The sequence below is a fragment of the Typopeltis vanoorti genome, chromosome 12, assembly GCF_054136105.1.
Source record: "Typopeltis vanoorti isolate ZY-2024b chromosome 12, IOZ_Tvanoo_1.0, whole genome shotgun sequence".
Classification (NCBI taxonomy): Eukaryota; Metazoa; Arthropoda; class Arachnida; order Uropygi; family Thelyphonidae; genus Typopeltis; species Typopeltis vanoorti.
The window spans coordinates 117,893,319-118,470,034 of record NC_143560.1 but is presented as its reverse complement, the minus strand read 5'-3'; the positions used below and the strand labels follow the sequence as shown (position 1 = coordinate 118,470,034).

Here is a 576,716-nt window from a genome sequence, read left to right as displayed (position 1 = left end):
AATGAGGAGTTGGGTGGTAAGGAAATAGATGCTGCTTGTGAACTGACAAAGAAATACATAACAGCATCAATGTATGAATGTATTCTGAAAGTCGAAAGACTGAATAAGGTAGATGTAAGATGGATGAATGAGAGGATTAAACATGAAATCTGAAAGAAGAAGGCACTGTGGAAGCAGCACAAGATGAATAATGGGAATAATTAATTGCATGAAGAGTATAAAAAGCAGGCCAGGAGAGAAAGACTCAATAAGGACAACAAAAGTATAGTACAAGCAGAAATGAGCAAATCAGGCTAAGAAAAATCCTCGTGAGTTTTTCGATATGTGGCAAGTAGAAGGAAGAATGACTATGGTAAGATGCTGTTAACAGATGAAGGTAGAAGATTGGTGACTGCTGCAGAGGACATAGTTGAGATGTTCAATGAGCACTTCATCAGGTGTTTCATCCTCAGTGTGAATCAGAAGTGCATGTGTAGAGAATAAATGAGAGAAGACTTAATGGTGAGCAAACAAGAGGTATATAAGGAGTTAAATAAGCTAGATGTCAATAAGGCAGTAGGACTTGATGACATATCACCACATGTCACCAGACATCAACAGAAGTTGACATCTGCATTGGCCTACCTATTTTACACGAGTCTTGCAACAGCACAAGGAGTGGTGGAAGTAAGGCAAAATTGTTCCACTTCACAAAGTGGTGATAAAGCAGCAAATTATAAGTCAATCTGTATAGCTGGAGTTGTAGTTAAGGTATTGGTTGTAGTTAAGGTTAGTGAGAGAGAGAGAGAAGCTACAAAAATGGGTTGATAACAGTGATATTCTTTGTTCTTATCAGCATGGATTTACTAAAGGTAGGTTGTGTTTTACAAACTTGCTTATGTACTATAACAAGGCGATGAATGTATTGGATAAGGGAGATGCATATCTAGTGGTATACTTAGATTTTGCACAAAATGCTTTTGATAGATTTCTGCACCACAAGTTGGTCACTAGACTGAAGTAGATGGAATTGGATGATAGACTAGTGAGTTGGATAGATGAATGGCTATCTAATAGGTATTAGCAAGTTGTCTATGGGGGACACTATCTTGAAAGAGGATGGTCACTAGTGGTGTGCCACAGGGGACAGTTTTGAGACTATTGTTATTTAATTTGTATATTAGTGATATTGGGATAGGTTTAACTGGTGATACACAACTTTTTGCAGATGATTCAAAACTGGGGAGAGTGATGAGGAATCAAGTAGATGTTGTGGCCTTCCAGGAGGATTTGAATAAATTGTAAGAGTGGGCAACAGTATGGAACTGTTAATTTAATGTTGCCAAGTGTAAGGTTCTGAAATTTGGTAGGCAACTATGGGATGCAAAGTATAGGCTTGGTGGGGAAATTTTGGAGGAAGTTGAGAAGATAAGAGACCTTGGAGTGGTGGTGGTGGTGGACAAGGATCTGAAGTTCAGAGGTCACATTTCCCAAGTGGCAAAGATATCACATCAGATTATGACAATGATGCAGAGGACCTTAACATGTAGAAATAAAGAGATTCTGGTTCCCTTGTATAAGACCTTGATCAAGTCTCATATAGATTATTGTGCACAGGTTTGGTCCCCTGGTGATGAGGATATGTTGGAAAGGATCCAGAGAAGAATGACTAAGGTCGTAACTGGTCTTTGGGATATGAGGACAGATTGAAGGAATGAAATTTGCAAAGCCTTGTGAATAGTAGGGAGAGAGGAGATATAATTGAGACATTTAAGTTGGTAAAGGGTTGTTATCGCATTAATGTGGAAGAAATTTTTGTAGAATGGGAGAAGTAGGTAGAACAAGGAGACATGCCTGGAAGTTGTATAAGGAGGGTGTGAGCAAGGGTAGGTTCTTTGTATGGAGAGTGGTGTCACTGGAATGCATTGCCTGACCTGACATTGGGGTGAATGCAGAGGTGAATGCAGATACATTGAATGAGTTTAAAGCACAGTTTATGGGCTTTGTGTGTAGCAGTGTTTGCCTCTCATGAGGAGTCTTTTGCCTCCATGGGGGGGGGGGGTGTCTGGTGTAATGATAATAAATATTAAAAAGTGTTGTCTGAAAACAACCTAAGCAAACATTTTTTCATTTATTTTTATTTCATTATCTTTGTATATATCCAATATTGCATGTAGTAAAATATTAGGTATATTTATTCTTTTTACTATATCAAACAGTATGTCTTTTTACATTATCAAATGCTTTTTCATAATTTTAAACAAAAGGTGAATCTCTACATTAAATTCTCTTCTTTACTCTATAAGTATTTTTAAACAAAAAGCTGCATCCATTGTAGAGCACCCTTTTCAAAATCTAAAGTACATGTAAAAATTTTATAAAATAAAAACAAATTCAAACTAGGAAAAGGATTTATGCATGGTTTCCCACTCTCACAAAATTTATTTATTATGTACCTCGAAGAAGTACCAAAACTATAGTCGAAGAACCAGGTCTATAGATAAGTGGCATGGATATCAATCGTATTAAATATGAAGATGATATTATTCTTGCAAAAATCTAGAGTACAATTGGAAAAGACAATAACAATTTTTTAAATGAAGAATGCAAAACCTTAGGAATGAAAATCAGTTTAAGCAAAACTAAAACAATGAAAATAGGAAGAGACGAGGAAAAATTTTCAATAAACTTAGAAAATCATATACTTGAACTAGTAAAGCAATTTACATTTTACATATCTTGTAAATTGCTTTAAAGTCTCATTGCTCACAACCTTGACAATACAGAAACAGTAAAATACAGACTTAACAAAGAATGGTCTAATATAAATAAATTAAACAAAATATAGAAAATAATAGCATTTCAAAAAGCCTCAGATTAAAACTCTATAAAAACCATTATTATACCTACAGCAATATATGGAGCTGAGACATGGAGACTCAGCCAGAAAGAAATACAGAAAATCAGAGCATTTGAAATGAAATGCTTAAGAGAAATAAGACTCACTAGTTAGAAAATAAAATATTTAAGCAAGTCAAACATGAATTAAACTATTATATGAAACTATATATGAAAAAGTTTCACCATTACTTACTACTGATCAACAATTTTCCCCCAAATTAATCTTATTTATCAAGATTCCAATATTATCAGATCTTATATTTCTATCTTTTAAGCTGTTTTTTTATTCTATCAATCCATCTAAATCTTGGTCTTCCTCTGGGTCTTTTTCCTGCCAACCTGGCAAAGAACACTTGTTTTGCTAATCTTTCCTCTCCCACTCTGTTTAAGTGACCATACCACCTGAGATTAGTTCTACTAACACATTCCTGAATGCTAACAATGGCAAACCACAATGTAATATGATGGTACAGATAATACTAAAAAAAAATTACACTAAAAACTTGCAAAATGCTTTAAATGATATAACAATGAAGGAATTAAAGGACAACCTACATAAAATTTAAAAAAAAAAAAAAAAAAAAGGTAATCAGCAGAACTATGTTTTTGTCCACTAAAAATGAATTAAGGTATATTTTGTGATTTCCACAAATGTTTGGAAAATTTTGAGGAGTTTAAGGTGCATACTAATGTTTTCACCTTAATATGTAGCAGAATAACATTTTTGTTATTACTAGCAATAAAAATGAAGGGCATGCACATGTTGCCTCCTTAAAAAAGATTCCAAAAATGAATTGAACATAGGAAATGCACTGGCTTTCAATAATATAAATAACTTGCATTTAACAATATCTGTGCTGTTAAGAATGCATATATGATTTAAAAAAAAAAAACTGTTCATTTGAAAATGGATTATTTCTTTAAATTAGATTAATTGATTAGAGTTTGTTGATTTTTGTGTATCCTTTAATACTTGATTATGCTCTTACTATAGTAGCTTATACAGTATTATAGAAATTATATATTTTCATTACAGTTGTTTCTTTTCACATGGATTTCTCTTATAAATGAAAGAAAATTTAAATAAAATATTATTGTTAGATGTCTTAAGTTAAAACAAGTATCAAAGAAAATGGTCTTTGGCAGACCTTGTTATTACAAAACCTAAAATGGTATGTTCTTTGAACTTTGTATTAACGAGATTCTGCTATATATATATATATATATATATATATATATATATATATATATATATAATAAGATATATTAGTTTACTGTATATAATAAAATCTCATTATTTAAGGTGTAAGTCAGCAATTAAATTGAAGGATATGCTGTAAGATGTTCTCTGGGAAATCATAAGTTTGATTGTATACTATTTCCACTGTTATTTATGCTATGTAGAAATGAGTATTGTGGAATCCTTCTACCTTTATATCTCCAAAGTTGATTTCACTATTCAAAATATAAAGATGCACAATCTCATCTGTATGTTGTGAATAGTGTGTGGAGAAAGATTTTGAAAGAAGTGTTATCATTGAATGTCATATCAGTGGCTTATGTGTTGATGACATTGATATAAAAATAAAACCTGTGACCTAAAAATCTACTGTTCACTTGTTATCTATAAACGTGAAAATTATTCATGGTTTGAGGAGATGTTGAGTTGTCCCTTTCCTAGCTCAATATCTCATGTCTTTTACTATACATTTCACAAATTTGACTATTATTCATGATTATTTGATATGTACAAAAGTGCATGTTAACAGTATCACCTGTAATAGAATCAAGGTTTCAACTCTATCCATTGATGTTGATTCTGCTGATCTCGATGATGACTAATTCATTGCACACCCAATGAAATGGGATAGATCAGAAATCATATAGCTGTAATGAGCTTGAAAGGAAAATTTTGGAATCAACAGAAATTGTTTTTAATCCTCTCTGCCATTGTGAATCTCAGTACAATCTTTCTGATTGTTACTCCTCTGCTATTTCAAGTATGGTGTACATGTGACCATATATAATCTAATCCATTCTTGTGTCCTCTTTTGAGAGGGTTACAGCTGATGAACAGTCTTCTTCCATTCCTCTCTGTCTCCTGCTTCTGTAAGACTTGTGTTCTTCCAGTCTTTGATGTTGCATTTCCATTGCAGTCGTGGTCTTCCTTTCCTTCCCTCCACCAATCCCTGCAATACTATTCTGGGGAGCTCTCCAGAAGAACCCTCATTAAATGTCCTGCAAACAATATTTTTCTTCTTTGAATATATATTTTGGATATCTTTGAATACTTCGAATATAATCTCTTTTCACCTTGAATCTTTTAAGAACCTCTTCATTGCTCACTCTTTCAGTCCAACTGATATGATCCATTTTTCTCAAACACCACATTTCAAATGCATTCAGTCGGTTAATCATCTCCTTATTGATTGTCCAGGAGTCGCATCCATATGTCCCCATGCTCCAGATCATTGTTTTCAGGATTCTTACTTTTAGCTTTTTGTTTTCAGATTTCTGTTTCCTTGTATATGGTATATTTGGAAAAATGCTGCTTTTGCTTTTTTAATTCCATTTTAATTCTGTGTACACACACACACACACAATATGTATTAGAAATATTTAATATTAATGAAATATTAAAAAATTGAAACAAAACATTATGCAATTGCCAACTGGATACTAAATTGTTAAAATATTACTCCATAATGAACATGTCAACCCTACAGTTTGTTGGTCCATTGCTTGGACAGTTCTTTTTCTGTTGCTTCATTGTCTTTGATGCCTTTATACTCACATTGTATAATATGCATAATGCTTAGTTTGTATTATGGATATTTCTGAAGGTATATAACATATCTGCAAAAATGCTCTTGTTAAAAGTAATTTTAACAGAACTGTAATTTAATAGTAGAATTTCATATGGTATTTTTCAAAAAAGTAACATCATGGTTTACAGATGTTCGTTAGTTTGTAAATTTCTCATTTCCATTTTTTTTTTTTTTTTAAATAGATTGCAAACACTATTAGATATAAATAGGCTGAATCATCTGATAGATCCTGAAATAATCAGTGGTAAAATTATTATGCATAATATGAAAAGAATTAGCAAAAATGGAGTTGTCATACTAGCAGATAAAACAGGTAATAATGTAGATAACATTATTTTTGTTGTTTTACTTTAATTTGCACACAGTTTGATTTGAATTTATGTAACATATACATACCCTTTTTATTGTCTGTGTGAAATATGATTAATGTAATACAAATCCACGTGTACAAAATAGAAATTTAAAAACAAAACAAAACATTGAACTCGATTTTTTTTTATCATCATCAAATTTCTTATAAGTACCCTCACTAGCATGCCATGATAATATTACATGATTAAGTTTGCATTATTGCTAGCTACCTACAACAGTTTTCTTCCAAATTAATCAGTTATGCCCAGGTCTTCAGTATGATTATAAACATTTCATTTCTATTTTGATGTGGAGAAAACTGACGTATAGAAATAAGAACGTTTTGATTCCATTATACAAGACTCTGATCAGGTTGTTCATGGATTACTATGCACAGATTTGGTTGCCAGGCTTTCAAAAGGATGATGAGATGTAGGAGAAGATCCAGAGATGATTGACTAAGTTGGTTTCTGGTCTCTGGAATGTGGAATATGAGGACAGATTGAGATAATGCAAATTAAAGAACATAGTGAATAGAAGGAAGAGAAGCCATAATCAAGATGTATAAGTTGGTAAGGAGTAATTACCAGATTAACGTGGCTAAGATTTTTCATCAAAATCTGGAGATGGGAGAGAACAAGAGACCATCCCTGGAAACTGTATAAGGTAGATGTGAACAAGGTGGTGAGGAATAGATTTTTTTCATGGAGAAAGATGGGTGATTGGAATGCATTGCCTGAGTGTGGCGAGTGCAGGGACAGTGAATGCATTTAAGTCGAGGTATGATGAGCTGTGTTTGTGAGAGTGGGACCTCTCACGATGAGTCTCTTGATTCCATGGAGGTCTGTTGATGATAATAATAATCTTCTGTGGCATAACTGTATCAATCCACCTAGATATGGTTGTTTTTGTCCAGTGGTTTTAGAAAGTTTCTCCACAAACATGAATTAACTTCACAACTGGTTTTCTAGTCTACAGGGACTTTGGTAAAGGTCAAAACTGGTCTGGGTAGTGACCTGTTCCATAACATTTTTGCATTATAAGATATTAAGTCAACAGCCTCTATATAAGTTGACTAGTCATGAAGTTATTTCACACTGATGCTTACGCTTGGGTATAGGATTAAAACAAATATAATTTTTGTCATGTTGTACCATCATTTTTTATTTTGGTTTAACCAATAAGAATACAATTTGGTCGGCTAAATCCCAAATTGCCAGCCCATCCTCGTTCGTTCAGTATCAAAGTAGATACCCAACAGGGTGCACCACGAGAAGGTGAGGATTGGACATTAGGTCAGAAGCCCTGGTCGGTTCTCCGCATTCCTTTAAAGGCTATGTGGAGGTCTCTTCTCAGTTATACAGCTTTGACCCTTAAGCACCCCAGTTAGTAATGATGTAATTTTTTCATGTAGTACTGTCATATCCTGTACACCCCTTGAGGGTACATGGCAGGAATTTGATGATGATGATGATAATTTTTGTCAAGTATAATATACATTTGTCCAGTTGTTCTTTTCTCTCAGTGGGTCTTAACCTTTTTAGTAATCGGCACCCCCTTGAATCTAAAAATAAGTTCTCACACCCCTTTGAAAAATGTGTTTCTATTTCTTTATTTAGGAAATTACATCTATTGCAAGATAATTTATTTATTGAAAAATAAACACATACATTTACATATACATACAAAACAACATAGCCATTAAAAATTGAGATACTTTTTATATTTTTAATAATACTTTTGAAGCGAGGCTCCTTTTTTGAAAGAGCCATGCGCAAGTCATCATTTGCATTTAAGAATTTCTGGCTTTTGTTTTTATGTGCAAAAGTGATGAAAATCCCATTTCACACAGGTATTGGCAGATGGTGGTGGTGGCAAATGGTAAAAGTATCTGCAAGGCTGCTTTTGCCAGCTGTGGATTAAGTTTTGTGTACACCAGAATTGTTCTAAGTCCAGTTTTTCAAATTCCATTTGAATACATGCATTGGCTTATATTTCAATAAGATCATCTTTTATTAAATAGCTGCCGTCCATCGAATCTGCGTCAAAATTTAGAAACTTCTCTCACACCCATGGAAATGCTTTCTTGCAACCCCAGGTTAAGAACCACTGTTTTTTCTCCTATCCTTACATCAAACACCTGTTTTGCTAGCCTTTCCATTCTGTTTAAGTGACTATACCACCTTAGATTAGCTTAGCTCACATGTTCTTGAATGCTGATAATGTTAGGTTCTTTCTTAATGTTTTCATTTTTAACATGATTCTGTGACTGATGTCATCTGTTTACTCACCTATTTTTTTTGGAATTTTCATTACAGTGGTCTCCAAATTTTGATCAGCTATTTTTTTTCTAACACAACTTGGATCCATACATTTAAATTGGTTTAAACAGTTTTCTTGTACACGGCTAGTTCAGTGTTTTGACCAGTTTCTCTTATTTCATAATTTTTTGAAGAAAAAATGAAAGAGTTTGAAAACAGGAACCAAACCTTGGAGATTCAGTGGCAAGCCTTGAAGAAAACCCTGATTGATTCAGCCAGAGAGGCATGTGGTGAGGTTGTCTGCAAGGATAGAAAAATCAGAACTCCATGGTGGACACAGGAAGTTAAAGAGGTGGTGAAGGAAAAGAAGAAAGCATATCAATAGTTCCTGTCAAATAAATCAGCTTGTGCTCTTAGAAAATACAGAGGCAAATGTAAGAAAGCTAAACACTGCATAAAACTAGCTAAACAAAACTCATGGCAAGACTTTGGCAAGAACATAGAAAATAAATATCAAGAAGGTGGCAAAATATTCTGGAGTTTGTTGAAAAAGCTTAGAAATGGAGGAAAGAGGAGTAAAAGGAGTTAGAGACGATAAAGGTGATATGAAAACTGGAGAAAAATATATCCTTGACGTATGGAGTAATTACTTTCTCTGCCAGGATGGCAGGAAAACGACCCAGGGGAAGACCAAGATATAGGTGGATTGATACGGTACAAAGTGCCTTAGACCAGTGGTTTCCGAAGTGTGGTGCGTGTACCCCAGGGGGTACGCGAGTCGATACATGGGGGTATGTCAAAAAAAGTTTTATATTGATAGGAAAAAAATTAAGTGATTAATTAAAGATAAAAAATATTACTTTCTTTCATCATTTAAACATATATCTAATATAGACAAAGACATTATAAATATCCTGTAAACTTAAATTTGCGAGTAGCGCACATTGGAGCTTTGCACACATAATCATCCGTGGCAAAGCTGTCATGTTTTTTAAAACTAGGGAGTAAATCTCTTACTTCTTATCATTGCCATTGTTTGTAGAGCATCCTAGTGTTGATAAGCCCAACTAGAGAAGGAAAATTGCTTAGTTATCCTGCTATCTACAGATGACACCACAGTTGTATTAATTACTTGACTATTAGTAGTAGTAAGTGTAACGATTTTTTAGTATATATTGTTTCTGTGCAATTCCAACGCCTTTTTTTGCTTACTTTTACGTTTATACTAGAAATAGTGAATTAATATTATAAAAATTGCTTACATTTTTTAAAAGTGTTTGATATTATCAATAGTAAATTAAGTATATTTAAATTTTACAAATTAACCCTCACAAAATGGATAAATGGTTAAAAAAAATTTCCTCCAAAGAAACCGTGAATTGAAGATAATTATGATAGTACTTCTACATCAGACGAACAACAAGGAAAAGATAGGATTGATTCTTCTATAAGTGATAAAAACATTAATCTGAAACTTAACAAAGCCTTGCCCAAGAAAGTTCAAAATTATCAAGAAGACTACTTGAAATGGGGATTTACATCGACAATAGTCAACAATGAACCTCATCCTACATGTGCATTGTGTCATGAGACACTATGTAATGGAAGTATGAAACCATCATATTAGTAAGACACTTAAAAACTAAACATCCTGAACATGAACACAAATCTTTACAATTCTTTGAACGATGTTTGAAGACATGTAATTCTCAATCCAACAACTTAAAAAAAAAATTCACTAAAATTAACAATAAATATTTGGAGGCATATCTTGAGGTTGCATTCTTAATTGCAAAAGACCAAAAGCCACACACACCATTGGGGAAACACTTGTACTCCCAATCGCCATAAAAATGGTAGAAATGATCCATGGAAAAGAATATGCAGATAAACCAAAATGTATTCTCTTATCAGCAAATACTATTGGTAGACATATAGAAATCATTGCAGATAATTTAAAGAAGTAACGTATCGCAGTATCAGAAGCTATCAAACCAGAATTTCAAGAAATTATGAAAGAAATGCAAGGCCATTGTTCACATTAAATATTGTAATAAATATGTTTGTAAGCTGTTAATAATAAAAATAATGTATAAAAATATCTAGCGTTTTTAATTATTATGATGATACAAGGCATATTTTCTCTTTATAATACTTATTACAATAGATTTTTGCTCAATCAATTGGGGGTATGTGCTATTTATTTTTTCTGTCTTGGGGGTACGCGATCAAAAAAGTTTGGAGACCACTGCCTTAGACTGTAGAAATATAAGATCTGATAATGTTGGAGTTTAGACAAGTAACAGACTGATTTGGAGGAAAATTGTAGATAGGAAGTTAGTAATGATGTAAATTTTTCATGTAGTACTATCATATCCTAAACACCCTTTAAGGTACATGTCAGGAATTTGATGATGATGATGATAGAGAAACTACAAGAGTTTCATGCCAAATATAGAAGCTATAAAAGTTTCGGAGGATCCAAGCATAAGCAAACTTTTCATGACAGGAGCTCGTAATAAAGGTGGAGTAAGCTCTAATCATTATCCTTAGTATTTCCCATAATGTAAAACACATCTCCTAGCGGGCATGTATGATGTTATACATTATGAGGGGGTCACTATCCAGACCGGTTTCAACCTTTGTTGAGGTCTTGTCAGTGGGAGCCAGACCCAGATGTAAATACTCAGGTTGAAGTGATGCAGAACTTGTACTTTACCATACAAGTTGCCAAAAAAGATATCACATCACCAAAGGCACCAAAGTATTACTGAAAAAGATAGCTAAAAGGCTTCACTTTGGCTATGCAAAATTATTCAAATTAAGTGGATATTGAATCCAACATTATTTTATAGCTGACTAGAGGAACTACAAGAGTTTCATCCCGAATATTGAAGCTATAAAAGTTTCAGCAGATCCAAGCATAAGCAAACCTTTCGTGAGGGCAACTCGTAGTAATGGTGGAGTAAGCTCTGATCACTATCCTTAGTATTTCCCATAATGAAAACACATCTCCTAGCAGACATGTATGAGGGAGGTCACTACTCAGACTGGTTTTGACCTAATAATTGTCAAATTATTAGGTCCAAACAATGGGAGCCAGACCCAGATGTAAATACTCAAAAAAAAAAAAAAAAAAAAAAAAAAAAAAAAAAAAAAAAAAAACATTCAGCATATAATGTCTGTTTCTTCTCCCTTCTTTCTAATTATCATCTCATTATAAGCAACTGAAATATTCATCTGAAATTCTAATGTTATACATGTATTCTTCCTTATCTCTTGAATTGAAAAAAAAATTAGGTCTAATATCTAATAAACTTTAGGCCTAATATCTGATCCTAACCTTGTGGTGCCCTATTAGGATCTGCCTGGATGCTCAGTGAATTAGGGCTAACAATTTGTGATTTAGCTGACAAAATTGTATTCCATATTGGTTTAAACCAAAACAAATGATGGGATATAATATAATGAAATAACATGCTGGCAGTGCCCAGTTTAAAAAAAAAAAAATCATTGCTTTTGTCAAAGAACCAGGATGAACAGTGAAAAGTCAGTTAGAACAAACTTGTACTCCAACTTATCATCAGCAGAAATCAAGACAGAAAACAAATCAATATCAGAAAAGAAGTGGAACTAGCAGAAGATTTAGGGGTGTGCCACATTAACATAAGTGGTGTAAACAGAGAAGACAAAAACAGGTAAGATACTTCTAGATAACAAATGCAAGATATTCAGACACTAATGATCAAGGAAAGGAAGTGACTGTAGCACTCAACACTAAATATGAGAATGATCTTTAGTAGCAAGCAGCATAAAAGAAAGAGTAGATAAACATGAAAATTGGGAACTAACAGTGTCTTCTATGTTATCCTAAAAGCTTCTGTTAAGGAAGAAGTGGAGGAATTTTTCAAATCATTATAAAAAAACAGCAGATGTGAAGAGAATGGAAAAATTGGTCCTTGTTGAAAATCTAAACAGAAGATTATGAAATGAATACCAATAACAGAAAATGTATTGAGAAGATTTAGAAAAATCAGCATAGCTAATAATAATGATTTGTACTTGGATTTCTGCTCAGGACGTGCACTAGTCATTCTTAACACTATGTTCTAGCCATCAACACGTCCACCATTTCACATGGAAAGAACAACAAGAAATAGGAAAAGTCTTATTAACTATGTTATTGTTGATAGCAATATCTTTGCCTTTTCAGAATATAAGATTATACAGGAAATTTGAAAAAGAAATTGTCACCAATTAATTTTTATCATCATCATCATCAAATTCCTGATATATACCCTCAAGGAGTGTACAGAATATGATGGTACTACATGAAAAATTTACATCATTACCAACTTCCTATTTACAATTTTCCTCCAAATCAATGTGTTAAATGTCAAGACTCCAATATTATTAGGTCTTATATTTCTGTCTTCTAAAGGCACTTTTTACTGTATCAATCCACCTATATCTTGGTCTTCCTCTAGGTCTTTTTCCTGCCAACCTGGCAGAGAACACTTGTTTTGCTAATCTTTCCTCTCCCATTCTGCTTAAGTGACCATACTACTTTTGATTAGCTCTGCTATTGCATTCCTGGATGCTGACAATATCAGGTTCTTTCCTAATATCCTCATTTTTAATATGATATTGTCATTGATACCATCTGTTCATGCCCCTAATCTTTCTCTGAATTCTCATATCTGCAGTCTTTGGTCAAGTATTTTACTTCTAACAAAGCTCTCAGATCCATAAGTTAAAATTGGTTTAAGCACTGTCTTGTATACAGCTAATTTAGTGTTTTGACTAATTTCTCTCTTATTCCATATAAATATATTCAGTTTATTTCCTACTATACCAACTTTGTTGATTCAGTTGTCTATTTCAATATTTAACTTACCATCTACACTAAAAATCGTGCCTAAGTAGCTGAAATATTTTACTTGTTCTACAAGTTCTCCATTCACAATGCAGTTGATATTTTCAATGGTTCTGCCTATTTTCATTGTCTCTGTCTTGTTATTGCTGACCTTTATACCATATCTATTACAACAGTAATAGATACGGCTTCTGTGGTTGAATCAGTGTTTTTTTCAGGGCTTGCCACTGAATCTCCAAGGTTTGGTTCCTGTTCTCAAACTCTTTCATTTTTTCTTCAATAATCTTTGTGTATTTTAGTCTACAGTTCATATCTGAGAGCTGATGAACTTTTATTCACTTTAAATCTTTCTTATATATATTCTTCTTTTCGATATGAAATTCAATTTTATTCTGCTCAAAACTAAATACTGATCACTTCCAATTTCAAATCCTCTACACTCTAGTGTCCTGCACCAGGGAGAAAACATCGCTATCAACAATCACATAGTATTATCTGTCATACCTCTCCTTGAATGCATTAACATACATAGTGCTCATAACTGACTCTGCATTCCATTCATTCACCACTTTCCATGTGAAAAATCTAGTTCACACATCCTTACTAACTACATTCTTACTTCACTTCCATGAATACTCTCTTGTTCTGTCCCCATCAAGCCAAATGCTATGGGAGCATTCCAATGATCACTCATCATCTTGGTCATTTGCTTCTGGATTCTGTCCACTACTTCACATCATCCCCCCCAAGAAACCCAGATGACCAGACCTGAGCACAGTAATCCAGATGTGGGCATATCAAGGTCTTATAAAGAGGAATAAAAACTTCTACTTGTTAGTGTGTTCATTTGCCATGTAATCCTATGAGCTACCCTTAGCAACTTTAACAATATGCCCTGTAAACTTTAATTCTCTATCTGCTACCACCCCTAAATCCCTAGCTTCACCTGTTTTCTGGAGTATAATTCCATCAATGTGGTACATAGCTTGTAATCTGTTTATCCCAAAATGCATACCTTTTACATTTCTCCAAATTAAACTAACATCCATTATCTTTTTGCCCATACTGTGACAGCTTATTTAAAAATCATCCTGCATGCTCTCTTCATTGTTTTCACTAAGTAGTAGTCTACCTTACTCAATTCTTTATCATCAGCAATCAACTGAATATTTCCCTTCAGATAATTTCCTGTATCATTTATGTGCAAAATAAACAGTAGTGGTCCTAGCACAGAATCTTGCAACACACCATTAGTCACCAGCTTTCTCCTGGATTCTGCTCTTCCATATATCTTCTTTTAGTATTAGCCACTCTCATATTCATATAACCAGTGTCATATCCATACCCATTTGTTCAGATTTGCTTAACACAGTTCCATGTGGTATTCTGTCAAATGGCTTTGCAAAATCATCATTATAGCCATTTCCTTTATCCAACTCAGCTGTTTCTCTATTATAAAAATTTTGTAAATTACTAAGGCATGACTGACCTTCACAAAGACATGTTGTCCCCTTATAGAGTGTCATATTCTTTTAATTCTCTTTTTTGATCAACTTTTTTTTCCAGTAGTTTTACCCTGCCTCAGATATACTAATTGGTCTATAATTTGCTATTGCAATCTTAGAACCTCCCTTATGCAAAGGAATTATTTTTTGTCCTTTTCCCACTCCCTTGGAACTTTGTCAGAGCTGACTTAAATTAAAGAACCTAATCAAATGGACTCTCAGTTCCCTTTCACATTCTCAAAAAATGTGAGCTGATATCCCATCTCATCCTATGGCCATATTGACAATGAAATTCTACAATATCATATGAGCCTCTAATTCATCTACTTCTGTTCCCACACCAGTCTCTGTCATATATGTTACAGCAGTAACCTAACTGAATGATATACTCTTACAAAGTGGGTACTGAGTAATTCACCTTGCCACTCCCAGCACTCATTAAGGTTAATCTTCCATAGTCATTCTTCCTCTTACTTGTGACAATGAAATAACTCTTTGGGATTTCCTTTGGCCTTGTCTAGATTCTTGATTTTCTGATTAAATCTGATAGACAATCTGATTTTGTCTTCCTTGCCATGCTGGTCACCTTTCTTGCCTGTGCCTTGTGCTATTCACGAGTTTGCTGGTCACCTCTTTATATACTCTCCACAGCATTTTCTTCTACTGCAGCTTGTGCTTAATGATATTACTCATCCATCTAACTCCTATCTGGTTATGGATATGGTAACATGGTATCCTATTTCATACCATGGTAACGTCGTTATGGATAAGTCTTCTGATCCAGTGACCAGATCCAATACTTTCATACCCAGAATCCTCGTCATCATATGTTGCCTCAAGTAATTATCTTTCAGTTGGTGTATAAATTCCATTTCCTTCCTGCCATGTGATCTTTCCAATCTATATCTCCATAGTTAAAGTCCCCCCACATAATAATTACTCGACCCTCACTCATTGTAGTAATTTGCTCATGCATGTCTTCCAAATCATACTTGGAACCCCCCTGACTTATAGCAGTAGCCAACCATATATTTTGTCTTATTGGCCTCAGTCTCATACCAGGCTGCTTCAAAAGAACCACCCTCCCACCTGTCTCCTATTCTTTTTGGTTGCAATTAATCTGCTATGACCAGTAGTATTCCCATGCTATCTTCTCTATCCTCCCTGAAACACTAAACAATTCACATTCTCTCCCTGTAATTACATCATCTGTGCTGTTAGCCAAGTCTCACTAACTTTTGGTGAGATTGCACTAACCAATGCCAAAACTCCTTCCTCTTGTTTAATACAACTGGCATTAGTTTATAGAAACTGTAGCATCCTTTTAGGTCCCAATCCACTTTTACTTCCTGAATTGACTATCCTATTTAATATTATTGCTTGCGAGACTAAATTCTGCATTTTTTGGTCATTGTCACACTCACTCGCCTCATGGGAGCCCACCCACACACACACACACACACACACCTGCATCCATCTCAATTGCTTGTTTTTTTCTGACTTTGTGTTTCAGCACTTGCGGTGACCAAAGCTCTCTAGACACCTAACACCAAAACCATTTAAGTACAAGCCATCAACATTATACAAATCCTTCTTTCACTCAAACTGAGACCATAGGTTCACAAACCCTACATTATTCCTTCTACACAACCTGCATATTGATTTGTTTGCCATGAACACCTTGTTTATGTTTGCCTCTATCATAGAGTGACAGGATACTTCAATCTTCACCTTCTTGTTTACTTTTCTGCATCCAAATAGTATCCCTAATATTATTAATTTTTGTGCCAGGGAAAGAAGATTCTGTTACACTTGCATTAGGTACGCCTTTGATCATAGAATCTCAGTACAAAATTTTATCACTTGGTTTCTATCTTTTATTCACATGATCTTGATTCTTACCTCAGACCTGCTTTTTTCTCTTCTCAGCCCTGCATTCTCTTCTAACAGGCAGTTTAGTGATCAATATCTACTCGGTTCAACTGTAGAATTATCATATGAACATTTATCTCCATTAGCAACTTATTTCTTTGGATCAGCCTTCCACAAGAACTGAAACCTCAGCAGTTCAAGAAACACAGCAACAGGTTTCTTCTTTCTCTCGCTTCCCCCTTCCTTCCACCTTATCTACTTGCTCATGTATGACACTTTTATGTGTAGAGTTTTAAAAAAAATTAAAAATTAAAAAATTAAAAAAAAAATTCATGTTAATGCAACAGGTTCATTATCACTGTTTCTTATATCAGTGAGCTGGTCAAGCTGATCCAGTTTACATTTAGGTAAAAAGCTCATTTTAGTACGCTTGTATATTTTATAAAATAAACCTCAAGTATTTCATAGTTGTACAGAATAAAATGAGGAAAAAAAAAGCCGATTACAATTATCTGTTATAATGCAAATTGATTATAGTTAATTCATACTACAGCAAATGCTGTTATAACACAGTAGGTCTGGCATGATTTCTACGACTGTGACTAATCTATTTCACGATTATCAACATTTGCAGGTAAAGATAGAACACGTCTTTTTGTGGCTAGACGTGTTCTACCTTTACCTGCAAATGTTGATAATCGTGAATTAGATTAGTCAGTCATAGAAATCATGCCAAACCTACTGTGTTATAATAGCATTTGCTGTAGTATGAATTAACTGTAATCAATTTGCATTGTAACAGATAATTGTAATATGCTTTTTTTTCCTCATTTTATTCTGTACAACTATGAAATACTTGATGTTTGTTTTATGATATATACAAACTTACTAAAATGAGCATTTTACCTAAAATACATATATGTATTTATTTATTAGATGATCTTCCACATTGGGTTGTTTCAGCAATGAGATGTCTTACTGACTGTAAGTATTTGTATGTATTACATTGTTTTATATGTATTTCTGAATTAATTAATAATAATTGTGGAAATTATTTCATCATTACAATAACTGAACCTAGAACATATTAGAAATTGTTAATTCTTGACCACAAAGATTAATGAAAATTAACTATCATTTAGATATTGGTCAAGTGTGGGTGAATAACTAATTTAATTACCAACTAGTTTCGCCGGCTTGTGCTTTCGGCTTCATCAGGGTACAATCAGGAAAGCAAAGAAACAAAAATTACAAGCTAAATATTAACTGACAATTCTATTTCAATAACAAAATAGTAGTGCATGTGAAACAATATGCGTGTCGTGGATACATGATTTACTTGTTGAGATGCATTTTGTACTTTGCACTGAAGTTCATTTCTTGTGTGCTTATTGATCTAATTAAAGTCTTCCATATATCTGGTAGGATTAAACCTTGGTTCCTATTGAGTTATTTGTGGAATGGGCGACTGTAGCAGCTTCTTTGAAGATGCTGGAATGGTAGTTTTCTTCTATATATGGCATAAGACTTTTATTCCATTCAATAATGTGGTTGGTTGTAGAGAAGTGGAAAAAAAGGCCAGAAATATCTTGTCTGTTGTTTCTAACATAGCTGACGTTCCTTTTGTCTCACTTCGAAGCTTCTACACATCTGAGCAATGTAACTTAGACCAGAGGAACAAGGGATGTTATAAACTCCTGTATGTTTGTAGAAAGGATTGAAATTTTTTGGTGGTCTTAGAAATTTCTGGATAGTTTCAACTGGCTTGAAGGTCACTCTAATAATGTGTGGTTTTAGGATGCGAGCTAGTTTTTTAGAGATGGTACCAATGTATGGAATAGTTATAGTAGTTATATATTGGATGTCATCAAGTTGTCTTTGTGGTATATCAGAGAAGACGAGTCCTCTAGGGTAGCCATTTAGGAGTAGATCGTTTGATATTTTATTTAATTCTTCTTGTAAATCATTATGGTCTGTGGTGAATTGTATAGCTCTTTTCTTTTGCATATGAATGCTGAGTTTTTGGGAGATGTGGTGTGATGAGCTAAAGTTTAGATAATGTCCAGTATATGTTGGTTTTCTATAAACTGATAAGTTGACACTGTTATTTTCTTTTTTCTTTATTATGATGTCTAGGAATGATAGTTGTTTGTCCTTTTCAAGATCAAGTGTGAATTTGATAGTATGGGAACATATTGATTTTGTTTAGCTAATCTAATAGCTCTTCCTTTTGGTGGTTCCAAATGATAAAGATGTCATCAACAAATCTGAATCATTTTCCTGAATCAAATCTGAACCTTAGTTTTTGGATTAATTTGAGATAAGATTTTACTTTCAAGATCTTCCATAAATAAGTCAGCACACGAGGGTGAGAGGGGGCTGCCCATGGCCAATCCGGTTAATTGTTTGTAAATTGTTTTCTTCCATATGAAATAGTTAGAAGATAGACAGTGGCTAAACAACGAAGAGACGTCTTGTGGTAATAAATTGTCTAAGATGTTGATAACTTCAACCACTGGAATGTTGGTAAACAGGGAAGTGACATCAAGGCTGGCAAGTATATCATTTTCAGAGATAGAGATGTTTTTTAATTTTTCTATAAAATGTTCAGAGTTTTTCATATAAGTATCTGAATTTTGGATGTGTTGTTGTAGAATTTTAGCTAGATATTTTGACAGTAAATACGTTGGAGTGTTGATTCCATCCACTATTGGGTGTAATGGGTAGTCATCCTTATGTACTTTTGGAACGCCGTATAGTCTAGGAGTTAGAGGATGTATAGATTTTAACTTTTTAATTAGATCTGTAGGCCAGTTTGTCATCTGACGTAATAATTCATGGTATCGTTATAGTTTTTTTATCATAGGATCTGTATTAAGTACATTATAGACAGATGTATCTGTCTATAATAAGGAATGGAAAATCGGTGGGGCCCCAACAGAATTCCAGTGGAGGCATGGAAGGCACTAGGGGAAGAGGGAATTGACCTGCTGTGGTACCTGTTCATGAAAGTTTGCCAACAGGAAAATATACCTGAGGAATTGAGGGAGAGTACTCTTGTTCCCATCTACAAGGGTAAAGGGGATGCACAAGACTGTAAAAACAGAGTAATAAAGTTGATCTCCCACACAATGAAAATCCTAGAAAGAGTTCTTGATGGTAGATCGAGGAAGGAGGTGGAATTGCAAAGGAACAATTTGGCTTCATGTCTGGTAGATCAACAACAGATGCTATCTTTTGGTTATGGCAGATGATGGAAAAGTATCGAGAGAAACAAAGGGAGCTACATCTGGCATTTATTAATCTGGAGAAAGCATACAATAGAGTACCAAGGCAAAAAGTCTGGAGGTGTCTGAGGGAGAAGAAGGTTCCAGAGAAATATGTCGGGCTGGTGCGGGAAATGTACAGAAATGTGAAGACAAGTGTTCGGACCTTTCTGGGACAGACAGAAAGTTTTCAAGTAACAGTTGGCTTGCATCAAGGGTCAGTATTAAGTCCGTTTCTGTTTAATATTGTGATGGAGGTGGTAACAGAGGAGGTGAGAGAAGATGCGCCTTGGACAATGTTGTATGCAGATGACATCTTGCTGTGTGCAGATTCAGGAGAGGAAGCGGGAACTAAACTGGAAAGATAGAGAAAAGTACTGGAAGAGAGAGGTATGAGACTGAGCAGAAGTAAGACAGAGTATATGTGTTGCACAGTGGGCGGCAGACAGGAGACAGATCTGGAGCTGGAAGGAAATGTCATCAGGAAGATGAGAGACTTTAGATACTTAGGTTCAACAGTGGAAGAAGTTGGAGGAGCTGAGAAGGAAGTGGGATGCAGGATACAAGCGGGTTGGAGGAACTGGAGGGAGGTGGCTGGAGTGTTATGCGATAAGAGGGTGCCGATCAATCTGAAAGACGAAATCTATAGGACAGTAGTGAGGCCAGCTATGACATATGCTATAGAAATTGTGGTCCTGAGGAAAAATAACATCAGCAGGATGGAAGTAGCAGAGATGAGAAAGCTTAGGTGGATGTGCAGTGTAACCAGAAAGGATCATCTGAGAAATGACTATGTCAGGGGAACAGTGAAAGTTACAAACTTAGGAGCAAAAATACAGGAGGCATTGTTGAGATGATTTGGTTATGTGATGAGGAGGGAGGACGAATATGTGGGAGGAAGGGTCATGCAGATGGATGTGCAAGGAAGGCGGAAGCATGGGTGGCCAAAGAAGAGATGGAGGGAGCTGGTAGAAGAGAACTTGAGGATGAAGAACTTGGATGTGGTGACAGCCCAAGACAGGAAGGTGTGGAGGAGACTCATTATCAACAGTGACCCCACTTAAGTGGGAGAAGCTGCAGAAGAAGAAGAAGATAGACAGATGTATCCGATAAAAGATTGTTGTTTGTCTTCATAATCTTTTGTGTTTAAGATGACAGTTTGTCGTCATTTAAGATGCTATGAGTTCTTCATAGACATCTCTAATAGCATGGATGAAGATATTTGGCAAGTTCTAGATAATATGATTTACACAAGTTAAGAAAAAACCTTCAGAAATAGCAAATGAACACAAATCGAGAAATTCAATCATTTGTATAATAATCTTATTGAGTCAAAACCTTCTATACCGGACAACAAAGTAATCATTAACCAATCTAAGCACATACTAACCTAAACCCGCTATTCTCAAAAAAGACTTCAATTTTGCCTTAATACAGATATTACCCACTGTAATATGTAAAGTGGATTTCATCTGCAATTTAGAGAAGGCAATATCACTACTACCACAACTTACAGCTAATGACCATAGATTGCAAAGCAGCATAATCCTCTCGTCTCCTTCAAGATCTCCTCACACCAATGTCACCCCCTATGGAAAAAAAGATCACTACTCAACTTAAAGAACAACAAAAACATAATCATACTTAAGGCAGACAAAGGGAACAGCACTGTCATCTTAAACACAAAAGATACATCGGATACATCTGTCTATAATGTACTTAATACAGATCCTATGTTAAAAAAACCATAACAATACCGATGAATTATTACATCAGATGACAAACTGGCCTACAGATCTAATTAAAATGTTAAAATCTATGCATCCTCCAACTCCAAGACTATACGGCATTCCAAAAGCATAAGGATGGCTCCCCATTACACCCAATAGTGGATGGAATCAACTCTCCAACATATTTACTGTCAAAATATCTAGCTAAAATTCTACAACAACACATCCATAATTCAGATACTTATATGAAAAACTCTGAACATTTTATAGAAAAATTAAAAAACATCTCTATCTCTGAAAATTATATACTTGCCAGCCTTGATGTCACTTCCCTGTTTACCAACATTCCAGTGGTTGAAGTTATCAACATCTTAGACAATTTATTCCCACAAGACGTCTCTTCATTGTTTAGCCACTGTCTATCTTCTAACTATTTCGTATGGAAGAAAACAATTTACAAACAATTAACCGGATTGGCCATGGGCAGCCCCCTCTCACCCTCGTGTGCTGACTTATTTATGGAAGATCTTGAAAGTAAAATCTTATCTCAAATTAATCCAAAACCTAAGGCATGGTTCAGATTTGTTGATGACATCTTTATTATTTGGAACCACAAAAAGGAGGAGCTATTAGATTACCTAAACAAAATCAACATGTTTCACCATACTATCAAATTCCCACTTGATCTTGAAAAGGACAAACAACTACCATTCCTAGATATCATAATAAAGAAAACAGAAAATAACAGTGTCAACTTATCAGTTTATAGAAAACCAACAAATACTGGACATTATCTAAACTTTAGCTCATCCCACCACATCTCCCAAAAACTCAGCATTATTCATATGCTAAAGAAAAGAGCTATACAATTCACCACAGACCATAACGATTTACAAGAAGAATTAAATAAAATATCAAACGATCTACTCCTAAATGGCTACCCTAGAGGACTTGTTAACAAGATTCTCTTCTCTGATATACCACAAAGACAACTTGATGACATCCAATATATAACTACTATAACTATTCCATACGTTGGTACCATCTCTAAAAAAAACTAGCTCACATCCTAAAACCACACATTATTAGAGTGACCTTCAAGCCAGTTGAAACTATCCAGAAATTTCTAAGACCACCAAAAAATTTCAATCCTTTCTACAAACATACAGGAGTTTATAACATCCCTTGTTCCTCTGGTCTAAGTTACATTGCTCAGATGTGTAGAAGCTTCGAAGTGAGACAAAAGGAACGTCAGCTATGTTAGAAACAACAGACAAGATATTTCTGGCCTTTCTTTCCACTTCTCTACAACCAACCACATTATTGAATGGAATAAGTCTTATGCCATATATAGAAGAAAACTACCATTCCAGCATCTTCAAAGAAGCTGCTACAGTCGCCCATTCCACAAATAACTCAATAGGAACCAAGGTTTAATCCTACCAGATATATGGAAGACTTTAATTAGATCAATAAGCACACAAGAAATGAACTTCAGTGCAAAGTACAAAATGCATCTCAACAAGTAAATCATGTATCCACGGCACGCGTATTGTTTCACGCGCACTACTATTTTGTTATTGAAATAGAATTGTCAGTTAACGTTTAGCTTGTAATTTTTGTTTCTTTGCTTTCCTGATTGTACCCTGATGACAGGTGATGACAGCACAAGCCGGCAAAACTAGTTGGTAATTAAATTGTTATTCATCCATACTTGACCAATATCTAAATAATAGTTAATTTTCATGAACCTAGAACTGTTTTTGCCATGAATGTACTACAGGCATGCTTTTATTTTGCTTAATTTTGCATTGAAACAACCATGTTAAACAACATTTTAATAACGTGTACTAAAGTAAATACCAAATTTCATCAAGCCTTGAAGGAATTATTATTTTAACTTGTTTTGCAAATGAAAATGGTTCACCTATACATTGGGATAGTACTTTCTTTATTTGAGTAATAACAGTAATGTGGCATTTGTAATTCTTCTGCTGGCTACAACTGTTTCACATTGATGTTTCATGTGCCAACGTTGCCTATCATCAGTTCCATTAAGTTTGAGGTTGTATGCTGTAGCTGACTTTTCATCTTCACTTTGTTTTCCTTTAAAAAAAAAAAAAAAAAAAGTATTGTGTGGGGATGAGGGGTCTTGTTTGAATGGTAATGCTGTCGCTTGTGCAACATTGATTATGTTGCACCATGATAATTAGCTGTGGTTTTACCTGATACTGAATTACACTTTTTCTTTTCATTTTCTCTTTTTTAATTAAGTCTCAAATTACTAGTCTGCATTCATTTGTTCACTATCCCGTTAATACTTAATTATAGATACATTATGAAAAGGTGAGGATTTGGACACTGGATTGCAATCACTAGTCAGTTATCTGCATTCATTACAGGCTATATGAAGGCTTTTCCAGTTATCTACGACTTGACTCTAAGCAACGCTTACTGTCAAAATACTCTAAAACTGTTGATCATTTCATTTCATCGTTGCTTGTAGAAATATGTACAGTTTGTTCTGATACATTTCATATATTGTGAGCATATTGCTGTTGACAATCTATAAAATAACTCAAAAAAAATTCGCCCTCTTGAATTTTTTAACTTCCTCCACTATCTTATAGTGGAAGAAGTAACAAAATTTCATACTTCTTGGAAGGAATATTGTTCTTTGAAGATCTTAAAAGGCTCTGAAGTTTTTGAATGGATTTATAAACCACTCTGATGTTAACTTCTTGTAATACAGAAGCAATGCAGTCCATACTTATGGTGCTGGTCTGCATTGCTTCTGTATTATTCCAAGATATATTCCATGTATCTTGGTCTTCTGATAGCAAGCGCTGTGGTTTTTCTGTGTATAATAATTCAAAAAGCTGTTTTTGAATAACAATTATTAGTGAATTGGTTATCAAAAAGATTGACTTCATTTTTCTTTTTATCTTTCTCTTTTAAAATAATGCAGAAAATTTTGTTAATGTTCGTGAAAAGAGCTCTGGTTTGTTAATTGAATTGACATAAAAAATAAAGAAAATGTATAACCACTATTCCTTTCAGTGAACCTAGGTATTTTTCCTGAGAATGTCAATAAGAAATAAGGTAGTGGTGTGTGAGTAGGTATTTGTCCAAATAAACATTTACTTGAAATAACAGTGGTCTGGATCTTCATAATATGTTATTTTCTTTGTAAAAAATATTCTCCTACTAATTATCACTTATATATAACCATGCATCAAAAATAAATACTTAGATCAGTGTTCAAAAGCAGTTGATGACAGAGGATCACATACACAATCGTGTATTCGCAAATAATAATAGAAGAAATCACAAAAATGAATCAAACTATATCTATCTATCTATATATATATATATATATGCATTCTTTATCGATAATACCACCAAAAACGTAAATACATTTTTCAAATACATTTGAATAAAGTTTCTACAATTTTTGTAAATATATTAAATGCCAATGGCATTTAATGTAGAATGTTGAAATACAGAGAGAAATGGAAAGAACATCTATTTATGATGGAAGATATCAGCTACCAAAAGAGGTGAATATAGACCAAAGGTAAGGAAAGAGAGAGGAAGACCAGTGAAGCTAGAAACAGGCAGATGCCTAATCCTTAAAGAGAAGAAGGGAAAAAAATTAAGGTATAGCAGTAACAATATTGTGATTTTGAAGCATTCATTTTTATTTGCTGTGAACAAGTTTATTGCGAGTCTTGTATAGCTTAGTATACATCTAACATGTAGCTCAACTCTTTATAAATCATCAGTATTTCCAGAGTCACTGTAGTGCATTATATCAAATTGTGCTTTTTAACATTTGTAATGAAGTCAGTTTTGATGTACTTTTTTCTCTACTCTATGCAAAAAAAAAAAAAAAAAAAAAAAAGTGTGTGTGTAGGGGAGGTACTACAGGGTGTTCGGGATAAATTTGACATATTTATAATTAATTATATTTTTCCGTAAGTTACATGTATTAACACACACTTCTCTTCATTTAAAAGTTTGGACCCTTCTTCATTCATATACAAGATGTCAGAAAGGATGGATAGCTGGAACCCACCTGAATCATGGAAGAGAATAACTTTTATCATGATGATTCGTGCCCGCCATCAAAATAAGGATATTACGACTGCTGCCCAATGCTCCCTGAATACAGTAAAAACAATCAGGCATGAACTAGAGACTTGCAATGGTGACTACGAGGATGTAGCAAGAAGAAAGATCCCTAGCAGACGATCTGATTGCGTTCGTACAGCAGAATTCCTCGCAAATCTGCAGGAACAGGTGTTGAAGAACCCTGGCATTGGAATTCGGGCTTTGTTCGTGGAGTTGCTAACTGTAGTCAAGCCCTGGATAACAAGGGTAGCCAATGGTAGGCCGTATGTATGGCAGCAGGATTCGGCCCCTTGCCACACCTCTGGGAAAAGTCAAAAATGGTTGTCTGAAAATTTCTACGACTTCACCAGTCCAAATGTTTGGCCTCCAAACTCCCCAGACCTTAACCCCATGGATTATTTTGTATGGGGCGCAGTTGAAAAAGACACCAATCGCACTTCCAGTAATACAAAAGCCCAGTTAATGGATAAAATTAAAACAGTTTTTGCGGCCCTTCCCAGGGAGACTGTAGCATCAGCTTGTTCGAGGTTCCGAAGCAGAATTGAAGCTGTGATCGATGCTAATGGTGGTTATTTTGAGTAAATCTTGTTGATAGTATTGTAATTAACTCTGCCTGTAATGTGTTTTTGTCAATTCATTAAATTTAATAGATACAAAGAAGATTTTCTTTTTCCTTACGAAACTGTCAAATTTATCCCGAACACCCTGTATATGTTAACCAGAAAATGTCCTTTTCTACTCAATTACCTATTAATTAAATGGACATTACAAAGTTGGTCAAAAATCATTATCAGATTCATGATTGTTTACCTTCAAAGGATACACAAGGATGCTTTGATGTACTGCATTGAGTTTATATTATAACTTCCTATTGGCACTTTTCCTTCAAATTAGTCTGTCACTAATGCTGTATTTTAAAATCTTATATTTTGGACATCTTGGTCACTTTTAACTATCAATCACCTAGATCTTCCTCAGAATTTTTTTCTTGCCATCTTTGCATCACATCTGTTTTATAATGACCATACCACTTGAGATTAACTCTAACAATACTAACAATGTCAATTTCCTTCCTGATATCTTCATTTTTAATAGGATTCTGTCATTAATGCCATCTTTTCACTCCCCCAAAACACTTATATCTGTGGTCACTTGTCTTTAATCAACTGCTTTATTTCTAACTCCAATCTGAAATTCTTAATTAAAACTAATTTAAACATTATCTTATGTAGTGCAAGTTTAGTATTTTGGTAATTTTTAATGACTTCAATTAGTGTTCAGTGAACAATTAATCAGTTGATTCAACTGACTCCCTGCAATACTAGTGTTGTGTATTCTTTTGTCTATTTTCACATTTAATTTCTATCTTCACTAAAAATAGTATCTAAATAGCTGAAATATTTTATTGTTCTATAGGTTCCTTAGATTTTTGTCTTTTTATTGCTAACGTTCATACCAAATCTGCTATAGCTATTATTCAGTTTACATAAAGAATCTTGGAGAATTGCACTACATTTATTTAGGAGTACATCATCTGCATAAAGCAGAGAGCTAAATATTATATCTCCGATGCTGACATCAGTTTAATACAATTTTCTTTCATACTGCAATTCATAAAGATGAAGAATAATGCAGTTAGTTGCACCTAATATACATCAAACTACATGCCTTTATTTCTTCCAATTCTAACTTCCAAAATGGTTTAAATATTGGATATTGAATGGATTTAAATAGCGGGTATCTGAGGAAAGCAATATCAGATTGTGTCCCTATGGTCAGGAGGTCAAACAAGGCAGGCAATGGATGGATGAGCAGTGGTATCAAGCTTGAGCTGCAGGGAAGGAAAGTGTTGTGGAGAATTTACAAGGAGAAGGGTGATCAGGACACCCATGAGCAGTACAAGGCTCAAGCTGGGAAGGTTGCCAGCATGGTAAGAAAAGCTAAATCGGATTGTGAGAAGACCTTAGCCAAAGAGATCAAGGGTAATCCCAAAGAGTTCTTCCGCTATGTGGCAAGTGGGAGGAAGAATGACTTCGGAAGGATAACCTTAGTGGGTGCTGATGGTATTGAGGTGACAAAATCAGATGTAATAGTCGAGTTACTGAGTGATCACTTCTCAAAAGTCTATCACCCAAGTGAGGATATCTCTATACCTATAGCAATACCTAATGTGAGAATTGAAGCTAAAGAATCAGAGGTATTAAATATATTGCAAAACTTAAATGCAAACACTGCAGTAGGCTTAGATGGAATATCAGCTCGGGTGTTGCGTGAATGTGCAAATGAATTGTCAACCCCTCTTACCTGGATATTTAATTTAAGTTTGAACTCTGGTATGGTCCCTAGGGAGTGGAAGTTAGGCAAAGTGGTTCCTTTGCATAAGGGTGGCTCTAAAACTGCGGTATTGAATTACAGACCAATCACCATCTCAGGAGTAGTGGTAAAAGTATTGGAAAAGTTGGTTAAAGACAAAATTCAAGAATGGGTGGATCAGGATATGATACTCTATAGAGGCCAACATGGTTTTGTTAAAGGTAGATCCTGCCTTAGCAATCTATTAACTATTCATAATAGAATAACATCCGAGTTGGACAAAGGAACTGGCTACACAGTGGTACTTCTGGATTTTGCTAAGGCTTTTGACAGGATACCCCATAGAACACTGTTACTCAAATTGGAGCAGATGGGAATGGATATTAAATTGGTGATATGGATAGGAGAATGGCTCAGGGAGAGATACCATAAGGTGGTGTATGGAGGAGCCGAGTCCAGAATGAGGCAGGTGACCAGTGGTGTACCTCAGGGCTCTGTGCTTGGGCCAATGTTGTTTAATTTGTATATAAATGATATAGGAAACGGCTTAAAGGGAGATATTCAGTTGTTTGCTGATGATGCAAAGTTGTGTAGTGCAATAAAAAATCAAGCTGATGTTGAAAGTTTGCAGGAGGATTTAAATAAGCTGGTAAAATGGGCAAAAGAAAATGGATGTCAGTTCAATGTGGAAAAGTGTAAAGTCATGCATTTTGGGATTAAAAGATTACCAGCTGTGTACTACATCGATGGAAAGGTACTCCAAGAGATTGATGAGGCTAGGGACTTAGGGGTATTGGTAGATAGGGAGATGAAGTTCAGAGGACACATTGCTAAGGTGTCCAAGATTGCACATAGGATTACTTGGTTGTTGAGGAACACACTGACATCCAGAGATAAAGAGGTTATTATTCCCCTTTATAAAGCATTGATACTTCCACATTTGGATTACTGTGCTCAGGTCTGGTCACCTGGATTCCTTGGAGATGAGGAGGCTGTGGAGAGGGTTCAGAGAAGAGTGACCAAGTTGGTGAGTGATATAAAAAATGCTCCCTACATTGATAGATTGAGAGCTTGTGGATTGCAGAGATTGGTTGATAGGCGAAGAAGAGGGGATATGATAGAAACATTCAAATTACTAAAAGGTTTTTATAGGATTGATGCAGGGGAAATGTTTCAGCTGTGTGATAGTGATGGAAGAACAAGAGGTCATCTCTGGAAATTAAAGAAGAGTGTGGTTAACAAAGGTGTCAGAACAAGGTTTTTTGCCTGGAGGGTGGTGAATGAGTGGAATTCATTGCCTGACTTAGTTGTGAGCTCTTCGTCTGTAAATGAATTCAAGAAGAGATATGACAGATATTGTTTTGCTAGTTTGGGTCTCCCGCGATGAGTCTACTGACTCCATGGAGATACCCGTAATAATAATAATAATAATAATATAGACTATGTATTGCTCTGTATAACATTCCATTTACCCCCTTATAATAACTGTTACCCTTATTTCTGAATAGCTTTTCTCTTGGAACATTGTATGCTCTTTTTCCAGATATGCAAAACAGGAAAAACTTTTTTCCAGTTTTGGATATCTGGAAATTTGACTTTTTTTGACTTTATGACTTTTTCTACCTCAGGTATTGAAATTTACTCCTGATGGCATTCCTCTTGAATGCTTTCTACCAATATTCTGTCATTTCTTGTCATTGTCTCACCTAAGTATCATAGGCATCATCAATACTAGATTGCAGAATGCAATTAAACAATAACATACAATTCTAAAAAGCACCACCTGTATGATAACTAAATAAGGTCAATAATATCCTAACTTATATACATTCATAAACAAAATAAAGTTAGTACTTTTTAAATTTGCTGATCTTTCTTATCTCCCATAAAGGGGATAGACATAATACCATCATATGTATTTAAGTTAGTGAAGTCAAGTTTCACTCTCTTCTTTATAACGAGATTCTGTGAGGGAACTTTTATGAAGGTCTTGTTTCAATAAACTCCCTGTTTAGTGTTGATAAGTCTAGGCTGTTCAGGCCCATGGTATTTAATATAAGCTTTGTGTTCTTCTAGAAAATAAAAGCAGATCTTCAGATTTGTCCAAAATGAGAGAACTCACAAGAGGTGGAAGCTTGTCTTAAGGAGGAGCAAGAAAGGTGATTTTTTTTTTTTGATGAGGTGTAAGACACCAAAAATATTCAGTGGTTTTAAAACTTTTGCTATGTGTTCAATAATATCATGCACATAAGGGATAGGAATGCAAGCTATTTCTTCTGTACTGGAAGAGAAGAGGTAGAAATACCATAACTGTTTAAAAGCTTTTTTGATGAAAGAATCCTTAAAACAGTTAGATAAAAAGGTGGAATCGTCATTATCAATTTCCTGATATGTATCCCCCAAAAGGGCTTTCAGGTTAATATGACAGCACTATGTAATTAAGTTTAAGTGAAATTGAAGAATGAGTCTTCTTCTGAAAAACTGAAAAATATAGGCTACCTACCACTGGTTGACAAAGAATTAGAAGGTCTAAAAAGTCTAATTGGTTATTTACTTCTTCTTCTAAGTTGAATTGGATTATGAGATAAAGTGCATTTAATTTGGAAAGAAACTGCTGTAACTTAGAGGAAAAGCATTCAAAATTGCAAAAATATCATCCACAAATCTGTATCAATGTGTAGATTTAGGTGAAATGTTATCAAAAATACATTGGTCAGAGTGTTCCTTGAAGAAGTTAGCAATAGTAGGAGAAATAGGATTGCCCATGGCTGTTCCTTCAATTTATTGATATAATTTGTTTTTAAAGGAGAAATAACCAGAAAGTATTACAAAATCAAATAATTTAACAATATCTGAAGGAAATTGTTATCGAATATTTTTATGGTGTGAAATAAACGAATATTAGTAAACAAGGATACAACGTCTAAGCAATTTAAATAATCAACATCTGAATAATATCGGAAGCATCCAGATGAAGATCAGACATTTTATTTTTAAAATCCAAAGTGTTTTTTTTTAATATAAGTAGCGGTTCTAGTTGAAGTAGAAAGTAAATTGGATAAAAATTTAGAAATGTTATAAGTGAGGCATCCTATACAGTCTGTGACTGGTCTTTATGGAGTACCTGGTTTATGAACTTTTAGAAGACCTCACAATCTAGATGAGTGACCAAAAAAGGTTTTAAGCTTTTTCTCTTTGATCTTCATCCCAATTAAAAACATTTTGAATAAGAAATTTGTCTGTTTTAGCTGACTACAGGTATGATCAGGTGTAAGGGCCCATAAGTTGAATAGTCTTGAAGTAATAGGCACTTTTTTCTCTCGTACTCTTTTCTATCTTGAATAACAAGATAGAAATCAATGTGTTTGGTTCTGCTCAAGTTCTGTGTCAATCAATGCATCAATGTCTTTGGTTCTGTTCAAGTGCTGTGAATCCATTCTTTAGTGTGTGTCGTAATTTTGATAAATTTACTCTCTAATTCAAAGTTTTTTTTTTTTTTTCAGTTGTGTTGTGGTGTTTATTAAATAATTAGTTAATATGTTTCCTAAAAAGTGCAATGATGAAAATAAACAGAAAAAGAGAGCACCCAGACCAACTATTAGACTCAAGCAAGAACTTATAGTTAAATGGGAAAATGGAAATTCATATTTCTGAACTTTCTAAAGATTACAACATTGCAAAATCGACAATCTGTACTATTATCTTGCAAACATTACATCTTGCAAAAGGAATGAAAACTTTGTATCTAAACGATATCAGGCTGTGGAGGAAATGGAGAAACTTTTGTTAATGTGTTTTGTTAATTAACGATAAACAAATGGCGGGTGACAGTATTTTGGAGGAAATAATTTGCCAAAAAGCTAAGCAACTATATAGTCACCTTAAGTGTTAATCCCCTGGACCTAGTGCCAACAGCAATGATTTTAAAGCGAGTAGGGGATGGTTTGAGCATTTTAAAAAGAAAACTTGGATATCCATAGTGTAGTAAGGCATGGAGAGGCTACTAATCAATTTGTGGATGAATTTAAAACTTATGTAGGGACGAAGAGATTTATTCCTCAGAAAGTATTTAATTGTGACGAGACAGGACTTTTCTGGAAAAAGATGCCTAAACGAACTTATATCACATAGGAAGAGAAAGTACTCTGCCAGGACACAAACAGATAAAGGAATGGTTAACTCTCTTGTTGTGTGGTAATGCTGGTGTGATTATAAAATTAAACCTTTGGTAGTGTTTTACTTAGAAAATCCCAGAGTATTTAAATCAAATAGTGTAATAAAAAGCGAACCAGATGTGATGTGGAGATCTAACAGTAAATCTTGGGTAACAAGGCAGTTTTTTTATAGAGTGGATCAATGAAGTGTTCCCCCCCCCCCCCCCCCCCAGTGTAAAAAAAAACTACTTGAAAAGAACCATCTACCTTTAAAAGTACTTCTTGTGCTGGACATTGCTCCTGTTCACCCCCCCCCCCCCAGGGTTGGAGGATGATTGGGTGAGCACAACTTTATAAAAGTCAAATTTCTACCTCCTAATACCATTTCTCTTATCCAACCCATGGATCAGCAGGTCATTTCCAATTTCAAAAAACTTTATACAAAGGCTTTGTTTCCAAGGTGCTTCAAAGTGATATCTGACACACAACTGACCCTCAGGGACTTTTGGAAAAAGCACTTAATATATTGCATTGTTTGAGGCTTATAAAGCACGGAGGGAAGTTTCTTTGAAAACTATAAACTCAGCCTGGAAAAGATTGTGTCCTAAGTGTGTGACAGGCATAGATTTTGAAGGTTTTCCTGTAGAACTAGCAGAATCTGTGGTTGATGAAATTGTGTGTCTGGGCAGATCCATGGGATTAGAAGTGGACAATGCTGATGTGGAGGAGTTGGTGGAAAATCATCAAATAGAGCTTACCACTGAGGAGCTGAAAGAACTGCAAAAGGAGCAGCATTAGGAAATTGTTAAGGAACTTTTTTTTCAGAGGAGGAGGAGGGAGACCAAGTAAGGGAACTACTTCCACTGCTGAAATTAAAGAACTGTGCTTCTATTGGTAAAAAATCCAAACCAAACCACTGTAGAAAAGCGAAAAGTGGCACCCTGATTATCTATTTTTAATAACAGTGTTAACATGTTTAATGATAATATCATTGCACATTTTAGAAATATTTTAAGAACAAGACAAACCCAGACAACTCCAGATAAGTTTAATCAATGCTAAAGAATCACCATCTAGTCCACCCATAAAAAGACTAGAAAGAGCAGTGACACCTGACATTTTATGGTGGGTGACTCACCTTCAAAACCATCATTTCCTTCCTCCTTTTCCCCATATATCTTCAGTAAAGGTAATTCATATATTCTTATTTTTATTTTATTTTAATTATGATAATAGGTGAAAATTTTTCATGTTGAATGGATAATTTATTTTACATTAATTACTGTAAAAATAGTTTTGCATTACGAACTTTTCATTATATGAACAGCCTTCTGGAATGAATTAAGTTCATCAAATGAGGTTTTACTGTATTTATATATATATTTTTTTAATAAGAAAATTATTGACCTTATTTAGTTATCTTACATTAGCTACTCAAGTGGTGCTTTTTAGAATTGTCTGTTATTGTTTATTTTGTTTATTTTTTATTCTGTGATCCAGTACTAATTATGCCTAATTTACTTTAGTGAAAATTCTATAGTATTAAATTTTTACATGAGTTTTCCTCTGTTTTTAGAATTATTTTCATGTATTCTATGCCTGGTATTTCCTACTCTGCTATTTAGCTCTGCAACAAGGACCATCTTTTCTTTGTGAGCATAAAGGTGCTTTCTCTAATGACAAAAATTCCCCCTTTTCTTCCTTAGTAGGCCCTTCTGTTATACCATAATCACAAATAAGTCATTGTCTAATTTCCTGTTTTGATGTCTGTTCACATCAGTCTACTTGAAATTGCTTGTTTCAAGAAATTATCTTTGAATTTAGTACTGAATACTGTAGTAGCTTCTTTCTTTTCCTGATCATTGTTTCCTGAATATAACATCTTGTACAGTATGGTGCAAAAAAATAAAAAAAGCACATGTAAAGACTATACACCATTACATTTAACTGTAGCAATGGTGTTTACATTAGAAGAAAAGACGTTTATTGTTGAACATTATTTTCATTTATACAGAGTCAGTAGAGCAAATGATCCAAGCCTACAACATGTTTGTGAGCAGTTTGTTCATCAAATCCGTAAGCATGCCCCAAACAATAGTGTCATCGTTGCTTTAATCGAGAAGTCCGACATACCGGGAGTGTTCTGGCGCAATGCAAAGGGCGCTTGAGGAGACCACGAACTGTTAATGAGAACAAATAAGAATCACAGGCATGTGCTGGAATAATTATTAGTCTCTAAAACTCAGTCAATGCCGAACAGTGGTAAAACTTGGGATACTGAGGCAGTCCCTACAGAGAATCCTTAAGGAACTGGGTGCCTTTTTGTATGTCATTCAGGTGGGTTAGTGTTTAAGAACAATGGATTATGAGGGTTGTTTGAAAAGTATGGTAAAAAAATAAGTTAAACACATTTTTTTTTGAAAAAAATCACCTTTATTTCTCAACATAATCTCTATTAAGGTCTACACATTTGGTCAAGCGTGTTTCCAATTTTTTCCTCCCATCTAAAAAGTAGGATTTGTCAAATTGTGCAAAATAGTAATTGACAGTCTTGATGATATCCTCGTTCGAAGAAAATTTTTTCCCACCGAGCCAAACTTTTAAGTTTGGGAACAAGAAGAAGTTACACAGGGCCAACTCCACAGAATACGGCAGATGTGGAACCAATTCTAACCTCAGTTTGTGCATTTTTGCCATTGTGATTGCCGATGTGTGGGATGTGCATTGTCTTGATGAAAGAGCACTTTTTTTTTTGTGTGCCAATCTTGGCTGCTTTTCTTCAATTCTTTTAAACAGTCCAACAATGATGCATAATATACTTTTGTTATCGTCTTACCCTTTTCCAAATAGTCTATCATGATAATTTCTTGGGAATCCCAAAAAACAATAGCCATCACCTTCCCAGCTGACAAAACGGTCTTCACTTTTTTCGGTGCTCTTTCAACCAGGCATTGTCCGCTGTTTTTGACTGCTGCTTTGACTCAGGTGTGTAGTGGTGGTGGATCCAAGTTTCGTCTATAGTGATGAATCAATGCAAAAAATCTTGGGAAATGTGATTAAACATCGCCAAACACTGCATCGAAATGCCATTTCGCATGCATTTTTGATCGACAGTCAACAATCGTGCGCCCATCGTGCACACAGCTTTTTCACGTGCAATTTTTCGTGCAGGAGATTATTCATCCATTCAGTTTAGATGCCGACAATCTCAGCAATCTCACACACTTTCACTCAGTGGTCTTCCATAATGATACCATGGATTTTGTCAATAATTTCCTTCATAGTGACTTCAGTCGGGCGTCCAGAGCGTGCTTCATCTTCAATGGACTTATGACCACGTTTAAACTCATTTATTCAAAAATAGTCTTTAATGCTGGTGCAGAGTCCTCTTGAACTGCATCTAACTCGGCTTTTATCTGTGAGGCCATCCACTTCTTCAAATAAAAGTGTTTTATCATTGCACTAAACTCGTTTTTCTCCATTTTTATGAAAAATGCAAACATGGTCATTTTAAATGTTTGCTAAATGAGAACTACATGTCGCACATGGCTAAAATCTTGCCAGTGGTCATGAAAAAGATGACATGCCAACACTGGTATGAATGAACAAATTGTGTCGCCGTCTATTGGAAATATACCAAACTTTTCAAACAACCCTCATATGCAGGAATACTGTGCATGCTTGATGGCCAATGTATGTAGAGATCGGTCCGTCCTTCATAATGTCTTGTTCTCAGACAAAGCTCATTTTCATCTAAGTGGCATGTAAACAGACGAACCTGCAGATTTCTTGGTTTCTCAAGACCTGAATTTGTCCAAGAAGAAATCTCTTCACAGCGAGCACAGTGTGCTTTTTTTCGGCCATGAGAATGTGTTGGTTCCATTTGCCCAGGATTTGTATAGAATGTGTCATGCAAAAAAACATTCCATTTCGTGCACGACGTAAATTCCAACAGGATAAAGCAATCTGTCACACGTGATTTTATAGCCTATTTATCTGAACACTTCCCTGAGAGGCTCATTTCGAGGTTCACAGAAATCCCATACCCTTCAAGTTCTCCTGATCTCGCATCACTTGATGCCTTTGTTTGGGATATGTTGAAGGAATGAGTATTCCACCATGACCTGCCTTCAAACCTTGATTAACTAAGGGATAAAATTATACGATATGCCCAGCAGATGTCCATTTATTCTCCAAGATGACAGAGAACTTTGCATGTGCTATGAAACTTGTCTTGAAAGATAAGGTATCCATTTCAGGCATGTAATCTACAATCATTAATGCTTTATTTGACCAAGATTCCACTGATAGTTGTAGATGTACGTGTCATCATGTGTTCAAAGGCTGTTCAAAATGTTACAATTATGCAGTTTAAATAGGACATTATATGAAGCAATAATTGGTCTCTGTTTAAGTTGTAAGTCAGCAGTTAGAATTGAAGGAAATATAGGAATATGGTTTCATGTAAACTCAGGTGTAAGCAAGAGTGCACTCTATCTCCACTCTTATTCATCATTTATCTGAATCGCATTTTGAAGGAAAGTGACATTAAACTTTATATTAGAATTGGAAATATCAAACTTAGCTCTCTGCTGTATATAGACAGTAGTGTATTTCTAAACACATCCAATGCAAAAGTTTCCAGGATTCTCTAACTAAACTGAATAACAGCTGAAACATGTGATGTGAATATCAGCAATAAAAAGACTAAAACTATGAAAATAGACAGGAACATAAAATACTTCAACTGCTTTCTCAGTGGAGAACCTATAGAACAAGTAAAATATTTCAGATATTTAGGCATAGTTTTTAATGATGATGACAAATTAATGGAAGCAAACAACAGAATAAGCAAAGCTGGTATGGTTGGAAGTCAGTTGAATAAATTTATATGGAATAAGAGAAAATTTAGCCAAAACACTAAACTAGCAGTATATAAGACAATGTTCAAACCAGTATTTAGTTATGAATCTGAGAGTTGTGTTAGAAATAAAGCACTTGATCAAAGATTAGACCAGAGATATAAGAGTTATGATAAAAATTAGTGAAATGAATAAATAGCATCAATGGTTGTATGATTTTAAAAATAAAGATATTAGGGAGGAACTTGACAATGTTAGCATTCAAGAATGTGTGAGGGGCCAGCCCAAGGTGGTAATGGACACTTTAAATGAATGGAAGAGGAAAAAGTTAGCGAAACAGGTATTTGATGCCTAGGTGACAGGAAAAAAGATCCAGAGGAGGACCGAGGTCTAGGTGGATTGATTCACTCTGAATTAGTCCACCTAGGCATATCACATAGCGATCAGGGAAAGAAAGGAGTATCTGTAGCATTTCATCACTAACACAAAGATATTCATAAGTTGGCATAATTGTAAAAAAATAAAATAATAATAATAATAAATTGAGACAGTAAAAAAACTTACACAAAAGCTATTTTTATGATGTAAAATTTTTGCCATGGTATCAAATTCATCTTCAGTACACTGTGGGTAATTAAACACAATTAAAACAGAAGCATTTTAAAAAGCACGACTGAAGCATAAGTAAGATGATCAATAAAATTTCTAATTAATTTATTTATTTAAAAAGTGTCATGCACTTTTTTTTTCCCTCCCAATAGTAACCCTACCAGGAGGTAATTTATTCCTACATGCTCCATTGCATACAATGCATATATTACATGTAGCTTCCAAGTACTGATTAATATTTACATTTCTAATTTTGTATCAATATTCATATTTACATTTCCAATTTTGTATTAATATTCATGTTTACATCTATATGTACATATTTTGACTTTTGCATCCATATTTATATTTACATATATTTACACTATATAATTCATACAATATCAGTAATTTATGTTACTTTACAACGACTGGTAGTTAATCTTATTGGCAAATTTAATTAGTTCTGAGTAATACTTTTCGATTAGTTTCTGTTTTGACACTGGCCACTTGTCTCCAGAAGTAATGATGTGTTGCATTAGGGGCATCCATATGGAGTCCAGTAGCTGGCAGTCATAAAGTATGTGGTCAACAGTCTGTTGGAGTTGTGAACTATAAATACATGATGGTGATTCCACGATATGGAATCTGTGGAAGTAGTGTCTTAGTTTTCCATGTCCCGTTAGTAGTGTGGTTAAACCTGAAGAAATGCCGTGTTTTTTTCAGCCGGAGTCTGCTTCTGATGCTAGGAAAGAATTCTTTTGTTGATGATCTGTTTTTTTTTGATGTTTTCCATTCTTCTTCTCACAAGTCTAGGCTTCTTTCTTCTGCAAGTGTTTTTATAGCAGATTTAGAGTACTTTTGGTAGCTTGTTTCTAGCTGCTTCTTTAGCCAACTGATCCACTCTCTTGTTTCCTACAACCCAGTATGTGCATTCACCCAGCAGAATTTGATTTCCCATCCCGATAGAGTGCGATTCCAAACCAGCTTTCTTGTCTGTTCTATTAACGCTATATGGTTGTTCTGGTTTTTTCTGCCGTCTATAGTGCTTCTACTGTCACTGTAAATTGTTGCTATCTTTTGATGAGAAGTGTTGACTTCTAATTCCTGGAGATATATAAGTGAATGAACTATAGCAAGTTGTTCTGCTTGGTTGTTGGAACAGAGAGGATGCAGTCTAGAGCAGCATTCTTGTATAATGAATTGCCTGTTATATTTAACGAAAGAACAGCGACATTCCATCGGTATATATATATGGAATTTATCACTTTCAGAGCTTTCCTTCTCCTTAATAATTGTTTTCATTTGTGGGTGATTGAAACAATACAGATTGTGTGTGTTTAATGATAATAAGAAAATAATAAATTTGGAATTAATAGATAATTGATACAATAATATTTCCCATATTATTGTATCAAGTTGTAGTAGTAACCAATGGCAGTTCAAATTCAGACAGTGTTTATAGCTCTTCAATTTTGGATGATGTAAAAAAGGTCTTGAAACTCTCTTTATTATTAATGTTCTATGAGAAATCTAACATGTAAGAGCTTGTTTTTTTTTTTCTCCCAGAGGACTCTGTATTTAGTAGAGATGGAATGTTTAGCTGAGTCAGATTGCACCGTTCATGGTACTGTATATAATATTTCTTCTTCACAGAAGAAGCAGCTGATTTACCCAATTTTAGACAAGCCATATGAACAAGGGATCTAGTAGATACACAGTAAGTCAAGCAGAGGAAGCTTGTCTTATGGTGGAGAGGAAGGTGGAAAGGAAACCACAATGTTGAGAGGCCTCAGAACTTTAGCAATACATTCAGATATTCCTTTAACATAAGGAAGAAAGATATTCCTGAAACAGACTGAAAACCTAAATAACTTTTAAATGGACATTAAAGGACTCATTGAAATTTTTTAGAAAGGTTGATTCTTTGTAATTCAATTCTTGGAGTAATAAGTTCTTTGTAGAACATAAAATATGAGCATGGTGCAAGGAAGTTCAAATTTTTTACTCAAAAAATGGTTTCAACAAGTCCTTTACAACTAAAATTGTTAAAAGCATTTAACAGTTTTAGACTGCCAATCTCTGTATCATGAAAAAAATTTGATTCTCCTCCCTTATGTTAAGGAATATCTGAATATATTGCTTAAAGTTCTGAGGCCTCTCATGATCGTGGTTTCCTTTTGTCCTGTCAGGAAAATTTCAATTCTGAAGAAAAGTTTCCTCCAGATATCTACCAATCCCTAGCTTGTGTGGCTTGTCTTCCTTCAGATGATCAGGTAAATCTTCTGCTGTGTGCTATGAAGAACATAAATCTTAAATAAAGTTGATTAAAAAGCTAGTAATTATGTAATCTTGACATGTACTGTTTGCATTTTGTGCATCCCTGGAGGGTACATATAATAAATTTAATGATAATACTGGCATTCTTTTGTAATGTCTGTATGTCACTTTAATATGTTAAATATTTGTTTATATATATTTGACTGGAATTTATGGAATTTATTCAGAAGTAAAATAGATAGAAACCTAAAGAAAAGACTAATAAAAATGTTATGTGTGGAGTGTTGCCCTCTATGCAGCTGAAACTTGGATATTGAAGAAAGAAGAAATTAAGATTTTGGAAAGCTTTGAGATGTGGATTTGGAGAAGGATGGAAAAAATCAAATGGACAGATAAAATAACTAATGAAGAGGTCTTAAAAAAAGAGTAAAAGAAGTCTGTTAAGGAGGATAAAAAGAAGCAAGGGAAACTGGATCGGACATATTCTGAGAGGGAATGGAATCATCAGAGATGCCATCGAAGGAAAAATAGACAGAAAAAGACCCAGAGGAAGAGTAAGGAAAACAATGCTAGATGGCATGCTCCATGGAGACAGGTACACAACCTTGAAGAAGGCTCAGAACAGAAGAGAGTGGAAGGAAAGTTTCTGCTACTAAAAGAAGAACTGCTCGATTGCGGAATACTCAAGAAGAAGATATATTCGACATGTGAATTGATATATGTTAAATATATCAAACTAATCCAAGTTATGTCAAAAGTCAAGTAGCTGTTTGCACAAAAAAAAAGGAGATTACTCCCCTTCCAAATCAACAGTGTTAATCGCACTAACCTAATAACCTCTAGACTTTTTAACAGATATACTTGAACATATGACCAACAAGAATGTTGTTATCATAGGAAAGAGACTAAGAAGTCTTCAGTTTGCTGATGATATTGTCATCTTCTCAGAAGATTCCATACAAATTGATGGTGATGAACTGAATAACACAAGCAGACTGGTAAGACCTGAAATTAATTTTACAAAAACGAAAATTAGCCTTGCTAATAATAGATAAGACCCAGAAATACAGTCCAGAATAATGAAAGCATAAAATACTTACCGGAGATCAAACAAGTGAATGATGATGATGATTTGTCCTTTTCTCTTAAAAGAAAGTTGATGGATTCTATTATATTGTCCACATTGGTTTATACAATGCCTAAACTTTGTCCTACACACACCAAAAACTTAAGATTATGCCAAACAAAATAAGTATTTTGGAAAAGTGTGCAGGAAATAAATGTGGATGTCAGACAGATCACAAAAATTATGATGTCATTTATGAAGGCAAATAATTAAAGTGGAACTGGGCTAGCCAGTGTAGCTAAGATGAAAGATAACAGGTGGAGAATCCTTGGTACAGTTTGGGTTCTCAGAGAGAGATTCAGTGAGGTGGAAAGATGACATCATAGGAGGTATAGTTGGAACCAGTTGGATAAGGATTGCCTGTGAGAGTGAAGAGTGGAGAACATTGAGCGAGGCCTTTGTCGAGCAGTGGGATGCAACAAACTGATAAAAACAGCAACACCATTCATTTGTGAAATCACTGGATATTAAAAAAAAATTGAAAGTGACCCAAAAGATTTAAAAAGAATTAACTCATTGGAATCAAGAAAAAATGTAGCATTGTGCTGATTAAAGATAGATTAAATTGCTTAAAGGAAACAAAAAAAAGAGTAAAGTAGAATTTATTATTATTATTACGTCACAACTCCAAGGAGTTCAAGGACTCATTGCAGGAGGGCACTCCACTCCACTACACACACATCTAATCGTCTCCCCTACTACCTAATTCTCCTACTACACACAACTACCATGAATGCCATCTACTACCCATCACCAACAGTATTTTTTGTCTGTAAATTGTGTGTATTCTGAAGGCCAATTTACTTATATGTGGGATGAAAAACCTGAGTTTCTGGGAGGAAAAAACCTTTCTACCTCTGTATGAGATTGGCTAACTCACCTTCAAATGAAAAAGCCCATATAAAAATTCCTCTTGTAACAACAAGACTCAAACTTGGGTCTTTTCCAGTTGAAGGGTGCAATATATTGTCATTCTTCCAATTGTGCTTCGGAGGCAGCACTATTGGAATGCATTGCCTGAGAGCATGGTGTCTGCAGAGAATTTGAATGTGTTTAAGGTGCAGTGTATTCAGCTGTGTGTATCACAAAAGGGACCTCCTAGATGAGAATAGGAGGTCCCTTTTGTCATACAACCAAAGGAAATAAGAGTGAAAATAAACATCTATTAACATTTACTATGCAGATGATACTGTTCGTATCAGTATCTGTTTCTTTCTTTTAAGGTTACATGGTGGTCAGCATTCATTGTGAAGAATTTATAGAGACAAAAATGCATGTGCTGGCGTAATTACTTTACTTTTAATTATAAAAATAACACTTGTGTTTCAACCTCTATCGAGGTCATCATCAGGAAAACATACATATGCACAGGACACAAGCTGCATGATACTACACAAAAGTAAGATAAATCTAAATGCTTTGTTAATCATTTACCCTAGCCTGACCTTTGATTAAGTAAATAAATAAAATAATAAATAAAACTATACACATCTATAATTAATAAAATAAAATATTTTTAGGATATAAATATAATAATATACAGATGATAAAATTCTATATAGGTTGCAAATAGGTCCATCATGGAATTACTAATCCATCATTCTTATTTAGATTCGGATAATGTTTCAGCATCTCACGAGCTTCCTTGAACTTTCTTTCAAACCAGGTTTTGGTGCTGAGTATGGACTCTTAGTGCCTTTCCAGTTGATTCTGATATGTTTGTAGTGCATGGTCTGACAGGCCTGTTTTACCATAGTGGAGGAATTTAGTATGATGTTTGTTTGCCTTTTTGTATTGGGATGGTGCACCTTGTTTCCCTAAGTAGGGCAATTTGCAGGTGCACTAAATTTTGTAAACCTCTGGGTGGACAACATAGGGAAAGGGAATCTTTGAATGAGTTAAGTATACTTTTTAATTTTGCAGGAGGTTTGACAGTTGCCTTAATGTTGTATTTATGTATTTTTTCTGACATTCTCCTAATGTATGGTTTTGCATTCTGTAATTTTTTTTTGCTTTTATCAGTATTATTGTGGAGGGTCTTGTGAACTGTTTTGTTGTACCCATTTTTTTATAAATGTTGTAAATATATAATTTTATATATTTATAACATTAATATATAAAATATATATTAATATATTATTTAAAGTATAAATATTAATTAATTTATTTGTGTATAATTTTTATTTATTTTTGTTTCATCAGAATGTCAGACTAGAGTAAACGATTAATAAAGCATTTAGATTTATCTTACTTTTGTGTAGTGTTATGTAGCTTGTGTCCTGTGCATATGTATGCTTTCTTGTTAATGACCTCTGTACAGAGGTTGAAACATCAAGGGTTATTTTCATAATTAAAAGTAAAGTAATTACTCTAACATGCATATTTTTGTCTCTATAAATTCTTCACAATGAGAACTATCTGTTTCTGGTTTAAGAATCTTCAACGCACTAACTCCAGTCATAAACAACAATAGCAAAGGCTTTAAACTAAAACTAAATATAAGAAAAAAAATTTAATTTATTGGAATGTATAACAACAACAAAAGAAAAGGAGAGAAAACATAGATAAAGAACAGACTAGACTTTTTCATGTAACTAGCTAGAGAGTATAGTACTGTAACTTCAATTTCCTGATATGTACCCTCAAGGAGTACAAATCAGGAAATTGAACCTTCTGGATGCTATGACAGCGCTACATGATTAAATTTACATTATTATTAATCTCCTATCCACAGTTTTCCTCCTAATTAGTCTATTACATGTCACCACTCCAATATTGTCATATCTACCATTTTCATAGTTTTTAAGTCTTGATGAAATCTTTCGCCTTGTTCGTCACTTACAGCACCTAAATTCTCGGGAAATCTATCAAGATGACTGTATAGGAAATGAAGCTTTATGCTCATGTTGCAACCTAGGCACTGGAAATTTTCAAGCATTGTTTCCACTAGATCTTTGTAATTGCACGCTTTTTTGTTTCCAAGAAAATTATTCGCAACCATCGTAAATGAAGTCCAGGCCTCTTTCTCAATTTCGTTCATAGAGTTGATGAAATTTGGGTCTCTCATTAAAGTTCTAATTGCAGTCCATCAAATACACCGGCTTTAATTTTTTCATAACTAAATCGTGGAAATTTTTCACATATGTATTTGAAACAGTCACCTTGTAAATCTTTAACATACTGCTTCATAAGACCTAGTTTGATGTGTAGAGGTGGAAAAATGATTTTTTCTCTGTTGATTAAAGGTTGATTTATAACAGTCTCTTCTCCAACATTTAAGGATATTCTAAGAGGCCAATGTTTCTGACTCCAGTGTTGGTTTCTAGCTCGACTATCCCAGAAGCATAGAAAACACAGACACTTTGTATATCCTCTTTGAAAGCCAAGTAAAAAGTTCACCATTTTAAGATCCACACAGATGATCCAGTTATGGTCTGTATATTTTAATAACTTCAGAACCTTTTTAATGTCCTCATATGTTTCCTTTAAGTGTACTGAATAGCCAATAGGAATTGAGCCATATACATTCCCATTGTGTAGTAAGACACACTTGAGACTTCTGCTTGAACTGTCGATAAATAAACACCACTAATTTGGATGATATTGTACAACACTCATTTCAGTTAGTAAACCTGACACATTGTTACAGTAAACAAACCCACACTCATGTTTAAAATATTGTACAAGATTTCTTTCCCTGAGAAAAATGGGTTTGATATTTGAAATCAGCACACCCAAATTAGTAAAAAACAAGTGTCAGATCATAATCAGCAGAAAAATTTTTTTTTTTGTTGGCCAGTGTAATTAATATGAGAATTAGATAAAGGGATAGCCACGACTGTATATAAGAGTAAGGAATGATATCTACCAAAAGTAGTAATATTTAATGCCATAAAAGGATTTCCTGAGGCACAGTCACTAATTCAAATAAATATCTAGAGATCCTTGGTATAATAAAAATAGGAATACTGGAGGTAAAAATAAGGAATAGGAGGATATAAGTTTAAAGTTAATAGAGTTGTATAAGGGAAAGAGACAAGTTAAAGATTTGGGAATTGACGATAAGATATATAATATAGAAGAGAGATATAAAGAAATAAGATAAAGTAAAATATAGAAAAAACCCTAAGATATTACAATGGTGCAGTAACAACAGGATATTAAAAAAATAAAGGATATCAAAATAGATTAAAAACACCTCACATTTACAATGGTGCAGTCGACAGGATATTAAAGAAATAAGGATAATATAGATTAAAAAAAACACACTCAAATTTACATAGATTAAAAACACCTCACATTTACAATGGCGCAGCGTCGACAGGATAAAATCCACTACAGTAATTAAATTAGATACAAGTGGATTGGAACAGTTTCAAAAATTAAAATAAGGCAATTGAACATGAAAGTGTATAATTATAATTATAGAGAGTATTTACAAAGTGTAAAGAAAAAAATTTTTAACTATGAATGTGAATAACACTGATTCAGGAGTTACTAGTACTGAAAGAATGGGGGGTAGAGAATTCTTCAGAACGGTGAATCCTCACCTTTTAATCCCTCAATTCTCTGGTGAAGACAACGACAATGTCTTATCTTTCTTTAGGTTTGTAGAAGAACTAAGGAACGTTGGAAGCTGGTCAGATTTTCAACTTCTAGTCATATTAAGAAACAAACTGTGATTGGCAAGGCAAAGAACTTTTTGTACTCCTCTCTCATACTGAGAGACACTTTTGAGTACAGTCAGTTCAAAAATACCTTGATATCTCAGTTTTCTAAGACTAGAAGCGTGGGTCCGAACCTGTGGAGGCTGCAAAAGTGCAAGCAGGAAAATAAAGAGACTATCACAGACTATTACAATAGGCTGCTCACCTTAGCAAATAGCTTGAGTGTGCCAGATGAGGAAAAGAGCCATTTAGATTGGGCAGTTTTTAACCAGTTCAGAAACAGCATATAAGAGGAAGATAAGTAATTTAGAAGACTGCTATCAGGCATTAAAGGAAAGGGAAGAAAGATTAGGTGATCTACATTCAGCATCTAGAGCCGGTCAAATATGCAACATTACAGAGGTGTCTGAACGCAAGAATACGACTAAAAAAGAGAAGAATGATAATCATAAAGAAAAGGGAATGAATAAACAGAAGGTAGAAAGAGGGGGAGATAGGATCGAAGAAATAAACAGTATAAACTACAGCAGACTGACAGCCTCTGATCCTGTTAACAGGGAAGAGCTACAAGCTTTCATTAAAAATGAGGTAGAAAAGCTACAGCAACCCTTGATGGAGAAGCTTAATTCAATTCTCAATCAATTAGGGGAGCTCAAGACAAAACCCTCATTGGGAAATTTAGGCTCTGAGCAAACATGCAATGAAAAAGAAATTAGGAGAGAACCACTCCAGTGCTACAGGTGCAACAAATTTGGGCACATTGCCAGAAACTGTTTTTATAACAGAGGGAACTATGATAGAAATAGAAGATTTGAGGCCAATATGGTAATGACTCGCCATCACGGGGATGTGATGACGAGTAATGACGAGCAATATGGTAATGACTCCTACACAGGGGACTAAGAGATGGCCAAGAAAAACTAATAGTCAGCAGAAAAATTCCATGATGGTAGTAAGGGAGAAAATAAGAGGGGTAAAATGGAGAGTTTTGCTGGACACTGGTTCACAAGTTTCAGTGATGACCGGATCTCTATTCAGGGAGTTGCAATCCCGAGTATCCAAAGGCATCACTAAACTTAAACCACCTGTCATGTTAAAAGGAATAACAGACCCCACTGTCTATGCATCAAAGACACCAAAAGTAAACATGTGGATGCTAGACTTTAAAATGAATGTTTCTCCAGAGTTATTGATTCTCCTGGAATCCTCTTATACCACTGCAAAGGTAGTACTTGGGATTGATTTCCTAGAGAAACACAAGTTCACATGCGATTTCTCAAAAGGGGAAATCTCTATATCGGGATCCAATCAGGGTACCCGGATGAGGGGTAGTCAAAGGCTTTGCACTAGTAAAATTAATGATGAGGTCAACACAGAAAACGACCATTCCCAGCAAGAAAAGGGGGGAACTGAAAAAATTAAAATTTGTCAAATAGATAATGTGAATGATTTGTCTGAAACCCCAGCTATGAGAGATACCGAACAAGTCAAGGGGGGTGAGATATTACATGTTTCGAGTATCAAGGTGGTGGCAGATAAAAAGGAAGATACAAAGGCCACAGTGAAAAATATAAGAGGTGTAACAGAAATAAACATTATCGAGATATGCAAAAGCCGAAGCCACTGCCCTGACAATAGCAGATCTGGAAGAAGAAGAACAAGGTATCAGAAAAGAACAAGATATTTGAAAGAAAACAGTAAGTCACAGTATCAGTCGTGAAAAGAGGAGCCCACAAGACAGTATGATAGCGTTCCCTGCTGTAAGATAAATGACAAATCTGAGTGTGGTCCGATCCAGAGAATTTATGACTCGCGACACAGAAACACAGTATTAAAAAATTTTCATGGTTCAAAATTTTTTCATGAAGGAGTGGGCTTTTGTAAAAATATTTATGTAGCTATAAGAAGTCTAAATATTTTTACATAAAATTTACCAAGGTCAAGCCCAGTAAGAATTGTGACTTGTAAATAGATGTATGTTATATGTAAATAATCCCAATGGGAATATGTATATTGCTCTATGCCAAATAAGGGAATATTCTAGAAGGTGTAGTATTAAGGCAATACCTTGCCATTAGTAAACAGTATAATTTTAGAGCTTTGTAAAGACGTCAAACTTTTTGCATGTTCTACATGGGAAGCTCAAGGTCAGTGCTAGGTGGACCGACAAAAGCTTCAAATAAATGTCCGCTGCCAGAACGAATAGGATTTAGGGAGTGTAGGAGAAAAACAAAGGAAGGGTCAGTCAAAGAAAGGGATCAAGGGATTTCGCCGAAATGTTCGGGGTTCACATATCTCCGCACAAGGATTCGGAAGTGACCAAATAAAAGGCGTGGGCGAAAAGATCGCATCATCGGTTCGAGAAATTTTCGTCAGTGATCCAGAGGTCATGATCGAGAAGTCGCCAATGGTTGTCCGGCAGATGTAGGCCATCGAGTACGTGACTTCAGGAGAAATCATGCCCGTGATCTAAAAGACAAGGAGCCGATCTGCCAGGCAAAGCTGATAGTTGACGACGAATTGACGAGTCTTCACCGGGAGCTGTTGTCAGAGGGAAGAAATTGCTCCGTTAATCCAACGTGCATGCAAGCATTCCACAAGCCGATAATCTTTGCCCAAAGTGCAGCAGGACAGAGTATCCTAGAAACATCAGTAGACCTATTGCCGGCGTAAAGAGGGATTGAAAAACCTGACACAGAACGGAAGTCCAGTTCGAAGCCAAGTACACAGAGGGTAGCAGCTATAAACTGAGTTGACCCGTTTGTTAAATTTCCTTGAGCTTTTAAGAGAACACTTATTAATGGACTGTAAGTAGAGGCTGATCTAAATAGGCATATCTAACAGTTAAAGATTATAAAGTAATTAAGTGTCAGGAATTTGTAGTTTGAATTAAGTCATAGTATAACTGTTTGCTGAATTGGTGAAATTTGCCTATAGAATATTCCCAGCATAGAAAGGAAAGAGCAATTGTGTGTAAAAGATATTGTTTATGTGTTCGATGAGTAAGAGTTAACAATTAAGTAATAAGTACCATTGCTCAGTATAAACGATTTATGTGATATTAAGAAAATTAGTTAAATATGCGATATGATTTGTGTGAGAAAATGCAGGAACTTAATTAGTCTATTTATGCAGATTTGAATTGTGATGTTTCTTTTTATTATTGAAAATGCAGTGTAAAATTTGTCTTATGTGAATTAAAATTTTGTTGTTTAAATATTAATAGAGTGTTGCCTAATATTTTAGTTCTTTGATGCACTGTTTTAAAAAAACAACCGAGCTTGTGAGCGGGGAAGATAGATAATTAATACGAGAAAAACCCTAAGATATTACAATGGCGCAGTAACGACAGGATATTAAAGAAATAAGGATAATATAGATAAAAAAAACACACTCAAATTTACATAGATTAAAAACACCTCACATTTACAAAACACCTGTTTTGTTTTGCGCATTCTATTAAGTGTCCAATACCACCTTAAGTTAACTCTGCTGACACATTCTTAAATGTTAATAATCTCAAGTTCCTTTCTAATATCTTCATTTTTAATATGATTATACCATTGATGCCATCAGTTCATTCCCTTAATTTTTCTCAGAACCCTCATAACTGTGATCTCTAGTCTTTGATCAAGTGCTTTATTTCTAACCTAACTCTCTCAGATCCATAAAAAAACTGGTTTGAACACTTCATGTATACTGCTAGTTTAGTGTTTTGGCTAATTTCTCTCTTATTCCATATAAATTTATTCAGCTGGCTATCCACCATATCAGCTTTGCTTATTCTGTTGTTTATTTCCAGATTTAACTTGCCATCTTCTCTAAAAACTGGGCCTAAATATTTGAAATATTTTACTTGTTCTATAGGCTCTCCATTCAGGATGCAGTTTATGTGTTCATAGTTTTGGCCTTTTTCTTGCCGATTTTCATGTCAAATTTGTTATTCAATTTGTTAGAGTATACTGGAGACTTGTACTAGATGTGTTTAGGAGTTCAACATCATCTGCATAAAGCAAAGAGCTAAGTTTGATATCTCCAATTTTAATACCAGGCCTAATTCCACTTGCTTTAATAATATGATCTATATAGATCATGAATAAGAATGGAGATAATGTGCATCCTTGTTTTACTCCTGCTTTTATCTCAAACTATTTTCCTGTATTTCATTCTATTCTAACTGTTGACTTACAACTTAAATATTGACAACTTGTATAATCTTCTATTTACCCATATAATTGTAGTGTTTTGAAAAGCTTTTCTCTGGGCACCTTGTCATATGCCTTTTCCAGATATATATACGGAACTTAGTGCAAATCCTTGTTTCAGCTGTTTGTGGTAAAGTTAAAATTTGATCGTGACAACCTGTATTTGGTCTGAACGCAGCTTTTTCTTTTCCAAATATTGTAACATTTGATGTGAAAAACAGCATAAAGTTTAGGACAGTACTATTGGAGATAATTAAAGCATGCATAGTCATTTCTAAGCAATGAGTGTGAAATTTGGACCAGAATTTGTTGTTGACCTCTCTTTACCAATGAGGTAATCAACACTGTCAAAAAGGACACAGAAGATTTCATGAACTGAAAAAATAACATGATGTTTTGAGAAGAACAAAGAGAAATAGGGAATTTTGTTGGAAGTTTATTTTGCACTTGGTTAGACTATAATAAATTTAGTTTAATCCTTTATCCAAGTGTAAGCAAACAAAGTTTGTACCTGAAAATATCTTCAGGACTGAGGTAAGGTGGTGCAACACCAGGCAACTCTGAGCAAAGGTGGACCAAGCTCTCATCACTCCTTTTCTCAGTATCTCCCATAATGCAAAGCACATCTCCTTGCAGACACGTATACTGCTATGCATTAAGGGAAGGGCCATCACCCAGACCGGTTTTTCGACCTTTATTGAGGTCTCGTCAGTGGGAGGCAGACCCAAACATGGGGATACTAAGGTCTAAATCTGAATCCAGAGTAATTCAATAATAAGGTGATACACCTGTTGGCAACTTGTATAGGTAAATATGACCTCTCCTATTGCTTCTGCCTTAGTATCTCCACATTTGGGTCTGCCTCCCACTGACGAGACCTCAATAAAGGTCGAAACCGGTTTGGGTGGTGGCCCTTCCCGTAATGCAGATCAGTATACATGTCTGCAAGGAGATGTGCTTTGCATTATGGGAGATACTGACACGAGTAATGAGAGCTTGGTTCACCTTTGCTCAGAGTTGCCTGGTGTTGCACCACCTTACCTCAGTCCTGAAGATATTTTCAGGTGCAAACTTTGTTTGCTTACACTTGGATAAAGGATTAAACTAAATTTATTATAGAAATAGGGAATCGATAAACATCTTAATGAAGATGAAGATAGTAGGTCACATTTTAAAGGGATCTGCTGAAAAGAACAGATGAGATGGTATCCAGTATTCAAGAGGGAATAATTATGAAAAACTAAAACACTGGCAGATGCAACAAAGAATTTTTATGAAAAAATACTTTTTTTTAACAGAAATGTTTAGGGAACTGGTAGTAACTTTCATATTAAAAAATTAAACCAGTACATACATTCAAATATTGAGTTTTTTTTTTTTTAAATGTATTATTGAGTTTTTTAAAAAAGTATTATTTAAATTAATTTATTTATTTAGGGCCTTTTGCAAATGGTGGTAGCAGCTGCCTTCCTAATTATCCTGGATTTGAGCTTGATGTTTTCAATGTGATAAAGGAGTATTTCACCAATATAGGCATACCTTTGATACCATTTGAATTATATAATCTTTTTGTGTATAGTTTTCGTAAGTAACTTTTCTGAAAATGACATCTGATTAAAGTTAAACTAGATTATTGCTTAATATAATTGTAACTTGGAAGATGTGTTATGAATAATTTGGCCTACATTCAAAAGTCATCCAAAGGCTTTTTCGTTATTCTCATAATTTTCTGATAGATATCCTCAACACAGGGAATGCCATCTTCCATTTAATCTTCTTTATTTCAAAACGCTGCAGTAGTATGGTGGTGTCAGTGGGGGGGGGGCATTATATCAAGCAATACTTAGTATTTATTTGAATTTGATGGTGATGATAATGACTTACAACTGAAGTAAAGACTATGTATTGCTTGATATAATGATCCACTGACACCATACAACTGTAGCGTTTTGAATAGCCTCTCTCTTTGCACCTTGTCCTATGGTTTTTCCAGATCTACAAAACTTAAATACAGATCTTTGTTATATTCCCATGATTTCTCAGTTTGTCCTAAAGTAAAAATCTGATCCTGACAGCCTCTATTTGGTCTGAATCTAGCTTGTTCTTCACCAAGCTTCCCTTCCACAATTCTTCTCAACCATTTCTGAAGTATACTTGCATAAATCTTATCAGGAACACTTAGAAGAGAAATACCTCTGTAATTCTCACATTCAGTTTTATTTCCCTTTTTATATATGGGTACTATGAGAGCTCTACTCCAATCATCTGAAATTGGTCCCTCTGACCAGGCCTTCTGAACTATGCTGTGCAGCCACTATAAGATTTATACGAGGGTGGTCTGAAAAGTTCTCGGCCTTGACCATAGATTGCAACACTATTGACAAGATTTTTTTTTTCTAAGTTGGTACATCTGTCATAAGCATCCATGTGAAATTGCAAGTCATTCTATCAAGTAGTATGTTTTATACAGTTGTCTGAAGCAAAAGTTTTGTCTGTATCCCTTGACTTGGATAAAATTGAGAATTGTGTTGTTATAAAATTCTTTGTAAAAGAAGGTTTAACAGCAAAAGAAATTCATTCAAAGTTAATAAACGTTTATGGGCACTCTTCTCCTTCATTTTCGAAAATTAAGAAATGGGCTGCCGAGTATAAACGTGGCAATACCAGTCTTGAAGATGATCGACGTGTAGGACATCCAAAAAGTGTAACAGCACCAGAAATGGTTAAGTTCATGATATGGTATTGGATGACCAGTGAGTCAAAGTGTGTGAAATGCTGAGACTATAGGCATTTCAAAAGAATGTGTAGGATATATTTTGCATGAAGAATTGCAAATGAAAAAGCTTTGCACAAGATGGGTGCTGCACTTGCTCACAGCAGATCAAAAACACTCGCATGAAAATCTCTGAACAGTGCTTGGAGTGTTTTAACAAGAATAAAACTGATTTTATGGGTCGATTTATTACTATGGATGAGACTTGGATTCACCATTACACACCAGAATTCCAGTCAAAACAGTGGACAGAAGCCAGTTGTTCAGCACCAAACAAAATAAGTCTATTCCTTCAGCAGGAAAAGTCGTGGCATCGATGTTTTAGGATGCTAAAGGCATTTTGTTTATTAATTATCTTAAAGGGTAAAACAATAACCGGGGAATATTACTCCGATCTTTTAACCAGACTAGACAAAAAAATTTGTGAGAAAAGACCGGGTTTGCATTTGCAGAAGAAAAAAAATCATGTTTAATCAGGACACTGCACCTGCCCACAAAGGTGTTTTGGCAATGGGAAAATTAAGGGATCTGCACTATGAATTGTTGGAATACCCACCCTATTCTCCATATTTGGCTTCCTCTGACTTCTATCTCTTCCTGAAACTAAAACTCTTCCTCGCTGGTCAACGTTTTTCTTTGAATCAAGAGGTGATTGCAGCTGTAGAGGGGTATTTTGCAGATCTTACTGAGAACCACCACAGGGATGGGATAATGGCATTGGAGCATCACTGGAATAAATGTATTAGTCATGGGAGATTATACTGAAAAATAAAAATAAATTTGAAATTATAAATTCGTTTTTTTATTGTTAGGCTGAGAACTTTTCAGACCACCCTCATAATATCCTACACCCCTGAGAAACTTGTCAGTAATCTGATTATGCAAATTTTTCTTTCCATGGAATTTGTATCCCCATTTCTCAAAGCAACATTCAATTACATTAAAAAAAATTAAAAACATCTGCCATTGCATAAAATTTAAGTGGTCACAGCAGTTCATAAAACAAGAATAAGCAGTGCTTTTTCAATATTACTGGAGTAGATAGAGGGAAGTTACCAATTGGTATGATTGAGTTTGTTTTGATGCTTTTGTAAAGCAGCTAATTTATATAACACATAATATTTTTGGAATGCTTAAGGGTCAGAGCTATATAACTGAGAAGAGACCTCCACATAGCCTTTAAAGGAATGCAGAGAACTGACCAGGGCTTCTGACTTAATGTCCATTCCTCACCTTCTTGTGGTGCACCGTTTTTACTGTTTTGACTGCTGTTTGGATTCTGGTTTGTAATGGTGAATCCAAGTCTCATTCATAGTAATAAATCAACGCACAAAATCAGTTTTATTCTTGTTAAAACACTCCAAGCACTGTTCAGAGATTTTCATGCGAGTATGTTTTTGATCTGCTGTGATCAAGTGCAGCACCCATCTTGCGCAAAGCTTTTTCATATGCAATTCTTCATGCAAAATATATTCTATACATTCTTTTGAAATGCCTATAGTCTCAACAGTTTCAGGCAGTTTGACTCACCGGTCATCCAGTGATGACCGGTGAGTCAAATCATATCGTGCACTAGATTAATGATTTCTGGTGGTGTTACACTTTTTTAATGTCCTTCACTTGGATCATCTTCAAGGCTGGTATGGTCATGTTTAAACTCAGCAGCCCAAAGGCCAAGAACACCTAATATAGCCTGCCAGGGGGCACCATCAGGATTTTAGGAAAACGGTAGCTTCCTCGCTTCATTTCTCATTTGCTGTTATGTAGTACTTGTGTGCACGTGTCTTTATCTTAAGTTCCCATTAAGATGGCAACGTGACATTGCCGAAATATCGGAAAGTGTATATTAAAGTCGATTTAATTTATATTTCTAGTGTACGCTGTTGCGACGTTTCTTATTAATATTTATCTCTCTACTTATTTGTTATAATACATTTGTACTTTAATCGTTTAGATTAACTTCTATTGTTTTATATCTTTCCTTTATCCTACCAGCTACACCATTTATGTTGAGACTTTTTCTTATCTTGTTTGCCTTTTCTTTACTTAATTAGCTATTTATCCTTTATCTACCCTTTCTTAACCAATCCAACACCCTATCTGTCTTAAATTCAAAACTCGTCTAACACTGTACCTTACTTATACACATTTATCCCTTATAATTTAAACTCTACAATCAAATATTCTCACCTTCAGTGCTTTGCAGTCCTATTGGCCTCTCTATATCCTAAACAAACAATCTGAAGAAGTTCACCCTATAAGTATTAACACATTTATATTTATGCTGTGCCAGCTAATACCTAGGTAGAAAGGATTCGTGTTCAGGGTGACTCCTTTAGAGAGTTAATGATTATTTGATCAAGCATAAATTTATCTCCCCCTTGCTTATCCTTTTCTTTCTTACAGTCGCGGCTTACTGATTGCATTAGTATTCATGGGTTTATCCCGCTTGGTTCGTTGTTATTTTTATGAGCGGTAGTTTTGAATTCATATAATATAGGCAGATCAGGCAAGTACATGAAAGAAACAATTTAATTAGCTTTAAGGTGATACACTCTAATACATTTCAAAACAAGATAATATGGTTGCACTCAACTCAGATCAAAAGCTCTAATTAACTTGTACTTATCACACATACTAGATCTTAATAACCTTAAATACAATCATAAAATACAATTCATAGATTATCATTAAGCCATTCGGATACACGTGTCTATCAGTGAACACATCAGCACAATTACACTTTTAGTTTAACATGATCTTGTATCTATTCTGCCTCTTGGGCAAACAATTCTTAACACTGTCTCGGACACGTATCTAGTTGTAGGCTACCCTTACAGTTCTTTAAGTTCAGTCCAATTTAAACGTTCACACAGGAAATTCACTCTCTTCTTACAACTGGAATTAGTATTTCAAAAATCTACATTACCATTTCTGTCCTTGAACTCTTAAAACTTGTTCCCGCCTTGTCTAATCATCAAGGCCTTCAAATGTAATCGCTTTGGAGGATATCTTCCATAGATCTGTGTGAGTAGAATCTCCAAGGGAAACATGGGAGGTGGCATGGTAACGTCGCCTTGAATGGACGGCCTCACTTTTGTCCCTCCGTCGTACGACAGCATCACAGCTATCCTAGAACACGGACATAGCTTGGCCCAATACGACGGAGGAACTAAGTGCCTTCCGCGACTGGCCAGGGACTTCCCTCCTACGACGAGCAGGACCACTCCGAGAGATCAGGAAATCCAGGAAAAAAAAGATAAGAGCTTCGAATCCTCATGCAAGGCCTTTTTTTTTTTCATTTTCTCCTCTCGTTAAATCTCGATATTTGCGACGCGTGAACTCGGTCACGTGTGTCCACGTCAATCTCATTAGCTCCCTCTATTAATTTTTTGCACGTGTGTCTGCCTCCTATTCCTGGAAGACGCTTAGGTTTCCCTTTCCAATACTTTCATAATGCAGGACGGTAAAAGTGAACTTTGAACCCTGACTCACAGGCTTTACTATTTCAGTGCAAGAGGCTGGTTTTCCAAACAGATTTTGCCAGCTTACATGGATTTCTATTATCAGGCCCACACTTAATACAGATTATATTTAAACACTTTATACAGTTTTACACAATTCCTTAAACTTTATTTTGACTTGTGTTCACAAACAATTTATTTTTTCTATTGCCAACGTTCCATGTTCTCTGCCTGAGTAGAATTAATGTTGTGACCTGAATATTTTAATATAAACCTTTTTAATGCTTATTCAGGACACAACAACGCTGTCAATTCCTTAAGTGTTAATTATCATGTCTCAATTTTAGTTCGAGTCCTATTATACTGTAGCAAAAATAATATAAAAACAAGTTACATATAGCTACCTACCAGCATGACCACAATATTTTTTCTTGCTTTAGTAGACTAAGAACTTCCCAAGTTAATTGTAAATGGAAAAGGAATCAGAATCCAGTGTTAAGATGCCATTAAGAACAGCATCATAATACTGGATTCTGATTTCTTTTTTTTTGATTTAAAAATAAAAGTTTTCATTTCTTTTTATATTTTCATATATCAAAGATATTTTTAATTAAGAACAATATCCCATCGTTCTGTTAGAGAATTTTGTATTATTTTAGATTAGATTATTATCTATTAGGTTTTTCATTAATTGCTATAATGTTTGTGCAATGTGAATTAAAAATTTCTTAAGTGAAGTGTAATTAAGACTTAATTTTTAAAGTTTATAGGTTTTAAGAAGTAGGTTGACAGTAAAAGTTTTGCAGACCAGTAAAAAAAAAAATTGCTGCAAACATTTGGTTAGGAAACACTAGAGTACATAGATAATCCAGAGACAGCTAGTTTGTTTGCTCCTGATAATGAATGGTCAGTATTCGAGAATGCTACTGCAAAATACACTTTTGAGTGCTATAATCATTTATACAGCCTATGTAGCTCAGTGGATGTGGTGTTTGCATACCACGGCGCTTAACTGCACGAAGGAAGACTTCTTGGTTTCGAATCTAGTCAGCGACTAGAAGAAATTTTTCTAAGCCTTTTTTTGACCGGTTCCCGAGTTAGTCAATCTCTGGCATGGGCAAGCGGGTTTTTTTTTCCTCCCGTAAACTCAAGAAAATCGACCGTAGAACCCACATTATTTCAGACATTAAATGTTAGTGATCACGAGATGGCGGCACTTGTTGAGCCGTCTCTCTTCACTGCGTGCCGCTTAATTAGTGATAGCCTTCGTCCAGCTGTCTCTGATTGGGTACCAGTGGAGATTGAACTGCCCACTCAGTCTCTAAAAGTTAGATAGGGCTAAACGGCGTTGCCTACTCCCTATATACGGGAATAAAAAGGCATGAGCTGATAATCATTTATACTTGTTTTCTATAGGACTGTAGATGATGTCTATTTACACTATGTTTTTTTTATTTTTATTTTGATCATTTACATAACATCATTATGAGTATAGATGATTTTTTTCTGGTTGTACTTTTTCTCTGTTGTGTCACTAATCCTTCCATGTAGTTCCTTTTTAGATAAGTTTCACACAGATATGTAAGAAACTGTTAGATTCATTTTGTATATCATATCTTTCCATGTTTACATAACAGTTTTTGTCAGAACACATTTTATTTTGAATTTTTTACCATAATTTGTCTTTCTCAGTTTTGGTTTAAGTCGACTCTTTTTTTTTTTTTTTTTGGACAAACTAGGCAAAATTATTTGAAATAAAATACAAAATACCAACTTTGCTCTGGCTGGCTGGAATTTAATTAAATTTGGTATATAAAATCACTCCTAAAATTGGTTTGGAACTTAATTTTGATATCATATTGACCATACAAAATCAAATTTTTGGTAGAAAAATTAGGTTAAAAAAATTATAATAATTCAGTGATGAATCTGCTTTATCGAGATGTAAATGGATATTTAAGCCCTCAGGCATGTCTCTTTATCTTTGTTCTGGTTTCAGCTCAGTCATTTTGAGTGGTGAAATGAGGCAAAAGCAATTTAAAGTACAATGAAAAAAAAAATTATTATTATTATTACCCCAAGACCTCATGGAGTCAAAGACTAATCTGGGAGGTCCTTTTATCACATACACAGCTCATCATACCATGCCTTAACACATTCAAACTCCTTGCAGACACCACACTCTCAGACAAGGCATTCCAATCATTTACAACTCTGCACCAAAAAAACCTTCCCCTCACTCCCCTACTCACACCCTCTTTATACAGTTTCCAGGGATGACCTCTGGTTCTCCCCAATCTCCCACTATTTTCTGTAGAACTTCTCCAGCATTGATCCTATAACAACCCCTTACCAACTTGTAGGTCTCTATCATATCTCCCTTCTTCCTCCTGTCCACCAGACTCTGCAAATTACATCTTCTCAATCTTTCCTCATACTCGACATTCCAGAGGTCAGAAGCTACCTTAGTCAATCGCCTTTGGATCCTTTCCAACATCTCTTCATCCTTCTGAAAACCAGGTGACCAAATCTGGGCACAATAGTCCATGTGTGGCCTAATCAAAGCTTTACACAACAGAATAAGAATCTCCCTACTTCTACACGTCAATGTCAGTGCATCATTCCCAGAAGCCTTTGTGTTGTCTTCACAATTTTGGCTATGTGTCCCCTAAATTCCAGATCCTTATCCACTATCATCCCCAGATCTCTTATTTCTTCCACCTCCAACAATATATCCTCACCAAGCATAAATTCTGCATCCCATCTTTGTTTTCCAAATTTTAAAACCTTACATTTTGCAACATTGAACTCACATTTCCGTGCCCAATCACTCAATTTATTCAAGTCTTCTTGTAAGGCCACAACATCTTCACTACTGTTCATGGTTCGTCCCAACTTTGCATCATCTGCAAACAACTGAATATCTCCATCCAAATCTTCACCTATATCGTTAATATACAAGTTAAACAGTAATGACCCCAAAACAGACCCCTGAGGCACTCCACTAGCGACGTTCCTTTTCCTGGATATCGCTCCCTCATACACAACTTGTTGATACCTATCAGATAGCCAGTCTCCATATTGCAAATAATAATAAATCAAGCTCACAGTTCATTAGTACAACTTATATGTTCTTAATTAAAATAATAATCATACTCACTTAAATGTCTGCAGTCATATAACTACTCCTGCCACTGTAATGGGGCTGTCTAGTGCTTGGGTAGACCATCGCATTCTCAAGAGGTTCAGAAATTCTCTGCTGGGTGCTTCCTACCCCCCCGAGCATTTGTGAAATTTGCTGATTGAGCCTATTTGAAGATTAGTAAAATGAACAAAAGCATATAATCTTTTTTGTTGTAAATTAACCTCTTTTTTTATTTTAATAAAATAATATTTAATTATTTTATTAAAATAAAATAATTAAATATTATTTTATATATATCACACTATTAAGACAAAAAAAAAAGATATATTAGCATGCAAAATACACATGAAATATATTGAATATAAATAAATAAATATGTGATCCTCTTAATTCTGAGTTCTCCTATTATATTCTTATCGAATATAATTGTTTTTCTCAAGGCATAATGTCTAATGAATCACAAGAACAGATTTCTGAGATCCTTCAGTTATGTTTATTACTTTTACCACCTGCTAACAGAAAACATTTGCATCTTTTATTGAGAATGATGTCACAGATTATCAAGAATAAGGAATTAAAATTAAGTGTGGATAAACACATTGCCAATTTTGTAAGTATTAATTTCAGGTGTACTTTATAGTATATACTTCGTATGAAGAGCTCTGAGAAAATTTATTGTATTGATTATAAATTTAAATCCTTAATGTTTGCATTTTTTAAAATTTTTTGTAAGAACTTAACTCTCATTATAGCAAACTATTGAAAAAAGATCAAACCAACACAAGTGCAATGTATGCTTAAGAAATTTACAACAGCAAGATATATAACAAGCCATTCTTGTGGTCTCTGTATATGATAAATAATGGTTGGTGTGGATACTTAAATGCTGATTCTCATTCATACTGCTGCATGAAAACATAACACCACCTGCACAAGGTACAGAACTGATCTTAATTTCTCTGATTCTGATGTCAGTTTAATCTTTTATTTATAATGTGATCAACATGCACTCAGTTCTCATGAACGAATTCACGTGATGTAGCAGACAGTGGAGAAGTCCTGACCGAGTGCTTCTGAAGAAAATTCACTGTAGTAAAAAGTCCACTAACAAACTGTTCATGTAGTCTCCATGAGTTGAGTGTAGATTACAAATGCCATAGAGATAACATACAAGCTTACTTGGAGTCTAATTTAACATACTAAATTTGCAGTAGTAACTGCTAATTGGTGACATATTCTGTGAGCAGTGTATAGCCACAGTAAAATATTAACTTACACCAACTAGTGTGGTAGACCCTGTGGTTTGCTTCTTCAAGATTAGAATTACAAAACATACACTGAAAGGTGTTCAATTTACAGAGTGTTAAGGACATCATTAAAAAGAAAATAAATACATGATACCTTCCAGTAAAATACAACAGAACCAAATATCCAATGTATTCTATTGCATATACCTAGCTTATCATACTTCACAACAATTAGATTTCATATATATAATGGCAGACATCATTGTTGATCTGTCTGGTTGTTGCCTTTCATGTCTGTTAAGTTAAACTGTTTTATAAGAGACATCACATGTGATCCACAAAGTGTAATATGACCATATTGGTTCTCAATACATTCTCTGGACATATCAGTTCCAAAGCTTCCTGAACTCAGAGATGTAAACTGTTGTATGAGATGCAGGTCATTTTATTGTACCACTGCCCAATAAAATAAAATTGTTATTTGATGGTAAAAGTTATATTTCTTTCTGGTTTTGTGGAAGGCTAAACCCAAATAATATGCTCGATCTTCTGTGTGGATTTCTCCAGAGCAGCTCATGTATCCTACATAACACATTCTGTAAGCCTACATTTTAAACTCCTGACTTCTTTAATGGTAGATGAGGTGGCTTTGATGATCTTAGAATAGTGGATATGTTGTTTGGAAGGGTAAAGGCAACTTTTATGTTCTGCCATTTAAAGATGTACTGTCAGTCATTATGTAAAAAAAAAATGTGACATTTGGTAGTCACATTTTTTTACATAAGAGAGTGACAGCATTTTTATAGTTCTAATTTACCTTGACCACTGGATGCCTATTTGTGTGCTTGTTGTAAGATGATGTTGGTAACTGTTTTCTTATTATAACCATTTTTTAATTAACCCTTAGTTTTTCAGGCTGTTAGCTTTTCTTCTCTTTGTTGCTTGATGTGGCATATGCTGTGTCTCATTTCTCTGCAAGGTAGCAGGACCAGTTTTTAATGCAGTCATGTATCATTGTTCATTTTCTTGCTGTATACTGCACATGTGTGTTCTGGTTGCAAATGGATATTAATACATTTAAAAAAAAAGTAGGGTCCTTTTTATCTTTGATTTCAAGTGTAAAACATATTTTAGCATGTAATCTTTTTATGTAGAAGGTAAATCTCAAACATATCTGATCTATATTAGATATATATAGAGAGAGAACAGGAGAGCACATAAATCAGGCTTCTATACATGATATTCTCTACAACCAAAAAGAAACATAATGTTATTTGGCAGCAAACAAAAATGCCATTTATCTTTTGTAATAGTTACATTTGTTAGTTCAAGAAAGTTTTGGAATTTTCACTACAGTGCTGTTACACTGTGTAGATGAGGGAACTATTAAACCTTAGTTTCTTATTAGATATATTAAACCTTAGTTCCATAGAGCCTTGAAAGTAGCTGGTGTAAGTAAACTCCCATTCTCCATTTTCCCTTGCATGTTACGCTCAACAACCTGTCACAGCCAAGTAACTTGACTGCTTTGAAACCTGATTAATGAGTTTATGGGGGTTAATCCTATCTGCAAGTTTATTATGACTCAATTTTTTTTATATTATTCCCACCCACAAAAGTTTATTTGCAAATCTATAGTATATTTGGTACCACAGGTGGGCTAAGAATTTTTTTTCTTTTTTTTTGTCAATTTTATATTGTTTTTGTCTTTTTTCACAAGAGTTTTTTTTTTTTTTCACTAGTTTATTTTTTTTACATGGTTGGAAACACTGGTTTAGATATTAGACATTGAACTATTTCAACCCTTCAATAAGGAAGGCACTGGAGAAGAAAAGAGCAAAGCTAATACCTGTTGGATTTCTGCTCAGGACATGGACTAGTTATTACTAACACTATGTTCCAACATAAAAATGTGCACAAATTTACATGGAGAGAAGAAGCAAGGAATAAGAAAAGTCTCATTAACTATGTTATTGTTGATAGTGATGTTTTCTCCCTGGTGCAGGACAGCAGAGTGTACAGAGGATTTAAAATTGGAAGTGATCACCATTTAGTCTTGAACAGGATAAAATTTAATTTCATATTGAAAAGAACAACATCTAAGAAAGTTTTAAAACAAATAAAAGTTTAGCAGCTCTCAGATGTGAACTGTAGATTAAAATAAACAAACATTATTCAAGAAAAAATGAAAGAGTTTCAGAACAGGAACCAAACTTTGAACATTCAGTGGCAAGCCCTGAAGAAAACACTGATTAGTTCAGCCAGAGAGGCATGTGGTGAGGATGTCTGTAAGGAGAGAAAAATCAGAACTCCATGGTGGATGCAAGAAGTTAAAGAGGCAGTGAAGGGAAAGAAGAAAGCATATCAAAAGTTCCTGTCAAATAAGTCAGCTTGTGCTCTTAGAGAATACAGAGACAAATATAAGAAAGCTAAATACTGTGTAAAACTAGCTAAACAAAAATCATGGGAGGACTTTGGCAACAACATAGAAAATAAATATCAAGAAGGTGGCAAGATATTTTGGAGGTTGTTGAAGAAGCTCAGAAATGGAGGAAAGAGTGCTGTAAAAGGAATTAGAGATGATAAAGTTGACATGAAAAGAGGGGAAAAAGATATCCTTGAAGTATGGAGTAATTACTTCAAAAAATTGTTAAATGAAACAAGCAGTGATGACAGCACAATGGCAAAAAACACTGACCAGACATGCTGTCAGGAATACATATCCATACTTGAAGTAGAAAAAGCCATCAAAAGCCTGAAATGTGGAATGTAGCAGGAGTAGATGATATTCGACCAGAAATGCTCAAGTATGGAGGTATAAAAGTCTTGAAGTTCAAAAGGTCTGGACAGAAGGATAAATTCCAGATGATTGGAGTAGAGCTCTTATAGCACCCATATATAAAAAGGAAAATAAAACTGAATGCGAGAATTACAGAGGTATTTCATTATTGAGTGTTCCTGGGAAGATATACGTATATAATAAGTATACTTGAGAAATGGCTCAGAATTTCTCAAGTATTTCATACTTGAGAAATATTTCAGGTATTTGAGAAATTTCAAATATTTCTCAAATACTTGAGAAAGAGAAGCTTGGTGAAGAACAAGCTGGATTCAAGCCAAATAGAGGCTGTCAGGATCAGATTTTCACTTTATGACAGATAGTTGAGAAATCATGGGAATATAACAAAGATCTGTATTTAAGTTTTGTAGATCTGGAAAAGGCATATGACAAGGTGCCAATTGAGACGCTATTCGAAACGCTACAGTTATATGGCATCAATGGGACATTATATCAAGCAATACTTGGTCTTTATTTGAGTTGTAAGTCAGCAGTTAGAATTGAAGGAAGTACAGGAAGATGGTTTAATGTTAAATCTGGTGTGAGACAAGGATGTACATTATTCCCTCTGTTATTCATTATCTATGTGGATCACATTATGAAGGAAAGTGGTATTAAACCTGATATCAAAATTGGAGATGTTAATGTCAGCTCTTTGCTTTATGCGGATGATGTTATACTTCTAAATAAATCCGCTACAATTCTGCAAGATTCTCTGACTAAATTGAATAACTGTTTTAATATATATGGTATGAAGGTCAGCAATAAAAAGACAAAGACAATGAAAATAGGAAAAATCATTGAAAATGTCAACTGTGTTGTGAATGGAGAACCTGTGGAACAAGTAAAACATTTCAGCTGTTATGCACTGTGTGGAATTTACCAGAAACTTGCCTTTGACATGGACCACAGAAAAATATATCTATGCACTAGATTTATACATACTATTTCACAATGCACAAATTACCCTTGGTTGTAATTATTGATGCCACTCTACTAAAACAGACACTAGGTACAGCATGTTATTCCACCATGACAGTCTGTTCTGTAGTGTTAGTGTCTCTTCCCTTTCTGAAGTTCGAGCTTTTCCTACAGACATTGCCATTAACTTTGTTTTTAAGGGAATAGTAACTTAATGCAGAACTAAGAGCACCTAAAGTTATGATCCCGAAGAAACTGCCAAATAGATGAATAAAAATACAGTAGTCTCTACTTTCACTAAAAGCTGTATATAGATCATATCACCAGAAATTTGTTACTGACATCGAAACATGTACTAGTAGGTTGCAAAAATTATACAGACACATGAATGTTTCACACCTACAATATCCAGAGAGTGATATCAGCAATTACAGATGTTCATATCTGAATAGTCTGTGCCAAATGTTAATAAACAGACCATTCCTCCATCAAAATGGCAGTCAGTCCCTGTATTGAAATCGAATATATTGATCTCTGTTTCAGTTGATATCACTTTCCAAGGTACAGATCAGCACTCTGTACTGGTAAGTTTAACTTTCCTTCAAACCACGTCATCACAGTCCTTCAATACTTAGTACCTTATGTTGATAGTGAGCAAAATCATTTCCACAGAACCACCACAGTATAAGTAATGCAGAATTGCCCATGTTGTTGTTAAAATAGTCGGTGTGTATTTGCCGAACAACAAGGGCATCCTGGTGGAAACTAGGAGAAACATTCCCATATCATAAATACCACTGATATTACTTAAAAGAAACAATACACTAGAGTAAATAATTCTCCTTGCAACTACTATACTCAGACACATCCATCTAAGTTTTAAAAGAGGTATACTGTGAGTAGACATATCGATACAAAATTAATAATGGAAAAAACTCGCGTACATCCATCTAATTTGAATACGGACACAATTTGCCACTTTTACAATCAATTGTTCAGTCACTGTGAGTAATGTACTATGCAAATTGAAACCAAACATTGTTTGAAATTATTTATAGCTTGTAAAGAGCAGCTCCCTTATCATAAGAAAGACTGTGGAATTTAGCAATTCTGAAGCCTGTTATGATGCTGCCCATTTTCAGCATTTTTATCGCTCACCATCAGTTTATGTAATAATATTTCTTCTGACTATTTCTTCCGTTTACTTTTGTTAACACAATTTCATCTTTAAATAATATCAGATATTCTAAATTACACTACATGGCATGAAGGGATTGATGACTAATATGATAATCCAAGAAAAATGTTAATCCAATAATCCAAAATAAAAAAATGATGGTACACCATGACAAAATTTCATGCCGGCTGGGGCGTCGCCCGGTTAAACAAGGCCGCCGTTGTTTTCACCAGGGAACCAGGGTGAACAGCGAAAAGTCAGCTACTAGAACAAATCTGAAAACAAACCCCAACTCAACATCACCAGAGTTAAAGATCGGTACTATCAACATAAGAAGCCTGAATGGCAAAGAAATGGAGCTAGCTGAGGAATTAGATAAGTACCAGATCGACATAATAGGGGTGACTGAAACAAAAAAGACCAAAAATGGTGAGATCTTTCTGAGCAATAAATACAAAATGTTATATTCAGGCAATGACAATCAAGGAAAAGAAGGAGTAGCCATAGTATTCAACACAAAATACGAGGCTAATCTTCTTGAATGGCAGTCAGTCTCAAGTAGAGTAATGTGGACAAATATGAGAATGGGGAACTGGACAATGAGATTTAGTTGTGCCTATGGTCCCACAGAAGGTTCTACTAAGGTAGAAGTGGAGGAATTTTTTGATGCTATAGAAAAAGCAACTGACACAATGAAAAATGAAAAGTTGGTCCTTGTTGGGAATCTAAATAGCAGAGTAGGAAATGATTGTGAGACATACAAAAATATTTTGGGAAAATTTGGAGAAAAGAGCAAAGCTAATAATAATGGCAAATATCTGTTGGATTTCTGCTCAGGACATGGACTGTTTATTACTAACACCATGTTCCAACATAAGAATGTGCACAAATTCACATGGAGAGAAGAGGCTAGGAATAAGAAAAGTCTCATTGACTATGTTATTGTTGATAGTGATGTTTTCTCCCTGGTGCAGGACACCAGAGTGTACAGAGGATTTGAAATTGGAAGTGATAATTATTTAGTCTTGAGCAGGATAAAATTGAATTTCATATTGAAAAGAATAACATGTAAGAAAGTTTTAAAGCGAATAAAAGTTGAGCAGCTCTCAGATGTGAACTGTAGACTAAAATACAAAAAGATTATTGAAAAGAAAATGAAAGAGTTTGAAAACAGGAATCAAACCTTGGAGATTCAGTGGCAAACTCTGAAGAAAACATTGATCGATTCTACCAGAGAGGCATGTGGTGAGGTTGTGTGCAAGGATAAAAAAAATCAGAACTCCCTGGTGGACACAGGAAGTTAAAGAGGCAGTGAAGGAAAAGAAGAAAGCATATCAAAAGTTCCTGGCAAATAAGTCAGCTTTTACTTTTACAGAATACAGAGACAAATGTAAGAAAGCTAAACAGTGTGTAAAACTAGCTAAACAAAAGTCATGGGAGGACTTTGGCAAGAATATAGAAAATAAATATCAAGAAGGTGGCAAAATATTCTGGAAGTTGTTGAAGAAGCTTAGGAATGGAGGAAAGAGTGCTGTAAAAAGAGTTAGAGATTATAAAGGTGACATGAAAACGGTAGAAAAAGATATCCTTGAAGTATGGAGTAATTACTTTGAAAAACTGCTAAATGAAACAAGCAGTGATGACAGCACAGTGATTAAAAAACACTGACCAGGCATGCAGTCAGGAATACATATCCATACTTGAAGTAGAAAAAGCCATCAAAGGCTTGAAATGTGGAAAGGCAGCAGGAGTAGATGATATTCGGCCAGAAATGCTGAAGTATGGTGGCATAAAAGTCTTACAGTGGCTGCACTGCATAGTTCAGAAAGCCTGGACAGAGGGATGAATTCCCGATGATTGGAGTAGAGCTGTCATAATACCCATATATAAAAAGGGAAATAAAACTGAATGTGAGAATTACAGAGGTATTTCCCTACTGAGTGTTCCTGGCAAGATCTATGCAAGTATACTTGAGAAATGGTTGAGAAGAATTGTGGAAGAAAAGCTTGGTGAAGAACAAGCTGGATTCAGGCCAAATAGAGGCTGTCAGGATCAGATCTTCACTTTACGACAAATAGTCGAGAAAGCATGGGAATATAATAAAGATCTCTATTTAAGTTTTGTCGATTTGGAAAAGGCATATGACAAGGTGCCAAGAGAGAAACTATTCAATACGCTGCAGTTATATGGTGTCAATGGGGCATTATATCAAGCAATACTCAGTCTTTATTTGAGTTGTAAGTCAGCAGTTAGAATTGAAGGAAGTATAGGAAGATAGTTTAATGTTAAATCTGGTGTGAGACAAGGATGTACATTACACACTCTGTTATTCATTATCTATATGGATCACATTATGAAGGAAAGTGGTATTAAACTTGATATCAAAATTGGAGATGCTAATGTCAGCTCTTTGCTTTATGCGGATGATGTTATACTTCTAAATAAATCCGCTACAAGTCTGCAAGATTCTCTGACTAAATTCAATTGCTGTTGTAATAGATATGGTATGAAGGTCAGCAATAAAAAGACAAAGACAATGAAAATAGGCAGAATCATTGAAAATGTCAACTGTGTTGTGAATGGAGAACTTGTGGAACAAGTAAAACATTTCAGCTACTTAGGCACGATTTTTACTGAAGATGGTAAATTAAATATAGAAATAGACAACAGAATCAGCAAAGCTGGTATGGTGGGAAGTCAATTGAATAAATTCATATGGAATAAGAGAGAAATTAGTCGGAACACTTAATTAGCTGTATACAAGACAGTGTTCAAACCAGTTTTAACTTATGGATCTGAGAGCTGGGTCAGAAGTAAAACACTGGACCAAAGACTAGAGACCGCAGATATGAGAGTCCTGAGAAAGATTAGAGGCATGAACAGATGGCATCAATGGCAATATCATATTAAAAATGAGGATATTAGGAAAGAACTTGACATTGTCAGCATCCAGGAATGCGTTAGCAGAGCTAATCTCAGGTGGTATGGTCACTTAAATAGAATGGGAGAGGAAAGATTAGCAAAACAAGTGTTCTCTGCCAGGTTGGCAGGAAAACGACCAACAGGAAGACCAAGATATAGGTGGATTGATACGGTACAAAGTGCCTTAGACGATAGAAATATAAGATCTGATAATGTTGGAGTCTTGACAAGTAACAGACTGATTTGGAGGAAAATTGTAGATAGACAGTTAGTAATGATGTAATTTTTTCATGTAGTACTGTCATATCCTGTACACCCCTTGAGGGTACATGGCAGGAATTTGATGATGATGATGAAGAAACATGTTGTGGTGCTTAAGGGTCAAAGCTGTATAACTGAGAGGAGACCTCCACATAGCCTTTAAAAGAATGCGGAGAACCGACCAGGGCTTCTGACCTAATGTCCAATCATCACCTTCTCGTGGTGCACCCTGTTGGGTACCGACTTGTATACTGAACGAACGAGGATGGGCTGGCAATTTGGGATTTAGCTGACCAAATTGTATTCTTATTGATTAAACCAAAATAAAAAATGATGGCACAACATGACAAAATTTCATGCCGGCTGGGGTGTCGCCCGGTTAAACAAGGTCCCCATTGTTTTCGCCAGGGAACCAGGGCGAACAGCAAAAAGTGAGCTACTGGAACAAATCTGAAAACAAACCCCAACTCAACATCACCAGAGTTAAAGATCAGTACTATCAACGTAAGAAGCCTGAATGGCAAAGAAATGGAGCTAGCTGAGGAATTAGATAAGTACCAGATCGACATAATAGGGGTGACTGAAACAAAAAAGACCAAAAATGGTGAGATCTTTCTGAGCAATAAGTACAAAATGTTATATTCAGGCAATGACAATCAAGGAAAAGAAGGAGTAGCCATAGTATTCAACACAAAATACGAGGCTAATCTTCTTGAATGGCAGTCAGTCTCAAGTAGAGTAATGTGGGCAAATATGAGAATGGGGAACTGGACAATGAGACTTATTTGTGCCTATGGTCCCACAGAAGGTTTTATTAAGGTAGAAGTGGAGGAATTTTTTGAGGCTTTAGAAAAAGCAACTGACACAATGAAAAATGAAAAGTTGGTCTTTGTTGGGGATCAAAATAGCAGAGTAGTAAATGATTGTGAGACATACAAAATATTTTGGGAAAATTTGGAGAAAAGAGCAAAGCTAATAATAATGGCAAATATCTGTTGGATTTCTGCTCAGGACATGGACTGGTTATTACTAACACCATGTTCCAACATAAAAATGTGCACAAATTCACATGGAGAGAAGAGGCTAGGAATAAGAAAAGTCTCATTGACTATGTTATTGTTGATAGTGATGTTTTCTCCCTGGTGCAGGACACCAGAGTGTACAGAGGATTTGAAATTGGAAGTGATCGCTATTTAGTCATGAGCAGGATAAAATTGAATTTCATATTGAAAAGAATAACATGTAAGAAAGTTTTAAAGCGAATAAAAGTTGAGCAGCTCTCGGATGTGAACTGTAGACTAAAATACACAAAGATTATTGAAGAAAAAATGAAAGATTTTGAGAACAGGAACCAAACCTTGGAGATTCAGTGGCAAGCCTTCAAGAAAACACTGATTGATTCAGCCAGAGAGGCATGTGGTGAGGTTGTCTGCAAGGATAGAAAAATCAGAACTCCCTGGTGGACACAGGAAGTTAAAGTTATCTATATGGATCACATTATGAAGGAAAGTGGTATTAAACAGGATATCAAAATTGGAGATGTTAATGTCAGCTCTTTGCTTTATGTGGATGATATTATTCTTCTAAATAAATCTGCTACAAGTCTGCAAGGTTCTCGGACTAAATTGAATAGCTGTTGTAATAGATATGGTATGAAGGTCAGCAATAAAAAGACAAAGACAATGAAAATAGGCAGAATCATCGAAAATGTCAATTGTGTTGTGAATGGAGAACCTGTGGTACAAGTAAAACATTTCAACTACTTAGGCACGATTTTTACTGAAGAAGATAAATTAAATATAGAAATAGACAACAGAATCAGCAAAGCTGGTATGGTGGGAAGTCAAATTAATAAATTCTTATGGAATAAGAGAGAAATTAGTCGGAACACTAAATTTGCTGTATACAAGACAGTGTTCAAACCTGTTTTAACTTATGGATCTGAGAGCTGGGTCAGAAGTAAAACACTTGACCAAAGTCTAGAGACCGCAGATATGAGAGTCCTGAGAACGATTATAGGTGTGAACAGATGGCATCAATGGTAATATCATATTAAAAACGAGGATATTAGGAAAGAACTTGACATTGTCTGCATCCAGGAATGCGTTAGCAAAGCTAGACTCAGGTGGTATGGTCACCTAAACAAAATGGGTGAGGAAAGATTAGCAAAACAAGTGTTCTCTGCCAGGTTGGCAGCAAAACGACCCAGAGGAAGACCAAGATATAGGTGGATTGATACGGTACAAAGTGCCTTAGACCATAGAAATATAAGATCTGATAATGTTGGAGTCTTGATAAGTAACAGACTGATTTGGAGGAAAATTGTAGATAGGAAGTTAGTAATGATATAATTTTTTCATGTAGTACTATCATATCCTGTACACCCCTTGTGGGTACATGGCGGAAATTTGATGATGATGATGAGAAAAATGTTGCTCTCAGCATATCTGTAATATGTTCTTAATAACATGCTAGAAAAGTTACATTGGACTTTTTTACAGTGAATGAATTTACTGAGTTTACTTTGGAGAATTGGAGTGGAAGGGGTGGTGAAGTGCAATACATAGCCTCTCCCACTCAAATGTCAACCTCACCTTCCCATGGTCCATCCTGTTCTAAAAGTACAAGTGAGGCACTGGCGACCGAGTATGGGTGGTATAACCTTAACACCCTAACAGAGTAAATGCTGTTAGATCTGCCTGTCCAGAGGCGTTAGGTAGCAGCCCTACCACTGGACTTACCCAGCGACAGGTTAGTAACCTGCCCTGTGGAAATTCAAAATACTTTCAAGTTTCATGCAAAGAAAAGTCAGACGGACTGTCAGGGAAAAGACCACAACCCATGAAACGGTAAAAGAAATTGGAAAAAGGAACGCATAATGAAGATTGCAACATGGAATGTGAGAAGCATTACACACAAAGAAGAAGAACTTGATAAACAACTAAACCAAGCTAACTTAAAGATATGTTTAGTAACAGAAACAAAGAAAAAACAAAAAGGTACAAAAGAAACAAACAACTATATACAAATCTACAGTGGGGTAAAAAAAGAAGAAAGAGCAAAAGCAGGTATAATGATTATGGTACATAAATCCCTAAAGAACAATATTGTATATTACAACTATTTGAATGAAAGACTAATAGAAATTAGACTCAAGCCATTAAGAGGTCACATAACAATAATTGGTGCATATGCACCAGAAGAGGGAAAAGAAGAAGACAATAATATATTTTATAAAGAATTGCAGAATGCCATAGATAAAACAAACAAAACTGACTATTTACTCCTAGCAGGAGATTTAAATGCCAGAGTAGGAAACAAAAAATACAAAACAAACATAGGTAAATTTGGCAAAGATACATGTAATCAAAATGGTTGCAGATTGCGCAAATTTGTCATTTATAATAATATGAGAATAATAAATTCAATGTTTAAACACAAGGAAATACATAAATATACTTGGTCAGCCAGAGGATACAAATCAGTAATCGACTATGTTATCACAAATTTTAAATTAGCGGAGTTAATTTTAGACGTAAGAGCATATTGAGGCTTTGAATTAAACTCTGATCATTATATGGTATCAGCAAAAATTCGTTTTAAACCAAAGTGGCTAAAAACACATAGAATTGAAAATTCTTACCAGCCAAGCTACAAAATTTCTTCATTACAGGATCCCCGAGTTAGACTTCAATATCAAAATTGCACAAACTTAAAAACAGAAACCACACATGAATCAAGTGACATAGAAGATGAATGGGAAAATTTGAAACAAATTCTCACAAAAGCAGCAACAGAAACCTTAGGAATAAAGCACAAATGGATTAGAAAAAGAGGACTACGAGACTGGAACAAAGAAATAGAAAATATAATAAAAACCAAAAACGGACAGTTACCAGAAATGGCTAAATTCCAAAACAATAGAAGCAGAAATAGAGTATAAAAGAAATAGTGCAATTGCAAAACGAGAAGTAAGGAAAAAACATAGAGAAAGATGGAACAATTTCGTAACAGAACTAGAAAAGGATTTATTTAAGCCACAACCCAAAACCTATAAAGTAATAAAATACATGAATAAAGAAATAAAAAAAAAGATAAAAATACAAACAATAGATTTAGAAAAATGGGTGACCTATTTCCAGAATCTCTGGACAGATGAGAACAATGAATTAAAATTTTATAATACAAAGAATGACCTAATAGACCTTAGGTTCTACTAAGGTAGAAGTGGAGGAATTTTTTGAGGCTTTAGAAAAAGCAACTGACACAATGAAAAAGGAAAAGTTGGTCCTTGTTGGGGATCTAAATAGTAGAGTAGGAAATGATTGTGAGACATACAAAAATATTTTGGAAAAATTTGGAGAAAAGAGCAAAGCTAATAATAATGGCAAATATCTGTTGGATTTCTGCTCAGGACATGGACTGGTTATTACTAACACCATGTTCCAACATAAAAATGTGCACAAATTCACATGGAGAGAAGAGGCTAGGAATAAGAAAAGTCTCATTGACTATGTTATTGTTGATAGTGATGTTTTCTCCCTGGTGCAGGACACCAGAGTGTACAGAGGATTTGAAATTGGAAGTGATCACTATTTAGTCTTGAGCAGGATAAAATTGAATTTCATATTGAAAAGAATAACATGTAAGAAAGTTTTAAAGCGAATAAAAGTTGAGCAGCTCTCAGATGTAAACTGTAGACTAAAATACAGAAATATTATTGAAAAGAAAATGAAAGAGTTTGAGAACAGGAATCAAACCTTGGAGATTCAGTGGCAAACTCTGAAGGAAACATTGATTGATTCAGCCAGAGAGGCATGTGGTGAGGTTGTGTGCAAAGATAAAAAAATCAGAACTCCATGGTGGACACAGGAAGTTAAAGAGGCAGTGAAGGAAAAGAAGAAAGCATATCAAAAGTTCCTGGCAAATAAGTCAGCTTTTACTCTTACAGAATACAGAGACAAATGTAAGAAAGCTAAACAGTGTGTAAAACTAGCTAAACAAAAGTCATGGGAGGACTTTGCCAAGAATATAGAAAATAAATATCAAGAAGGTGGCAAAATATTCTGGAGGTTGTTGAAGAAGCTTAGGAATGGAGGAAAGAGTGCTGTAAAAGGAATTAGAGATGATAAAGGTGAAATGAAAACAGGAGAAAAAGATATCCTTGAAGTATGGAGTAATTACTTTGAAAAACTGCTAAATGAAACAAGCAGTGATGACAGCACAGTGATAAAAAACACTGACCAGGCAGGCAGTCAGGAATATATATCCATACTTGAAGTAGAAAAAGCCATCAAAGGCTTGAAATGTGGAAAGGCAGCAGGAGTAGATGATATTCGACCAGAAATGCTGAAGTATGGTGGTATAAGAGTCTTACAGTGGGTGCACTGCATAGTTCAGAAAGCCTGGACAGAGGGACGAATTCCCGATGATTGGAGTAGAGCTCTCATAGTACCCATATATAAAAAGGGAAATAAAACTGAATGTGAGAATTACAGAGGTATTTCCCTACTGAGTGTTCCTGGCAAGATCTATGCAAGTATACTTGAGAAACGGTTGAGAAGAATTGTGGAAGAAAAGCTTGGTGAAGAACAAGCTGGATTCAGGCCAAATAGAGGCTGTCAGGATCAGATCTTCACTTTACGACAAATAGTCGAGAAAGCATGGGAATATAACAAAGATTTGTATTTAAGTTTTGTCGATTTGGAAAAGTCATATGACAAGGTGCCAAAAGAGAAGCTATTCAATACGCTGCAGTTATATGGTGTCAATGGCGCATTATATCAAGCAATACTTAGTCTTTATTTGAGTTGTGAGTCAGCAGTTAGAATTGAAGGAAGTACAGGAAGATGGTTTAATGTTAAATCTGGTGTGAGACAAGGATGTATATTATCCCCTCTGTTATTCATTATCTATATGGATCACATTATGAAGGAATGTGGTATTAAACCTGATATCAAAATTGGAGATGTTAATGTCAGCTCTTTGCTTTATGCGGATGATGTTATACTTCTTAATAAATCCGCTACAAGTCTGCAAGATTCTCTGACTAAATTGAATAGCTGTTGTAATAGATATGGTATGAAGGTCAGCAATAAAAAGACAAAGACAATGAAAATAGGCAGAATCATTGAAAATGTCAACTGTGTTGTGAATGGAGAACCTGTGGAACAAGTAAAACATTTCAGCTACTTAGGCACAATTTTTACTGAAGATGGTAAACTAAATATAGAAATAGAAAACAGAATCAGCAAAGCTGGTATCGTGGGAAGTCAATTGAATAAATTCATATGGAATAAGAAAGAAATTAGTCGGAACACTAAATTAGCTGTATACAAGACTGTGTTCAAACCAATTTTAACTTATGGATCTGAGAGCTGGGTCAGAAGTAAAACACTTGACCAAAGACTAGAGACCGCAGATATGAGAGTCCTGAGAAAGATTAGAGGCGTGAACAGATGGCATCAATGGCAATATCATATTAAAAATGAGGATATTAGGAAAGAACTTGACATTATCAGCCTCCAGGAATGCGTTAGCAGAGCTAATCTCAGATGGTATGGTCACTTAAATAGAATGGGAGAGGAAAGATTAGCAAAACAAGTGTTCTCTGCCAGGTTAGCAGGAAAACGACCCAGAGGAAGACCAAGATATAGGTGGATTGATACGGTACAAAGTGCCTTAGACGATAGAAATATAAGATCTGATAATGTTGGAGTCTTGACAAGTAACAGACTGAGCTGGAGGAAAATTGTAGATAGGAAGTTAGTAATGATGTAATTTTTTCATGTAGTACTGTCATATCCTGTACACCCCTTGAGGGTACATGGCAGGAATTTGATGATGATGATGATGATGACCTAATAGAAAATATCACAATGTTAGAACTGAAAAATATAATAAAGAAGATGAAAAATAGGAAAACGCCAGGAGAAGACAATATAAATATAGAACTATACAAAAATGCAGGTGTAAAATTTAATGAAAGACGTATGAAATTTTTTAATATGGTTTGGATGTCCAGAAAAACCCCTAACTCTTGGAAAAAAGCTTATCCCAATCTATAAAAAAGGAAATAAAGACAATTGCAATAATTATAGGGGCATTAGCCTGCTGAATACAGGATATAAAATATATGCAAGAATATTAAAAGAGAACCTAAGCGGCATTGTAGAAAACAAATTACTAGAAGAACAAATTGGTTTCCGAAAAGGCTGATCCTGCATAGATCCAATTTTTACTTTAAAATTATTAATAGAAAAGAGAAGAGAATTTCAAAAAGAAACACATGTGGCCTTTATTGATTATGAAAAAGCCTTTGACAAAATTAGTAGACAAAAATTGTTTAAAATATTAACCGATTTAAACATACCAAACCAACTTTTACAATCTATTCAAGAAATATATACAGGAAATAAAATAGGAGTTAAATTAAAACACACCTCAGAATGGAAAGATATATCAAGAAGAGTACGACAAGGATGTACCCTCTCACCTCTGCTTTTCAATATATATATAAATGAAATATTAACAATCTGGAAACAGCATAACCCATTTGGTATACAAATGACCCTGCAAATGAAGATAGATAAACTACTATTTGCAGATGATCAAATAGTATTAGCTACATCAGAAGATGACTTACAAAGATCATTAAAATAATTAAATGATATCTCAAAGCAATATAATATGACAATATCCAAAGAAAAAACAAAAATAATGGCATTCAAAGGAGAAAACCCAATAAGAAGTAAAATAGTGATAGATAATAAAATACTAGAACAAGTAAACATTTTCAGATACTTGGGATGTGATCTATCATACGAAGAAGAAAAAGACATAGACACTAAAATATCAAACTTTGTCAAAGTAAATGGCAAAATAAATAATATATTTAAGCCATCCTTGGTACAAAAACACACTAGAATCAGACTATATAATGTCTTGTCAAAGCCAACTCTACTATACGGAAACGAAACATGGACCATGAAAAGGAAAGATGAAAAATGAATTCAAATAGCAGAAATGAAGTTCCTCAGAAAAACAGCTGGATATACCAAGTGGGACCACAAAACAAATGAAGAAATCTTACAATCCCTGAAAATAAAACCAATTAATTACTACATAAGACAGTATAAACAAAAATGGCTAGAACATTTAAATTGAATGGACAACAGCAGACTACCAAAAATATTATACAGATACAAAATAAGTGGAAAAAGAAGAATCGGAAGACCAAGAAAGAGATTGCATGAGACCGGAACAGGCCACATGGCCTAAATTCCATGTTAGGAAGAAGAAGACGTTGGAGAATTAAATTACAGACACATGATAATTGTGCTTATGGTCAGAATGACCTCCCCTGATAACTTTGGACTCCATTGAATTTTAGTGTTGATGCCAAATGACACTATAAAATCAAAATAAGTTAAGTTTTGAAATAAATACTTAGTTCGAGATCATGTAGCAATGAATTTTTTAAATAGAAAGTAAGAAAACAAAATTAATGAAAGATGAAAAATTCAGATCTTTTAAAATTACTGATTAATTTTCCATTTTCTTATTCGTAAGCTTTTAGAAACATTTCTCCATTCCATTGTACATGCTCCCGATGAATCTTGTGATGATCATATTTCGTATTGCATGGCAAGTTACTTGCTTGAGGATTGTGAATTATTGTTTTCTTCCCATGAAGGATTAGCAACAGAAGTGGAAACAAGGCTAACTGATATTCCAAAAATCACAGTAAGAACTTTTTTTTTTTTGTAATTGCATGCAATTATAAGTGAAATAACTCCAAAATATTTGTAATATTGACTGTCATTCATGCCGCTTATATATAAACTGCTGAAAAAAAGTATTGGGACAACAATATTCAGAGATATCTAAATCCACAACACACCTCAATAGTGTGTTGTGGATTTAGATATCACCCTAATTATACTTTCCATTCTTCAAGGCAAATCCTCCACCAATTTGGGCTGAATCATGTATTTTACCTTTTTTTTTTTTTTTTAAACATGACAGTTATGTAGCTCATATACTATTGTTAGATGCACTGGTCTGGCCTACATTCCATTTCATTCTACAGTTCAGATCAGGACTTTCAATCTAATGCAGGCCTTTCAGGGTTGCTAGATAATTTTCCTCATATTTTTGCAGTAGGTACCTACAGGGCCCAGAAAGCATTGCATTACCAGAAGTGTGCAATACCCATCAGTGGTCATTCCAGAACTTCATCTATGAAGTTCTGGGAATGATCACACAGTTCGAGTTATGCCTTTGCTATCAAATATCATAATTCATGCTGCATTTGGGCATAAAGATATTTTTCGAGCATCCTCTGCTTTCCCACACTATCAATCCATTTTGAAAAAAAGTGCAGTATTGGTCTGTGGTTTATTAACTTAACTTTTTTTACTGAGTGTTTAACTTTCTTCTTCTCAGTTAATAACACAGATCTGGATCTGGGATATTATTATTATAATTAACATAAGAATTGAAGAGATCGAGTGAGAAACAAACTAAATTCAAAATTAATATCTTTATTTAAACAGATATCAGTGCAAAGTATAATATTGCATGGGTGAGTGTAATGTTTTGCTTTGCAAGCACTATATACAAATCTACATTATAACAAACTAAAAACATATTCTAAAGAGTAAAGGGCCTACAAATTTTAAATCAAACATAAAAGACATCACACAGCATTTCTTCTCTTCAAGGTTACAAGATTGGATGAGAACACACAACAATGATTTTGAACTATGGTTTTTTTTTTTTTTTTTTGTAATAAGCTCATTGTTATACTTATGATTTAAACTAACCTTACCACCCTTTTTACGTTTTTTAAATGGATTAAATTTGTTGCTAGCAAAGGAAATAGTGATAATATGCACATTAAGACTGGCCACATTCTCAGAGTTCTTAATTAGGATTTCCACAGCTTGAGACAAATATGCATAAGAAATCTTTAGATTAAATTCTTGAACTTCTAGTGCCAGTCTCATAATCCTTTGATTCTTATTTTTAAAGTTAGAAAAGATATGGACTTATGGTCCAATTTCACTTGAATATCTTGACCATACAATAAATATTTCAACTTTCTTAAGGAATAAATTATGGCTAAGGCTTCCTTTTCTATCATAGAATAATTCTTTTCTGAAGCACTGCAGTTTCTACTAAGATAAGCCACTGGCCATAAATGTTGTCCATCCATCTGCTCTATAATAGTTGATACAGTCCTGTGATACATCTGAAGAGATGTGAAAGGTTTTTCCTAACTTAGGATGCATCAGTACAGGAGGTTTAATCAGTTCCTTTGAGAGCATCAAATGCTCTCTGTTCCAATTTAACTTAGTCCCTTTCTTTGTAAGGTCATGAGAATGTTCATATATTATTATTATCATCATCTGAGACCTCCAGGGAGTCAAGGACTCATCAAGGAAAGCTATAAATCATCCGTTCTCTTAAATGCATTCACACTATATGCACTCACTACCCCTTAAGGCAAACTGTTCCACTCACTCACTACTCTGGGAGAGAAAAACCTAGCTCTTACCCCTTTCTTAACTGTGAACAAACTTAACTTCCATGGATGTCCCTGTGTTCTATCCCCACCTTCCATATAACAAAATATTTTATTAGATGATATCCTATAACATCCATTCAAAAGTTTATATACTTCTATTATATCACCTCTCTTTCTCCTGTTAACCAGAGTCTGTAATACACATACTCGCAATCTGTCCTCATAATCTAAATTCCATAATCCAGATATAATCTTTGTAATGCTTCTTTGCACCCTTTCCACAGCTTCTTTATCCTGTTGGAACCCAGGAGAACAAATCTCTGCACAGTAATCCAGTGTGGTCGTATCAAAGGCTTATAAAGAGGCAAAATGACTTCCTTATCGTTATGTGTCAAGGTTTGCCATAATTATCCTCTGAGTTGTATTTGAAAATTTTACTATGTGACCTTTGAACTTCAAATTCTTATCCACCATTACACCAAGATCCCTAGCCTTATCAGTTTTTTGTAGCATAACCCCACTAATATATTATGCTGCTGGAAATCTCATCCCGATAATGTGCATAACTTTACGCTTGCTAACATTAAACTGATAGCCATTTTTTTTGCCTAAATTTTCATTCAAATAATTTTCTAAGTGCTGGATATTAGTAGTATCCCTGATTGCCCTGCCTATCTTTGCATCATCAGCAAACAATTGCACATTTGATGTTAGATCCTGCCTGATGTCATTAATGTATAGATTCAACAATAATGGCCCAAGGACTGAACCCTGAGGTCCACCACTGGTCACCTTAAATCTGGCAGATTCACACTCACCATATATACTGCTTTTTTGATATCTGTCTGTCACCCATCCACTGATCCAAGGCAAGAGTTTATATTCCAATCCCATATTCTCCAGTGTATGCAACAGCCTTTTGTTTGGTATCTTATCAAGCCTTGGCATAATCCAACATTATCATAGTGTAATTATTCCCTTTATCCAACTTTGCTGTAACATTTTTATAAAATATGAGCAAATTGCTAAAACATGACCTTCCTTTAGTAAATCCATGCTGCTCCTTGCAGAGTGTAGCTTGTTCGTCTGCCCATTTCTGTATGTGAGTTCTTACCAAATTTTCTAAAATCTGCACTACCACACCAGAGATACTAATAGATTGGTAGTTAGATACATCAGGTTTTGCACAACCCTTGTACAGTGAAACTATCATACATTCCTGTGATATTATTCCTGAGCTGAGACTAGAGTTATACAAACATGTTAAAGGCCTTGCCAATTTGGCTGATCATTCCTTTAGCAAACGTGCTGATATTCCATCTGTCCCTCTTGACAAATTCTTATCCTGGTTATGCAACAGCTCTTCAACATCATTTTCATGCACCTCTAACTCTTCATCTAATGTAGCAGTGTCACCATCTACATATACCATCTACATTCAATAAAATTGTTCTTCCACATTGATTCTTTCTTTTGCTTGCAGCATAACAATAAAATTATTTTGGATTGCCTTTAGCTTGCATAGCCAATTTCTTTTCATGCTATGATTTAGCTTTCCATACAATAGTTGTTACTTTTCTAGCCTTAGCTTTATATGTTTCATAATGCCTCTCACTGTTATTCTCACGATATTTTTTCCACATCGTCTTCTTCTTGTGGATCTTTTGTTTAATAAGGTTGCATCCATTTCACCCTCAACCTATTTATTCTTCAAACACTAGGGGTACATTCAGATACCACCTCATTTAAGCACTTTTTTTCAGAATTTCCCATACATTGCCAACATTTTTCCCATTCAGTAACTGATACCATGGGACCAAAGAATAAATAAGAAGTAAATAAAATTTATGTTGATAAATTATATAATATAAAAATATAAATGTTTAAAAGTTTGACATTCCTACAAAGCACCTGACTTGCTTAACAGTCTTGGAAACAATGAAAGAAAGGAGAGTTTTTAGATTATCTGATCAGGTGCCATAATTAAGCAATACTTTTAAAAAAATAATAAAAAATTAAAAAAAAAAAAGGAAAAGCATCTTAAATTTTCCAACTCAGTATCCTATGCAAAGTTAAAATTTAAATTATAATGAGTCTTATGATTGTGCCATTTATTTGTTTGTAGCATATGAGAGTGGTTTATTAATTTTTTTTTTTCCTTTTCAGTTAATAACACAGATTCAGATCTGGGATATTATTATAAAAATAAGTTAACTTAAGAATTAAAGATTGAGTGAGAGTCAAAGTGAATTCAGAATTAATATCTTTATTTACAAACAAATAATATTGGTGTAAATTTTGGCATTGGGTGGGTGGATATGTGTGTTTGATCAGCAGCCATTTTCTGTCCACTGCTGGACAAAAGCATCCTGAAGCCCTTTATTCAGTTCCGTCTTGAGCATTTCTATGCAACTGAGTTCCAGCCATCTATTTAATCTTAACACCCCCCCCCCACACACACAAACATCTCTTTGGTCTAACTGTAGTAGCTTGCTTTCGATCTTTGGAATACTATTCTGATATCAGCTTTGTCCATTTTTGGACAAAGTAATTTGACCTGCCAATTGCCATTTGGATCTTTTAAATGCTGTCAGAATGTTTCTTACTCTGGTCTGAGCTTTTACTCAAGTATTGCACTTTCAATCTAGAATGGTAATACTGAGTAAATGATCTTTCCATTTTCCTCTGGGTATCCTCAACTTGTTGGTGTATTTCTTAGTGAAAGTCTACATTTCACTTCCTTATGTCATGATCAGAAGTATTCAACTGCCGAATATTTTTGTTTTAAGGCATGGGATGTTTTCCTTTGAGGGCTTCAGTGTTTTCCAAAGGCTATCTAACCAAGCTGTATTCTACATATAATTTTTCTTCATATCCTTCCTCTACTGTGATCTACTGTCCTAAGTAAACATAGGAGTTTACTGTATCAATTTCCTGGTGTTCCATTTCTACTGGGTTTTTGGTGATGTATTTATTGTACATTATTTTTGTTTTGTCTTTGTGTATATTTAATCCTTTCTTTTTATTTATGCATTCAAATCATAGATTATTTGTTGAAGTTCTTCTGCAGAGTTTCCTAAAAGAACAATATCATCAGCAAATCATAAATGATTTAGTTTTTTGCCATTTACCATAATTCCTCTGTTTTTCCAATCAAGGTTTCTAAAAATTTCTTCTAGGGCTGCTATGAATAATTTAGGTGAAATTGCTAAAGTACTAAATTAAATGGCTTAATTTCCTTTTTTATTGGAAATTTCATATTTGTTCCTGATTTTATAGCATGTACTTAATGTTTTGCAAGTCCCATAATATACAAATCTGCATTGTAACTAAAATGTATATTGCAAAGAGAAAAGGGCCCACAAAGAACGCAAAATCACACAAGATTTCTTATTTCTCAAGTAAAATAGTATTTCTTCTTTAACATATCAGTTCCTTTTTCTACTTTGCAACATAAAGATAATTTTAAAGTTCCTTTTTTTTTCTTCTAGAAACTTCTTCCTTATCGTTCACTATTTCCTTCAGGGATCAACTATGTTAAAGCTGTCTTCATATATCTCCATTCTCATTCTCCACACATGACCAGTCTACTATCATGTCTTTTTTTTTTCCCCAATCTGGTGATTGTCTTTTCTAGATAACTGGTAGACCACCACATCCTGTATGGAATGTGAGGAACTGACCAGGGTTTCAAACCCATTGTGCAATGTACACCTTCTTGAGAAATGTTTTATCAGGTTATAGTTGGCCATAACCTTAGTCAGCAATAAATCCCAAACGACAACCCATTATTAGTTATCCATGATACTGAATGAACAAACGAGGATGGGCTAAATTTTTTTGACCTTTGGCTAAATTAAACCCAATTGGAAATGATGGTACAACATGAAATATCATGTTATATGGTCATTTCATGTACTATTATTATTATTGGAGAAAAACAAGTCCTCTGCTGTTTTTGTCAAGGAAGCATGGTGAAAATCCGCTACTGGAATAGACTCAACCTCAGTAGAAATGAAGGCAGGCACCAAAAGTATCAACAGAAATGGAACAGAAGTAGTGTCAAAAAAAGTGCCAAGACAAAGAAAGCTAAAAATAGGTGAGATATACATAATGAAATGTTCTGTTAGGGCAACAGTGATCAGCAAAAGGTAAAAACAACTATAGCATTCAGTACCCATACAAAAAAATAAAATAAAATCACAGTTCACACAGCTTTGAAATGTGTGAACACATTTCAAAGCAAGGAATTGGACATTGAAACTGTTTCGTGCCTGTGGTTGGAAACAGTAGAGGAATTCTTCAAGTCATTTGAGAAAACATCTGACATAAAGGAAAAAGGAAAAGCTTGATCTTGTTGGAGAACTAACATTAGAGTAGGAAATGAATATCAGACATATAGAAATGTTTTGGGAAAGTTGGAGAAAAGAGCAAAGCTAATGATGGTAAGTAGCTACTGGATTTTTTATATTCAGGATATATGCTACTCATTACTAACACTGTCTTCCAACATCAAGATGTGTATAACATATGAAGAGAACACTTAAGAAATAGTCAGCTCCACTGTCAGCCACAGCCCCATAGATATAACGGTATGCTAAAAGAAATTCACTGTTGCAAACTAGTCCCTATAAGAAACTGTTCCTATGGTCTCTGCAAGTTTGTTATAAGAAAAGTCGGCAGTAATTCATATCAGCTACGTTGTTGTTGATAGGGATATCTGCAAACTGGTCAGGAGAGAAAAATTTACAGGCAATTTGAATTAAGATGTGATCACTATTCAGGTTAAACAGGATAAAAATGAATATGTTTGAAAATAAGAACCATGCTACCACGTAAGTGGCAAAATCTGGAGGAAATGCTGATTGATTGATTGACCAGGAAGACGGACTATAAAGTTGTTCGCAAGGATAGAAAAATCCAAACTTCCTGGACTTGAAACTTAAAGAGGCATGTTTGGAAAAGAAGAAACTATCAAAAGTCTCTGCAAGTAAGACAGCAGCTGCTCTGAGAGAATATGGAAAAAAAGTTAAAGTGTAAAAGTATTGTAGCTGAACAACAGTAATGAGAAGAAATTAGTAAGAATATAGAAGATAGATAAAATAGAAGTGGTGCAATTTTTGGAGACTATTTAAAAAACAACCTTGGAAATGAAGGAGAGAATGCTGTAAAAGGAATGAGAGATAAGTGACCAAAAAAAAACTGGAGATAAGCATATCTTGTATGTTTGAAGTGATTAATTTGAAAGATTGTTAAATAAGATAATCAGTGACAGAACGGTGATAGCAAATATTCAAGAATGCATTCAGCAATAATACATATCAGTACTTAAGGAATAAAAAAAAACATTATAAAGTAATGCAGAAAGGCAGCTGGGGTTGGTTGATGATAAAGAGAATTATCAAGCAGCATCATATTTTTGTAAAAAGAGAAATAAAACTTATTGTAAGAATTGCAGAGAAATTTCGCTGTTGAATGTTCCTGGTTTGATTTATGCAAGTATACTTGAGAAAAAGTTAAGAGAAATTATGGGAGGGAAGCTTGAAGAAGAACAAATTGGGTTTTGGCCAGATTAGGAGATTTTCACTTTAAAACAAATAGTTGAGCAATCATGGGAGTATAACAAGATTTTGTAGATCTAGAAAACACATATGAAAAGGTTCTTCTAAGAGAAAAGTTGTTCAAAATGCTACAGTTATATGGTGTAAATGGGATATTATATCAAGCTCTACTTGGCCTATATTTCAGTTGTAAGTAGTTAGTATTAAAGGAGGTACAGGAAGGTGATTTGATGTTAAATAGGTGTGAGTTCAAAGATGTACCTAATCTCCACTGTTATTCATCATCTATATGGATCATATTATGAAGGAAAATGGTATAAACCTAATATCAAAATTGGAGATAGTAATCCATACTCTTTACTTTTATGCAGTTGATGTTATGCTTTTAAATGAATCCAGTACAAGTCTGCTGTATTCCCTGACTAAATTGAATAACTGTTATAATAAATTTCATACAAAAATCAATAAAAAGACAAAGAAAATAAAAATAGGCAGAAACATTGAAAATATCAGCTGCATCCTAAATGGAGATCCTATAGAACAAGTAAAACATTTCAACTATTTAGGCACAATTTTTAATGAAGATGGCAAATATATTGAAAAAAACAACAGAATTGGCAAAGATGGTATGGTAGGAAGTCAACTGAATAAATGCATATGGAATAAGAAAGAAATTAGTACATTAAACTAGCTGTATACAAGACAGTGCTCAAGCCAATTTTAACCTATGGATCGTAGAGCAAGGTTAGAAATAAAGCACTTGATCAGAGACTGGAAACCACAGATATGAGAGTTCTAAGAAAGATCTGAGGAGTGAACAGCCAGTCTTGGGCGAGGAATACTGGGTTTTTCTCCCCAGTTTATATGGGATTTTTCCTCCTGCAAGCAGGCAAACCAGCATTGAGAACATAATGCTTGTAGAGACATAGGATACACTGGGAGGCATAGGCCAACCACCTTATCATCATATAATGGTTATAAGGAATAGAAACCCTCGACACCGTAAAGGTAAAAGAGGGATAGATCTAGGTATTATTTATTTAGATTTTCATAATATTTTTTATTCTTATACAGTGAAAGTAATATTTTATTGATTGGCGAGTGTCCTAATTTCTATTTCGTCTTAAATGGTATAAATATTCTTTCTAACTTTGATACTACAGATTCTGTTGATGGAATATTAATATTTACAAAATTATAACCGCAACTGTTATACGTGGATAAGGTGCTTGGCCCTATGCCTCCCCGTGTATCCTATGTCTCCAGAAGCATTATCTTCTCGGGTCCGGTTTGCTTGCTTGCTTGCAGGAGGAAACACCTCACATAAACTGGGTAGAAAAACCCTGCAGTCCTCACCCAAGACCGGCTAACTTGGCTATGTCTGAGAAAGATCCTATACTCCTCATGTCTGCGACAGTAATCGAACCCAGGACACTCCTTTCCCAGGCATATAGTTGTGAAGCAACCAGCCACTCGGCTAACCACGTGCACTAATACATAGATACATAATAAAATTATATTTTGTGAAATTTATCTTGCACTGCATTTACTTTTTATATACCGGTATCAATGCAATTCATTTCAGTTTTCTAGCGAATTTTTTCAGCAGTCAATAGTTTGCGCGATGAATTGTCCGTGAACCAGTTTCTTGTACTATCATTGTTGGTTATTTGGTAAAGTGTTTAGATATGGATAAGTAATAGAATAATGAAAGAAAGCATGAATAATAATAGAAAATTTAAAATATGTGAGCAGAATTTTAAATTGTACATGACAAATCAAAGCACCTCCACAGTGGTGTGTAAAGAGCAAGTGAGGAGCTTGAAAATATACTGACAACATGGATGCAAGACAATACCATAAATAATGGAGTAACACTTTGCCATTCTTCCAGTTTATGAAAAATAGGGTTGTTTATTTCAGTATTATCTAAAAATGTTTTGTGAAGTATAAAAGAAAGAAAGTTTCAAATTGCTTAATCTTATAAGTCCTTTTAACACAGTTTTGGAAAGCATTCAAAAAATAGCTACACCATAGCTACAATTGTGAAGAAAGCAGATTTTTATAAGGAACTGGTTGTGGTCAAAGGAGTATCTATCGTCATCTCGAAGAAATTATGGAAGAAATGGAAAATTTACTGCTTGTGTGGATTAATGACATGCAACTGAAAGGAGATGGTGTAATCTCTAAACATGATCTGTTTACAAGCTCAAACTATTTACAAAAATCTTTCACAGAACTTGCCATCCACTAGCAGTAGCAAAGACATCGGCAGAGAGTTTAAAGCTAGCAAAGGATTGTTTGAGAAATTCAAGAATAGAACTGATATCCATAGAGAAGGTGCTAGTGCTGACAAAGAAGCCACTGAAAGGTTCGTGGAGGAATTTCAGAAAGTGATGGAATCAGAAGGTTACAGACCAGAACAAGTTTTCAGCTGCGATGAAACTGGGCTTTTCTGGAAGAAAATGCCCAATGCCATTTCCTCCATCACTAAGGAGGAAATGGCATTGCCAAGACACAAGCCAATGAAGGACAGACTAACTTTGCTTTTTGGTGCCAATGCCAGTGGTGACTTGAAGATAAAACCTCTGTTGGTTTACCACTCTGAAAATTCTAGAGTCTTTAAAAAGCAGAAAGTTAACAGGCACAAACTCAGCGTTATGTGAAGAGGTAACAGCAGAGCCTGGGTAACCAGGCAATTCTTCTGTGAGTGGATGACCGAGGTCTTTGCTCCCACAGTGAAATGGTATCTACAAGAAAAGGGTCTGCCTGAGAAAATTCTTCTTATAATGGACAATGTGCTCAAGCACATCCACCACTTGGAAGAAGATTTGGACGAAGAGTTTAATTTCATCAAAATTAAGTTCTTGCCTCCTAATACCACACCACTCCTATAACTAATAGATCGATATGTTATTTCCAACTTCAAAAAGCTTTATACCAACGCTCTTTTCCAAAGATGTTTCGAAGTTATCACCGACATGGAATTAACCCTCAGGGAATTCTGGAAGAATCACTTCAATATTCTTTATTGTTTGCGTCTTATTAGTCAGGCATGGGAAGATGTTTCTGTGAGAACTCTAAAATCAGCCTGGAAAACGTTCTGGCCCAACTGTGTCCGAGGAACTGCATTGGAAGGACCTGAAAGTGAAATTGACGTTGTAGATACAGTTGTCTCCCTGGGCAAGACCATGCATTTGGAAGTTGGTGAAGCAGATGTAGAGGAGCATAACGTTGAACTGACCACTGAAGAGCTACAGGAGTTAAAAAAAGATAGCAGGAAAGAGAAAGGGATGAGGAGGAAAAGCAAATGTCTTCAGAGGATGAAGAAGAAGCAACAAAAAGGGAGCAATTCCAACAAGTGACTTAAAAAAAATCTTGCAGCACTGAGGCGAATTGCAAGAATTAGTTAACAAGTGGCATCCAAATCAAAGTGGTGTTTCTAGAGCCACCAATATCTTCAATGACAATGTCATTAATCGCTTTAGAAGGGTGTTAAGGAAACGACAGATTCATTCAACGTTCAGCAGGTTTTTTAAACCTCCCTCACCTAAGAGACAAAAAGAAGCAACTGATGACAACAAATTAAACTCCGGAACCACAAATCCAGCCACAAAAAAAATTGATTTTTTTTTTTACAATTTAATGGAAGATGATTTTATACCAATCATGTAAAACCAAAGATTTCATAAATAAAAATTAATATGTAATTATATACAAAATGCATATTTATAGTGTAATAATGCTCCTTCTCACTCCTCCACTTCTTTGCATTTTCTTCATTTAGTTGAGAATAGTTTCTTTATATTTTGAATTTTTTTTTTAATTTTTGAATCTGGGAATGGAATAATTGATTTCCCATAAGATATAATGGAAAATTGGGTTTCGAGGTACATACTTTTCGAGATACGAACCGCTGTCAGGAACGAATTAAGTTCATAAGTTGAGGTACCAATGTATATTGATCTGGTACTTATCCAATTCTTCAGCTAGCTCCATTTCTTTGCCATTCAATCTTCTTATGTTGATAGTACCGATCTTGAACTATGGTAATATTGAGTTGGGGTGGGTTTTAGGATTTGTTCCAGTAGCTGACTTTTTGCTGTTTGCCCTGGTTCCCTGGCGAAAACAACTGCGGCCTTGTTTAACCAGGCAACACCCAGCTGGCATGAAATTCTGTCATGTTGTAGCATTATTTTTTATTTTGGTTTAAGCCAATAAGAATACAATTTAGTCGACTAAATCCCAAATTGCCAACCCATCCTCGTTTGTTCAGTATCCATGTAAATACCTGGGTGCACCACAAGAAGGTGAGGATTGGACATTAGGTCAGAAGCCCTGATCGGTTCTCCGCATTCCTTTAAAGGCTATGTGGAGGTCTCCTCTCAGTTATATAGTTTTGACCCTTAAGCACCCCCCCTTCCCCAATAAAATGGAAAATAGTTTTTCCAATAAAGAAAACCACCATGAAGAAAATTTTAAAAGTTCTACAGTAGACATAAATGAAAATGTAGAATTGGAGATAGATGAAATGCCTAACAAAACAAAATGTGTAACGTTTTAAAGAATGCTTACAGTATACATTTGCGTTGCATGCAAAATCGCAGAGTTTGTAATTATTGTAATTATATGTAGATGATGAGCCTGATGATTTTGGCTCAAACAGACATCCCAGAGCCATCATTGGCTCTGTTGTGCCTGAAGTAAACTGCTGGAGAGTTAATGTGCATTCTACAGAGTCCATCAAAAAATATATACACACTTTATCAAAAGAAAAACCTGTATAAAAATTGTAATATTAAATTTATACAGACATAAAGTGATGAATACAAGTGACCTTTGACTTCTACAATTACATGAGATGCTCAAAGTGGTTATCATTACGGTGAACTACTGCTTAAGCAACATTGGCCTAAGTATCCAGTGGGATTGCTGCGCTTGCCATTTCAATTTCTTTTCGAAGGGTCACCAGTGCATTTCCTATGATACACTGCATCCTTTAGAGTTCCCATTGGTAGAGGTCCAAGGGTGTTAAATCAGGAGAACGGGGGTTGGGGGGAACTCGGAACTCAACTGCACCTCTTCGTCCTTGCCATTGTCCCTGCAAACTCTCATTGAGGTAAGCTCTCATGTCTCAGTGGTAGTGTGGTGGTGTGCCATCTTGTTGGAAGAGAAATTGATCATTTCCATAAAGTGCATGAATGGCAGGAAAAATGGATGTGCTTAGCGCTTAGCATGTCTAGGTACACTTGACCAGTAAGTACCTTCAAAGAAGAATGGTCCTATTAGACTCCTAGATGACAATTCACACCAGACATTGAGCCCTGGTAAATTGACTGCCTTGTCCACATGAACGCTCAGATTTTCTAGAGCCCAGTAAACACAATTATACCAATTCACTGTTCCATTAAGCTTAAATCGTGCTTCATCAGACCAAACCATCTTCCTCGCAAACTCCTCATCTACCATATGTTGAAACCACTCACAATACTGCATTCTTTGATCAGGATCATCTTCATTCATTGCATGTAATAATCTTGGGATGTAAACTTTCCATTTAGCTGCTTTAAGAATGCACTGTATGCTTGCACTGCTAATTCCCGTCTCATGTGCACATTGTGTGATAGACTTCTGTGGCAAGCGTGTAAACTGTTCCAAAACCATAGCTGAGGAAGCAGGACTTGTTGCTTTGTGAGGCCTCACGAATCATCCCTTGTGCACATCACACACGGTACCATGGGTTTCAAACTTATCACAAATACATGCAATTGTAAGGCGTGTTGGAGGTTGTGTGACAAACTCATGCCTCCATTGCAGTTGAACTTCAAGAACATTCTTAAATTTCAAATATCACTTTAAAATGGTCTTGCATTCCTCGAATAACAATCATGCCTCGGCCATTTTGTTTGATTGTCCTACCAGTCACGTGTTGATGCTAGTATTCATGCGAGTAATGACATCTTTTGAGAGAACATCATACTACACATTGCTACTGTAATTCGATACAACTTCTAAAAAGTCCATAGATGACATCTGTTAAAGTATGTATCGGTTCACAATAAATAACGGAAAAAACTCACGTAGAAAGATTATTTATTAGTATAATTTTCGCCTGTGTGTCACAGGCATCTTCAGTACATTAAGCTCAAAATTAAACACTAACTGACAATTCCAAAAAGCACCACCTAAGTAGCTGGTGTAAGATAACTAAAAAAGGTCAATAACTTTCCTTAATAATAATAATAATTAATACAATAAAAAGTTAGGAAAGATTAGCTGATTTGTAAAGTACTATCTCCCATAAAGGGGATAGACGTAAGCCGTTGGATCTGTTTAAGTTAGAAGAATGAAGTAGAGTTTCACATGTTTCTTTATAAAGGCGTTCCATGAGAAACTGACTTTTGTGAAGAACTCTTGTCTTTCTCCAATGAACTCTGTGTCTAGTAAAGATGGCATGTTCAGAAAGTCCAGACTTTTCAGGTTTAAAGTATTCAATATAAGATTGGTGTTCTTCTAGCCGAATAGAGGCAGATCTTCCTGTTTGTCCGAAATAAGATAATCCACAAGAGCACAGAATCTGGTAGACACCTGGTTGATTAAGATGTGGAAGCTTGTCCTTAGGAGAAGTGAGAAAGGTGGAGATTTTTCTAAACGGTCGAAAGGCAACAAAAATATTCAGTGATTTTAAAACTTTTGCTATACGTTCACTGATGCCTTGTACATAAGGGATAGTAATGCGCGTTATTTCCTCTGTGTTTGAAGAGGAAGACATATTAAAACTACTCAAAGTTCTTTTAATGAAGCAATTCTTATAACCATTAGATAGAAAGGAAGAAGTTATGTATTGTAGTTCTTTCTGTAAAAGATCATCTGTAGAACAAAAGGAGTGGGCCTGATGAACCAGTGTTTTAATAGTTCCTGCCTTTTGACTGGGATGGTGATGAGATTCCGCATGGATATAATGGCCTGTATGAGTCTTCTTTCTATAAACTGAGAAATGTAGGTTACCATCTGGTTGGCGAAGAATTAGAAGATCTAAAAAGGCTAACTGCTTATTTGATTCTACTTCTAGGGTAAACTTGATCCTAGGATGAAATGTGTTTAACTTAGTGAGAAATTGTTGAAGTTCATCAGAAGAGCCATTTCATACAGCAAAAATGTCATCGACATATCTGAACCAACGCGTAGGTCTGGGAGAAATATTGTCAAAGATACGTTGTTCAAAATGTTCCATAAAGAAACTGGAGATAGCAGGAGAAAGAGGATTACCCATTGCTGTTCCTTCAATTTGTTGATACAACTTATTTTTAAATGAAAAATAACCAGAATTATCTACATGGAATGAAGATCAAAAGAAAAAACTTAAAACCTTCTTCGGTCGTCCACCTAGATTGTATGGTCTTCCGAAAGTTCATAAACCAGGCATTCCGTTGAGACCAGTCGTAGATTATATAGGTTACCCCACTTACAAAATCTCAAAATTTTTATCTAATTTACTCTCCTCTTCAACTAGAAGAACTGATACTTATATAAAAAATACTTTGGATTTCAACAATAAAATTTCAGATCTTCATTTGGACGTTTCTGATATCATGATCAGTTTAGATGTTGTTTCTTTATTTACAAATATGTCTCTTTCGGAATGTATTGAATTACTACAACAGGAATTTCCTTCGGACATTGTAAACGTATTTGATTTTGTAATAAATTCCGGTTATTTTTCCTTTAAAAATAAGTTGTATCAACAAATTGAAGGAACAGCAATGGGTAATCCTCTTTCTCCTGCTATCTCCAGTTTCTTTATGGAACATTTTGAACAACGTATCTTTGACAATATTTCTCCCAGACCTACTCATTGGTTCAGATATGTCGATGACATTTTTGCTGTATGGAATGGCTCTTCTGATGAACTTCAACAATTTCTCACTAAGTTAAACGCATTTCATCCTAGGATCAAGTTTACCCTAGAAGTAGAATCAAATAAGCAGTTAGCCTTTTTAGATCTTCTAATTCTTCGCCAACCAGATGGTAACCTACATTTCTCAGTTTATAGAAAGAAGACTCATACAGGCCATTATATCCATGCGGAATCTCGTCACCATCCTCTGGGATGGTAATGAGATTTCCACACACAGAGGAAATAACGCGCATTACTATCTCTTATGTACAAGGCATCAGTGAACGTATAGCAAAAGTTTTAAAACCACTGAATATTTTTGTTGCCTTTCGACCATTAAGAAAAATCTCCACCTTTCTCACTTCTCCTAAGGACAAGCTTCCACATCTTAATCATCCAGGTGTCTACCAGATTCCGTGCTCTTGTGGATTATCTTATTTCGGACAAGCGGGAAGATCTGCCTCTATTCGGCTAGAAGAACACCAATCTTATATTGAATACTTTAAACCTGAAAAGTCTGGACTTTCTGAAAATGCCATCTTCACTAGACACAGAGTTCATTGGAGAAAGACAAGAGTTCTTCACAAAAGTCAGTTTCTCATGGAACGCCTTTATAAAGAAACATGTGAAACTCTACTTCATTCTCCTAACTTAAACAGATCCAACGGCTTACGTCTATCCCCTTTATGGGAGATAGTACTTTACAAATCAGCTAATCTTTCCTAACTTTTTTTGTTAAAGGAAAGTTATTGACCTTTTTAGTTATCTCACACCAGCTACTTAGGTGGCGCTTTTTGGAATTGTCAGTTAGTGTTTAATTTTGAGCTTAATATACTGAAGATGCCTGTGACACACAGGCGAAAATTATACTAATAAATAATCTTTCTACGTGAGTTTATTTCCGTTATTTATTGTGTACCGATATGTCTACTCACGGTTTACCTCTTAAAACTTAAAGTATGTATACATTTTTTTGACAGACTCTGTAAATTAACTATTATACTTAAATTAACTATTATACTTAAAAAAAAATGAGCATGGTGTTTATAAATTGGGCACTATATACTGGTATAATAAAGCAAAGCAGTTATACCCAAGGCCCACAGTTTGGTGTTTGGGAAGAAAACTTTCCTGCTGAAGACGTACTGCCAGAAAAAGCATAAAAAATGAAATATTTTGCAATGTGTATAAGCAAAGATATCAGACTATAAAATGTTTGTGTGCAGAAAGAAATGCCATTATAGCTTATGTGCAAATAAATAAATGCCTTTTGTTGTACTATTTACATTATTGTATTATTTTTATTGGTATGTTTTTCATTTCTATTTATCAGACTTAAAAATAAATTTATGGCAGTGAAAATCATGTTCTTTATTTTAAAAATATAACAGATTATTGCAATATTTTTCCAGCCAGTAATTTACTTTTTTATATACTTTAACTAAAACTACCTAGTTATTCTAGAAGAAGACTTGGGTATTCATAAATTAGCTAAATTACGAAATGAAATTCTCATTTCATACTTGTATTCCATTTATTCTTATTTCAAAAAGACCTGTTCTATAGAATAACTGAAGTATATGCTTTAATAGTGGACAACTATTAAAGTATACACTTAAGTTAGATTTTGAAAATAATCCAGAAATAAAAGTCATATTTCCATATACAAGTAGCCAAAAGGTTTCACACCTTATTACTAAAATACTCTGGATAAGAGATGTTGAAAGTTTCCACTTGGTTATAATATAAATTAAAGATGACAAGAAATTATATTCTTGGTTTAATTCTTTATTCACGTGTAAGCAAACAAAGTTTGCATGTGAAGTAACTTCATGACTGGACAACTCATATATAGAGACCAGTGACTTCACATCATTTTTCTTAACAAACCACATATAATGCAAAGCACATATCCTAATGGATATGTATAATACTATGCATTATAGGAAGGGTCACTATTCAGACCAGTTCCAGCCTTTATTAGAATCTTATCAGTTGGGAGCCAGGCCCAGAAGTGATACCAAGGTTGAAGTAAGGCATATGTACTTTGTATTATGGGATACTAAGGCAAGTGATGTGAAGTCATTGGCTTCTATATACGAGCTGCCCAGTTGTGAAGTTACTTCACATGCAAACTTTGTTTGCATACACTTGGATAAAGGATTAAACCAAGAATATAATTTCTTGGCATCTTTAATTTATATAACCAAGTGGAAAAACCTTCCACATTATCTCTTATCCAGAGTATTTTAGTAATGAGGTGTGAAACCTTTTAGCTACTTGTATATGGAAATATGACTTCTGTATTGCTTCAACTTTCGTATCAGGGGGATTGGAGGTAGTCACGGATCAATTGATTGACGTTTTGGAATTGTGGTGCATTTATTACACTATGTGTCTTGATGATCATGCAATTTTTGAATCAGTGCTCTTACCAAATCAATTCAGAGTCCTGCAGCAGCGCTGGTAAGACTACAACTGTACGGTAAGCGTGCTTTTTTTTTTTTTTATATCAACTGTAGATACTGCACATTCATACTCATGGGAAAAACAGCTAAATGAATCAGTATTTGAGGAGGTGTACAGAGAATTTATAAAACTAGGGGAACTACTTAACAACAATTGGCCGGGAAAAGTGAAACTTTATGACACGTTTCCTCCGGAAAGTGTCACAGACATTGTCGCGCAGAAGATCAGTCAGAATCGGTGCCTTCTACTCCCTCAGACTTTGTAGAAGTGTGTGCACGCAAAAAGCGAAGAACAACAGAAGAACCGCACAATGATAATAATGAAATGGAACAGGATTCTCAGGGTTCGGACGGCGCTATTTCTCCCAAAGAAAAGGTGCCTCCAATCATCCTTAGAGAAAAGCAGAAATGGGCAGCTTTAAGATCCAATGTCCAATCTGCACATTGGCTTCATTAAGGCCAAAAACATGGATGAAGGCATAAAGATCCAGTCAGCAACAGTGACAGACTATAGAAGGTTGACCAAAGAACTGGACGACAGAGGCATCCAGTATCATACCTTTGTGCTCAGGTCTGAAAAAAACTTAAAAGTGGTCCTTCATGGTGTCTGTGAAGACATTGACACAGCAGAAATAGCTGCTGACCTGAATTCTCAGGACCTGCCTCCAGTCAAAGTCAGCAGAATGTACAAAGCAGACAAGACTCCCATGCCATTAGTCCTAGTTGATATTCATAAAATGTACAAGGATATCTACAACTTAAAAACAGTCTGTAGTCTCATCGTCACACCAGAACCACTCCGGAAAAGATCATCTTCTGGGCAGTGCAACAGGTGCCAGAAGTTTGGCCATGCCTAGAATCTATGTAGAGCTGAATATAGATGTTTGAAATGTGGGGACAGCCACCCAACCAATACCTGCACAAAGCCGAAGGACCACCTCGGCCAAATGTGCCAACTGCGGTGGCTCTCATCCTGCGAACTACAAAGGATGTACTCAGCACCCAAAGAACAGATGGATGGATGCAGTCAATCAGCCCTCCTCCTACAGTATAAGAACACCAGAGGCCCAGGCATCAAAAACCGGAGACTCAGCGGCCACAGTCAGAGACCTCCAAAAATAGAGACACCCAAAAGCAAACAAGAAGTTATGCCGATGTGACCCATACAAATAGACCAATACCAGAACAAAATCAACCAACAGCACCTAAAAATCTAACAGCTGTTATTATGACCTCACTAGCAAACATGCTACAAAATTTCGGCCTATCAAACCTTACTGAAACCTCCACTAAAAGATTTCTTTGTTAAATGCAGGTTATCCTCACAGCTCTCATAAATGAATAGTAACAAACTCATGCCAGCATCTCTTCAGATAGTTGCTTGGAATGCAAATGGCCTCAAAAACAAAATTCTGGAACTCCGAGATTTCACATATAGGTATCAACCAGATGTTATATTAATCAGTGAAACTCATTTAAGACCCTCTGACAATCCTAAAATAAGGGGTTATCGCCTATACAGAAATGACAGATTACTCTACAGAGGCGGTGACACTGCCATCTTCATTAAAAACTACATTAAGCACCACTCTGTGAGCAACCCTTCAACCTTGAGATCACTGGCATGGAAGTAGTCACCAGCTCCACTGGCAAACCGAAAATCTACTGAGCTTACAACCCTCCCCAAAAATCTCTACTTCACTCTGACCTAAATGCCCTCTTATGGGTCAGAGAACCCACTATTATAACCGGGGATCTGAATTCGAAGCGCCCTGCATGGAATTGCACTACCACCAACAAGAATGGTTGCATCCTTTCTAATTACTTAGGATCTAGCAACGCTGTTGTGGCAGGCCCCACCGAACCAACTCATCTCAGTAGGTTTTGCACTGCTGACATCCTGGATATAGCTATCCTGCAGGATATCAAACTCCAATACAGCATCATATCTATGGATGAACTATCATCCAATCACAACCCAGTTCTACTGCATCTGGGAAAACAAGAATACCTGTGTCCTCCTTCTCACTCCTACATAGCATGGGAAAAACTGTCAACAGCACTCAAAGTTTATATTGGACCTGTTCCTCACATATGCACAAAAGAAGAAGTAGAAACTGCAGTTACAAATCTCACACAACAAATTAATTCTGCTATAACAGTAGCTACCTCCTACAAATCTGCCCGCAAGCCAGATCGTTTACCTGAAGACATCATGAACTTGATCAGAGACAAAAAAAACTCATGGAAATCAAGTCTGGGATAAAAAGTTATCCTCTATCTCACCTACTGATCACTCTATCTGGGGGTTACTGAGAAACATCAGAAATAAAAACAGTCCCCTCCCATAATCTCAAACCAGGGCAGAAGTCGTAGTAAAGAATCTAGAGGAGCAGTGCAAACCTTCTTATTTATAACAACTTAAGATTTCAATCACCTGTACAAAATCCACAGACAGGTCAGACACGCATTAAATCTCCCAGATACCAGCGCTGACCATATTGCACCCACATCACCTGTTGAATTATATGATATTATTAAAAAACTTAAGAACTATAAAGCTCCTGGACCAGACGGCATCTCAAACAGGGTGATCAAGCTGCTGCCTCGAAAAGCTGTTGTGCACCTGACCAGTATAATAAATGCAATTTTAAGATTTCACTATCTTCCTTCCACCTGGAAACTGGCTGATGTAATTCCTATACATAAGCCAGGCAAAGACCCACACCTACCGCAAAATTATCATCCGATCTGGATAAGGTTGCGGAGAAGGTCATCCTCTCACGATTCCAATCCTCAGTAAATGACCTAAACATCCTCCCTAAAGAACAGTTTGGTTTCCGGCAACACCATAGTACTACCCAGCAAATCCACAGAATTGTCAAATACAGCACCACCACCAGCTACAACTAGTGCCAGTGCACAGGAGCTGTTTTCCTAGACCTATCCAAAGCATTTGACAAAATCTGGCATTTTGGACTCCTTCACAAACTTATCTCAGCTGGTACCTCACTAAAAATGGTTCACCTAATCCATTCATATCTTCAGAATAGATCATTGCAAGTCAAAATCAACGGTTCTACATCGTCTCAGCGCCTTATCTTTGCTGGAGTGCCGCAGGGATCTCTACTGGCTCCATTGCTGTTTTCTGTATACATGTCGGACATCTCGCACAATCCGATGTCTTCCATTTTGACCTGTATGCAGACAATACAGCAATACTAACCAGATCTCTCCGACCCCATTTCATTACCAGAAAGCTTCAAGAAAACCTTCTAAAGCTGGAGGGTTGGTTCTCCAAATGGAGATTGGAAGTCAATCCCATGAAAAGCTCAGCTGTTCTTTTCTCGAAAAGGCCAATGTCTCCTGCAGGAGATGTGTTTCTATTCAATACTAAAATTCCCTGGCAGACAGAAATAAAATACCTGGGTGTAATTCTCGACAAAAAGCTATCTTTCAACCAACACATCAAGTCTACATGCGCAAAGGCATCTAAAGCTTTGCTCAGATCTATCCGCTAATTAATAGAAATAGCAAACTCAGCAACAGAATCAAATTGCAGCTATACCAGATGCCGATTCGTCCCATAATCACCTATGCCTCTCCAGCCTGGAGCCACACCTCTAATACTAACATTATCAAGATACAATGAGTGCAAAACAAGTGCTTGAAAATGATTCTGAATGCCCCGTGGTATGTTAGAAACAATCAACTTCATAGAGATACTAATATTCCCTATATTTTCTCTTTTCTACAATCCTTAGCATCCAAGTTTTTCCTAAAGACGTCCACACACCCAAACGATTTGGTTCAGCAAGCTGTAACATACGAGGCAATGGACATATTCAAATATAGAAGACCAAAAGCTATATTAGCTTCTTATAGCGATGCATAATCTCCATGCCCATTCAGGGCGAGCAAATTGCTCATAAATTTTACCCTCACTGTACCACAACAGATAGTGGGGAATATGAAAAGCACCTTGCTTCACCCCTAAAGACATAAATGTCAATGGGCCTTCGTATCACTTCTAGGTAGTGACCCTTCCATCTCCAAAGCATTATACTTGTCCATTAGGATATGTGCTTTGCATTATGAAATACTAAGGCAAGTGATATGAAGTCATTGGTCTCTATATACGAGTTGCCCTGTCGTGAAGTTACTTCACATGCAAACTTGGTTTGCTTACTCTTGGATAAAGGATTAAACCAAGAATATAATTTCTTGCCATCTTTAATTTATCGAAAAATAAATAAACAAAACTAACAAATATTGGATTGTTAGTTTTATTTTATTTTGTGGTATGATTTCTCTCTTAGTAATGTAATCAATTATAGATTTTTGCAGTTTGCTGCATTATCCCATATTCTTTATATTGTATTTTATGATCAAAGAATGTATTATTTATTCTTAATTTGTACAAAATTTTAGCTGATTTACCCCATTTTCCTTTATTATTTCTTCATTAAAGCTTTGGTATTTATCTGGATCAGCCATGCTGCCAATTCTTGCATTCAAATCTCCAATGATTATTACATGTTTTCTATCTTAAGTTATGATGCTAATTGCATTTTGTAGATCTTCATAAAATTCTTCTATTTCTAGTTTTGGTTTCATTTAGACTATGTATAGACACTAAATAATAATATTTTTTCCCCTTTCCTTAGTTTTAAATGTATTCTGTTTCATACATAATTACATTCTTGTACTTGTTTTCTCTTATCTTTATATATTATTATTATTTCAATCCTTTAGTTGCTCTTTCACACTCTTCTCTGCTGTACATTAATGTGTAATTGCCAGTTTTTTTATTCCTTTACATTTTTTCTTTGCCTCTGATACTGCACAAATTCTCATGTTATGATTTTCTAATTTTTCAATTAATTCTTCACCTTTTCCTGTTGGCGATCTTGCATTCAATTACCAATTCTTAGTATTTCTTCTTTAAGTTTTGCTTTCCTTATTCTATTCTTGGAAAATTCTGATGTAGCCCTCCAGGCTTTTAAATTTTGTTTTCTTGGAGCAGTTGGGTTTATTGTTTGCTGGTGAGCTGCTAACCCAACCAGAAAAAGTCTCCTTTGATGACTAGGTATATTGAAATATACCTGGAAATATAAACTTTTAACATGCTTTGCTACAATCACCCATCCACCTCCACATGATGAGATACGGTAAAATTAGTGAGGGAATAAAGTTGTTGTTGTTGTTATGTGCCATCCAGTTGTTTTAGACTCCTTGGTGATCTTGTGAACAAAGACTGTCCATCCCACTTGGCCTCTTGTCTTTTCTTTTAGCAGATTCAATTTCAAGTTGGTATGTTCCTCTCCTTCTCATGCCTTCAATCTTCCCCAAATGACTGCATTTTTCAGTGATTCATCTGCTTATATAATATAAGACCTTCCTCTTTATAAGGCCTTGATATGCCCACATCTAGATTACTGTGCTCAAGTCTGATCCCCTGGGTTTCTTGGGGATGAGAAAGCAGTGGAGAGGATTCAGAGGTGAGTGACAAAGATGGTGAGTGGCCTGTGGAATGTTCCTTATGAGGATAGATACAGAAGGTGTGTAGATTGCAGAAGTTGATTGACAGGAGAAAAGAGGGGATATGATATAAACATTTAAGTTGCTTAAAGAGTTTTATAGGATTGATGCAGGAGAAATGTAGAGGGACCAGAACAAGAGATCATCCCTGGAAGTTAAATAAAGGTGTGGTTAGTAGGTGGGGGTGAGGAATAAATTTTTTGCTTGTGTGAATGAGTGGAATGGGTTGCCAGAATCAGCTGTGAGTGCTTCGTCTGTTAATGGGTTCAAGGAGAGGTATGATAGATTGCATGGATAGATGAGATCTCCTGTGATGAGTCTTTGGACTCCATGGAGGTGCCTATGTAGTAGTAATAATAATAATATGTACAAAATACATTAACTTCTTTTTTGCAATCTTTGCCTCCAAGGAGTATTCTGTCTTTATACTCTCTAAAACTTTCTTATTCTTATATATCCCATGGACTGCAAGAATGACTTGCAGTCCATGGGATTCTTAATGATCTCCTCCATACCCATAATTCAAATGAATCAATTCACTTTCTGTCTTTCTTCTTAAGAATCCAGCTTTCACATCCATACGTTACTACTGGAAATACCAGTGCTTTGACAATTCTAGCTTCCATGGCCTCACTCACACCTGTCTTTCATAATTTTTGTCAGTTTAGAATAGCTTTTTTTTCCCTATGACTATCCTTCTTTTAATTTCATCTTTACATATACCATTATTTCTGATTCTAAGCCCCAGTAAATCACAGCATTCAACAATCTCTATTTTATCTCCCTCTATCAAAAATTCATCTAAATTGCCAGAAGCCATCACTTTTGTTTTGCTGCTGTTTAAATTAAGCCCAGCTTTGTGAAATATTATTGTTTCATTATTCACGAAACAGTGATACTTTGTCATTGTAATCCTCACTAAGCATTCACAACATATCAACCAAATTAATTTTTTAAATAAATGAGATGAATTGAAAGAAAGATGCAATGAAAGGAATTCAGATGCTTTGTAAATTTATTTAGTTCTCTAAGTAAATTTTATTTAACTTGTGATTAATATATGTATTAAATTATTTTTATTAATTAATATTTGTGCATGCAAACATATACTGTATATGATGCATTATGTATTTCTTTGCTGAACCTATTATCTATATATTTATTTATTTTATAGTTCAAGAAAAGTGATCCACGTTCTACATCATCATTTTCTGAAAACCATGAAAAAGATCTCGAGAAGCAGCCAAAAGAAATCTTTTATAAGAAATTCCTTAGTATTAGAATGTAAATTTCCTAAATATTTTTATTGAATATGTTTTACATAAAATGTTTTTATGTGAAGAAGCAGACATTATCAGTCTGATGTGTCTCATTGCTGGACAAAGGTCTCTCAACTTTCTTTCATGGAATGTCCTCATCCAGTTGTTTCCTGTGATCTCATCTGTCCTCATCATCCTCTGTTTTTCTCTGGATCTTTTGCTCTCTCTGGGAATCCATATTGCAGTAAAGTTATTCATCTTGGAAGATGAGATGGTCATGACTAGTTCACTTCCACTTGAATGAAACAGTTCATTGTTTGATTTTTTTAAATAATATCAACAATTTTTGTGATTTCTTTCTCTCTCTCTCTCTCTCTCTCTCTCTGAATTTTTTTACCTTTTGTGTTTTTTAATTAAAAAAGTACTCTAATTTTTCACTGTCATTCTTTAATGTTGTTTTTTTTTCAAGTACCAAGTTTGGACACTATATCAATGTGAGCAATTTATGGTCAGTCCTCGACAAAACAGCAATAAAACATAAGGTTTTATTGCTGCTTTCAAGGCATTTGATTAAGAAATACTTTTGCTCAGGCTATTGCTGCTACTGAAACTGAAACAAACCTTCAGCTACATTGTGGAAGGAATGTAATATCTGCATTGTACAAAGAATGTAGATGTGGTATGGAGTGAGGTGACAGAAAAGTGTATGAATGGTGTTTGGAAGAAGCTGCTGAAAAATATGTGGTCATACATTCACAAGATTCGACAAAGATGAGCCTTACAAGATGCTCTTCTTCATTATCAAAAATATATGACAATGAAGAAGTAAAATAATTAGTGGGAGTTGTGGAAGAAGAGCTCTCAAACAAAAGCCTTACAGTTAGAAGCAAAGAAAATTGCAGAAGAAGAAGAGAGGAGAAAAACTAAAGAACAAGAAGCAGAGCCCACAAAAAATTTATGGAAAAGTTACTCTGTTAATGAGGCAATTCAGTTGTTTGAGGTAATGGATCATAACATGGAGAGATTTATCAAAGTAGACAGAATGGTGCAAGTTGCAATTGTTTCCTACACAGACACTTAAACAGAAAATAAAAGGTAAACTGTGCAGACAACATTGGATGTAATGCACATGTTTTTGAAGAAGCCCCCACTCTTGCTGTCATCTCACTCCTAAAGATAAGCCAAAACCTTTCACAAGCTGCATATGGCAAATCATCATCAGATGCTTTGTTGCAATTGCTGATCATACTGAAACTGAAAAAAATTTCAAATAATTTGTTGTTGATGACCTAGCCTCCCCCATGCCATCTGAGATATTGTCCAATTAATAAAGCAGCAGACGACTTATTCTTGCTCAAAGACTTATTCTTGCTCTATGTTTGCATCTCATGTTTCTTTATTATAGTACAGTATACAGAAATTCCATGTTATAATTTGTACACTGTAGTTTTTACTATAAACAAAGAGTAAAATTAATCAAAAATATAACAAAACAGATCTACACATTTTAGCATTTAAGCGTGTTAATTGTTAAAATTTCTTTATAATTCATATAGTGATTTCCGACTTGCAACAGAATCATTAGAACCAAACCTGCAGCTCACTGTAATGGAATCTATCAGTGCTTCCTTTTAAGAGAGAGAGAGAGAGAGAGGGGTGGAGATGAGCAAATCACCCTTCATCTACTGGTCTAATTTCCAGTACTTATTTCATGGCTTGGTGGCTCTGGGCTGTATTTCTAGATCTCATGTATAATTGAAGAAAAATATTTGCTCTAGATAGATATACTGTAGCATGTACTCTGTTTTTGATACTATTTAGCAAGATAGGAATTTTTATAACTTATCCTACTTGGCTGTGCAGTTTGAAATAATGAGTGCTGGGTTCTATCTGAAAGAGCAATATTTGTGCTATATAAGATTATTATTATTATTTTTGCTTTCCTTGGTTTTCATTTTTATTAAACTAGAGAGTAGAGATCAGTAGATATTCACCAGCAGACAAGTTAAATGGCTGTTCTAGTAATGTACAAAATCATTATTGTCCTCTTGCTGGTTAAGTTGCTGGTTTTTAAATGATGCTAGAGCTGTACTGCAAGAGATCTACAGCTAAGACCACATGTAGGCAGCTATTGCACCATATTTGGTTTCTCTCTCAGATCTCATGTCTGAGGACTCGTGACTTTCCTGATGATGCTTCGCCATTTCTTTCTCTCCTGTGCCTCTCTTATTGCTTGTTCTAGTTTAAGTTCAGTGATTCTTGATATTTGGTCAATCCATCTGTTGGGGGGTTTTCCTCTTTTTCTTTTCCCAAGCGGTTTACCTTGGATGATTACTTTTTCTAGGCAATTGCCTTCCCTTCTACATATGTGTCCAAAATTTTGCAGTATTCTCTTTTCGATTATGTTTATTAGTCTTGTGTGGATATTCAGTTCTTCTAGAATACTTTTGTTTGCTCTCTTTTCTTTCCAAGACACTCTTAACAATCTTCTCCAGCACCAGAGCTCGAACGCCTCAATTCTTCTATCATTTTTTGTCATAGTCCAAGACTCAGAAGCATAGAGAAAGATTGAAAAAAACTAAGGTTTCTACAAGCTTAATTTTTATCTTTTTGGAGATGTGCCTATCTTTCCAGATCTTGGTTAAAACAGTTATTGCTTTTTTTTTAGTTAGTGCTATTCTTCTTATCTCTTTTTTACATCCATCTTTTTTTGTTATCATCACTCCAAGGTAGTTGAAATGGTCGACAATTTCATTTCCTTCTACATCTATCTCTTCTGCATTGTTTATTTTCATTTTATCCTGATTTATTCTTAAACCGTGGCTTAGGCTTTCCCATTCTAATTGATTCAGGATGGATTTTAATTCCTGTTCACTTGTTGCTATTATCACTGTGTCATCTGCATATCATAGGTTAGTGATTGTTCGGCCTCCAAATTTAATGCCTCCATTCCACTTTTCTACAGATCTTTTCATTATAGTTTCGCTGTAAAGGTTGAATAGTAATGGTGAGAGTATGCATCCTTGTCTTGATCCTTTTTCAAATTGGAATGCAGGGGACAGTGAGTTTTCAATTCTTACTGTTGTTTGATTTCCTTGATATAAATTCTTTATGAGGGTTATTAGATGGTTTGGTATTCCTGATTCTCGCATGATATCCCATAAGATATCCCACCTTATGCAGTTAAAGGCCTTGGAGTAATCTATAAAGGCTTAAGTTGAATTCCCTTGCTTTTTCAATTATTTGTCTGATGTTAGATATATGATCTCTGGTCCCTCGACCTTTTCTGAATCCTGCTTATTCTTCTGAGATCTGATGGTCTATAAAACTTTGTAATCTCTCCTTAATAATGTGTAGTAAAATCTTGCTGGTATGTGAGATAAGGGCAATGGCGCGGTAGTTTTCATAGTTGTTGTGATTGCCTATTTTGTAGATTAGGATAATGGTGGAATTGGTCCAGTCATTTGGCCATCTTCCAGATTTTATTGCATAAATTGTGTATCCAGTTGACTGCATTCTCTCCAAGGTTTTTCAACATTTCAGCTGGTATTGAATTAGGACCTGGGGCTTTGTTTTTCCTCTGATTTTTTGATTGCTTGTTCTACTTCACTTATGAGGATCTCCGGTTCTGTTTCCATGTTTTCCATAGCTCCTTCGTCTTCTTGTTGAATAGCTGGATCCTTGTAAAGTTCGGCGCAATACTCTTTCCATCTTTTTTGCTATGTCATTAGTGTCATTTAAGATCTTGCCATTTTCCTCTGCATTTATATTAAGTTTTGGTTTGAATTTTTTGGTTATATCCTTAACCTTCTTGAATAAATCTGCTGTTTCTTTAGAGTTGGAATGTCTTTCTATTTCTTTACAGATGTTTTGGATATAGCTATTTTTATCATTTTGACAAGATTTCTTAATAGCTTTATTCAGGTTCAGGTAATTTGGGTTTTGCCAATTTGTTATTTTAATTCGTTTCCTTTTTTTCAATTAGTTCTAGGGTTTCTTTTGTAATCCATGGACTACCGTTTTTCTTTTTTATTGGGATGTGTTTGGCTGCAGACTTTGCAATGGTTTGTTTTAGGTGTGTCCAATATGATTCACTGTCCATTGTAAATTTGTTGTCTATTTGTGAAAAGTCATATCTTTTGTTGCTGTTATTCTTATTTGCTTTCAGATGGATCTTTAAATTAGAGATTAATAATTGATGGTCTGATCCACAATCTGCTCCTGGCAATGTTTTGGTGTTATTGATTAATGTCCTCCATCTTCTCTCAATTAAAATGTAGTCAGTTTGATTCTTACATAGATTCCCAGGTGCTACCCATGTGTATGGTCTCCTCTTGTGCTGTTTGTACATTGTGTTAGTGATTGCTAATTCCCTTTCAATGCAGAACTCCAATAGTTTTTCTCCTAGCTCGTTTCTAATTCCCAGTCCGTATTTTCCAATGATTCCATATAAGTGATCATCGTGTGCATTGAATCCCACCTTAGCATTGAAGTCTCCTAGAACTATCCGAATGTCCTTTCTTGGTATTGTATCCATAGTGTCATTTAGGTCTTTGTAGAATTCCTCACTTCATCTTCTGCATTCGATGTGGGTGCATAAACTTGTATCAGCGTTGTTGGAATTGGGATGGTGTTTAATCTTACTGTTATGATTCTGTCACTGACTGGGTTGTATCCTTTTACTGCTTTACTAATGTTTTTATTAACAATCATGGCAACTCCCTTTTCACTGTTATGGTATGGACCAGAGAAAAACACCTTGTTTCCCTTATGTGTTGTAAAATGACTACGTTCTTTCTGGTGAGTTTGTTTGCAGGAGTTCCCTGATGTTCCACGTTCCTATCGTGAAAGTCTTTCTGAGAGTTATTTTATGATGATCTGATTGATGATTTTGTGGGCTAGGATTGTCATCAGTCTTGTTGACATCATAGTTCCTCAGCCTAGTCAAATTTGGTCTTTGTTGCACATTCCAAGGTACCAAGGTGGTACCTTTCCCCAAGGTACCACCTTGGTGTGCCAGGCTGGTGGCTGCCCCTCTGTTATAAGTCTGCATCATATATTTGGGTTTATTTTTTGCATAATTTGGTCATCTAGTTTTAAGGGCTGTTGAAATTCTGAAAGAAATCAGGAATCAAATAACCAGTTTAATTTCACATTTCTGGAATTAGTGTAATAATATGAGGATAGATTGAGGGCCTGTAATTTGTGGAGTCTGGAATATAGGAGGGGGGGGGGGCTATGATAGGAATGTCTAAGTTAATGAAGGAATTTTTATCAGATTAATGCAGAAATTATTCATGTTGGAGGCTGAATGGAGTAAAAATGGTGAATGAGAGATAATGAACAAACATAATGTGACACAAAGCTGATTTATAATGAGCTCTCTATAGTGTTCAGTAACTCCATACAGGTCTGATCCATCCATAAGTTCATTGGACATTATAAGATGCCATATGTATTGTCACTCTGCTCCTTTGTGATCTGCCACACCAGTTTTCCCCAGTTGGTCTTGTTGTTTACTTTTCTGGAGGCTTCCACTTTCTGAAGACCAGACATACCATCCATTTATCTCATTGAGGGTCTACCTCTTTCTCTTTTTCCAGGACTTTACCTTCTGTTACTTTTTAGGAACTGCTCCTTCCATTCTTTCAATGTACCCAAAGTATTTCAGCTTTCTTCTGTCAATACCTGTATGGAGTTTTAAAGTTCTCCTGATCTATTCTACCACCATTCATTTGTCTCCCTTTCAGTATATGTCAGACTTCTTTATGTTCTAAGTTTCACATCCATAAGTTGCTATTGAAGGCCTGTATAGCTCAGTAGAAGTGGCACTTGTATCCTCTGTGCTAGGACAATCTGAAGCTAGACTTAAGTTAAAGTCTAGTCGCCGACTGGAGCAACTTTTTCTAAGCCTTTCTTTGATTAGTTCCTAGTTAGTCGATCTCTGTCATGGATAAGCAGGTATTTTCTCCCAGAAACTCTGGTTTTTCATCCTGTAAACTCAAGAAAATCGACCATAGAACCCACATTATTTCAGACAGTAACATATCTTGTTAGGGTTAGGTACCAAGAGATAGCAGCACTTGTTTTTCTGTCTCTTCATTGGTCGGTGCTTATAATTAATGTTAGTCATGGGCCAGCTATCTCTGGCTACAGATGGAGACTGAACTGCCCACTTAGTCTCCAAAAGCTAGATAGGGTTAAAAAGGCCTTGCCTACTCCCTATAAGGGAATAAAAGGTGTTTGCTGATTATTATTTTATAAGTTGCTATCAAAAAAATGCTGCATCCAGAATCCTCAGCTTTGTTCCTGTGGAGATAGAGCCATCCTTCCATATTTTAGACAAGTCTGTGACTGTTGTTTTAGCCATTCCTAATCTTCTTCTTATGTCTTCTGAATAGCAATTCTTCACATTAATGACAGATCCCAAGTGCTGACTTCCTCAAGGTCTGATGTAATATAAAATTTTCAAGTATACATATAGTTCTTATATATAGTAATACCCTGCCTTATGATGCATTGCTTTACGATGATCAACTCATACAATGCTTCCAATTATGACTAATGGGCAGTTATACAATGCTGCATTCATTCATATGACACTTATGATTATGACGAATGCCCATTTACACAACCATTTGCTCATATGATGGTTTAGCAACATGCTGCTGCTGCTGTAAATCAACCGATATACAGTATTAGTGTACTCAGCTTATGCAAGACATCATTGCTCACTACATCTCTGTGTTTTGATGTTTTACTGTGAATTATAAACCATTTATAACTTACTTTATTTCATTGTTAATAATGGAGGATAAAATTCAAAGTAAGTGTGCATTGCTCCAGTAAAAATAAGAGATCTCTTACATTATATGCTAAGATAAAAATTATTATTAGTGACAATAGCATATTGAACACCAAGAAAGGCTGCAGGCTAAACTGTTCTTGCACTACTTTGTTATACTTGTTGAAAACAAAGATAAAGTTCTAAGTGAAGTGAAAAGTGATATGCTAGTTAATATTACAGTTATCTGTAAACTTGACAATCTTATTACCAAAATAGAAAAACTTTTAATATTGTAGATTGATGATTAACTGGATGGTGTGTTCCATTAAGCCAAGCTATTCAGAATAACATTTTCATTGGTGAAATTAATTTTTATTTTTTTTTGGTTGCATATCTAACATAAATAAATGCTTTATTCATGTCATTTACACACACATATGACTGCTTGAGTACATTATTAAACCAATGGATGCAACTGGAGAGAAAATGGGGGGGGGGGGGGCAGTGATTCACTATATAACACTGGTCTGGAACTTAATGTGTCATATCACCAGAGTACGCCTGTACCACTTAAACATTAAAAGTGAAATTCACATGTCATAATGTCAGTACTACCATCTACTGAAATGAGTTTGAGATGTTCATTTCATATGTCTGATCAAGACAACATCAGCATTTAAAGAAAAAGTTGTAGAACTTGACAAAGCTTGGACAAAATGAATTTCATGTTAGTAGAAAAATAGTGAATTGCTTAAATTATTAACTTTATTGGTAGAAATGTTTATTGTGAGAATACTGCTGCTGCAATTTTTTTTAAAGTCATTGTTTCATTGTAAAATTAATAATATAAAATTAGCTATTGTGGATTATATACTTATGGTGTGTGGAAATTGGACTTTTTATTATTATGCCATTCCATGAATTCTCTCAAAGTGACATTTTTAATACAGTTGTTAAATGTATATTCCTCTATTGTGGTAACATTAATAATAATAAAGTGTGGTGACTGGAAATTTTTATGCATTGGTTAATAAAATTGCACAAACAGTTTGTTATAAAAAAAAAAACTTAAAATTTTAATGATTACAGTAATTGTACAGAAAACTTTCTAATGTAGAATATTTTCTGATCGGTGATGCAACATCAGTATCAGTGAACCAGAGGTTCATACACTACGCAGTTTAAAAATGTTGATGTTGAAAAAAAAATTAAAATTTTAATGATTACAGTAATTGTACAGAAAGCTTTCTAATGTAGAATATTTTCTGATCAGTGATGCAACGTCTGTATCAGTGAATCAGGAGTTCATACACTACACAGTTTAAAAATGTTGATGTTTATGTACAAATTCTGAATACCAATGAGATGCATTTTTGTATGGATATCAGTCAGTGTTGTTACATTTAGAAACCCTTCGAACAGCGAAATGGAAACAAACTCAGGGGTTCAATTTTGCATGGACACTATTGTTGCTAATAATATATTTGATGATTCTAGATAGATGATGATAAAGTGGAACAACTGGATGACAGATAAATCCTAGAATACATTTCAAATACATCTTCCAGTGTTTCATCGTAAACTGGAAATGTAAGAATAAGCTGGTAGCAAGATACTTACTCCTGTGCTTGTTCATTGAATCACCTTAACTGCCAGCAGTATGTCATATAAACATAGTACTAAATTTCTGGTTCTTGCAAAAGAAAAGCAGCCAGAATTGGAAACATAGTTTAACAGGCTATTATTTTTTTTATTCTCATATTGTCCAGCATGCTGTCAGATTTTCATATTTGTATTCAGGCTAGAGACGGGGAAAATTTCAGTGTATTCCTCAGTTTCTATATTATTGTACATTTGAATAAAAATTAAATTAATTGAATAATAAATAATGTACTTTTCCTCTATGCTACAAATTTATATTGTATAAAATAATAGTAGCGTAATGCATAAATTATTAATATATGCTCCTCCAGGAAGTTAAGGACTCGTTAAGTGTGGACCATTCCAGATCACACAATGCTCCAACTTAAACATGCCTCTACATTTTTCACTTTCATTCTTTTAATGTTGAGCCATACACATGAGGTTAGTTAATCAACCTGTGGTACATGTACAAATATTGGGTTGGAAAAGGAGAAACGTTTTACATTTCATTTAAAAGCCTATATATTGTATTCTTTGGGAAACACATGAGGGGGAAACTGTTCTAATAATAAAACAATCTATTTTGAGGGTAATTTTACTTAATGTTAAATTAAATGTTAGTCATTGTGAACTTGCACTTGATAATGTCCTGTCAGAAAAAAAAATTATAAATCAAAACAAACATCACTCTGATGGCTAAATTGATTTTTTTTTTTTTTTTTTTTTTTTTTTTTTTTTTTTTTTTTTATATCATGTGCTGCAAGAAGTCAGCAGTGAAACAAATGTCCCTCCACCTATTTGGCATGTTAGCAAATGTAAACATTTTAATCATTATGCTTTCAGTTTGTTTTATAGTTACATTTAATATACAGAATGTATATTATATGTACAGAATGAACTTTTCTATTTCATTTAAAAAAATACTAATTAGGATCAGTAAACTGATTGCACAACCCATTAATGGGTCATTCTGTGCAGTTTGAAAAATACTACTATACTATAGAGAATCAATGTACTATATTCCCATTTCTGAATGCAGATACTAATTGGCCTCTTCATTGCCTTGGGCTACTAAAGGTCTGTTGTGCAATAAGCACCCTCTGTCCAAAAAGAACTTTTCAAAAATAGAAGAAACTGCTGGCGCCACCAGTTGTATCTTTTTGTTGTCAAAAGCGGCAACACAACTTAGTGTTGTGTCAACTCTTTGACATTTGTTTCATTAGAAGCCGAGTTATAGTGCCAAGAGTGACAGTGTGTTCCGAGGAACGGTCTGTCGTTACTATATTCATGCAGTGCGTGATGAATTCTCGCTATCAATTGCTTCAAAACTTCAAGATTAAACTGAACATTGACCGTTTGGCTGGGCAGAACGAATTCTTTGTGGATAATTCCCTTGGAATCGTAGAAACAAATCAGCATTGTCTTTACTTCTGACTTCTCCAAGCGACTTTTTCGGATGTGTTGGTCAACTTGTGGGGAACAAATCGTGAATGCAATTTACGAAGGCCCAAACTCTAAGTCAAAATGTTGTGCACAGTTGATTTTGGTGCCCCCAATTCATCTTCAATGTCACGGACGATTTCGGGTTTTCTTTGGTGAAATCGCGCACTATTTGGATGTTAACTTCGCTCAGTCCAATTTTTAGATAGCTCTGCTTTTCGTGGTCCTCAAGCATCTCACGACCACTCTGAAATCACTTAAACCATTCGTAAACTTCAGTACGGGATAAGCATTCATCACCGTATGCTTTTTGATGCGTTTCGCTAAAACTTTTACCAACTTTAACACAAAAGTCAATCGCAGCTCTGTTTGAAATTCATTTTCCGACCGTTGGTCAAAACATACTGTCACTCATTTTTGCACTATAACTCTGCTTCTAATGAAACACATGTCATAAACAGTTGATACAACACTAATGAAAGTTGGTGCTTTCGACGACAAAAAGATACAACAGGTGGCAGCACTAGTTCTATTTTCGAAAAGTTCAGTTTCTTTTTGGACAGGGTGTATAGCTTCTCGCAGTCAAGTCATCTCATCTTCCAGCAGTATAGCTTGTTTCTACAAATGGGATTCTGATGAGCATTGTCGCCACAAAAGTATTCCTTCCCTAGTTGGAGGAAATGCCAACTAAACCCCTAGGTTGTAGATGTCTTTCATTGCCCAATGAATACCACCACCTTGCTTATTATAGACCTGAAGATGCTGTGGCCATGTTTTGGTCACTAAAGGTTCTGGTTTCCTTTTCCCCCACTCTTTCCACATGCAGTGAGAGTGATACCCTCAGTGAAATACCAATCTCACTATGGGGCTTGAACCCTTTCCCTATTTGAGGTATAGCATTAAAACGGTTCTGCAGGATAGTACACAGGACCAAATCAGTTAGCAATGAATCTGCAGGCTTTCTGATCAGCCAGTGTCAAATCCCGCAGTCACATTTTGCCAGTCTGTGACTGGAGTAAGACTAGATATTGACTGCAAGGGGAACTGTCAAGGCCACATCCGGACAGGAGACTGGGTGGTATGTTTGCAAGTCTGTCACCTCTCACTGCATACCCCACTTTCTCTGTATCTCTTCCTCATCAAATACAACCCAAAGAAATGTGATTTAACTGGGGGATCACAAAAATTCTCCCACAAAAAAAAAAAAATCCAAACAATAGAATCTTTAAAAAAAAAACAGCAGAAATCCAACAACCTACCAACATTAATTCTCACAAAAAAGTTTTCACATCCACTGCACTAACATCTGTAACCTAAACAGCAATATAAATTATGTGCACTACCACCACCTATAGTTATGTAAACCAGAAATACTGTTTCTATCAGAACTAGCAACAGCCACTGTCCACCTCAACTGTTCAAATTGCACATTATATAGCTCTTTTTGCTACAAGGGCAACACGTTTGCATAATCAGAACTGACATACCATGCCAGAGACTGCAAACCCTTGAATCCACACTGTTTGATCTACTTTGGCTCAAAATTTCTCTGCCAAATCAACCTGTCCTTTTCATATACTCTATTACTCTCCAGATTCCATCAACTATCTATCTCTTTCTAAAGCTCTACTTTCTGCAGTCGAAATACCCCAGTGGTAAGGGCATCTCTCCCTTCCCTTCTCCAGTTTCACCAATCAAGCAGGAAGTAATGCAGAGGCATTTGCCATCAGCAATGACCTATCTCAGATCATCAATCTTCTGACCAGACTTGACAATTCCCTTCAATTTGCCAACACACTTGAGCTATTCCTAACAAGCTCCCTTCCAGGTATATCGTGGTTATGTCTCCTCTTTGTAACTCAGACTACAGCCTCATACAAGTCTCTTTTGCCAGAGAACTACCTTCACTCACCAGTTCACAGTCTCATGTCCCTTGGCACTACAAGGGTGCCAACTGGGAGGACTTCCATAATTTCTATTCCTCCTACCCATGGTCCAAATACCTGCTCAGAGTGAATAAGAGAAATCATCCTCAGAGGAACGAAGGCTTTCATCTCTTATTCCACTCTGAACTCTCAACCACCATTCAAGCCTTTTCTCTTTGGCAAATTTCTCTGCCAAACCAACCTGTCCTTTTCATATACTCTATTACTCTCCAGATTCCATCAACTATCTATCTCTTTCTAAAGCTCTACTTTCTGCAGTCGAAATACCCCAGTAGTAAGGGCATCTCTCCCTTCCCTTCTCCAGTTTCACCAATCAAGCAGGAAGTAATGCAGAGGCGTTTGCCATCAGCAATGACCTATCTCAGATCATCAATCTTCTGACCAGACTTGACAATCCCCTTCAATTTGCCAACACACTTGAGCTATTCCTAACAAGCTCCCTTCCAGGTATATCGTGGTTGTTATGTTTCCTCTTTGTAACTCAGACTACAGCCTCATACAAGTCTCTTTTGCCAGAGAACTACCTTCACTCACCAGTTCACAGTCTCATGTCCCTTGGCACTACAAGCGTGCCAACTGGGAGAACTTCCATAATTTCTATTCCTCCTACCCATGGTCCAAATACCTGCTCAGAGTGAATAAGAGAAATCATCCTCAGAGGAACGAAGGCTTTCATCTCTTATTCCACTCTGAACTCTCAACCACCATTCAAGCCTTGGTTCTCAGAAAAGTGTGCCAAAACTGTAAAAGGAAAAAACGTCTACTTACTGTGAATTGGTCAAGACCAATACTCTAGCTGCCTACACTCATAACACTTGTAAAAGAATCATCACCAAGTCAAACTTTGAAAGGGCCAAATGCTGCAAACTCACCTCCTGCCCATTGGAGACTTCAATGTCCATAACTCACATTGGTTCCCCTCCCCTTCTCCAGTTTCACCAATCTATCAGATAGGATTGCCATGGTGTTTGCCATCAACAATGACCTATCTCAGATCATCAATCTTCTAACCAGAATACTTGGCAGTCACTCCTTCTGGTCCCTAGCCAAGGCCATTGGGCACAGCTGCCCACCTAGGTTTGCACCACTCTCATCTGGTTGGTACTGTAGTTACTTCTCAAAAAGAACAAAGAAAACTTATTGGCATCCCTTTTCTCTTACAATTACTGCATTGATGATGATGACAAAGTTCACTCCACTCTACCAAGAACGGCTTCCTTCATGTCTCCCATAGTCTTCCAACAAAATGAAATCCAAAGAATCCTTAATAACCTGAACACAAGCCATCTGGTCCTGATGGAATTCCACCTATTATGTTAAAAATTGTGCTCCAGAACTAACACCTATCATGTATTGCCTCTTCAGTCTATCCAACTGGTATCAATCGTACACATAGAAACAGGTCCACATCCAACTCATTCCAAAGAAAGGTGATATATAACTCAACCATTGAATTACCATCCAATTGCTCTCACTTCTGTTCTTTCCGAAGCTATGGAAAATGTCATCAACAACCAATTCTCGAAATAGTCACGCCAACTAATCAGTGACCAGCAGTACCGATTCCGCTACTTGTAATCTACAGCTGATCTTGCTTTCACCACTCATCTCCGGACTCGAGCCATGGAGAAATTCACGTGTTTGTCCTCCACATTTCAAAGGCATTCGATTGGGTTTCGCTCAGGGCCCTACTCACGAAGCTGCCACCTATGGTCTGCTTTCCTCACTCTACAACTGAATAGCCAACTTTCTCACCGATCGCTCACTACATGTCATGGTGGACGGTTTACTCTCCTCAGATTTCCCCATCAATGCAGGAGTACCCCAGGGGTCTGTTCTTTCACCAACTCTCTTCCTCTTGTATATAAATAACCAGTTCTCTCAGCCTTCCACTCCTATCCATAGCTTTGCTAATGACAGTACACTCCATTCCTCATTTTCTTCGACAAACATTGTAGTGCTCAAGTAATAAAATCCACAAGATCTACCATGACCAGCGACCTGAACTAAGATCTCCTAGCTATATCTCAGTGCAGCAAGGAGAACCTTGTAAACTTCAATTCCACCAAAACTCAGTCCTGTCTAAATGAAGAAAGAGCTTGCATCCTTACCCTCAGTAATACTGAGATATCCAAGCACGATCAGATTTCTCTTCTTGAACTGACCTGCACCTCTGATATTTCCTTGCACAATCACATTTCAACAGTATCTTCTGCAGGTGCCAAAAAATCTTGGTGTACTTTTTACACAAGATACTACTTCACACCTTCACAGCTGGTAACTCTATTCAGAACCTAAATCTGCCTATCCATGGAATATTGTTCTCGTGTTTTGGGTGGTGCACCAAAATCCTCTTCAAGATTGCTTGTCTCTTAATTATCCTTCTTTCCCAGACGTTCAGTTTCTGCCTTGTGCCTCTTCCTAAGATACTTTCTCTCTCTCTCTCTCTCTCTCTCATGGACAGTGCTATGCTAATTGCTACTGTTATTCCTCCACTCTCCTCCAAAACCATTAAAGAGCCTTTGCCAACCAACTCCTTTTTACAGTCTATCTTGAAACTCACTGAACCAACTTCACTGCTCCTCTTTCATTCTATCTACTTCTGTACTTTGGAACAGTCTCCCCCCATTGTGCCTTCCCCAAATATTACAACCTTCAGTTCAGGTAAAATGTGAGCAGATTTCTCCTTTCTTCTATTCTTGTTGCCCACACACACATGGCAATAATCTGCTGTAGGTCATGTGGCCTTTCATGTGTGGATCCGATATATATTAAAAAAAAAATTTAATGAGCACTCAAGAAAGAGTGTAATTGGTTGCTATTTTCCTGGCACCTCTTCTCCTATAGAATTGTTCTGGTTTCTTTCCACCTGTTAGCATCAGTCACAGGCACTGCTAATTCTCTTACGCACTCCAGCAGCCTTGTGGATATCCCATTTATTCTGTCCATGTTTGAATCCAGCTTATAATAGCTTAATATCTCTAACTTTCCATTTCCTCGACATTCTGACAGCTAGTGGACCTTCCCGGGATTTATATCGTAGTAAAGTAATTGCTCACTTAACAACTTGACTATTTCAACCTTCTGCATTTATTAAGGTTATTTTGCTTTGGTCGTCTTTCATTTTACTAGCCACATAATGAAAAAAAAAAAATCCTCAAATTTCCTTATGCCTAAATCTAATTTCGTTTCATAGTTGGATTTCTCCTTTCTCACCATGGCTATCAATCTCCTAGCTTGATTTTTATGCTACTGCCGCTGCTGAGACCTAGCCATCACCTTTCTTCTGATATTGAGTTCACAATTTTTTCTTTTTATACAGATCTTGCCTCAAAGCCTTATTTATTTATTTAACTCTCATGTGATTTAGATTCTTTGAGATATCCTTTGACTTCAAGCACTGCTGCTTCCTCTTCTTTATATTATTTTTCATAAAACACTACTTCAAGCTGCATTCTTATTCTCTCATAATCACTCTGTATAGTCCCATATATATATATATATCTATCCCTTTTATTCATAACTCATGTGATTGAACATATCTCAAGTTAAAACTGCATGATTTCTCTTTCTCCCCTTCCGCCATCCCTTGGACGCAAAATATCTCCACTTATCTACACGTTCTCAGATGTTGTTATTGAATCCATATTTTTACGCCATAAGCTCATCACAGGCTACTTAAAGTAGTCATTCCCTCAATAACTGTCTATATTTCTTTCTCTTAATTGGCACATCCTCTCTTTTCTGTGCTTCCATGACTGATATCATCCCTAATGCTAGTTTTGTTTGTATCCATAAGTTTGTGTCTGTGCACTTCAGTCATTTTTCAGATTTTGACCCTAACTTGTAGCAGCAGAGAACTATGTATTTTGTCCTGCAAACCTCCGCTCCACACTAAACAGGGTCACGCCTGATGCCTACATTACTTATAATACCATCATATCAAGATATCTAGCTTGTTGGTTTTAATTCCTCTGCAGTCATTAACTATACCCCATGTTTTCTATCATGTAATTCCTCCCGGAATATGCAGTATCATTATATTACACTCCTGTAAGGATATCGTCTTCAGGTAACCAGGTCAAACAAATGCGAGTATATATAAAATTTGATTTGGTAAAATTTAAATTTTATTTTTAAAATTATATATTAAAAAAAATCAGCTAACGCCGTTTTATTCCTGTATATACGGGAGTAGGCGAGACCATTTAGCCCTATCTAACTTTTGGAGACTGAGTGGGCAGTTCCATCTCCACTGGTACCCAATCAGAGATCGATGGCCCAAGGCTATCACTAATTAAGCGGTGCGCAGTGAAGAGAGACGGCTCAAATGTGCCGCCATCCCGTGGTCCCTAACCCTAACACAATATATTTAATGTCTGAAATAATGTGGGTTCTACGGTCGATTTTCTTGTGTTTACAGGACGAAAAACCCGAGTTTTCGGGAGGAAAAACCCGCTTGCTCGTTCCAGAGATCGACTAACTCGGGAACCGGTCGAAAAAAGGCTTAGAAAAATTTCCTCTAGTCGCCCACTAGACTCGAAACCAATTCTTCCTTCGTGCGGCCAAGCGCCGTGGTATAGAAACGCCATATCCACGCCTAGCCAAGGTTTATATACAGTAATGCCATACTGTTTAGGGATGGGATGACTGTTAGTGAATGTGTTTATGTTTGTGTGCTTTCTGTAGACAGAGAAAACAAAGGATTCATCTGATTACCATATAGTCAGGGTGGCTAGGAAGGACACTGTTATTGCTTTCTCTTTCTAAAGTGAATTGATTCCTTGGATGTTAGTCATTCAGTGGGAAAGAAAGGTGTTTAGCATCCAAGCTGTGTGACCAAATGGCTGATACATCATCTACATAGCTTAAACAGGTACAGTTTGTCTTGTCAAACAAAATAGCGTGAATTAAGACAGAGCTGAGATATATATTAGGAAGAAATTCAGCTTTGATTATGTCAAAGGTCTAAGTGGAAATGAGGTCTTTTATAATTGACTTAGTGGTCAGAGTTCTTTATTCAGACATTCTGAAAAATATTATCTCCTGGCAGTTGAAAGCCACAAAAAAAAATATTATTCCAAATGATAACTAGATTCTTCATTGATGTATGGACTGTCAAACATTTCTAAAGAAAATGTGCCATTATGCCCAATTACCAGAAGCATAAATCCATCCACCTAAATAAGTAGCCAAGCACTTAGCTGAAATGCTCTCGCATGTTACTGGCATCATCCTTTCACACAAAGGACTCAAAAGAAACATAGACCCCTTAAGTAGTACATTGTTTTGTTTTGTTTTTATTTATTTAGTAACAGATTTCTCCACTGGGTTCAATGGTATATAACTGCCGAAAGAATTTGCATGCTTGCTTTTATCCAACAAGCAAACAAAAATTTGTTCATGAAGGTACTGTGATGATTAGCTGCTTGTTTAATCCTTTAACCAAGTGTAAAGCAACAACCTATGTGCATGAAGTTTCTTCACAAACGAAGCTCCTTGGATATAGAGGCTAATGACTTCACAATAATTGCTTTAGTATTCCATAATGCCAAGCACACATCCTTTCAGGTGTGTATAATGCCATGCATTATGGGAAGGACCACAACCTAGAGAGGTTTTGACCTTTATTGAGGTCTCATCAGTGGGAGCCAGACCCAGAAGAGATATCAAGGTTAAAATAATGCAGAAGTCTTTTATATCCCAGTTGGGGTAGTGGCCCTTCCCATAATCATAGCTTTCTGCACACCCAAAAGGATGAGTGCTTTGCATTATGGGATACTGAGGTAATTAATGTGAAGTCATTAGTCTGTATACAAGTCGCCCAGTGGTGAAGAAACTTCATGTATAATTCTTTGTTTATATTTAGATAAAAGAATTAAACAAGAAAATTAATTTTTTGGTATTATTAATTGATTGCCAAGCGAAAATTATTATTAATATTATTCAGGCCTCCATTCAGTCAAGACTCATCGTGGGACATCCTTCCTAGGAAACAAAGTTTCTCATACCATTCCTTGAACTCATTGACCGTTCTTGCTCTCATCGCTCTATCAGGCAATGCATTCAATGGTTCTGCCACCCTCCACGCAAAGAAACCACTCCTCACGCTCTTGCTCAGAGCTTACTTTCGTAACTTCCAGGGATGGCCCTTGTCATCGCTACTTCCTGCTGCTCCACCAAGTGAAAGAACTCCCCAGTATCCACTCTGTAACTGCCTCTCAACAGTTTAAAAGTCTTGATCATATCACCTCTCCATCTATCTACCAAACTCTGCAGTTCCACATTCCTTCATCTGATCTTCATAACTGACATTGTACAGTTATAAAGAAATTATCTTTGTTATCTGTCTCTGCACCCTTTTCGCAGTTAATTTATATCCTTCAAATCCTGGGGAATAATAGTCTAAGTGCGCTTAGACTAGTGTTTGAGAATAACAGTCTAAGTGCGATCTGATCAAGGTATTATACAATGGAACGATAACTCTTTTATATCTACAGATCAGAGTTCTTCTCAGTATTGCAGCAATCCTCAGTGTTACCTTCCCCACATTTGAAATAGGCTCCCTGAATTTTAGTTTTCTATCAATAAACATCCCCAGAACTCTTGTCTCCCCTACTTCCTCCAGTACAGCTCTTCCAATCGAGTATGCAGCCTCTCTTCGATGTATCCCAAATTTCAAGACTTTATATTTTTCTGCATTAAATTGACATCCCCATTCATTTGCCTATCTGTCTAGTTTACTCAAATCCTCTTGCAGGGTTCCCTCATCTTCACTATTACTAATAATCCTTCCCAGCTTCACCTCATATGCAAACAACTGAATATCCCCCTGTAATGCATTGACAATGTCAGTGATATAAAGGTTAAACAATACAGGTCCCTGTATTGGGACCCCACTTGTAACCCTCTGCCTCTTTGTTATTTCCCCACCATACACTCTCTCTGATACCTATTAAACAGCCAATCCTGAATCCAGTTGACTAACCCGGCATCTAAACCCAGGTGCTGTAACTTAAATATCAGCTTATCATGTGGCATCCTGTCAAATGCCTTGCAAAATCCAAAAAAAAAAAAAAAAATGGCATTAAGAGGTTCCCAAGACTAACTCGGGAACCTCTGAAAAATGGCTTAGTAAAAGTTCCTCTTGTTGGCAGTTAGATTTCTCTCTCTTAAATATACAACTCAAAAGATAATTGCAATGCTAAAACTTTCAAGAATAGTAAAATAAGAACACTGTGGCCGAAAAGAAAAGAAGCAGTCCTGGAAAAGAAGAAAGCAGTTTAGTTAGAGATCTGATTTTGACAATCTCTATTTGTCCTGAACCCACCTTGTTCTTCTCCAAGTTTCTCTTCCATAATCTTTCTCATATTTGTAGGAACCAAAAGTTCCTATCAAATAAGTCAGCAGATATCCTAAAAGAATACAGAGAGAAATGTTAGAGAGCTAAGATATGGGTAAAAATATCTAAACAAAAGTTGGGAAGACTTTGGTAAGAAAATGGAAAATAAATATCAGGAAGGAGGCAAAATATACTGGAGGCTAGTGAAAGGCATAGAAGTGGAGGAAAGAGTACAGTAAAAGGAATCAAAGATGATAAATGTGAAATAACAAGTGAATATAAGGATCTCCTTATTTTCAAGAAGAATCCAAAGAGGTGCACATATCAATACTTGAGGTAGAAAAAGCTATCAAAAACTTGAAAGGTGATAGGCAGCTGGAGTAGATATTTGTCCAGAAATGCTCAAATATGGAGTGATAAAAGTTTTGCAGTGGCTCACATAATTCAGAAGTTCTCAATAATTGGAGCAAAGCTCTCATAGTAAACAACTATAAAAAAGAAATAAAACTGAATATGAGAATTACCTTACTCTATCAATTAATAGCCCAAATCTATGATAGAGGAGAAATACCAAAGGAGTTTATGAAATCAACCATAATACCAATACCAAAAAAGAATAATGCAAACAAATGCAGTCAATTTAGAACAATAGCTTTAATCCCACATGTTAGCAAAATTCTGCTAAAAATTATTAAAAATAGAATTTATTCAAAAATAGATTGCCTATTGGATGAAGACCAATTTGGATTCAGAAAGAATAATGGAACAAGAGAGGCAATACTCTGTTTAAGAACACTAATAGAGATAAGATTTGACCTTAGTCAAAATACTTACATTTGCTTCCTTGATTTAGAGAAAGCGTTTGATAAAGTAAAACAGCAAATACTCCTAAATTATCTAACTAATATCGGCATAGATTTGAGAGATAGGAAAATAATTTATCAAATTTACAAAAATCAAAATGGACGGATTAAAATCAATGATAAGGAGAAATTAATAAATATAAGGAGTCGAGTAAGACAAGGATATATGCTTTAACCACTTTTATTTAATTTATATATTGAAAAGGCCATTCAGGAAACTAAAGGTAAAATAAATAGAGGCATAAAGATAAATGGTGAGCAAGTCATGTGTATAAGATTTGCTGATGACATAGCCCTTGTAGCAGAAAACAGAAGAACGTTAAAAACGATGCTAGAATTACTAAATAATAACCTTGAAAAATATAAAATGAAAATCAACACAGATAGGACGAAAATAATTGTTACAGGCAAAATCCCTATCAATACAGAGCATATAGACATCAGCGGGGAACAAATAAAACAAGTGAAAAGCTTTAAATATTTAGGTAGCCTAATAACGGAAGATGGCAGAACGAGAGAAGACATAAGATCAAGAATAAACAATGCAAAAGCCCAATTCTCTAAGATGAAAAGCACATTTTAACAGGAAACGTCAACCTACAATTGAAAAAAATATTAGTAAAGACATTGATATGGAGCATTGCACTGCATGGATGTGAAACCTGGATTCTAGTCAGAGAAGATGTAAGAAGATTGGAGGCTTTTGAAATGTGGTGCTGGCGTCGAATGAACAAAATAAAATGGACAGAAAAAAAAAATAAAACCAACAAGTCCTGAGAGAGATAAACGAAACAAGAACTCTAATAAAATCGATCAAAATTAGAAGGGATAGGTGGTTTGGACATATACTTCGACATGATGGACTTATGAAAAGAATAACTGAAGTCAAAATAGAGGGGGAAAGAAGAAGAGTCAGACCAAGGAAAACTTTCTTGACGAAGTCACAGACAGCATGGGTTTGAAGAGTTACCAGGAGGTTAAGAAGAAAGCCAATGACAGAGCGGAATGGAGGAAATTGCTGCTGAGCTATCAGTCCCAAGACTGATGCAAATGATGATGATGATGATGAGAAATACAGATAAATTTCTCTACTAAGTGTTCCAGAAAAGATTTATGCAAGGATACTTGAAAAGAGGTTGAGAAAGATTGTGTCAGAGAAACTTGGAGAGGAACCACCTGGGTTCAGGCAAAAGAGAAGTATATCAGATTTTCACTTTAACATAAATAGTTGAGAAATCATAGAATTAAGATACAAATCTGCACTCAAGTTTTGTAGATCTGGAAAAGTTACGTGATAAGGTACCCAGAGTAAAGCTTTTCAAAACACTACAACTATTTAGGATAAATGCAACTTTATGCACAATACATTGCCTATATTTAATTTGTCATTGAGCAGTTGGAAATTATGTAAAATCAGTTCTAACTGTTAAAATATTACATAAATTAGAAATTGGTGTAAAATCAGAGGTAAGACAAGGATGCACACTGTCTCCACTCTTCATCATCTATATCGATCACATTATCAAAAAAATGTGACATTGGCATGACATTAGAATTGGAGATGGTCAAACGTAGCTTTATGCTTTATGCAGATGATGATGATGTACTCCTAAAAACAACAGTGCATGTCTCCAAAACTCTATCTAAATTGAGTAACAGCTGTAACAAATATAGCATGAAAATCAGCAATAAAAAGACCAAACTATGAAAATAGGCAGGAGAATAGAAATGTTCATTCCGAATTTTCTTTAGAGGCCACAAGATCTCTAGCATACAGTGTCATTGAGTCCTCCTTCCTTTTATTCCTTTTGTTTCGGCAAAAGGAATAAAAGGAAGGAGGACTCTATTCGTATTTTGCTTGAACAGCTGAAGGTCGTAATCTTTGGTGAAGGCCAGTGAGGGAGACTTCCAAGTAGAGAATAAGATGGAATGAATGAGGAGGCAGTGAAGTTGATTCGATAAGTTTCCAGACGGACTGTAAATGGGGCTGGTGAGCAAAGGCTCTTTAATGATTTTGGAGGAGAGTGGAGTAATAATATTGGTCAATGCAGCAGAGCACTGTCCATTAAAGTATGAAGAGACAAAAGCTGAAAGTGAACATCTATGAGAGAGGTATCATTAATTAGCCAGATTGCCCTCTTCACGCTAAAATTGATCTATCTTATAGTGTGATCTTGGTGCACCACCCCAATTATAGAAACAATATTCTATGCTGGATTCCATGAATAATAATAAGCTAACCCATTTTTTATTCCTTTTATGTGGCGTAGGTGGGATCTTTAAATCCTATCTAGCTTCTGAAGACGGAGTGGGCACTTCATTCTCCACTGGTAGCCAATCACAGATATCTGGCCCATGCCTATCGCTAATTATAGGCGTCCGCCAATGAAGAGACCGACAAACTAGTGCTGCTATCTCTTTCTACCTAACAGCATATCTTACTGTCTAAAATAATATGGGTTCTACAGTCAATTTTCTTGAGTAAACGGGACGAAAAACCAGGACGGGAAAAAAGACCCACATGCCCATGCCAGAGATCAACTAACTCTGGAATCAGTCAAAGAAAGGCTTAGATGAAGTTCCCCCAGTTGGTAACTTGACTTGAACTAAAGATTTAACTAAAGAAAAGTTAAATCTATTTCCAGATTTAATGAGAAAAGTTGGTATGATAACCAGCTGAATAAATAAATATATATGCAATAAGAGAGAAATTAGCCCAAGTACCATAAACAAGACAGTGTTTAAACCAGTTTTACGTTATGGAACGGAGAGTTGGGTTAGAAATAAAGCATTTGATCAAAGAGACTACAGATATAAGGGTTCTGAGAAGAATTCGGAGTGAACTAATGGCATCAATGGCAGCATCGTATTAAAAATGAAGATATTAGAACAAACTTGACATTATTAGCATTGCTATTATTAGAACGTATGGCCAACACTGATGAAAAATCCAACCTAAAGTCAATCACAAACATACATGACCACGATAGAATTCGATCATCTTCGTTGCGAAACGAGTTTTATCCGGACAGGCAACTCACGTACTATAGAGCCAGCTAGCTTGCACGTGTTAAATTTAGAGTTGCTAGTAATACTACATAGTAAATTAATTAAGAAATTGCTGATAATAATACTGCTAACACATGTATGTGGCCACATTTTTTTCATTGTGACCAACACTGTTGACGATAACTGACCAGCAGCATTTTTACATAACTGCCTAGAACACGTGGTGAATCACATGATCAAGTATTTACCATATACGCTGCATGAATGATATTTACTTACATCTGCATAAAGGTTTCTGAATTAGTGGCTGGTAAGTGTATATCTGACCTATCCTGCAAGAAGCCTTTCTGGCTCACTTAACGGATTAACCACTCAAAATATCTCATCTTGTAAATGCTTAACGCGATATTCCTTCATATGGCCAGGAATCAGAAACTCTTTATGAGTTTACATGTTGTTTAATCCATATCGTTTCACATGCCTGGTTGGCCGAGTGGTTAGCTTATCCACTCTCCAGCTAAAATATTGTGGATTTGAATCCCGCCGTGGCATGGATGTTTGCGATGTCTGTGAAAATCCAAGTGCTGGTGGTGGTAGTGGTGGACGGTAAACGGCGTTGTTGTAATTGCGGTTCGTTGTAGTTGGTGTATTGAGTTCTGGAGACAGAGAGTTGTAGAGTAGGGACCCTCCCTCGATGAGTCTTTGGAATCACTGGAGTTGTAACTTAATAATAATCATATTTTTAATTACTTTCCCCTACTGAAAAATATGTGTTTCTATGGTGGGTCAGCCGTACGCTAGCCTAACATCAGCAAGGTCAACGCTAAATGTCAAGTGACGTAGTGTAAAAAATGCTGCCATTGGCTCTGCAAACATCTGGCAGTCCGACGAAAGATCCTTGGCTTGGATAATGCCAATAGAACGCTGATTGCCTTGTTCCAACTGTGAACTTTGGTGGTGGTGAGGCCTAATGATTTGGGGCTGTTTTCCATGGTTTGGATTGGGCTCCCTAGTTTCAATGCTGCTTTTCTTGTATCGACAGGACAATGTCACCTTCAACAAGGTGACATCTGTTTAGGAAGGTCTGATGAAATGGATGTTGATGAACTTGACTGACCTGCACAGAGCCCCTCCTCTCTGCCCCCATCGAACACCTGTGGAATGAATCTGACTGCGAGCTAGACCGAATCGTCTCAAATCAGTGACTAACTCCGTAATCTGGAATCATTGAAAAAATTGTCGCAGTAAAGTGCCAAAATCGTGTGGAAAGCCTTCCCATAAAATTGAATACAGTAACATTAAAGGCTGGGACAGAAGTACATTAACATTAGAACTCTGAGGGACATGTGCTATATCAAGATGAGAAGAAGAAACACCTAAAGCTAGAATAGTTGAAACATATCTGAATGTAAAACATTCCACGAACAATGAAACATCATGTCCACACAACTATTCGACATTCTCACAGTATCTATCATACCTTGCCTTGAACTCCTTCACTGTCATAACACCCACAACAGACTATGGCAGCTTATTCCACTCATTTACCACTCTAAAAGGGGAACAAAGTTGCTTGCGTACATAGTGATCCTAAAGCTATACGTGTCCCATGGGTGGTGCTAATTGAGCAGCCAGTCCACCCTAAGGATCTCCTGGCCAATTTCATGATGTCTACGGATTTTATTTAATATAGTGACTTCCAGAAACCAGAATTTAGAAACATTGGCCCTACACTACATATTTGTCAATTAAATATTGACTCTATAGCAAAGCCAAATGCGATTATTTATCGAAATTATTGTTAACCAACAATCTTGATGTGATTGCTGTCCAGGAAACACGTGCTGCTGACCCTGAACAGCTCCTTAAAAGAAGTCGCATTCCAGGTTACGCTGCTATTGGTGCAACTTATCATGAAGTATATGGAATAGCAACATATGTGCAAAATCGTCTTAAATATGTTTTTCTTCTATCTCAAAATATTGTAGAAAACATACGTACAGTAGTGATAAAAGTTCAAGATATTACAACTACGACTATTTATAAGCCACCTGGATCACCTTGGCTAGAAAAAAAAATTATTCCTATTGCTGAACATCCCGCAATCTAGATTGGGACATTAATAGTCACCATGAACAGTGGAATTATGCTCGAAACAACGAATGTGGCGAAAAAACGTGTTGATTGGATCGAACTAAATAATCTTTACTTAGTCTTTGATGCCAAAGACAAAGGAACTTTTAGATCTGCGCCTGGAAAAGCGACTATAACCCTGATTTATGCCTTGTGAGCAAAAATAATTCAGGTCACCCTATGCAAAATCTGAGAAGGGTCTTAACTATAGACCGGTATTAACTGACATTGGCATTTCCATTCCATTTGTAAGATCAAAGCTAAATTTAGATGCACAGCGGGAAGATCCCAAAGAATAGGAAGAAAATTTAATGACTGATAGTCAGCCAAAAGAGATTTCACAGAAACAATTTGAAAATATTTTTTGTGCAATCGAAGTTTTTAAGCAGCAATGCTTAGAGGCTGACCCTGATGAAGAGAGAAGCAGTAATATTTGCAGAAGATTGGAAGAGGCAATAGGGCCATACCGTCGGTTGTATGAAAAAAAGAAACAAAATGCCCGCCAAACTGCGTTAACTTATTTAAATTAAGGGGATATTAAATCCCACAATGTTTTAAAACCGAATAAGAAACTCAAAGATTGGAATCAGAGAGTTTCATGCCGATATAGAAAACTATAAAGTATCGGCGACACTAGCGTTAGCCAATGCAAGTGACCCTAGTACGTAGTACAATACCGGACACTCGTAGCAAAGGCGGTGAGGTTCTGATCACTATTCTTAGGTATTTTCCATAATGTAAAAACACATTTCCTAGGAAATGTATTCTGTTATTACATTATGGTGGGAGGTCACTACCCAGACCGGTTTCAGCCTTTTTTGAGGCTTCATCAGTGAGTAGCTAGACCAAATTGATACCAAAGTGTATAGCGAAAATAACTTATATACTCTGCTGTACGAGTTTCCAAACAGGTGCAACCATTAAGTTACTTAAATATAAAGAGCTAATAAGCTTCATTTCGGCGATATAAACATTATTTAAATTAAGGAGATATTAAATCCCACAAATATGTGGGATTTAATATCCCCTTAATTTAAATAATGTTTATATCGCCGAAATGAAGCTTATTAGCTCTTTATATTTAAGTACGTTAGCTTAATTCTTTGTTAAGAAGTAGAATAATAAATTTATATTCTGAATATGTTTTATTGTCTTTCAGCTTCATGGTTTTCCTTTAACTAGACCCAGAGACATACCCTAATTCTTTTATAAAAAAAAAAAATTAAGGGTCAAGAAAGATATCTGAGGAACGAATTATACATTTTCCCATAGTTTATTATATTCGATTAGTGCGTTTTCGATTAATGTGCCTGTTTTAAAGAACGCATTGGGCGCACTAATCGAGGGATCGCTGTATACTAAAATATTTCCCATATCAATATATCTCTGACACATCAAGAATTCTATTATCAAAATTTCTTAGAAATGTGATAGTGCGGGGCCCCTCTAAGAGCGGACCTCGGTCTGAAGTCCACTCTAAGAATCCCTGAAGACAGAATGCTGATATATGGGTTTCAAAATGTCCTTGTGTGTACGGGAGGAATTGTCCTTGCAAATTCATATTTTATGAATTAAGAATTTAAGTTCAGCAGTATTTTTAAAATTCTGAACTCTCTTTAAGATTTTTAAATAAATGTAGGTGTTTCTAATTTGAAATATCAAAAAATTCCATGGAATACGCGCTATAGTGTCATCAAATTTTTATAGTTTTATTATTTGTAAATATTAATTTATGATAGATTTTATAATATATTATTTAAGTTTCTTTGCTTGATAATGCGCTAGTGTTTTGATGACGACTGCGTAGCATGTTTCTATTTCTCATAGTGTTTGAAATAACGTGTTGTCATTTTAAACACTAGTTTGCCGGTGAGATCTGTTCTTATGGCCGTAGTTTAAATTAATTCTAGTTTCGGTGATTTTTTTAAATTTATTTATTTACGTTGAACATTAGTTATTTTTTTAAAAAAAATTTAGATATTACCGAAAATGAATATAGTGGAATTTTTTGTTTTTGTATTCTTCCTTACGTCAGAAGTGGCTGTTTACGCTTGGGGTAAGTGAGATGATTACTATTTATGTTTCGTTTATAAGTACACCTACTTAATGTATCAGAAGTTGGGAAAAAGAATTCAGTTGTTTTGATCAGGAAGTTGTTGGCATATAATGTATTTCAGCGAACATAGTATGCTGAAGGTGCAACCTTAGCGTTGAAGAGACATGATGCAATCACCTTTTAGAGGAGTGCTAAAAGTGGATGATACAGTTGAGTGTTGGACCAAAGGCGAAAATTTTAACATCTGCTGAATGATTCATTACGAAAACTATATTATATAAAATAATCAGCACCAATATGTAAATACGTAAAAACTCGGTAGAAGATAACACTAAATAATTATTTTCTTGGACAAAAATGGTAGGTGTCCTGCCGCAATGAGTCTTCGGATTCCTTGGAGATGTCACGAATAATAATAATCTCCATGCAGTGCGACCTGCGCAAAAACCAGTATTCGCTCAGTACATTTAATATCTCTCCTTGGACTCATTCACAGATGAAGCACATACAGCTACCTCTGGTAACCCAAGCGATCCATCTAGTAAAGATTCTACCCCTAAAATCCTCGGTAATCACTCTTACCCAATTTCCTGGGCTAACTCCTTTTTTTTTTTTTCCTTCTTCGCCTTCCTGCCACATATAGAATTAGGAAAAAAAAAAAAAAAGTCTTCAATGTCTTACTATAAAACTCCTTTAATAACTGATGTTTCCATCATGCCTCCCTCTCTACCACCATATCCCCAAGAAATTCAGCTGACCAGATCTGCATGCAGTTAGAAACTACATTATTTATTATCGTTATTTTTTTTTAAACTATTAAATGGTGCTATTGAATTTAAAAATAATTCATTTGTGCTGAATTCTAGCAATCAAGGAAATTATCCTACTACCCAGTTATATATTTATTATTGGCTCTGAAAATAACAGTCAACCCTCCATGAAGAAATCTGAATAAAATATATTGAATTTTCAGTTAAATAATGAAAAGCGATTAATATGATTTTATTAAAATTATAACACAAAAATTTGAAATGTTAGTAGTGAAAAATTATAGCTAATGCTATACAGAAGCTCTGAGAATTTTTTTTTTTTTAATTTAGCAAGGATGAATTATATTCTTCAAATGAACAATGAGAAAACAAGAAATGCTAAATAAATAAATCAGAAAAAATAAGTTTTTCTCAACTGATATTTGTCAGTAACTCCTTCAAAACTGAACGCTGGATCCAGCATTAGTGAAATGTATGGCAGATTTTAATGATTCTTAAAAGCAAGCAATTTGCTTTTAGGAATCATTTCATGCTGATTCCTTAAAAATGAAACAGAAGAATCAGTTCTCTTTTTTAAGTAATTACGCCAATATGTCTAGTATATTTTTGTATATTTTTGATAACACTCAAATTCCCAGACAAGATGAAATTTCTCATCTCGGAATTACCATGACATCATGCCTCTCCTGGCATAAACACATCACAACCATTGCGTCCTCAGCTTCCAAAAACTAGGCTTTCTCTTTTTCCTCAAGACGTTACTTTACTTCAAAACAGCTGTTAACCTTATACAAATCGCAAATCTGCCCAGCTATCGAATACTGTTCTCACATTTGGAGTGGGGCTCCTAAAAGCTCCCCCAAAATGCTTGACTCAATATAGAGTAGAGCAATTAGACTGATAAATGATCCATCTCTTACCAACTCACTCTCCCACTTTTACATAGACGTTTAATCTCTGCAATTTGTATATCCTACAAATATTTTCATGGAAAATGCTCATCTGAAACGGCATCAATAATTTCCCCACTTTGTACTAAACCCATTGGAACACATATAGCTACCTCCCAGCATCCCTTCACGGTACACCTTGAAACCCACAGAACAAGTTTCTTTTCCTCCTCCTCCTTCATCCCTGCTACTGCTGCACTGTGAAAGTCTCCCCCCCCCCCCGATGTATTTCCCAATGAATACGATATACAGGCTTTTAAATCGAATGTCAACAAGTTTCTCCTTTCCCATCCCACTACCGATATACAGTACTAAAGTACTATAGATAGACCAGCCAACCTCTCGTATATGGGTCCAACATTAAAAAAAAAAATTGTTTTATGGACCCCCCCCCCCTTTGGTAATCCTGCTTACAGTTAATATTTTTTAAATGCAAATTTTGCTTCTGATAGGTTCTGAATTTTAGATTTAGTACCATGTATGTGTGAAATTTGGGATATGAAGGTAAATTGAAGGAATGCAATTTGCAAAGCTTTCTGAATAAAATGAGAGGGTATATGATTAAGATGTGTAAGTTGGTGAGAAATAGCAGATTAAAGGGATTTTTCATAGAGTAGAGAGAGTAGGTAGAGCACTAAGCGATCTCTTTTTTTTTAATGATTCCCAGTCATAAAAGGTTACTAGCCTATCATACACATGTATTAGTACCATGGGTAGGATAAGGACTAGGTAATCCAGAAACCTATCTTTCAAGACCAAACATAGAATATCTTCAAGCAGAGCAGTGGTCTAATTCTATGCAATGAAATTCATCTCCTAAAGATATTCACAAAATATCCATGTCCACAGTGGAATTCCAACCTTCAGCCTTTTGGTCGGAGAGTGGATACACTAATCTCTCAATCAAGTAGGCTGGGTGCAGTTGGCTGCAAATCTAATTCACAGTTTTGTCGATTATAGCATACTGCACTCATATTTATTATTATATGGGTATTTCCATGAAGTTTGGATATGGTTTGTTATTTATTATTATATGGGTACCTCTAGTTTGCCACTTCTGTACTCACTAAAGCGAGCTCTTGTGGTGAAAGGAAGCCAGCAGGAGAGAAAATGAGTTTCTGCGTCTTTATTATATGAAGACTGAATGAAAATTTAAAAGAAAAAGTTAGAAATAGAAGACTGAGAGAGGATATCCATGTTATAAAGAGAAAATGAAGGTTTTTGTAGCCATTAATCCATATAGGATTTATTTCAGTTAAGGCTGAAAAGGAACTTTAGGACTTGCATTTTATATAGAAGGCAGAGTTCTGAAATGTTAAAATTGTTGATAAGGTTGTGACTCGCATAGAAAGTTAATTTGTTCTAAAGTGATATGGTTTTTAGGAGTTTCAGTGAGACTTGCTTCTACTTTCATATAGAAAGTGAAGTTACAGAGATGTCTTAATGAAGACAAGATATGTTTTATTCAGTGTTCTCTGATTTTGAGATGCAAGGAGAATTTACTTGTCTTATGTTGCTGCCAAAAAGAGAGCAGTTTTGTGTTGGTCTTAATCCTGTGGGAATTTATAAAGGAAAAGTTTCTGTAAGAACTGAAATTCCAGAAATTATCTCCATATAGGACAATATCTGTTCGTTTATGTGATTGAAAGGAAGTTGTGCACATTTTAAATGTTTTTCTTGTTGTGCACTGAAGAATACACTCATGTTTGCATAGTTAACTAGTTGATTTTATGTTTTTTGTAAATCGAAGATTTTTATTTTGGTTAAGAGTGTTTTGAGGAACTCAATCTCTTTATGGATTAAATAAACTGAAAAAAAAAAGATAATTTAGAAGTTAGGTTATGTATAAGATAGCCTTGGATGCGAACCTGTGTGCAAAGTTAGATTTGGAGTTTAATTTCATTGCTTCTTTTTATTTTGAATTTAAGAGTTTTAACCACTCTGAATATGGAGAAAGTAAAAGAAAAGTAAAAAAATACCCTCCCTTCTCCACACATCACATCATACATATAAGTCCCTCTTGTAAACATCAAGTTTGCTTAATTCATAATCTCCAATTCACCCACCATTAATTCCTCTTCCTTCATTCCCACTGTGCTCTAGCTCTGTACGATGCCACACCTATGAGGACAAAATACCTTTTATGAAGAGCTCATTTAATATCTCAACTATATCTTCCACAGAAGTTGTCATTCTGCCATCTTCACCAGCTGACATGATCCTTCCATAATCATTCTTTCTCCTACAGGTCATGTGACTCTGTAACTTTACTTGGCTTCGTTGGTTAATTGTTGCTCATGTTACACTTTTGCTATCGTCACTTAACCAAGTGGTTACCTTCATGGTCTTCTCTGTGCACTCATGCAACTTCCATAATACCCTCTTCTTTTTCCAAATAGCATACTTATTCATTCTGTCATCCATTTCACACTTATTTGTGAAATGTGAATGGAGTTTCAAGTAATGCTACTGTTATTTATTTATTTAGCATTTTGCTAAGAGGAATACATGCATATGCTACCACACACAAAAAAAGTACATACAAGACAACAAAATCATAAAAGAATATAATAGTGTGAAGTGACACTGTAGTCATATATACATATAAAAATATACAAATAAGCAGAAAATTAAAATTGAATGTCTAAGTTCGACAACCAGTCAATAGCATCAGTGGAAACTGTTATAAAGTTAGATACTGGTCTCGTGAGGGCTCTGTGAGGACAGTCAAGTGTGATGTGTTGTAGAGTTTGGTCTTATTCTCCAAGTAAATAAGGAAGCTCTGCACCTACCATGGTTGGTGCAAACCCTATTTAGGGAGGCCCATATTTTTCGAGGTAGGTCGAACCCTGATGGAGGGCTGTTTGGGTTAAAGACAAACAGCCCTCCATCAGGGTTCGACCTACCTTAAAAAAATGCAACCAGATTACCGAGGCTTTGGCAGTCCATTCCATCTGCCATGTTATTGTTGCATCATAGCTCTCAGTGACAAGTTGTTGTGCCATTATGATAGGCGGGTGTCTTGACTTAAGCCTCTGGGATGTAAAGCTGTCAATATCAGAGTGTATAGAAAGCAGTGGGTTCAGGCAAATTTTGTTATATTCACGTTGTCTTGTCGTCGTAGTTGTGGCAGTTGTATGTGGCTCAGAGCTGGTAGCCAGTATGATGGAGTAGTCTTTATTGTTCCAGAAATGATACACATTTTCTGATTCAACACAATATCAATTAATTTAATGTGTGCACTGTTCAGCCAGACAGCTGAGCAGTATTCAGCAGTTGAGTAGACGAGGCCCAAAGCAGATGTCCTTAATGTGGGAGCACAAGCCCCCCAGTTTGTTCCAGCAAGTTTATGCAGTATTTTATTCCTAGTTCTGAGTTTGGTAGCAATATTGGAGAGATGTCTATTAAAGGAGAGGGTTCTGTCCAGATACTTTGGATTAAAATTGTGCGGTACTATGTTCCCATTTAGTGGCACATCTTAAGATGTCTCATGCCATGCTATTGTTCAAATGGAAACAGCATGTGTCAGTCTTGGTAGTGCTTTGAATAAGATGCCGCATCTCAAAGAAGGTCACTAGTTAGTACATGCTCTATAGTACAGAAGTTCTAGTGTTGGAATGTGATGCATAAATCATCAGCATATGCAAATTTTCTAGATGTTGTCCTTGGAAGGTCAGAAATATACAAATTGAAAAGAAGAGGGCCACAACTGACCCTTGTGGGAATCCATTGTTAAGTGTTCTTGGCTTGCTCGTATCATCATCTAGAACTACCTGTATTGTTCTATTACATAGAATAGTGTTGATCAGATGGGTCATTTTTTTACATTTCTGTATTTTAAGGAGCTTGTAGATCATGCCGTTCCTCCATACGGTATCATATGCAGCCGTCAAGTCTATAAAGACTGCACCAGTTTTAAGGCATTTTTTGAAACCAGATTCTGTATGTATCATTATTGCCAAAACTGGATCTTCGCAGTTGCGCCTGGGCCTGAAACCGGCCTGTTCATGAGGGAGAGTGTCAATAATAATAGTACTAATTCTATTGTAAATAAGTCTTTCTAGTAACTTAAGACAGACACTGAGCAGTGCTATAGGTCTATAGCTTTCAGGTTTATTAGCAGGTTTCAGGATGGCTATTATCTTTGATTTTTTAAATTCTGCTGGTAATTACCACTCTGTAGAATATTAAAAAAAGAATTTTGTCTACCATTCCACTGTATTTGGTCCAGAGGTTTTTTTAAAAACTCAGAGTGTATATTATCAAATCTAGGTGCTTTACCAGTTTTCACTCCCTGGAGTGCAGCTAGAAGTTCTTTGGTGAATGGATTCGATAGATTGGTCGCTTCAGAACAATCTTCTTTAAGTCTTTTTAATTCCTTCCTAATTATTTTAATGTGGGTTTTTTTTCTGATTTAGCTCTGGACAGATTCACTATCCTGTTGGCAATACAGTTGGCACTAACAGCAGCTTTTGCACTGGGGCAATAGGAATTACCACCCAACTTTTTAAGGAGGCGCCATGCCTTCCTGCTTGAATGTTAAAGGTCAGCCTTTCCATGGTGTCAATCCATTTGTTCTTTCTAGCTTCATTTAAGCTGTCAATAAGATCATCTGCAACATCCACGTGTCCACTACTCAGAAAGTCGTTATAAAGTGCTTTGCTGGTTTTGCTCCAGCCAGGTATGTATTCTTTCCTAGCACTTCTAGGGATGTGTTTTTTGGCTATAGAAATTACTATTTTTCACAAATCTTCATTGTTATAAGGTTGTAGTGGAATCCAGTGCACGTTTTTATCTAGATCTGATGAAAAGCTGTTCCAGTTTACCTTGGCAAAATTCCAATGTGGCATTGGTGTAGTTTCAGTAATTGGGATTTGAGGGCCACCTCAATAAAGACAGGGCAGTGTTGACTGTGTGGGAATCTTCCTAAAACACGACAGCTGGTTGGCACTGAGAGGCCCCTTTGATTGGTTGTTACAAAACATAAGTCAGGATTGGTGCAACTATTCCATCTAGCCAAGTTAAAAGTGCAGTTATCCTTGGGATCGAAAATCAGCTGTATGTTGTTTGCCTCTGCCCACTCAGATATCTTGGCACCATTTGCATCAATTTCTCTATAACCCCATTGGGTATGATGACTGTTAAAGTCTCCAGTATAAACAGCAGGATGCATTAAAGCTGGCAAAACTTCATCAGGCCAACTTGTAGATGCTGGCTTGTAGACATTAATTATTTTTAGGTCCTTAATTTCTATAATAGCGGTAGATATGTTTGAAACATCGCTAGCAGAAATGAAACTGTTAAATAGTTTTTCAGCATTGTCCATGCACCACTGATCTTTCCACCCAATTCCTCATTCCATGCTAGCTTCGAACTATCCTCTAACCTTTTCTCATCAAAGTCCTCTTGGTTGGTCACCATCTTAAGTGATCATAAAATGGAAGAAGATTCAATACCTGATACAAGAACATTTTCTGATGAGATGATCAAATCCTACAATTTTGCTTGTATGTTCTGAAAATTGCAGAATTAGCCTATACAGCAATTCCTCGATTAATGCTCCTCTGATTAGTGCATTTTCAATTAGTGCATCACTTTTTTTTCTATACCCAAATTCAGTTAGTGCTCCTATATACATTTTTAAAATAAATGTTACAGATTTTAAAAAAATTTTATGCATACATTTTTATGGCTAACTATTTTAAAAAAATCATTCACCAGGATGAAATAATTTAGTTACCAGTTTAAAATATTTTACAAAGTTATTTTTTAATGGCATACAGTACTACACTATTTCCATGTCCACTATGTTCCAAATTTACCGCCAAAATTTATGTCGTCTGCTAATTATGTAGCATTTTGTTGATCATATCTCATGCTTCCTTTGCAATTGTGTTCCTTACTTTTTTTTATTTTAAAGTATTTTCCCACCTTTCATCATGAGTAAAAGAATTAGTGAGTAAAAAAATGTAAAAATGATTCGAAAAGTAATCTCATTGGAAGAAAACCTTGAAATAATAAAGAAAAACGAACAAGGTGAGTCCAGAGCAAAGACAGGACAAGAACACAAAATGGGTAAATCAATTATAAGAGCAAAGCTGCTGAATACAAAGAGAAAGGTAAGGCTGCTTCGAGTTCATCATGCATGCACTCTAAATCAAAGTATTTATAATGATTAAATTAGAGAGACTTCTTTCTACATGGATCGAAGATTGTAACTGAATGGATCCTCTATAATGTATATAAGAGCACTGACCTTATTTAGTATCTTTGGAACCTTGAAAGAAAGGACTATCAATTCTGGAAAAGAAGAATTCCATGCTAGTGCTGGATGGTTTGAGCGTTTCAAAAAGAGAAATAGCCTACATGATGTTCTAATCACAGGTGAAGCTGCAAGTTCAGATAAGGAGGTGGCCGCAAATTATCCAGAGAAGAAAAGGGGCTGTTGTGATCAACAAATATTTAATGTCAATGAAACCTGCCTTTTTTGGAAGCATGTGCTTTCCAAGACTTTTCTGGCCAAAACAGAGAAATCTCAGCCTGGTTATAAAGTTGCAAAGCCGAATGAAATTACTGCTAGCAATATGCAAGCTGTTTGGAAGCACATTCTTCCACATTGTAAAAATGATTTTAAAGGCTTTTCAAATTAATCTAAGTTAATTAAATCTCATTCTGAGAATTTGAGTGATTCCAATCTGCTAAATTTAGATGCACAGCAGGAAGATCTCGAAGAATATGAAGAAAATTTAATCACTGATAAGCCCAAAGAGATTTCCCAGAAACAAATTGAAAATATTTTTCATGCAACTGAAGTTTTTAAGCAGCAATGCTTAGAGGCTGACCCTGGCAAAGAGAGAAGCAGTAACATTTGCAGGAAACAGAATGCCCACCAAACTACGTTAGTTCAATTATTTGTTAAGAAGTAGAATAATAAATTTATATTCTGAATATGTTTTATTGACTTTCAGCTTCATGATTTTCCTTTAACTAGGCCCTGAGACATACCCTAACTCTTTTATAAAAAAAATTAACTGTCAAAAAAGAAATTTGAGGAACGAATTGTGCGTTTTCAATTAATATGCCTGTTTTAAAGAATGCATTAATCGAGGGATTGCTGTATATTTCTTTCATACCATCCTCCACATTTCCGGTTCTATAGTAACATCCAACTCTATATTTCATGTCAACCTTATATCATCATCATCAAATTCCTGCCATGTACTCTCAAGGGGTGTACAGGATATGATAGTACTACATGAAAAATTCACATCATTACTAACTTCCTATGTACCATTTTCCTCCAAATCAGTCTGTTACTTGTCAAAACTCCAACATTATCAGATCTTATATTTCTATCGTCTAAGGCAGGGATTCTCAACCTATGGTACGTGTACCACTGGTGGTACGTGAGCTACTGCCTTACTGGTACATCTAATATCTTGAATTAAATATAGTGGTACGCCACTGTAAAAGGTTGAGAATCCCTGATCTCAACCTTTTACAGTGTTCTTCCTCTTCAGTGTTCTTGGTCTTCGTCTCGGTCGTTTTCCCGCCAACCTGGCTGAGAACACTTGTTTTGCTAATCTTTCCTTGCTCATTCTGTTTAAGTGGCCATACCACCTGAGATTCATGCCACCTCAAAACCACTGCTACTATTTTCAGTTTTATCTCTACCTTTGCAGACACTTTGCTAGCATTAACAGCACTTCTCCCAACTCCCTTCTTGTCCTTTCTACTCTCATGAAACACAGCAGAACTCATCTGTATATGTCAAGATATCAATCCTCATGCAACATGTCTCATTTTTCACAATAATTTAAAATCAGTGAACTCAATCAGCACAACTGTTTCATCCCCTTTGTTTCTGTTGCCCTTGGCATTAATAAGTATGGTAATTCATTCCTTTTTATAATAACCACTACTATCTATACCACCTACAAGGGAAAGTGCGAGTCACAAAAAAATCCAATTTTTGTGACTCACACTTTCCCTTGGCCATTTCTCTCATCACCACTTATCCTTTTTGTGAGATTCAGATACTCTCCTTGCAGTCAGAGTAATCCCATTCCTTCATTAACCCTTTCATGCATGAATTTTTATATTCATTTATAAAAAATTATAATTGCATGATACACTACCATTTAATCTTACAGTATTACCATGAATTCATTAATTTTGCTAAATTCGTGTCCTGCATATGTTAAAAATTATGTCCTCATCTGAGGACATCATGCACTAACGCCAGCAGACCATAGACATATTTCTGTGGAAATGACTTAGACTAAGGAATTTATTTTCATTGAAAGACATTACAAGTGTGACAAAATAGATTATAAACAATTTATATTTTGCTGAAACACTGCATGAATGATCAAAATTTGGATTACTTAGTACATATGAAAAAGCAGAACAATAGAATTTGCAGTAGAGCTATGTAAATCAAAAACAGTCTTATTCTCTTTGTCTCATTTTGTATGGAAAGACTGAAAACATTCCGAACAGATTGGAACCTCATATCTACCACAGATGTATCTTGTTTTACTCTTGCAGTGTACATCTTTGCAATGATTGGCATTAGCACCTGTTGTCTTCTTTGGGAAGTGTCCACTGCCATCAAAACGTTTCTCATGTGGCACAGAGTGAGTTTTGCATTTCTTTAGTGCTAGTGGTGTCTGACTTGAAGTGTCCTTGTTTCTTTGTGTTCAGCTGAGCTAAACCTTGATTATATCAAAGCAGTTGCCACTCTTGATTTAAATTCCAACAAATCCAGTTTTTCTTTTTCTTCTTATTTTCAACATATGGTAAAAAATTCTCATATACCATCGTTTGTTCCTGGTATCGTTTTGATACAAAACCACAAGAGAGTTCATAAGATCCACTCCACCAATATGTTTGTTATAAACAGCGATGCTGCAAGGTAGTGGAATTTCAACATACTTTTTTCCTTTCTGGCTGAACCGCTGACATACACTGACAGGCTCCTTTCCTAATTAACTAGATACCACATGTACTATTGAGTTATCAACCCATCTAGTGACAGTAATGCCATCAGAGGATGTGGTAACTGACATATTTCCTCGTCCCATCTTCTGCAAATCTTTTCATTGTTCAGTTTCTTGTCAGCACCTTGAAGTCGATTTCTTCTGCATGTACCCACATAATAAATATCATCTTCCTTTAGTTTCTTAATTACGGGATGCTCGTGAAGAAGTTGTTTGCATGTACCTTGAAGTTCTTACCAGCAAGATCATGACAAAGCCTAAGTACTACATTTTCACTTGCACTGAATGAGTCTGAATTTTGTCTTCCAGGGTCTGCACCTATATAAAGATCAAAACAATATACATAGCCTGAAATGCCTGCCCTCACCCACATTTTGAAACCCCATTTTTTTGGTTTCTTAGTTAAGTATTGTTTGAGTTATGAACGTCCCTTGAATGGAGTCATCATCTCATCTACACTCTGAAATTCTTCTGGGTTGACAGCAGCATGGAATGTTTCATGAAACTTTTGCAGCACTGTTCTTATACATATTGCTTTGTCTTTATTGTTGGTAAGTATTGTGTCTGAATCAACAAAATGCAAATATCGCCTTATGTCCTCCCATCTGTTCACTGACATAGCATCAGCTATAACATCCATGCACAGTCCATGTTCAGAAGACCAATACTGCCTTACACGTGGGTATTTTATGTATGTCATGACAAGTACAATTCCAAGGTAAATTTTGAGTTCAGTCACAGTAAGTGCTAAATTATCTTTGCCTTTATGCCATGCATACAGATTAGTTTGTTTCACAATTTCATCCATCAATTCATCTGGAAACAGTTGGGAAAAATAATCTACAGGGCTCTCTCTGTGAATATTTACTTGGTGTTTTTCTCTAAACTGTGGTTCAAGACCAGCAAAGGGATTATCTTTCTCATTAAACCATGCTGATTGTCTCTGCAGTGGTATATGACCAGCAACAGCTGTATTTTGCACACCAGCTGGACTTTGAACGTTGTGAGTCTGACCAACAGGGGAAGGACACTGAACATCACTGTCTTCACTTGAACTGTTCACTCTCTGTAGGATCATCATCAGAATCACTCAGCTCCAAACCATCTTCGGATTCCTCCAACAGTTTTTCATTCTCCTCTTCAGCAAGTCTCTTGTGGTAATAGGCCTTTTTTTATGCCCGATGGACCTGGCTTTTGGTTTTCCATCTGTAAAAGAGACGATAATGCCAATTAACACACTTATTATTCATTTATGTTTGCAAAAATAAAATAAATAAAATTATAAAAATATTGTACAAGAACTTTCTAACCTCAAACTATTTGCTGCATAGATTATATTACAAACATATTGTCCTCATGTAAGGACAGGTTGTTTACAAGTTCGTTTTATGAATATGGTAATAAACATGAATAAATTAAATTCTCATACTTCATCTACAAGGTATAACAATATATAAAACCATACTAACCTTTCTGAAGACTCATAAAATCGCTAAATTCAAATCATCAGAACAGCACCTTTTCACTTCCTCCTTGATACCACCATGCACTGCAGAGAGATTGGAATTCCTGTAACTCTGTTGAAACTCCTGCCATCTGGTGTGGTTTCTAAGAACACTTTGGTCTCCCCAGATGAGGACTACATACATACAGTAGCACTAAATTATGAATGAATAATTATTATGAGGGAAAATATGTGTCCTCATATTGAGACCCTTATGCATGAGAGGGTTAATTACAATTACATATTTATTAATGCTTCTAGTATCCACTCACTTTACACTATCTCTCATTCCCTCATACTATACTATTTCCCTTTCTTTCTTGCATTTCCTTTCATTTCTTGCACTTCATCTGAAAGAATTTTTTTCTCATCTCCAATTCCTGCTCTCTCTTCCAGAGAAGCAATAACCTCTCCACCCACACCAGCCCATTCTAAAGTCTGTCATATGCAGTTCCAACAGCACTGCCATACTCATGTATGTTGCTCACCACCTCAGCTCATTACTGTGATACTCGGGCAACACACTGACTACCTTTTCTGCACCATTGTTATCTTTTGCTGTCCTTAGTAATCTCCTTATATCCATTTTCCTTCTGTCCAACCAAATCATTCTACAACTACTACCAACTCTTATTTGCTAATGCCTTGTATTTAAAGCCTCAATTACCTTGCTTATCCTTTCTGCAAGCCTTTCATTCACTGCATCTCTAATAATGGAATCTCCATACAGTACCACTCATGGATCATTAATTAACTTATTCTCATGATATTTTTTAGATTCTTCTGTGTCCTATTCATATCCAGTCTTTGTTTTATTATAGTTTGTTATTTTATTTTAGTTACTGATCAGGAGTAGAAACACTGATAAATAGTGCTTAAAATCTGATAAGAATTAAGCAGGCAATTCAGATATTGTATTGGCAGAATGAAACAGTTCCATTCAAGTCTGTTTTAATAATTTGTATTACCATACCTTAATTTGATATTTGGTACCTGCTAGTTAATTTCATGTTTTACGGAGAGAGGTGGGGATCTTTGTAAAATAAGTTGAAGGGGAAACTGATCAAGCAAATTGATAGTCAAAATTTTAGCAGTTCATCTTGTTTAGCATGGTTACAAGTTACCAACATGGGTAGCATTCATCCACATGAATGTTTCAGTGAGCAAAGGATGAATGTCTGGTAAAAAGTAGATGATAATGAAAGGCTTAGAAGAATAGCTACTAATGATTTGTAAACGGAAAAGTTGAAGAGAAATAAATCAGTACTGTGTGGATGCTGTTCAAGCAGTTTTGATAGTGGAGATGTAAATTGTGTGCTAAGAGTTAAAAATTTAAGAATAAAATAGATGAATGGGGCAATTAAATAATGATCTGAAGGAGATTAATGAAGATGGCATAAGGTTGTTAAGAAATGTAATGTTATGTTTGCATTGCTATACATGTTAATGAGTACTCTATTTATAAGTTGACTATTCTTTGTTATAATTTTTTAAGCATAACAGAAAATCTTGATTTCTCAACTATTTCTATAACATGAATTTTGTATTGAAAGTTTTTAAGTATCTGGTACTGCAGTTACATGCACATTTGTGAAGCATTCACTTTTACAGTCATCGTTCAGTTGATTCGAATGAAATTGACATTTTCCAATGTAAGATGTCATCCCTTTGCTATCCAGAGTATAGTATTTTGGTTCCATTTAATTAGTATTTGTCTTAGTGATTCAGCTGTTATGACCTCACACATTTAAAATTTCTTTTGAATGCATGCTGTGTCATTATTCCTATTGTTTTAATATTCTCTTAAGCAGTGAATTCTTTATTATAAGCTACTTTAAAACTGAAATAAAAGGATTAAGTTAAAAAAAAAAATTTAGTTTTATCAAGTTGACACATTTAATTATTCAGTTACCTGTTGGTTTTATTTTGAAATTTAAGTACAGTTTTTCCCACTCTGTATCATAAAATTTAGATTAGATTTTAATCTTGATTTTGTTTCCAAAATATTTCCTCTTAGGGCACAGCAAAGTAAAACTAAAAGATATTGAATCCTTGACTTTGTATCATGGCCAGATGACAACTGGTCGGCGAACCAAACCTGTGCCTCAGCTCCAGTGCGTTGGTGGAACAGCTGGATGTTCAGCTTTCATTCCTCAGGTGGTACAGTGTTATAATAGAGGTAGTGATGGTTATGATGTTCAGGTGAGAAAGAGTTTCTTAAAATATGAATTTAGCATGATATAAAAATCTTATTGAAATATCTTCATCAATATCAATCTGCTGATATGTACTCTAAGGGGTGTTCAGGTTACTATAACAGCCTACATGATTAAGTTTACATTATTATTAATCTCTTATCAACAATTTTCCTCCAAATCAGTCTATTACTTGTGAAAACTCCAATATTGTCATATCTAACATTTTGTGCTTCTTAGGCACTTCTAACTAAATCAATCCACTTCCACCTTGCTCTTTCTCTGGGTCTCTTTCCTGCCATCTTGGTATCAAACACCTGTTTTGCTAATCTTTCCTCACTCATTCTATTTAAGTGGCCATTACCACCTTAGAATTGCTCTTCTGACACATTCTTGAATGCTAATAATGTCAAGTTCCTTTCTAATATCCTAGTTTTTAATATGATTCTACCATTGATGCCATCTGTTCACTTTATTAATTCTTCTCAGAATCCTCACATTTGTGTTCTCTAGTCTTTGATCAAGTGCTTTATTTCTAATCCAAGTATCAGATCCATAACTTAATGCTGGTTTGAACACCACCTTGTATACTGCTAGTTTGGTGTTTTTGCTAATTTCTCTTTTATTCCATATAATTGAAATATCTTTGGAACTGGAAATGAAAATTCCAGTTTCATTTCCAGTACAAAACATTTAGAGCAAATAGAAATTGTTTTTACTCTAGTGAAATATTTTAAAGCCTTCCTAGATGAAAGTGGAGCATCATCCAGCTTCAGATCTGTGGTTATAACTGCTAACAGTTTACAAACAATAAACCAGGCAGTAGTTGTGACTTCCCAGGATAGTATATTAAACAAAATATCCTTAGTCTCACATGATGGAGCAGTGTATAAATGGGAAGCAGGAGGGAAAAGTGCACTATTTTTCTACTTTTTATAGTTTAAAATCAGTGTAAATATTAGATGTTATGAATCATCATTTATTATTATTATTATTGCATAGGCACCTCCATGGACTTCAAGGACTCGTTGTGAAGGACCCAAACTATCAACACAACATCTATCATTACCTCTCCTTGAAACCATTAACAGACAAGGCATTCAAAAACTGACTCAGGCAATCCATTCCATTTATTCACCACACTCCAAGCAAAAAATCTAGTCTTCATGCCCTTTCTAATCATTACCCAACTTCTAGGGATGGCCTCTTGTTCTGTCTCCTCTAGCCAAGTGCTGAAACATTTTCCATGTATCAATCTTATAAAAGCTTTTAAGTAACTTAAATATTTCTGTCATATCCACCCCATCAATATCAACTAACTTTTGCAGTCTACAAATCCTTAATCTCTCCTCATAGGGAGCATTCCACAGTCTACTTACTATCTTGGTCACTTGCCTTTGGATCCTCTCCACCACTTCCTCATCCCCAAGAAACCCAGGTGACCATACCTGACCACAGTAATTCAGATGTGGTCATATCAAGGCTTTATAAAGAGAAATGATAACTCCCTTATCTCTGCTTGTTAGTGTGCTCTTCAGTAACTAAGCAAGCTACCCTGTCAGTATGTCCTCTAAACATCAGCTCTCTCTGTGCTACTATCCCCCCGATACAAGCTGAGTGGTACGCTGACCCCCAACTGAGTGGTAAAATGCATAACTTTACACTCTTTTCCACATTAAATTAACATCCATTATTTTTGCTCATACTGTCAGCTTATTTAAATCATCCTGCATGCTCTCAATCACCTTGATTAACTATTACCCTACCCAACTTTCCATCATTAGCAAACAACCGAATTTCTCTCTTCAAATTATTTCCTATATCATTTATGTACGAATTAAACAGCAGTGGTCCAAGCCCAGAACCTTGCAACACACCATTGGTCATCTGCCTTCTCCTGGATTCTGCTCCTCCATGTATTACTTTTTGATATCTGTCCAGCATCCACCCTTTTATACATATCACAAGTTTCATATCCATCCCCAATTTGTTGCAGTTCGAGTAACAGTTTTGTGTAGTATCCTGTCAAACAACTTTGCAAAATCCAACACTGTCATTGTGTAGCAATTCCCTTTATACAACTCAGTTGTCACTCTATTATAAAAAGTTAGTTGATTATTAAGGCATGACTGACCCTTCACAAATCCATGCTGTCTCTCAATAGATTATCATATTCTTATCCATCCAATCCTGAATTCTCTTTCTGAACAAGTTTTCCAGTACTTTTATTACCGCTTCGGAGATACTTATTGGTCTATAATTTACTATCTTTATGACTTAGATCCTCCTTTATGCAAAGGAATTATTTTGCCTCTTTCCACTCTCTTGGAACTTATGTTGGAGGTTTAATGGATTTTTTACAACACTCAAAAAGAATTAAAATAGAATTTAATACTTCCTATATTTCGTCCTAGTCACTAGGACATCTACGGGGATTACAAAGACAATTAATGTAACATGCACACAAAAACTTACAATACTAAGCCCAACCACGTGGGTTACAATAAAGTCCTATCTAAGTGGAGCGCCCTCTAAGGGTAGTAGTAGGTGGCCTGGAATGTAAGGTGGGACCTCTGGTGATGACTGTTTCCCAAATCTTCGGAAGCTTAATGCAACCGTATTTGTTAAGATTTGGTTGGTTTCTGAGAGCTGCTGCTGCTTCTAAGAAAAGTCTCTCTTTCTTGAATTTGTTGTGGTGGAGCATGGTGGTTTTCTTCCATGATACTCTGTGGGTGGTGTCCAAAACATGGTCAGCCAAGCCTGAATGGCCATAGTTGTGTTTAACGATGTACGACTTGTGTTCCTCCAGGTGGATGGATGCTGATCTGCCTGTCTGTCCAAAGTACGCAAGCTTACAGGAACAGGGTACTTTGTAAACTCCAGGCAGAGAGAGAGGAGGGAGCTGATCTTTCGTAGAACGGATAAGGGTAGCCAGTTTGCGGTAGGGCTTATATGCTGTGTGTAGGTTATACTTTTTTAGTATTTTGGCTATTTTTTCCGAAGTGCCACGGATGTAGGGTATGGTGATGGCATTTTTAAATTCTTTTTGACGAGAGGGACGGGGAATTGGGGAGGAATTGATTATTTTTTTGATGCTGTGTTCGCTGTAGCCATTGGAGAGGAAAGTTCTGTGTATGTGGTTAAGCTCAGTAGTGAGGGCGGTTCCACTGGAACAAAGATTGTGGGCTCTCTTGGCAAGGGTTTTAATGATGCCATATTGTTGTGAGGGGTGGTGGTGGTGGTGGGAGAGTTTGTGAATGTATCTGCCTGTGTGTGTGGGTTTTCTGTATACAGTGAAGGCAAGTGTATCATTAGGCAGGTGCGTGACTAAGGTGTTGTATAGTTCTCTATCAACACCTGCAGCTTTGATGTTATATATCTCTTCCATAATTGCTTTTTCTTTTTAATTTCTTCTTTTAGTTCTTCAGTCCACCAAGGTGTTTTATGTTTCTTCTGTTTACACAATTTACACAAGATTTACACAAGAAAAAAAAAAAACACTCTCTTGGAACTTTGCCAAAACTGAGACACGTTTAAACAGTTTAGTCAAAGACATTACCAGATCTCTTGCACATTCTCGTAAAATGCGAGCTGATATCTCAGCCAATCTGACAGCTGTGTTTGCATTCATATTCTGCAGTATATTAAGTACCTCCAATTCTTCAACATCTGTTCTCACTTCAGTCCCCATCACCTCTGTCATAACAGCATCTTCACTTGTATCGTATACCCGTGCAAAATGAACGCTCAGTACCTCGACAATTTTGTTTACCTCCATTATCTCTCTGCCATCTGCACTCATTAAAGTAAGAATAACTTGAATAACCATAGTCATTCCTCCTGCTTGCCACATAATAGAAAAACTCCTGGCCTATAGCAACAACCAGTTTTATATTTTGTCTTATTGGCGTCAATCTCATGTCAGATTTACTCAGAAGTACATAACTTAAGTTTTTAACGGTATTAACAACACGAAACAATTTAATCAAAAGATGTTTTGTTAACTGCTTATATTTCGCTGAACTTCAAATCTGCATCATCAGAGCAAAACATGTGTACACACGACAGTGAGTAAATAAAACAATAAAATTGCAGTGTACAAAAGATCTAAAGTCCTATTTATGGCGCCCTCTAATGTTGAAAAAAAAATCATTACAGCTACATGGGAGTTGCTCTTAGGATGACTTCTTCTTCGTCTATGATCTCTTATGCTTTTAAGCATCGAGATTTTGCCAACGAGATTTCCATGCTGTCCTGTCCAAGGTTTGTTGTTTTGCTTCTCTCCAGTTAATTCCCTTCTTTTTCAATTTTTCTTTAATTTCCTTTTTCCAACCTTTCCTGGGTCTGCCTATGTTTCTTTTTCCTATTTTCTGGCTTTCGTATACAGTTTTTGTTATTCTTCCTTCTTCCATTCGATTAAGATGTCTAAACCATCTCATTTGGGCTTGTGTTATGAATTGATTCAGAGGTGCAACTTGAAGGCTGTCTCTTATGGTTTGATTTCTTATTCGGTATAGTCTTGTTTTTTGTGCCACTTTCCTGAGATATTTCATTTCAATTGTTTGTAGTTTATTTGTGTTTCCTGTTGTTAAGCACCAAGACTCACAACTGTATGTTAATGTTGGTAGAAACACTGAATGGTACACTGCCATTTTGGTATTTTGGGTGACTTCTTTCTTATCTAGGAGTGGGCCTTTCATTGCATAGAATAGCTTTGTTTCCCCTCTTATCCTGTTGTTAATTTCTGTGTCTAGTCTACCATCATCTTGTATATATAATCCCAAGTATTTAAAGGAGTGGACTTGTTCCAGTTGGTGATTCTCTATTTTTATTATGTGTTTTTGTTGGTTTCTAGATATGATCATTGTTTTAGTTTTATTTATATTTATGGTCGTATTCCTTTTCTTTGTTTCTTCATACCAAATGTTGATATTGTACTTCAGATCTTCAGCTGTATTTGCTAGAATCACTACATCATCTGCAAAAGCCATGTGTGAAATCCTGGTTTCTTTCAGTTTCCTGTATCCTAAGTGGAACTTTTTTGTTTGGCATGCCTTTAAAATTTCATCCATTACTACGATGAAGAGAAGAGGACTGAGGATACAGTCTTGCCTCACTCCTATATTTGTTTAAAATTCTTTTGATCTATTATTACAGGTTCTTACATAATTTCTATTACTTTTGTAGAGGCTTTGTATGGCTGCTATTAATTTATCTTGTATCTTGTTTTTCTTTAATGTTTGCCATATTAAGTGTCTGGGAACTCGGTCAAAGGCCTTTTCAAAATCTATAAAACATGAATGTAGTTCTTTTCCATATTCCAATGTTTTCTCTGATATCTGTCTAAGACTGAAGATAAGATCCTGCGTGCTTCTATTTTTTCAAAAGCCATATTGCATTTCATCCAGTGTGTCCTCTATTTGATTCCTAAGCCTCGCTTCTAAAATGCGAAAAGCAAAATTCCTCTATGGTTTTCACATTTGCAGTTGTCTCCTTTCTTAAATATAGGGATTATTATAGCTACTTCCCAGTCTTTGGGAATAATTTTCTTTTTCCATACAACATTGAGTAGGTGTAAAAGAAATTTTCGTTCCTAAATTCTTTACCATTTCTGGTATTATTTGGTTATGGCCTGCTGATTTGCCCAGTTTTATTTTATTTATTGCTGCTAACAGTTCATTTGCATGAATTTTTTCACTCTGATCTTCTATTTTGCTTGTGTGTCTTGCTCTTAGGGTTCTGTTTTTTCCGTGTCCTGCATCATCCAATAATTCTTGAAAGTACTGTTTCCATCTTTCCATGATGTCTTTGGAATTTGTGGGTAACTTTCCATCCTTATTTTTGATAAACTTTATGGGGCATTCTTTCTCTGACCTCATTCTTCTTAAAACATTATAGAAGAGTTTTTGGTTTCCTTTAAAATTTTGTTCTAAAGTATGTCCGAAGTCTTCCCAGCATTTTCTTTTCTCTGCTTTCACTAAGGTTTAAACTTTATTTCTTTGCTTGTTGTATAGTTCTCTATCAACACCTGCAGCTTTGATGTTATATATCTCTTCCATAATTGCTTTTTCGTTTTAATTTCTTCTTTTAGTTCTTCAGTCCACCAAGGTGTTTTATGTTTCTTCTGTTTATTATTTAATGATACACCACAAATTTCTTTGCTTGTTTCTAGAAGAAGTGTTTTGAACCTGTACCATAGGTTTTCTACATCTTGGTCTTCGTTATATCTCTTTTTCTACTTTCATCTTCTCTTCTATTTTACTTTTATACTCAATGGCTGTTTCTTCTTTCTTTAGTTTGTAGTTCTTTATCTTAACATTTATTTCCTTGCTACTTTTTCTACATTTTTCAACTTTTATTTTATGGATTGTTTCCAATACTAATAAGTAGTGGTCACTGCCTATTTCAGGACCTGTGTAGACTCTTGCATTTTTTGTATACTTCCAGTACGATCTGCTTATGATGGCGTAGTCGATTATAGATTTTTCGTTTCTATTGGGCTCTTCCCTGGTAAACTTATGGATTTCTTTATGCTTGAACATAGTATTCGCTATTACTAAATTATTTGTAAGGCAAAGATTTATTATTCTTTCTCCATTATTATTCCGGGTTATTTCTCCTTGTGATCCCAACACTTGTTTCCTTTCTTCATCTACTTGATTCCCTACCTGGCCATTAAGGTCTCCTAGTAGTACGATATGCCCTTGAACTTCTTCAATTGTTTTTTGTAAGAGTTCGAAGAATTCATCTTTAATTTCTTTATTGGCATTATCGTTTGGACCATATGCAACAATTACAGTGAATACTTGGTTGTCTGATTTAAAATCTATAGTGATTGTCAACAACCTTTCGTTTATTAGTTGCCATTTAGTAATATATTCTTTGAGATCTGGTTTAATTATGCAAGCTACCCCTTGTTTTCCCCATTCTCTTGGGTTTACCCCTGAATAGAAAAGTATATACCCATCTTTCATTTTCTGGCAACCTTGACCTTTCTTTTTTGTTTTTGTGACTGCTAGCAAATCCAATCTTGATTTTTTTAAATTCATCTATTAATTCGTTTTCTTTTCCATGTAGACTTTTAACGTTCCATGTTCCGTATCTCATGTACCTTTTTCCTCGCTTTGTCGTTAACCATTTAGGCAATTCGGCTATCTCTTTGTTATTTCTTTTAATGAGTGAAATTTTAAGGTGTACAGGGGATTAGTCTTCAGCACCCGAGTCTGGTGGTGGGGCTGCCACCTTCGAGGCCCCCAGACTAGCCTATGAGGGAAGTGCTATCCTGTTGGTCCGCGGGAGGTATTTTATTTCCCTCCTATCCTTCATAGTAAACTATGACGAGCATTCTCTGATCCGCCACCAGGGGACGCGCCCGATGGGGGTTACAGATGTCCCCACACGGGTCTTAGGATGATAGTCTCCCAAATTTTTGGCAAATTAATGCAACCATACTTGTTCAGGTTAGGAGAAATCTTCAAAGCCATTGCTGACAAAAAATAATCTTTCAGATCTGTAACAACTCCTAAATAGCACATTTGTTTTCTTCCATCTAATCCTGTGTTGAAGGAGCATCCAAAGCGTGGTCTGCCAGTTCTGACTTGCCATAGTAATAGTAGCGAATGTATTCTTCCAGACGGATGTTACAATCACTGAACTTCCTGTTTGTCCATAGTAAGCCAAGTCACAGTTACAGGGAACTTGATACATTCCTAGGTGTGCTAAAGGGTGAAGTTTATCCTTAGGCGAGCGGATCAGAGTTGCTAGTTTTATATGCAGTTTGAAAGTAGTGCGAAGGCCATGTTTCATCGGTACTTTGGCTGTCTTTTCTGATGTACCTCTGACATAGGGAATAGCGATGGTCATGTTGCCTTCCTGTGTATTAGGGAGGGAGGAGTAATGGGGCCTCGTGGACCTGTAATGATTTTTTTTTCAACATTAGAGGGTGCCATAAATAGGACTTTAGATCTTTTGTGCACTGCAATTTTATTGTTTTATGTACTCAATATCGCATGTACACATGTGTTGTGCTCTGATGATGCTGATTTGAAATTCAGTGAAATATAAGCAGTAATTTGTCCTCGCAGTTAGCCGAGTGGCTATGCGCCTTGCAACCATGTGCCTGGGGAAGGAGTGTCCTAGGTTCAATTCTCGTCGTTGACATAAGGAGCTTAAGGATCTTTCTCAGCCATAGCTAAATTAACCGGACTTGGGCGTGGCAGTAGGTTTTTTCCCCAGTTTATCCTGGGGTTTTTCATCCTGCAAAGCAGGCAAACCAGCCTTGAGAACTCAATACTACAGGACATAGGATACACCAGGCATAGGGCTTGACTACCTTATCTTGAGAATGGTCGAGGTCCGATGATCAATAAACCCTCGACACCACAAGGTAAAAGAGGGAAAAAGGAAGATGATGAGATGAGTAATGGGGATGTGTAGCGTTTTATCTGTTTTGTAGGGATTGTAGCCGTTGGCTAAGAACGTATGGCGCAGAAATTTGAGTTCTGTGGTCAGAGCTGTATCGTTAGAACAAATGGCTCTGTGTGCGAGCGTTTTTAAAATGCCATACTGTTGAGCTGGATGATGACGTGATTGTTTATGTAGGTTTCTTCCTGTGTGTGTGTAGGCTTTCTGTAAATGGAAAAAGATAGTGATCCATATGAAAGGCGGGTGACTAATGTGTCAAGAAATGGTAAACAGTTATAAGATTCTTTTTCTACTGTGAAGTGGATTTTGGGGTGTTGACTGTTTAGGTAGGTGATAATTGAATCCAAAGTGTCTTGTCCATGGGGCCAAATGGCAAACACGTCATCTATATAGCATAACCAAACTAGTGGCTTGTAAGTAGTTGTGGTAAGTACTTTGTTTTCAAAGTGTTCCATGTAAAAATTTGCTAAACGGTGGGAGAGGGGGGGGGACCCATAGCAGTACCATTAATCTGTTTGTAGATTTTTCCTGCCCATGTAAAGTAACCCTGCATACATAGTAAATTTGAATAATCCAAAAATATCACGGGGAAATTTATACTTGATCAAACCAGATGTCTATAAGTGGTACATTGGTAAATAAAGAGGTGACATCAAAACTAACCATTATGCCTGAAGTCTTTAGGATACAATTTTAACTAGTGTTTTAAAATGGACTGCATTTTTTACAAAAGTAGAGAAGTTGCCAGTAAGAGGAGCATGTGACTTGGCTAACTGTTGGGCCAGTTTATACATGCGACTCCCAAATTTTTGGCAAATTAATGCAACCATACTTGTTCAAGATTAGGAGAATTCTTCAAAGCCATTGCTGACTCAAAAAATAATCTTTCAGATCTGTAAACAACTCCTAAACAGCACATTTGTTTTCTTCCATCTAATCCTGTGTGAAGGAATATCCAAAGCGTGGTCTGCCAGTCCTGACTTGCCATAGTAATAGTAGCGAATGTATTTTTTATGTTCTTCCAGGTGGATGTTAACTGATCTTCCTGTTTGTCCATAGTAAGCCAAGTCACAGTTACAGGGAATCTATGCTATCAACTATAGGGGCGTAGGGGGTTATTAGGTTTGGATTTTTGGTAATCCATAAATACACGGTGGTTTAACATGAATTGGTTTTATTTTTTTGATGATTTCTTTGGGCCAGGAAATCACTTTTTTTTTGTAATTTTTGGTCTTTTTTTTCTTCGAGACATAGTGGGGTCTCGATCTATAATTTGGTAGGTGGAACCATCACATAGGAGATCTTGCATTTATTTGTTATGATCTTCTTGACCCATGATAACTGTAGCATTTCCTTTATCGGTTTTTGTAATGTTAATATTTTTATTCTTATATAACTTTTTTAAGGCAGTTATTTCATTACGTGGTATATTGCATTTTGGTGGTTTAGCTTTGTTTAGAATATCTGCTATATCTAAGTGCACATTATTGGTCATTGCCAGCGGAACATCTACGATGTTCCGCTGGCAATGACCAATCATCATCCAGTCCAACAGTATGGCATTTTAAAAACACACAGAGCCAGAGCCATTTGTTCTAATGATACAGCTGTGACCACAGAACTCAAATATCTGTGCCATACGTTCTTAGCCAATGGCTACAATCCCTACAAAACAGATAAAACGCTACACAGCCCCATTACTCATCTCATCATCTTCCTTTTTCCCTCTTTTATCTTGTGGTGTCGAGGGTTTATTGATCATTGGACCTTGACCGTTCTCAAGATAAGGTAGTCAGCCCTATGCCTGGTGTATCCTATGTCCTGTAGTATTGAGTTCTCAAGGCTGGTTTACCTGCTTTGCAGGATGAAAAACCCCAGGATAAACTGGGGAAAAAACCTACTGCCACGCCCAAGTCCGGTTAAAATACTATACAGCCCCATTACTCCTCCCTCCCTTAATACACAGGAACAAAACACGACCATCTCTATTCCTTATGTCAGAGGTACATCAGAAAAGATAGCCAAAGTACTGATGAAACATTGCCTTCGCACTACTTTCAAACTGCATATAAAACTAGCAACTCTGATCTGCTCACCTAAAGATAAACTTCACCCTTTGACACACCTAGGAATGTATGAAGTTCCCTGTAACTGTGACTTGGCTTACTATGGACAAACAGGAAGTTCAGTTAACATCCGTCTGGAAGAATACATTCGCTACTATTACTATTGCAAGTCAGGACTGGCAGACCATGCTTTGGATATTCCTTCACACAGAATTAGATGGAAGGAAACAAATGTGCTATTTAGGAGTTGTTACAGATTTGAAAGATTATTTTTTGAGTCAGCAATGGCTTTGAAGAATTCTCCTAAACTTGAACAAGTATGGTTGCATTAATTTGCCAAAAATTTGGGAGACTGTCATCCTAAGAACAACTCCCACATAGCTGTAATGATTTTTTTAAAAACATTAGAGGGTGCCATAAATAGGACTTTAGATCTTTTGTACACTGCATTTTTATTGTTTTACTTACTCACTGTCGTGTGTACAAGTGTGTTGTGCTCTGATGATGCAGATTTGAAATTCAGCGAAATATAAGCAGTTAATAAAACATCTTTTGATTAAATTGTTTGGTGTTGTTAATTCCGTTAAAAACTTAAGTTATAAATAATCATCAGCACCTAAGCGTATCTGTTAGATTGACTCAGAAGTACTCAAAAATAAGCAGACTCAGCCATGCAGTCATACATAAGAATACTACAATTGCTAATTATCAAAATATCATTTAAAGCAGTATTAAAACAATGACTAAGCTGCGATCTCATGATCACATGGTGTATCCAATACACACCACATAGCAATCCCTAACTTATTTATTTTTAGTTATTGTTAATACATTATAAATCACTAAAGCTTTGTGGTTATGTACGGGGAAAGAGGAAATGGATACTGTAAACTCAAATAACACACATAATTTTAGTTTCATTTTGTTCTATTAATTTATATAAGGTGTTTTTGTCTCTTATAAAATCATAGTCAAACTTTGAAGAACATAGTTTGTTGCACAATAGGCTTAAGTTAGACCCCCACAACCACTAGGTGACATTTTTGTGAATGACTTTGTAAGGGAGTGAAAATTGGCAGTAGTCATTAGGTTTTTGAATAAAAAAAAATAGTTATTTGGTTTTTGAAGAAAGCAGTATCAGCCCATATATCCACAGTCCAGATGATAAATCAGATAGGAGTGTTTGATGGATAAATAGCATCATTAAGCAGTCATTTGCAGAAAAAGAAAAAAAGCTCACTGGAAGAAATACAAAGAAAAAAGGTGATCAGCATGACCAGTACAAGGCATGGGCAAGGGATGACCTGTATATTAAGGAAGACCGAAGCTAATTATGAGAGGAAGCTTAAAGATGAGGCCTAAAGAGTTCTTTCACTGTGTGTGGAGTGAAAAGAAGAATGACTATGGAGGATGGCTTAAAGCTGCTGATGGTTGGAAGATAACAGAAGCAAACCAATTACTTGAGTTATTGATTGATCACTTTGCAAGGGTGTGCCATCCAGGTGGTGATATTGTAGTGTCAGATATGACATTGACTGATTTGAAATTAGAGGTAGATGAATTATGGGTGTTTAGGGTGTTGCAGAACTTTAATGCAAACATGGCCATGGAATTGGATGGCATATCAACTCATGTTGAGCCTCTGTAGCTCAGTATGGAAGAAGCCCTTTGGTCGGAAAGACCTGGGTTCGATTCCTGTCAGTGATGTGAGGAACCTTTATTTGGTTTCTTTCAACAAAAGGTGAGTTAGCCAGTCTCATATGGAGATGGGGAGGGGGTAACTTGGGTTTTTCGTCCCTCAGAACAGGCAAACTGGCCCTGTGAACACATGCTTCTACAGACAAAGGACACTTCCAGGAATAAGGAGTAACCAACCTATTCTGTAGAATTTCGGTTCCAAATGCCTACACAGTAATATGTGTAGGTCTATGCGTGAGTGTAAATTAGGATAGGATCAAATCGTGTTACAAGAATGTGTAAGGGATTGGTGCCTCCTTTAACCAAGCTGTTTAAGTCTCAGTTCTGGAAAGGTACCAGTCGAGTGGAAAGAGGGCAAAGTATTCCTTATTCTGTGATGCTGTCTCTTCATTCCAATCAATAGTGCCATAATTGAAATCACCTATAATGATCACTCTTTGCTGGCTCACTAAGCCACGTTGCCTATACATTTCTTTGTCTCCACTTTCTACATTTCCTGGCCTGTAGCAACATCCCACCAAATATATCATTCTGTTAACCTACATTTCACACCAAACTGCTGCAAAACTACTGCCATGTTTTTCTCCTTCTATCTCTACCTTGCACAGACAGTTTCCCTGCTATCATCAGCAGCACTCCCTTCTTGGCTTTCCTATCTTTACAAAAAACATCATACCTCTCCATTTCTATTCTCATCCAGCTATTTTTCACCTATTCCAACTATTTTCAGGCACAAACTTAATCAATGCAACAATTTCATCTCCCTTATTTCTGACACTCCTGCATTGTAAATAAGCATAACAATTCATTTCTTAGTCTATAGCCAGTCCCACTCATGCTGTCTTTTTCTCATCTATGACTTCTCCTCATCCTGTCTGCTCATCTTTTGTCCTACATAGCCTCCCAGACTCAAACCCCCCCCCATGTATTCCTGGCTATTCCATTCCTTCTCTGACCATCCACATATGCACATTCATTACCACTTTCAGAATCCACTCTCCTTACCCTGTGTCCTTTTGGCCCACCCCATTTCTCTGTTCAACTTTCTTTCCTGTTCTCAAATTCTCTTCTCCATTCACAATCATATCAGTCTCACCTAGTCCTCTCCTTTGTTCATTCACATCATCTTTCACTTCCACTGATACCTTATTTGCATCATTCATTATACTTACCTCCAGCAGCAACCTTTCCAAATGACTTCCAAAACCATTCAGATGCAATCCATTGTTCTTATACAGCTCCATTCATGCCTCAAACTCATTTTACATGTTCACAAACTGCACTCGTTTCTCTTCACACATTTTTGCTAACATTCCATTGAAAATATTTGCTCTCTGCCACAAATCATCATTGTCACACCTGGGTAACACAAAACACCTTGCCATACTGTTGCCTTTCACTCTCCTCAATAATCTGCTGATATCCAATCTCACATTCTTCCTATGCCCAATCAAATCATTCACCCTAAGTACAGCCACTAATTCCTCTCACATGATTACATCTCTTATCTAGTACCGCAATCACCCTGTTCACTTTCCCTCCTGGAAAACGTACCTTGTGCACTCTCTCATCCACTACACCTTTTATAATAGAATCTCCGTATAGTGCTTTAGTCATTCGCTACTTCTTTCTCTCCACTGTCTTTCTTTTTATTTGTTTGCACTCTTCTGTTCATATCCACCATACATCTAATTTCATTCTGTACATGGCTCATTTCATTCTTCAACTCTTGCATTCCAGAAATTGCTCCCACTATTGCTTTGTCAGTCCAACTTTCTTCCATCACACCAGTTTATGCTTCTTCAGTCAGGCATGTTTTCATTTCCATACTTATTCCCGGTTTTGCTTTTTTAACTATTTCTATATTCACAATCGTAATCTCCACACTCATATTTGATAAAATATACCAAAAAACACATAAATGCATGCACAAAAAATTTATTCATAAAATACATACGGGAAAAACTATGGAGTATAATGAAAAAACAAAGATATCCACTACATTTAGTAGAAGCTATACAGAGTTTATATAAATATACAAAAAAATGAAGTTAAATTAGGTAATAAATTAACAAACAAGGGATGGAAAATAATCAAGGTGTAAAACAGGGATGTTTTTTTCTCCAACTCTGTTTAATATATCATCATCAAATTCCTGACATATAGTCTCTAGGGGTATACAGGATATAATAGTACTACATGAAAAACTCACATCATTACTAACTTCCTATCTACAATTTTCCTCCAAATCAATCTGTTACTTATCAAAACTGCAACATTATCAGATCTTATATTTCTTTCTTCTAAGGCACTTTTTAATGTATTAATGAACCTGTACCTTGGTCTTCCTATGGGTGTTTTTCCTGCCAACTTGACAGAGAACATTCTTTTGCTAATTTTTCATCTCCCATTGTTTAAGTTCAGGGCTGTCCAAAATGCGGGTTGCATGCAGCCATGGTGCGATTCTGTGCAACCCTCCTCTGGGTTTCAATTTTCATGAGGGAAAAAATAAAATAATACTTTGAATGCAATGTGTATTAGATATTTTAATTCTATCGATAATCTCGAAGTTCGTAATTTTATTTGGTGTTTTTACATCACTATATACCCACCTGTGTAGCTCAGTGGATGTAGCATTTGCACACCATGGCACTTGGCCGCACGAAAGAAGAATTGGTTTCAAGTATAGTCAGGGACTAGAGGAAATTTTTCTAAGCCTTTTTTCGACCGGTTCCCGAGTTAGTCGATCACTGGCACAGGCAAGCAGGTTTTTCCTCCCGTAAACTCGGGTTTTTCGTCCCGTAAACTCAAGAAAATCGACCATAGAACCCACATTATTTCAGACATTAAATATATTGTGTTAGGAGTAGGGACCACGAGATGGCGGCACATTTCAGCCGTCTCTCTTCACTGTGTACCGCTTAATTAGTGATAGCTTTGGGCCATCTATCTCTGATTGGTACCAGTGGAGATTGAACTGCCCACTCAGTCTCCAAAAGTTAGATAGGGCTAAATGGCCTCGCCTACTCCCCGTATACGGGAATAAAAAAAAGCGTTAGCTGTTTTTTTTTTTGTTTTGTTTTGTTTTTATATACCCACCTGTTTTTCAAATATTAGATGTGTCAAAGTAGAGTTTTTACAGTGTTTTGTTCTAATGCGCATGCTCCGGGTGGCACTCACGGGGAACGAGAGCTCGTGATTAGTGCACAATTAGTGTCGTTTGTTTGTTCAGCTATCGAGATTGTGTCGTTGCTGCTCACTAAATTACTAGATACGCATTGGATGCGGCCTTCGAGTTTTTTTTTTTTTTAATGTGGCCCTCAGATTACCTAAGGTTGGATCTGTGCTGGTCCACTTCTACCTTAGTAGAACCTTCTGTGGGACCATAGGCACAAATAAGTCTCATTGTCCAGTTCCCCCATTCTGATATTTGCCCACATCACTCTACTTGAAATTGAGTGATGTGGGAAAATATATGAGGCTAATCCATTCAAATAGATTAGCCTCATATTCAGTGTTGAATACTATAGCTGCTCCTTCTTTTTCTTAATTTCCATTGCCTGAATATAACATTTTGTATTTATTGCTCAGAAAGATATCACCAGTTTTTGTCTCAGTCACCCCTATTATGTCAATCTAGTACTTATCCAATTCCCGAGCTTGCTATATTTCTTTGCCATTCAGGCTTCTTATGTTGATAGTAGCGATCTTGAACTCTGGTGATGTTGAGTTGGGGGTGTGTTTTAGGATTTGTTCCAGTAGCTGACCTTTTATTATTATTATTGTTATTATTATTATTACAGGCAACTCCAAGGAGTCCTTTCCTTTGACTCGTCGAGGGAGGCCCTAAACATCATGTCAAGAACTATTCAGCATTCACACAGTATCTATCATACTTTGCTTTGAACTCATTCACAGTCATGGCATCCACAACAGACTCTGTAAGCTTATTCCACTCATTCACCACTCTCCAAGTAAAAAAACCTAGTTCTAACACTCTAGCTATTTACACTCTTGTTCAATTTCCATGGATGGCCCCTAGTTTTCGCACCACCAGACCTGATCTGAAAAATATCCTCTGAATTAATCATGTAAAAATCCCTCAGTAATTTGAATGTCTCAATCATATCACCCATTTTCCACCTATCAACCAATTTCTGTAACCCATAGATCTTTAACCTGTTCTCATAAGGTTCATTCCACAGTCAGCTGTCATCTTGGTCACTCGCCTCTGGATCCTCTCTACCTCCTCCCCATCAAAAAAAAAACCCTGGCACCTAGATCTGGGCACAGTAATCAAGATGGGGTCTTTAAGGCTCTATTCCTCTTTATAGAATATAAAGTGCAATAACCTGCTTGTCCCTGCTTATCAAAGCATTCTTCAGTAACCAAGTGATCCGATGAGCTGATTTAGCCACTTTTGCTATATGCCAGACCTGCCTATCCACCAATACTCCCAAATTTCTGGATTCGTCAATTTCCTAGAGTACAGTTCCACCAATGTGGTATACTGCTTTTAATCTTTTCACCCCAAAATACATAACCTTACACTTTACTAAATTAAACTGACATCCATTCTCTTTAGCCCATTCTGCCAATCTATCCAAATCATCCTGCAAAATTTTGACATCACGTGTATTCACTAATGCTCTACCCAACTTTGCATCATCAGCAAATAAATGAACAGTTCCTCTCAGATCCTTTCCTATATCATTAATGAACAAATTAAATAGCAGTGGTCCAAGAACAGAACCCTGCAGCACACGACTAGTCACGCGCCTTCTTACTGTCTGATATCTCTCTATCAACCACCCTCCTATCCATCTCACCAACACTATATCCATCCTGAGTTTACATGCTGGTTTACTGATCATAATTCCATGTGGTATCCTGTCAAAAGCCTTAGCAAAGTCCAGCAGTATCACTGTAAACCCATTACTCTTATCCATTTCAGCCATCACTGTATTATAAAATGTGACCAAGTTACTGAGGCATGATCTACCCTTCACAAAACCATGCTGCCCCTCCACATACAGTCTCCCATTTCCATCTATTCATTCCTGTATTTTGCCCTTGACTAATTTCTCCAAAACCTTGACAACGACTCCTGATATGCTGATCAGTCGGCATATCAGGAGCAATGGAACTATTTTCCTCTGTTTCCACCCTCTCGGGACTAACCCAGAGCTGAGACTTAAATTGAACAATATGGTCAAGGGCACTGACGATTCCTTTCCAGCTTCATGTAAGACTCGAGCTGTTATACCATCCAATCCCACAGATGTGTTCACATTAAGGTTCTGTAATATACTATTCACCTCAATTCCCATATAAGCCATTGGTTCCCTCATTCCTGCAATATCACTGCCTGGATGATATACTCTTGTAAAATGTTCGCTTAGTAATTCTACTATTTCAACTGATTCAGTTACCTCCCTACCATCGGCATTCCTTAAAATCATTCTGCTGTATACCTTTTTTTCTTTTACTTGCGGCATATCGAAAGAACTGTTTGGGGTTCTCTTTAGCTTGCTTTGCTAATTTCCTTTCAAAATTTGCTTTTTCTTTTCTTACCACACTAGTTACTATTCGTGTGCCTGCAAGTCACCTTTCTCCTTAAATTCCCTCCACAATTGTTTCTTTTTTGCAGCTCAATCTTAATGGTGTTATTAATCCATTTAACTCCCACTTGATTTACTCTCCGGCCTATAGGTATGTAATCAACCATTACCTCCTCAAATGCTCCTTTACCATTTCCCATACACTATCACCATCCAGCCCTTGCAGTTTTATATTCTATGGCACCGATCCAAGCAATCTCCTCAGCTTGTCATGCTTACCGGCCCAGTAATTCCACATGTACCCTGTCTTGACTGAAAATTCCACACATTTAACCACCTCCCAGGTCAAGACCTTATGATCACTCTCACCAATTGGTGGCAACATGGTCATATTCGTTGTAGTCAAATTCTCAGATGCAATTAGTAGATTGAGCACTCTTGAATCCCTAGTATATTCCATTACATGCTGTCTCAGGTAGTTATCCCTTAGTAACTGCATAAAATCCATTTCCTTTCTCCCATATGTCCTCTCCTCCTTCCAATCAATGTTACCATAGTTGAAATTTCCATAATAATTACCTGTCCGCCACTCATTGAGTATTTGCCTATGCATACTATCTCCACCATTGCCTTGACACTATAGCAGCATCCAACTGTATATTTTGTTCTGCTGGTCTCAATCTCACACAAGATAGTCTCTGATGTGCTATTTTCACTATCCTGCAGTTGAACTTCTATTCTCTTTGGCTGCAGTTCATCAGCTGTCATCAATGACACTCCTCCCCCCATTCTTTTCTCTCTGTCTTTCATGAACACACTATACTGTTCACATTCTATCCCACTAAATATATCATCTTCTGTTAGCCATGTTTCTCTTTTGTTTAACTAATGCCAATAACCTGTGGCCAAGTTATTGGCATTAGTGAAACAAAAGAGAAAGGAAGAGCCAACCAAGGCCAAAAATTTCTCCTTCTTGTTCCTAATATTCCTGTCATAGTGTACATTAAGTGCAAAAGCCTCCTAGTCTCACCCCTATCTTGTCGCCTTATGCTAACTATCCCATTCTGGTTTGTTATCCTTTGTACTAACTCAGGCATATGATATACATTCTTACAATCAACTGCCTCACTGATGTCTGCATATTCACTCAACCCCCCCCCCCCCCCCAATAAAAGCTCTAGTTTCCCTGATTCTGCACATCCACCTTCTTCATTCAGTAACAGTTTTTCCAGTCTTCGAACACCAAATCCATTCAGATACAAACCATCCCTCTTGTATAAGTCCTTTCACCCATCAAACTCACTCCACTCATCCACGAACTCCACACCACTCCTCCTCCTGCATAATTTACTCATAGAGTCATTCACTATTATGGCCCTCCTTCTCAACTCTACTCTGTGATACTGCGGCAACAGACTCACTATCTTATTCACTTTTTGCAAAATTTCATGGGAACATTATTTTCGTGTTTTACACACACACAATCAAACACTATCAATTGAAGCTATATGGCTGTATTTAAGTATATTTTGTTATATGGCACATAATTTAACATATCTTAACTCTCTCACTCTTTTCGTTTGCTACCTCTATTAATTCTTTCAAGTCCTCTCTCATAGCAAATTTTTCACCATTTAAATCATTTGTTCCAGCCACTACAATCATTTCTTTCACCCTGTGCTTCTGTGCTCTAATAGCCTCACTTACATCATTAATTTTTTGAACCCAGAAAGCACGATTTTGTCAAACTCTCACCTATTACACCTTTTACTACTGAATCACACTATAACACTTGCTCCTTAATTTTTCTTTCACTCCTGATCATGTTCTCATTTTTCTTATCATGCACTTGATTCTTTTTATTAGCTGATCCACTCCGTAGATATTTTTGTAATTGCTCCAGCTTCTGCTTTGCCCTATGTATCATACTGTGCAACAAAGCTATCTCCCTCATTGCAGCTAACTCTTCATTTTTCATATCAGTCAAACCATTCTCTCGCTTTGTACTTTTACTCTCACCTTCAACTGTATCACTTTTTAACTCGCTCTCAATGCTATCTGGTGTTACATCACAATTTTCTATCGCATTCTGACTTTCATCCACTACAGCAGTGGGTCTTAACCTTTTTAGTGATCGACACCCCCTTGAATCTAAAAATAAGTTCTCACACCCCCTTGAAAAATGTGTTTCTATTTCTTTATTTAGGAAATTACATCTATTGCAAGATAATTTATTTATTGAAAAATAAACACATACATTTACATATGCATACAAAATAATATCTCAATTTTTAATGGCTATGTTGTTGTTGTTTATTCATAATAATACTTTTGAAGCGAGGCTCCTCTTTTGAAATAGCCACGCGTAAGTCATCACTTGCATTTAAGCGATTTCTGGCTTTTGTTTTTATGTGCAAAAGTGATGAAAATCCCATTTCACACAGGTAGGTGGTGGCAAATGGTAAAAGTGTCTGCAATGCTGCTTTTGCCAGCTGTGGATAAGGTTCTAACTGTGCACACCAGAATTGTTCTAAGTCCAGTTTTTCAAATTCCATTTGAATACGTGCATTGGCTCGTATTTCAATAAGATTGTCTTTTATTAAATAGCTGTCGTCCATCCAATCTGGGTCAAAATTTAGAAACTTCTCTTGCACCCCCAGGGGTGTGCACACTCCAGGTTAAGAATCTCTCCACTATGTCAATCTCGCGACCTGAGACACACTTTAGATCCTTGCTTTCATGACACTTTTGGCACACTTTACCACCATCAATCTCAAACCAAACTCCAGCCACTCTCAGCAAAGCATACATTCTGCAGACCTTACACTGCACGAACTCCCTTTGGTTAAATTCTTTAAATGATGATGGCGATTTGGACGTGTGTTATGCTACGTATCTACTGTATCCTATCAAAATAATAAGTTAACACTATTTAAAACAAACTTTTTAAGCTAAACTAATTAACTCCGCAATATACTCTGATTCTAGCACAATTTTTAAACTAATAACATTATTTTTTTAAAACTAATTAACTTATTTTTTGGAGCTCTTCAAACACAATCCTATCATCAACACGCCAGCTGACAGATTTTAATAATAAATGAATCCTTTCCTTCATGCTTACACGGTGATCAGAATACATCATGCAAATTATGGAAACAATTACTGTGTTAGAGTGAGACTATAGTTTAATATAAACTAAAATAATAAATGAATTTAATAAATTTAATAAATGACTTTATATATATATATATTAAAGTCATATTCTTGGTTTAATCCTTTATCTAATAAGGTGATACATCTTTTCTCTACTTGCATGTGGGAAATATGATTTCTGCATTACTTCACCCTTGCTATCTCTTCTGGGTCTGGCTCCCACTGATGAGATCTCAATAAAAGTCAAAACTGGTCTGGATAGTGGCCCTTCCCATAATCAATAGCATTATACACTTCTTAAGGGAGTGTACTTTGCATTATGGGATACTAAGGCACTTGATGTGAAGGCATTACTCTATATACAAGTAGCCTTGTGAAGATACTTCATGTGCAGACTTTCTTTGCTTACACTTGGATAAAGGATTAAATGAAGAATATAATTTCTTGACATCTTTAATTTATAGTATAACCAAGTGAAAAAACTTTCAACAAGATATATATGTAGGCGAACTGCATATGTTGGGAGGAAAGAGGTCAGCTGAAAGCTTCATGAGGATCATGCAAGAGTGAAAGAAATTTTTTTTTTTCATGAAGAGCAGTGAATGAGTAGAATGTATTATTAGTGGATGATGAGTATATAAATTAATCTCTTAAAAGAAAAGTATCATAGGTACTGTGGTTTGTAGAGAGCTTCTTTTTATTAACAGACCTTCAAGTTAAGAGACTCATCGTAGGAGGTCTCACATGCATAGCTCATCATACCTTGACTTAAATGCACTCACCACGCATTCAGGCAGTGCATTCCAATCACCCATGACTATCTATGCAAAAAATCTACTCCTCACCCCTTTGCTCACACCCACCTTATACAGCTTCCAGGAATGGCCTCTCATTGTCCCCCTGTCTCCAGATATTCTTTGAAAAATCTCATCCACATTAATCTGGTAATTATCCCTTAAGAACTTATGCCTCTATCATGTTTCCCCTCTTTCTTCTATCCACTAGGCTCTGTAATTTGCATTCTCTTAATCTCTCCTCATATTTTACATTCCAGAGACCAGAAATCAACTTAGTCAATCATCTTTGGATCCCCCTCCCCTCTCCAGCATCTCATCATCCTTTTGAAAACCTGGCGACCAAAATTGTGCACAGTGATCCATATGCAGCCTGATCAAAGTCTTGCACAATGGAATCAGAACATCCTTATTTCTACATGTCAGTGCTTTTCACATCATTCCCATAATCTGCTGTGTCATCCTCACCATTTTGGCAAAATGTACACAAAATTTCAAGTCTCTGTTCTCCACAACCCTTAAATCCTTCACTTTTTTCCAAAATATACCCATCAATCTTATGCTGCATCCCATCTTTACTTCCCAAATTTTAAAACCTTACACTTTGTAATATTAAACTGACATTCCCACACACTCGCTCACTCAGACAGTCTATTTAGGTCCTCTTTCAAAGCTACACCTGCTCTACTTCTCATAACTCTTTTCAACTTTGCATCATTTGCAAACAACTGCATATCACCATTTAAGCCCTTTCCAATGTCATTTACATTCAAATTAAACAACAATTGTCCCAAAACTCATGCCAGCTGGGACATTGCCCAGTTAAACAAGGCCCCCATTGTTTATGCCAGGGAACCAGGGTAAACACCGAAAAGTCAGCTACTGGAACAAATCCTGAAATACATCACAACTCAACATCACCAGAGTTCAAGATTGGTATGATCAACATAAGAAGCCTGAATGGCAAAGAAATGGAGCTAGCTTGGGAATTGGATAAGTACCAGATCATAATAGCGGTGACTGAAGCAAAAAAGACAAAAACTGGTGAGATCTTTCTGAGCAATAAATACAAAATGTTATATTCAGGCAATGACAATCAAGGAAAAGAAGGAGAAGCCATAGTATTCAACAAAAATACGAGGCTAATCTTCTTGAATGGCATCCAGTCTCAAGTAGAGTAATGTGGACAAATATGAGAATGGGGAACTGGACAATAAGACTTATTTGTGCCTATGGTCCCTCGGAAGGTTCTACTAAGGTAGAAGTGGAGATATTTTTTGCGGCTTTAGAGAAAGCAACTGACACAATGAAAAATGAAAAGTTGGTCCTTGTTGGGGATCTAAATAGCAGAGTAGAAAATGATTGTCAGACATGCAAAAATATTTTGGGAAAATTTGGAGAAAAGAGCAAAGCTAATAATAGTGGCAAATACCTGTTGGATTTCTGCTCAGGACATGGAATGGTTATCATAAACACAATATTCCAGCATAAAAATGTACACAAATTCACATGTAGAGAAGATGCAAGGAATAAGGAACATCTCATTATTGTAGATAGTGATGTTTTCTCATTGGTGCAGGACGCTAGAGTGTACAGAGGATTTGAAATTGGAAGTGATCACCCATTTAGTCTTGAGCAACATAAAATTGAACTTCATATTGAAACGAAAAACATGTAAGAAAGTTTTAAAGGCATCAGAAGTGGATGTGATATTCAACCAGAAATGCTCAAGTATGGAGGTATAAAAGTCTTACGGTGGCTGCATTGGATAGTTCAGAAGGCCTGAACAGAGGGATGAATTTCAGATGATTGGAATAGAGCTCTCATAGTACCAATATACAAAAAGGAAAATAAAACTGAATATGAGAATTACAGAGATATTTCACTACTCAGTGTTCCTGGTAAGATTTACTCAAGTATACTTGAGAAACGGTTGAGAAGGATTGTGGAAGGGAAACTTGATAAAGAAGCTGGATTCAGACCAAATAGAGGTTGTCAAGATCAGATTTTCACTTTACAACAAATAGTTGAAAACTTAAATACAAAAGCTCTGTATTTAAGTTTTGTAGATCTGGAAAAGGCATATGACAAGGTGGAAAGAGAAAAGCTATTCAAAATGCTACAGTTGTATGATGTTAATGGGATGTTATATCATGCAATATTTAGTATTGATTCGAGTTGTAAATCAGCAGTTAGAATTGAAGGAAGTACAAGAAGATGGTTTAGTGTTAAATCTGGTGTCAGGCGAGGATGTACATTATGCCGTCTGTTATTCATTATTTGTATGGATCACGTTATGAAGGAAAGTTTTATTAAACCTGTTTTATTTATACTTCTAAATAAATCCAGTAGAAGTCTGCAAGATTCCTTGACTAAACTGAATAATTGTTGTAATAAATTTGGTATGAAAATCAGCAATAGCATGACAAAGACAATGAAAATAGGCAGAAGCTCTGAAAATATCAACTGCATTGTGAATGGAGAACCTATAGAACAAGTAAAACATTTCAACTACTTCAGCACAATATTTAGTGAAGATGGTAAATTAAATATGGAAATAAACAGCCGGATCAACAAAGTAGTATATTAGGAAGTCAACTGAATAAATTTAAATGGAATAAGAGAGAAATTAGTCAAAACACTAAATTAGCTGTATACAAGATGGTGTTCAAACCAATTTTTACTTATGGATCTAAGAGCTGGGTCAGAGGTAAAACACTTGACCAAACACTATAGTCCACAGATATGAGCATCCTTAAAAAGATTAGGGGTGTTAACAGATGGCATCAATTGCAATATCATATTAAAAACTAGGAAAGAGCTTAACATTGTTAGTATTCGGGAATGTGTTAGCAGAGCTAATCTCAGGTGGTATGGTCACTTAAACAATGGGGAAAGAAAAATTAGCAAAACAAATGTTCTCTGCTAGGTTGGCAGGAAGAAGACCAAGATACAGGTGGATTGATACATTAAAAAGTGCCTCAGAAATATAAGATCTGATAATGTTGGAGTTTAGATAACAGATTGATTCGGAGGAAAATTGTAGAAAAACTGTTTTGCTTTTTCTGTCTTCACGAAAGACTACATATCTTTCCTATATTCTTGTCAGAATATCATCTTCATTCAACCATGTCTCACTTATACCAACATTTTTGGGCAAATGAACTATCAACTTTACAATATCATTCCCCTTGTTTCGAATACTTCTAGAATATGTAAACATACACACTAGCTTATTTCTTTTTCTATAACACTTCCTACTAATCCAACTTCTCAGACATGACTTTTCTACACTCTCCTCCCTATCCATTTCTGTCTATCATCACTGATACTGCACTCCTCCCCAGATGTAAATATCAGCCCCACATCCTAGACTGTCTTAATCCTTTCTTGTGCACTAGCACATCTACTGAAACCATCATCTACACTTTTTGCACAGTATCTCCCTTTCCACCCTGACCTCATTTACCTGTCCACTCTGTGTTCCTTCTCTCTTATTATCTCCACTCGTGCCACTCACCTCTCCATTCACAAACTTGCCTACCTTACTTTCCTGATCTTCCACTTGCTTCCTCAGGTCTTACATTCACTTCAGTCATTCTCTCTTGCAGCAACATTATCTCTAACTGACTCGCATCAAATCCATTCAAATGTAGCCCATCTGTCTTATACAGCTTTATCATGTCATGTCATATCTCCACATGCCTGAGAACACAGAGATCTGACATACATCAGTTTTCAGGCTGAAGTTAACCCTGCGAGAATGGCCAGTCCTCAGCAGAGTGCCAGTAGCATCGAACAATTGAACCCCATTCAACTACTAACTGCGCTCAGACTTGCTTAACATTTTGCGTGAGCGATTAGTATCAGAGGCTCTACCAATCGACCAACCTTTGCTGGCGATACAGCTCTATCTGCCCCTCAAACTCATCCCACACACATTCACAAGATGAACTCCTTTCTATTTACACAACTCTGCTAGCATTCAAAATCTTCTCTTACCTTCTCGACTCATCATTATCATACCTGGGCAATACATTGGCTATCTTACTTACCACACTGTTATCTCTCACTCTCCTTAACAGTCTCATGACTTTCCTCCTTACATTCTTCTTGTTACCAGTCAAATGATTCATGCCAGCTACCACTACCAACTCTTTTGCTCACATACTCCTCTTATCCAATCCATCAATCACCCTGCTCTTTCTACTGCCTGGAAAACAGACCTTGTACACCTTTTCTTTCACCACACCTCTTATCATCGAATTTCCATACATTGCTACATTCAAATCATTCCATATTTCTTTCAGATCTTTCACCCCATTCTTCCTCGCGTTCCTATGCATATCTGTAATTCTCTTCAGTTCATTCTTCACATACGTTTTAATCTCATTTCATCTTTGCCAACTGTGCTTTCATATCTTGAATTAGGTTTTCGTTGCCATTTATGCTAATTGCATTTTCAGTACTTTGCACATCCACTGTCTTACTGGTCACCACTGCTAACTTGCTGCCAGCTCTCATACAGCTTACCACTGCTTAACAACTACCAACGGTGTTTACCTAACTAAACACCACTTTCACCTGCTGTCTTACCATTACCATTCAAGCTCTCAGCTGTACTCCCCTACTCCAGTAGCTACATCCATGATATTTTGCCTGCTACTGCTTACATTCAATAATATCTCATAATCCATAAATATGCAGCACTTCTTACACAACACACCCAAACTCTCTCATCTCTCTTATTTTTCCTCTCCACATAAATATCTTCAATCTCTTCCCAACCATACATACCACATTCATTTTCAAAAAGTCCATGCCACTTGCATTTGTCTTTCGCACCATCTTATGTTTCTCCGCCATTTCTCTCTCACTTAAAGTTGCACACATGAAATACAAACAATATAATAAATACAGAATTATAACTACACCAAACACCACCTATTGGTCACAGCTATCATACAACAATATTTAAAAAACTAACTATTGTCAATACCACACACAAATTCAGAATTTAAACTTCTCTTTATCCTAGTGGCCAATACCACTAGGTTTGCTGATGAGTTTTGTGATTACATAGAGGGCTGGAAATATTAATGATTGGTTTTATTAGGTTATTTTTATTAAATGCAATGTAATCATTTTAATTCAAGTAAAATAAGTAGACATTGTTAATCATGTATGCTTTACCTTTTAATAAACAATTAATTTATTAGTCTTCAGTAAGAACTGGCTAATATCAATAATTTTTGGAGTTATTAATCTGTTTTTGTTAGCTGTTTTATATGAATAAATTGTGATGCGATGTGCATTTTATGCCATTTTTTAAAAAATATTTTTATGAAATTTATCAGCTATGACAAAGCCAGAAAAAAAATGTTTTAACTATAGCACATTCTTCTATAGAATCCATAAAAATAAAATAAAATGAACCAAATTTTATGCTTTTAATGTGTAGACACCTATAAAAGCACTGTAGAAAACGAAATAAAAGTAGATTTCTATGAAAATGGAACTAATCCATTAAAAAAATCCCACTGAAGGATATAATTGCCTTTTCAATGCAAAAATTGGAAAAGAAGACATCTACAGAATTATTTGGAAGCCTTGCCTTCATGAAGCTAGCATATAAAAATTATGGCCACAGCTAGAAATTTAATCAGCAACGCTATTCTTTATGAAGGAGAATATACATAAACAAACATGAAAATGCCTGATGGATGTATATTTAACCAAATAGACCATGTCATACATAATAATAAAAGACATAGGAATTGCATCTAGAATATTCAGAATTACTGAGAGGCTGAATGTAATAATGATTATTTTCTAATTGGCGCTATTATTAGTAAAAAAAAGTTTTCAGCACATCAGAATCAATTGAGGTATAATATTAACAAACTAGATAAGAGAACAGAGAAGAAATAAGAGATTGAAATAAAACAAAAAATGAGAACATCTGCAATCATATCAAGGATAGTTAGTATAAAGGCAGCAACAGAAAACTCAATTGGAATTCAAATTAAAATACAGCAAAATATGATTTAATGAAGAATGTGAATGCACCAAAGAAAACGAAAAAGGTGGAAGTAGTTGACTTACTAACCCATTTAGATACAATAGCAGCAAGGAAGTAAATAAAATAAGCAGACAACAAAAGAAAATTTTTACAAGAACAGATCCAAGAAATCCAAAAATATGTCACCTGGTAATGTTTAAACCTTCACTATCTGAAGTAGAAAAAAAGTATAAAGCATCTCGGAAACAAAGCATCAGATACTGACGGAATAGTAGCTGAACTCATCAGATATGGTGGTAATGTACCAACTACAGATATATATGCTACTGGCAAAGTATGAAAAGCAGGCATTTTATAGAATGCGTGCCTTTTTTAGGCAAAGTATGAAATGTCTGTTTTATTTTAATATTTTACATACTTTCCTTAGGCATTATATAGAATGACAAATACTATTTTGGCAAAGTAGGAAAAAGGCTTTTATTGAAAAGATGCATGTGAAAATGTAAGAAGTACAAAATGTAAGATACTGGATCCTTTCTTTTAGGCTTGCACGGTGATCCGAATGCATTTTTGGAAATTATGGAGGCAACTACTGTGTTTGAATAAAAACTTTAGTTTACTATTACTAAAATTTTACAATTCGACGTTTCGACCTTTATGTTAAGGTCATCTTCTGGAGCGTACAAATATACACAGGAAACAAGCTATACTACAATACTGGTTCGTTAAAGACACTGACTAACCGCTACCACAATTGTTGGCCTGACCTCTGGTGGAAAAAAAAAAAATTATACATCAACGCTAAAGTCCTATTATTTGTGTTGTCTACTATATACATATATTAACATTATATTAACATCATTCCAGCCAGTTGGAGTTGAATGGTTTCTAATAATAGCAGATTGGCTAGAGTCCTGACTTGTGTTGAATCTTTCAAATTAGGTTGGCTGAATGTGTGCCATCCAGATCCTTGGAATTTTCATACCATCTTTATTGTTGATATTTGGGTGGTTTATCAGGATTTCGCAGGATTCTTTAAATTTTCTTTCGTACCATGTTTTTGTACGGTGTAAGGAGCAGGTGCTTTTCCAGTTGATTTGGTGTAAGGTGTTGAGTGCGTGGTCTGAGAGGCCTGCTTCACCATAATGGTTATATTTAATGTGTCTAATGTGTTCTTTTTTGCGTATAGGGATTGTCCGTCCTGTTTCACCAATGTACGGTAAGTTACAGGTGCAGCGGATGCAATAGACTCCAGGATGTGCTAATGGGAGGAGAGGTCCTTACTTAGAGGAGCTGAATATGGTTTTAAGTTTAGTGGGTGGTTTAAATGTGGCATTAAGGTTATAATGTTGTAGGATTCTGTTGATTTTTTCTGATAACCCTTTAATGTATGGGATGGCTATGGTTTTACTGTAGTCTAGATTCGTTTTTGTTGTGGTTTTATAGAGTATTTTATTGACAGTATTTTTGTTATAGCCATTGTTTATGAATGTGTCACTAATGATTTTTAGTTCTTGTTTCAGGGCCTGCTGGTTAGAGCAAATAGTTGTGGCTCTGTTTTTAAGGGTGTTTATGACTCCATATTTTTGTGCTGGGTGGTGATATGAATTCGCATGTATGTATTGGCCCGTGTGTGTAGGTTTTCGGTAGACCGTGAAGGATAGATTGCCTGAAGGAAGAGGTGTAACTAGTGTGTCTAGGAACGGGAGCGAATTTTGGTTTTCGATTTCGATGGTAAATTGTATGCGTTTGTGTTGTTTGTTTAGGTGGCTGAGGAATGTGTTTAGCGTTTGTTGACCGTGCGGCCAGATCGCGAACACGTCGTCAACGTATCTGAGCCAGATTGTCGGTCGAAGCGTGGCGGAATCAAGAGCCCTTTGCTCAAAGGTTTCCATGTAGAAGTTCGCGATTGGGGGGGGGATAATGGTGAGCCCATGGCCGTACCTTCCTTTTGTAGGTAGAATTTGTTTTGCCACACGAAGTAACCGGACTTTAGTATGTGGGCAAAGAGGGCCGTAAACCTACACACACGGGCCAATACATACATGCGAATTCATATCACCACCCAGCACAAAAATATGGAGTCATAAACACCCTTAAAAACAGAGCCACAACTATTTGCTCTAACCAGCAGGCCCTGAAACAAGAACTAAAAATCATTAGTGACACATTCATAAACAATGGCTATAACAAAAATACTGTCAATAAAATACTCTATAAAACCACAACAAAAACGAATCTAGACTACAGTAAAACCATAGCCATCCCATTAAAGGGTTATCAGAAAAAATCAACAGAATCCTACAACATTATAACCTTAATGCCACATTTAAACCACCCACTAAACTTAAAACCATATTCCGCTCCTCTAAGGACCCTCTCCTCCCATTAGCACATCCTGGAGTCTATTGCATCCGCTGCACCTGTAACTTACCGTACATTGGTGAAACAGGACGGACAATCCCTATACGCAAAAAAGAACACATTAGACACATTAAATATAACCATTATGGTGAAGCAGGCCTCTCAGACCACGCACTCAACACCTTACACCAAATCAACTGGAAAAGCACCTGCTCCTTACACTGTACAAAAACATGGTACGAAAGAAAATTTAAAGAATCCTGCGAAATCCTGATAAACCACCCAAATATTAACAATAAAGATGGTATGAAAATTCCAAGGATCTGGATGGCACACATTCAGCCAACCTAATTTGAAAGATTCAACACAAGTCAGGACTCTAGCCAATCTGCTATTATTAGAAACCATTCCACTCCAACTGGCTGGAATGATGTTAATATAATGTTAATATATGTATATAGTAGACAACACAAATAATAGGACTTTAGCGTTGATGTATAATTTTTTTTTTTTTTTTTTTTCCACCAGAGGTCAGGCCAACAATTGTGGTAGTGGTTAGTCAGTGTCTTTAACGAACCAGTATGATTGTAGTATAGCTTGTTTCCTGTGTATATTTGTACGCTCCAGAAGATGACCTTAACATAAAGGTCGAAACGTCGAATTGTAAAATTTTAGTAATAGTAAACTAAAGTTTTTATTCAAACACGGTAGTTGTCTCCATAATTTCCAAAAATGCATAAGATACTGGATTTTTCTATAGAAAAAGAAAAAGACCAGTGCTAAACTACTTGTTGCTACAAGGTAGACTGGAATGACATTTTGAATTGCACTTAACTGCCTTTTTCATACAAAAGCACTTCAAATCGGCACTTGGTCTTGCAAGTACACCTCACGAATCCCTGGCCGCTACCCGTCGACAGAGCGGAAGCTGCTGACCGGAGAGCTATTTCATGGTCAGGAATGTCTCCAACTCTCAGTAGGTCCTTGGGATATAAAGTGAATTTTGATCTGGCATAGAGTTGGTTAAACCTGAAGGAACTACCAAAACAGAATATAAACATCAAAGGACATTGGTGCAAATTAAAGGAAATAGTATTAAATTCGGCAGAAAAGACAATAGGTTACACAGAAAGAGAAAGTAAAAAGGATTAGATCTCGAAAGAAGTAAAAAGGTTAAGCGATCAAAGGAAAAGCATGAAACTAAAACATAATTATAACAGAAATGAATATAATAGATTAACCAGAGAAATTAGAGAACTAGTTAAAAGAGACAAGAATAACTGGTTAGAAGAAAAATGCAAAATGGCAGAAAAGCTATCAAAAGAAAATAACCTTCATGGATTATATAAACAAATAGACCAAATTAGTAAGACACGGACAACAAAAATTATAATGATAAAAAACAAAGAGGGACAACTAATTGAAAGTAAAACAAAAAGAATGGCCAGATGGGAAGAATAATTCAAAGATTTATATAATAAAAACAGCTCCCAGGATATTACGATTCCAGCTACTGAAATGGAAGAGGAAACAAATATCTTTACCAAAGAAATAATAGCACACAGCATAGAAAAACTCAAAACTAGGAAAGCACCTGGCATTGATCAAATACATGAAGAATTCTTAAAAGCAGGAAAGAAACAACTTTTGGAACCATTAAAAACATTATTTGAAAGGATCTACAAAAAACAAAGCATTGCCTACTGATTGGACCAAATCAGTCATAACTCCTATATACAAAAAAGGAGATAAAACAGAATGCAATAATTACAGAGGCATTAGCCTCCTCAGTATTCCAAGTAAGGATTTTACGAAAGTACTTCAAAAACAAATTAAGCCATATATAGAACTGGCACATATAGAACAAGCCGGTTTCAGACCAGGGCGAAGCACAATTGATCAACTATTCACCTTAAGACACTAGAGTACAATCAAAGTTGCTGCATAAATTTCATAGACTTTCGTCAGGCATTTGGTTCAATCCGTAGAAAAGAACTATAAAGAATCTGTATGAGAAATCTGAAAGTGCAGTACGAATGGAGGACATCTTAACCAACTAGTTCCACACAGAGAGCGGAGTAAGACAAGGATGCAATCTACCACCTGACCTGTTCAATCTTACACTGGAAGAAGCAACCAATAAGGCCTTAAACAATGAAGACTCCGGAATCAAAATATATGGGAAAAATTTGACAAATTTAAAATTTGCAGACGACATTGCATTACTTGCAAGCACAGAAGAAAATCTACAGCGAATTTCTGATAAAATAAAGGAGTGTATAAAATCTGGATTAAATATAAATATAGACAAAACAAAAATTATGCAAACAGGAAAAAGAAGCACCAATCTGAAAATTGAAATTGATAGTAAGAATCTAGAGCAGGTAAAAAACTTCACCTACCTTGGAGGAGTTATTGATTACAAATGTGAAATTATAAAAGATATAAACAGACGAATCAGTCAAGCATCCCAAACATTTGGACTACTTAATAAAATATGGAAGTCAAGAGACATCAAACAAGTAACAAAAGTAAGAATCTACGAAACAATGGTCCTCCCAATACTCCTCTATGGAAGTGAATGCTGGAATCTCAAAAAGGCTGAAGAGAAAAAATTATTAGTTACTGAAATGGGTTGGCTAAGAAGATTACTTGGAGTAGCTCTGCTGGATCGACTAAGAAACGAAGACATAAGGAAACGACTAAAACAAGAAATAACAATAATAGACAAAATCCAAGAAAGAAGACTGTGATGGTTTGGCCATGTGACCAGAATGGGAACAGAAAGACTACCATCTAAAACCCTGAATACAACGATGGAAGGTAAAAGATCCAAAGGACGCCCCAGAATTAGATGGATAGACAAAATAAAAGAGGACCTGAAAACCAAATCACAACAAGCGACACCAAACTGGACAGAATTGTTCGGAATCTCCCAGGACAGACAGAAGTGGTAAGAGTTCATTCGGCCTTATTATCATCCACATAGATGATGGAAGAGAGAAGAAGAAGAATAGAGTTGGTTTTAAAATTCCTTCAGCAGTTCCAAGTCGATAAAAACCATCATCTGTTACACTCGTAACAACCGCCAGCAGATTGCATGAGTCACCCCGTCCCTTGTTGACATTTGGGATAGGAACTTGCGCAGTGGCCCCCAAAGGTGCAGGAGGAAATTTATTGTTGGAATCCATTTTAATTTTTTCGACCTGTATTTCCAGATTCAATTTAGATCGAATTTTACCTTCGACAGCATTCTCAATATTGAAACAAAGAGTACACAAAATATTAACATCATAACCTTCTATTTTCTCATTTCCATCGTCTTTACTCTAATGTCCACAGGCAGCATGAACCTAACCTAACCATTTCTGGTTAGGTTAGGTTAAGGTTAGGTTAGGAAGTGCGCTGGCTCTCTGTTTGAGGCGAGCGTCGAAAGTCACGTCACTTGCCTCACCTTGCGACATTAAAAGTCACTCCCAGGAGTATTTTATACTTTGCCGATTTGTATTTTGGCATTCTATAGAATGCTTAGGAAATGTGTGAAAATCTTAGCATTTCATACTTTGACGTCCCACTTTCGGCATTCTATAGAATGCCTAGGCATTCTTTAGAATGCCGGTAACATATATATAAACCAGTAAATTTAGTCTGGGAAATGAAGAGATATATCCTCACAATGGAAAGAATCACATCATGCCGTATATAAAAGAAGCAAAAATGAATGTGAAAATTACAGAGGGATATTGCTCCTATCTGAATTGTACTAAAAAGAATCCTGCTATATGCTGAAGAAAATATCAGTGAATATCAAGCAGGATTATAATGAAATAGGTCCACAGGTTTTTACACTAAGAGAAAGAGACAAAAATGGGAATATAATTGGCCTGTCTGTATTTTTAGATTTTAGAAAAGCATATGATAGCACTCATAGAGAAGACCTTTGGGAAGTATTGACTTAACTCAAAATACTTAATACAATAATAAATTTAATCAAAATTACATCACTGATATTTGAAGCATGGTATTAGATTAGAATTGGATCTGAACTTTTTTGTTAAGATGGGACTGAAGTAAGGAAATTTCTTTTTATGGAAATCTCCTTCCTTCTTATTTTATTTAAGTTTAGAATGGTATATGAGAGAAACTGTAAAACATAATGCAAATAGAAGAGTAATATTGGAATATATACAGATATCTGCCTATTTGGAGAAAAGTTGAAGACATTAGAATAACATTCAGCAAATTCAAATCTTCTCCTGAAAAACTAGGATCAACTTGGATAACAACCAAAGAAAATTATATTAATGATTGGTTTTATTAGGCTATTTTTATTAAATGCATATTTGGATAAAACAAAATATTTAAAAGTTTGTCTAAACCAAAAAAACCAAGAGAAAAATTATCAGTTTATTATTGATAACTAGAAATTTAAACATGGCACTTTACTTCCTTCAGATATCTTGGATTGTCGATTACTTGAGATAATATAATTAGTATGAAAATACAAGCTAGAATATGTCCTTCCAATAGATCTTATCATCCATTACATTTATCTTCCAAAATTTTCATGTAGAGTTAAAATAGAAATATACAAGACTACCATTAGACCTGTTGTTTTATGTGGAGCATAACAGGCCAAGATGAAAAAGCCTTACAGATATATTTGAAAATAACATCCTGAAGAAGTAGTCTTTGGACCTGTAAGGAATAACAGTAACAGGTGAATGGATGAATGGAGAAGATACGATCAGGAACTATATGAACTCTGTAGATCTCTTCTACTAACTTATGAAAGTTAGTAGAAGAGATCTTACTTCTGATTTCTTATGAAATCAGAGCTTGCATACTGAGATAGAGGGTGGTCCAAAATGTACCTACAAAATTTAATGCTGTATTATCCCTGAACGAGGAGGCATATGAATCTCATCCAAAATGTATTAATTCTACATCTTATGCCATTTATATTACAACACGTTCAATATATTTACATTCAACCTTGCCGATCTTCCATAATCATATCACAAAATTGTACACTACCTTGTGGAGGACGTCTTTTGGAATAGCCAAGATTTCATGCTCGATAGATGACTTTAGCTCCTCCAAAGTCTTTGGATTGTTCTGATACACTCTGTCTTTGAGATGCCCCCATTAAAAAAAAAAAAAATCCAAAGGATTGAGGTGTGGTGAATAAGGTGGCCAGTCAATTCCGCTTCCGTACTGCTTTGGATAATCCAAAGCAATGACATTCCCACGGAAATGTTCATTCAAAAGCTGGAAAATGGATTCTGTGCAATGGGGACGAGCACAGTCTTGCATGAAAAAGTGACCCATGAGGCCAGAACCATAGAAGTCCTGAAGGAAAGGAATGAAATTGGTTTCAAGCAAGGCACACCATGCATTCACATGTTTTGGGTGAAGACCTGAAGTAACCGAAACAGGAGGCATATGAGAGATGATTTTCTGATCCCCATATTCACCAGTTCTGCCTGTTCACGAACCCATCAAGCCAAAAGCGTGCTTCATCTGAAAACCAGATGAGACCAGGGTCAATTTCTTGGTTCTTAGTTCTTCTGATCATTGCATTAGCAAAGTCCAATCTTGCTGTCGTGTTCACCTCTGTGAGCGGCTGTTGGGTCTGGATTTTATAGGGAAACAAATGAAGATCTTCCTTAAGAATTTGCCAAAGACTGCTTCATTTGATCCCTAACATCTGAGACGCTCTCCTTGTAGACCTTTTTTTTTGGGCTTCTTTCAAATGTTTCCGAAACTTTTTTAATGTTTCTTTCAGTCCTTGCTGTTGAAGGCCAGCTACTTTTAGTGATCATCTGGCACAACCCAGTCTTGTGAAGTTTCTTGACGAGGTTCGATATTGTGTGCCTGTCTGATCCAACTTTGACACCAAACTTTACCTGAAATGCTTTTCTAACATCTTTGGGACTTTCTGATGATCAAATCTACTCTTCAGAATTATTAACATGTTAGCAAAAGAAAAGTATATTTAATATATTGCCAGATATTTCAGTTAGAAAATTACAAACTCTCATCAGTGGCTTGACAGGAAAGTTTTTTACAAGGTAGAATACAAACAATTGAGCATTCAAAATTAGAATGAGCTGCGTGATGTTATTATTATATAATACCTCCAGGGAGTCCAAAGACTCATTAAGGGAGAGTACCTACTCTACAACTCTCCATCAATCCACCAACTGCAACTACCTTCATCATCTACACCAATGCCATCTACCGCTGACCACTAGTATTTTCACAGACAAACATCCATGCCCACGGTGGGATTTGAACCCGCAGCCTTTTGGTTGGAGAGCGGATTTGCTAACTACTCGGCCAGCCTGGCTGGCTGAGTAGTTAGATGTTACATTGCTAATCACGTTAGATGTTACATCACTAATCACGATATTTCACTGAAAAAAGGTAAACATAAGAGTGAAGAAATAAATTATACGTATAAATTTATAATGTCATAGAAAAAAAAAACTTAAACTTCATTTATAAAATCATATTAAAGATATTATTAGACAGATGTAGTATCTAGAAGGTCTTAATAATAATTAAAAAAAAAAAATGGTGTTATTCAGATCAAACTTTCCCATATTTTTGACAAGGATATGCAGTCATTCCGATTCAAGTTAGGGCGGTGAAGTAAGGCCTCAGCACTCTCTTTGAATAGGCATTTGAATTTATACTGACATCTGTGTAGAAGGCGAGTTTTGGACCAGAGAATGTTGTGGTTTGTCTCTATCCCGTGCTGAGCCAATCCAGACTTATCGGATCTGTTGTGAAGAATATAAGATTGATGTTCTTTTTTCTATAGAGTGTCTGGTTTGTCCAAAGTAAGAAAGATGCCAGTCACATGGAACTTGTGCATAGTTGAGCATTTATCTTTAGACAATGGGAAATAGGTGGATATTTTATTGATAGGAATATAAGTAGCTGTTAGTTCATATTTCTTCAGAATTCTTGAAATTGATTCTGAAATTCTGGAGATATATGGGATTGGAACTCGACGTATTGATTCTTTTTGTTTTGGTTTGGCTTGTAGGATTCGGATAGATGTTGTGTAATTCTTTTGGAGAAGCCATTTAGTTTCATTTATTGTTTGATAGTAGAAAGTTCTTTCTGTAAATTATTAAATATGTATTAAATATACTTTTCTTGTGCTAACTTGTTGATAATTCTTAATTTCATGTCACAAGTTTCTCTCAAAAGTAGAATGTACTCTTCGATGATGAATACCTACTGCACAGTAGTGTAGGCCAACAGTTTTCATACCCTGCAGAAGAAAAGAATACACAAATGACTTTTATGAAACAGAAATGGCTTGATGGCTATAATGTGTCGGTAAATTTTTTTTTTCTAATTATACCAGCTAATTGTAAAGAAAATTGGATTTAAAATTGGTAGGTACATTTTGGGCTACCCTGTATGACATGCATGTGGAAAGAATGATTGAGGAGAGAATGGCTAAACAAGATGAGTTCTGATGAAAAGTGGCCTAGGAAAACACCATAGCACTATGGGTAAAAAAAAAAAAAGACTTTAATTGAGATGAAATACTGAGCTAGACTGGGAAAGCTCAAGATAGAAAAAGAGTTGAAGAGGTTGGTATTTGCAATACATTGGAAGTTAAGCTAGAAAAAAAGAAGAAATTTCATACTTTTGGCCTTAAGCAGAGGTGCAGTTGATTCTCATAGGGCAGTTCATTGCAGTGAATAGTTTGTTGTGAATTTTCTTCAGAATGTCAGGCCTGTGAGGACTTTTGGTAATTAGTTATATGGAGTGCATTTGCTGTAGTGTATTCATAACAGGAAAATAGATCTTTATCTGTTGATTTAAATCATAGTTTGGATTAATTCCCTTTGCATTAATCCACCTTTGGTATGAAAATTATTATTTAGAAATCACAATTTGTTTTTCTAGTGGGAATGTAAAACAGATATGAGTAATTCCTATACATTTGGAAGAATTGATGTATTATGTGAGGGCTATGATTATGCTGATGATCCTTATGTATTGAAAGGATCATGTGGCGTAAGTATACTTTTCCTAGTTAAATCAGTTTTAAGAATATTTTCCTCTACCAATTATTTTTGTTTTTATAATAAATAAAGGTGCCAAGAAATTATATTCTTGGTTTCATCCTTTATCCAAGTGTGAAGTAACTTCACAACTTGGTTATTTGTATATAGAGGCAAATAACTTCACATCATTTGCCATAGTAGCCCATGATAAAGAATGAAACCGAGAGTGTCTTGGCATCTTTAATTTATAGTATAACCAAGTGAAAAAAACTTTAAACATCTGTCTAAATCACAGTTTTGACTACTTGTGTATGGAAATATGATATGTGCATTACTTCAACCTTGGTATCACTTCTGGGTCTGGCTCTCACTGAAGGTCGAAACAGGTCTGGGTATAATGCTATGTACTATGGGCCCTTCCCATAGTACATAGCATTATACATATCCGTAAGGATATGTGCTTTGCATTAAGGGATACTAAGACAATTGATGTGAAATCATTAGCCTCTATATACAAGTAGCCTAGTCGTGAAGTTACTTCATGAGAACTTTGTTTGCTTGCACTTGGATAAAGGATAAAACCAAGAATATAATTTCTTGGCATCTTTATTTATAGTATAACCAAGTGAAAAAAAAAAAACTTTCAATAATAAATAAGTTTCTCTGAAATGATTGCAGAAATTAACATATAACATAAAAACAGGAATGCAGTATTCTGTGCTTAAAACATATCCCATGTATAATTTTCTCTAAACTTCTCTAATAACTAACTTAATGAAAGCACCTATGAGATGAATTTGACCACTCATTTCAAAGCACATGCTAGCCTAATGATGGAAAAAATAAGTTCTCAGAAATTCAACATTTATTTGCATTAAAAAAAAAGTAGCAGTTCCGTGGACAATTAGCAACTTAACCATATATGATAGTTTCATTTCCATTCAGCTCCAGTAATACTGATAGCAACATTAATTGGTGAATGATAATATGGATTCTTCCACTCAGTTCACAGCAGATCTCATTGCCCATCTGTGGACCCAAGCTTTAGAAAGGTTGCGTGAAAACTGAATACTGCCTTCTTGCTCTAGATATTTTCAAGGCTTTTGATTGGGTGTAGCAGAAAGGCCTATTTACCAGACTACCATTGTGTATGGTCTGCAATCTACCCTTCACAAATGGATAACCAGTTTCCTCTTTGGTCATTCACTGTGCATCATGGTGAATGACTTTTTCTTCGGATCTTTCCATCAGTTCTTGAGTATCTCAGGGCTCTGTTTTCACCCATGCTCTTTCTCCCATTCATAAATGATTTTCAGTTATTAACCTAAAATCCTATCTACAGTTTCACTAATGGCAGTGCACTCTAGTCTTAGTTTTCATTTGACCAACGTTTTGGTGTCCATATATCACAAACCAGATTTTCCATAATTGATACTTTTACACACCAATATTCTTGTTATATATCACTGGGCTGATGACAGCCTTTTCATATTCAATAGCAAAACCCAACTTGCCTTATTTCACACAAGAAGTACCACACTTCATCTTCCTCTCACCTTTGATATTATCCAGATCTCCATGCAAGATTATATATTTCTTATTGGAGTGACTTTACACTTCTAGCATATCCTGACATAAGCAAATCACATCCGTAGCTGCCTCTACATTCATAAAGGCTAGGTGGCATTTTCTACTCAAGACATTATTTCTCACTTGTAAAACTCCAAACACTAAATCTCAAATTTACCCTACCTCAGAATATTGTTCTGACATACAGGATATTGCACCAAAAACCTATGCTTGATGCTGTCCAGAAAAGGACGATTCAGTTAATTTTGACCCTTCTCTCATAAACTAATTCATAAATATGATGTTTCTGCTCTGTACCTTTTCTACAGGTATTGTCATGGGTGCTGTTCTGCTAAACTGGCTGATACCATTCCTCCACTTTCCCCTCAAACCAAAGGAGCTACTGCTTATCATCTATCTACTATCCAGCTGCACACTTACCAAGACAACTTCTTGTCCTTCTGTCTCATACGTTCTACCTCTACTCCAGAACAGTCTTGTGTACAGATTTTCCCCTTAACAGCCTTTAAAAACAAGGACTACAACCCAGTTCAAAACACATAATGGGTTTTTTCTTGACCACTTGCCTGCACAGCACTCATGTGCTATAAGTTTTTCAACCTTTTGGATGGGGGAGAGGACTGATATAAAAATAAATTTTAAAAAAGTGTAAACCCCCCCCCCAACACACACATTTTCAATCTATTTGCATTTGATAGACCTGTAATCATCTTGGCCATTATCCTCAGGATCATCTGATTATCATCCATCTACTGTCCAGCTGCATACATACATACCAAAACAACTTTATGTTTCTCCTGTTTCATACCCTCTGCCTCTGCTCTGGAACAGTTTTGGGTACACAATTTTCTCTTAACAACCTTTAAAAAGAGGACTACAACTTTGTTTAAAACACAACAGATTTCTTCACCCATCCTGGTTTCTTTCCTCATCTCAAGAAGTCTAACTGAACAAGTATGTCTACATTGTGGATTTTGCAAAATTTAGTTGATAGCCAGAAAAGATTGAATATAAATATAAAATAAATAAATAAAAATATAAATAAGTTACTAAATGGATACCATAGGCCAAATAGCAATATGTATTTGAGGAGATATGAAGCGCTTATTGAATGAATAAACTTCCAAATGGCAAAATTAAAGCAGATTGTAAGAGTGACAATGTGGGAATTACAAGAAGTTGAGAAGCATTTAAATGAACATAATGAGGAAAAGAAAATTAAGCAGCAAAATAAGAAACAAAAAAGCATGGAAACAGGTAAGTCAGGAAGTAATGGAAATCAGGTAAGTGACGTTGTAAGTAAAAAGAAGGATGTATTTGGTATTGTGACTCTATAATAAAACATGCTATTGATGAGCAAATCATAACTTTGAGTTTTCCTGGAGCAAAAATTAAGAATGTAAAGGAAGCAATTCAGAAAAGAAAAGTAAACGAGACCAAAATTGTAATAGGTACTAATGACTTAACTAGCGATAAGTTCAGTATGAGAGGGGACATGAAAAGGATTGTTGAAAGAGGCAAGAGTGAAGATTGAGAAAGTGAAAATCGTCAGTATATTACCTCAATATGATAAAAAGAAATTAAGAAGAAGGGCTATGATGGCAAATGATTCTATGAGTAGACTATGTACAAGGAATGGATGCAAGTTTTTGGATGTGTGAAGGAGTTTGAGGGAAGATTGGATTTGTATAAGAGGGATGGCCTACACCTGAATGTGTTTGATATCAGTCCTGAAAAACTTATAACTGGTATGAGACCTAACACAGAGAGTCAAGGAAACTTAATTATGAAGGGAGGAATAGTGAGAATGTGAGTGTAAGAGTGACAATGTTATATAACTGTGTTAATGATGGGAATTGGCTTTATCATGGAAATGTTGACAAGGAGAGAACAATTTCGACTTTGTGTTCGTCTGGTTCGGACCCATCAACTTGTTCAAAGATGTATACATGTATAATGCACTAGAGAAGAATAGATCCACAAATTGTCCAACTGTGTCATGCAGACTGCAGACAAGAGTATATAAAAGAACATGCAGGTAGATTATTATGTCAGTACATGAATGCTAGGAGTATCAGAAACAAAGAGGTAGAATTTGTTGCCTTGGTCAATTTGTTGGGACCTCAGATTGTAGGCATTAGTGAGACCTGGCTATCAGAATCAGACATACTAACTGGTATCGAGTGTAAAAGGTGCAGTATTTTTAGGAAGGATAGAGAAGATATTAGAGGAGAGGTGTCTTGCTAATGATGTCGGATGATTTGAATCCAGTTAGACTTGAGACATGATTGTAGTACTACTACTAACAGTATTTCATGTGGCAGTGAGTTTGAATCCATCTGGTGTGAAGTGGAATCTAACAAGATCACTTACACAGTGGGGTGTTGTTACAGACCTGGTGGATTGGTTGCAAGTGATGAAGAAATGCATCACCAAATAGGAAAGATGAGTATGAAAAGAGTAATCATAATGGGAGAAGTTAATTATCCAAATATTGATTGGATAGCAGTAGAATCTCATGAGAAGAATGAAAATTAATTTATTGAGCTGTTGCAGGACAACTTCCTTAGGCAGCATGTGACTGAAGGAATTCGAGATCAAAGAGTATTAGATTTGATTACTGAGGGCATTTCAGTTACAGATGTAACTATTCTGCCTCCAGTTGGTGACAGTGATCATGCAGTACTCACTTAGGAAGTTTAGAGAAGTTTACATGCTGAACTACAAAGCAGGAAATTATGATCAACTCAGGAGTATACTGAGTTCAGTGGAATTGGATCGGCTACTGGAGAGTAAAAATATCTACAGTGTGTTTAAACAATCCTTAAATGATGCGATATCAAAATGTGTCCCGAGAGTTCGAAGAATAAATAGGGTAGGAGTCAAATGGATGTGGAAGGAATATCATGTGCATAAGGATGATGTCTGTTATGAAAATTATAAGCAGCAGGCTACGGAAGCAAAGTTTGAGTATGAAAAGAAACTGACTTTGCGTGCTAACGACAGCCCACAAGAATTCTGTCGGTCTGCTGCAAGTAAAAGAAAGAATGAATATGAAAGAATAACAGATACAGAAGTTGTTCAACTAATGAGTGCTCATTTTGTTAAAAGCTGTGAACGTTGTGTATGTAACATTGAACTCATTGCTACCTCACAGGATGAAGAAACTCGGGTATATCTGGATGAGGTATTAGAGCTGTTACACAAACTGAATAAGAATTCATCAACAGGGACTTCTGGGATATCTGTATTCAATTGAACTGGCTATTCCTTTGACCAAATTTGACCAATAGTCTCAAAACAGGGAAGATTCTGCAAGAATGGAAAGAATGTATGGTAATTCCATTGCACAAGGGTGGTGCAAAGACCGATGTATCCAACTATTGACCAATTAGTATCTCAGGAGTGGTGGTGAAGATTTTGGAAAAATTGGTTAGGGCTCACATTCAAAAATCAGTTGACAGTGAATCTCTACTTTGCAATGAGCAACATGGGTTTACTAAGGAAGGTCATGTGTTAGCAACTTACTCAAATTCGATAACAATGTTACCATGATTCTTGCGGATTTTACTAAGGCTTTTGACAGAATACAGCATGGTAGACTGTTACATAAATTGGAGAATATGGATTTGATTATAGAATATTAGCATAGATAAGAGGATGGTTGACTGACAGGTATCAAAAAGTGGTATACGGAGGATGTGAGTCTGCAAGATTCAAGGTAAGCAGTGGTGTGACACAAGGATCAGTGCTTAGTCCACTGTTATTCAATCTGTATATTAATGATGTTGGGAACAATTTGACAAGCAACATACAGCTGTTTGCTGATGATGCAAAAATAGGGTAATCAGGGATGCTGTTGATATGCAGTACTTGCAGAATGATTTGAATAGGCTGGAATTGTGGCATGAGAAATGGATGTCAGTAAATGTAAAGTCATTCACTTTGACATGATTAGATATCCAATGTTGTATTATATTGGTGGGCCATGTAGCAAAGATAGCATATACAACTCAAAAGATAATTGCAATGCTGAAACAAATTTTAACATGTAAAGATAAGGATGTCATTTTGTCTCTTTAAAAGGTCTTGATAAAACCCTACTTGGACTATTGTGTGCAGGTCTGGTCTCCTGGTTTCCGTTGTGCAGACACTAGCAAACAGGAGAAAGAGGGGTACGATTGAGATGTACTTTCAAACTTGAAAGGGTCATACAGAATTTCAGTTGATGGAATTTTTCAATTTATAGAGGGTGGGGAAATGATAAGAGGGCATCCTTGCAAGCTGAGAATGAATGTCACTTAGAAGGGGGCGAGGGATAGAGTTTTCTCTCATACTGTGGTGCGTAACTGGAATTTATTGCCATTGGAGGTGGTGTGCAAGCAGTATGAATGAATTCAAGAATAAGTATGATATCTGATGCATGTAGTATGTGGCCTCCCTCAACGAGTGCCGACTCCCTAAAGGTCTCTCTTGATAATAATAATAATATAGGAAAAGATATCTTTAAAAAGGAAATGGATGAGTATCTAGGGAGAGCTCTTTATTAAACTAAAACTGCATAGTTTATATGGACTCTTATACAGGACAACATAGCTTACATAATTGTTTATCAGTGAAGAACATACAGAAAGATTATTTTGTATTAAAGCAAGTGTGAAGCAGGATTGTACACTCTCCTTTGCCTGAGAGGTAGTCCAAATTATTAAAGAAAATCAAATCTGATATCAGCATCAAATTCTGCAGTTTATTCAATGCAGATGATGATATCCTCTTAATTAAATTTGCTACAGGTCATCATCCTACATATTCAGATTAAATAATTAATATGAAAATTTATTTTGAAAATCAGCAAAACAAAATTGTGTGTATTCTGGACAACAGAAAACCTCAGTTATGTTCTTGGTGATGAGTACAACAAAAGGGTACACAATAATAATGCAATCTTTGTACTACTGTGTATCCTGTCTGTGTACAAATATAGGTAAAAAATTCAGGCATTTTTTTTTAGTGACAATAGCTGGATCAACATTAGGATGGTAAGGAGCATACATGATAAAAGAGTGAAAAAGTTGTTTTGGGGAATGAAGATAAAAAATGTGAGTGGTGCTATTAAATTGCAGACAAAAGATAAGTCAAACAGTTAATTATTTTAGCAGATTCAAATGATTTGAGAGGTGACATTGTTAGGAACTATTGAAAAAAAAAGAAAGAAGTGTGAGGAAGCAAATTTAAGTCTTTTGCAATAGTATGATAGGAGGGAATTGAGAATGGCCATGATAAATATATAAATCATTATGTAATTTATATAGCAGGAATGTACAGGATGTATAGTTTGGAAGAGGCATGAAATAATTTTATTTAAAGAAGGACTTACATAGGAATTGATTTGATTTGGAGTTGGATAACTGGAGAGAAAGATGGCTAATGAGGGTATGGATGTACAGAATCAGGGAATGAATTGAGAACTATTAGTGCAAACAGGTGAGGATGTGTGCAGTCATCTTTGAGGCATGTGAATATGAAAATGGGAATGATCAAAGAGGCAGCTAACCACGAGTAGATAGTGATTAGGAAGTTGTCATCCTTCACATGTTTTGGTAAGATCACATCTTTTCTGATTTGGTTTGTTGTAGGATGGGGAAGTGAAGATTCAGAAGTAGGTGATAGAAGTTATATGCTTGAGTGGATATGGATAAATTTAAGGTCTGTGGTTACAAAATTTGGTTGATAGAAGAGGATGGGGATTATATGATTGAACATCTAGATAAAACAAAGTCTAGAATAGGCAAAACAAAAAAAAATGAAATAAACGACATGTGCTGTGGTTATATAGGAACATGTGGTTACATGTTCCTATATAACATATAACCACAATTCATTGAAAGATTATGTTTGTGTCAACTCTCTGCTGTTTGTTAGTTTAATATTTCCATTTCTCATTATTTTACACATTTTTTTTTCATTTAACTGTATTTTAATTTTCAGCTTGAATATACTATAGATAGGACACAAAATTCTCAAGGAAGAAAAGGATATGATGACCATTATGGAAGGTAAATGTTTTTTTTTAATGGATGTTTTTTTTTCCTTAGGAATAATTCATAACTATTTATTTGTTGTTACACTACTTTTATCTCTACATACATGCTTCCTTAGCATAACTGGAAGAATCACTGGGGACATTGCACCTTTCAATTGGAAAAGACCTAAGTTTCATTCTTGTCTGACAAGAGGAATCCTTAAATTGGTGTTTTCATTTAAAGGTGAGTTAGCCTATCTTGAATGGAAGTAGCAGGATTATTTTTTAATCCTGTATACAGGAAAATTGCCCATGAGAATACATGCAATTTATAAACAATAAAATAAAAATAAATAAATAAAAATACTATTCTTATGACAGTATGCCAAGAGAAAATGTATTCAAAACACTACAGTTATGTGGTGTCAGTGGGTCATTATATCAAGCAATACTTAGTCTTTATTTGAGTTGTAAATCAGCAGTTAAAATTGAAGGACGTACAGGAAGATGGTTTGATGTTAAATCTGGTGTCAGACAAGGATGTACATTATCTATATGGATCAAAATCTGAAGGAAAGTGGTATTAAACCTGATATCAAAATTGAATATGTTAATCTCAGCTCTTTACTTTATGCAGCCAATGTTATACTTTTAAATAAATGCAGTACAAGTTTGCAAGATTCCCTGACTAAATTGAATGACTGTCGTAATAAATTTGGTATGAAAATCAGCAATAACATGACAATGAAAATCTCCAGAAACATTGAAAATATCAACTGCATTGTGAATGGAGAACCTATAGAACAAGTAAAACATTTCAGCTACTTAGGCACAATTTTTATTGAAGATGGTAAATTAAATATGGAAATAGACAACAAAATCAACAAAGCTGGTATGGTATGGTAGGAAGTCAACTGAATAAATTTATATGGAATAAGAGAGAAATTAGTAAAAACACTAAATGAGCTGTATATACAACACAGTATTCAAACCAATTTGAACTTATGAATCTGAGAGCTGGATTAGAAATAAAACACTTTACCAAAGACTAGTGACCATAGATATGAGACTCCTGAGAAAGATTAGGGGCATGAACAGATGACATCAATGGCACTATCACATTAAAAATTTGGACATTGTTAGCATCCAGGAATGTGTAAGCAGAACTAATCTCAGATTGTATAGTCACTTAAAGAGAATGGGAGAGGAAAGATTAACAGAAACAAGTGTTCCTGCTAGGTTGACAGGAAAAAAAGACCCAGAGGAAGACCATGATATAGGTGGATTGATACAGTAAAAAGTGCCTTAGAAGACAAATATAAGATCTGATAATTTTGGAGTCTTGACAGATAATAGATTAATTTGGAGAAAAATTGTCAACAGAAAGTTAGTAATGATGTAACTTTTCATGTAGTACTATCATGAAAAGCCTGTGTACCCCCCAAGGGTTCATGCTAGGAATTTGATGATGGTGATAATATGACTTTATTTGAAGATTAAATTATCAACTTTTAATGTTAAGAAACTTCTACATATTTTATGTCATTTAATTTAACTCGTTTAATATCACATCATCCTTTGGTTTAAAAACTACTCACGTAATTTAAATATAAGCTCTGTATAACTTCATTGTACATCATTTAAGTTTAAAGTTTTGATTCTTTCCCTTGCTAGACGTTTCTCAGAATTTTTTTCGTATTCAGTGTCTAAATTATACACTTCACAATTCCATTTGCCACAAGGATGACACCTGTGCATGTGTGAGATCTGATATTGCTTGCTAGAGAGAGCAGCTGATTTAATATCCTCTGCTTTTAATCTCCTCTGCTTCATTTACTTGTTCCCAATGTCTAAAAACCACTATCCTCCTTATCTCATCTTTCTTTCCATAAAGCTTGATCATCTACAATCTAGCTATTCTCCTAGGTGATCTTGATGTCAACAATACTAACTGGTTCCCTTTTTCCAACATCAAACCAAGCTAGATATGAGGCAGAACTCTTTTCTATAAGTTAACCTATAATAACCTAATGGAATTCATACATCTACCCACCCAAATTCCTGATAACTCTTCACTCCGATTACTCTGGATGTCTTTTTAAACAGTTTGCCTTCCTGATACACTGTAGACCTCACCTTTCTCTTGGTAACTTAAATCACAATCTAGTGCAAGTCTGTTCTCTCATAGAACATTGTTCCTTCAAACACTCGTAATCCCATGTCCTTTGGCATTATAAAGTGCCAAGTGAGATGACATGCAGAATTTTTCCATCCTTTCCATGGTCCAACTATTGTTTCTGCTCCTCACACCCAAACAACTGCTCCGGGCAACTCGCAAATTATTCTTGCTGGCATTTGAAAGCATTCTACCCAACATTTTTGTCCACTTTCCAAACCATTTCAACAGAAAGTTTATCAGATCATTGAAAAAAAAAAAAAAAAGAAGCTGATGGCTGACATCAAGAACCCTTATCTTCACACTCAGCCAATACTGAAACACACAGTGAATGCATAACATTCATCGACAGATTTAAATTAGACTTCAGAAAGCCCAGAGCAGAAAACTGCCTCCTGTCCAGTTGGAAGCCATGCCTTCTATTCCCCTCCGAAAGCCATTGGATGCAACTTCTGTTCCTTTCACCTCTCTTATCCAGACAGCATCCAAAGAAATATCTGACCATCTGGTATTACTCTTCCTCCAACTCTTGCATAGATAAAGGCAAATCTCCTCTCCCTGTGCCAGTAACTAATCACCTTACGCTTCATGTTTTTTTTTTTTTTTTTTGCAAAAGACATAAGAATATTAAATAACTTGGACACTATAAAATTTACCAGTCCCTATTGTATTTCCTTAGTTTCACTCACTACTCAGCTAACACTTATCCCTACAGAAACATAGAAGCAAGACTATATATATCAGGAGTGAATATTCCAGGTGTGCTAGATTTACGGTACTCGTCCACGGAATAGCAGTATCACCAATATTATATTTTTGCATTTATTCCATTAAAGACTTCTCTAATTGTTTCCAGACTTTGCATGATTTCTAAAAATAAACACAATATACTAATGCTTCATGAAGAGGACACTTTTCAACACATAAACATTGCATCAAATTCGCATTAATATCCTGCGTGTGCATTCAAAATACATACAACTTTGAGCCCTTTGAAAAGATGTACAGATGGCACAGCGAGTCAAATTCTTAGCGTTCCAGTAGTTTTAGACCACACCACTCAGAAAGCAAGGCAGGGTGAGCTCTGAGACAATAGCACCTAGATCCTGTGATTGATTATTGTGTCAACCAATCCAATTGAATGTTGTCTTGAGTTGCTGTTTTTGTTTTCTGCATTTCATCTGTTTTGCTTGCATGAAGTGTGAACTGACGTGGTAGGCAAGTTTTTATATATAATATAGAAGGAAGTAAGCCTAGTCCACCTCTACCAAATTTTACACCTTTGAGTAATTCAAATATACCAACCAAAATAAAGCATTCTCCTTCATTATTGTTTTCTAATATACAATATCTTAAAACAAACACATTCTCCCCCACCCCACACTCAATCTGTGGAGATTTGGTTGCAATTAATTGATAAATTAAAGCATTCAAAGTTATCCTACAGTTAATTGCATTAGACCAATTAAGATGAGCACTGATGTGCTATACACTCTTAAAACTTTCATACATGGATAAAAATGCAGCGCACACTACAGTTTTGTATCATGGATTGCATAAGCTACGACAACACACCCAACTGAAATGGGCATGTGACACCACTGATATATATGATTAAATTAAAAGTAAATGATCGAATGTCACTCGAATCTGCTCAAATAATAAATAATATTTTTTCTATTTTGGTATCTCTCAGCTTCTGGTCATCATTAAATTTATTTAATCATGTCATGTAGCTGAGTAAATCTGTTGCATGTTGCATCAAATATATATATCCAGCCTATTCCAAAAAAAAAGGGAAATAGAAGTCTGCCATCTAGCTGCTAACCAATTACTACCACCTCAATCCTTTACAAAAAATGGAGAATCAATAATAATAATAATCAACTTTTCCACTGCTTTGAGGTCCACCAGTATGGATTCTGCCAATCTAGATCCATGGCTGATCTCTTAGGCTGCATCACCCAGCACTGGATATGTGCCATGGCAAGGTTCAGAGAAATATGCACTGTCGACTTAGACATCTCTGAGGCATTTGATTGTGTTTGGCATTGTAGCCTACTTAGCAAGCTGCCTGCCTCCCTCTGGTGTTCGCTGCATGTCATCATGGTGGATGACATTTCTCTTCAAGCTTTACTGACATTGCAGGAGTGCCTCAGGGCTCCACTCTATAATCCACCTGAAATCTTTTTCCTATACATAAATATCCTACTTAATAACTACCAAGCCAATGCACAGCTTTGCTGACAACAGCACACTCCATTGCCAAACCATGTATTTTTTTAGACATCCAAAATCAAGATCTGCAACGTGCCTTAACACTGATCTCCTAACATCCTTCAGTGGGACAAGAGCAATCTGGTAAACTTCAATGCCACCAAAATGCTCTTTCTCTTGCAAAAGGGATCTCAGCTCACCCACCCTTATCCTTAGCAATACACAAATTACCAGACAGGATCAGATCTCTCTTCTTGGCTTCACATTTACCTGCAGCCTCTGCCTGCATACTTAAACACATTGCATCAATAACTTCCTCGGCCCTCTAAAAATTAAGTTTTCTCTTCTGCTTGAGATGCTATTTTACACCCCCACCCAGCTACTAACCGTATATAAATCCCAAATTCATCCATCCTTAGATTACTGTTCACACATCTGAGGTAATGCACCTACAGCCTCCTTAAAAAAAAATTTTGATGCTGTCCAGAACAGAACAATTTGGCTCATAGATGACCCCTCTATCTCACATTCACTTCAACCTCATGTTGACGTTTAATGGAGAAACATCTAAAAGTAATAATTAACTAACTAATAAATAACTAAATTTATTTATTTAGTTAATATTTTGCCTTGGTCATCTTCATAGGCACAAAGAAAAACTTAACACATGCAAGCAGGTATACCAGCAGGAAGGCAACACAGACTGATTTTAAAAGGCTGGCTCCTACAGTTCTACTGGCACTCTCTGTAGGTGCATGGTGGCAGAATATTGCTTTTCATATTGATGGTCTCCCAGATTTTTGGCAGTGTAATGAAGCCAAATTTATTTAGGCTTGGAGAATTTTGTTGTGCTGATGTGGATTCAAAGAACAGTAACTCTATGGTATAGTCTGCCACTCTAAGAAATGATGGGTGTATTTTCTATGTTCTTCTAGGTGGATATTAGCTATTCTTCTAGTTTTTCTGAAATATTTAAGTTTGGAAGAGCAAGGGATGCCATAGACTCCAGAATGATCAAGATGGTGATGTAGATCTTTAAGTGAGCAGATAAGGACAGCAAATTTTTGGTATGGCCTTGAAGGTCTGTACCTTTTTAAGAATGTGTGCATTTTGAGGATGGCAATGGATTTTGAATGTTCTGGATTTGGGGGGGGGGTTGAGGATGGGCAGAGCTCTGTTAATTTTGTTATGAGGAAAGCCATTGGCTAAAAATGTGTCACAGATATGACTAGATTTAATGGATGGGATAGGGTGAGCCAAGCAGATGATTCTAGCTCTGTTAACTAAGATTTTAATAACTATATATCTGGGAGAGGTGGTTTTGATATAAAAGGTGATGGATGTACCTTCCAGTATGGGCAGGTTATTTGTAGACAGAAGATTGGTTAAGGCAGATGGCCAGAGTGTCAAGGAAGGGCAGACAGTTATTGTTTTCCTTTTCACTGGCAAAACAGATCGATTCTCAGGTGTTGCATGAGGTGTGTTGAAAACATTTCTAACATATCTCCACCAAGTTGCCAAATGGAGAATGTCATTAACATAGCATAGCCATATTGTGGGTTTGAGAGGAGCAGTATTTAGGCCTGTGTTTTCAAAATGTTCCATGAATAGATTGGTGGGGATGGAGAGAAAGGGGGGAACTCCTGGCTATAACCTTCAGTCTGCTTGTAGGTTTTTCCCTGCCATGTAAAATAGAGTGCACAGCAAAAGTGAATAAGTCCAATATGTCAGGGAAGGGGATAGAGAGGATGAATGATTTCTGTCTTCTTGACTTATCCTCCAAGCGAGATTTGAAGTGCATAGTGTTTAATATGGAAAGAAGTGTGGCCTGTAATAAGAGAGCTCTTGGGCTAAGTATTTGGCCACTTTACAAGTATTGGAATCAATATACTATCTACTATATTAGAGGCGTATCATAAATCAGGGGAGGACTGGGATTATATATTTTGTTTTTGGACAGTTTCAGGAGACCAGGATAGAACTTTGTTTAAAATTTTTAAGAGTTTTTTTCTGTGCTTTGGTAGGGTCTGTTAATTAGATGGTATGTGGGTTGATCATGTAAGATAGGGTTGCAGAAAAGACACTCAGTACAGTAATTATTATCTAATACTTTCATTCAGTTTTATTTCTTTACCTTTTTTTTTTAAAGATTAGTACTACTTTGATCATGTTCTGAGCAATCCAGTATAAATGCAGCATTATCCTATCTACTTTGTTGATGATAATATTCTGGTTTTGGCTCAGCTTTTTTTAGTACGCTGAGTTTCGCATGGGATAAATATCTTTTCAATGGCTTTATAGATTGGTGATGTGTGTGTGTGGGGGGGCTGTAGATAAATTGTTCTATTTTTGTCATAATTTGTAGACTGGGCATTTCCTTTGTGCTTATGGCATAGTTATGACCAAGACTGAGAGCATTAATACTTCTTTCGCCTGTACGCTCCCCCCCCCCCCCTTGAGGGTACATGCAGGAATTTGATGATGATGATAGCTTCTTTCATGAGTTGAACTAATGACTGATTAATTACAATATATTCCAGAAGTAATTGGAGCTTATTTATCTTCCTGACTAAATTATTATATTTCTTGATATGACAAGTCTTCACTTGTTGCTAGTGTGTCTGTGCGTCTTTGTCAGCAAGGCATCTTCATGCCTATGAAGGTGTCTTCAAGGTGAAATATTGACTTATAATAGCTAAATAAATAAATTTGGTTTGTTAATTGTTATATTTAGACATGTATTTTCTATGTTAAACATCAACATGAGTATTAACCAATGTCTAAGCATCCATACCAGATCATTTCAGGTATCTCACAGGGGCACTGTTTCAGCTCTCTCTTCTCAGGTACTTCCATGGTTGCTGCTCCAATGAACTGGCAAATGCTATTCCTCTGCTTTCTGTTGGACCTATCAAAACAAGAGCAGCTGCTGTACAGCATCCCTTTTCAGAATAGCTGCAACCATTATGAACCTGCTTCTCCTCTTGCACATAATATGTTCCTCAACAACCTCTAAATCTTCAAGGAAAATGTCATTATATTTCTTTCTTTTTTTCTCAATGCTGACCTACATCCCACACATGACACTCATGTGCTTTAGGCTTATGTGTGGGTTAAATATGTAAAAAAAAGAAAGTAAATGGCAATCTGTTATGTCCCAATGATTTGACTGTTCTGAAAGAAAACAAATTTCTTCCTGACAACCTCTTTTGTACAACATCTTATTCTTCATAGTTTATCTTCAATTATTTTTATTAACCTCCTCTTGCCCATGCTTTTAATAAGTGATAAGAGAATCATGGGACTGGGGAAAAGACACTCAGTAGGGTAATTCCTGTGTAATACTTTCATTCACTTTTATTTCTTTTCCTTTTTTTAAGATTGGTAATACTTTTATTATTATACTCATGACTTGCATTCTACCATGATGTTTGCTGCTAGTTTTAGCACTGTTACCTCATTTATTTTTTAAAGTAATAGTTACTTCAAATATCTGGTTTCCTTAAATTTAAGTTTATTATTATGTATTTCAGTCTTCCACATGTAGACATTATCCCATCCTGGATGGCAGTGATGGTATTTCTTTAACTGAAACATCTCTACCATATGCTGAAGTTAGAGTAGGAATTAAGTAATCGTTAATTTTAAAAAAATTTTATCATTATTTAATAGTCACACTTAGAATTCTAAAGGCACATGTGAGGCTAAATTTGTTAATTTCATGTATCTGCATAAATATATTAATGGGCTATAATTAAATTAGAACAGAACATATGAATTTTATTGCTGAGAAATGTTTAAATCTCTTTCCTCTCATACTGATTTATATTTTACATTTTTTCCAGCCACTCTCAGAATCAACATAAAAGCAGTAAATTTGGTGACGTGCTCCTCTTGATTATAGTTGGAATTATAATTTATGCTTTATATAAGACTTGTTTACACACCCATCAGTACAGTAATACTAGTGATGACTACCCAGATTCTGACAGCCGTTATAATGGGGGATTCTTTGGAAACTGGTTTAGGAATAGTAACACTCCTTATGGCAATAGGCCTCATCCACCTGGCTTTAGAGAAGATTACTTCAGTGATAGTAAGTAAACCTTTAAAACCAAGACCTTTTTTATTTTAATGTAAAATTATCAAGACTATAGGATTTTATTGTTTGTATTATGATAACCACGTGACCTCCATAGAGGTAAGAGTAATCCTGGGAAGTGGGTTGGTTGGTTTTTATTGGTGTAGGGACAGCAGTGGTCATGCTGCTGTTCTATGGGTTGCAGCAGTACCCAAGGTACATGGGAGGTGTGCAACAAAAACAAAATACAATATCACTCTGTAAATTCATCCATTGTCTGCACTCTTATCTGCTTTTGTACTACCTTCATATAGTTCTTTTATGGTAACCAGATAAGTGAACAGTGGTCCAGATGATGTGTGAACAAGATCTTATACAAATAGAACTCCATCTTTATTCTGCCATTTGTCCTCACTATTTGCTGATATTTAGTGTCTCCTGAACATCAGCAACAGCTCTCTATCCGCCATTATATCACAATTTCTTACCTATACCACTTCCTCCACTGTAGTTCTGCTACATTGACATATATAGCTTTATAAAGGTGGGTATTTAAACTCATCTGAAATCGAGTTTGTCATTCTCATACAGAAATGGCAAAATTTTTTTCTCTTAGAAAGGTGAGTTTTTTATCCCGCAGACTGGCTAAAGAACATGGACTGGTAACAGAAATAATGTTGTCTTCATTGCTTCTATAATAATTCTAATCAAAGCAAACCAAAAACCTACGATGGCATGAGTAAGTGAATGGAAATATTGTAGTGTCTGATCTGGTTTGAGGTTATTTGAAAATAGCAATATCAGGCTACATTTTTAAAGTAAGGAGGATAAATATATATTAAATGCAGAAGATTTTATAGAAGAAGTACAAGCAGAAAGATTGCCAGTATGAAAGATAGGAATGTGATAAGAAAGAAGAAATTGGGATATGTAGAGAAACAGGCAGAGCAAGACAAGCAAAATCCTATGGTGTTTTATAGAAAGTAGAAAGGATGAGAATAAATACATAAATAAACGACTTAATTGCTGAAGATGTTAATAGTAGATGAAATTGAAGTATCTTTTTTTTTCCCAGCAACAATTAGAAGTATATTATATTTGTCCACTATGAACAAGTTCTTGTTTTCATCCACATTGTACCATAGCCTAAATGAACAAAATTTTACATGTGAAATATTTCACAAGAAAGATACATGTATATAAACATAAGCAGCAGTTGACTTAACATCATTGCCCTGTGTATATGAAGGGCAATGTATATATATATGAGCATAGAGAGAAATGGATTAAGATTAAAGACATACTAATAAGCACATTAGAAAAGATATTGGGATTTTGAACTAATACAGACAAAGAATGGATTTCAGAAAACACCAAATTAAAAATAGAGGAGAGAGAGCCAGGCCCAGAGGTGGAGATACCAGGCAGAAGCAATGGCGAGGTCATCTTTACCTATAGGAGTTGCCAAACGGTGTGCCACCTGGTATCTCCACTTCTGGGCCTGGCTCCCACTGAAGAGACATCAATAAAGGTCGAAACTAGTCTGGGTAGTGGCCCTTCCCTTAATGCATAACATTGTACATATCTGCAAGGAGATGTGTTTTGCATTATGGGAGATACTGAGATAGGAGTGATGTTAGCTTGGTCCACCTTTGCTACGAGTTTCCCGGTGTTGTACTACCTTACCCCAGTCCTATTTTCAGGTGCAAATTTTGTTTGCTTACACTTGGATAAAGGATTAAACTAAATTTATTAAAATGAGAATATTTAACTCAAATGTAAAGGCAATACCAATGTATGGATCATAAACGTGGATGTTAAGCAAAAAGATAGTAAACAATGTTTGGTTGGGTACTACGTGTTTTAACAGTTTCTACAATGTTTATTAATAGTGTTGTGTATTTTTAATAGCTTAAACAAGTTGAATTTTGTAGTGTTTTTATTCATTTTTTGTAGCTGTAAAATGGATACGAGCCTCTGTAGCTCATTCAGTATCGATGAAGCCCTTTGGTTGGAAAGACCTGGATTTGAATCCCATCTATGACGTGAGGAACCTTTATCTGGTCTCTTTTGACTAAAGGTGAGTTAGCTGATCTCATATGGAGGTAGGTTTTTTTTTTTTTTTTTTTTTTCACCTGGAAACTTGGGTTTTTCGTCCCGCAGAACAGGCAAACAGACCCTTGAACACATGCATCTACAGACAGAGGACACTCCGGGAGGCATAAGGCTACCTACCTTATCCTCAAGATACAGTTGTGGTTAAATGAATAGAAAATCCTCAACACTGCAAGGTAAAAGAGAAGGAAAGAAATAATAATAAGTAGTAATGAAATGGATATATCTCCAAGAAAGCATTCAAAAATATGTACTCTTTCTCAGCCCACATCCATGACTCAAAGATGAATTGTCAATGAGTGTGGTGCTAGTTTGGGTATTGTTAATGCAATTTTAAAGAGGTTTACGGAGGCAGGTATCTTTTCTACTGACAGAAAAGGTACCTGTGGGCAAAAAAGGAAAACTACACTTACTCAAGATCATATACTAGTTAGTAAAAGCAAAATGAATTTAAGATTGTCTGCTGTGGACTTAAATAGTGACGACAGCTAGTGGGATTAATTTTTTTGACAAGACAGTCTGTCGAAGATTGTCGGAAGCAGGGAGGACTGCCCACATACCAAAAAGAAACAACTGTTGATGAAGGCTATGCAGAAAAAGAGGCTCCAGCAGACAAAAGTGTACAAAGATTAGACTTCAGAAGTGGAAGGTCATAATCTCAGATGAGAGCCATTTATTTGTCCAAGGAGAGTGAGTAACCTATGCTCACAAATCAGTGACTGATACAACTTCTCCCACCTACCTTCAAGAAGCTCCTAAACACCCAACTAAAAAAAAAAATGTTCTGAGGTTGTTTTTCACATGACGGACCAGGATCTCTTTTACATGTTGTTGGTATGATGAAGAAAGACCAATCCATAAAAATATTAGAGAAAAGAGTGGTCCCACAGATCCAGAAAGACAAAGATCTCACTCCATGCCACACTCCACAAAAGGTGAAAGAGTTCCTCAAAAATCACAACATCCAATTGCTTCAGTGGCCAGGTAACTGTCTTGACATTAACCCAATCGAAAATTTGTGGACCATAGTCAAAAAGAGACGTGGAAAATTAAACTGTGATATGATACAAAGGATAACTTAATATAATCTATTATAAAAGTATGGTTTTGAGATGCAGAAATAAGAAAAATGTATTCTATGTTGGTAGAGTCCATGCCTAAATGAATTAATGAACTTATCAGGAAGAGAGGAGCACATATAAATTATTAAGTAAAGTTGGAATTTAATTTTTGTATTTATTTTCTTGAAATTAAAATTTTTGTTTAAAATGGGAGTGTTCGGATTAATTTGTTCACTACTGTATATTACCCCTCTTCACCACCTATCATCCAACTTTGGCAGCCCATAAAACTTAAATCAATCATCATACCGGTCATTCTGTAGACCTATTATATTATTTATACTGCCTCTAAATATTCACCACTGCTTCTTAATCCCTGTTGAAATCTGAGATGACCAAATGCTAGCAGTCTATCATCATATCAAGAATTCATGATGACTTAAAGACATTAACTTCACTCTCAATTCCCTTGCCTCATCAGTTTCTTACAGTGCACTCTAACTTGTGATCACAATCCAAAATGTATAATCTTACCCTTAGCAACGTTAAAAATGGAAACTGTTATTCTTGACCCATAATGCCATTCTATTCAGATCCTCATGCTATGTTCTCTACATTACATCAGTTAACTTTATAATTACTTCACAAGCTAAGCATACACTGGATAACAAAATTTTACAGAAGTCATGCCCCCAGAGTAATTTAGTCATTTCTTATAGATTTTGAGGTGTTGAGCAAGAATACGACAACGAAAATGTAAAATTGTCTATGATTTGTGAGAGATCCACATTAGATGTTGCTTTGCCTGTCGCTTGTTTATCTGCTCAGGATCATCTCTAGTGAACATCGAACAGTAGTCAGCCAACATAGAAGTAGGCCCCTTTCCCTGATATCATTTCCCCATCATTGCAATCACCCATCAGTGATGAGTATGTTCACCATACACATCACTAACCATGCTGCAGTTGTTGAGGGGAAAAATCCAAGTGGGAATGGAGCAAGTGTATTTTTAAGCACATATTGCAGCCAAGTTTGTGATACAGAGACAAGTCCTCAACCAGTTCCTTGTAGTTTTCTGCCCTGACATTTCTGAGGAAGTTAATTGACACCAGACAAAATGTGTCCCAAGCTTTTTTTTTTCTCATCACTCTGTAGCAGGTCGTTGAACATCTTGTCAATGAAGAGCTCTCGGATCTGAGGACCCCCACAAAAACTCCTGCTTTAATTTTTGCTTCACTGAGTCGAGGGAATTTGAAAGCTGATTCAGTCTGGTACATGGCTTTTATGAAGTTTTTTTACCAGACCAGGTTTGATGTTTTAGGGATGGTAGCAGAATTTTGTGTGTTTCAGAGAGAATAATGTGCAACACCCAGTGCTGGGTGTTGCACATTATTCTCTCTGACCTTCAGGGATTTCCTCATAGACAAAGTCTCTCTCTCTTTACATGCTTGGTTGTCCCATTCACACAAAAAATGGTACTTTGTATATCCCATTTGCAGACTCATCAACACAGACACTACCTTCAAGTCACCACAGAGATGCCAGCCGTACTTGCTGTATTGAAGACAGTCCGACAGCTGTTTTAGATGATAGGTTTCTTTCATGTAGACAGCATGTCCGACTAGAACAAATGAAAGCTGGTTTCTATTTTGCAGCAACACTGCCTTGAGACTCAATTTCGATGAGTCTGTGAATAGTTGTCATGTTTGATTTGAAAGGCATTCATCAGGCCATTTACATTGTAGCAGAACAAGGTCACCTTTCTTTTGGAAGTAAGGTGCAAACTGCTCATGATGAGTGCAAAACGCAGAGGTTTTCCTTGAGAATTCTTGATCCCAGTAACTCTTAACCTTGGATATCTCCAGATTGTGAACAAGATCGTTCAGTTCTTCTTGTGTGAGAATATGTAGTGCAGATGATGCACTGTGGCCGACATACGGATCATCGTTAGACAGCAAAGGCTCAGAGGAACCCGACATTGGTTTGCCTCTGTCCTCATCATCCTCTAAATTGATGGAAAATTCTTTAGGAGGTTTGGGAACAGGAAGTCCTTCACACAGAACTTCTAGGAGTGCAGATGGTATATTCGGGTATACTATATTGTCCACTTCTTTTACCTCATGATACCTCCCGAAACAGGTGGTATCATGCAGAAGTAGCAGTCATTTGCATGATTGCTTGACTCCTTCCCAGGCTTTGTCCTGGTCCATAATTCTACATCCAAAATAAAGCTCATACGCCTTTTTCACTAATAGAGTGATGGTCTTTTTCCGTCTTGTAAACATCACTTTCCTTCAAATGTTACAAAAGTTATTTGCACTATTAACACAAGAACAAGGCATCTTCTTCTGGATTTACACTGCAAGGATCACTTGTATAGTATTTATGACACAGTAGTAAATGAGAGTGTAGCTAGCCCAAGAAGTCACACGAACAGTAGTTGTGAGACTTCACTTTATACTAATGATTGCATCATCTTACGACAGCGATATCATGACTCAACTGCATTGCATCAGCCAATGATCCAATATCTCCTGGGAGTGTTGTGTATGATTGGCTGATGCAATATGTTGCAATCAGGAGATTGAAATACAACATTGCCAAATAATACCTATGTACTAAATGCAGAATGAGTCTCTCCTAAACACAAGCCGGTTGACAGATTTTGTCATTTTCATATTGCTATTTTCATTTCTGAGGCAAATTGTGGGTTGTTCAGTGATATAAAATAATAATATAAATTAACAGTGTCCAACATAACCCTTTGGCACACAACTGACTGCCAGCATTCTCATAGAATATTCCACCATATCCTGTATTAGCTGTCTGCCACTCTTTTATTCATGTCACTTGTTTCATATCCATCCCCATTTACTCCACTCTATGTTATAATTTCCATGCATTATCCTGTCAGATGATTTTACAAAACATGTGTATCATGGTATAGCCTTCATTATCTGTCACTTTATTATAGAAAATTAGTAAATCACTAAAGCATAATCCCTCTTTTTCAGAGCAGTGAAATAGAATATCATATTTATATTTCTATCCACCTGTTTCTAAATTCAAACTTTTACCAACTTTTCCACCACTACAGAGAACAGTATGACTTTATGAAGAGGCGGTCATCATCCATTTAAGTCTTGCCACTGGCAGTAGTGAGACTTAAACAACTATACTGCAGCTTGCAACTGTACAGAGGTGACAACAGCTTGTTGACACTTTAGGTGAGGTGACAACAGCTTGTACTGTTGTCACCTCACCCAAAGACAAGTTTGATTTACTACCATCACTGTTCTCTTCCAGTTGCTGCATCAATGACTTAGGAGAAGTTCTTTCTACTGTACCAAGAACTATTTCATCCATGTCACACATAGTCTTCCACCAGAGAGAAATTTGAAGAATCCTTTAAACCTCAACATAAACAAGGTATCCCACCTATCGTATTAAAAACTTATGCCAAAGAACTAACACCTATCTTGTATTATCTTGTATTGCCTCTTCGGTCTATCAACTGGTGTCTACCTTATATCACGAAACAGGCCCACATCCAGCCCATCTCAAATAAAGGTGATAAAAGTTAACCAACAAATTACGATCTAATTTCTCTTGCTTCTGTTTTCTCTAAAACTATTGAGAAGGTCATCAACAACCAACTCCTGAACCACCTGGAGACCTACCAACTATTATTTCCAGTAAAATACAATTCTGCCACTCTTGATCCACAACTGATTTTCTAGCTTTCACCACCCACGTCTGGATTCAAGTCATGGAAAAATTCAGAGAAACTCAAAATCTCTCTTGACATTTCAGAAGTGTACATGGCCTACTTAGCAAACTTGCCATTATATGGTCTGCCTGTCACACTCTGCAACCTACTTTTGGATCACCCACTTTTTTACCTGTCGCTCACTATGTATCATGGTGAATGGTTTCTGTTATTCAGAATTTCCCCTTCAGTACAGGAGTACCCCAGGGCTCTCTACTTTTACCCACTTTCTCTCTCTTGTGTATAAATGACTTGCTCTCACAGACTTCATATCTATAGCTTTGCTAATGAGAGTAAACTCCATTCCTCCTTTTCATTTGACAAACCGTGCCATACTCAATTGTTAGAAACCCCAAGATCCACTATGATGAATGTTCTGAACTCTGATCTCCTAGCTATATTATATTTCAGTTGGGCAAGGGCAATCTAGTGGACAGTGCCACCAAAACTGAGTCCTGTCCGATCTCTCATAAGAAAGAGCTCGCATCCCTTTCCTTAATTTTCAGTAATACCGAGATATCCAAACATGATCAGATTTCCCTTCTTGGACAGACCTATACCTCCAGCCATTTCTGGCACAAAAACATTGCAATCATTGCTTCTGCAGCAGCCAAAAAACTCTGTGTACTTTTCCACAGAAGACATTACTTGACACCATTATAGTTGCTAACCTCTATGCAAATTCTAAATGTGCCCAACCATGAAATACTGCTCACATATTTGGAGTAGAGCACCAAAATGCTCTCTAAGATTGCTCGATTCTATCCAGAAGAGATTCCTCTTTCATAGACATTCACTCTCCCCTTATATCTGTTCTATAGATATTTTATTTGACAGTGCTCTTCTGAATTTAGCCACTATTATTTTTCCACTTTTCTCTAAAATCATGAGACCAAGGGCTGCTGCTAACTAACACCCTTTTACAGTCCAGTTTGACACTTATCAAACCAACTTCTCTGTCTCCTCTTTCGTTTTGGTTTTTTGGAACAGACTTCCCCACTCTGCTTTTCCCAAAGAATACAACCTTTAGTTCATGTGACCATTCATGTGTGGGTCAGATATATATTTAAAAAAAAACTCAGATGAAAGAATGTGGATGTGGTGGATCCTTGGGGCATTTTATATACTGCATTTGTGTATCATTCTGATTGTGAAGTTCAGCAGAGCTATATCTGAAGCTGTTTATGCTTGTATGGACTCAGACCTTTACTTAAAGTTTGGAAGATGAATATGCAACAGCTCTGGATAATTCCTTGATTGGGATACATTGCATAAAAAAGACCCACATGTCTTTCAACATGTCATTTCAGAATGATTAATTTTGTGAGTGCTGTTGTGAATAGTTTGATTAAAATGTTTGAGGTGGATAACTTTTACTGCATTGTATGTAACTACCACCATACTTGACACAGAAACTTTTCCTGATCTTAATCTAGTAGAACACCTTTGAGATGAATTGAAATGTCAGGTTTACACCTGATATTTCAGTTCCCTAACAAAGGTCCCTAACAGCAAAATCATCCTCTTAGGAGATTTTAATGTCCACAACACCAACTGGATTTCCTCCTCCAGTTGGACAGATCTAGCAGGCCAAGATGCTGAAACATTTGCCATCACTAATGACCTTATACAAATTGTGTTCGCATGCCAACCAAAATACCAGATGATGTAAAAGGTGATTTTCAGATGATGCAAATTGAAGATAGCAATGCAGAGTCAAGCAGATATTGTGGCCTTACAGGATGACTTGAATAGATTCCATGAATGGGCAGGAAAGTGGAGCTATCAGTTCAGCATTGCAAAATGTAAGGTTTTGAAATTGGGTAAGCAATGATGGGATGCAAAGTATACACTTCGTGGGAAAACTTTAAAGGAGGTGGAGGAGATGAGAAATTTGGGAGTGGTGGTGGTGGTGGTGGACAAGGACCTGAAATTTAGGGCCACAATGCACAAGTTGTGAAGTCGCTACAGCAAATAATGGCAATGTTGTAATAGGTTTCACGGTATAAAAAGAACACAGATGGTTAAGAAAATAACTATTTATTAACTTAAAAGCTAATATTTCGCTGGTATTATATCCAGCATCTTCAGAGCACACAACACAAAGTTTGTTGCAAAGGCAAGACAACCACAATCCGGTGTAACAGTGGGGACAGTATAAGTGATTGCAGCGTGCAACACAAGACTAAAGTCCTAATATGGCGCCATCTAGGATTAAAAAAAAAAAAAAAAAAAATTCAAAGTTTTGAAATAGTAGTCCAAATGATAAAAAATAAAAGTAATAAATATTAATTTGGTCTTAGGATGACTGTCTCCCAAATCTTTGGTAGATTTATACAGCCATACTTGTTAAAGTTTGGAGTATGTTTCAAGGCTTCTGTTGATTCCAGGAACAACCTCTCTGACTTGTAGAAGCTTCTGTGCATTACTTTTGTTTCTTTCCAATTGATCCTGTGTGCAGGGGTATCCAAAGCATGGTCTGCCAGACCCGACTTACCATAGCGAAAGTGTCGGATATATTTTTTGTGTTCACTGAGGCGGATGTCCACATTTCTTCCTGTCTGTCCGTAGTAGGCTTGATGGCAAGAACAGGGCACTTCATAGACACCTGGATGTGATAAAGGAGTGCATTTGTCCTTAGGTGAACGGATGAGAGTTGCTAATTTTATGTAAGGTTTAAATACTGTGTGTAATTGGGATTATAATTAACGGGGATTATAACCATTGTTTAAGAAGGTTTGACGTAGATGAGAAAGTTCAGCAGTGAGAGCAATGTCATTGGAACAGATTGCTCTAGCTCTATGGGTAAGTGTTTTTAAGATACCATATTGTTGAGAAGGATGATGGTGTGATTGTTTATGTAAGTATCTCCCTGTATGTGTGGGTTTTCTGTAAACAGAAAATGATAAGGAACCTTCTGGATGACGTGTGATCAGTGTGTCCAAGAAAGGCAGGCAATCATTGGCTTCTAGTTCCATTGTAAAGTGGATTTTAGGATGCTGGCTATTTAGATGCACTAAAAATGTATTCAATGTGTCTGGGCCATGTGGCCAAATGGCAAACACATTGTCAACATAGCGTAGCCAGAGACTAGGTTTGAGAGTGGCTGTGTTGATAGCTAATTTTTCCAGATGTTCTATGTAGAAGTTGGCTAAGGGGGACAGCTAATGGGACAGCTATGAACCCATAGCTGTCCCATCTAACTGTTTGTATATTTTCCCTTTCCATGTAAAATAACCTGCCTGTACTGTGAATTTAAATAGCTGGAATATATCTGGGGGAAATTGTGAATTTAGTAAGTTAAGTGTTTCAATCAGTGGTACATTAGTGAATAATGAGGCGATATCAAAACTCACGATTAGGTCTGAACTATTTAAGGTGTGGTTTTCTAAAATACTTTTTAGGTGGGTAGAATTTTTAACAAAAGAGGGAGAATTGTTTATGTAAGTGGTTAGTAATTTTGCTAAATGTTTGGCTAGTTTATATGGAGGACTGTTTATACTATCTACAATAGGACGCAAAGGTGTATCTTGTTTGTGTATTTTAGGAGCTATATATTCTGGGTGCTTTAACGTGTATGGGTTTAAGTTTTTTGACAATTTCTTTAGGCCAGGAAGTGATTTTGTTCAGTAACTTGCACACCTTATTCTTTTGTGAGTTGGTGGGATCTCGATCTATGATTTGATATGTAGACCGGTCTTTTTAACCTAGATGGCGCCATATTAGGACTTTAGTCTTGTGTTGCACGCTGCAATCACTTATACTGTCCCCACTGTTACACCGGATTGTAGTTGTCTTGCCTTTGTAACAAACTTTGTGTTGTGTGCTCTGAAGATGCTGGATATAATACCAGCAAAATATTAGCTTTTAAGTTAATAAATAGTTATTTTCTTAACCATCTGTGTTCTTTTTATACCGTGAAACCTATTACAACATGTCTGACGAACACATAAGCCTATCCACGCGTATAAATAATGGCAATGATGCAGAGGACCTTAACATGCAGAAATAAAGTGGTTATGATTTCATTGTATCAGACCTCACACAGATTATTGTGCACAGATTTGGTCACCAGTTTTTGTGGTGATGAGAATATGCTAGAAAGGATCCAGAGAAAATTCACAAAGGTAGTTAGTGGTCTTTGGTATGTGGAGAATGTAATTTGCAAAGCCTCGTGAATAAAAGGAGTAGGGGAGATACGATTGAGACAAGTTTATTACGGATTGTTATCAGGTTAACATGGAAGAAATTTTTCATAGAATGGGAGAGGGAGGTAGAACAAGAGACCATCCCTGGAAACTGTGTATGGAGAGGGTGTGAGCAGAGGAGTGAGGAGAAGGTTCTTTGAATGCAGAGTGGTTGGTGAGTGGAATGCATTACATGAGTGTATTGTGAATGTAGACACATTGAATCAGTTTAAGGTACGGTTTGATTAGCTTTGTGTGTGTACTTCCCACAAAGAGTCCGACTCCATGAGTGTTATGTCTTCATTATTAATATGAATCTACCTTTTTTGCCATCTGTTGTCTCTAGTCTTTGATCAGGTATTTTGTTTCTAATGTAACTCTCAAATCCATAAATGAAAAATTGGTCTTTTTTACTCCTAGTTGAGTGTTTTGGCTAATTTCTCTCTTATTCCGTATAAATTTATTCAGTTCACTTCCTATCACATTTGATTTATTTTTCTATTGTCTGTTTCCAACTTTCATTTGTTACTTTCACTACAATTTGTGCTTCCTTAATATCTGAAATATTTTACTTGTTCTATAGGCTCTTCATTGGGAATGCAGTTGAAGTTTGTTTTTGCCCGTTTTTCCATAGTTTGGTTTTTTATTGCTGATTTTCATGCCAAATTTGTTTCCAAGGATTGTATTTTCATAAGTAGGCTTACCATATGTCCTGGTTTGAAGGTATGGTCCCGGCCAGTTAATCATTTTGTCCCGGTTATTTGGTAAAAATTTAAAAGTGCAGAATATACACGCAGTCAGCAAAGCTGGTATGGTGGGAAGTCAATTGAATAAATTCATATGGAATAAGAAAGAAATTAGTCGGAACACTAAATTAGCTGTATACAAGACAGTGTTCAAACCAGTTTTAACTTATGGATCTGAGAGTTGGGTCAGAAGTAAAACACTTGACCAAAGACTAGAGACCGCAGATATGAGAGTCCTGAAAAAGATTAGAGGCGTGAACAGATGGCATCAATGGCAATATCATATTAAAAATGAGGATATTAGGAAAGAACTTGACATTGTCAGCATCCAGGAATGCGTTAGCAGAGCTAATCTCAGATGGTATGGTCACTTAAATAGAATGGGAGAGGAAAGATTAGCAAAACAAGTGTTCTCTGCCTAGTTGACAGCAAAACGACCCAGAGGAAGACCAAGATATAGGTGGATTGATATGGTACAAAGTGCCTTAGACGATAGAAATATAAGATCTGATAATGTTGGAGTCTTGACAAGTAACAGACTCATTTGGAGGAAAATTGTAGATAGGAAGTTAGTAATGATGTAATTTTTTCATGTAGTACTGTCATATCCTGTACACCCCTTGAGGGTACATGGCAGGAATTTGATGATGATGATGATGATGACAAAAAGTGCAACCTCGGAAAATGGTGATTAGGCAACACGAATACCCCACTTTGACTCTGGCCTGTACGCTGCGTCGCAAGTCATTGATGAGCATGCGCAATCTTAGTTGAGTTTAGATTGCGAGTCGGTGTGTCTTTTCGGCTTGTTGTTTGTGATTTTTTTTACTTCATTAAATTAAATTAACCCCAAAATGCCAAAAAGAAACTGTGTTTACGGATGAATTAAAAAAGAATCATCTGTTTTTGAAAACTGTTTGTGGTCATGTTGACGAAGTGAAATGTGAACAGTGCTCTTCAGAATTTTCTGTGGCTCATGGTGGGTGTTCGGACATAAAAAAAATCACTTGACGTGCGAAACATAAGGCTAGTCTAGCAGCTGCAGGAACTTCCTCAAAGATATCGTCATATTTTAAAGGTGCCAATCCAAGTGACAAAGAATTTTTAATAGCTGCTAAAGAAGCAACTTTTGCATTTCTTGTTGCTATTCACAATCTCAGCTTTAAGTCTGCCGATTCTTCATCTAAATTGATATCAAAGCTTTTTGAAACAAAGTTTAGACTGGGTAGAACAAAATGTGAAGCTGTCATTGTTAATGTGATTGAGCCACTGTTGTTTCAGCAACTTTGTGAAGATTTAAACAAAACAAATTTTGTGACAATATCAATTGATTTTTTCAACAGAAAAGAAATTAAAACTGTGCCATGTGCTGTGTGGTATTTTGCACCAGATTGTGGAGTAAAATTTAAACTTTTAGACTTTCAATCAGTTCCTGGGGAAACTGCAGAAATATTGACAAACCATTTAATGTCAGTTAAGAAAATTCATAATATAACAAAAAAAATTGTTTTTTTTGGAGATAACTGCAATACCAATTTTAAGGGTGTAAAACGGAGAGGAAAAAACAATATTTACAGTCGATTGAAGAAGGAACTAGGAAGAAATATTGTGGGCATTGGTTGCGTTGCTCACATCGTTCACAACTGTCTTCAAACTGCAGTTGATGTTCTTTCTATTGAAATAGAAGCTTTAGTAGTCATCATCAAATTCCTGCCATGGACCCTCAAGGGGTGTACAGGATATGACAGTACTACATGAAAAAAATTACATCATTACTAACTTCCTATCTACAATTTCCCATCTCCAAATCAGTCTGTTACTTGTCAAGACTCCAATATTATCAGATCTTATATTTCTATCGTCTAAGGCTCTTTGTACCGTATCAATCCACCTACATCTTGGTCTTCCTCTGGGTCGTTTTGCTGTCAACCTGGCAGAGAACACTTGTTTTGCTAATCTTTCTTCGCCCATTCTGTTTAAGTGACCATACTACCTGAGATTAGCTCTCCTAACACATTCCTGGATGTTCACAATGTCAAGTTCTTTCCTAATATCCTCATTTTTAATATGATATTGCCATTGATGCCATCTGTTAATGCCTATAATCTTTCTCAGGACTCTCATATCTGTGGTCTCTAGTCTTTGGTCAAGTGTTTTACTTCTGACCCAGCTCTCAAATCCATAATTAAAACTGGTTTGAACACTGTCTTGTATACAGCTAATTTAGTGTTCTGACTAATTTCTCTCTTATTCCATATGAATTTATTCAATTGACTTCCTACCATACCAGCTTTGCTGATTCTGTTGTCTATTTCTATATTTAATTTACCATCTTCAGTAAAAATCGTGCCTAAGTAGCTGATATGTTTCACTTGTTCCACAGGTTCTCCATTCACAACACAGTTGACATTTTCACTGATTCTGCCTATTTTCATTGTCTTTGTCTTTTTACTGCTGACCTTCATACCATATCTATTACAACAGTTATTCAATTTAGTCAGAGAATCTTGCAGACTTGTAGGGGATTTATTTAGAAGTATAACATTATCCGCATAAAGCAAAGAGCTGACATTAACATCTCCAATTTTGATATCATGTTTAATACCACTTTCCTTCATAATGTGATCCATATAGATAATGAATAACAGAGGGGATAATGTACATCCTTGTCTCACACCAGATTTAACATTAAACCATCTTCCTGTACTTCCTTCAATTCTAACTGCTGACTTACAACTCAAATAAAGACAAAGTATTGCTTGATATAATGCCCCATTGACGCCATATAACTGTAGCGTATTGAATAGCTTCTCTCTTGCCACCTTGTCATATGCCTTTTCCAAATCGACAAAACTTAAATACAGATCTCTGTTTTATTCCCATGCTTTCTCAACTATTTGTCGCAAAGTGAAGATCTGATCCTGACAGCCTCTATTTGGCCTGAATCCAGCTTGTTCTTCACCAAGCTTTTCTTCCACAATTCTTCTCAACCGTTTCTCAAGTATACTTGCATAGATCTTGCTAGGAACACTCAGTAGGGAAATACCTCTGTAATTCTCACATTCAGTTTTATTTCCCTTTTTATATATGGGTACTATTAGAGCTCTACTCCAATCATCGAGAATTTGTCCCTCTATCCAGGCTTTCTGATCTATGCAGTGCAGCCACTGTAAGACTCTTATACCACTATACTTCAGCATTTCTGGTCGAATATCATCTACCCCTGTTGCCTTTCCATATTTCAAGCCTTTGATGGCTTTTTTCTACCTCAAGTATGGATATGTATTCCTGACTGAATGCCTGGTCAGTGTTTTTTACCTCTGTGCTGTCATCACTGCTTGTTTCATTTAGCAGTTTTTCAAAGTAATTACTCCATACTTCAAAGATATCTTTTTCTCCCGTTTTCATGTCACCTTTATCATCTCTAACTCCTTTTACAGCGCTTTCCTCCATTCCTAAGCTTGTTCAACAACCTCCAGAATATTTTGCCACCTTCTTGATATTTATTTTCTATATTCTTGCCAAAGTCCTCCCATGACTTTTGTTTAGCTAGTTTTACACAGTGTTTAGCATTCTTGCATTTGTCTCTGTATTCTCTAAGAGCACAAGCTGACTTATTTGACAGGAACTTTTGATATGCTTTCTTCTTTTCCTTCACTGCCTCTTTAACTTCCTGTGTCCACCAGGGAGTTCTGATTTTTTTATCCTTGCAGATAACCTCACCACATGCCTCTCTGGCAGAATCAATCAATGTTTTTTTCAGAGTTTGCCACTGAATCTCCAAGGTTTGATTCCTGTTCTCAAACTCTTTTCTTTTTTCTTCAATAATCTTTGTGTATTTTAGTCTACAGTTCACATCTGAGAGCTGCTCAACTTTTATTCGCTTTAAAACTTTCTTACATGTTATTCTTTTCAATATGAAATTCAATTTTATCCTGCTCAAGACTAAATAGTGATTACTTCCAATTTCAAATCCTCTGTACACTCTGGTCTCCTGCACCAGGAAGAAAACATCACTATCAACAATAACATAGTCAATGAGACTTTTCTTATTCCTTGCCTCTTCTCTCCATGTGAATTTGTGCACATTTTTATGTTGGAACATGGTGTTAGTAATAACCAGTCCATGTCCTGAGCAGAAATCCAACAGATATTTGCCATTTTTATTAGCTTTGCTCTTTTCTCCAAATTTTCCCAAAATATTTTTTTTTTATCTGACAATCATTTCCTACTCTGCTATTTAGATCCCCAACAAGGACCAATTTTTCATTGTGTCAGTTGCTTTTTCTAAAGCCTCAAAAAATTCCTCCACTTCTACCTTAGTAGAACCTTCCGAGGGACCATAGGCACAAATAAGTCTCATTGTCCAGTTCCCCATTCTCATATTTGTCCACATTACTCTACTTGAGACTGGATGCCATTTAAGAAGATTAGCCTCATATTTTTGTTGAATACTATGGCTTCTCCTTCTTTTCCTTGATTGTCATTGCCTGAACATAACATTTTGTATTTATTGCTCGGAAAGATCTCACCAGTTTTTGTCTTTTTTGTTTCAGTCACCCCTATTATGTCGATCTGGTACTTATCTAGTTCCTCAGCTAGCTCAATTTCTATGTCATTCAGGCTTCTTATGTTGATAGTACCAATCTTTAACTCTGATGTTGAGTTGGGATTTGTTTTCAGATTTTTTTCTCTAGCTGACTTTTCGCTGTTCGCTCTGGTTCCCTGGTGAAAACAACGGGGGCCTTGTTTGACCGGGCGACGCCCTAGCCGGCATGAAAGTTTGTCATGTTGTACCATCATTTTTTATTTTGGTTTAACCAATAAGAATACAATTTGGCCGGCTAAATTCCAGATTGCCAGCCCATCCTCGTTCGTTAAGTATCCAAATAGATACCCAACAGGGTGCACCACGAGAAGGTGAGGATTGGACATTAAGTCAGAAGCCCTGGGAGGTTCTCTGCATTCCTTTAAAGGCTATGTTGAGGTCTTCTCTTAGTTATACAGCTTTGACCCTTAAGCACCCCTAGGAGTCAAAATTTATAAATATTTCCACATTTATACGGTTCGAGTCACCCAACTAATAGCCTTCTGTGAATTTGTAGATGTAGAGTATAAAAAGGTTCTTCAACATGGCAACACCCGTTTTCTTTCTCTACTTCCAGCTATTGACAGAATACTTGAAATCTATGAGGGACTGAAATCATATTTTATTTCACAAGAACACTAGCCGGTGATGATAAAACAGTTCATTGATAATGATTGTGGTGAAATATATTTGTGGTTTGTGCATGGGCAACTCAAATTGTTTAACAAATCTATCTTGATTATGGAAAATACAAAAGCGAGTGCAACAGATATTGTCATTGAACTTAGAAAATTAAAAACAAATCTTGAGGAAAGGTGTCATAATAAATTTATACCGCAAGAAGCAAAAAAGCTTTTTAGAATACCGGAAAATAATGGAAGTATTAATATAATACTACAAGAGTTTACAAAATTTTATGACCGATGTCTTTCTTACATTGAGCTTTGGGAAAACAGTTTTGGTGGAGCAGAATCTTTTACTAGGATAAACAACATTGAATTAGCTTGGTCAGAAATTAAAGCTTCAGGTGAAAAAATTAATGAAACTTGCAAATAATGCAATAAACATGGATGAACTGTTTGATGAAGTGGTGATTACAAAAGCTTTTTGGTCGGCAAACTATGACATTTTGAAAAATACAAGTTGCGAAGAAAAATGGATACAACTATTCAGTCATTTCAGAGAAAAGAACATTTCATTGCCCAATCTTGTCCAAATTATAGAATACATTTTCAGCCTCCCAGGCACATCTTCACCTGTTGAAAGGATATTCTCAATAATGAATAACATATGGTCTGATGAAAGAAGTAGAATGGCTGAATCAACAGTAAAATCTGTATTGCGCTGCAAACTTAATAGTGAACTAAACTGTAGTGAATTTTTCGACGCAATTAAAAATAACAAAGAATTTTTAAAGAAAGTTCACGCTAGTGATAAATATTAATAACTTTTTAATAATAAGTTATGTTCAGTTAAGAGTAATTAAAAATTATTACTACGAAATGTTGTTTTTTGTTAACCACTCCGTTATTTAGCCTTTTGAATCATAAGTACTTAGCGTAGAAGGCATTACTTTCTGTTTTGAGCAAGCTCTCTAAAATGTCCTTGTTTGATTAAAAAAAAAAAAAAAAAAAAATTATGGTATGTCTATTCATAAGCTCTAGTTAAAATTACAAAACTTTTTCATAGTTGCTACATACGTTCGACTTGGAAATAATATTGAATCTTTAATATCCACTATTTCTATACAGTCAGTAGTCAGTGTCTTCTCTCCATGTGAATTTGTGCACATCTTTATGTTGAAGCATGGCATTAGTGATGACTAGTCCATGTCATGAATAGAAATCTAGCAAGCGTTTATTAGCTTTTCCATTTTCTCCAAAATTATACACACACTATATATCATTAGAGAAAGTAATGACAAAAAAGAAAATAGAAAAGCCAGTCCTTGGAGATCTGAGTAGCAGAATAGGAAATAAATCCCAGGCATATAGAAATCTTTTAGGAAAAAGTTTGAAGAAAAAGAGCAAAACTAGTAATGGTGAATGAGCGTTAGATTTCTGTTCAGGACATGGACTGGTTATCATCACTAACACCATACTAATGGTTACATATAATGTGAATGAAGTGTGTTTTAATATATTGACTTCCAACACAGTTATGTAAACTGCACCTACTATGAACTGATAAGTTTGCTATCATCAGATCTACTATTGTACCGCAAGATTTCTCTAATGTATTGCTCTTTGTTTAGTAACATAAATTAAAAGTATTGCAATTTCATTAAACTTCAGAACAGTTTCAGTCAGCAATGCTAAAAATGTTTTTGACTCCAATCATTTGTATGCATTCCCAGTGGCAGATTTAGGCATTAAGGGGCCTGAGGCGTTTGTGATTTCAGGATCTCTTTAAATTAAGTTACAATTCATTTTAATTTTTTTTAAAAATATTTTATGTATAATTGCACAATGCATACACATACATACATAACAATAATTACTTCACAACAAAAATTATAAAATGTTTTGTATACATATAAATATGAAAATAGGTAGGTAACTTTAATTGTATAGTACATATTATAGGAACAATTCGATAATATTATAATCACATTCAGGTACAGTCTGTATTTTGTACATAAATATTTTATGAAATTATACTGGCACTTTACACTTTTTGTGCAGCACATTTGTCAATTAATAAATCAAATTCTAATTCTTGTAATACGGAATTTTCAATAAACATCAGTGACAAATTTTATAGTCGATCTTGCCCCAATGAATTTCTTAAATAATTCTTGACACGCTTAAGGATGGAAAAAGATCTTTCTGCCAGAAGCATTATGAATAGGCATTGTTAAAAAAAAATTTTTAGTATTGTTTCTACATTTGGAAAAGTTAATTGCAATCCGTTAATGATTGTTTTGTACATTTGAAATGGACATGTGATTTTTTCTTCTTTTATGTATTTTAAGAAATGATGTACTTCGTCATTGAAAAACTAATTTCAATATCATTCTTATATATATTTATGTATAAATGATTGCAGTTTAGAAATTCAATCGTTTATGTCGTCTTTACTCATATCGTGATCAAAAAATAATTGAAAATGACTTAACACATTAGAATACATATTAATTTTTGTGGAAATTTTGGTACTTAATCTATCACAAATCATATTATGAATTTCTACAATGAACGATTTGCGACCTGTTAGAATTGTCTCGTTCGTGTTATTTGATGCTGTATTTAATTCATCAAAATGTCTTTTTTGTTTCTTTATCCTGTTTATTTCATAATTTGTTTCATCAGTTAATAGATTTGCTTGTCATTCTATGGTTTTCAAAATCATTTTGTACATCCATTATAAAATTATGCAAAGATTTTAAAAATTTTACACATTGCAACAAATGTGTTTTAACTTCTTGAAGCGAAAGACTTGCAATAATCTATCCCATAATATTGTTAACACTGCAATTTCATATTTATCGAAATATTTTGACAATGTTTTGGCTTGCAATCTATTATCTGGTTTTTCAAGTTCATTTTCACCTATTTTAATAAGAACAGTTTTAATATGTTTATAATTTAATCGCAAAGCAGATACGGCATCAGCTCGTGATGACCATCTTGTGTCGCTGATTCTTTTAATATGTTTAAAATTTGTATCGGCGAAACTGTCTGTAAGTAAATTCCATTATTGCGTAGATTTAGAAAAAAAATTATATACGTTCTGTACGAAATCGAAATAATAAACAGCCTTCGAACAAGTTTCTGCAGCAGAGTTTCCAATAATGTTAAGTGTGTGAGTGGAACATGGAATGAAAATTGCTGATTCGTTCAACATCTTAATTCTTGCTTGTAGACCATTATATTTGCCGCATTGTCGTATGTTTGGCCACGACAATTTTTTATATCTAAAGATAGAGCATTTAAATTGTTAAAAACGAGTTCCTCTAAATTTTTTGCGTGATGGTTATTTAATTGCAGAAAACAAAAAAACGGTTCCAGCACATCTCCTTTACTATTTACGTATCTCAATATAAAAGTTAACTGGTCTATTGGCTCATATCGGGTGTGGAATCGATGATCAACGAATAATACAGAGCTCTAACTTCCAAAATTAATTTCTCCTTTACTTCAGTCCCCATTAAAGCAATAAATTCATCACATATCGTATGAGATAAGTAATTAACCTTCCCACTTCTGATATTATCATATCTTGTTAAACGATTTTTAATAAACATCAAACTGTGATAAATATTCTATACAAGTTATAAAATTTCCTCTTTTGTTAACACCACCAACACTTTCATCTTCTCTGTGCCCCCGAAATCCTAAACCCAAACTTGCTAACAACTTTACTGTGGCTACAATTTTTTTAAAACATCTTGCCAATATTTTTGTTATTATTAATCTGATTAATCAAATGAGAATCAGTACGTCCAGTTATCAACAATCTTTTTTTTTTTAAATCAACATTGAGGAAATATGTTCTTTCAATGCACGTTTAAGATTTTTCCAATCATTGTATCCTGTACTAAACTTAGTAATAGAACGTGTAAAAAGTTTGCAAACATAGCAGTAAATCATTTTGCTACTTTCTGAAAAAATAAGCCATTCTTGATATTCTTTTGTTTTGCTTTTTCACAGTAAAAATGAACACTTGAAATATTTCTGTAGTATGTCTGATTTCTGTCATTATATTCAACTTTTAAAGATGTTATGTCTCCGATATTGCACAGTTTATTATTTATGAAGTAATTTACCATTTTCTCTGATATTTTGCACAGCCATAAAGCGATATCTTTTGGAAAATTATTGGAGTCTGGTTGTTTATGTAGATCTGCATCAGCACCTCGTTCTTTTTCTTCTTCGGCATTTTCCTCCGTGTCTTGCGCATCTCGTTCAAGTTCAGCATTGTTGGTTGTTTTGTCATATTTGGCACCATCTTCCTTCCTTCGCAGAATTTTCTTCATTTCTTTCAGCGTTTTCTATTATGTTATAAATTTTTAGACTATCTTCTTCTTTTTCGTCTCGTTCATCACGTGTTGGTTGACGATCTTCGTTGCTCTGAAATTTAGATGAAGTCAAAAAAACCTCCAAGGAGTTTTTTTGAGAGAGAGCGATAATTTTTCTTTTTCCTTTCGTCGTTTTCTTTTTTCTGCCCTGGACAAGTACGTTTGTTTCATGGCATAAAATATTAAATATGCATATATATTCAAAACAATTATTTTATAATTACAATTACAACAACCGAACCACAACAAAGGATAAAGGATACTGAAGGTTACAAGAATTTCATTGGTTCCTTAACCGTATATAGCACCTTTATTTGAAGCGGTCAATTTGGAAAACAAAAATGAAAATAGAATTTATTTTATTATATAGTTACAATAAACAACAGTACAGACAGTAGTTCCAAGAATTAAGACAAAATTGAAACAAAATGGAATATTAGTTTTTCAAATTTTTACTAAAAAATATATATAGTGTGGGCCAGGGGTCCCTAGCCTTGCGGTGGCTTGCCAGGGGCCTGAGGTGGCTGCCTCCTCCGCCTGTGCCTAAATCTGTCACTGTGCATTCCAACAAAAAGAAAGAAACTTGTAGTATAAATTTATAATGATACATTAAATTTCTAAATGTTTATGTGTTACAGGCTGCTCAAGGGGTTCCTCAAGTAGTTCAGGAAGTTCCAATTTTTGGACTGGAGCCATGACTGGCGGTTTGCTTGGGTATATGTTTGGTAGTAGACCGTAAGTAAAGCCCATGAAATTTTTTCTACCGTATTTATAATAAGTTTTTCCTATGAAAAGCGTTTATGTAGCATGTGATTTATAATCAGTGTTTTGTAAATGTTAGCTAGCTCATAAAATATCAGAGATGCATAATTTACTGTTTCAAGTTGATCAACATTTGTGAAATCTCTAAAATTAAATGCTAATCTCCTGATAATATTTATATTGCATTGAAATTAAATCATCCTGGAATGAAACCTGTCTAAGATGAGCTGTCTCTCTTAAAAATTAACTGCAAAACAAACTGGAATAAGCATTCTGACTTTGTAGCCACATTTCATATGTTTTTTAATCTTGTAGAGAGTAAATGCTTAGAAAAAGATTTTTGCTGTTTGTTAGCTTGTGACATGTTTACCTTGGGCTAGACATAATTTGTCATTATGTCTAGCCCCAGCTGAACGGATTAAACTTGTATTATTACTATTACACAGACCTGCGATGGAAAAGTTGTCTGAGAAGTAATAATTGATTCTTATAGATTTTTAGGTGGTGAGTTCAGAAAAAAATAGTAAAAAAAATTCCATCACCCACCAATTTTACCCAATTTCTAATTTTATTGTAAAAACAATAAAATTAGAAATTGGGTAAAATTTTATTAGTAGTATTTGGATTTAAATTCAGCACATTGGTATTTATTTTCATTCTCCTTTATTTACAGCTAATTAGTTGTAAAAGTTTTTTTTTTTAGTGCCTTTTTATGGTAAATAAAGAAATTTCCCCAAAACTTCTCATTCTTAAGATAGGAGAGGGAGGGAGGAATGCAGATAAAAGTGCCTGTGGCTACTTTAAATCCATCGAGATAACGAATGACTTTCCTGTTGTCAGACACATTTTCTTGTGTGATTCTTTAGTTGAACTTTAGTCATTGACTACTAAGGTTATCATATTTCTAAAAGGTGGCATATTTTCTAAATTAGTGTGAAGATTTAATTTAATGTGTTTGTGGTTTTTTTAATGTTTTTACGTAGTGTCGTAAATGGTGTTGATGTCATTCGTCAAAATTCGTTTAACTGTGTTTTTAGTGGTGTTTGTGATGGCTTCAAGAGTTTGCAAAATTCACCTAACAAAGAGGATACACCAATACCCGTGCTTCCTGTGCGAGTGGGACAGCCGAGATTGAGAGCAACATTGGATCAAGAAGGAATGGCGAGAAAGAACACATTAGAACCTGGAAATACAAATGTGTTACACGAAACATTGCTCAGGAAAAAATCCCTTTATCCCCACTTCGCATAAAGCCTGGGATTGATGAAGCAATTTGTCGAGGCTTTGTCAAAAGAAGGAGAGTGTTTTAAATACATCTGTGCAAAATTTCCTGGATTATCCACAGCAAAATTGAAAGAAGGTATTTTTATCGGCCAGACATCAGGAAACCTATGAAGGATAAACTGTTTGAAAAAAAAATGGCAACTGTTGAAAAAGAAGCATGGAAAGCTTTGAAAGAGGTGGTGACCAAATTTTTAGGAAATCATAAGGACCCCAATTATAAAATGATTGTGGAACACTTGCTACAGAAAAATTCAAGGATTTGGGATGCTCCATGAGCTTAAAAGTGCACTTTCTCAACTCTCATTTAGACTACTTTCCTGAGAATCTGGGGACTGTCAGTGAAGAGCAAGGAGAGCGATTCCACCAGAACATCAAGGAGATAGAAAGAAGGCATCAGGGCAGGAGGAATGTCAACATGATCACTGACTATTGCTGGATGTTGCACCGAGATGATCCGGGAAAAGAATTTCACAGAAAAAGTTCAAAAAGAAGCTTTGAAGGAAAAAGAAAAAGACACTACAACGAAATATAAAGTATGTACTAAAGATTAATCTTTAATTACTTTAATTAAAAACTTTTTTTCTAATACTTTCATTCCAAAAATATTTATGGAAAATTTTAAATACAGTGGTAACTCACTAATCCAAACTAATAAAAACCATGCTCGTTCGGATTAGCGAATTTTCCCCCAAGAGACAACAATAACTAGCATTTAAGACAAAATCAGATTCTAATGATACATCAATTTAATTCTAAATAAATAAAGTAACTGATAGAGAAAAAAAAAGCTACTGTACTGTAATGTAAAACTTAAAAAAACCTGTATGTTGAGGATTCTGATTTAGTAAAATTGCATAGTTCAGTACATAACTTAATTTGCATAAAAAATATCACTTTCTTGTACACAACACAAAAAAACGTTTCACAAAATAACAGACAAAAAAAAATTTTTTTTTATTTCTTTGTAAAAAAAAGTCGCTGATCTTTTGCTCTTGGAAGCTAAACTTTTTTCGAATGCTTCTTCTCGGAGCTGCATTAGCAATCAAATTTTGTGAATGGTGTATCATTCTGCTTAGCACATTCTATACGCATATTAAAACTGTCAACCGCCTCTTCATGTTTTATTTTTTTTTTCCAAGTTCTTGATCGTCATCATCATCTTTAATTCATTCTGATTTGATTTCAAATTCACTTTCGGTTCTACCTGTAATCCATTCCCTAATATCTGTTTGTGAAATTCAACATCTGGATTTATATTTTTAACCAAATTATGCACGTTTTGAATTTCCTCTTTTTGTGTATCACGGTCGTTATACTGTATTGTAATAATAATAAAATGAATAATAATAGTTAAAATAATAATTATTAAATAAAAATAATAGTACACAAAATAATAATACGTAATAAATAAAACTTTTTTTCTTTCAAACCACAGTTCGGATTACTGGAGGGTTCGAATTAGCAAGATGCCTCTGTACTGTTATTTACTTAATATACAGGTATCCCTTGATTAATGTGATTAATTAATCCCTCGATGTTACCACATATATCAAAATCGTGTTAATCAAATATAATAATCAATGGTAAAAATTACAATTCGTCCATGATCGATTACTGTATTAATAATTCGTTTTATGTGGTACTCTTTTAGGAAAGATAAAAAAAATGAATGCGAAGTAAATGTTAATAAATGCTTGTACCTACATTAGTTACTGCAATTTTTTATCAAAAAAAGTTATCAAGAGTCGTTTGAACAGTTTTAGTTTTTTCCTATCAGCATAAGTTCTACGATTTCAAGCAAAATGACTCTCTAGACCACTGCAAACAAGCATTCCTTGTTAACATCTGGATCCATATTCATTAAGTGATTCTAAGCTGAAATATAGCATCCAGTTCTTTAATTGTTATCTCCTTTGGAATGTCATCTTCACATTCAATTTGTTCGTTGTCTTTATATGCGCGTTGTTCAATTTCAAGATGATCGTTGTAACTGAAATCTTTTGAATTTGAATCCAATAATTATTTAGCATCTTCCGAATCAACCCCATTAAAACCAACCACTATCTTTACCAATTGCAACAATCTCTTCAACCATGTTGTTCACAGGATTTTGAAAACCACCTAAGTCAGTAGCACATTCTGCAAAAGGTTTTCCAAACAGCTCTCATGCAGCTAGAACAGCGCTTCCCAAACTGTAGGCCATGGGCCCCTTGGGGACCATGAAATAATAAAAACAAATTTAAAATGTTTTAAGAGTAAGTAGATATTTTTTATCTTAAAAGAAACGTATTTAGTTTTTATTATTTATAATTTCTTTTTTATTATTTTTTTATATTTTAATGGAAAAAATCACACATTGGTTCACAAATTTTGCTTCCTGCGTATTTCGGTGCTTAATGAATATTAGTAAATATCTGCTTATTCATATAAGTTTCGTTTCAAAGGTATTGATAAGTACAAAAAAGCTTACAAATGCAGAATCTTGTGCTCATTTAAAACGGCCAAGTTTTTTGTGCTTTAAATTAACGTTTCATTGCTAGTGTGTGCACAGGTGCGGCAATGTGCAGAAAGAAATATGCTTGAAGAGTATGTTTTGTATTGAATATAAATACAATAAATATTATAATAATGTATGTCTGTATTAGGATTTATTTCTCCTGATGGGGGGGCATGAAATCTTTTAATTTTCCAAAGGGGGGCCTTGACATCCGTAAGGTTGGGAAGCACTGAGCTAGAAGACACTTGCTCCCACGAGTCATGAATGTTTTCAACTACATGTTTAAGGTTAAAATTTTTCTAAAATTCTTTGAACCTAATCGCGTTTTCTCTTGTTGTTGTTTCTACTGCCTTTCAGAATGTTTTTTTAAGAAAATAGGCTTTGAAAGTTGCAATGATGTCCATGTGCATGGGTTGTACCAGTGTCGTGTTTGGTGGAATTTTAGTGCATTTAAAGGTGCGTTGATTAAAATTCTTTCTGCATATGTCAAGGGATTGTCACAATTAGTTTCACCGCGTTAATCAAATCTCGCATTAAGCAAGGGATACCTGTAATGCATTTTAAAGCTATTTTACTGTAATATTGAGATCCATTTTGTGAAAAATCCTTACATGATAGAGAAGAATGGAAGAGATATTTGAAATCAGCAGTCAAAAATAAATCAGAAACAGTTAATAGTTTCCAGATAACTTTTCATGACTCAAATTTTGCAGGCCTGTGTTATTATTATTATTACATCCTCCATGGAGTCAGCAGGCTCATTATGGGAGGTTCATTCAGCTGACAATCTGTCATACTGAATATTAAAATCATTAACCTCCCCTGCATTAACAACATATTCCAGTAATGCATTCCATTCACAAACAATTCTCCATGTAAAAATCAACTCCTCACACTCCTCTTCACCACACTCTTACATAACTATACATGAAAAAAATTTAGTCTTTTACCCATGAATGAGCAAATGAAGGTTTGCATTTGAAGTATCTTTAACTAGGCTACTCATATATTTAGAAGATGTTAAGTTCACATCGATGTCTGAAAGGCTTAATAGCCTTTCAGACATGCATATTATCATCCAGAGTATTTTAATAATATGGGGGATAATTAATTTTGATACTGGTATTTAGAAATATAATTTTTACATTAATTTGGCTGTTGGTTAATTCTGCATCTAGTGCCTACTGATGAGAACTCAATGAAGGTAGAAACTAGTCTAGTAGTGACCCTTGTTATACATCTGGAGAGGAAAAAAAAAAAGGAGGATGTGCAGCCAACAGCTTCTATATGCAAATAGCCTAGTTGTGAAAACACTTTCACATACAAATTTTTATTTGCTCATGCTTGAGTGTAAAAGGATTAAAACATTCTTGCCAAGTATAATTTACTTTCTTGAAATCTGGAAAGGCAGCTGAAGTAGGTGGTCAACCTGAACTGTTCAAATATCGATGTATGAAAGTTTTGCAGTGGTTGCACTGCATATTTCAGAAGGTCAGTTACAGATGATTGGAGTAGACCATGCATGGTTTCCATATGTAAAAAAAAAAAGGGGGGGGGCATAAAGCTGAATGTGAGAATTAGAGGAATTTCTCTTCCAGGTGTTCCAGGTAAGATTTTTGCAAGCATACATGAAAAGAGACTGAGAAAAATAGTGGAAGAGAGACTTGCAGAACAATGCTAAATAAATAATTTGAATGTAAGTAGTGTAATGGTTAGCTGTTTAAATTGCTTTTGTTCATTACTTTGTCTTGGAATTTATTTAATTCCTCCTTGGTTTAATTGTTCATATTTGGTCTAATGTATTAAAACTGAAAACTTTATTAATAAGAGACCATATGATTTAATGAATTAAATACAAATTGCCAACCAGTTTCACTAGCTACTGTCTAGCATTATCAAGGCTGTACTGGTGTAAATACAAATGCACCAAGTTACATGAATAAAGAAGCGTTAGTACCTATTAGGCGTTACATTTGATAATTCTTGTTTGGATGTGCGCATGCGTTAGAATTCGGTACATGACTACGTGTTGTGTGGTTTTTCGCGAATTGTAGTTCTGTTAAGCTGAGAGAATTGGTGAGATTTTTCCATATGTCTTTAAGAATAGCACCTTGATTTCGATTTAAATTGCTGCCTGTGCATAGCAACTGCTGATTCTTTAAAAGTTCTGTGTCTGTACTCATCCTCGATGTAAGGCATAGAACTGTTTTTCCAGTCTGTAACGTGATTGGATGTCTAAAAATGGTGAGCTAAACCTGATGCAATTATTCTGTTGTGATTTACGTCTCCCACATGTTCTTTGTCTTATTTCAAGACTTTGACATTGGACAGACCTCTCAAAGTCTTGAAATAAGACAGAAAGAACATTGTAGATGTAAATCACAACAGAATAATTACATCTGGTTTAGCTCCCCATTTTTCAACGTCCAATCACATGTTAGACTGGAAAAATAGTTCTATGTCTTACATCGAGGATGACTACAGACACAGAACTTTTAAAGAATCAGCAGTGGTGCTACACACAGGCAGCAATTTAAATCGAAATCAAGGTGCTATTCTCAAAGACATAAGGAAAAATCTCATCAATTCTCTCAGCTTAACAGAACTACAATTCGCAAAAAACCACACAACACGTGGTCATGTACCGGATTCTGACTAACACATGCGCACGTCCAAACGAGAATTATCAAATGTAACGGCCTAATAGGTACTAACGCTTCTTTATTCATGTAACTTGGTGCATTTTTACACCAGTACCGCCTTGATAATGCTAGACAGTAGCTAGTGAAACTGGTTGACAATTTGTATTTTATTCATTAAATCATATAGTTTCTTATTAATAAAGTTTTCAGTTTCCTCCTTGGTTTATTTTTAACTATTCTGGCATAACATAAAAGTATTTTGGCATGAACTGAGACCCTAAACATTATGGCTTTTGTTTTTGAAGTAAAACTTGACCATTTTCTAAATGAGAAAATTCCATTAACAGAATAGCAAATTGTTAACAAATAGAGGGGATGATGTGTTATTGTTTGTCATGGTGAAAAAGTAAATTAAGAATTGATGAAGTGGTTTACGGACAGTTCATCGCTGAAAACGTTATTCGCTAGAAAATTGAAATGATATAGCTTTGACATCAGGGTGTTAGAGCTAGGTTTTTTACTTAGAGAGTGGCAAATGATTGGAATAAGCTGTCAGAGTCTGTTGTGGGTGCCATGACTGTGAATGAGTTCAAAGCAAAGTATGATAAATACTGTGTGAATGTTGAATAGTTGTTCTTGCCATGATGTTTAGGGCCTCCCTTGATGAGTCTAAGGACCTTGGAGTTGCCCATAATAATAATATATGAAACTAATTGCAGTGCAAGATAAATTTCACAAAATAGTTTTTTTTATGTATTATTTATTTAGATTTTAATTAGATTTCATAATATTTTTATTCTTAGACAGCGAAAGCAATATTTTATTGATCAGTGAGTTTCCTCGTTTCTGTTTCGTATTAAACAGTTATAAATATTCTTTCTTACTTAGATATTACAGGTTCTATTGATCGAATATTAATATTTACAAAACCTGAATAGAGTGGTTTGGTTCACGGATGATTCATTATGATACAGACAATTGATCGCTGGGAAACTTAATTGCAGGGAAAATTCATCAAAACGAAAAATCATCGTGGGGGAAAATTTATCGCAGGGGAAATATCATTACAGAAAAAATTCGCTGAAAGCTAATTCGCTAGAAAATTAAAGTCAGTTTGGTTTAATGTGTTATATAATGGTGTGTGATATTTGATAATAAATTGTATCTGAAAGATACCGCAAACTCCGATATCAGTATAGTATTGGTTTAGTTTTTTTATTATTTGTTTATTTTTTTCAATAATTTCTAGATTGTATCTGAAAATAAATAAACCATCATGTATTTTTTTTAAGTTTTATCGCATTTCAGTACATACTAGTAATGAATGTAACTCGAATACATGCGACCTAAGCTGCAATTTTTTCTATCGCGACTTCCGCATGGTTAAAGAGGTACCAATGTACTTATCCATAGTTGAAATACCGTACTTACTCGAATATAACTCACACCATGCCTGATTTTACTTTTTGAAAAAAGAAATTAAAAAGTTTCGCATATACCTCACACATTAAAAAAAAAGCTTAAACACATGCACGTTATGGTGATAGTAACTGCTCCCGCAGTAATCAACACGCCCTCCCCAATAGTCACTATATTGCAGAGGCAAGAAAAACAATTACTTTTATTATGTTAGTGAATAAGGTATGAGCAGTCTGTGTAATATATTTCTCAACAAATAGTGTAATTAGAGACAACTTGGATAAAAATGATACTAATGAATGAATCACATCCCCTCATAAAGAAACTGTGCTGTATAGACTCAAGCAAGACTATATGGCAAACACAGTATCTAACTAAAAACTATTGTTATTAATTAGATGTGTGTGAGTTTGCAAAGCAGCAGTGAAATTCAACCAAACGTATTAAAACCAAGAAATATATATATATATATATAGTGAATGTTGTTATGGCAGTTTCACATGTGGAATTCGGTTGAAGAGAGTTAGCATTTCAACTCAACTGGTGGCTTGTTTTATCTTTCGATCGCGGAATCTTTTGTTAATACTGCAATAATCATATGCACTTCCCAGTAACACGTCATTGCTGTCTGTTTCACATTAGGCTTAATTACTGTAAAGGGAGAAAAATCACAAAACAGAAAAATATTCTAGGTCCAATGCATAAAAAAAGTCCCGTGGCCGGGACCCGGAGAGCCCCTGTTGAATTTAACCACTGGTTCCCGGAGTATAAAAGCTGCTGTTTCACTACTATGTTGGAGCTGCTACTCTGAATATATTCCTGCTTAGATATTTGAAAGTGAAGTTCTGCACTGGAAATTTCAAATTAAATAGTTTTACGTCACGTGTTCTCAGAAGTTCGATACCCGACATTTTTTTCTTTTGGTAAGTGTTTAAAAGTTCGAAGTTTAAGAACCAATTTGTAAATTAATTACAGTTATTGCACGATGCCTGTGGAATTTATTTTAAGCGAGAAGATAAAGCGTAAATTGAGTGATAATGGTCATTTATTTATAAAAGACAAAGAAAATAAAGAAAAGATTTTTTGGAAATGTGATCAGTTTCAAAAAATGCATTGCCATACGCATATTCATACAGCTGGCGACAACATTATTAAACGAATTAACCAAAATAATCATGCTGGTAACATGGCACGGGTTGAAGCAGCAAAGCGACATAATGAGATTAATGATCAAGCCCGTACAATTAACAATGGGACTCATCATATTATATTGGAAGCTTACTCAAAAATATCTCCTTCTGTCATCGGCCAATTGCCGAGCAATACCTCTGTGAAGAAGTCTATTCGAAGAACCTGAAATCAAGCAGGACAGGTACCATCAAATCCAAATTCGTTCAACATCATCATCAAATTCCTGCCATGTACCCTCAAGGGGTGTACAGGATATGACAGTACTACATGAAAAAATTACATCATTACTAACTTCCTATCTATAATTTTCCTCCAAATCAGTCTGTTACTTGTCAAGACTCCAACATTATCAGATCTTATATTTCTATCATCTAAGGCACTTTGTACCGTATCAATCCACCTATATCTTGGTCTTCCTCTGGGTCGTTTTCCTGCCAACCTGGCAGAGAACACTTGTTTTGCTAATCTTTCCTCTCCCATTCTATTTAAGTGACCATACCACCTGAGATTAGCTCTGCTAACGCATTCCTGGATGCTGACAATGTCAAGTTCTTTCCTATTATCCTCATTTTTAATATGATATTGCCATTGATGCCATCTGTTCACTCCCCTAATCTTTCTCAGGACGCTCATATCTGCGGTTTCTAGTCTTTGGTCAAGTGTTTTACTTCTGACCCAGCTCTCAGATCCATAAGTTAAAACTGGTTTGAACACTGTCTTGTATACAGCTAATTTAGTGTTCCGACTAATTTCTTTCTTATTCCATTGAATATTAGTCAATTGAATTTATTCAATTGACTTCCCACCATACCAGCTTTGCTGATTCTGTTGTCTATTTCTATATTTAATTTACCATCTTCAGTAAAAATCGTGCCTAAGTAGCTGAAATGTTTTACTTGTTCCACAGGTTCTCCATTCACAACACAGTTGACATTTTCAATGATTCTGCCTATTTTCATTGTCTTTGTCTTTTTATTGCTGACCTTCATACCATATCTATTACAACAGCTATTCAATTTAGTCAGAGAATCTTGCAGACTTGTAGCGGATTTATTTAGAAGTATAACATCTTCCACATAAAGCAAAGAGCTGACATTAACATCTCCAATTTTGATATCAGGTTTAATACCACATTCCTTCATAATGTGATCCATATAGATAATGAATAACAGAGGGGATAATGTACATCCTTGTCTCACACCAGATTTAACATTAAACCATCTTCCTGTACTTCCTTCAATTCTAACTGCTGACTTACAACTCAAATAAAGACTAAGTATTGCTTGATATAATGCCCCATTGACGCCATATAACTGTAGCGTATTGAATAGCTTCTCTCTTGCCACCTTCTCATATGCCTTTTCCAAATCGACAAAACTTAAATACAGATCTTTGTTGTATTCCCATGCTTTCTCGACTATTTGTCGTAAAGTGAAGATCTGATCCTGACAGCCTCTATTTGGCCTGAATCCATCTTGTTCTTCACCAAGCTTTTCTTCCACAATTCTTCTCAACCGTTTCTCAAGTATACTTGCATAGATCTTGCTAGGAACGCTCAGTAGGGAAATACCTCTGTAATTCTCACATTCAGTTTTATTTCCCTTTTTATATATGGGTACTATTAGAGCTCTAATCCAATCATCTTGAATTTGTCCCTCTGTCCAGGCTTTCTGAACTATGCAGTGCAGCCACTGTAAGACTCTTATACCACTGTACTTCAGCATTTCTGGTCGAATATCATCTACTCCTACTGCCTTTCCACATTTCAAGCCTTTGATGGCTTTTTCTACTTCAAGTATGGATATGTATTCCTGACTGCATGCCTGGTCAATGTTTTTTATCACTGTGCTGTAATCACTGCTTGTTTCATTTAGCAGTTTTTCAAAGTAATTACTCCATACTTCAAGGATAACTTTTTCTCCTGTTTTCATGTCACCTTTATCATCTCTAACTCCTTTTACAGCACTCTTTCCTCCATTCCTGAGCTTCTTCAACAACCTCCAGAATATTTTGCCACCTTCTTGATATTTATTTTCTATATTCTTGCCAAAGTCCTCTCATGACTTTTGTTTAGCTATTTTACACAGTGTTTAGCATTCTTGCATTTGTCTCTGTATTCTCTAAGAGCACAAGCTGAATTATTTGACAGGAACTTTTGATATGCTTTCTTCTTTTCCTTCACTGCCTCTTTAACTTCCTGTGTCCACCAGGGAGTTCTGATTTTTTTATCCTTGCAGATAACCTCACCACATGCCTCTCTGGCAGAATCAATCAATGTTTTCTTCAGAGTTTGCCACTGAATCTCCAAGGTTTGATTCCTCTTCTCAAACTATTTCATTTTCTTTTCAATAATCTCTGTGTATTTTAGTCTACAGTTCACATCTGAGAGCTGCTCAACTTTTATTCGCTTTAAAACTTTCTTACATGTTATTCTTTTCAATATGAAATTCAATTTTATCCTGCTCAAGACTAAATAGTGATCACTTCCAATTTCAAATCCTCTGTACACTCTGGTGTCCTGCACCAGGGAGAAAACATCACTATCAACAATAACATAGTCACTGAGACTTTTCTTATTCCTAGGCTCTTCTCGCCATGTGAATTTGTGCACATTTTTATGTTGGAACATGGTGTTAGTAATAACCAGTCCATGTCCTGAGCAGAAATCCAACAGATATTTGCCATTATTATTAGCTTTGCTCTTTTCTCCAAATTTTCCCAAAATATTTTTGTATGTCTCGCAATCATTTCCTACTCTGCTATTTAGATCCCCAACAAGGATCAACTTTTCCTTTTTCATTGTGTCAGTTGCTTTTTCTAAAGTCTCAAAAAATTCCTCCACTTCTACCTTAGTAGAACCTTCTGTGGATAGGCACAAATAAGTCTCATTGTCCAGTTCCCCATTCTGATATTTGCCCACATTACTCTACTTGAGACTGACTGCCATTCAAGAAGATTAGCCTCGTATTTTGTGTTGAATACTATGGCTACTCCTTTTTTTCCTTGATTGTCATTGTCTAAATATAACATTTTGTATTTATTGCTCAGAAAGATCTCACCAGTTTTTGTCTTTTTTGTTTCAGTCACCCCTATTATGTCGATCTGGTACTTATCTAATTCCTCTGCTAGCTCCATTTCTTTGCCATTCAGGCTTCTTACGTTGATAGTACCGATCTTTAACTCTGGTGATGTTGTGGTGGGGTTTGTTTTCAGATTTGTTCCAGTAGCTGACTTTTCGCTGTTCGCCCTGGTTCCCTGGCGAAAACAACGGGGGCCTTGTTTAACCGGGCGATGCCCCAGCCGGCATGAAATTTTGTCATGTTGTACCATCATTTTTTATTTTGGTTTAACCAATAAGAATTCGTTAAGTAATTTAATTATTTCGCCTATATATAAAATCACCTATGGAAATGAAGAGTTCCTTTTGCATGACAGCAATGATGCAACAGATTGCTGATATTTTCTACTAAATGAAATCTACGGTTATTGTCGCAGTCGACAACATGGTATGCAGATGGCACTTTTTAAACTACTCCACCTCTTTTTGAGCAGCTGTTCTCAATTAATGACATTATAAACAATAATGTGATTCCTGCTAATTCCGAATTTGCAATAAAAATGCGCATGATATCGGTAATTGCTTTTGTGCCATCTACAAATGTTGTACGTGCTTTTGAAGTGTTATGTGAAAATAATGACTTTACTGCTGAAGCTCAGTCTGTTCTGCACTACGTAGAAGACACCTGGATTGGCAAACCTGATCGTCGATCACTTTGTCGTCCACCTCGCTTTTCCCATGCCTTATGGAATTGTTACCATGTTGCTCTGAAAGGGTTACCAAAGACAAACAACTCGTGCATTCAGTGAACTAATTGGTGCTTCTCATCCGACAATATGGAAGTTTCTAAAAACCTGAAAGATGAGCAACATTTCAATGAGGGGAAAATAGAGCAATATATATAGCTGGCACCCAACTTCCTCCTGGTAAGAAATGCTATCGAGATACTGCAGAAAGACTTTAGCTCATCGTTAGTGATTATGAAAATCGTGCAACTCATAATTTTTTTATTTTGAAAACTTTGTGGCCGTGCGTTCACCTTTTTGGTTTAATTTTTTTTTCCATACTGCTCAATTTTGAATATTATTATTATTATTATTATTACGGGCAACTCCAAGGAGGCCTTAGACTCATCGAGGGAGGCCCTAAACATCATGTCAAGAACAGCTATTCAACATCCACACAGTATCTATCATACTTTGCCTTGAACTCATTCACAGTCATGGCACCCACAACAGACTTATTCCACTCATTCACCACTCTCCAAGTAAAAAACCTAGTTCTAACACCCATGCTAACTACACTCTTGCCCAGTTTCCATGGATGGACCCTAGTCCTCCCACCACCACTACCAGTCCTGTTCTGAAATATATCCTCTGAATTAATCTTATAGAAACCCTTCAGTAATTTGAATGTCTCAATCATATCAATCATATCACCCCTTTTTCACCTATCAACCAATTTCTGCAACCCACAAATCTTCAACCTGTTCTCATAAGGTTCATTCCGTAGACCTGCTATCATCTTGGTCACTCGCCTCTGGATTCTCTCAACCTCCTCCCCATCAAGAAGAAACCCTGGCACTCAGATCTGGGCACAGTAGTCAAGATGGGGTCTTATCAAGGCTCGATACCGAGGAACAATAACTTGCTTGTCTCTGCTCTTCAAAGTATTCTTCAGTAACCAAGTGATCTGATTAGCTGATTTAGCCACTTTTGCAATGTGTCCCTAAACTTCAACTCCCTATCCACCAACATTCCCAAATCCCTGGCCTCGTCAATCTCCTGGAGTACAGATCCACCAATGTGGTATACTGCTGCTAATCTTTTCACCCCAAAATGCATAACTTTACACTTTGCTACATCAAATTGACGTCCATTCTCCTTAGCCCAGTCCTCCAATCTATCCACATCAAACTGCAAAATTTTTACATTATGTGCATTCACTATTGCTCTACCCAACTTTGTATCGTCAGCAAGCAAATGAACAGTTCCTCTCATATCCTTTCCTATATCGTTAATGGACAAATTAAGTAGTGGTCCAAGAACTAACCCTGCTGCACACTACTAGTCACAGGTCATCTTTTGGACTCTACCCCTGAATAAACTACTCTCTGATATCTCTCCATCAACCACCCTCCTATCCATCCCCATATGCTGCAGCTTACTGATTAGAATTCCATGTGATATCCTGTCAAAGGCCTTAGCAAGGTCCAGCAGTATCACTGTATACTGTTAGATTGTGATAGAGTGGAATTTTAGGAACTCCTATCTTATCACAATCTAACATGCGTTTCCAAACAAAAAAGGGATATAAATATAGGTGATTGCCTCTGAGTATAAAATTATTGCTATGTAAATATATCAAGCAAATTTTGCTATGAGAAATTAAATGAGTGTGTATTTAGTACCACTCACAAATTAGTTAAAATCAATAATGAAAGTGTAAACCTTTAGCAGAGTTTTATAAAATAATAGGTATTAATAGATATAGAATGTTAGCACAAATTGAACATGAGGGGGGGGTGAAGTCCAAATGTCACAGAGCAGTGATGCGAGGGAGAGGTTCGGCCCAAGCAAACAGCGTGACATCAGTGCATGTGCGATAGCGGAGAAGGCTGTACACCGTGACGTAAGACCACGTGAGTGTTGGCTGGACATCGTGAAATACGAGAAATGCCGAGAAAAAAGAGGGAAATATAAGGGTCATGCACCCCTGAAAAAAGGCTTTTTGTTCCTGGATCTCCTAGTGTTCGTCTCGCGGTGGTGAAGGGTGGCAGTGCCTCCATGCCAGAGGATTCCGATAAAGGCAGCAGCGGAACTCGGCGGTCATATCTCCGTAGAAGAAATAAGCCCGGCAGTCCATAGAAAGCCAGATTCCAGTAGACCATTGATGCGATACAGAACCAAAGGGCAGATAAGAAGACTTTATTTGTATTTCACTGAATGTGAATGAGAGATTTGTGCCACGTTGATAAAGCAGAAAAGGGAATATTAACGATATTGATTAAGACTGTGTTGCTATTGTTTAGAGAGGGTTGCCTTAAATCTTACTGTCTACCACTGTGATAAAGTTCCTTAATATAAGAAGTTACGAATATGTCTAGAGTGAGGAATTGCTAATTTATAAAGGGATTGTAAAAGATATAAATGCTATCTTGTGTGGTTTGACAGAACTATTGAGAAATAGAAAGATTGTGATAATCAAGCATGATTAAGGTATTTAAGAGTATAAATAAGATAAGATTCTTACTTTAGAGAATTACAGCATAATCAGTTATAAGTATATTTGTAGTATTGTATTATTTTGACTATCCTGACTGTCATTAACTCCCTTAAGATGGGAATTAAGCTAATAGTATTGAATGTACATAATATTGATATATAATAAACCTTGCTTTTGTATCTGATTAAGACTATCTGTGATTTCTGGAATCCGATGCACCTCTTATAAAAATAATATGAGCCTATGCAGGAGACTAGAAAGAAGTAAAGTTTGGCCACGTCTGCAAAGTTGCTAGGTATCATTTAAGTACTGTCCTGAGATCACCTCTTGAGTGGGAATATTGTTAATCTAATAGCGCTAAGTGGCGCAGCAAAATATAAATTTTCTTAGCGTTTTACGAGAGGTAGATCTCAGACACTCTGATACTCTGGTGTTGCCTCGATCTCGAGGAGATTCCATTGTCCCTCAGAGGTACCACATGATACCCGTATGGAATTTTAATGGGGAACTGACCCAAAGACTAAAGAATAGTTATAGTAGTACAAAGACGACACAACAATACTCATTACCCTTATCCAGTTCAGCCATCACTGTTATAAAATGTAAGCAAGTTAGTGAGGCATGATCTACCTTCACAAAACCATGCTGTCCCCCCATACAGTATCCCATTTTAGTCTATCCATTCCTGTATTTTTCTCTTGACTACTTTCTCCAAAACCTTAACAACTCCTGATATACATAAAAATATAACGGAAAAACTCACGTAGAAAAATTATTTAATGGTATAATTTTCGCCTGTGTGTCACAGGCATCTTCAGTACATTAAGCTCAAAATTAAACACTAACTGACAATTCCAAAAAGCACCACCTAAGTAGCTGGTGTAAGATAACTAAAAAAGGTCAATAACTTTCCTTAAAAAAAAAATAATAAAATAAAAAAAAAAAAAATAATAATAATTAATACAATAAAAAGTTGGGAAAGATTAGCTGATTTGTAAAGTACTATCTCCCATAAAGGGGATAGACGTAAGCCGTCGGATCTGTCTAAGTTAGGAGAATGAAGTAGAGTTTCACATGCTTCTTTATAAAGGCGTTCCATGAGAAACTGACTTTTGTGAAGAACTCTTGTCTTTCTCCAATGAACTCTGTGTCTAGTGAAGATGGCATGTTCGGAAAGTCCAGACTGTTCAGGTTTAAAGTATTCAATATAGATTGGTGTTCTTCTAGCCGAATAGAGGCAGATCTTCCCGTTTGTCCGAAATAAGATAATCCACAAGAGCACGGAATCTGGTAGACACCTGGATGATTGAGATGTGGAAGCTTGTCCTTAGGAGAAGTGAGAAAGGTGGAGATTTTTCTAAACGGTCGAAAGGCAACAAAAATATTCAGTGGTTTTAAAACTTTTGCTATACGTTCACTGATGCCGTGTACATAAGGGATAGTAATGCACGTTATTTCCTCTGTGTTTGAAGAGGAAGACATATTAAAACTACTCAAAGTTCTTTTAATGAAGCAATTCTTATAACCATTAGATAGAAAGGAAGAAGTTATATATTGTAGTTCTTTCTGTAAAAGATCGTCTGTAGAACAAAAGGAGTGGGCCCGATGAACCAGTGTTTTAATAGTTCCTGCCTTTTGACTGGGATGGTGATGAGATTCCGCATGGATATAATGGCCTGTATGAGTCTTCTTTCTATAAACTGAGAAATGTAGGTTACCATCTGGTTGGCGAAGAATTAGAAGATCTAAAAAGGCTAACTGCTTATTTGATTCTACTTGTAGGTAAACCTGAAAAGTCTGGACTTGCAGAACATGCCATCTTCACTAGACACAGAGTTCATTGGAAAAAGACAAGAGTTCTTCACAAAAGTCAGTTTCTCATGGAACGCCTTTATAAAGAAGCATGTGAAACTCTACTTCATTCTCCTAACTTAAACAGATCCGACGGCTTACGTCTATCCCCTTTATGGGAGATAGTACTTTACAAATCAGCTAATCTTTCCTAACTTTTTTTTTTTAGGAAAGTTATTGACCTTTTTAGTTATCTTACACCAGCTACTTAGGTGGCGCTTTTTGGATTTGTCAGTTAATGTTTAATTTTCGTGCCTAATTGTACTGAAGATGCCTGTGACACACGGGCGAAAATTATACCATTAAATAATTTTTCTACGTGAGTTTTTCCATTATATTTTTATGTATAGTTATGTCTACTCACGGTTTACCTCTTTTAAAACCTAACTCCTGATATGCTGATCGATCGGTAATTTGCAGCAGTAGTCTTGGAACCTCCTTTATGCAGTGGAACTATTTTCCCCTCTTTCCACCTCCTCGGGACTAGCCCAGACCCGAGACTCAAATTAAACAAAATGGTCAAGGGCACTGATAATTCTTTAGCCACTTCATGTAAGACCCGAGCTGGTATACCATCCAATCTCACAGATGTATTCACATTAAGGTTTTGTAATATACTATTCACCTCCATTTCATTCACCTCAATTCCCGCATAAGCTATTGGTTCCTTCATTCCTGCAATATCACCACCTGGATGATATACTCTTGCAAAGTGCTCGCTTAGTAATTCCACTATATCAACTGAATCAGTTACCTCCCTACCATCAGCATTCTTTAAAATCATTCTGCAGTATACATTTTTTCTTTTACTTGCAGCATATCGAAAAAACTCTTTGGGATTCATTTTAGCTTGCGTGGCTAACTTCCTTTCATAATCCGCTTTTGCTTTTCTTACCACACTCGTTACCCTTCTGGCCTGTGCTTTATACTGTTCATGGGCCTGCAGGTCACCTTTCTCCTTAAACTCCCTCCACAGTTTTTCTTTTTTTTTTTTTTTTTTGCAGCTCAAGCTTAATGGTGTTATTCATCCATTTAACCCCTACTTGATGTACTATCCAGACTTTAGGTATACAGTCAGCCATTACCTCCTTCAAACGCTCCTTTACCACTTACAATGCACTATCAACCTTCAGCCCTTGTAGTTTTACATGCCATGGCACTGAACCAAGCAATCTCCTAAGCTTGTCATACCTACCAGCCTGATAATTCCACATGTACCCTTTCTTAATTGAAAATTCCACACATTTAGCCACTTCCCAGGTCAAGACATTATGATCACTCTCACCAATTGGTGGCAACATGGTCATATTCATTACAGTCAAATTCTCAGATGCAATTACTAGGTCAAGCACTCTCGAACCCCTAGTATTATCTCAGGTAGTTATCCCTTAATAACTGCACAAAATCCAATTCCTCCTCCTTCCAATCAATGTTACCATAGTTGAAATCCCCCATAATAATTACCCTCCTTCCACTCATTGCATCTATTTGTCTGTGCATACTATCTCCACCATCTATTCCATCACCTGGTCTATAGCAGCACCCAACTGTATATTTTGTTCCACTAGTCTCAATCTCACACCAAATAGCCTCAAATGTGCTATTTTCACTATCCTGCAGTTCATCTTTAAATTTTCCTTGGCTGCAGTTCATCAGCTATCATCAATAAAATTCCCCCCCCCCATTCTTTTCTCTCTGTCCTTCCTAAACACACTATACGCCTCATATTCAATCCCACTAGCTATATCATCTTCTGTCAGCCATGTTTCACTGATTCCAATAACCTGTGGCCAGGAAGAGCCAACCAAGGCCAAAAATTCTTCCTTCTTGTTCCTAATACTCCTGGCATTAGTATACATGAAGTGCAGAAGCCTGTTAGTCCAACCCCTATGTTGATGCCTTATAATAACTATCCCATTCTGATTAGTTGTCCTTCTACTAGCTCAAGCATATTATACACATTCATACACTCAACTGCCTCCCTGATGTCTGCATATCTACTCCCCCCCCCCAAATAAATAGCTCTAGTTTCCCTGATTCTGCACATCCACTTTCACTTCATTCAGCAACACTTTTTCCAGTCATCACATCAAATCCATTCAGATGTAAACCATCCATCTTATATAAGTCCTTTCACCCATCAAACTAACTCCATACAGAAAATCTTTCGCTATCTAGATCATTTGTCCCTATAACTGCAATAATCTCACTTGCTCTATCTTTCTGCAATTTCACAGCCTCAGTTATATCCTTAATCTTTGACCCAAGATGACACGCTTTAATTACTCTACCATCCTTCCTTCACACCCTTAATTATAGAATTCCCATACAGCACAATATCTTTTCTGCTCCTTTTTAACTTGACATCCCTTACCCTTGCTGCTCATTTTTGTCCCTGATCTTTTCCCACATTCTTTTGTATATTGCTCAGCAATCTCTGTGTATGAATTTCTGCACTATTTATTCTATGCACACGCTCATTTAATCCGTTACTAAATAATCTGTCATTCTTAATCCCCCCCCATACTTTCTATTCCATAAAAAACATTAGAACATATTGGAATGCTGAAATATAGACTATACAATTTGGTCAGATCAAAATTATAAAATATATTACAGTCATTTAAAAATATCATTTCCTCTGTCTCAGGTGAACTTGCACAACACAGTTTACTCCACATGCTTCTATCAGTTACATTGGGATATGGCTGTATAAAACAGGAATGCTTCCTACAAGACTGATGGCACCTAACTGTGAAGGCTTGATGATCACTTAAACTTGGGACATTAGACAAACCAGAGGTATCATCATATATTACACTAAAACTTCGGTGTTTATACAAGTCAATTAATACAGGCAAAACAGTTGATACAGAAGATCTGAAATGGACTGCATTATCTTTCATTTCTACCTTGACACCAGATTCAAGAAATGATACCATAGACACACAAGATGATAAAGATGTTAAGTAATCTGGATTGACATCTCTAGCAACTACAGAAGAAATGGTTGACTCAGATGACATATCAAAACTAGAAAATAAAGGATTGATGTCATCACTACCCAAGATTTTGATTGGCAGTTGAGAATTAACTGTAGCATCAGAAACTGAATGGGACAATTCACTGGTATGCACACATTCATCTGAATTGATGACAGGATTGATGTCATCATTACCCAAGATTTTGATTGGCAGTTGAGAATTAACTGTAGCATCAGAAACTGAATGGGACAATACACTGGTATGCACACATTCGTCTGAATTGATGAAAGGATTGATGTCATCACTACCCAAGATTTTGATTGGCAGTTGAGAATTAACTGTAGCATCAGAAACTGAATGGGACAATACACTGGTATGCACACATTTGTCTGAATTAAAGGATTGATGTCATCACTACCCAAGATTTTGATTGGCAGTTGAGAATTAACTGTAGCATCAGAAACTGAATGAGACACTACACTGGTATGCACACATTCGTCTGAATTGATGAAAGGATTGTTGTCATCACTACCCAGGATTTTGATTGGTAGGTGAGAATTAGCTGAAGAATCAGAAACTGATAGGGACAGTACACTGGTATGTACATCTTCACCTGACAGTTTGCCTTCAGCATCCAGATCAAGGCCACTTGAATGTTGATTTAGATGACCATCCTCATTTGGCAAGTCTGACTCCTTATCCTTTAATGATACCAAGTCATCTATAACAGTGTTACTTGAGTTGTCAGATATTGTTTTCAAATGTTTTCTCAGTTTAATTTTATTAAGTGGGATAGAAACCATTGTTTCAAGATGTTTAATCTCTGACAACGGCTGCCTTACATTACCTATATCAGACTTTTTGGCCATTTGACTCATTGTAACGTTCAGATCTAAGTCCATCATAGGACGTTTTGATGATTCCCCTTGTTGACTCTTACATATGTTTCCTTCTTTGAATGCTGTTTTCTTTGGCCGGACACAATATGACTATGCATGCTCAGTTCCCTGCTTCCTGACGTTCATTACCTGAAGCTTCCTGCTGTGTGCCTTCCACAGAATCATAGTGCTTATTAGCAACTTCCAAAAAAAATCTTTCATTTTTAGCAACTCCGCAGCTTTTAACAATAATGGAAGCATATCCTGTGAAATATTAATTTCTCCATGGTATATATATTGGACCATCAACCTTAAGTCATTAAAGTTTATATCACTTAATGTCACAACAGGATGATTACTTGAGTTCTCTAAAAATAAGCTGTATAGAAGAGAGCTGCTTGCAGATAGAACTACTTTGTGAGCTTTAAGGGTCATTCCCTCTCACGATAATGTTACATCCGCCAAACTTTCACTAGCAAGTAATTTATCAAAAGCACTTAATATATTATCTTTGTGATTGTGCTCTTTCAAGCAAATTTTCTGTGATCTTGTTATCATATTGAGTTCTGAACTAACATTAAAATAATAAATTTATATTTGGATTCTTTAAAGTACCATGCCCCTAACTACTTAAAAAACTGCAGGAATTGCCAGAATGCTTCATCAAACACATCATGACACAGACAACATTAAACAATAAAAATACGTTGCTTCAAATAATCATCTCAGTATTATACACTTATAATCAATAGTTTTCAATTTAACACCAAGTCCACATGCTCAGAGAATGACAAGATTAGGCTTAACAACACGATGACAATAGCAATATTAGGCTTACTAACATCAATACCACAATAGTAACATTAGGTTTAACGGCAAAGATTCTATACTCACAATCTGATGTCAAATACAAACCAATTATACCAAATAAAAATACCTCACACAAAAATATAAACACATACTTCAGAGAAACATTTAACTGAGAATATACAAATACTGCCATAGGGACAATACACTGGTATATACACCTTCACCTCCATATACACTCCAACTCCAGTATCTAACTATGCAAGTTCATTATAATGCTTATATAAAGATTCCTCAACTATATTGACAAAATTCCGATAGCAGGTACATATAACATATGCACACACCTACTGTACTATACGATGCTCCTACAGAAAACAGTTAGACTTAGACTGGTGGAAGTTAGGCTTAGCTGCTTGCACACTCGCTAGTATCATAAAACATTTCACAATTCATATTCAATGAACTTTACATCTAAAGCTGGTAATTCATCTAAACAATTTAAAACTTAGAACTCAAAACATAGATCTTAACACTTATTTCCCAACCGTATACAAACTAAGAGCACGTCAAAGCATCATGCTAGCCGATAACATAAACACACACACTCCCAAGCATGCCTCCATCTTGAACACTTTTTACCAATGAAATAAAAAGTGTTCCTTTTCATGATCATCAAAACGGTCCTTTTCAAGACTACAAATATTGATAGAGAGATAACATGCCTGATTGTACTGATTCCAGTTCCTCTTGATAAATTTTTAAGTTGTTTTAATAACAACAGGATAATAATTGCTCCTTCGAAGTGGCTAATAGTATAATTTTGAAGAAATAAAATAAAAACAGAACATCACAACATTCATGCCTTCTAGGTGTACAACACTTGTTTTTAACTTGTTTTAGCAGATAACAAACAGTTCAAATAATTTTAATTTTTACTAATAACTTTTATGTTATCTTTTCATGTATAACATCATTTATGGTGTTCTTTTACCCCCTAAATATAAGTCTTGATTATTACAACTGCTGATTGTTAGAAATCTGACAACAATCAGCAGTTAGTTGGATATAACTATTCTCTCTAAATATTCTTAAATATGGGGCTCTTTCTCCCTCACCATCCTATCCCAGTCCTGTAACAATTAATATTCCATCTATAGAGCCTGTAGTAAGAAAGAATATGAATAACTTTATACATACATTTTTTTTTTTAATATTTTTTTCACATATACCTGTGATGAATTTTCATGCGATTAATTTTCCCCATAATTAAATTTCCAGCGATGAATAGTCTCTGAGATGAATTGTCGCCGATCAATTTTACCGCAATGAATTGTCGCCGATGATATTTAAGAATATTTATTCTGCGAACTGTTCAATATTTTTATGTGCACTTAGACACCCATCCAGATGTGTGTGTGTGTGTGTACATTTTATCTGAACTAATTCAGAAGATAAGGTGTTTCAGTTATTGAATACACGTGTATTTCAAAAATGACTCCACTTTTCTTGCATAGAAAAGATATGTTGTACACTTATCATTTATAGATCTAGTTTAAGGTCATAGGTGCACTTTTGAGTAATTATATTCAAGAAAATGAAAATACAATTATGTAAATGCTATCATAATGATATAAATCAGCATAATCTAAATTGCCATCTGCAGCTGCAATACTAGTCTTTACCTTTTCCTCCAATACTAGTATTTTATGACACTAAGAAATTTTATATTGTCTTCTTTACTGGGGGGGGGGGGGGGATCTATCTATCCATCTACACACACACGAGGATGGTCTGAAAAGTTTTCGGACTAACAATGAAAAAACGAATTTATAATTTCAAAATTATTTTTATTTTTCAACATAATCTCCCTTAAGACAATACATTTATTCCAGCGATGCTCCAGTGCCATTATCCCGTCCTTGTAGTGGTTCTCAGTAAGATCTGAAAAATACTCCTCTACAGCTGCAACCACCTCTTGATTCAAAGAAAAGTGCTGACCAGTGAGGAAGAGTTTGTTTTAGTTTTGGGAAGAGATGGAAGTCAGAGGGAACCAAATCTGGGGAATAGGGTGGATGTTCCAACAATTCATAGTGCAGATCCCTTAATTTTCCCATTGCCAAAACACCTTTGTGGGCAGATGCATTGTCCTGATGAAAGATGATTTTTTTCTTCTGCAAACCAGGTCTTTTCTCACAAATTATTTTGTCTAGTCTGGTTAAAAGATCAGAATAATATTCCCTGGTTATTGTTTTATCCTTTTCAAGATAATTAATAAACAAAATGCCTTTAGCATTCCAAAACACCGATGCCATGACCTTTCCTGCTGATGGAACCAACTTTTGTCTTCTTTGGCACTGAACAGCCGGCTTCTGTCCACTGTTTTGACTGCTATTTGGATTCAGTTTTATTCTGTTAAAACGCTCCAAGCACTGTTCAGAGATTTTCATGCCAGTGCGTTTTTGATCGGCTGTGAGCAAGTGTGGCACCCATCTTGCACAAAGCTTTTTCATTTGCATTTCTTCATGCAAAATATATCCTACATGTTCTTTTTGAAATGCTTATAGTCTCAGCAATTAGGCATGCTTTGACTCGCCAGTCATCCAATACCATATCATGCACTTGATCAATGATTTCTGGTGTTGTTACACTTTTTGGACGTCCTTCACGTGGATCATCTTCAAGGCTGGTATGGCCATGTTTAAACTCATCAGCTCATTTCATAATTGTCAAAAACAAGAAGAGTGCCCATAAACTTTTATGAACAAATTTCAAATGAATTCCTTTTGGCATTAAACCTTCTTTTACAAAGAATTTTATAACAACACAATACTCAATTTTATCCATTTTAATGGATACAGACAACACTTTTGCTTCAGAAACTGCATAAAACAAACTACTTGATAGAATGACTTGCAATTTTACATGGATGCTTATGACAGATGTACGAACTTAGGAGAAAAAAAAAATCTTGCTGATAGTATTGCCATTTCTGGTTGAGGCCAAGAACTTTTCAGACCACCCTTGTATGTATAGATGCATGCTCCCAAAGTGAAATACATAACTACTTACCTCTCTTCTTAACCATTCAAAAATAAACTAATCAGAAATATCATGTTTCACGGTTAAAATATAGCTTTATATTTTATGGTTGCCTAAACACTAATCTAAATAAATTCCACCTTCCGCTTGTAATGCTATTTGCTGGATCTATTTTCATAAAACAAACGTATACTCGCTGTCAAATATAACTTTATTTTTATTGCGAGTTTAATACGCACTTTGCTTGAGAGACTTATCCCCCCCCCCTGCTTCAAAGGCGTAAGGTTGAGGGGAAGATTGAGGATATTATGGAATTAGGGGACACAGAATCGTACGTTTGGAGCTGCTCAGTAGAGTTGTTCTCTCCATGTGAATTTGTGTACATTTTTATGTTGGAACATGGTGGTAGTAATAACCAGTCCATGTCCTGAGCAGACCAACAGGTATTTGCCATTATTATTAGCTTTGCTCTTTTCTCCAAATTTTCCCAAAATATTTTTCTATATCTGACAATCATTTCCTACTCTGCTATTTAGATCCCTAGCAATGTGGGCTAATATCAGCATGGGGAATTGGACAATGAGACTTATTTGTGTGTATGGTCCCACAGAAGGTTCTACTAAGGTAGAAGTGGAAGAATATTTTATGGATTTAGAGAAAGCAACTGACACAATTAAAAAGGAAAAGTTGGTCCTTGCTAGGGATCTAAATAGCAGAGTAGGAAATGATTGTCAGATATAGAAAAATATTTTGGGAAAATTTGGAGAAAAGAGCAAAGCTAATAATAATGGCAAATACCTGTTGGTCTGCTCAGGACATGGACTGGTTATTACTACCACCATGTTCCAACATAAAAATGTACACAAATTCACATGGAGAGAAGAAGCAAGGAATAAGAAAAGTCTCATTGACTATGTTATTGTTGATAGTGATGTTTTCTCACTGGTGCAGGACACCAGAGTGTACAGAGGATTTGAAAGTGGAAGCGATCACTATTTAGTCTTGCGCAGAATAAATTGAATTTCATAGTGAAAAGAATAATATGTAAGAAAGTTTTAAAGCGAATAAAAGTTGAGCAGCTCTCAGATGTGAACTGTAGACTAAAATTCACAAAGATTATAATCTTTGTGTATTTTTGTCTATATTTTAGTCTTCAATAATTATTGAAGAAAAAAAATGAAAGAGTTTGAGAACAGGAACCAAACCTTGGAGATTCAGTGGCAAGCCTTGAAGAAAACCCTGATTGATTCAGCAAGAGAGACGTGGTGAGGTAATCTGCTACAATATAAAAATCGGAACTCCATGGTGGACACAGGAAGTTAAAGAGGCAGTGAAGAAAAAAAGAAAGCATATCAAAAGTTCCTGGCAAATAAGTCAGCTTGTGCTCTTAGAGAATACAGAGACAAATGTAAGAAAGCTAAACACAGTGTAAAACTAGCTAAATAAAATTCATGGGAGGACTTTGGCAAGAACATAGAAAATAAATATCACTAAGGTGGCAAGATATTCTGGAGGTTGTTGAAGAAGCTTAGAAATGAGTGCTAAAAGGAGTTAGAGATGATAAAGGTGACATGAAAATGGGAGAAAAAGGTATCCTTGAAATATGGAGTAATTACTTTGAAAAATTGTTAAATGAAACAAGCAGTGATAGCACAGTGGTAAAAAAACACTCAACAGGCATACAGTCAGGAAATGAAAAGGCTTGAAATGTGGAAAGGCAGCAGGAGTAGATGATATTCGACCAGAAATGCTGAAGTATTGTGGTATAAAATGGCTGCACTGCATAGTTCAGAAGGTCTGGACAGAGGGATGAATTCCCAATGATTGGAGTAGAGCTCTCATAGTACCCATATATAAAATGGGAAATAAAACTGAATATGAGAATTACAGAGGTATCTTCTTACTGAGTGTTCCTGGTAAGATTTATGCAAGTATACTTGAGAAACAGTTGAGAAGAATTATGGAAGAACAAGCTGGATTCAGACCAAATAGAGGCTGTCAGGATCAGTCTTCACTTTACGACAAATAGTTGAGAAAGCATGGGAATATAACAAAGATCCGTATTGAAGTTTTGTCGATCTGGAAAAGGCATATGACGAGGTGCCAAGGGAGAAGCTATTCAATATGCTACAGTTATATGGTGTCAATGGAGAATTATATCAAGCAATACTTAGTCTTTATTTGAGTTGTAAATCAGCAGTTAGGATTGAAAGAAGTACAGGAAGATTGTTTAATGTTAAATCTGATGTGAGACAAGGATATACATTATCCCTACTGTTATTCATTATCTATATGGATCACATTATGAAGGAAAGTGTTATTAAACTTTATATCAGAATTGGAGATGTTAATGTTAGCTCTTTGCTTTATGCGGACGATGTTATACTTCTAAATAAATCCGCTAGAAGTTTGCAAGATTCCCTGACTAAATTGAATAACTGTTGTAATAGATATGGTATGAAGGACAGCAGTAAAAAGACAAAGACAATGAAAATAGGTAGAATCGTTGGAAATGTCAACTGTGTTGTGAACGGAGAACCTGTGGAACAAGGAAAACATTTCAGCTACTTAGACATGATTTTTAGTGAAGATGGTAAATTAAATATGGAAATAGACAACAGAATCAACAAAGCTGGTATGGTAGGAAGTCAATTGAATAAATATGGAATAAGAGAGAAATTAGTCGGAACACTAAATTAGCTGTATACAAGACAGTGTATAAACCATTTTTAACTTATGGATCTGAGAGCTGGGTCAGAAGTAAAACACTTGACCAAAGATTAGTGATCGCAGATATGAGAGTCCTGAGAAAGATTAGAGGCGTGAACAGATGGCATCAATGGCAATATATCAAAAATGAGGATATTAGGAAAGAACTTGACATTGTCAGCATCCAGGAATGCGTTAGCAGAGCTAATCTGAGGTGGTATGGTCACTTAAACAGAATGGACAAGGAAAGATTAGCAAAAGAAGTGTTTTCTGCCAGGTTGGCAGGAAAACGACCCAGAGGAAGACGAAGATATTGGTGGATTGATAAGGTACAAAGTGCCTTATATGATAGAAATATAAGATCTGATAATGTTGGAGTCTTGACAAGTAACAGACTGATTTGGAGGAAAATTGTAGATAGGAAGTTAGTAATGATGTAAATTTTTCATGTAGTATGATCATATCCTGTACCCCCTTGACGGTACATGTCAAGAAATTCTTGATGATGACTTTTTTTTTTTTTTTACTAAACTAAGTTACAATTTTCAGTCCGAATACAATTCCTTCCATGAAATTTTATAGTTACTTCATGAGCTTGTTTATCTGTTCTTCTCTTCAAGCATAAGGCATTTGCCTGTTCCGGCATCACTGGTCTTTCTCTCTCTCTCTCCTTTGATCTATATTGATCAGGGCTGGATGGAGGTATTGCGGGGCCTCAGGAAAAGTTATTAGTGGGGTCTCAAAATATTTGCAAAAAAAGAATTTTTTAATTGAAAAATCATATAATTTTATTAAAACATAATTTACAAAAATTAAGTACATATGGTTATATACTAAACTATTTCCCTTATCAATACACCTCTGAAATATCAAAAATTCTATTATCAAATTTTCTTTGAAATTTGAAAGTGTGGGGCCACTCTAAACTTTGAGGCCTTGTCTGAGGCAAAAAAAAAACCAACATCTGAGCCAGCTCTGATGTCAAACCACCTCTTTTGCTAGCCAGTATCTTCTCATCCTAAATAGATGTTCTTTCCATTTCTCTCTATTCCTTGATGTTTTCATTTACATTGTAAATATCTAGTTCTCTTCTGATGTCTTTGTTTCCTGTATGGTCCAGTTTTGTGCTTTAATTGCTCTTAAAAATCTCATCTCCACAGCTCTATTTTTTCATCTTTCTTTTTAGCAGTCCATATTTCTGAACCATATAATAGAGTGGGAGTGACATTACTTGACAAAATTTTAGTTGACTTTCTCGTCTTGCTTTTTTTTTTTATTCAATGTCCTTTTAATTCTTCCACAGATTTTCTGAAATTTCTTTATTTTTTCATCTATATCTTTTTCTGAGAAGCCAAACGGCTATTTGTTTCTGGCGAGCTTATATCTTTTTCTTTTAGATGTGTTATTATGCAGCCTAAATAATTAAACTGTGTCATCTGGTCTAACATGAGCTTGACCTTTAATTGCCATGACTATTATTTTCTTTTGCAAAAATTTAAATTTTATTGTTGGCTTAATTTGTGAACTGATTTTTGACAATCATCTATATTCCTTGTAATATAATCTGATCATCTGCATACAGCATTGTATTGATAAGTTCTTCTGGATAAGTGGATACCTTATTTTATTGTTGTTTTCCATATTTTAATAATCGGATCAGTATATATATTTTGAATAGAGTTGGAGATAAGCTACATCCCTGTCTTACAGCCTGATTTATTTCAATCTCTTTTGTTAATTTATACCTAACTGTATTTTTGTACCTTTATATATATACAATTGGCTGTTTGATTTAGCATTTTTAGTTGATGTTACCAGCCATCTCAATGATCTAAATTTGAAACAGCAGGCAAGAACAAATTGTTTCCAAGCTTAGTAAATGATATCAATGCATTCAAGATGAAGTTAGAACTGTTTTCCTCTCTGTTAGAAAATTAGAAAATGATTTGAACCAGTTTCTGTACCTAAAACTGAAGATAATGGCAATTTTATAAAATATCGAAAAAAATCAGGTTATTGCAAGAGTCGGTTGAAGTCGTTTTTATTTATTTTGCTAAAGAAGAGGACTGCATACTTGCATTTGTAAAGCCATTTTCGCTTAGTGAGCAAAAAATCATGAAGATGCCTAGTAGCATACAAATGGAACTTATTGACTTGAAAACAAATTCATTATTGAATACGAAATTTGATAAGTTTCTCTCAGTCCCAAATGATTCCGACATAATTAATTTCTGGTGAACATTTTCCAGAATTATATCTATCATTTTGGAATGATAGATATAAAATATCTGTCATTCTGAATATTATGAGGTTAGCAACATCAGAATAGTAGAATGGAAGAGGCTAGTGGAAATAATGCAGTTACACAGAATATACCACCATGTTAAGCAAGAGATAGAACAGAAAAAAAAGTTTTATGAAAGGAAAAAAGAACGTAAGCAGAGAGAGGATATTTTAAGGAATGATATGGAGATTGAATAATTATAGATGTGTTAGATGAATTAGTGATATTTTCTAAAACTTGAAGATTGATGATGTGACAGAGGCTATGAGAATGCAGGGAGAGTAAATGAAACAGATTATTGTGTTAACCGGATTAATTTATTGAATTGAGACTAGTATAGTTTGAGAGAAGCAATAAAGATATTTCTTAAAGATGTGAAAAGATTATCAGACTAAGGTGATGAGTTTCAACAGTATGACAGATTGAATTGAGGTGGACTGTGATGGCACATTCCTCATTTCATAGATTGTGAAAAAGTAAGGTACGCAATAACATGTGGATGTATGGAATGAGTTAAATAGGAGAAAAGATTTGTATCAATATGATAGATTCATTTAAATGGATTGAGAACTAGGCATTTGAAGGTTTGCTGTCAGACAAAAATATGAGTCAAGAAAACAAGCTGTTAAGGTGAAAGCATGAGAAGGCATTTGCAGATGCTTAAATCAGGAGGGTGGTATATTGGAAGATAAGTTACAGGAGATATTGGTAGAATGGAATACTAATATGGTTAGAAATAGAAGGAAAAGCAGGATGAATGTAAGGACTAAGGATAGGTTTAATGGGATATTTCAGTGTTTGTTTACTAGTGTTGGAAGTCAAGAATGATTTTTTTTTTTTTTTTTGCATTGTTCAGTTCATCTTGGCCAAAAAAGTATAGGCATTAGAGAGACTTGATTGACAGAGATAGATGAGGGGAAGGAGGGCATTACTTCTGATAGCAGAAGAATTGCCACCCTTGAGATTGAAAGTTCTGCACTAGTAGGGTTATGAGCAAGAAAGGACAGAAAGACAGGTATGTTGCAGAATTCATTACACAAAGGATTGCTCAGATATAGAGAAATGCCCTGTTTAGTAGGATTTTATTGTGTTAAATTGTTTGGAATTATAGCTTAAGCATCCAAGTCTCAGGTATTATGTCTTAATTGTGTGTTTTCTGAAATTTTTGAGTTTCTGGAAAGGAAAAACCCTGTTGCCTCCATATCTGAATGAGTAGGGGTAGATAAGTTATTGTCCACTTTTAGGGCTTCATACACCTGAATCTGTGCTGCTGTTCTAAGATTTGGTCACCTGGATTTTGTGGTAATGAGAGAGAGATGTGAAGGAGATTCAGAAGCAGCAACTGAGATTGTAACAATTATAACAAAGACTGTTTACATTTTTAGACCTTACTAACACTATACAAATTATAATAAATTATAAGAATGAAAAATAGACATTCTCTAACATGTAGCAGTTCGTTGATTCCAGATGTAACAAAGCTCAAGGGGAGGAGGTGAGCTTGGAAATCTTCACAAGAACAACACAATTTGAAATTCTTTAACACTTAATGGATAGAAAACAGAAGATAAGATAAAAATATAAATATTGTTATTACATGATGCCATTGTGGGAGAGCACCTTATGCTACCCAACACACCGCTTAATCCCCCATCTAAATAAATCACAATGTACATGCTGCATCATCTGCCAGCCACTAATAGTATTTTTGTCTGTTAATTCTGACTGGTTTACCTGTATATGGGATGAAAAACCAGAGCTTCTGAGAGAGAAAAAAAATTGCTACCTCCATATGAAATCGGCTATGGAGGTATTTAAATATATAAATATAAATACTAATGAAATCTATTAGGCTAGATGCTAAAGAAATTTTTCCTTACATGGGAAGAACTTTCTTTTGCCATGTACTGAAAAGTTATGCCAGGAAATTGAGTTCATATGAAAGGTTAACAAGAATATGAGAATTAGTTTATTTATTTATTTTATTTATTTTATTTTTTCTAGAGTGGTGAACAAGTGTAATGAGTTCTTATACAGAATTGTTGAGTGTAGTGCTAGAGCATGAGGTATGATATGCATTGTATGGGTACATGTGAATCCTAAAACTCTGTGGTAATACTCAAATAACAATAATCATCCTTTTGATCTTATTTATCTTTCAAGCTTTATAAATTATATTTTCTCAAGTTATTCTTTCATAAAGTCCTGCCATTATTTTAATTACTTTTTTTTTTTTCATTCTTTGAACTTTTTTTTCCATAATTTTTATATCTTGCATTTGAAGAATGTTTTATTCAGCATTTATAATATATCCTTCATAAAAATATTTACTAATTTCTCTAAAATAATCAGTTATACTGATTATTTTAGAGAAATTTAAATGTTAAGTATTACTTTAAATGCTTTATTAAAGTATTTCTTTATTTTTATATTGTAGTACATTTATGTTAAAGGTATCATTATATCTTTGAATTCAAGAAATTTAATATTTTATTAGTTCAAGTACGCCAGGTCCAAGTTACGGTTACAGAGACAGATCATCTGCAAGGAATTGGGAAAGTGCTGAAACAGGTTCTGATAACTCTAGTTCAGGAACTAGAACTGCATCAGGTAAGTTTTTTTTATGACAACCCCACCAACAAGATGTTAGATATCTCTAGCATGTTCTTTGGTGAGATATGTGTTAAACTGGGAATCCTGTTCTAGAGACCAAACATAATAATTTTCATGCCACTTCAGATCTCCAACAATCAAGGCAATTATATTACATTTGACAATGAAACTCACATGCATTTAGAATTTGGTAGTAAGAAAAGTGTGCCTGTTTCTCTGAATGTATATTCTCAGTTTCTGTAATGCTTCTTGTTTTGGACAAACGGGAAGATTGTATTAGCTACAGCGAACCAAAGCAAGAGCCTCCATTGTTCTGGTTGTAAAGTTTTGCCCACCTAGCAAGCTAGGTGGACAAAACTGACCAGAGATTACATGTAATTCAGACATATGCACTTTGCAGGTAGGATTAAGCATTCTAGAATTAAGTTTGTCACATTAAGTTTGTGGCTGTGACAGGTCAGTGAGTCTGACACATTGAGGGTCTTGCAGAACATTTCATTTATTATTAGATACACCTACATGGAGTCGGAAGACTCATTATGGGAGGCCCACAGTAACTGTTATTCACAGAAAAGCTATCATATCTCTCAAACTCATTCAGTGCCAGAGCATTCACAGTCACATCTGGCAATCCATTCAGTCATTCACCACTCTCCAAGCAAAAAAATCGCAGTTTTATACAGCTTCCAAAGGTGACTATACTAGCTGCCTCCCTGTTCACATATATCAAAAAATGTCTTTTGTATCATTCTTTTAGAACCCATTTGATAATTTTTAAGCTTTTATCCTGTCCCCTCTTTTCTGTATATCAACTAAACCTTTCAACCCTGACATCTGCGATCTGTTCTCCCAAGGAACATTCTACAGAATGGTCACTTCTCTCGATTCTCTTAAGTACCTCTTCATCCCCCCAAAAAAATCAAGTATCCCAATCTATGCACAGTAGTCAATATATGACCATATAATACTCTTATAAAGAGGTATAACAATCTCCCTATTTTTACTCATTAATGTGTTCTTTAACATTCAAGTAATCCTTTGAGCTATTTTGCTGACTTTTGCAGTATGCCCTCTGAATTTCAACTGTCTACCATCACCTGATCTTTAGTCTCATCAATTTTACATTGATGATACTGCACTTGCATATTTAGGCTAAAGTGCTGGGTTGAACCCATGTTAGAGGCTTAATGGAGAGTGAAAACAGCATTAGGAAAGAATTAAAACCAAGTGTTTAATGCTTCTCGATCATAGACATCTTCATGCAGTACAATATAAAATTATAACATACACACAAATAACAAACAGCAGACACAAGTCCAGAGGCCTAATTAGCTTTGAGAGCCTCAGTTGTAACACAGGTTCTCTAAGAATTAATGTTTCCCATATTTTGGGAGTTTACACACATTTATTTATTTAAATTTGTTTGATATTTTAAGTGCAGATGTTAAGACTCTAACATGAGATGATACTGCAATTTAGTACCATCAATGTGATACCAGTATGTAATAGTTTCATCCCAAAGTACATAACCTCATTTGCCACATATTAATTGACAGCCATTATCTATTGCTAGGCGGCACTTTATTGAAATCGTCCTGCAGGGTGCTGCACATGACCTTTATTAACTATTGTCCTCTCCAGTTTTAGATCATCAGCAAAAGATAGTATCCCTCCCTCCTCTGAATCTCTGGTATCTGTCTGTCAGTCATCTCTTCCCCCCCCCCCCATCCATACCACCAGCTTCATGTCCATTACTGTTTGTTCCATCTGTAATAGTTTTCTGCATGCTGTTCTGTCAAATGCCTTTGAAATGTCCAACAGTATTGTGGTATAGCTATTTCCCTTATCCAATTCTGTTGTAACTATATGAAATAAGAGTAAATAGCTCTGGCAGGCCCTACCTTCTCAAAGTCATGCTGCCCACCATAACCATAGAGTATCATATTCCTATCCACCATTCTTGCTTTAACCAACTTTTCTAATAACCTAACCACTACTCCTGAAAGATTCATTGGGCTGTAATTTTCTGTTTCTCTCTTGGAGCTCCCTTTAGTTTCATCAATTTATAATGGGACTATCTCATCCTCTTTCCATTCTCTCAGAACCTTGCTAGAGCTGAGACTTAAACAGCTTGGTCATTCTCTTGCAGTTCACTACGAGTTCTCTTACGCATTCTTGTAACACACAGGATATACCATCCAGTCCTACTTCTCTATTCACAGCCAACAACTGTAGTATATCTACCTGGATAATACACCTTTGAAAAAGTATCACTTAGTGTCTAAACTGTTTCTTCTGCTTCTTGTCAGTTTCCTACAATTGCCACTGATTAAAGTTAACCTTCTATAATCATTTCTCTTTTACTCACTACAGAGTGAAAACTATTTTGGATTATTTTAATCTAATTAGCCCCAGATCTAGCTCTCATAGTACCCATATATAAAAAGGAAAATAAAACTGAATATGAGAATTACAGAGGTATTTCTCTACTGAGTGTTCCTGGTAAGATTTATGCAAGTATACTTGAGAAACAGTTCAGAAGGATTGTGGAAGAAAAGCTTGGTGAAAACCAAGCTAGATAAATCTTGTAGATCTGGAAAAGGCATATGACAAGGTGCCAAGAGAGAGAAGCTATTCAATACACTACAGTTATATGGTGTCAATGTGGCATTATATCAAGCAATACTTAGTCTTGAGTTATAAGTTAGCAATTAGAATTGAAAGAAGTACAGGAACATGGTTTAATGTTAAATCTGGTGTCAGACAAGGATGTACATTATCCTCTCTATTATTCATTATCTGTATGGATCACATTATGAAGGAAAGTGGTATTAAGCCTGATATCAAAATTGGAGATGTTAATGTAAACTCTTTGCTTTATGTGGACGATGTTATACTTGTAAATAAATCCTCTGCAAGATTCCCTGATTAAATTGAATAATTGTTGTAATAGATATGGTATGAAGGTCAGCAATAACAAGACAAAGACAATGAAAATAGGCAGAAGCTCTGAAAATATCAATTGCGTTGCGAATGGAGAACCTATAGAACAAGTGAAACATTTCAGCTACTTAGGCGTGATTTTTAGTGAAGATGGTAAATTAAATATGGAAATAGACAACAGAATCAACAAAGCTGGTATGGTAGGAAGTCAATTGAATAAATTCATATGGAATAAGAGAGAAATTAGTCGGAAGACTAAATTAGCTGTATACAAGATAGTGTTCGAACCAATTTTAACTTATGGATCTGAGAGTTGGGTCAGAAGTAAAACACTTGACCAAAGACTAGAGACTTCAGATATGAGAGGCCTGAGAAAGATTAGGGGCATGAACACATGGCATCAATGGCAATATCATATTAAAAACAAGGATATTAGGAAAGAACTTGACATTGTCAGCATCCAGGAATGCATTAGCAGAGCTAATCTCAAGTGGTATGGTCACTTAAACAGAATGGGAGAGGAAGACTCGGATATTGGTGGATTGATATTGTAAAAAGTGCCTTAGAAATATAAGATCTGATAATGTTGGAGTCTTGACAGGTAACAGACTAATTTGGAGAAAAATTGTAGATAGGAAGTTAGTAATGAAATAAATTGCTCATGTAGTACTATCATATCCTGTACAACCCTTGAGGGTACATGGCAAGAGATGATGATGATGATCTGATTAGCCTTTCTTACTATTCTAGTCATTCTTCTTGCCTGTGCTTTGTATTGCTCCTGGCCATGCTGATCACTTTTTTTTTCTTTATATTCCTTCCATGTTTTCTTTTTTGCAGGTCTTTATGATGCTTCCCATCCATGTCGCTTACTTGGTTTATCCTCTTGACCCTTTCATGACACGTTATTCCCGCTTCCCATGCAGAGTTACTTAGATGCGACTTCTTGTTAGTACCACTCCCAACTGACCTGCCGTTGGGGGGGGGGGGAGATATATATTTGACTGTAGTAGCATATGTTCACAAGGCCAATTTGCCTGCTTGCGGGATGAAAAATGCCAAATAAACTGGCATAAAAACCCTACTGCCTGCACCCAAGACCGGCTAACTTGGCTATGGCTGAGGAGGATCCTCAAGTTCCTCACGTCTTTGATGGGAATCGAACTTGGGACACTCCTTCCCCAGGCATATGGTTGTGAAGCGCAAAGCCACTAGGCTAACCGTGCGGATGGTATGTAGTCTGATACTGCTTCCCCTCAATTAATCCCTAACCATTTCACATGCATTATTGACATTCTTCCCGTATAGCTTCTAATACCATGGCATGGAACCAAGCTTCTTCCTAAGTTTGTCATGATTGCTGGCTTGGTATGGCCACTTTTCCTAATAAGAGACACCTTGATTATGGATATATCTTCTGATGCATTGCCAGATCCAGCACTCTCAGACCTCGAGTCCCCTTCATCGTGCCTAAAGATAATTATCCTTAATAACTATAATTTCCATTTTAGTGTTATCTTATACCCTTTCCTTCAGTTTATGTCCTCATAGTTGTGTCCATCCCCATAATTGCTTGGCCTACATTCATTGTGCTATCTACTGATGCATGACATCCACATGTTTTTGCACCCAATCACCTGGCTTGTAGTGCTTCAAATACATTGTCATCTTCAGTCCTGTAATCTTTAATTTCTACTTTTTCTGATTGCAGTTCTTTGGCTGTCATCAATAATACTCCTCCCATTCTATTTCCCTCTATCCCTCCCTGAAAATACAATACCTTTTACTTTCCATCCCTACAGTGAAATCATGTGTCAGCCATGTCTCACAGATGTCAATTTTTGGCCAGTTCAAGCCAAATGCCAGAATTCCTCTCTTTTATCTGTGATACATCTGGCATTTCAACATCCCTTTGGACTAATTAACCTTTCACAATGTAATTACCACCTTGATTTCCAGTTCCTACTAGTAATACAGTCGTGTATAGCATAAAACCAAATTTCTTCACAAAAGTGTTTTTCTTTTTGGTGAAACTCTATAAATAAAACTACTAAGCATTGTTACATAAACTCAATTTAAACTAATGATCATCTCCATTTCTAATAAATAGGGCAACAGATCTTGTGATCACTGTTCAGAGAAGTTGAAATCATTTTTTTATGCTAATTCATTGTAGCTTCTGGGACTCTTTATTGTGACCACACAGCTTGAAGCACACATAGGTGATACATCAGATTATTACACTGCCATTTTTGTTCTCTTAAATCATTTAAATCTAAACTTATTCTGGTTTTTGAATATCTTGATAATGATACTGAAGTTGAATATTAAAAGATAACTAAATATAAATGTTTTCATTTTCTACACGTGGTTAATCATTAACCTGTTTTTTTATAAATTGCTGTTTTCTCTTTTCCTTATTTTCCAGAATGTGGAATGATAAGCAGGAAGGAATAAGCTTTGATTATGTGATATATTTGAATACTCTGTTTGGCAGAGGGTCATGTAGAATAAGTTGCTGTATGTCCATGGAGATTTAGAAAAGTAGCACAGCATATCTAACACAAGAAAACTTACTGAACTTTATAGAAAGTATTTTACCTTGGGTATAATAAATGTTAAAAATACCAAGCAATTTTAAACCTGGTTTTACTCCATTTCCCAAGTAAGCAAACAGACATACAAGTCAAGTTTGCGCCTGCAAGTGATGCAAGTCTAGCTGATCCTACAGGTAGTGCAAGACCAAGGCAACTCGTGGTAAAGGTTATGCCACCTTTACCACGAGTTGCCTTGGTCTTGCACTACCTGTAGGATCAGCTAGACTTGCATCACTTGTAGGTGCAAACTTGACTTGTCTGTTTGCTTACTTGGGAAATGGAGTAAAACCAGGTTTAAAATTGCTTGGTATTTTTAACATTTATTATACCCAAGGTAAAATTCTTTCTACATTTATATCTCCTCCAGAGATTTTTATTTAATAAGGTTAAAACACCTTATGGCAACTTGTTTTGGTATTTCTAGCCTGGCTCCGCTCCCACTGACGAGACCTCAATAAAGGTCGAAACTGGTGAGGGCCATTATGAATTTGCTCTCTTAAGGTTTTTGCCTTACGGGAGTAATTTGAGTCTCTGGGGAGAGTGTTCTCTGGCACGGCCCGCTGAGGGGTTTTGTCGGTGAATGCTTTTCTTCGGAATTTGAGCGGTTCTGCTCGGTGGTGGCGTGTGGGTGGAAGGCCATCACTGAGTGGAGCAACGCTGAGATGGACGGTCTTTCGCCCACGATTGAGTGGCCTAGGGATCGTCCGAATTTTTAGAGACGGCTTTACATATTCATAAGGTCGAAACCGGTCTGGGTAGTGGCCTCTTTCCTTTAATACAAAACATCATGCATCCCCTTCTTGGAGATGTGTTTTGGCATTAAGGGTAAATATTAAGATTAGTGATCGGAGCTTATGCCACCTTTACCATGAGTTGCCTTGGTCTTGCACTACTGTAGGATCAGCTAGACTTGCAGGCGCAAACTTGACTTGTTTATCTGTTTGCTTACTTGGGAAATGGAGTAAAACCAGGTTTAAAATTGCTTGGTATTTTTAACATTTATTATACCCAAGGTAAAATACTTTCTGCATTTATATCTCCTCCAGAGATTTTTATTTAATAAGGTTAAAACACCTTATGGCAACTTGTTCTGGTACAATACTTATAAGCTCTGTATTACTAAATCTTGGTATTCCTAGCCTAGCTCCCACTGATGAGGTCCAGTCTGGGTAGTGGCCTCTTACCTTTAATACCAAACATCATGCATCCCCTTCTTGGAGATGTGTTTTGGCATTAAGGGTAAATATTAAGATTAGTGATCGGAGCTTATGCCACCTTTACCACGAGTTGCCTTGGTCTTGCACTACCTGTAGGATCAGCTAGACTTGCATCACTTGAAGGTTTTAACATTTACTGAACTTTAAACTCACAAGATTATAATAATGCAGCAGTAGTAATTACAGATTTTTCTGTACCTTTCTGGTGCTAACCTCCAAAATGTTGTTTCAAGCAATCTTCTCTTAAATTGATAATTGATTGAGTTTAGCAGGCTTGGAAGGTTGGAAGGACTTATTAATCATGAAATGAGACCACAAAACTGAATAATTTTTCAGCAGTTTAATTCTGTGGTAGTCTTCTAGAGCAGCGCTTCCCAAACTGTGGGCCGCGGCTCCCTTGAGGGCCATAAGTTTTGTCGAGGGGGGCCGTGAAATAATAAAAACAAATTTAAAATGTTTTAAGACTAAGTAGATTTTTTTAATCTTAAAAGAAACGTATTTAATTTTTATTATTTATTATTTATTTTTTGTTATTTTTTTATATTTTAATGGAAAAAAGTTGGTTCACAAATTTTGCTTTCTGCGTATTTGGGCGCTTAATGAATATTAGTAAATATATGCTTATTCGTATAAGTTTCATTTCAAAAGATATTGATAAGAAGCACAAAAAACTTACAAATGCAAAATCTTGAATATAAATACAATAAATATTATAATAATATATGTCTGTATTACGATGTTTTTTTTTTTTTTTTTCCGATGGGGGCCATGAAATATTTAAATTTTTCCAAAGGGGGCCTTTACTTCCATAAGTTTGGGGAAGCACTGTTCTAGAAATTAAATTAAACAGTTAATTCATTGCATTGTGTAAGACTTGATCTTGATTGTTGGAGTCCTGAAGTGCTTGAAAAGTTTGGTCTCTAGGGTAGGTCTGGATTATATAAACCATCTGTGTTACCTTGATGGACCTGTGATTTCAGTCAGGATTTCTCCATGACTGCAGGTCGGAAAGAGTCTATTCCTCTCTTGGGCCTTTCTTCTCCATTTTCTTCTGACTTTCTTAATCATCGGGTCTTCCCACCTTAAGGCTGGTCTTCCAGGTTTCCTTTTGTTATTATCTCTCGGATACCAGTTTGTTACTCTTCTTTCTATTGCATGTTGAGTTGTTATTAAGCTTTGTTCTTCTTTTAAAGTTGTGTTCCATGTTTCACTGCCATAAGTTAATGCTGATAAGATGTGATAGATGGGCCTCTTATTTCTATATCTATGTTTTGGTTGATAATTGTTGATTTTATTTTGTTGAAGGCTATCCAAGCAGTTCTTTTTCTCCTTGCTATTTCATTTGATATGTCATTATTCGTTTTTATCGACTGGCCGAGGTAGATGTAATCTTCAACTTTTTCAATGGTGTTGGATTCTAGAGTGATTGTATAATCTTTACAGTGTTTATTTTTCATCCATCTTATTTGTCCAGATGTATTTCCAATCCAAGTTTTTGGCAGTTTAGACTTAAGTTATTCAGCATTGATTCTAAGAGTTTGGGTGAGTGAGATATTATTACCACATCATCAGCGAATAATAGGATATTTAACATTTCGCCATCCATGTTTAATCCACCTTTCATGTCAGTTTTTCGAATGATGCTGTCCAGAGTAGATAGATGTGAAGAAATTAGGTGATAAGACATTGCCCTGATGTACTCCTCTACTTCAGTTAATTTTAATTGGGTGATTGAAAAGAGTGATATTTGTTGTGCCTTCTTTGTAGATATCTTTTATGGGTTGGATGTATGTTTTTTCTACGCCTTGTTCTATTAAATCTTGGAATACTGCATTATGTTCAACAGCGTCAAATGCCTTTTTAAAATCTATAAAATGAAGACAAAGTGGAATCCAGTTTTCTCTGCATCTTTCTGTTAGCTGAGTAATAGTTTGAATGTGATCTATTGTTGAAAACCTTTTTTGAAACCGGCCTGTTCTTTGCAGCTATTTTCGTTGATGGAGGTTTGTATTCTGTTTAGGATGATGGCGATTATTTTGTGTGTGGGGGGGGGAGGTGTGCTAATAGACCAATGGGTCTGTAGTTACTGATCACTTCTTTGTTACCTTTTTTATGCAGAATTATGGTCTTTGATGTTTTCCATTCAGCAGGTATTTTCCTTATTGTATATATCAGGTAAATCTTTCTGCTAGAGCTTTAAAGAGTACTTGTCCACCCATTTTTAATTCATCAGATTTTATACCATCAATTCCTGGTGATCGGTCATTTTTCATATGGTGGATAGCCATTTTCATTTCTTCAGGTAGGACAGATGGTATTTCCAAATTTTCCAAACTTTCGTCTGGTACTGGAGTTGTGATTACTTGTTTCGATGCGTAAAGGTTCTCATAAAACAATTTTACTATTTTTTTCTATTTTACCTCTATGTGTCTGTTTCCTTGATTGTCTCTAAAGGCTGACAGTAGTGGATGCATTAGATTTATTTCTTTTTTCTACATTTTTTAGGCTACTGCGGAGCCTAGCTACTTTTGACCAATTTTGTCGTTCTATATATGTTATAGGGGTGCTTAAGTGTCAAAGCTGTATAACTGAGAGGAGACCTCCACATAGCCTTTAACACATTCATTGCCAAGATGAAAATTGGAATTTCGTGTGGTGGCCAAATTTTTTTTACTTGATAGGGAGGTCCACGCGATATCACCTGAACTCGCATCACGTGATATCGCGTGATTGGCAATGAACGTTTTAAAGGAATGCAGAGAACCGAGCAGGGCTTCTGACCTAATGTCCAATCCTCACCTTCTCGTGGTGCACCCTGTTGGGTATCTACCTGGATACTAAACGAATGAGTATGGGCTGGCAATTTGGGATTTAGCAGACCAAATTGTATTCTTATTGGCTTAAACCAAAATAAAAAATGATGGTACAACATGACAAAATTTCATGCCGGCTGGGGCATCACCTGGTTAAACAAGGCTCCTGTTGTTTTCGCCAGGGAACCAGGGCGAACAGCAAAAGGTCAGCTACTGGAACAAATCAGAAAATACACCCCAACTCAACATCACCAGAGTTAAAGATCGGTACTATCAATATAAGAAGCCTGAATGGCAAAGAAATGGAGCTAGCTGAAGAATTAGATAAGTACAAGATCGACATAATAGGGGTAACTGCAACAAAAAAAAAAAAAAAAAGATAAAAACTGGTGAGATCTTTCTGAACAATAAATACAAAATGTTATATTCAGGCAATGACAATCAAGAAAGAGAGGGAGTAGCCATAGTATTCAACACAAAATACGAGGCTAATCTCCTTGAATGGCAGGCAATATCAAGTAGAGTGATGTAGGCAAATATCAGAATGGGGAACTGGGCAATGAGACTTATTTGTGCCTATGGTCCCAGAGAAGGTTCTACTAAGGTAGAAGTGGAGGAATTTTTTGATGCTTTAGAAAAAGCAACTGACACAATGAAAAAGGAAAAGTTGGGCCAAATAGTTGGGGATCTGAATAGCAGAGTAGGAAATGATTGTCAGACATATAAAAATATTTTGGGAAAATTTGGAGAAAAGAGCAAAGCTAATAATAATGGCGAATACCTGTTGGATTTCTGCTCAGGACATGGACTGGTGATTACTAACACCATGTTCCAACATTAAAATGTGCACAAATTCACATGGAGAGAAGAGGTAAGAAATAAGTAAAGTCTCATTGACTATGTTATTGTTGATAGTGATGTATTCTTCCTGGTGCAGAACACCAGAGTGTACAGAGGATTTAAAATTGGAAGCGATCACTATTTAGTCTTGAGCAGGATAAAATTGAATTTCATAGTGAAAAGAATAACATGTAAGAAAGTTTTAAAGCGAATAAAAGTTGAGCAGCTCTCAGATGTGAACTATAGACTAACATACCTAAAGATTATTGAAGAAAAAATGAAAGAGTTTGAGAATAGGAACCAAACCTTGGAGATTCAGTGGCAAGCCTTGAAGGAAAACCCAGATTGATTCAGCCAGAGAGACATGTGATGAGGTTGTCTGCAAGGATAGAAAACTCAGGACTCCATGGTGGACACAGGAAGTTAGAGGCATTGAAGGAAAAGAAGAAATCATATCAAAAGTTCCTGGCAAATAAGTCAGCTTTTGCTCTTAGAGAATACAGAGACAAATGCAAGAATGCTAAACACTGTGTAAAATAGCTAAACAAAAGTCATGAGAGGACTTTGGCAAGAATATAGAAAATAAATATCAAGAAGGTGGCAAAATATTCTGGAGGTTGTTGAAGAAGCTTAGAAATGGAGGAAAGAGTGCTGTAAAAGGAATTAGAGATGATAAAGGTGACATGAAAACAGTAGAAAAAGATATCCTTGAAGTATGGAGTAATTACTTTGAAAAATTGCTAAATGAAACAAGCAGTGATAGCACAGTGGTATAAAACACTCAACAGGTATACAGTCAGGAATACATATCCATACTTGAAGTAGAAAAAGCCATCAAAACTTGAAATGTAAAAAAGACTGCAGAAGTAGTTATGATATTCGATGAGAAATGCTGAAGTATGGTGGTATAAAAGTCTTACAGTGGTTGCACTGAATTGTTCAGAAAGCCTGGACAGTAGGAGGTATTTACCTACTGAGTGTTCCTGGCAAGATCTATGCAGGTATACTTGAGAAATGGTTGAGAAGAATTGTGAAAGAAAAGCTTTGTGAGGAACAAGCTGGATTCAGGCCAAATAGAGGTTGTCAGGATCAGATCTTCACTTTACGACAAATAGTTGAGAAAGCATGGGAATATAACAAAGATCTGTATTTAAGTTTTGTCGATCTGGAAAAGGCACATTACAAGGTGCCAAGAGAGAAGCTATTCAATACGCTACAGTTATATGGTGTCAATGGGGCATTATATCAAGCAATACTTAGTCTGTATTTGAGTTGTAAGTTGGCAGTTAGAATTGAAGGAAGTATAGGAAGATGGTTTGTTAAATCTGGTGTGAGACAAGGATGTACGTTTTCCCCTATGTTATATATTATCTATATGGATCACATTATGAAGGAAAGTGGTATTAAACATGATATCAGAATTGGAGATGTTAATGTCAGCTGTTTACTTTATGCGGATGATGTTATACTTCTGAATAAATCTGCTACAAGTTTGCAAGATTCCCTGACTAAATTGAATAACTGTTGTAATAGATATGGTATGAAGGTCAGCATTAAAAAGACAAAGACAATGAAAATAGGTAGAATTGTTGAAAATGTCAACTGTGTTGTGAACGGGGAACCTGCGTAACAAGTAAAACATTTCAGCTACTTAGGCACGATTTTTAGTGAAGATGGTAAATTAAATATGGAAATAGACAACAGAATCAACAAAGCTGGTATGGTAGGAAGTCAATTGAATAAATTCATATGGAATAAGAGAGAAATTAGTTGTATACAAGACAGTGTTCAAACCAGTTTTAACTTATGGATCTGAGAGCTGGGTCAGAAGTAAAACACTTAACCAAAGACTAGACACTGCATATCTGCAGTCTCTAGTCTTTGAAAAAGATTAGGGGAATGAACATATGCAATCGATGACAATATTATATTATAAACGAGGAAATTAGGAAAGAACTTGACATTGTCGGCATCCAGGAATGCGTTAGCAGAGCTAATCTTAGGTGGTATGGTCACTTAAGCAGAATGGGAGAGGAAAGATTAGCAAAACAAGTGTTCTCTGCCAGGTTGGCAGGAAAATGACCCATAGGAAGACCAAGATATAGGTGGATTGATACATACAATGTGCCTTAGACAATAGAAATATAAGATCTGATAATGATAATATTGGAGTCTTGACAAGTAGTAGACTGATTTGGAGGAAAATTGCGGTTAGTAATGATGTAAATTTTTCATGTACTATCATATCTTGTACACCCTTGAGGGTACATGTCAGTAATTTGATGATGATGGTATATGTTATAGTCGTCTTTGATATTCTTCCTCAGTTGTTTACAGATAATTTTATATTCTAAACGGTCTTTTCCTGTATCTTTCAGTATTCTTCTTTTCTTCAATAGTTCTATCGTTCTGGCTGATATGTGTTCCCTGGTCTTAGGAGGAAGTTCATAGGTGGTTCTTTCTTTGTACTTCATGAACTGATTATTAAAGTTTGTTAAATCTTCGTCGATGTCATTTTTTAATTTCCAGTCGGTTTCTTCCACATTTTTTCTAAATTCTTCTGGATTTATCTGTTTTGAGCATTTTTTATGTTTGGACTGTGCTCGTATGCATTCTTCATTTTTTCTATGTATGTTGAGGATGGCCGTTATTGAACAGTGGTCTGAGTGAATGTCGCAGTTGGTTTTCCCAATGACTTAGACATTTTTTATTATTCTTTTGCAATCTGTTAGAATGAAATCAGCTTCATTTCTTGTCTCTCCATCTGGAATTGTGAAGTCCATCTTTTTCCAGTTCTCTCTTTAAAAAACTATTCATAGCCATCTGTGTTACTCATGTTAAAGTACTATAAGGTTAAATCTTTCATACAGTGGGATTCATGATAAAGAAACTTTAGAATTTTTTTTTAACAGCCTCCAGAAATGTTTTGCTTTTTTGCGCTTAATGATATTGATTACCTTTCTCTTGCCAATTTTCACGTAACTTTGGTTTAGCTACTTTTGTAAATAGCTTACTTTCTTCCATCATCATTTCTTCTCCCCCCCCCCCAGAGCATACAGATAATTTTTCTCTATTCTCTTCAAGCATCTGCTTGCTTCTTCTCTGGGAACTACTTTTATTTGTTCTTTTCCAGAATTTCCCTCAAATAGTTATATATTTCAGTCTAGAGTTCACATTTATGAGCTGAGTGACTGGTTCATTCTAAAATTTTTATACACATTTTTCTTTACAATGTTCATTTTTATCCTGCTTGAAGCTAAATTATGTCTTCCTGTTTCATTTCCCTTGTATAATCATGTTTCCAGAACCAACGAAGATGAATAATAGCATAGCCTTTTATGACTTCATATTTTTTTTTGTCTTCTCTGAATGAGAATGTAGATCTTTCTTTATTAGATCGTAGTGACTAGTCGATGTCCTTAACAGAACTCCATCATGCACTTACCATTATTTTTAACTTTGCTATTTTCCCAAAGCATTTTTTATGCACCTGCATTTTTGTATTCATTTTTTATTAAACCTCTGCTCTGTTGTTCAAATATCTAACAAGGACTGACTTTTATATTGTCTTTATGTTACTTGCTTTTTCTAATGACTCAAATAATTCTTCTATTTCTTCTTCCTTAGTTGAACCATTTGTGGGAACATAGGCATGAATAATTTTCATTGGTCACAGCATTCTACTAGAAATTGTGTGCCATTCAAAAAGTATCTTCATGTTTAGTGTTAGAGGCTATAGTTCCTTTCTTTTGCCGATTTCTATTGCCTAAGTATAACATATTGTAATTACTAATTAACAGAATTTTACCTGTTTGACTTCTTTGTCTCAGTAACACCAAATATATTGACATGATATCTAATTCTTTTGCTGGTTCTGGTTTTCAGTTGATAGTTCTTGCATTGGTGCCTATTTTCATTTCTGATGACAGTGAGTTTGTTTCACTAGCTGACGTTTTTACTGTTCTCTCTGCTTCTCCAATGAAAACACAGGGATCCTTTTTAACTTGATAATGCCACAGCTTGCATGATATTTCATCATTTAATTTTTGGTCTAAACATATTAAATGCAGTTTGGTTGGCTGAGTCACAAATAGCAAGTCTTCCCTTTACATTCAGCATCCAAATAGATAATAATAGAGCACACTAGGAGAAGATGAGAATTGGAAATTTTCTTAAAAGCCCTGGTCATTCCTTATAGGCTATGCAGAGGTCTACTGCCAGTTGTGTTTGGCTTTGGCCCTTATGCAACCTCTACATGGTATTTTCAACTATCAAATATTAGGTAATCATTGGGAAATTGATAGCTGATGTATTTGCTTTTTCTCATGTATTCGAAAATGTTATTTTGTCAGAATCTCTAATAGATCTTCGTATCCTGTCAGCACAGTTCTGATATATCTTTTGTTTACTTCTTCCTTAGTTGAATACTTTGTGGGACCATAGGCATGAATAAGTTTCACTGCTCACAGCATTCCACTAGAAATTGTGTGCCATTCAGGGAATTCCTGTTTAGCCACATATTGCTTAACTTGACCTTTAAGCTTTCACCCATTGACAATTTCCACGACAGGATTGCATATCTGTCCAAAACTGGTTAGTCTTCCACAGAATTGATTTTTGACTAATCTACTTACCCACCTTCATAATAGTCTGATATTTCATGGCAGAACATGAAAGTTGATGACATTAATGACAATCTTCCCATTCCATTTGATTATCTTCAAAGTTAGTTCATCATTTGTGCTTTTAAAATAAAAATGTTACTTTCACAGTATTTCAAATGCATCAGCCAAATTTTTAGGGAGGGCAGATGGCAAGGCAATCTCAGTCACTATAATGTCTGCTTCTGTATCATATATCTGCTTTAATCCCTCAAGTTGGATTTTGTGCTAAATGCATTGAAGAAAACAAAAGGTGGAAAAAAGATTGCTACTAGGAAAGATGAATACTCTTACTGTTACATTTGTTTTTGCTGGTTTGAAGTTGATTATCATCATTGGAGCTCTGAAGCATTTTAGCTCCTTAAGCTTTTCCAACATTTTCTTGTTTTATTTCAATGTTCAATAATAGTGCATATAGAACAGTGTTTCCCAAAGTATAGTATGTGGCCCAGTACAGGTTCTTTTGTGGGTGGGTGGGGGGGGGGAGTAGAATCAAGTCCTCAGAAAATATAAGATTTGTGGTATGTAAATTATCAATAGAGAAAAGCGACTATAAATGTAAAAAAATAAAAAAATTAATAATAGAAAGTTTACTATTGTTCATTCAGATATCATAAGTGTGCATGCTCATAGAAAAATAATTAATCTGGGCTTGTTTCTTAACTACTATCAGATATTTTACCAATATTACAAATTTGTTTATGTAATATTCAGCAAACTATACATGATAGACCAAAAAAATTGGAAAATGCTGGCATAGAGCAGGAGAATTTAATTATTTTCTTGTAGGATATATATTGTGCACAGTTGAAAAAAAAAGACGTGAAAACATTTGTTAAATCTGCCATCCATGAAACAGTGCTGCAAGTCTCCAATAACTAGATTTCTTTTCGACCAAACATTAACATTCAATCCTCAGTTAAATAAAATGCAGTCAACCCTCTACAACAAGCACTGTGACAAAGTTTCACATACAGCATTGCCACAAGAGGTCTAGAGGCCTCTCATGTGGGACTGATATGTAAACCTTACCTTGCTGCAATGAACTACCCAAAATACCCAACTGAAGCCCCATAGCAATGATATTATCTATTATAATAAGTTATTCTTGTGGTCCTTTGAGTTTTCTATAGTGAGAGTTGACTGTTATAGAAATATTAAGAGGGACCTCTGGGAAGTTGGGGACTCAACAAGGAAAGGTCATACTATCTGCACTAGCTGTCATATCTGTTCTTGAATTCATTCACACTACTTCCACACATATCCAATGGTAATCCATTCCAATCATGCACCACTCTATGAGAGAAAAATCTAGCCCTTATTCCTTTCTTGAAGCATTTATTCTCAACTTTATGGAAGGTGGGGAAAGGATATGAGAATATCCTCACATTTTTTCCCCACCTTCCATAAAATGAAAACTTTCATCTACTGAAATCCTGTATTTAAACTAACAAACATGTTTTTGTTTGTTTGTTTAAATCTGAAAAAGGCAGTTAAGAGGTTGCTGATATACTCCCTCCTTTCTTGACTTTTGACATCTAAACATCATTTTGTTTCTGTTTCATAATGAATAATTATGAATAATAATTATTCATTATGAATATAAATTATTCATAATGAATAATTAAAGACAAGGAAATGATCATATCTTTCAAATGTGATTATTTTTGTGGAAATATATTTATACAGTCAACCAATTTCCCCTCTAAGCTAGGGAAGTAAATGAGCGTGTCGAGTTTTTTGAGCAGCAGCAACTGGGTTGGCTTCAGAAACCCTGGGACTGTTGGAAGAGAGTGATTGTTGAAAAAAAGTGCATAAATACTTTACATTTACAAGCTATTGAGAAGACACCTATTTTTATTCAACTGAAAATGTAATTGTCCATAAAATATATGCATTATATGTAACTTGAGCATCAGTTGCTGTCGGTTCCTCTGTTTTTATCATTTTTTGATGATGTACTTCATTAGTACATCATCACTAGCTGCAAGCCAACAACTAGTGATGCTAACATACAGCTTAGAGGGAACATTGCAGCCAACTTTCACTATAGCAAACCTATAGGAGTAGTTTGTTATAATGAATTTCCTGTAGAATAAAGTTTTCATTCTTCTAACCTCGTGCAATTCGAAGAGCAGTGATATGTTCTCTCTTCTCAGTTGGAAAAGGCCAAATCTTTATATACGCTTTTTCAATTGAAGGGGAGTTAGGCAATCTTATACATGGAGATATAGTTTGCCCACTGATTAGAGATCCTTTGACACTTCTGCGCATGTCAGAAAAAGGAGAATCCATTCCAATAATAGGGTAATCAATCTGTCTTCTGGGATGAGTTTGTTTATTATTACAGGTTGGAAAATTTAGCTTTTCTTATATGAATATTGCTGTTTTTAAAGTGTAACTATTTTGCTTGTATAACAGTTGGTAAAATGTACATAGAGTATTAACAAAATTAAAAAAGTATAGCATAAAACAAAAATTTAATTAAGTTTATTTTTAAGAAAGTTTTCTATAAAATAAAAATAAGCCTGTGTAGCTCAGTGGATGTGGCGTTTGCACACTACCGCGCTAGGCCGCACGAAGGAAGTCTTGGTTTCGAGTCTAGTCGACGACTAGAGGAAATTTTTCTAAGCCTTTTTTCGACCGGTTCCCGAGTTAGTCGATCTCTGGCACGGGCAAGCAGGTTTTTCCTCCCGGAAACTCGGGTTTTTCGTCCTGTAAATTCAAGAAAATCGACCGTAGAACCCACATTATTTCAGACATTAAATATATTGTGTTAGGGTTAGAGACCACGAGATGGCGGCACATTTGAGCCGCCTCTCTTCACTGCGTACCGCTTAATTAGTGATAGCCTTGGGCCATCTGTCTCTGATTGGGTACCAGTGGAGATTGAACTGCCCACTCAGTCTCCAAAAAGTTAGATAGGGCTAAATGGCCTCGCCTACCCCGTATATACGGGAATAAAAAGGCGTTAGCTGATTTTTTTTTTTTTTTTTTTTTTTTTTTTTTTTTTTTTTTTAAATAATTATACAGAAAAACAGAAATTTTTTCAAATGAACTTAGATATTCTAAACTTACAGTTGAGAGAACCGAGACACTTTAATATCCTAAACTGATTAATTATTTATGACTTGTTATGATTCTTTTAACAAACCCATGCAAAAAAAAATGTTGCAAAAAAATACCATTATCAAATCCTTTTAATCTTTAGAGTCATCTGAATCGCTGTCTGAATCGCAATCACTTTCACTTAAACTGATCACCAAAGGTTCGCATAATTCTTCGATAGTTCCGTCTCTGTCCCAATACATATTTTCCAATGAGGTGACACAAGAGCAATATTTTCCTCAGTTTTGAACTGTAATGCTTTCAATCACCTGTTCTGAAAGCTTAAAAAGTTTCGACATGTCAATATCCCCAGTTACGTTGCAATGGCAAATGAAACTTTTCACTTCTGCCCAAACATACTCAATAGCATTAATATCACAATGATATGGTGGTATCCTCAAAGCTAGAAATCCATGCTTTTTGAGCATCGTGTCGAATTTAAATAGTTTAGTTGTGGGCGAATTTCTTTTTACCAAATTAAGCAATTCAATTTTTTGCATGTCTGGGGAATGAGAAATATTATTTGCAGAGAGCCAATCCATAAGAACTTGCTTCTTATTAGACCAATTTTGAACTTTGTTTAATCGAATAGAGTGATATGAAGCATTATCAATTATAACAACAGCATTTTTAGGAAAGTTTGGAATCAGTTTTTCTTCTGCCCACTTTTTGAAGATCGTAGAATTCATTTGCCCATGGTAATCTCCAGTAGTTGAATTGGCTCTGTATAGTAAGTTTGAATTCGGTAAAAAAACCCATTTCTCCACCAGCACACAAAATTATTATGCACCGTGAGGCATTTCCGGTTTGTAGCATTCCACATTCTTCTTTAGACTGCCAACATTTTCCATAAGTTAAATTACTATCAATCCAAGTTTCATCTAGATACACAATCGGTCTTTTCTTCTCTCTGAAATGTCTTATTGCTCTCAAATACTGCGTTCTAGATAAAACAATGTCTCTTCGTTCCATGATAAGTTGCCTTTTATTCTGGGACATTTTAAAAGAAAATCTGATTTCATGAAGTATTTTCCTTCATGGAAAATATTTCATGAAAGTTTCTCTTTTCCAAGAAAAATTAATTTTTTCTTTAAATACAGGAATCAATTTCGGAAGAGTTGGCACTCTTTTCTCGACCACGTAAAATTCGTGAATAGTTCTTCTTATACGTATACACAGTGACAGACAAGAAAGCACGTGATTTCGCATGTTAGTGACCAATTTGTACATCCTTCATTTCTTTCTCCCTCTTCAGCATGAATCGACTATTCTTGGCAAAATGCCAAGGAGAGACCTACAAACGGTGGGCGAACTATAGCAGGGTTTTTCTCCTGAAAAGTCTGGTGTTTTTGCCTTGCAAACATGTGAATAATGCAGTTAACAGACAAATATTGTGTAACGTGTACTAAATAGTGAAGTGCAGTGGATCATGCACTGTTGATGGTGGATTATGTGGTATTGTGTTAGTGTAAAGTGATATTCCATGAGTACTCAGATTCCATGTTGGCTTTATATATAATAGCATTTTCCCCTGAAAACTTTTTGGCATTAAAGTTTTTGGTTACAAACTATTCTTATGATAGTAAGAATTGACTATACAAATAAGAATCATAAATTAAAAATGTTAAATATATGCTTAATGAAGTTTTGAGTTCAGAATAGTGATTTTTCTTCTGTTCTTTTTTAAGGTTTTGGTGGAACTCGAAGAAGATGAAAAAATGTACATAACTTGGAGTCAAATTCAAGTGTTTGTTTTTTTACTTTTTTTTTCAACCTTCATTCAGTAAAATCATTGCTTAAGAGTTGTGAATTTCTTTAAAATACCTGATGATTTTTATGATAAAGCATTATTAATTTTGAAGAAAAAAAAATGGTAACATTGATTTATATTGCAAAAATGTTTATACCATTTAAGTGGCAGATGAATTTCATTGCCTGGTAAGGGATCATCGCCCTGCTTATTGGAAGCTTCAGATGTCTTGAAAACATGCTGTGTTTGATTTCTAGAGCAGAGTTTCTTGATTATTTAAAATGTTAGTATATAGGAAGTTTACAAACCTTTTTTGGGTGCAGTTCACATTAAAAAAAAAAGTTGGTTGATGAAATGAAAAATACTAGTTCACATTGTTACAAACTAATTTTTTTATAAGAACTTTGTAAAAAAAAGTTGGTTGATGAAATGAAAAATAAAATACTAGTTCTCATTTTACAAACTGATTTTTTATAAGAACTTATTGTACAGAAACTAACCAATATCTATAACAGGGGTGTCAAACATACAGCCCAAGAGCTGGATCCTACCCATGGCTCAGTTTTATTTATTTTTTTTTTAATTTTAAATTATTCTGTTAATATATACTTAAAGGGGTTATAAAGTAAATAAACATGCTAACAAAGCTATATTAAACAAAGTATATAAATATACACACACACACACTTGTCAGTAATAATGTACAGTTTTTGCTAAAGATAATTTTAGTTTTACAAATTATTTTATGTAAAAATTTTATATCTACCTAACCCCATTATCCCAAAGCAAAAAAAAGGCAATATTGAATTTTTTTGTCAAATTGGATTGGATTTGCAATAAATGCAGTTTCTTTTGCTAAAGAGTACAATGTATCGGCACACAGTGAAGAAGGCGGCTAGTAAGTGCTACCATCTGGTGGTCCATAACCCTAACACAATATTTTTAATGTCTGAAAATAGTGTGGGTTCGACGGCCGATTTTCTTGAGTTTACGGGACGAAAAACCCGCTACCCCGTGCCAGAGATCGACTAACTCTGGAACCAGTCGAGAAGAGGCTTAGAAAAAGTTCCTCTAGAGTGCAAAAGAAAAAGTTCCTCACTGTAGAGTGCAAACACCACTTCTACTGAGCTAAAGGGATGAATTATAGAAAAAGGAGAAAGATAAAATATAATGAATAAAGATTAAAAGTTGGGGATGTGTGCCATTTCGACTAAGTGTCGTCTTCAGAGCGCGTGAGCAAAGTTCTCTCACGTCTTTATCTCCATATACAGATTCCTGATTTTTTTATAAGAACTTATTGTACAGAAACTAACCAATACCTATAACAGGGGTGTCAAACATACAGCCCAAGAGCTGGATCCTACCCATGGCTCAGTTTTATTTATTTTTTTTTAATTTTAAATTATTCTGTTAATATATACTTAAAGGGGTTATAAAGTAAATAAACATGCTAACAAAGCTATATTAAACAAAGTATATAAATACCCTCCCCCCACACACACATGTGCCTTTTGAAAAAAAAAGTCCTAATGTACCTATCCAAAAAAGTAAATTGGAGTAAAAAGCCAGTGATGTATACAAGGGGTACTCCTTAAGAAAAATAGACAAAACAGCCATAAATATTAATAATGAAAAAAAATTTAAAGATTATAGTGGAAAGATTTGCGAAGAAAAAGTTGTTAAATTATGCACTCAATTTAAATAATCGGCAGTCAGCTTTTATAAACATGCATGAAAAGAGTGATGCTGCAGTTAGAGCTAGCTATGTAATTGCAAATGAAATAGCTACTTTGTCAAAGTCCTTTTGAGATAATTAATTTGTTAAAAAATGCAAGGAAACACTAAGTTAGTGACTGAACTTTGTTCTTTCTTGCATTGAAGCATTTGAGATCAAGCTTGAGCTTTTGGAAAATCAAATGTTGCTACTGTATTTATTTCACTTTGCTACCTTAAAATTGCTTGAATATTCTCCCAATTAAGAAGAAATATCCTTCGAAAAGTACAGCTACCATGTAATTTGTGATCTAAGAAGAGACTTTCAAAAAAGGTTCTTAAATTTACATGAAATGAAGCAAAAATTCTTCATTTCCCAGATTCATTTTTTGTTGACATAGACATTGTGTGTGAAGAACTCCAACTTGAACTGATAGATATGAAGTATGATTTAGCTCTTAAGGATAAGTTTTCAAAAGTAGACATAAAAACATTTTATCACTATTTGAGAGATAAATATCCTGAATTCAAACTATTTTCTGCAAGAATGACGTCTATGTTCAGAAGTTCATGTTTGCGAGCAGTTAGTCTCTTGAATGCACATAAAGAAATCAAAATACTCTTCAAGAATAATTGATGACCATTTAAATGCAGTAAGGAAAGTATCAACAACCAAGTCCTCTCCAAACTTTTATATTCTAGTAGGAAAGAAGAGAAACCAAGTTTAAGTATGCTGCTGCAAAAATTAAGGTAAAAAAAAAAAAAACTTATTTCATTTCTTTTTGTTTACATGAAAAAATATCTAAAATCTTTTTTTTCTTTTTCTATTTTTGTTAAATTATTATGTACCAATACTATGAATAGGGTTTTTAGGAATAATTATCCTTATCTCGCCACAAGATGTAGTTTATGCTTCATTCCAGCCTGCAAAGCCAAACAAGTTTGACACACCTGACCTACAATGTACAAGTAGGATTTTCCTTTTTGTGCCACGTTGTTGATTACAGCATTAATCAGCCATTTCTAAATTAGCAAAAGATTCTTTCTGTCTCTTTCTTGTCTGCTGCTGCTAATAGCCATTATCTTCATTACATTAAAAATTCATTTGAATTTAGAAAAAATCTTGCAAATTGCAAAATTTTGACGTAATGATGAATTACACACTCACTTCTCACAATACCTAGTAAAGCAAAAATTTTCTCCTGACATCAACTTCACCATTAGTCAAAGCTACATATGAAAATAAAATTTAACTAAATCCATAACTGTTCCTTCTGTATAAAGAAAACCTTAGAAAACCAAGTGTTCTATCCTATTTTTTCATTATCATTGTCATCAAATTCCTGACATGTACCTTCAAGGGGTGTACAAGATATGATAGTACTACATGAAAAATTTACTTCATTATTAACTTCCTAATCCACCTATATCTTTCCTGACAACCTTGCCGAGAACACTTGTTTTGCTGATCTTTCCTTTCCCATTCTGTTTAAGTGACCATACCACCTGAGATTAGCTCTGCTAACGCATTCCTGGATGCTGACAATGTCAAGTTCTTTCCTAATATCCTCGTTTTTAATATAATATTGTCATTGATGCCATCTGTTCATTCCCCTAATCTTTTTCAAAGACTAGAGACTGCATATCTGCAGTCTCTAGTCTTTGGTTAAGTGTTTTACTTCTGACCCAGCTCTCAGATCCATAAGTTAAAACTGGTTTGAACACTGTCTGTATACAGCTAATTTAGTGTTCTGACTAATTTCTCTCTTATTCCATATGAATTTATTCAGTTGACATCCTACCATACCAGCTTTGTTGATTCTGTTGTCTATTTCCATATTTAATTTACCATCTTCACTAAAAATTGTGCCTAAGTAGCTGAAATGTTTTACTTGTTACACAGGTTCCCCGTTCACAACACAGTTGACATTTTCAACAATTCTACCTATTTTCATTGTCTTTGTCTTTTTAATGCTGACCTTCATACCATATCTATTACAACAGTTATTCAATTTAGTCAGGGAATCTTGCAAACTTGTAGCAGATTTATTCAGAAGTATAACATCATCCGCATAAAGCAAACAGCTGACATTAACATCTCCAATTCTGATATCATGTTTAATACCACTTTCCTTCATAATGTGATCCATATAGATAATATATAACAGAGGGGATAATGTACATCCTTGTCTCACACCAGATTTAACAAACCATCTTCCTATACTTCCTTCAATTCTAACTGCCGACTTACAACTCAAATACAGACTAAGTATTGCTTGATATAATGCCCCATTGACACCATATAACTGTAGCGTATTAAATAGCTTCTCTCTTGGCACCTTGTCATATGCCTTTTCCAGATCGACAAAACTCAAATATAGATCTTTGTTATATTCCCATGCTTTCTCAACTATTTGTCGTAAAGTGAAGATCTGATCCTGACAACCTCTATTTGGCCTGAATCCAGCTTGTTCTTCACCAAGCTTTTCTTCCACAATTCTTCTCAACTGTTTCTCAAGTATACTTGCATAGATCTTGCCAGGAACACTCAGTAGGGAAATATCTCTGTAATTTTCACATTCAGTTTTATTTCCCCTTTTATATATGGGCACTATTAGAACTCTACTCCAGTCATCAGGAATTTGTCCCTCTGTCCAGACTTTCTGAACAATTCAGTGCAACCACTGTAAGACTTTTATACCACCATACTTCAGCATTTCTGGTCGAATATCGTCTACTCCTGCTGCCTTTTCACATTTCAAGCCTTTGATGGCTTTTTCTACTTCAAGTATGGGTACGTATTCCTGACTGTATGCCTGTTGAGTGTTTCTTACCACTGTGCACTGCTTGTTTCATTTAGCAATTTTTCGAAGTAATTACTCCATACTTCAAGGATATCTTTTTCTCCTGTTTTCATGTCACCTTTATCATCTCTAATTCCTTTTACAGCACTCTTTCCTCCATTTCTAAGCTTCTTCAACAACCTCCAGAATATCTTACCACCTTCTTGATATTTATTTTCCATGTTCTTGCCAAAGTCCTCCCATGACTTTTGTTTAGCTAGTTTTACACAGTGTTTTGCTTTCTTACATTTGTCTCTGTATTCTCTAAGAACAAAAGCTGACTTATTTGCCAGGAACTTTTGATATGATTTCTTCTTTTCCTTCAATGCCTCTAACTTCCTGTGTCCACCATGGAGTCCTGAGTTTTCTATCCTTGCAGACAACCTCACCACATGCCTCTCTGGCTGAATCGATCTGGGTTTTCTTCAATGCTTGCCACTGAATCTCCAAGGTTTGGTTCCTGTTCTCAAACTCATTCATTTTTTCTTCAATAATCTTTATGTATGTTAGTCTATAGTTCACATCTGAGAGCTGCTCAACTTTTATTCGCTTTAAAACTTTCTTACATGTTATTCTTTTCACTATGAAATTCAGTTTTATCCTGCTCAAGACTAAATAGTGATCTCTTCCACTTTCAAATCCTCTGTACACTCTGGTGTCCTGCACCAAGGAGAAAACATCACTATCAACAATAACATAGTCAATGAGACTTCTTATTCCTTGCCTCTTCTCTCCATGCGAATTTGTGCACATTTTTATGTTGGAACATTGTGTTAGTAATAAACAGTCCATGTCCTGAGCAGAACTCCAACAGATATTTGTCATCATTATTAGTTTGCTCTTTCTTCCAAATTTTCCCAAAATATTTTTGTGTCTGACAATCATTTCCTGCTCTGCTATTTAGATCCCCAACAAGAGACCAATTTTTCATTGTGTCAATTGCTTTCTCTAAAGCCTCAAAAAATTCCTCCACATCTACTTTAGTAGAATCTTCTGTGGGACCATAGGCACAAATAAGTCTCATTGTCCAGTTCTCCATTCTGATATTTGCCCACATCACTCTACTTGATATTGCCTGCCATTCAAGAAGCTTAGCATCATATTGAGTGTTGGATACTATAGCTACTCCTTCTTTCCTTTATTGTCATTGCCTGAGTATAACATTTTGTATTTTTTGCTCAGAAAGATCTCACCAGTTTTTGTGTTTTTTTGTTTCAGTCACCCCTGTTATGTCGATCTGGTACTTATCTAATTCCTCAGCTAGCTCCATTTCTTTGCCATTCAGGCTTCTTATGTTGATGGTACCGATCTTGAACTCTGGTGATGTTCAGTTGGGGTGTGTTTTAGGATTTGTTCCAGTAGCTGACTTTTTTCTATTCACCCCTGGTTCCCTGACAAAAACAGTATATTTTTTAGATATGTTAATTTGCCTCTTTTCTCATCTTAACCTTGCATTAGACAAGATTTTCAGTCAAAAGTCATTTAACCAGTTTACAGAGTTGGCAGGGTTTTTCCCTCAGATAAAACACTGTATTATCGTGTAGGCAGACAAATTGGCTTAAGAATGTGCAGTGAAGTCAGATAAAGATATTGAAGAATATGTTGGGACTGTTATAGCTGCCTTGAATGGGATGGGTTCCTAGATCCATGCCAGAGGTTGCTTCTCAGAAACTGAATTATGAGGTAGAATATTGTAATCTGATCTGGGAGGAAGGAAATTGGAACCTGGATTAAGAACCTGAGGTAAATCTTACTTGATATGTCTGTGGGAGGCAATTCAAGGAACACTTCAGAACCAAGACCACAATTCCATACATTTACCAGCCAAATCACTCAAAAAAGTATCCATCCATGTTTAAAATTCATTTGTCTTTTCTTTATCATCTAGTCATGCAAGCACAGAATGGTAAGTTTCTCAGTTGACCATTAATTATCCTTTCTTTAGAAGAAGAAATATCTAAAAGAATTTGCATATTCTGCTCAAGTTTATAAGAGTTTGTTCCAGTGACAGCTCATACAAAAACTAGATAGCATTAAAAGTGATGTATGGTAGTTATGATTACTCTTTGGCAGTACACATCATAAACATTTTCCCACATCCAAACAACCTGAGAATTGTATCTCTTATTGTGAAGAAAATTTAATACAGATATCAAGGATATTTCCAAAATCAATCTTTGGAGCTTCATTCCTTTTTTTTTTTAAGTCTTTGTATGCCGTTGCCTTCTATAAAAGATTGCATCACCCCTCATCCCGCAAGCAGGCAAACCTTTCCTAATCTGCTAAATTCCATCCTTCTCATTCTCCTTTATTTTAGTCCTACGGATGAAATCTGCAAAACTCAAAAATAGGAGCTTGTTGATCATATCAGGATTTTACAGTCATGGAAATTGTTTTGATCTTTCTTTATCCATTAGTCATAGACTGAAACTGAAATGTACATAAGTTCTCTGCAGATATTTGCTATGAATACAAATATCTGTTTGAGGAAACTTTCATCCTGAGATGCAGTTGAATCTCTTGACTGAAAGCCTTAAAATCTTTATCATCTCTGCTTCATTTTCCTGGACAGTTACATGCAATATCAATGTAGTGGCATCAATCACACCATAATAAATGCCACTGTACTGGGTATATTCACTTCCAACTAAATAAATACACATGTAATATTAAGGTCCAAATTATGATTCAGTGTGTAAGTTATGACAAGAATTTAACCCTGGAAAACAAATATTTTGCAAAAATTGCAGTTAAATCATGTGGTAGCATTTGTTAGTTAAAATAGTATCTTCAAATGGCATTATTTGTTCTAGGATTTCAGTCCCACACACAAGCACTCACAAATATATAAGAACATAGCATAGGGGTAAGTAAGTGACTAAGGAAAAGAAGGACCCTGTTAAGTTTCTTGTATTTTAAAGTGTTTTAAATGCATATATTTATTGAAAGAAAAAAAAAATTAAGATTGCATTAAGAAAAATCTAAACAATTGGACAGAGGAAAAAAAAAAAAAGAAAGAAAGAAAGAAAAATCTAATAAAGATTTGTGACAAAATTAGAGATGCTATCATAACTACATCTTTTGTTTTGTCTTTTAATTTTTGCACTGAAGTTACATTTGATTGTGTATGCCTCATCCTTTATGTGTAATCCTTCCTCTAGGGGAAAAAATAAGGATGTAAGATCAGGACTAACATGGTTAGGAAATTGATTCCTTTCTGCTCAAGATGCCCATTTTTTGGTTCTTTTAGTTACCCATTGACACATGATAAATATATTAAGTGGTGGTATAAACAATGTAAAGAAATTGTCACCACTGAGAAACTTAAGCTGTAAGATAATTATCATCAAATAGATTAGCCTGATAGGTTTGTCTAAATTCTCATTGCAATTTGATTACAGAATCAAATTTTATATACCATGAAACATCAAATTTTCTGTTAATCTCTCAACTTCTTGATAATCGCTTGTTAGAATGGGATGGATACACACACACACAACTGAGTAGCTGAACTTTGCTATCTTAGTTTAGATAGCAAAACGGTTTGTTTTGATAAATGTTTGGGTGTAAAATATTAGCATACTGAATTGGGCAGAAAGGAATAATAATATATAATCTGTGACATCTGTCAACATAGATTACTAGCGGAATTGAATTAGAAGTAAACTGACAGTTAGTAGATTGTGACTTAGTAGAGAAAAACTATTTAGGAAGGAAGATGATAAATTGGAAGGACTAAAATCTTCAGAGTTTGAAGAAATTAGTGCCACTAATATTTTCTATTTTATAAGTGGATAGCCTTTGGAAGATGAATTAGGTAAGATACACTACTGTATAAGAACACATATTAATGAAATAAATTTAATAAGGAAGATTATATGTATAACATTGAATTATGACTCATACAGTGTTGAACACTCCAGTCTACTACATTATAAAAGTATATATAACACCATACACAACTGTGTAGATGAAAAGTCATCTACCCCAGAGTCAGTCACCTTTGATTCCAGAGGAGTGCTGTAAGTTAAATCACTGTGTCTTCAAAATTGAAGACACTGCAGTTACAACTGAAAGAAAAAAACCTAATGGTATGAAAACTGGTTTATTATGAGTGAGTTTGTGTGCTGCAATGTTGTTGGTTGGGCATAGCACTGTGTCATATCCATATGTATCTTCTACATTTGATGATATTGAGGGTGCTTGTCTTTTACAGAAGTACCTGTCTAAGGTTGTATATGAACAAGATTGTCTTTTCTTTTCTCTCTCTAGATTTCTGTGCAACAGGCATAATCCCTTACAATGTTAGCATTTACTTTCGAACTTCTTTCAAAATCCAGATTATGCTTTTTCAAAAGAGCCATGCTGGCTTTGAATTTGAAATGATAGAAAGCTTTGGAGAGAATTTTGGAAGTTAGGCCTTTAGGCTCAATGATGGATACCTCTTCGTTGCTGAGAGACTGAGAATAGGACTGCCTTTCACCTTGGGTACAAAGCAGCTGTCAAACCATTCTTCAAAAAGTGCTGCAGTTACCCATGCTTTCACATTAGACCTCCAATGTGCTGTAAGTCTAGCTTAACCTAGGCTTTAACATTTAGCTTTTAAGCGGCCTTTCACATATTTCTTTAACTTCAGTATCAGCTCGGGAATGATACTATAAGAATGTATGATAGTTCCATTATACAAGGATGGTGCAAAACCTGATGTATCTAACTATCGGCCTATTAGTATCCCGATGTTATAGGTTAGATTTTAGAGAAGTTAGCAAGAACTTGCATGTAGAAAAGGATAGACAAATAAGCTTATACTCTGCAAGGAGCAGCATGAGTTTACTAAAAAGAAAGGCCATGTTTCAGCAATTTGTTAATTTGTAATTTTATAACAATGTTACAGCCAAGTTGGATAAAGGGAATGGATGCGCTACGGTAATGTTGGATTTGCCAAGGCATTTGATACCACACGAAAGAGTGTTGCATAAACTGGAGAATATTGGATTGGAATATAAACTCTTGACTTGGATCAGTAGATGGTTGACAGCAATGTTCCCTCTAAGCTGTGCGTACGCACACGTCTTACAACTAGCGCACAAAGCAAAAAATATGCGCACACTAGATTTTCAAGATGAAATTAAAATTTATTAAAGAAGTTCCACCTAAACATTAACCTATAAACTCTTTAAAAAAATATGGTAACCTGGCAACGCTAAAGCCTATAACTTTGCATTTTTTATTACATTCTCAAAGTTGCATAAAACTTATAAATTATTACCAGTAACCTGATTTGATGCCAAAGTGAAAGGGGTGTGACTTAAATGTGTAATTTTTAAGTAGCATATAGAATGGCGATGGTTTGTTGGCATGTGGTTTTTTGCATACATAAACTATGTGGGAGTTAAAGTTTAAATGGTTATCAAGTTGAATGCCTAGATATTTGGTGCTAGATCTCCATGGGTGCTAGATCTCCAAAAAAGTGAGATGCTTGTCTTGTGAAGAGAATGGCAGTGCTTTTATCAACATTTACAGATATTCTCCATTTTCTGAACCAGTCCTCTAAATTTGTTGCTGCAGTTTGTAAGCGCCGAGTAGCTATATTAGGCCTGAGAGATCTGCTAAGAATTGCCATATCATCCGCATAACTAGCTATAGTGGTTAGTGATGTGCTAGGAACATCAGAAACAAAGATGTTAAAAAGCAGCGGTGAGAGCAGCGAGCCTGGAGGGACACCAGCACTGATTTTTTTTCAGTGAGGATCTAATTCCACGCAACTTGACCTGAATTTTACTGTCCTGTAGAAAGGAGTTAATAATTTTAGTAAGATAAAGAGGGATGTTGGCTGCAATTAATTTATAGATGAGACCTTTGTGCCACACCTTATCGAAAGCTTTTGCAACATCTAGAAAGATAGCTCCTGTGTGCTGTTTCCAGTTAAAGCCTGTAGTGATGAACTCGATCAGTCTGTGAATTTGCTGTGTAGTGCTATGTCCGGTACGGAAACCAAATTGTTCTTTCGGAATTATGTTATTTTTATTCACCTCCTCATTCCCATTGCTGGATTCTGTGATCTTTTAAAGCGTAACAGACTAGGTTGGACGCTCTATTTAGTTCTCGACGGTCTTGCGGAGATAGCGTGTTGTGATAGCACGTCTGAGCCTATTTTTGTTCCTGATCAGAGCAAGGATTTCTGCAGGAAGTAAGTTAACTTGAGCTGGGGTGGAAATAGAGCAAGCTGCGGATAAGCCAGCGTGTATTTTACATTCAAGATTGTTGACTGCCACGTCAATTTCTTCACGGGTGGAGATAGTAGGTACTGAGTCTATGATAGTGTTCATTTTAGCCTTGAATTTTGCGAAGTTAGTGTGGGATTGGCTGGGAATGAGCTCAGGCTCCTCCCCTAAACTTAAGAGTACTGGATTGTGATCTGAGCTTAACTCGTCAACCACTTGAAGTCGGAATTGATGAGAAATATTGTTAAAAATAGCAATATCCAAAACATCAGGTCTGCCGATCGCTCTGTAATGTGTTGGCTCAATCGGGCCTGCGATAACAATATATCTCTTCAAGGCAAAGTTGTAGAGGATCATTCCGTCGTTGTTAAAACTCTTGCTGTTCCATAAAGGATGCTTGGAATTAAGATCTGCTACAATTATTACTTCATTTGTATCTAGTAGCTGAGAGAGATCAGAGGGGAGTAGAGGTTTGCCAGGGGGGGTTGTATACAGAATAAATCCTTAAGCTGCCTGCATTGTTGGTATGAATTTCTATGCCTGTCTCCTCGAGGTTAGATGTATTAATCTTCTTAATCTCATTATAGCGAATGTTTCTTCTGACAAAGATGGCAGTGCCTCCACCTCTGGCATTAAGTCTGTCATTTCTAAGTAACGAGTAGTTTCTGAGTTTGGGATTATCGCAGGGACGTAGATGAGTCTCGTTAATGAGGAGAATATCAATTTGCAAATGATCTGTAAGTTCCTGTAATTCCAAAATTTTGCTGTTGAGACCGTTTGCATTCCAGAATATTAACTGCATAGAATTTGATGTTGAAGCCGGATTAGTCATTAATCATGGAGAAGATGACTCGAGTATTCCTAAGGAATTTGTTGGTGTCGGCCTGGCTTGGATTTGTTTTGCTGAAGGCCATTAGCATCTCCCCTAGTGAGGCAGCGAGAATTGCTGAAGAATTTTGACTGCTAGTTGCAGGGAGTACCTCAGTGTTACTCGAGGAAACCACGGAAGCATAAGACAAGATTTATCTGGTGTAACTTTTCGCGCTTTGATTTCAGGCACATCTCTCAATATTTTTCTGAGTGGGCTAGATTAACTCCTGTCTAGGCTTTTGAAGGTTGGATGGGTGGAGAGAACAACCCTTGTAATTAGCAGGATGTGGGCCACTGCAGTTCGCACATTTAGCAGGTGTGGTCTTTGGCTTGACGCAAGTGTGCGAGGGATGGTTGCCACCGCACTTCACACACTTGTAGTCTGCTCTGCATAACATTTGCGCATGCCCAAATTTTTGGCAGCGATGGCATTGACCAGCCGATGCCTTTCTTCTCAGTGGCTCGGTCTTGATGACCAAGTTGCAGACTATTCTAAGATCATAAATTTCTCTCAGATCTTTACTGATCTCTACTAAGACCAGAGGCATTGGGCGCTTGTCTGCTCGATACATTCGAGAAATCTTGCTCGGCTCCAAGCCTTGTGATCTAAGGTCAGTAGCTATTTCTTCCGATGTTATGTTTTCTACCAAACCTCTGATCACTACCTTGAGGTTCTTTTCACTTTTAAGTTGGTAAGTATGGTATGGAAATTTATGATCGTCCATAAGTCTGGTGAGCTGGCGGTAGTCCGTTGTTCCTTCAGGCTGTTTGTGGACTCCATCATCTGTGTTTTTGGCTGATGAGAACTTGATGTTATTTTTCTTCATCGTCTCTGCAAGCAACGACCATTTTTCCTTAGGTCGCAAGACTACTGGTGGGATCCTCTCTTTGGACTGTGTCGGTATATTTGTCTCTGTTCTTGCACTAGATTGTGCTGATTTGTCCATTCGAGGTGCAAATTCAGGTTCTGCAGCAAGAGACTCTTTCTTTCTCTTCTTTCTGCTGACTTCCCGGTAATCAGAATTTATGTCAGTTGTTGTAGCGGAGGAATTGACGCTGTCATGTGTAAGGCGAGGAGAAAGTTCGGAGGTTTGAGGGTCTTCTGTCTCGACCTCCATAATCTGATGAACTTCTACCTTTCCTGGCCATTTTGTGTGTAAAATGTTACCAATTTGCCGAAAGATAGCTAGAAGTTCTTTGAAAGAGAGATCCTCATATGGTGAATCCATAATTAAATCTATCTAGACTTGAAGTGGGGGAAGAACCTGCCTTGTCCCTTCAACCACCGAGTGCTGCACAGGGCGGGGAACAGGAGAGGGCCTGGAAAATGTTTTTGAAGATTTGAAGATAAAAATAAGTCTTACCTGCTCTGATGATCGAGCACGCTGTTGACGCTATAGGAGAACATCAAACAATCACTATTTTAATGTTGAAAGGAACTCTGAACTAATCATTAAAAACAAAAATTAATCACTGCTGTAATACTACAAGGAGCGCTGATAAACACGTCTGTACTGAATGAAATCAAAACCAAAACCACCATAATCCGCCCCGAGAGAAAGTTGATAACCTGATATGGCTTGAAGGATAACAGTCCCGTGGACTTCGATCCCTTAATCGGTATGAAGTAGTCTTGTATTAAAGGTTAGCGAGCACCTGGCTCATCCTATTTACGGTTGTACGGAGGCACCAGAATCGATAAGAAAAGCAGCTATCGGGCGCTTATGTTTCCACCTATCGTGTTCGTCATTATTAGATGACTCTTGAATGAGTTGATTTGTATGAACAACTGCTTTGGCAAAATAAGCAGCAGCACTGTTATGGAGGAAAGTGGGAATATCGGCATCGTGATGTAATTTCTGACAATCCACGGAGCGTTGAAGAGCATACAGAGGCACTTGTTTTGAATAACTTGTAGCTTTTAGATGTTAGTGGGGGAAGTGTGACCCCAGGCTGGCGATCCGTAAGTTAACGATGGTCTGATAATTGTTTTGTAGATCCGTAGTTTGTTTTCAGTGCTGACTTGACTTCTATTGAGGAGAGAATAGAGTTGTATAATTGCAGAGTTTGCTTTTTTGCATGCATAAACTATGTCGGAGTTAAAGTTTAAATGATTATCAAGTTGAATGCCTAGATATTTGGTGCTAGATCTCCATGGGATGGCTGTGTTAAAAAGTTTAACTTCTCCAAGGTGAGATGCTTGTCTTCTTGTGAAGAGAATGGCAGTGCTTTTATCGGCATTTTCAGATATTCTCCATTTTCTGAACCAGTCCTCTAAATTTGTTGCTGCAGTTTGTAAGCGCTGAGTAGCTATATTAGGCCTGAGAGATCTGCTAAGAATTGCCATATCATCCGCATAACTAGCTATAGTGGTCAGTGATGTGCTAGGAACATCAGAAACAAAGATGTTAAAAAGCAGCGGTGAGAGCAGCGAACCTGGAGGGACACCAGCATTGATTTTTTTTCAGTGAGGATCTAATTCCACGCAACTTGACCTGAATTTTACGGTCCTGTAGAAAGGAGTTAATAATTTTAGTAAGATAAAGAGGGATGTTGGCTGCAATTAATTTATAGATGAGACCTTTGTGCCACACCTTATCGAAAGCTTTTGCAACATCTAGAAAGATATCTCCTGTGTGCTGTTTCCAGTTAAAGCCTGTAGTGATGAACTCAATCAGTCTGTGAATTTGCTGTGTAGTGCTATGTCCGGTACGGAAACCAAATTGTTCTTTCAGAATTATGTTATTTTTATTCACCTCCTCATTAAGTCGGTTGAGAATGACTCTTTCTGCGATTTTTCCTAGGCATGATAGAAGACTGATAGGTCTGTAGCTCTGTGGCATCTGAGGTGCCTTACCAGGCTTGAGAATAAGGAATATATCAGCTTGTTTGCATCTTGAGGGGAGATAATTAATTCTCAGAATTGCATTAATAATGGCTACTAAGTGCATGACAGCTTTGTGTGGGAGGGCTTTAATTGTTTTGTTGGTAATTTCGTCTGGACCAGGGGCTTTTTTGTTTTTAAGCTTCTTAATGATTGAATAGACCTCTTTAGGTGAGGTGGGACAAATATTTTCACAGCTACAAGGTTGCCGAAGCGCAGAGCATACCCGACGATGTATTTTTTCTATGAAGACTAGATCCGCTTGTGCATAATTAGGAAGGCACTGAAGTTGGAGAGTTCTTTGAAAAAGAGATCCTCATATGGTGAATCCATAATTAAATCTATCTAGACTTGAAGTGGGGGAAGGACCTGCCTTGTCCTTTCCACCACCGAGTGCTGCACAGGGTGGGGAACAGGAGAGGGCCTGGAAAATGTTTTTGAAGATGAAAATAAGTCTTACCTGCTCTGATGATCGAGCACGCTGTTGACGCTATAGGAGAACATCAAACAATCACTATTTTAATTTTAATGTTGAAAGGAACTCTGAACTAATCATTAAAAACAAAACTTAATCACTGCTGTAATACTACAAGGAGCGCTGATAAACACGTCTGTACTGAATGAAATCAAAACCAAAAACCACTCGGGATCGGATAGTAAAATTTCCGGTTCGCACCGCTTTTAAGCTTGCGCAGTGATTGAAGTCAGAATAATCCCCGAGAGAAAGCTTCATGTTCCAGTCCTTTTGTTAACTGTTAACTTAAATGGCGAAATGGACGTCAGTCCCTTAGACTTTTATCCCTTCATCGCTAGATTGTGATTATCGATAATGAGAAATTTTTTGAGCCCATGGCTCGCCCGAATTAGGGCTGTGTAGAATCGTGTGAAGCGATGATCAGAGCTGCCTTCGGACGTTTGTGTCTCCATCTGTCGTTTTCATCATAATTTGATGCATCACGAATGAGTTGGTTGGGGTGGAGTGATGCCTGGGCGAAGTACTTGGCTGCAGTCTGGTTGAGATATGAAGGTATGTCTGGCATGTTTCCGTCTTGGTGGAGAAGAGCATTCCTAACACACCACTCGGCGTCGAAGATCATTCGGAGGTATTTATTTTGTAGTACCTGTAATCTTTTGATGTTGCTGGGGGAGGTGTGGCTCCATGCTGGCGATCCGTACGTTAATATGGGTCTGATGATTGTTTTGTATATAGTTAGTTTGTTTTCTGTACTGACTTTGCTTCTTCGGTTGAGTAGCGGATAGAGTTGAGCTATTGCTGAGTTGGCTTTGTTGCAGGCATGTGAGATGTGGGAGTTGAATCTGAGTCGGTTATCCAGTTTGATTCCCAGGTATTTTACTTCTTTTTGCCATGGGATATCAGTGTTAAGCATCGTGACTGCTCCTTGGTGGGTTGCTTTCCTTCTTGTGAATAGTATGGCAGTACTTTTGTCTGCGTTGACATCTATCCTCCATTTCTGAAACCATTCTTCAAGGTTTGTTGCTGCGTCTTGTAGTCGTTGTGTGGCTAAGTGTGGTCTGAGTGATCTGGTCAGTATTGCCATGTCGTCTGCATAGAAGGCCGTGGTAGTTGATGCTGTGTTTGGTAGGTCTGAGATGAAAATGTTGAAGAGTAGCGGCGATAGGAGGGAGCCTTAAGGGACACCTGCTGTGATGCTTCTCATGGGGGATCTGAGGCCACGTAGCTTAACTTGAAATTTTCGGTCTTTCAGATAGGATTCTATGATTTTTACTAGGTTTAGTGGGTATTTTGCAGCTATTAGTTTGTGGATGAGGCCATTGTGCCATACTTTGTCAAAGGCTTTCGCCACATCCAGGAAGATTGCACCTGTGGGTTGTTTCCAGTAGTTATGAATTCTATAATTCTGTGGACCTGTTGGGTTGTGCAGTGGCCTTTGCGAAATCCGAATTGTTCTTGTGGGATTAAGTCGATCTTGTCCGTTTCATTTTGTAGGCGGTTCAGAATTATCTTTTCCGCGATTTTTCCCAGATTTGATAGGAGGCTGATAGGTCTGTAGTTCTGTGGGAATTGGGGTGCTTTTCCGAGTTTGTGGATGAGGATTACATCTGCCTGTTTCCAGCGAGTGGGGAAGTAGTTGAGGCTGAGCATTGCGTTGATGATCGCCACTAGATGCATAACTGTTTTATGGGGGAGTGCTTTTATGGTTTGGTTTGAAATCTCGTCAGGACCTGGGGTCTTTCTGTTGTTGAGGCTCTTGATGATTTGATGTACCTCCTTTGGTGTAGCATAGCTTGTATTGTCTTGGCTGCTGGTTTGATGGAGTGCACAGCGGACATGCCTGTGTATTTTATCAATGAAGTGCAAGTCTGCATGCGCATAGTTAGGGCTGAATTGCAGTTCCAGGGCGTCCGCGAAGGCTTCTGCTTTCTCGTCCTCTCGGTAGGCCATGCCCCTTTCTCCCTGGATTGGCTGAATGTTGGGGCGGTCGGTGCGAAGGGCTTTCGTCATTTTCCACAATGAGTTGTCTTTGGTGTTTAAGGAGCTTAGCTTCTTCTCCCACAGCTGGTTCTTGTGATCTTTGATCGCATATCGAACAAGGTTTGTTTAGCTCTTGTCTATCCTGGGGGGATAGTGTTGTATGGTAACGGCGTCTGATCCTGTTTTTGCTGCGGATGAGCTTTAGAATCTCTTCTGGGAGCAGGTTGGCTTGAGCTGGAGTGGTAACGGTGGAAGCTGCTGCTAGGCCAGCTTGGATTGTGCTTTCCAGTTTTCTGATCGCTGTATCTATTTCTTTAGGTGAGGAGATGGTTGGAACGGGTCCTGTGAGGTTGCAGAGAATAGCGTTCAGCTTTTTGAAATTTGTGCAGGACTGCCTGGGGATGATTTCTGTTTCCCCGCCTAGGCTTAGTAGTACCGGATTGTGGTCGGAGCTTAGATCATTGACTACCTGTAACCGAAATTGGTGCGAGGTGTTCCTAAAAATGGCTATATCCAGCACATCAGGTCTTCCCAGCGGTCCGTAGTGTGTTAGTTCGGCGGGACCTGCTATGATGATGTTTCTTGTCATACCGAACATGTGTAGACTCTTCCCATTGTTGTTGGAGTTCCTACTGTTCCATGCAGGATGTTTGGCATTTAGGTCTCTCGCCAAAATTGTTGCTTCATTTGTGTCGAGGAGCTGGGAGAGATCCGAGGCTAGTAGTGGTTTGCCTGGAGGGTTGTAGACTGAATATAGCTTTAGGTTACCTGCATTGTTGGTGTGTATCTCAATTCCAGTTTCTTCCAGGTGTGTAGTCGTTGTCTTCTTGATCTCATTGTATCTTATATCTTTTTTGACAAAGATAGCTGTTCCACCTCCTCTGGCATTGAGCCTGTCATTCCTAAGTAGTGCGTGGTTCCTTAGTTTGGGGTTGTCGCAGGGCCGAAGGTGCGTCTCGTTGATTAAGAGGATGTCTATTCTATGTCTTGCTGTAAATTCTTGTAGTTCTAGGAGTTTGTTGTTTAGGCCGTTGGCATTCCAAAATGCGATCTGTATGAAGTTGTTCGAACCAGGTGTATTATTCATTGCTTATCATTGGGAAGATGACTTGAGTGTTTTTTAAGAACTTCTTCGTATCACTCTGATTGTGGTTGGTTTTGCTAAAAGCCGTTAGCATCTCCCCTAGGGTGGCAGCAAGGATAGCAGCTGTGTTCTGACTGTTGGGCATAGATTCTGCTGATTTAGCCTTTGAGGTAACTGTTGCAGCATATGAGCTGTGTGATGTTCGCTGATTAATATCTTCTTCAAGGGGTGTTGCACGTTTTTGAGCTGGTGGAGTGCCTGATTTTCTGTTGCTTGCCAGGTTATCTGGGTGGAGAGTGCAGCCTCTATAGTTGGCTAGGTGTGGGCCGCCACAGTTTGCACATGTGGCTGGAGTTGTGCGTGGTTTGGAGCATGTGTGAATAGGGTGACTGTCCCCGCACTTCACACATTTGTACTCTGCTCTGCACAGGTTCTGTGCATGCCCATATCTCTGGCAGCGATGACATTGTCCTGCTGTTGCTTTCTTTCTGAGTGGTTCTGTTTTAATCCTGAGATTGCAAACTGTTTTGAGATCGTAAAGCCTTCTTTGTTCCTTATTAATTTCCACGAGAACCAGCGGCATGGGACGTTTGTCTGCCCGGTACATTCTTGATATTTTTATGGGCTCCAGTCCTTGAGATCTAAGGTCGATGGCTATTTCTTCGGACGTGATTTCTTCTACCAGTCCTCTGATGACAACTTTTAGGTTCTTTTCGCTTTTCAGTTCAAAAGTGTGGTATGGGGTCTTTAGCTCGTCCATCAACTTTGTTAGCCGACGGTAGTCTGATGTCCCTTCAGGCTGGATATGGACTCCGTCGGAGTTTTTGGCTGTTTTGAATTTAATCTCGGAGTTTCTCATGGCCTCCGAAATTCTCGACCATTGTTTTTTTGTCTCGTAAGATTACCGGCGGGACTCGTTCTTTGATCTGTGCCACTGTGTCCATTGGCTGGTGTTCCGGTTCTTCGGGTGGTGTCGCTTTTTTCTACTCGCCGTTTGGTAGTCGTCTGGTTCTTCCAGAGTCTGAGTATCTGTGGCTGGGTTGTTGTCTCTTGTTTCATCTTGAGATGTGGTAGGGAGAGGTTCTGAAGGTTGATAGTCCTCAGATTCGATTTCCGCGATTCGATGGATTCCTTTACCCGGCCATTTTGTATGTAGGAGGTTTCCTACATGTCGGAAAATTGCAAGTAGCTGCTTAAAGTCTAGTTCATCTTAAGGAGTGCTCATGATGATTAAGACTAGTCTTTTACCTTTACCTTACCTTACCCTCCTAATCCTCCTCTTCCTCAAGATAGTAAAGATCCCTCTGCCAAATCTCCCCTTCCAGTCCTTCAAACCTGTTCCAGCGGATTCCAGCAACAGTAAGATTCCTTTGTTCTTTTTGTGGTTTTTTAAGCCTATACACGGCATTCCGCTACTTTATAGGATTAGACTATCCTTGGAACGTCTTCTTCCTTTCTTTGTTTAAGTAATGTCTTCGGTTTTGCCGAGGGTAAGAACTCTCGGGTTCGAAATTGATGCTAACATTGAGAAGAGAACGTTTGCGACGACTATAATTAACTATGTCGGGGCAGACAACATTTCTGGTTTTACCCCTTACGGGGGTGGGGATGGTTTCAACTTGTCTGCAAAAACGCTAAAACTAGAGAAAAACTACTGAAAGGAGTCGAGTGCCACGGTAAAATTTTTCACCCTTTTGTAGTGGGAAGTCTTTCCAAAAGAGTAAGAATAGATCGGTTCCCGCTAGAATATCTCGAAGAAGACACTGACATCATACCTAGTCTTCTCGAAATGGGGAGCCGTGCGTGACATAAAAATTGGCTCGGATGCTGACTTCCCTCAATGGAAGTCAGGAGAAGTCACCTTTTCTGTCATGATGAAGGCAGAAATTCCGAATTTTGTCCAGATAGGATCAGCCAGGGTAATGGTTAGCTACCCTGGCGTAAAGCGACTATGCTTTAAGTGCGGATCACCTGAGCATTTGTGGTGCTGGCTGCCCCACAAATATGTGCAGGAACTGCATGCTGACAGGACATGCCTTAGCGCAATGCGAAGCATCTTGCCGGAAATGCGGAGACGAAACTCACAAAGTTAATGTTTGCCCTAACAGGACGATTGCTGAAAGAGCAGGAGGTGCCGTAACACCTGCGGCTGTAGCCATTCCAGTACTCAGTCCGGAACTCACAACAGAGGACTCTCAAAATACCGGCCAAACTTTAAACGAACCAAAGTACTTAACTCAGAAGATTTTCCAGCCCTCCAACCCCCAACTAGCGTAACCGCTACGACAGAAAATCAGGCAATAAGAGGGAAAAACGCAGAAGGCAAAACTAAGAAGAAAAAGAAACGGAACGCCAAGACAGCTCACACCATTGAAACAGAAGGCAACATTAACAGCACAGAATCAGAGGAAATTGAAACCAGTACCAATACAACGAAAAGACCTATCACACCAGAAGAAGAAGAAAATAAAAGAACCAAGCCGAACACCGAAAGTCCAATAGAAACGTTAAGTTCTGAGGACGAGCAGGAAAACGAAACCGCCGTCGAAAAATCTGAAGAAAACGGAACAGCCGTCGAAAAATCTGAAGAAAACATACTGTTCAATTGGGATCTCCAACCCGCCATCAATTCGACATATATTACGAATCCCGAGTTATTGGAAAAAGTGACTACGGCACTAACGGAATTGGGATATCCTAAAATACAATATGCGGACGAGATGAGTAACAATCAGATATCAATAAAATGGGCAGACCATATTTACCACAGACTGCACTGGAAACCAATCGATATGCAGAAACTATTAAATCTAACGGATGAAGAGGTGACATTATTTGTCAAATTTCTAGAAAACGCTGCAAAACTATTTGAAGAAAAGGTACTCGAGAAAATCAGGGAAGGATCAAATTAAAAAAAAAAAAAAAATTCTCGTTCATTTTTAGAATTTCTCGTTCATATCTAGTTCACAGGAGGGGGCAGACCTGAGAACCCGAGAGGCGAAGGCTTACAGCGAGGCGGTGCAGCTCCTTGTGGGCTGCATCACTCGGGCCAGGCTCTTCCCCCGTTCCTACAGTACTATTCTGTTATTTCACTGACTTTTGTTGTCCTATTTTATGTGTGTCTTAGCTCTTTTATTGGTCTGTTTTCTGTGTGTCCTAGTTCCTTTTGCTTTTCAATTTATGTGTGTCGTCCTGCATTTGTTTTTCACTTCTTTCATCGGCCAGACATCTGAAGAGGTGGCTGGCCGGGGAACGCAGAAAAGAACGGATGGAGGGAGATAATATCGAAGATCTGCTTGGTGCTGGCATTTAAGTCAGGCCAAGTAGATCGACTGAGGCCTCTTTTAACTATCTACTACTATCCACTCTATCCTCCTCCTCTCTCACTATCAAGCTGAATCTCAGCACAACTTTTTTGACTCTAAAGAGGCCAATGATGAAGAGATATGAACTCCCATTCTACCTCAATAAAGGTCGAAACCGGTCTGGGGGTAGTGGCCCTTGCCTTTAATGCATAGCATCATACATCTCCTCAAGGAGATGGGTTTTGCATTAAGGGTAAATATATAAGCATAGTGATCAGAGCTTATTCCATCTTTACCACGAGTTGCCTAGACTTGCACTACTTTGCGGGTCACCTGTACTTGCACTACGTGCAGGCGCAAATTTGACTTATTTGTCTGTTTGCTTACTTGGGAAATGGAGTAAAAGCAGGTTTAAAATAGCCTGGCATTTTTAACATATATTAACATATATATATATATATATATTATTAAAAATAATAATATTTTTTAAAAACTAAATATTAGTCCTGAGCAACGAAATGTTTGAAATCGACAGGGGGCAACCAGCATCCCTCAGCCAATCATGACGGCTGTACATGACTAACACGATTTTCAGTGGGGGCCCGGAGAAAGAGAATGCGCTGCAGACAACTGCATTATCTCGTGGATGCGGGTGTGTGAATCCAGGCAATTTAGATGTTAATAATTAGAAGACTGATCATATGATGCTGAATAAAGCTCCCAAGGTTTTTAACCAAAGTGAGCTGATTATGAACACAAGCTGTAAGTTAGGTTGTGAAAGGAAGAAGGTACTGAAGTTTATGTATAGTAATGCCGAAATTATTTAGAATAAGGGCGCGGAGTTTCTGGCATTGGTTAGCTCAACTTCGCTAAAAGTTAGGCATTAGTAAGACTTGGTTGACGGAGGATGATATAGGAATAGAATGCAAAGGATATAGTATCTTCAGAGAGGACAGAAGGAACAGGATGGGGAAGGGATTTTGCTAATGATAACAGAAGACTTGAAGCAAAAAGAGTAGAAATAGATCAGGAGGACAGGGATGCAAAGGGAAGTTCATTTGAGGCTATCTGAGATAGAGGTCAATAGAACGAAATGTATAATTGGTTGCTGCTTTATCCAGTGGTATAAAGGATGAATGTATATGGCATGCATTTCGAAAATTAGCACGTTGAGCAAGTGAAGTAATTATTATGGGGGATTTCAACTACAGGGGCATAGACTGGATGCGGAAATTGTAATAGGGAAAGAAGAAAATTGAAACTATACGGCTTCTGAGAGAGAGAGAGCATGCAATGAAAGGAACACGAGGTTCTAGAATGCTGTATCTGATAATAGCATCAGAGAACTCAACAGTAACCAATCCAGCTATGCTACCTCCCTTGGATTTTGTAGTTTTGACCTGGGAGATTGTCAGACGTGCATTTTTTTTTTTTAAGGTCAAGAAGAGATATGTGGATTACAAAGCAGGTGATTATGACAAGCTGAGTCAGCTTTCAGCAGTGCCATGGCATAAGAATTTGGAGGGGAGAGCTGGTCGTACATGAAGAAAGCAGTATCACATTGTATGCATGTGGTCTGATGGATCAGAAGTTAGATGGATGATTAGCATCATTAAAGCAAGAATTACAGGTAAAGGAAAAAGAGTTCAGCATACCCATGAGGTACAAAGCATAGGAAAGAAAGGTGACCTGTATGGTAAGGATGGTCAAAGCTAATTTGCTTTCATTTCAAAATTATGAAATGAAAGCAAAGTGATTAGGTCTAAGCAGTTCTTTCGCTATGTGTCAAGTAAAAGGAGGAATGACTAAAACGTGCCGATGGTGGAGAGTAACAAAGTTACTTAAAGAATTAGTCGCTGTGGAGAAGATCTTCTCCTTCACCTCTTACGGAGGGGGGGGAGCATATGGCAGTGGTAAAAGACACACAAACCAGAGATAAACTACTAGCCTGGTTTGATTTTGAAAATCAAAAAGTGCAAACTTTCTCAAAATGGAGAAAAGTCTCCAATGTGAAGAAGAGCATTTCACTTCAAGATCCAAAGTGGTACTCGGGTTTGTGTGTCTTTTACCACTGCCATATGCTTCCCCCCCCCCCCCCTCCGTAAGAGGTGAAGGAGAAGATGTTCTCCACACCGACTAATTCTTTAAGTAACTTTGTTACTCTCCTCGGTTCTTCCATACCTGGAATTTCAATCCCAACAGTCCTTGTCCTGTGTGTGTGTGGGGGGGGGGGGATTGGGACCATTTTAACTAATAATTAAACTCTGTATTTGTTTGGGGGTTTGGGAAAGCCTTTATCCTGTAGTGAGTACTGACTACTAGCATTTGAAGAGAAGAAGAGTAGAAAGCTAAACGATGCAGCGCTTTTGTGAATCTCGCACTGTTTTAGCAGTACTAGCAAGGTTTAATCCTGTATCGTGAATAGTACTAGCAGTTTATCCTGTACTAATGATATTAGTACTAGCAATCATCCTGTACTAATGATAAATTAGTACTAGCATTCATCCTGCATTTAAAAGTGCTAGCAATCTCTTACTGTCTCTGCTTGGACAGTGCCAGCAATAAAAAATAAATTAAAAGGAATGTCTGGTAAAAACTGTTGATTTAATGGAAAGTGAATATCGAAGCTTCACTTACATTCTCTTTTCCTATAATTGCAGCAGGCATTTTGCAACGGCACAATTTGCACTGACTTGGGACATCATATTCCCGTAATTTATACGACTACCAACATCGACTCATTACATGGCACGATGCACCTGGCCCATGGGGCTGTCTGTTGACTTCTTTCCAAGCAGTGTGTGTGTGTGTGTGTGTGTGTGTATAACACTGCAAGGTACCAGATGCTACAACTCTCATATCAGAAACTAAGGAAGATCCGGTGCGGTTGATTCTGTTGGTTAACAGGAAAAGTAACAAAGCCGAGCTCAATTTAAACATCAGCAAAGCAAAAGTGATGGCTTCTGGCAATTGACATGAATTTATAACAGGGGGAATAAAATAGAGATAGTTGAAAGTTATTATTTACTGGAGTCCAGAATCAGAAATGATGGTAAATGTGAAGATTAAATTAAAAGAAGGATAGTCATGGGGAAAAAAGCTGTTAAACCTGACAAAAATTATGAAAGGTAGAAGTTTGAGTGAGGCCACGAAAGTTAGAATTGTCAAAGCAATGGTATTTTCATTAGTGATGTATGGATGTGAAAGCTGGATTATTAAGGAGAAAAGAAATCGAATTGATTCATTTGAATTATGGGGGAAGGAGACTATTAAGAATCCCATGGATTTCAAGAATGACCAATAAGAACGTTTTAGAGAGTATGCAGACAGAATAAAGATCTGGTGCGGTTGATTCTGTTGGTTAACAGGAAAAGTAACAAAGCCGAGCTTAATTTAAACATTAGCGATCATTGCTCCCCTCCACTTGGGGACAATGATCGTTAAATAGAAGTTGATGTACTCTTTACATATTATGCATGATGATGAATAATTGAGAAGGCAGTTGTGTTGGGAAAGATCGAGGGCATGAGAAGAGGAAGACTGCATAAGAATTGGATGGACAACATAAAAGAACTTACCAACTTGAACTTACATTTACTGAAAAAAAGGACAAGATGCCGAGTAGTGTGTGGAGAGCCTTTGTTCACAAGATCACCAAGAGTCGGAAAAAACGACTGGATGGCGCATACCAAACAATGAGTGAAGTGGCCGTTTGGACAGATAATTGGGATTTTATTTATTTTTTTAATAATAGTATAAATTTGAAAAAGTCCAATTTGTTTCAATAATGGGAGGGGAGGGGGTTGAGTTGCATAATGATAATCAGCATAATAACGGAGAAAAACTCACGTAAAATATTTATTGTAAAAGTTTCGCCTATCTTCAGTACAGGACTACCGAAAGGCAATTAAACAATAATAGACAATTCTAGTAATCTTTCATTAGCTACTAATTTTGATTATAATGTATTTTTGGTGAAGATTCATTTTAACAGAATGGACATAAACTGCAAGATTTTGTCATTTATAATAATATGAGAATACTGAACTCGGTATTTAAATAAAGAAATACATAAACATACAATATATGGTCAGCGAGAGGATCTAAGTCAATTATTGATTGCATTATCTCAAATTTTAAATTAGCGGAGTTAATCCAAGATGTAAGAGTATCGAGACTTTGAATTAAACTCTGACCATTTTATGGAATTGGCAAAACTTCGAGTTAAACCAAAATAGCTAAAAATAAACAAATGTGAAAATAACTATCAACTGAATTACAAAATTTCTTCATTATAAGATCCCCATACTGGGCAACAGTATATCAGAAATGCACTGATTTTAAAACAGAAACCAAATGATATAGAAGAGGAATGGGAAATTTTGAAACATATTCTGACGAAAGCTTAGGAATAAATAGTAAATAGAATAGAAAAAGAGGACTACAAAACTGGGACAAAGAAATAGAAAAAATAATAATAAAGAGAAAGTTACGAGGAGTGGCTCAGTTCCAAGACATTCGTAGCAAAAATACACGAACAAAAAAATATAAGAAAGGGTAAACTTTAAAAAAAATAAATGCAGAAAAATGGGTAACTTACTGTATTTTTGAAATTTCTGGACCGATGATAATAAAGAATGATCTAACAGAAATGTTACGACGTTAGAACTTAAAAAAATACAACAAATAAGATGAAAAATACCAGGAGAAGACAATATAAACATGGAACAGTACAAAAATGTAGGTGAAAATTTTAATGAAAGACTTCTGAAATTTTTTAACATGGTCTGGATTTCTGGAAAAACTGCAAACTCTTGGGGGGAAAAAACACCGGTTATCCCAATTTGTAAAAAAAAAAAAAAAAGGAAATAAACATCATTGAAATGACTATAGGGGAATTAGTCTGCTAAATGCAGAGTACAAAATATATGCCGGAATATTACGAGAGAAACAGTATTGTAGAGGAGACAAATTATTACGTGACACCTCCAGGGAGTCCACGGACTTATCGTGGGAGGGCACACCACTCTACCTCGCTAAATACACCCTCTCCACTACTACTCAATTCTCCAACTATGACACTACTATTATCATCACCAATAATGGTATTTTCTGTGTGTAAATCGCATGTCTATGTCTTCTGAAGGCCCGATTTGTCTGTATGCAGGATGAAAAACCCGAGTTTCTGGGAGAAAAAAAACCCTGCTGCCACCGTATGAGATCGGCTAACTCACCTTCAACTGAAAATGCCCATATAAGGATTCCCCTTGTCAGAATCGAACTCAGGTCTTTTCCAATCGAAGGGCACAATGTTCGGAACACGGTCAACTGGGCGACGGAATAAAAGATCAAATATGCAATTCTATTCTGTTGACCTATTACCAGGTAAAAACGAGTTATAAAAACGGTATAAACATAAAATTTGAAAAATCTCGCTTATAATTAAGTTTATTTTTATTGTGTGGTTAGGTTATCTGATGACTATCTGGTATAGGCAAGTAGATGGCACCTAAAGTATATATACACACACACACACACACTTTAGGTGCTTATTAATAGTTAAAAGAACGGTATAAACAAAATTTTAAAACTCGCGCTTATAATTAAGTTTATTTTTATTGCGTAGTTAGGTTAGGTTACTACAAATTAAACTACAAATTATGTTTGTTAATTACAAAAGAATATTAACAAATGAATTAAAAAACGGTATTTTTTTCTTTATTTTAATATTGTGCAATTATACCTTTTAATTTTTAAATCACTTTCTGACCACTCTTTTTAACCATCTCTTTCTTAAACGATCCTACAAATTTTGATATACAGTATGATATAAACGAAAATATATAATATAAATATTAACTAGCTGACTCATTTTTTTTTGTATGGGAAATTTCAGTATAACTTCTATACAGTTCATAATTCTACACAATAAAAATAAATTTAATTATAAGCGAGATTTTTCAAATTTTATATTTATACCGTTCTTTTAACTCATTTCTCAAAAAAAAAAAATATTATTTAAATTTACCTGGTAATAGATCAACATAATAGAATTGCATATATGATCTTTTATTCCGTCGCCCAGTTGTCGTGTACCCAAATGTTCCGCTGTTCTTCCAATTGCGCTACGCCGGCTTAAATTATTAGAACAACGGAAAATGGATTCCGAAAAGGCCGATCTTGCATAGACTCAATTTTCACTCTAAAATATTAATTGAAAAGCGAAGAAAATTTCAAAAGGAAAGACACGTGGCTGTCGTTAATTATGAAAAAGCCTTTGATGAAATTTATAGACAAAACTGGAAAGACATATCAAGAGGAGTACGACAAGGATGTAATCTATCACTGCTACTTTTTAATATATATACAGGGTGTTCGGGATAAATTTGACAGTTTCGTAAGGAAAAAGAAAATCTTCTTTGTATCTATTAAATTTAATGAATTGACAAAAAAACATTACAGGCAGAGTTAATTACAATACTATCAACAAGATTTACTCAAAATAACCACCATTAGCATCGATCACAGCTTCAATTCTGCTTCGGAACCTCGAACAAGCTGATGCTACAGTCTCCCTGGGAAGGGCCGCAAAAACTGTTTTAATTTTATCCATTAACTGGGCTTTTGTATTACTGGAAGTGCGATTGGTGTCTTTTTCAACTGTGCCCCATACAAAATAATCCATGGGGTTAAGGTCTGGGGAGTTTGGAGGCCAAACATTTGGACTGGTGAAGTCGTAGAAATTTTCAGACAACCATTTTTGACTTTTCCCAGAGGTGTGGCAAGGGGCCGAATCCTGCTGCCATACATACGGCCTACCATTGGCTACCCTTGTTATCCAGGGCTTGACTACAGTTAGCAACTCCACGAACAAAGCCCGAATTCCAATGCCAGGGTTCTTCAACACCTGTTCCTGCAGATTTGCGAGGAATTCTGCTGTACGAACGCAATCAGATCGTCTGCTAGGGATCTTTCTTCTTGCTACATCCTCGTAGTCACCATTGCAAGTCTCTAGTTCATGCCTGATTGTTTTTACTGTATTCAGGGAGCATTGGGCAGCACTCGTAATATCCTTATTTTGATGGCGGGCACGAATCATCATGATACAAGTTATTCTCTTCCATGATTCAGGTGGGTTCCAGCTATCCATCCTTTCTGACATCTTGTATATGAATGAAGAAGGGTCCAAACTTTTAAATGAAGAGAAGTGTGTGTTAATACATGTAACTTACGGAAAAATATAATTAATTATAAATATGTCAAATTTATCCCGAACACCCTGTATATATATATATATATATAATTATAACAATCTGGAATTTGGTATACAAATAAATCACCAAATAAAGATAGATACACTATTATTTGCAAATGATCAAATTGTAAATTATATTAGCGATATCAAAAAATGACAGAGACCAGTAAAATTATTATGTGTCACCTCCAGGGAGTCCAGACTCATCGAGGGAGAGCGTGCCAACAGCATCGAACGATTGTTCACTTCCAACTACTAACCACGCTCAAACTTGCTTAACTTTTTGCGTGAACCATTAGTAGTAGAGGCTCTACCAATCGACCAACCTTTGCTAGCTAAATCATTAAATGAAATTTCATAACAATATAATATGAGAATATCAAAAGTAATGGCTTTCAATGGAGAAAACAGTGATAGATAATAAAATACTAGAATAAGTAAATACTTTCCGATACCTAGGATGCAACTTATCATATGAAGATGAAAAAGATATAGACATTAAAATAATAAATTCTGTTAAAGTAAACGGAATAATAGATAATATATTTAAGCTATCCTTGGTTAAAAAAAAAAAAAAACATTAGGATCAGACTATTTAACATTCTGTCTAAACCAACTTTATTATATGGAAGTGAAAATGATGGACCATAAAAAAGAAGAAAGAAAAATGAATTCAAACAGCAGAAATGAAACTTGGCATAACAAGTGGGACCATAAAACAAATGACGAAATTTTACAATTACTGGATATAAACTCTTATAATAAATAAAAATGGTTAGAATATTTAAATCGAATAGACAATAGCAGACTGCCAATAATACTATACGGATATAAAATAAATGGTAAAAGAATAATTGGAAGACCGAGAAAGCGATGGCATGAGACCGGAACAGGCCACTTAGCCCAAAATCTATGACAGAAGAATAAAAGACATTAGCTACTAATGTGGCTCTTTTTAGAACTATCTGTTATTGTTTAATTGCCTTTCTATAGTCATGTACTGAAGATGCCTATGCCACTTAGGCAAACATTTTAAAATAAATAAGTTGTTTACGTGAGTTTTCCTCCGTTTTTATATTTATTATCAAAAACATCCCATGTTTGGTCTCCATGGCAGAGTTTCCGGTTTATGTAAGAAAACAAATTAGACAGAACATACATAAATGAATAAAAAAATAAAAATTCATAGTCCATCCACCTTGCGTGGAGGGAGGGGGCTATATAAAAATTAGGCCCTATAATTTCATTTGATGTTTTTAATTTTTTTATAGTGTTTAATTTAATTTTAACTTACGTTCAGATGTTTCTATATTTCTTCCTTTTGTTTTTTTCCTTTATCCCCTTTATCTAGAAAGATTTCGCCCGTAAAGGGGCAGCGTAATAGGTGTGACTGTCTTATTAAAATCATAACAATAAAAATAGAATTATTAGTTAATAACAGAAAGAAATCTAAAAATTATCAGTAAAATAAAATAAACATTAAAAACAATTCTAATCTTCGGGTTCAGCATTTCATCCACTATCTCCCCCCCCCCCCCAATATACAACCGGAAAAATCTAATAATTGCATCCACTCTTTCATTTCAGTAGTTCGATAAATTTAAATGATTGAAAAAAAAAAAAAAGGGGGAGGGGGGGTTGATTCCACAAAATTCTTAAGTTCTTCTCATACTTGTAATTATTCTGGTAGCTCTTCAGTACAAAGTTTAAGCGGAATGTTCCAGTTGGTGTAACCCCTATGCTACCCTTTTCTGTTTTTATTTTAGATTATCAGTTATATCCCAGTACTGTGCTCAGTTTTTACTAAGCACAAAATTGATGTCGTGGCCCGAAGGAAGGACGCTTTGTAAATGGCAAAAGTATAGGCCGATGTCATCGACCGAAGAAAGTAGTACCGCCACAGAGAAATATACCTACGGCAGTACTGTGAACGCACGTGTGTGAATACGATGAACAGGAGACATAGCGACTCTCTAAGTATCACAGTCTTTCGCTTACCGGAAAGATTATTTGGGCAGAGGATAGCTACGACCCTCTAATAGCCACCCCGTTAACTTCATAGACTAGGGATGTGGGAGTAGGAACCATTTTGAAGCGTATGCAGGTGGCAGACGGCTGACCTCGTAGGCGCCTGACCGACATTGACCTTCGGCAAGGTTGGCTGATCAGTGGAGCTCACGTGATCTGACTGTGGTAAAGAGCATACGGAATATATGTTCGGGGTCTACACCGACAGGTGCATGTATTTCTGCACATTTGGTCGCTTGGTGTTGGAGAACCTTCGGGGAGAAACTAATCGTGTGCGGGCGAATGAGTTTTGTATTTAGCTGCGAGTAGAACTAAAAAGAAGTGAAATGAACTCCTTTGTGGGCCTTATTCTTCTGTTGTTTAGTGTACCGCACTCCAGAGGTCATGATACAGGTCTTCGAAGAGGTGAGTATTTCAATACAAACAAAAATCAAATTGTGACTGGAATTGATTTTATTTCTGTTGCATATGACGCAGTGCAGAAAAGCATTGTGAATGTTCTTATAATGGGGTAGGTTTGTGACAGATTTTCTAGAATTTGTTCCTTCTTCCCCATGTTTTATGTTTTTAATTCCTTTCTACGCTGGAAGGTCCATAATACATCTTAGCTTTTTTACATCTGGAGAAAGGGATTCATACTTGTGGAGTATTATATAATCAACTATTCATTTTAGAGTTGATCTATTTATTTATTTTTGTTTGTACCCGCGGAAGGTTGTAAATCTGCATAATACATTATTTTCAATATCAATATAGTGGGCAGGCAAACTGCTAAATAATCCGGAAACACTGGCCTAGAGACAAACACGAACTTTTTCAAGCCACTTGAGGATTTCAGTAAATGGAGGGGGTATCAGTCTTATTCACGGTGAAATTCATATATTGTGAAAAATTTCTTTGAAGATATACAGTATAGCTCGAGTCCAAATTGTTAAAATTCTCATTCAATACCAAGTTATTGAACTATTTGAAAAACTTAATACAAATTAGTTATTTAATTCAATAAACACTAGCAGCGTAGGAGGGGTATAGAATTTGTTGCTTATATGGATATATATGGATCAGATCAGTAACGCATTCAAGATTTAATCTTGGGGGGGGGGGGGAGGCGAGTTCAGTAGACGATTTGAGAATACACACGCTGCATCGCATATGACCTATGGCTGAGCATCTACAATGATTGCTAATTCATAAGTAGTATAGAAATAGAAGACAACATAAATAAAAAATGAATTTTAATTAGGAGAAGATTTTTGGAAAATTATCTAGTTTTTCCTCCCTTTTTCTTTGGGGAGCTAGGGTCCCCTTGGGCCTCCTCTCTGGGTGCGCCACTGGATCAGATTTTACCTGCTCTTTGAAGGTTCATAATACTGGTTGTGTTATATTGTTTCCCTCCCCCTTTTCTTTTATGGGCACAAAATTATCTTATGGTTGACACTAAGTGTTTGTGGTTACTTCTCCCTTCCTACCTCACCCCCAGTAACTTAAAAATTTCTGCCGTTTGTTTTGATGACATACTGTGCAGTATTCTCAAGTGAGGGTAGGTAAGAAAATATTTTTAGTCAGTGGGTTAATCTTCACCTCGTGGAATTATGAAGTCCATACTACTAATTAAAAATTTGTATTTAAAATATACATATTTTAACAAAGGATTCCTTTTATTGCATAGTTATATTTGTAACTTCAAAACCGTCACGTTTTAATTATTCATTTATTAAAAGACTTTGACTGCACTCCCTGATTTCTTATCTATTCGATTCCTGATGAGGTTGTCATTTTTCTTCTTAACGGCAGGTATATTATGTCTGTAGAAATGTTCACTCACATGATTAGTTTCTGGTTTTTCATCTTACAAGAACTAGTTTCCGAGAAAATGAGGGAAGCAGGAGAAGAAAATTACTAATTGGCTTCGAAGATCTACTAACGCGGGAAGAGGCTAAAACAACAACAAAAAAAAGTAAAGTTCCTCTAATCGGTGACTGAAATCGAATGTTTCTTGTGTTAATCTACCGTCATGGTACTACACAATTTTATTAATACTACGAGTATCGCCATGGAGTCAGACTCATCATGGGAGATCCAAACTAACCGATATTCACACATCTACCATAACTCGCCTTCAACTCATTCACAGTCAGGGCACTCACACCTGCCTCATTCATCACTTCCAAGCAAAAAAAAAAAAAAAAAAATCTAGCTCACGCATCCTTATTAACCCCTCTCCTACACAACTTCCTGGGTGATTTCCCCTCCCTCCCCCATTCTCTCTTTACTCGTCGTGTATTCAAAAATTCACTCTTATAGAATACCCAAGTAATTTATATCACTTAAAAGTGTTTCGTTTCTTGTTTTAATTTGTTCACAATAGAATGTATCAGCATTTTTGAAGTAGTGCCATATATATATATAATATAAAAATTTTTTTCCCTTCAGTTTTGTACCTTTTGGATTCCATGGCCTTCGACAATTTGCAAAACGTGCCTTTTTTTTTTTTTTTAAGTTACCCGAATGGCGTATCGTGCAAGGAATTATTCACAACCTAATTATCTAGGTTTCCAAAGGAATAAGCTTTAAAAGATTACCTACTTCTCGATTTGTATCCAGTTTCTCCGGAGAGCGGGGAATGGTAGTTTCGTTTACAGGTCGTTAGGCGCAACATTTCATTTGTACAGGAAATTCAGAGAACTGTATGAAGTTCTGTTTATCGTACCGGTAATTATACGAGCACTGCCTTTAACTTGACAATGTTGATCATATTTTGCTGTTTAATTAATACTGGAATTATATACAAACCTTACTGAGCGAATGACAAGGAGTTTGAAATATTTCAGTTCTCAAAAATTTATTTATGGTGTTCATTAAAATGCTGTATATCAAATCATAATTTGATATTAATTGGCATTATAATCCGATATGTTATTTTCCCGCATGGTTCGTTGGAGATTACGGGCTGAGTTCGTTAAGATTGACTGACTAACGTCTTGCTGATGAAGTGTTTATTTTTTTAAATCCGGGAACTTTCAGTTGTGCTTCAAAAAGTATGTGGTTCGAATTTGAATGCTTCTGACGTTTTTTTTCATTTCACAATGGCAACGAGCTACTTCTGTAAATAAGAAAAAAGATGGTATTGCAGATAATTTCCGTGAAATGTTTTAGACTGCTGATATATGTATTGTGTGCGCGCGCGCAAGAAGCGAAGCTAACTTGAATGATATGGAACATTGAGTCTATTATGTACAGTCACGTTTCAATTGAAAACGTTTGCTTTGAAATTGCAGGCTTTTATTGATTTATTTCTTAATCCCACCCATGTGCTGAATGAAATTAGGACATGCTTTGTTGGAAAGTAGGCCGTTAGATATACTATTTACTGAGGATATTATGACCTTTTGCGAATATTTGTTCTACTTCTTTGGTTTATTGTTGCCTTAAACTTCGACAGTTCACAAATGCGGTGTACTTGCTTTGTTTAAATGGATAAAATGCTGTTATTAAAAAAAAAAATAATAATCCAAATCAAGGATGCAAGTAAGCTGCTGAATAGACTTGTGTGTAGACGAGTTATGCATTGATGTAGCAGTATGAAATAACGTTCCTGTTTCCCTCTACTTTACAATGATACATCCTACAAATTACTTTGCGTACATCCGCTTATACAAAACATGAGGATAATAATGGCTTCGTCTTGCAATCTAATGAACAGCAGATCTTCAGTCGGATAAAACTTACCCATTTCGCTCTGTTGAAGCCATTTTATTTCTCAAAAGGAGTAGGCGAGGCTGTTTAGTTCTCTATTATTGGAAACTGAGGTAGGGGTGTGGAAGGAGTAAATACAGAATTAAATAATCCCACCATGTAAGAGGAAATGAAAAAAAAAAACAACTCTAGTCTGTATTGATCACCAGAACTTTTTTCTACCCAAGGCTTCCTTTTCATTCTACAGCTAATCTCTTGAATTCAAGGAAACTTGAGTTTTAATTCCCACGACTTGGAAAGATCGACATAGCATATGCAAATAAATGCTAGTTAGAATTGGAAAATGACCAGAGATTGAACCACGTGGCAAAGATTTCATAACGGTACTCAACCCGTCATCTGATGGACAAGAAAGAATTACAAAACTCACCTTTTAGAATCATGCCTTTGGATTCTCCGATGGCGAGATGGGATAGCTGTCTACAGATCCATAAAAAGTCAAGGTAAATAAGTGCTGCTTTTACTTGGGGGATGAAAAGGTATTAATTTATTTATTTATATATTTTATTTTGTATGTTCCTGCTAATCGGTAAGATTATATGATGAATTTAACAAGCAGCTTTCATGTTAATATACTCATAATAGTGATTGCTAAATCCGAAGTAGAATAACTTGAAATAGCAGTGCCAGATTTTCTGCCCCTGGAAAAGAATCACTTATAGAAATTTCTGGAGTATTTCGATTCACAGTGACGGCATATTTAATACACGGAAGTAAGAACCAGAACGGAAGTGCTGAATTAAATATGCCGTCACTCCAACCCTAGTCAGTGCGCTGAAATCATCCATGTTCCATTTTTTTTTTTTTTTTAGGTGTGTGTGTGTGGGGGGGGGGGGGGGTGATGACGGAAATGTTGCAATTTTTGCTACATAAACAGAATATCTTGCTACATAAACGGTTTCAGTATTACTTTACAGAAATCTTGAATATTACCGATTAAAATTGTAGCACTTGAAAAGGTTGACAATGCGAATATTTTTTTTTTTGCGAAATAAATATAAAATGCCTGGAATTTAAGGCTTGCCATCTTATCAGTTTGAAACTTCAAAAAAGCGCACAAAATTAATGCTAAGGGAATTACGATTGGTGTTTCCCTGACCAAAGTTTGTCAGCAATCTTTGATTAATACCATTTGCTTTCCTCGTTGTGCGATTATGTGGAAGCCAATTGAAAGCCGCGTGAAACCACGACCAACTGCAGTTGCTGGAATGTAGATGTCATTCACTCCCGCTTCACAAGGGGAGATCGTGGGAGCTACAAGGTTACTAGTTTCCGCGTGATGGTAATAGGTGCTTCCTCCCGTACGCTGATGTAATGCGAATTCATTTCCGGTATACAAGCATCGCTGCACTGAAAATAATAAATAAATAAAGATTTACTGCCCAATTAGGGAGCTAAACCAGCATTGTCTCTTGTTGAGGTACAAGATTTAACATGTGCGCAGCTACGGAAAACGAAAGTAATTACTTTAAAACAAGCGGTGGCTGCATCATGAAATGATATTAAACTAAAAGAAGCGAATTCATTTTTTATTGTCTAACCACGAAAAGTTAGTTTTGCTTAGTGCCGTAAAAGGTATTAAACTCAAATGAGAACATACTCCTGCTGTACAAAACAGGTGTTTTAGCCACATTCCTTAAGTAGGCAAGGAATTTCATTCGCCCATCTTCCGCTTTAAGAGGGTGGCACGGCTGGTATTTTAGAGAATGTGTCATGTGATTAATTGCAGGATGTTTCTTAATATGTTAAATTCAAATTTGGTGTGGAGGTTGTTAGTGTCTTCCATGAAACGATAACCATTATGGGTCAGGACATTTTTATTTTGAGAATAACTGAGGTATATTTCAGTCATAATTTGTGCGTAGCAAAGTTCGAACTATGGACAGTTGTTACACGAAGGTCATTTCGTAACTTCACACCGCGCATGCGTAGCAGGTATTATAATGCAAAGGTTTCCATCTTCGTATAAATTGCAAGCCAGAATCCCAGCGAAAATGTTGGTCTGAAAAAAAAAAAAAAAAGATGGCGGCTCGCTTGTTAGTGTTGTGATTGCTATAACACGATTTCAGTTTTGATTCCAGGCAGCTATCGCGGATTAGGAGTTAAGATTAGGATTGGCTGAGTTGTATATAGCCTAGTGAATGTAATATCGTTTAGTTTGACGAATAATGTCTTGAGTTTTGGTTAAGATTCGGTAAGTAATTTTGTTCAGAAAACTTTTAAGTGCAAAATTTTGCTACCTATGCTGGTAGATCGATTTGATCTACGGGATATTTACATTGGGCTCTAGGACCCATTTCTCAAACTTTATTCTAACAGAGTTATTACCTCCTATCAGACATGTCAAAACCCCTCAATGAAAGCATATTGGAAGAAGTTTACAAGAATTTCTAAGATTGGGAAAACTATTGAGCGACAACTGGCCAGGGAAAGTAAAGCTGTTAGATACATTCTAACATGATGGAAGTATGTTGACTGAACCAGAATTAAGACACTACACGAATATAGAGGATGCTGCATCGCTAGATAATACTCCGCAGTTTTTGGAAACCAACACAGAATTCCAAAACCGTCAAAAAGAAAAGGAAAATCTCCTCTACTGCAGATACACCCAAAACAGCGGAGATAGAACCAGATAATGAACTTAAAGAATGGGTACCCCCAGTCATCCTAAGGGCTAAGGAGCACAAGGAACACTGGACGTCCCTTGCATCCACACTGAAATCTTCAGATATCACCCTTCACGAAAGCCACAAACACAGAAGAAGGGATATGCATACAGCCTAAAACGTCATCACACTACAGAAAAATAACCAAACTTCTAGACAACAACAACAACCTGCCATGCCACACTTTTGCACTCAACAGTGAGAAAAATTTAAAAGTAGTATTAAGGGGAGTTACTGAAACATTACAAATAGAAGACCTCACTGCAGACCTCTAATTTAAGGGATTTAGCCCAATTAAAGTCAGCCGAATATGGAGAGCTGATAAAACACCTTATCTCCTAATTCTGATGGAAATAAGCAAAGACCAGAAACATATATACAATCTCCAAACCATCTGTGATCTAGTCATAAAAGTTGAGGCATTGAAACATAAATCAACTACAACCCAGTGTCATAGATGCCAAGATTGGGCACGCACAACGATGCTGCAAGGCTGAATTTCGTTGAGTGAAATGTGATGGCAAACATGCATCAAATGAATACCATAAACCCCGTGCACTTCCAGCAAGTGTGCAAACTGCGGAAGACCACACCCTGCAAACTATAGGGGCTGTATAGCATTTCCCCAAAACCAAAAGATACAACTCAAAACCAGTAAACCTCTTCAAGAACGCACGTCCACCCATCAAACCATAGTCTCCACAACGGATGGAAGATCGTATGCTGAAATTACAAGATCAACCTTCCAAAAAGACCCAAAACCAAATCAGTCACAGCAAACCAACAAACCTATCCTACTGAACATAACAAGCCACTTAGGTGAAATGCTTGCTGAACTCCGACAACCCAACGTAGGAAGCCAAGGATAATTTTAAGGCACACACAATCACTCTTTATGGAAATTCTTAATGGATAAGTCTAAAAGAAAACCGAAATCGTTACAAATTGTTTGATGGAACGCAAATGGTTTATCTATCAAATTGCAGGAGTTTGCAGCAGAAACCCAAGCAGACATCATCCTCATAAATGAAACACATCTTCGTCCAACTGACAAAATCAGAATCAACGGTTATAGCACTTACTGTACAGACAGATGCTTTGCTAGAGGTGGAGGCACTGCCATCTTTGTGAAAAGAAACATAATTCAATTGCCGAACCCCAAACAGAACACATGGAAACTACAGGAATAGAAATACATACGGAAAACACAAGCAGCATTAGGATATATACAGCCTACAACCCCCCCCCCCCCAAATAAAAAAACTCCTTGAATCTGACTTAGATGTGATAATAAATACAGACAGAGCAGTGATTATAGCCAGAGATTTTAATGCCAAACATTCAGTCTGCAACAGCAGAAACTCAATTATTAACGGAAGAATACTCAATTCTTACACCACTTCAAGAAATATAACAGTAATAATAGGACCCACTGAACCCACACATTACGGAGCAACCGGAGGTCCTGATGTACTAGATATAGCTATATTAAAAAACATAGCGCACAGCTATCAGATACAAGCAATCAACGACTTAAGTTCTGATCATAACCCTATCATATTACAACTAGGCATCATACAAGATTTAACGGAAAACACCACCACATTTATAAATTGGAAACAACTTCCCTCAGCCTTCCAGGAAAACCTTGGTCCAATACCGCATATAACATCTGTCGAAGATATAGAAAAATGAAAACTCTTGAAAAACAACTACTGACAGCTATAACAAATATAACCAAATGTGCACCATCCATCAAATAAACTCCCAGAGGATATAAAACGTCTTATCCAAGAGAAAAACAGATTAAGAAGACAATAGCAGAGAACAATGGACCCAGCGGATAAACAAGCAGTCAATAGAGCAACAAAGCAGGTTCGATATGCCCTAAAGGACCACCATAACAAACTCTGGAATAACAAAATTCACCAATTAAACACAGAGGATCAATCAATATGGAAAATGATGAAATCACTCCGTTCAAAGCGTTTTACATTTCCTCCAGTCCAAGGTGAATCTAATGTTGTCTACAAATATTAGGAAAAAGCTGAAGCATTTGCTGACAGTTTAGAAAAACAATGCAGCCCCAATTATATCGATACAGATATAAATTTCATAAGTAAAATTCACACTCAAGTGCGTAAAATAACTCAAAATGCCTCGCTCCAATCCAATAACAAATCCGTGTCACCAACAGAGATATGAGATTTTAAGAAAACTAAATAACAAAAAGGCTCCGGGTCCAGATGGAATAACAAACAAGGTACTCAATTTACTTCCCCGCAAAGGGGTTATGCATCTGGTAGCCATCATTAATGCCATCCTCCGGCTAAATTATTTCCCAGAGCAATGGAAAATTGCCGACGTTTTCCTAATTCCCAAACCTGGAAAAATACAGTTTCCTGAAAATTACAGACCAATCAGCCTTCTTTCATGCATAGGTAAAATAGCCGAACGTGCTATTCTCACAAGGGTTCAAGAGGCAACAGATATCAACCATGTCATTCAAGATGAACAATTCGGCTTTAAGAAATCACTCCACAACGCTACAAATTTATAGAGTTATCGAACATATAACCCAAGGGTATGAATGGCCAACACTCTGGCGCAGTTTTCCTGGACATCACTCAAGCATTTGATAATGTGGCATCGCGGACTAATTTTTAAACTACACGAAGTTGGTATTCCATTACCACTAGTTCTACTTATCAAATCATATCTAAATAACAGAAAATTTAAAATAAAACTCAATGGTGTCAGATCCACGGAGAGAAGAATCACGGCCGGAGTCCCTCGTGGTTCTCTGCTATCTCCCCTTCTCTTCTCCATACATATATATGGCAGATCTCCCCAAACTGTCCCAGCTATCACCGCTCTATATGCCGATGACACAATCATTACAGCCAGATCCCTCCGTCCACACCTGGCCACAATCAAGCTGCAGAGAGCAGTCAATGAATTGGAGGATTGGTACACCAAGTGGCGTATCGCAATTAATCCAAACAAAAGCTCTGCAGTACTTTTCACCAGACGTAAACGTAAAGCAGAACCGAATACAAGCATACAAATGTCTGGTAAAATCATCCCTTGGCGCAATTCTACCAAATATCCGGAAGTTCATCTTGATAGACGTCTAAACTTCAAGTCATATATGGATAGTGTCACCACTAAGGCAAGTCAGACCATTGCACAGCTATATCCACTTTTGAATAGGAACAGCTTCCTAAGCATAAGTAACAAAATCCTCCTTTTCAAATTGGTAATCAGACCGCAACTAACTTACGCCTCTCCAACCTGGTGTCACACGACTAAAAGCAACATCAACAGACTTCAGATAATACAGAATAAATGGCTAAGAATGGCATTTAATGCCCCATGGTTCGCCAGAAACATCTAGTTACATCAAGAAGCCAATCTTCCAGATATTAAGACCTACACGACAGACATTGCGGAGAAATTCTTCACAATCACGGATAATCACCCAAATTAGCTAGTTAGACAGGCAGCAGACTACAAGCCCCTCAGATCGTTTCAAACATAAAAAACCGAAATCATCCATCGCAAGAGAAAGCTGATACAGCCTCAATGCTCACAATGAGCAGGTAAATTACCCACAATAATCTCATCACCCACAATCTAAAATCCAGATGAAGGGATAAAGAGTCAAGGACTCAGTCCATCAACCAATTAAGTTCAAAGTGCAAATGTACTCTTTTTCTGTTTCTGATGTTCTTTCTTGTTTTGCTGAAGGAAAATCTTATTCAGGTACAATATCACGCAGATCGGCGTTTGTACATAATATTGAAACTTGACGGCGTGTGTGGGTGAGGAGGGCAGTGGCGAATTCTCTATGCTTGCTGCGCAAGCTCATTAATTGAGAAAGAAGTAATATTTATTTGTTAATAAATGCATGCATTTATAAGCATTCCATTTACGCTTTTGTTTTTGTAGACAGAAGACGTCTTAATCTTGCGCGGCAATAATTGACCTTTGCGTTGTGCATCGAAGGCCGATGCTTGCTCGTCTAGTCAAAGCTACATTGGCTTGCTCGGTTGTAGGCGCTTCCAGGTCCTTGCTGCGGCACTGTGATTTCATGCGCGCGCATAACCATTTCTGCTGCTTTCCCGTCGTCTTAAACAAGTGTGCGTGTTTCTCGAGAAAATTAAGTCACAACTAACTTTTTATAACGATGTTATTGACCAGTTCATAAAGAAGAGGATAGAATTTGTATTCAAGTAGGTCAGCTAAATTGAAAAAGATACATTTATTTTACAAATGATATTCTATTTGTATGATTAAATGTACATAAATTTCTAAATATGTAATTTTAAATGGTCAGTAATTCATTATTCCGCTAATCAGACTTCGATCACACCTCTCACTTGCTGAATGGTAATAAGAGCAAGTGTGAATTTCAAGACCAGCATTCGCCCCTTGAGGAGGAGGGGGGGGGATTCAACTAAAATTCACAGTGCTTTACGTGACCTTTTGTGGAGATAGTACATTGGATCACAGCACCATGCCAGGATGAGCGTCCCACTTCTGTAGAGACTAGGCAGACATTAAAGAAAACCCAAGAAATTGCAGGCCATCGACAGTTATAGGGAACACATTGGTGGTTTTTAATAGCCTTCTGGAAGAAGAACACCTGAAAAAGTGATGAAATCACCAATAAAGCAAATATGTTGACTACATCTGCTTTTAGAATTCAGATTGAAATTTGGGAGAAGAGAAATGTTGCCAAGTGGGTAAATACCAGCGATAAAACACCATCAAGCAACTTGCAAGAGTTGACGAAGTTATACTATGTCGTTATGAAATTGAAGGCAAACAGTTTTTCAACAGAATGTCATAGACCAGTGGTGGCATACCTTTTTTATGTGCACGTGCCAAAAATTTACAAATCGAGTTGCTGACGTGCCAGTGCGTACCAAAAATTTACCATTCAATTTGCTGACGTGCCGGGCAATTTTTAATAGAGGAAAAATTAATAGAAAATGAATCTAATTTAATTAATTTATTTATTTATAAATTTATAATAAAAAAATCAGCTAATGCCTATTTATTTCCACATAGGGAGTAGGCGGGGCCGTTTACCCTATCTAACTTATGGAGACTGAGTGGACAGCTCAATCTCCACTGGTAGCCAATCAGACAGCTGGCCCAAGGCTATCACTGATTCATCGGTACGTAGTGAAGAAGGCGGCAAGGTAGTGCTGCCATCTCGTGGTTCCTAACCCTAACACAATATTTTTAATGTCTAAAAATAGTGTGGGTTCGACGGTCGATTTTTTTGAGTTTACGGGACGAAAAACCAGAGTTTCCGGGAGAAACAACCCGCTAGCCTGTGCCAGAGATCGACTAACTCGGGAACCGGTCGAAAAAAGGCTTGAAAAATTTCCTCTAGTCGGCGACTAGATTTGAACCACTTAATCCTTTCTTTGTGGAGTCAAGCGCCATAGAGTGCAAACGTCACTTCTACCGAGCTACACAGGCTCCATAAGAAATCAGCTAACGCCTATTTGTTCCCGCATAGGGAGTAAGCGGGGCCGTTTACCCTATCTAACGTTTGGAGACTGAGTGGGCAGTTCAATCTCCACTAAATTTGTAATATATATATTTATATTTTATAAATATAATTATTTATAATTTTAGAAATACTATTTTATTTGATTTATAATATTTATTTATAACGTCCTGAACAATTACTAAAATATAAGCCAATAGGAAAGAGAAGGCAGGGTCGACCTCAAAAAAGGATATTGGATGGATCATGAGACTGGAACAGACCAATATGGTCTATACCCTTAATTAGTGTTATGATGATGATATTTATTTATATATACATTTATAATGTTACTCAGTGTAAAACTGATTATTATATTATTAAAATGATTTTCATTATGTTCGTTTGGGGAAAAAACAGTAGTGAGAAAAATATTTATGCATTATAACTCACCATAGAAGTCAGCTGAGCAAGGGAAGCAGCAGAAGGATGTCGACTTGTCGGCGAAACGCTTACCATATTTACTCGAAAATAACTCGACCTCGCGTATAACTGGCACCCCTGATTTTATTTTACGAAAAAATACATTAGGTGTTGCATATGCCTCGCACACGAAAAATGTTTAAACATGTTCAGATCGAGGCAATAATTAAACAACATGCCCTCCCCAACAGCCACTATACTGCAGATGCAAGAAAAAGTAGTTTTATTGTATCTCTGATTAAGGTCCAGAGGCTTTTGCAGTCTGTGTAATATATTTCTCAACAAATAGTGCAATTAGAGACAGCTGGAATAAAAACGGCACTAACTAATAAATCACGTATCCCCTCTCACAGAAACTACGCTGTATAGACTGGAGCCAAATGATATGTTGCACCAGAAACACAGTATCTAACTAAAAACTCTTGTCTAATTTTTCAATTACATGAAATAAGTGTTTGTTTTATTGCATTTGAAATTCTCGATGTCATTATGACATATCACAAAAGCTAACTTCAAATAAAATTCTATCACGAATTGAAATATGCCATATAATGCATGTGCGAGTTCCTGTGCCAGCTCCAACGCAATTTCAAATGCGATGAGTCGTGAATGTGTTAAAACTAAGAAATATATAGTGTTATGACAGTTTCACATGTTATGGAATTCGGTTGAAGAGAATTAGCATTTCAACTCAATAATTGTAGGTTGCCTTTGGTTCGCGCGACCCAAAGGTAAATTTGATAATACCCCACCAATCATATGCACATCTTCATCGTTGCTCTCTGGTGTAAAACAAAATTTAACTTGTATGTATTGTAACAATTAAAAAAAAGGTTGAATAATTTATAAGCATGTAAAAGGATTATGACCTGTAAATTGTTGTCGTGCTAGCAAACTTCTCGGACGTGTCATAGGTTCGCCATCCATGTCGTAGATGTACATGATATCTGGGTGAGAATACTGCTCACCCTACCCACGCTATGGCTCTGGTAACAGGATGTTTCTCTCCCGAAATTCAGGTATTATTTTATTTTTCCCTGTGTAGATAAGTTGGCTAGAGAACACACATAGTTAAAAAAAACTTCTGAGTAATAGACGAGTATATGGTGTACTGGTGCTAGTGGTAGGATGATGTGGTGTGTATAATAGATTGTATAGAGAGTCTTCATGCGATGAGTCCTTAGTCATCACGTAGATGCCACATAAAAGTAATAATAAAAAAGCTGTTAAACTGTGATAACATGATATTGGAATTTATGTATATGGAGTTTCCTCCCTTTTCTCCCCCGTCCCTATTGGGGCGAGTTGAGCCCCCCTCATGGGGGTTAAGTATTTATGGCTGTAGATCCGTGTGTTCACGGGCTGGTTTGCCTGCTTGCGGGATGAAAAACCTCAGATAAACTGGGGAAAACCCTGCTGTCCACGCCCAAGACCAGCTAACTTGGCTATGGCTGAGGAAGATCCTTAAGCTCCTCACGCCGGCGACGGGAATCGAACCCAGGACACTCCTTCCCCAGGCATATGGTTGCGAAGCGCAAAGCCACTAGGCTAACCACGCGGGACATATTGGAATTGAAGACTTAGGTTTAATTTTAGAACACGTGCCATTTTAAAACCTTTCATTATTCTTGATCCAGTTTCAAACGTTCCCTCCCACTGCTATTTGTATGCATGTGCATGGAGTGGCCAGCTTTTTAGAGATATTCAGTGGGTCGGGTCAAATCGGTATCGAAGCTAAACTACTTGGTGTGTTTTTCACAACAGGATAATCCTGCCATGCCAGAATTGTATGTGCCAACCTAAACGACACACGCGACCCGTTATATTTTTGGAAATGTTCATCAACTGTTAGAGTAAAACATGAATGGGCATACTTGAAAGATTATTCCTAAGAAGACTGTGGAGTAGTGTTTGGGTAAATGACCAAAACAAAGAACAAGATTGTGAAACCATATTCTGATGCTCAAACAGAAGAAACAAATACAGCGGTATCTCGCTAATCCGAACTAATAAAACAGTGCTCGTTCGGATTAGCGAATTTCCCCCAAGAGACAACAATAACTAGCGTTTAAGGCAAAAATAATCAATTTTTGCTGTTGTGTATTGTCGAGGATTCTGATTTAGTAAAATTGCATAGTTAAGTACATAACTTAATTTGCGTAAAAAACATCACTTTCTTGTACACAACACATAAAACTTTGTAAAAAGTCACTGAGTTTCTTTTGCTTGTTGGAAGTTAAACTTTTTTCGAATGCTTCTTCTCGGAGCTGTATTAGCAATAAAATGTTGTGGAATGGCGTATCATTCTGCTTAGCCCATTCTATACACATATTAAAACTGTCAGTTGCCACTTCATATTTTATCCCCCCCCCTTCGAGTTCTTTATCGTCAGCATCGTCCGCAAATTCATTCTGTAGCGTCATATTTATAATTTCAGCAACTGATTTGATTTCGTTTTTACTTTCGGTTCTACCTGTAATCCATTCTGTAACATCTGTTTGTGAAATTTCGACATCTAGATTTATATTAAAGTAAGTCTTGTATGACGTATTCTTTCACACAAAAGAAAGAGTGATGTTTTATGATAAATGCGTTTAGCTTGTCTAGAATTAAAAAGCTGTCTGAGACGTAGGAACTTTGGGATAACGTTGTTGTCCCGACATCTCTTTAAAAAGGTTAGGTGATTTAAAAACTTTACTTTTTTTTTTTTAAATCGCCTAACTTTTTTAAAAAGTTGTCGGGACAACAACGTTATCCCAAAGTTCCTACGTCTCAGACAGCTTTTTAATTCTAAACTAGATAAACGCATTTATCATAAATCACTCTCTCTTTTGCATAGAGATTTATATTTTTAACCAAATTATACATGTTTTGAATTTCATCTTTTTGTGTATCACCGTAGTTATCTTTATAAATTCTAGAAGGCCTTTCTTGCTTTGAATTTCTGATCCGAGTAAATTTGTGAATGGAAATGCTTAGCTTTTTGCTTTAAAATGTCTTCCGGAGATGGGAGTATGACGACTTCTTTCTTGAAAAAACCACCTGTAAACAGCAGAATCAAGTAAAGAAAAATCGCTTGTTTTCAGAGTTTCTCTTTTGCTTGGTCCTACTTCTGTGGTTGAAACATAAGTTAAAATCTACAATCAATGACCTTTTATATCATTGATTGTAGATTTGCCGGCAGTGAAGTTTTTTTTCTTCTTCTTTCAAACCGCAATTCGGATTGCGGGAGGGTTCGGACTAGCGAGATACCACTGTATTTAGATATGGATGGAGGCGAACGAATCCAGGAGGCCAAGTTTCGATTTGGAATGCATGGCTATAAGAAGAGTGGGCTTATTTGGTCGGTTGAGTTGGTAGTTCACGTCATATCATTCAGCCTTTGCATTAATAGATCGCTGAGGCCTGAGTGCAAGGAAAATATTCTCCAGACCATTACAGTCGTGTTTTTAATTATCGTGGTGGAACGATTGATGCATCTGTGACTTAGTGTTATCATTTCCTTGTCCTACCATCTGCTTGAAATACAAGGAACCGGTATTATTCACCACTCCATGATATCATGCAATCCACTGGTTGTCCACTTTTGATTGTAGACGGAGTTTGTTAGACACGTGTGGTGCCCTTACCATTGCTTTACTATTATGTCTCATTGGTCATTGTCTAAAACGCTGCATCCTGTGAACGATCTATCTCTTTGTCATAAAGAACCCTGGTATGTCTCAACAAAAATCCGTAAGGAATTAATCTATTTAAAATGGGTACGTTTAGAATAATATAGATAACGCGAACAATGAGTGAATATCAATGTCAGATCGATGCACCCATGAAAACTTTGCCGAATTAGAATGCATTATATTTGAAAATCGACCATATAACCCACACTATTTCAGACAAATTATATACTGTTAGGGACCATGAGATGGCGACCCTTGTCTGCTTCCCTTCATCGGACTGTTTATAATTAATGATAATCTTGGGCCAGCTATTTCTGATTGGTTACTGGTGGAGATTGAACTGCCACCTCGGTCTCCAAAAATTGGATCTAAAACCACCTCACCTACTCCCCATAGGAAATAAAGGCTGTTAGTTGATTTTGTATGTAGTTTGTAACATTCTCTGAGTTTCGTCTCCCTTATTAGAGCAAACGAAATTATTTTAACTGTTGGAAAAAATGTCTGTATTAGAATGGTATTCTGGTCAAGTGATGTGCATTAATGGGACATTTTCTATTTGGTTGGAAAAAAACCTGAATCCAAATTAGTCTAGGATACAAGAAACTTTTTTATAAGAGAGAGAGAGAGAGGGCCTGACTCAACGAAGTTGTGGGGTTTTCCTTCTGTCTCTAAAACTTCTGCCCCTTCCCTGCAAAACAGAGTAACTACCAGAACATCTCACGCAATTATCAGACATAATAGACCGACTCACATAGTTTGAATTATGGCCGAAGTAGCTAAAGCTAATTTAATGCTTGCCATAGTTCTCAGATAGTGGACTTGCCCTTGTCATGTGTGCACACCCTCTAAATAGTAGGATTTTGTGCTTATTCCTCATGGAAAGGTTTATTTTGTCTATTCTTTAATGAGAACATGTCCGTGTTATAAGCGACGATGAATGTATGGTTCATAATTGCAGCCATTCATTCCGTTTTGTGGATTTTTACAGAACATTTTGAAAGTAAGCAGAACAGTATTCATCAGAGTATGTTGTCGCTTGTAAAACACTGGATCAAGTGCTAATGAAAGTGGCCTACGTGTTTTATGATCAAGAAGTTATGATACGAAGTCCAAGAAGAGAGGTTTACCACTTCATCAAATGCGCCAGATATGAACACTCCAACCAGAATTATGTAACATAAGTAGACTTAGGCCATTGTATTTGGGAACAGTATCGGCTTCCCCCATCCCAACAAATCACCATCTGTTGCAATTAATTCCATTGCCACTTTTCATTCTAGTTATGTCTTATTTGATAATTGAGACAATTGTCTTGGAAGTTAACAGTAAACTACTGCTATAATATTCATTTCCTATAGACTGATAACACTTCCTCTAGGTGTATTACTCCTCATGCCAGTTACCTAGGTTAAACATCATCATCACGAACCATGGGCTTACTGCCTGTTGGTGTCAGATGCCTCCTTCACTATCTTCTTCCACCTTTCTTTGTCCAGTGATGTGTCACAGATTCTGTACGCCCATTCCACATCTGTCCTTTGTTGTCTATCCATTCTCTGTATGGTCTACCTTTTCTGTTTACACCATCCATAATACCAAACATGAATATCTTTATCTTCCGATCCTCACTCATTCTGCAGTTGTGTCCACATAATTGCAGCTTGCGTTGTATAATCTTCATTAGATTCTCTTTTGGTTGTATCTTCCGACAGAGCTCTTCATTTGTGATTTTCTGTACCCATCCTACTCTTAGCCTCGTCCTGTAACAAGTTCTTTCAAATGCCAAAATTCTTTTCTTGATCCCTTATTTATGACCCACGTTTCAGATCCATACACTACACCCCTAAAGATGCATGTTTCCAGCACTCGTAGTTTTGTTTGCTGGCTGATCACTTTACTTTCCCAGATGTTATCCATGGCCTTCAGATTTGTTATTCTCTTTGCAATCCTGATCTTTATTTCTTTTTTACAGTCCAGATCATATGTCATTTTTCTTCCAAATATGTGAATTGTTACAAATTTTCTATACCAATTCCACCCACTTGCATCTTTTGTTTCACGTTCTTCTCACCAAATACCATTGCCTTTGTTTTTTCCAAGTTCATAACAAGTCCAAATCTCTTCGCTTCCCTTCCTCATTTAAACTTTCATTGTTTTTTGTAGTTCTCTTTCGTCTTCTTCAATAAAAACAATGTCATCTGCAAATCTCAGATTGTTAATTATCATCCCAGGTACTGATATTCTTTTTGCATCTTCCTTCATTTTGTCCATTGCTCTTTCTAAATGTGCGATGAAAATGCTTGGTAATATTGGGTCCCCCCTGTCTAGTACCTCCTGCTTGTACTAAACCATTCCCCCAAATCATCACCTATTCTAACTGCTGCCATTGCATTCTTATAAACATCTTTTAATATAGCTATTAGTTTTCTATCAATTCCATAGGATTCTAGCACTGCTAATGTCACTTTCTGGTCGATACTGTCAAATGCCTTCTGAAAATTCAATAAAGCAAGTATATATGTTTTTTCTCCTAGCTTTCTTTGCTGTTAACCGGATTGTCAAAATCTGTTGATATGTAGTTCCATCTTTCCTAAATCCTGCTTGCTCGTCTGCAAAGTATGCTTCCAATTGTTTTCATTCTTTCTGTCAATATCATCATCACCTTATCAAGGTGACTTGTCAAAGCAATTGTGCTATAATTTTTACATTCTAGCTTATTTCTTTTCTTGTATAATTTCACCAACATCGATTTCACCCTCTCCTCTGGCATTTTCCCTTTCCATACCATATTACATGGCATATTTCTGTAACCATACTTTCGCCACCATATTTGATCATTTCTCCAGTGATGTTATCATTACCAGGACTTGTGTTTAGCCGTCCTATTGCTTTTTTACCTCTCCTCTTAAATGTCCACATACTCATTACGTGGTTGTGATTTCTGCTTCAGTTCTTCATCAGTTTCCAATGCTATCTGAATCTAGTTTTTCTTCATATAACTCACTGCAATATCTTGTCCACCACTGTACAATTTTATCTTTATTCATCAATATTTTGCCTTTTTCATCTTTAATTGTGATCTGTTTTGGTTGCCAACTTGTATTAATGGTTCTAATAATTTTGTACACCTCCATAGTTTTATGCTCTTCATAGTGCTCTATATTATTGCATTGGACTTTTGACCACTTCATCTTATCCATTCTGACTGCTTTTTTTTCATCTGATTACACTTTCTTCTGTATTGCTCCTCTATTTGTTCTGATGTATCCCTTCTTATCTTCACCATTCTTCTGTACTAACTTCAGTGTTTCTTGTCTAATCACTTCTTGATCTTCTCTTCTGGTACTGTTTCTTCAACTGCATCTTCAATTGCCTTCATTACACCTTTCATTCTTAGATTCCAATTTTTTTTTCTTTATCCACACTTTTAAGTTTCTCTTCTAACACTGTTCTGTACTTTCTTCCTATTTCTGCTTCACTTATTCTTTCAGTATCTATTCGTTTCTGGTGATGGGGGTGTTTATATTTTCTTTTTAATTTCAACTTGATGTTTGCAATCACTAAACTGATCCGAATCTATATCTGCTCCGTGAAAAGTTCGACAACACTGCTTTACTGATGTTATCCATCTTCTTTTAATCGTAATCATATCGATCATGTTTTTGGTTTACCAATTATTTGATTGCCACGTGAATTTTTTTACACTCCTTTTGTTGGAATCTTGTGTTACAGATCACCTCGTGGTCTACAGCAAATGACTTCGCATCCCTTTATCTCTCCTGGTGATGGCTATCGCATCTCCACTAATCCTAGTATATCACATCCACCAATCCTAGTATATCATCTCTTCATTTCCTCGCGAAGTAATTCTAGTTTTCCTGACATCCAAAGTGTCCCTACATTCCATGTCCCTACTGATAATAGTTTAGTCAGTTTCAGCTTCTGTTTCCTTTCGGTATCCCACTTTTCGATCCAATCCCGGTCTCGATTGGTACTGTGGACCCTGCTCATCCGGGCGACGACCGAGCCGGCATGTTTTAACTGTTGATCGTGTAGAAATAGACATCAGATAATAATCGTGTTTTTTCTTTACGGTCAGAGCATCGACACTCATCTGACCGATCCTCCTCCTTTATCCAATCTTGGGACTAGCATGAGGCCACTAAGGATCCCATGGCGGAGTAAGATTAAAGATAGCGGTGGCATAACAGTTGTGGTTGATTTGAGTCCAATAACTGTGCACTGAATCAGGATAGGTGGGTCGGGAGTTTCCAGACATGAACTGAAACATCATTGTATCCATTACATATATATTTTTATGTGATTTATTTTATTTTCAGTTGTTTTTGAATCATTCTGTAACTAAGAATGTAAGAAAGTTGTTTGTACAAGCAGTGAAATTCTTGATCGAATCCTGCAGAATAATCTATTATTCAGCCAATAATACTACTCCAGCCTATTTTTAATCGCATGTTATTTCCGCTGTAAATGCTTGATTGACACTGAAATTGAGATGATGCAACAAATTTTGTACATTCATTTTATTAATTCTATCCATAGTGAAGTCCTGTGACTCACATAGTGTGAGTCACTGGACACAGTCTGCCAGATTTCAACTGGAAATATAATTAATAATAGGCCAAAAAGAAGGTTTTTATCTCATTCTTCACACATATCTCTAAGCCGGCATTAATTTCAACCAAGTTTGATCAGATGTAGAATATAGGTCTTTCCCGTGATCATGTTAACTTAAAATAAATAAAAATAAATCCCGTAACTTTTTTCCGCGAAGGGAGTAGGCACAACTGTTAGCTTAGCAAACGAAAATCGATACTTAGCCAGCCCCTTTGTCGTCATCAGTGGCGCACCCAGACGGGGTAGCCAAGGCCCCCCCCCCCCTAAAGAAAAAGGAAAAAAAAAACAATCAAAAGTTTTCAAAAAATCTTTTCCTAATTAATAAAAATTCATTTTTTTAAAATTTATCTTGTGTCGTCTTCTATTTCTATATATATATATATATATATATATATATTTATCTCATTCTTCAAACACATCTATAAGCCGGCTTAGAGATGTAATCACCATGTCAATAACGCACCTGAAATAATAGGAGCAGGGCCGCTGCAAGCAGGTGTGCGATTTGTGATCTGCACAAAGGCGCCATAAAGGGGGGGGGGGATTAAGTTTTATAAATTAATTCTTCATTCCGAACACCATCCGCTGTGTTCGTTACTCAGATTACACTTCTTCCGAAACAAGTGCTGTATATCAATTCAGAAAAACCGTATGTATCGCGCAATTTGAAACAATCTGCGTCTCTCTTCCGATGAGCGTATTGTTGCAGTTCCGGTAAGGTCAGTCTAACAATTACGAGCTGAGCCGAGTCTTCTTCTGTGCAGATATAAATCAACACCCGTCTATCTTTCTATTGACTCTCTAAGTTAGTTTTGTAGTCATCTGAACAATATTCGATTATTGAAATACTGGAACGTTCGCGCTGACGCCTGTGGGAAGGACTTTATTACTGTACGTGCGTTGATCGTGATCGGAGCTCTGCTTTGGGGTATTTGCGAAAGTATAGTCTGATTTTCAAGAACGGCAAGTAAAAAATATACAAGAGTTTGTCGTTTTAATAAATCTGTTTTAATATATACGTTTGTTCAGTAGCTCACTCAGGATTTAATCTTGGGGGGGTGGGGGGTGGGAGTTGAGTAGACGATTTGAGAATACACACTACACATCACATACGACTGAGCATCTGCAATGATTGCTAATTCATAAGTAGTATAGAAATAGAAGACGCGACGCAACATAAATAAAAAAAAAAAAATTAATTTTCATTAGGGAAACATTTTTGGAAATTTTTCTAGTGTTTTTTCCTTTTTCTTTTCCCTGGGTTCGCCACTGCGTTAGTTTAAAAACGTTTTGTACATTTTTATCAAGGAGGCGCCATACATGTTAGCGGCGGTATTGAATATGAGTTCTGTCGATTTTCTTCAGTTTACAAAAGAACCGTATGTTCTCCTGTGATGGAGGTCGATAACCCATGAACCAGTCGGGGAAAAAAAAAATTCGTTTAATGGTTATGTAGAATGGAAGTTAGAATGATTATTCTTTGGGTGGCTTAGCGCTATTAATGTAAACTTCGTTTCCGCATGGCTACAGGCACGAATATGAACCTTTATTTGCATATATAAACCCAATTATTAAATTAGACAGCTCCACAGTGGTTGGCCTTCGACTGTTTTAAGTGTATGAACTGCAGAAACGTATCATTTTGTAATTATGTTGTATGAAGCGATTTGCTACAACAAATAGCATGGCCACTAACTATAGTACTGTTTGTTGAAAATTGAAGATTATGGTCTTTGGGAGAGACAGTGAGAAGTGGCTGTTCCAAAGGACGGAAGCAAATACGAGTAGAATGAACAAAGGAAGGAAAAAAAGTTGACTCCTTCAGTTTGAAGCTAGGCGGAAAGTGGCTGCCGACCAGCAGCCGCTTATGTTCGTACATCCTTGGTATAGCGATGGTGAATATTCCAATAAAACGTTATTCCTGAAAATACCTATAGAAGAGACAAAACGTCGTCTATTTGGCATATTTTAGGTCTAATATTTAAAAAAAATTGTTTTGTAATGAAGTGAAAGCTCTAAGCTGTTGCATTGATGCATGTCGTCTTCTGGATAGCATCCAATCATTCTTACAGAAGTTTTAGGTGTACGTACCACCCTGAAATGTGTGAGCAGTATTCAAGGTTGGGTGGATTTGGAACCATTCTGGTGTTGACAGTCATACAGGTGAGAAATGGCGTCTAAACTGGAAAACTACACCTGATTTTTTAGCAGGTTGGTGAAGCTATGAGTTAGATGTGTTTTGTGCCATTCGTATAAGAAATTCCGATTGTATTTGGATATTTGAGTAATATCAGGAGTAAGGAAGGTGAAATATGATACATCTTGCGAGAAATCTCAGGGAAGCATTTGATATCATTTGAACTTCAGAAGCTTTTCCTTTATCCAATAGCAAGATCACTTCTTTAGGTATGAGTTATGGAAAATCCTAAAGCTTCTAACGATTGTGCATTACAAGGTTCGTCCAATGAAGAGGAATGGAGTGTATTCTCATGAGCATAACTCTGCATAGGGTTTGATCTTTTTATGTGTAGGAGGAAGAGAGTAGGTAAAAGTATAGAACCCTGTAGTACTGCAGCATTGGTGGCGAAATCTGAGAGAAGAGCCATCAACTTTGACATTTAGCGAATGACTACAGAAGCTGCGAACTAATTGCACAGTTGCAACCTACTCTAAGATGGTAGTTTGCTGAGTAGACTTCTGTGCTATACCCATTCAGATGCTCTAGAAATGGCAAGAGCAACCATGAGCTTCTCCAGACTTTTCCGTGGCTGATAGGAATTTCATGACTCTCGACCCGTTTGGTGGGCTTTTCAGATGGAGAAATTGGCTGTTGATGTTATTCCTTGCGATTTTTGTGAGAATAAAAGTAATCACGATTAAACAGTAGTGAGCTCAGGTACTGACGATTTTCTTTGTTTGGTAAAAAAAAAAAACTGGGCTAGATTCTATGTTTTTTTTTTTTTTTCATTAGAAAATGAGTTAACCGGCCTCATATGGGACTGAAGGCAAACTGGCCAGAATAACATATGCAATTTACATTCCTGATACATACACTGGACTCAGCCTGAATACCATATGCTGTAATTCTAAACAACTAAGCAAATTTTGGAACCCGCTGAGTATTATCTTGATGGACCTGTGTTTCACTCAGGATTTCTCCATGAGTGCAGGTCACAAAGATCACTCCAACGATCGATCTTCAGCCTCTCTTCCATGTTACTCATTGATTTCACTAGTGGATCTTCCTACCTTGTAGGTGGTCTTCCTGGTTTTCTCTTTATTCTTGGTTGCCAGTTGGGTATTCTATATGTCCATCTGTTATCCTTGAGTCTGGCTATGTGACCTGCTCATCTCATCTTGCTTTCATATACTGCAGTTACCACATCTTTTATGCCTGATCTCTTTCTTAGTTCCGTGTTTCTAACATGTTCCATTTTGCTGATGTTACAAATCCTACGTTCTATTGCACGCTGAGTTATTCTGAGAGTCTCTTCTTTTCTTGTCGTGTTCCATGTTTCTGATCCATACGTGAGTAATGGAAGAATGTCACTATTAAATAGTTTTGCCTTCGCAGAGATGTCAAGATTTGGATCAGTAAATGTTTCTTTTAGTCTGTTAAATGATAACCATGCAGCTTTCTTTCTTTTTGCTAGTTCTTCAGATAAATCGTTATTCGTTTTTATTGTTTGTCCTAAGTAATTGTAGGAGTCAACTTGTTCTATAGGGATGTTATCAATACATAAGGTGACGGTCACTTGTGTAGATGTTTTTGATCCATTTTTGTTTTTTCTAGATTCATTTCTAAGCCTGTCTTACTGCTGTTTGTGCATATTTTTTCACCAATTTCTTCTAGGTCTTTTGGGTTGTGGGATATCAGTATTAGATCATCGGCAGGCATAAGGATTTGTAGTTTTTCACCATCTATGCTTACTTATTCCTCCGTTTAGGTCTTTTTTTTTTTTTTTTAGAATGTTTTCTAAAGGGCTGGTAAATAGATTTGAGGAGATTACATCGCCTTGACTGACCCCCCCCTCTCTTTATATGTATATTTATAGGTTGATCAAATAGGGTTATTTGTCTGATTTTTGTTAATTTCTTTTATCATGTGGATGCAAGTAGGGTCCACATTTATTTCCAGTAAGGCACTGATGACTGCATTGTGTTCTATGGTATCAAATGCTTTTTTTTTTTAGATCAATAAAGAGGAAAAAACATAGACGGATTCGGTATTCTTTGCATTTTTCTGTTAGTTGTGCAATGGCCTGGATATGATCATGTTAAGGCTGAAGAAATCCAACAAGGTGAACCCATTATTTTCAAAGCCATCAATCCTGCCTGCTCTCTGCTGGAGTTGTTTTCGAGAGTGTTTTGGATTCTGTTCAGTATTACTCTGTTCATGATCTTATATATGTGAGAGAGTAGACAGATTGGACGATAGTTTTTTTTTTTCCCCTTGTTCCCTTTTTTGAAAACTATGCTTTTGGAGGTCTTCCATTCCCCTGGAATCTTTCTTTCTAAGAAAGAAAGATTCCAGATTGAAGTACCACGTGAATCTGGCAGCCAATGCTTTGAAAATAATTGGTTCACCTTGTTGGATTTCTTCATTCTTAACATGAGCAAGTCCTGAGGCTTTACCTTTACTCATTTTCTAAAGGGCATGTTCTATTTCTTCTGGAAGTACATCTGGTATATTGCTTGGTTTTGGGATGATAGGTTCTGAAACTTGGCACTTAGTTGCATAGAGATCATTATAAAAATTTTGCACAGTTTCTTCTATTATTTTTGTATTAATGTTTTTCTCCATTTTGATCCTGCAAAGCAGATAGAAATGACTGTTTAAAATTTAAGTCTTTCTCTATTTTTTTTCAGGTTGGTTTTTGCCTGCACTGCTTCTCTTAGTTTTTGTATCCTGAAAGCTTTGTAGTCTTCTGGAATTCTTTTCCTTAGTAACTTACAGATAATTTTGTATTCTAGAAAATTTCCTTCGGATTTCTTCAGTTGTTTTCTCTTTTTCAGTAGTTCTATAGTTTGAAGTGAGAGTCGTTCTCTTTTCTTTTGTTTCAGGAATTTCTGATTTTTTGTTACACTCGTTGAATTTATTAATACAGTCAATATAGTCAGCATTTATGTAACAGTTCTTAATAGTCCATTCAGTCTCTTCTATGTACTTCCTGAACTTCTGGTAGTCTGTTTGTTTGGGTTGTCTTTTGTGGTTTGATGTTGGCCTGATATGTTGTTCTTTTTTTGTGGTCTATTCTTATAATGGTTCTAATGAGTCTGTGGTCAGAATCTGTGAAATATATTTCGCCTATTGTACCAACGTTTTGTACCAGTCTTTTACAGTCTGTTAAAATGTAGTCGGTTTCATTTTTTTTTTGTGTCTCCATTCGGTGATTGCCAAGTCCATCTTCTTCCTGGGCGTTTGTTGAAAAAAGTGTTAATGATAGAGTTATTCAGCTAATTTCTCTCCTCTTCTGTTTCTTTCTCCCAGGCCATGTGGACCTATAAACTTTTCGTTTTCTTTTCCACATCCTATTTTGGCATTAAAGTCACCACCAACGAATGCGTATGTTGACTTGTAATTTAATGCCTGTTCAAGATTCATGTAAACGTTTTCTATTTCTTGATTATCAGCTACATGTTGGAGCATAGCAGGATATTAATTTTATTGTTATATTGTTCTCTATTCCAATTACGAGTACGCCTATTCTTTCAGATATGATGTTACAAGAAAGGATCGACTTGGTGAGGCTAGATTTAACAATGAAGCCCACTCTGCCTTTTTTGAGGATGCTCCGAGGAGTATCTGTGAGCCATCGTACCATCTTGCTCAGTTCTTTCAATCTTTTTATTTCATTCACTAGTAGGATATCTAAGTTGATATTGGTTAGTTTTTTTTTTAATTAATAAATGTATTCTGTAGTCTCTTGCCAAAGTTCGAGTATTGAGGGTTCCGATGGCCATTTTCATAGATTTAAGAGGCGGCCTGTTTTTCAATTGCGAGATTCTTAGCACCGCCGTAGAAAGGTGAGTGTGGGCCGCGCAGGAATCGGGGACTTAGGTCCAGTCCGATAACGGTTAGGATTCCCAACAGCCCAGGGTGCACCACGGTGAGGTAGAGTTGGACTTTGCGTAGCTGAGTATAGCAGGAAAGATTCAAAAGGCGATATAGAAACACGTTTTGAGCACAGAAGGAAGTACATAATCAGGACTTGGTGTCTGATTGTTTGGAATTCTGATATCTTTCTGACAGAAGATGGAGCATTTCTTGGGAAAGTGGGGGAAGTTTTTCTTGGTCTTTGCAGAATTTGGAGAAGAAAATGTCCTCCATTGAGCTTTTTTGTGATGCTACAATAATAATACCATCTGGACTGTTGAGACCCAAAATTGTTAAATAGTCTTGTTGAGAAATAGTTTTCTACATTCATCCGCTTTCAAAATTAGATTTTGGACACCCCCCCCCCCTTTTTTTTTTTAAGATACTTCGACACGTCGTGCAGCTGAAATATCTACCATGGTGTTTTTTTAATCTCATTCAATGGTAACTTTTATTCAGAAAATGCGACCGTAAATAAAAATGCATCTGAAAAGGCAAGAAATGCAGCAAAATACACATAAGACGATGCATGAATTTGTATACTCAACGAGTTACATCACCTCCCACCACACAGGAGCTATTGCCTAACTGTAGTTCAGCGGTTCAGCATTTGTTTGTTTTGGTTTGTTAGTAATTAGATTTGTCACTGCTAAATAATAGTAATACCATATTTTCTTACGCTAGAATATATTATTAAATAATTTATGGATATATTATTTAATTATATAACCATAAATATGTCAAACAGGAAAGTTCAAGGTTGGTCGAGAAGTAGAAAAAGAAAAAAAAATGTTACAATCCCGATCCCCAAAATGTGTGAAATTAAGAGAGATTTTCTCAAATTACTCCACAGTTGAATTCAATACATATTATAAAAGCATATCAGATGATTCAAAATGCATGAGATTTTACCAGAAATTTTGAGCAAGTCCTTTAGCATATATAAAAAAAAATCAGCTAACACTTTTTATTCCCTTTTATAGGGAGTAGGCGAGGCCTACTATCTAGCTTTTGGAGACTGAGTGGCCAGTTGAGTCTCCACCAGTAGCCAATCAGAGATAGAGGACCCAAGACTATATCACCAATTATAAGCAGTAACCGATGAAGTGGCTGGCAAACAAGTGCTGCCATTTCATGGTAACTACCACCAACATGATATGTTCTTGTCTGAAATAGTGAATTCTACGGTTGATTTTTTTAAGTTTGCGGGACGAAAAACCCGAGTTACGGAAGACGGGGAACCAACTTATCTATGCCGGAGATCGAGTAACTCAGGAAGGTTCACGGACAATTGATCGCAGGGAAAATTCATCGCAAGAAAAATTCGCCGAAAGCGTTATTCGCTAAAAAATTGAAGTCAGTTTGCTTTAACACGTGTTATGTAAAAGTATGTGATATTTGATAATAAATTGTATCTGAGAGATACCGCGAACTCCGATGTCAGTATAGTATTGGTAAAGTTTAGTATTTTTTTTTTAAATTTGTTTCTTTTTTTTTTTTTCCCTCAATAATTTCTAGATTGTATCTGAAAATAAACCATCATGTACTATATTTGTAGTTTTTTTTTTTTAATCGCATATCAGCACATACTAGTATGAATGTATCTCTCGGATACATGCGATCTAAGCTGCAATTTTTTCGATAGCGACTTCCTCAGGGTTAAAGAAGGTACCATGTACTTATCCATAGTTGAAACACCGTACTTACTCGAATATAACTCTCACTCGCGTATAACTCGCGCCTGATTTTACTTTTCGAAAAAAGAAATTAAAAAGTTTCGCATATAACTTGCACATGAAAAAAAGCTTAAACACGTGCATGTTGGGGCGATAGTAACTGCTCCCGCAGTAATCAACAGGCCCTCCCCAATAACCATTATATTGCAGAGGCAAGAAAAACAATTACTTTTATATATTTCTCAACAAATAGGGCTAAATGGCCTCGCCTACTCCCCGTATACGGGAATAAAAAGGCGTTAGATGATTATTATTATTTTTTTTTTTTAGAGACAACATGGATAAAAACGACACTGATGAATGAATCACATGTCCTCTCATAAAGAAACTGTGCTGTATAGACTCAAGCAAAACCTATGGCAAACACAGTATCTAACTAAAAACTATTGTTATTAATTAAATGTGTGTGAGTTCGCAAAGCAGCAATGAAATTCAACCGAACGTGTTAAAACTAAGAAATATATATACAGCAATCCTTCGATTAGTGCGCCTAATGCGTTCTTTAAAACAGGCGGATTAATTGAAAACGCACTAATCGAATACAATAACCTATGGGGAAAAGTATAATTCGTTCCTCAAATTTCTTTCTTGAACCTTAATTTTTTTTATAAAAGAATTAAGGTATGTCTCAGGGCCTAGTTAAAGGAAAATCATGAAACTGAAAGATAATAAAACATATTCAGAATATAAATTTTATTAATTCTACTTAACAAAGAATTGAGCTGACGTAGTTTGGCGGGCATTTTGTTTCTTTTTTTCATACAACCGACGGTATGGCCCTATTGCCTCTTCTACTCTTCTGCAAATTTTACTGCTTCTCTCTTCATCAGGGTCAGCCTCCAGGCATTGCTGCTTAAAAACTTCGATTGTACGAAAAATATTTTCAAATTGTTTCTGTGAAATCTCTTTTGGCTGATTATCAGTGGTTAAATTTTCGTCATATTCTTCGGGATCTTACCGATGTGCATCTAAATTTAGCAGGTCGGAATCACTCAATTCTTCAGAACGAGATTTAATTAACTCGTTATCATCGAAGGGGAGAAAGAAATGAAGGACGTACGAATTGGTCACCAATACGCGAAATCACACGCTTTATAGATAAAATTTTCCAACTGTTATACAAGCAAAATAGTTACCACTTTAAAAACTACAATGACCATAAAAGAGAAGTTAATTTTACTTTTTATGACATGCGCAGAAGTGTCGAAAGGTCTCGAATCTGTGGGCGTAATATAGCAGACAACATAAATTTTGGCGGTAAAAATTTGGAACATTGTGTACATGGAAGTAGTGTAGTATGCCATTAAAAATAACTTTATAAAATGTTTTAAATCGGTAACTAAATTATTTCATTCTGGTGAGTGATTTTTTAAAATAGTTGGCCATAAAATTGTATAGATAGAAAATTTTTAAAATCTGTAAGATTTATTTTTAAGATGTATATAGGCGCAATAATCGAATTTGGGTATCGAAAAAAAATGACGCAATAATCGGGGGCGCACCAATCGAGGGATTACTGTATATAGTGAATGTTGTTATGGCAGTTTCACATATGGAATTTGGTTGAAGAGAGTTAGCATTTCAACTCAACTGGCGGCTTGCTTTTATCTTTTGATCGCGCGATCTTTTGTTAATACCGCACTAATCATATGCACTTCTTAATAACCTGTCATCAGGGGCGAATTCTCCTCCATGCTTGCTGCGCAAGTTCATTAATTGAGAAAGAAGTTTTGTTAATAAATGCATGCATTTATAAGCATTCCATTAAGCCAAGTTCTGTTCATTTCACTCATTCATCCTTCCTGAAGTCAAAGTGAGTGAAGAAAGCCTGTCTCATACGGCGGTAGCAGGATAACTCACCGTGAATAGGAAGAAAAAAAAAAAAACACGTAAAGATTCCACCTGTTACAATGATCGATCACACTGCTTATGGATTAATGTGCACAGTAAACTCTAAATAAGGCTGAAAAGAATGCTAGTAAGACGCACAAATTATGCATCAAAAGTTTCACGTAAATATTATATTTTTTGTTCTATTTTAAATTTTAATGCATATATTATCCGTTTATTACATTAAAAAACAATTATTCTTAAAAAAACCATTAAAACAGCTAACATAATATAAACAAAATAATTTTTTATAAATTTCATTAATCTTCTTTTCAATCTCTGTTCATCTTTATCCTCAAAATTTTCTGAACTTATTCTTCATCAGAAACCGAGTCATCTTGTTTCTTGAAATAAGTCACCTCTGTACTGTCAAGAGAATTACTAATGCCAGACTTTTGAAAAGATTTTATAATTTCGGGTTTCACTTCATTTCACGAACTCTTTACCCATTCGCACACCTGCGAAATTGTGGCCTCCTTTCTCCTACTTGTAGGTTTCCTAAAAATTTGGAGATTGCATCCAATTGACCCATTTTTGTCTCATAAATCCTTTAAATGGTTTATTGATACATCTAAAGGTTGAAGCACGGAGGTGAGTCCTCCTGGAATTAAAGCTATTTTTGTTTTCATTTTACGAAGTTCCTTCTTAAGAGTTTCGGTTTTATAGCATCTAAACTGATCCTATACTAACAAAGCAGGTTTCTGACGTAAACTGCTCAGAGCACACTTTCTTTATCCATAACTTCATCTCTTCCTCATTCATCCTTTTGGATGAATATGAATGTAAACTCTTTTGGGAAGGTTTTCTTTGGACAGTTTTTCTTTTAAAAATTAAAAAAAGGTGGTGGCAATTTTGTTCCATCCGCACAGCACGACAAAACACAATATACTGGTTTTTTTCATGACCAGAAATGTTAACAATTTTATTTATTTATTTTTACCTTTTGGAGTTAACATTCTTGTTCGATGTGCCCTCAAGGGCACATCGAACGTCAGAGGCACTTCATCCATATTAGCTATTTGTGAAAGTTGAAATTTGTCTTGCTTTCTAGCATTTATGATGAATCTGTGAAACTCAATAATTTTATTTTCGAATTCGCCTGGTATTTTTTGATATTTTCGTTTTTGTACGCATGCATAAAATCATTTCTTTTCATAAATCTAAAGCAACATGATGGCCAACCCTGTAAAATTGATATTTCTTTCTGTTGCCATCATTTTTGTAGATACACAGCAACCCGACCTTCTTTGATCCATTATCCAAGTTTTAATTCATTTTCAATTTCTTGCCATTTTGTCAGTTTTCTTTCGAGATTGTGTTTTTTAGAATTTGCTTCCATTAATTGTTGCTCCTGTTTCCTCTAAGTTCGTACCATTTTTCTGTAACAGGAGGCCCAAAGTGCCGCTCTGCTGCCCTGTTGCCATTCTTTTTTGCACACTCAATCGCACTATGCTTAAATGCAATCATAGCTTAGGCTTGCCAGACGTCCTGTATTTTACGTCGAATTTTGCTGTCTCGTATTGTACTTGTAGGGACAGCCTTATGTCCCGTATTTTAATGAAAAGATAAAATTACAAATATTATGTTAAGCAGTTATTATTTTCAATATTCTTTTTGAATAATCCAACTTAAACTGATTTAAATAAATAAATCAGCTAATGCCTTTTATTCCCTTATAGGGAGTAGGCGAGGCCTTTTAACCCTATCTAGCTTTTGGAGACTGAGTGGGCAGTTCAATTTCCACCGGTAGCCAATCAGAGATAGCTGGCCCATGTCTATCACTAATTATAGCAGCCACCGATGAAGAGGCTGGCAAACAAGTGCTGTTGATTGGAAAAGGCCTAAGTTCGATTCTCGTCATGACAGGAGGAATCTTTAGATGGACTTTTTCAATTGAAGGTGAGTTAGCCAATCTCATATGGAGGTAGCAGGATTTTTTCTCCCAAAACTCGGATTTTTCAGCCTGCATACAGACAAAAAATACTAACAGTGGCGATGGTGGTTGTGGGCAGTAGATGGCGTTGATTGGTAGTAGAGGTTCTGTATAGTAGTGGAGATGAAGAGTTGTCCTCCCGCGATGAGTCTTCGGACTCCATGGAGGTGTCGCGAATAATTATAATAATGATATATTGCATTTGCTTATTTTCAAACAGTTCTCATTTGGTTAAATTTTGTTTCTTTCCTGAAGCCCTTAACAATGCCAAAACGAAAGTGCTCGAAAGAATGGAATTTTATTGCAAAAAGGAAAACATAACGATGAAGTTAAATGCAAAATCTGTAGACGAACGTTTGATACTTATTAAAAAAAAATCGGCTAACCCCTTTTTATTCCTGCATATAGGGAGTAGATGAGGCCATTTAGCCCTATCTAACTTTTGGAGACTGGGTGGGCAGTTCAACCTCCACTGGTACCCAATCAGAGATAGCTGGCCCAAGGCTATCCCTAATTAACAGGCATGCAGTGAAGAGAGACGGCTCAACAAATGCCGCCATCTCGTGGTCCCCAACCCTAACACTCGTATTTAATGTCTGAAATAATGTGGGTTCTACGGTCGATTTTCTTGAGTTCATGGAACGAAAAACCCGAGTTTCAGGGAGAAAAAATCCGCTTGCCCATGCCAGAGATCAACTAACTCGGGAGCCAGTCGAAAAAACGCTAAGGAAAATTTCTTCTAATCGCCAACTACATTCGAAACCATGAAGTCTTCCTCGTGCGGTTAAGCACCGTGGTGTGCAAATGGCCGTCCACTGAGCTACACAGGCTCTTCATACTTATTTTGCAAAACCAACTCACCAAAATTGTTCCGTATTTGGTTTTCCAGAATCTGACAACCCTAGTATAGCTATGTCTGTTTCATAGAATCCTTGGGTTATAAAATAATTTGAATATAATAATGTATTAATTAATGTAATAATAAATAATGTAATAGCTTAAATGCCTGACCGTTAACGACCTTGCAACTATTCAAATTGATCACACATTACCGACAAGCGATGACGTATACTGAGCATATATAAAAAAAAAACATCAGTGTATAAGACGCGGATTCTACTTTTGACGAGAACAGACATATTACTTTAGATTGAGCCTGATTAGATTGCATACAAGGTTTTGCAGGAATCTCACATTGCACTGGCACTGATAGTTTGATTTCTACTGTCTCCCCCTCTGCATGAAAAATGCACGAGGATTGATGGTCGTGTAAGTCTCACCCGAAACGAGAACTAGTGGTGGATTTGTGGTATTTTAGGGAGGTAGGTTTCACTCTGTTTGGCCAAGTGAGTTCTTGACACTCCTTTCCCCTTTTAGTAGGACATTAGAAGCTTGCTAGTAGACTTCTACATGAATCTACAGGATCTACGTGTGTTGAGGCTTAAGTGCTGTGAAGAATTCATGTTAGAGGTTTAATGTAATAACAGCACTGAGAAAGGATTAAAACTAATTTTAATACTTCCAATATTTCGTCTGTCACAGAGACATCTTTGGGGATTACAAAAACTTTTTGTAACAACACACACAAATACAATACAAAGTGAAACTAAAGTCCTATCTAGGTGGTGCACCCTCTATGGGCATTTGCAGGTGGCCTGGGATGTAAAGAGGGATCTCTGATAATTAAAGTTTCCCAAATTTTGGGAAGTTAATGCAACCGTATTTGTTTAAATTGGGTTGATTCCTGAGTGCAGATTCAAAGAAAAGTCTTTCTTTTTTGAATTTACTATGGTGGAGCCATAGTAAATTCAAATTATCAAAATTATAAATCTACAAATTATCAAAGCAGCTAGCTAACTCTTTGACCCCCCCCCACTGGTCTTACCTCATCTTATGTAAAAAAAACTCCACCCATTTTAAAAACTTAATTGAAAATCTTACTTTAAATAATACAGCTATATTGGTCAGCTTTGACATCATCTGTTTGTTTACAAATATTCCCCTAATTGACACCTTAACACTCTTAAAAAACGTTTTTCCTTCTGATATTTTAGAGCTCTTTTCCTTTGCCATCAACTCTGGTTATTTCTCTTGGAAGAACAAAATCTACAAACAGATAGAGGGAACTGCCATGGGTTCCCCCCCCCCCCTTGCCAATTATTACATAGAAAATTTTTTGAAAAATGAGCCTTGGACTCTTCCCCTCTAAAACCTTCTATCTGGCTAAGATATGTAGATGATGTGTTCTCTATTTGGCCTCATGGCCCAGACACATTAGATTCCTTCCTTAGTCACCTCAATAGTCTACATCCAAGAATTCAGTTTACGATGGAAAAGGAAAATAACAATAGTTTACCCTTCCTAGACACCTTAGTAACACGCCTTCCTAATGATAACCTTTCTTTCTCTGTATATAGAAAACTTACTCATACAGGCAGATACATTCACAAACTCTTCCACCACCACCCCTCCCAGCAATATGGCATTATTAAAACTCTAACCAATAGGGCTCACAATCTTTGTTCCAGAACCGAACCCAAACACATACACAACACCTTCCTTTCCAATGGCTATAATGATTACAGAATTAAAAAAATAATCAAGTCCTTTCCCCATTCCCCGAAGGACTTCAGAAATGCCATCACCATTCCCTACATCTGTGGTACTTCAAAAAAAATAGCCAGATCATTAAAAAAGTACAACCTCAATACAGCTTTTAAGCCCCACCGTAAACTTGCTACCCTTATCCGCTCCACTAAAGACCAGCTCCCTCCTCTATCAGTGCCTGGTGTATATAGAGTACCTTGTTCCTGTAAACTTGCCTACTTTGGACAAACAGGCAGGTCAGCATCCATCTGGTTAGAAGAACACAGTTCTTACATCTGCAAACACGATTATGGTCAATCTGGCCTTGCAGACCATGTTTTGGATACATCCCACAGGATCTCTTGGAAAAAAACTACCATGCTTCACCATAGTAAATTCAAAAAAGAAAGACATTTCTCTGCATCTGCACTCAGGAATCAACCTAATTTAAACAAATACGGTTGCATTAAACTTCCCAAAATTTGGGAAACTTTATCAGAGATCCCTCTTTATATCCCAGGCCATTTGCAAATGCCCATAGAGGGTGCACCACGTAGATAGGACTTTAGTTTCACTTTGTATTGTATTTATGTGTGTGTTGTTACAAAAAGTTTTTGTAATCCCCAAAGATGTCTCTGTGACAGAGACGAAATATTGGAAGTATTAAAATTAGTTTTAATCCTTTCTCAGTGCTGTTAATATTACATTAAACCTCTAACATGAATACTACAGGATCTAATAGTAGGCTACAAGCCTATCGGATTGTCAAAACAGGCATAACTGAACAAGAAGTACCAAGGCGTTTTTTATCCCACTATGGACATCATGGACGATATTGTTCAAGCCTCTAGCAAAGACCAGTTGCTTGACCTGTTCAAGAAGATACTAAAAAGGTTTGATACAGAATTTCTGAGATTTATAAACATATATGCCCAGGTCAATGATCAAGAAGATGAGGATACAGAGGGCGAATTCACAACGATCCCATCACCCAAGAACCCTTGACAGGTCGACTCCCAGGGTGCACAGGCAACCAAAAGACGGAGGACCTCTGAACTTATGACCTTTTTTAAGATCTTTTTTGTCCATATGTATTATGGACAAAAAAGAAAAAGTCCCACCAGTGATTCTCTGAGACACAGAAAAGTGGACATCAGTTTCAAGGAACCTTGGTGAACAAAACATCAACTTCTCCAGGGCCTAAAATACAGACACAGGAGTTAAGATTCATCCTGCTGCTGTCTCAGACTGTCGCAAAATGACAAAAATGCTAGACAATTCCAAATTGCCTTTCACACTTGCAAACTAGAAAAAGCTAAAAGTGGTCCTCAGAGGGGTTTCTGAGGGCATCACAACAGATGAGGTCACTGCTGACCTTATCAGTCAAGGACTTACCCCACTCAAAGTCAGCAGAACGCTGAGATCTGACAAAAGGCCAATGCCTTTAGTATTAGTAGAAGTCAGCAACACCCAGAAAAGGATATATGAAGTGAAAGATATCTGCAGGCTCAAAATGCTACCGAGCCTCTAAGGAAAAGGGCATCGACAGGCCAATGCCATAGATGCCAAAAATTTGGGCATGCCCAAAATTTGTGCAGAGTAGCCTACAGATGTCTAAAATGTGGTGAAGGACACCAGACCAGCTCCTGCACCAAGCCAAGGACTATACCTGCCTGTTGTGCCAATTGTAGAGGACCTTGCCCTGCAAACTATAAGGGGTGCCTTTTCCATCCAAAAAATCATGGGTCACCAAGAGTGAACCCTTGCATTTCAAGGATTTTGTTTATCACCCTGCTCCTCCACGTAATAACACCACAAGCAACCAAGCAAATTGCCCTCCTGTTTGAAATATCTCAACAGTACAGGAAGGCACGTGATCTTCATCCACAAACAAGACATATGCGGAGGCAGCTCGAATACAGATTCCTTCATTGCATGAGCAAGCAAGCTCCAACCTAGCATCAGTTCTAACTGCACCTCTTGCCATCATGCTGTAGGAATTTAGCAAAGCTAACTTCTCGCCATCTTCCAGAAAGAGATTTTATCTAGAAACCCAATCCATACTGACAGCACTATGCAATGTATAAAAAACTCAAACCTAACTAACTCACGATAATAGCATGGAATGCTAATGGCCTGATAAACAAAATCTTTGAACTGCAAGAGTTCACTCACAGATAAAATCCTGATATAGTCTTAGTTAACGAAACGCATCTTAGGCCAGCTAACAGCCCAAAATTACGGGCTTTAAAACTGAGAGACTTGTTGTGGGTGGAGGAGGCACAGCAGTATGCATCAAAAATTATTTAAGCTACAATGTCCTGACCAACCCACAAACCAAGAACCTTGAGATAACAGCTATTGAAATTCATTCCAACAATACAGGCAGCATCAAAATCTACTATGCATACAACCCGCCCGCATCCCACTGTTAGCAGCTAATTTGGACTCCATTCTCGGCTCTACTGACCACTATTGTGGCTGGGGACGTTAATGCCAAGCATACAGCTTGGTTCAGCTCCACAATCAATGACAACGGTCATATTCTGTATCATTACTCAACCCAAAACTCAATAGTCATAGCTGGACCTACAGAGCCCACTCATCACAGCCTAACTGGAAGCTCAGATGTACTTGATATTGTCATCCTCAGAAATATCAGCTGGAAACGTTAAATGAACTGTCTTTCGACCACAACCCCATCCTGCTTAACTTCGATACACTCGAGCAACTCACTTCACCACACTCTTTCATATCTTGGGACAAATTCTCTAGAATTCTTCCAGAGCACATCGGCCCAGCCCCTGTTATTCACAATAAAGAGGAGATAGACTTTGCTGTAAACAACCTAACCAGTCAAATAAAAAAAAAAGCAATAAAGTCAGTCACCCAAACTACAGTCTTTCACCGGCTCAGCCAGATCCCTGAGGAAATCATGGATCTAATCAGATCAAAAAACAAAGCCAGAAAGAGGTACCATAATACAAGAGCCCCACAAGATAAAACAACTTTGAACAATCTAAATAAACAAGTCCATGAAGTCTGCAAAAGCATCGAAACCAAGATTGGGAAACCAAGCTGGCAAACTTAAACCCAGAGGACAACTCCATCTGGAAATTCTTGAGACCCCTCTGCACTAAAAGACAACTTATATCCCAATTCAGACCAAGAAGGGAGTAATCCACACTGACAAAGAAAAAGCAGAAGCTCTAGCCGACAGCTTGGAAACTCAATGCAACCCCTCTTATGAAAACCTGATATTCAGGTTTTCATAAGAGGGGTTGTACTTATCTACAAGATGTTGTTTTAAGACCAAGGATAAGAGGGGTTGTACTTATCTACAAGATGTTGTTTTAAGACCTCCTTGGTCTTAAAGGATAACTCAGAACCTATCACACCCACTTCTCCAGCGGAAGTTATAAACATCATAACCCATTTGAACAACAAGGCTCCAGGCCCAGATGGAATCACAAACAGAATAATCAAACTACTCCCCAGAAAAGCCATTGTGCATCTAGTCAACTTAATCAATGCCATCCTCAGATTCAAGCATTTTCCCATAAGTTGGGAAACGGCAGGTATCACACCAATCAAAAAGATTGGAAAGAACTCTAAACACCCCGAAAGCTACAGACCTATCAAACTTCTATCCAGTCTTGGAAAGGTGGCAGAAAAAAGTCATCCTTACAAGGCTTCAGACAGCAACTGATAAGCTAGGAATTATTCTGGACGAGCAGTTCAGATTCAGAAAAAAACCATAGCACTGCACAACAAATACATTGACTGGTCGAACTTATCACAAAAGGTTTTACCTGGAACCTCCACACAGCTACAGTCTTTATAGATGCTGGGAAGGCTTTCGATCAGGGTCTTCTCTACAAACTCATCAAATTCATACCAATTAATCTAGTAAAAATAATTGACACATACCTCAAAGACAGATACATGCAGGTCAAAATTAATGAAACTATATGAACCAGACGCAAGATCCTGGCAGGTGTGTCACAGGGCTCACTTCTGGATCCCTTGCTGTTTTCTATCTACATATCCGATATCCCTCAAAACCCAAGCTCAACAATAACTGCATTCTATGACTATTAGAAGACTCCAAACCATTATTCATACACTGGAGAAGTGTCTGATGGACTGGAGTATCCAAGCAAACCCCCCAGAAGAGTTCAGCCATACTGTTCTCCAGAAAGAAGGTCCAGATCAAGGAGGACATACACCTGCTAGGAGTCAAGATTTTATGGCAGACTGAAGTCAAATATCTCAGCGTGATGCTTGACAAAAAACTTCAATTCACCAGTCACATAAAACACATAAGCTTGAAGACATCCAAAGTGCAACTTTGGATGTCTTCAAGTGCAATTCTAATCGTGCAACTCTACCCCATGATCAAGAGAAGAAGCAAACTGGATAATCTAAACAAACTACTCATATACATGATGGTAATACACCCAGTCATCACTTGTGCATCTCTTGCATGGAGCCATACCTCGGATACAAATATTCAAAGGCTGCAGAGGATACAGAATAAATGCCTGAGAATGATTTTGGATGCCCCATGGTTCATTAGAAACTCCCAGATTCACAGAGAAGTCAACATTCCCTACATCACATCCCTCTTTCATGATCTAGCAGAAAAGTTCTTCAAGACAAGCAATCATCCAAACCCGCTGATCAAGCAAACTTCAAATTACAATGAAGCAGAATTATACAAATGCAAAAGACCCGAGTCAATTCTATGCTCAGTTGAACACAGCTAATCTCACTGCCCTTCCGGGGTGAGCTTAAAGCTCAATAATTCTCCACTCAAAGAACTTCCCTCTCAGACAAAGGGGAATATGAAAAGCATATATGCTTCACCTATCAAATCAGTAACGTTCTGCATTCTGTATAAGACGGATCCTAATTTTCAGATAAATTTTAGGTACAAAAAAGTGCATCTTATAAACCGAAAAATACGAGAATTTGTAGGGATGTCAAGATGAATTTTGGTGAGAAAATTGTTATAGGCAATGATGTGCTGCTAATTATTTAATAACTAGCTTACCAGGTTAGATATCTTTCCAGGTGTGTTGTAATCTCCTGTTCGTTGAGCTGTCATGTGACTTTCTGAAATGTCACATGACTGAGCTCAATAAAATAAATTAAAATTATTACAGGCAATGCTTTTTAAATTATTTAAAATTATTACAGTCAGCATTCCATACTAGCAGGAAAAAGTTGAATAAAACAATACCACATCCATATGACACATATCACTGTTAATAAAGGTACTACACCATACTCCCCCCCCCTCCAAAAAAAAAGCACTGATTGTAGGTATTGGTTAAAATTACAGCCAAAGAAACTAGGGCCATATGGTTATGCTTGTATTCACTAAACCAATGCAATACATCTTTATGTGATAAGAAACAGTTTCTCACAGGGAAATTAGAAGGATGCGAGTTAGCCAGTGACCACACTGACTGGATAACTCGCATTTGGTTGAAAAGATCTTAGTTTCTTACATTTTTGACTGGATTTTAACAAAGGTCTTTCCAAACGAACAGCAAATGTCATAATGTCAGATTTCCACCACTCTCATATCCAGATGGCACTGTAGTTACAGCAGCACCTAAAGATTGACTCCTGATGACTATGTTACAGAGATACTTTGTTATAGATAAATAAATGTTTTTAAATTATACTGTATACTTATTAAAATAAATATAAATATTATAGCTATTTAATTTTTATTATAGCAATTTATTTATTTTAGAAATTTAATTTGCTATCAGACCGTCATGTATGCCACAGAAGCATTACCTCATGTAATGCTTCTGTGGCATATATATTAAAGCTTTAGGTCACCAGCTTTTCTTTATGGTTTGTCATCGTATGTTACGCTTTTGCACAGACCTACACATTTTACTGCGTAAGCTTCCGTAACCTATAATCCAGCAGAATAGGTTGGTCGCTCCTTATTCCCAGTGGTATCCCGTGTCTGTCAAAGCATGTGTTCACGGGGCCAGTTTGCCTGCTTTGCGGGAGGAAAAACCCCATGATAAATTGAGTAAAAAAAATCCTGCATGCCCAAGACAGGCTAACTTGGCTATTGCTGAGGAAGATCCTTAAGCTCCTCAAGTCGCCGATGGGAATCAAACCTAGGATACTCCTTCCCAGGCATATGGTTGCGAAGCGCATAGCTACTAGGCTAACCGTGCAGATTCTTTATGGTTATTCACCCAAAATTTAACAGATGCCATCACAAATGCCTGATAAATTGATCCTACTCAGATATGACATGTGTACTCTTAGTAAGCTGATTCTTTCTTTCAGCTTGTCACAGCTGTAACTTAAACTGAGAGAAATTCTTTAGGCTGAATTCCACTTTCTCAACGTTTGATTTTATTTATTTTTTTAAATTGTAGCAAACAAGGCAATATTTATTTTTATTTATTAATTTAATTAATTTTTTGATACATTATATCATTCAACAATATCTTGGGAATTATTCATTTCAATTGGGTATTTAAAATATTAATCTAATTTTTATCTGTGAAAGGTTGAATTTTTTCAGTTGTCTGATAGATTCATACACAACAATGGCTACTTCTGGTCCCTTGCAAAGGCCATTGGGTGCAACTTTTTTCCACCCAGGTTTCCACCACCCTCACATCTGGATAGTACTGTAGTTACATCATCTGTAGACAAGGCAGGCTTACTGGCAAAGTTCTCTGTTCTTCATCAAGAACTGCTCTCTCCATGTCAGCCACAGTCTTCTGCCAGAAAGAAATCCAAAGAATCCTTAATAACTTGAATACAAACAAGGCATCTGGTCCTGATAGTATTCCACCTATTGTGTTAAAAACTTGTGACCCTGACCTAATGCCTATTCTGTATTGTCTCTTCAACATAGAAACAAGCCCATATCCAGCCCAGCTCAAAAAAAGGTGATAAAAGTCAACTAGCACTTCTGTTCTCTCTAAAATTATGGTGAAAGTCAAAAACTAACTCTTGAACCACCTAGAGACCTACCGGCTAATCCATCCATGTCTGGACTGAAGCCATGAAAAAATTTGAAGAAACTTGCATGGTTACTCTCGACATTTCAAAGGCATTTGATCAAGTTTGGCATGGAAGCCTACTTAGCAAACAGCCATCCTATGGTCTGCCTTCCGCACTCTGCAACTGGATTGCTAACTTTTTCACTGGTTGCTCATTACACGTCATGATGGACAATTTCCTCTCCTTGCATTTTGCCATCAATGCGGAAGCACCATAGGCTCAAGCTTCCCAAGCTCTATCATGACCTGAACTCTGATTTTCTAGCTGTAATTCAAAGGGGCAAAAGCAACCTTGTAGACTTCAGTGCCACCAAAACTCAGTCTTGTGATCTCTCACAAGAAAGAGCTTGCATCCCTTCCCATTACCTTTTAATTATACCCTGGACTGACCTATGCCTCTGATCTTTCCTAGCACTCACATTTCAACTTTAGCATCTCCAGCTACCAAAAAAAAAACTTAGTGTGGTTTTTTGGAAGACACTACTTTACACCTTCAGCTGCTAACTATACAACTCCCAAATCTGCCCATCCATAGAATATTGCTCCCATATTTGAAGAGGTGCATCAAAGTTCTCTCAGATATTGCCCAGTTCTATCCAGAAGAGGTTATCTCTTCTGGATAGAACTGGGCAATCTCTTCTGAATGATACCTCTCTCACAGATATTGAGTTTCTGCTTTGTACCTCTTCTACAGATATTTTCATGGACACTTTTCTACTGAATTGGCTACTATTATTCCTCCATTTTCCACCAAAATCATCAGAACAAGAGCCACTACTAACCAACACCCTTTTGCAGTCCACTTTGAAACTCAGTGAACCAACTTCACCTACCCCTTTTTCATTGTCTACTTCTGTTCTTTGGAACAGCCTCCTCCACCCTACCTTCCCCAAAGAATACAACCTTTAGCTTGTCAAACAAAATGTGAACAGATTCCTCCTTTCTTCTTTTCCTCTTGCCCACATGCAACACTAATCTGCCACTAGGTCTTGTGTCCTTTCAGATATAAAAATAAAAAAATTAAAAAATACATTAAATTATAACGATTGTTTTAATTATGAGTCTTCATATCTGATTTAAATTTGTAACACACTAAATTTATAATATTCATATTCTATCCTTTTCATCTGTATGTAAGACTGAAAAAAATTTATTTTCAAATGGTAAGCATTTAAAGCTTCAACTTTGGCTTATCTTTTTTCCTTTAAGAGGGTTTTTATTGGCTTATTTTTTTGAATATTTGTTCTTGACTTAGAAAGATTTACATTCCTCCCCCCTAAAAAAAACATCAGCTATTAATACCATATTGAGTAAAATATATATTGGCTATAATCTTTTAACTTAAGCAGATGGAAAGAGTATTGTAAGGAACTATATGAGAGGGTGGGGGGAGGGAGAAAGAGGAAGGTGAGGAAAATTTGGAACAGACCCATGACCTGATTTACACATGAGCTAGACAAGCTACAGTTTAAGGTCTCACATCATAACAAGAGTCTCTTAAAAAAGCCCTCTATACAATGATGGAAGGTTAAAGATCCAAAAGGCAGCCAGAATTAGATGGATAAACAAAATAAAGGACCTGAAAACCAAATCACAAGTGACACCAAACTGGACAGAATTGTTCAGACTCTTTAGGGACAGATAGAAGTGGAAAGAGTTCATTTGGCTTGATCATTATTCACACAGATGATGGAAGAAAAAGAAGATGATGATGATACTGGAAACAGTAATATGGCCTAGACTGGAAGAGGTCAGCATTCATACAACTGCACAAGAAGGGAGATAGGAAGGACTGCAGTAACCATGGAACTATTAGTTTAATTTCTCATGCAAATAAGATTCTATTAAAAATTACTCTAAACAGGATTGAAGCATGGTTTAGACTGAGATGTCTGGGAGCAGATAAATTTCAGGAAAAGCAACAGTACCGGAGACCAAATATACCTAAGGCTTTTGCTTTAGGTAGATGATCAAGAACTATACAGTTTAGATGTTCCTTTTGGTAACATTTTTTTTATAGAGTACTCAAATGCTTAAGTGTTCAGTATATAAAATTGAGGGAGGTAATCGGGTTTTCCTCCAACACATCTGGTTTGCAGTTAACTTGTACAGTGAGCAAGAACTAATAGTAAGGATGGGAGTGGATTAACTGATTGGCTTCAAGTCAGGAGGCAAATTCTCCATGCTTGCTGTGCAAGCTCATTAATTGAGAAAGAAGTAATATTTATTTGTTAATAAATCCATGCATTTATAAGCATTCCATTTAGGCTTTTATTTTTGTAGACAGAAGACGTCTTAAGCTTGCGTGGCAATAATTGAGCTTTGCATTGTGTATCGAAGGCCGATGCTTGCTCATCTAGTCAAAGCTACATTGGCTTGCTCGGTTGTAAGAGCTTCCAGGTCCTCATAGCAGCAGTGTGATTTCATGTGTGCATAGCCATTTCGCGTTGTCTCACTTTGTTGCTTAAACACAGGCCATACACAACGTAGCTCTAGCAAGTGAGCTTCAGCCAGCCTTTACAAGTGCGCTTGTTGCTTGGGAAAATTAAGTAACAACCAACTTTTTATGAGAATGTTATTGACCAGTTCATAAAGAAAAACCATAGAGTAGAATTTGTATTTGAGTAGCTAAATTGAAAAAGATAGAATATCATTTGTAAAATAAAGGTTGTATTTGTATGATTAAATGTACGTAAATTTCTAAATATATAGTTTTAAATGGTCAGTAATTCATTATTCCACTAATCAGACTTCAAAAACAAGAGCAAGCGTGAATTTCAAGACCAACATTCTCCCCTGCTTCAAGTAGGCATTCTTGTATCATATGTGCCACAATCTAAGATGTGCTGATGATGCAGTATTCATTGTTATTGTAAACAGGGAAGAGCTAAATTGAATTCTTGATGGAGTTAGCGAGATCAGCAAGAACAGAGGATTTAAACTGAACACTAGTAAGACAAAGATTATGGTTCATAAATGAAATATAGACATAGAGGGTCCTTCAGAAATAAGCTTACCTCAATGGAGAAATAATTGAGGAAGTCAGCAATTTTCCAGCCTGGCTGGCTGAGTGGTTAGAGTGTTCGCTCTCCAGTCAAGAGGCTGCAGGTTCGAATCCTGCCGTGGGCATGGATGTTTGCGATTGTCTGTGGAAATACTAGTGGTAGTGGTCATCGGTAGATGGCATTAGTGTAGTTGCAGTCAGTTGGTGGATTGTGAGTGGTGGAAGCAGAGTTGTAGAGTATATGTCCTCCTTTGATGAGTTTTTGGACTCCCTGGAGGTGAAAAATAATAATAATTTAAGCACCTGGAATTCATTATCAGTGTGAAGAACTACTGGTCAGAAGACATACTATTTATAATCTTCTGATAATGGTTAAATTCTGGAAGGACATATCACTATGGGAACAAAGCTGAGGATTCTGGATGCAGCTGTTTTATTAGTAGCTACTTATGGATGTGAAACTTAGAACTTAAAGAAATTTGATAGAAAAAAAAACATAGCTGCTTTTAGTGTTACCAGAGACTATTATGGATCTGTTACAAAAAATTGTGGATCTCATACACTGAAAGATGGACAAATGGATGTTTCTATTTGTCAATCAAAGTACTGATTCTTTCTAGGATTTGTCCATCTTTTCTGGTGATATTGAGACTGTTTGAGTGCATTGACAAAAGAAAGCTGAAATACTTCAGACATATAGAATGGAAGTGGGGGGGGGGGGGCTCTGCAAAACAGGAATAGAGAATAGAGTTCCTGAGATGAATGAAGTGATATACCCTCAATGAAATGTATATGAATGGTCTTCAGAGTTGCAGCTCCAAGAAAAGCCTACAATAGGACCACCTGATGAGATGTTAGGTGGCACATATAAGGAAGGAGTCACCATACAGGGTCTGCTGATTGTTGAAGTTTTTTTTTAAATCCTTAATCCATGTGTAAGAAGACAAAGCCATGTGACGCATCTTCACAAGTAGGTTACTTATATATAAAGGACAGTGACTTCACATTAATTGCCTGAGTATTTCATAATGCAAAGCACACATCCTTTCAGGTGTATATAACTGTGCATTATGGGACCTAGACTGGTTTCAATCTTGATTGAAGTCTTAAGTGAGAATCAGACCCAGAAGAGATACCAAGGTTGAGGTAATTCAAAAGTAATTTTTCCTATACAAGTAGTGAAAAGGTGTAACACCTTTTCACTACTTGTATTGTATACTTATGGAAGGAGTATCAAGAATGAGGTTTGTATTGCTGTCATCTCACCCTAATAATCACTTCCTTACTCTTTGTCCATATTCCTGTTCTTCTTCTTCCACAACTTGTTTTTCTATAGTTCTTTGATGTCAGCCACACTAACTTTTTCTTGACTGTCTTAGCAAACAACAATGTTCCAAATGTCCAACACCAAACTCATTCAAGTGCATTTCATCAACTTTCAATCATTCTAACTTCCCTTCGAATTCATTCTCAGCATTCACAAACTGCTTGCTCTTTTTATGATCATTCTGCCATTCATGATCTCTGTTTTCTTCAACCCACTTATACCTGGGCAACATACCAACACTTTCTCAACAACAGTATTATCTTTCACTTTCCTCAACAACTTCTTCAAATCCCTTAATGCATTTTTTCCCTTGCAACCTTTTATTTGTGTCCACAACTACAATTAATTCTAATGCCCATTCTTTCTTTCAAGATATCAAATATTTGTTTCAATATGCCACCTTGAAAACATGACATGCACTCGGTTATTCACCACATCTCTAATGATTGAGAATCTCCATATAATGTTTCCTCCTCATCTACATCAGTCAATTTCTTCTTTATACATTGTTTCATCCTCACTAAATTTCATTTCATTTTGCTCTTCATTTTCATTGACTTAATTGCACTTAGTTTCCATCATTAGCACTTCCATCCATTTCCTTATTATTTTTGCTGATGGCATTCTCATTTTTGAAATGTCTCATCATTGCACTGCTCTCTCTCTCTCACACACACACTTTCCTCATTGTCATTCAACCTAACAGTCCATAAACCTTGCATTTTTGAAGTATACATTTAACAAATTTTGCAGTGCATTCATCTGAGAGAAAACTCAATCATAGAATTTAAACTTTCCACACTGCTGGTATGCTTCCTTATGGCCTCCTTTTTTTTTTTTGAAATGGCAACTACCATGGGAAACCAACTGGTAACAACCCAAACTAACAAAATTAAGATCACATCACAGAACAATGCCTACATCCAGTGTGGCTATTACAGAAAGGACTCTTACAAAAAAATGCTACATAATATAATAATAATAAAACATGCTGTTTAAAAAATTGCAAACATCCATGAGAGTGGAATTCAAATTCAGAGCCTTATAGATAAGAGAGCAGAGCTGCTATCTGCTCAACCAATCATGGTGGTATCAGCACAGGACAGATTCCATGGTTTTCCTGTAAACAGACCTGAGTCTTCATATATCCATCGCACTGGATAGCTCTTTCTCTCAATGAGATTGCGAATGACATCATATTCATTAGCAAGTGCTTCATTTTGACAAGTTGTCTCTGGAATGGTAGATCATGTGAATAGATTACTTGAACTCCGAAGAGTTTTATTATTATTACATAACACCTCCATGAGGTTCAAAGACTCATCGAGGAAGGGCACCTACTCTACAACACTCAGTCTCCACAACTCAAACCAACTGACACTACCTTCCTCTACACCAACCACCATAACTAGTATTTTCACAGACAGTCACAAACACCCGTGTCCATGGCGGGATTCGAACCCGCAGCCTTTTGGCTGGGGTGTGGATATGCACCACTCGGCTAACCAGGCCTGCAAATTGTATTGTATGATGGAACTATGTGTTTGTATTAGTGATCTGATATACAAAACTGGTTCTAATGTAATCAGTATGGTTAGAAATTTGTTGGTTTCTTTATCAATAGTGATTGAATTTTTGGGACTAATAGAAGTCAGCTCCACTTATTCTTAAAACTTAATGCATGCTCATATTTAAAGATAAGAAGACAGATTATTAAATAAATGAGAATTATGGGAAACTGTTCATATATTTTAATAAAATTAATGAGGTTTACCATTTTGCTGTTTAAGTCTCCAGATCTCCTCTTAATGTATATTTCTCTAATACTGAACTTTCTGAAAATGCTATTAGTTTTATATGGTGAAACATGTAATGCAATCCTCATGTTTGATTGAAAGAATGAGTAGTTCCCACAATTCTAATTTATTTTAACATATGCTTAGTAATGGTCATAACCTTTAGTCATGCTGAAAATTATTCCTACATCGTTTTATGGTTATTAAGTTTAAAAACAGTTAGAATGGCACGAAGATAGTAAAATTATGCCCATTAATTATATTCATAGTATTAATTATTAACAAGCTATGTATATTAGCATAATAATTTTAGTTTGTGTCTTAAAGTACTATTTTGCTACTCAATATTAACAGCAGTTTATTTAATTTCAGAGTTTCACCCAGATAACTCAACAGAGGGATTTCCCAAGTGCCCTGGTGAATGTGTTCATGCAATAACTGCCTTACTTTGTGATCATGTTGTGGAGGAACTTGAATGTGGTGCTACTTACCTTCGCTGCTGTGTGTCACGTGATTTTAATTTTGGTACTGTTGTAGAAACCTCGCCACCTTTGGTGAGCGATTTTGAAACTGAGAAAGATAGTTCTTCAGTAACTGATTCTTTCCTTTCTGTATTCAGTAATTTTTCCACCGAACCTTCACTGACTTCAACTTCATTGTCTACCTCAAGTGCAATGACAACTTCAACAGCAAATGATTTTCTTTCCTCATTCCATGTGGAAGAAGTATCGAACCTCTGTTCTGGAATTTGTGTCTCACCGCCATATGATCGATATTGTGGTAGAATTATTCAAGATGCTGTGTGTGAGGAAAAGGGTACCAAATGTTGCTCAAAAGAAATGTCTCATGATATCACTCCCTCTACATCTCATAATACACCTACTTCTGCTCTTGTCTTTACAACTATAATGCCACCCCCTGTTTCATCATACTCTCCCTGTCCAGGAAGTTGTGTAGCCACTTTGTTTACTTTCTTATGTGATGAAGTAGCTCCAGACTTTTATTGCTCTAATGAAGGAAGCTGCTGTGTCAATCGTAGCCCAACTGAACCACCTCCAGTATCAACAACTACTGTCAATCCATGTCCTGGAACATGTATCCCAACCTTCCTTAGTGGTGTGTGTAACAAACCTTCAGAACTTATTCTGCAGACTTCAGATTGTGAAAGTGATACCATTTGTTGCCACACTAAGCACTTAAAAGATGAAAACATTCATAGGCCTCAAGGACCTTATTTATCTTCTGAATCTCCAAAGTTTCCTGTTCCCATTCCAGTCCAGCCACAACCAAACTTGCCTCCATTGCCAAATCCTGTCCCCCATAAGGAAAGACCTCTGGTTAATCAGCCAAATCCAATTATTCCACACATACAAATTCCAGAACCTGCTCCACATTTGCACCCTTCTTCCTCTTCCAACCCTTCAGATCAAATTAATACACTTCATCCCCTACCTGCCTCGATGGGACATCACATTATGGAATCCCCAGTCTGCACAGGTCCATGTATAGCGCCATTTCTGCGTTTTACTTGTTTTGGAAGTAATGCAATTTATAATGGTTTCACATGTCCCAAAGCAGGATCTGTTTGCTGTGCCCCTCTTCATGACATTGAGCGGTATGAACAGATATCAAGACCTATAGAATCCATTATTGATGAGCCAAAACTGCCTGTGACATTGGCTAAAAGTATGTCTTAAATACGTAATGTGTCAAATATTCATGAGATATAGATGTCTTTACAGTTATCTGACAGTTTCTTTTCTGAAAAATATTTTTAAAAAAATGGCATTTTGATAATGTCATTCGATATTCTTAATATGTTTGTCTTATCTTATATAATTATGTGTTATGTATAGCCCTGAGTGTTTAAAGATCACTCATATTTGAGATCATTTACCTAGAAGAGACACAAATATTTACTCATTTTTTAAGAATTAATTAACATGTATATTATTATCATAATGCTCATCAGTGGCTCCCTTTGGTAAGTTTCCACCACCTAACAAGTTCAGTAGGTCATTGAATTTAACTTGTAAAGTCTTTAAAACTGCTTTCAGAATTTTTTTTACCTGCGTTTTGGCAGAGCCAAGATTATTTTTAAAACTTCCCCTAGATCATTATTAACAGCACAATTTCTTCCTTTTTGATTTTATTTATTTTTCATAATTTGGAATATAAGAATTGAATATCATTTATATATTCAATTTTCAAAAGATTTGAGAACCTGAAGCATGTTATTTTTGCAGAAGAGATTAATGGTTTAATAATCTGTAGCAGCTATCATCAGGCGAGTAGCACAACTCAAAAAAGTGGATAGATGTTGTGCAAACTACTATATTGAGAATGCATTATAAATTTCTCTAAAGAATATTTTCTAAACTAAAATTATATCATAATAAATTTAGTTTAATCCTTTATCCAAGTGTAAACAAACAAAGTTTGCACCTGAAGTATCTTTAGGACTGAGGCAACTTGTGGTAAAGGTAGACCAAGTTCTCATCACTCCTTGTCTTAGTATCTCCCATAATGCAAAGCACATCTCCTTGCAGACATGTATAATGCTATGCATTAAGGAAGGGCCAAGACCCAGACTGATTTCTGCCTTTATTGAGGTCTCATCACTGGGAGCCAGACCCAGCGGTAGTGACACCAAGGTAGAAGCAATGGAGAAGTCTTCTTTACCTATACGAGTTGCCAAAACATGTCTCACCTTATTATTAAATTATTCCAGGAAAGGACAATTTCTATTTTCTTCGATTTTTGTAAAACATGTTTTAGCTTTTTAGGAAGTTAACTATTCAGTTTTGTATATATGTGCATGTTAGGTAGGGGAGACAGTCTGGACTGTTGATATCTGGTGGAAATAGTTTTTTTTTTTTTTTTTATGTTGGGCCCATATATGAGAGGTTGGCTGGTCAACCTATAGTACGTTAGTACCGTATATGGGTACTAATATACTATAGGTGTGGGTTGGGAAAGGAGAAACTTGTTTACATTTGATTTGAATGCCTGTATGTTGTATTCCTTGGGAAATATGTCAGGGGGAAGACTATTCCCACAGTACCGCAGTAGCAGAAATGAAGGAGGAGGAAAAGAAACTTGTCCTGTGGGTTTCAAGGTGTACTATGAAAGGATGTTGGATGGCAGCTGTACGTGTTTCAATGGGCTTAGTACAGAGCGGGGGAATTATTGATGCTGTTTCAGATGAACATTTCCCATGGAATTATTTATAGAATATACAAGTGGCAGAGACCAAGCGTCTATTTGAAAGTGTGTGTGTGGGGGGGGGGGGGGAGAAAGTTTGTGAGAGATGGGTCATTTATCAGTCAAATTGCTCTCTTCTGTATTGAGTCAAGCATTTTGAGGGAGCTTTTAGGAGCCCCACTTCAAATGTGAGAGCAGTATTTGATAGCTGGGCAGATTTGTGATTTGTATAATGTTAACAGCTGTTTAGAGGTGAAGTAGCATCTTGAGCGAAAGAGAAAACCTAATTTTTTGGAAGCTGAGGATGCAATGGTCATGATGTGTTTATGCTAGGAGAGTCTTGATGTCAGGGTAATTCCGAGAAGAGAAATCTCATCTTGTCTGGGAATTTGAGTGTTATCAAAAGCAATGAGGAGCGAGGAAATGGTTCTTTTTTGTGATAAGACGAACTGGGTTTTACTAGCATTGAAGTTGACAAGGTTATTTGAGCCCCGTTGGAGGATGGCTTGAAGATCAGAATTAAGGGTAGTAGTGGTTGATGTTCTGTGGGTTGAAGTGAGTTGTGTAGAGGGAGTAGGGTTTGTCAAATGAGAGGGAGGAGTGTAATTTGCTGTCATCTGCAAAACTGTGTATTGGGTTAGAGGTCAACTGAAGTAGGTCATTGATATATAGAAGGTAGATGGTTGGTGAGAGAACTGAACCCTGTGGGACCCCAGCATTAGTTGGATGGTGAGAGGATAGGGAGCCATCTAGCATCACACATAGTGTTCGTCCAGACAGGAAGCTGGCAATCCATCTACAGAAGTCCTGAGACAGTCCAAATGATGAGAGTTTGCTTAGTAAGCCTTTGTGCCAGACTCGGTCAAAGGCTTTAGAGATATCAAGTGCAACTACTTGGGATTTGCCGAATTTCTCCATGGCATTTGTCCAGCGATGGGTGATGTATGAGAGTAGATCTCCTGTTGATTGGTTTCGACGGAATTCGTACTGGTGGTCGCTTAATAGTTGGACACCTTCGAGGTAGAGTAGGAGATGAGTTTATGATTTTCTCCATCACTTTAGATAGGACTGAAGTGAGTGAGATAGGGCAGTAGTTAGATGGTAGTGATTTATCACCCTTTTTAGGAATGGGTTAAATGTGGGCCAGTTTCCAGTCTTTGGGATATATATATATATATATCAGTGGAGCAAGAGTGTGTGTACAGACGGCATAGGATAGGAGACAGTTCTGTTGCGCAGAACTTCAAGACAATTGGAAGAATGCCATCAGGGCCAGGAGACTTTTTTTTTTCTAATTTGGACAACAGGTTTATGATATCTTTTTTGGCAAAAGGGCATTGCATGTTGGGTAGTTGGAATGACTGGAGGGCATTTGCCATTGTCAGTTATGTGTGTGTGCATTGGAGGCAAAGTGTGAGGTTAGCTTTTTCTGTGGGTGATGTTGCAATTGAGCCATCTGGGTATGACAGAGGTGGGAGTAGTGTAGGGCAAAAGTTATGACCAATTTCCTTGCCAAGAGACCAAAAGGCATGGCTGCAAGCTTCCTGCTTTTTTGCCCGTTCAAATTCTGTTTTAGAAACATTGATAATTTTTTTGCATCTGTTTCGGGCTTCAGTATAGGCATTGAAGGAGGATGGGATTCTTGATTTGAGTGAGTTATGGTATGCCTGATTTTTCATTTGTACATCTTTTGGAGAACCAGGGTTTAGTTTAGGGACGGCAGTTCATAGTAGTGTGGGGAATGTATGTTTTCATGCCAGTGGAGATTACTTTGGTGATATGTTCGGTGCATAAGTTCTTCCAGTAATAGTATTGTTTCATCTCAGGACACCATTAATAAACAGACTGATTACAGCTAAACTCAATAATATATTAAGATTCAAAATGGTATCCTTTATCTTGCTGATGCAATTGCAAACTTGAGTTTTTGATGTAGGAAGTTGTGTTTTTCAGTATAAGGGATTTGAAGTTTTATTTGAGGTATTTAGGAAGATTGTAAGTACTATGAAAGGACCAAGGATTAGCTCATACCCTACTCTGAAGAGTACAGATAAGGAAATCAGATTTTCTTTAAAAAAAAATTATATATGTTTTTGAATGAAGAGATTCATGCCAGTTTGGTTGGCTCAACAGATATTATTGCTGTTCTCCCACTAGCCTGTGGGTTTAAAACTGAATGTGGCATGGGTGTCTATGTAGGTCTAAGTGGTAGTTGGTTTTCATTGTCCTGTATAAGACCACCATTCTGTTTACTGGAGACCTGAAGTACCTTGAAAAAGCAGTACCATATTTTTGCTCTATAGAGTAGAGATTGTTTACCATAGCCTACATATGTAACTAAATTTTATGGGTGGGATATGCACATTATGAACAAATCGGTATTTTTTTTTCTAATGTGCTATAGTTTGAATCGCAATGATTCATCGGAGTATGAACTGCATAGTTGAGAATAAAAATACCAGTTGAATTACAATATTCAAATAGAGATTACTGTGACTTTTTGTTTAGACAAGAAAAGTTTTATTTTTAAGTTTATTTTGCTTGTTTTCTTATATTCTGTGTTTTGACAGAAGTAATGTTAAATCCTGATTTTAATATTCTAAAACTTGCAATCTTGGCATCCAAAAATTAGAATTGCCTAAAATACACATAGAATTGCCAAAAAACATACATTTCAGAAATATTATTAAATAGTCAAATGTGTAATTTTAACTCAAGAATTCTTTTATTGGCAAAAGTGCTTCCATGTTTAAAGATACCAAGAAATTATATACTTGGTTTAATCCTTTATACAAGGATAAGAAAAAAACTTTGCACCTGAAATATTTTCAGGACTGGAGATACTCATATATAGAAGCTTATAACTTCACATTACTTGCCTTAGTATCCGATAATGCAAAGCACATATCCTTAAAAGTATGTATAATGCCATGCATTATAGGAAGGTTTAACCTTTACTGAGGTCTCATCAGTGGGAGCCAAAACCAGAGGTAATACCAAGGTTGAAGTAATACAGAAGTCATATTTTCATATACGAGTTGCCAAAAGGTGTCGCAGCTTATTATTAAAATACTCTGGATTAGAGACAGTTGATGGAAGTGTTTTTCACTTGGCTGTGTTACCAGTTATATTTGGCTTAATCCTTTATCCAAGTGTAAGCAAAAATAAAGTTTGCACCTGAAGTATTTTCAGGACTGGGATAGTGACCCTTCCCATAATGCATAGCATTATACATACCCATAAGGATATGTGCTTTGTATTATGGGAGATACTAAGGCAAGTGATGAGAACTTATCCCACCTTTGCCACGAGTTGCCCCAGTCCTGAAAATACTTCAGGCGTAAACTTTGTTTGCTTGCACTTGGATAAAGGATTAAGCCAAATATATAATTGGAAATTTTTAATTACTTTAATTAAAATTTTTTTTCCAATACTTGCATTCCAAGAATGTTTATGGAAAATTTTAAATACTGTTATTTTACTTAACATAATGCATTTTAAAGTTATTTTACTGTAATATTGAAAATCAATTTTGTGAAAAATCTTTATTTGATTGAGAAAAATGGAAGAGATATATGAAATTAGCGGTCAAAAATAAATCGGAAATGGTTAAATAGTTTCCAGACAACTTTTCACGACTGGAATTTTGCAGGCATGTGTAATATTCAAACACAATTCAAGCCTTACCAAAAATTAGTTATCTTATCGATTCTCCAACATATCATCACTTAAATTATGCTGGTGTCTACGTTATTTCTTGTTATTATAAATTCAGATTTTTTTGGTAAGACTGGAAAAACAGTCAATATTTTATTTGATGCTATAGAAATTCTGTCCAGTATTTGCAATAAAGCTGAAAACCATGCCACTGACACATACATAAAGTGCGTGTGCACAGCATTGTGTCCACTGAGAAAAAAACTTTTATATGCATGTAAATATAAATCTGAGAGACTATTTTCAGAATCTGCTACAATTCAACATTTTCCTAATACTTTTCTTCTATTCTCCTAATTCTTGTTTACTATCCAAGTTGGATCCAAGTGATGGTGGTCTGTTTTCCAGACCACCATCACTTGGATCCAACATCCTGTTGCAGTGTTTGCCATGCATTTGACATCATGGACATCCTGGTAGTCTTACACTACTTTGGCAAAATGGGTGGTCCTGAATGGCCTGGCCATGATCAGTCGACTAGCAAGCCCACCTGCAAGGATCAACAGTGTTGCAGTGAGTCTCCTTCTCCCATGGTCTGTGGATGGATCAAGGGCTTGCTGTAGTGCTGGTATAGCATCTATAGGGGGTAATCTGGCATTCTTATTCCGAGTGCATTTATTGTTTGCCAGATAGTGAAGGCACATATGTGGCTTCATGGTGGGTGGGGAGTTATTGAGTCAAACAAAACATTCCTTAAGGATGATTCTTCATCCTCAAATCTTTCAGTGCTCCTCATAAGGTCCCAACCAAGTACCTGATATTTCAGGTTCCTATCTGCTATTATCTCCAGATCTTTCATCCCCTCCACCTCCTGTAAGATATTCTCACCAATATTATACTCTGCATCCCATCTTTGCTTCCCAAAGTTTAAAACCTCACACTTTGCTATGTTGATCTCATATTTCCACACACTTGCCCATTTCCCAGTCTATTCAGGTCCTCCTGCAAGGCTACCACATCCATTCCCCTCCTCACAGATTTCCCCAGATCCTTCCCAAGTCATTTACATACATATTAAACAATAGCCTCAAAACAAATCTTTGAGGCACACCTCTAATGCTTTACTCTTTTGGGATATTACTTTCCCACACAACCTGTTATTGTGTATCAGACAGTCAGTTTCTAATCCAACATACAAATGTACTCCACAATGCCTTTTTCTTCCAGATTGTATGCTTTACCTCTTCACTTATTCATTTTTCACCTATCTTATTTAATATTTGTGACCACTAGAATACCTCAGTAATTGCCTCTGACAAGATGGTTCCCGAGTATTGATCAGATTTCTTTCCCATCCAATTCCTCATTGGGTGATATAGCTGTGAGCCTCCTTCTGAGTTTTTCACAATCCTTATAGTTCTGTGTATACCCTGTCTTGCAAAAGTCCCGATACGGCTGGGCACGACCACCACCAAGTGATCACTTCATTGTCAATTTCACTAACTGAAGGAAGATTTTACACTTCATTTACAATAATATTCTCTGATAAGATAATCAAATCCATGACCCTTGTGTACCCTTTTTTACATACTGCCTAAGATAGTTGTTGCTCAAAAACTCAAGAAATTCATCCTCTTTGGTTCCAGACTGTTTCTTCATTCCAGTCTATATTACTATAATTGAAATTGCCCATAATGATCACCCTTTTATTATTACTCAAACCAATTTGTGTATACATTTCCTTCTCACCACCTTCCAAAATATCAGGTCTATAGCAACACCCTACTAAACATTTTATTTTATCCTGTCCACCTCAACTTCACACCATACTGTTATAAAATTACTGTCACTGCTTGCTCTCTACATATCCAACTTAAATGGTAAAACTTTTCTGCCATCATCAACAGCACTCTCCTTCCATTTCTGCCCTGTCTTTCTTCAAAAAAAAAAAAAAAAAAACACGTATCCCTCCATCTCTATTCCTGTCAGAATGTCATCACCATCTAACCATGTCTCACTTATTCCAACAATTTTCGAGGTTGAATGAACTCTATTGATGCTACAATTTCATTCCTCTTGTTTTGAATATTGTAGCATTTGTAAACATATGCACTAACTCGTTCCTGTAACAAGTCCTACTGATCCCAACATGTTTAATCTCTTGCCTCATCTTTACCAATTCTGCTTTCATCTCCTCAGTTACTTTCATAATCCCATTTATGCCAATCGCATTTTCACTACCTTGGGCATTCGCTGCCTTACTGCTCACCACTGCCAGTTACACTTCATGTCTTACCATTATCATCAGCTTCATCATCTTTCATGCACTCAATTGTACTATTAACCCTGCTTACTTCTGTAGCTACATTCATGATCTTTTGCCAGCTACTGCTTGCATTTAGTGACATCTCATAACCCATAAGCATGTTACACTTCTTGCTCACCCAAACTTTCTCATCTCTCCTATTAATCCTCTCCACATGATATCTTCAATTTCTCCCTAAGAATACATATTGCATTCATGATACATCACCATTTTTGAAAAATGTGCCACTTGCATTTGCCTTTCATGCCAATCTATCTCTCACCACTATTTTTCTTACTCTCAAAGCACACAAGAAATGCAAAGATATTAATTAATGCATAACTTTAACTAAACCAAACACTGCCTACTGATCACACTTATCATACAACAATATTTAATTAACAAATTATCGATATTGCCACACACACAATTATGAAGTTTAAACTTATTGTTCCATGCGTATATTAACCACTTGGCTGTCGAGCTTATTTCTTTTCCTAGGACTTAAATCCTTTATGTGAGCTGATGGTCAGTAAGAAGTTAGAATATGTAACTGATAGTCTAAATGCATTAAAGGCTCTCAATGAATACAGATCTCTCTTTGCCACATGGTGGCAATTGACCATTGGCAAGTGGCCAGTTTAGCCATTGCTCATCAGAGCAAATTGTTAGAGCTGTATGTTTGAGTACTGATGACTCTACACACAAATTAAGGGTAATCTATGTCAAACAACCCAATTTCTTCCTAAATTTCATGAAATAATTTTTTTTTTTTTCGACTAATAGTTAAGATACAATGGAACATAAAGAGAGGAAACTTGCTCTGTAGCATGTTAGATAATCAAGTGGATGTTCCAATAAATTAACTGTGTAAGTATTGCATGAGCGCAGGTGCAAAAGATCAGAATAAGAAAAGCACACTATGTTGTAGCAGTCTATTCTGTGTGCTAGTTGCAAGCATCAAACAGAGACAATTCTTTATATCTAGTCAATGCCAGATATCCATTTCTTATTTCAGTTTCAGTGTGATGAGATTCTGCAGAATATAAAGAAGTGCATTACAAAAAAATCTTAGAAATATTGAACATACTTTATGATTAGCTGCTGAATGGAAATATGGATGGTATTTTTGCAGTCAAACTCCATTTCATAAGATGAAACATATGTGGAGGTTGTGGAAGAAAATAAGGAAGCAAGCTAGAAGTTGATTACTTGGAAACTGATTTGGCATTGCTAACTGAGGTACTCAAGGCCACAGTTCCAATCAACATCAATTTCTGTATGTAGTTCGTAATCATTTGTTTGTGATTCTTACCCGCAGAAGGCTTATAAACCTATAGTACAGGAATACCTTTGGGCTAAAGATTAAAAAAAATATATAATAATTTATTTAGTTTTCTGTATAATCCAGAGCATGGCTTTTTAAGTTATACAAATATAATCCAGTTAAAATGTAATCTGTGGGAGACCAAACATGCAACTTTTTCAAGCTACTTCATGCCTCCAGTAAGCAAGGCAGTAGTTTCACATCAGATTAATATTCGAGCTCTCCAGCCTATTGGCTGGAGAACTCTTATATTAACCACTTGGCTGTCAAGCTTATTTCTCTTCCTAGGACTTAAATCCCTTATGTGACTTGATGGTCAGTGAGAAGTTAGAATATGTAACTAATAGTCTAAATGCATTCAAGGCTTGATTGATATTTCAGCTGTATGGATGATTGAACTACTTCCCTCAGTCAGTCTGCCCTATGATCCACTTTGGTTTCTACTGCTGTTCCTGCACTGTTTTGCATATAAATAGACCAGTAGTCACTCATTTTGGAATGCTGTGTTTATAACTAGATGCTAGTTTTTTTTTAAAAATAAAATTGTGCGTTTTGTTTCTTACAGATCAGTTTACTACACGAAGACCAAATCCTTATGTCTGTGGCATGAAAGGTTCTCAGAGACGTGTCTCTCCTCGTGTTGTTGGAGGAAAGGACTCAAAAACTGGAGAATGGTGCTGGCAGGTAGGTTTCAGAAGAATTTATGTACCTGAGGTTATTATTATTATTATCGTCATCTGACCTCCATGGAGTCCGTGACGCATCATAGTAGATACACTATTGCACACAATGCTCATCCAACCGTGCCTTAAACATTGAATGTGTCTACATTCACAACACACTAAGGCAATGCATTCTACTCACCAACCACTCTCCATGCAAAGAAATTTCACCTCACTCCTCTCTCAGACCCTCTTTATACAGTTTTCAGCAATGGCCTTTTATTCTACCCCCCCCCCTCCCATTCTATGAAAAATCTGTTGCATGTCAACCTGATAACAATCCCTGACTAGCTTATGTCTCAATCATATTCTTCCTGCTATTCATGAGGCTTTGCAACTTACATTCCCTCAATCTTACTCCACATTCCAAAGACCACTGACCACCTTTGTCAATTTTCTTTGGACCCTTTCTAACATATCCTTGTCACCATGAAAACCGGGCAATGAAATCTGTGCACAATAATGCATATGAGGCCTGATCAAAGTCTATTATTCAGTCCCATCTGTTTCAATTTATTTAACAGTTTGTCATGTGGTTGCCTATCAAAAGCGTTTTGCAAAATCCAAGTACACCACTGTATATGCATTTTCCCTGTCCAAGGTATTTGTCACCTTGTTATAATAGATAAGTTAGCAAAACATGATCTCCCTTTAACAAACCCATGCTGATAACCACAAAGAATACTACTGTTATCAACCCATTTCTGTATCCTACTTCTCACCAATCTCTCCAATACCTTCACCTCAACTCCAGATATATAGATTGGCCTATAATTTGAAGCTACAGCCTTATTACCACTTTTGTGCAGTGGAACAATTTTTCTGTTCCTTCCAATCCCTTGGAACCTGTGCTGTTGTATGACTCTTATTAAACTGACATGGCAATGCTACTGCCATTTCCCTGGAACATTCCCTTAAGATACATGGTGATATGTCATCAAATCCTATCACCTTACTGACATCAAGGTTATTTATTTCCTCAAATACCTCCTGCTCATTTACCCCTAAGCCATCCTCTCCTGCACTTAAGTTCCTCATGATTCCATCCTGATCAGGATGAAATACCCTTATAAATTGATTACTGAATGCCTCAACAATGTCTTCTGCAGCAGTTACCATTCTATCATTTTCATCCATTAACATCATCTTACCATGATCATTCTTCCTTCTACTTGCCACATATCTACAAAAAAAAAAAAAAAATTCTCTAGGACTTTGCCTGATTTGCCAATTTCTGCTCATATTGCATTTTTGTTTTCCTTACTAAGTTACTTTCCTGGCTTATTCTTTATACTCTTCATGTAACTGATTATTACCATTATTCATCTTGTACTGCTTCCAAAATACCTTCTTCTTCTTCTTCCAGATTTCATGCTTAAGGTCCTCATTCATTTTACACCTACCTTATTCAGCCTTTTGGCCTTAGGAATACCATTTACACATTGATGCTGCTATGTATTTCTTTGTCAGTTCCCAAGCAGCATTTATTTCCTTACTGCTCAGCTCCTCATTCCATGTAATAGCCCCATGCTGTCTCCAAGTGTGTCATAATCACCAGTCTTATAATTCTACATATATATTTTCCTTACAGAGGTCCATATATGGCTAGCCACTACCTGGATGATCACTTCATGGTCACTCTCACCAACTGGAGGAAAGTGAAATCCCACTCACAATTACATTCTCTGATGATATGATCAGATCTAAAACTCTTGATCCTCACATGCCTTCCTTTACAGGCTGCCTGAGATAGTTAGCTCTCAGGAACTCAAGAAATTAATTTTCCTTATTCCCACATGTTATTTCTTCATTTCAGTCTATACCTCAATAATTGGGTGGAAAAGGCTAACACTATATAAATCACAAACTGTCTTACCCTAGAATACTGTTTTCACATACAAGATGGTGCACCAAAAAATCTCTCTCAAAAATGCTTGATGCTATTCGGAAGGATTATATGGTTAAATGATCTCTCTTGAGTCACTCCAACCACTTTCCCTGTCTTTTCTGCAAGTACTTTTATGGATATTGTTCCAATGAACCAACTATGCCATTCCTCTGCATTCTCCTAACCACTTGTGCTACTGCTAGTTAATCTGTTAATAATCCAGCTTCAAACATACAAACTCCACTTCTTTCTTTCTATCTACCTTTTGTGCTTTAGAACAGTCTCTTGTACAGTTTTTTCCTAAGGAATAGATTGCAGTTAACTGCATATTTAGGCTTAGATGCTGGTTTACACTCATAATGAAATTTAATGGAATAAATATAACAAAAAAGAGAAATAATTTAACAGCAGGTTTAATCATTTCAATATTTCGTCATTATCACACGGATATCTTCAGGAATACAACATTAAAATTGTAATAACACAAAAAAAAAAAAAAAAATAAGTAGAAGAAATTAAACTATATAAAGCATAAATTCCTATGAACCCTTACCCTCTGAGTTCTGTTGGTTAACCTTAATTGTTGGGTAGGAAGCCTAAGAAAGTTTTTTGAATCTTAAGAAGTTTAACACAACAATTAAGATTAGGCTGATCTTCTAAATCTGCTGCTGATTCTAAAAAGAGTCTTTCAAGTTTGTATTTGCTGGAATGAAGCATAATAATTTTTTTCCATACAATCCTGTGCAAGGTATAAAAGGCATGGTCAGATAGACCTGAATGACCATAGTTATGGCAGTGGATGTATTATTTGTGTTCAACTAAGTAGATCTCTAAGTTTGACCATAATATATATTTTTTTAATTACAGGAATATAGAATGGAAGGAGGAGACAGTATATGGAAACAAGGAGAGTGAATTTGTTGAATTTCTGAAGGATAAATATCTTAAGTAGCATGTGACTGGAGCAACTAGACACTTGAGTTGGATTTGGTGATAACCTCAAGATGTTAATGAGCTATAGACACTTTCACCAGTTGGTGAGAAAGTGATGTTGGGGTACTTGTTTTGGGAAGTTAAACAAAAAAAGGTTAGTACCAAAAACAGATATGCAGAAGTATAAGGTGGGTGATTATGGGAAGCTCTGTAGTCATCTTGCATCAATATGTTGGGTAGATGAGCTGTGCAGAAATTATGTTGAGAGTGTATGGAAATTCATAAGACAGTATCTGGAATAATCAATATATAACTGCATACCAAGTGTTAAGTGAGTAAATAGAGTAGGAGTGAAATTGATGAACTGGAAATCAAGCAAGCTGTGTTGGAAAAGAAAATGCTATGGAGGAGTTACAAGACAGTTGGTGGTGATTGGATCCATGAAGAGTATAAAGTGCAGGCTAGGAAGGTGATGAGTATGATAAAGAAAGAGAAGGTGCACTACGAGAGGAGATTGGTTGTTCAGGCCAAGGTTAATTGCAGGGAGTTCTTCCAATATATATTGCAAGTAAGAGAAAGAATAATTATGGTAGGTTTGACCCTGGTGGATAGTCATGGCAGCAGAGTGACCATTGCAAAGGATATAGTGGAATTATTGAATGAGCACTTTATCAGTATATACCATACTAGTGTAAATGATGCCATGCAACATATAGAAGGGAGGCAAGTATTAGGAGATTTGGAAGTGAAAGAATCGGACATGTATCTTGTGTTGATCGAGTTAGATGCTAATAAGGTGGTGGGAATGGATGACATTTTGCCATGTATTCTTAAGGAATGTGCACAACAGTTAGCTATACCATTAACCTGATTAGAGAAAGTGGATAAGTTCCTAAAGAGTGGAAAGAAGGCAAAATAGCCACTCCACAAGCATGGTTCTAGGACAGAAGTTTTGTATTATAGACCAGTCTTTATACCTGCAGTTGTAGTCAAGGTGTTGGAGAGATTGAAGTAGAATAAGATTGGGTTGATGGACATAGCATTCTATATTCATAGCAAAGATGGTTAGCACATACATGGATTTATAAAGGGTAGGTGTTGTTTTTACTTGCATTTTATGAGAAGGTGATGAATGTGTTAGATAAGGGGAAATTATATAGTGATATTCTTGGCTTTTGCAAAAGCAACTGATAGTATAAAAAAAAAAATTGTCCATGCTGGATATTGAAAGGCAGGTAGTGCTGAATGGCTTGGTTGGCATATCTGCTCTCCAGCCAGAAGGCTGCAGGTTCAAATCCTACCATGGGCATGGATGTTTGTGATAATACTAGTGGTGGTGGTGAGCGGTAGATGGCATTGGTATAGATGATGATGATAGTTGGTGGTGGTGACAGAGAGTTGTAGAGTAGATGCCCTCCCTTGATGAGTCTTTGGACTCCTTGGAGGTGTCACGTAATAATAATGATCATGATAAGGTGATATACAAGCTGCAGATGATGGGAATAGATAGTATATTGGTTAGATGGATTGGTGATTGGATTTCTGAACGATACCAGCAAATTGTGTATGATGGAGCAGTGTCTCAAAAAAAAAAAAAAAAAAACCACGTAATCAGTGACATGCCCCAGGGTTCTGTTCTTGGGTTCCTGCTGTTTAACTTGTTTGTAAATGATATATCATGTAGACTGACTGAGGATTTTGCAGTTATTTGAAAAGCATATCTGCAGGTTCCTTTTTTCATGCAGCTTGCAGTTGTTCCAAAAACATAACTGCAGGTTCCTTTTGCTTCTTGACCACCTGCCATGTGGCACTGATGTCATATAACTTTTGTCACCTTGTGTCTCTATATGGAAGTGATATAAAAAAAATTGTCCATGCTGAATATTGAAAGGTAGGTGGTGTTGAATGGTGTCAAATTGATATGCAGTAAAAATATCCTTTTTTTTTATTTATTTTGAAGATGGTTAGTAATAACCTATAACCCCAAACATTTATCATGTATTTGAATTATCTTGCACCCAGTACTGTTAATCCAATTACATTATTCAATTTAGAAAACAATTTGAATTCTGCACTAAAGATTAGCTTTTGGGGTAGCAATTTACCTAAATTTTAGGCTGTCTAAAAATTCTGTTGGATAGCTTAAGTACTCATCTTGGGAAATAACAATTAAATATGTACATCATGATACAAATGGCAATAAACATAACCAAAGTGCTCATTTTATGTAATAGGGAATTACAATCCTCATAAAATCCAACAGATAACTGACTCCTATGTTCCAACACCAAAGGATTCTTTGACAGACTGTTCCAATCCCTTATATTCTGGTATCTCTGAACCTAAAATTTTGAAGAAGTATCTATCGCCTGAATCGCACATATTTTCCCATCAACAAAATTTATCTGTTACCGTTTACAAAGCACAAACTGTCACCTCTGTCTTTTAGCTGGTGTTCACCAGATTCCCTGTGAATATAATTTGACATACTTTGGGCAGACAGGCCATTCTGTGGAAAAGCAAATTAATGAATATCGGTATTACATTGAATACATGAAACTTTAAAAGTCTGGTTTGGCACAGCATAGTATTGACACTAAACACATCCTCTGGGATGAAGCTTGTCTTCTCCATAGAAGCAGTTTTAAATATTGAACACCTTTTCAAATAACATCAGCCTAACCTTTATTGTAATGATTGTCTCTCTCTCCCAAAAGTTTGGGAGATTCTCACTTTATGTAAACATTAAATAGTTTTATTATTAATACTAATTTCTAGTACATGACAACCATTTTAAATTGGTAAACCAATTATTGTATGTGCCTTGTGTTCTTGTTCTTTGATTTGCTTGTTGTTTCAATACACTGACGATGATGTACTGTTATATTCATTATGAAATATTATGCCAGCCTGGCTGGCAAGTGGTTAGCGTATCCACTCTCCAGCCAAAAGGCTGTGGGTTCGAATCCCGCCGTGGGCATGGATGTTTGTGATTGTCTGTGAAAATCCTAGTGGTGTTGGTAGATGCTGTTGGTGTAGATGATGAACTTAGTTGTAGTTGGTGGATTGAGTGGTGCAGACAGAGAGTTGTGGAGTAGGTGCCCTCCCTCGATGAGTGTTTGGACTCCCTGGAGGTGTTATATAATAATAAAATATTTGTACTTGCACTAAAGTTTATTACTGTGCTTATCATTAATTTTGTTTTAAAAACAAATGCTCATCGAAGAGCCCTCTATTTTTTCTCAAAATATAATTTTTTCCCCCTTTTTTCCCTTAACTTTCATGGGACCATGCAGTATTTTCTTATTTAGTTTATATCTTGTTCCATTCACTCTCACTGAGAATAAATATTATCCTACCTCAGGAAGTTTATTATAAGAAGAACAGTCACAATTCTTTACCAAACAAAACAGTGTCCTTTAATAGCTTATAAACAAAAAAGTAGAACTCTTGTTGTTTAAATGCCACTTGACAGTTTCAGATTTATCAAATTCCATCAATATCACGGTGTCTTTGAGACAGAAAAATAACTTTTCATTTCATTATTTCTTCAAACATCGTGACAGAACATTTACATATTATTTTGCTTATAATGACTATTCTTGTTTACAGTATCAGTTTCAATGGTAGGATTCACTTTGAAAACATTCCTTTTTGAAATTTATTTTAGTTCTGCAGAAACTTCTTAAAACGAAATTCTTTTGGTCTTCATTCTCAAACTTCCTTCTTCTGTATTGACAGCACTCTGTCAGCATCAATCCCTTTGTTGAATGTGCACTTCTTCACTTAAATGGCTAGCAAGAAGTTAGCAATGACTGCAACATCATCATTAGCAAAAGGGGAATGTCTTTACAACAAACAGGTATCACTGCATGCTTAAATTGTGAATTAGAATAAAATATCATTGAAATTATTACAGTTACCTGGTAAGTACATTTAATCTAAAACACGTTTTATATACTTTTTTTAAACATAAATATTAATATTATTGGGCATAAGGCAAGTGCTGATCATATGTGGTTATGAAACCAAAATTAATAAAAATTCTAATACACAGAAGCAATTGTAAAAAGGTTTACAACTGCATGTAGTTTCACCTCAGTATGGCAGGTAGCATGCATCTAATCTAATATAATCTTGCAGAAAAAAGGTTCTCAGAGGAACTTAACAGGGAATTAGATGGTATATTGGCCCAAGTATTATAGGAATGTGCAAGGAAATTGTCAGCTCCTCTGACAGAGCTGTTTAAAATTTAAACCTCACTACTGAGAAGGTGCCAATAGATTGGTAAAAAGGGCAAAATAGCAAATGCATAAAAGAAGCTCCAAAACAGAAGTAGCAAATTATAGGTCAAACACCATCTCAGAAGTGGTGTTAAGGTATTGGAGAAATTGTTGAAAGACAGAATTTGGGACTGGTAGATAGGAATAAGATACTTTATAAGGAGAACATGGTTTTGTGAAAGAGTTTGTTCCTTAGTAATTTACTTACATTTAATTATTATTATTATTACTAACCTAAGACTCCATGGAGTCAAAGAATAAAGTGACAGTGGAGTTGGATAAGGGAAACAGGTACTCAGTGATACTGCTGGACTTTGCAATGGCATTTGACAGGATTCCACATAGAACTCTATTGCATAAATTGGATGGATATGAATCTGGCAATTTCAATTAGTGTGTGTGTGGAAGGGGGGTGTGCTGATGGACAGATATCAAAGAGTGGCTTATGGAAGAGTTGAGTCCAGAAGGCAGGCCAGGTTATCAGTTGTACTACACAGCTCAGTACTTGGTCCTCTGTTTGTTTAATGTGTACATTCATGATATAGGAAATGATTTGACAGGAAATATTCAGTTGTTCATTGATGATGCTAAACTGCAAGGATCAATAGAACATGGTGATATAGATGCAGGATGACTTAAATACACCACTGGCAGTATGAGCAAAGATAAATGGTCAGTTTCATGTGGCCAGGTGTAAGGTGAGCACTTTGAAAAGAAGATATTATAAGCTGTGTACTATATTGATGGAACTGAACTGCAGGAAACTGATAAGGCCAGGGACTTGGGGTGATAGTGAACAAGAAGTTGGAGTTTAGAAGGCATACTGCAAAGGTAGCCAAAACGGCAATCAGATTATGTGGTTATTGAAGAATGCACTAATAAGCAGAGATAGACTAGTTACTGTTTCCTTGTATAAGCCTTTAATAAGGTCATGTCTGGACTACTGCATACAGATCTGATCACCCGATTTCACGGGATGAAGTGGTGATGGAGAGATTCCAGAGCTGAGTGACAAAGATTGTGGGATATCTATGAAATGTTCACTATGAGAATAGATTGAATGTCTGTGGGCTTCTAACAATTAGTTGATAGGCAAAAAAGAGGACACATGATAGAGGCCTATAAGCTACTATAGGTGCTTTATAGGATTGACACTAAATCCATTTTTTACTATATCTCATTAAGGAAGAGAATAGAAGGCCATGGAAACTGTGTAAGAGTGTGGTTAGCAAGTGTGGTAAATGGGTGGAATGGATTTGCCAGAGATGATCATGCATGCTTCATCAGTGAATGAGTTTAAAAAGGTGTGATAGGTATTTTGTGAATGGCTAATATGCATGAATGATGGATCTCCCGTGATGTATTCCCAACTCCATGGAGAGAGCTGTATAATAATAATAATAATGAGAAAGGAGAGGATTCTCAGGAGAATTAAACAGCATCTTAATTTCAGTGTATGCTTTCTACAAAATCTTATCAGTCATTTCTATGTCAACCATTTTTTAAAATAAATGTATTGCTCATTTAAGTGTGTAGCCCTAATGTTGAGAGCCTGATTAGTGAATTGTGGATCAGAGGTGTTAATTATACATTGCTTGGAAGGAAGTCAATGGTGCTATGGCTGTTTGTTCCTCAAACAGCCATAGTGCCCACCTTAATAAGATGTAGGATTTTTTTTTTCCCTGCAATCCCCACATCAATCCTACAGGGCATACGTTGTACAAGCATATGATAATAATCAATGGGAATTTTCATTCCTTGACCTCAACTGGCACTCCAGTTTATCCCACAGATGTTCAGTAGGGTTGAGAACAGGGCTCTATGATGATTAGTCAAGTGTGATGACTTTCATGACCACAAACCATGCAGTTACAGCAGCCTTGTGATGCAGTGCATTGTCTTGCTGAAAGGGACAATGGTCATTTTAGTAGAAATGCCACAAAGTAGAAAGTTGCATTGTCCAGAATGTTCAGATACCTCTCAGAGTTTCATTGTTTGTAGCACCACAAACAGATTTGAGGGCCAAACCAGAATAAACAAGATCATGCCATCATACTGCCGCCTCTGAATTTCATAGGTGGGATTATGCACTCTGGTAAGAGATGTTCAGTGGGCATCTGCCACACCCATCCACCCATCTGTTTGGTAGAGAATGTAGCATGATTCATTGCTCCATAACACAGCTTTCCAAGCTTCCATGTCCCACTGTAAATTGTATAGTCTACTTTGCACCACTGAAGATGATGCTGCATGTTGGTTGAGGTAATGTGGAGCTTGCATATTGTGGTCTTACTATGATAATCCATGTTGTGAGACTTGGTTCTGAATGTTTTTATGTAGATTAATGTTCCAGTCTATGCCTGGACGTCTGCATTCAACATCTCAGGCAACAAATGGCAGTTTTTACATGTTATCCTTTGTAGCACCTATGGTCACGTTTGGTGATTGTGGTGGGTCATCCACTGTGGGTAGCACTTGCAGTTGACTCCCTGTGCTTCCATCTCATTATCATTGATTGTTGATGCAGACACAGTTACACTAACTTGGAAGCATCATATTCTTCCAATTTATACCAGCTACAAACACATGACAAGCACCTTGCCCATGGGGATGTCCATTCCAAACAGTCTTCTTAATCAAATCACAGATCACACTTTTGTGATCTGAACAGTTTTGATCAATGCTTTATTTTTATTTTACTGTAGATAATCATACCTAATCTCTATATTAGATGGCATATTGACAGATACGTCCAAAAGCTACCTGTATATGAAAAAACTTTCACAACTACAGCCAAATATGGACATTAATTTATTACCAGCATACTAATAAATTATATTACACAAAATATGTGTTATAAATTTCATACAAATTAAATAATTTTTTTTTGCAAAAGTTACAAATTCCCTAAGGACACATAGTTAAGAAATTAATGTACATTGCTTACAAAAAAACTACGAGGAGAGACATTTCATTGTGGAATATGTCCACCCCAAACTGCAGTACAACTCTTACAACGTCATACCATACTTAGCACCAAGTGAATCAGGAGTTCTTTAGGCAAACTGACCCACTCCTCCTTCAGAGCAAGGATAAGATCTTGTTTGTTTTCTGGAAGGGAATTTTGAACAGCAGTGTGTCTCCCTATTACATCCCAAATGTTTTCTATGGGAGGGGGGTTGAGATCTGGGGAAGTGTGCTGTCCACTCAATTCAATTAATATCCTCAGTCTCCAGAAGTATCTCCACTGCTCGTGTACAATGCGGTGTGACACTGTCATCCATAAAAACGAATTCTTCACCTGCAGCACCACAGAACAATTGAACATGATGTCAAAGAACTTTGTTGCAATAGCGTTTCTACTGAACTGACCATGACCCCAACACTGCTGTATCTATCCCTTTCAAGAACATTCTCACAATAGTAAGCAGTACAACTTTCACACCAGCCCAAGTGTTGTCTAGAATTGGAGGAAAGACTAAAATGACATATCTGTAAAGAGACCATTGGATACAGCACCACTGGAAACATGCTATATGATGAACTGTGGATAAAGGGATGCAGACTACAGGCCTTCAAACATATAGGCCTACTTATCCCAGATATCTTGCCAGTTTGTCGAGCTATCTGCATACCTGTGTTTGTGGAGCCTACTTCCAAGCTGATCTGCTGTTGTGTATAGACTAAATTTTGCTGTTATATCCAAAAATCTGTCTTCATGCTCTATGGTAGAGCAAGGGTGACTCTTAGTAAATGGCGGGAACACATTTCATTGGTTCAAAATGCTGCACAGAACCTGGATACAACTGTTAAATTCTGAATGAAAGAGAAATTATTCCATAATTATTTCATTCAGATTTAACAAGTAACAACATTCCCGGAGCTAATAATTGTACATCAGAGAACAGAAAACTAAGTGTAAATTATCGATAATGTTTATAACTTAAGTAATTTTTCTTTATCCTTTATACTCTTACTGGTCATTGTTAAATTTACCAGAAGTTAAAAATATGTGAACCGTCTGTTAATGTGTAAGTATCCGAGTCATATTGCATGTAAGATAATCGGATTAAGCATTGAAGGTCTGAGGTGAACGCATGCGCCAGAGTCGAGTTGCACGCGGAAGTTTTCGGCGAAGCATGCTGAAGTGGCAGCACTGGGTGCTGGAGCAGTTAGGTGCCGAGCGCAAGAAAGGAGGAAAGATCGTGACGTAGGAAATTGAAAAAACGCGCCTCGGATATATAGAGCTTGGTGGCACCGGCTCAAGGCTTTTTTTCTTCTTCGTTCTACGGATTGGACTTCCGGAATTTCTGAGGAAGATTGCAGGAGCACATGGACATGTCGTTGGGCGGCCCACTGGTCAAGCAGTAGTTCAGTGAGCACAGATCCTGGTCCTGCAGAAGGTACAGCGCGGACTGACAAGTCATGCCGAGCCACTTGATCCGGTAGCGGCAAGCTAGAGTAACTTACTTTGAAGGAGGCGACTCGTGTCCAAGCCAACCAGTTGATTCCTTCAGGTGATGTCAAGCAGAAGCATTCTCAATGAGATGAAAGCACTCCAGAGACAAATGAAGAGAAGGTCCCTGGTAATGTAAAATTTTGTTCTATTATGTATTTGTACTGAGAGGGATAATCTGTGTTCATGCAAGGAACTTTCTAGTTATTCACGTTTCATTAAATGAAAGGACTCTAATGCTTAAACAAGGAGAAAAAGGGGGAACCGTATGTTCTAAGAAAAAGGATTGTGTAGGAATATGTTAATGCTATATGGTGTACTTAGTCTGTGAATTCATTAGCCTCTAGAAATGTTGATTACTGAATGAATGTTTAGCTACTAGTTGAAGCTCTAATCTAGTTTCAATTGAGATTTTGAAGCATGTTATAAAATGTTAAGAGAGAGTTTGTATAATTTAATTAATTGAACTCAATCTGAAGGATAGTTGTGATTCTAAGCTAGTAATTGTTGTTATCTGTAAAATATTTGATTTGATGAATAATTGTCTTTCTTTTTTATTAATCTAACGATTTGCCTGATTTTGATCTCTTTGCACTGCTTATAAAAGTCAGAACCAAAGGGAGTTAAGACATAAGGATAGCTATGACTGCAATGAAATATAGATGTTGTAAGATTTAAGTACTTAACGAACTTATCAAGTAATTAGATAATAGTGTAAAATTCTGAGTGTTAATTCTCTGATTACTGAGTTATTCTCTCATCTAGAATTTAGAATGGCGCAGTATAATATAAATTTTTCCTAAATCTGAAAAGGGATTAACACCAGAAACAAAACAAAGGAATTGGCACTACCCAAAGGCAATCCGTTTGTCTTCCATACTTGCACACTCTTCACTAGATTAATTGGCGGCCTAGAATTGAAAGTGCGACTGCATACAAATACTAACATTTATATAAACAGAAGAAATTATATACAAAAAAAAGTTTATTACACAACACTATACATGCAATTCCAAACTCTCTAGCAATATCAGTAATTTTGTAGCCGCCTTCAAGGATTGCGATAATTCTTCCCCACGTAAAATCATCTAGATTGTCTTTGAGACATTACAAGACATCCAAGTTTGCAACTTTATTCCTTCACAAAAAGAGCTTCCTTCAAACAGTTTGCTTTGTGTAGCCTTTTGCCTTTTATCCTGTCAAGTGCTACACATGGCCCCTTTGTATGCATTGAAAATTTGAATGTGTATCCATTTTTTAATCGAAATTGTCAGTTATGCAAATTGCCACAAGCTGATTCATCTGAATTTGCCATTGTAATCTTCAGAAATAGTGTTCGTCCTTAGGTTTTGGACACTAGTGTATAAGTTTACAGCAGCTGCTAAATGATAAGCAGCCAGATGGAAGGGAGGTTAAGAGATATATCCCAGAACAACAAAATGGCCTATTTTTCAGTTTCTGTTGTAAAGTACACATTTCTTGTATCTATTTATAAGTTTTAAACGAGGTATACTGTGAGTAGACATATCGATACAAAATAAATAATGGAAAAAACTCACGTAGAAAGATTATTTAATAGTATAATTTTCGCCTGTGTGTCACAGGCATCTTCAGTACATTAAGCTCAAAATTAAACACTAACTGACAATTCCAAAAAGTGCCACCTAAGTAGCTGGTGTAAGATAACTAAAAAGGTCAATAACTTTCCTAAAAAAAAAAAATTGAATACAATAAAAAGTTAGGAAAGATTAGCTGATTTGTAAAGTACTATCTCCCATAAAGGGGATAGACGTAAGCCGTCGGATCTGTTTAAGTTAGGAAAATGAAGTAGAGTTTCACATGTTTCTTTATAAAGGCATTCCATGAGAAACTGACTTTTGTGAAGAACCCTAGAAGTAGAATCAAATAAGCAGTTAGCCTTTTTAGATCTTCTAATTCTTCGCCAACCAGATGGTAACCTACATTTCTCAGTTTATAGAAAGAAGACTCATACAGGCCATTATATCCATGCGGAATCTCATCACCATCCCAGTCAAAAGGCAGGAACTATTAAAACACTGGTTCATCGGGCCCACTCCTTTTGTTCTACAGACGATCTTTTACAGAAAGAACTACAATATATAACTTCTTCCTTTCTATCTAATGGTTATAAGAATTGCTTCATTAAAAGAACTTTGAGTAGTTTTAATATGTCTTCCTCTTCAAACACAGAGGAAATAACGCGCATTACTATCCCTTATGTACACGGCATCAGTGAACGTATAGCAAAAGTTTTAAAACCACTGAATATTTTTGTTGCCTTTCGACCGTTTAGAAAAATCTCCACCTTTCTCACTTCTCCTAAGGACAAGCTTCCACATCTTAATCATCCAGGTGTCTACCAGATTCCGTGCTCTTGTGGATTATCTTATTTCGGACAAACGGGAAGATCTGCCTCTATTCGGCTAGAAGAACACCAATCTATATTGAATACTTTAAACCTGAACAGTCTGGACTTTCCGAACATGCCATCTTCACTAGACACAGAGTTCATTGGAGAAAGACAAGAGTTCTTCACAAAAGTCAGTTTCTCATGGAACGCCTTTATAAAGAAACATGTGAAACTCTACTTCATTCTCCTAACTTAAACAGATCCGACAGCTTACGTCTATCCCCTTTATGGGAGATAGTACTTTACAAATCAGCTCATCTTTCCTAACTTTTTATTGTATTGATTTTTTTTTTGTTAAGGAAAGTTATTGACCTTTTTAGTTATCTTACACCAGCTACTTAGGTGGCACTTTTTGGAATTGTCAGTTAGTGTTTAATTTTGAGCTTAATGTACTGAAGATGCCTGTGACACACAGGCGAAAATTATACTATTAAATAATCTTTCTAAGGGAGTTTTTTCCGTTATTTATTTTGTGTTGTATCTATTTAGTTGGCTGCAAAATGTGTTAAGAGTTATGTACAAATAATTTGGCCAGATATCTGTTGTTTATGTGAAATAGCAGCTGATTTACCTCACACATGGCATTGATGTACTACAGGTTCTACCTCTTGTGTAGAGGATAAATTAAAAAATAAAATAAATCCAAGAATCTTAAGTCAGAATCCTTTTGAAAAAAATTTCACCGCACTATAGCATACCTCATGAACTCACAAGAATAGTTTGCCATTCTTATGGAAATTGATTATAACACTGCTGTAGCTACAGATTGATGCAGCTAGAACATCTTGTTAGTTTATTTAATGTCTGGTAAAGTGAGTTGGCTGTGCAAAGTAACTACACAGTAGCAACTATAATATGAATGTTTATTGAGGTAGTTCAAAAGTGCTGCCCTGTCCTAATATTGGGTTGGCAAATAAGTTTGTTCGGTGTATGCGTTAGCATGAGCTTACGGCGCTTAGCTTGTCGCTGTTGTGCAGTTGAAAGGCAACATTTCACACAACCTTTTGGTGAATTTTCGTTCGGCCTACTTCAGTTGCGTGTGTGTAACATATTTTTAGAAATGGAAGGAAATAACATACATTACCGGCATATTTTGCTTTATTTCAAAAAAGGCAAATGAGCTACAGAGGCCCATAAAAAATATGCAGCGTATATGGGGATGGTGCCTTAACAGAGCGCATATGCCAAAAGTGGTTTGCCAAATTCTGTTCTGGAGATTTCGACATCAGTGATGCGCCTCACACCGGTCGCCCGACTGAGGTTGATTCAAGTGTTGGGAAGGATATCGTTCACAAAGTGCAGGAGATTGCTGCAGTGCTGAACATATCCCATACAAGCGTTGAATACCATTTGCACAAGCTGGGATATGTTTCAAAACTCAATGTTCGGGTGCTGCATGAATTGACTGAAGCCAATATTACTGCTCGCATATCCATCTGTGATTTGCTGCGATGTCGACAAGAAAACGACCAATTTTTGAAGTGGATGATTACGGGAGATGAAAAATGGGTCATGTACGATAACGTGGTATGCAAAAGATCATGGGGGGGGGCACGAGCGAACTGCTGCAAACAAACCTCGAAAGCGGGAATGCACTGAAAGAAGATCATGCTCTCTGTGTGGTGGGATTATAAAGGTATTGTCCACTAAAGTGTTACCGTCAGGTAGAACGATTGATACAACTGTCTATTGCTCACAGTTAACGCGACTGGCCTGTGCAAGTAGCACAAAACGTCCTGAATTGGCAAATCGGAAAGGAGTTGTCTTTCACCACGACAATGCCAGACCCCACACCAAGTTAACAACCCAGAGTAAATTGTTACGTCTTGGCTGGGATGTTTTGCCGCATCCTCTGTATTCACCGGACCTGGCACCTTCCGATTACCACTTATTCCGATTGTTGCAGAATTCTCTGAATGGGAAACCCTTCGCTAATGAGGAGGCTGTCAAAAGACACCTGGATCAGTTTTTCGCCAGTAAACCTCAGGAGTTTTAGGAAAGTGGCATAATGAAGTTGGTGGACAGATGGCAAGAGGTCATTGATAAAGAGGGTTAATATATAACTAACCAGTATATGTTATATATATTAAATAAAATGTGTTTCATTCCACTCTGAAAAACCGAACGAACTTATTTGCCAACCAGTGGCAGCCCATGAAGCTTTAAGTGGGGGCGATGCCTATACAAAATAATTTTTAAAAAAATTCTTTTTTTCCTACAGATTCATTTATTAATAAATTGATTACTAATTAGGAAAAAAATAATTTTTTTAAAAATTATTTTGTATAGGCAGCACCCCAATATAAAAACTTAATCATTACAAATGTGAGAAATCAATTAGAACTCTGAATATTATTTATTTTTTTCTTTTGTCAAACTTCTTGAAATGTAATCGTCTAACAGTTAATCACATTCTTGTAACATATAGCTTGTCCAGGGCAGATGGTTGATTATAAGCACATCATTCTTCTGTTTACTTAAACTGAGTCTACTTGTTTACTTTTCTACACTGTTGATGGAATGAGATATTTATCAGTTTGATCCATAATAAACTTTCATGTTAATTGGCAGTGAATACATGTTGTTGAAATAATTAAAAACTGTTGTTTTGCAACCTCAAGTTCCTGATAAGCAAGAGTATGGTCACAAAAGGTAAATAACTACCACCTAGCTTTTCAGTTGGTAATATTACTCTAGATATTAGAATTTTAAAATTTAGTTATTTATATTTACATGAGAGAGAGAGAGATCTAGAAATTTGTATAATGGAGTTGTTTTGATATCAATAAAGAACCTTATTTGTTATTCAGGTTGCACTAATAAATGCACAGAATCAGTATTTATGTGGAGGAGCCTTGATTGGAACACAGTGGGTTTTAACAGCTGCTCACTGTATTGCAAAGTAAGTTTTTTTTTAAATTCAGATAAATAACCAAATGTTAAATGTTTACATAAAATGTTAATTCACTTGATAGCATATACAGTTTTTGAAATTTTATATAGAAGATTTGAAATAGAGGACATGCTAAGAAGATGAATCCATTCCTACACTAGGCAATATATGGCCTACTGTGCACAGATTTGGTCATCTTGCTTTTGAAAGAATAAAGAGATATTGGAAAGAATCCAGAGACAATTGATTAAGGTGGTTTCTGGTCTCCTCTGCATGAGTATGAGGAAAGATTGAAAAAATGCACACTATAGCAGATAGGAGGGGAGATGAAATAGAAGTTGGTAAGGAGTTTTTAACAGATTAACGTTGAAAAGATTTTTCATAAATTGGAGGAGAACAAGAGGTCATCACTGGAATATGTATAAAGAGGGTGAGAAGGGTTTTTGCATGGAGACTAGTGAGGGATTGGAATGTACTGTCTGAGTGTGAGATGACAGAGAATGTGAGTGCATTTAAGGCACAGTATGATGAGTTATGTGTGTGACAGGGCCCTCCCATGATGATTCTTTGACTCCATGGAGTTCTAAACTGAAAAAATAATTTCAGTGAGTTTACACTACCTACAAAGTTTTTGGTATCACATGAATATGGACTACTGCATTCGGGTGATGTAAAGATTAAACATTATACTCAAAATGCAAAGGTACTTAAGTTGGTATTAAAAAGGTGTGTGTGTGTGGGGGGGGGGGTTAACTGGTGAATGCCAGAAGTAAGTTGCTGAAACAACTTACTTCTGACATTCTCCTTCTCCTTATTATCATCTCTCAATAATGAGAGATGATAATAAGGAGAAGGAGGAAGTTAATGTTATAAAGAAAGAATCAAAGGATAGTCATATATCAGTGTACAGTGACTCGATCATTAGAGGTGTGACTACTAATAAAGTGCACAAAACATGCTTTCCTGGTAGAACAATAAAGCAAATAACTGATGTGTTGCAGAAAAGGAAATACTGGGCGTCAAAATTAGTGGTAGTTGTGGACACAAATGACTTAGTTGGGGGAGAAGAAGAATGTTGATAGAAAGAGGAAGTTGTTGCAGCAGGTAAAGAAGAATAAGTGTTGTTGGGAAAGTCATAGGCGTGTTGTCCAGATATGATAACAGCGAATTGAGAAGGAGAGCAGAGATAATGAATAGTAAGATGGCTGAGTTGTGTGAGGCAAATGGGGTTCAATTTGTAAATCTGTGGAGTGAATTTTAAGGGAAGTTTAAATGGTATAAACTTGATGGATTACATTTGATGGGTTTGGTGTTGGGCATTTAGAAAGGCTATTGTTTTCTGAGAAGGCACAGAGTCAAGAAGTTAATGTAGCAAATGATCAGAGTCTACCTGTGGAATGGGATAGCACAAATCCAACAGAATGTGCAGCAGGAGGACGATGTGGTTGCAGCACACAACGTGATGGAATGCATAAAGGTGAGGATGAAACAGGTAAGAATGGAAATTGCGATCAGGGAAACAGGAGGGGTCAAACTGAAGAGAGCGGTGTAGAATAGAAAATGTGGTGCTGGTAGGATGGCCTCAAACATACAGCGATTTATGTTTATACAACAAATCCAAGGAGTATTCGAAACAAGAGAGTTGAGTTTGTGGCAGTGATTGAGACGGTATGCCCAAAAGTAATTAGAATAAGTGAAACTTGGTTGTCTGAAGAGGATGTGATGTTGGGAATAGATTTAGAAGGATATATAATTTTCTGGAAGGATTGAGATGTGAAAAGAAGAGAGGCAGAGTGCTATTAATGATTGCAAAGGAATTGTGTCCACGAAGTGTGGAAGTTGATGGCGCATGCACATATTTTGAACGTGTGGCGCGAAGTTGAAATAAACAAGTTAGTATATCTGATAGGATGCTGTTATAATCAATGGAATGCAGAGAATACTGATTGTGAAATGTTTAGGCAACTTAGTTGGGCATGTAAAAAGATGATGATCCTGATGGGAGACTAATTACAGGAATATAGACTGGGAGGAGGAGATGGTGTATGGAAACAGGGAGAATGAGTTTGTGGAATTTCTGAGAGATATGTATCTTAGCAGCACATGATTGAAGCAACTAGAGGCTTTAATGTTTTCGATTTGGTGATAACTTCACAAGATGTAGTTGTTAATGAGGTGTTGACATTGCTGCCAGTTGGTGAGAGTGATCATGAGGTACTTATTTGGGAAGTGGTGAAACAAGAAAAGGTCACTACCAAAAATGGATACATGTGGAAGTATAAAGCAGGTGACTTATAGGAAGTTCTGTAGTCAGTTAGCATCAGTACATTGGGTAGATGAGCTGAGCAGAAAAGATGCTGAAAAGGCATGGAAACTCATAAGGCAGTATCTGACAAAAGCAATGAATGACTGCATATCGAGGGTTAAGTGAGTAAATAGAGTGGCAGTGAAATGGATGAACAGAGAAATCAAGCAAGCTGTGACAAGACAGTTGGTGGTGATCAGATCCATGAAGAGTATAAGGTGCAGGCTAGAAAGATAACGAGCATGGTAAAGAAAGAAAAGGTGCAGTATGAGAGGAGATTGGCTGGTCAGGCCAAGGTGAATTCGAGGGAATTTTTCCGCTACATGGCAAGCAAGAGGAGGAATAATTATGGCAGACTAACATTGGTGGATAGTCATGACAGCAAACTAACAGCTGCAAAGGATATAGTAGAATTATTGAACAAGCATTTATCAGCATATATCATACTGGTATAAATTATCCGGTACAATATATAGAAGAGAGGTGAGTATTAGAAGTGAAAGAAACGGAGGTGTATCAGGTGTTGGTTGGGTTAGATGTGAATAAGGCTGTGGGAATGGATGACATATCACCATGTATGCTTAAGGAATGTGCAGGTCAGTTGGCTAAGCCCTTGACCTGGTTATTTAATGAGTTTTGCAGTGGGTAGAGTTCCTAAGGAGTGGAAAGAGGGCAAAATAGTACCACTCCACAAGCATGGTTCTAAGACAGAAGTCTCCAACTATAGGCCAGTCTGTATAACTGCAGTTGTGATCAAGGTGTTGGAGAGATTGATAAGGAATAGAATACAGAATTGAGTTGATGGACATGGCATTCTTTATGAGGGTCAGCATAGATTTGTAAAGGGTAGGTCCTGTTTCAGTAATTTAATTGCATTTTATGATAAGGTGATGAGTGTGTTAGATAAAGAATAATCATATACAGTGATATTCTTAGACTTTGCAAAAGCATTTGATAGATTGCCACATAAGTTGGTGCAAGCTGCAGAGGATTGTGTATGATGGAGCAGTCTCTCAAAAAAGAAGGGTGACCAGTGGCATGCCCCAAGGTTCTGTTCTTGGGGCCCCTGCTATTTAACTTGTTTGTAAATGATATATCATGTGGACTGACTGGGGATCTTCAGTTATTTGCTGATGATGCAAAGCTGGGAAGAATTATAAGTAGCACTGCTGATGCTGTGAATACCCAGGAAGATTTAAATAGACTTTTTATTTGGACAAAAGAGTGGGGGTTGTAGTTTTAATATCAATAAATGCAAAGTGTTGCATTTTGGGGTGCAGAAATATAAGACTATGTGCTATATTGATGATGCCATACTGCAGGAAGTGGATTAGAGATTTGGAGTGATGGTTGACAGTAGACTAAAGTTTAGAGGGCATATTGCTAGGGTTGCAAAGATTTCACATCATACTGCTGCTATGATAAGAAGTACTCTAACATGCAAGAATAAGGAAGAGGTTGTCCCACTGTATAAGCCACTGGTTAGACCACACTTGGACTATTGTTCTCAGATTTGGTCACCTGGTTTTCAATGTAATGTGGAGACATTGGAGAGTGTCCAGAGATGAGTGACTAAGACGATATCAGGAGTTTGGTTGATAGGAGGAAGAGAGGTGATATGATAGAGACATTTAAGTTAGTGAGAGGATTTTATCAGATTAATCCAGAGGGGATTATAAAAAGAGTAGAAGGTGAGAGGGGAAGGACCAGAGGTCATTCCTGGAAGTCATGTAAAAGTGTGGCGAAGAAGGGTGTGAGGAGTAGATATTTTACATGGAAAATTGTCAGTGAATGGAATGCATTACCAGAATGTGTTGTTAATGCAAGGAGTGTTAAGGACTTTAAGATTCTATATGATAAATATGTTGTCAGTTGAATGAACCTCCCACAATGAGAGTGTCGACTCCATGAAGGGTGTAATAATAATAAAGAGGGAAATGTTTAACAGTTCTATGCTAGAACTGTTAAACAGAAAATTGCCTTAATTATATAGAAGCTACAGCATAACAAACATATGGCCAGGTATAAGATTGGAAAAAAAAAATATATATTTCAGTTTGAAAAGTAGAAAGGATAAATAAAGAGGAAGAAGAGTTATGCTAGAAGTTGAAACAAATTGTTTTATGGCTCAACATCATAACACTTCAACCCAACGAATGTATTTGTACTGGCAGGGGTGGAGGAGAGATAATGAATTATTGAACAGAGTAATTTCTTTTATCTCAAATGTGCCAGAAAATTGCCTAATTATTTGCTTAAAAGAATTTCACCACCTGGTGTGTGAGATCACCATCTTGTGTACTGGAAGCTGGAAAAAAAAGTTCCATGTTTTAGCTTTCTAGAGCAGGACTTCCAAGGTTATATCTAGCCTTTGACTTTCTCTTAACTCAGAATGTATGATAGGTTTCCAGCATTTGTGGAGAGTTGCATAATATTACAAAAAATAAATGGATATGAGATGATTAGTCTGATTCAGTTCTAAGTTTTATTGCATCTTTCTATCTTTATTTTGAATTCAAAATGCTTAAAAAAAATTTTTTTTACAAGTTTTTAGTTTTAACTAGCATATATAAAAATGCACATAAGAAGCAAAGAACACTAAAAGTTGAACTGGAAAATCTGAAACAACTCCTGAAAAATGCAGCAAAGAAAAAAAATAAATGGAAAATACCATGAATATTAATAACTAGGATATAGAAAACATAATAAGAGAGTCATCAAAGTACATTTACATGTAGCGATAAGGAGGTGGTGGTGCATCTGTATAAGGCATTGGTCAGACCACATATGGACTATTGTGCTCAGATTTGGTTACCTAATTTTCATTGTGATGTGGAAACACTAGAGAAGGTCCAAAGAAAAATAATCCAAGTGATATCAGAACTCTGGAATGTTGGTTATGAAGAGTGTTTGAGAGAAATGTGGATTACAGACTGGTTGGTGAATAGGAGGAAAAGAAGAGATATGATAAAGACCTTCAAGTTAGTTTAGGGATTCTATCAGATTAATACAGAAGAAATTATAAAAAGAGTGGATGTTAAGATGGGAAGAACAAGAGGCTATCCCTGGAAGTTGTATGGAGATGTGGTGAAGAAGGGTATGAGGAGTAGATTTTTTTAAATGGAGAGTTGTTAGTGAGTGGAATGCATTGCCCAAATGCTTTGTGAGTGCAAGTAGTATAGATAACTTCAAAGCTCATTACAATAGACATGTTGCTGGTTGAGTGGGCCTCCTATGATGAGTCTGTTGACTCCATGGAGGTTACCAAATAATAATAATAAATGATTACTTTCCAAACTCAAAGTATATCAATAAAGAAATAAAGTAATACTAATCACTTAGGTTGTAGCTGGCCATATGAAAACTTCTGTGAGGAAAGGATACATATGGAAGTAAAATGCTGGTGATTACGATAGGTTTAGGAGACAGCTTGGAGCTATAGCATGGAATGAGCAGTTGAGCAGAAAGGAAATAAATGCTACTTGAGAAATGACAAAGAAATACTTAAAAGCATCGATGGTGAATATATTCTGAAGATCAGAAGGCTGAATAAGATAGGTGTCAAATGGATGAATGAGGAGATTAAGCATGAAATCTGAAAGAAGGCAGCACAAGATGAATAATGGTAATAATTAGTTGCATGACTAAGTTGTAAGAAAAGCATAAGTGCAGTATAAGCAGAAATTAGCAAAGCAGGCAAAAAAATAAAATAAAATAAAATAAATCCCCCTGGGAGTTTTTTCAATATGTGGCAAGTAGAAAGAATGATTATGAGAAGATTATGTTAATGGATGAACATGGAAGATTGGTAACTGTTGCAGAGGACCTAATAAAGGTACTCAGTGAGCAGTCATCAGGGTATTTCATCCTCACACCCTGAATGTTGAAGTCAGAAGCTCAAGTGTAGGAATGTAATAAGAGAAGACTAAATGGTGAGTGAGCGAGAGGTATACGAGGAGTTAAGCTAGATGTCAATAAGGCAGTAGGACTACATGCCATATCATCACATCTTAAGGGAATGTTTTTTTGAAAGGGAGGTTCCTACAACACCCCTTGTGGGTACATGGCAGGAATTTGATGATGATGATGGTGGTTGTGTTTGACCAACTTGTTTGTGTACTATAACAAGGTGATGAATGTATTGGATAAGGGAGATGCATTGGTGTACTTAGATTTTGCAAAGGCTTTTGATAGATTGTCACACAAGTTGGTGTGACAATCTGAAAAAAAATGAAAAACTGAAGCAGATAGGATTGGATGATAGATTAGTGAATTGGATAGGCAATTTGGCTCTCAGATAGGTTATCAGCAAGTTGTGCATGGGGGGATGTAATTTCACAATTTAACAGACCTGTGTGGCACATCACTAGTGGAAAGCCACTAGTGATGTGCCACACATGTCTGTTTGAGACCATTGTTATTTAATTTGTATATTAATGACATTGGGAGATGGGTTTAATTGGTGATATACAACTGTTTGGAGATGATGCAAAACTGGGAGGAGTGATGATGAATCAAGCAGATGTTGCAAGATGACTTGAATAGATTGTATGAGTGGGCAACGTATTCAACTGTCATTTCAGTCTTGCAAAGTGTAATGTCCTCAAATTTTGTAGGCAATAGTGGGATGCAAAGTACACACTTAGTGGAAAATTTTTCTAGGAAACTGAGGAAACAAATCACATTGCACAATTTATGAAGTCATCACATCAGTTATGGCAATGATGCAGAGGATCTTAGAATGCAGAAATAAAGAGGTTGTGGTTCTATCATTGTACAAGGCCTTGATCAAGCCTTGTATGGATTATTGTGTGCAGATTTGGTCTCCTGGTTTTCATGTTGATGAGAATATAGTGGAAAGTGTCCAGAGAAGACTAAGGTGGTAACTGGAAGTTGGGATGTGAAGACAGATTGAGAGAATGCAGATTACAAAGCCTTGTGAATTGGAGAAAGAGAGGGTATATGATCGAGACATTTAAGTTGGTAAAAGATTGTTACTGGATTAATGGGAAGAAATTTTTTCATAGAATGGGGAAAGTGGATTGAACAAGGGGATATTCTTGGAAGGAGACTGTGAGCAGAGGAATAAGAAATAGGTTCTTTGCATGGGGAGTGATTGGTCAGTGGAATGTATTGCCTTTTATTATGATGAATGCAGATACACTGAATGAGTTTAAAGCATGGTTTGATGAGCTCTGTGTGCAACAGTGTGTACCTTCCATGATGCATCTTTGACTCTGTGGAGGTCTGGTGTTAATAATGTCGGTAACTTGAAAAGGACGAATTTTTGATAAATAAATAAGAATTTCCAATATGCGAATAATTCTTTTCAAAAATTTGGATATCTTCAGTAATTCATAAAAACGGAAGTTTAATTTTCCAATCATATCTGTGTCTAGACTTGTAGCTTCTTCTAATAGAGTTCAGTCAGGCTTTGAAGAAGTGTTATTTTTCTATCAGAATCAGAAGATTCAATGATTAATTGACTGTTTGAGACCACTTATGAACAGGAGACTTGTTTTCCCCCTGTGTGGGCAGTATATTTGCAAGTCTGTTACCTCTTACTGCTGTCCCATTTCCTTTTAATCTATTCCTCACCACACACACAATGGATCGCAACCCAAACAAATGCAGTTTTACTGTGAATCATTGCCAGCAAAGGTTGGTCAATTGGTAGAGCCTCTGCTACTAATGGCTCAGCAAAAAAGTTAAGCAAGTTTGAGCAGTTAGTAGTTGGAAAGGGATCAATTGTTCGATGCTGTTGGCACACTCTCCCTCGATGAGTCTTTGGACTCCCTGGAGGTGTCACATAATAATAATAAATATTCTCCCCCAATACTTTCAAAAACAAACGAACAAAACTACAAAAATCCAACCAAAGATCTCCCCCAAACAACCCACCAACATTAATTCTTACCAATAAAAAAAAAAGTTTAGGTCCATATCCACCCACTCTTAAGATGGGTAATAAATCTTTACCATTCTGTTGCTCATGCTGTTAATTCTTTCCAAAGTCATAAAGAAATTCATTAACAGTGAAGTTTATGCTACATGGAGACCTTAACTAATAAACAACTGCCTGCATAAATTTGCTGCTATTGACTAACAGAGATCTCTTTTTGCTGTCCATCTACCTTGGACAAATGCCATGGAAAAGTTCTCAGCAGAAGGAGAAATTCAAATTATCTGGTTTGCACATAGTCCCATTACTTAATAACTTTATACTCTCTTATTTCTAACTAATTCTGGGGGGTTCCAGTGCTCTGTTCTCTCATCCACTACTCCTTTTATAGTGTAGAAGTAGTAAGACAGTTGACAAAACAATAGTCACTACAATTTTATTAATATTTTTAGTTTATTATATTATTATTTTGATTTATTTGTTTAGTATTAACATGATATTATGTATGACCAACTTACGGTGTTCCATACTTATGAACGGGCTCCCCATAAGGATAATTAATAATTCGGGAACTAGTTTCTTTTGTGCACGTAAACAAACCTGCACTTTACTGCATTATTAAACAGCTCTTCCTGTTATTTGAAAGTAAATTTAAGAGTCTGGCTCACACTCTTCTTGTTTGAAGACTGGTTCTTGAACTGTTTTATTCCTGCTGTGGAACATTGTTTCATAAAAAGAAATTCCCTTTAAAATTCTGCTTGTGCTGGACAATGCTCCTGGACATCCAACATCTTCAGAAGACCTTCATCCTAATGTAAAAGTCATATTTTTTACCACCCAACACTACATCATTACTACAGCCAATGGACCAGGGAGTTATTTCAGCATTTAAGGCTTATTACTTACAGCATATACATTCCCGCAAGCAGTCAGGGTTATGAAAGATGATCTTGAGAGAGTTCTAAAAGAATTATAACATCCATGATGCCATCAAAAACATTGCCAATTCTTGGAGGACATGAAGTAATCAACAATTAAAGCAGTGTAGAACAAACTGTGCCCTCAATTCTGTGATGATTTTTGTGGCTTCACAGATGTTGCCAAAGCCAGAAAAGCTGTGGTGGATAGTGGCAATGCACTGCAATTGGACATGAATGAAAATGATGTCTTGACTTACTAGGGTCCCATTCACAAGACAGCATCATGACCACCTTATGGAGATAGAGAAGCAGCTGATAGAATCACAAGAACACGAAGAATCAGAAGATCCAGAGCGAAGAAAGTTTTTAAGACAAAAGAATTAGCTGAAGCATTTCGTCTCATTCATCTCTTCAAGCACAAGTGTAGTAGCTAGTCACCACTCCTTAATAGTTAAACTTTAAATTCAGAGAATACTTTCTTCCTTTTTTGTTCATTCGCTCTTTGCATGTCTTTTGAAACAATCTTGGTTTTTATATATTTCCTAACAAGTATTCTCTGCATATCTTAAATCTAATGTTAATTATGTCCTTTGTTTCCCATTTATGGTTCTAATGTTAGAGGATTAAAACCTCTTATGCATGTAATTACCAGTAAAAAAAAAAAAATTTTCATTTGTCAGTGAATGTGCATCTGTAGGGAATAATGCAAATCAAGCAATATCGCTATATTGCAATGCCAGGTCATAACAATTATGAACAAAACAAGGCCATTCTTTTTTTTTATATATGCAAATCTCGAGATTATGTAGCCCTCCATGTGGTACTCAGTTACCTTGTACATCAACTCTGCACATGAGTTGCAACATGTTCACTTTGTCTATTATTCAGTTGGTTTGGGGGAGGTCAATGGTTAAAAAAATATTTTATTATATAGTTGGAATTTTATGCAAATTTATAATGCTACAATCACCATACTAGTAATCTATTTAAGAAAAATAAACATGATATTATGTATATTTAGCACCTTTCTAATTATCAGTTTTCTTTGAAAATACCAACTTAGACTAAAAATGCAAAATTAATGTTTAGAAAGGTTACTGTTATATTTCAAACATTTCAAATGTCCCTGTATATTTTTAGCAGAGCTTTTGGGGTTGGAAGAGATAAGTTCAGAGATAAATTCTTGCTTGCCAGGATCCTTTCATTTTTAAAATGAAAGCAACTTTTTTTTAATTAAAATCATTGTTTAATTGTATATTTATATACAGGTTCTTCCTGACAAAATAGATATTCTCATTTCAGTCTTGTGCGAAATGGAAATGTGATATATATCAGAGTTGGAGATTATAATTTGGCAAGCCAGTATGGAAGTCCCGGTGCTCAGACACACCGTGTTTCAACTACATACATTCATCACAACCATAACAGTCAAACTTTAGATAATGACATTGCACTACTGAAGGTACAGTCACCTGTTGATTTAAATGAAAAAGCCTGCTTGGTATGTTTGCCTGCCCGTGGTGCCACAAAACAGCCTGGAAAGCGATGTACAGTTACTGGATATGGATATGAAACAGAAGGTGAGTATGCAATTTATTAATCTCCTCTTATAATTTGCAATTTTCTTAAATTGATTTTAACTCTATCATTATTTTGGAAATAGCACATATGTAATATAATCAGGTAATATTATTTGACATGAAGTGGATGTCACTATGCTGTCCTATAAAACAATTTAAAAGGGACTGCTCCTCTTCATTCTCCATTTTTTAACATCAATTTTTTAAAGCATTTTCTTAGTGATTGTGATGAATATAAATTTATATAACATACTGTGTGTATACACACATACACTTTTTTTATCTTCTATACAAATAAATGCTTTATATTTTTGTGTTCATATTTCAATTTATCTGTTATGCTGTGTGTTTTCGTTTCATCAAACTTTTCTGTTCCATGGAATAGTTTTGATGAACATCTTTTCTTTAGTGTATTTATTTTCATTATGGTAAATAAGATAAGATGATGGAACCTGAAGTCGAGTAGCGACTGCAATAACGTAACTTGGCAGTTAAGGAGTATTGAGGATTCAAATCCAGAACGAGATCCAGTTTCTCAGAAACTTGGTTTGGATCTTTCTTCTGGGAAATAAGACATTGACAGAGAAATCTAAGAGGAAGTATCCACTATGACACAGCATCAGAAAACACTATTGCTGTGACCTTCAGCAAGGTATTCCCACTAAGATCAGAGACTGTGGTTGCATGAGCTCCATGAAATACTCATGATCAGTGGGTCATGAATATTACATAATTCGTATGCCTAAACCATTCTTATCTGATCATCACGTGTTCCTATCAAATAAATGAGGACCTGTTTAACTAGGTCATTAGCTGATTACATCAGCTAATGACCTGTAAATATCATCAAAAGCATATATACTGCAAACAGCACATTTTTTTCCCACGACTCATTTATAAGGTACTAAGATTCTTTTATAGGTGTGAATAATTCAGATTTTGATTTTTTTTATGCAAATTTATAGTGCTACAATCACTGTACTAGTAATTATTTAAGAAAAATAAACATGTCTTCAACAATCCAGAACGATCTTTAGAAATTTTGACCTAAAAATTTCTTTTGATGAGGAATGAACTTAGAGAAAGGTGAAGAGTTGTGTATGTATTTTCATCTTTATGCATCCACTCTTGATCTAGTGTAACTTTGTCCCCTTGCAACATATTCACATCCAACACATTCTTTATACCTTGTCACCCAAGCTGTAGTAGGTCGGGAAGGCATTATTCAACCTAGTACAATGTCTGTTTTTGCTTGGATTAGGAAATTAAATTCAATAATATGTTCTGACTTAATAAGGTAATAAATATTTTCTTATTTTTCTGTGTTGTGAAAAGAAAATAATATTATAAGGGAAAGTTGCTTTTTTGAAGTGTAAAACATCACTACGCTTCATTTGTACTGTGGACAAGGTCATGTCAGATCTGCAGATCAGAGGTCTTTTGGTTTATGCTGATTTTGTTATCAAATCCTCCACTTTTGATTACCTCGAATGAAATGAGATGATATCCTGATTGTTGCCGTGGTACTGTTTGTGCCTGAACTCAAATAAATGACTTTTTATAAACTCGTTTAATTTTTCTTGGGATATGTCATTTTCAGAGTTAAGCATGTTTGGAAAGAAGATGCAGTACTCACTTGTTGTCCTACTAGGTTTTTATTTATTTATTTTTTTTTTTTGTGCAATTTAGTGCATCTTGTTGTACTTTCAAATGCATATACAATTAGGGTGTGCACTAAAAATTTTAAAGGAGTGAGGCGCTGCATTGCATATTCAAGTTGGCAGTTAAATCAGGCTGAGATGCAGTACTTTATAATTATCAAGTTCTTACTAATGAGAACTTAGTAACTTTTTGGACGATTTAGCAATATCTTACTTTTGCATCTAGATATTCTTTGTGATTTTTTTTATCAGATCACTGTTTGCTGTCATATCAAACTGAGATTATTCAAACCTTTAGGCTTGTAAAATGATGTTTTGCATTACAAGAATATGATTCAAGCAGAATTTAGTAAAATTCCAGTTTTTAAGTGTAATGGTCATCTAGGTTCAAGGAATAGCAAGTAAAGGATATTCAGGATCAATATGACTATCTTGATTTGGAAAACAAACAGGCAAGTAAATGTCATATAGAAGGCATGTGTCTAAGAAGGGGAGGCTAGGGACCAGAAAGATTCAAAAGTAGCTTTTTTTTCTAAATCCTTCACAGGATCAACAAAGGTTCAGCGGAATGAGTATGGATGAGATGAAGGGTTAGGTATCGGATGGAATTCCATGAAGTAAGCTGTCTGTAATGGATATTGAGGTTTTGATGAGTAAGAACTCTTTAAGATAATGAATTGGAATATTCTGGAGTCTTGTGCTCTTTCAGTCACAAGTGAAATTAAAGTGAAACCAAATTTCATTCAATAACATCAAAAATAAGTCACAAAATAGCAATATGCATGTGGTGGATGGTAGCTGTATAAGAATGGAAAGGTAAACCACTGTCCCTTATTCTTTCTTACCAATTCTTTTTTGTAAATCTTTTCAAGTTTATGGCACATATGTAATGCATATTTTTATCTCTTTCTAGATAATTTCATGAACATAAAAAAAAAACAGAATTACATATAGTTTTTTTGATTTACCCTGTTTATATTCTGTTTGTGGCATAGCCGTTTCCAGTTGCTTATGTTCCTTGGAGGAAATGAATGATGATATTGAAGAAACATCATTAAGGAATATAGGAAATAATCACAGCTGCCAGAGTACAGGTATACAAAGTTGGGATGATATCAGATTTGACTGGTAAATCATCCAACTGAATAAAAGACTTACAGAATCATGGAAATTCTTTTAAAATGACAGCTGGCCATTATTCATCAAAGTGGATATCTACCATGAATAGTAATTTGTTTACTGTATAAGAAGTGATAATGTTTATGGTAACAGATGACTGTTTGCTCACATTTATCTGAATTGAACTTATATGAAAACAAATCAGAAAGCTATCAAGACAAATTGATTTGGTAAGCTACTGGCTCAGAGAGAATGAGAGGAGCTAAAAGTTTCAAGTTGTTATGATGATGGGGAATTCAAATTGTTAATATATGTAAACTCAGTTAAATTAGGGATGTATAAAAGCAGAGTTAAGTAACAGCATCAGCTTTAGGTCTTTCTCCCTCCCTCTGTACTACAGCTGATTCACTAGAAAGGCATACTATGGTAGAAGGAGGGATGAGATTGCTGTGAAAATGAATACAATCAACTCCCATTATAGCAAAATCTTCAGAATAGAACTGAGATGAGAACTTTTGGTCTTTTTTAGTTTATTATTATAATTGAATGAGTTCATCATAGCAGTGTTTGCTATCATGATTAACAACATTCTGATATTTCTGCTGTTAAAAGTATTATTAAAAAAGAATATTAACTATGCAGTTTAAATTGTGATTCAGTATCATGTTGAAAGCCTTAGAAACATTAAGTTGGTGATTTATAACTGTTGTCCTGCTACTATAGAAATATGATTCAGTTAAGGAATTTGGACAGTATTAAAAGAACAACACACTTATACTTTATGCTGTGAGAACATTCAAATACTACCAGATTATATTAATCGAGCTAGGTGCAAATATGTACATAAGTTTATTTTATGTATAGATATATATTTTTTTCTTTTAAGCTTGCTTTTATTCATGTATAATATAACTATTCTTATTGCATAACGTTGAACCTTAGTTCTTTTTTCACTGTTGCGTTTAAAAATCACTTATTTAGTAATTTTTTTCCCATGCACTAGTGCATATGTAAATTAGGGTTTGGTGCATCAAGGTGACTGTGCCTGCCTGCATACAAGTCATTGGCTGTGTATTCATGGAATCACTGACTTCTTTTGGTTTTGTTACTCACAAAAAGAAGGTATTAAAAATTCTTCCACGTACATTGACTTTGTGTGATTTAATTTTTATTTCTTTAGTATTAAGGGCAGATGTTCTTAGTTTATTTTATGTTTTTTACGTAACTGTAATGAATTAACTGGTTCTTAATTCAGCATTGTTATTCCATATTGCCCTTGATTTCTGTTCTTGTATTTTTTTTTCCCACAACACAATCTGGTCCCTTTTGTTTAAATATTTATCGGCATGCAATGTGGTAGTCTGCTGGAGCTGAGAACAATGCAAAGTTTGACAAAATAAGAAAACTTCATTCCTCCTTTCTGGTGGCTTTATGATGCATATCTCTCTTAAATTTATTCAGTCAATGTACTTTCCAATCTCTAAAGATGATAAATACTAATTTTTTTTACTATTCTTGACTTTTGTTCCACTTCCACTGCTATTTCTATGTAAGAATGCTGATTACATAAATTTCTTCTGTTTAAACTACATCCCTTCATAATTGATGTTTCATAGGTCTGATATTAACTTGGTTATCTGCTTCTTAATCTTCTCTACTATTTTCTCATCCCCAGTGGAATTAAGGTGACAAAATGTCTGCACAGTTAATCAAATCTCTGATAAAGATTTTGTACAGGAAATTTAATTCCTTTATCTCTGCTCACCATTGTCCTCCTCTGTGTGCAGTCTCTCTCTATGAACTAAAATGGTATCCAATATGGTACTGGAGCAGAACTGTATTCAGATGAGAATGAATACCATTTTAGTTTATAGCACAGTCATTCATTATTTAGTCTTTTACATATTGTCATTAGCAAGAAAATAGATATTATCTTTCAAACCCTTTGTAGTATTTAGTAGTAAAATCTTATCTTCTATGAATAGGATGGTTAATCCCTAAAAAAAAAAAAAAAAATACAAACCAAGTATTTGAAGGGTCTGAATGTTAAATAAGATAGGTGTGAAATGGAAATGAAGAGATTTGAAATCCTCAATTTCATGAAGATTACAAAGAACAGGCAAGGAAGGTTACTCAGTAAGAGTAGCAGTTAGCTATTAAAAAAAAAAAAAAAAAATCCTAGCGAGTTCTTTTGATATGTAGCCAGTGCGAGGAAAAAAAAAGTGATTAAGGAAGAATGACATTGATTAGAGAAAATGGTATAAGAACAACTGCTGTGGAGGATATAGCTGAGATATTTAATGAGAAGTTCATAAAGGTCTTTCATTCTTGTGAATGTGACATCATGAAGAGTTTGAAAGCAGTGATGATGAGAAAAGACTGACAGTAAGTGAGCAAGAAGTACATGGAGAATTGAGCAAACTTGATGTTAATGAGGCTGTGTGTTAACATCTGTTTTGACATATTTATTTAATATGAGTCTTACATTGGGTCAAGTTCCCAAGGAGTGGAAGGAAGGCAAGATTGTGCTGCTTCATAAGGGAGGCAACAGAACCAGAGCATCAAATTATAGGCCTATTTGTGTGTCAGTTGTTATGGTTAAAGTGTTGGAGAAGCTGGTGACAACCAGGATCCAGAATTGGGTTGACAACAGTGGTATTATCTTTGATGAACAGGATGGATTTGCTAAAGGGAGGCCATGTCTTAGTAATCTATTTACTTATTACAATAAGGTGACTGCTTTATTGGACAAAGGAGATGAATACACACTAGTATACTTAGATTTTGTAAATGCTTTTAATAGATTGCTGCATGATAAGTTGATAATCAAACTAGAGCAGATGGCTGTTCAATATTAGACTATTGCATTGGATTGGAGATTGGCTTTCTGACAGGTATCAGCAAGTTGAGTATGGGGGAGCAACATCCCAGAAGAGGAAGAAGTGGTGGGCCTCGGGGGGGGGGGGTCTCTCTTTTAGCACCACTGCTGTTTAACCTGCATATCAATGCTATTTGGGAAAATTTTGATGTGGATGCTCAGTTGTTTGCAGATGATGCAAAGTTGGGACAAATTATGAGGACTGGAAATCTTGGACAAGGGAGTGGGGATACCAGTTCAATGTTGTGACACATTGTTTTCCAAATTTTAAAACCCAAAGATGGGAAGTAGAATTTATTCCTGGTGGGGATATACTGTTGGAGGTGGAGAAAATAAGAGATCTTGGGGTGATGGTGGATAAGGATCTAAAATTTAGAAGACAACGCAATGAATTCTGGGAATGATAGGACACGGACTTGTAGAAGTAAGGAGATTCTTCCATTGTATAAGGCCTTGATTAGGCCACATAAGGAATATAGTGCACAGATTTGGTCACCTGATTTTTAAAAGGGTACAGAGGCAATTGACTAAAGCAGTTTCTGATCTCTGGAATGCTGAATATGAAGAAATGTTGAGAAGATGCAATTTACAGAGTCTAGTGAATAAGAGTAAGAGGGGTGATATGATAGATGTACAAGTTGGTAAGGGGTTGCTATAGGATTAATACTGAAGAGATTTTTCATAAAATGGTGGAAGAACAAGAGGTCATCTTTGGAAGCTGTATAAGGATAGTGTGAGCAAGGGAGTGAGAAGTAGGTTTTTTTGCATGGAGAGTTCTGAATGATTGGAATGCCTTAACTGAGAATGTGGTGTGTGCAGAGAATTTGCATGTGTTTAAGGCAGGGTATGATGTACAGGGTATGACAAAGGGACCTCCTAGATGAGTCTTTGACTCCATGAAGGTCTTCGGATAATGATATTAAATTATTTGGAAGAAGAAAAGAGGCTTTGCACTATTATGAACTAGTTTCTGGTAGTGAGAGTGGTAATATAGTATGTGAATCACACTTAAAAAATCAGTAAGTTGCCTAATCTGCATATTTCACTAATGGCAATTGAGTGCACTTTCTGTTATTTGCAAAGATAATAAAAATTAAAATACAGCACATTGCTGACATTTTATGTTCCCAATCCTGACTAGAATTATATGATATGTAATTTTGTGTCTTCTAAGGTTTTTTCTGAGTTAAAACCTACTTACTACTTCAAAGACTGGTTGGAACAAGAGTTCTAATCATTGATTAGAATTGAACCATAATAAGGGAAGGGACTCGCAACACAGGAATAGCTGATCTGGTGCACAATATAAGCATACAGACAAAAGGATAATTACTAATATAAATAACTTAATATTCAAAAAAGGATGAACTGCAATGGATTTCACAAATGAGGCATGCTAGTGATCATGGTACAGTAGTTCATATATCTACTCTCTCTCTCTCTGTGTGTGTGTGTGTGTGTGTGTGTGTGTGTGGCTTGCATGTAATATGGAGGAATCTTTCCCATATTTCATTCTGGTTCAAGCTTGGATCATCATGAGGCAGTGGGGATACTTTGACACTCTTGCGTAAGCACTCATATTTCATATAAGGCATTGTAGGGCATTTTTCACTTGATTATAAAGTATATTGTTTTAATCCTTTAGTTTTAAACTAAAGGGGTGAAGTATTTTTACTTCACAACTTTAGTTTACTTGTCTACTAGTAAGTAAACTAAAGATGTGTATACAGAGGTATATGGTATTTAGTCAGTGTGAATCTGCCAGATTTAAGGTGACCAGTGGTATACCTCAGAGTTCAGTCCTTGGGCCATTGTTGTTCAATCTACGCATTAATAACATTATGAAGGGTCTAACTTGAGATGTGCAATTGTTTGCCGATGATGCAAAGATAGGCAGGGCAATTAAGGATGCTATTGATTTGAATAGGCTGGAAATTTGGGCAAACAAAAATGGCCTACCAGTTTAATGCTAGTAAGTGTTAAAGTTATGCACTTTGGCATGATGAGATTTCCAATGGAATATTATATTAGTGGGGTTATACTACAAAAATACTGATGAGGCTAGGAATTAGCATAAGGTCACATAGCAAAAAGTTGCAAATAAAACTCACAGGATAATTGTGATGTTTAAGCAAACCTTGACATAAGGAAGTCATTTTTCCTCTTTATAAGGCCTTGATAAGACTGCACCTGGATTATTGTGCAGATTTGGTCTCCCAGGTTCCAAGAGGGATAAAGAAGCTGTGGAAAAGGTGCAAAGAAGAGTTGCAAAGATTATATACAGATTATGATGACAGATTGCAAGTTGTAAATTACAGACTCTAATTAACAGGAGAAAGCAGGGGGGGGGGTTGATATGATAGAGATCTATAAACTTCTTAATGGGTTATTACAAGATATCGTCTGATGAAATTTTTCGTTATATGGAAGGTGGGGCGCATCCATGTAAGTTGTTTGTTTGCAGTCAAGAAAGGAATAAGCACCAGGTTTTTACTCTTAGAGAGCAGTGAGTGCATCTAGCATGAATGAATTTAAGGGGTGTGGATGGTTTGGGTGATATATGGCCTCCCTCAATGAGTCCTTTACGTCCTGGAGGTCTCAAGTAATAAGAAAAATTTGAATTAAAATAGGAGTCACCTGTATGAATTTGAAAGCTGGAAAAACAAGTTACTGTATTAAAGCACAACTTAAGGAGCATTATAAAACCATAATGAAATGACTTTCAAAGGCACAAGACACTTTATAAAGAAATGGGGGAAAAAAGAGCAGCAATACTGATAACTCAGAAGTTGTTTATTAAAATAGTTTTTGGAGTCAACTCAGAAAGCTATTTGAATTTCTTACTTTAAGGATGAGGATTTAACACTAAGAGTAAGAAATGATTTAGTAAAACTGGGAGCAGGTGGCGGCTACATATTCAATGGCAACATCGTACTCAGTCATTTGAAGCAAACAAGGAAAGTAGTTTTATTAATTTAACAAAAGGAAACACTATTTTATCTGAGGTTTTTGAAATGAAAATGTGAAGAAGAAAATTATGATCATAAGTTTCACCATCCATAAATATTAAGCACATGAATAAATACATTTGCAGAAGAATGCAAACCTAATCTCAATGTGCAGAATTTCACTGTTGACAACAAAAAATCTGCTTAACTTAAACAAGCATTTAGCTGTCATTCTTTTTTTTTTAATTATTATTATTTGAATTGGGGGATGGGTGAAGGAGAAGAGAAATGACATTCAACATGCCTAAAAAGTTTCAAGTTTAACAACAAAAAAGCATGTACTGTGGCTGAATCATAATGACTTTAATTCATCAACGCAATTAGATGACTGTTAGAGAATTTAAAAAAAAAAATCCAGAAGACAATTATTACAAAGCAAAATGCAATTATTAATCCAATATTATATAAAAGTGAAAATGAAATCATAATGAAAACTTTGTAATATTTTGACAGAATCTAATCCTTGGAACTGTGTCCATAAATAAAAAAAAAATAAATAAAAAAAACCCCATTATGTTAACAATAATCTGTTTAATTTTTGTTATTAGAAAACCATATGGCTCTTTTCCAAGAAATTTAATGGTATCATAATGAACAAGTTGATTCCTGATAACAAACCCACTGCCTCAGGAATAAGAGTACAGAAAAGTATATTAATAGACTTGTATTTTCCTGATGATAACTTTAAACCTCATAAAATCTTAATGATAAAAACACTGAATCCAAGGACCTACCACTGCAATAAAGATACAATGATATATACTGCTAAATATTGAATCAATATTTAGCAGTATATATCACTACTAAATATTGATTCAAGTCTGAAAATTCTCTACAAAGTCTGCTTGTTCTGGAAGAGAGAAGTATACCTGGGTCTATCAAAAAAAAAAAGTCATAACTAAGGGAATTTTGTGTGTGTGTGTGTGCGTGTGTGTGTATCTTAACTAATACCAATTTTTAAGTTTGCGCTATTGAAATTGACTGTTGTTTGTAGGATTGATTATGTCTAGAAAATTATACAATTTGTCAAATAAATGTACATATTTGCAGTGTATCATCTTACTGTGAGACTTGTCTTTTCCACAATTCATCTTGCTTTGAATGTCTGATCTTGTATCAGCAGACTATACAGGTAACCCTCATATAACACAGATGTTAGGTACCATAGAAATGTCACGTCATATAAACTGCATTATGCGAGACTCAGATCACATAGAAAAAGTAGGGTTATGTTTCGAAATCATTTTATTTTTTATTTTTTTAAATTATATAAACAACGACATATCCAACAAAAAATATTTTTATTTAATTCAAGGTAACAAATACATAGTATAAAATTACAAATTGTGCGTAAACTTCATTGCACATAATGCATAAATGTTTAGGCAAAATAAAATAGTGCATATTTTAATCGTCATCACTATCTTCAAAAATAACATTTCGTAGATGTTCTTTATTTACGAGTGACCGGACCTCGTCATCACCTGAAATCTCTTGGACATCATTTCTATAATTCTCATTGCATACTTCGGCTGGTTTAGTTATCAAGAAGTCAGTAATAGAAGACCTTGCTTACCACTATGCTGCAATTTTTTATTAAGTTCATGATATGGAGCTAAACAAATATCCAGTTATCTCATGAATTTTATGGAGCACTCCATTGAGGTATCATTAGGTATCATTATCTGTAAAATAACTTCCTAATTTCTTGCCAAATCATCCTCTGCTAATTTCTTTAAAGTGAATTCTTTAACGGATTTATCACAATCAGAATCTTCAGAACTTTCCCCACCATTTGGTTCGACGTCATTTATTAATTGTACCAGTTCCTCCTCATTTAAATTTGTTTCCCCATCAATTAATTCACTAATTTCATTTTCAACCACATTGCAAAAGCCCTCCAAAAATGTATGTGACGTTTATTAAACGACTTAGGTTAGCATCCACTGGAGGTATGAAATTTTGTTTTAGAACGGCTTCAGGCCATATTTTTTTTTCCAGCAAGCATTCAGTGTAGAAGGTTGTAATTCCTTAATGGACAGAGAAATAATTTTCACACAATTCAATATTGAAAACTCTTTCCACACTTGAGGCAGTGTCATGTTTGGATTAGATTCCATTTTTTCCTAAATTAATTGGAATGTTCGACGAATATAATATGATTTAAATGTTATATTATTCCTTGGTCGAGTGGTTGAATAAGTGAAGTAGTATTAGGGGACAAGAATGTTATTTTAATATTTAGATGGCTTAAATTTGTTGGGTGGCCTGACGCATTATCTAAAATTAGTAGAATTTTTAAGTCTGTATTCTTTTTCTTTGTGTAACTTTCTACATCAGGTACAAAATACTTGAAAACATAATTTTCAAACATGCTAGCTGTAACCCATGCCTTTTTGTTGGCCTGCCAAGAAACAGGTATGGCGGAATTGTCGAGCCCTTTCATAGCACGAGGATTTGAGGATAGGTTAATAAACATTGGATGTCATGTAATCACCTGATGCATTACTCCAAAACAGTAAAGTAATTCTATTCTATCTTTGGAAACTTGGAATCCAGGAGCTGATCTTTTATTTTTCAATATATAACCTGTATTCATCTGCATTGAACACATGGTCTGCACTATTAACCACCTTCTTCAATAATTTTTAAAAGTTCTCCTGCGTATTTTAAGATTATGCAAAGAAAATCGCTTTTTAAAGTTTTCGAACCAACCCTTATTGGCACAAAATCCATGCTGAGAGCTTTCTTCTGAAGAATCTTGATAAAGTTCTTTTAAATGTTTATAAACTTTGAGAGCTTTTTGTTTAATAAGATTTCCTTCCAAAGATATTTTCTTTTGAGTGCAATCTTCTATCCATATCATTAGAGATTTCTTCATTTTTTCTATTAGAATATCACATACATGAGCAACTAACTTTGCACTTACACAGCAATAACACTTTCTCGGATTTTATGTTCATTTTGTTTGATTTATTTAAATTCAAAGTCCTTGCTTTGTTGCAGGTTTAGTGCCCATTACTATAAAAATAAATTACACATTAATTATGTAACTCACGATTTTTTAATGCGCTTTCCTGGCATTAAACTCTTCGTTTTCGAAGACAAATTTCAATAATAAACAATTGATATGGTAAACAACTGACGTACATGTATGCTAAAGGGTATTTCCACTAATATGAATTCGCTACTTATAACTACATGTGCAATAATAAACACTATACACACACAAAAGTGTATTTCCCTAATATAAATTCGCTGCTTATAACTACATGCACGGGTAGACACAAATTTAACAAAGATAAAATTGGATTTTTAAGTCATGCGGTGAAAAATATATGAAAAGATAAAGGGTTACTACAGTTTGTAGACTGTGTTATATCGAAACCGTGTTATATGAGGGTTACCTATATATCTTTCTACCCTGGCCGTGTCAATTTTGCGTCTGTGAGTGTTTTACGTGCTTACTTTGTTCTTCTGCTGTTACATATTGGAAGATGGTGTATCTCAGCTATGTAATGTAACTTAGTGCATCCTGCAGGGTCTGATATTAGCCTTTCCATCCAAATGTTTATATTCTCTTTTTTTTTTTGTAAGGGTATACACTGCTTGGAAAGAAGTCAAAGGACATTCCCATGGGCAAAGTGAATTGTGCCATGTAATGAATCACATGTTTGTAGCCAATATAAATTGGAAGAATACGATGCTTCCAAGTCAGTGCGACTATGCCGGGATGAAATGGCTGCAAGAAGGGAACTGACAGAGTTTGAAAGAGGCATTGTGATAGGATGACATGTTGCAGGCTTATCTGTTCAGCAAATTGTTGACAAATTGGGCAATCCCAGGTCAACAACTAGTGATATCCGCAGTGGATGGCCCACCACGCTCATCGAACGTGACCGGAGGGTGCTACGAAGGTAATATGTAAAAACCGCCATTTGTTGGTTTTGAGGTAATACTACGGAATGTAGACTACAAGGGAAAGCAGCCACTGTTATTTAGTGGAGAAATAGCTGAAGAATTTTTAAAAGTAGCAACATTTATATTATTTTTTCATTTACCAGCATTGATGAATAGTGAAACTAATGAGGTGATGGAAAGAACACCTGCATGATTTGTGAAGACCTTGTTCAGATCATATTTAGGTTATCTGATCTAATTTAAAACTATGATCTTTTCCAGCCTTTGGTTAGAAAATACCATAGTTTAAATCTCATCTAGGATGAAAACAACCTTTTTATAATGGCTTTTCATCAGCAAAATGAAGTCTACATCTTATTAAGGTGGGTGAGGAAACATATTCTTTACTTGAACATGCAGAAATGGCAGGATTTTTTTTTTTAATTGCACAAAAAACAGACTTATTAAAATAACCTCTAGCATTCACTGCTTTAGTCATAAGGCCACATAACTGTTTTTGCAGTTGAGTGAGCAGCTGGTATCCACCTTTCAGCCATACTAATAGGGAACTTCAGGCATCTTATGGTTCTAAGTCCTAACAGGATTTTTTTTTTTTTTAATTGCACAAAACAAACATAATAAAATGATCTCTAGCATTCATCGCTTCAGTCATAAGGCCACATAACTGTTTTTGCAGTTCAGTGAGAAGCTAGTTTCCACTCTTCAGTCATACTGATAGAGAGGAGCTGGCATCTTGTGGTTCTAAGTCCTAACAGATATATGCCTGAAATAATGAAATTCTATGGTTCAATTTTCTTGAGTTGCAGGGTTAAAAAAAAAAAAAAAAAAAAACCAGTTCCAGGAGGTGGACCCAGAGATCAACCAATTAGAGAACTGACTGAAAAAAGGTCGAGAAACTCTTCCTCTGGTCAGCAACTAGGATTGAGCAATCTTTCTTCTGGCAGTCTAGCTAGCATTATGGTAGCAAATACTATTCCAAAGGCACTTTGCTTTTTTTTTTTTTTAATATATTAAGCATGGATTAGCACCTTCATTCTTTGGAAGAGTATCAGATTCCCTGAGTTCATTCACTTTATTATTATGGCATATCCTTTACTTTGGATAAATATCCAAATAGCTACTAATTGGAGAAAAGCAGGCCAAGATTACATTAATTTTCACATATAAAAGGCAGACATAAAACACTGACTTATAATCCCAAACTGCAAATAGTACATTGGAAGAAAAACTGTTCAAGGAAGCCATAAATGTCTTTTCCACAGATAAAAAAAAAACAGAAAAAAAATCTTGCTTATCTGAAGTTGTTAATCAGTTCTGGTTATGATTAACACTTTAAATTTTAAGATCTTACCAGTTTGGTTACTAAGAGTTCTGTTTAGATCTAGTCACATGATAAAAGCAAACAAATATAAAAATTGAGAATGAATTCCTTTCTATTGTTAAACACATTTCCTTTTTCTGCTATGTTTTGATTGTATCTGACATGGGAATGAAGTATTACCCGATGATTACGTTGAAAACTTTAATTTCTATTTTTACATATGGCTCTCATCTCATAATCATCAGTCACACTAAGGTCATTATTAAATACCAATTTCATCACCTAGATGAAAAGGAATTTCTAGAGAGGATCCAGAGATGGATATCTCAGGACTCTGAAATGGTGACTATCAGGATACACTGAAGGAATGAACCCTGCAGAACTTTCCAAATAGCAGACAAAAGACTTTTTTTTAATGAGGAAATTTATCAGATTAACCCCCAACCAGCCATTGACATCTATAGACGTCCAGCTAAATCTGGATATGATTTATCACCTGTTGAATAACATGGATGTGAAGTGCAATTTGGTCTCACCATTTCATCCATCTCAGCTGGTAAGGAGGTTAATAATGGTGATGAGATGACCATGCTAAGATTTAATGAAGTGAAAACATTGAACACATGTTTAGTGGTCCGATATTTCATCCAGGACACAAAATGAGAATTGAGTCACATACAAAGACAAAAAATAAAATAAGAAAAAAGCAGATGCCTTTTTTCTTATTTTAGAAGATATGCCTCAAATCCTGACAAGGGTGCTTTATGTGGGCACTGGTAGGTGGGAAGTCTAAAATTTACAAGTTCCCAAATCTTCGGTTTCCCACACCACATTAAGATTTGGATGGATTTTTAAAATCTGCTGCTGATTCAAAAAAAAAAGTTTGTATTTGCTGTGATGTATATATATATTGTATTCTTCAAGACAGATTGCAAGAATCAGAAACCTTGTATACACACACAATTGAGAGGAGGGAGGAGAATGGATAACAGTAGCTAGCTTCAAATAGGATTTCAAAACAGTACCAAGATCATATTTCTTAAATTCTGTTTTTGGTGAGTTGTTCCTGATGTAATGGTATTACTGTAAAATGAGAGGGATGTGAAATGCAGAGACCCATTAAACTTACTTAATTCTTTCAAAGTGCTCTTTTCACTCCATTAAATTTTAACAAGGGTTTCAATCAGTGCCTTAGCCTAAGTACACAACATGTGGGTTGAATGCAACATAATATGATATAGTTAAGGTTGATTCTATAGATGTCTCATGATAATAATTAGCTCGTCTTAATAGTATAAATAACATTTTTTTCCCCTATAGCAGGTCCAATTTCACTGAAAATTCGTGAAGCAGAACTGCCCATTGTTGGTGATCAAGATTGCACAATAAAAATTAATGCTGTAACGGAGAAGTTGTTTATTCTTCCTGCAGGAAGTTTCTGTGCAGGTGGGGAAGAAGGCAATGATGCCTGTCAGGTAGTGTTGATTTGTCTGCATATTTTTTTTAAAGCTATTTGTTGAGAAAGAATTTGTTAAAAAAAAAAAAAAAAAAAATTTAAAGAGTGCCTGTAGAATTATTCATTAATCCAAGGGCCACCTCCAGCCTGATCTCTTCTTTAATTTAGTTCTCCTGTGACAATCATGTTGGTTAGTCCTTCCTCTCTAAGCACACATCCTAAGAATTTTCCTCTTCGTAATTTCATCCATTAATCTTTTTTTTTTTTTTTTGATTTGCTCATTTACTACTTGTTTGTAAACTAATCTGCATCACTTTTCTTACTAACCACATATCTACAGCCATCATTCTTTTCTCTATTTTGTTTCCAATTCATCTTTCTGAGGTGTGCATTAATGTATAATATAATGTAGCATGAATGCTGTAATAATACTTGCTATGATAAAGCAAGTCATCAATTGTATTGATCATCATCAAATTTCTAACATTTACCCTCAAAGGGTGTAAAGGATATGATAGTACTACATGAAAAATTTACATCATTAATAACTTCCTATCAGATTTTTTATTTCCATCTTCTAAGGCACTTTTTACCATATTAATCCACCTACAGCTTGGTCTTCCTCTGAATCTTTTTTGTGAAAACCTGGCAAAAACACTTGTTTTGTTAATCTTTCCTCTTCCATTCTGTTTAAGTGACCATACCAGTTGAGATTAGCTCTGCTAATACAGTCCTGGATGCTAATAATGTCAAGTTCTTTCCTAACATCCTTGTTTTTAATATGTGATAGCCATTGATGCCATCTGTTCATGCCCCTAATCTTTCTCAAGACTCTCATATCTGCGGTCTCTAGTCTTCGGTCAAGTGTTTTATTTCTAACCCAGTTCTCAGATACATAAACTGGTTTGAACACTGTCTTGTATACAGCTAATTTAGCATTTTGATAAATTTCTTTCTAATTCTGTATAAATTTATTCAGTTGACTTCCTGCCATACCGGCTTTGTTGATTCTATTGTCTATTTCCATATTTAATTTACCATCTTCGTTAAAAATCGTGCCTAAGTAGCTGAAATGTTTTACTTGTTCTATAGGTTTTCCATTCATGATGCAGTTCATATTTTCAGTGCTTCTGCCTATTTTCATTGCCTTTGTTTTGTTATTGCTGACCTTCATATCATATCTATTACAACAATTATTCAATTTAGTCAGGAAAACTTGCAGCAGATTTATTTAGAAGTACATCATCATCTGCATAAAGCAAATAGCTGACATTAACATCTCCAATTTGATATTAGGTTTAATACTGCTTTCCTTCATAATGTGATCCATACAAATAATGAATAATAGAGAGGATAATGTACATCCTTGTCTGACACCAGATTTAACATTAAACCATCTTCCTGTACTTCCTTCAATTCTAACTGCTGACTTATAACTCAAATAAAGACTAAGTACTGCTTGATATAATGTCCCATTGACACCATACAACTGTAACGTTTGGAATAGCTTCTCTCTTGGCATCTTGTCATATGCCTTTATCAGATTTACAAAACTTTAAATTCAGATCTTTGTTATATTCCCATGATTTCTCAACTAAGTGAAAATCTGATCCTGACAGACTATTTGGCCTAAATCCAGCTTGTTCTTCAAGCTTACCTTCCACAATCCTTCTCAAGTATACTTGCATAAATCTTACCAGGAACACTCAGTAGGGAAATATTTCTGTAATTCTTACATTCAGTTTTATTTCCCTTTTTGTATATGGGTACTATGAGAACTCCAATCATCTGGAATTCGTCCCTCTGTCCAGGCCTTCTGAACTATGCAGTGCAGTGTAGCTTCTGCTAGACTTTTATACCTCCATACTTGAGCATTTCAGGTCGAATATCATCTACTCCAGCCCTTTCCATGGCTTTTTTTACTTCAAGTATAGATATGTAATCCTGATTGCGTGCATGTTGAGTTTTTTTTACCACTGTGCTGTCATCCCTACTTGTTTCATTTAGCAATTTTTTGAAGTGATTACCTCCATATATCAAGGATATATTTTTCACCACTCTTTCTCCCATTTCTGAGCTTCTTCAACAACCTCCAGAATATCTTGCCACCTTCTTGATATTTATTTTCTATGTTCTCACCAAATTCTTCACATGACTTTTGTTTAGCTATTTTTACACAATATTTAACTTTCTAGCATTTGTCTCTGTATTCTCTAACAGCACAAGCTGACCTATTTTCCAGGAACTTTCAATATGCTTTCTTCTTTTCCTTCACTGCCTCTTTAACTACCTGTGTGTCCACCATGGAGTTCTAATTTTTCTATCCTTGCAGACAACTTCATCATATGCCTCTCTGGCTGAATCAATCAATGTCTTCTTTGGGATTTGCCACTGACTCTCCAAGGTTTGGTTTCAGTTATCAAACTCTTTCATTTTTTCTTGAATAATGTTTGTGTATTCTAGTCTACAGCTCACATGTGTGATAACTACTCAACTTTTATTTGCTTTAAAACTTTTTTAAATGTTCTGCTTTTTAATATGAAATTCATGGTGCTCACTTCCAATTTCAAATCCTCTATACACTTTAGTGTCCTGCAGCAGTGAAAAAACATCACTATCAACAATATCATAGTCAATGAGATTTTTCTTATTCCTTCCCTCTTCTCTCCATGTGAATTTGTGCACATTTTTATGTTGTAACATGGTGTTAGTAATAACTAGTCCATATCCTGAGCAGAATCCAAATCCAACACATATTTGCCATTATTATTAGCTTTGCTCTTTTCTCCAAATTTTCCCTAAAACATTTTTGTGTCTGACAATCATTTCCTAATCTGCTATTTAGATCCCCAGCAAGGATCTAAAAAAATTCCTCCACTTCTACCTTACTAGAACCTTCTGTGGAACAATAGGCACAAATAAGTCCAATTCCCCATTCTGATATTTGTCCACATCACTCTGATTGAAATTGCCTGCCATTCAAGAAGATTAGCCTTGTATGTAGTGTTGAATAGTATGGCTACTCCTTCTTTTCCTTGATTGTCATTGTCTGAATAAAACATTTTGTATTTATTGCTCAGAAAGATCTCACCAGTTTTTGTCTTTTTTGTTTCAGCCACACACCTATTATTTGGATCTGGTACTTCTCCATTTCTTTGCCATTCAGGCTTCTTACTGATCTTGAACTCTAATGTTGGGGGGTATGTTTTAGGATTTGTTCCAGTAGCTGACTTTTTGCTGTTTACACTGGTTCCCTGTTTAACTAGGTGACACCTATCCGGCATGAAATTGTCACGTTGCACCTTCATTTTATTGGTTTAAGTCAATAAAAATACAAATTGGTTGGCTAAATCCCAAATTTCCAGATACCCAACAGCGTGCACCACAAGAAGGTAAGGATTGGACATTAGGTCAAAAGCCATGGTCAGTTCTCTGCATTCCTTTAAAGGCTATGTGGAGGTCTCCTCTCAGTTATACAGCTTTAACTCTTAAGCACCCCACAACAAATTAACTAAATTAATTTGTTACAAAAAATTAATCGACAGATATCAACAATGAGTTTTTTAAAGCTTCAAGGCTTACTACCTATGGTTTTCATTAAGCAAACACATGGTATTTGACCTCAATTGTTTGTTATTTAAGTAGTTTCAGTGATCCTTTGTGAATCTACTACAAACATAATTACAGACACCAGTTAACAAACACAGGAAATGCCTATTACAGTTCTCATGTTCACTTAGCTTGAGTGAATCAATAAATACCACATACATGAGGTAATATTCATTGTTTATTGGGTGCACATAATGTCCATCAAATTTAAGCAAGTGACTGCATGTTATGAATTGGGTAGAAGTGCATATTATTTCTCTATGAAACTTCCATGCAGTCACAGGAGACCACCTTATGCTACCTGATCCATCACCTCTTACATACTACAGTATTTCTCTTTTGTTAAGTGTATGTTCCCTGGTTGGTTTATTTGAGAAGAAAAAAAAAAACAAAATTTCCAATATACAAAATCCTATCTCCAATTGTAAAAGCTCATATGAATTCCCTTTATCATGAAGAAAATTGAACCCAGATCTTTTCCAATCAAAGGGCATGTCTCATCACATGTAGTCATTTTTGTATGTATGATCATGTGTGTGGCATTTTCATCTTGGACCACATAATCTTTTGCTTTTGTGGTCTAAAAGTTAAATATGCACACTCTCCTGTTTTCTATATATATATATACACACACTGCCCTACCAAAATTATTTGGACACCATTTTCTGGCAGGCCATACTTGATGAATGCAGTTAATAACATATTGTGCAACCCTTTGCATCAATAACCACCGCAACATGTCATGGAAAGCTGTCCACAAGTTGCTGACACTGTTCTGGTAAGATACATTGCCATTTGGCCTTCAAATGCTCCAACAATTGATGGTGACAGGTAGCTTGCACAAGCATATGATCACTCCAGAATATCCCATAGCACTTCAATCAAGTTCAAATCAGGACTTCAGGCTGGCCAAGCAAACAGGCCATTGCGAACCTCTGAACCACCTTTGTTGTATGTGCAGCATAGCATGGCACATTGTCCTGTTGGAAGAAACAATTGGTTGCATTCCCATAGAACCCTACCATTGCTGCAGGACGATGCTCAGCCAGCACTTTCTGTTACCTAGAGGGACTGAGTCTCGTGCCCACAGCTGCAGAACAGAACATTGCCCATACCATGACTCTTTCACTTTCAGCACGAGCCAGTCTCGGTCATATCTCTTGTGAAGGTGCCTCCAAACCCATATTTGTCCATCAACTAAGAGTGGAGAGTAAAGCGACTCATCATTCCACATCAGTTTTGTCCACTTGTCCAGTGCTGATGCCTCTGAGATGAAAGGCTTCCTCTTCACAGCCTGCCCGAAAAACCCCATCTAATGAAGAGCATGCCACATAGGAAGGTGTGGATCCACTGATATACCAGATCCACTGATATAGCAACTGTGATGGCCTAAAGAGTGGTTCTACAAGTCTTTGTGACCTCTTGGGCAATGGCCCGTTTGTCACAGTACGAAAGGATATGGAGTCTTCCTGATCGTGGTGCACTTACTGTAGCACCTTGTTTCTCATATTTCTGTACAGTTTCATGTACAGTTGATTGTGGCTACCCAGTCAGGACATGCCTCATTCAAAGTCACTTAACTGACAAGTCTTGGGCATGCTAGCCAGCTGTGTTCTTCAAAACTGCTATGTTGGATGTCTATTACCTTCCTTTTATAGTAGATTTCATGCAGTGCTTTATGGGAAGTCAGCATACACATGTGTACAAAAACAAAAACCTAGACGATAACTCATGTCTAGACACTAATGCCAGGAGCATCAAAAACAAAGGAGTTGCTTTAGTGATGAATATTGTTGGCATTAGTGAAACTCAGCTCTCTGAGTCAGATGTAATAACTGGAATCGAGTGTAAAAAGTATAGTATTTTTTTAGGAAGGACAGAAGAGGTGGTGATGGGGGTAATAGTAATGATATCAGATGATTTGAGTGTAGTTAGTACCAATGGCAAATCGAGCACTACTTCATTTGCCCAAGCCAGGCCAGCGGAGATCACAGGTATTGTGTATTGGCGATCACTGCAGATGCTCAGTCATAGGTCGTATGCAATGTGTAGTGTGTATTCTCAAATTGTCTATTCAACCCCCCCTCCCTGATTAAATCCTGAATGCGCCACTGGTTACTACTATTATTACAATAAGAGTAGTAATGTTCCATGTAGCAGTGAGTTTAAGGCTATCTGGTGTAAGGAAGACTAGCATTGCCAAATGACTAATCATTATCCAAATATTGAATAGAGAGAGAGAAGACAAGTGCATGAGACGAGGGATTCTAGAGCTGTTGCATACCTAGATAAGAATTCAACAAAAGGGACTTCAGGATATATGTAAAATGAATGTTCAGATGAACTGTTTAGACCTTGGTTGTATAATTAAAGTCTCAGCTCAGGGATGATTCCACAGGAATAGATGACTTAAATTATCCAAATTAAGCATCACTGAAAATATGCAGCCTTGATGCACACCTCTTCACATTTTGAAAGGCTTGCCATAGTTGCCATTGATTTTTATTAACATTTCTGAGCAACTGTAGGGAGTTTTAATTAGGCACATTATTTCATATTGGTTCTCCACAGTGCCTCATGCCATGCTGAATCAAAGGCCTTCTGTATATCTATAAAATTGACATAGTATTTTATTATGTCCAATGTGATGTATTGTAAATAAATTATCTATTGTTTGGCTATGGTTGCAAAAGTCCTCATTCACTGGCTGAATCAATCATTTAATTAGTGTGAATAGTCCATTAATTAGCCAATTAATGTAAATAAATTATCCTGCTGGGTGCTCTGAAAGTATGCTTTCTATTTTCCTCTCAATTCTAGAGAGCAAGAATTTTAGGAAAATTTTGCTTGGGTGGATGGATGATTAGACTGTTAGTTCTCAACTACTACATATTATATTATACTGTTCCCTTGTTTAGGAATAGAGGTGCAACAATTATTAGGCCATGATTTGTTGTTCCAATACATCTTGACAAATTTTGAACCTTTAAAGAATTAACTGCCACTTCTAAGTTATGCTACAAATTGTAAATAAATGTCTTTATTATATAAAAAGAATGGTTTATTTACAGGGTGATGGAGGAGGACCACTTGTATGTGAAGCTGATGGATATTTTGAACTGACTGGACTAGTCTCCTGGGGTTTTGGCTGTGGTCGCAAGGATGTCCCTGGAGTTTATGTTAAAGTATCCTCATTCATTGGCTGGATCAATCAGATAATTAGTGTGAACAGTCCCTAGAAATAAAAAAAAAAGTGTCCAAATAACGTGTGTGACAATTATTTAAAGAATTTGACTGCAAAGTAGTACATTCATTATACATATTTGTGTATGTGGAACAGTTCTGTTAGCCTACCATTAGTTTTCTTTTTTTTTTTTTTTTTTTGTTAAATTTAAGTGTAAATTTGGAAATGGAACTATCAACATGTTTGTTTACAGAAACACAGTGTATATATGATAAATGGTGATTCACATAATACCCAAACATCAGTTATTAAGGGAATTTCACAAAAATTAATATATGTCTAGATACTTTTATGGCTTACACATGTAGTAAAAATATAAAATTTTATTAAAAAAAAACTCCAATCCACTATGAAGTAGACATCGCCAGGGAAAAAGACCAGCAACTACAATATAAATCATCTTATGAAAGTAGTTGCCAGTCTTTTTCCTTCACAATATCTACATTACACTGAATGAAATATAATGGATTTTTTTTTTTTAATCCATAATTGTATCTACAAATGTCTAGATTACATGTTCCCTTAAAATGTTTGATAATAAAAATGAATTGCATATTTTCATTATAGCTGCTTAATTTTGTGATTACTAGCCACATGCATGATAGTTGGTCCTTTTTTTTTTTTTTTGCATAACTAGTGTATATGGACTACTTAAAAAAAAAATAGCAATTGCATCTGGTCTTTTAATCATGGTTTTTTTTTCAAACTTCATTTCTGACACTGTATCAAAAGTACTCCTGTTTACCAATTTTATACTGCACTTCAGTAGTCAAAGGATGAACTAAAATGAAATATTTGCTATTAGTTTCATTTAGAGTTATAAATGATCTTATAAGTGATATTACATTTTCATTAACATTTTTGTTTTGGAATAAAACCTATTGATCTTTCATTTTTAAAGACTATACTACTTTATAATTATACTACAGTAAAAACAGCAGAATGATATGGGACATATTTACATTTTCTCTGCAAATATGGCATGCCTTAGCAACTGCAAAAGATATTAGAATGCTGAAAAATAAGTTTCAGTCATTACCTTTTGTGTATAATCTGGTGCTTCTTCTTCATTAATTTATATGGATTTAAACCATTAAAATATGTTTAAAAAAATGTCATACCATTAACATTATTAAGACATAACTTGCTACTATTGAATGATGAAGCATTTTTCAGCCTGCAGTCTTTGAAAGTTTAAAGTGTTTTTGGTGGGAGTGAATTAAAAAATTTGAAATATTTCAACAACCCACATAAGCATAATTTACATGGGATGTTGAAGAGAATGTGTATGGAAGCAATTACTTCCCTGTGCTTTCTAGAACTGTGTTCTCTTTCACAGATGCCCAGGCTGAGTGGAATACATTTTCATAGCTTGCAGAGTTTAATCTTAAAAGAGACAGCCAAACACCTATCAATAAGGAAGTGCTGTATGTAACAGACTGTACTATCCAGGTAGCAGCAAAAGCAATTCCAAAAATGTCATCTCAATTTCCACTCTATCCAAAACCATACTGGAACACTGTATGCGAAGCAGCTAAAAAAGATCAAGCCAGAGCAGGGGGGGGGGGGTTATATTTCCTAGATACTATTCCACATCAAACCTCAGTCTTTAAAGTTGCTTGAGCTAAAGCATGTTCATCAGATGTTAGTCAAAAGCAGTCTTAAATCATTATTGATCTGCTGTTTAATTATTGGAGACCTGAAAAAGACCCAAGTTTGGTTCTCTGGAGCAGGATTCTTGGACTATGTAAAAATAAATAAAATATACTAAATTGAATGGCTGTTGTAATAGATATGGTATGAAGGTCAGCAATAAAAAGACAAAGACAATGAAAATAGGTAGAATTGTTGAAAATGTCAACTGTGTTTTGAATGGCGAACCTGTGGAACAAGTAAAACATTTCAGCTACTTGGGCACGATTTTTAGTGAAGATGGTAAATTAAATATGGAAATAGACAACAGAATCAACAAAGCTGGTATGGTAGGAAGTCAATTGAATAAATTCATATGGAATAAGAGAGAAATTAGTCAGAACACTAAATTAGCTGTATACAAGACAGTGTTCAAACCAGTTTTAACTTATGGATCTGAGAGCAGGGTCAGAAGTAAAACACTTGGCCAAAGACATGAGAGTCCTGAGAAAGATTAGAAGCGTGAACAGATGGCATCAATGGCAATATCATATTAAAAACGAGGATATTAGGAAAGAACTTGACATAGTCAGCATCCAGGAATGCGTTAGCAGAGCTAATCTCAGGTGGTATGGTCACTTAAACAGAATGGGCGAGGAAAGATTAGCAAAACAAGTGTTCTCTGCCAGGTTGGCAGGAAAACGACCCAGAGGAAGACCAAGATATAGGTGGATTGATACGGTACAAAGTGCCTTAGACAACAGAAATATAAGATCTGATAATGTTGGAGTCTTGACAAGTAACAGACTGATTTGGAGGAAAATTGTAGGTAAGAAGTTAGTAATGATGTAAATTTTTCATGTAGTACTATCATATCCTGTACACCTCTTGAGGGTACATGTCAGGAATTTGATGATGATGATAATAATAAAATAATAAAAAACCTTAGTATACTCACCATAACGATGCACTATAAGCTTACAACTTTTCATGAATAAAAATCATACAACCAGTACAAAAGAGGTATGGGATAAAATCCAGAAAATCAAAGGTAGGAACATAATGGATGCATAGTTGTTGAATGCTAAGTAATTACAGACACTCTAGAAGAAAGCTTTGCAAGAATGTCAGCAACAGTTTTATATGCTCCTAAATTTTTAAATATCAAAAAGTGAAAACAAAACAGCAGTTTAGCTTCTCTTTAAATGGAACTGAAAAGAGCACTGTTATTTTGTCTCATACATTGTTGTAGAGACTGAGAACATCCATGAAGAGATGATAAAACATCTCTTTCTCCATCTTCCACGGGGCTACTCTTACTATATAACAATATTTACTAAGAAGTTTTTAGATTCATTGCAAATGACCATTGTTACAGTCATGAAAAGATCCAAAACTAGCAAACAATTAATATTCTATTGCTTTGACCAAATACCTGACTTCTACGATATCTAGAAAAAAAAATTTTTTTTTTCCAAACCACAATTATTACACGGGCAACTCCATGAGTCACCTTATCCTCTATGGAATGGGATGCTGATCAATGTTTCTTGCGTTGTTTATATTATGAACATGTCTATGCAAAGCTTGGGTTGAAAGTCTGTCTGTACAGAGAATACTCTTTGAAGGTTGGATCTTATCCACCAGCAGGGACAGTGAACAACTGCTGGTGAATGTACATTACCCATTCAGAGCCTTTATGGCAAAGTGAATGAACCTTCTCTTACTCACTTCAACACAAACAATTATCACTTAGCTATGCCTTAAAAATAAAATTTTTGCTTAACCATTCTGCCTTAGAGGAATTACATTGTAGAATGTTGCATACAAAATTTTATCAAGTATGATATATAGAAACAGTAATAGGAGAGTACCAGTGTGGTTTCAGAAATAAAAGATCCACACCTGATAATATATATGAGAAATGTTTAGAATATGATATAGACTTTCATAATTTATATATTGATTTCCAATAAGCATTTGATAAATTAAATAGACAAGAAATGATACACAGCTTGAAAACACTGGGAATATCAGGAAAATTAATTAGATTAATTAAAATCACATTAGAAGGACCCAAAGCAGTAGTTAAAATACAAGGTAAATTAACAGATGCCTTTGAAATAAGCTGTGGAGTAAGAAAAGGAGATGTACTTTCAGCAATAATAAGAAAGTTAAATATGAGAGGATTTATTAATAATAAATTAATACAAATATATGTGCATATGCAGATGATATAGCAATAATAAGTTGTAGGAGAAAAGATTTAGAAGAGAAATTTGAAGAACTTAATAGAAACGCTAAGGAAGTTGGATGGCAAATTAACAAACAGAAGACTAAATATATGCAATGTGGAAAAATATTACAAGATATATAGGTGAATACAGTTTTAAATATTTAGGTTCATTAATAACAAAAAAAAATAATATATCTGAAGAAATTAATAGTAGAATCAAGGAGTGCTTAAGGGTCAAAGCCGTATAACTGAGAGGAGACCTCCACCTAGCATTTAAAGAAATACGGAGAACCGACCAGGCCTTCTGACCTAACATCCAATCCTCACCTTCTTGTGGTGCACCCTGTTGGGTATCTACCTGGATACTGAACGAATGAGTATGGGCTGGAAATTTGGGATTTAGCAGACCAAATTGTATTCTTATTGGCTTAAACCAAAATAAAAAATGATGGTACAACATGACAAAATTTCATGCCGGCTGGGGCATCGATTGGTTAAACAAGACCCCCGTTGTTTTCACCAGGGAACCGGAGCGAACAGCGAAAAGTCAGCTACCGGAACAAATCTGAAAGCACACCCCAACTCAAGATCACCAGAGTTAAAGATTGGTACTATCAACATAAGAAGCCTGAATGGCAAAGAAATGGAGCTAGCTGAGGAATTAGATAAGTATCAGATCGACATAATAGGGATGACTGAAACAAAAAAGACAAAAACTGGTGAGATCTTTTTGAGCAATAAAAACAAAATGTTATATTCAGGAAATGACAATCAAGGAAAAAAAGGAGTAGGCATAGTATTCAACACAAAATACAAGGCTAATCTTCTTGAATGGCATCCAGTCTCAAGTAGAGTGATGTGGGCTAATATCAGAATGGGGAATTAGACAATGAGACTTATTTGTGCCTACAGTCCCACAGAAAGTTCTACTAAGGTAGAAGTGGAAGAATTTTTTGATGCTTTAGAAAAAGCAACTGACACAATGAAAAAGGAAAAGTTGGTCCTTGTTGGGGATCTGAATAGCAGAGTAGGAAATGATTGTCAGACATGCAAAAATATTTTGGGAAAATTTGGAGAAAAGAGCAAAGCTAATAATAATGGCAAATATCTGTTGGATTTCTGCTCAGGACATGGACTGGTTATTACTAACACCATGTTCCAACATAAAAATGTGCACAAATTCACATGTAGCGAAGAAGCAAGGAATAAGAAAAGTCTCATTGACTGTGTTATTGTTGATAGATTTTCTCCCTGGTGCAGGACACCAGAGTGTACAGAGGATTTGAAATTGGAAGTGATCACTATTTAGTCTTGAGCAGGATAAAATTGAATTTCATATTGAAAAGAATAACATGAAAGAAAGTTTTAAAGTGAATAAAAGTTGAGCAGCTCTCAGATGCGAATTGTAGACTAAAATACACAATTATTGAAGAAAAATGAAAGAGTTTGAGAACAGGAAGAAAACCCTGATTGATTCAGCTAGAGGCATGTGGTAAGGTAGTCTGCAAGAGCAATCAGAACTTCATGGTGGACACAGGAAGTTAAAGAGGCAGTGAAGGAGAAGAAGAAAACATATCAAAAGTTCCTGGCAAATAAGTCAGCTTTCGCTCTTAGAGAATACAGAGACAAATGTAAGAAAGCAAAACATTGTGTAAAACTAGCTAAATAAAAGTCATGGGAGGACTTTGGCAAGAACATAGAAAATAAATATCAAGAAGGTGGTAAGATATTCCAGAGGTTGTTGAAGAAGCTTAGAAATGGAAGAAAGAGTGCTGTAAAAGGAGTTAGAGATGATAAAGGTGACATGAAAATGGGAGAAAAAGATATTCTTGAAGTATGGAGTAATTGCTAAATGAAACAAGCAGTGATAGCACAGTGGTAAAAAACACTCAACAGGCATACAGTCAGGAATATATATCCATACTTGAAGTAGAAAAAGCCACCAGGAGTAGATGATATTCGACCAGAGATGCTGAAGTATGGTGGTATAAAAGTCTTACAGTGGCTGCATTGCATAGTTCAGAAAGCCTGGACAGAGGGACGATGGAGTAAAGCTCTAATAGAATCCATATATAAAAAACGGAAATAAAACTGAATGTGAGAATTACAGAGGTATTTCCCTACTGAGTGTTCCTGACAAGATCTATGCAAGTATACTTGAGAAAGGGTTGAGAAGAATTGTGGAAGAAAAGCTCGATTCAGGCCAAATAGAGGCTGTCAGGATCAGATCTTCACTTTACGACAAATAGTTGAGAAAGCATGGGAATATAACAAAGAGCTATATTTAAGTTTTGTTGATCTGGAAAAGGCAAATGACAAGGTGCCAAGAGAGAAGCTATTTAATACACTACAGTTATATGGTGTCAATGGGGCATTATATCAAGCAATACTTAGTCTTTATTTGAGTTGTAAGTCAGCAGTTAGAATTGAAGGAAGTACAGGAAGATGGTTTAATGTTAAATCTGGTGTGAGACAAGGATGTTCATTATCTATATGGATCACATTATGAAGGAAAGTGGTATTGAAGATGTTAATGTCATCTCTTTGCTTTATGCGGACAATGTAATACTTCTAAATAAATCCGCTACAAGTTTGCAACATTCCCTGACTAAATTGAATAACTGTTGTAATAGATATGGTATGAAGGTCAGCAGTAAAAAGACAAAGACAATGAAAATAGGTAGAATCGTTGAAAATGTCAACTGCGTTGTGAACAGAGAACCTGTGGAACAAGGAAAATGTTTCAGCTACTTAGGCATGATTTTTAGTGAAGATGGTAAGTTTTAAAAGAGGTATACCATGAGTAGACATATCGATACAAAATTAATAATGGAAAAATATCATGTATAAAGATTATTTATTAGTATAATTTTCGCCTGTATGTCACAGGCATCTTCAGTACATTAAGCTCAAATTAAATAATAACTGACAATTCCAAAAAGCGCCACTTAAGTAGTTGGTGTAAGATAACTAAAAAGGTCAATAACTTTCTTTAAAAGTTAGGAAAGATGAGCTGATTTGTAAAGTACTATATCCCATAAAGGGGATAGACGTAAGCCGTCCGATCTGTTTAAGTTAGGAGAATGAAGTAGAGTTTCACATGTTTCTTTATAAAGGCGTTCCATGAGAAACTGACTTTTGTGAAGAACTTTTGTCTTTCTCCAATGAACTCTGTGTCTGGTGAAGATGGCGTGTTCTGACGTAAGCCGTCCGATCTGTTTAAGTTAGGAAAATGAAGTAGAGTTTCACATGTTTCTTTATAAAGGCGTTCCATGAGAAACTGACTTTAGTGAAGAACTTTTGTCTTTCTCCAATGAACTCTGTGTCTGGTGAAGATGGCGTGTTCTGCAAGTCCAGACTTTTCAGGTTTAAAGTATTCAATATAAGATTGGTGTTCTTCTAGCTGAATAGAGGGAGATCTTCCCGTGTCTGAAATAAGATAATCCACAAGAGCACGGAATCTGGTAGACACTTGGATGATTAAGATGTGGAAGCTTGTCCGTAGGAGAAGTGAGAAAGGTGGAGATTTTTCTAAACGGTCGAAAGGCAACAAAAATATTCAGTGGTTTTAAAACTTTTGCTATACGTTCAGTGATGCCTTATACATAAGGGATAGTAATGCGCGTTATTTCTTCTGTGTTTGAAGAGGAAGACATATTAAAACTACTCAAAGTTCTTTTAATGAAGCAATTCTTATAACCATTAGATAGAAAGGAAGAAGTTATATATTGTACTTCTTTCTGTAAAAGATAGTCTGAAGAACAAAAGGAGTGGGCCCGATGAACCAGTGTTTTAATAGTTCCTGCCTTTTGACTGGGATGGTGATGAGATTCTGCAAGGATATAATGGCCTGTATGAGTCTTCTTTCTATAAACTGAGAAATGTAGGTTACCATCTGGTTGGTGAAGAATTAGAAGATCTAAAAAGGCTAACTGTTTATTTGATTCTACTTCTAGGGTGAACTTGATCCTAGGATGAAATGCGTTTAACTTAGTGAGAAATTGTTGAAGTTCATCAGAAGAGCCATTCCATACAGCAAAAATGTCAGACATATCTGAACCAATGAGTAGGTCTGGGAGAAATGTTGTCAAAGATACGTTGTTCAAAATGTTCCATAAAGAAATTGGAGATAGCAGGAGAAAGAGGATTACCCATTGCTGTTCCTTCAATTTGTTGATACAACTTATTTTTAAAGGAAAAATAACCAGAATTTATTACAAAATCAAATACGTTTACAATGTCTGAAGGAAATTCCTGTTGTAGTAATTCAATACTTTCCAAAAGAGGTACATTTGTAAATTAAGAAACAACATCTAAACTGATCATGATATCAGAAACGTCCAAATGAAGATCTGAAATTTTATTTTTGAAATCCAAAGAACTGATACTTATATAAAAAATACTTTGGATTTCAAAAATAAAATTTCAGATTTTATTTTTGAAATCCAAATATATATAAATTCCATTATATCCATGCAGAATCTCATCACCATCCCAGTCAAAAGGCAGGAACTATTAAAACACTGGTTCATCGGGCCCACTCCTTTTGTTCTTCAGACGATCTTTTACAGAAAGAACTACAATATATAACTTCTTCCTTTCTATCTAATGGTTATAAGAATTGCTTCATTAAAAGAACTTTGAGTAGTTTTAATATGTCTTCCTCTTCAAACACAGAAGAAATAACGCACATTACCATCCCTTATGTACAAGGCATCAGTGAACGCATAGCAAAAGTTTTAAAACCACTGAATATTTTTGTTGCCTTTCGACCGTTTAGAAAAATCTCTACCTTTCTCACTTCTCCTAAGGACAAGCTTCCACATCTTAATCATCCAGGTGTCTACCAGATTCCGTGCTCTTGTGGATTATCTTATTTTGGACAAACGGGAAGATCTGCCTCTATTCGGCTAGAAGAACACCAATCTTATATTGAATACTTTAAACCTGAAAAGTCTGGACTTGCAGAACATGCCATCTTCACCAGACACAGAGTTCATTGGAGAAAGACAAAAGTTCTTCACAAAAGTCAGTTTCTCATGGAACGCCTTTATAAAGAAACATGTGAAACTCTACTTCATTCTCCTAACTTAAACAGATCGGATGGCTTACGTCTATCCCCTTTATGGGAGATAGTACTTTACAAATCAGCTCATCTTTCCTAACTTTTTATTGTATTCATTTTTTTTTTTTTTTAAGGAAAGTTATTGACCTTTTTAGTTATCTTACATCAGCTACTGAGGAGGTGCTTTTTGGAATTGTCAGTTATTATTTAATTTGAGCTTAATGTACTGAAGATGCCTGTGACACAGGTGAAAATTATACTATTAAATAATCTTTATACGTGAATTTTTTCCGTTATTAATTTTGTATCAATGGTAATATCATATTAAAAACAAGGAGATTAGGAAAGAACTTGACATTGTCAGCATCCAGGAATGTGTTAGCAGAGCTAATCTCAGGTGGTATGGTCACTGCCAGGTTGGTAGGAAAACGACCCAGAGGAAGACCAAGATATAGGTGGATTGATACGGTACAAAGTGCCTTAGACAACAGAAATATAAGATCTGATAATGTTGGAGTCTTGACAAGTAACAGACTGATTTGGAGGAAAATTGTAGATAGGAAGTTAGTAATGATGTAAATTTTTCATGTAGTACTATCATATCCTGTACACCCCTTGAGGGTACATGTCAGGAATTTGATGATGAATCATGGCTGGAAATAAGTGTTATTTATAAAAAGGTAATGAGTAATAAGGTTCTTAATCTTAATTCTAAATTAAAATTTTATTAACAATTAAAAGACTTGTAACAACATATGGATGTGAAGCGTGGCCATCAACACAAAAAGATATAGATAGACTGAGAATCTTTGAAAGGAAAATATATTGACCAATAAAAGAAGAAAATGGAATATGGAGAATTAGAACAAATAATGAACTTGAACAACTAATTAATGGTGAAGATATATAAATAAGGATATATAGAAAGAATGGAAAAAGGAGTTTAAAAATATTTGAATGGAAACTATTAGGACAAATGAAGAAAGGTAGACCAAGAAAAAGATGGATTGATGATGTACAGAAAGATCTTACAACTTTAAAAGTTAAGAATTGGAAGAATATTGCACAGAAAAGAAAAGAATGGCTATATATCATTTTGCATGCTAAAACTCATAAAGAGTTGTAAAGCTAGAAGAACTCTTCTGCCTGGACTAGTATTTTTTTCCTTACATTGTGAAGGTCAATATGATTCATATCTGACTGCTTTTTGTTCCTTTAGTATAATGTGAAAGAGATTATACAAGCTCTCCATATAGGTCCTGCACTATAAGAGAAACAATAGTTTCCATACAGGGAATCAGTCAAGTGACCAGTGGTGTAAAGCTATTATCTAGGGGGATTATGACTGAATGCTTCTAAGTTAGAATCCTGTTCAGCCACTGTAACACCATTCATGACTCATACATCAAAAGGCAGTGCTGACTGAAGTTACATTCATACTGTTATTATTATTATTATTATTATTATTATTATTATTACGGGCAACTCCAGGGAGTCATTAGACTCATCGAGGGAGGCCCCAAATCATTTTCATCACAACTATTCGACATTCATACAGTATCTATCATACCTCGCCTTAAACTCATTCACTGTCACAGCATCCACCACAGACTCAGGGAGCGCATTCCACTCATTCACTACTCTAAAAGTAAAGAACCCAGCTCTAACACCTTTACTAACCACACTTTTGCCCAGTTTCCATGGATGTCCCCTAGTCCTCCCACAACCAGCCCTGTTCTCAAAAATATCTTCTGAATTAATTTTATAGAAACCCTTCAGTAATTTGAATGTCTCAATCATATCTCCCCTCCTCCGCCTATCAACCAATTTTTGCAACCCACAAATCCTCAACCTGTTCTCATACGGTTCATTCCACAGACCTGCTATCATCTTGGTCACTCGCCTCTGGATCCTCTCCACCTCCTCCCCATCAAGAAGAAACCTAGGTGACCAAATCTGAGCACAGTAGTCGAGATGAGGTCTTATCAAGGCTCGATACAGAGGAACAATAACCTGCTTGTCTCTGCTTGTCAACGTATTCTTCAGCAACCAAGTGATTTGATGAGCTGATTTGGCCACTTTTGCAATGTGTCCCCTAAATTTCAATTCCTTATCCACCAACACTCCTAAATCTCGTGCCTCATCAATTTCCTGGAGCACGGTTCCACCAATGCAGTAAACTGCCTCCCATCTTTTCACCCCAAAATGCATAACCTTACATTTTGCCACATTAAATTGACATCCATTCTCCCTAGCCCAGACCTCCAATCTATCCAAATCATCCTGCAAAATTTTGACGTCATCTGCATTCACTATTGCCCTACCCAACTTCGCATCATCCGCAAACAAATGAACTGTTCCTCTCAGATCCTTTCCTATATCATTTATGAACAAATTAAACAGCAGTGGTCCAAGAACAGATCCTTGTGGTACACCACTAGTCACAGGCCGTCTTGTGGACTCTACTCCTGAGTAAACCACTCTCTGATATCTCTCCGTCAACCACCCTCCTATCCATCTCACCAACCCTATGTCCATTCCCATATGCTGCAATTTACTGATTAGAATTCCATGTGGTATCCTGTCAAAGGCCTTAGCAAGGTCCAGCAGAATCACTGTAAACCCATTACCCTTATCCAGTTCAGCCGTCACTGTGTTATGATGATGAAACCTCTAGAACAGAAGCATTATTAAAGTATGTGTTGAGAATATGTAGTTACTGCTGCTTCCTGCACCACATCATCCAGCCACCAAATCATTTGCAAATTACCTAGGTATACTGGTCTGGATATCATGCTTAGAAGAGTGGCTACCATCCTGCAGTCGACTGACTCATCCACCAATTTGCACTAAAACTGATATTTTCTCCGCCCCCCCCCCCCCCAACCAGCAAAGAAAATCTCTTACTTCATCATCAGCTTACCTGCTGCTATTTCGTGCATGTACACAAAAGAGCACTCTGATTTCTTATCAGTCTATACTGATAGTTCAAGATCTAAGTTGTCTGTTTATCTTAACCATATTGTCTCCAGTAACTATTCTGCTGAACTACATACCATACAGCTTGCACTTCAATACATAAAGAAAACCACTACCAAAAATGCATTATTTATACACTTAACTGAGTTATTTACAGGCCATATGTTCTCTTGTGTACAGTCTGCATTCACTATATGTTCTACAATTATTATTATATCAAATGATGGCACTTAATTTGAATGTTTGCTTGTACTGAAAACCCCAGCCACATTAGAATCAGGAAAAATGAGATGGCAGATGGAAGCTTCTAGGTCAGTTTGATATACATACTAGAGTTAGTTAATAAAAGCAAACTTAACTGATCTGTGGCAGTCATCCTAACAGGTGGCACTAACAAATAAACTGAAATTATACATTGAGAGTAAATGTAGAAACAGGAGACAGAGGAAACAAAGGACAGATGACCCACTTATGCATGAGTACTAACTTCACTTACCATACACCATCTGCTGATGGAGAGTCACCATTTTACTTGAGAGAGAAATTTATCCCTTAAATGTATTCCATAATAATATATCCCATAATGTCTAAGGCTCAGATAGAGCCATATACATTTTGCCTCTTATCAAGGCCTTGTAAAAAAGGCAAAATGACTCTTCATGTCAAGGTTCATTTCAGCCACTGCAATTATCCTTGAAGTTGTATTTGCAATCTCTGCTATATAGCCCTTGAAATTCAACTTCTTATCTACTAAAACTCTAAGATCACCTAGCCTGATCTAGTATAATCCCACCAATATAATATGACACTGGATATGATATCTCATCGCAAAAAAGGGCATAACTTTACATTTACATAACATTAAACTGACAGCCATTTTCACATGCCCACAATTCCACATTTCTGATTATCCTGCATATCTTTGCATTATCAGTAAATAGCTATCAGGTACATGTCAAATCTTTCCTGATGTCAATAATCTACAAGGGTGGTCTGAATAGTTCTTGGCCAAACAATGAAAAAACACACTAAATTGGCCAAACAGCAAAGCGCAATTGAATGTTCAGCACATCCATACCATATTGAAGCATTTTACTCTATATTCAATTGTTTCAGTTACTACATTTAGAAGGGACAGAGGCTTTTATCTAGGAACTGATAAGAGATGGTTTCCTGTCATCTTGAGGTAATCCAATGCACTCTATCAGCTTAATAAAGACATTGTAGGTTCAGTTCTTATCACTAACTACAACTTTTTTTCTGAGCTTTACGAGGGTGGTCTGAAAAGTTCTTGGACTAATAATGAAAAAACAAATTTATAATTTCAAAATTATTTTTATTTTTCAACATGACCTCCCTTAAGACATACATTCATTCCAGTGATGCTCCAGCCCCACTGTCCCATCCCTGTACCAATTCTCAGTAAGATCTGCAAAATACCCCTCTACAGCTGCAATCACCTCTTGATTCAAAGAAAAACGCTGACCAGCAAGAAAGAGTTTGTTTTGGGAAGAGACAGAAGTCAGAGGGAGCCAAAGCTGGGGAATAGGGTGGATGTTCCAACAATTCAGAGTGCAGATCCCTTAATTTTTCCATTACCAAAACACCTTTATGGGCAGGTGAGAGATGATTTTTTTCTTCTGCAAACCAGGTCTTTTCTCACGAATTTTTTCATCTAGTCTGGTTAAAAGATCAGATTAATATTTCCCTGTTATTGTTTTACCCTTTTCAAGATAATTAATAAACAAAATGCCTTTAGCATCCCAAAACACCGATACCATGACCTTTCCTTCTTTGATGCTGAACAACCAGCTTCTGTCCACTGTTTTGACTACTGTTTGGATTCTGGTATGTAATGGTGAATCCAAGCCTCATCCATAGTAATAAATCGACACACAAAATCAGTTTTATTCTTGTTAAAATGCTCCAAGAACTGTTCAGAGATTTTCACGTGAGTGTGTTTTTGATCTGCTGTGAGCAAGCGTGATATCCATCTTGTGCAAAGCTTTTTCATTTGCAATTCTTCATGCAATATATATCCTACACGTTCTTTTGAAATGCCTATAGTCTCAGCAGTTTCATGCACTTTGACTTGCCGGTCATCCAATACCATATCGTGCACTTGATCAATGATTTCTGGTGTTGTTTCACTTTTTGGACGTCCTTCATGTGGATCATTTCAAGGCTGGTACAGTCACGTTTAAACTTGCCAGCCCATTTCTTAATTGTCGAAAAAATGATGTTTATGAACTTCAATGAATTTCTTTTGGCATTAAACCTTCTTTTACAAAGAATTTTATAACTGCATGATACTCAATTTTATCCATTTCAAGGGATACAGACAACATTTTCATTTCAGATAGCTGTATAAAACAAACTACTTGATAGAATGACTTGCAATTTCACATGGATGCTTATGACAGATGTACCAACTTAGAAAAAAAAAAACCTTGACATCTATGGTTGAGGCCGAGAACCTTTCAGACCACCCTCGTATAGACTGATTAACAATGGACCAAGGATGAACCCTTATGGTACACCACTGATTACTTTAAATCTTGCAGACTCACATCCTCCATATACCACTTTTTGATATATGCCAATCAGCCATGCTCTTATCCATGCCAATATTTTGTAATCTAATCTGATATTCTCCAATTTATGTAACAGTCCTGCATGCTGTATTCTGCCAAAAGCCTTAGCAAAATACAAAACTATCATGGTATATCCATTCCCCTTGTCTAACTTGGCAGTAACATTATTATACGGAGGCTGTTCAATAAGTTATAAGACTATATTTATACAGAAAACAGATTACCTTTAATCGTCATCATTTACATGGTCTTTTTCGAAGTAACTACCGTGAGATGCGATGCATTTGTCCCAACGTTGCGTCCACTTCTTAAACACATGTGAAAGTCTGTTTTTTGAGAGTTCTTTCAAAACCGCCTCCGCAGCTTTTACATATGCTTTGTTGCTTTCGAAATAGTGGTTTCTTGAGCTGAGGAAACAGCCAGAAATCAGGACTGTATGGAGGGTGTGGTAGGATATCTATGTTGTTTTTCTGCAAAACGTCCACCACACAACCAGCAATATGTGGCCTTGCGTTATCGTGGTGCAATAAGAAGCCATTCTTCAGCAATGGACGCTTCCTTTTGACGTGCTGTACCATTGTCCGTAAAACATCTGCATAGTATGAGCTGTTTACAGTATTCCCGGGTTCTACAGTGTGTTGGTAAACAATGCCTTCATAGCCAAAAAACATTATGGTCATAACTTTACCAGCCGATTTTACAGTTTTTGCTTTCTTGGGGGAAGGCAAAGACGGATGCTTCCATTCACTGCTTTGTTGTTTCATTGTAGGGTCATAATGATACAACCAAGCTTCAACTGCTGTAATGATGCGTTTTAAGAAGTTGTCACCTTCTTCTTCCAGTCTTTCTTTCCATTCTGTGCACATACCCACTCGATGCTGCATTTGCTCCAGTGTCAAGAGTTTGGGAATCCATCGGGCGCAAACACGTTTCAGTCCCAAATGTTCAGCCATGATTGAGTGAACACTTCCCACAGAAATATTCAGGACAACATGCAGCTGGCGTACTGTAATTCTGCGATCCTCCTTGATGATAATCGCTGCTGTGTTGATCATTGTCTCTGTGATGGACGTTGAAGGTCTTCCCTCACATTTAAGATCTTCCACATTTTGCCTTCCTTCCTTAAAAGTTTTATGCCAGCGAAGAACACTTGTCCTCGACATTGCTTCATCGTGGAAAGCTTCGCATATCATGTTAAAAGTGTCTGATGCCGATTTTTGCAAACGCACACAAAATTTAATCGCATAACGCTGTTCCAAGGATGCTTCCATTTCGACGACTGGTCGTGGCTCGTAGGCGCACCGAAACAAGCTTGTGTTTAGTCACGTGACACTCTGGCACATCAGCCCGTATACGCCATCTATCAAGCTCTTTTGTTAATACAGACAGCAACATTTCTTTATTCCAGAGAAATTAATATTGTGATGAGTGGTTTCGCGACAGTAAAATTAGTCTTATTACTTATTGAACAGCCCTCGTAGAATGTGAGCAAGTCGCTCAAACATGACCTTCCCTTAGTAAACAAACCCATGCTGTTCATTGCAAACTCTAGTTTCTCTGTCAACCCATTTTTCTACGTGAGCTCTAACCAACTTTTCCAAAATCTTCACCACCATTCTAGAAATACTGATAGGTCAATACTTGGATAGATCAATCTGTGAACCACCCTTGTGCAATGAACAGCATGAGTGGAATCTTGCTGTCCTGAGACTCTAATTATATAGTCTCAAAGGAACTGCCACTTCAGCTGAATGCTCTTTTAGCATCTGTGCTGATATCCCATCAGTCCCTATTGCCGAATTCTTATTCAGTTCGTGCAACAGCTCTAGTACCTCCTCATACACCTCAGTTTCTTCATTCAGTGAAGAGGTAGCAGTGATTGTAATATGGCATACACCAGATTGATAGCTTTTAGCAAAATTGGCACTCATTATTTGCATTCTGCATCTGCCACATACCATCTGCATTCAGTAATTATTCTTTCATATTCATTCTTTCTTTTGCTTGCAACAAAGCTTGTAGAGCTGGTTTCTCATACAACAATTGTGAATCTTCTTGCCTGCTGCTTATAATTTTCATAACTGACACCATCCTTATGTACATGGTATTCCTTCCACTTCATCTTTTTCTTGCAAATCACTTAATTAGATTGCACATCCATTTCACTCCTACTGTATTTATTCTTTGAACTCCAGGGACACATTCTAATAATATACATCGTTTAAGTATTTTTTAAACACTCCCCATTCAACAACTGATACCATGGCACGAAATTCAGCATATTGCTCAGTTGGTTATAATTTCCTTCTTTGTAGTTCACAGCATGTAACCTTTTCTGAATGGAACATTTAGAAACTTAGCCACTTCCCAAGTGAGTACCGCATGATCACTGTCACCAATGAGGCAGAAGAGTTACATCTTTAATTTAAATCCCCCTCTATACTATAATCGGATCCCACATCTCTCTATCCCCACATTTCCAACCCCCCCTCGTTTCAGACTTAAAAAGCAGATAAACGAATATCGCTATATGCCGCTGAATAAGAAGACAACTAACAACATCCTACAAAGGTATGTCCAAATTGTTCTTCCCATATCTATCTTTAAAACATCAGTAATGCCCTAAAAATTGGGTATAAAGCCAATAACATTATAAAAAGAGATACTCTTAAACAAAAATAGACTAAATAGCCATAAAAATAATATTTACTTAGAGGAATAACATGGGAATATTTTCAGAAATAATACCTTAAAGATATAGGTTCTTATCTAGTGCTTTATGCAAACATTCTTGCACATGCTTGATAAGTCAGAGCTAGATGAACACAAAATCATCCTTTCCTTATCAAAGTTTTTGTGGTAATGTCCATTCCTATCATTAACACAGCTACATAACATTATCACTTTTACAGATTCTTACCATTCCTCCCATTATAATTTAGTTTCCCTGACTCTCTGTGTTAGGTCTCATACCAAATAATTTCTCAAGACTCCTGATACCAAATACTTAAATGTATTAATAAATCTCTTATACAAATCAATTCTTTCCCCAAACTCACTCCACGTACCCAAAAACTTACATCCATTCCTTCTAAACAGCCTACACACTGAAGCGTTTGCCATCATAGCCGTTCTTAATTAATTTTATAGTATCTAGGTAATATGCTTACAATTTTCACTCTCGCATCTTCCAGCAATTCTTTCATATCCTCTTTCATAATGAACTTATTACTGGTTACATCATTTGTTCCTAATAACATTATCTCTTGTTTTTCAGTTGCATGTGATATATTTGTACTTTTTTCTCCAGGAAAACTTGAAGTTCTAACTCATTCATGTTTTATGATAATTGTCATACCAAATAACATCCTTTTTTACAATCAACTTTACCCACCTGATTTTTGTGCTTCATTGTTTCTCATTTTGCTGCTTAACTTTCTTATCCTTCCTGTAATCATTTAAACATTGCTCAAATTTCTGTAATTCCTGACTTGTCTGGAATTACAGAAATTTGATTAATCTAACCTTATGATTTTGGAGGTTAAATTATTTTCAATATTGTCTTTAGTGGGACAAGACTTCTTGTTCTCAACTTCATTGTTCTTGCGTGTTTTTGGCACCATTTTACAACTATATTTAATATTGCAATATCACAATAAAAATGTTATAAAATACTAAGCTCTAAACACATGAAAATCAACACTACTATACTATAAAACACTGATTTTCTAAGAAAAGAACACAATAAAACAGATAAAAATTGGCAATTTTACATGAAGGCTAAATGCACTGATTACTCACAATGTAGCCTCACACCCAATCGAGTATTTTACCTGGTGTTCTTACCTAGGTTAAATATACCTAGAGTTTTTTTAATTTTTACAAGAAATTAATCTTTATCTAAGTCTATAACATTTTAGAACTATATATAATAATATTTTTATACATCAGATACACCAATTTTAACTTGTTAAAGGTATCTTTTTTTTTTTTTTGCCTTTTAACATGCTGCAATATAACCACAAGTGCTGTTAATGTACCAAAAGAAGAAGAAGAAGAAAAAAAAAAACTATTGCTACAAAAACAGGGCTATCCCTGCTTTTCATAAATTTTGAAAAAGGATTGGCATTACCTCTCACAATAAACTTCTAAGGATATCTCAAAAAATGACCGAATTCAAAACTTTTAAAACAATAAACATATTAAATTAAAGATGCCAAAAAATTATATCCTTGTTTAATCCATTATCTAAGTGTAAACAAACAAACCTTGCATGCGAAGTATTTTCACGGCTATGCTACTTGTACAGAGACTTCACATTAATTGCCTTAGTATCCCATAATACAACTTTTGGGTGTATATAATGCTATGCATTACAGGAAGTGCTACTACCCAGACCATTTTTGACATTTATTGAGGTCTCATTGGTGAGAGCCAGATCAATATCAGATACCAAGGTTGAAGTAAGTAATTCATAAGTCGTATAATTCCCCATATACAAGTAGTGAAAATGACTCATGAATTACTTCAGCCTTGGTATCTCATCTGGGTCTGGCTCCCACTGATGAGACTCCAATCAAGATCAAAACCAGTCTGGGTAGTGGCTCTTCCCGTAATGCATAGCATTATACACACCAGAAAGGGTGTGTACTTTGCATTATGGGCTACTAAGGCAATTAATGTGAAGTCAAAAAGCAGCCTAGTCATGAAGATACTTCATGTGCAAAATCTGGTTGCTTACACTTAGATAAATGATCAAACAAGAATATAATTTCTTGGCATCTTTAATTTATAACCAACCGAAAAAAAACTTTCAATAAATATATATGTTGGAATCAGCAAGCTATGATAAAAAATAAACACAATTTCACAATAGGCAGATATAAAAAGAGGAACCTGGTGACAATGTATCATAATTGCTGTTATTTAGGATCTTTTCAGAAAGAGTCATGCAAGAAATGTAAACACAAAAGGTATCTCAGTTAGTGGTAAAACTGTGATAATCAGATAAAGGGATTGATATAGCTGAACAGTCCAATCACCCGTGACAGAAAATGTGAAGAAGAAATAAAAAAAATAAAACAAACTGGTCTTTCTTAAATGAAATAGAGATTAAATGAAAAAAGTCAAAATAAATTCAAGAATGTCATTGATAAATTGGTGTCTCTCCTACATTAACACGACTGCCAACTACAAGATAACTCACAGTTGGTTGTCTACCTTAGGGAGATAACTACAAATAATCTCATATTGTCAGAACTGCAAGGTATTTTGTAGCTTAAGCAGGTATTTCATAGGAAGATTTACTTATGGAGTATATGAAAAGAATATTAAACTAAATACTTTTTTTTTATGAGAAGAAAGTAACACAACAGATTTGTAAAACAAATATAAAAATTTAAGCAAATGAGTTGTACTAAATCAGATAGAATCAGTTATACTAAATCTTTTTCAGAGCTTTCATATTTATATTACTAGTTCCAAGGTTCTAGATCAGGGGTCAGCGAACCGGAGTAAAAATGCAATTCTTGAGGGGTAATGAGGACTCAATAGACATAAAGAAAATTATATAAAAAGCGCGTTCCTTGTTACGACAGAAATTTTTCTTCTGGCAACACTGCATCTGGCCAATGTAATATACATGTTTAGGAGATGTCACACCATGTTGAACTCCAAACAATTTGGTTGCTAAGGCGTTGTCAAGTTGCTAAACAGATATTATTTGTCAGTTGTCTATTACCCGCCTTAACCTTATTTTTTAACACGTCTTTTTGCTTTGTTTAAGTCGATTTAAGTAGTTATTTAATTTGATTTATTTCAATAGTTCTATTTTAAGTGTAAGATTTTCTTTTATTAACCATATTTTAATTTTATGTTAGTTCGATAATTTGATTAATATATTTTCTCCTTGTTAAATTAATTTTCAATGGTCAATAAAATAATTAAATACTGCCTTCATCTTGAGGACATGTCTTAGTGCCACATTTACCAATTAAATTACTGTAAATTTAAATGAACTTTAAAAAACTTAAATTCAATCACTGTCTTTTTTACCCTTCAGATGACATCAACTAGAAAAAGAATATACCAGGAAGAGTTCCTCAATTATGGGTTTACACAAATAGAAGACAAAGGATAATTAATACTTAAGGAATTGGCAGTGTACACTAGAAATATAAATAAAATCAACTTTAATACATACTTTCTGATATTTCAGCAACATTACGTTGCCATCTTCATGGGAACTTAAGATAAATACACGTGCACGCAAGTACTACATAATAGCAAATGAGAAATGAGGGGAGGAAGTTACCGTTTTCCTAAAGTCCTGAGTGCCCCTGGTGGGGTATATTAGGTGTTCTTGGCCTTTGGGCTGAAGTTCTTCTGATGTATGTTTCCCAAATTTGGGACAGTCTCATACACCCAAATTTGCTGAGGTTTGGCATGTTCCTAAGAGCTGAGGCTGATTCCATGAATAGTCTTTCATATTTGAACTTGCTGAGGTGTATTACCGTGGCTTTCTTCCACCTTATTCTGTGACGAGTATCCAGAGCATGGTCTGCAAGCCCAGAGTGGCTGTACTGGTGAAATCAGATGTAGTCCTTGTGTTCTGAGATTCTGATATTTGCTGTCCTGCATGTTTGGCCAAAGTAGGGCAATTTACAGCTGCAAGGGACCTGGTATACACCAGGTATGTCTAGGGGAAGTGGTTGGTCTTTAGTGGAGCAGATAAGGGATGCCAATTTTCTATATAGGCTGTAACAAGTGGTCAAGTCGTTTTTTTAGGATTTTGTTGATTTTTTCCAAGGTGCCTCAGATGTAGGGAATGGTGATAGATTTAGAGTAATCTTTTTTGTGAAAAGGGGGGGAGGTGGGTTGTGGATATCTGGTTTTAGTATTTTTTGGATTTTTTTGGGGGGGGGGATACCATTGCCTGAGAAAGTGTTAAGGATGTGATTTAGTGCAGTGGTTAGGGCTTGGTCATTTGAACAGATTAGTTTAGCCCTGTTGAATAGTGTCTTAATAACTCCATATTGTTGTGTGTGGGGGGGTGGAATTGTTGGTGAATGTATCTGCCTGTATGGGTGGGTTTTCTAAAAACTGAGAAAACCAAGGTACCATCAGGTTGGCAGGTGACTAGTGTGTCTAGGAAGAGGAGGCTATTGTTCCCATGAAGATGGCAACGTGACGTTGCCAAAATATCGGAAAGTATATATTAAAGTTGATTTAATTTATATTTCTAGTGTATGCTGCCAATTCCTTAAGTATTAATTATCATGTTTAACCAGTGTATAAGCCTTTCTACAAGAAGACAAAGGAATAATGAAACCACAATGTGTTGTCTGTTTGAAAGTACTGACTGCAGAATCTTTCAAAAAAAGAGTCAATTGTCAATTGAAGAAACACTTGGATAATTTGCACCCACATCTGTCTTTCAAACCGTGGGAATACTTTGCAAATTTGGAAATGTCTGTCAAAAGACAAAGACTGGACAGCAACTTGAGAGGTATACATTCGATCAACGTTCAGTATCAAAGGCTAGCTTTGAAGTGGCCTGGTTGATTGCCTGAAACAAGAAACCATATACTATTGGTGAGGAATTGATTAAACCAACAGCTTTGAAATGGCAGAGATTATGTATGGTCAGAAAGAAGCCATGAAACTAAATTCAGTGCCCTTGTCTGCAAAAGTTGTGAAAGAAAGAATTTCTATTTCAGCAGAAAATGTGAGGGAACAAGTTATTTCTTCAATAATAAAAGAGAGTAAATGCTTTGCTATTCAGCTTGATGAGACTACAGATGTCAGTAGTAATTCGCAGCTGATGGTGTATGTTCGCTACAAAGGTTTACATGCAATTGAAGAGAAATTGTTGTGTTCTCCTCTCGAGTTGCGATCTCATGGAATTGATGTCTTCAATAAAGTTAATGAATACTTTAATAACGTTAATTTAAAGTGGGAAGACTGCATTGCTGTGTCTGTTGATGGAGCTCCAGTTATGTTGGGTCATGTAAGTGGTTTTTCGGCTTTGGCGAGAGAGAATAATCCAAAAATTGAAGTTAACCACTGTATGATCCATCACCAGGCACTGCTTGTGAAACATTTGGAACCTGCACTGGAAGCCATCATGCATGATGTTATCAAAGTTGTCAAAGGACATGCACTAAACATGCAACTATTTCGTGAATTATGTAAAGATGGTGAGGCTGAATATACAGGCCTACTTCATCATACAGAAGTGAGGTGGCTCTCACGTGGAAATGTTCTGAACCGAGTGTGGGCTCTCAAAACTGAACTTGGAATTTTTATGGTTGATCAAAAGCATGTTCTCACAGATAAGTTTACAAACTCCTCGTGGGTTGCACATCTCGCATATTTAGCTGATATTTTAGTATGTGAATGAATTGAAAAAACATCAATATAATTTCAGCCAGAGAAAAGATTTCAGTGTTTGGATCAAAGCTTTTATATTGGAGACAGAAAGCAGAACAAATCAAGATAGTTGCCTTTTCAAACTTAGCTTTGTTTTTGGAAGATTGTGAAAATATTACTTTTGACGACATCAAGGATACAGTTATAAGGCATCTTACCAAACTCAAAGAGCGGTTCTCTGATTACACTCCAGATCTTGATTCACATATTGTCAGTTGGGTTGTAGATCACTTTAAATGTGAAATTGCTGATGTACCAGAAGAGCTTCAAGGGTTGGAAGAGGCACTTCTTGAACTTCGATCCAATAATGAAGCACGTATTGAATTTGAAAACAAAGAAATCTGTCATATTTTTGGATGTCAATAGCTGTAAAGACTTTCAAAATTGCACACGAGGAGGCAGTCAAAAAGTTGCTGCCTTTTGCAACAACCTACCTTTGCGAACAAGGATTTTCCATTCTAATGAACATGAAAACAAAGCAGAGAAATTGATTGGACCCCAGAGACAGTATCCAAATTGCTCTGACATCAAAATGCCCCAATTTTTATGTTATTGTATCAAAAATGAAACAACATAATTTCTCCAAAACCTGAAGTGAAAAAGTTTTCAAAGAAATCCTTTTGTTTCATAATGAGGATATTAATTTATTTTATACTTTTTATATTTATAATTGTATTCTCCATATAAATAGATTCAATAAACCTTTTGAATTTAAATAATCTCCGATTTTCTCCCTTTCAAATCAAGGGGATAACATCAGCGTAAATAAATATATTTTGGGGTAATAGGTAAAAAAGTTCCCCAACCCCTGTTCTAGATCCATTGGAGAAGGGAGTGGCACCAAGGTCATTGTGTAACCTTGGTGCCACTCCCTTCCACTGCTTTCTATTGGCTACTAAAATGATGCAGACTAGGTAGGTAGAATAAAAAGTTGCAAACATCTTCCTGAAAGAGCAAAACCATAAAAAAAAAATACTGAATGATGCTAGGAGGAGGATCTAGTTCAGTAAACCAATGTGATCACCATAGAAAAACTACAAGGAAGATGAGTTAGAAGACAAATGAGACATCATTATATGAAGAATGTACAGCAAATGTACTACCATCCAAACTGTAGAGATGCACAAAAAGGAAGAAGTGGAGAACCACTGCCACCGATTTCCTGATCTGAAATGGCACCTGAATGGATGAATGAATTATACAATAAACATTACTTTATAACAAAAGGATGCACTATAAAAACACTGCAGAAAAGACGTGACCTAAGTCCCATAGAAACCAATACTATTTTAAGCTCACTATTGCAAACAAAGCACAAAACGTTCACAATAGTAAACTGACATTACTCACAAACATAAAAAAAATAAAGCTGTTGAGATTTAATCCGGTGGACAGTAGTACTGCATAAAATTTATTTACGTTTTGGGTATTAGAACTAGAAAATGAAAGAAAGGGAAAAAAAACTATGGCTTAAGTCAGTAAAATAAGACAGCAGGAAGCAGAACAAAGGAAATGGTGGAGGAAACTGTTCATTAATGAAAAACACAAAGGACTGGAACCATTTATAAAGCACAAAATGATGGGAAACATATAAGTAAGAAAAGAACCAGAAGAGTATAAAATTAAAATCCAGAATGAACATTTAAATTTCAAAAAGTTACATCAGCTTAAATTAATGTCACTTACCCAAAAGGAGTACAAAGTCCAACTCTACCTCCATGTGGTGCACCCTACGGTGTTGGGAATCCTAACCATTATTGGAACCAACATCACTAACAGAGCTCTGACGAACACTTCAGAACCCTGGTCAGGAAAAGTGTATATGAGACCACAGCAAAGATCCACTACAACAACAGAAATGGCCCTGAGTCCTGCACTGCCCACACTCACCTTTCTACAGCAGCGGTAAGGCACTGAGTGAGGCCAGGAGTGCTAAGAATCTCGAAGATGAAAACAGGCTGCCTCTTAAATCTATGAAAATGGCAATCGGTACCCTCAATACTTGAACTTTGGCAAGAGACTACAGAACAGATTTATTAATCAAAGAACTAGCCAATATCAACTTGGATATCCTGCTAGTGAATGAAACAAAAAGCATGAAAGAACTAACAGCAAGATGGTACAATGGCTCACGGATACTCTTCGGAGCATCCTCAAACAATGGCAAACAAGGCTTCATTGTTAAATCTAACCTCACCAAGTCGATCCTTTCTTGTAACATCATATCTGAAAGAATAGGTGTACTCATAATTGGAATAGAGAACAATATAACAATAAAATTAATATCCTGCTATGCTCCAACATTTGTAGCAGATAATCAAGAAATAGAAAATTTTTACATGAATCTTGAACAGGCATTAAATTACAAGTCAACATACACATTCGTTGGTGGTGACTTTAATGCCAAAACAAGATGTGGAAAAGAAAACTTAAGCATAGATGGTGAAAAACTACAAATCCTTATGCCTGCCGATGATCTAGTACTGATATCCCACAACCCAAAAGACCTAGAAGAAATTGGTGAAAAAATATACACAAACAGCAGTAAGATAGCCTTAGAAATGAATCAAAAACATCTACACAAGTGACCGTCATCTATGTATTGATAACATCCCTATAGAACAAGTTGGCTCCTACAATTACTTAGGACAAACAAAAATGAATAATGATTTATCTGAAGAACTAGCAAAAAGAAAGAAAGCTGCATGGCTATCATTCAACAGACTAAAAGAAACACTTACTGATCCAAATCTTGACATCTCTGCAAAGGCAAAACTATTTAATAGTGACACTCTTCCATCACTCATATATGGATCAGAAACATGGAACATGACAAGAAAAGAAGAAGAAACTCTCAGAATAACTCAGCGTGCAATAGAACGTAGGATTTGTAACATCAGCAAAATGGAACATGTTAGAAACACGGAACTAAGAAAGAGATTAGGCATAAAAGATGTGGTAACTGCAGTATATGAAAGCAAGATGAGATGGGCAGGTCACATATCCAGACTCAGGGATAACAGATGGACATATAGAATACTCAACTGGCAACCAAGAATAAAGAGAAAAGCAGGAAGACCACCTACAAGATGGGAAGATCCACTAATGAACTCTATGGATATAGCATGGAAGAGAGAGGCTCAAGATCGAGATCGTTGGAGGCATCTTTGTAACCTGCACTCATGGAGAAATCCTGAGTGAAACACAGGTCAATCAAGGTAAGCCAAAATCTTCATAATGAATTACATAGGTGAAATCATTAATTCATTATGATATGTAAAATCGAAAATAAGCTGAAATTTTTAACTTGTCAAAAGCCTAAGAGAATGGGGAAAATGATTGGCAAAGCTGGTGTGAACAAGTCAGCTTTCTAACTGGACAGAGACCTAACGTCTATCTTTAAGTCGGTCCAATTAGGAAGCTAACTTCTTCACACGAACTGTGCCAAGACCTACCCTTAGGCTGACTAATACAGGCTAGTTCATCATTTGTATCCTCTCCCTCTTTCTAACTGGAGGTGATCAATTATAAAAATTTACTGATTACTGTAACCTTCAGGTTATTTTTGATTTTAATGGTACAGACTGAACATATTAAGTTCACTATGATGATTTCAGGTAAGTGATTAATTTAAGTCAACATAACACTTTAAAATTTAAACCTTAATTCTAGATTTAAGTTTTTATAATTTCATACCCTTCTAGTTCTCTTATTTCTCATATGTCTCTCATTGTTATTTGCATTTGTACTTATTCAAGTAGTTTTGTGTGCTTTAATGTGGTTCCCTGTTAATCCTTTATGCTCTGTTGTCAATACGTAATTTCCCACCATTTCCCTTGTTTCCTGGAAAAAGGTCATCAATATTTTTCTCCCACTAAATTCACTAAAGTAAACCTTGCACTATAACGAATCATTTCTCTTGTCTCTAGGGGTTTGCTACAGCTGTGTGTGTTGCACAAGATCTGTCACACATCTGCCACAACTAAGAATGCGAAAATCAAAATGCTGTACTCAGAGAATTTGAATTAATTCACTTCAAAGCAAAAAAAAAAACCTCAAAAGTAGTAGTAGGAAGAAATACCCAACTTTTTTGTCCAGGCATTTGAAATACATATTCAGTAAGGATTGCATTGTACCATTCCTGCCACAATGTATTTCAAATGCAGTTTTCAGTATCTGTAGATGCTTCCTAATTTCATTTTATTTAAATATATCATTCTCAAATATTTAACCTTTTATTAAAGTTCTTTTAAGCTTTAAAAACCATGAAGCAGAGCCATGTTAGGTGAGTGTAGTGGGTGTTAAACCAGTACTGCACTAATGTAACAGGATAATGTTTAGTCAAAAGGAACATACAATGCACAAAATTTCTTTGTCATCAAGGAAGGCAATCAGCATCACTTAATCTTTAATGTGTTTTTTATCTTTAGCATTGAAACTGGTGACAAAAAGTTGTTTTATTTCCACTGGTTTACGTGTAATTGAACACATTTCTTAACCTGTGATATCATAAATATGGAACCTATAGTAATGCTATATTACAGATACTGTTAAAGGCGATGAGCGTGCCTCAAGAATCCACATTTCTTTAGCTTATGGAGATTTTTAGTGGTTTGAAAAAAATAAAAATAAAATAATAATAACAATAAATAAATAAAATTCTCTTCCTCAAACATAATATTTGTGTTTCAGATCATTAAGAAAACAGAAATAACTGTTCTTAAGCAAAGAATATCATTTTGAAAAGTTACATCAGAAAATAAGAACCCATTAAAAAAGAATTTGAAGAGACATATGGCAATGAAGACTAAAGGATTCCTATCATTAAATATCCATATGACAAATTTTAAAAAATGTACAGGTGTCATAAATAAATTATGCTTGTCAGAAATTATTCTTGTTTAATCCTTTATTCAAGTGTAAGCCAACAAACTTTGCACATGAAGTGTCACACAACCAACACTCACTATGTCAAATATTATAGTGAACCCGTTTTCTTAACCCATTTCTAAAAAGACCAAAGCAAATCTGATTGGCAACATTATTATATTGAAGAAAATTCACAATCAAGCTTTCCACTAAAACAAATTATTTCCTTAGTTTGCAGCAGCAAGGTCAACTGCAGAACACATAAAATGTTAAATTAGGGGTGCCAAGATTTGAGGAAGAACAGAGAATATGAAGTGAAATGGGACGATAATCACAATTTGTGACATTCCCTTCTAATGGAGTAGTCTGTATGGAGTATATCAAAGTGAAATTCAAAGTACACATCATTTGCAACATAATTTTTTTTTGCTACAGTTTTATAGTTTCTCAGGTTGGCTGCTTCATTTGTTCCTTTTCCCAGACAATAGCTTCTGATATTTTGTCAACTTCTGCAGTCTAGGAGAAGTTTGTATCAGATGGTCATATAACAACCACTAAATATCTCATCTGACACTCTGAAAGTACTGGACAATGGTTACTATGTAAAATAGCTGCAAAGGGCATCTTTTTAAAATCTAATACCATATAAATAATTTGAAAATATATTAAAAAAAACAAAAAAACTTCAAGAATAAATCCACCTCGTTATGAAGTTACAGACTCGGCGATAACTTCTTTCAAAAGATCATTGCATGGCAAATCTTCTAAGACCAGAAGTGATGTAAGCTCCTATAAACAGATAAATTTGACTTTTAAACATGAACTTCTGAAAAGAAAATGAAAGTTCTGAGAAAAAAAAAAAAAAACACCACCCTTATTGGAACTTAACTCAATTTTCAATAAATTATTATTTTTTCATACAGGTCAAGTTCATAAAAGTTTTAAACTTCACACAGGGCTCCATTAATAATGGAAGTACTTTATTTCTTTTCATGTAGAGTTTTATTCCAGTTTTTAATGAATTACTTCATAATGATGATTTCCTCTTTGCAGAGAGGAAATGCAAAAGGTGCAAACCAAGCGAATAAGATGAATGCTGAACAACTTTTGACCCATAACCTTTAATAGAGACAAGTGCAACATGTAAAATCTAAACATATTCATTTCTAGCTTAAAACTGCAGGTCAGAGGATGTATATAAATAAGTTGATCATAATCACACTCCTTATTCTCATTTCCAGAATTCTTTTGCCTGTTACAACAGGTGAACTTTTTTTTTACTCTCTCCCTCTCTCTCTCTCTCTCAAAAAGAAAAACAGTCCTCTCTTTATCAACTAGTTATGATCATTAAGTGACAACTTCCAGATGGAATATAATTAAAAGCTAATTATGAAAGGTAATGTAAATATATCTGAATGAAGCATATAATTTTACAAAGGGCCACCCCCAACACAAAAAAGTTTAAAAACATAACTTTTTTTGACATGTAAAAGGGTGATACAAAAAAGTTAAATTTAGTTCTTAAAAGTGTGATAGTAGGTTTCTAAAGACTTCTGTCTTTGGAACTTATGCATACATTATCATGTTCACTAAAAATAGGTTCAGATTCAGCATCATTAGCTAACAATTCAGACCACTATGCACGATCAAAATGTTATTCATTAAAAGAAGGGTCAACATCACTTATATTCCTTTATACATCACTTATATACTCTTTTTCTTTCATGAGTTGTACAGCTTTACAGTTTAAGTGTATGAATGTAGCAATTCTTCAATAGTGGCCATGGTAATTTTTTTATTTAATAAAAAAAAAAACTTTCTACAGAAAATATTTTTAAATTTAAGGAAACAAGTTTTTTTTAGAAAGAATTGATGGTGGATCTTGGATGAGTACCATTTTTTTTTGTGTGGCGAGTAATATTCCCTCTAAGCTGTGCGCATGTGCGTGCACACACGTTTTACAACTAGCGCACAAAGCAAAAAATATGTGCACACTAGATTTTCAAGATAAAATTAAAATTTATTAATTAAAGAAGTTCCACCTAAACATTAGCCTATAAATTCTTTAAAAAATATGGTAACTCGGCAATGCTCAAGTCTATAACTTCGCATTTTTTATTACATTCTTGAAGTTGCACAAAACTTGTAAATTATTAACAGTAACCCTATTTGAGGCTAGTGATTTGATGCCAAAGTGAAAGGGGTGTGGCTTAAATGTGTAATTTTCAAGTAGCATATAGAATGGCATGCAGTTTGTTTACATCTCAGGCCTGACTCATGGAAAATTCCCAAATGTGATTGGCTGATCAAATTAATTCAAGATCATGACGAATTAAAACAATGGTTTCATAATTTTAATAAAAATAATTAAATACTTTTAAAAAAACTTAAATTAGAGTACAATTAAAAATATTGTAGCATTTCAAAATTCTCTAATTTTTAAAAGGAATATTAAAATAGACTAAATAATAACATTCGTGTACACGCATTGAGATACAACTAAGTTAATTAAATCTAGCCTCTAGGCATATCTTTTAGCTATTGTGTTGTCCTCGGCAATGTTTAGTGTTGGTTCAGCTATTGCCTTGCCAAGTTATTCAGTGAATAGTGTACATTTGTAAATTAATAAAAACAATAAAAAACATTCTTCAAATAACAAAATTGCAAAAAACTGATGCACTATGTCAAATTCAAAGGAAGCAAAAGGTGTGAAGCGATAACGAACTGCTAGGTGCTTTAAAAGTGAATGGCTGGATGATATAGTGAAAACTGCTATGCCAAAAGCTCATGAGTTGATAAACATTCAGCTGCGTGAAATATTTATGTATGATGCTACAATTGGTGTTGTTTCTATTTATTGTTGTGATTCAAAGGTTGCTGGGGATTTTGCTAATGGGAAGAATTTTGATGTCATTTGGAAGTTGGACTTTTTGAAATGCCATTTCACAAGTAAAATACATCTGGATAGTGTACACAAACTTAGGCAACAAAATTGTTCATTGCCAGCTACAGCAGTACTGCATATGCTACGTGAAAGTTCAGATGACCGAGAGAGAGAGAGAACGATCAAACCCAGAGCAAATTAAAGTTCTTATTGACAGTGTCTTATTAGTTGTTAAGATGAATAACTCTTTACTTTCAGTTCAACATATTAATGAACATATGGAAAAGTATGACTCCCAGACAGCTGGCGAAGCAAAAATCATGCGTTTGAATTTCTGGAAACAATCAATTTTATTGTTGAAAATGACATGTTTGAGCAAATTGCATCTGCAAATGTCCACACCTTAACCATTGATGAAAGCACTAATATAACTGTTAACAAATGTCTCATTCTCTATTTTAAGTTCAGACCTAAAGATTGTAATGAATATAAAACATATTTTGGCAGAATAATTCAGTTGCAGGCATGTGATGCCTCCTCCATTGTGTTAGTTATTAAACAGTTTTATCAAGAAAAGAAACGATCTCCGAAAAATGGTGATGTTTACCTCTGATGGAGCCGCAGTGATGCTGGCCAAAGTTAATGGTGTTGTTAAAAAACTTAAATTAGAAGTTCCACATCTTGTCCAGCAACATTGTATAGCTCATCGTGAGAATCTGGGGATCTGTGATACATGGAAGGAAATTAAACTAATCAGAGATATTGATACATTAATGAGAAAAGTGTACACACTCTTTCCTCGTTCCACAGTGAAAAGACATGAATTTAAAGAAATTGTAGAGACGTCTGAAAATGAAGCTATTGCTTTCAGACCACTCAATGAAGTGCGGTGGCTATCCATACATTTTGCATTACAGGCAATAATAAGAAACTATGAGGGACTGATCACATATTTTGAAAAAGACAAATCAAATGATCCCGTGGTTAATTATTGTCACAATAAATTAACTAACGTGACATTCAAAGTAGCTGTTAATGTTTTAAGTGATGTTTTTGAAGAAATGGCTTCCCTGTGCAAAATCTTACAAAGTAGTAACCTTACACCACCAGACAGTCATCATTTTGCCAGAGGGAAGATTAACAAAATCAGGAATCAGTATTTAGAAGGTGACACTTGCTGGAGTGACAGGGTAAATGCTTTACTTAAACAAGAAGAGACTGAACCAGTAGATACTAGGCCCCTGTTACATTTTATAAATTGTTTATGTGCACATTTAGAGGACAGATTCCCTGAGAATGAGATACAAGAATGGTCAGTTTTTGATATCTCCTCTATTTCACATTGTGATTTCTCATTTGGTAGTGAACATGTTAATGCCCTTTGTCTTAAATATCATGATTTTCTGGATGATACTACAGAAATAATTAGTCAGTTTAATAATTTCAAATTTTCTGTACAAGAAAAAATTAAATGCAAAATGATATCAAATTTTACACAAATGGTTGTATTTGCTCTTCAAAATGAGCAGTTTTGTGATTTGGCAAAGTTGATGGATATTGGAGGAACCTTCCTTGCATCTAGTGCAGACTGTGAGCGAGGTTTTAGTGTAATGAATCAAATAAAAAACCAACTTAGAAACCGTTTAAGAGCATGTCATTTGGATATGCTAATGCGAGTGAAAAGTTACCAATTATATGGAAATTCAATTAATTTAGGTAGTGTGTATAAAGAGTGGGTGAATGCCAAAGACAGAAGAGAGAAAAAAATAAAGAGATAGAAGCTAGAACTAAACAAGATGAAAATTAGTAACGGACTTATTATGAATGTTTAGAGTTATTTGCAAAGTTAGAAAATTTAATTAAAGGCAATCAGTCACTAGTGTTATCTTTTTTTTTTTTTTTACTTTATTTCTTACTTCTAATCAGATCAATATTAAATACATATAAAATATTTATGTTAGCTCTGTGATTGATGTCACACAACTTCCTTGGTGATGGTAATAACACACACTTATAATCCTATCTAGTACAGTTGGTACTGTGTTGGCCTCGCATACGCGAAGTCCCTGGATCGAGTCCTGCCCAAGGCTTGTGAATTGTGATTTCCGACTGTTTACTGGGGAGGCTACTGCCGTGTGTGTGTGGGAACACGGTGGGGACACCAGAAGGTAAAGAGTGAACTAACATTGACACCAGAAGGTAAAGAGTCAACTAAAATCATTTAACTTTTTTGCTTAAATGATCAGTATGGTGAGTCGAATGGGTGCGCACATACTTTTCAAAAGAAGGCAAATTTTGCACACATGCAAACTTCTGCGCACACTCAGCAAAAAATTAGAGGAAATATTAATGGCGAGTAACATTTTACATAATTCATCGAGCACTGCATATAGAAGTTCCTTGTTATTTTCAACAGGATCCAAACTGAGGTCTTTATAACAAAAGGGCATCTATAATATCAGCTGAGTCATGGAGGCTTCTGAAGTAGTCAAAGAGCATCCAAAGGATGCTATATCTGACTACATCACTGGGTTTGCTTAATTAATGAATATCTTGCACTTTTTTAATTAATTTGTATATTACTTCATTAACTTCTTATATGCATTACTGTAATGTTAGTACAGCAACATTACTACATAAAAATCGATGTAGCGATATGAGCAGTAGCAGGTATATAGATTGTGGCAGTGTAACAGATTGTAATATTAGCCAATAGGATAGCATTCACTACAGGAAATCGACACACATCGTTCTGATTCCAAGGTTTTGAACTGAAAACAAGAAAAAAAATGACTAGTAGTAAGTTGCAGTTTTGAGTTATTTTCAACTTTTAACACAAAAATACTATGAATTTTCGAATCACCATGAATTTCTGTCGTCGTCGTCATCATCATCAAATTCCCGCCATGTACCCTCAAGGGGTATACAGGATATGATAGTACTACATGAAAAAAATTACATCATACTAACTTCCTATCTACAATTTTCCTCCAAATCAGTCTGTTACTTGTCAAGACTCCAACATTATCAGATCTTATATTTCTATCATCTAACGCACTTTGCAATGTATCAATCCACCTATATCTTGGTCTTCCTCTGGGTCGTTTTGCTGCCAACCTGGAAGAGAACACTTGTTTTGCTAATCTTTCATCGCCCATTCTGTTTAAGTGACCATACTGCCTGAGATTAGCTCTGCTGACGCATTGCTGGATGCTGACAATTTCAAGTTCTTTCCTAATATCTACGGTCTCTAGACTTCTCACTCAGCTCTCAGATCCATAAGTTAAAATTGGTTTGAACACTGTCTTGTATACAGCTAATTTAGTGTTCCGACTAATTTCTCTCTTATTCCATATGAATTTATTCAACTGACTTCCAACCATACCAGCTTTGCTGATTCTGTTAGCTATTTCTATATTTAATTTACCATCTTCAGTAAAAATTGTGTCTAAGTAGCTGAAATGTTTTACTTGTTCCACAGGTTCTCCATTCACAACACAGATGACATTTTCAATGATTCTGCCTATTTTCATTGTCTTTATCTTTTTATTGCTGACCTTCATACCATATCTAGTACAACAGCTACTCAATTTAGTCAGAGAATCTTGCAAACTTGTAGTGGATTTATTCAGAAGTAAACATCATCTGCTTAAAGAAAAGAACTGACATTAACATCTCCAATTTTGATATCATGTTTAATACCACTTTCCTTCATAATGTGATCCATATAGATAATGAATAACAGAGGGGATAATGTACATCCTTGTCTCACACCAGATTTAACATTAAACCATCTTCCTGTACTTCCTTCAATTCTAACTACTGACTTACAACGCAAATAAAGACTAAGTATTGCTTGATATAATGTCCCACCGACACCATATAACTGCAGCGTATTGAATAGTTTCTCTCTTGGCACCTTGTCATAGGCCTTTTCCAAACTGATAAAACTTAAATACAAATCTTTGTTATATTTCCATGCTTTCTCGACTATTTGTCGTAAAGTGAAGATCTGATCCTGACAGCCTTTATTTGGCCTGAATCCAGCTTGTTCTTCACCAAGCTTTTTTTTCACAATTCTTCTCAAGCGTTCTCAAGTATACTTGCATAGATCTTGCCAGGAACACTCAGTAGGGAAATACCTCTGTAATTCTCACATTCAGTTTTATTTCCCTTTTTATATATGGGTACTATGAGAGTTCTACTCCAATTGTCGGGAATGCGTCCCTCTGTCCAGGCTTTCTGAACTGTGCAGTGCAGCCACTGTAAGACTCTTATACCACCATACTTCAGCATTTCTGGTTGAATATCATCTACTCCTGCTGCCTTTCGACATTTCAAGCCTTTGATGGCTTTTTCTACTTCAAGTATGGATATGTATTCCTGGCTGCATGCCTGGTCTGTGTTTTTACCACTGTGCTGTCATCCCTACTTGTTTCATTTAGCAGTTTTCAAAGTAATTACTCTATACTTCAAGGATATCTTTTTCTCCCATTTTCATGTCACCTTCATCATCTCTAACTCCTTTTACAGCACTCTTTCTTCCATTCCTTAGCTTCTTCAACAACCTCCAGAATATTTTGCCACCTTCTTGATATTTATTTTCTATATTCTTGCCAAAGATTGATATTTATTTTCTATATTCCTCCCATGACTTTTGTTTAGCTAGTTTTACACAGTGTTTAGCATTCTTGCATTTGTCTCTATATTCTCAAACAGCACAAGCTGACTTATTTGACAGTAACTTTTGATATGCTTTCTTCTTTTCCTTCACTGCCTCTTTAACTTCCTGTGTCCACCAGGGAGTTCTGATATTTTTTTATCCTTGCAGACAACCTCACCACATGCCTTTCTGGCAGAATCAATCAATGTTTCTTCAGAGTTTGCCACTGAATCTCCAAGGTTTGATTCCTGTTCTCAAACTCTTTCATTTTTTCTTCAATAATCTTTGTGTATTTTAGTCTACAGTTCACATCTGAGAGCTGCTCAACTTTTATTTGCTTTAAAACTTTCTTAAATGTTATTCTTTTCAATATGAAATTAAATTTTATCCTGCTCAAGACTAAATAGTGATCCTTTCCAATTTGAAATCCTCTGTACACTCTGGTGTCCTGCACCAGGGAGAAAACATCACTATCAACAATAACATAGTCAATGAGACTTTTCTTATTCCTTGCCTCTTCTCTCTATCTGAATTTGTGCACATTTTATGTTGGAACATGGTGTTAGTAATAACCAGTCCATGTCCTGAGCAGAAATCCAACAGATATTTGCCATTATTATTAGCTTTGCTCTTTTCTCCAAATTTTCCCAAAATATTTTTGCATGTCTCACAATCATTTCATACTCTGCTATTTAGATCCATACTATCAACAAGGACCAACTTTTCCTTTTTCATTGTGTCAGTTGCTTTTTCTAAAGCATCAAAAAATTCCTCCACTTCTATCTTAGTAGAACCTTCTGTGGGACCATAGGCACAAATAAATCTCATTGTCCAATTCCCCATTCTGATATTAGCCAACATCACTCTACTTGAGACTGCCTGCCATTCAAGAAGATTAGCCTTGTATTTTGTGTTGAATACTATGCCTACTCCTTCTTTTCCTTGATTGTCATTGCCTGAATATAACATTTTGTATTTATTGCTCAGAAAGATCTCACCACTTTTGTCTTTTTTTGTTTCAGTCACCCATATTATGTCGATCTGGTACTTATCTAATTCCTCAGCTAGCTCCATTTCTTTGCCATTCAGGCTTCTTACGTTGATAGTATGGATCTTTAACTCTGGTGATGTTGAGTTGGGGTTTGTTTTCAGATTTGTTCCAGTAGCTGACTTTTCGCTGTCTGCCCTGGTTCCCTGGCGAAAACAATGGGGGCCCTTGTTTAACTGGGCGACACCCCAGCCAGCATGAAATTTTGTCGATTTGTACCATCATTTTTTATTTTGGTTTAGCCAATAAGAATACAATTTGGTCAGCTAAATCCCAAATTGCCAGCTCATCATCGTTCGTTCAGTATCCAAGTAGATACCCAACAGGGTGCACCACAAGAATGTGAGGATTGGACATTAGGTCAGAAGCCCTGATTGGTTCTCAGCATTCCTTTAAAGGCTTTGTGGAGGTCTGCTCTCAGTTATACAGCTTTGACCCTTAAGCACCCCTTGAATTTTTGTTAGTTAATTATTTATGAATTATTTAATATACACTTTCATACACAAATTATAAACAATTATAAAGACTCATTCGAACACAAAATGAGCTATTATTATTATAAGTGTGTCAATGGAGTCTGAAGACTCATCACAGGAGACCCTATATCGACACACTAGCCATTATTCACACAATACCTATCCTTGGGGGGGGGGGGGGGGCTGATTGTTGGTGAATGTATCTACCTGTATGGGTCAGTTTTCTGTAAACGGAGAAAGCCAGAGATCCATCAGGCTGGTGTGTAATCAGAGTGTCTAGAAAAGGGAGACTGTTGTTGTTTTGTTTTTCCAAGGTGAACTGGATTCTGGGGTGTTGATTGTTTAAATGTGTTAGAAAGTTGTGGAGTGCGTCTAAGCCATGTGGCATAATAAAGAACACATCCACGTAATGTAGCCAGACAGTGGGTTTTTGTGGGGCTGAGTTTAAGGCTTTTTCTTCAAAAGTCTCCATAAAGAAATTTGCTTGGGGGGGGGGGGTAAAGAACTCATGGCTGTACCATCTATCTGTTTGTAGAATATTCCTTGCCAAACAAAATAGCCTGAGTTCATGGTGAACTGAAATAGGGCTGAGATATTGGGAAGATTGGCTTGGATGAGATCTACGGTATCTATGAGTGGGACATTTGTGAATGAGGAGGAGACATCAAAACTGACCATTATGTCATTGTGTTGGAGTGTCAATCCATGGAGTCAGAAGACTCATCACAGGAGACCACTTATACTGGCTTTAAAGTGGGCTGAGTTTTTTTTTATGTGTAATGGTGTACTGCCCCAGTATAATGTGTGAGCACTTTGGCTAATTTGTATGTGGGAGAATCGATGTCATTCACAATGGGACATTCTGTTTATGGATGTGGATGGCATTGATTCCCCCCCACCCCAACACACACACACACAAATTAGCCCAACATTTAGCCAAAGTGCTCACACATTATACTGGCAAAACACCATCACACATAAAAAACTGACCCATACAGGTAGATAAATTCACTGGCAATCCCCCCCCCCCACCCTCACAACAATATGGGATTATAAAAACCCTATATAGCAGGGCAAAATTAATCTGTTCACACAAGAATGCCTTAACTACTGAACTTAACCATATCCTTAACACCTTCTTAGCTAATGGCTACAACTCCCCCCCAAAAAAAAAATTCTAGAAAATATTAAACAGTTAACCACAACCCCCCTTCCTCTTAACAGACATTACATTAAATCTATCACTATTCCATATATCTTGGACATGTCTGAAAAGCTCACAAAAATCCTAAAAAAATATGACCTGACTACCTGTTACAAACCACATAAGAAATTGCCATCACTTATTCGCTCCACCAAAGACCAGCCATTTCCTCTAGACCTACCTGGAGTATACCAGGTCCCTTGCACCTGAACTGTCCTACTACAGCTAAACAGGCAGGACAGCTAACATCGGGATATCCGAACACAAAGACCACATCCAGTTTCACCAATACAGCCACTCAGGACCTGCGGACCATGCACTAGATACCATCACAGAATAAGCTGAAAGCCACTTTACTACACCATAGCAAATATGAAAGATTGTTCCTGGAATCAGCCTCAGCACTAAAAAAACTTCTCAAATCTCAACAAATATGGGGTACAAGACTGCCCCAAATTTGGGAAGCTTGCATCCTTAGAACATCAGCCCAACACCCAAGACAACCCAATTTAGTCTGCTAGAGGGCACCTTTAGGACTCTAGGACCAATGCCAGTTGCCTTCTTCAGCCTCATTTACTTGCTGTTAGTGCCTGCATGCACATATCATAGTTTTAAGTTCCCAGAAGATGGCAATGTAACATTGTCAAAATATAGGAAGGTATTGATTAGTTTTTTTAATTAATATTTTAGTACAGTCATTTCCTGAAAAATTAAAAGCCAAAGTGAAACAAAAAATTGTCTATCTATGTTTGTCAGTGTATTCTTAAACAACCATGTAATTAGACGCTGTTTTGGCCACCTTTGCAACAATATGCCTTCTAAACTTCAATTCTATGTCCATAATCATCCCCAAGTCCCTTGCAGTTCTTCCACCAGTATATAATACACAGCATGTAATCTCATCCTAAGTGCATCACCTTATACTTGACTATGTTAAACTGGCAGCCATTTAACTTTGCCTATAAGGACAGCATATTTAAGTCATCCTGCAAAATCTCTATATGACCTTTATTGACAACGGCTCTTCCCTGTTTTGCATCATCAGCAAATAAATGGATATTTCCCTTAAAATTATTTCCAATATCATTAATGTACAAATTAAACAGCAGAGGACAAAGTACTGAGCCCTGAGATGCACCACCAGTCACATGCTTTCTCCTGGACTTAACTCATCCAATCCAAATCACTAAGCTTCAGATCCATTCCTATTTGCTCAATTTATGCAACAGAGTTCCATGTGGAATCCTGTCAAATGTCTGCAAAATCCAGCAGTATCACCAAGCAGGCATTTCCTTCATCCAATTCCACTGTCACTTTATTATAGAAAATAAATTACTAATGCAAGACTTACCCCTCACAAAACCATGTTTCTCCTTAAGTATCATATTTCTGTCCACCCAGTCCTGACTTCTGATTTTTATCAACTTCTTCAAAACCTTAACCACAACTCCCAATATACTGATTGGCCTATAATTTGCTATTGCTATTGTCTTGGAGCCTCCTTTATGCTATAGAATTATTTTCTCTCTTTCAACTTTGTTGTAACCTTACCAGAATTGAGGCTTAAATTAAACAGCTTAGTTAGAGGTGGTACTAATTCTCTTGCACATTCTCATGACACCTGGATCAATATGCCACCTAATCTTATGACAGTATTCATATTAAGGTTCTACAATATACTAAGCACCTCTATTTCTTCCGTCTCTAATCAGTCAGTGACACATCTGACATTGTGCAATATCACAACTCAGATGGTACACCTTTGCAAAATGATTACTTTGTAACTATATGATTTGCTTCTGTTACTTCCCTACCATCAACACTTTTCAAAGTCATCCTACTATAGTTATTCCTCCTTTTACATGCCACATAACAAAGCTTCCTCTCATAATTAGCTTTGGCCTTCCTTATCATACGAGTCATCCTCCTTGCATGTACCTTGTACTGCTCATGGGTATGCTGATGACTTTTTTCTTTATACACCCCACAACATTTTCTTTATCTGCAACTCTTGCTGATATTATTCATCCATCTTACTCCTACTTGATTTATCCTCCTGCCTCTGGATATACAGTCTCATACTGCTTTCATTAATGCATCTTGACAATGTTCGATGCACCACAGCATCTCTCCCCCTCCAAACGAAGCAACTTCCTAACTTTTAAACTTCAAATTAAATAAATACTACATACTGTGCTTATTTGTTTAATTTACAGTTCTAAGAGAACAGTATCAATTTATACCAGCTGTCCATTATTAGGAAGCTGTCTTGTTTATCAGCTGACTAATGTTCATCACTTGTGTCCTCCATGTAATTGGAGGTGAATAATTATAAAGTTACAATTCTAACTTCATCATCATCATCATCATCATCAAATTCCTGCCATGTACCCTCAAGGGGTGTACAGGCTATAACAGTACTACATGAAAAAATTACATCATTACTAACTTCCTATCTACAATTTTCTTCAAAATCAGTCTGTTACTTGTCAAGACTCCAACATTATCAGATCTTATATTTCTATCGTCTAAGGCACTTTGTACCGTATCAATCCACCTATATCTTGGTCTTCCTCTGGGTCGTTTTCCTGCCAACCTGGCAGAGAACACTTGTTTTGCTAATCTTTCCTCGCCCATTCTATTTAAGTGACCATACCATCTGAGATTAGCTCTGCTAACGCATTCCTGGATGCTGACAATGTCAAGTTCTTTCCAAATATCCAAGTTTTTAATATGATATTGCCATTGATGCCATCTGTTCACGCCTCTAATCTTTCTCAGGACTCTCATATCTGCGGTCTCTAGTCTTTGGTCAAGTGTTTTACTTCTGACCCAGCTCTCAGATCCATAAGTTAAAATTGGTTTGAACACAGTCTTGTATACAGTTAATTTAGTGTTCCGACTAATTTCTTTCTTATTCCATATGAATTTATTCAGTTGACTTCCCACGATACCAGCTTTGCTGATTCTGTTGTCTATTTCTATATTTAGTTTACCATCTTCAGTAAAAATTGTGCCTAAGTAGCTGAAATGTTTTACTTGTTCCACAGGTTCTCCATTCACAACACAGTCGACATTTTCAATGATTCTGCCTATTTTCATTGTCTTTGTCTTTTTATTGCTGACCTTCATACCATATCTATTACAACAGCTATTCAATTTAGTCAGAGAATCTTGCAGACTTGTAGCGGATTTATTTAGAAGTATAACATCATCCGCATAAAGCAAAGAGCTGACATTAACATTTCCAATTTTGATATCAGGTTTAATACCACATTCCTTCATAATGTGATCCATATAGATAATGAATAACAGGGGGGATAATGTACATCCTTGTCTCACACCAGATTTAACATTAAATCATCTTCCTGTACTTCCTTCAATTCTAACTGCTGACTCACAACTCAAATAAAGACTAAGTATTGCTTGATATAATGCCCCATTCACACCATATAACTGCAGCGTATTGAATAGCTTCTCTCTTGGCACCGTGTCATATGCCTTTTCCAAATCGACAAAACTTAAATACAGATCTTTGTTATATTCCCATGCTTTCTCGACTATTTGTCGTAAAGTGAAGATCTGATCCTGACAGCCTCTATTTGGCCTGAATCCAGCTTGTTCTTCACCAAGCTTTTCTTCCACAATTCTTCTCAACCGTTTCTCAAGTATCTTGTTCCTGGCAAGATCTACTTGCATAGATCTTGCCAGGAACACTCAGTAGGGAAATACCTCTGTAATTCTCACATTCAGTTTTATTTTCCTTTTTATATATGGGTACTATGAGAGCTCTACTCCAATCATCGGGAATTCGTTCCTCTGTCCAGGCTTTCTGAACTATGCAGTGCAGCCACTGTAAGACTCTTATACCACCATACTTCAGCATTTCTGGTCGAATATCATCTACTCCTGCTGCCTTTCCACATTTCAAGCCTTTGATGGCTTTTTCTACTTCAAGTATGGATATGTATTCCTGGCTGCATGCCTGGTCAGTGTTTTTTTATCACTGTGCTGTCATCACTGCTTGTTTCATTTAGCAGTTTTTCAAAGTAATTACTCCATACTTCAAGGATATCTTTTTCTCCTGTTTTCATTTCACCTTTATCATCTCTAATTCCTTTTACAGCACTCTTTCCTCCATTCCTAAGCTTCTTCAGCAACCTCCAGAATATTTTGCCACCTTCTTGATATTTATTTTCTATATTCTTGCCAAAGTCCTCCCATGACTTTTGTTTAGCTAGTTTTACACACTGTTTAGCTTTCTTACATTTGTCTCTGTATTCTGTAAGAGTAAAAGCTGACTTATTTGCCAGAAACTTTTGATATGCTTTCTTCTTTTCCTTCACTGCCTCTTTAACTTCCTGTGTCCACCAGGGAGTTCTGATTTTTTTATCCTTGCACACAACCTCACAACATGCCTCTCTGGTAGAATCAATCAATGTTTCCTTCAGAGTTTGCCACTGAATCTCAAAGGTTTGATTCTTGTTCTCAAACTCTTTCATTTTCTTTTCAATAATATTTCTGTATTTTAGTCTACAGTTCACATCTGAGAGCTGCTCAACTTTTATTCGCTTTAAAACTTTCTTACATGTTATTCTTTTCAATATGAAATTCAATTTTATCCTGCTCAAGACTAAATAGTGATCACTTCCAATTTCAAATCCTCTGTACACTCTGGTGTCCTGCACCAGGGAGAAAACATCACTATCAACAATAACATAGTCAATGAGACTTTTCTTATTCCTAGCCTCTTCTCTCCATGTGAATTTGTGCACATTTTTATGTTGGAACATGGTGTTAGTAATAACCAGTCCATGTCCTGAGCAGAAATCCAACAGATATTTGCCATTATTATTAGCTTTGCTCTTTTCTCCAAATTTTCCCAAAATATTTTTGTATGTCTCACAATCATTTCCTACTCTGCTATTTAGATCCCCAACAAGGACCAACTTTTCCTTTTTCATTGTGTCAGTTGCTTTTTCTAAAGCCTCAAAAAATTCCTCCACTTCTACCTTAGTAGAACCTTCTGTGGGACCATAGGCACAAATAAGTCTCATTGTCCAGTTCCCCATTCTCATATTTGCCCACATTACTCTACTTGAGACTGACTGCCATTCAAGAAGATTAGCCTCGTATTTTGTGTTGAATACTATGGCTACTTCTTCTTTTCCTTGATTGTCATTGCCTGAATATAACATTTTGTATTTCTAACTTTTGAAGTTTTATATTTGATTTTAATGATACACACTGCACATTTAGTTTATTGTGAAGATTTCTTGTTTGTTTGTTTTTTTAATCCCACACAAGAGGTAAAAAAAAAACTATAGCACATTAGTACTATGTGTGGGGTAAAAGTAAGTAAAAATTAATTTAAACTAAGTTAGGATTTCAAAATTTCAACATTAATTCTGCATTTTCATTTTTACAATTTCATACTCTTCTAGTTCTTTCTATATTTCTCATTACTGTTTGCATCTGTACTTTTTTTATATTGTTCTCTGTTCTTTATATCTAATTCCTACCAATCCTTTCTGATCTGTTGTCAATGTAAAATTTTATGCTATTACCTTTATTATTTTCCATGATTTTCTTTGTTATTTCCAGCATTTTTTTTTGTTGTTTCCTACAAATTTTTTTTCCCCATGAAAATGGAATGGGAGGGAACAATATTTTTTCTCTAAATTCATCATATTGAAAACCTTGTGGTATAACAAATTATTTCTCTTGGCTCTAAGGATTTGCTATAGTAGGCATCTACTGTTCTTGGTTATTGAAGAACATACAAACAGAGATAAGGCAGTTATCATTCCTTTTTATAAAGTTTGTTTTTTATATTTAGTTTTTAGTTTTATATTTGATATGATTACATCAGGATTACTTTACACAAATCTGGTCAGTTGGATTTCTTGAGGAGAACTAGAAAGTGAGTGACAGGATCTGAAGAGAAGGATCTATGCCTCAGCTGTTATTCATTATCTGTATGGATCACATCATCAAGGAAAGTAATATTAAACCAGACACTGAAATCAGAAATATTCACACAACTTTTACTTTTTATTTTCACAGCTCACAACATGAAATAGCTTAGTGTAATTAAATGCTTGAAACTGTTATATAACGAAAATAATTTCTAATGCTGTTATAAATACAATTTTACAAGAAAAATACAATTTTCTTGTAAAGAGAAGTCAAAGACCAGATCATGTGACCGAGTGCAACTACTTTCTTGTTGTCGTGAATTTTATTATGTTTTTTTCCTATTAAATTATTGCTTATGGATAATTTATATAAATTCATCCTTCATTATAAACAATAAACAAAAGAAAACATAAAATGAGTTGTGGTGAGCTGTGTTGTGGCATACATTTTAAATTCTACATTAAATGGAAAGCATATTTAAAGCATATTATAATTATGTATAGCACGACGATGATGATGAACAGCCTATTTTTCTACCCACTGTAGGGTGAAAGCCTTTCTCATTGGAGGAGGTTTGGGGTCTACTACTCCCATGGTGACCCAGTCCATATTGGAAGAGTGTATCTATACTTGGGTGAAGGAATGTATGAAGGTGGAAGACAATCACAAACATCCATGCCTAGTCGGGATTCGAATCCACAGCCTATTGGCTGGAGAGCGGATACGGATACGCTAACCACTCGGCCAACCAGGCCAGCATGTATAGCATATAGTGAGAATTAAAGAATGTATTACTTTGTTTTGTCATCAAACTTTATTTATTTTTTTTTTTTTAAAAAAAGCATCACCTATAACAATATTTATGTAAAATAGACCAATAACTTGCACCAATAAAATTTTTTTTGTGGTTAGTAGATTTAAGTTATATTTCTAGAGCCCTGATTTAAATCCTCCTGAAGGGCACTATTACTAATAACTCTTTCAAGCTTCACATAAGCCACAAATAACTGAATATCTTCTTGCAACCTAGTGACAGTATCATTGACAAAAGTTTGATACTGCTCCCACATATACAACTCTGATACACCTGATAACCAAATTTAGTTAAGATGGCAAATTAAATTTAATAATACACAACTGAATAAGCATATGTGGTATGGTTTGGAGTTAGTTGAGTAAAATTTATATGGAATAAGAGAAGGTTTTTATATGATATATTCTGAGAGCTGGCTTAAAAATAAAACAGTTGATCAAAAGCTAGGAAACCATGGAGACATGAGAAGTCTGAGAAAAATTAGGAAAATGAACAGATGGCACCAATAACAGAATCATATAAAAAATGAAGTCATCAGAAAGGAACTTTGATAATGTAAACGTTCAAGAATGTATGAGCAGAGCTAATCTAAGATGATATTCTCTCTCTCTCTTAAACATAACAGGAAAAGACACAGAGACCAACATCCAGGTTAAATGATTATTGCCATTAGTGCCTTAATGTCAGATGTGAAAATAACATATTAATCTGAAGAAAATTGGTGACAAAATATGTTATACACATATGAAAAATGAAATGTTTTGGCAAAGAATCTCTTGCCAAAACTTAACAAACTCTCATTTTTGTATGCATTTGAACTTGGTTAGGTTTGAAAATATTATTGATTTCCTAATCTAAGATTGGGAAATCAACAGCATTTAAATCTCCAAGTAACAATAAACTGACCGGATAAAAGATGTCAAAAAAAAAAAAAAAAAAAAAAAAACCGCCCATCAAGTAAACAACTTCCACACACAGTTAATAACTACAGAAAATAGTACTCAAAGCATTTCACCAACAGAATAGTGACAATACATGTTAAAAAGATTTGTTCCAGGACTGGTCTTCTTCAGCTTCCAATACACCTATTGGAATTTTACATATACACCTAATTACAACTTATGTCATCATTATTATCATCTTTTCAGGGATTTATGTCTAGTGGCTTGTTCTAGTCTCATTCCATATTTTCCTTGTTTGTCCCTGAGTTTTTATGTCCTCCAAATGGGTGGTACAAAGTCTTGAACTATCCATTCTTTTAATATGTTCAATCCACTTCTTTCAGTATTCATATATTTTGTCCAATATTGAGCTATTTTTAGTTCTTTACATATTATCTGGTTTCGATTTTTTTTATGATCCATGAACAGCAAAGAATCTCTTGCCAAAACTTAATGAACTCTCATTTTTGTATGCATTTGAACTTGGTAGGGTTTGAAAATATTATTGTTCATCACTGTTATGTTTAGGAAGTTGGAAATTTTGATATTAATGTCAGCTTCTTTTGTATATGACATACTGCATTCGAGGTATTTGAAGAAGTTACTTTATTCTAAAAGTTTATTTTCAATCATGATTTTGCTTCTGACAGGAGATGGTCATTTAAAAGCCACAATTTTTGTTTTATCTGTTAACATTTGCATTCCAAATTTTTTACCAATTATATTTAATGAATATATTGATCTCTCTCTAGTTCATCTTTACTTCTTGCTATGATTATTGGAATTTTTCAACACTCTTATTTAAAATCTACATAGATATTAAATAAGCGTGGTGACACTGAGCATCCTTGACAGACCCCTCTGATTACTGATTTCTATTCTATAACTTTTTCATTGATTCTTATAGCTATCTGGTAGTTTTGATACATGTTAGCTACTGTTGCAAAAATGAATGGAATGTTTTACTTCTTGAGCATGATCCACACTTTGTTCCTTAAGACTTCATCAAAGGCTTTCTATTGCATTTCTATGTTAAATTCACAATACTTTCACATTAGGATTTTTAATGAAAAAGTGGGTCCATACATGATTGTCCTTTGGAAGTTATATGAAAGTGCTTTCATAGTTTCTACATTCGGCTTTGAAATAATGTTGGATCTATGGATCTAATATCCACTTGACTTATATAATTTTACATGGCTGAACTGAAGCCTTTTGGCTCTTTATTTTAGTAATTACTTTTAAACAGTGATTGAGAGTTTGCGTATGAAAAATACATCTCTCTGACATATCAAATTTCTTAGTACTGAACGAGACTTTTTGCTCTCTTAAGGTTTCTACCTGATCTCTGAAGAGAACCAACCAATTCGAAACAGCTGTCAGGTCAGTGAAACCTTATCAAAATGGACCAATAAAAGGCGAATATATAGACGCTTGAGCAGCACCTATGTCTTCTATGTAGTCCATACTAAGGCAACTCATGAATGCGGCGGAATGTATTGATTATTTCTGCATGATTATTTTTCAATTTTATATCTGTAGATGAGACAGAGAGAGGATTGATTTTCTTTGTTTGTAAATATTACACCAACCTGTTTTTAACAGTCCATTCCTAGAAAAAACAAACTTCCTGTTTCTTGCATTCTTTACTTCAAACAATTCTCTCTCTCAAAGTCAGTTATTTTCCATGTGTGAGAAATTACATCACCATGCATGACATCACAGAACAATGACACATCAGTAAACACAAGTTCTCCAAGAGTCCATAGCTATCAAAATAGTACAAAATGATTCATGAAAATTACAAAATTTCATCTGCATTTACTGAAAGAAGAGGAGTGATTCAATAAAATATCAAGGAGGATAAAAAAATTAATTTAGTATCCTCTATAAGAATGAAGCATTTATATATAAGGTACCACATGAAATCATAGTGGTACATTTCTCTTTGCAATATTTCATTTGAGAACTCTAAAATCTACATTAAAAAGGAATAAAAAAAAATATATTAATACTGCAAAATTTTAGAACAATTAGTCACCTTCACTTGTGAATAAAGACGATGAGTATATAATCATTTATTTACACTTCTTTTCCAGAAGAACAATGCCAACAATACAAATATATGTAGATTTTAGCAATCATGTTCAACTTAACTAAGAAACCTTGTATGATTCATTCAAATAAAAATATTTGAATGAATCAGATAATTTTACAGTAAAGAACTGTAATTGAAAAAGAAGTATCAATCAAAAACATTAATCCAGGCACCTAACTTCGTAGCTTTAATCCTGGATCACAACATTTGTTGACTTTTTCTCTCTATCTCCTACTGTATAAGTGTTGATAGCCTGTCACAATTAATGGGATGAACCAGCTTACATTTAATCAAGCACCTCCTTATAGTAAATGACCAGGCACCTAACTTCGTAGCTTTAATCCTGGATCACAACATTTGTTGACTTTTTCTCTCTATCTCCTACTGTATAAGTGTTGATAGCCTGTCACAATTAATGGGATGAACCAGCTTACATTTAATCAAGCACCTCCTTATAGTAAATGACCAGTTGTTATTGCAACTCCAATTATTGAACTAGTTAAGCTGAATACTTCGGCTAATTTGGTCAGACATGTTCAATTCCACAGTTAGTCATTAGAAGCACAATTTTATATACTCTTATCTGCATATAAATGCAATTTTAAAGCTATAAAATGAAATTTAAAAAAATAATGAAACTCAAGGAAAAAATCTTGCTACCTATGTACGAGTATGAGACTGGACAACAACCTTTAGCCGAAATATCCTGATAAATGTTTCTCCTGTACTCTTGTAGATTGGAATCAAACTCAGGTCTTCCTACCAAAGGGTACTATTACCAACTGTAATATTAAGTCTGAAGACTGTGAGCCCAAAGTTAGACTACAAATGGTTGGTGGCTAGTTGATACATATGTTCTAACAAGTTTAAATGCCATATACTGATACCAGTGTATGGCATATTTTTATAATGATTATTTTTAAGTTTCTGTGTCTTAAAATGCCTCATACTTAGATCATAATGCTTTGAAATCCTATTTTTTCCAATATAATAAAACTAAATAGAGAAAACATTTTTATACTAAAGTAGCTTTGTGATATGTCGTTTTGATTTACTTTTGAATACATTATAGAGACATTTTATCATTTTCAATTAAAGGAGGGTAACATTTTTTGCTTAAGGGTCAAGGGGTGCTTAAGGGTCAAAGCTGTATAACTGAGAGGAGACCTCCACATAGCCTTTAAAGGAATGCGGAGAACCGACCAGGGCTTCTGACCTAATGTCCAATCCTCACCTTCTCGTGGTGCACCCTGTTGGGTATCTACTTTGATACTGAACGAACGAGGATGGGCTGGCAATTTGGGATTTAGCCGACCAAATTGTATTCTTATTGGCTAAACCAAAATAAAAAATGATGGTACAACATGACAAAATTTCATGCCGGCTGGGGCGTCGCCCGGTTAAACAAGGCCCCCGTTGTTTTCGCCAGGGAACCAGGGCGAACAGCGAAAAGTCAGCTACTGGAACAAATCTGAAAACAAACCCCAACTCAACATCACCAGAGTTAAAGATTGGTACTATCAACGTAAGAAGCCTGAATGGCAAAGAAATGGAGCTAGCTGAGGAATTAGATAAGTACCAGATCGACATAATAGGGGTGACTGAAACAAAAAAGACCAAAACTGGTGAGATCTTTCTGAGCAATAAATACAAAATGTTATATTCAGGCAATGACAATCAAGGAAAAGAAGGAGTAGCCATAGTATTCAACACAAAATACGAGGCTAATCTTCTTGAATGGCAGTCAGTCTCAAGTAGAGTAATGTGGGCAAATATGAGAATGGGGAACTGGACAATGAGACTTATTTGTGCCTATGGTCCCACAGAAGGTTCTACTAAGGTAGAAGTGGAGGAATTTTTTGAGGCTTTAGAAAAAGCAACTGACACAATGAAAAAGGAAAAGTTGGTCCTTGTTGGGGATCTAAATAGTAGAGTAGGAAATGATTGTGAGACATACAAAAATATTTTGGGAAAATTTGGAGAAAAGAGCAAAGCTAATAATAATGGCAAATATCTGTTGGATTTCTGCTCAGGACATAGACTGGTTATTACTAACACCATGTTCCAACATAAAAATGTGCACAAATTCACATGGAGAGAAGAGGCTAGGAATAAGAAAAGTGTCATTGACTATGTTATTGTTGATAGTGATGTTTTCTCCCTGGTGCAGGACACCAGAGTGTACAGAGGATTTGAAATTGGAAGTGATCACTATTTAGTCTTGAGCAGGATAAAATTAAAAAATTTCATATTGAAAAGAATAACATGTAAGAAAGTTTTAAAGCGAATAAAAGTTGAGCATCTCTCAGATATGAACTGTAAACTAAAATACAGAAATATTATTGAAAAGAAAATGAAAGAGTTTGAGAACAGGAATCAAACCTTGGAGATTCAGTGGCAAACTCTGAAGGAAACATTGATTGATTCTGCCAGAGAGGCATGTGGTGAGGTTGTGTGCAAGGATAAAAAAATCAGAACTCCCTGGTGGACACAGGAAGTTAAAGAGGCAGTGAAGGAAAAGAAGAAAGCATATCAAAAGTTCCTGGCAAATAAGTCAGCTTTTACTCTTACAGAATACAGAGACAAATGTAAGAAAGCTAAACAGTGTGTAAAACTAGCTAAACAAAATTCATGGGAGGACTTTGGCAAGAATATAGAAAATAAATATCAAGAAGGTGGCAAAATATTCTGGAGGTTGTTGAAGAAGCTTAGGAATGGAGGAAAGAGTGCTGTAAAAGGAATTAGAGATGATAAAGGTGAAATGAAAACAGGAGAAAAAGATATCCTTGAAGTATGGAGTAATTACTTTGAAAAACTGCTAAATGAAACAAGCAGTGATGACAGCACAGTGATAAAAAACACTGACCAGGCATGCAGTCAGGAATACATATCCATACTTGAAGTAGAAAAAGCCATCAAAGGCTTGAAATGTGGAAAGGCAGCAGGAGTAGATGATATTCGACCAGAAATGCTGAAGTATGGTGGTATAAGAGTCTTACAGTGGCTGCACTGCATAGTTCAGAAAGCCTGGACAGAGGGACGAATTCCCGATGATTGGAGTAAAGCTCTCATAGTACCCATATATAAAAAGGGAAATAAAACTGAATGTGAGAATTACAGAGGTATTTCCCTACTGAGTGTTCCTGGCAAGATCTATGCAAGTATACTTGAGAAACGGTTGAGAAGAATTGTGGAAGAAAAGCTTGGTGAAGAACAAGCTGGATTCAGGCCAAATAGAGGCTGTCAGGATCAGATCTTCACTTTACGACAAATAGTCGAGAAAGCATGGGAATATAACAAAGATCTGTATTTAAGTTTTGTTGATTTGGAAAAGGCATATGACAAGGTGCCAAGAGAGAAGCTATTCAATACGCTGCAGTTATATGGTGTCAATGGAGCACTATATCAAGCAATACTTAGTCTTTATTTGAGTTGTGAGTCAGCAGTTAGAATTGAAGGAAGTACAGGAAGATGGTTTAATGTTAAATCTGGTGTGAGACAAGGATGTACATTATCCCCTCTGTTATTCATTATCTATATGGATCACATTATGAAGGAATGTGGTATTAAACCTGATATCAAAATTGGAGATGTTAATGTCAGCTCTTTGCTTTATGCGGATGATGTTATACTTCTAAATAAATCCGCTACAAGTCTGCAAGATTCTCTGACTAAATTGAATAACTGTTGTAATAGATATGGTATGAAGGTCAGCAATAAAAAGACAAAGACAATGAAAATAGGCAGAATCATTGAAAATGTCAACTGTGTTGTGAATGGAGAACCTGTGGAACAAGTAAAACATTTCAGCTACTTAGGCACAATTTTTACTGAAGATGGTAAACTAAATATAGAAATAAACAACAGAATCAGCAAAGCTGGTATTGTGGGAAGTCAATTGAATAAATTCATATGGAATAAGAAAGAAATTAGTCGGAACACTAAATTAGCTGTATACAAGACTGTGTTCAAACCAATTTTAACTTATGGATCTGAGAGCTGGGTCAGAAGTAAAACACTTGACCAAAGACTAGAGACCGCAGATATGAGAGTCCTGAGAAAGATTAGAGACGTGAACAGATGGCATCAATGGCAATATCATATTAAAAATGAGGATATTAGGAAAGAACTTGACATTGTCAGCATCCAGGAGTGCGTTAGCAGAGCTAATCTCAGATGGTATGGTCACTTAAATAGAATGGGAGAGGAAAGATTAGCAAAACAAGTGTTCTCTGCCAGGTTGGCAGGAAAACGACCCAGAGGAAGACCAAGATATAGGTGGATTGATACGGTACAAAGTGCCTTAGACGATAGAAATATAAGATCTGATAATGTTGGAGTCTTGACAAGTAACAGACTGATTTGGAGGAAAATTGTAGATAGGAAGTTAGTAATGATGTAATTTTTTCATGTAGTACTGTCATATCCTGTACACCCCTTGTGGGTACATGGCAGGAATTTGATGATGATGAACATTTTTTTTTTTTAAATGACAATCCCACTCATAAAATGTTGGAAATTAATAGTGCATTTAGTACAATAAGCATGCTAGGGGCTAAATAATTCAGGAACTATTCTAGTATATATTTTTAAAGCTACTTTAGGTCAGCAACAAGCAGGACAGTGATCTCGTCATGATGAAAATCATCTAAGTCATCTACCAATGATGCAAGCAAAGGACAAACTTTCAAAGAAAACAAATTTTCCCCCCATTCTTCCTGAAAATTTGTCGTCCAACAATAAAGATCTTTATTTATTATTATTATGATTCTTACCACAAACTTTTCAGGGCAGCAAATTTTTAAAAGCAACAGACATTCCTTGGTTAAGTGCAACACATCTTCTTTAACTGCAAAACAAACACAATGAATAGTTACTTCTAAAATAAAAATTTGCCATTTTTATTTTATTAAAAACTGTCTTAATCCTCAAATAATTTTTCACAATTAAAAATAATGCAAACTGCCCTTGTATGAACAATGCTGTGAATTTCATTTTTTCAGAAAAAATGATTTCCCATACTTAGTCATTTTCAACATTTTTGTGGGAATTATATCTGAAATGATGGGAATGATTTTACTTATTCACCCCAATTAAATATATAATGTTCACTGCCATACATTTCATACTGTACCCAATTATTATAATTATTCTTTCTCAGAAGTACAGTATTAAATTAAGTTTTTGATGGACATAAAAAAAAAAGAACCCATTTCACTGAAATTGCTTGTTTAAAAATAGTGGACCAAAAACTATCAAAAAATTATTATGTTTTTAAATAAATTAAATACAATATCTGAACAACTGTAATCTATAAAATATATCACCATTTCCTGATGTGTGCAGGATACTATGATATTGAAAGTTTATTTTTCACTTGGTCAGACTATAATAAATTTAGTTTAATCCTTTATCCAAGTGTGTGCAAACAAAGTTTGTGCCTGAAAGTATCTTCAGGTGCAAACTTTGTTTGCACACACTTGGATAAAGGATTAAACTAAATTTATTATAAGTGTTGTACCACTTTGCCCCAGTCCTGAAGATACTTTCAGGCGCAAATTTTGTTTGCACGCGCTTGGATAAAGGATTAAACTAAATTTATTATAGATACTATGATAGTCGAATATAATTAAGTCTTCCTTAATTACTAGCATCTTTTTTTTTTTTTTTTTAACAAGTTAATTCATTTGGTGAGTGCCTGGATTTCTGTTCAGGACATGGACTAGTTATTACTAACACCATGTTCCAACAATGTGATGAATCGACCATGTCATAGCTGACAGTGATGTTTTTGCTGTCAACTATAACATAGTCAATGACAGAAGAGTATACACAGGATCTGAAATAGGAAGTGATCAGTCTTGAGCAGGATAAAATTGAATTTAATATTGAAAAGAAGAGCGTGTAAGAAGGTTTTAAAACGAATCAAAGTTGAAAAACTCTCAGAAGTGAACTGTGGACTCAAATACACAAACATCATTAAAAAAAAAATTAAACAGTTTGAAAACAAGAACCAAACCTTGGTTCGTGTTTTCAAACTGTTGTAGATGATCCTTGCAGACAACCTTACAAACAGTAAGGTTGTCTGCAAGGATAGAAAAATCAGAAACATCTTCTGAAACACTACTATATTTAGATCTTGATTTTCCTCTGGGTCTTTAGCTGATAAATTGAATCAAATACTTGTTTTACTAATAATATCTTTCTAATTTTCTTTAAGTGAATCACAGCATAGGCTAGATCTGCTTGCATATCTGAACGCTAACAACATATCAAGATCTGTTGCTATCTATTCATTCTTCTAATTTCTTTAAAATGTTCATATCTTCAATCAACTTTTATTTCTAACTCAACTCTTGCTAAGAAAATTGATTTAAACAATGTCTTGTATACCATTAGCTCAGTATTCAGGCAGATTTCTTTCTTCTCTTTTGTTATTATTACGTGACATCTCCAAGGATGTCCAAATGTTCATTGAGGGAGGGCACCTACAACTCTATAACTCTCCATCTTCACCACTCAATCCACCATCTACAGCGATCCCACATCATCTACAACAATGCCATCTACTAGCCTCCATCACCACGACTAGTATTTTCATACACGATCACAAACATCCATTCCCGCGGCGTGACTCGAACCTGCAACATTTTGGCTGGAGAGTGGATATGCTAACCACTCGGCCAACCAGGCCAGTATCATTGTTACAAAAGATCAACAAATCTTTGATACTTGCAGCATTTGTTAAGATATATCAACCAGGTGTATGTAACATTGTGCACAGTGCTACTGCCACATTTAATGAAGAGTTAGACATTTATGAAAATGAGATTGAAGAGCTGTTGCATAACCTGAATAAGAATTTGTCAATAGGGACAGATTGAATATCAGCCTGTTTACAAAACGAATGTTCAGCCGAATTGGCTACGCCTTTCACATGTTCGTATAACTTGAGTCTCAGCTCAGGAATGATATCACAGGAATGTATGATAGTTCCATTGTACACCCTTGTGCAAAAAGTGATGTGTCTAACTACTGACCTATCAGTATCTCTGGTGTGGTAGTGAAGATTTTAGAGATGTTGGTAAGAACTTGCATACAGTAATGGGTAGACAAACATGCTACACTCTGCAAGGAACAGCATGAGTTTACTAAAGGAAGGTCATGTTTTAGCAATTTGCTCATATTTTATAATAATGTTACAGCCAACCCTTGTGCAAAAACTGATGTGTCTAACTACTGACCTATCAGTATCTCTGGTGTGGTAGTGAAGATTTTAGAGAGGTTGGTAAGAACTTGCATACAGTAATGGGTAGACAAACATGCTACACTCTGCAAGGAACAGCATGAGTTTACTAAAGGAAGGTCATGTTTTAGCAATTTGCTCATATTTTATAATAATGTTACAGTCAAGTAGGATAAAGGGAATGGATACATTATGATAATGTTGAATTTTTCTATGGCATTTGATAGGATACCACATGAAAGGCTGTTGCATAAACTGGAGAATATGGGATTGGAATATAAACTCTTGACTTGGATCAGAGGATGGTTGACAGACAGATATCAAAAAGTGGTATACAGTGGGTGTGAATCTGCCAGCTTTCCTGAGGGTTCAGTCCTTAAGCCATTATTGTTTAATCTATGTATTAATGACATCAGGAAGGATCTAACATCGGATGTGCAACAGTGATGAGAATATAGGCAGGGCAATAAGGGATGCTACTGATATTCAGCAATTACAAAATAATTTGAATAGACCGTTTGGATAAACGAAAATGGCTGTCAATTTAATGTTAGTAAGTATAAAGTTATGTACTTTGGCGTGATTAGAGTTCCAGCAACATATTATATTAGCAGGGTTATGCTACAAGAAACTATAGAGGCAAGGGATCTTGGTATATTGGTGGATAAGAATTTAAAGTTCAAAGGTCACGTAGCAAAAGTTGCAAATACAACTCAGAGGATAATTGCTATGTTGAAGCAAACCTTGACATGTAAGGATAAGGAAGTAATTTTGCCTCTTTAAGGCTTTGATAAGACCACACCTGGATTATTCTGCGCAAATTTGGTCTCCCAGGTTCCAAGGAGATGAAGAAGTTGTGGAAAGGGTGCAAAGAAGAGTTACAAAGATTATATCTGGATCATGGGATTTAGATTATGAGGACAGATTGTATGTGGATTGCAGACTCTGGTTAACAGGAGAAAGAGGGGGTGATATGATAGAGGTCTATAAACTTTTGAATGGGTGTTATAGGATATCAACTAACGAATTTTTTGTTTTATGGAAGGTGGAGAGAGAGGACACGGGGGCATCCATGGAAGTTAAATTTATTTTCAGTCAAGAAAGGGGTAAGAGCCAAGTTTTTCTCCCAGAGAGCAGTGAGTGAGTGGAATAATTTGCCCTTAGGGGTAGTGAGTGCATCTAGTGTGAATGAATTTAAGAGAAGGTATGATGGCTGGTTTGGGTGATTTGTAGTCTCCCTTGATGAGTCCTCAACTCCCTGGAGGTCTCAGATAATAATAATTTGTTACATTCTACAGGTCAGTCAATCTGGAGAAATCCATCAAAAAGAACGTGTTAAAGATGTGGAGAAAAACAGGCAAATAAATCAGGACTGTCATTTCACAGCACTAAAGAAAAACACTAAGTAAATTACAACTTACTAAACTGCCATACTAAAATTTAACAGTGTACATAGATTTGAAGAGGCTAGATTAATGACACCATGTCCTATTCAATGTAATAAAAACCAAGGTCTCATCTTAAATCAGTGATAGGCAGAATATATAAAAGACATACACAATGTACTAGGCGCTATGAGAGAAGTTACTACAACAATGGGTATCTAACATTCAATGTCTTGCTCCAGTTGAATAATGACATTTTCACTATATTATTTAAGGAAATTACAACGTACTAGGATATACATTAAAATAAATTTTAATATATTTCTATATTTTGGCAACGTCACGTTGCCATTTTCGAGACCTTCAGTACAAAACACGTGCACGCAGGCACAACAAAACAATAAGTGAGGAAGAAGTATGAAGCTATTATTTCTCCTAAAGTCCTGATGGTGCCCTCCAGCGGGCAATGTTGGTATTCTTGGGCGATTGGGCTGAAGGTCTTCTGATGTAGGTTTCCCAAATTTGAGAAAGTCTCATGCAGCCAAATTTGTTGAGGTTTGGATCGTTTCTTAGGGCTGAAGTTGATTCTATGAAAAGCCTTTCTTATCTGTATTTGCTACAGTGTATTATCCTGGCTTTCTTCCACCGTATTCTATGGCAGGTATCCAGCGCATGGTCAGCAAGACCAGAGTAGTACAGGACCATGGTCTTGCTGACCATGCGCTGGATACCTGCCATAGAATACAGTGAAAGAAAGCCAGGATAATACACAGTAGCAAATACAGATAAGAAAGGCTTTTCATAGAATCAGCTTCAGCCCTAAGAAACAATCCAAACTTCAACAAATTTGGCTGCATGAGACTTCCTCAAATTTGGGAAACCTACATCAAAAGACCTTCAGCCCAATCGCCCAAGAATACTAACATTGCCCGCTAGAGGGCACCATCAGGACTTTAGGAGAAATAATAGCTTCATACTTCTTCCTCACTTATTGTTTTGTTGTGCCTGCGTGCACGTATCTTGTACTGAAGTTCTTGAAATGCCGAAATATAGAAATATATTAAAATTTATTTTAATGTATATCCTAGTACGTTGTAATTTTTAAATAATACAGTGAAAATGCATAACCAACGTCTAAGCCTTTCCACGAAAATTGAATAATGACAGTTGTTCATTCATAAATCTATCTGTGAATACCCTTTTTTTTTTCTATTTGTTTTTTAATTTGAACAAATACCAGAAATGTTATACAAAATAGTAAGTTCTTACTGTTTAATTACTACTTCCAAGGAGTTACATGTGGTACTTGCCAGACAAAAGCATGAATATACCAAGCCACAGGAACCTTAACTCATCATCAGGTAAGATTAAAAATTAATATTTAAATATTTTTAAATAAAATGGCCAGAAACTTTCACAAATATACCTGGAAGTGAAATATTCCCTTCATCTGAGTTAATTTCATAACAGTACCGCAATAAGCCATTTAATATTTTTTCCAAATGGAAAGGAATCCTAAAATAAAATTTTAAAAAATACAATTTTATATGAACCTGTATAAATAATACATGTATATTATAAACAATTAACAAGGAACAATGGATAATATATCCCAAACCTGTGTGTGGTAAATTATCTCTAGCTGACAATCTTTAATTACAATAATAAGAAAATTTTATTAGTCGTTAGGTTACAGAGAAAATACCAACTTATTTGGGACATCTATATTCTAGTGGCTTTTTCACAGCTATAATAGGTGAATGAAGAATGCAACTGATGTGAAAATGCAAACAAATCTTCAGAATAGAAAAATCGAGATGAATTAAATGAGATCATAGTAATGTATGACCTGCATTGGCTGTCTCATTGAAGTCTGTAGGCAAATGTTGGAGAAGTGAAAATCTGATGTGTCAAGAAGTCTAATTAGAGATTTTCAGAAACCATACAGGATGAGGTTTAGTTTCTGTTAAGAGAGCCATGTGAATTGTCATTTGCATGTAATGAACTAGGTCCTTTGTGATTAACATCACTGAAATGTTTTTTCTTTTTTTCTTAATTCAAACTTTGTCCTCTGACCCATGTAGGCAAGTCCATAGGAATATGGGATCCTATAAACATTCAGATGCTTTCAGAAGAGAACACTGTCCTTCAGAGATCTGAGGAGGCTATGAATATTTGAGTTGGCTTGTATACATGTTACTGAAGTGTTATGATTCTTGAGCAATCTTAATTAACATCTTAATGAAAGAATTAAAGGATAACCTAGGTAAAACAAAAAAGCACCAATCAGCAGGAGAAGATCGGATAAACTGCGAACTGTATAAATTTGCTGGGAAAAAATTCATCAGAGATTATTAACATTTTTAAATAAAATATATACAAATGGACAAATACCAATAGAATGGAATACGAGTATAGTCTTCCCTCGACTTATGTTGGGGTTCCATTCCATCCGGCAGGACGTAAGTCGGTTTGGACATAAGTCGATACATTAAATCAACAGAGTTATAGGGGTTAGGAACTTAACTGTAGCAAATACAGATATGAAAGGCTTTTCATAGAATCAGCTTCAGTCCTAAGAAACGATCCAAACCTCAACAAATTTGGCTGCATGAGACTTCCTCAAATTTGGGAAACCTACATCAGGTTTAAAAATTAAAATACTGTCATTTTAATTTTTAAACCTTATAAAACTGTACTGTGCATAACCGCCACTATAAAACAGGAGAATATTGACAAAATCTTCCTCCACAATCACATCTCCATTACCTTCCAGATGTGAAGAACCAGGCTGCAGCTCTTCTGGTGTAACTTTTTATTTTTTAATGAAAATATCCAATGTGCTTTGCTTATTTCTCTTCTTCTTTTCATTATAAATTTGTTTATAGCAAACAAACACATTATGTACTTTCCTTTCTACTAATAAGTAGCATTCAACAATGGGGGTCCATGTCTTCAGCTATTTTGAGAATATCGCTAACTGCAGAGAAACATTTCTGCAAGACCCTTCAGTGTGAACTGTTTAACTACCTCTTCTTGTACTTGTAACTCTTCAAGGGCACTTTCTATGAGTTGAACTATGTCGTCATCATTCACTTCAAGATTCAGATTGTTTGCTAGGCCCATTATTTCTTCACTCAATTTACAAAGGTCTTCATTTTTTTCAAAACTTCCAAAATCATGCACAAACCTTTTTAATGTCTTTTTCCATATGCCACTCGTAACATTGAGAGGACACTTCGTCCCAAGTCACAGCAATATTTTTAATAGCATGATGAATATTTAATGATTTCCAGAATTGCATGAGAGTCGGATTATTTCCTTCAGTGGCAGAAATGGCTTGTGAAAAAGTTCTCCGTAATAAGCCTTAAACACTGAAATTCATCAGTTGGATCAATGAAGTTGTGTAGTGCTTGGAGAGAGAAACATAGCCTTGATCTTGGGGGTGAACATCATCGATGTAAGGTGGATGACCTGGAGCATTATCTAGAATTAATAAAATTTTAAATTCTACATATTCTTTCACATAACAGCTTTCCATTCCACTCACGTAAGAGTTGATAGAGACATCCTCAAACAATTTTTGGCTCATCCACGACTTCTTATTGCTCCGATAATGAACTGGAAGAGTACGACTCCTAATGTTTTTGAAGGCTCGTGAATTCTCACTGTGCCATATCACAAATGGCTTCAGTTTATATCCAGTCACATTATCCCCTAACAGAATCGTAATATGATCTTTAAGAGCTTTGAACCCAAGCATAGATTTTAGCTTTTTGTAAATGAATATCTGCTCGGACATTTTTTTCCAAAACAAGGAGGTCTCATCCATATTAAATATTTGCTGTGGCAAATAATTTTTCCCTATAATAATTTATCCAATTTCTCCGTAAACTCCTTGGCAGGCTTCTCATTGGCACTTGCAGGTTCACCATACAGTTTTGCATTATGCAGCGCAGAACTCTGCTTGAATCTCATGAATCAAATGGAAGAAATTTTGACTTCGTAGTCATAATTGGGTCCTGCTTTCTCCTTCAACATGTTGAAGAGACAGTACCTTAGTGGTGGTCATAGTGCTAATAGTATGCGCTTTTGGTTCAGGTCCTCTATACACGATGCAAGTAGCTTTTCCATATCACCGATACAGACCTTGTCGTTGCTTCGTCACTATCGTCGATTTAATGGAAGTAGGTCCTTTTGCAGCCTCTACAATTTTATCCTTATTTTTCAAACTGGCTATCACTGTAGAATGAGACCATCCAAAGTCATGTGCGATCACATTGACGGACTTACCAGCTTCATGTTGTTTTATAACTTGCAACTTTATTTCAAGATCAATTGCTCACCTCTTTTGCTGTGATTCTTCACTAGGATTTTTGATTGGGCATGTAATTGGGCCATGTTGCACAAAATCTCACAAAATATTTAACGATAAATACAAAATAACCTATTTTTTCTCAAACACAAAATCAACAGAGGAAATGTTGAAGGCACGTACCAAATGCCGACTGAAGATGCCACAGAATGAACTGTTGTCACTGCACATGATGCTGGTTGCTAAATAGTAACCTTTTTAATTTATGCTCGCTTGCATCTTGTTTGAATGTATAGTTGAAAATGTTATTTATTCCTTTATAGAATTATGGGCATATCTTTGAACGTATGCAAGTTGAGGGATGACTGTATAGTAATACCTATATTTAAAAAGGGGGTTAAAACAAAACACCTGCTAATTACAGAGATATTAGTTTATTGAATACATGTTATAAAATATACAGTAGAATACTTTAATGAAAAATTGAAAATATACAGTGAAAAAATATTATTAGAATGTCAAAATGGATTTAGAAAAGGACACTCTACAATGGATGCAGCATTCTGTTTAAAACTATTTATAGAAAAAAGAAGAGAATTTAATTTAGAAACTCATCTTTCGTTTATAGATTATGAAAAAGCATTTGACAAAGTAAAAAGATATATATACTGTTTGATATATTACAAAGAATAAACATACCTAATGTTTTACTACATGCAATATTAAACATATACAAAGATAATGAAATAAAAAATAAAAAAATGAGAAAATGTCTGAAAAACAAACTATAAACCAGGTAAGACAGGGATGCCCTCTATCTCCAACACTTTTCAATATTTATATTAATGAAAACAGTGAAACACTGTGAACAATTCAGGTATAGAAATTTCCAGGAATAACAAAATAAATACACTATTATTTGTTTATGTTTAGGTAATAATACCAGATAAATAAGACAATTTAAAAAGAGCAATATATAATTTAAACATTATAGTAGAACAGTTTGGAATGAAAATATCCCTAGATAAAACTAAAACAACGGCATTTTGTGGACAAACTCCGCTTAGAAGTAAAATAGTTGAAAAGCCAAATGGCTATTTTTTTCTGTGAAGTTGATAAATTAAGGGGGATAACAATCCCTTATTGTTTTTCAGCCGGTATGCGAAACTGTAAGATCGAAAACTACGATCTAAGCGTTTCATGCCGACGAACTATCGGCAAATCCAAGCGTAAGTGACCACTTGGTAATACCACACCAAAGCAACTCGATGCAAAAGGTGGAGCAAGCTCCCTCACTATTCTTGATATTTTCTCATAATGTAAAAACACACAGCTCCTATGAGATGTAATACTGCTTTACATTATGAGGAGAGGTCACTACCCAGACCGGTTTCAACCTTTTTTTTGAGGTCTCATCAGTGAGTAGCTAGACCTAAATGATATCAAAGTTTAAGTGAAAAGAACTTACATACCTTTGCTATACTAATGCCAGAAAGGTGTGCCACTATATTATATTATAACTCTACTCACTGATGAGACCTCAAAAAAAGGTTGAAACCGGTCTGGGTAGTGACCTCTCCTCATAATGTAAAGCAGTATTACATATCATAGGAGCTGTGTGTTTTTACATTATGAGAAAATATCAAGAATGGTGAGGGAACTTGCTCCACCTTTGCATCGAGTTGCCTTGGTGTGGTACTACCAAGTGGTCACTTACGCTTGGATTCGCCAATAGTTCGTCGGCATGAAACACTTAGATCGTAGTTTTCAATCTTAAAGTTTCGCATACTGGCTGAAAAACAATAAGGGATTGTTATCCCCTTAATTTAAGTAAAATAGTTATTAATAATAAAATAATAGAACAGAAGTACTTTCAGTTATCTTGGATGCGAAATATCATATGAAGGAGTAAAAGACATAAAATGAAACGCTTCAAAATTTTTACAAATTATATTGCACAAAAAGCTTGAAAATATACAATACATTTAATAGTGCCCACATTATTATATGGCAGCAAAATCTGGGCAAAAAACAAACAAGATAAATAAGGAATAAAAACAAGTGAAATGAAATTCACGAGAACCGTAAAATATGCATTATTTGACCAAAGAAGGAATGAAGAGATTTTAAAAGAACTAAAAATAAAATCAAAAGAAAAAAAAACTAATCACAAACAAAATTGCATAGAACATGTAAACCAAATGGCCAACGCCTGATATCCTAAACAAATAATAAAATATAAACCAATTGGAAAGAGAAGGCTGTGTAGACCTCAAAAGAGAATATTAGATGGATAATGAGACCGGAACAAACCAATATGGTCTATATCCGTAATTAATGTTATGATGATGATCTTAATGAACAGATCACGAATATATGGAAAGAAAATCACATCTGAGAACTGGTTATCTTGATTTTGGCAAAGAGAATTATCTGAAAATAATATCCATTTGACTGTAGAATATCCATTAAGAACAAAAATATGAAAAAGAGTTGTTTTTCCTTAAGTTTTTGATGTTTCAGTTCAGAAAAAAAAAATGGATAATCCCATTTCAGTTTTCTGCAAGTTAAGGTGAAGATCATATACACAGTTAAGGAACAACTTCAAACTCTTCTCCATCTTTTTTGTTCTTAATGGATACTCTACAAACAGCAAATATATTACTTCTGGCTAATCCTCTTCCTCACCAAATTCAAGATACAAGAGATTCAATTAATAGCCCATATTATGTAATCTTTGAAGATTGCTACCATTCTCAACTTGTACAGGAGTTTATCCTCCTGAAAATTTGGGTTTTCATCCCACAAAGCAGACAAACTGTCCATTAGAACACATGCAATTAACAGATATAATAAACGGACCTGAGTTGTTTCGGCTGTAAATCCAAAAAAACTAAATACAGTCCTGTTTTCAAGAATCATAACATTTGAGTAGCACACAAGCTGATTCAAACAGTTTATAGTCTCCTCAGATCTCCAAAGGACAGTATTCTCTTCTACAAGCATCCAGGTTTTTATAGAATCCCACGTCCTGTGGGCTAGTCTACACAGGTCAGACAAGCTAAACTTCTGAATTAAAAAAATATATATATGTCAGCAATGCTGATCGCAAAAGAGAAGAAAAGTCTACCTTAGCTCATCATATATCAACAACTAGTCACACTAATAACTGGAATACAAATGCTATGCCCTATTTTGAAAACTTTTTCTTGACAAATTTAGGAATCTACTGTGGTCATTCATTCATGTGACTCCCTTAACACAAACCAAGGACTCATCTTAAATGAATGAATGACTACAGTCTAATGCTAATTAGACTTCTTAAGACATCAGATTTTAACTTCTCCAACAATCACAGATTTTCCAAAGAGACAGCTGAGGCATACTACACATTAGTTACTGTGGTTTCATAATTTTTCTTCATTGTTTTTGTTCTAATGATTTACTTGTGTTTCATGTAAATCATTAGAATTATCAGCTACTTTCTTCATTTCTCCCATTATAGCCTAAAGAAGCCACCAGAATATATATGTTGCAAAACTAGTTGGCATTTTTCTAGTGTAATCTAACAGCTAAAAAGATTTCCCTATTACGTATTTAGTCAAAATGCAATTAAATTTTTAATTATCCAATAGTAGACATATCAGTAATCACTGTATATTATAATTTTAAAACTTCTATTAGGAATGAGAGAAAAAATATGCATATAGATGCAGGTAAAAAATGGATGTGGGAAACATTCAGAAGTAACATACCATATTTTTCGGATGTTAAGATGCATTAACACTGAACGCACCCTAAATTTATGAGACAATTTTTGGGCCAGAATGGTTTTCATAGGCATGTATAGCCTGTGTCTTTTCATAAACCTGAAGTACCAAGAAGCCAGTAAAAGTGATCCAGTAAAATCTATGATGGCAAATCTATAATGCCAAACAAAGCTGCCCATTGTTTCGCTTCAAAAATTATAATTTTCGTTGAAACGGATATTCAGTCATTTGTTATCCAATTTTTCATTTGTACTTCTCTACGATTAAATCCAAAACTCTTGTTCCTCGCGTTCCCTCTACTACATGCTACCTAAGAGAGGTGTCCCTCAAGACATCCAAAAAAAATTCATTTCCCTTATTACTGCATGCTGTCTCCCTCCCCAGTGTTTATATCTAATAAAATACCACACAATTATACAAAAAAAAAAAAAAAAAAAAAAAAAAAAATCATCAATTCGAATTTGAATAGCACAAATTTAAAAACTAGTACTATCATGAAATAAACACAAGAATATCTCTCCTTAATACTAATACTTATCTTTTTTTAACAGCTCATGTCACGAAATTGCATCCATCTTCATGCACTTTTTTAAAATCCTTTTTTTTTAAAATAAAGAGGATTTTAAAAAAACACCTCTTTTTTTAAAAAATATATTATTAAATAAATTCACATTTATTTCACAAAACAAAATGGTTGTGGCATAATAATAAAGCTGTTATTACACTTATTTGGACTTATGTGTTGGTCATACATGATAATAAAAAACTTTAGAACACAGAAGAAAAATTTTCCGAATTTTAATCACATTTTGCTTTAACAATAAACAAAGCATCTTGAATAGATCATGAAGCATGCTTTCAAATCAAATATATGTTTTTAAGGAATGTGTACTAGATCTATTATATGCTTAGTGTTATGAAAATGCATAATACTTAGCCTAATGCAGTATTCATTCAATTCTAAATTCCTCTCTCAAACAGCACTATTACGAACAAGTTGATTTTCAACATGTTTGAAATAGTGCTGCTAGACAGAGGATTTCATCTGTATAGCTGAGTTGATAGCAGAATGCAGTATTAAAGTTTTAAAAGAATAAATTGGATATATTCTTTAACTAAAAATTAAATAACCTAATCAAAGTCAAACATCTAACATGTTTGAAATACAGTGGTATCTCGCTAATCCGAACTAATAAAAACCGTACTCGTTCGGATGAGCGAAAAGTTCGGATTAACGAATTTTCCCCCCAAGAGAACAACAATAACTAGCGTTTAAGACAAAAATAATCAGATTCTAATGGTACATCAATTTAATTCTGAAAATAAATGAAGTAACTGATAGAAAAAAAGCTACTGTACTGTAATGTAAAAAATAAAAATTAATACAGCACACAAGTTTATTTTAGTAAAACATTTAGTTTGTATGTATCTGTATTGTTGAGGATTCTGATTTAATAAAATTGCATAGTTCAGTACATAAATTAATTTGTGTAAAAATATCACTTTCTGGTACACAACACAAAAAAAAGTTTCCAAATTAACACAAAAAAAATTTGTGTTATTTTGATTTCTTTGTAAAAAAGTCACTGATTTTCTTTGGCTTCTTGGAAGCTAAACTTTTTCGAATGCTTCTTCTCGGAGCTGCATTAGCAATAAAATTTTGTGGAATGGCGTATCATTCTGCTTAGCATATTCTATACACATGTTAAAACTGTCAGCTGCCCTTCACGTTTTACTTTTTTTTCTTCAAGTTCTTTATCGTCATCTAATTCATTCTGTAGCATGATATTTATAATTTCAGCATCTGGTTTCATTTTGATTTCACTTTCGGTTCTACCTTTAATCCATTCCATAATATCTGTTTGAGAAATTTCAATATCTGGATTTATATTTTTAACCAAATTATGCACATTTTGAATTTTTTCCTGTTTTTGTGTATCACCATAGTTATACTGTACTGTAATAATAATAAAATAAATAATAATAGTTAAAATAATAATTATTAAAAAAAATAGTACACAAAATAATAATACGTCATAAATAAAATTGTTTTTCTTTCAATCCGCAGTTCGGACTAAAGAAGTTCGGATTAGCAAGATACCACTGTAGTGACATGTATGAATCTGGAGTATTTAGCAATAAAGCATGTTTTAAGTTAAAAATGACCATTGTCAGAAGAAAGAAAGAAAGGGTATCTATGACCAAACAAATTACATTCCTATTAGGGAAAATGTCAATACTGTAAAAATAAGTATATGTTTGAGATACTAGAATGTTTTATGAATACATCCAACTTCTGGTTTAAATGTAAACCAGAAGTTGCTGTCTGGTAAGAGAACCAAAAAATAAACCAATAAAAGATAAATATGTGGACTCCTTGGAGTGTGTGCACTCTTTCACAGTATTTAATATTACTGATGGGGATGGTTAGAATAAAGATCTATCAACCACATACTTAAAGTCATCAATGAAAAAAGATGATGCAAAACGAATAAAGCAATTCTGACATCTTTTTTCATTTTTAAGAACAAAAGATGCCTGAAACAATCAGACTAAAATGTTTTGGTCCTACAAAATATCGGAGTCTGCTTGTGGGAATGAAAATCCTGTCCCCTCTGTATTAGAGATGACCAGCAGACCCAATCTTTGTAAAGATAGGAAGGTTTAGGAAAAGGGCCCCAATAATAATGCCCCCCCTTTCATTTTGCTGCAATATATAGTATAAATTATATATGGATTGTTAATTAATTGTAAGGTTGCAGAGCCATCATTCATTTTTGATTAATGCTTTTCGATTGAAAGTAAAATTTTAGATATATTCTAGACAGACTACAGAAGTCATCATCATAAAATTCCTGATAAGTACTCTCATGGGATGTACAGAGTAATTATGACAGTTATACTACCAGAAATAGTTGCACCATTAATAATAATCGAAATTAATAATTTCGATCAACAATTTGTCCCCAAATTACTGTATTTTTCCGTGTATAAGACGATACTTTTTTCTAAAATTTTTAGACTAAAAATTGGGGTCATCTTATAAACAAGGGGTAACCAGTTGAGAGACCTGCGGTTGCCGTGGCGAAACTGCCGGTACCTTGTTTATGTGAACAGGCTTCCATCAATCACTAGCCTTTGTTAACTTGTCGACTGATGTCATTAATGGCTGATTCTGAATAAGCCAATCAGAACTCAAAAGCATTCATACATCTGCAACTTGTTGGTGGGGTAAATTAATGCATTAACAATATTTTGAGCATTAGCCCATAAAAATGTCTGAAAATAAAAAAAAAAGATTGTCGTATTCTTCAAAATTCAAGTTAAAAGTCATCAATTACGCAAAACAACATGGAAATAAAGCTTCAGAGGGACAGTTTGGACCTCCTCCCACTGAGTGTATAATTAGACAGTGGAGATGTTTAAAATATTGATTTCTTAATTTTGGGTTCGAAAAAGTAGGGTTCTTCTTATACATGGGGGCATCTTATACACGGAAAAATACGGTAATCTGTCAACACTCCAACATTATCCAATCATACATTTCTGTCTTCTATGGCACTTTTTACTGTATCAACCCTCTACATGGACTTCCCCTTGGTCTTCTTCCTCCCAATCTGAAAAAGAACACTTATTTTGTTAATCTTCCTCTCCTATTCTGTTTAAGTGACTACATCATCTGAGATGAGCTCTGCTAGCATGTTCCTGAATACAAACAATGTCAGGTTCTTTTCTAATATCATTTTTAATGCAATACTGAAATTGATGCTATCTGTTCATTCCATTAATCTTTCTCAGAACTTTCATATCAGAGGTCATCAGTCTTTGATCAAGTGTTTTATTTCTAAACTTAGCTCTCAGATCCATAAGTTAAAACTGGTTTGCATATAGCTAATTTAGTGTTTTGAGTAATTTCTTTCTTATTCCATATATTATTCAGCTGACTTCCTACTACACCAGCTTTACTGATTTGATTGTCTATTTCCATTTTAATTTGCCATCTTCACTAAAAATTGTTCCTAAATAGCTAAAATGTTTTACTTGTTCTGTAGGTTTACCATTCAAGATACAGTTGATGTTTTCAACGTTTTTGCCTATTTTCATTTGTCATTTTATGCTGATTTTCTACCAAATTTTTAAGAACAGTTATTCAATTTAGTCAGGAAATCTTGCAGACTTGTACTGGATTTATTCAAAGGTATAACATCATCTGCATAAAGTAAAGAGCTAAGACTAACATCATCAATTTTGATATTAGATTTAATATCATTTTCCTTCATAATGTGATCCATATAGATAATAAATAACAGTGGAGATAATGCACACCCTTGTCACACACCTGATTTAACATCAAACCATCTGCCTGTAACTTTTTCAATTCTAACTTACAACTTAAACAGAGACTATATAATGTCCCATTAACACTATATAACTGTAGTGTTTTGAAGAGCTTTCCTCTTGGCACCTTGTCATATGCCTTTTCCAGATCAACAAAACTTATTACGAAAACTCTGCTCCAATCATCCGGAATTTGACCCTCTAACCAAGGCCTTTTTTATTTATGCAATGTAGCCACTGTAAACTTTATACTTCCATATTTGAGCATTTCTGGTCAAATATCATTTACTCCAACTGCCTTTCAACATTTCAGGTTTTTCATGACTTTTTCTACTTCAAGAATACATTTGCTGACACTTCTTGTTTATACATGAAAGATGCCAAGAAATTATATTCTTGGTTTAATCCTTTATAGTGTAAGCAATCTTCACCTTCAATTTGGAATCTTCACGTGTCTTAGCTTTGCTTCTCACGTTATTGACACTAGGCAAAGTGCTCTTTGCTACCAGACAAAATTTCTTCACTCCAGAAAGTTTAAATTCGACCATCTCTTCCTTGAAAACATGTGGAACGTTAAGAAATCATCTGAACCTTAAACAACCAGACAGTGTGCTGATATCCAAATGGGAAGTGATCACTATTAATTATGCATAAGTTTTTTTTTTTAATTCATAATTATTTCCAATATGTATATTTTTTTAATCTGTGCAACTTACAATTGTTTCTTTGAACTTTAATATGGTAAAATCAATTTATGTACAGATTATTCAATCTGTACATAAATGATACTGGGAAGGATTTGACAGGTGACATATAGCTATTTACTGATGATGAAAAGATAGATATGCAGTACTTCAGAATGATTTGAATAGGCTAGAATTGTGGGCATGGGAAAATGGATGTCAGTAAATGTAAAGTCATGCACTTTGGGTGATTAGATATCCAATGTCATATTATACTGGTGGGATTATACTAGAAGAAACTGATGAGATTAGGGATCGGGTCTTGGAGTGTTAGTAGATAGCAAATTGAAGTTCAGGGACATGTAGCAAAGATTGCATATACAACTCAAGAGATAATTGTGCTGAAACAAACTTTAATATGTAAAGATAAGGATGTCATTTTGTCTCTTCACAAGGCCTTGATAAGACCTCATTGTGTGCAGGTCTGGTCTCCTGGTTTCTGTCATGATTCGGATATAGTGGAGGGAGTGCATTAAAATGATATCACAATTGTGGAATACTGATTATGAAGACAGATCGAGAATTTGTAGACTGCACACACACACTAGCAAACAGGAAAAAGAGGAACGATATGATTGAGATGTACAAACTTATGAAAGGGTCATAAGAGGATTTCAGTTGATGGAATTTTTCATTTATGGAGGATGGGGAAAGGGAAGAGTGCATCCTTGGAAGCTGAGAATGAACTCCACTAAGAAAGGGGTGAGGACTAGATTTTTCTTATAGAGTGGTGCATGATTGGAATGGATTGCCATTGGATGTTGTGAGTGCAAGCAGTGTGAATGAATTCAAGAATAAGTATGATAGCTGGTGTGTGTAGATGTGGCCTTCCTTGATGAGTCCTAACTCCCTGGAGGTCTCTTAATAATATCTGTGTGTATGTGTTTTCAATTTTTAACATTTCATAAATCATCTGTTAGTACAAAAACACTAACACATAAAAACAAAATGTATATTGAGATTTTACCTTGGCCATGCAACCTTTATTAAGCTTTTAAAAGCTACAAGGGCATTTTTTCTCGATATTTCTTCTGGACCATCATATACTTCCAGATATTCTAAAAGTACCCTTAAAGTGCTCTGTAATTGAAATAAAATATATTTTTTGTAAAAAACATAAATTTTTTTTTCATAGTAGGAATGAATATGCCTCATAATATAACTTTGTTTAAAGCATTCATATATAGCAAAAAAATATTTAAGATTAATGACAACATGACAATATATTTAACCACACATTGCCAACTCTAATTAATGAAAACTTGCAGGAACTACAGGAATAGTTTGTTAGTGAGGAGAGTAAATAATAATAGCGTAGGGATGGTAGTGTTAGTTGAGGAGACTGTGTTTCCCAGGTATAATAAGTTGAGGCAATAAGAGCAAAAATCATGAATGGTATGCTAACAGAGCTGTGTGAGGGCAAAGGAGTGCATTTTTGAATGTATGGAATGAATATGAGGGATTAATGGAACTTAAATGGACTGCATTTAAATGGATGCAGTGAACAGAAGCTCTAAGAATGTAAGAGGTAATGTGGAAGAGCAGAAAAGTAAGATGGAAGAGCTTGTGAATGAAGAAGTGAGTTGCATGGAGGGAATGGGAGGGCAGGAACATAAGACAGACAGGGAAATGGAGGGATGGTTTCAGGATGGACAAGTAGACAATGTGTGAGATTTAGAAGTGAATGCATGGGCAGACAAGAAAGATTGAGATGGCCTGGAATATGGGGTGAGTGTATGGATCTGGTGAGGGTTGTAGGATTGGTGGTGATAAGAGAGGAATGGCCAGTGGGAGATATGGAAGAGTCCCATCCAAGAAGTTGTGGACTTGTTATAGAATCAGAAATAAGCTATTATGTTTGAATACAAATGCCAGAAGTATCTGAAACAAGGGAATGAGATTGTTGCATTGATTGAATTCATCTGCCTAAAAATTGCTGGAGTAAGTAAGAAGTAGTTGGACGAAGATGATATCTTGAAAGGAATACAGATGGAAGGATACGATGTTTTTGTGATGATTGACAGGGGAGAAAAGGAGGAGTACTGTTGATAGTAGAAGAGGAGTTATACCCAACCAAAGTGGAGATGCAAGGAACAAACAGTGGTAGTGGTTTCAAGGTAGTTTGATGTGAGGTAGATGAGCAGGATGAAATGCTTAGTTGTGTGTCACTACAGACCTGGTAATGCAGGCAGCACTGAGAAAGAAATGCATTAGCAAATGAACCTCTCAAATAAGAAAAGGGTGATCATTATGAGTGATCTGAATTATGATAATATAGATTGGAATGAAGAAATGGCATATGAAGATAAAGAGAATGTATTTCTGGAGTTTCTGAAAGAAACTACATCAGGCAGTATGTAAAAAATAAAAATAAAATAAAATAAAATAAAAATAAAAAAAAAATAAAATAAAAAAAATAAACAAGCGGGGAGAACATGAAAATCAAGGATCTTGAATTTGATCACTTCACCAAATTTGACACCTCGTTATAAATGAAGTGTCAAATTTTCCTGCAGCTGGCAAAAGTGATCACTTGCTTTATGGCCAACATTATGAAGGCTTCTACATGTGGAACTCGGGAGATGGCCTGAGGCTATATTACGGAATGAGGAATCAGATAGGAATGAGATAAATGCTGTTTAGACCCTACTTAAAAACTATCTAACAGAGGCATTGTCTAAATGTATTCCAAAAGTCAGTAGATTACATATGGTAGGTGTGAAATGAATGAATGAAAAGGTAAGAAATGAAATCTGAAAGAAGGTGGTATTATGAAGGCAGCACAAGATAAATGACAATAATCAGATACATGCAGAGCAAAGAGCAAATGAGAAATGTGATATTTAGTAATGGATAGCACAAGTGCATTATAAGCAGCAGTTAGATAACAAGGCCAAAAAAAATCCAAGAGCACTCTTTCGATATGTGACCCAGCAGAAGAAAAAATTATTACGAAAGAATGATATTGGTTGGTGAAAACTGAAAATGGTACCAACAGCAGTGTAAGGCAACTGATGTGATGTCATCAGCCTCTACATACAAGTAGCCCAATTATGAAGTAACTACATGTGCAAACTTTGATGCCAAGAATATAATTTCTTGGCATCTTTAATTTATGGTATAACTAAGTGAAAAAACTTTCAATATCTATCTCTAATCCAGAATATTTTAGTAATAAGCTGTGACACTGTTTGACTACTTGTATATAAAAATATGACTTCTGCATTACTTCAACCTTAGTATCACTTCTGGGTCTGGTTCCCAATGATGAGACCTCAATAAAGGTTGAAACCAGTCTGGGTAGTAGCCCTTCCCAAAATGCACGGCATTATACATATGCATAAAGATATGTGCATTGCATTATGGGATACTAAGACATCTGATGTGAAGTCATTAACCTCTATATATATACAAGTAGTCCAGATGTGAAGTAACTTCATGTACAAACTTTGTTTGCTTACACTTGGATAAAGGATGAAACCAAGAATATAATTTCTTGGCATCTTTAATCTGCAGTGGATATAGCTGAGATAATAAATGAGAAATCATAAAGGTATTTCCTCTTGAAAGTGATATCATAACTTGAGTAAACTGGGAAAGGGAGAGAAGGCGCTGATGGCGAGTGAACAGGAAACATATGAGGAACTGAGTAAACTTGATGTCAAAAAAAAATTGTAGGGCTTAATGATATATCATTATGTGCTTTGAGAGAACATTCTAGGAAGTTAACAGTAGCACTGATGTACTTTTTAAACATGAGTCTGAGAATGGGCCAAGTTCTGAAAAGAAGGCAAAAAAAAGTTAAAGGATTTTCATTTACAGGCCAATCTCTGTGTGTGTGTGTGTGAGAGAGAGAGAGAGATTGTACTTGAAGTGTTAGGTTAGCAAGGAGATTCTTCAAAACTGGGCTGATAACATAATCATTCTCTTTGATGGACACATGGGCATGCTAAAGGAAGATCATGTTTTAGTAATCTGCTTAACAGGATGACAAACACATTGGACAAAAGGTGATGCATACATACAGTGGCATATTAAAATTTTGTAAAGGCCTCTGATAAAATGCTACATGACAAGCTGGTAAATGAAATGCAGAGGATGGGATTGGATAGAAGAGTGGTGAGCTAGATTGGAAATTGCTTGTCAGTTACCTACGGGAAAGCAGTTTGCAAGAAAAGGAAAGTAACTGGTGGTGTGTCCTAAAGGTCTCATATTTTAATGATACTAGAAAAGGTATGAGTGGTAATATGCAGATAATGCAAAGTTGGGAGAACCTATAAGAAGTATGCTGTAGTTTGCAAGGGGACTTAAACAGACTGGCTAAATAGGCAAATGAGTGGGGTTACTAGTTCAATGTTGCATAATGAAAGGTTTTTAAAATTCAGAAAGCAAATATGGGATGTAAAGTATACAATTGGTGGGGAGATAATAGAAAAGGTAGAGGAGATGAGGAATCTGGGGATGATAGTTGTAAAGGACCTGAAATTTCAGGGATACATTGCTAAAATCATGAAGCAAACACAGCAGATTATGGCAATGATGCAGAGGAGGATGACATGTAGAAGCAAGAATGGTATGATTCAATTACACAAGGCTTTCATCAGGTCACATATAGATAATTGTATGTAGATTTGGTTACCTGGTTTTTCAAAAGCATGAAGAGAAATTACTGGAAAGGACCAGAGACCAATGTAAGGTGGTGGTCTCTGGAATGCTGAATGAAAACAGATTGAAGGAATGTAATCTGGAGGATAGGAGGAGGGATATGATTGAGACGTATAAGCTGATAAGGGATTACAACCAGATAATGATACAGATATGAGGTTTTTCATAGAATGGGGGGGTGGGGAGTGGAAGAGGCCATCCCTGGAAATGGTATAAGAAACGGTGTGAGGAGAGTGGTGGGCAACTGGAATGCACTACCTGAGTGTGTGATGACAGTGGGACCTCCCATGATGCAATACTGATTATGAGTCTTTGGACTCCATGGAGGTCTGATGATAATAATAATAATAGTTGTAGTGAGTGAGTGAAATTATTAGAGCAGTATTTGCTATATTGAGAGTCAACTGTATTATTAAAGAACGGTACATTTATTTATAATGTTCTAACTAAACAAGCAAACTAATGTTTTCATTACTGAAACTGCAACAAAGTTGATATTGCACCAGGTAAAATGCATGATCTATGAGTCCTTATTTTTACCTTTTAAGTAGAACTATTAATAATAACAAATATTAATCATTTTCATTAATAACAGATGACAATATGAAGTCTACAGAGATATTATATCCTTTAAAGTTCCATATACTAGCAGTTACTTTCAAATTTTTTTTCAAGTTTGTTTTGATAGCTGAAACATTTTTAATGTCAAATGTCAAATTTTAGCTACAAATTGATATCTCACACATACTGACTAACTTTCAGAGAGAGAGAGAGAGAGAAGCTTGGCAAGGCAGTTTGTTTCTAAAATGGCCTCTGAGAAGTACCAAAAAATGTACCAGAGATCATGTATTTCAAGTAGAGCAATAATAAGGCAACTCATTTCCTAATACTGTGATGCAAGACTTGATGGTAATAGTTAAAAATGAAAATTTTAATTATAATTAAGTTTTATAATTATTAAAGAATGAAGAGATACAATATTTTATTAAGACATTCTTAAGGAGAATGTTGAATGCCAGTTAGAAAAATTTGGAACCATTAAGACTTAAAAAAGTCTTAATGGTTCCTAATTTTTCTGAAGATTTCAAATTTTTCAAAACATGATTTTTAAATTCTCAGATTATTATTATCTGAGACCTCCAGGTAGTCTAGGACTCACTGAGAGGCTATATATCACCCAAACCAGCTGTCATACCTTCCCTTAAATTTATTCACACTAGATACGCTCATTACCCTTAAAGGTAAACTATTCCACTCACACACTGCTCTGTGAGAGAAAATTCTAGCTCTCACCCCTTCTTGACTGCGAACAAATTTAACTTCCATGGATGACTCTGTGTTCATTTCCCACCTTCCACAATGAAAAATTTCATCAGATGATATCCTATAACACCCATTCAAAAGTTTATATACCTTTATCATATCACCATTCTTTCTCCTGTTAACCAGAGTCTGTAATCCACATACTTGCGACTGCCCTCATAATCTAAATCCCAATATAATCTTTGTAACTCTTCTTTTCACCCCTTCCACAGTTTCTTTATCCTCTTGGAATCCAGGAGACTAAATCTGTGCACAATAATCCAGGTGCAGTCTTATCAAGGCCTTATAAAGAGGTAAAATAGCTTCTTTATCCTTAGCACAGTCTGCTTAAACATTACAATTACCCTCTAAGTTGTGTTTGCAACTTTTGCTATGTGACCCTTGAACTTCAAATTCCTATCCACCATTATGCCAAGATCCCTAGCCTCATCAGTTTCTTGGAACATAACTCCACTAATACAATATGCCGCTGGAATTCTCATCATACTAAAGTGCATAACTTGATGCTTACACTCATGTTCATAGAAACCACATCACCTGCTGTAACCATGTTTATATAACATTTTTGATTAATATTTGGCTCTTTTTTAATACAAGATGTGACATGGTTAGGAAATGACATTAAACCTTGGCAAAGACAGAGTATTGAAAAAAATCAATTTCTTGATGGATGCAACTGTCAATTCATGCTTCCATACCCTTGAAGTATTTTTGGAAGCCCTTGAATGAAGCTTCCACTTATGGAGCTCTTGAAGTATTTTTGGCGTCTTCTTGTGTATTTCAGTCTCCACAAATTCTCAATGCGGTTGAGATTTAGGCTATTTCCCGGCCACGGTAGTCACTAAATTAAGTGTTCATTGAGTCATAATTAACCTGCAACAAAAACTAAAGCTTTTTAAATGGTACATTTTAGGGTTATAATAACATTACTTACACTTTTTGCCATATGACAAGGGGATAGAGTCATCCTGAAAGATGCAGTTAGTCATTATGGTAAAGTGGTCTCTAATAGTTGGCAGCAATTCTTCTTGTAAAATTTTCTGGTACACTTGTGCATTCACTGAACTTTTTTGTGAAATGCAAGTGACTAACATCATGATACAACATGCAACCCTAGATTATTTGACTGGCTGAGAATTTGACTGCTGACACAAGAGTCAGTGTTTAATTTTCCCCCTGATTGCCTTTAAATTCTCTGTCTGCCACTTGTGCCACATAGGTTACGCTTTTTTCTCATCAGAAAAAAATTACTTTTTTCCACTGATCAGGAGTCCATTTGGGATGCGTTTTGCATCAATTTAATCAAGTACATCTCATATTTTGGTTAACTTTTTGGCTTCTTTTAAAGGCACCTGGCTATCAGTCTCAGGCGAATGAGTTTTCTCCTGACAGTTACAAGCATGCCACGACTCCTGTTTGTTCTTCACCAGTGTCCCATTTCAGTTCTCTGAACAATGCATGGCAATTTTTGAGGCAGAGCCACTCTAGAACTCGATCTTGGCATTATGTAGGCAGTAGTTTTCTTTTTGTCCTCTTCTTCCTTTCAGCAGATCCAATTTCCTTCACTTTTGACAGCCGTACCACAGTAGACTGACTACAGGACACCACCCTTAAACTATTTCACAAGAGGAATAGCCTTCTTTATTCAAAGCTTGAATCACACTTTTTTCTGCGAGGTGTTAACTGCACATAACTAGCCATAGCGATCTTAGCACAAAAATGCAAAAACTAGCTCATGCTGTCTATTTATAGCATAAAAACTCTTACATAATAGCATTACATTATACAGAAACCGATGGAATGATAGATGATGCAATATTTAATGATAAACAACATTAAATTCACAGATATTTTAGTTTGCCAAAATTCCAGCTTATTCAAATCATTTTGTAAATGCAGGATATCATGAATCCCTGATTGCCCTGCCTATCTTCGCTTCATTGGCAAACAATTACAGATCTCCTGTTAGATCCTTCATAATGTCATTAATGTATAGACTGAACAAGAATGGCCCAAGAACTGAACACTGAGGTATGCCGGTCATCTTAAATCTGGCAGATTCACACTCACCATATTACCACTTTTTGATATCTGTGTGTCAACCATCTGCTAATCCAAGTCAAGAGTTCATATTCCAATCCCATATTCTCCAGTTTATGCAACAGCCTTACATGTGGTATCCTATCAAATGCCTTAGCAAAATCCAACATTATCATGGTGTATCCGTTCCCTTTATCCATCTCGGCCATAACATTTTATAAAATACAAGCAATGCTAAAACATGACCTTCCTTTAGGAATAAATTTCTGAATGAATGATTTTCCATGAATTTCTATACGCAAGCTCTTACCAACTTCTCTAAAATCTTCACTAATACACCAGAGATACTAATAGGTTGGTAGTTAGACGTATCAGTTTTTGAACCATCCTTGTACAATGGAACTATCATACATTCCTTCCATTCCTGAGCCGAGACTCAAGTTATATAAACATGCGAAAGGCCTGGCCAATTTGGTTGAACATTCCTTTACCAAAAGTGCTGATATTCCATCTGTCCCTATTGACAAATTCTTATTCAGGTTATGCAACAGCTCTTCAACATCATTTTCATGCATCTCTAGCTCTTCACCAAATGTAGCAGTATGCACCATATTACATACAACTGGTTGATATATCTTAGCAAAGTGAGCACATCGTTAATTGAACAATCTCATTAGCTTCTGACACTAGAGTACTACCTGCATTCAGAAAAGTTATTCTTCCATGTTCATTCTTTCTTCTGCTTGCGGCATAATGATAAAATTCTTTTGGATTGCCTTTAAACCTGCATAGCTAATTTCTTTTCATATTCCGATTTAGCTTTCTGCACAATATTCATTACTTTTCTGGCCTGCATTTTATATATTTCATAATTCCTCTTACTCTTTTTTCTCACAATATTCTTTCTACATCATCTTCTTCTTCTTGTGGATCTCTTGCTTAATAAGGTGGCACATCCATTTCACTCCCAACCTATTTATTCTTTGAACAGTCGGGACACATTCGGATGATGCCTCATTTAAGCACTTTTTCATGCACTGTTGAGATTTTTCCCATTCAGTAAATGATATCATGGGATCAAAGATCGTATTCTCCTAAGTTGACCGTAATTTCCAGCTTTGTACTTCAGCATGTAAACTGTTCTAATGGGAACATCAATATAATTAGATACTTCCCAAGAAAGCATGGCATGATCACTGTCACCAACTGGTGGTAAATTAGCCCCCTTCTGATGCTATGAACAAATCTAATATTCTTTGAGCTCGAGTTCCTTCTTTCACATGATGCTTAAGAAAGTTGTCTTGCAACATTTCAATAAATTCCTCTTCATTCTTATCATGAGATTTCTCTTCTACCCAATCAATGTTTGAATGATTAAAGTCACCCATAATGTACTCGTTTAGCACCCATAAGGAGATGCATTTCTTTGTCCCCTGCAACTTGAGCTACCAGGATGCAGCAACACCTTTGTTTCTGAAGTTCCTGGCATTTGTGTATAGACATAATAAATTACCACCTAGCCTATTCTTATAATTAAATATGGGATCTGTTTGGACTTGTAGAACTTTCTCTTTTCCCTCCCCACACATGCTCAAAAGGTCCAAACCCAAAGGGTATATTTCTACCCCTTCAGCAGATATGTAACCATATTCAAACCCATTCATATCTTTATCATGTTTGCACATCATAGCCAAACTTTCACACACATTTTTTCCCCACCATTCCTCCTCTGATGATTTAGTTTCCCTGACTCTCTGCATTAAGTCTCATCCCAATAGTAATTTTTCCAGGCTCCTGATGCCAAATGGATTCAAGTGCAGACCATCCCTCTTATACAAGTCTTTTCTGCCATCATACACACTCCACACATCTAAAAACTCGCATCTATTTCTTCTGTACAGCCTACCTGCATATGGAATCATTTGCTATCACTGCCTTCATTCTTAACTCAGTATTGTCGTATCTGGGTAGCAAACCTACAATTTGGACTCTCTTTCTCGCTTCTTCCAATAGACCTTTCATATCCCCTCTCATACTAAATTTGTTGCTACTTAAATTATTATTCCTACAAGAACTACCATCTCTTTTACTTTTCGTTTTCTTCTTGATTACATTTGTCATATTTTTAATTTTTGCCCTCGGGAAACTCAAATTAGTGACTCCCTTGGCATGTGCAAATTTTATGACTGAATCACCATACCATATCACCTGTTTTTTTTTTTTTTTTAAATTTATATTTTAAATGCCTTACCTTGTTGTTATTATTATGATGTTTACTAAGTTCAGCTTCTTGTTCTGATCCATTTTTCTTATCCTAATTTTCGTTAATTGTTTTTCCACTTTTTCAAATTCTCTGGTTGATTTTCTAATAATTTCTTTTAATCGGGATGTTTCCAATGTCAGATTATCATCAGATATATCATCATCACTTCAGCAGTGCTTCTGCTCATCAGGACAACAGTTCTCCTCCATCATCTGGACTACACACACACACACACACATGCATGTGTGTGTGTGTGTGTGCTCCAGATGATGACCTCAACACGAGAACAAAAACATCGGAAAATTAAAGTTATTACTCCTAACACGATACCAGTTGGAATAATTTTACCAGAATGATTGTTTCATAAGTTATTATTCAATATGAGCTAAATGGAACACAAAAATGCAAGTACATGAGTGGGTGGGCAGGCAAGTGCCCACACCCACAGAACAGACCAGATAATTTGATTTTTGAGCTTTTTGAATTTGAATTTCACTTTTCAATTTGAATTATGTGCGCATGCACCTATGTTCCAATCAGTTCCAAACAATTATTCTATGATATTAAATAATTATTACTTTTTTCATAAAGTTATTTGTGTCAGGTATTTTCCTAGCTTTACTAGTTAGCCTTTTAAAAGGTTAAACAGACTACTGTACAGGTTAAAAATACAATGTTGATTATCTTGTTCCTTTTTTGTGTGTGTAAGTTACTCTGCAGATTTATCATCATCATCATCAGCCATTGTCAATCCACTGCTGGTTGAAAACTGTCTGTTAATGGCTTTCCTTCCCATGTCACTCCTGCAAATACGATATCAATCCAGCATGATTTTAGCGAGTGTCATGGTCGTTTTTCCTCCCATGAAATCCAATCTAGTATTTCTTTTGTCCATCATTGATCTTGTCTTTGAGTAATATGCCCAGCTCAATGCCACTACAGATGTTTCATTCTTTCTATGATGTCAGAGACTTTGGTTTAATTTCTTATCCAGTCCTTTTTTGATACCAAGCATACTAAATTGTATTATTCTTCACTGTCGAATTTTATTTGCATTTAGTTTCCATGTTTCGCATTTCATGTGAAACATGGACACTAAAGAATATGTCAATATAGGAAGAATACATTGGTTAAAAACGATCCTTTTCAGGCATAATAGCAACTGGCTTTTGAATATTCACTGTCATTTTTCAAACACTTTCCACCCAAATATTGCACTCTTTTAATTTCTTCCATGATATTTTGATCCATCGATATCTGTTATTATAAGTATATGTAACGATCCACTTGTTTCAAAATCATCATTACTGATTGTTATCATTTCTGGCTGTACATAGATAGTGAACATAAAATGGGTCTTCTTTAGGTTTATCTTTAACCAGTTTTTCCAATAATTTATTCACTATTCCTGAAATATTAATTGGTCTGTAATTTGCTACTTGTCTTGGAGCCACCTTTATGTAAAGGAATGCTCATCTCTTTCCACTCTTTTGGAACCTTGCCAAAGCTGATACTTAGACTGAACAATTTCAAAGGCACTGCCAGTTATTTTGCACATTTGCATAGCACACAAGCCGACATGCCTTCCAGTCTCACTGTTATATTCACAGTGATATTTTTCAATATGCTGAGTATCTCCAGTTTATCTATCTCAATTTAGACATCAGATTCTGTCATATTAGCAACTGCAGAATCTCTGCCTGGATGATACACTTTTGCAAAATGATCACTCAACTATTTATTTGGCTTCTGTAACCTACCACCATCATTGATTAAAGTTATCCTTCCATAATAATTTTTCCTGTTACTTGATGCACACACACAAAAAAAAACCTCTTTTGAATTTACTTAGGCCTGAACTAATTGTCTCTCATATATCCGATTTGCCCTTTTTTTTTTAGCATACTAGTTACCCTTCTTGCTTGCACTTTGCACTGCTCACAAGTATGCTAATCAGCTTTTTTCCTTATAGTCTCTGCAGTTCTTGCTTTATATCTCTACTTATCCATTTAACTACCACTTAGTTTATCCTCCTGGCTGTGGGTATGCAGTCAGGAGGATAAACCAAAAATACTGTTTCTCTCAAACAATCTCTGACCACTTCCCATGCACAAATAACATTCTTTCCTTGTAGCTTCTCAAACCATGGCACTGCTCCAAGATACCTCTCCTAAGTCTGCCATAATGACCTACTTTATAGTGCAACATAAACCCTTTCTTGACAGAGAATTCTTCCCACTGCATGGTCACTCTCCCTATTTGGAGACAGAGTGTCTATCTTGGTTATGGTACATCTTCTGATACTATTACCAGATCCAGCATCAGATATATTCTACATTACTGGATTAAACTACTGCAAAAATGATAGTATACCAGAAAGAAATCTCATGCTGGCAAGAGTGCTGCATGGTTAAACAAGGCTGTGTTATTTTCATCAAGAAAAAAAAGGTGAAAAGTCAGCTACTATAGCAAACTTGATCTCCAGAAGAATTGAGGATAACTCCTTATCTTGATGGTGCCTATCAATGGAAAAGGACTAGTAGAAGAATTACAGAAGTATCATGTTCACAAATAATGTTCCTGGGACAAAGAAGACAAACAGATGAGATGCTACAAAATAATAACTTACAAGATGTTAGACTCAAACAACAGTGATGAGGGAAAGCAAGAAGCAGCAATGCCATTCAGCACTAAGCACAAAGATAACTTTTTGAATGAGGAGGAAATTTCAAGTAGAGTGATATTGGAAAATTTCAAACTGAATAATAATCTTTATTTGATTTACTGCCTGATTTCCTTAGTAGAAGGTTATACTAAGGAAAAAGAAAGGGAATTTTTTAAGTCTTTCAAGAGAGGAGATGATAAAGAAAAACAAGCTTTATTATTACAGATCTATCCTGGACATACAGAATATTTTGAGAAAATTTGGAGAAAAGAGCAAAGCCAATGATAATGGTAAGTACCTGCTAGATATCTGTTCAGAACATGAGCTAGCTATTTACTAACACCATGTTCCACCATAAAGACAAGAATAAATTCATATGGTATTCATACAAGAAATATCCAAGATGAATCCAAGCTTCATGTTGGACAGAAGAAGTTAAAGAGACAGTGCTGTTAAAGAAAAAAATCACACTGAAAGTCCCTAGAAGCTATGCCATAAATGCAAGAGACCTAAACTATGGGTAAAAGTCAATAAACAAAAGTTATAGGAAAGATTTTGTTAAGAATACAGAGGATAAATATTGCAATAGTGGCAAAATGCTCATTTTGAAATGGATGAAAGGAAACAGAGATGATAAAGGTGAAACAAAAATCAGATATTCTGAATGTCTGGAGTAATGGATTTGAAGGCTCGATATATGAGATAAGCAGTGGCATAATTATGGCATAAAATGTTCAAGAGAAATGCAATCAGGAGTATACACATCAATGAGGCAGAAAAAGCCACTGGAAACCTGAGGTATGGAGAGGCAGCTAGAGTGGAAGATATGCAAAGATATCCATTTTACAGTGGTCACACTACAGAATTCAGAAGGCCTAGTCAAACTGAATTGAGATGATTGAACTAATGCACACAGTACTTATCTGTAAAAAATTGAAATAAAACTGAATATGAAAATCACAGTAGAATTTTCCTACTGAGTGCTCCGATTAAGTTATGCAGGCATACCTCAGAAGAGTTTAAGAAAAATTGTCAAAGAGAAGTATGGTGACAAGCTGGATCCAGATCAAATAGGAGTTATCAGGTTCAGATTTCTACTTTAGTCGAAAAATAATAAGAATATAACATGCAAACATATTTCAGTTTTGAGATCTGGAAAGATTATAAGCTAAGGTGCTAAGAGATAAGGTATTAAAATCCTTTTTCTGTTTAGTTTGATGTAAAGTCAGGTGTAAGATAACAGTGTACATGTTTTTCATGTTTATTCATCATCTGCCTGGAAAGTGTCACTGAGCCTGATAATGAAATTTGTAATATTCATTTAACTATTTACTTTATGTACATGATGTGAGACTCATAAATAAATCCAGTACCAGGCTTCAGTAATCTTTAACTGCTGTAATAACAAGTTAAATCTTTTTATATCTGACTATGAAAATCAAAAAAGATGAAACTATAAAAATGTGAAGAATATTCAAAAATTAATTGCATTCTCAATCGAGAACCTACAGAACAAGTAAAATACTTCAACTATTTAAATACAATTTTTAGAGAAGATGCCAAATGAAATATGGAAATAAATATAAAAACCAAAAGCTGGAATGGTGGAGAGCCAGTTGAATAAATTTATATGGTATAAGAAAGAAATTAACTAAAACACTAAAAAGGAATATACAGGATATCTGCAAACTAAATTAGCTTGAAAGATTGGAGAGCTGGGCTGTAAATAAAAAAGATTATCAAAGACTAGAAACCACAGAACTTAAGTTTTGAGAAAAAATATGAGAATAGACAGATATAATTAATAGCAAAATCATATTAAAGATGAAAATATTAGAAAAGAACTTGTCATTACTAGCATTCAAGAAATGTGTGAGTAAGACTAATCTAAGGTAGTATGGACATTTAAGACAGAAAGGTAAGAAAACATTACAAAACTCTGATGTCAGTATGTTGAGAAAAGTGCACATAGGAAGACCAAGATCTAAGTGGATTGATGCTGATAGTCGTGCCTTAGAAGACTAAAATGTGACCAGCCTATTTGAAGCCCTGACAAACACATTAATTTGGAAGAAGATTGTTGATGGGAAGCAAGCAATAAAAGTAAATAATAAGATACTCACTTCTGAGGGCACATATCAGAAATTATGATGAGCATTATGTCTTCAACTGATACAATTCAGTTGAAGGCATAACTGATTCTGGAAGAATCTTGATATCTTCTAGAGAACCCTGCAAACATTGCAAGATGATGCACTATTCCAGGCTGATGAATTGCTACTATTTGCTTATTTCTAAGCAGTGAGTCTCACATAATTTGATTATTTCTAAGCAAATATAATAATAAGTTACAAATAAACTTATTATATTTGTCAACTTCATATTTCTTATGTTTATAATCCTGTGAATCCCACTCACAAAAGGTTATAAGCCTATTGTACATTAATAATGGGTACATTAAGGTTTAGAGGATCTGGAACCTCTGCTTTAGAGACCATAAAACTCTTTCAAGCCACTTCAGTTTTCTAATAAGCAGGATAGTAGTCTGACACCAAATCTAAATTGATCTTTTTTTTTTAAACCTATTAACATCCATGACTGGTCACATACTCCTCACTTCTGAAACTGTAATTTAGCATGAACAATGCTACAGTGGGATTTGAATCCACTACCTCTTGGTCAGTGTTGCATAGAGAGCAAAAGACTTCCATTTGGCCAACCAGTCTGGACAAATTACTTTAAGGCACAGACCTTGTGATTAAACAGGACTTGTAATGAGTCCTGATCCCATCTTACATAGGACTTGTTATTAATAATAATTTATTTTGTCATTAGTCAGCAAACATAATATGAAATAGTGTGCAAAAATTTACAACCAACTTGTATATTAAAGAAAAAAAAAACATAATTGTTGAAAGATTAATAGTCATCAATTTCTAGAACACACATATACCTTCATATATGTAACAATATTGATGCCCATACTTTCTATATACTTATAAACAACTGATGAGTAAGTTCTTCTTAATATTATTCGTTGTTCCATTTCCATATTTCGAAGAAGGCATTCATAAGCATCACCATGTTTTTTACACTACAGAAATAATAAAAAAAAAAGGATTTTATTTAATGAGAAGCATTATTAAATACAAAATCAGCAGTATAATATCATTAATTATTTTATAAATTTATGTTAATCTATCATAATAAAGAATTAATATATGGATGCAGAATGCAAGTTACCAAAATTATAATCAATATTTATATAGTTTTTAACTCATTCAACTATTTTTAGCAAAATTTCTGGCTTAATGTCAAATAAAGACATAAGACACTCACCCATGAAAGGCCATATACAAGTGTACATTATTCCAATGAATGAGCCAAGGATTTCTTATCTATTTTATTATTTCTTATATAAAATATTTTTTATATAATTTGGGAATCCTTCCAGGAAACCAAACATGGAACTTATTTAAGCCATTTCTGGTCTTCAATAAGCAAATGTGGTCTCATGCCCCTTCATTATTACAAAAGGTAATGAAATTCATCTCCCACCTAAAGACATTTTACAAACATCCATGCTCGAGACAGGCTCTGAACATGCAAAGTGTTGGCTAGAGGGCAAATATGCTAATATCAACCAATCAGGACAGCCACTTAAAAAAATTATTTATTTAAATAAATAACCAACTGTTATTCTTACATGTATATTTGTTTTTATTCTGAAGAAGCCACATGTTATTAGTAGCAAAACTAATTGGTTCATTTTATGACTTAGATTATCGAAAAACCTGGGTTTTTAAATAATCTAACATTACTGATAAAAAGTTTTATATGAAAGACGAACAACTTTAATGAGGAAGGTAAAGCACAAGGTATGTCTTTTAGATAAGTATAAATGTAAAAAGGCTATGCTTTTAAACCTCACATTTCTTAAAAGGTGTAAAGACAATGAGATTATTCTAAAATTTTTAATTTTCAAATAAGCTTTTCATTCTAAGAGCGCCAAGCACATACACTGCAAAACTTCTTTTGTTCTTTTACATGAAAGGATTCAGTCCATGCAATATGCCAGCAATAAGATTGATTCAATGTCTAGATTTGCATTAAGCACGAGCCAACACTTCAAATGACAACCTATAGAACCAATTAGATAAACTGATAAGCTCTTCATATACATGCACATTCTTACTGTATAATACTAAAACAGACAAAAAGTTTCTAGCCCTTTACAATAAAAAGCACAAATCAGAACACACACAACTAATGAACATAAAATCAGAACATACACAATGTACATAAACACAGTGTGCCAGTTATGCAATGAGATTGATTTTTTTACATAACAGCCCTTTGAATAAAATTAACAAGCGTGTTTATAATTCTGACCCGCTAGAGTGTGTTGTAATTGCAGGTGCAACTTTCAAGTCAGGTGATGCAACAGCTTTTGTGTGGCAACCACTGAAGTGTGTGTGAGCGAAGCATGTCAGAGGTTGTGCCATGGAGCAAAGAGCTGTGATGAAATTTTACTATAAATTAGAAAAAAACTGCTACAGAAGTGTACCAAGACCTAAAAAAGGTTTATGGCAATGATTGGGTGTTCCACTGGTTTCAATGTTTAAAGAGGGCAGGGAATCCCTGGAGGATGAACCATGCTATGGACAGCCAGTTTCTGCACGTAGAAATGATAATATACTGAAAGTTAGGGAAATTGTTGCCCATGACAGGCGAATAACCTGTAGAGCTTGGTGTCGGTAAGGAAATGGCTAGATTAATCTTAGAAAGAGATTTGCACAGGAGGAAGATTTCTTCGAAGTTTGTGCTGCATACGTTGACACACAAACAGAGGGCACCAGGTTGCATGTTGTCAAAATTGCATCCATGTAGTTGATCAAGATTATGATGTGTTGCAAAGAACTGTCACTAGTGATCAGTTTGATCAGGAAACAAAATTCCAGAGCATGGAATGGTGTGGAAAGTTGCAAAAATCACGTGTCAAGACAATGCTCATTGTTTTTTCAATGCTGCTGGAATTATTCACTGTGAATTTGTTCCTGAGGGGCACCACAGTGAATGGTCAGTATTATTTAAGAGTAATGCAATGTCTGTAAGTCCACATATGATGTGTCAGGAAAGAACTGTTCCATAACAACTGGTTTTTGTTGCATGACAATGCACTGGTACACTGCCTGTGAAGCAGTTTCTGGCTTCAACATCAATCTGTGTGATCAAACATCTCCTCTATTTGCCAGATTTGGCTCCCACAGATTTTTTTCCACTTCCGAAAGATGAAGTGTGCCTTGAAAGGGAAGCACTTCAGCGACATTGAGGACATCCAACACACTATGTTGGATGTCCTCAACACAGTGTGACCCAGACACTGAAGGAGGTTCCTGTTCAGGACTTCCACCATGCATTCAAGCACCTGTATGACAGATGTCATACTGTGTGGAGTTGGAGAGAGATTATTTTGAATCTATGTAACTGACAATTCCAAATATAGTTTTTGTCTTGATATAATAATTGTTGTTTCATTACTTAATGAGCACACCATTTAACAAAAGCTGAAAACAGCATACTGAAAAAGAGGTTTTAATTTCACAATCACTTCTAGACATATTCTAAAAGCTGATTTCCTACACAGCATGGAAAAGGTTCTTAGTTTTCTACTATGGAATACTACTAATGATATTAAATTCTAAGCCACTATCCTTATCTCTTCCTCTTAAACTGGAAAGAGAAAGAGAGAGAGAGAAGGACACTGGTTTGACATTTTATTATCCTCAGTATTCCATGGAGTCCAAGAATCATGGGAGGTCATTTTTTCATAGAGCTCATCATACTGTGCTTTAAATACATTCAAATTCTTTGCAGATACCACACTCTCAGGCAATGCATTCCAATCATTTACCACTCTCTATGCAAAAAATCCTGCTTCTCACTTCTTTGTTCACACCCTCATTACACATCTTCCAGGATGACCTCTTGTTCTTCTTCCACTTCCACAATTCTATGAAAAATCTCTTCAATGTTAATCTTATAAGAACCCTTATGAACTTATATGTCTCTAATCATATCATTCCTCCTCCTATCCACTAGATTCTGTAAAATTGTATTTTCTCAACCTTTCTTATACTGTACGTTCTGGAGACCAGAAACCGCTTTAGTCAATTGCCAATGGTATCCATTGCATAACTGCTATAATTCGTTGCATTGTTCTCACAATTTTAGCAATATGTCCTCTAAATTTTGAATCCCTATCCACCATCAATCACCCCCAGATCTTTTACTTCCCCATCTCCTGCAACATATCCCTGCCAACCGAATACTCTGTATCTCCTCTTTGTTTTACAAATTTTAAAACCTTAACACTATTGAACTAGTGTTAAGGTTTTAAAATTTGTAAAATTTGTAGCAAAATTGAACTAGCATCCCCATTCCTGTGCTAATTCACTGAGTCCATTCAAGTCCTTTTGTAAAGCCAGGAGCAGAGAAGGTGTTGACCTTCTCTGCTCCTTATAGTTCTTCCCAACATTGAATCAGCTGCAAACAACTGAATATCCCCCATTCAAACCTTCCCCAATATCATTAACATACAGATTAAACAGCAATGGCTCTAAAACAGACACTTGAAGCATACCATTGTCCCCATACACAACTTGCCAATACCTATCACAACCAATTTCCAATCCAATATCCACTAATGCACTAATCTAATATCTAACCACATTCATTCTAGTTTAACTATCAGTTATCAAGTAGCAATCTATCAAAAGCCTTTGCAAAATCAAAGTATACTACTATGTATCCACTTCCCATGCATGTCACCTTATTGTAATAAGTAAGTAAATTACTAAAACATGACCTTCCTTTAGCAAATCCATACTGCCCGTCAAAGAGAATACCACTGTTGTCAACCCAGTTATGAATCTTGGTTGACACCAGCCTCTCCAACACTTTAAACAACACACAGATAAGCCTATAATCTGATGCTTGAGTTCTGATACCTCCCTTATGAAGTGGTACAAACTTGTTTCTTTCCATTCCTTCGGAACGTGACCCAATGTGAGTCTCATATTAAACAAGCATGTCAACTCCTAGCATATTCTCTCAAAATACAGGGTGTTATATAATCAAGTCACACAGCCTTATTAATATCAAGTTTACTCAATTCCTCATATGCCTGTTGTTCACACACAGTCAGTCTCTTCTCCTTCCTTTCCACTGCTCTCTCAAACTCTGCATGCTGCCATATTCACCAGTATTAAATACCTTTATGAGCTTCTCATTTAATATCTCAACTATATCCTTGTGGTGGTAATCCTTATAGCATTTTCTCTAATCAGTGTTTATATCATAATTATTCTTTTTTTGTTAACCTCTTTTAGCTAACCACTACTCATACTGCACTTCTGCCATCCTTACAAGCAAACTCATCACCTGCCTTGCATGTTCTTTGTACTCCTCACAGAATTGATTATCATTCATCTGAAGTCACCTCCATAATGTCGTCTTCTTCTGTATTGAATGCTTAATTTCTTTCATCCATCCATCCATTTCACATCAACCTTATTTCACCTTCTGACCGATGGAATACATTTAGACACTGTTTCTGCTAGATAGTTCTTGAACAGCACCCAAACAACATTGGTCTCCTTTCCATCCAGCTGCAAGCTAACTCCTAAGCTTTTCATAATCACCAACCTCGTAGTTTCACATATATCCTTTCCTCACATGGCTGGCAACTACCCAGGTAATCACTTCACTGTTACTCTCACCAACTGGAGAGAGATTTGATACCTCATTTATGATGACATCCTCTGATGAGATGAAGAAATCTGAGCCCCCTCAATCCTCATATTCTCTCTGTTACTCTCTCCTGTTCCACATTAACATTATTCTCTCTGTCTGAGGTAGTTGCCCCTCAAACAAGAACTCATTTTCTTTACTTCTGGTTGCTACCTTGTCATCCCAATCTATATTGCCACAATTAAAATTACCCATAATGATCAGACTTTTCCCATTTTCTTATACATTTCATAGTCACTACCCTCTACATTACCAGGTCTATAGTAACATCTGACTAAGTATTTCATTACATATACATTAACCTAACACCATGCTGCATCAAAAACTGTTTCCCCCCTTGCATGTCTGTGTGCATGGGCACAACTCCTTTTCTAAGATCAACAGCACTCTACCTCTCTTTTTACTTTTACTATCTTCACAAAAATCATCATACCCTTCCATCAATATTCCTGCTAGGATGTCATCTTCAACCAACCACATTTCACTTATTCCAACAAATTTTGGGTGAATGAACTCAAATCAATTCAATAACTTTGTTCCCCTTGTTTCTGATGCTTCTGGTATTTGTATACAAACAGAATAGTTAATTTCTGGATCTCTAACAAGTTTTGCTGATGCTGTTTATTAGATGCGACTTTTCTATGCTCTCCTCAGCCCACTACTCTCTCTCTCTCTCTCTCATTACCTATCCCAGAATCCTCTTCAAATCCAACTGTTCCACCTACATCATAGGCCATCCCATTCCATTCTTGTCTAATCAATCACACTGTGTTCCCATGTCCACCCTGAATCCCCCTCCCCATTTTGCTGTCTGTCTTGCACACTTGTTCTTGTACCCACCTCTCCATTAAAAAACACTGCTCCTCTTCTTACTTGCTCAGATCCATTCTCTGCACTCATTACTCTCCTTCCAGCAGCAGTCTCTTTCATACCAAAACCACTCAAATTTCATCCATTACTTTTATACAGTTCAAGTCATCCTTCAAATTCATGCCACACATTCACAAACTGTTCAAGCAATGCTGCTAACACATTCATAACCTTTGCTCTCTACTTCAACTCATCTCTGTCATACCCGGGCAATACACTTACTATCTTTCCTATCACACTATTATCTTTTATTCTTCTCAACAACCTCCTGATAGTTATTTGTTCCTACTACCAACTGTTTTGCTTGCTTAATCCTGTTATCCAATGCTTCAATCATTCTTATCATTTTTCCTCCAGAAAACAAACCTTGTGCATCTTCTCGTTCACCACATCTCTAATAAACAAATCTTCAGACAACACTACTCATGAGTTTTTCTTTTCCTCTTTCATAACAACATTATTCATTTCAGTCTTCTTCACTTTTCCACACATACAATTTGCTTTTACAACCACTTCATCTCTTGCTTCAAGTTCACCAACTCAGCTTGCACATGCCTTTTTATCACCAGTCACACTCTTTTCTTTATTATCAGTTTCACACACTTTCTTAACATTCACACAGTCTTCAGAGACATCTGTTTCAATAATTGTCGGCCGCTAGAGGGACTCGTGGTATGCAGTGTTTGTTGAGAGCTCCTGATAAGATAAGTGTTATTTTAAGTTATCATTGACAATTTTGCTTGAATATTACGTAGTTTTGTTTGCTTTTCGTATCTTAGTGTGTCTGTTTGTGTATTTTGGTGTTGTTGTTTCAATTATTAATTCGATAAGATACGATAGCACATGGCTCCGGTAAGAAAAAAAATGCAGCTAGTAATAATGGTTTGCCATCTTTGTTCAATAACGGTAACATAAAGGAGATTATGCAGTGTACTATCTGCGAAATGTATGCATTGCAGAGAGCGGTTGGAGTATGGTTAATGATGATAGTGGAGTTAATGTGTGCAGAAAATGAAAAAAATGAGGAATTAAAGTGTGTTTCAGGTCATGAGTGTGATATTTTTGTCAAATTTCAGAATGTAGAAAATAGCGATATGATAAATTGCAAGGTTGTACCAGAGTTGTACTTCTTAACAAAATGAAGGAGCGAGTGCTGTATGGAGATTTGACAAAATCATACCAACCTGGTGCGACCATTAAGGACATAAGTGAGTCTATTAGGGAGCAAAAGCAAAGAGTGAAAGAAATTATAGTTGTGGCAGGTACGAATGATTTGAAAGGAGATAAAATGATAGAGGACCTGAATGAACTGTTTGAGGTAGCAAAAGAAAAGAGTGAGAGAGTTAGGATGATTAGTCTTTTGCCGTGGTATGACAGTGAAGAGTTTAGGAGGAGGGCCATAATTGCAAATGACTTTATGCGTGGGTTATGCATGACGAGTGGTGTGGAATTTGTGGACGTGTGGAGTGAATTAGATGGGCGAAAGGATCTATATAAGATGGATGGTTTGCATTTGAATGGATTCGGTGTAAGGAGACTTGAAAAAGTGTTGTTGAATGAAGTGAATGTGCAGAATCAGGGAAACAAGATTTATTAAGGGGTGGGGGAAGTAGATATGCAGACCTTAGGGAGGTAGTTGAGTGTATGAATGAGTATAATATGCCCGAGCGAATAAGGACAACAAATCAGAATGGGATAGTTAGTATAAGGCATCAAAGTAGGAATGGGGCCAACAGAGGTCTGCAATTCATGTACACTAATGCTAGGAGTATTAGGAACAACCAAAAAAAACAAGAAGGAAGAATTTTTGGCCTTGGTTGGCACTTCCAGATCACAGGTTATTGGCATTAGTGAAACATGGCTGACTGAAGATGATATAGCTAGTGGGATTGAATGAGAGGGATATAGTGTGTTCAGGAATGACAGGGAGAATAAAATGGGGGGGGAGGAATATTATTAATGATAGCTAATGAGCTGCAGCCAAGGAGAATAGAAGTTAAATTGCAGGATAGAGAAAAGAGCATATTTGACGTTTGGTGTGAGATTGAGGCTCGCAGAACAAAATATACAATTGGGTGCTGCTATAGACCAGGTGATGGAAAAGATGGTGGCTATAGTATGCATAAGCAAATAGAAGAAATGAGTGGAAGGAGATAAATTATTATGGGAGATTTCAACTATGGTAGCATTGATTGGAGGGAGGAGAGGACACATGGGAGGAAGGAATTGGATTTTATGCGGTTATTAAGGAATAACTATCTGCGACAGCATGTAATGGAAAATACTAGGGATCAGAGAGTGTTGACCTAGTAATTGCATCTGAGGATCTGACTGTAATGAATATGACCACATTGCCACCAATTGGCGAGAGTGATCATAGGGACTTAACTTAGGAGGTGGCTAAAGGTGTGGAATTTACAATTAAGACAGAGTACATGTGGAATTATCGGGCTGGTAAGTATGACAAGCTTAGGAGTTTGATTGGTTCAGTGCTATGGCATGTAAAACTGCAACGGCTGGATGTTGATAGTGCATGGGAAGCGGTTAAGAAGTGTTTGCAGGAGGCAATGGCTGACTATAGCCATTGCCTCCTGGATGAATAACACCATTAAGCTTGAGCTGCAAGAAAAAGAAACAACTGCAGAGGGAATTTAAGGAGAAAGGTGACCTGCAGGCACATGAACGGTATAAAGCCCAGGCCAGAAGGGTAACAAGTGTGGTAAGAAAAGCAAAAGCAGATTATGAAAGAACATTAGCCATGTAGGCTAAAGAGAATCTCAAACAGTTTTTTCGATATATTGCAAGTAAAAGAAAAAATGTATATGGCAGAATGATTTCAAAGAATGCCGATGGTAGGGAGGTAACTGAATCAGTTGATATAGTAGAATTACTGAGTGAGCACTTTGCAAGAGAATATCATCCTGGTGGTGACATTGCAGAAATGGAAAACCAACAGCTAATACAGGCTGTGGTGAATGAAGTGGAGGTGAATAGTTATTACAAAACCTCAATGTCAATTCATCTACGGGATTGGATGGTATACCACCTCGTGTCGTACGAGAAGCGTCTAAAGAATTGTCAGTGCCTTTGACCATTTTGTTTAATTTGAGTCTCGGGTCTGGGTTAGTCCCAAGGGGGTGGAAAGAGGGGAAAATAGTTCTACTGCATAAAGGAGGTTCAAAGACTGCTGTTGAAAATTATCGGCCGATCAGCATATCAGGAATTGTTGTCAAGGTCTTGGAGAAAATAGTCAAGAAAAAAATACAGGATGGGATACTGTATGGGGGACAACAAGATTTTGTGAAGGGTAGATCATGCCTCAGTAACTTGCTCACGTTTTATAACATAGTGATCGCTGAACTGGATAAGGGTAATGATTTTACAGTGATTCTACTGGACCTTGCTAAGGCCTTTGACAGGATACCACATGGAATTCTAATCAGTAAACTGCAGCATATGGGGATGGATATAGGGTTGGTGAGATGGATAGAAGGGTGGTTGATGGAGAGATATCAGAGAGTAGTTTATTCAGGAGTAGAGTCCAAAAGATGGCCTGTGACTAGTGGTGTGCCACAGGGTTCTGTTCTTGGACCACTACTTTTCAATTTGTTCATTAACGATATAGGAAAGGATCTGAGAGGAAGTGTTCACTTGTTTGCTGATGATGCAAAGTTGGGTAGAGCAATAGTGAGTGCACAGGATGTCAAAATTTTGCAAGATGATTTGGATAGTTTGGAGGACTGGGCTAAGGAAAATGGATGTCAATTTAATGTGGCAAAGTGTAAGGTTATGCATTTTGGGGTGAAAAGATTAGGAGCAGTATATCACATTGGTGGAACCATACTCCAGGAGATTGATGAGGCTAGGGATTTGGGAGTGTTGGTGGACAAGGTGTTGAAGTTTAGGAGACACATTGCAAAAGTGGCTAAATCAGCTCATCAAATCACTTGGTTGCTGAAAAATACTTTAACAAGCAGAGACAAACAGGTTATTGTTTCTCTGTATCGAGCCTTGATAAGATCCCATGTAGACTACTGTGCCCAGATATGGGTGCCAGGGTTTCTTCTCGATGGGGAGGAGGTGGAGGGGTTCCAGAGATGAGTGACCAAGATAATAGCAGGACTATGGAATGAACCTTACGAGAACAGGTTGAAGATTTGTGGGCTGCAGAAATTGGTTGATAGGCGATATGATTGAGACATTCAAATTACTGAAGGGTTTCTATAAGATTAATTCAGATGTTTTTGAGAATAGGACTGGTAGTGGGAGGAGTAGGGCCATCCATGGAAGCTTGGTAAGAGTGTGGTTAGCAAGGGTGTTAGAGCTAGGTTTTTTACTTGGAGAGTGGTAAATGAGTGGAATAAGCTACCAGAGTCTGTTGTGGGTGCCATGACTGTAAATGAGTTCAAGGTGAAGTATGATAGATACTGTGTGAATGTTGAATAGTTCTTGACATGATATTGGGCCTCCCTCGATGAGTCTAAGGACTCCTTGGAGCTGCCCTTAATAATAATGACGCCATGTTCCCTATTATGATTCACAAGGCCCATCAGCATATCACACTTCTTGCACACCAACACTAGCTGCATTCTCTTATACATCCTCTCCAAGTAAACATCCACACCATCTTCCCATGCATATATTATACTCATGGCATTGTGTACCTTTCTCAAAAAATCCACGGCATTCATTTTATTTGTTTTGTGCTGACCTATGCAATGATCCACCTTTCAGTGCCATATACTGGCCACCTGGTGGTGGTTCTCCACCAAGTGGTTTTAAGAAAGAAATTTAAAAGAGGCCAAAGATATAATTATTCTTAAGGCTGACAAAAGCAACGCCACAGTTGTCATGAATGCAGCTGACTATGAATGAATCAAATATTTTTCTCTGCCTCTCACTCTTCCATCTATCTCCCCATCCAAGACTACAACCCTACATAACCTAATAATGAAGAAACCACTGAACTCCTATGAAACATGCTGACTTGGTCAATCCATTTCAAGAAAAAACTGAAGTCTATGCATCCTTTAACCCAAAGGCTGTATGGGGTACTAAAAATCCATAAGACTACTACTGGTACACCCTTAAGACTAATAGTGGATGCAATAAGTTCCCCACTTACCTCATATCAAAAATCTCTGAAATTTGTTAAAGAACCATACCCAACATTCAGACTCCTTCATCAAGAACTCTTCATATTTCATACAGAAACTATATGACAGCTTGATCACATCACTGGATATCCTTGCCAGTCCTGACATTTAGTTTTCACTGTTCACAAATGTTCTCGTTCAATGAATTTCTGGACCTCATTAAAGACTTCTTCCCTCCTGATGCAACAAAGTTGTTTAACCACTGCCTCCAATCTACTTACTTTAAATGGAACAGTCAATGCCTCAAATAACTTTTTGACCTAGCCACATGTGTTGATCTCTTTATCAAAAATTTTTAAAAAAAAGTTTCATCTGAAAACATAGCACTGCTGAGTTAAGCAACTTATCTCACTTAATTTATTCACCCTCAAAAAATAAATTCATATTGGAAATTGAAAGCAAAGGACAACTACCTTTTTTGGATGTACTCATCATAAAAAATTTGACAACAGCTTCAAATCAGATGTTTGCTGCAAGCCAACACCTACTGGACATTACCTCCATTCCTCATCTCTAGACCATCCTTCACAAAACATAGGAATCATTCTCTTAAAAACGTCTATCTTAAAAAGTGATGAAAAGATAAAAAGAACTGCAACTTCTACACCACCAATTCACTCTTAATGGATCTAGGCAAATGATTCAGAATATACTGTTTTCTAATCCCACTCCACATCCAAATCATAATGTAAATGTATGGTCTGTTGGGCCTTTGTAATATTATGCTATTGTTTACTATTATTACACTTTACTCTTAACCTTAAATTACTACAGGTTATCTAATCTCTAATACCTTGGGAACCTTGGAAAATTTATTTAACGCTACGACTGTGCCACCAAGATTCCTTTTTATAGGTATTAAATATAATTAAGATTACCTGCAGAATCTCTCTAGATCTATTTCAAGCTTTATTGACAGTCGTGGCTACTCTTATTGACCTTCGCTCACAGGTTTATATTTACTTAGAAACAGCGCATTGGATTAAGGATCAGTGAATACAAATTCTTTAGCATATAACATATTTATTAAACTACAATGAAATTATACAGTATCTTAAATGAACTGGCTCTTTCTAAAAATCTAAAACTAAGAATTATAATCTCTTAATAATTGTACATACATTAAAACATGCAGCATACAAGAATCTATGTTCTCATCCCAATACTAATTTGTTCATAAAATATATACTTCAATTAACAAGTTTCTCATATCTAAATTATACAAATTAATCTTCAGCTTCTTAGTCCGGAACAAACAATCACAATTAAACTTCATAAGTGTCCTGTAGACTATCAGTCTATTTTCCTTAATGTTAAACAAACACATAAAATTCTACTCACAGTTCTTCCCTGACACATATATCTCAACTGGCTTTTTGTTTTAACTCTTTACTGGTTCCACTGACTGCTTTTTCTGTCCTGGGTCTCAACATTCATGTGGGCTTCTTTCCTTTAGCGCTGTCGCATCATGGAGGACTCCCAGGGAATGATGCATATTACACCGATGCTTTCTAGGTCAGCTGATGGCTTTCAATGCACATGGCAGATTATCTTACTGGTAAGGCATTCTGGTCCGACTTCTCTTCTCCTTGATACCTCCTGGTGCCCACAGCTTCTTTCCGGACTTTAACGGACCCACGTCAGCAATGCTGGACCGAGACACTAAGAGAGGAGACTGCGTTCTTTCCTTGTTTCTGCATACCCTTTAGTTTTTCCTGATCCTTTCTTATACCTCTCCTGTGGTCCCTGGAATTAAGGGTTGAGAACCCCTAATATTCCCACGCAAAAGGGGATGTGACCTTCAAAGTTGTTGATTACTTCTGTTTCCCACAGAACACACAAAAAGCAGTCTTCTTTAACAAATGCAGGGTATCCTTGTTCGCCACCTTTGTTAAATTCGTCCTTGAGACTTGCATTTGGTTAAGCTTAAACACAATTGAAATCACTTTACATTGCTTCTAAGCTATTTCTTAAAAATTTGAACCACATCAAATGCTGGGCTGCTTTCTGAGGCATTGCCCTTGAAATATACACTTTAACATTCATACATTTTTAACATATATTTGCATGGTTTTTCAGTCACAAAATTATTACAACTACAGAGTTAATATATACCTCATATACAAAATTCATAACAAAAATTTACAATCAGTGTTAAATTACAATATCCTTCTTTATACAATATTCATGACCTCTGTAAAAGTCAATGCAAAGTTAAGAAATTTTTACTGCATTGAATTTTACAATAATATAATATGCATTACACTGGCCTCCCCAAAGACAATCCCATCTATAATCATCCTGGGGTTTACAGAATTCCGTGTTTCTGTGGCCTTTCATACATAGGTCAGACTTCTAGAAGTTTTGAGATAAGAAAGATTAGGTTTAGTTCATCACTCTTTGCATACACATCATGACATCGATGGGACAAGAGCTCTACACCTTATCTAGAAGACAATTTTCTCTCATCCAATAAAGGAATCAACCATGGTTATTTTCTCTCAAGGACTAATTCTAAGTGACATTTGGAAATCTTTTATTAGATTTCTTCTCAAGCTAGATTTCAACCTTTCAGCTAATCATCTCGTCTGAGCACATTCAGCAAAATCTTCACTAGAATAATATTAGAAAGAATGAAACATGAAACTGAATGTAAACTGAGGAAACAAGAAGCAGCTTTCAGACCTAATATATCATGCACAAACTAAATAACTCCAAGAATAATTTTTGAACAATCAATAGACAGAGCAGCCTGTATTTGGGATTCATTGACCTTGAAAAAGCATTCGATAGTATAAACAGAGAAGTAATTTGGGCATTAACAAAATATTATGGCATACCAGAAAAAATAACTAATATGGTAAAAGCAATGTATGACAGTTATAAAATCAAGATAATATGTAATGGGAATTTAAGTAAAGAAATAAAAACAACAAGAGGTGTAATGCATGGGTGCATACTCTCCCCTATAATATTCTTAATAGTAATAGACTGGGGTGATGAGAAATACAACAGATGAAAGAATTAATGTGTAATGGGGATGAAAAAATAAATTAAATGACTTAGAGTTCACTGATGATATATGCTTGCTAGCTCAAAAGCACTACCATATGCAAAGAAAAATAAATAATTTAAACCTGGAAGCCTGAAAGTGTGGCTTAAAAGTAAACCAAAATAATGAACATTAATCCCAAACAAAATCTAACACTCCAACTTATAGAAGAACCAATAACAGGTGGATACTTTTGTTTATCTCCCAGATCAGTGTTGAATGCTGAAGGTGGAACAGAATTCAACATTAAAAATGGAATATATAAAGCCCAAATTGTCTTTAATACAATGAAAAATATATGGATAAGTGAAGAAATAAATCTCAAGAAAAAAATAAAACTCTTTAACATAAATGTAAAGACTTCTGCTAAATGGATCTGAAATCTGGAGATTAACCAAAAGGAATATAAATAAACAGTCTTAGAACTGCCAGCGTAGTCGGCCGAGTGGTTAGTGTATCTGCTCTCCAGCCAAGAGGCTGTGGGTTTGAATCCTGCTGCAGGCATCAATGTTTGCGATTGTCTGTGAAAATACTAGTGCTAGTGGGTAGTAGATAGTGTTGGTGTAGATGATGCAGTTTGCTGTAGTTGGTGGAATGAGTGGTGGAGACAGAGAGTTGTAGAGTAGGTGCCTTCCCTCGATGAGTCTCTGGACTCCTTGGAGGTGTCACGTAGTAATAATAATAATAGAAAGATATAAATATACTGGCCAAACAGAATTTCAAACAAGACATTATGGGACAAAACAAATTGAACTGACATCGAAAAAGAAATAATAAAAAGAAAACACAAGTGGATATCCCAAGATGACCTGGAGGAGAGAAATTAAAGCAGAGATGAAACAGCTGGGAAAAATCCTGGAATGAAATCAAGAAAGAAGCAATGGACATAGTCAGATGGAAAACAATGATCGAGACCTGGTGCACTGCAGGGAGTGAAGAGGATAAGTAAATAAGTGTAGGGTGGCCATAATTAAACTTGTTCTATCCAGAGTCTTATGTAGCTTGATCTAACAACTGGAATGTCACCAAATTTGGTAACATTCCAGACTAATTAAGACATGGGATGAAGGATTCTGTGGAAAAAAAAAATTAGTTCAAAAAGTTGCCGTTAGGGGGGAGGAATATGGCACGATACAATGTGAAAAAAGCATTTAAAATGGACAGACAAATGAATAACAAAGACTGAACTGAAACGAAAGATTACCTTTATGCATTGCACTTACAATAACATGGCAATAAAACATTTAATATCAATTTAATTTGGCACAGTAATTACAGTTTGCAACAGGTTTGTTAGCACACTGAGTTCAGCAATGTGAAAGAGGACCTGGTTCAATGTGGCCACTGTTCTTGTGGACCAGAAACTGAATCCTGCATACAGCAATTGTAACATATTTGTAACATTGTAACAAACATTCCTTCAAGCATTGTAACATGTTTGAAGGAATATTCATCACACTCCATGATACATTGTCCTTCAGGTAACCCCGCACCCAAAAATCGCATGGAGTAATATCAGGGGAGCGGGTGGCCATGCAGCTGGAAAGAAGCAACTAATCACTCTTTCTTCTGTGAATTGACTGATAGAAGCTGCTGTACTGATTGTGCAATGTGGGAAGATGCTCCATCTATAATAAAAGCGGTTTTGTCCAGACATTGTCATTTGCTTGAGAAAGTTATCTCACAATAGCTCAATAAATTCAGTTTCATTCTTCTCATGAGATTTTACTGCTACCCAATCAATATTTAGGTTAATTGAAATCTCCAATTATGATTACTCTTTTTTTGTGCCTATTGTCTCTATTTGGTGGCAGAATGATGAAAGAAACTGTTCAGCATATTGCAATATTTCTGTACAGTAATGGAAGAAGTTATCGGTCATGTTGGAGTGATGTCCTCAAAAAAGAATGGCTCCATTATAAAATCTGCTATATAGCAAATTTTATAATGTAGCTATTTTATTTTTATTAATAATATTTAAATTATTTTCAAACAATTTTCTGTGAATGTAATGGGTGTTCCAGGAGTACATGGGACAACTCGGAAGCCAAAATTTGACAATTTTGGATATTTACAGTCCTATTCAGATAAAAATGTGCCTCCTCTCCCCACAAAATTTTCCAATGCCAAGCACTTCCAACTTCCAATCTGATCCGAAACATTAGAACAAATGTCAGTTGCTTATCATAATCATTGTGCAGTAGCTGCTGTATACAGCAGACCTTGTATGAATAAAATGTAATAATTTTGGCAAGACTATCCATACCGTGGAATAAGGCATATCCAATTGCTGCAATACTCCATGGGCACTGCTACTACCAGAAACATTTATGTATGAGCTGCAATAAGAGCTGCAATAATTGCAGTGACAACTTCTTCAATTACCTGTGGTGGCACTGGTTTCCATCCTCTGCCAGGTTGAACTTCTAAAGATCCTCTTTCATCAAACTTTCAAATCCTCAATCTAACTACATTAACTGACAGAGGACCTTGACTCAAGTTCTGGTGGGTTTTAAACTCATGAAAAGTGGCTGATACAGTGCAATTGTTAAGGTAACGTGAGGTACACAATTGAACATGTCTATCAATAGGAAGGCATTTGTGAAGTTTCCCTTTACTTTATAGCTCTTATTATGCCAGCAGAAAAGTTGTTCAACTTTGTTTTATACAAATTTTTGAGTTCCTGGACTAAAACAGCATCGTATTCCCTCTATTGGAGATTTTTCAAAATAATTTTTTTTTTTTTTTTTTTTTTTTTTTTTTCCCAAACAGAATCCTTCTTTCTATGTCTTGATTAGTCTCCCTACCAAATTCGGTGACATTCTGGTTGTTAGACTGAGATACATGAGGCTCTGAATAGGGGAAGTTTAATTCTGGCTATCCTGTAAGTATGCATACATCAGTCTGCTACTGTGTATTGTTTAGGCAAATGTATACATGACAAGGGCTTCTGTGATTACTTACCAACATCACTTCATTAATATAACTAACGGATTTAGGGAGGAACTTCAGAAGACAAGACCAACAGTCCAGTTGCTCATCTATAATACAGCATAATTAATGACATTCATAAAAAAAAGTCGCTACAGTAATAATATAGCTGAATAATCATTATTGTTCCATATTTGCATTTTCCACTATCTAATAAAACATAATGATACCATTTAGCACTGTTTCAGTTGGCACTCCAAGTTCTAGGGACATATGTATACCGAGTGCTAACCAGGGTATTACCATATAATGTCATAAACTGATGCAGTTTAGCACTCCAAATTCTAGGAATACATCCTGAATGGTCTTCTGAGTGCTAACCAATGTTAGCACTCAAGATACCGTATTTTGTCTGCTTGCTTACCTACCTACCTACCAACCATTGGCATATATTAAAGTTATTCTTCTATAATCATTCTTCCTTTTGTTCTTGCCATGCACTGAAACAACTCTTTGAAATTTCCTTTGGCTTGTTTAGCTAATTTCCTCTTATAATGTGATTTTTGTCTTTCTCACCAAGAAGTATGACAAATACGGTCACACTTCTTGCTTATGCTTTGTACTGCTCATGGGCCTGTTGATCACTGTTCTTCTGATCTTGGATATACAATATAATACTGCTTTCCTTAAACATCCCTTGGACATTTCCATGCACTGATAAAATCCTTCCCATGCAGTTTCTTATTCATCGCTAAGCTGCTTCAGTTTATAGCTCCACACCTCTTACTTTAAAATTTCACACTTAGCCATCTCCCAGGTCAAAACATGCGATCACTCCTGCCAATCAGAAGCATAGCAGTTACCATAGTTAAACAAATTTTCTCATACTCGTACCAGATGCAACACTCTCTCAGTAGTTGAATAAATTCCATTTCCTTCTCTCCACGTGCTGTCTTTCCTCCTTCCAATCTACACTCCCACAAATGCAATCCTGCATGATGATTACTTGCTCTGTGCTAAAAGTGCTATTTTTTCAATGCATATCATCCATGTTTTTCTGCACTTACTGGCTTATAGCAGTAATCAATTATATACCTTTTCTGTTGGCTCTTATTTCACACCAGAGCTTCAAAAATATTATTTTTCTCACTCTATCTTTCTGGTGATCATTTACTCTTGTTTGTTGCAATTTTTTTGCTAAATTTTTACTTTTTTCATGACTTTACAACATAATCGTTCATGGCACAAGCTTATGTGTTAGCTAAGTATACTTTTTTCTTTCATGTATTATTTCTTTATTAATAAGTGTAAAGGTGAAATTTTACACTTATTTTGCGATTTATAAATCTGCTACTCAACATTTTCAAGCAGTGATTTATTTATCTGTAAAACTTCTTTTTGTATGTTTTATTAAACAGGAAGCCCCTTCCTCATGGTTAGCCTAGTCGCTTTGCAATCATATGCTTGGGGAAGGAGCGTCCCAGGTTCGTTTCCCGTCGAAGATATGAGGAACTTGAGGATCTTCCTCAGGCATAGCCAAGTTAGCCGGTCTTGGGCGCAGGCAGTAGGCTTTTTTCCCACCAGTTTATCTGGCCTTTTTCATCCCGCAAGCAGGCACACTGGCCCTGTGAACATAAGCTTCTACAGCCAAAAATATATCCCCCCCCCCCAGCAGCAGACTAGGCGACAGGTCAGTTGGGAGTGGTACTAACAAGTAGTTGCATCTAAGTAATATGCAGACCCTGCATAGGAAGCGGGAATAACGTGTAGTGAAAGAAGATTAACCAGGAAGCCCCTCACAAATGGTTGTAAACCTATAGTACATTAATACTATAATATACTATAGTATTAATGTACTGTAGTACATTAATACTGTTAAAAAATATAATAAAATAATGGGATGAAAAACCTGAGTTTCTGGGAGGAAAAAACCCACTGCCTGTGCCAGAGTTTCTACTGTTTCTCAAGTTAGTTGAGAACCAGTCGAAAGAAGTCTTAGAAAATGTTTCTCTAGTCAGCAACTAGAATTGAACCAGTCTTTCTTCAGGTGGCCATGCTTGTATTATAAGGATAATAATATATGATTATTAGTATTATCACAGATCTCTGTGCACTTACAGAACTAGACCTAATGTAGAAGAGCCAAGATTAAGAAAAAAATTTTCTGTGATGAAAATTACTTCTAAATTTTTATCACAGAAAGTCACTTTTGTTTTCATATAATTAATTTTTAAGGTGAAATGTTCTATCTTTTGTGACATTTTTGCTGTAGGCATCCTATAATAAACTAAAAAAATACATTTTTTGAAGTTATATTTCTTTATTCATTCTAGCCACTAATCTTATATTTTTCTTAGATGAATGGGTAGCAACTGATTTTTAAAAATTAATACATTTTATAATTTTCCATTAGTTTTAAATATTTAAAAAAAAAAGGTATACTTTTCACTTGACTAAAGATAAATGAAAAAAAGTAATACCTCTAAATTAAGTATTAATAGTTTAATAGTTTACAAATAAAACTGTTGGAAAAATTAATATGACCTTAATAAATTGCTGTGCAGCGCAAATGAAAGCAGTGATGTTCTATTGTTGGAAAGACCCAACAATAGGACATCACTTTTTAAGATGTAAGAGATTCCATGTAAGAGATGTGAAACTTTTGTTATGGGTGTTTCATATAGATTTGAATTAGGCAGTCTGATATAGCAGGGTTTTTCTCCTGGAAACTCAGATTCCTCAGGCAAAATAGTCAAACCAGAAAATAAATACAAGCAATGAATCCACATATGGCCCGAATACCAGATATTAATTAGGTATCCCTTCTTTCACATATCTACCCGAGGTCTTAATGAAAATCTATTTCTTTCTGATTATTCAAACTGGAAACTGAAAGATGGTAAGTATATATCCAATTGTAGTCAAAATAATATCTAAAGTTCATCTTTTCCTTAACATGTTGGGTTCAATGACCTGTCATGGGAAAGTAACTCTGGCTCTATAGAAATCTAGTTAATGCTATGACTGGGAGTTACAGTAATTGTATCTGCAACGGTCTACCATGTCTGTTAATTGTGTGTATTCTTTGGTTTGTTTGCCTTCCAGAATTAAAACCATAGTTTCTGGGAAGAAAAATCCTGCACTTTATATGGAACTAGTTAACTGACCTTTAGTTGAAGAGATCTTATAAAGTTCAACCTAGGGATTAAATTCAGGTCTTTCCAACTAAGGGAATGCCTCATTAAACTATGGACAGTCATATATATGAAGTTTTAAATAAATAATAAAAAATTTCAGTTTTTAATCAAGAAAAACATAGAACTTGCTTGTAGATTCAGTGATTTCTGAACTTGATGTAACAGAGCATTTAGCATATTGCTTCCTTTATGTAGAAGAGCAATAAATTAATATGTTTATATATTAATTTTTAGCCTGTGTAACTCAGTGGAAGCAGTGTTTACATCCTTTGTGCTAGGCTACCTGGAGATAGACTTAATTCACTAGTTGCCAACTAGAGAAACTTTTCTAAGCCTTTCTATGACTGGTTCCTGAGTTAGTCAATTTCTGGCACAGGCAAACAGGTTTTTTCTCCAAGAAACTTGGGTTTTTTATCCTGTAAACTCAAGAAAATCAACCATAGAACCCACACTATTATAGACAATAACATATCCTGTTAGAGACAACAAGATGGAGGTACTTACATGCCAGTCTCTTCATCAGTTGCTGCTTACAATTAGTGATAGTCTTGGGCCAGCTATCTCTGATTGGCTACCAGCAGCAGAGATTGAACTGTCCACTCAGTCTCTAAAAATTAGAGCTAAAACAGCCTTGCCTACTCCCTATATAGGAATAAAAGGCATTGGCTGATTTTTTTTTATGTATTAATTTTTTCTTTATGCTTATCTTTAATCTTTCTTATATCTAATTCTTCTTTATGAAGGAGTAATAAATACATATATATATATATATATATATATACATACATATATAAGGTCCTGTTCTAAACAAGACCAAAGCGTAAAAACTAATATATTGCATACTTTGAATAATTCACCACTGACATTATAAGGCAAATCACTGTAAAATATATCATTTAACACTTGATCAATACTGATGTGATGAAATAGGCTGTTTTTCAGTATGAAGTTGTGAATCAACTTATAACTAGCATTACATTCAGTTGCAATGTAACCTAATGTTGTTAGGAGCATCACTTTGCTGAAATAGTTTACCTACTAATTCAGACAAAAGACTACAAGATAGTAATTATACCTGCAATTATAAGAAGAAACTGCGAGAGAGAGAGAGAGAGGAGGGGGGTGGAAGAGGACGATTGTCTGGAATATAGAAATGAGAATGAAAAGACAGAGCAAACATATGAAATATGAGAGCAATCATATCTGCTTAATGCCCTCAGTGGCATGAAACTATATTTTTTTCCATAACAGGATTCCCAGTTTCTTGAGACAATCAGAAGATATAGGAAATAACACCCACAGAAACACACAAATGAGGTTAGAATAAGAAAGGAAAAAAAAAGTGGAGAGAAGAAAGACAATTCAAGAGAAAAGATGTCGAAAAGAGAAGGATGAGATTGCAACAAATTGATGAATACTCCATTTAAATACCTTCACAATAATAAACATGAAGCGATTTTTTTTTTTTGCAAGATTTTTGATCAATTTAGAATAAATGAAAAACTGAATTAATGAATGAATATTAAAATAAACAATTATCACTCATGAATATTTTCTTCATATACTTACATTTTGGGTCGCAAAGTTTCGACAACTGCTTTCAAAAACTTCAAGCAAATCTAACATACATGGATGCAATGCACTAACAAGTGATGGCTCATTAATATACAACAAAGGATGTAATGCATGATAAATTAAATCTGCTCTTCCATACATTTTAAGTTCAGTGGGAGGCTGGAAAATATTATAAACATTATAAAAACAGTTAAGGAAAGACACAGTAAAAATCAAAATATGCACTAGCAGCAACTTTACTGGGAAAACATCCCTACAACAGACTTCAAAAATTCACAGAAATTATATTATCATAAGTTTATCACAATGCACAAAAAATTACAGCACGAATGCTGAGTAATGGCTCATTAGATATTTTCTAATGAAAACTATAATTAAAAAAAATTAAAAACTATAATAAGTTTTAGAGCAGCATGATTTTCAGCAGAAGAAGGGAAGCTGCCATTATTATGTAATATGGTCATTGATGAGCTTTACAAAACAACTGTGAAAGGGTTTCATAAACTGGTGCATAAGCAAGAAAACTGCCAGCTGGCAAATCTCAAATAGCTGGAAGCATATTGGCTGAGATCTGTAAAGTATACCTTTTTTATATATATATCTGATCTATACACATAAGATCTATAGCACATTACTGCCATGTGTGGGCAAGAGGAATAGAAGAAAGGAAGAGTCTGTTCATATTTTGCCTGAATAGCTGAGGGTTGTAATCTCAGCGGAAGGCAGAGTTGGGGGGGGGGGATTTTTACGGTGAAGTTTGGTGAGTTTTAGATGGACTGTAAAAGATGTTGGTTAGCAATGGCTCTTGTTTTAATGATTTTGGAGTCGAGTGGAGGAATAATAGTGGCCAGTTCAGCAGAGCACTGTCCATGAAAATATCTGTAGAAGAGGCAAAAACAGAAACTGAACATCTGTGAGAGTAGGATCATTTATTAGCTGAATTGCCCTCTTCTGGATAGAATTGAATGATCTTAGAGAGGATTTTGGTGCACCACCCCAAATATGGGAGCAATATTCCATGGCTGGGCAGATTTGGATTTTGTAAAGAGGTAGCAGTTGTGAGGGTGTGAAGTAGTGTCTTGTGTGAAAATGTACACCAAATATTTTGGTGGCTGCCGAAGTTATAGTCGAAATATGGTTGTGCCAAGAAAAATCGGAAGTGCAGGTCTGTCAAAGAAGAGAAATCTGATCGTGTTTAGATATCTCAGTATTACTGAAAATAAGGGAGAGGAATGGAAACTCTTTCTTGTGAGAGATCACACAGAACTAAGTTTTGGTGGCATTGAAGTTGACAAGGTTGTCCTTGCCAACCAATGAGATAGAGCTAGGAGATCTGAATTCAGGTTCTTGGTCATGGTAGATCTTGACAACTCCAGTACTTTGGCACGACAAGGTTTGTTGAATAAAAAGGAGGAATGAAGTGCACTGCTATCAGCAAAGCTATGGATGGGATTGGAAGTCTCTGAGAGCAGATCATTTATATACAAGAGGAAGAGAGTGGGTGAAAGAACAGAACTCTGAGGTACTCCAGCATTGTGATGAAATCTGGAGATCGTCCACCATGACATGCAGTGAACGATCAGTGAGAAAGTTGTGATCCAGTTGCAGAGTGAGGAAAACAGACCATAGGATGGCAGTTTGATGAGTAGGCCCCTGTGCCAAACCTAATCAAATACCTTTGAAATGTCAAGAGCAACCATGTGAGTTTCTCCAAATGTCTCCATGGTCTGAGTCTATAGGTGGGTAGTGAAAGCAAGATCAGCTATAGATCACGAGTGATGGAATCCATACTGCTAGTCACTGATTAGTTGGTATGTCTCTAGGTGATTCAAGAGTTGGTTGTTGACGACCTTCTCCATAATTTTTGAGAGAACAGACGTGAGAGCAATTGGACAGTAGTTCATTGGTTGATTTTTGTAACTTTTCTTTGGGATGGGCTGGATGTGGACTTGTTTCCATGTTGTAGGGTAGACGCCTGAATAGGATAGATTGAAGAGGCAATACAATAGGTGTTAGTTCTGGGGCACAATTTTTTAACACAATAGGTGAGATGCCATCAGGATCAGATACCTTATTTGTGTTCAGGTTGTCAAGGATCCTTCGGATTTCTTTTTGTCGAAAGACTATGAGAGACATGAAGAGAGCCGTTCTTTGTGGAGTAGAGGAAACTTTGCCAAGGTCATCAATGCAGGAACTGAAAGAGAAGAGTGATGCCAGTAATTTGGCCTTGTCTTTTGGTAAGATGACTACAGTGTCATTGGGATGTGAGAGTGGTGAAAACCTGGGTGGGCAAAAGTTGTGCCCAATGGCCTTGGCAAGGGACCAGAAGGAATGACTACCATTTGGACAGGAGACGAGTTTGCAGCATTTGGTCCTTTCGAATTCTGGTGATGATTCTTCTGCAACTGTTGCGAGATGCAGTATAGGCAGAGAGGGCTGCTGGAGTTTTGGCCTTGAGCCAATTGTGATAAGCAAAGAGTTTTTTCTTTTACAGTATTAGCACAGTTTTTTGGGAACCAAGGCTTGGATGGTGGCTGAGAATTTGGAGTCGAATAAGGCATGAAAGCTTCCATTCCTCTTAGGATAATTTCTGTTATTCCGTCTGAGCAGGTGTTTGGATTAGAAGAACTGAAGCATGGGAAGGAGGAATAGAAGCCACAAAGGTCTTCCCAGTTGGCACCCTTGTAATGCCAAAGGACACGAGACTGTGAACTGGTGGGTAAAGGTTGTCATCATCAAATTCCTGTCATGTACTCTCCAGGGGTGTACAGGGTATGATAGTACTACATGAAAAAATTACATCATTACTAACTTCCTATCTACAATTTTCCTCCAAATCAGTCTATTACTTGTCAAGACTCCAACATTATCAGATCTTATATTTCTATCGTCTAAGGCACTTTGTACCGTATAAATCCACCTATATCTTGGTCTTACTCTGGGTCGTTTTCCTGCCAACCTGGCAGAGAACACTTGTTTTGCTAATCTTTCCTCTCCCATTCTATTTAAGTGGCCATACCACCTGAGATTAGTTCTGCTAATGCATTCTTGGATGCTGACAATGTCAAGTTCTTTCCTAATATCCTCATTTTTAATATGATATTGCCATTGATGCCATCGGTTCATGCCTCTAATCTTTCTCAGGACTCTCATATCTGCGGTCTCTAGTCTTTGGTCAAGTGTTTTACTTCTGACCCAGCTCTCAGATTCATAAGTTAAAACTGGTTTGAACACTGTCTTGTATACAGCTAATTTAGTGTTCCGACTAATTTCTCTCTTATTCCATATGAATTTATTCAATTGACTTCCCACCATACCAACTTTGCTGATTCTGTTGTCTATTTCTATATTTAATTTACCATCTTTAGTAAAAATCGTGCCTAAGTAGCTGAAATGTTTTACTTGTTCCACAGGTTCTCCATTCACAACACAGTTGACATTTTCAATGATTCTGCCTATTTTCATTGTCTTTGTCTTTTTATTGCTGACCTTATCTATACCATATCTATTACAACAGCAATTGAATTTAGTCAGAGAATCTTGCAGACCTGTAGCGGATTTATTTAGAAGTATAACATCATCCGCATAAAGCAAAGAGCTGACATTAACATCTCCAATTTTGATATCAGGTTTAATACCACTTTCCTTCATAATGTGATCCATATAGATAATGAATAACAGATGGGATAATGTACATTCTTGTCTCACACCAGATTTAACATTCAACCATCTTCCTGTACTTCCTTCAATTCTAACTACTGACTTACAACTCAAATAAAGACTAAGTATTGCTTGATATAATGCCCCATTCACACCATATAACTGCAGCGTATTGAATAGCTTCTCTCTTGGCACCTTGTCATATGCCTTTTCCAAATCGACAAAACTTAAATACAGATCTTTGTTATGTTCCCATGCTTTCGCGACTATTTGTCGTAAAGTGAAGATCTGATCCTGATAACCTCTATTTGGCCTGAATCCAGCTTGTTCTTCACCAAGCTTTTCTTCCACAATTCTTCACAACCGTTTCTCAAGTATATTTGCATAGATCTTGCCAGGAACACTGAGTAGGGAAATACCTCTGTAATTCTCACATTCAGTTTTATTTCTCTTTTTATATATGGGTACTATGAGAGCTCTACTCCAATCATCGGGAATTCGTCCCTCTGTCCAGGCTTTCTGAACTATGCAGTGCAGTCACTGTAAGACTTTTATACCACCATACTTCAGCATTTCTGGTCGAATATCATCTACTCCTGCTGCCTTTCCACATTTCAAGCCTTTGATGGCTTTTTCTACTTCAAGTATGCATATGTATTCCTGACTGCATGCCTGGTCAGTGTTTTTTATCACTGTGCTGTCATCACTGCTTGTTTCATTTAGCAGTTTTTCAAAGTAATTACTCCATACTTCAAGGATATCTTTTTCTCCTGTTTTCATGTCACCTTTATCATCTCTAACTCCTTTTACAGCACTCTTTCCTCCATTCCTAAGCTTCTTCAACAACCTCCAGAATATTTTGCCACCTTCTTGATATTTATTTTCTATATTCTTGCCAAAGTCCTCCCATGAATTTTGTTTAGCTAGTTTTACACACTGTTTAGCTTTCTTACATTTGTCTCTGTATTCTGTAAGAGTAAAAGCTGACTTATTTGCCAGAAACTTTTGATATGCTTTCTACTTTTCCTTCACTGCCTCTTTAACTTCCTGTGTCCACCAGGGAGTTCTGATTTTTTTATCCCTGCACACAACCTCACCACATGCCTCTCTGGCAGAATCAATCAATGTTTTCTTCAGAGTTTGCCACTGAATCTCCAAGGTTTGATTCCTGTTCTCAAACTCTTTCATTTTCTTTTCAATAATCTTTCTGTATTTTAGTCTACAGTTCACATCTGAGAGCTGCTCAACTTTTATTCGCTTTAAAACTTTCTTACATGTTATTCTTTTCAATATGAAATTCAATTTTATCCTGCTCAAGACTAAATAGTGATCACTTCCAATTTCAAATCCTCTGTACACTCTTGTATCCTGCGCCAGGGAGAAAACATCACTATCAACAATAACATAGTCAATGAGACTTTTCTTATTCCTAGTCTCTTCTCTCCATGTGAATTTGTGCACATTTTTATGTTGGAACATGATGTTAGTAATAACCAGTCCATGTCCTGAGCAGAAATCCAACAGATATTTTGCCATTATTATTAGCTTTGCTCTTTTCTCCAAATTTTCCCAAAATATTTTTGTATGTCTCACAATCATTTCCTACTCTGCTATTTAGATCCCCAACAAGGACCAACTTTTCCTTTTTCATTGTGTCAGTTGCTTTTTCTAAAGCATCAAAAAATTCATCCACTTCTACCTTAGTAGAACCTTCTGTGGGACCATAGGCACAAATAAGTCTCATTGTCCAGTTCCCCATTCTCATATTTGCCCACATTACTCTTCTTGAGACTGACTGCCATTCAAGAAGATTAGCCTCGTATTTTGTGTTGAATACTATGTCTACTCCTTTTCCTTGATTGTCATTGCCTGAATATAACATTTTGTATTTATTGCTCAGAAAGATCTCACCAGTTTGTCTTTTTTGTTTCAGTCACCCTTATTATGTCGATCTGGTAGTTATCTAATTCCTCAGGTAGCTCCATTTCTTTGCCATTCAGGCTTCTTACGTTGATAGTACCGATCTTTAACTCTGGTGATGTTGAGTCGGGGTTTGTTTTCAGATTTGTTCCAGTAGCTGACTTTTCGCTGTTTGCCCTGGTTCCCTGGCAAAAACGACGGGGGCCTTGTTTAACCGGGTGACGCCCCAGCCGGCATGAAATTTTGTCATGTTGTACGATCATTTTTTATTTTGGTTTAACCAATAAGAATACAATTTGGTCGGCTAAATCCCAAATTGCCAGCCCATCCTCGTTCGTTCAGTATCAAAGTAGATACCCAACAGGGTGCACCACCAGAAGGTGAGGATTGGACATTAGGTCAGAAGCCCTGGTCGGTTCTCCGCATTCCTTTAAAGGCTATGTGGAGGTCTCCTCTCAGTTATACAGCTTTGACCCTTAAGCACCCCGGTAAAGGTTGTTCTGTGGCAAAATAGACTTGTATGAGGTTGTGGTCTGAATTTAAAAGAGGAAAACCAACTACCACAGTATACCTGGAAGGTGAGCTTGTTAGCAAGAAGCCAAGTATGTTGGCTAATTGGAAGTCTGGTGGGAAGAAGATTGATCGTCATTGCTGATGGTGATCACCACAGCATACCTGCCTGCTTGATTGGTAAAACTTGAGAAGAGGAGCCAATAAGAGTTGTGGACAGTAAGTCCCCAAGAAGGATGATCTTACTGTTGGGGTATTTAGACTGCAGAAATTTGAGCTTTACAGAGAACATTAGCCTAGGGTAAATTACACTAGGGTAAATGACTAAACAAGAATGTAATTTCTTGGCATATTTAATTTAAACTCATGAAACTTGCTGATTATCTTTTTCCTCAATACACTTTCCTTGATTTTTTTGTAGATCCTGTTTAATGATGCTATTCAGCCATTCATTTCCACTCTAGTTAACTCCACTCACTCTGGGAATGGAGTCTGCATACATTAAAATCTCTTGATTATCTCTGTGTATAGTTTCTTATGCCCTGGTACTCTTCTCCCCATTTTCAGTGTTTGTTGTTGTAATCTTTATAGTTCCATAATATACCTGCCCTACTTAATTGAAAATTCCACATGTCAAGTTCCAGATAATACCACATGATTACTGTCATCAATCAGGAGCAAGGTAATTGTTTCTTAGTAGTGGCTACATAAATTCCATTTTCTTTCCTCCTTCCAGTTCATTCCCATAGTTTTTCTTGATTAGATTACTGTTTATGGCCATCCAACCCCAACCTATATGCTGAATGAATCACTGAAATAATTCTTAACAGCATGGAAACATTTATTCCTTGCTCCACCTAATTCCCATCCATTATCCGAGCCCAGGTTCTCTCATAGGTGTGCCAAGGCAAGAGAAGAGTCAAGCTTACATAACTGGTTTGCATCCAAAACTCCATCTTCCTATACTGTTTACACGAAAGCCTAGAACATCTGAAGAAAACTATCAACACATGAAAAACTAACAGTGAGATCTGGAAGCCTGAATCCTGGAGCATTCCAAAGAACTTATCCATCTTGATCACTCTTTTCTGGATCCTTTCCAGAACTTTCTCATCCCCAAGGAACTCAAGACAGATCTATGTAAATGTTAAGGGATGACACTTCATTCAGTGTGTAGCTGTAAAACATACCAAACCACTGTCTTATCCTCTTTTATACTGATCCATTTTACGCTTCACTTTTATACTCCATTTGTTCAAAAAACCTATCAACAGGTTCCTTCTTCACCACTTGCCCATACTTAGGTGTGGGACTAATATAAAAGAAAATTTATTTTTTTTGGTCTACATTGATGATGCAATTTAACATAGATGAAATGAGTTAAAGGGCACATGTTAAGCTCACCAACAATATTCCACATGTCAGATTTTATGATTCACATTAGAGATGATTTAACAATATACACAAGTAACTTGTACATGGAGTTGACCTCATATATGACAATAAAAGACTTTATATGGGATTATAAAAAGAGTAGAAGGCAAGAGGGGAAAAATCAGAGTCCATACCTAAATGTTATGTAAGGGTGTGGTGAAGAGGAGATGTGAGGAGTAGATTTTTTACATGGAGAATTGTCAGTGAATGGAATGCACTACCAGAATGTGTTACTAATGCAAGACTTGGTATGATAAATTTGTTGTCAGTTGAATGAACCTTGTAAAATGAGTCTGCTGACTCCACAGAGGATGCAATAATAATAATAAATGAAGTTTATCTGCTTATGCTACAGTAAAATACAGATGAAAACATGATTAAGCATTATATAAATCCATCAATGAGATGAGGATTAAAAAAACTAAGAGATTTTAAAAATGTAATACCTAAATGGAACTTACTATATTGTTAATGATATGATGTAAGCAGTCAATTCCAAGAATTTTATTGGGAACAAGATGGTGATCAATGACTACCAATGATGGTGGTACTACATCTGTCAAATAATCGGAGAGAAAAGGATGCTGATAAGAAATAAAAATTAAAATCCATTTATAAAACCAGTAATGCCAAAATATACATAGAGTACACATAAGAATATATAATATTCACGATATTTAAAACTAACATCAAAAATAAAAATAATTTTCTTTTTTATCTTGTTTATAAAATCCATCTAATAGGCAGAATCTTTCAAACAATATACATAGCACTTGAAAGGTTAATAAACACATTAATTTATGTATTTTTGGAAAATTATGGAGACAATTACCGTGTTTGAATAAAAACTTTAGTTTACTATTACTAAAATTTTACAATTCGACGTTTCGACCTTTATGTCAAGGTCATCTTCTGGAGCGTACAAATATACACAGGAAACAAGCTATACTACAATCATACTGGTTCGTTAAAGACACTGACTAACCGCTACCATAATTGTTGGCCTGACCTCTGGTGAAAAAAAAAAAAAAGTATACATCAATGCTAAAGTCCTATTATTTGTGTTGTCTACTATATACATATATTAACATCATTCCAGCCAGTTGGAGTGGAATGGTTTCTAATAATAGCAGATTGGCTAGAGTCCTGACTTATGTTGAATCTTTCAAATTGGGTTGGCTGAATGTGTGCCATACAGATCCTTGGAATTTTCATACCATTTTTATTGTTGATATTTGGGTGGTTTATCAGGATTTCGCAGGATTCTTTAAATTTTCTTTCGTACCATGTTTTTGTGCGGTGTAAGGGGCAGGTGCTTTTCCAGTTGATTTGGTGTAAGGTGTTGAGTGCGTGGTCTGAGAGGCCTGCTTCACCATAATGGTTATATTTAATGTGTCTAATGTGTTCTTTTTTGCGTATAGGGATTGTCCGTCCTGTTTCACCAATGTACGGTAAGTTACAGGTGCAGCGGATGCAATAGACTCCAGGATGTGCTAATGGGAGGAGAGGGTCCTTAGAGGAGCTGAATATGGTTTTAAGTTTAGTGGGTGATTAAAACCATATTCAGCTCCTCTAAGGACCCTCTCCTCCCATTAGCACATCCTGGAGTCTATTGCATCCGCTGCACCTGTAACTTACCGTACATTGGTGAAACAGGACGGACAATCCCTATACGCAAAAAAGAACACATTAGACACATTAAATATAACCATTATGGTGAAGCAGGCCTCTCAGACCACGCACTCAACACCTTACACCAAATCAACTGGAAAAGCACCTGCTCCTTACACTGCACAAAAACATGGTACGAAAGAAAATTTAAAGAATCCTGCGAAATCCTGATAAACCACCCAAATATCAACAATAAAGATGGTATGAAAATTCCAAGGATCTGGATGGCACACATTCAGCAAACCTAATTTGAAAGATTCAACATAAGTCAGGACTCTAGCCAATCTGCTATTATTAGAAATCATTCCACTCCAACTGGCTGGAATGATGTTAATATATGTATATAGTAGACAACACAAATAATAGGACTTTAGCGTTGATGTATAATTTTTTTTTTTTTTTTCACCAGAGGTCAGGCCAACAATTGTGGTAGCGGTTAGTCAGTGTCTTTAACGAACCAGTATGATTGTAGTATAGCTTGTTTCCTGTGTATATTTGTACGCTCCAGAAGATGACCTTGACATAAAGGTCGAAATGTCGAATTGTAAAATTTTAGTAATAGTAAACTAAAGTTTTTATTCAAACACAGTAGTTGTCTCCATAATTTTCCAAAAATGCATTCGGATCACCGTGCAAGCCTAAAAGAAAGGACATTAATTTATGAATTTAAAAAAAAATTAGAGAGGCAAGCCACTGAAGTTTTTCCAAAAGAGAGAGAGAGAGAAAGAAAGAAATAGCATAATGCTAACACAAGTAAAAGAACTAATGACAATCTGTAAGGCTTGAGGGACTACAGCAGGCTGAAAGCTGTTGAAGGAGACAAGAAAAAACACTAAAATCATCACTAAGTATGGAAGTATGAAAAGTTCCTGCTAGACCACAACTTGTGACCTTAGATATTGCTATATTTTATTATGAGCTAGTCTGAAAGAGTACTGCTATTAGTCTGCTCAGTCTGTTGTTCATTACATTCAGTTTGTGAAATATGTGTGACATGAAAAAGAAACAAAGAGTTTAGCACCACATTGTTTTAAACTTGGTAAAAGCAGCTTCAGAGACTTTTGAGGTGTTGTAAACAGCATATGAAGATGAGACAATAGGAAGAACTCACACTTTCAAGTGTTTTTTCTGAGTTCAATAGTGGATAAGTGTCAGTTCAGAAGTGTGAAAGTATTGTGCATCAGGAATTTATTAGTGTAGACAAAAACTATCAATATGCAATATTACTTACTCATTTAAGGGAAGATGGTTGGTGAAAACCATCAGAAAAGTGGCATATGTAGAACACAATTTCACTGCAATGCACAATGATTCGTAAAGCACAATTTTTGGCCAAGATAAACATGACTGTGGTCTTTCACTCTCCTTACTTTCCTGAACAAATATGATATAGCTTCTCTTTGTTCTCCAAAATGCAGTTACAGTTTCTAAGGAAAACTGAGGATCTTTCAGAGATCCAGACTGCATCTCAGAGGCAGCACAACAACAGAAGCTGTGGGCTCACTGTATAAATTTGCAAGGAGACTACTTTGATTACCTTGATTTTGTTGTAATTATGGCTTTGTTTTTCAGTCAGTACAATATCTTTTGGTTAGCATCTCACAGAAACACACTATAGTGTCAGCTTCGTTATCCAGAGTTGCAAGAATATTTAGAATATCTTGTAATTTTTATGCATTATCAACCTTAAATCAAGCTACCTCCAAAATGTGTGGCACACTAATAGAATCCAGTCCACATTTTTTGAACCTTCAAGTGTTCAAACAATCCAAGCTTTAAGATCTATAACCAGTATCTTAAACATATATATCCATGCCATTCCTCAATGGGATAATGATAACTTTCATCACTACCAAAGTACTAAAGAAAGATGTCACTTTGCCTCTCCTTAACTTTAATATCTGCTGGTATAAGGCTCGAGGGAGTTTGTAATAAACAACAGTTCCATTGACTGGAAATTTGGGCAGATGGATAAAGTGAATAGTATGAGGAATCAGGTCCACATTTTTGAACATTGGTAATAACAGAACTGTCACTAAGTTGAAAGAATGGTGACACAGAACTATATCACTAAGTTCAAATAATGTAGACTGGACTACTCATCACTCTGTTTCATCTACCCTGATTTCCAATCAACTGCATCCTCAGCTTCCAAAAAATTAGGATTTCTCTTTCGCTCAAGACGTTACTTCACCTCAAAACAGCTGTTAACCTTATACAAATCACAAATCCACCCAGCTATCGAATACTGCTCTCACATTTGGAGTGGCAGCCCTAAAAGCTCCCTCAAAATGCTTGACTCAATACAGCGGAGAGCAATTAGACTGATAAATGATCCATCTCTCACCAACTCACTCCCCCCACTTTCACATAGACGTTTAGTCTCTGCAATTTGTATATTCTATAAATATTTCCATGGAAAATGTTCATCTGAAATAGCATCAAATAGAGTGATGTGGGCAAATATGAGAATGGGGAACTGAACAATGAGACTTATTTGTGCCTATGGTCCCACAGAAGGTTCTACTAAGGTAAAAGTGGAGGAATTTTTTGATGCTTTAGAGAAAGCAACTAACACAATGAAAAAGAAAAAGTTGGTCGTTGTTGGGGATATAAATAGCAGAGAAGGATATGATTGTCAGGCATTCGAAAATCTTGTGGGAAATTTTGGAGAAAAGAGCAAAGCTAATAATAATGGCAAATACCTGTTGAATTTCTGCTCAGGATATGGACTGGTTATTACTAACACCATGTTCCAACATAAAAATGTGCACAAATTCACATGGAGAGAAGAGGCAAGAAATAAGAAAAGTCTCATTGACTATGTTATTGTTGATGGTGATGTTTTCTCCTTGGTGCAGGACACCAAAGTGTACATTGGAAGTGATCGGTATTTAGAACTGAAGATTTGAAATTGGAAGTGATATCACTATTTACTCTTAACACGTTCGCTGCCAAGCTACTTCGGCATGGTCTGTTCCCCTACGCCGAGCAATTTCACTTCTTCAAGGTCAGTACGATAATCTCGTTACCGGAGGTAAGCATCCTACGAGTATACTCGTAGTTGGCTTGTACAGAGCATATACGGTCTATGAGAATACACAGTTTTGATGCTAGCCCCACAAGCCAAGCATTTTCACTTCTTCAAGGTCACTACAATAATCTCGTTCCCGGCGGTAAGCGTCTTACGAGTATCCTCATAGCTGGCTAGTGAAGCAGGTTTACCCACTACGAGTATACTCGTAGTTGGCAGCGAACGTGTTAAGCAGGATAAAATTGAATTTCATATTGAAAATAATAACATGTAAGCAAGTTTTAAAGTAAATAAAAGTTGAGCAGCTCTCAGATGTGAACTGTAGACTAAAATACACAAAGATTATTGAAGAAAAAATGAAAGAGTTTGAGAACAGCAAACAAACCTTGGAGATTCAGTGGCAAGCCTTGAAGAAAACACTGATTGATTCAGCAAGGATAGAAAAATTAGAACTCCATGGTGGACACAGGAAATTAAAGAGGCAGTGAGGGAAAAGAAGAAAGCATATCAAAAGTTCCTGGCAAATAAGTCAGCTTGTGCTGTTAGAGAATATAGAGACAAATGCAAGAATGCTAAACACTGTAAAACTAGCTAAACAAAAGTCATGGGAGGACTTTGGCAAGAACATAGAAAATAAATATCAAGAAGGTGGCAAGATATCCTGGAGGTTGTTCAAGAAGCTCAGAAATGGAGGAAAGAGTGCTGTAAAAGGAATTAGAGATGATAAAGGTGACATGAAAAGAAGGGAAAAAGATATCCTTGAAGCATGGAGTAATTACTTTGAAAAATTGCAAAATGAAACAAGCAGTGATAGCACAGCAGTAAAAAACACTCAAGAAGCATACAGTCAGGAATACATATCAATACTTGAAGTACAAAAAGCCATCAAAAGCTTGAAATGTGGAACGGCAGCAGGAGTAGATGATATTTGACCAGAAATGCTGAAGTATGGTGGTATAAAAGTCTTACATTGGCTGCACTGCATAGTTCAGAAAGCCTGGACAGAGAGACAAATTCCCAATGATTGGAGTAGAACTATCATAGTACTCATATATAAAAGGAAATAAAACTGAATATGAAAATTACAGAGGTATTTCCCTACTGAGTGTTCCTGGCAAGATTTATGCAAGTATACTTGAGAAACGGTTGAGAAGATTTGTGAAAGAGAAGCTTGGTGAAGAACAAGCTGGATTCAGGCCAAATAGAGGCTATCAGGATCAGATCTTCACTTTACAACAAATAGTTGAAAAAGCATGGGAATATAACAAAGATCTATATTTAAGTTTTGTTGATCTGGAAAAGGCATATGACAAGGTGCCAAGAGAGAAGCTATTCAATACACTACAGTTATATGGTGTCAATGGGGCATTATATCAAGCAATACTTAGTCTTTATTTGAGTTGTAAGTCAGCAGTTAGAATTGAAGGAAGTACAGGAAGATGGTTTAATGTTAAATCTGGTGTGAGACAGGAATGTACATTATCCCCTCTGTTATTCATTATCTATATGGATCACATTATGAAGGAAAGTGGTATTAAACAGGATATCAAAATTGGAGATGTTAATGTCAGCTCTTTGCTTTATGCAGACAATGTTATACTTCTAAATAAATCCACTACAAGTCTGCAAGATTCCCTGACTAAATTGAATAATTGTTGTAATAGATATGGTATTAAGGTCAGCATTAAAAAGACAAAGACAATGAAAATAGGCAAAATCGTTGAAAATGTCAACTGCGTTGTGAACAGAGAACCTGTGGAACAAGTAAAACATTTCAGCTACTTAGGCAAGATTTTTAGTGAAGATGGCAAATTAAATATGGAAATAGACAACAGAATCAACAAAGCTGGTGTGGTAGGAAGTCAATTGAATAAATTCATATTTTAGTTGTATACAAGACAGTGTTCAAACCAGTTTTAACTTATGGATCTGAGAGCTGGGTCAGAAGTAAAACACTTGACCAGACTAGAGACTGCAGATATGAGAACCCTGAGAAAGATTAGAGGCATGAACAAATGCCAATATCATATTAAAAATGAGGATATTAGGAAAGAACTTGACATTGTCAGCATCTAGGAATGTGTTAGCACAGCTAATCTCAGGTGGTATGGTCACTTAAACAGAATGGGCAAGGAAAGATTAGCAAAACAAGTGTTCTCTGCCAGGTTGGCAGGTAAATGACCCAGAGGAAGACCAAGATATAGGTGGATTGATACTGTAGAAAGTACCTTAGACGATAGAAATATAAGATCTGATAATATTGGAGTCTTGACAAGTAACAGACTGATTTGGAGGAAAATTGTAGATAGGAAGTTAGTAATGATGTAAAGTTTTCATGTAGAACTATCATATCCTGTACACCCCTTGATGATACATGGCAGGAATTTGATGATGATGGTGATGAAACAGTCAATAATTCTCCCCACTCATTGGAACATGTACAGCTGCCACCCAACATCCTTTCAGAGTACACCTTTAAACCCAAAGAACAAGTTTTTGTCCTCCTCCTTCATCCCTGCTACTGCTGTACTATGAAACAGTCTTCACCCTGATGTATTTCCCAAGGAATACAATATACAGGCTTTTAAATCGATTGTCAACAAGTTTCTACTTTCCCATCCCACTACCCATATACCGTACTAAAGTACTAAATATAGTACTAAAGTACAAGCCAACCTCTCGTATATTTGCCCAATATAAAAAATTCAAATCCCCCTGAAGAGAACTTATCTTTATAATAAACTCCCTCTATCTTTGCGCCAGAAGAGAAGAAAGGTCTTGGGTGAACTGAAACTGGTCTTGTTTGACTAGGTGAGTACTGTGAAAGGTAAGGAGAGACAGACCAAGATTTTTTTGTGTGTGTGGAAAAAAACTGAAGTGTGTGCTGGTAGTAATAAGTCATCAATATCCCAATGAAGAATGGCAAAGATATCAGAAGTGTTTAAAACAGGGTTGTAGATCGCAAAGCTTGGGATGTTTGAGAACTCCGAGGTTTGTCAAAGGAGGAATGGAACATACTATAAATGGAGTTTGATATCAGCAAAAGAAGATCATTTACATTTATGATGATGAGGAACGGTGATATAGCAGCATCCAGAAGACCACCTGCATTGGTAGACACACCCGAAGAGAGAAAGCAATCCACCAAGGGCTAATGTATTGTATACTTTTAGTATAGTTTGTTTTTAAACTAGGTTAGGTTAGGTTAGGTTTAAATATGAGTTAATTACACCTGTTATTTTTAAATATTTCACAATTTTGAGGTTTATATCCTTTTCATTTATAATTATACATCCTAGGTAGTTAAATGAATTCACCTGTTCTAAAATCTTGTTATCTATTACTAGTTTAGTTCTTACTGGATCTTGTCCTTTAAATGTCATTGTTTTTTATTTTTCTGTTGATATTATCATTCCATAATCTTGCTATCTCATTTAAATTTAAAATATCTTTCTGTAAGTTATTTTCAGAATTTGTAATTATTATTTGGTCATCAGCAAAAAAGGAGAGAGTTTAAGTTCACAGCAGGAGAAAGTTTATTACCTCCTTGATGGAAATTTTTATTCCATTTAGATAAATATTAAAAAGAGTTGCTAAAAGGGGACATCCCTGTCAGACTCCTTGGTTTATCTCTCCCATACATGATAGTTTAATAATTTAATCTTATTTATATTTTGTATTTGATTATTTTCATATATACTTATGATAGCTTTTAGAATATTATTTAGTATTTGTCTTTCTTTTAATATATTAAATAAAATGTTTCTTTTAACTTTGTCAAATGCCTTTTCAAAGTCAATGAATGTAATATGTGTTTCCAAATTGTATTCTCTTCTTTTCTCTATTATTAATTTTAGGAACAAGGCCAGGTTTATACATGATCGTACTTTTCTAAATCCATATAATAATATGGATAATAATATTATCCATAATAAATAAATAAATAAATTTAATAAAATAAACTTAAAAAAGTAAAATAAGAAATCACCTCTCTTCATTTTTCTTGAATAATATTTGTATATTTGAGTCTACAGTTCACCTCTGAAAGCTGCTCAAACTTTGATTTGCTTTAAAACTTTCTTACACACACTATTTTCAATTTCAATAGCATGGATGTTCAATTTTATCATGCTCAAAACTAAACAATGATCACTTTCTATTTCAAATCCTCTATATGCTCCTGTGTCCTGAGCCAGTGGGAAAACATCCCTATGAATAATAACATAGTCAATGAGACTTTTCTTACTTCTTGCATCTTTGTGCAGATTTTTTTTATCACAAAATGTGTTTTATATTAAGTGCTTATTTTTCTTTATGCAATCTGCATGTATAGTAAATTCATCTTAATATGAGAGCTATTCTCAGGTACTGTGTGTGAAATGTGTTATGAAGAATAAAAAAAAATTGCGGAAAGAAAGTGAGTGAATATGTTGGAAATATGAATGTGGGTTCCACTTGTGTAGAATGAGTAAGCATGAGCATGATAGGAAATAAAAGATCACTAACAAAAGGCAGAAAACTGTGAGTGTCGACAAAACTGTTGATTAAAGTGCAGTGGTATAAGGTCAGCTGAATGATGAAGTCATCATGAGAGAAATAGCATGCTTATGTGAAGTCCTCCACCAGCAAAGTGATAATTCTAAATATTGCAGAAACATCCAAAAATAAGTGATAGACTGAGAAGAGAAAGAAAAAAAGAAGTGCAACAGAAGAAAAAAGGAATTTTGACAAAGTGAGAGAGAGTTTTTATGATGAGTATGATGAAACTGTGTATTCTAGCTGTAAAAATTAATGATATTAGTAAGACTGTCACGATGTGAAGAGTTAGCATGAAAGATTTGATTGTTTTAGCAGGCACAATAATTTGAAAAGCATGGTATGAAACAGTTACTGGAAGAAGTAAAAAAGAAAAGTGAGAAAAATTACACAGGCAAAGTGGATACTAGATCCAACATGATTTCAAAACCGAATGCTTGTAGAAACTATGAAAGTTTCGTAAGCTGATCTGATAGCTTACAAGAATACAATCCTTGGCATTCCCAAGTTGCCTTAGCTTGCACTACTTAAGATATGAGTGCTGCCCAAGCATCTATATATTTGCCTTTTATTAGTGCATTTGATAAAGGTTTCACTGGCCCGATAGCTATTTCAAACTGGTTGGTTCTCTTCAGAGACCATGCAGAAACCTCAAGAGAGAGCAAAAACTCTCGTTCAGTACCAAGGATATCGAAATGTTCAGAGAAATGTATTTTTCGTAAGTGAACTCTTGGTTGGTGCATAAAAGTAATTACTAAAGGAAGAATCATAAGGCTTCATTTTGATGGTGTAAAATTACATAGGCAAAGTGGATACTAGATCCAAGTGAGAGAGCAAAGATTGTGAATCCGCTGCCTTGATAGGATAGACAAGGAGGGTCATGAAGGGCAAAGGAATCAATGCATAGGTTATGCAAGAGGAATGATGTGCAATTCATAAACATATAGACTGCACTTGAATGGATCTAGAGTTAACTGCCTGGAGAAAATGTTCACGGAAAGTCTAGAAGTGCAAAGTCAGGGAAACTAAAGGTAAGTAGGGAGGAATAAATGTGTGTATGTGTGCGCAGGCATACTTGATGTAAACGTGTGAGGATGACCAAAAAATTTGAATGGGATAGTCAATACAAGATATAAAGGTAATTCTGGGCCCAAAGGAGATACTACAGTTTATGTATGAGGATGGTCTGAAAAGTTCTCAGTCTAACAATGAAAAAACAAATTTATAATTTTGAAAATAATTTCAAACTTATTTTTATTTTTCAACATAATCTCCCTTATGACTAATATATTTATTCCAGCGCTGCTCCAGTGCCATTATCCCGTCCCTGTAGTGGTTCTCAGTAAGATCTGCAAAATACCCCTCTACAGTTGCAATCACCTCTTGATTCGAAGAAAAATGCTGACCAGCGAGGAAGAATTTTAGTTTTGTAAAGAGATAGAAATCAGAGGGAGCCAAATCTGGGGAATAGCATGGATGTTCCGACAATTCATAGTCGAGATCCCTTCATTTTCACATTGCCAAAACACGTTTGTGGGAAGGTGCATTGTCCTGATGAAAGATGATTTTTTTTTCTTCTGCAAACCATGTCTTTTCTCACGAATTTTTTTGTCTAGTCTGATTAAAAGATCGGAATAATATTCCCCAGTTATTGTTTCACCCTTTTCAAGACAGATAATAAACAAAATGCCTTTAGCATCCCAAAACACCGATACTACGACCTTTCCTGCTGATGGAACTGACTTTGTCTTCTTTGCCGCTGAGCAACCGGCTTCTGTCCACTGTTTTTATTATTATTATTATTAGACGTCACCTCCAGGGAGTTTTAAGACTCATCAAGGGAGGGCACCTACTCTACATCTCTCAGTCTCAATCATCATCCACTGCCTACCACCACCACTAGTATTTTTACAGACAATCACAAACATCCATGCCCATGATGGGATTCGAACCCACAACGTTTTGGCTGGAGAGCGGATATGCTAACCACTCAGTTGACCAGGCTAGCTGGTCAGCCGAGTGGTTAGTAGTTTTGGCTGCTGTTTGGCTTCTGGTGTGTAATGGTGAATCCAAGTCTCATCCATAGTAATAAATCGATGCACAAAATCAGTTTTATTCTTGTTAAAACGCTCCAAGCACTGTTCAGAGATTCTCATGCGAGTGTGTTTTTAAATTGCTGTGAGCAAGCGTGGCACCCATCTTGCGCAAAATTTTTACGTATCACACACTATACTTTCGTCCAGCACACTCACTCCAAAGCCATTTAAATGCAGCCCACCACGCCTGTACAATTTCATTCTACCCTCAAACACATGACATTCATCCACAAGTTCCACTCCCTTCTCCTCTCTGTCGCAACTCATCATCATCATATCTAAGTAGCACACTGACAACCTTTCCTACTACACTGTTATCTTTCGCCCTTCTCAATAGTCTTCTGATATTCATCTTCACATCATTCTTATGTTCACTTAGATTATTCGTTCCTACAATTATAAATAACTCTCTTGGTCGTTTCTTCCTCATGTCCGACGCCGTAATTATCGTGCTTGTTATTTGTCATCTTTTTTTTTTTTTTTAGATTATTCAATTTTAGACTTTGTTTTCCTTTTTTTAAGATTCTGCAGCTTGATGCTTCAATTTCATTGGTTTGTTTTACAAATTCACTGCTAAAATAGCATTTTTACATGATTAATCAAAGATTGCACTTTTTTTTTTTTTCCCCTTTATCACGCAGATATTTTGCTGTCTGCAAATTTTTAATCTCATAAATCATAAACTTCTATATACTGCTTTTTTTATTATTCATGGCCAAAATTTTACTATTTTTGAATATTTTAAAACAAATTTTAATACTTCATAATGTAAACTTTTAAGACTGCATAATATAGACTAAAATAAAAACGCCAAAGAAATTATCTATTGCAAACAACATGGCTTTGTATATGGTTGTGAAAAATAAAGGGAGGCATTTTCTGATTGGTTGTGTTTGTTATAAACCATGTAACAGGAATATGTTTGCTTTGGCCCGCTGAATACTGAATCTTTGTACTGATTCCACCGAAGCCAAATATTTGAAAAACACACCAAATCAGCTAAATAACAAAGCAAAACAAATATTTGGTGCATCTCTACTTTTTATTACTGTTACATAATGTTGGATGTCAGAAACAATAGAAAATCTGCATCTTTTCAAGGCATTCTTCAGTTTTGAAAACAACCAAAAGTTGCAGGTGTCTAAGTCTGGTGAATACAAAAGATGGTCCAATATTGTGATTGCCAGAAACTTGTGGAAATCTATTGCATCATGTGCAGGAACATTGTCATAATGGATGATCTAACTGTTCAGCCAAGTTTAAGTTTCTTCTTATAAACAGCTTCATGTAACCTCACCAGCACTTTTAAATAATAATTGGTTCACTGTTTTTCCTTGTTTAATGAATTCTAAGTGAACTATGACCTTACAATAAAAAACAAACAGACATCAGTAATCATGTCTTACTAAATTCAAGATGAAGATGACATTCTCCTTAAAGCATTGGCATTTTATTTCAGGGTTATATTGAAAGTACCAACTTTTATCACCAGTAATTCTATCAAAACCATGAAGAAAGACCAGAAAGGTCATCCTGCTGCTGCTTTGATATTCATTCAAAATTCACAGCACCATCTTTACAGAAATGTTCTCATTCCCAAATCATCTGTCAAACTCTTCCTTATTCTTTCTCTGCTTATATGTTTAATTGTCTATCAGAACAAACTAACTAACACACTATTTCCACACTGCATTTCTGGTTGCCCAGTTCTTTCATTATCTGTCATATCTTTAAACCTCTTATGCAATTCGATTACACTGGACTTTTTGTGGCATTATCACCGTAAACCACTCTTAACAAGTTTATAGTTTAACTTGCACTTTTGCTTAACTTTGCCAAAACCAGCAACGACATCTGCTAACTCTACCACAGCTTGTCAAGTACTGACTTGATTGTTTTGATATGATTCAAAGCACATGCCTAAACATGCATAGCCACATGTTCTGCCTGACTTGTCATATGCACTATAGTATGAGGCCAAAATTTGATTGTCATACTTGGCATGCATAGTGTGACAATCAAAGACACATTTACTTATATAGACACATTTACAAATGTGTATTAATGAAATCTTTTCTTTGCCAGAACAGGATTCAACTAGACAAATTCAATTAGTGTTTTTTTTTAAATAAAATTTTAGTAGAGAATTAAGTTTAAGAATTTTTTTTTAATTGCAAACTAATGGTACTACATATTTTATAGGTTTCCAATCTTTCAAGTTTAGGACTTATGTTTGAACATTTTTTTTCAAGCAAGAATAACCAAATATTGGATACCAGAATATAAATTTAATTTGATAATGATCCAGAGACTCTCAGACAACAAAGAGAACTTTTAAAATAATGGGACTACAGGAAACTAGTAATCACTGATGTAGTTTTAACAATGCGTTTATTTTATTAAATTTTATTTATTCATTTATTTAATTTAATTAATTTATTTTTTCACCACAGATCAGGCTATTGTCAACAACTGACTAAAGAAATTATACTTAGTCCACTATAGTGTGTACTGATGTAACTTGTGATCCAGTGTGTGTGTGTGTGTGTGTGTGTGTGTATTTCTGAATTTTATTTTAATATAATTATTAAAGTAGGCTTTATGACATGGTTGCGGGTTTCCATAATTATTCATAATGAATATATTACCATGAGTGAGCCAAAGGTCAGATAAGCTGGATATCCTACTCTAGAGACAGACATGGGTTTCAAGAACAGGATACCAGCACTCTGACATTTTTTAAACTATTTTAGACTAACAGGTGTGTTAGTAGTCTCACACCACAGGATAAAAATCATCTACCACCTAAAATTTTTCACATGCACCCATGCCACAGCAAGATTCCAACCCACAGGCTATCAGATGCAATGCAATGATGGTATCATCCTAACACAGCTCAGTTTGCTACATAGAAATTAAAAATATGCACACACAGTGAGTAGAATGGCAGCAGCATTATATAGGACTTGACCAATATTATTATAATGATTATTATGTTCTTAAACTCAAATATAAAGTAATATAGCCTAATTACAGCTGAAACAGTTTTTAGTAATAAAGTTAAGAAAAAAAGCAAAAGTTTCTATTCACAATAATGCTTTTGAATTTTTAAATATTATATACCTTTATGTGTTTCAATAGATATCTGAAAATGTATCTAATGCTAACGTTTTTTTCCCATGTATCTTGTGTCAATCTTGGCTTCAAGTTTGCTAAACAGTGCTTGGCTAAAGTATTATTCAGTGCATTTTCATCAGATTGTTCTGATGCACAGATCAATTCTTCTAAGTTAGGTACACAACATAGATCAAGTATGCTGCTGACCACTCCTAAAATAGAAAGTAATTCTATAATAAACAGTGCTACAGTATATCACAAAATGCATTTGTAAATATTAAAAAAAAAATTTAAATAAAATGCAATACATTATGAGAGATAACTTTTTTAACACAGAAGTGAAGACCACATGAAGCTTCCATTCAACTACTTGAATCTACATGATGAACTGTTAAACAAGCCTACCTTTACTGGCAATTATACAGAAGCAAGATTGTGCACATCAACCATCTCAAAAATTGGATCATCAAAACTTTGCTGAATAGAGCTTATGTTGTCTGATCTAATCCTCATGATCTCAAACTAAACTGTACAACATCCAAAGTATTATGCAAGAAAATGGCTCCTTCCTAGAGAAGATTCAGCATATTTTTGACACTTACAAACTTATTCCCAAGAACCTGTATACAAAAAGTTCCAATTCCTCACATTGCTAGAATCTCAAAAAAACCTATTTTAAGATCCTCAAGAAATAGGATCTAGCATCTATGGTTTATTCCTGTCAACAAACTCTTGTAGTTGTTACCATCCACCAAGGATAAACAATCTCCAATATTCCTCCCAGGTATCTACCAAATTCCTTGTGAATCTCTTTTACCTTGAACAAACAGGATATTCTGCTAAGAAAATACTACAGGAACACCACTCTTATATCATCTATGATAAGTCTTGAAGACTGGTTTAGCAGAGTATGGAACTGACTGACCACAGAATCTCCTGGTCTAAAAGTTATGTACTTTATGATTGCACTTCAAATTACAGCATTTGTTCAAAGAATGCTGATGTGCTACCATATCACAATCCCCTATGAATACACAATAATGATTCAGAAGGATTTTTTTTATATATATTTTATAGTGCAACCTATAGAGGCATTTTTGGAAAAAGAAAAGCAGAATTAAAATTACAACATGGAGCATTTTTTCTAAGCTTTTTTTTAATTAACTTAATGCCTAAACTTGATGTTTCAAATGTTGGAGCCTGCATCCTATTGAATACTTTTACAAAAAAAAAAAAAAAAAAAATAGTAGCCTGACAATAATTCAACTTGAAAGATTAGTTTTGACAGGTAAAATTTCAGTTATAACGATTCCTGTAATAATAGTAGTTAATGACTTGATATGGTATCTGATGTAAGGGTCAGAGACATGACTTTTCATATGATACCGGACGGTACTATACTAAATTTCAAGACAGCAGTATTCTCTAAAAATAAGTAATTCAGATCATTTCAGTTTTGTTTTTCAACTTTATTCATTCAATGCATAAATAAAGATGCCATATCCATGAAAATAGCAATTTTACATTAGTGTGCCAAGTTTTGAAAAGTAATAGGAAAAGAGTAAATACTTTCATATACTAAAGTAAATGTTACATTAATTGCTCCATACTCTTGGCTTGTTTTGAAACAACCTATTCTGAAATAATAATAAGGGAAATTTATTCTAAGAATAAATTTTTCTTATCAGTTATTTCATAGTTATAACATCCTTCTGTTCTATCATTTTTGGAGTTGATGGATTATGGTAAAAAATGCATATTTTTGCCATCCTAGCTAGCATTACTGTGTGTATGTTTGTGTATATGCATGCATAGATATATATTTAAGTGTATTGTATGTTCTATGATTATTTTTCTGATTCTCAGGGTTGAAAAGCAGTTTTTTCTGAAAAAAAAAAAAAAAAAATCCTTCCACTTATTTCATAGGTAAGTACCTATGCAAATGACAAACTAATCTGAAAACCAATCGGGAGGGGAAAAAGTTGAAATTTAGATCTTTCTTTGAATGATATGCCAGTATAAATTAACTAAATAATAATATGAATTTGAGAAATCTTTCCTTAAATGGGACAGAACTGATGTGCTAATGGTGTCCAGTATTAACAAGTTCACACTGGACGTGACAAATCATTTTTTTGCTTGTCGTGTATATTTATTTCTTTATTTTTTATTTATATATATTTTTTTCACTAATTCCCCCCACCTTAGCACACACCATACTGCAAAGCGAAAAAGTAGAACTTTTATTTTAGCACTAAGCACAGTATAATATTCTAAAAACCTATTTCGAAATAATTGATAAGAGAAATTTATTCCAAGAATAAATTTTCCTTATCAGTTATTTCAAAGATTATCCTTCTGTTCTTTCACCTCAAGAAACAACTGTTAGTTTTTGGAGTTTATTTCCAATAAATTTCCAATTTTCTTAATCCTTTAATTCAGTTTATAGTTTTGGAAATCACCTGGAGGAAAAAAGGCGAAACAAGAAATCGTGAAACATTAAAAACAAAATCTGTATTTCAAAATTTACTGATATGCCAATGACTATTTGATACAGAAGTTGTGATATTACAGGATATAAAATTTCCTATATTATTTTATAATAGTTGTATTTTTAGTGGCAGAAAGATAGATAAGAATAGAAACACTGCCTTTGGATCAACTTTTGAAATGAAATAAAGCAAAAAGCTGAAAGAGACCTCAGGTATATTTAGGAAAAAACAACTATGTGTCCTTTGAAGCAAAAAGGGAGAAATAATATCTGAAAAAGATGATAAAATATAATAATGGATGAAATATGTAGAAAAACTCTTTTCTGATCTGGTCCTTGTTGGGGATCTAAATAGCAGAGTAGGAAATGATTGTGAGACATACGAGGCTAATTTTCTTGAATGGCAGTCAGTCTCAAGAAGAGTAATGTGGGCAAATATGAGAATGGGGAACTGGACAATGAGACTTATTTGTGCCTATGGTCCCACAGAAGGTTCTACTAAGGTAGAAGTGGATGAATTTTTTGATGCTTTAGAAAAAGCAACTGACACAATGAAAAAGGAAAAGTTGGTCCTTGTTGGGAATCTAAATAGCAGAGTAGGAAATGATTGTGAGACATACAAAAATATTTTGGGAAAATTTGGAGAAAAGAGCAAAGCTAATAATAATGGCAAATATCTGTTGGATTTCTGCTCAGGACATGGACTGGTTATTACTAACACCATGTTCCAACATAAAAATGTGCACAAATTCACATGGAGAGAAGAGGCTAGGAATAAGAAAAGTCTCATTGACTATGTTATTGTTAATAGTGACGTTTTCTCCCTGGTGCAGGACACCAGAGTGTATAGAGGATATGAAATTGGAAGTGATCACTATTTAGTCTTGAGCAGGATAAAATTGAATTTCATATTGAAAAGAATAACATGTAAGAAAGTTTTAAAGTTTTAAAGATGTGAACTGTAGACTAAAATACACAAAGATTATTGAAGAAAAAATGAAAGAGTTTGAGAACAGGAATCAAATCTTGGAGATTCAGTGGCAAACTCTGAAGAAAACATTGATTGATTTTGATAGAGAGGCATATGGTGAGGTTGTCTGTAAGGATAAAAAAATCAGAACTCTCTGGTGGACACAGGAAGTTAAAGAGACAGTGAAGGAAAAGAAGAAAGCATACCAAAAGTTCTTGTCAAATAAGTCAGCTTGTGCTCTTAGAGAATATAGAGACAAATGCAAGAATGCTAAACACTGTGTAAAACTAGCTAAACAAAAGTCATGGGAGGACTTTGGCAAGAATATAGAAAATAAATATCAAGAAGGTGGCAAAATATTCTGGAGGTTATAGAAGCTTAAGAATGGAGGAAAGAGTGCTGTAAAAGGAATTAGAGATGATAAAGGTGACATGAAAACAGGAGAAAAAGATATCCTTGAAGTATGGAGTAATTACTTTGAAAAAAAGCTAAATGAAACAAGCAGTGATGACAGCACAGTGGTAAAAAACACTTAACAGGCATGCAGTCAGGAATACATATCCATACTTGAAGTAGAAAAAGCCATCAAAGGCTTGAAATGTGGAAAGGCAGCAGGAGTAGATGATATTCGACCAGAAATGCTGAAGTATGGTGGTATAAGAGGTCTTACAGTGGCTGCACTGCATAGTTCAGAAAGCCTGGACAGAGGGACGAATTCCCGATGATTGGAATAGAGCTCTCATAGTACCCATATATAAAAAGGGAAATAAAACTGCATGTGAGAATTACAGAGGTATTTCCCTACTGAGTGTTCCTGGCAAGATCTATGCAAGTATACTTGAGAAACGGTTGAGAAGAATTGTGGAAGAAAAGCTTGGTGAAGAACAAGCTGGATTCATGCCAAATAGAGGCTGTCAGGATCAGATCTTCATTTTACGACAAACAGTCGAGAAAGCATGGGAATATAACAAAGATCTGTATTTAAGTTTTGTTGATCGGGAAAAGGCATATGACAAGGTGCCAAGAGAGAAGCTATTCAATACGCTGCAGTTATATGGTGTGAATGGGGCATTATATCAAGCAATACTTAGTCTTTATTTGAGTTGTAAGTCAGCAGTTAGAATTGAAGGAAGTACAGGAAGATGGTTTAATGTTAAATCTGGTGTGAGACAAGGATGTACATTATCCCCTCTGTTATTCACTATGTATATGGATCACATTATGAAGGAAAGTGGTATTAAACATGATATCAAAATTGGAGATGCCGATGATGTTATATTTCTAAATAAATCTGCTACAAGTCTGCAAGATTCTCTGACTAAATTGAATAGCTGTTGTAATAGTTATGGTATGAAGGTCAGCAATAAAAAGACAAAGACAATGAAAATAGGCAGAATCATTGAAAATGTCAACTATGTTGTGAATGGAGAACCTGTGGAACAAGTAAAACATTTCAGCTATTTAGGCACGATTTTTACTGAAGATGGTAAATTAAATATAGAAATAGACAACAGAATCAGCAAAGCTGGTATGGTGGGAAGTCAATTGAATAAATTCATATGGAATAAGAGAGAAATTAGTCGGAACACTAAATTAGCTGTATACAAGACAGTGTTCAAACCAGTTTTAACTTATGGATCTGAGAGCTGGGTCAGAAGTAAAACACTTGACCAAAGACTAGAGACTGCAGATATGAGAGTCCTGAGAAAGATTATAGGCGTGAACAGATGGAATCAATGGCAATATCATATTAAAAACAAGGATATTAGGAAAGAACTTGACATTGTCAGCATCCAGGAATGCGTTAGCAGAGCTAATCTCAGGGAGGTATGGCCACTTAAACAGAATGGGCGAGGAAAGATTAGCAAAACAAGTATTCTCTGTCAGGTTGGCAGCAAAACGACCCAGAGGAAGACCAAGATATAGGTGGATTGATACGGTACAAAGTGCTTTAGACGATAGAAATATAAGATCTGATAATGTTGGAGTCTTGACAAGTAACAGACTGATTTGGAGGAAAATTGTAGATAGGAAATTAATAATGATGTAACTTTTTTCATGTAGTACTATCATATCCTGTACCCCCCTTGAGGGTACATGGCAGGAATTTGATGATGATGATGACTCTTTTCTGATAACAGACAGAACCCAGAAAATACTTATGAACAGATGGACGCTCCATGCATTCTAAGATCAGAGGTAGAATGTGCACTGAACTCAGCCTAAAAATGGTAAAGCCATAGGCCCTGATAGAATACCAACAAAAAAAGTAAAGTTATTAGAAAGCGACAACATTGCCATATTAGTAAAGTTATTTAATAAAGTCTACGATACAGTCATATTCCCACAAGACTGGTTACAGTCGACCTTCATCATGCTACCTAAAAAAGTAAATGCAAAAACTTGTAATGACTATAGAATGATCAGCCTAATGAGTCATGTTCTCAAAATGTTCCTGAAAATAAGTCAAAAAAGAATACACAGAAAATGTGAAAACACCATCAGTGATATCCAGTTTGGCTTTAGAAACAGTTTGGGAACAAGAGAGGCTCTTTTTTGTTCTCAAATCTTATTCCAAAAATGTATTGATCAAAACAAGAAAGTATTCATTTGCTTCACTGACTTTGAGAAAGCATTTGAAAGTCCAACATACTAAAATGATTGCACTATTAAAGAGAATTGGATCAGATAGTAAAACACCAGGAATCATTCAAAACTTATATTGGAACCAAAAGGCATCTGTTCAAGTTGATGACATTATTACAGACCCCATTAACATCAAACGAGGAGTAAAACAAGGATGTGTGCTGTCACCTCTTCTTTTTAACATATACTCAGAAGCCATATTTCAAAAAATCTTAAAAGGAAGAGAGGAAGGGATCAATGTAAATAGTGAAATTTTCAGTAATAACATCCGATATGCTGATGACACAGCTCTCCTGGCTGACAATATTGAGGATCTTCAAAATCTTCTGGAACTAGTGAATGAAGAGAGTGAAAAAAATGGGATTAAAAATAAACATTACCAAAACTAAATTCATGGTCATAAGCAAGAAACCAATTCTTAATTCATCACTTTCTTTAAATGGAAAACGAATAGAAAGAGTAACAAAGTTTAAATATCTCGGATGCTGGTTAAATAAAGAATGCAATCCAGAAATGGAAATAAAAGTTAGAATTGAAATGGCAAGAAAAAATTGTCTCCTGATGAAATCAACACTGTGTAACTGCAACTTAAACTTAGAGCACACATGGTTAAATGCTATGTATGGTCTATACTACTGTACGGTGCAGAAACTTAGACCTTGAAGACAACATCAATAAAAAAAACTTGAAGCCTTTGAGATGTGGTTATACAGACGAATGTTAAAAATCCCATGGACAACAAAAACGTCCAATCAGGAAGTACTGGAACAAATGGGAGAAATCATGTGAACTTTTAGATAACATATAATCTTGGTCACCTACTTCATAATGAAAAATATATAAAATACTTCAATTGCTTATAAAGGGGAAGATAAATGGAAGAAGAGGACAAGGAAGACAAAGAAAATCTTGGCTGGCAGGCTCTGAGGGAGTGTTTAGAGTGGCTGAGGATCGCTCAAAATTTGCCAAGGTGGTCGCTGACCTCCGATAGGAGATGGCACTCAAAGAAGAAGATATAAATATGACTGATGGTTAACATCCCATCTCCACTAACTCAAAGCGAATGTAACAAGTGGTCAAAAGAGATCACAAAGCAAAGTGAAGTATCACTTCATACAGGGATACTTCAATATTACTACAGTTAAGTGGGTCGAAACTACTGATTGTAATTATTTCATTTTCTTTTGCTGTTTTTGTGGGTAAAGGAGGATGATACAACCATAAAATCTAAACATTCTTAAGCACTGATATATATATATACTTTACTAAGCAAAGTAACCATTTTATGTAATGCACAATATTTTGAAAATAGTCTTTCTTATGACTTGAAATAAAATAACGTTACTTTTCAGATTTGTTATATCATTAAGAGTGCTCACAAATATATAAAAAATTCCATGCACACATGAACAGAAAAAACAGAAACTGGAATGCTATGTATGTATTTGGTCATTTTGTAAAAATGTGCCTGTTTGATGTGGAAGGAAAATGATATGCAGTCCAGTGAGTTCCTGCTTGATGCTCAACACACAAGGGACACAGCCTGGTGTGTGTTAATATTAATTTCACCACACATACTATGAAAGTCTAAAAGAATTACAATTAACTTATGTTAAAAGAAAGAGAGAGAGAGAGAGAGAGAGAAATACTTACTTTTCATTAATTTATTTGCTTCTAAACTACTCCACAGAAAGTCTTCACTGTGTGCCCCACAAAGAAACAAAATATGCATTATGAAACTGTGCAGAAACTGTTTTTTAAAAGAATATGCCTTTAGTTTCATGATCAAAATATTTAGGCAAGAAAAACTGAGTTCAGCAGCTTCTGGAACACCAATAAAATCATCACTTTCATAATCTAAGTGATATGGGGAAAAAAAAAAAAAAAAAACTGTATTACTATTAAGATTTTTTTTTAATGAAATAAATTTTTAAGTCTAATTGTTATTTCTAGTTATACACGGAAACTTTTAATTAATCACCATTTAATAACTACTTCATGTGGCTTATTACACTGAATGATCTATTTATTAAGTTGAATGAACTTGATGGATTGGGTTGTTGGATAATTCAGACTTATGGCCAAAGCAGTTAGAAGCCAGTAAACTAAAATACATGTAAACTACATGTATTTTACTGGCTGGTTTTCTGTTTTGTAGAAGGAAAAACTTGGTCACCTCCATATGAGACCATCATAACACTCACCTTCAAATGAAAAGATCCTTATGAAGGTTCTATGTATACGAGACAAGATTCAAACCCAGCTCTTTTGAAACGAACGGCACTGTCAATATATATACGAACTCACTAAAGGTTCTCTCATGTAACTAAAAGCAACTTGAAATAATCCAAGAAAATCATAAAAAAAAAGAGGCTACTTTTGATTCATGTATCTTTCACTAGGAATTTGTGGGAAAGTTGAATTTCACCACATGTATTATGTATGATAAGAAAGATTACCTTATAATGGTAAGATTTTCTTTCCTTCAGCATGAGACACAGCCTGGTGTGAATATGCACGTTAATGCTAATTCCACCATATGTTCTATGCAGATCTTTTAGACTTGCATAGAACACATGGCGAGACATGCTAATTACAATTAACTTATGTTAAAAAAAAAAAGACAAAAACAAAAATAGCAAATAAATTAATGAAAATTAGCATGTCTTTTATTTAACATAAATAAAAAAGCATAAATATATTTATTAATTTATGTTAAAAAAAAGACATGCCAATTTCTATTAATTTATTTGCTCCTAAACTAATCCAGAGATGTGTGAGCACTTTAATGTTAATTCTACCATATGTAGTATGCAAGTCTAAAATAATTATAATTAACCTATGTTAAAAAAAATAAAAAAAGAGACATGCTAATTTTCATTAATTTATTTGCTCCTAAACTGCTCCGGAGAAAGTCTTTACTGGGGGGGGGGGGGCATAAAGAAACCAAATAAGCATTACAAAACAGCAGGATACATTTGGCAGACATAAAACAATGAATCTCTGACTAAATGGAGGTCGGATATTAATAATAATATTAACGCATAAGAAACCTTACAGCTTACAAAAGTTGTATATTTCAACTTTCATCGGTATGTCTAGTTAATCTATATGCATGTATGCCGATGAATTGAGAGAAATTCTAACCGGGTATTATACTCCGTGGTAAATGTACCTACAGAAAATGTTTACATTACAGCATTCATCCAGCAAAAACCGTATATAAATTAGATAGCCAGCAGGGAGAAACACTGCTGAATTTTATTATTATATCATTTGCTTCCTTTTAACTTAAATGATATACATATTATGAAAAGTAGTACCACTGAAATTTCAGTCATGTAATTTTCTTTCTTTATTTACTATGCTGCATCAATTATGATGTCGATGGTCTACCCAAACAACTATGCATTTGAAGGACATGCCACAAGTTAATCATGACCTGAAATATAGATGTAAACAATCAAGCTAACAACAATTTCATTACTCTTTGAACAATTTTACATTTGACTCTATTCCTTGCAGAATTTTTTTATGTGAATCCTGCTCACAAAATGTTGTAAACAAGCAGGGTTCCAGGAAAATTCATCAAGAACAGTTAATTGAAAGACACTGTACTGAATGGGAATTCATCAAATACTATTCGCTGAAAAATCAATTAATCAAATAAACTAATGTTGCAAAACAACTCACCAATACTTTTTCAATTAATTACTTTCGAAATTCATCAAAAGAGTAATTTTCTTGTAAAATATAGTGTAGGCTGTCATCAAGACTTGTAATAATTATTTTATTGTATTTCAGAACATTTCTGAGTGACATACTGATTGGTCTATAATTTGCTATTGCAGTCTTAGAACATCCCTTATGCAAGGGAATTATTTTGCCCTCTTTCCGCTCTCTTGGCCACTGCTGAAACTTAAATGAAAGAGCCTATTCAGAGGCATTGACAATTCCTTTTCACATTCTCCCAAAATCTTAGATGATATCCCATCTAATTTCACAGCTGTATTTACACTGAGATATCCTAAGATATTCTGAGATATTTACACTGCAATATCCTAAGAATATCCAATTCATCCACTTCTGTTACCACATTAGTGTCTGTCATACATGTTGAAGCAGTAACCTCACTACGATCATACACTCTTGCAAAGTGGTGACTCAGTAACTCAAATATTTTATCTGCTTCTGTCTCCTCATGCCCATCATCACTCATTAAAGTTAAACTTCCATAGTCATTCTTCCTCTTACTTGCCACATAACGAAAGAACTTTTTGGGATTTCCTTTAGCCTTTCTGACTAGATTCCTCTCATAATCTGATTTTACCTTTGTTGCCATGCTGGTCATCTTTCTTGCCTGAGCTTTGTACTGTTCATAAGTTCACTGGTCACATCTCTCTTTATATACTCTTCACAGCATTTTTTTCATCTGCAGCTCATGCTTAATAATATTACTCATTCATGTAACTCCTACCTCATTAACCCTCCTTACCTTAGGTATACAATTTAATACTGCTTCCTCTAGATGCCCCTTAACTATATCCCATGCACTATTAACATCCTTACTCTGCAGTGCTTTATGCCGTGGCACAGATTTAAGTTTCTTCCTAAGCTTGTCATAATCACTTGACCTGTAGTTCCACATATACTCCTTCTTGATAGAACATTCCTCATGTTTTACAAACTCACAAGTCAAGACTGCATGATCACTTTCAATCGGAGGAAATAAGGTCACCTTGATTATGGATAATTCTTCTGATCTTATGACCGGATCCAATACTCTTCCACTCCTGGTTCCCTCCATCACATGCTGCCTTAAGTAATTATCTCTCAGTAGGTGTACAAATTCTATTTCCTTCCTGCCATATGATCTTTCTTCCTTCCTTGAGGTCCCCCATAATAATCAACTGTGGAACTCCCTGGCCTATAGCAACAACCAGCTGTATATTTTGTCTTACTAGCTTTAATCTCACATCAGACTGCTTCAAATGAACAGCCATCCCCTCATACCTATCTCCTATTCTTTTTCAGCTGCAATTCATCTACTCTCATCAGCAGTACTCCACTCCCCCCATTCTATCTTCTCTATCTTCCCTAAAAAACTAAACCCTTCACATTCTATCCTTATAACTACATCATCTGCTGTTAGCCAAGTTTCACTAATGGCTGTAACTTTTGGCGAGGTTGCATTAACCAATGCCAAACACTCCTCCCCCTTGTTCCTGATAGTTCTAGCATTAGTATACAGAAACTGCAGCATCCCTTTAGGTCTCCACCCACCTTTACTTCCTGAATTAACTACCCTATTCAATATTTTTGCTTGAGAGACTAGATTCCACACTTGGTCATTCTCATACTCACTCGCCTCTTGGGTGCCGTCACACAAACTCACTTTATTCAACCCTAATTGCTTAAGTTTTCCTGAATTTGCCCTTCAGCGTGCTTGGTGAACAAAAGCTCTCTCTCTCTCTCTCTCTCTCTCTAGACAATAACATCAAAACAATTTAGATGCACTTGACATTGTCAGCATCCAGGAATGCGTTAGCAGAGCTAATCTCAGGTGGTATGGTCACTTAAATAGAATGGGAGAGGAAAGATTAGCAAAAATAAGTGTTCTCTGCCAGATTGGCAGGAAAACGACCCAGAGAAAGACCAAGATATAGGTGGATTGATACGGTACAAAGTGCCTTAGACGATAGAAATATAAGATCTAATAATGTTGGAGTCTTGACAAGTAACAGACTGATTTGGAGGAAAATTGTAGATAGGAAGTTAGTAATGATGTAATTTTTTCATGTAGTACTGTCATATCCTGTACACCCCTTGAGGGTACATGGCAGGAATTTGATGATGATGATGACAATTTAGATGCAGTCCATCAGTATTGTACAAATCCTTCCTCCCTTCAAACACAAACCACAGATCTTCAAATCCTACATCATTCCTTTTGCACAATCTACATATAGAATCATTGGTTACCAACACCCTCCTCCTCCTCAGTTCGCCTCTATCATAGCATAGTAGGAGACTTTTAATCTTCACTTTCTCGCTCTTCAGTTTTGCCTCTTCTAACAACTCCTTTACATCCTCCCTCATATAATACTTCTTGCCTTTCAAATCATTTGCACCAACAAAGACAATCATTTCCTCCAACTTACTTTTTTGCAGCTAGATTGCATGGCTAATATGATGAATATTATTTATTTATTTAAAAATTTGCATGGACATACAGTCTGTTAACAGCAACTGACATATGCTGATATTTCCAAGCTACGTCTTACAGAAATTTATTCAATTGATGAAGTTAAAGAAACAGTTAATAATTTCTACAATCACTAAAGAGTGAAACAGAAGAAACTAATGTATGTACTATCATTAAATTGTACAAACGCTCATGTTCTTTATTTTGGAAAGCAGTATTTGTTTGAATATCTCTCAATTACTGCAAGTTGAGAATCTTGATCTTCCAGTAGTTGAGAGAATGAACTCGAAACAACTGAGAAGTGTAGTACAGGCATTTGATATAATTTATCTGTTCTGCTCCACTCAGAGAACTAATTGATTGAAGTTAACGTGAAATGCTTAAAATTCAGGTGATGGATTACTGTGAGGATGTTATAGCTTGGTCTATATATTTGTCATTATGAGTTTGTTAAATTTTATCTGAGCTCAACACACTTCATTTTAAGTATTTGTACAATTTAAATAGAGAGAAAGTACATGATAATTACTTAATATTTTTCATTTACAATATAATGACTAGCTTTTATATATTTATAAGATGAGTTGTTTATATAATGACTGCAAATAATATCTGATTTATTCAATTAGTTTTGGACACACTTAAAGTAATTACTGACTTCAGTTATAATAGTTAATAATTAATCGTGTGGAAATCATTCATCATTAAAAACATTAAGAATCAAAACATAAGTATGTCTAATTTGCTACTATAATTCAGTTTTTAAATTAATAAATAATCCACCAATCTTAAGTCTATGGGTTAGTAAACAGGAAAGAAGCTCCATTATTAGAAAACTTAGCTTTGCAGTTCAATCTAAATCATTTTAATCTCCTAAGATCATATGTTAATTGCAACCATGGTTTACAATTCAAAGTAATAATAACAGATTGCTTCTAATACTATAACACTAATCATATTTACAGACAAAAAATACCATTGGTGAGTGGTAGTAGATGGGACTAAGAGTAGATAATGAATAGTGGCATAGTGTTTACATATAATAATAATATTCAAAAGATGGTGTTTACCTCGTTGTAATTCCTGTTTAAGATCTTTTACCATTCCTACTTCGACCACTTCTCGTATTAAATTAACCAAAAATTCTTTATGAACAGATATAGAAAGATCAAGATCCAGCTTCTCAGTCTCTTGAAGTAATTTCTCCAAGTTCTTCAAGCAGGTTTTCTGAAAGAAAGGGATAGTAGATTAGTTAAGAGTAAAACTTTATATTAACCTGCAATAATTTTTCTCTCAAAAGGAAAGTAAAGTATATTACTTAAACATGTTGTTTATTTATTTATTTATTTTTATTCAGAAGTTTTCCTAATTTAATTAATGAGCTAAAAATCTATCTCAGAGTAATGGTAAACAGAAGGTTAAAATTCAAGACCTGGCTTGCAAAAATTGATGTGAGGATAAGGAAGTCACTGCCACACAATACAACCACAATTATATTACTGGGCTCAGATCTGGTATATGGGGTGTTAGAAAAGGGAATTAGAAAACAGTAGAGAGAATGAAACAGTGTGGATGATGTTATACTTCTAAATAAATCCGCTACAAGTCTGCAAGATTCTCTGACTAAATTGAATAGCTGTTGTAATAGATATGGTATGAAGGTCAGCAATAAAAAGACAAAGACAATGAAAATAGGCAGAATCATTAAAAATGTCAACTGTGTTGTGAATGGAGAACCTATAGAACAAGTAAAACATTTCAGCTATTTAGGCACGATTTTTACTGAAGATGGTAAATTAAATATAGAAATAGACAACAGAATCAGCAAAGCTGGTATAGTGGGAAGTCAATTGAATAAGAGAGAAATTAGTCGGAACACTAAATTAGCTGTATACAAGACAGTGTTCAAACCAGTTTTAACTTATGGATCTGAGAGCTGGGTCAGAAGTAAAACACTTGACCAAAGACTAGAGACCACAGATATGAGAGTCCTGAGAAAGATTATAAGCATGAACAGATGGCATCAATGGCAATATCATATTAAAAACGAGGATATTAGAAAAGAACTTGACATTGTCAGCATCCAGGAATGCGTTAGCAGAGCTAATCTCAGGTGGTATGGTCACTTAAACAGAATGGGCGAGGAAAGATTAGCAAAACAAGTGTTCTCTGCCAGGTTGGCAGCAAAACGACCCAGAGGAAGACCAAGATATAGGTGGATTGATACGGTACAAAGTGCTTTAGACGATAGAAATATAAGATCTGATAATGTTGGAGTGTTGACAAGTAACAGACTGATTTGGAGGAAAATTGTAGATAGGAAATTAATAATGATGTAATTTTTTTCATGTAGTACTATCATATCCTGTATATCCCTTGAGGGTACATGGCAGGAATTTGATGATGATGATGATGATAGAGAGGACACAGAGATGAGTAACCCAGATGTTGTCAGGATTGGAATGTTGAACATAAGAACAGAGTAAATGAATGTAGGCCTCAAAATCCTGATAAAGAAGAAGAACTGACTTACAAAAAGAGATATGTAAGTTGGTGAATGGATATTATAGGATTATTGTTTTGATTTTGATGAACATATTAGTGGGCTTATATTTTTCCTTATTTCTTAAAATGAATTATTTCCAACTCTTCCTTATATCCTTCTACCTGTTCCATTTTTTATGCCTTTCCACACATATGTAAATGATATCTTCTCTCGTGTTTTCATCAGCTGTTTGTTTTCATATCACAGTGGAGCATAAGTTGTATCCTCTCAACTGCAACTATGTGATATGATGTCGCCACAGCCAAGTATCACAAACAGCGAAAAGAAGATTTTTCAGTAATGGCAGTCTGGATATGTTTCTTTGCAGTGTGATGTAGTTTTTTTTCCCACTTGATTATTTCATTGCAGTCAGTATAAAAAACATTTGCAGGTATTTTAATCTCCCAATGGTGTAGAAAGGTATGTACATCTTGCTGATTCTTCATACTGCTGAATGATAGGCTGTTTCCACCAAACCATAAAGGGTGGTTAGGCTTAACAGCCTTGCTAGTCAACCACTAATAGTGAAACTAAAAGCACTGCTGCTATATTCTTCTTACAGTCAAATATCGTTTGAACATAATTTTATCAACATAATGATATTTTTATATCTTTTATTTCATTTTCAATTTACCTAAAATAACAATTTTTCTGTAAACAAAATTATGTTAGGATATTTAAATAATTCAACAATACTTAACCAGCATCTGCACTACAGCATAGCATGGAAGCAAGTAAGTGCATATATAATAAAAATAAAAAAAGTGATAGGCATTTAATATCAAACTATTGACCTATTGCTCTCACCTCAATGTTGTCTAAAGTAATGCAGAAGGTTATGAACAGTCAACTTATTCAACAATTAGAATACTTTACTAATCAGTGATTGAAATACAGATTTTGCCAATCAAGATCCACAGCAGATCTCCTTGCCTACATCACCGATTTCTGGACATGTGCAAGTGAAAGATATGGAGAAGCCTGAGCTGCACTTAACATTTCCAAAGCATGGAAGAGGGCTTTATGGAAAATTACTATTTTATGGTCTGCCAGCTGTCTCTCAGATCATTCACTATGTGTAATGGCAGTGGGTGTTTCTCTTCAGATTTTGATATTAATGTAGGTGTTCCTCAGAGCTCTGTTATTTCACTCTCTTTATCACATACAACAAGTACCTTTTCACTGATCTCAAACCCTCTCTGCAATTTTGCTGATAACAGCATAATCGATAGGACAAACCTTGCAATGCTCAAATATCTAAAGTTTCAAGATCAACCACAATGAAAGTCCTAAAAACTATCTGAATATTTTAAGGGAACAATAACAACCTTGTCACCTTGAATTGACTGCTTCCAAAACACAGTTTTATCTTTTTTCTTAAAAGATCTTAGTTTTTCTTCCCTTACCTTTCACAATGCTTAACTTAACAGTCAAGTTCAGATTTCTCTTTTCTGACTCTCTCTCTCCTAGCCTATTCTAGCATAATTACGTCACTTGTATTACTTTTACTTCTAGTAGAAGTATGCTTCCTACACTCCCAAAAATTGGATCTTTTTTTTTGCTCAAATATTATGCTCTATCTGTCCAGCTACTTATTCTGTATAAATCCTAAATCAGTCAAACCTTGGAATACTATACTCACATTTGAGGTGTATACCTAGAATCTCTAAAATTATTGACCTGTTCAGCTAAATAATGACTCTTCATTCACAGACTTTCTAATCACTGTTTTATTATTAAGAGAGATCCTCCAGGGAGTCAGAGACTCATCGAGGGAGGCCACATACTACACACACCAGCTATCATACTTATTCTTGAATTCATTTACACTGCTTGCACTCACAACATCCAAAGGCAATCCATTCCAACCATGCACCACCCTCTGAGAGAAAAATCTAACCCTCACACCCTTCTTGGCGGCCTTCATTCTCAGTTTCCAAGGATGCTGTCTCGTCCTTTCCCCACCCTTCATAAATTGAAAAATTTCATCAATTGAAATCCTGTATGACCCTTCTAGAAGTTTGTAAGTCTCAATCATATCACCCCTCTTCCTCCTGTTTGCTAGTGTCTGCAATCTACAAATTCTCAACCTGTCTTCATAATCAGTATTCCACAATCCTGATATCATTTTTAACACCCTCCTTTGTACTCTCTCCAAAATATCAGAATCACATCGGAAACCAGGAGACCAGACCTGCGCACAATAGTCCAAGTGAGGTCTTATCAAGGCCTTGTAAAGAGGCAAAATAACATCCTTATCTTTACATGTGAATGTTCATTTGAGCATTGCAATTATCTTTTCAGCTGTATTTGTAATCTTTGCCACATTGCCCCTGAACGTCAACTTCCTATCTATTAACACTCCAAGATTCCTAGCCTAATCCTGCCAATATAATATGACACTGAATATCTAATCATGTTGAAGTGACATTGAACTGACACCTATTTTCCTATGCCCACAATTCCTGCCTATTCATATCATTTTGCAAAGATTGCATATCAGCAAATAGCTGTATGTTGCATGTCAAATCATCCTTCCCAATATCATTAATGTACAGCTTGAATAACAGTGGACCAAGCACTGATCCTTGTGGTACACCTTGTTACCTTAAACCTTGCAGACTCATATCCACGGTATACCACTTTCTGATATCTGTCAGTCAGCCATCTTCTATCTATACTAATATTGTATAAAACAAACCCATTTTCTCCAATTTATGCAACAGTCTTCCATGCTGTATTCTATCAAAAGCCTTAGCAAAATCCAAAAGTGTCATGTGTATCCATTCCCCCTTGTCTAGTTCAATGGTAACATTGTCATAGAATGTGAGCAAGTTGCTAAAACATGACCTTCCCTTAGTAAACCCATGTTGTTCATTGCAAAATAGAGATTCACTGTCAACCAACCCATTTCTGAATGCGGGCCCTAACTAATTTTTCTAAAATCTTCACCACCACTCCTGAGATACTAATTGGTTGATAGTTGGATATATCAGTCTTTGCACCACCCTTGTGCAATGGAATTACATACATTCCTTCCATTCCTGCAGAATCTTCCCTGTTCTGAGACTCATATTAAACATCCTGGTCAAAGCAATGATCAGTTCAGCTGAACACTCTTTCAGCACATGTGCTGATATTCCATCAGTCCCTATTGCTGAATTCTTATTCAGTTTGTGCAACAGCTCTAATACCTTGGCCTCACACACCTGCGTGTCTTCATCTAGTGAAGAGGTAACAGTGAGCTCAATGTTATGTTCACCAGGTTGACAGCTTTTAATGAAATGGGCACTCATTAACTGAACAACCTCTTCTGTATCTGCAACCCTCATGCCATCTGGATTTAAAAGAGTTATTCTTTCATATTCATTCTTTCTTTTACTTGCAGCATATTGATAGAATTCTTGTGGGTTGTCTTCAGAATGCAGAGCCAGTTTTTTTTAGTTTCTGATTATTTCATAATCAGACTTTGCTTTCTGTACAACACTTGTGACTATTCTAGCCTGCTGCTTATAACGTTCATAACGGAAGTCATCCTTAGCAAACAGTATTCCTTCCACATCGTCCTTTTCTTACAAATCTCTTGCTTAATTAGATTACATATCCATTTGACTCCTACTCTATTTATTCTTCGAACTCTCGAAACACATTCTGATATCACATCATTTAGTATTGTTTAAATGCTTCCCATGCACTGTCGATATTCTTTCCATCCAGCAACCGATCCCATTCCACTGTATTCAGCATACTCCTCAGTTGGTCATAATTTCCTGCTTAGTAGTTCAGCATTCAACCATTTCTGAATGGAACATTCATAAACTTAGTTACTTCCCAAATGAGTTTTATAGACTATCAGCTTCTACACGTATTTCCATGAGAAATGTTCAGCAGAGCCTGCATCCATCTACATCATAGGTTCGCAAACTTTTTCGGGTCACCACCCACTTTGCAAGACATAAATTTTGTAACGCCCCCCATTATAACAGTTTTACGTGTTCAAGCCATTTGATATTTTTGATGTAAATAGCAACTAATGATACATTACTGCTTATGCCATTAAATTTTTAAAAAGAAGCGCCTCCGTAGCGCAATTGGAAGAACGACGGTACATTGCGCCCTTCGATTGGAATAGGCCTAAGTTCGATTCTCGTCGCGACGGGAGGAATCTTTATCTGGTCGATTTCAATCGAAGGTGAGTTAGCCGATCTCATATGGAGGTAGCAGGGTTTTTTCTCCCGGAAACTCGGGTTTTTCATCCCGCATACATACAAATCGGCCCATCAGAACACACGCAATTTACAGACAAAAATTATTAGTTGTGGTTGTGTTGGAAGTGGGCGGTAGATGGCGTTGATGGAGATGATTCGTAGTAGAGGTTAGGTGTAGAGAGAATTGTAGATGTCCTCCCACGATGAGTCTTCGGACTCCTTGGAGGTATCAGGAATAATAATAATAATAATAATAATAATAAAAGAAGTGGCCAATATGTGCTTCATCTTGAACACAGTTAAATTTTGCACGCAAGCGCATTTTTTGTCTAACCACAACATTGTCCGAATAATTATAAATAATAATTAATAAATAAAATAATTACACAAGATATAAACAACAAACCTACAAAACATAACCACAGAAAACAGTATAATAAGTTTTGAATAATATTTGCTTTGTTTTTTCCCTCTAGTTAGCAATATAAGTTAGTACTAACTCGGCTAACTAAAATTTACGATTTTATTTCTTTCTTGCCATTATTATTTTTACTCGCAATATTAAATTATATAAAATTGGGTTTATTTTTGTACAAATCAATTAGAAAAGTGGTTTTATATATTTTATATATATTTTGAAATGAAATATAACGAACATATTTGCTACTGTAAACATAACCTATTATACACACATATATATACATGCTCTATTTTCTCATTGACATAGAAAATTGACATCTATTTCTATCTGACATGGTAAATTTTCAAATGATTAAATAATTGAAATAGAAAATTGATAAAAAAATTGATCGTGTAAGACGGGCATAAGATGAATTAAAATGCAATATTTAAATTTTAAATGATTATCTAATCGCAAAATCACAAAAATAATTAATTTTTAAATATATATTATTAATTTCTTCTATAAAGAGCCATCAACCCTTAGACCGCCTGAACGCATCCAAATGCTTCTGATCCCACTATAGCCATCCCAGAAGGCTTCAGCGCCCACTGGGAGGAAGTACCGCCCACTTTGGGAACCTATGATCTACATCAACGTGAGATACAGTTGCCCAACATCTTTCTACAGTTGAAATGCTATTCTACTAAACTTGCTACTCCCATTTGTCTTTCACTCCGTTAGCCTCGGTTCTGTAGAAGAGCCATCTCCATTAAGCATCCTCCGAGAATTACAACCTCCAAGTATTCAACAGAGATATTAACAAATTACTTTGCTAAATGCCTAATGGCCTCTTATGTGCAAGTGTGATACAAAAAAAAAAAATTTAAATAAAAAATAATAATAAATAAATAAAATAATGTTTGAGAATAATGTAAAATTGGTATATAAAAAATTTCTATTTTGAAAGGCAAAGTTAATATAATAGTTCTAGTCTTATATACAATTATATAAAAATTTTAAAATATAAATTAAATCTGAGGAAATACATAAAATCTTACAAGTGGCATCAATTACAGGTTTTGCAACCACTCATGTATATATATATATATATATATATATATATATATATATATATATATATATATATATATATATATATATGTAGAAAGTTTTTTACCTTGGGTATAATATATGTTAAAGATACCAAGTTATTTTAAATATAAACCTGGTTTTATTTACTCCAATTCCCAAGTAAGCAAACAGACAAGTCAGTCAAGTTTGCACCTGCAAGTGTTGCAAGTCTAGCTGATCCTGTACGTAGTGCAAAAAAAGGCAACTCTTGGTAAAGGTAGAATTAACTCTGATCACTATTCTTAATATTTACCCTTAATGCAAAGCACATCTCCTAGAGGAGATGTATAATGATTTTAATTATGGCAATATGGACTGGAATGATGAGATAGCAACTGGAAGTAAAGAAAATGAGTTTCTTGAGTTTTTGAGGGATAACTACCTCAGACAGTATGCAACAGAGGGCACAAGAGGATTAAGGGTCTTGGATTTGGTCATCTCATCAGAGGATGTAATTATAAATGAGGTGTCAAATCATCCACCAATTGGTGAGAGTGACCATGAGGTGATTACCTGGGTGGTTGCCAGCAGTGCGAGGACCCCTGTGAGAAAAGGGTATATGTGGAACTACAAGGGGGGGGGGGGGATTATGAAGAGCTCAGGAGACAGCTTGTGGGTGTAGCGTGGAATGAGGAGTTAGCTGGAAAAGATAAATGCAGCTTGGTGGATTTTCAAAAACTATCTAGTAGATGCAATATCTAAATGTATTCCAAGGGTAGAAGGTTAAATAAGGTAGGTGTGAGATGGGTGAATAAAGAGATTAAGCATGTGATACAGAGAAAAAGGGCATTGTGGAAACAGCATAAGAGAAGTGGAAATAACCAATTTCACGAGGTCTACAAAGACCAGGCAAGGAGGGTGACTTGGTTAGTGAGTGTAGCTAAAGAGAGGTATGAACAGCAGTTAGCTAATGAAGCCAAAGGAAATCCTAGGGAGTTCTTTCGATATGTAGCCAGCAAAAGAAAGAATGATTATGGAAGGATGACATTGATTGGAGAAAATGGTATAAAGGCAGCTGTTGTTGCGGAATGTGTGGTGGAGATACTTAATGAGCAGTTCATAAAGATATTTCAATCTTGTGAATGTGGCTTCATGGAGAGATTGAGAGCAGTTGATGATGGGGAGGAGAGACTGACTGTAAGTGAGCAAGAGGTGTATGGGGAGTTGAGTAAACTAGATATAAATAAGGCTGTGAGACTTGATAATATATCACCTCGTATTCTGAAGGTATGTGCCAGGGAGTTGACACCTACCTTGACATATTTTTTAAATACGAGTCTTGCACTTGGTCAAGTTCCTAAAAAGTGGAAGGAGGGCAAGATTGTGCCACTTCATAAAGGAGGTGATCGAAATCAAGCATCAAACTATAGGCCTATCTGTGTGTCAGGTGTTGTGGTTAAGTTGTTGGAGAAGCTTGTGAGAACTAGGATCCAGAGTTGGGTTGACAACAATGGTATAATCTTTGATGGACAGCATGGATTTGCTAAAGGGAGGTCATGTTTTAGTAATCTACTTACTTATTACAATAAAGTGACTGCATCCTTGGACAGAGGAGAAGGATACACAGTAATATACTTGGATTTCGCAAAGGCTTTTGATAGAGTACCTCATGATAAGTTGACAGTCAAACTAGAGCAGATGGGGTTGGATATTAGATTAATGGATTGGATTAGAGACTGGCTATCTGATAGGTATCAACAAGTTGTGTATGGGGGTGTGATATCCAGGAAAAGGAAAGTCACTAGTGGAGTGCCTCAGGGGTCTGTTTTAGGGTCATTACTGTTTAACTTGTATATTAATGATATTGGCGAAGATTTGGATGGAGATATTCCGTTGTTTGCAGATGATGCAAAGTTGAGACGAATAAAGGACCATAAAGTAGTGAAGATGTTGTAGCCTTGCAAGAGGACTTGAATAAATTGAGTGAATGGGCACAGAAATGGGGATGCGAGTTCAATGTTGCAAAATGTAAGGTTTTAAAATTTGGAAAACAAAGATGGGATGCAGAATTTATGCTTGGTGAGAATATATTGTTGAAGGTAGAGGAAATAAGAGATCTTGGGTGATAGTGGATAAGATCTAAAATTTAGGGGACACATTGCCAAAATTGTGAAGACAACACAAAGGCTTCTGGGAATGATGTGGAGGACACTGACGTGTAGAAGTATGGAGATTCTTGTTCTGTTGTATAAGGCTTTGATTAGGCCACACATGGATTATTGTGCCCAGATTTGATCACCGGGTTTTCAGAAGGATGAAGAGATGTTGGAAAGGGTCCAAAGGCGACTAACTAAGGTAGTTTCTGACCGCTGGAATGTTGAGTATGAGGAAAGATTGAGAACATGTAATTTGCAGAGTCTGGTGGAGAGGAGGAAGAGGGGAGATATGATAGAGACCTATAAGTTGGTAAGGGGTTGTTATAAGATCAATAGTGGAGAAGTTCTACAGAGAATAGTGGGAGATCAGGGAAGAACCAGAGGTCATCCTTGAAAACTGTATAAAGAGGGTGCGAGTAGGGGAGTGAGAGGCAGGTTTTTTTCGTGCAGAGTTGCGAATGACTGGAATGCCTTGTGTGAGAGTGTGGTGTCTGCAAGGAGTTTGAGTGTGTTTAAGACACGGTATGATAAAAGGACCTACCAGATGAGTCTTTGACTCCATGAGGTCTTAGGGTAATAATATGTGGTCTCTAGTCTTTGATCAAGTGCTTTATTTCTAACCCAACTTTCAGATCACGACTCATTGTGGGAGGACACTCTACTCAGCTACATACATCTTGCTGTCTTCCCCCCTACTACTTAATTCTCCAACTACATACAATGATGCTACTGTCCATCACCAACGGTGTTTTGTTTGTGTGTATTCGTTCGTTCTTATGGCTGATTTGCATGTGCACAGGATGAAAATTTCTTGGAGGAAAAATCCTGCTGCCTCCATATGAAATTGGCTTCAATTGAAAAAAAAAAAAAAAACTATATAAAGATTTCCTCTAGTCCTGACAAGAATCAAATGCAAGTCTTTTCCAATCAAAGAACACAAGGTTCTATTTTTCTTCTAACTGTGTTATGGGGGCCTAAATAAGCCTTCCACACAGCAACTATAGGCCATCAAGTATTCGGGCAAAAAACAGATACTCATATTGACCATAACTGTTTTCTAAGAAAATTTAAAGAAGTCTCAGAGAAATGCTCCATATACCAACACAACATAACAAAAACTACAAGGGGAGGGGGAGACTGAAAGGTTCTGATAAACAGTTCATCTAGAACAAAAATGATATTAAAGCAACTGATATAACCACAAGAAAGAACAGCTCTTAAAACTCTTTAACCCCCATGTTTCATCAAATTGTAATAATTTGTTCTTTTTCTTTTAGGATATATTAGAAGACATGTGAGAGGTTTTGAAAAAAAAATGAGGCGAAGGCCATCATCAAGTTTTTCATGCTGCAAGAAAAGTCCACAACTGAGATTCACCAAACTTTGTGTGAAACTTTAAGAGGACTGTGCCCCAGCATATCCACTAGTTGACAAATGGGTAGCCAAGTTTAAAACTGGGCATCCTGAGACAACAGATACCCCCAGGTCAGGAAGACTTTCCACAGTGATCACACCTGATAACATCGATGCAGTGCACACCATGATCCTTGATGATAGACAAATACCAGCTAAAAACATTGGAAAGACTCTTGGGATATACAAGGAATGAGTTCAGGTCATTATCCACCAACATCTGGACATTCAGAAGCCCTCAGTGAAGGAGTTCCCCAAATGTTTAAATGCTGACCAAAAGAGAGAACATGCGCTGTCATCCCAAGGTTCTTACCATTGTCTTTTGGGATATGGATGGTGTAATCCTTACCAAGTATCTCAAAAAAAAAGGTGAAATAGCTCTGAAGGAAATCAAGAAGGTACTGAAAGAAAAACACTGCAGAATCTGAGCAGAGGACTGTATTGCTTCTGCAGTACAACGCACCTGCTCACACTGCTCATGAAACCCAACAGACAATACACAACTTGGTCATTCAATGTCTGCTTCACCAACCCTATTTTACCAGACTTAGCTCCATCTAAGTATCTCCTATTCCCAAATTTAAAGAAATACTTAAAGGAACAAAATTTACAACAGATGTTTACATCATATCTGCAGCTGAGGACTAGTTTGTGCAATAAGGGAAAAACTTTTTCTCAGAGGACTGCAAATAATGCAGCAGCATTATAACAAGTGTATAACACTTTGTCGGGAATATATATAATAATGTGTAAGTTATATGGTTCTACCTCAATTCCTTCATGGTGACTATCACAACTTTTCAACACACCCTGGTAAGGTTTAATCCTGAATGAAGTTTGGTCTACATTCATCAAAACATTTAACTACTGCAGAACTGGAACATGACACACTTTATGCCACAAAATGTGACAGCAACAACACTAGCATTGTTTAAATGCTTGCAAATTAGTTAATATAATGTTGTTTTTCCATCACTCTGTTTACATGTATTAGTGTGTTGAAGTTCTTATAACATCTGTAATGTGTAATTATTATTTTCTAGTCATTTTTTTTATCCAAGTCTGGTCACCCTGATGATTTAAGAAAATTGTTGGGTCATACTGCTTACTTTAAAGACAGAGTTGTCTTTAAAGTAAGCAATATATATATTTAAAGTAAGCAATAACTCTTATTCTTAGACAAACAGATAAGAGTTACTAGTTTGAAGTGTAGCTTGAATGCTGAGTGGAGAGGATCTTGTTTATTAAGTAATTAGGATATCTTTTCAGATGTGCCCTGAATATATAGGTTCAATCAAACAATCACCATCATCCAGCCCAACAATACAATATCCTAAAAACATATATTTCTGGATGGATACAAAGTGCAGCAGAAAGAACATACTTGATAAGAATGGTTTTGAAGACCTGTAAACAACTGTACTCCTTAGAAAATAATATTATTATGTGACACCTCAAAGGAGTCTAAAGATTACCACAGGATGGCATTTCACACTACACAACCAACCATCTCTACTATATCTCACTTAATACAAGAAGAACGTTTCAAAAAACAGTAGGAGAAATGAATGAAGAGAATCACCATCATTGTCATCAAATTCCTTGGGGTGGGGGGGGGCATATAGGATAATTATGATAGTACTACATGAAAAGGTTTCACCATTACCAACCTCTGATCAACAATTTTCTTCCAAATTAATCTGTTATCTTTCAAGACTCCAATATTATCAGATCTTATATTTCTGTCTTTTAAGGCGCTTTTTTACTTATCAATCCACCTACATCTTGGTCTTCCACTGGATCTTTTTTCCTGCTAACCAAGCAAAGAATACCTGTTTTGCTAATCTTTCCTCTCCTATTCTGTTTAAGTGACCATGCTATCTTAGATTATCTCTACTAACGCATTCCTGAATGCTTAAAATGACAAGTTCTATCCTCATTTTTGAAGTGATAGTACTATTGTTGCCATCTGTCCACTCCACTAATTTTTCTTAGAACTCTCATATCAGAGGTCTCCAGACGTTGATCAAGTGTTATTTCTAACCCAAGTCTCAGATCCATAAGTTAAAATTAGCTTCAACAGTCTTGTATATGGCTAATTTAATGTTCTGACTATTTTTTTTTTTTTATTCCATATAAATTTGTTCAGCTGAATTCCTACCATACCACCTTTACTAATTCTGTTGTCTACAGGAAAACCTTACTTAACGCATTAATTAATCCATCCATTAATGTGCGTTAAGCGAATGCAATAAACAATAACTAATTATAATTCATCCATCAGCTAGCATAAATCTGAAAAAAAAATTACACTGTAATTTACAGTGAAAATTTATTTGAGCATATCATCAAAGTTAATAAAAATCAATTGCTTAAATTTTTATTTAATGTCTAAACATTTGATTGAGCTACTTTTTACAAAAAAAAAAATTTCACCTTGTCATGCAATTTGCAACAGCTGGCAATCGCTTTATCAAGATTTCAGCTGACTTCAAAGTTTCGTTCCATATCAGGATCAGCATCAAAAAATATTTTTAGCATGCTTTCTTAGTGATAACATTCTTTCTTGTTCACACTCCTTATCTTCTTCTTCTTCTTCATATGCTTGCTGTTCTTCTAGTTGAAGGAGATCATTCTCGCTTAACTGTTCTAAATAGAAATCGAGCAAGTTTCTCACATCTTTATTATCCAGTTCATTAAATCCAAGTTATTTTCAAATTGCACTGATTTCTTCAATAATGTTAGATCTTGGATTTTGCACATGTTAAACTAACATTGGTTTAGGTTCAAAGTAACCTTCTACTGCCTCATAATAAAAGCGTAAGATGATCTTTAGATACTTTGTATCTAGGTTGAGATGCTTCAGTTTTAGCTAGGAAAGTTTTTGTTGGCATATGCTTCCAAAAGAGACCAGTTTCATCAACATTGAATATTTGACGATTGTCATAATCACCCTCCTGATTTGCAATTCTTCAGGAAACTTGGTTGCAGAATCTTTATCAGCACTAGCAGATTCTCCAGTTATTCTTTTGTCATGCAGTCTAGTTTTAGATTTTTAAAATGGTCAAACCATCTTAAACTCGAAGTAAAGCTTCACATTCTTCTTGAAATTAGATCTCTTTCAATGATATAAAAATATTGAGAGCTTTTGCCTGAATATTCCTTGTACTTGTAGCAGTAGCAACTTTTCACTGTTCTTCGTATTCTTTGCTCTTATTTAATATAGTCCAAACTGTAGACTCGCTGTATCCCGGTTCTCGTACAATGATTGTATTACTAGCAGCAGTTTTATGTCTTTATCGTAATTACTATGTTTTACGATAATTACTTTTCTTCTCTTTTTATTACTGGCGCTTTCTTTATCGGTCTTTCTTTTTTCCATATCAGGGGTTGAATATAATAAAGCCTTATAGGTATCTAAATTAAAGCAAAATGAAGGAAAAGTGATTGAGCATGAGAACAGAGTTTGCACGTGCATTTGAGATACAGGCCACCGCTGGCTGCAGATTGGAGACAAAAAATTTTGCACAACATACACAAAGCATTAACTGATTAATCACTTGCTTAAAGCAGGAAATAGCATCATTTCACTCAATCATGCTAACTGATTATAGGGTAGATCAAATTTGTGTTCAGAGAAGTTTTCCTGTATTTCCATATTTAATTTACAATCTTTACTAAATACTGTGCCTAACTAACTGAAATGTTTTACTTGTTCTATAGGTTCACCATTCAGAATGTAGTTGATGTTTTCAATGTTTCTGCCTATTGTCTTTGTCTTTTTATTGATTTGCATACCAAATTTATTACAACACTTATGCAATTTAATCAGGGAATCTTATAGCCTTGTACTGGATTTATTCAGAAATATAACATCATTCCAAAAACTCTCTCATTCTGTACAAATAAGAAGATGGCAATCGCCATAGAGGAAGAGCAATGAAACAATTTTGGCAATACATCTGTGAAACCATCAACAGACTGAACTGTCAAACTGTATCTGATATCTACCAGTTAGCTCAAGATAGCTAACTGGTAGATGTCAGATGCAGTTTTACAGTTATAGAAAAGTCATACTTTGTAATCTTTAATTATTTTGCTGTAAATCTCTTTTCCCTTTTCAAAGTGTATCATATACTACGAATAAACCATAATGATGATAACATCATCTGCATAAAGTAAAGAGCTAAGATTAATAGTACCAATTTTGATATCAGATTTAATATCACTTTCTTTCATGGCGTAATCCATATAGATAATGAGTAAGAGTGGAGATAATGTGCACCCTTGTCACACACTTGATTTTACCTCAATCTTCCCGTACCTCCTTCAATTCTGACTTACAAATAGAGACTACGTATGCTTAATATAGTATCCCATTTATACCATATAATTGTAGCGTCGTGAAGAGCTTTCCTCTGGACACCTTGTCATATACCTTTTCCGGGTCTACAAAACTTAAATATCAATTATATAAATTAATTGGATATTAAATCCAACATCATTTCAAAGCCGAATACAAACTATAAACATTTCATACATAAATTGACCAGAGAGCTTGCAGGAATACACTCGCTGCCATACTGCGAGTTGCCTTAGGAAGGAACTGATCTGATCCTGTGGCTTCTTCTCTTTGAGAGGGTTGCAGCTGATTACTAGGGGGATAAGAAGGAACTATTAGGAAAGAATTATTTTTGTTCATTTAGGAAGGAACAAAAATTATGCATAGAGGGACATTATATTCAATCTGCAATTAAGATAATTAAAACTTTGGTTTGCCAGGAAAACCTCTACTTAAATGTTAAATACTACTATGGCATGCAATTATTATTATTAGTAGTAGTAGTGGTGGTGGTGGTCCAGAGAGTCAAAGACTCATGGAAGGAGGCTAGACATCACCCAAGCCAGCTATCATACCTTCCCTTAAATTTATTCACAATAGATGCACTCACCCACTCCTCTATAAGGGAAAAACCTAGCTCTTACTTTTTTATTAACTGCGAACAAGCATAAATTCTATGGATACTCTGGTGTTCTCTCCCCATCTTTCATATAATAAAAATTTTCATCATAGGATTTCAAATGATATCCTATAACACCCAGTCAGAAGTTTACAGACCTCTCCTCTTTCCTATGAATGTGCAGTCTTATCAAGGCCTTTGTAAGAGGAAAAATGACTTCCCTATCCTTACATGTCAAGGTTCACTTCAACATTGCAATCATTCTCTGAGTTGTATTTGCAATTTTTGCTATGTGATCTTTGAACCTCAGATTCCTATCCACCATTATACTAGCCTCATGTAGCATGCTTGTAGCATAACTCTGCTATAATATGCTGTTATTATAATATATTATAATATGTTATTATATTATATTATATAATATGCTCTTAGAAATTTCAACATGCTAAAGTGCAAACATACTAACACTTACTAACATTGAACTGATATTCATTTTCATTTGCCCACATTTCTACCATAATCAAATCATTCTTAAGTGCTGAATCAGTTAAACCCTTCCTAATGTCATTAATGTACAGACCAAATATATAGAATGAACCCTGGAGTACACCAATGGTCACCTTAAATCTGGCAAATTCACACCCACTGTTGACAGACATATCAAAAAGTGCACACCACTTTTTGATATGTCTGTCAACCATCCACTTATCCAAGTCAAAAGAGTTTATATTCCAAACCCATATTCTCCAGTTTATGCAACAGACTTTCAGGCTATTCCTTGCAAAGTATAACTTGTCTATATACCCATTTTTGTATGCAGGTTCTTGCTGACTTCTCTTAAATCTTCATCACCACACCAAAGATAATGATAGGCCAGTTTTTGCACCACTCATGTACAGTGGAATTAGCATACATTCCTTTCATTCTTGTGATATCTTTCCTGAGGCTGAGACTCAAGTTATACAAATATGTCAATGACTGAACACGTCTTTAGAATATGTGCTGAGTTTCCATCAGTTCCTAATGCCAAATGCTTATCCAGGTTATGCAATAGCTCTTCAGCTTCATTCTTATGCACCTCTAACTCTTCATCTAAATCAATAATAGCACTGTACACCATGTCCCATACACCCCAAATGATATCAACTTAAATGGACTTCTACCTTAGAAAAGTGAGCACTCATTAATTGAACAATCTCCTGGCTTCTGATAGTACAGTATCATTCGCATTCAGTAAAGTTATTTTTCTAAATCCATTCTTTCTTTTACTTGCAGCATAACAATAAAATTATTTTGGATTGCTTTTAGACTGCATTGCCAATTTCTTTTCATACTCTGATTTAGCTTTACAATACTTGTTACTTTTCTGGACTGCACTTCATATACTTCATAACTCCTTTCACTCTTATTCTCACAACACCTTCCTTCCACCTAATCTTCTTATGGATCTGTTGCTTAATAAAGTTGTACATCCATTTCCCTCCCACTCTATTTATTCTTTGAACTCTAAAGATGCATTCAGATACTTCCTCAAGATTCCCATGTACTGCTGATATATTTCCTATTCAATAAATGATACCAATGGACCAAAGATATTATTCTCCTAAGCTGATCATAATTTCCAACTTTGTAGTTCAACATGTAACCTGTCCTAACTGAAACATCAATATACTTAGCTACCTGCCAGGAAAACATGGCATGATCACTGTCACAAACTGATAATAAAATAGTCATATTCTTAACAGAGACTGTGTTGCTATGAACAAATCTAATACTAATTTAACATCACCTTGACTCAATTTCCTTCTTTCACATGTTGCTTGAGAAAGTTGTCTTGCTACAACTCAATAAATTCTGCTTCATTCTTATTATGAGATTCCTATTCTACCCAATCAATGTTTGGATAATTAAAATCACCCAACTGGTACTCCTTTAGTACAAATTAGAGTAAACTGGTAATGCATTTCTTCGTTCCTTTCAAATGAACAGCCAGGTCTGTAGCAACACCCCACCATATATTTCATTCTGCTAGTTTCCACTTCCCACCAGATAGCCTCAAACTCACTGCTACATGAGACATTATTACATCATGTGCTTCTACCTTAAATGGACTCAAGTTGTCTTATATCATTAGATATAAGACAACTCCCCTCCTCTCCTATGTCTTCTGTCATTCCTAAAAATAGTATACCCATTATACTCGATCCCAGTTACCATATCCAATGCTGATAGCCAGGATTCACAAATGCCAACAATCTTAGGCCACGTCATATTCAATAAAGCAACAAACTCAACCCATGTGTTTCTGATGCTCCTGGCATATGTATGTAGCCATACCAAATTAACACCTGGCCTTTTCTTATAATTAGATATGGGATCTTCTGGACTTGTTGTAGACCTTTCTCTTTTCGTTCTGTGTACATTTCCATCCCTTTGTCAGATGTATAGTCATGTTCAAAGCCATTCATATCTTTATAACATTTACATACCATAGCTGAACTTTCACACACATCCCTCCCCACCATTCCTCCCATGATGATCTAGTTTCCCTGACTCTCTGCATTAAGTCTCATCCCAAGAAGTAATTTTTCCAGGTTTCCCAACCCAATGACAGTAAAGCGTGCATTAAAACCATTTTCGTCTCACTACCCTGTTAATAGAGATAAAGTGAAAAAATGTAGCTTTGCTTTTGCTGAAATGCAACAACTGATGAAATTAAAAATTCGGACTCCAAATGAATTTTTACTCACCTTTCTTTCAAGACAGCCATCCTCAACCAGCTCATTCACCAGTGTATCACATTTTTCAAAAAACATGATGTAACAATACTAGCCTGTGATTAAGATATTCATGTCAATAATTTAGAAATTGTCCAACATGACTCACGTGTTCAAGGACAAATGCAAACATAATACCCGACTCCCTTCTGGTGTCTGAAAAATGAAATTTCCTGCAAAAATTTTCTGTTTCATATCTTTAATTTCTTATTTTAGAAGAAATGTAGAATAATTTATAAAATAAAAAATAAATAAAATAAAATAAATCTGATATAAGGATAAGGGGGAAAATATATGAAGTAGGCGAGGCCCTGATTCACTTACAGGCAGATCAAGACTAATTCATTAATTAAATTTTTGAAGAGCCTGTGTAGCTCAGTGGATGTGGCGTTTGCACACCACCGCGCTAGGCCGCACGAAGGAAGTCTTGGTTTCGAGTCTAGTCGGCGACTAGAGGAAATTTTTCTGAGCCTTTTTTCGACCGGTTCCCGAGTTAGTCGATCTCTGGCACGGGCAAGCAGGTTTTTCCTCCCGGAAACTCGGGTTTTTCGTCCTGTAAACTCAAGAAAATCGACCGTAGAACCCACATTATTTCAGACATTAAATATATTTGTGTTAGGGTTAGGGACCACGAGATGGCGGCACATTTGAGCCGTCTCTCTTCACTGCGTACCGCTTAATTAGTGATAGCCTTGGGCCACCTGTCTCTGATTGGGTACCAGTGGAGATTGAACTGCCCACTCAGTCTCCAAAAGTTAGATAGGGCTAAATGGCCTCGCCTACTCCCGTATATACGGGAATAAAAAGGCGTTAGCTGATTTTTTTTTTTTTTAAATTTTTGAATGGTCAATTACTTATTAACAGCAAAGATTGGGTGATTGGTAGCCTCTGCTACTAATGGCCCAGCAAAAAGATAAGCAAGTTTGACCGTGGTTAGTAGCTGGAAAGGAATCAATCGATGCACTTGGCACACTCTCCCTCGATAAGTCTTTGGACTTCTTGGAGGTGTCACATAATAAACAATAATAATAATAATTAACGCTGGTCTGATGAAGCATGGTTACTCCTATAACTTACTGGATTTTGGAGTGAAGCCGTTTGCTAGAAGAAGAAGTGGTAAAGTCATAGAATCCCTTCCCACAGAGAATTAGCAGGACAATCACAAACATCTGTGTCCAAGGTGGGATTTTAACCCACAATCTCTTGGCTGCAGAGTGGATACGATGACCACTCGACTAAATAGGCAGGCTGGACAATTATGAAATGTGAAATATGGGGTTTATGTAGCAGTTATTGTTTTAATAATTATAAATGAAATAAAATAAGAAAGTTTCACAGGAAGCTCTCTCTTTGAAACTATCATTTGATTCCATAGCACCGTTTGCATGAAAAAAAGAAACTTATATATTCGATTGTAGTTGATTGCAAGAGAAATATTCTCTAGGACATTCTTCTGCTGATTCTCTATATAGTCGAAGTCTTATAGTAGAAATGTGGTTTTACTTCTAAACAGGGTTTGTAATTCCCACTTTAAAAGCAACCGTCGAACGTATACTACTACAATAATAATAATACAGGTATTAGTTTCTCTCACTTCCCTGGAAACCTTGTTTCGCTAAAAACAAAACTTGAGCTCACTATTAATGAACTTAAAGAACAGAGCTTGCCTTATACATATTATCAAAAAGCTGGTCAGAGCTCCGCCTACTCCATTTTGTTAGGTTTTCTTATTATACAGGTATCTTTATTCATTCAGAAGACATCGCAGGACACGCACAGTAAGCGTTATACACACAATACCTATCACCCCCCCTCCTTAAACTCATTCACTGTCAGGGTGCTCAAAACTAATCCTGCAGTCCATTCCACTCAATCACCATTTATATAATTTCCAGGAGTAACCATTCGATCTTGTAGAATTCATTTAATAACGTATTTATAACATCAGTTTTTATCATGTCCTCTCTTTTCTCCTTTAAAGTAAACAATGAAACCAACAAATTTTCAAACAACATTACATTCCAGTAACCGGTAACCAGCTTAATCATTCGTTTCTGAATCCTCTTCATTGACTTCATGATTCCCCCCCCCCCCCAAAAAAAAAAGACGGGTGGCCAAATATGTGCGCTGCAATCAGATGAGGCCGAATCATAGACTTATAAAAAGAGATAATAACTTTCCTAACTTTATTTCTTAACATGATTTTTTGTAAGCTATGTTACTAAATTTTGCATTATATCACTGAACTTTAAATATGTTTCCCCATTACCCAGAAATCCCTGGAGTTGTCAGCTTCCTGCAATTCAGCACGATCAATGTGATACATGATATGTAACCTTGTCACCTCGAAGTGCATAACCTTATATTTTGCTACATTAAATTGACAATCGTTTTATTTCGCATACAATGACAATATATTTAAATCATCCTGCAAGATATCTACATCACCTTTGTCAACTATTGCCCTCCTAGACTTGAATAATCAGCAAACAACTGATGTTTGCTGATTCGTCATCATCGTCATCATCATCAAATTCCTGCCATGTACCCTTCAAGGGGGTGTACAGGATATGATAGTACTACATGAAAAATTTACATCATTACTAGCTTCCTATCTAAAATTTTCCTCCAAATCAGTCTGCTACTTGTCAAGACTCCAACATTATCAGATCATACATTTCTATCATCTAAGGTACATTGCACCGTATCAATCCACCTATATCTTGGTCTTCCTCTGGGTCGTTTTCATGCCAACCTGGCAGAGAACACTTGTTTTGCTAATCTTTCCTTGTCCATTCTGTTTAAGTGACCATACCACCTGAGATTAGCTCTACTAAATCATTCCTGGATGCTGACAATATCAAGTTCTTTCCTAATATCCTCGTTTTTGATATGATATTGCCAGTGATCCCATCAGTTCACATCTCTAATCTTTCTCAGGACTTTCATATCTGTGGTCTCTAGTCTTTGGTCAAGTGATTTACTTCTGACCCAACTCTCAGATCCATAAGTTAAAAGTGGTTTGAACACTGTCTTGTATACAGCTAATATAGTGTTCCGACTAATTTCTCTCTTATTCCATATGAATTTATTCAATTGACTGCTTACCATACCAGCTTTGTTGATTCTGTTGTCCATTTCCATCTTTAATTTACCATCTTCACTAAAAATCATGCCTTAGTAGCTGAAATGCTTTTTTTTTTTGTTCCACAGGTTCTCCGCTCATAACGCAGTTGACATTTTCAACGATTCTTCCTATTTTCATTGTCTTTCTCTTTTTATTGCTGACCTTCATACCATATCTATTACAACAGTTATTCAATTCAGTCAGGGAACAACTGATTATCCTCACGTAAATCTTTGCTATATCATTAATATATAAATTAAGGAGTAGTGGCCATAGTACAGAACCATGATGAATTCTACGAATCATCCTCATTATCCTAG

General features: G+C 35.8%; 5 protein-coding genes across 7 annotated transcripts in view; 4 read left to right on the top strand and 1 right to left on the bottom strand.

Annotated features, from left to right (window-relative positions):
* The window catches only part of LOC150101174 (DEP domain-containing protein 1B-like), a 171,005-nt gene extending 61,301 nt beyond the window's left edge, over positions 1-109,704 (top strand). Inside the window, exons 5-10 of the mRNA XM_090401267.1 lie at positions 5,891-6,021; positions 17,510-17,557; positions 51,336-51,482; positions 59,721-59,890; positions 77,219-77,392; positions 101,820-109,704. Of these exons, the coding sequence (XP_090257393.1) occupies positions 5,891-6,021; positions 17,510-17,557; positions 51,336-51,482; positions 59,721-59,890; positions 77,219-77,392; positions 101,820-101,933 (784 nt within the window). The 3' untranslated portion in view covers positions 101,934-109,704. The remainder of the gene's footprint in view (positions 1-5,890; positions 6,022-17,509; positions 17,558-51,335; positions 51,483-59,720; positions 59,891-77,218; positions 77,393-101,819) is intronic.
* A 19,163-nt stretch (positions 109,705-128,867) lies between these two features.
* Positions 128,868-272,876, top strand: LOC150101173 (store-operated calcium entry-associated regulatory factor-like). Its single transcript, XM_090401453.1, has 8 exons — positions 128,868-129,124; positions 143,368-143,552; positions 181,566-181,676; positions 189,245-189,312; positions 197,517-197,767; positions 219,877-219,973; positions 252,369-252,481; positions 272,352-272,876. The coding sequence occupies exons 1-8, from the start codon at positions 129,058-129,060 to the stop codon at positions 272,375-272,377; spliced, it is 918 nt and encodes a 305-aa protein (XP_090257579.1). The 5' UTR covers positions 128,868-129,057; the 3' UTR covers positions 272,378-272,876.
* Positions 272,877-295,360: 22,484 nt separating this feature from the next.
* Positions 295,361-412,242, top strand: LOC150101172 (uncharacterized). Its single transcript, XM_090402183.1, has 8 exons — positions 295,361-295,487; positions 307,208-307,273; positions 351,597-352,910; positions 362,283-362,401; positions 379,241-379,332; positions 389,753-390,030; positions 405,259-405,413; positions 412,075-412,242. The coding sequence occupies exons 1-8, from the start codon at positions 295,361-295,363 to the stop codon at positions 412,240-412,242; spliced, it is 2,319 nt and encodes a 772-aa protein (XP_090258309.1).
* Positions 412,016-573,379, bottom strand: LOC150101170 (TELO2-interacting protein 2-like). Of its 3 annotated transcripts, XM_090401443.1 has the most exons (13): positions 573,243-573,363; positions 570,072-570,186; positions 554,806-554,962; positions 549,184-549,387; positions 541,430-541,635; positions 527,431-527,553; positions 519,440-519,604; positions 497,806-497,946; positions 482,864-482,976; positions 470,157-470,245; positions 464,875-464,948; positions 440,754-440,841; positions 412,016-412,238 (listed from the first exon to the last, which is right to left on the bottom strand). In XM_090401443.1, exons 1-12 carry the CDS (start codon positions 573,275-573,277, stop codon positions 440,758-440,760), a joined length of 1,506 nt encoding a protein of 501 aa, XP_090257569.1. In that variant the 5' UTR covers positions 573,278-573,363; the 3' UTR covers positions 412,016-412,238; positions 440,754-440,757. The 3 variants fall into 3 exon arrangements, with proteins under 3 accessions (XP_090257569.1, XP_090257570.1, XP_090257571.1); XM_090401444.1 differs by lacking the exon at positions 570,072-570,186 and having other exon boundaries at positions 573,243-573,379; XM_090401445.1 differs by lacking the exon at positions 549,184-549,387.
* LOC150101171 (protein ZBED8-like) lies at positions 434,378-435,549 on the top strand. Its single transcript, XM_090402182.1, has 2 exons — positions 434,378-434,951; positions 435,182-435,549. The coding sequence occupies exons 1-2, from the start codon at positions 434,378-434,380 to the stop codon at positions 435,547-435,549; spliced, it is 942 nt and encodes a 313-aa protein (XP_090258308.1).
* Positions 573,380-576,716: the final 3,337 nt, after the last annotated feature.

What these genes read in the sequence shown, in the direction of transcription:
- LOC150101173 (XM_090401453.1), top strand. Translation starts at nt 129,058, where the DNA reads ATGAATATAGTGGAATTTTTTGTTTTTGTATTCTTCCTTACGTCAGAA. An exon ending in AGTGGCTGTTTACGCTTGGG is followed by an intron (nt 129,125 to 143,367) that starts GTAAGTGAGATG and finishes ATTTCCTCTTAG; the next exon opens with GGCACAGCAAAGTAAAACTA. An exon ending in GTGATGGTTATGATGTTCAG is followed by an intron (nt 143,553 to 181,565) that starts GTGAGAAAGAGT and finishes TTGTTTTTCTAG; the next exon opens with TGGGAATGTAAAACAGATAT.
- LOC150101172 (XM_090402183.1), top strand. Translation starts at nt 295,361, where the DNA reads ATGTGGTCTGATGGATCAGAAGTTAGATGGATGATTAGCATCATTAAA. An exon ending in CAGATCCATAAAAAGTCAAG is followed by an intron (nt 307,274 to 351,596) that starts GTAAATAAGTGC and finishes ATTTAATTTCAG; the next exon opens with AGTTTCACCCAGATAACTCA. An exon ending in GCTGCTCACTGTATTGCAAA is followed by an intron (nt 379,333 to 389,752) that starts GTAAGTTTTTTT and finishes TTCTCATTTCAG; the next exon opens with TCTTGTGCGAAATGGAAATG.
- LOC150101171 (XM_090402182.1), top strand. Translation starts at nt 434,378, where the DNA reads ATGGCAGAGATTATGTATGGTCAGAAAGAAGCCATGAAACTAAATTCA. An exon ending in TCGTGAATTATGTAAAGATG is followed by an intron (nt 434,952 to 435,181) that starts GTGAGGCTGAAT and finishes ATATAATTTCAG; the next exon opens with CCAGAGAAAAGATTTCAGTG.
- LOC150101170 (XM_090401443.1), bottom strand. Translation starts at nt 573,277, where the DNA reads ATGAGCTGGTTGAGGATGGCTGTCTTGAAAGAAAG. An exon ending in AGCAAATAAATTAATGAAAA is followed by an intron (nt 541,636 to 549,183) that starts GTAAGTATTTCT and finishes TTTCTATTTTAG; the next exon opens with GAGTGGTCAGCAGCATACTT. An exon ending in ATAAAGGTTGCATGGCCAAG is followed by an intron (nt 470,246 to 482,863) that starts GTAAAATCTCAA and finishes ATTTTATTTTAG; the next exon opens with GATTCCTTTCCATTTGGAAA.